The sequence below is a fragment of the Podarcis bocagei genome (genome assembly GCF_964188305.1).
Source record: "Podarcis bocagei genome assembly, chromosome: 17".
NCBI classification, from domain to species: Eukaryota; Metazoa; Chordata; class Lepidosauria; order Squamata; family Lacertidae; genus Podarcis; species Podarcis bocagei.
In genome coordinates, this window is record NC_138143.1 from 34,414,201 (window position 1) to 34,934,457 (window position 520,257).

Genomic DNA, 520,257 nt, shown 5'->3' on the forward strand with positions numbered 1-520,257 from the left:
CCAAGTGGTGAAAAAACTTAATTTGTGAAATTTCCCAGTAACTGGCTGCTTTTAAAGACACAGGTGCATGGCCAGAGCATATCCTCCAGCATTTATCCGATGAAAACAGGGATGCCCTATTCAATAAATAATAGTATTGTATTATTTATACCCCTCAATTTGACTGGGTTGCCACTCTGGATGGCTTCCATCATATATAAAAACATAATGAAACGTGAAACATTAAAAAAAACTTCCCTATACAGGGCTGCCTTCAGATGTCTCTAAAGGTTGCATAGTTACTTAGTGCCGTATTTACATATAAGCTAAACAAGCTACAGCTCAGAGCTCCACTCTCTTGGAGGCCCCCAAAAAATTAAAGGGGAAAAACTGGATGAACATTTCCAAAATATAAGATAAAAAACAAATAAACTAAAACCTGCAATTATTATTTCATGTTATAGCAAGTTTCTACAGACTAAATTATGAGTCTTTGTAAATTGTGTTTGTAAAGGAACTTTCGTTATTGCCAAATGCCAATGTGTTTGCATTATTAAGTTTGTTATGAATAAAAAATCATTTTAAGTCAGAGCTTAATAATTATTTCACTATTAATGTACTTCTTCATAATTGTATTTCACTGTTAATATACTTCTTAATTGTATTTCAGTTCAAAAATTACTTTGACAAAATACATATTTTGTTATGTGCAAATGGCTTTAGATACCTATGAGGTCCATAAATGACCATATAGCATATATTCAACACAAAAAAGCAGCGACAATTTGTTGTTGACAAAGGACAGCTGGACATATAAAGGGCTCCATTACTTTCAGTAGCTTAGGGCCTCATCAAACCTGAATCCGGCCCTGGTTACTTACCTCCTAGGCTGGGGAGGGGGAGTGGGGGTCACATAACTCCATACCCTCCAACATTTCTCCGATGAAAATATAGACGTCTTAAAGAAAAGCTAGACATTCCAGGATCAAATCAGAAACCAGGATGGCTTTTGTAAATCCAGGACTGTCCCTGGAAAATAGGGACACCTGGAGGGTCTGGGGGGGGGCACCCTTTACTACAAGCAGATCTTGAACTGTTTTGACCAAGGCCCCTAAACTCAGATATTGTTTACACTCTCCAGGCCAAACTAGATTACACTGCAGCTTCATATAACACTTTTCAAGCTTTCCTCCCTTTCTCTTAATGAAAAGCAGCTGCAGGAGGCTGTGAAATTGATCAGAGAAGGGGCAGTGGGTAGGAAAGGGTGTTTAACTATTTCCCCAGAGGCCACTAAAACCAAAAAACCTGCCATTCCCAAATTATTTTTCCACCTGTGATAAAAAAAGGGATGGATACCATGTTCTACTCTCTTAAAAAGTAGTATATTTCCACCATCAAATACTGTCATCATACAGAATAAAGGCCGATTCTGAGCTTTTTTTTTAAAAAAAAGGGGACACCTAGTGTCTGTCTAAGAGTCTATTTACAAAGGACCTGGATTTTAGGATTCACAATAGAAGTGGCAAAATATGTACAATTATATAAATATTCAGGTTAGCATTGTTAATGTTTTTCTTACCAGTCTCAGCTCCTGTGTCTTTAACAGTAGCCTGATCTGCTCGCATTAGCAGATAGTTTAATATCTTCAAGCTGTGAAAAAGCTGAACCAGGAGGTTAGAAAGCACATGAGTAAGCCAAATCATTTTTTCAGGTTACTTGGCATCCTTAATTCAGAATAGTATAATCCAAACCAGATTATGAAAAGCAAGGAGAGAGAATCTTTCTCCTGTTATAGTGGTTGAGCAAGAAAATTGGTGATTAAATCAAAGTTAGTAATTGCAAAGTAATGTACATTTGGCCAATAAACATAAGTTTCTTTAAAGTCTGCCCTTATATGGGGCTTTTAAAGCTTTAAAATGCAAAGAAAACAGGCTGAGGAGGGGATTAATAAAATACTTATACAGTATGAGAGAATGACTGGGGGGGGGGATGCAGAAATGGTTCTCAGCATAAAGAAACCCAGAGATCCATTCAACAGATAAGATGTGGGGGAGGAATTAAAGTAATAATTAAAAAAAAAAAGATAATGTAACACAAAGGAAAGAATAATATAATACACTAGGTGGAATGAAGCCCAGATTCATGACGTCCAACTAGCAGCTGCAACCAATCCTAGTACTGTACTCTTAAATTATCTCAGTACATCTACAATTTTAGTGTGTGAGGTAGCTCCAGAAGAATTGAGCAAAGCAATTTTAAGAAGAGTAGTGCATGTATGTGCATGCTGACAACCAATATTATTATTTTTGTTATTAATTTATTATTTATACCCCGCCCATCTGCCTGGGTTTTCCTAGCCCAGGGGTCAGCAAACTTTTTCAGCAGGGGGCCGGTCCACTGTCCCTCAGACCTTGTGGGGGGCCAGACTATATTTTTTTTTGGGGGGGGGGAATGAACGAATTTCTATGCCCCACAAATAACCCAGAGATGCATTTTAAATAAAAGCATACATTTTACTCATGTAAAAACACGCTGATTCCTGGACCGCCGCAGGCCGGATTTAGAAGGCGATTGGGCCAGATTCGGCCCCCGGGCCTTAGTTTGCCCACCCGCGGCCTAGCCACTTCGGGCGGCTGCCAAGAGAATATTAAAAACACGATAAAACATCAAACATTAAAAACTTCCTTAAACGGGGCTGCCTTCAGATGTCTTCTAAAAGTCAGATAGTTGTTTATTTCTGATGGGAGGGCGTTCCACAGGCTGGGTGCCACTACCGAGAAGGCCCTGAACAATGGGGGTGGAGACACTTAGTTTAGTGTTGGTGATTATTAGCTTTAAAACCCTAGATTGCTTAGGTCCAGAATACCTTAGGAACTTGCCTGTTTCCAAACATCGGGGGGGGGGGAGGGTGTCTATGATTAGCTGAGTATGACAAGAGAGAGGGCCTTCTCAGTGGTGGCACCCATGTTTTGAAATCCTTTGCCTTATGATGTGCGGTTTGTCCCCTCATTCACTGTTTTTTGCCAGTTTATTAACACCTTTTATTTTGGGCAGACCTTTATGTCCTAGGCCATGCCTTTATTATTTTTAAACTGCTGAGCTGGTCACATTTGTAATTGTCTTATACTATTTTAAGGAATTTGTAATTTTAATAGGCTATAAGCCACCCCAGATGGGTCTCCTGCAAAATGCTGCATTTTGGGCAGTCTTTTACGAAGCGGCCTGACTGAATTATTGCTCTTTAGAGCTTCCAGTCTCTTCAAGGCCGCCTCGCCTTTCTGCTACGTGAAGCTGATAAGAGAGGCCCTGCTTGTTAGCAAAAAAAGACAAAAATGCATCTTCTATTGACAGGTGTGCGGGGGTGCGTGGAGAAGAGAAAAAAAAGTTTAAACTTCCAGATCTATGATTCTAACTCTACACTGTAAGAACACACAAAGGGGTCTCAATCCTTTGTGTACTCAATTCAGAGGTGATCTGATTGATTCTTGACATTTCTGGCTCTGGCTTTGAGGTTTAATTGAACATTACATTATATGTGTAAAACAACTGCATTAAAAACATCTCTGTTTTGCTAGGTAAAGGTAAAGGTACCCCTGCCCGTACGGGCCAGTCGTGTCCGACTCTAGGGTTGCGCGCCCATCTCGCTTAAGAGGCCGGGGGCCAGCGCTGTCCGAAGACACTTCCGGGTCACGTGGCCAGCGTGACAAGCTGCATCTGGCAAGCCAGCGCAGCACACGGAACGCCGTTTACCTTCCCGCTGGAGCGGTCCCTATTTATCTACTTGCATCCGGGGGTGCTTTCGAACTGCTAGGTTGGCAGGCGCTGGGACCAAGCAACGGGCGCGCACCCTGCAGCGGGGATTTGAACCGCCGACCTGACAATCGGCAAGTCCTAGGCGCTGAGGTTTTACCCACAGCGCCACCCGCGTCCCCTGGTTTTGGTAGGTACCTGCTTCTATATTGGACAATTGTGATTATGAGACCGTGTTTCTGTAGACTCGGCACTTAGCAGGCTGAGGTCAGTTGTGTATCAGAACCATGCTCTGTGACAGAGGGTGAAAGCAGAGGGGTCTGTTCTATGGGTTCTGACATACTTCCTGAGTCCCAGGTCACAACACCCAGGTTACATTACCTTAAAGAATTATGGGAAGGGTACATGGATAAGGGTGCTGAGAGCTGTTAGGATGAAAGACCCCCTATTCCCCTCAGAGAGCTACAATTCTCAGAGAGTTTTAACAATGAATTCATCTGAGAATTGTAGCTCTGCAAGGGAGACAGGGGTCTTCTAACCATTCTTAGCACTCTTAACAACAACAACAACAACAACAACAACAACAACAACAACAACAACAACAATTTATTTATACCCCAGCCACTCTGGGCGGCTCCCAACAGAATACGGAAAACATGATAAAAGATCAAACATTAAAAACTTCCCTGAACAGGGCTGCTTTTATATGTCTTCTAAAAGTCAGAAAGTTATTTATTTCCTTGACATCTGATGGGAAGGCATTCCACAGGGTGGGTGCCACTACTGAGAAGGCCCTTTGCCTGGTTCCCTGTAGCTTCACTTCTCACAGTGAGGGAACTGCCAGAAGACCCTCAGAGCTGGATCTCAGTGTCCGGGCTGAGCAATGGGGGTGGAGACGCTCTTTCAGGTATACTGGGCCGAGGCTGTTTAGGGCTTTCAAGGTCAGCACCAACACTTTGAATTGTGCTCAGAAACGTACTGGGAGCCAATGCAGGTCTTTCAGGACCGGTGTTATATGGTCTCGGCAGCCACTCCCAGTCACCAGTCTAGCTACCATGTTCTGGATTAGTTGCAGTTTCCGGGTCACCCTCAAAGGTAGCCCCACGTAAAGCGCATTGCAGTAATCTAAGCGGAAGATAACTGGAGTATGCACCACTCTGGCGAGACAGTCTGCGGGCAGGTAGGGTCTCAGCCTGCATACCAGATGGAGCTAGTAGACAGCTGCCCTGGACACAGAATTAACCTGCATCTCTAAACTGTAGTTCCCAGGATTCTTTTAGCTATTGGATGTAGCGGTTGTACATTTGTATATATATTTTTTAAAAAGAACTTTCTTTTAAGCACCCCCAAATCTCTGCAAAATGCTGAAACAGAAGCATAATAGGGACAATGTTTTATTCGGAACAAGCACCAGAGAATCAGGGTTGTCCCGGGCAGATAGGGAAAATTAGATTGCCAAGTGGCCAGAGAAACAAGTGTCTGGCCTGCTCTTGTGCTTATTTTTAATGTGCAGAGATCATCTGGCAAAGGCTTTCCATAGCATGGAGATAAACATCACCACCTGCTAATGTCTACACATCAAGCTGCTGTTAAAAGACAGCTGCAGTGAGCTGAGCAGTTGGCAATCCTATTTGCATTTTATCTCTGCACTTGCTTAAATACTCTGGAGAACTTGAGACATGGCACTGTGCATCTTAAATCTGTTTCTTTTGTGGAAAAACTTACCAAATTCCATCACTACTATTACGCACATTTGGCAGTGTTTATCATACTGTAAATAACAGTTTCACATCACCTCATATGACATGTGCCAGCAGCATTTCTTGCCAGGTCCTCTAGAAGTTGGGAGTAATTGCTCAGTGAATGAGTTATGATTGACATTCTTTTTTCTTTCTTTTTTAAAAGTGCATTAATTAATGTTGATCTTTGCCCTGAAGAATTTGGAAATGATTGCTTTCATGGTTTCCTAATCTAAACTCCAAAACAGTGTTTTTTGTGTGCTTTTTTTAGAGCTAATGTAGTCAACTATGTCCTATTTGAACTTCTGTCTCGCATCGCTGTTGTGAGAATAGAATTCACATTCTCTCTCTCTCTCTCTCTCAACATCCTCTGAGGTGTGCCTAGGATTTTGCACAAGATGGGATTATTATTTGTTTAAATTGCCACGTTTGCCCTGTTATGTGCCAACGAGAATGGTCTTAAGCTATTTTAATGGGAGCAGGAGAGGTGTGGTTCTTCCATTGCAGGGGGTTGGACTAAATGACCTTTGGGATGACCAGTTCTACAACTCTATGATTCTATGGTCTTCAAAAACATGAGAACGGCTCAGAAAACACTGGCACGCTGTAAGATAACAACGGCACCATCTGGATGATCTGTAAAAAGTAAGTGAATAAAAGTTAGTGATTCCAGCAAAGTGGGCAAGTGTGGAAAAACAACCTGTGGGGTATATCCTCTGGCTTCGCTTGATTCCTTGTCTCAGAGCAGTCCCCATTCACCAGACCACATGCCTCATGGAGGAAAATGAAGGCCCAGACTTTCAAAATGCTGATTTTTTACTGTATTTATTGCTGAAAGAAGAATATCAGCCTCCTTTTGCCATTTGGATGTGTTGCTTTAGGCTCAAGCAACTGTGGTTGTGCTTCTGTGCCTTTGGGCATGTTTGGGAGTTGCATTGTGATGCCTCAGTTGTTGATTTTAAGTGTTTATTTGATTGTGTTGTATTATTTTGTTAAACTGTCCTGTTGTTGGTCGCTTACAGAAAACAGAGTGACTCATAACTGAAATAAATGAATATATCTTGCTGGGAATTGTGGCAGATTACAGTGGTACCTCAGGTTACATACGCTTCAGGTTACAGACTCCACTAACCCAGAAATAGTGCTTCAGGTTAAGAACAGTTTCAGGTTAAGAACGGACCTCTGGAACAAATTAAGTACCGTATTTTTTGCTCTATAAGACTCACTTTTTCCCTCCTAAAAAGTAAGGGGAAATGTGTGTGCGTCTTATGGAGCGAATGCAGGCTGTGCAGCTATCCCAGAAGCCAGAACAGCAAGGGAGATTGCTGCTTTCACTGCACAGCGATCCCTCTTGCTGTTCTGGCTTCTGAGATTCAGAACATTTTTTTTCTTGTTTTCCTCCTCCAAAAACTAGGTGCGTCTTGTGGTCTGGTGCGTCTTATAGAGAGGTACTAAACCTGAGGTACCACTGTACTATATTTCAACCCCACTTTCTGCTATCTGGTTAAATTGGACATGTTATTGGGGGAAATTGTGTGCGTGTTTAGTAATACTGTAGCAATAGTCCTAGGAATATTAATGGTAGTTGCGGGGGGCGGGGGCAATCAAATAGTTAAAAAAAACACAGGGCAGATCTTATTCACTGCAGAGCTGGGTTGTGTAGGCTTAAATTACAGGAGTTTTCATCTGAACATTAGGAGAAATTCTTTGATAATAGGAGCAGTTCTGGCAATTGAAACAGTTATCGTATTTATGTGAAGCTAATGCTCCATCAAATCTAATGTGCACCTCAAATTTCAAAACCTTGAAACAAAAAAAAGTATTTGCTATGTTAGCGGTGTTTTTCAAGCTTGTAATCAAATCTAATGCACACCCTAAATTTGGCTAAGAAAGTTGTGCATGACATTCGAGTAAATACAGTACTTAGAGGGGTGATGGTAGGTGTAATAAATGGGACCTGATACAGTCGTACCTTGATTTTCAAACAGCTTAGTTTTTGAACGTTTTGGCTCCTGAATGCCGCAAACCCAGAAGTGACTGTTCCAGTTTGCGAACTATTTTTGGAAGCCGATCGTCCAATGGAGCTTCCAATTGCAATCAGAAGCCGCGCTGTGGTTTCTGAACGTTTTGGAAGTTGAACGGTCCTCCGGAACAGATTCCGTTCGACTTCCAAGGTATGACTGTAGTTGCAAAGGTAGTACAGTTACAATTAACATCACTAGGTGGCGCTGGTAACACTAGAGAGTTACATAAGGTTAGAGGTACAAAAAATGAAGTATTCTTTGTTATTCAGCAGTCTGGGTGTGTGTCTTCTCCTTCATATGATGAACCCAGGGCACTGGCTCCTGAGGGCCAAGGCACTGTGTCCCTCTGGGCTGGTCCCCCTCAATGTTCAGAGGGCCCTGCTCACAAAAGATCTTCAGGCAGAGGGCTGGAGGGCCACCTGTTGACGATGTTGTAGCTGCAAGGCGGGGATCCCAAACTGTGGTCTGTGGATCACCAGTGGTCTGCATGTTTCATTCGGGTGGCCCACGTCATGTCCGCATTAAATTGTATTTTTAATTGCATTTCTATTGCTGCTTTTATTTCTTATGTAACTGCATTTTTAATGTATTATGATATGAATTCAGCGAGCGCCACTTGTCAGTGGCGTAGCGTGGGGGGTGCAGGGGGGGCCGGCCACACCGGCCGCAACATCTGGGGGTTAGGGTTAGGGGGCGCAAATCCACGGGTTAGGGGGCGCAAATCTACGGGTTAGGGGGCGCAAATCCACGGGTTAGGGGGCACAAATCCACGGGTTAGGGGGCGCAAATCCACGGGTTAGGGGGCGCAAAACCACGGGTTAGGGGGCGCAAATTACTTGCCTTGCCCCGGGTGCTGACAACCCACGCTACGCCACTGCCAATTGTAATACAACAGAAGAAGAAGAAGAGTTTGGCTTTGATATCTTGCTTTATCACTACCCGAAGGAGTCTCAAAGCGGCTGACATTCTCCTTTCCCTTCCTCCCCCACAACAAACACTCTGTGAGGTGAGTGGGGCTGAGAGACTTCAGAGAAGTGTGACTAGCCCAAGGTCACCCAGCAGCTGCATGTGGAGGAGCGGGGAAGCAAGCCCGGTTCACCAGATTACAAGTCTACCGCTCTTAACCACTGCACCACAATGGCTGCCTTACAGAATGCAGTCTGTAAGAAGCACTAAAACACAATGATCGTACAGCACCCAGCACACTACGTTGAAATTGCAGGGAAACCAATGAGTGCTCCACCAAGTCCCCCAGCAATTTTCAAGTGTCCATTGGTGGGAAGCCATTACAGAAAAGGCCTGTTCTCGTGTTGCCACCCTCCGGACCTCACAGACCCTCCAAGTGTCCCTGTTTTCCAGGGACAGTCCTGGATTTACAGAAGCCATTCTGCTCTCTCATTGGATCCTGGAATGTCCCGCTTTCCCTTAGGGCATCCCTATTTTCATCAGAGAAATGTTGGAGGGTATGAAGTTATGTGAACACTGAGCCAAGGAGGTACGTAACTATACAGCCTTTACAAGACAACTGAAGGCAGCCCTATATAGGGATGTTTTTAAATGTTTTAGTATGTTTTTATATATGCCCAGAGTGTCTGGGGCGACCCAGCCAGACGGGTGGGGTATAAATAATATTATTACTATTATTATGATGGAATAGGACATCCCTATTTTCATTGGAAGAAAGGTTGGAGGGTATGATATTATTTATAAGAAAATCTTGGTGGAGACAGTGCCAATATCATAGGTGACAGCGGAGTATTTGTGTCTGCAACTTCAGGCATCTTCACCAGGGTGCACTGTAAACGAGGAATGCGAATGCAACGAAGAGAAATGTTGTCCGCAAAGGCATAGAAACCAAGTCAAAGGAAGGACTCAGAAGGCAGCAGCGAGCCAAGAGAACAAGATTACATGGCAACCCTGTGGCCGATTTGTGCTTTGCTTTGGCTTGCCATAGGCATTTCATGTAAGTAGAGCAGCTCTTCCCATCTGTGTTGACTGTTTGCATTTGAGTTAAGTTAGCAATATGTGGCTTTGAGCGTATAACAATTGGAGGGGCATTGTCAAGGCACCCAACTGAGCTGGTGTAGTTTAGAAGGTGGTGCAGAAATCCGTGGTTCATGCTCCTCAGATCTGGGATGGCGAAATCTGTGGCCCTCCAGCGTTTGAAACATGGGAATTGGAATAAGTGCCAATTTCCTTTCACCAGGAAATGTCTGTTGCAACAGCTCAAGATATCAGCAGTTACTTGGTCATTTGTGCTGTCGATCTCAATGTTCTTGGACTCCCAACTTCTGTCACCCCGGCTGGCATGGCCAGTTGTAAGAAATGATGGGGCTGTAGTCTAGAGCCACAGGTTAGCCACTGCTGCATTAGGTGACCTGCAGCAAATGATTTTGCCTCTCTCAGTCCTCTGGGATAATAGCCCAGACCTCCCTTAGAAAGTGGTTTATACAGATTGCTGAGATAACGGTATGTGAGCCACTTCAAATACCGTATCAGCAGTACCGTTTGGAAAGTCAACTTCACATGATGGGATTTGCTAGGAAAAGTCTTTCCTCTGCTGCATGTGTCGGTCTAAGCAAGTCAGCCTGGATAGCTCAGTTGGTTAGAGCGTGGCGCTGATAACACCAAGGTTGCAGGTTCGATCCCTGTATGGGACAGCTGCAAATTCCTTTGTTGCACAGGGTTGGACTAGATGATCCTCAGGGTCCCTCCTATAATTCTATGAAGTGTGTTGATAACATGCCAACATCACGTAGCCCTTGGGGGCACTCCGTCCGGTTGTGGACACCTCATACTGGCTTAGGCCAACCTGCATGGTGGAGGCATTCAAACAGCACTCCCTGCCCCCAGGATTGCAGAACCAGGTCGGCAACCGCAGAAGATAAAGGAATGTGCACATCTGTTTTAAGACAAATCACCAATATGGATAGCTTTTATTGAATCCCTCGTGGGAGGAAAAACTCAGCAAACTTCCCTATGCCTCGTGTGCGAAATGAAGGCGATGGATAACATTGATTGAATCAATCAGCACTGCTCACTTTGTTTCTCTAGGTTGGGGAAATTTCAAAACAAAGTGAAGAGGGAGACAGATGGTAATTTCTAAAAAGGAGGAAATGCGAGATTGCCATGTTTCTGCTCCTTACTTTTGCCCTACTACGTATATCTGGCCAAAGCAAATTTCTGAAGCAGTGTACAAATTGGCTAAACCTCTGTTGCCCCCCAAAAACCATAAAAAACCCAAGGTCCATTGAGGCCAGCACCCTGAGTGGAATTTGCCTAATGAGTCGCATTAAATGGGAGCCCTCTGCAAGGATTTCCACCTGTGCAATGGCGCTTTGCACCCCTGCATCCCCTGGAATTGGCGGGGGGGGGGGCTTGTCACAAGAACCTCCAGAACAGCATGTGGTTGGAAGGGGGAAAGTCCCATTGCCCCCCCCCCCATTTCCAGCAGGGACCAACAAGATACTACAGGAAATTCCCAATGATGGCACACAAGCAACGAACCTCCCTAGTTGAGGAGTAGATATGCTAATCCTGAACATGGAGGGTCCATTTCGTTATCATGGTTATTATAACAATGTGATAACTGGGGTTGGGGTGGAGGGGAAGGTGTGTACACCCCCAGCCAACACAGACTATCATGACACCTGGTCCATTGCCTCTCTCTAGCCCTTGGGACATTATAGGGCATTGGGTAAGTTGCATGTCATTCTGGGGAACTGCAGCAGACCTTTGTTCTTTCATACAAAGTCAAGGTGTCCTGGAAAGGGGGCAGTCCCCTAGAGCAAGGTTGGGCAGACTTCAGACCTAGATATTTTTTACAAGAATCTCATAGTTCACCAACAGGAGCCAAGCAAAAGACACCTGCTTCCTGAATTAAGGAATTACGAGCCATGAAATTAGCACTGCGGGTGACGCTGTGGGTTAAACCACAGAGCCTAGGGCTTGCTGATCAGAAGGTCGGCGGTTCGGATCCCCGCAACGGGGTGAGCTCCCGTTGCTCAGTCCCAGCTCCTGCCAACCTAGCAGTTCAAAAGCACCTCAAAGTGCAAGTAGATAAATAGGTACCACTCCGGCAGGAAGGTAAACAGTGTTTCCGTGCACTGCTCTAGTTCGCCAGAAGCGGCTTAGTCATGCTGGCCACATGACCCGGAAGCTGTACGCCAGCTCCCTTGGCCAATAAAGCGAGATGAGCGCCGCAATCCCAGAGTCAGTCACGACTGGACCTAATGGCCAGGGGTCCCTTTAGCTTACTAGAAGTAGTCCTTCCACAACACAAAAATCCACTCCTAGTTACCCTCTTCCCAGCTTTCTTAATTTCAGCAGCGCAATGTAGGTGCCTGGGTGCTGCTGTTATTGATAATCCTATGCAGTCTCTGTGTCATCTACCGGAAATCACCCAGCGATCCAGCAGTCGAATCCAACCTGCCTTTGCCCATCCTGTATCAAGCACCAAGCAATACCTCTCTGTATATCACGCCATAGATTTATTTAGTGGGAGATATTCCAGATGGGCTTTCCTGTTTGCTGATGGGCTAAAAGCCCACAATCGTAATTGACTTTGAAGATACTGGCTGCTTGTATGAGAAAACCTAGTTATAATGAATAGTAATAATTATGGCAACCATTCCCCCCCCCCCCGAAGTCAAGGGCAAAGTTCCAGTTGATTTTCCTGCTGGTAGACTGCATTCTCTTGAGCAGGGGGCAAAAGTTTTATAATGTGCTCTGCTATAAACATTATAGTTCCGTGAGCTTCTTAATTATTTGAGGGACATAAAGCATGAACTACGAATGCAGGATGGCAAGCAATTAATTGTTAAACAAAGCCGGAATGGAGGATCTGTAAGCAATTAATCGTGAACAATATATTGCCATGTGAAAATGTTAATTAGTTTTTCAAACACTGGAGGAGGATGGTGGGTTAACTTATATGTGGTGGTGGTGGGACGTGTAGGAATGTATTTTCTTGGGCTGAATGAAATGTCACTGGAAATGAAAAATCAAAGCTAGCTAGGGTTCCTTATGTGAAACATCCTACAGATATTGTCAACTACAACTCCCATCGTCCTTGACCATTTGCCATGCCGTCAGGAGCAGATGGGAGCTTCAACAATATCTGGACAACACCACATTGGCTACCCCTAACATAGACACGCAGCAATAATGAAATATTCTTAACTGTAATAAGAGTTTTTCTGCTTTCTTTGGTGGATCATAGGTGATGGTTCTCCAACCATTGTTCAGACACCACAGTCAGTGATACAGCGGCCAGACAGCAAGGTATCTCTTAATTGCAACATAAATGGGGCATCCAACCCCAATATCTACTGGTACAGGCAAATTCCCAAAGGACAGATTCAGCTGCTTGCCTATTCTGTTGCCGTGGGATCCTCATCTGCTGAGGGACCGCCCCACATCCAAGGATCAAGACCGGAAGACACCAAGTTCTTCCTGAGCATCAAAAACCTCATGGCCGGTGACACTGGGATTTATTATTGTGCCTGGAGCCCACACACTGTGCCAAGTGAATGTAACACCTCAACAAAAACCCTCCTCCTTGCTTGTGGCTCCATCTGCTCCCACACCGCAGGGAAGTGGGGAAAAGGTGTATTCTTTGAGTCATCAAGTTCCTTCCTGTTGAAATCACAAGGAACAGGGCCCACATTAAATGCCTCCTGAAAATCGCGGCTCAGCTGAACAATGCACAATGTGACGAATTTGTGGGGTGCCTGAACACACACCCCTTCTAATTTCTGGATGCCAGACACTGGGTTTAGCATGGTAAAATACAGACCAAAACTGTCTTCCCATGAGTCGTCAAGCAAACAGAGACAGGGTGATGATCCATGAAGGAAGCCATCAACAATGGACTGACTCTGAGAGAGATGCAGAGCAGTGAAGCAGCACTCGGGTGAACAACATGTGAAAAACAGCTGCTGCAGATATAATAATAATAATAATAATAATAATAATAATAATAATAATAATAATAATTAATAATAATTTATTATTTATACCCTGCCCCTGGTTTCCCCAGGCACTCTGGGCAGCTTCCAACAAAGATTAAAAATACATTAAAACACGTGTTATGTGCATATGTGTTATGTGTATAGATACAAAACAATATATCCATCAAGAGCCGCTAGATGGCACCCTGTCAAAGGGATGCTGGATGTTATTTTTGTGGCCATAAACCCACCTGAAATGTCACCTCCTAAGCAGAGGTGGAAAGTGATCCATTGCAGCAACAATTTGGGATTTCTAAATAGAACACTTATGTGAGTAGCAGCCTGTATGGAATATCAGCTAAGACTTTACCTGTGAGTTTAGGGAGAAGCTATAAGCTGGCTCACCTCCAGCCTCCCACACTTATTATCTTTCCTGCATTGGAAAAGTATTGATATCCCTTACAGGGTTGTGGTAAGGAGCACCAGGACGGTGGCTGGGTCTTCTAAAGGATCTACATTGGCTCCCAGTACGTTTCTGAGCACAATTCAAAGGGTTGGTGCTTACCTTTCAAGCCCTAAACAGCTTTGGCCCTGCATACCTGAAGGAGCGTCTCCATCCCCATCATTCAGGTTACAGGGTACCAGGCAGAGGGCCTTCTCAGTAGTTGCGCCTGCACTGTGGAACACCCTCTCACCAGATGTCAAGGAAATAAACAACTATCTGGCTTTTAGAAGACATCTGAAGGCAACCCTGTACAAGGAATTTTTCAATGTTTGATGTTCGAATTTGTTGGAAGCTGCACAAAGTGGCTGGGGTAACCTAGTCAGATGGGCAGGTTATTATTATTTTTATTTGAACACCTTTTCTCCTACCTTCTTTATTTTTTTATTTTTTAAAACATACACTGCTCTTCACATGTAAATAGATCCCAAAGAGGTTCACAATATACACATAACCTTTAAAAATAATAAATAGCAACAGCTACAACATCCAGATAGCCATATGGTTTCGACAACTGCCGCAGCAGGAACCCAAACAGAACTCAAATATCTGTCGTTGGGAAATGCCAGGCTAAAAACAAAGATCTCTGGGCAAGCCAAACATCATTGCTGCACACCTGAATGCCACAGGGAGCTCAGTTCACAGCTACAACATACGTTTAAAGCACATTTCACAAAGGCCTTCCTTTGTATTAATCACCACCATGTGTTCCCTGCCAGATGCATCCATGTGCCCCCTTTCCTTCCTTGACATCAGTTGTGCCTGTTGTGTCACTGCAGTGGCAACACCAAAAAGAAATAAGAAATTGGGTGGGGGCACTAGAAGGGGCAAGGCACATGGAGTGGGGGGTTAACTTTGTCCCACAGGTTAGATTACAATGAAGTGAAAAAGTAGATCCTCCAAGTGTCCCTATTTTCCAGGGACAGTCCCAGATTTACAGAAGCCAAGCTGATTTCTGATTTGACCCTGGAATTTCCCACTTTTCCTTAGGACGTCCCTATTTTCGTTGGAGAACTGGGCATGAGATACACGTAGTAAAAAAAACAACCAGTGATTTAATGAGGTAGCATGTGCAACAAGGAAACTGGCAGCCACCTAGTGGGTGCCACAAAAAAAACTGGCTGCATGGAGTTATCCAACCCCTAAGCAGCCCTGTACAGTGGTACCTCGGGTTGCATACACTCCAGGTTACATACGCTTCAGGTTACAGACTCCGCTAACCCAGAAATAGTGCTTCAGGTTAAGAATTTTGCTTCAGGATGAGAACAGAAATTGTGCTCCAGCGGTGCGGCAGCAGCAGGAGGCCCCATTAGCTAAAGTGGTGCTTCAGGGTAAGCACAGTTTCACGTTAAAAACGGACCTCCGGAACGAATTAAGTACTTAACCCGAGGTACCACTGTATAGAGAAGTTTTTCTAAAAATGTTTAATGCTTTATTATGTTTTTTATATGTTGGAAGCCACCCAGAGTGGCTGGGGAAACCCAGTCGGATAGATGGGGTATAAATAAAAATTATTATCATTATTATTATTAATGATGGAGGGTATGAGATCAACAAGGTCAGGGTGATATCCAGGAATACTCTGCTACAGAGCACACCAGGCCATGTGTTGTTGATCTTCAGACACTCATCCTGGAAGAACAAAACTTCAAAAGGGAAACTTTTACAATGGTCACATGCGTACCATACATTTAAATCATATGGCTCCTACTGCCCCAGGAATCCTGGGAATTGTAGTTTATTAAGGGTGCTGGGGAATTACAGCTACGTTGGGTGTAGGCTACAGTTCCCAATAGTCTTTCGGGATAGCCATGTGTTTTAAATGTATGGTGTGGATATTTGGAGAAGTTGACATGAGATAACCCTTTGCCCATAAGAAACCAAATGCCTTGTACTTCCACTGCTATACTGTGTACATCTATACTTTACTCTGTATTCAGTAGCCTTTGCTTCTAAGGTCCAGACAAATACCGTATTTTTCGCTCCATAAGACGCACCAGACCACAAGATGCACCTAGTTTTTGGAGCAGGAAAACAAGAAAAAAATAAAATCTGAATCTCAGAAGCCAGAATAGCAAGAGGGATCGCTGTGCAGTGAAAGCAGCAATGCCCCTTGCTGTTCTGGCTTCTGGGATAGCTGCGCAGCCTGCATTCGCTCCATAAGACGCACACACATTTCCCCTTACGTTTTAGGAGGGAAAAAGTGAGTCTTATAGAGCAAAAATACGGTAACTAGTTTCTAAGGCACTGTCAGAAGAAGGCCCCCCCAAGGCAAGAGCTCCGCTGTCTCTCGCTCTTCTCTGTCACAATAAAAACTGAATTAAAAAGGAAATGGCACAAGGACATGCTGAGGACACATTATTCTCACAGTAAGAGTCATCTAGGCGACTCAGCAGCCTTCAGAAAGGAAAGGAAAGAGAGGACTCGATGTCGCTGAAATCCAGAGTGCTCATTTGTTATAGAGGCACGCTTGTGTCGGCAGGGGAGAGGTATCAAAACACGTCAGGAGTGGTGCAAAACAAAGACCCACTGAACTTTCCATTTGAAGTGGGGCACACACTGACCACAACCGGTGCACCTGCAACACGGAGCAACAGCTTTTGGCTGAGGCAGGAGATTGATTGTGCGATAGCGCCAGGCCCGGAAGCCGCCATTGTGGGTGGGACAACATGTGCTATTTCTAACCGTGGCAGGAAAAGTGCCTGATCACCGAAGCCCCACGCTGCAACGAAACCTGCTCTGTGGTAACCACTGCTTGAGAGAAACAAGCAAATGTCAAGCCACATCCTGTTGTGCGCATGAAAGCCTCGCTTGCTTATTTTCTTAAAGGGGACGTTTTCGAGGTTGACTAAGCAAATGACCCAATTTCTACAGCTCCGTCTAAAACATTGTTTCCCAACCTTGGGTCTCCAGCTCTTTTTGGACTACAATTCGCATCATCCCTGACCACTGGTCTTGCTAGCTAGGGATGATGGGAGTTGTAGTCCAAAAGGAGCTGAAGACCCAAAGTTGGGAAACAGTGATCTAAAACATCCTTGTTGCGTAGCAAAAGCTCATGGTGCTTCTCAGTTTGGTGCTTCTAGGTGACTTTAAAAGCACATTGGGCACAAGCGACATGCACCTTGAAGAAGAGAGAACTTTGGCGGGCACAACTTGTCATTCAGGGGCAAGGATTTTCCACCTTTAAGGACCCCTGACCATTAGGTCCAGTCATGGCCGACTCTGGGGTTGCGGCGCTCATCTCGCTTTACTGGCCAAGGGAGCCGGCGTACAGCTTCCGGGTCATGTGGCCAGCAGGACTAAGCCGCTTCTGGCGAACCAGAGCAGCGCACGGAAATGCCGTTTACCTTCCCACCAAAGTGGTACCTAATTATCTACTCACACTTTGACGTGCTTTTGAACTGCTAGGTTGGCAGGAGCAGGGACTGAGCAACAGGAGCTCACCCCGTCGCGGGGATTTGAACCGCCGACCTTCTGATCGGCAAGTCCTAGGCTCTGTGGTTTAACCCACAGCGCCACCCGCGTCCACCTTTAATTGGTAGCGAAACGTTGTATTCGCCCAACGCTCTTGCTTTCATGATGTCATAATGCCTTTATTTCAAAAGCATTAAATCTATATTTAGCTAAAACAACCCTTGCCCTCCCTGCTAGCAAGCAGTCACAAGAAAACACATAGCCTCTCTTTGGAAAAAGACATTCACAACATGACCGTCGTTTGGATCTGAACTATTTTGACGCAACAGTTTATGAAAGGAAACACAGGAGTCTCAGCAAAAAGGATTCAGCGACTTTACTAAAAAACGTATCATGTTGGCTGCGGCTCGATCTCTGCACAAGAGTGATGCATAAGGCTCATTGAAAATCAATAGTACTTTAAGGTTGGAAGTCTAAGCATATGTATTTCCTAGTAAACATAGTTAAAAGTTGCGTGAAAGGCAAGGAACTCTGGGGGGAAAGTACTGTGGCCTTACTAAAATAAAGCATTTAATTTTTTTAAGTGTTTTTATTGAAAAGTTTTGGCATAAAATACAATAAGAATCAAGCTAGCTTATAGAACAAGAATATTAAAAAAGCCAAAAGATAAAAAGTAAGAGGGGGGGGGAACACTTATATGGCCGTTTTCCATATTTATATCATGTATATACTGTCATTTATCCCTATGCAGAGAGGTAGACCTTCCCATCTTCCACCTGGGAGCCTGCTTTTCCCCGAGCCTCTCACCCTGGGAGATCCTTTCTACCCTACAGGGACACCCCCACCAACTGTCCCTTGCCTTTGTGTCTCCTCCTCAGTCCAAGGTAAAGGACTTCTCCCCCCCCAAAAAAAGCTTTTTCTAAATGTTTCCAATGCAAAATAACAAAGCATTTAAGAGAACCAAAGAGAGATTATTTACTGACTGACCCTAAGCAACTGTTTTTGTTTTAAGAAAAAGCTACTTTGGACTTCCGAGGCTGAGAGTATCCATCTTCCCTTCTGTCTTCATGGAGTTCACTCAGCTCAGGATAGATGCCCCCAGGTAAAACGTGCCTATGGTGCCAACTGTCATGGAACAGGAAACAGAACAGAGCAGATTGTTACTTCTGGGCTAAATGCACCAGAATAATGAAAGATCTGGGGGGGGGGGTGTTCCACAGAGTGGTTTTCCGCAGGGAAAAGCAACACAACAAGAAGAAGTATGGATTAGCCTGTGGTGTTTAAAGGCTAAACAGAGTGAATTCAGTGCTGGGTCACAGCGGAAGAATCCGTATGTCACATTTTCAAAAGAAATTGGTGGGCCCAGGGCGGAAAGAATCAACACTGTACTTTACCTTTTTTCTTAGTTTTAATCCCATCACAAAGGCTCCATACAAGGTGCTCTTGAGAATGAGAAGAATATACACCAGTTCCCCAAGATAGGCTCCCGTGAGATACGACTCTAAAAATCAAGGGTGGGAAAGAAACGTGAATGATCACAAGGTCATCTACAGACGGTGGAGGTAGAACATGGCCACCATGACTACAACTCCCATCATCCACCCTGCTAGCTGTGGATGATGGGAGTTGTAGTCCAAAAGCAGCTGGAGGCCCAAGTTTGGGAAACCCTGGCCAAAAGTCATCCAAGCTGGTAGCCATCACCACATCTTGTGGCAGCAAAGTCCACAGTTTAACTCCCCCCCCCCAATGATATATATATATTTGTACAAACAGTACCTAATATACCATTCCGCCCATCCCCCCCCGAAATATTCCATACTACAATGCATTTTTATACATGATTTTCCCTAATTGAAGCATTTTTGGGTGCCCTTTCCCATAAAGTATGCTTCCTTCGTGTGTGCCTTTTTTCGATGGAGAACGTCAACATAAAATTCAGAAAAGTGTGACAGCTGCATTTCTGTCTGCATGCTGGTTCAGGAAAATCTTCCTTTAGTTTGAGATGATATTGGGCACTTAAAGGTGGCTGGGAAATACCCAGTCTAGGGCTGTTCAGTCTAGGGTTACCTGACTCACAACCATAAGTTTCACTTGTCTATGGAGCCAATCAAATATAAGGAGGAAGAAATTTAGATGAAGTTCAGATAAAGCTTGGCCAGCTTCAAGGAACTGCTCATGTTTGTGCACCAGCTTATATTCAGACAGCACAATTTTCAGGGTTACATATTAAAACAGCACACAAGGCTCTGCATGAAGCAAGCAACTAACCCAGAGAACAATTATTGGCAATTCCTATTTGTGTAGCTTTTGACTGGAGGAACGGAGGTCATTAGATGAACAGATCTGTCAATGGGCAAAGAAACACGGATCAAAATGCAGACATCTGCCTATCTACAGTTGCTGCGCTAATATTGTACCCATCCAGGATCAGGGTCAAAACCGAGGGTTCAGACTGGGGTCAAAGCCTTCTGAATAAGACGGGAGCAGGTGCTTTCTTGCAGGTTCTAGGGCCATTTTGGAAACAGCAGGGGAGGTCTACAGAGGACAGCTTGGAACATCCTCAAGCCTTGCTACACCTGCCTTCCCTGCTTATTCCTGAAGGATGGGGCTATTATTCTTCTCTTGCGGTGCTGGAGGCCATACAATGAGAGCTACAGGCAATCTACAGTTGCCCTCATGTGCTCTGAGACTTCTGCTGGGAGTTGGGGTAGCAATATTGCTTTCCCTTCACCATGTTGGAAGCCCAGGATGATGACACGCCTGTATGGGTGCCCTGGAAGCTATCAGTAGGTGAGATGACGTTTATCATGACTGTGTTATGTACTGAGTTGAATATGCAGCAATCTGATTGGTCCTAGAACAATAGGATCCAAAATGCAGCAGTCTGATTGGTCCTAGAACAATAGGATTCAGAATGCAGCAGTCTGATTGGTCCTAGAACAATGCAGCAGTCTGATTGGTCCTAGAACAATGCAGCAGTATGATTGGTCTGCAGGAGCCACTCAATCCAGCTCCAGGTGGAAGTGAATCCAAAACCTGATTGGCCACAGGAGAATCCCAGAATTAGCCAATCACGTGCAGCCCATTGTGTAAATAATGTATATAAAACAGATATTTGGGGGGGAACTTTCATTCCTCATCACCACTATGAGCTGAATAAAGAGCATTAAATCCACTCTCGACTCCGAGTATATTTCAGACTGGCCGTGCCAAAATGTTTTGGAGTAGAACCAAGAGGTCCCCCTGCTGCCCAGTCACACTGAACTCAGAAGTAATCAAACCTAGACAGGTAACCTCCTGCCTTCATGTACAGATCGTCATCCTCCCTAAACAGGAAGCTGTGTACACTGAAGTCAATGGGACTTAATTCCGACCATGTTTATTGCAAGGGCTGTTAGGTAGAACACTGGTTGGCAGAAGGGCTGTAGCTCACTGGTAGGGGCATCTGATACAAAGCTCCCAAGGTTCAAACCTTGGCATCTCTAGCTAGGGCTGCGAGAGACCTTTGTAGAAATCCTGTACGGTTGCTGCCAGCCAGTGCTGACAAACTGAGCTAGGTGAGTCAGTGGTCTGGCTCAGTATAAGGGAGGTTTCTTGTGTTTTTATTTCCAGTGAAATTCCAGCATTGAAAGCACAAGGTAATTTGGGTTTACCTCTTGCAGCCTCGCTGCCGCCACCACAATCTGAAAGCAGAAGGGGGAGAAGACACATTAGCTATGTTTAGAACTGGAAAAACTGAAAGTAGACAGGGAAAGTGACAGGTGGGTATGTGGGGGTGGGGGGTAATATTTCCAAAGCAAGGCTTTAAAAACCCAAATGTGCATGTACTTCTCCTGAATGTCCCCAGAGGTTGTGTGTAAAAAAAAAAAGGGGGGGAATAATGAACAATATATTGATAGCAAAATGATCTTTGCCCCCCCCCCCTGCAAAAGGCAGGAATGGAATCTTCCTTGAATATTGGCATCAGAAGATTTGGCTAGGTGTGAAAACAGCCACAATTTCTCGAACACATTTAGGGAAACTACATGCTATTTGGAAATCCATTGAGGATCAGTTGGTAGAATAAGACAAATGCAATGAAAGGAGTTCATCAACAAATGTTTGAATATGATAGAACACATTACTAGGAAAATGTATTAGAGATGAGGGATGGTTTGCAGTCAAATGGATCTGGGAGCATTTTGCCCATGTACAGTGGTACCTCAGGTTACATACGCTTCAGGTTACATATTCTTCAGGTTACAGACTCCGCTAACCCAGAAATAGCGCTTCAGGTTAAGAACTTTGCTTCAGGATGAGAACAGAAATCGCGTTCCGGTGGCGCGGCAGCAGCAGGAGGTCCCATTAGCTAAAGTGGTGCTTCAGGTTAAGAATAGTTTCAGGTTAAGAACAGACCTCTGGAACGAATTAAGTACTTAACCAGAGGTACCACTGTAAATAAAACTTTTTAAAAATGTGACCAGGACTGTGTATGGTGCAAAACTACAGGAATGCATAGAGAACGTGGTGGCTTGTGGTAGATTTCACCTTCCTGGGAATCTGAGCTCCCTAGTCTTTAGGGCAGTCTTTGCTAACCTGCTTTTCACTTACCTGCACCATTTATGTCATCCTCATAGTCTGTGGATCCTTCTGTACCGTGGAAACTGACTCTGCACACAAACTTATTATCTGCATTCTGCCACTCTTCCTTGGTGATTCTTAAACGGCTGGTCATTGAATAGCGCTTCGCGGTGTTGTCATATACTGGGTCCTCTGTCTTTACCCCAGCCGTTCTCTTCTCGTTATTCACGGTCCAGCTCAGGGCGACATGATCTGGGAAGAAATCGGTGACTAAACACACAATGGTGGCTTTCTCCTTTTCATCGACCTCCTGCTTGGGCGGAGCAAATATGGTCACTTGAGGGGGGCTGACATCTTGGTCAACTCCTGGAAGAGAAAGGAACAAGGTAAACAGAGATGATATACCTCATTGACCTTCGGTTGGCTATTTTGCCACTTTCAACGACATCACTTTCAACTTGCACGTGCAAACAGGCCACTGTGGATTTCACTTCTCCCTTGATGTCACCTGAAACTGGAGATGTGCAGATCGGTCCATGGTGGCATCTCCCAGTTGCCCCATTTTTCCAATCTTATGTTAACTTCTCCACATTTCGGCATCCGTTTGAGATTTATTTTAAAGTAAGCATGAAAAATTCCAACTCTAAATAGACACATGTGAACTGAATGAACTTTATTACGGTCACAGACCAGGATAAAAACCAAACAAAAAGCAAAAAAACCTATAAATAAAATAGCAGTTAGGATTTTTTTTTAACCGATAATTGTTAGAGCAAACAAGGACAAAGAAACAAGCATTGGATAAAACATCTGAATAAAATACTAGATTAAACACGGATAATGGATGGGTAAAAACTGATAATTAAAATAGATAAGAACTAAAAACAAATAAAAACACACAGTTAAGACAACTGTAAGAGCATAAGAAACTAAAAGACTCGCAGTTAAAACAACTATAAGAGGCTGCAGAGTAGAAGCCCCTGAAATAGAGGACACTCACAACATTAGAAACTGATGTGCAAATATGGTTAAAACAGACAATTAAAACAATGTACAACAATAAATTTAGAAACAATGTACAACAATAAACTATCCCAGGGAGTTGACTCAGAGTCACCCATGGAACCGAGTTCGGGGAATTTCATGCCGGACTATTTTGTGTTGGGCGATGGTCTGCGCCTACAGATTTGTACACAGAATCTGGCGACCATCCAGGTCATCTTCTGATCTTTGCCTAACAGCAAAAGGTCAAATTTTTGCTTTTGTGGGAGGTTGGCGAGTCTCACCAGTGTACGCACTTTGGCCTGCTACACAAATCTTTCCCTTAATAGAATGCATGGGTGTATGTTGTTTTTATCTGTGTTTTTGGGCACACTTCACTTGGCTTAAGATCTGCATTGCAAAATTCGGAGAAGGACAAATTTCGGAAGGTTCTGTGTTTCAGTTTTCGTATTGTTTCAGAAAGGGCAAAGTAGGGAAAATTGCCTTCAAAAGCAAGCTGCATAGAATTTATCGCCCAACTCTATGAAACACAGCACTTTTTAATGGTGTGAGTTCACAGAGTCAGCTGCTAATCACCGTGTGTTGAGGAATCAAGTAATGAGAGGATCAAGAGGTAGGGATTGGGGGTGAAATTCAATTAAGTTTTCATTTAAAGGCGAACCTACCAAATTCACACTTTCTGAAACATGAATTCTCTGAATTCTCTGAATTCTGCTATGCAGTTCTTCGGCCTAGCGATCTGTGCAAAAATACTAACGTAAAGTGTGCATGGAAATGCATATATTCATGAAAGTAACATGCAAAAAACACGTATATTGAATGGAATTGCATACAAAAATGTGATTATGAGGAGGAAGTCACACTAAAATGCTGACCCAATTTTCAGGATGATTAAAAACAACAACACAGAGATTGCTGCGGAAGTACGGAGAGCTGAATTTACGGTTGGAAAAATGAGAATCTGAGAGAACCAAAATGGATAGATCCATTCCAACCCTACAAAGGAGAAGTGGGGGTGCATGAGTGAATTGGAATTCTAGGAAGCCCTATTCAAATGGCATAATCTACATGCAGAGGGCATGGGGACTGGAGAGAGGTCAGCTTGAGCTTGCAACCAGTAAAATCACATGAATATCATATTCACAAGAGTTTGTGTTTACTGCAGCTTCCTGTTGAGTCCTCATTCGTGGCTAGCCAAAATGTGTGAAACGGCTCTTACAATCTTCCTGCATACAAGACTTGTGTCTGAATCCCGAGTCGGGGTTTCTGTTGAATTCTGCCCCCACCTGTTGTACAAGGAGGCCACAAATATTGATTTTTAATTCTCGTTGGAGGATCAGCGCCTACTTTCAATATGTAGAGCATACGTTATGGATAGAGCTTGGCCCTATTCTTTGAAGGGGGAAATTGTGGCCACACAAACTTTGTTCTATCTAGCCCATTAGAACTACTAAATAACTTGCTAAAGAAATTTATTATTATTATTATTATCTTTCCGTAGGGCCTGCAAAACAGAGCTGTTCCACCAGGCCTTTGGCCAGGGCACATCCTGACTCCCTCCTTTGGCAGTCCTCACAGAACTTCTAGCCCAATGGTTGCCATTAATTTGATTGGAATTAATTTTATAATGAAATGATTTTAGAATGTTTTATCATTTTATTGTTGTTAGCCGCTCTGAGCCCGGCTTCGGCTGGGGAGGGCGGGATATAAATAAAAATTATTATTATTATTATTATTATTATTATTATTATTATTATTAGGCAGAGCCCTCTCCTCCTAACCCAGACCCCTCAGGTCCTTTTATTTATTTTTTTATAAAATTTTTATTGGTTTTTCACAATTTTTATAAACACAAACATTACACAATAAAAACAAACAAACACATAAACAAACACGTATAATTTCGAATTCTTTTTTCTTAAACCTTACTTCACCGACTTCCCCATACCTCCCCTTTCTGCATCCCAATTTCCAAATTTGTTTCAGCAAATCCTGCCCCTTGATTTCCCCCTCAGGTCCTCCTGGTTATGCCAGGAGGATGAACTTTGAGCTAAGGGCTTTCCATACTTCGGGAGACAGCAAAGAGCTAATCCGAGTATGTGGTATGTGTGTTTTTAAAGGTGTTCTATAGACAAATAATGACCAGCATTATTATTATATTTGTATTGTGTTCTCTCTAAAGCCAGAAATGACTACGTAGGAAATGTGCAGCACAATGCTATGCACATTTACTCAGAAGTAAATCCCATTTAGCTCAGTGGAACTTACACCCAACTGAGTGTGCACATGTTTAAAGGAGGAAAAGGCTCTAAATCAGGATTTCCCAAACTTGGGTCTCCAGCAGTTTTTGGACTACAACTCCCATCATCCCTAGCTAGCAGAACCAGTGGTCAGGGATGATGGGAACTGTAGTCCAAAAACAGCTGGATATCCAAGTTTGGGAAACCTTGCTCTAAATGATGAGTTTGTTTTCAGTTCCAGGTTGGATAGCTTAAATCTTTCAAATGAAGTGTCATGGGTAGGCAAACTAAGGCCCCAGGGCTGGATCCGGCCCAATCGCCTTCTCTATCCAGCCCGTGGACGGTCCGGGAATCAGCATGTTTTTACATGAGTAGAATGTGTCCTTTTATTTAAAATGCATCTCTGGGTTATGTGTGGGGCATAGGAATTCGTTCATTTATTTATTTTTTACAAAATATAGTCCGGCCTCCCACAAGGTCTGAGCGACAGTGGACTGGCCCCCTACTGAAAAAGTTTGCTGACTAGATCCTACCATTGTAGTTATGGTTGCAATAATACTACCAGCCCTGATGCCAAGTTAAATAGCAACAATGCAATGCAATGTGGAGCTGAAAACTCATTTGCACCAATTCTCTTCACAAGCTAGTCTATGTGTGTGCGTGCCCATGTGGGCACTGTCCATTTTAACACTGTCATAACACTGTCCATTTTAAAGACTAATTTTGCTAATATTAAAAAGCTTCATCTATTATTGAAGGGGCGGAGAACAGAGCTCCTATTTGTGTGAGGGGAAAATATTTCACGGAATGGTTTCAGAGTTACCAAAATTCCCAGTTTTGCCATTTTTGAGCCATAAAAATAATTGAGAGAGAGGGGAGGGATGGGGGAGATAAGAAATCCATGACTTTAGCCCACATTTTCTCCATTTTTCTTGCTCCTGATATCATTGTGGAACAAGAATTTCCTCCTCCCCACCCCACTCATAATTGCCTCGGGTGAAACAGAACCTGCAAATATTCGAAACAAGCTTTTAAAACCCAGCAAATTGTGTTAGAGGCAAAAGTTAGATGAGCACGCACATCACAAACACCAGTCCCTCTTTCAAACTACTTGCCGGTGCTCTGAAAAGAAGCTGGTGCTCTAATCAGTCTCCGGCTAGATTCATGTGTCTATGCAATGGTGACTAAGAAATTCACCTTATTTCAGTAGGACTTGAAATGGGACACAGAATATTAGTATAAAGTCCAAACCTTATACCCCTGCCCTCTGCACATACAAACAGGCAAATGTTCCACCAGAACCACCAACTTACAGCCAAGACCATACCTAAGACAGTGAGTCTGGTTCCACTTCCAAAATGAAGTTCATATGCAGAGCACAGAGGTACGAGGCACTACGAAAATCATTTGCCTTCTTCTCTAGGCAGCAAACCAGTGCTTTTTTTCCTGGGGGGACGCAGACCCCTAAACATTTTGTGAATCTTTGTACTTTTGTCCATCTACTGTATCATCCCCCCCAATTTGAACTATAAAATTGTGATTTCTTCCTTGAGTCAAAATGAGAGTACCCCAAACATTGTTTTTAGAAAGAAAGCACTGCACCAAACTGTCGTTTAGATATATCTTTGCCATGCAAGTTCACACTCAAACTGCATTTCTACAGCAGACTATTTGGGCTTTACTTAAAGATGTTTTCGATAGCTGGAGAACAGGAAAAGGGGGAGACAAGTGGAGACCCCAGAACCACATCTGACCCCTTAAGTGGGGAGGGGGCACCTATTGGTCCCCTGAATTGTCAACTCTGGAGGAGTGGGTTTTAAGTGAGATGGTGGCTGTGACTAGGGATGGGGATGGGGGGAGTTCAATTCAGTTCACATTTAAAGGCAAACCTACCAAACTTTCTGCAAGAAGATGTGAACCAAAGCACAACCATCCTTTGAATTTTGAGCTTCCCCGAATTTTGAAATGCATTTCTCTCTTTTTAATTAAACATCAAACTATATCTAATACACATTTCCTCTATTCCATTTATTGTCATTCTCAATCTGCTGCTCATCATTCAAATTCTGCCAGCCATTTCGTTTCACTACAGTTCTTTCTCAAATGTTCCATAAAGGGTTTCCAGTCTTCAGTTTTAAAAAGTTGGTTATGTTGGTCTCCTGCTCTTGCTTCCCAGTGAGTGTAAAATGCAGTTCTCCAGCAGAGTAATATGTACAAAAAGGCTAGGATAACATGTGCATAAAATGCATATATTAGCGAAAGCACTCTGCAAACATGCATTATAGTGGGGAAACTTGCCTTGCAAAAATGTATATATTAATATTACAATTCTGGTGAATTTTCATGAGGGATTTTTTTTAAAAGAAAGAAACTGATGTGGGAACCTGAACCTTGTGGTTGTGAGAATGGCCACACCAGCAGTCCTCTTTAGGGCTGATCTGTATGTACCACCATCCTCTCTAGTTGTCAAAAGGAAAACAAGTAGTTCTGGAGGAGTTAAAGTTTCAGGGTCAACAAAGACTGTACAGTGGTACCTCGGGATAAGAACTTAATTCGTTCTGGAGGTCCGTTCTTAACTGTTCTTAACCTGAGGTACCACTTTAGCTAATGGGGCCTCCTGCTGTCGCTGCCACGCAATTTCTGTTCTCATCCTGAAGCAAAGTGCTTAACCCGAGGTACTATTTCTGGGTTAGCGGAGTCCGTAACCTGAAGTGTCTGTAACCCGAGGTACCACTGAAGTCCTTTGACCTACCTCTTAGGTAGCAAACGTGTGTCTGGGGTATACCACTTTTAGACTGGGAGTGAGGGGCTCTCATCACTGAAGCCCGCTCTGGTGAGGGTGGAAACACATTTGTCAGACAGAAATCGAGGCTACAAGAACTCTTAAACCCGAAACATGAAACGTTTCAAGTCAAAGAAATTCAGTCGCATGAGCCCCCACCTGCAATATGAAATAGGGCGTCCATATACAGTGGTACCTCAGGTTACATACGCTTCAGGTTACATACGCTTCAGGTTACAGACTCTGCTAACCCAGAAATATTACCTCTGGTTAAGTACTTTGCTTCAGGATGAGAACAGAAATCGTGCTCCAGTGGCGTGGGAGCAGCAGGAGGCCCCATTAGCTAAAGTGATGCTTCAGGTTAAGAACAGTTTCAGGTTAAATACAGACCTCCGGAACGAATTATGCACTTAACCTGAGGTACCACTGTATTCTTTTACCACCTTGAGAACTAGGCCAATGTGGAACTCCAGAAGTAGCCGTTGACCCTACAACTAGTTTTCCTCCTCCAGAAACTACGACCAGTGTGGTGTAGAAATCCAGTGAGGTGTCGTGGTTAGATTGTTGCTTGACAAGGACCTGGGAGACTGGGGTTCAAATCCTTACTCGGCCACTTGAAACCCACTGGGCGACCTTGGACCCATCTCAGTCTCTCCGCCTAACCTTAACTCACAGGGTGCTGTGAGGATAAAATGGGGTTGTGGGAGAATCATGTATACCACATTGAGCTTCTCGCAAGAAAGGCAGGCTATAAAAGCAACAGTGATAGCTGTTGAGCCTGAAACTAGAAGTGAAATGGTTATGCATTCATGGTTAAATGGCTCTCCTCAAGGAGCCCTGTTCCCTGCCGGATCATAGCAGCTGGGGTGGGCTGTGTGCCAATGTGCCCCCCCCTCCAAAAAAAATTCCATTTCAGAAGAGGGGTTTGCTTCAGGACTGCAGGAGTGGAGGAAATGGTTACATTTCTACCCACCTACGCCTGCTGCAATCCCAGTAATTATCATTCTCTCCCAGCTGTTGCTGCTGCTTGCATTTTTAAATGCTTGCATGTTAAATGCAGAGATATCCTTAACACCACAACTCACTTGGCCCTAATTCTGCCCATTTTTCTTTTTCCTTTCTTCGTATCCACCAGAGTTAAGTCCTGGTGTCAAAACCAGGTCCCAGAGCTCAGCCAAGGCACAAGATAAAAGTGTTGCTTTGCCTTCTCCTGATATCATTTTTTTTTTGGTAGAGTTCATGGTGTGTTTTTTTAAGCCAATGTTTTCTCAGGTTCAAATCCATGCAATCCCTGGTTCAAATCCCACATCAGCCATGAACTCTTGGGTGCTTTATAACTGTAAGCTATAATAATTTTGATTACTGTTGTTATTCTCACAAGGGGCCTTTTTCCTGAAGGGGTTTGTATCGTACTTTGAATTGTGGCCACCGTGCATTTTGCTATTTTAGTTCCTCTGTGCCCCCTGCCTGCCGCCTCCTTGGCTCCTTTTAAGAGTAGATATTCTGACACTCAACTTGGAAATCTTAGAGATGCCAGCGTTTTACTTCCGCACACAATCCAGCCACAGCTGAGTCGCACCTTTAAGATTCAGCAGAAAAGTGAAGCCTATGCATCAGTCCTTCCTAGTGAAATCAATGGGGACAGTTAAAGGAACTGGGTGCTAATCATACAGTCCTACATGCCTTGCAACCTTTGGCAAATTTCTTGCCTACCATTCCACCCACCGAGAGAACCCAAAATGCCAGACAATCCCAACATTCATTTAAAGGGTCCCACTCATCCTCAAAAACATTAGTGTTTCTGACTAGAATCCCTCACCAAAAGTGTGCTTTGAATCTCATCTTTTTAAATGTTACAATGCAAAACAAAAAACCCACAAACCTTTGCCCAAATCATTTATGGCTTCCCGAGTCCCTGGATTCTGTAGATTAGTTCAGCTGAGGTTTGCATCAATTGCACAGGCACATTTTTAATTTATTTGCTTCTGCTTTCTCTCGTGCTGCCAGCCCTGTGGCAAGACTTCCTTGCGCCTACCGTTCATGTGTTTCTTACCTAGTACAGTGAGCCGCGTTCCTTGTCCGAAATGCAGCTTTTCAGCGGAACACGGCATCACGTTCCTGTAGGCAAACCTTTACTAAAGAGTTAAAGGTGCCTAGCCTCCCAACATGACACAGGTGAGGACAGGGAATGGTCTGTGGGTTTGTTATGCCTGTTCCCACACCTGAGCTGCCTCCCATGATTCCCACAGCTTAAGGCTATGCCTGCTTTAATTTGTGTGCTTGGCTCCACATTAGGCGTTTGCCTTCCAGAGTCTGGTGAAGCCAGACGTGCTAATAAACTGAGGTTGGAACTAGGTCGGTGGAGTTTCCCAAAGTGCTTGAAACTGACCATCTGGGACAGAGGGTGAAAAAAGACCTAGAAGTCAAAAGGTCAAAAGGAGCCTAGGTAGTGGGAAAGAATGTGGAGTTTCACTTCTAAAACAATTCTTTCTTTACTTTCTTTCACTTACACTTATGGGAATTCGGTTTGGGGACAATGGCAACTTTATAAGCTCCTCAAGAGCTCAATAAACAGAGATTTGGGAAATCCCAGAGGAAGCACAAGACACACACACACCTTTCCATTTTCTCTGGTATTGTTAAGATGATGAGAACCAATAAATGAAAGGCAGTGTGATCTAGTGGTTAGAGTGCCCATCTAGGACTCAGCCATGGAACTCACTGAGGGGGCCTTGGCTCAGACGCTCTCTCTCCCTCGGTCTAGTCTACCTCACAAGGCTGTTGTGGGGAGAAAATGGAGGAGGGCAAGCAATGAGAAAGAACTAGAGATGCTACCTCGAGTGGAAATAAAATAATCAGACGATGACATTGCCGTACCTCACATAATTGTCACTCCTGTAAAATTTACCATATATAGTAAATCGTTAAATGTGAGCAGATATCTGAAGTGCTTAAAATGAGCCATTATTTTAATTCCACCCCCACATTGCCAACCCCTTCTGCTTACCTAAAACAGTCAGTCGAGTTCCTTGGCCAAAGCTCAGAGGGTTATTGTAACACAGTGTGAAACCGTTATCACCAAAGAGGGAATATCTCTCCTCAAAGATTGGGGAAGGTCTCTCAAAGAGAACACCACCTGCGCAGGCAACCACTTTGTCCTTAACTTTTTATCTGGCTGCCTGCTGCTGGGAAAAGCCTCTGGCCTAACAAACACCTCAACATCTGCAAGCCACAGGTTCCCCAAACTTGCTCCACAGCTTCCCAGATACTCCTGGAACATAGGAAGTTGCCTTGCCCTAGATTAGACTATGTATCATCCAGACAAACCAGTATTGTCTAGACCAGGGGTCAGCAAACTTTTTCAGCAGGGGGCTGGTCCACTGTCCCTCAGACCTTGTGGGGGGCCGGACTGTATTTTTTTTAGGGGGCATGGGAATGAATGGATTCCTATGCCCCACAAATAACCCAGAGATGCATTTTAAATAAAAGCACACATTCTACCCATTCAAAAATGTGCTGATTCCTGGACCGTCCGTGGGACGGATTTATAAGGTGATTGGGCTGGATCCAGCCCCCGGGCCTTAGCTTGCCTACACATGGTCTAGGCTTTCCCAACCTTCTGCCCTCCAGATGTTTGGGACTACAGCTCTGATCATGCCTACTGGACATGCTGGCCAGGGTGAATAGCTGCTAGAGTGCAGAACATCTGGATGGCACTAGGTTGAGAGACAACTGTCCTAGTATATACACTAGCATGGTCAAATGTAACCCATGAACCAGCTGGTCGCAGGTATGGGCAGTCACAATTCCCATCTTTCCAGTGCTTATATTTCTAAATACCATGATCATGCTATTTACTCCTAATGTATTATATCAATGACTGCCTTGTTTATGTAGATGAGGAGGGCTTCTGCAAAATGTGCAGATTCTGATCATATTCATCCTCTGCTGTTTTGAACAGATGGCAGAGCATGAGGCTCTTAATTTCAGGGTTATGGGTTCGAAACCCACGTTGGGCAAAAGGATTCCTGCATTGCAGAGGGTTGACTAGAGGACCCTCACGGCCCCTTCTATCTCTATGTTCCTATGACACACCAGTCCAGCTAACACATTTATATTTCCTGCTTCTGTCTCTGTCTTCTCTCCCCCTGGATTTTAAGAAATTGGCCTTTTGCTCTCTCCCTCTTTGTCAGCTTTCAGATTGAATGTGCAATGGATTGCCTGTGGCTACGTTTGAGCCCGATGCATGGAAGTGAGAGCTGGACCATCAAGAAGGCTGATCGCCGAAGAATTGATGCTTTTGAATTATGGTGCTGGAGGAGACTCTTGAGAGTCCCATGGACTGCAAGAAGATCCAACCTATCCATTCTTAAGGAAATCAGCCCTGAGTGCTCACTGGAAGGACAGATCATGAAGCTGAGGCTCCAATACTTTGGCCACCTCATGAGAAGAGAAGACTCCCTGGAAAAGACCCTGATGTTGGGAAAGATGGAGGGCACAAGGAGAAGGGGACGACAGAGGACGAGATGGTTGGACAGTGTTCATGAAGCTACCAGCATGAGTTTGACCAAACTGTGGGAGGCAGTGGAAGACAGGAGTGCCTGGCGTGCTCTGATCCATGGGGTCACAAAGAGTCGGTCACGACTAAACGACTAAACGACAAAACGACAACGACAACCTTTGAGCCCTCAGTACAGTTTTGGGCAAACCAATTCCAAATTTTTTGTTTTGTTTAACAAAGCTCTCTTTTCTGTCTGGGACAGCTATGGAGTCAATGTTTGGAGCCAAGCTGCTTGTTAGGAGGAGAAGGTTTCCCGCAGGTCAGCCAATTTGTGCCGCACAATATATATCTAGTTTTGTTAAGATAGCAATGTGGAACTCGAAAGAATGTTAGATTTACCATTTTTTCAGTACAGAGGTTCGTGAGAAGGTTCGTCTTCTTACCTAATACAGTCAGCCTGGTCCCTGCTCCAAAGTGTAACGGATCAGTGTTTGCACAGCCAACTAGCTCATGAAATAACCCCACTTTGATTCCCCACAAGGTAATCCTCTGTCTGCTACAGTTGGAAAGCTGCTCTGTCAAAGTTCCTCCTCTCTGCCACTACTTCATAAGTTACCCAATGCTGATAAGACATGAAAAGAAATGAGGCTTTCTGTTGGAAGGCAGAGACATTTGTTTCCTCCTGATCTGTCACAGAAATTAATTGCAGAGCACACGTTATCTAAGGCATCTGTTTCTTGACAACATCTCTCCCCCTCCCCCTCTGCCCTTTAATTCCTTGGAGGCTCCAGGACAACGATAGATGAGCTGAGAATGTCACCTGCATGCTCTCTGAGAATGGAATCTGCTACTACATTAGGATTGTGATAATTTGCATGTGTGTGGATGGGACTTTAAGGACCTAACACCCCCAGACAGAATTTTCACACCGTTTCATTCTATCTCATAGAATGCTCACATGACTTTGCATGCAATACTTCTCAGTGAAGCTATCTCACAAATTCAGAGCCAAGGTTGATGATCAGCAGAGATACGTGAAATGGGTCACCACCAATTCCTTCTAGGGTGGCCTATTTTCAGGGCTGTTGGAGGACAGTCCTGTGTCTGAAGGTGTCTTCTACCTGAGGGCTGTCCAATTATGCAAACTTATTTTATAAATTTGCATATATACATATAAAATTCCAAGCAAGTTGGCCTCCTCTTTTTGTCATCCCTTTGGGCAATGCATCTGACCGCCCAAAGTCTCCATAAAACAGGGGGAGGTGGTATAAAGCTGTTGTTGGACTACAACTCCCATCGTCCCTAGCTAGCAGGGCTTGCGGTCAGGGATGATGGGAATTGTAATCCAAAAACAGCTGGAAAGTTTGGAAAACCCTGATATAAAGCATGGTTTGGCAGGCAGGAATGAAAACTTCCATCCAGAGCTTTCCACCACACTTTCATTTTGTCTCTGAAATCACTTCTCTCCAGCAATATTTCTCCCAGTGGAGCTTCATGAATGGAAGTAACCCCTTTTATTTTTGGGGGGGGACCAGCCAGAGAGTAGCAGTTCCATGGAGAGAGCATGCACAAAGGAAGGATTCAAGCCCCCTCCTCCCTTTCTTTAAACCTCCCCCACCTTTATAGAAAAATCAGCACAACTTGGGTTTAGTTGTGCCTTTATCACAGGGGTTAGAAACATTTAGCCCTCCAAATGTTACCAGACTACAAATCCCATAATTTCTGACCACTGTCCAAGCTCACTGGTGCTGATGTGAACTGTAGTTCAACAATTTCCCTCGCTTTATCACACCCAGCCTTCAGTAATCAGGTGCTAAGACACCAAGTGATGCACAGAAGTGAAGAGTTACTCCTTGCAGAGAATGAAAAGACCTCTCTTGGGTGTCCCTACTAATTATTTAGCCAGTCTGTTCCTGCACTGAAATGGTTCGTTGGAGACTTGCCACAGACATTTTGCTTCAAACAGAGGTGGAATTTAAGAGTTCCTCCTCAGGCAAAACACCTGTGGAGTTTTGAAGGGAGCCAATTAGGTGTGAATAAGATTAGCTGAAACTCTTTCTCTCCTTCTGTACGCACACCAACCTAAGTAGTCCCCAAACTTCTCCTGGAGCAAAATTGCCAGTGAATTTGGGGATTGCTCCTAAGGCAAAAACATCTATTGCTGCTCAGGGGAATCCAAAATAAGTCTTGATGACTAACACATTTTCTTGGTAGGTGTGCTGATTCACAACATTCCCATTTCATTTTAGGGAACAGTTTAAAAAGGACCTACATCCCAGACCCCTTTGCTTTTACAAACCTCTGTCGCAATTAGCCAATTCCAATACAAAAAAAATGAAACAATTCACCATGGATTTTCTTACCAAGTACTGTGAGTCGAGTGCCCTTCCCAAAGTAAGCTTCAGAGTACACAGTGAAAAAGCCATCACCTAAAAACAACGGCATTTTCTAACATAGATACTGCCTTTCTCTCGCCTTTTTCTGACCTGCCTGGCCCAACAATTGCCAGCCAAAAAATGAACAAGGGGTGGGAAGGCACGTCCTAATTTCCTCTGGTACAACTGTGTTTCCTGACCATGACCCTTGCAGAATGAAATTGCAGCCTCTATGGTTAACGTATGTCCAGGATTTTCATTGTTTGATTCAGATTAAGATGCCTCTTTCTGCCTACTCCCATTTTTAGGTTAAATCTTGAGCATATCAATAGCTCACTTGGTAGATCATGAGACTTCTTAATCTCAGGTTCATGGGTTCAAGCCCTACCCTGGGTAAAAAAAACCCCTGCATTTTAGGGGGTTGGACTAGATGACCAAAGGGGTCCCTTCCAACTCTACAATTCTATAACTCTGCTTATTCTCTGCATTTGTGAGAGGGGCACGTTTTTAGCTTCTTACTAACTGGGATACAATTGTATTCTTGGGACACAGCTCATTTGGATGTCCTCCAAAACAAACATAACTCTTCTCTTGAGCAGGGGATTTTAATTGGGCTTGCACACAGAAAACCTTTCCTTATTAGTTTCTACTAACAAACAGAATTTTCTTAGGGAGATAAAAAACTCACCTAGAACCGTCAGCCTGGTTCCTTGGCCAAAGTTCAGTGGGGTGTTTGGCACAGTGTTAAACGGAGTAGCAAGAATAAATTTCCCAGAGAAGTTATCTCTGGTTAAGACAGGGTGATTTAGGAGCTCACAAGTGACTTATCTCATACGGCAAAGATAAAAACAAAACCACGTCAACAGTGTTTTCAGAAAATGATGGGACTTCTTATCTTTAGGTGGGGAAACCTCCAGAATATTTCTCTCCACCCTGCCCTGTCTCCAGACCCATTTCATCTCATAGAATTTCACCTTGACCTCCCTCTGTTTCTCCAAGATAACTATGGAAGAAGTGGGAAAGATATCTAGCAAACCTACCCATGGATCAACCAAGTCCCAAAGGGGCATCTGCATGCTAGACTTTACTGTAGCAAAACCAGTCTTGTGGTGGCACTTTAAAGACTAATAGATTTATGGTGTATCATGTGCTTTCATGGATCAGAGCCTGCCTCTGGCAGATGCACAAAGTTATCTTCAGTTGGGAGATTTAGGATGTGTGGCCAAGAAGCAAAGGTCAGCTGTAGGGAAAGGTGCCAGACAGGACTGCTGCTGCCTTTTCTGTGGTATGTCCCTTTGGCTCCATTTGGCAAACTTTTTCTTTCTTGGTTCCCCTATATACCTGCATTTAATTGCACTGCTGTCTGAACCAAGAAAGTCACAGGACTCTTCGTTGCTTGTAAAACCTGTTTGTTCTATTTATATTTTAAGCCAGGACATTCCACAACACCTATTTTATGTATAATGCTTCTCTCCTTATTTAGTATTATCACTTTTTTAAAAGACAGTTTGAAATGGGGAAGGGTGCATACCAAAGTATATATTCTGCAGTCTAAAGAATCAAATATGTAGCTTTGGAAAATAATCTCATATGCCCAGGACTGAGATGATTTGTTTAAACTTAAGGCTCTAGAGAACAAACTGAAGGGAATGTTGTTTGCCCAGTAGTGGTCTAGGAAGAGGGGATGTCTTCAGACAGAAAGGGTCTAAACTACACACACACACACACACACACACACACACACACACACACACACACATTTAGTTTGGTCTCGTGGAAGTTCAGCTGCCATGCTTTCCTCCAAATAATTGTAGTTTAATGAGGGTGCTGAGCAATATTCCCTATCCCTGGCAGAACTACAGTTCCCAGGAATGAGGGAATGATTATTCAATATTTCAAGTTATGGTTGAAGAAGTACTTACCTAAAACAGTGAGTCGAGTCCCTTTCCCAAAATACAGGATATTGTTGGAACACTGTGTTACCAGGCTTGGTAATATTGCCCATACTTTGCCTCGTAAAGTGTTTTGAAAGCAGGGTCTCCAGAATGATATTCCCTTAGGGGCAGATTCCTAGAACGAGAAAGAGGGTCACTGTGAGAGGAGACATGATTTAATAAGAGTGAATTCAAACAACTTCACATCACAACAACTGGACCGCTTAAAAACCTACCTTAAAAACTTGCAGGGGCAATAATTGTGCAGAGAGGTGATTATGGAAATCCACCCTGAATGAGCAACTTAATGGAAGCATTGAGGATTTTATCCTTTTTTGAGCAGATTATAGACTTAGTCAGCCCCATCTTTCATGAGAAATCCAATAAACAGAAGTTCTCTGTGGGTTCTTCTACCCCAGTGTTCTTCAACTGATGGAGCATGATTCAGAACTGGAATTCATGCCAGCAGCCTCAGCTGGGTCACTCCAGGGGTACCAAATGCCATCTTCTTTTTGTAATTGTTTTTAAAGGAAAAGAGGCATAGAGAGTGAGAATGATGCATGGAGAGAAGGGAAAAGGACTGAGAGAAAGAGTAGGACACCTAAGATGTTTTGGGCCACTTTGGAAGTCTTGTGGGTTTGGAACGTGGGACAAAAATTCCAGAAATAATAATAATAATAAGAATAATAAAAGGAACGAATGAATAAAATATGTGGCCAAATATTAAAAGCGGTTCTTCGATTGGAAATAATGGTGGCTCCCAAGTCTGAAAAGGCTGTGAAGTTCTTCATTGTTAGATCTGCTGTGAAACCCTGGCTAGAGCCCATTTGTTAAGCAAGGGAGGGTTTTTGTAAAGGCCTCTTGAAGAAATGAATCATTGTGAGCCCCCTGTCCCCACAATGATTTACTCTCATACAGTAATGGCTCCTCCCTGAGTTTCACCACAGACACCAACAGCCAAATGAAGGTTTCAGCCAAGTCAGGGAACAGTGGCAGAACTGGTGGGAACCGTCAAAGACATGTAACCAGATGCAGAATTTCCTTAGGGGCTCCTCCGCTCAGGAAGCCACAGTGTTTCCTCTCCTCCTCCTTATTGCTATGCCAGCTGCCATATATAGTTTATATAGTCTTCAGGGGCATGTGATGAGTGGTGAACTAGAGGTAGAGCTATCTGCCTGCCTTCCTGTTCAGAAAAAAAATGAGCTTTTAATTCTAAAGAAAAGTTGTACAGAATAAAAACAAAACATTTACCAGAGAAAAGCTAAAGGATAGTGCCGTGGGTCAGAATGCAACTGAGGACTCTCCAGCTCAAATTTTACCTCATGGGCAAAATGGAAATCATAATCCTAGCCTACCCAACAGACAGGTACACAATCCTTCCAATAAGGATTCCTGAGGGAGCTCTTTAAACAGCCAAACACCCAAATTGTTATTAAGGTAAATGCTCAGCAATGCATGTATACCTAGGTGATATTTCTTCTATGTGAGACGATTAAAAAATGCAATAATTCTCTCTTAAGAAGCCATTTTTATTTAAGGTGGTATCTTATTTCCTGTTAGCCAATCCAATCTGATTCTCCGATTCATGGGGGAGGAGCTAAAATCTTGCGCAAGCTCCCTCCTGATTTGTTCTGCTCACATGACTATACCACTTGCGTCAATATATATAATAGCACGTGACTGAACGTCATACAGAGCTACAGGGTTGGGTGGGCATTCCTGCTGTCAGTGAGTGGAAGTTTGTGGAAGGTAATCTTTTTTTGAGAATGGGGCGTGATCCAATATTTTCTATTCATAGTGTGAGTTCTCCAAAGAGTAAAGGCAGTTGTTATATTCTTAGAGCACTGACTAAGGTTGAGTAAGTTTTGACTAAGTGCCCCAATTACATTCCTTTTTAAAAAAATAATTTTCTTTCCTTGAGCAAGTTTGAGTGGATGGAATTTTGCAAGTTTTCAATATGGCTTAATTTGAACCAAGGGGGTGGGGGAAGCCTGCTATGGAGGGTGTTGATTGGCTAGTATTTGTGATGTCATCCAGCTGCGTTTGACCAGTCTACAAAAACATTTTATAATTATTCTGAAAATAATTTCATTTTTAATAAAATGAGAGAGAAACACACGTCTCACAAAAAGATTAAAGGATAATAAGAAAGGACTGATTTGTGAACCAGTGCTCACCCTTTTCTTTTAGTTAGCATTTTATAAGTTTACAATGTTTCCAGATAATAATTTTACAATAAACTGAAAACAACATATGGCTGCACATTGCCATTGTTATTGAAATTGAAATTAACACTCATTTCTCCATGAATTAACTGGGTAGATTTATTGCATTCTGTCATAGTAGGCTAATCTGATCTTTATCACCACAGACCAAATCTTTTCAATCCATTCATAAATAGTAAGAGGTGAGCTCCCCTCCCTTTTTTGCAATTACTGTTTTTTGCTGAGGTGAGAAGATCAAATTAGTCACCACCTTTACATTATTATTCCTTATCATAACATCTTTTAAGTTGCCAAGGGGGGAGGAAAGCCCCCACAAAATTTGCAAATGCCTAACATTTATGAAACAAAGTTGATATAGAATCCGGATTCTATATCTTTATAGATATCAATATCTACCAGTTCCCCTGGACAGGGCACCGAGACAAGGGGGTGCAAAATGGAGAAGATCCATAACTGAGAATATCCATTTTGGAGCACAGATTTTGACCTTGCACAAAGCAACATACAGTGGTACCTCGGGTTACATACGCTTCAGGTTACAGACTCCGCTAACCCAGAAATAGTGCTTCAGGTTAAGAACTTTCCTTCAGGATGAGAACAGAAATTGTGCTCCGGCAGCGCAGCAGCAACAGGGGGCCCCATTAGCTAAAGTGGTGCTTCAGGTTAAGAACAGTTTCAGGTTAAGAACAGACCTCCGGAATGAATTAAGTACTTAACCCGAGGTACCACTGTATTACGAAAGGTTACCAAAGTCGGCTCCTGGAGGCAACTGGCTGAGCCGAGTGTTCCTGAGGGACAAACAGAGAGGCCTGAAGGACTACATTCACTCCTGAGTTCCTCACCTCCACCCTATAGGACTGTTTTTGTGGAGAGCAGCTGAAGGGTTGCAGCATTGTGCGGCTCCAGAGGAACAGAAGTACCTGGCAGCATCCTCAGGTCTCAGCTCGCTTATTTGCAGGGAGCAGTGCTTTTTATCCTCGCTTCCCATCCTGAATCGCCCGCCTTTAAACCTGTCTTCAAAAGAGGGCTCTGGAGTCCCTCTAACCAGGATACCAATGAATTCCAGCTCTCCTCCTGCTGCCGGCTGCCGATACCAGTACATCCAGCTGTGGTCTATGCCGATCTGGTGGCAATTCATTTTGGCCGTGTCTCCAAGCTGCTTTACTTCCCACCGGGGAGTCTGGGAGAGAAACAAGCGCTGTTCTCCATCGCAAAGAACTGTCAAGGGGCAAGGAAAGGATGCAATCAGAAAGGCTGTAGGTTGTATCCAGTGTCCTGGTGATCAGGAACACGAGCTACTCAACAGCCAAGAAAATATAATTTATCCGTTAAAAAATGCCATATATGACTTGGTCTCTCTCTCAACCTTTGTTTGCTAAGACGGGAGAAATGAGAGGCAAAGATGGTTTGGAAGAGGGGTCTCTGCCTGGGGTCTTCCCACTCACCCCACTCTTCTAATCAGGCTTTTGTGGATTTTAGTAGTTTAAAAAGCTGCCAAACTTATTTGATCAGAAGTGACAGTGGGGCAGAAAGAAATGATCTGTCTACCATGGGGCACATGCCTCTCCCACCACTTCCACATTTTAAAAGCAGTCTTTCGCCAGCCTAATTCTTTCTTTCTTTCTTTCTTTCTTTCTTTCTTTCTTTCTTTCTTTCTTTCTTTCTTTCTTTCTCTCTCTCTCTCTCTCTCTCCCCCCCCCTCCACCCGCCTCTCCCTCTTACAAAGAGGCACGAAGAGCCACGAAAGGATCAGGAGCAGTTGAGACATCATTTGATCTGTACACTGAACTGAGCTCAAATGATGAAAGAGGTGAACTCCTGGCACAGACCGTGAAGGAAATTATGTCAGTTGATTTGCACTTCCTATGCCCAAACTGGCCGACAATAGCTCGAGATACGTCAAGTCCTTCTTAGTTTATTAATAATCTCTTTCGACTCTGCTGCTTGCGAGTAGGCCTTGCGCTATGCAAGCATGGGCAGGTGTTCATGGCTGGCACTGGAAATCTCACACACACCCCACCCACACACACACAAAACACACACACAATCTGGGGGCCATTTCAAGTGTGCCAAGTAGGGTCAGTGGAACACCAGAGCCCAACCATTGACCTAACGTGTGGCCTGGCTTGCCCCCATGCTGGATTTCTGGCCTCTGTAAGTGACACTCCCCAAATTCAAAGCATTCAGTGTGCAAACACCCCATTTCCCATGAATCAGGGCATCTTGGTTCACTCCCAGAAACCATTCCTAAGAGCCCAAGCAGCTGAATGAAATGTTAAAGGGGAAGTACCACAACAAAGCCCATGTCCTGGTTGCCAGGAGTTCAGCCTACACTCGAGTGGGATCCTGCCCGACTGGCAAGTTCCCTCCCTCCTGGTCTATCGTTCGGGAGCTTCAAAAGCTTTCTTCAGCCCAAACATCACAGTGACCGATGCCAACTGACATGGGCACACTTAGGGATCTGCAGAGTTTGCGCAGTTGTGTAACAGACCTCAGCAACTCAGCATTTTGGCTAATCTACTTTATTTACATATAAACACACACGGAGCACTGCAACATGGCTCCCTCTCTCTCTCTAGCATCAGACAACAAAGAGAAAAAGAACAAAAGACAATAGTCCCACTTCACGGAGCACAGTAACACAAACATCCTGTCTCCATCACTTCCCACTCTATGGAGTCAAAACACATACCGTCATGTGAAAGACCAAAGTCCCATGACTGCAATCATAGATCAGGAATTCTAACACTGCTGTGGGGTTTTGTATGTAGAATCTGTGGGTTGGATCCAGACTTATAGCGCAATCCTATTGTGTCCCGTCTCCCCACGAGCAAATGATGGCTTGTGGTGTTAGGATGGCACAAAGATTCAGTCCCAAGCTATACTATATATTATAAGAATTCTAAGGTCTCAAAAACAAGATAAATGTTCATTAGTGCACAAGGTAAACACACATACGTAAGGATATAAACCACATGTCTGAAATAGTACAGGAGAGCAATCCAGAAGCCATCTTAATAACCCCAAATATTTATTCTGCAGAAGGAAATATATTGGAGAAACTTTTCCCAGTAGTACTTTTCAAATCCTGTCTTAAGGGGATATTTTGTGTATGAATAGGGTATGGTATGTCTGTGACCTGGATTCTTACCATCTCAAATGAATGGGCACACCGGCTAAGTAATGCAATCAGTGGCCATCATCAAGTACAGTCGTACCTCCGAAGTCAAACGGAATCTGTTCCGGGAGTCTGTTTGACTTCCAAAACGTTTGGAAACCAAAGCACGGCTTCAGATTGGCTGCAGGAAGTTCCTGCAGCCAATCAGAAGCCGCGGAAGCCCCATTGGACGTTCGGCTTCCAAAAATAGTTCGTAAATCGGAACAGTCACTTCCGGGTTTGTGGTGTTCAGGAGTCAAAACGTTCGAGAACTAAGCTGTTTGAAAACCAAGGTACAACTGTATCTTGTCAGATAGGAGACACTCTCAAAATTTCTGTGGGAGACTGCCTCTTAATGTGACATGTGTATGATGCTTTTTGGGTGGTCTTTGGCTAAGGGGTTGGGCAATTTCAATTAATTCAGAGCATACACAGTGTGCTGCAACTTTCAGTTCCTCCAATTATTTTGCATCCCTGCACCCACATGACTAATGCACAAATGCGCTCATGGGTAAAATACATGCTCTGCCCATTTTCTTGGCATGTTTTAAAGTTTGATGGAGCAGGTAGCAAAATACGTGAATGCTGTCATCTCTCTCCAGTATATGATAAGTCAGTATTAATAACTAACACTCCATAAATGCTTGATTGACAGACTGAACATTTTTCAACACATGCTCCCATCTGCATCATTTCTACTATTCTGGCTTATTTTAAGAGGGTTTCTTTCTCTTGAAGAGTCAAAGGCTTCTGTGCATACTGCCATCTGCTGTCATGCTGAGCCATGCAATTCACGTGAACATTGATTTGTTTTATTCATTTCATAACATTTAAAGGTAAAGGTAAAGGGACCCCTGACCATTAGCTCCAGTCGTGGCCGACTCTGGGGTTGCGGCGCTCATCTCGCTTTATTGGCCGAGGGAGCCGGCGTACAGCTTCCGGGTCATGTGGCCAGCATGACTAAGCCGCTTCTGGCGAACCAGAACAGCGCACGGAAATGCCATTTACCTTCCTGCCAGAGCGGTACCTATTTATCTACTTGCACTTTGACATGCTTTCAAACTGCTAGGTTGGCAGGAGCAGGGACTGAGCAACGGGAGCTCACCCCGTCATGGGGATTCGAACCGCCGACCTTCTGATCGGCAAGTCCTAGGCTCTGTGGTTTAACCCACAGCGCCACCCGTGTCATAACATTTATATTGTTGTAATTGATTGGGGGAGGGGTGGGAAGCCTCAAAGCGGTTTGCAAAAGATCATCATCATTATTTAACGTTCAGGAGGAATTTTAAAACATTACTGTTCATAGATCCTGACAGCCTTGATATCCCAGGTCAGATCAGGGCCACTCCAAGGTGCAGGATCAGGCCTTGGATCGGGGCCCCACGTACAGCCCTGGTATTTTTTGACATTTTAAGAAATGTTTCTGTTCTTTAAGAGGAAAGTCGAAACAGAAGTGGAGAGAGGAGCACAATAAATGTTTAAATGAACAAATACGTGTGCTGGTTTAGAAATAAAATAGGCAGACAGCCCACCTAAAGCATGGGCACGGAGTGGCAGGAGAGGTGACCGAATCTGTGTTTGTTTCATGGGCCAACATAGCAGATCTGTAAACTCCAATGTGAACCCAGAAGGAAGCCTAGGTTTAGGGTTGCCGTATTTCAAAAAGAAAAATTCCTGACACCCACAAAGTGCCAGGCTTTTTTTTTTAGAAACACCCCAAAATTGTTGAACTTTTATTTCCTGTCATACAACTGGGTTTCCCCTGACATTTTGCCGACTCAGCAAAATCACACACACACACACACACACACACACACACACACCGCCATTTTTACACCTGAAAACCAGGACATGTCAGGAATTTTCCTGACGTATGGCAAGCCTACCTGGTTTACTTCTCTAAAGTGGGAGGGGATTACACAGCCACTCCTGATTTGCAGGGACATTTTTGTACACCCCCTGTATTTACCTATGGAAGCTCCTGGTTTTTCATGGGGGGGAAGTCCCTAAAGCAGCCAGCAGAGGGAAGCCTCCAACTGTAATGTTTTGAAGCAGGGGACAGAGTTATTGCGGGATATTCTTCACAGAGATCCCATACCTTAACTAAATCCACATACAAGAGGGAACGAAAGGCTATCTAGAGAACTAACAAATTCCCTGACTCTGCACATGGTATCCATCAAAGGCTGATGCGGAATTTCTGCCTTCCCAAGATGGAAGACAAACAAACAAAGGCCTGGAAACGATGCCTTATGAGGAACGGTTAAGGGAGCTGGGCATGTTTAGCCTGGAGAAGAGGAGGTTAAGGGGTGATATGATAGCCATGTTCAAATATTTAAAAGGATGTCATATAGAGGAGGGGAAAAGGTTGTTTTCTGCTGCTCCAGAGAAGCGGACACGGAGCAATGGATCCAAACTACAAGAAAGAAGATTCCACCTAAACATTAGGAAGAACTTCCTGACAGTAAGAGCTGTTCGACAGTGGAATTTGCTGCCAAGGAGTGTGGTGGAGTCTCCTGCTTTGGAGGTCTTTAAGCAGAGGCTTGACAACCATATGTCAGGAGTTCTCTGATGGTGTTTCCTGCTTGGCAGGGGGTTGGACTCGATGGCCCTTGTGGTCTCTTCCAACTCTATGATTCTATGATTCTATGATTCTAGGCTTCAGACTGAAGGATCTTAGTGTAAGTTCCTCCACTGCATACCCTCCAACATTTATCTGATGAAAATAGGGAGATCTTTGGCTTGCCGATCAGAAGGTTGACGGTTTGAATCCCTGCGACGGGGTGAGCTCCCGTTGCTCGGTCCCAGCTCCTGCCAACCTAGCAGTTCGAAAGCACCTCAAAGTGCAAGTAGATAAATAGGAACCACTCCAGCGGGAAGGTAAACGGCATTTCCGTGTGCTGCTCTGGTTCGCCATAAGTGGCTTAGTCATGCTGGCCACATGACCCAGAAGCTGTACGCCGGCTCCCTCAGCCAATAAAGCGAGATGAGCGCCGCAACCCCAGAGTCGGCCACGACTGGACCTAATGGTCAGGGGTCCCTTTACCTTTCCCTTTTACTACTATATTTTACTATTTATACCCCACCCATCTGACTGGGTTGCCCCAGCCACTCTGGGTGGCTTCCAACATATATAAAACCATGATGTTTAATGAACATTAAAAAAACTTCCCTATACAGGGCTGCTCTCAGATGGCTTGGGGATGGCATAGCTCCAAACCCACCGACATTTCTCCAATTAAAATAGGGATGTTCTAAGTAAAAACAGGACATTCTGGGATCAAATTAGAAACCGGAATGTCTTCTGTAAGTCTGGGACTGTCTCTGGAAAATAGGGACACTCGGATGGTCTGGCACTGCCAAGAGAAAAGGAAGCACTGCAGAATTTAAATTTGATCTTTGCATTGCAGCATGGTAATGTTATTGTGCATAAGTCGCCTGAAATTCATATTCTTTTTCTGTTGGGTATTTGTTTATTTTCTTAGTTGCTTTATCTTGCCCAGGGCAACTCAAAGCAACTTGCAACCAACCAACCAACCAAAAGACAATAACCCATGTACAGTACATACATTAAAACAAAAGGGGAAAAGAAATATATTTTTAAAAATCCCACCTAATTCTAAAAGGGTTAGGGTTAGAAAATCTGAGTTTGCGCAGTGTGATGCTGTTTCTAATATGTTAACATTTTAAATGTGTTCTTTTTCCTTTTAGGTTTTTTTAAAAGGGTTCTTTTGTAATTGAATGTTAGTTGTAAGTCGTCTTGGTAGGAATCATCATAAATAAAGAAATGCAGTTTATAAATAGGGTAAAAAGAAGTGGAAATATGAAAGTGAAAAGTGCCCCGATAAAAGTCTGTAGCACAGATATGCCCTTTGATTGGAGTGTGGTGAAAATAAAACAACCACGAACCAGGATAGGTTTAGTAATCTGTATTCATTTATTTCCTTGGAATTCTTTTTTTATATTGTTATTATTAAGACGAATTACATGAGAAGCAAAGGGTGCTAGTATGTTGAAACTAGAGGAGGAATTGCTGTCTTAGTTAGCAGCAATGGTTTCCTGGATCCAGTCAATATAGTTGCAGACCTTGGTGTAGACTCCGGGGTAGCCAGAGAGAGCGCAGCCCATTCCCCATGAAACGATGCCCTGGAGCTCGCCATTGCAGACCACGGGGCCACCGGAATCCCCCTGCGAGACAAAAGAGGTTGCAAGTGAAACATGGCATGCATCCAGCCCAGGTCATGTTGCTTTTCCTTGTATGACAGCAAAAATATCCATTAAAAACACAAGAAGTGCCAACGGTGGAGGAATGGCAGATGAAGATGATGGACTTTTGGGAGCTAGCCGACCTGACTGGAAGAGTCCGTGACCAGAAGGAGGAGGAGTACCAGGAAGAATGGATTAAATTTAAAGACTATTTAGCTAAATATGCTAAGATAACTTAAATAGAAATCCTTGCAAGTACCAGATTGGCTTAGGATTTAAATATGTGATGTTATACAATAATATGCCTAAAGTTAATATGAAAATAAAGAAAGATGTTAACTAAGTAAATTTTATGAGAAATTAGTTTTGGAAAACTCCTACAATGACATACATTGAAACTCAGCCAGGGGGGTTCGAGGAAGTCGAATGTTAACAAAAGTGGAACTATTACAGTTAGGATTTATGTTTGTTTGTTTGTCTATGTTTGTTATAAATTTGGAAAATCAATTAAAAAAATTGGAAAAAATATCAATTGAAGTCTTGTTTTCCCTTGAGTTCTGGGAATCTCTCTTCTCCATGTCTCTGCCCCAGTTTTGGGGCTTCTTCTGCCCAGCCCACAAGAACAGAAGAGCAGCAGCAACCAGAGTCCTCCCGTTCTCACAGTAAAATGGTCACACCAAGCAAGTGCCCAGATAACATGGCAGTGTTTAAATAGGAGCTCTACAGCAAGCGATGAGCCAAATAGTCAGTTTTGGTTTCTGATTTTTCCAGACTTAAGTTTAGTTCTCCACATTTCCACCTAAGGTTTTGTGCTTCTTTAAGTCCTCGGGATAATTTATCAGTATTTTTGCGTGAATTTCTCTGAATATACACATTTTTATATGCTAAATATACACATTTTTATATGGCTAATATGCAGATTTTTGCAAAGCAATTTCCCGCAATATACTGCATTTTTGAAACGTTATTTTCACCAATAATTCATTTTTAGACACACTTTAGTCTAGCACGTATGTGTTTTTTGTTTATGTGACTTGCTTAAAGAACTGCATTGCAATATTCGGAGACGTGTGAATTTAGGGCAGAGCTGTGCTTTGCTTTGTGTATTGTTTTAGAAAGCGTGAATTATGTAGGTTTGCCTTCACATGGGAACTGAACTGAATGTCTACCCCACCTTGTGCTGCAGCATAGTTGCTTTGCAGTGTGAATTCAGCCTCTGAGGAAACAAGCAGTGATTCTTGCTTAAGATGCTGATTTCGCCCTCAGACAAAGTGTGCAACCTGATGCTTCGCAAATATCCCCACCTCCACCACAGAAAATGGTGGAAGCAGCATAAACACAAAGTGTATTATGCAAACACGGGTGTAGCCAAGGGGAGGGGGCAGCTGCCCCCCTCATCAGGTAAAACAATAGAAATAACTAACTGACCAATCACGTTGGTTCTGCCCCCTCTAACAAAAGGCCTGCCCCCCCCCAAAAAAACATCCTGGCTACGCCCAGGCATGCAAAGTTCAAGCTTTGCTCCCACTCAGGGCTAACATCTTACAGGATACCTGTAACTATTTGTGGCTGCTGCCAAAGAAAGCAGAGTGGCAAAAAAAAAAAATTGTGGTTAATTACAGTGGTACCTCGGCTTACAGATGCTTCAGGTTACAGACTCTGCTAACCCAGAAATATTACCTCGGGTTAAGAACTTTGCTTCAGGATGAGAACAGAAATTGCGTGGCGGCAATGGGAGGCCCCATTGGCTAAAGTGGTACCTCAGGTTAAGAACAGTTTCAGGTTAAGAACGGACCTCCAGGATGAATTAAGTTCTTAACCCGAGGTCCCACTGTATTTTCAAGGGCTCAGAGCTCCTCATTTAATAATGGAACTAAAGGTGAATCCTCTCACCTGGCAGGAGTCTTTGCCGCCCTCCAAGTACCCGACACAGATCATGTTGTCAGTGATTTGCCCTGGATAAGCATCTCGGCACTCGGCGTCAGCGAGGATGGGAGCATTCAAGCACTGAAGAAGGTCAGGGTAGTTGACTGGAAGGAAAAGGAAAAGGGGTGCAACTAAGACAAGAAGCCAGGAATGTTGGGAAGAGAGATGTTGTCTATCTTTGTGGGCCTCTAAAGGTAAAGGTAAAGGGACCCCTGACCATTAGGTCCAGTTGTGACCGACTCTGGTGTTGTGGTGTTCCTCTTGCTTTATTGGCTGAGGGAGCCGGCATACAGCTTCCGGGTCACGTGGCCAGCATGACTAAGCCACTTCTGGAGAACAAGAGCAGCGCACGGAAACGCCGTTTACCTTCCCGCCAGAGCGGTACCTATTTATCTACTTGCACTTTGACGTGCTTTTGAACTGCTAGGTTGGCAGGAGCAGGGACCGAGCAACAGGAGCTCACTCCGTCGCGGGGATTCGAACCGCCGACCTTCTGATCGGCAAGTCCTAGGCTTAGTGGTTTAACCCACACCGCCACCTGCGTCCCTATTTGTGGGCCTCTAGCCTTATGTAAAAAGGCACGAGAGCTTCACTGATCAGCTCACAAGATATCAAAACTGCTGAGGTGCTTACATTTCATTTCATTTCATTTCATTTCATTTATTGAATTTACATACCCCCTATACCCGGAGGTCTCAGGGTGGTTCACAAAAAAGATCACAATATATAAAATAAAAATAGAAACAATAATCCAGTAAACCCCCCCAAAAAAGGAGCAACATTTTTAAAGGGTATAGGATGTCAATCAGGTCAACCAAAGGCCTGGTTAAAAAGGAACATTTTTGCCTGGCTAACTTCCCTGGGGAGAGCATCCCACAGGCGGGGAGCCACTGCAGAGAAGGCCCCTTCTCGTGTTGCCACCCTCCGGACCTCTCGAGGAGAATCCACACGAAGGAGGGCCTCAGAAGATGATCTCAGGGTCTGGGTAGGTTCATATGGGAAGAGGCAGACCTTGAGGTATTGCAATCCTGAGCCGTTTAAGGCTTTATAGGTCAAAACCAACACTATGAATTGGGCCTGACATCTTTTCTATCTGCCCCATCAGACCTTTGGGGATCGACGAGAAAGTGGGCTGTTTTGTTAGCTGTGGAATTAGGTACTGCTGAGATGGGAACCTTGGTTGAAAGGTAGTTTAAATAATAAGTAAATAAATAAATGCCGATGGGTTGACTAAACCATGTTCATGCTCACCTCCACTGCTAAGAGTGTTGCCCCACCCTGAGATCAAGCATTCAGTTCCGGCAGCTGCGCATCCGCTAGGCAAGGTGATGGGGGTGATGCGTGAGGAAATCTCAGCATTGGAGCTCAGCTTGATGAGCATGATGTCGTTATCCAGGAGCCAAGAGTTGTACTTTGGATGGCGAATGACCTTTTCGGAATTGATGAACTGCTCACCTCCTTCCACCTGCATAATGTCGTGCTCTCCAAGCCTCACTTCGATGCGGCTGCAAAATCAAGTGTTGACAGGGTGCTGAGGGCACTGTGCGGTGTCTGGCCTGTCAGGGGCTGGACTGAGGAGGAATGGTGGGGGGCCGCCCCTTCTCCTGAACCTTCCCAAGAACAGGGGGACAGTACAGTGGTACCTCGGGTTACATACACTTCAGGTTACAGGCTCCGCTAACCCAGAAATAGTGCTTCAGGTTAAGAACTTTGCTTCAGGATGAGAACAGAAATTGTGCAGCGGTGGCACGGCAGCAGCAGGAGGCCCCATTAGCTAAAGTGGTGCTTCAGGTTAAGAACTGTTTCAGATTAAGAACGGACCTCCGGAACGAATTAAGTACGTAACCAGATGTACCACTGTATAGATTTAGAACAGTGGTTTGCAGAAGGCCACAGTTCAGAGGATGCAGAGGGGGAAAGCTGGGAAAGATTGGGAGAAGAACAGCAGGAAGAAGACGCATCGGGGGAGAGACAGTTGATAGATTCAGTGTCTATGGAAAGCATTACTGACCCCCCCCTCCCAGGACTAGGCGGGCATTGCGAGTAGTAGAACAGAAAGCTCAGAGGCAGAAAGCTCAGATCAGCTACCGTAGGGATGACGTAGAATAGGAGAGACAGAGGGGGTAGGACTAGGAGCAACGCCATTATTTAATAGAAACTGCATTCCTTTGTCTCTCTCTGTGAATACTGAATAAATAAATTCTAATTCTAATAATAATAATAATAATAATAATAATAGCTATATATTTATATCATTCCATTAATTGTTGTTGCTGTTGCTATATATTTATTTATACCACCACACCTTTTTACCTGTCATAAAAATATGAATTGCTAAAAACACAGAAAAACATATCATAAAAAACATTTAAACATACATCAATAGAGATATATATCTATTAAAACCATACAAATTGTTATAATAAAAAACAGCATGGTACCAGCCCGTTCATTAAAATGACTATAAGTGGTGCCTTTCTGCTGTCCCTGGAAATTTTGTGGGTTTTTTGTTTGTTTTTTTAAATTGCACATTAGATTCCAGATTTCATGTAAACCAGTTACTACAATAAAATGGCTGAGCTCTGGCACTTCTTCTTCTAGAAAAAGAGCACTGAAGTGGTAAATAAATTATGTTCAATAAAAATTGGAAATAATCCCAGCGAAGCTCTAAGTACACAACACAATTTAGCGAAAGGTGTGAGACTCAAGACAGAGAAACGTCTCTTTGTGGCTCAATCCTCATGCTCAGATCTCAGAGTCCTCTTTAAGTTCAAAGGGAAATGCTTGTGTGTTTGTTTGTTTGTTTGTTTGTTAAATTTATATCCTGCCCCTTCCCCAAAGGGACTCAGGGAGGCTTCAGGTACTGTGAGACAGTGTTTGACAGATGGCAAGAAGTCTCTGGATTGGATGGGTCTAGTATAAATATTAGAAATCCTGCCTTTTGCCTTTCCTGGATCAATAGAGGGCTTTCTTCATTCTACCCTTTAGGATCTAGTTCAGCGCATTGTCCTGGAAGACCCACCCAGAATATGCTTTCAAAATCTATATTCAGATGCAGCTACCAATGGCTCCATCATGGCAATGGGCTGTGGTGTTGCTTAGTTACATAAAAATGAGAGGGGTCTACTCTGAACAATCTGGAGCCCTCGAAACCCACAGTGGTTCTTACTATTCCTAAACTCCAGCTCCGCTGAAATGTTGAGCTCTTGTGGGTTTGCAGTACAAACACGGCAATGGAGAAAGAAAGTGTCAGTCACTCACGATTTGTAGCAATGAGCAGCTGAGACAACCCATTGTTCATTGATGAGGGAACCGCCACAGAAGTGGTACCCAGAATTCAGTGATACTTGGTAGGGGACGGAGTTCTTCTCGCAAGTGTATCCTCCCACAATCTTGTCGTCATCATCAAAGGGGCGAGCAACTGACAAAAACAGGGAAAATCAGAATGAGCATGGACTGCAAAGTAACTTGGATTCTTCAGAAAGCAAAACAAAACCCCAAATTAGGCACAGTTTCTTCTTGATAACATGACCTGGCCTTGAAGTTAAGGTTAAGAAGGGAGAGGCAGTTGCTTGATCCCTTGAGTTTCATGTGGTCACATCTCAGGAATATTTCTATTTCTGGTTCTTAGGGATGTGCAAATCAGTTTTACATATGTTCACCCATAGGACTGCTCTGTCCAGTTCCCATACAAATCTGTATTTAAAAGACACTGCATGAAGATGCACATATAAACATATGTCTTTTTAAATGAATATTTTAAAATCTCTTCTCAGTTTCTGTATTTTCTGTATACTGTACCTCGGCCCAGTACACCTGAAGGAGCATCTCTATCCCCATCATTCAGCTCAGACACTGACATTCAGCCTGGACACTGAGGTCCAGCTCCAAGGGCCTTCTGGTGGTTCCCTCACTGTGAGAAGGGAGGTTACAGGGAACCAGACAGAGGGCCTTCTCGGTAGTGGCACCCACCCTGTGGAACGCCCTCCCATCAGATGTCAACGAAATAAACAACTATCTGACTTTTAGAAGATGTCTGAAGTCAGCCCTGTTTAGGGAAGTTTTTAATGTTTGAAGTTTTACTCGGTTTTTAATGTTCTGTTGAAAGCCGCCCAGAGTGGCTGGGGAAACCCAGCCAGATGGGTGGGGGTAGAAATAATAAATTAGTAGTATTTTCTCTCAAAAGAGATGTCATATGTTTCTATATGATTTTTGAATTGAGAACTGGAAAGTGCAGAAACTAATGAATCACTGTGTTGCAATCCACATATTAGATCAGATAATTTTACATTAGAATTCTTAAAGAATGAATTCCTCAAGCATCTACAGCAGGCATAGGCAACCTCAGCCCTCCAGATGTTTTGGGACTACAATTCCCATCATCCCTGACCAGTGGTCCTGCTAGCTAGGGATCATGGGAGTTGTAGTCCCAAAATATCTGGCAGGCCGACGCTGCCTATGGCTGATCTACAGCAACGGTCTTACCTAGTATAGACCCACGACTTCAGAACTCCATTATTTTATAACCTCCTCATTACTCTGTAATAAATTAATTTACGAATCACCTTTTACATCTGTCTCAAGGTGATATGCAGACATACCATAAAAAAGAGCTAACAAATTCTTTTCAAAACAGTACCCAAAACCCACTGGAAACAGGGGCTCATTTTGTATTCTTTTAAAACCTGGCATTTTGAAAGACTCACCTGCTGCTCCCAGGAAGGCAATGACCAAGAGGAGTTTCATGATGTCTTCTCAGTGGATTCGTCAATTACAACAGGACTTTCTGAAGGCATCTCTCCACATTTATACCTTCCCTAGGACCTTATCTCCTCAGCCCAAGGTCCCAACAGCTTTCCACTTCCCATAGTCTTGCATCAGCTTGGTTAAAATAGACCTTGCAAGTGCCCAAGGTGATAACATAACCCCAGGTGCCTTATATCTGAAGTGAAACATTTCTAGGAATTGAGATGTTGTGGTGTGTGTAGTTCTGCCAATGTACACAGCTGAGTCCTGTCTTGGGCCCCCTTTCCGCCATCTTGGATGCTTATGAAACATCACAAATCCTGTAATCCTGTTCTGTGTGGGCTACAGCCCAAGGGAGCGCAGAATTCTAAAGCCCGTCGGAACTGTAGGGCATGGAATTATATGGCAGATAAATGGCAGGCCTATGCTAAACTTCGGCCAGACTGGGCAGGAAATATACAGTGCCGTATTAAATTCACGGCATGTAATGCCTTAAAGGAAAACATTATGAAAATGGTCTATCGGTGGTACATGACCCCAGTCAAGCTGGCAAAAATTTATCATTTGCCCGACAACAAATGTTGGAAATGTAAAGAGACTGAAGGTACCTTCTACCACCTTTGGTGGACATGCCCGAAGATTAAGGCTTTCTGGGAAATGATCTATAATGAAATGAAAAAGGTACTTAAATGTACTTTTCCTAAAAAACCAGAGGCCTTTCTCTTGGGCATTGTCGGCCAATTGGTGTCAAAGAGGGATAGAACTTTTTTCATGTACGCTACAACAGCAGCAAGAATACTCATCGCAAAGTATTGGAAGACACAAGATCTACCCACTCTGGAAGAATGGCAGATGAAAGTGATGGACTATATGACATTGGCCGAGATGACAGGCAGAATCCGTGACCAAGGAAAAGAGACGGCGGAAGAAGAATGGAGAAAATTTAAAAGTTATCTTAAGGACTATTATAAACTTAATGAATGTTAGAGTGTTGTGGTTTTCAGGAACAAAGGGATACAGTGATATAAGGTCAGAATATAGAGATGACTAAGATGACAGAGGTTGGAAAGTAACAAATGGGAGTTGCTATAAAATTATGGACATTGGGATGCAGAAAGGGGGGGTATGGGGAAGTCCCAGAAAAGAGGTTTATGAAAATATGATATGAAATTATACGTGTATGTTTGTCTTTTTAAGTGTTTGTTTGTTCTATAAAATTTTGTAAAACCAATAAAAATTTTATTAAAAAAAAAAGGAAATATACAGTGCCGACTGGCAGAATCCAAGATCAGGGAAAAGAGACGGCGGAAGAAGATTGGAAGAAATTTAAGAACTATCTTAAGAAACATTGTAAAATTAATGAGTGTTAAAATGATGTGGCTTTAGAAATTAAGTGGATTACAGCTGTAAAGATTAAGTTAAAAGAAAAGAAAGGTTAACAATTAGATAAAATTAAGGGTGAGGATTTGCTGAACTAAATATTTGAAATTGGAATGCAGAAAGGGGAGGTATGAGGAGGTCGGTGAAGTAAGTTTTAAGAAAACAAGGATTTGAAAGTATACTTGCTTTTTCTTGTTTGTGTTTGTTTGTATTGTTGTGTTTGATTATATAATTTGTGAAACTTTAATAAATATTTTATTAAAAAAAGGGAAATATACAGTGCCGAGGAAACCACCAAGCCCTGTTCATACATTGTTCTGACCTTCTTTAGCTTTACAGAGAATTTCATAACCTAATAACTACACTATTCTGGCTAGGGCGTGTTGTGAATCCTTTGTAACTACAGATCCCACACACAGACCCTCCAAATTTCCCTGTTTTTCAGGGACAGTCCCAGATTTAAAGAAGCCATTCTGGTTTCTTATTTGATCACGGAATGTCCCGCTTTTCCTTAGGACATATGTTCACCAGAGAAATGTTGGAGGAAATGGAGTTATGTGGCCCCCAAGCCAAGGAGATAAGTAACTATACAACCTTTAGATGACACTGAAGGCAGCCCTGCAGAGGGAAGTTTTTAAATGTTTCATCTTTTATTATGTTTTAATATATGTTGAAAGTGGCCCAGAGTGGCTGGGGCAACCCAGTCAGATAGGTAAAAGGTAAAGGCATCCCTGACCATTAGATCCAGTCGTGGCCGACTCTGAGGTTGCGGCTCTCATCTTGCTTTACTTGCCGAGGGAGCCAGCATACAGCTTCCAGGTCATGTGGCCAGCATGACTAAACTGCTTCTGGCGAACCAGAGCAGTGCACAGAAACGCCGTTTATCTTCCTGCTGGAGCGGTACCTAGTTATGTTCTTGCACTTTGATGTGCTTTTGAACTGCTAGGTTGACAGGAGCAGGGACCGAGCAACAAGAGCTCGCCCCGTTGCGGGATTCGAACTGCCGACCTTCTGATCGGGAAGTCCTAGGCTCTGTGGTTTAACCCACAGTGCCACCCGCGTCCCTCAGTCTGATAGGTAGAGTGGTATTATTATGACAATGACGATGATGGAGATGATGATGATGATGGAATAGGACATCCTTATTTTCATCGGAGAAATGTTGGAGGACACGAGCTTTATGTGGGTGCACCATGCCGAGAAGGAACATTCATGCCCCAGAATGCCCCAACTGTCCTCAAATAAAAGGTCACCTATTGCCTGCTAATGGCAGACATATCTCCAATTGCATCAGCTAGTAAAATCTGCCCAGTATCTTCTGAACTTGAATATGGACATGCACATCCGGTGGGTGTAGTTGTGGTTATTTCATGAGTTTAGATTCTCCTGCCCGGCATATGACAAAATGTTGGCGCAGGGAGCATTCGTTCCCCTACCCTGGGTTGCAAAAGACCTCCCCCTGGCCCTGAGAAGTCAGAAAGATTCCAGAGATCAATTCTGCACTCCCTCATTATCCTATCTATACAACTCTGTCAAACCCAGGTTTTTCCTTCCCAGAGCGGGGAGAAAACTTTCCTGCTGGTTGGTGCCCATAGTTCTGGCACAGAGAACCATGGAGAATTGTTGCTAGTGTAACACGTGCAAGGGGAAGTGATATAGAAGGCTGCAGTTTTTCTTCTTCCCCTGCTCTTTCGCATTTCACAGTAGCCTAGAATAGAGAAATTTAACATGGTATCTCCATGCCAGGAAAAGCTTCACCTATTAATGGCACTGAGTGCTTCTCCTCCCTACCATGTTCATACCTCCTTTTTCCAGGGTTCATACCAGTTAATGCTACTTATCTTGGTTGAGATCCAGGCTGCAGAGAGACAAATTCATGGAGGATAAGGCTATGAGATAACTGTGCCCCTGAAGGACCAGGCACGCAGCTTGAGGGTCATTTTGGACTCACAGCTGTCTATGGAAGCACAGGTCAGTTATGTGTCTAGGGCAGCTGTCTACCAGTTCCATCTGGTACACTGACTGAGACCCTACCTGTCTCGCTAGAATGGTGCATGCTCTAGTTATCTCCAGCTTGGACTACTGCAACGCGCTCTACGTGGGGCTACCTTTGAAGGTGACTCAGAAACTACAACAAATCCAGAATGTGGCAGCTAGACTTGTGTCCGGGAGTGGCCACTGGGACCACATAACACTGGTCCTAAAGGATCTACACTGGCTCCCAGTACATTTCCAAGCACAATTCAAAGTGTTGGTGCTGACCTTTAAAGCCCTAAATGACCTCAGCCCAGCATACCTGAAGGAGCGTTTCCACCTCCATCATCCAGTCTGGACACCGAGATCTATCTCTGAGGGCCTTCTGGCGGTTCCCTCACTATGAGAAATGAGGTTGCAGGGAACCAGGCAGAGGGCCTTCTCGGTAGTGGCCACTCCCAGTGGAACACCTCTTTCCAATGTAAACCTATGTATATAGACCTCCACCGGTCTCAAGTCCTTTGGGGAAGAGATGTGTGGCTCATTGGTAGCACTTCTGCCTTGTGTGTAGCAGGTCCACCATTCAGTCTGCAGCATGCCCAGGTAGGGTTGGGAGAGAACTCCCTCCAAAACTCTGCAGAGCCACCCCAGTCCATGATGACAATGCTCAAGATTTTCAGAAAAGTCTTTGTGCCTAAGAGACTGTTATTTGTCAGGTGGTGGATGACCCCTGTTCTGTCCTCCAAGCACGAATCTGTGTAATACAGGCATGGCCAAACTTGGCCCTCTAGCTGTTTTGGGACTACAATTCCCATCATTCCTGACCACTGGTCCTGTTAGCTAAGGATGATGGGAGTTGTAGTCCAAAAACAGCAAGTTTGGCGATACATGGTTCTGGTAATCAGCTGCTTGCGTCATGGGTTCTGGTAATCAGCTGCTTGCGTCAACAGAGTTTGACCTGGGAGGCTTTCTCAAAGCATCTGGTTAGACAATAATGGTGTTATAGATTGGGTGGGGGGATGACCCCTAGAAATTAACAAATGGTAAGATTTTGATGACTTGGGATGTGAAGGGAGAAATGCAAGCTGCAGAGGGATTCCTGGGCCAGCCTATGCAAAAGGACCTGGCCAAGCTAGGGCCATTAAGAAACAATGCAGGGCCATTGAAGGCCATTTGGCAGCACAGGAGAACTGTCCTTCCCCCCTGCCCTGAGGTGTGAACAGACTAGGGGTTTGGAACGTTGCCTGGGTAACTGGGTGCGAGGTGACATGAAAAGAGTTTATTTAACAAGGTGTGCTGAGAGGAAGAAGGGAGGAAAAAGAGAAAGAGGTGCCCTGGACTCTAGCGCTGCCCTGCTGGTGGGAACAAGCCCCTCTTGAGATGACCATGCTTTAAGATCTGGACTCCATCTAAAATCAGGTGTAAATACAGTGGTACCTCGGGTTAAGAACTTAATTCGTTCTGGAGGTCCGTTCTTAACCTGAAACTGTTCTTAACCTGAGGTACCACTTTAGCTAATGGGGCCTCCCGTTGCCGCTGCGCAATTTCTGTTCTCATTCTGAAGCAAAGTTCTTAACCCAAGATACTATTTTTGGGTTAGCGGAGTCTTTAACCTGAAGTGTCTGTAACCTGAAGCGTCTGTAACCTGAGATACCACTGTAATTAACCACAATTTTTTTTGCCACTCAGCTTTCTTTGGCAGTAGCCACAAATAGTTACAGGTATCCTGTAAGATGTCAATCCTGAGTGGGAGCAAAGCCTGAACTTTGCATGCATGGGTGTAGCCAGGATTTTTGTGGGGGGGGGGGCACGATTTCTGTTCTCATCCTGAGATAAAGTTCTTAACCCGAGGTACTATATCTGGGTTAGCAGAGTCTGTAACCTGAAGCGTCTGTAACCCGAGGTACCACTGTATGTGAATAAATCACATTTTTAAAGCTACCACAGCCTCCGCCATGTCTTCAATTCCCCAAAGGACCACAGACACTGGATTTGTGCCTGGTACCCCATGGGCCCTTGCCACTGCTCAGCACAGAAATGGGGAGGCACCTAACTTTTGTAACAATATATTTAAACGGGAGGATTCTCGGTTTTATCGAGTAGGGCAATTCTTCATTATTCATTCATTAGACTCGTATTTCTTTCGGTACCTACATGCATTTTTGTTCTTTGGTTCTTGCTTCTGACTTTAGGGGTGGGTGGGAAAGTTGCTGTCGCCATGGGGGCAGTGATAGCAAAACTGATTTCAGTAGTTAACAGTTGTGTGGGCACTTTTTTGTGTTAGCTACTATTCCCTTCCCCCCAAAATGTCGTACAATTCATCATGGATAAATATAACGACAGCCTCTAAGAGCATCAGCCCCCAAAGCCAGGTAAGCTTCACTGCCAACAAATGGGTACAAATGGGGCAAGAAATCTACACAACCATTCATTGCCCGATGCATTTATTTTGAAACTGAACCCCATTTGGTTCAATTCTCCATTCATTCCAAAATGAACTTACTTCCTTAATGGGTGGTATAATCGGTGCTTTTTTCTGGGGGTACGCAGGGTACGCATACCCCTAAACATTTTGTGAATCTAACGGGAGAAGAAACTTTAAAAAGTATAAAAAATTACTTTCTTCTCTAGCACGGTGAATCGTCAGTTCTGTTGCTACCCCTGATGGTAGCCTCATTTCTTGTCACAGTGTTTCCTGAGTCTCAGAAGGAAGCGAGCGTTTAATGTGTGAAGTAGGAATTAGAATCTAGCACGGTGATTGGTCAGTTTCATTGTTACCACCTCCAATGGCAGCTTCCTTTCCTTTCCCAGTGTTTCCTGAGTCTCATATGGAAGTGAGCGTTTAATGTGTGAAGCAGTGTGGAATGTGGATGTGTGGTTTTTTACTGATGAAAGTTTGGCCTCATTGAGGGGCAGTATTTCAATATGAGTAATGCATGTTCTTTGTACTTTTGTCTATTTACTGTATTTATTTCCCTCATTTGAACTATAAAATGGTCATTTTCTTGAGTCAAAATGAGAGTACCCCTAAACATATTTTTTAAAAAGAAAAATAGCACTGGTTATAATTGTCAGGAATACTGTGTGACAGGAATGTTTAACACGGATGCCCAGTATAAAAACTTCAAAGTATAGAGGGGGGAATTAGTTCACTTTTAGAACCCTGCTAACTCATGAAAGAAAAAGATGGCTGCATCACATGATCTGACTTTATTTAGCACGGTGCTGAATTAAACAGAAGAAAAGGCAAATATCCAAAGACAGGGATGGATCTTTCAGTTGGCCGCAATTGTTTCTTGGATCCAGTCCACATAGTTACAGACCTTGGTGTATACGCCAGGAAAACCTTTCAGAGCACACCCTATGCCCCAAGAAACAATTCCTTGGAGCTCCCCATTGCATACCATGGGTCCACCAGAATCCCCCTGTAAATAAAAGATTTGGGTAGTTAAGAAACTTTTTTTTTAGTTGGGTACCAATTTATGCATCTGAAGTCTGATTATGGCATTCTAAAGGGGAAAACACACACACACACTCCTCTGAAGGCCTTAAAGGGGTTTCATTTTCCCAACTTAGCACTGGAGATGGTTTGAACCCTTAGGCTCTACTCCACAAGAAGCCAATATTTCCCAGTTTGGATTCAACCTGCCTTCTAGAATGTGTCCTATTTTTAATGTATGGAACATAATCTTCTATTTGTGCACAGCTGGTTTTCCCTGTCTAAGTGAAAAACCTTGCATTTATCCCTATTGGAATTCATTTTATTAGTTTGGTTCCCATCCTCCAATCTGTTAAGGTCATTTCGAATCCTGATTCTGTCATCTTGCGGCATTGGCTACCCCTCCCCCGGTTTGGTGTCATCTGCAAATGTGACCCGCATGGTTCTTCTAATTAAAGGCACAAGTGTAGCAGCAGCAGCAGCAGCATTTTGTGTCTGGGCAAAAGAAAAAAGGCACAGAAAAGCATCTCACGTCACAGGAATCTTTGCCGCCTTCCAGGTATCCTGCGCATATCATGTTTGGACTGATTTGCCCCACCAGGGCATCCTTGCACTCGGCGTCACTTAGAACGGGAGCATCCAGGCACTGAAGAAGCTCTGGCAGGTTGACTGCCCCAAAATGGAGTGGGTGGGGGAAAAGGAATTAAGGAATATTGTTATAAACCAAGAAATTAAGAGAGAAGCAAAAACTACTGAACCACAACATGACCTGTGATATTGTATAGTGTTCCTAGGGCCATATCACTACGGTTTGCAAAGTTCAGGAATTACACCAGGAATTAAACCACCAAAAACTTGCCCTTTCTATGTACCTACTTTGTAGTTTGCTATTTTCCTCATCCCTCCCTGCCCCGTTTTTCCTTTTGTGTTGTGTTGGTACATAAGCCACCTTGGGGATGCGGGTGGCACTTTGGTCTAAACCACAGAGCCTAGGGCTTGCCGATTGGAAGGTCAGCAGTTCAAATCCCCACGACGGGGTGAGTTCCCGTTGCTCGGTCCCTGCTCCTGCCAACCTAGCAGTTTGAAAGCACGTCGAAGTGCAAGTAGATAAATAGGTACCGCTCTGGCGGGAAGGTAAACGGTGTTTCCGTGTACTGTTCTGGTTTCTCCAGAAGCGGCTTAGTCACACTGGCCACATGACCCAGAAAAACTGTCTGCGGACAAACGCCGGCTCCCTCGGCCTGTAAAGCAAGATGAGCACTGCAACCCCAGAGTCGTTCACGACTGGACTTAACTGTCAGGGGTCCTTTACCTTTAAGCCACATTAGAAGCCCTTTTTTGACTAAACAGTGGGGGTAAAGGTAAAGGTACCCCTGCGCATACGGGCCAGTCATGACCAACTCTAGGGTTGCGCACTCATCTCGCTCAAGAGGCCGGGAGCCGGCGCTGTCCGAAGACCCTTCCGGGTCACGTGGCCAGCGTGATGAAGCTGCTCTGGCGAGCCAGCACCAGCACCGCACACGGAAACGCCGTTTACCTTCCCGCTAGAAAGCGGTCCCTATTTATCTACTTGCACTTAAGGGTGCTTTCAAACTGCTAGGTGGGCAGGAGCAGGGACCGAATGACGGGAGCTCACCCCGCCACGAGGATTTGAACCACCGACCTTTTGATCAGCAAGTCCTAGGCTCTGTGGTTTAACCCACAGCACCACCCACGTCCAGTGGGGGTACCAATGCTCTAAATAACAATCCCATAAGAAATGAGTTTCAGCTTAATCTCCCTAACGTGCCATATTTCAATATTCAGGCGGGTTTGTTTTGTACGGAGAAGCATCCAAACATGCCATTTCTCCATTTGAAATGGTACATGGGCTGTGGAACAGCCAGGGAGGAAAAGGTTAAGCAGCCCCTACATGTGCTGCTATAAATTATTATTATTATTGGTATTATTATTATTATTATTATTATTATTATTATTATTATTATATTCGCCGAAGAATTGATGCTTTTGAATTATGGTGCTGGAGGAGACTCTTGAGAGTCCCATGGACTGCAAGAAGATCAAACCTCTCCATTCTTAAGGAAATCAGCCCTGAGTGCTCACTGGAAGGACAGATCCTGAAGCTGAGGCTCCAATACTTTGGCCACCTCATGAGAAGAGAAGACTCCCTGGAAAAGACCCTGAAGTTGGGAAAGATGGAGGGCACAAGGAGAAGGGGACAAGAGAGGACAAGATGGTTGGACAGTGTTCTCAAAACTACGAACATGAGTTTGACCAAACTGCGGGAGGCAGTGGCAGACAGGAGTGCCTGGTGTGCTCTGGTCCATGGGGTCACGAAGAGTCAGACACGACTAAACAACAACATAATCATTATTATTACTGCTACTACTACTAAAAGTGCTGAGAGGCTGCTAGATGCACCTCCATGGCAATGTCTAGTTTGGCCTTGAATTCCTGCAGAAAGAAAAGTTGCCCTGTGTGATTTGAATGCATGAAACATGCTTTAACTCACATCCATCACTGAGGGTGTTGCCCCATCCTGAGATCAGGCACTCGGTCCCAGCAGCCACACATTTCGAAGGCAAGGAAATGGCTCTGACGCGGGAGTTCAGGGTGGCAGGGGTAGCCAGCTTGATGAGCATAATGTCGTTGTCCGTGGTAACTGGGTCATATTTGGGATGGGGAATTTGTTTCTCCGCATCAATGAGCTCCTCTGACCCTTCCAGGACATTTATGTTGTATTCCCCAAGCCTCACCTGGATGCGGAAACTGAAATATTTGCAACACGTTACAGTGGTTATTATTAAGTGTATGTTACAGTGTGGAATTCTCAGCCAAAGTCCAAAATGTTTAATCTAAATGAAGCTCTAGAATGTGATATGGTTGATTCACGTAGAGCATGTACAGAAAAGTGCCAGAAAAACCACCGACAAAATGGAAAGAAGCAGAAGTCCCAGTAAAGGAAGAATGGATACAAAACCTCATGGAATATGCAGAAATGGTGAAACTTACCAGAAGAATAAGAAATCCAGATAACAAACTTTTTATAAAAGAATGGAAATGGTTTATTGAATATTTACAGATCAATTGTGAACAGATAAGAACATTAGCAGGCTTATTGTAATAACCTGCAGTTTCACAAGAGTATATATTTACAGTAGATAATTAAATGAGCAAGTGAAATGAATTTGGATATCCAGAAGATATTTTTTTTTTTAATTAAGGAACTGCAGAAAGACAGGGAAGGAAGTCGAGTTTTGAAATGTTAAATTGATTTGTAAAACTAATGAAATGTATAAACTTGAAAAGTATAAAGAAAAACTTAAAATAGGAAGAAAAAGAAAATCCACAGACAATCTTCCTGGTCATATTTAAGGCCAGGCAGTGATTAAAAAAGGAAGCTTAGGATTGTCAACAACTGTTTAGCAAATGGCAAGGGATATGTGTAGCAAAGCTTTGGAAAGACGCAAAAGTTCCTATGAGGAAATGCTGGTTGCCCAAACTGTGTGAACTCAACTTTAGGTTCATTCTTTGGTTATCATTATTTTCAAATGCATGGATAAGAGAAGGTATACATTCATAACTCAGTGGAAGTCTTTTATGTCATTTAGGGAAGTTTTTAATATTTGATGTTTTATTCTGTTTTTAATCTGTTGGGAACCGCCTTGGAGTGGCTGGGGAGGCCCAGCCGGATGGGCAGCGTATACATAATAAATTATTATTACTATTATTATTTCATGATTATGGGGCGCTGACTTGAAAGTTGCAAGCACACTTCCCCTCCCTCAGAGAAGCCATCACCACAAACATTTGACCCAAGGTTACTGTGCGGCTATGTGGAGAATTAGGGATGCGGGTGGCACTGTGGGTTAAACCACAGAGCCTAGGATTTGCCGATTGGAAGGTTGGCGGTTCGAATCCCCGTGACGGGGTGAGCTCCCGTTGCTCAGTCCCTGCTCCTGCCAACCTAGCAGTTCGAAAGCACGTCAAAGTGCAAGTAGATAAGTAGGTACCACTCCAGTGGGAAGGTAAATGGCGTTTCCGTGCGTTGCTCTGGTTTGCCAGAATCGGCTTAGTCATGCTGGCCACATGACCCAGAAGCTGTACGCCGGCTCCCTCGGCCAATAAAGCGAGATGAGCGCTGCAACCCCAGAGTCGGTCACAACTGGACTTAATGGTCAGGGATCCCTTTACCTTTATGTGGAGAATTGTTTTCTTTGATCTGTCCTGAGTATCTGCAGCATGTAGATGCCAAGGTACCTGTCTCCCTGGTGACGCCCTAGTCCCATCCAAACTTTGTTAGCTCTGAAAGAAGGTACCGGGGAGAGGGAAACAGAGCCTAAGCAACACAGATGAAGGATTTGAATCTTCTTTACTCACGACTGGAAGCAGTGAGCAGCTGATACGACCCATTGACTGCTGATGAGAGAGCCCCCACAGAAGTGATATCCAGCATTCAGAGACACCTGGTAGGGGACCGAGAGCTCCTGGCAGGTGTAGCCTCCCACAATCTTGTCGTCGTCATCAAAGGGGACAGCAGCTGTGACAGCCAAGGACAGTTGTCAACTAAGCAAAGTGACGATCACCCTGCTATGTTCGCCAGAAATGCATAATCTTACTGAACAGAAGCGCCTTGACTCAAGAAGATCCTTGTAATTTTTTTGCCAATTCGCTGCACACAAAGAACGGCACCACATTTCTTATGGATAGGCCAAAGATTGGATTGCATGAATGCTTTAAATCAGGGGTAGTTTTTTGTGGTGCCCTCCAAATATTTCATTTCATTTCACTTTTAATTTGTGTACTGCCTTTCTAGATTACTATACACAAGGCGTTTTACAATCTGAAGAAACAACAAAATAGGCAGCAAAGATTGCACATGTAGTAACAGTCTGATCCAATACATTGGTACCTTGGTACCCAAACAGCTCGTCTCCCAAACAAATTGGCTCCCAAACACCGAAAACGTGGAAGTGAGTGTTCCAGTTTGCGAACGTTTTTTGGAAGCCGAACGTCCGACGCGGCTTCCAATTGAGTACAGGAAGCTCCTGCAGCCAATCGGAAGCCATGCCTTGGTTTTCAAACGGTTTCAGGAGTCAAACGGACTCCCGGAATGGATTAAGTTTGAGAACCAAGGTACCACTGTACAAAAAAGTCACAATAGCTTTAAAATAAACAACCTATATCAAATAGAGCAATATTCAATAATCCATTAAAATACAATAGTCAACAGTAAAATTAAATACCAGCAAATAATAATTAAACATTTTACACTTATCAATTACAATCAAGAATTAATAAACTATTATCATAGACACAATGCATAAAAATTCCAGAAAGCATACGAAACCATGTAAAAAGATCCAACTGAGAAACAAGGACACACATAAAAATTTTTTTTTAAGAATATCTCCTCTTCTCTCTTCTAAGCTGCTTCCGCTCTTCTCATATTATGGTCTGGGAAAGTCTCCTGGGGCTGGAGGGTTGGGCAAAGCAGGTGGGGAAAGCCATTGCCTGATGGTTAGCAGAAAGTATCTTTCTCCATACTGATGGACTACAGCTCTCAGAATCCCTGACTGTGGGTGATACTGACTGGGGATGATGGGAGTTGGAGTCCAACAACATTTTGAGGACCCTGCATAGCCTAAACTTTTACGAGGCACCATCACTCCTGAAGCAACTGCGCCGTGCTAAAATCCACCTTGCTCTCTGTTTTCAGCTGCAGAGCAGAGGCTGCAACAAAACTTATGCACAGACAAATTATTTATCATTACATAAGGCTCTTCAGTGTACCGAGTACTGAAGTTATTGCCACAGTTTTCTTTGAAACACAACCCCGTTGAAGGTTGGTTTGGCTAAGGCAGTGCCTTGCCAAATCATGCAGCGAACCAGGGAACGAGCAAGGCGGAGGTCTTTGCAAAACAGTGGCAATATGGTGACTCTAGCTGCCTGTCGTAAATAGCTTTACTATGAATAGTGCTGGCCCAAGATATTCTGGCAGCTGAGGTGAGCCACAAAATGGCTCCTCACCGCACCCTGGGTAGGGAAGAAGGGGTGAGTGAAGATCTACATCAGGAACAAAGGGTGGGGGCAAAAAATCTTCATTGGGAACAAGGGTGGGAGGAAACCAGCAGTGCCTCCTATTGCCAAAAGGCCTCTGCAGAGGTGGCGTTGGGTATGGGGCTGCCGAGGAGGCAGCAGATGTGGCCTTCAAGGAGCAGGTCACACCCTGGAGACTAGATCTGCTGCCTGAGGCAATTGCCTCACCCTGCCTCATGATTGGTCTGGCCCTGACCATGTAGACCTGTAAAGGTAAAAGGTAAAGGGACCCCTGACCACTGGGTTCAGTCGTGACAGACTCTGGGGTTGCGGCGCTCATCTCGCTTTTTTGGCCAAGGGAGCCGGCGTACAGGTTCTGGGTCATGTGGCCAGCATGACTAAGCCACTTCTGGTGAACCAGAGCAGCATATGGAAACGCTGTTTACCTTCCCACTGGAGCTGTACCTATTTATCTACTTGCACTTTGACGTGCTTTTGAACTGCTAGGTTGGCAGGAGCAGGGACTGAGCAACGGGAGCTCACCCCGTCACTGGGAGACTCGAACCGCCAACCTTCTGATTGGCAAGTCCTAGGCTCTGTGGTTTAACCCACAGCGCCACCCGCGTCCCATATGAAGACCTGTATCTTAGTGCAAACAAACAAACAAACAAACAAACAAACAAACAAACAAGCAAGCAAGCAAGCAAGCAAACCAACCAACCCAAGAACAGTCTAAAGCTGGGCCTTTTTTTCAGCCAGAAATCACCAGAACTCAGTTCCAGCACCTCTCAGATGCACGTCATTGCCATTCTAAGAAAACGAAGAAGTTCGTGGAGAGTTCTGGCACCTCTTTTGCTAGGAAAAAATGCACTGGGCTTAGGGCACTACAGACAGCTTGCTCCATGTGTTCATATGCTAGCCCTACCACTGCTCACAACTGCGTTATCCCAGCAGGTTGACAAATATAACTTCTGGAGGGCGTTTGCTGTCTCCAGTGGAGCCTATGATAGAAAATTCTTTTCTTTTTTTTTTAGTTGTCCTGAGTTCCAAGGAGAGAAAGATGAAGCAGCATCAAAGGACGCACCCGCTACTCCCAGACAGGTAAGGATCAAGAGGAACTTCATGGTGTCTCTGCCAATGATCACACTACCTGCTCAGAGTAGAAAATTGGTGGAGGTTTCATGTCCTAAATAGCTGCTGGAAGGCTTTGTCTGGCTGAATGCCCACCTCCCGAGGTCATCACGGCAGCTTTTCACTTCCCAGGATCTCGGGATAATTTGAGCATTTTATCGTATGGAAAAGTGATAAAGACATGCTATTTCCAATAATAGAAAAGGCAAATGTTGCAGCCTGAGGCTGCCAGGTCAGCCAGCAAACCCGCCTGGCCCTGAACACTGTTTTATAATGTTTATAATGTCCCGAATCCAAACTCCTTAGAGGATTCTGGAGCACATACTCTGCCTTAGAGTTTCCCATTGCCAGAAGCCCCGCAGAGGAATTGGAATCTCACATTGGTCCATACATGGTTGTTATGTACTGAGTTGAATAGGATCCAAAATGCAGCAGTCTGATTGGTCCTAGAACAATAGGATCCAAAATGCAGCAGTCTGATTGGTCTTAGAACAACAGGATTCAGAATGCAGCAGTCTGATTGGTCCTAGAACAATGCAGCAATATGATTGGTCCGCAGGAGCCACCCAATCCATCTCCAGGTGGGAGTGACTCCACAACCTGATTGGCCTACAGGAGGATCCCGGAATTAGCCAATCATGTGGGGCCCATTGTGTAAATAATGTATATAAAGCAGATATTGTGGGGGAACTTCCACTCCTCCTCACCACTATGAGCTGAATAAAGAGCATGAAATCCACTCTCGACTCTTGAGTATATTTCATGGTAAATGGAATCGTACCACTCAAGCACAGTTGCCCACACAGGCAGAGTGATGAGGACACACAGAGGATTTTGTAGGAAGGAGAGGTTACTTTGAACTGCTGTGTCTCTGCTGCTTGCACAGAAATACACAGCTGAATCTTCCTGCTTTGCAGGGGAAATATTCAGGATCAAGCGATCTGTGCTGGGCATATCAGCTGTGAACCGGTCAGAAACATTGCCTGCAGGCTGTTGCTGGGTATAATAGTAGTGAAAGAGGAGCTGTAGACCTGGCTCGGCACCCTGGCGGTACCAGAACATGACGTTGTGCTGATATTTTTGTTCGCACTCAATCCGTGCAGTTTTGTCTTCCTGCAGCACCAGGCTCCATGGCTGGGTGATCTCAGCATTTGAGAATCCTGAAAGAGAAAGAGGAAAGAGGAAATTTAAACCTGGGTCTCGGATTAGAATATTAAAAGCCGCCTGTAAAGCAGAGAAGAGGATTCTGACAAAGGACTTACCGAATTTTAAGAAGCACATAGCCACACACCAGATGATCCACATCTCTGAGCTCTTTGCAAGTGTCGAATGTGGCTTTTATGTGACTGTATTATATCGGCTTCCTTCCCCGGCACCAACAGTCTGGTTCTGTCTATATGAACACAACAAAGCTCTCTTAGCAACAGGAGTTCAGTAGTCCTCCCTGTGCAACCCAAACTGGGGTTGTTAACATGTTTTGTAAGACTCTTAAATTTGTGCAGAGGTATCAAGATATTCCTCTCTCTCACACCCTCACCCAGTGATGACTAGCAGAGATGTTTAATCGCAGACTTCGGTCTAGAAATTTGGGTTGTCTCTGAGCAGCTGAAGGAAGCTCCACCTACAATATAGTCTCACTCCATCTCAAAAAGGACGCTGTAGTCCAGGAAAGGGGAAACAAAAACAATCACCTTTCCTTTCAGGCTAGCCTAAAGCTATGTTTTTCCCAGAGTGATGTATGGAAGTGAGAGCTGGACCATAAAGAAGGCTGATCGCCGAAGAATTGATGCTTTTGAATTATGGTGCTGGAAGAGACTCTTGACAGTCCCATGGACTGCAAGAAGATCAAAACTCTCCATTCTGAAGGAAATCAGCCCTGAGTGCTCACTGGAAGGACAGATCGTGAAGCTGAGACTCCAACACTCTGGCCACTTCATGAGAAGAGAAGACTCCCTGGAAAAGACCCTGATGTTGGGAAAGATGGAGGGCACAAGGAGAAGGGGACGACAGAGGACGAGATGGTTGGACAGTGTTCTCAAAGCTACCAGCATGAGTTTGACTAAACTGCGGGAGGCAGTGGAAGACAAGAGTGCCTGGCGTGCTCTGGTCCAGGGGGTCACGAAGAGTCGGACACGACTAAACGACTAAACAACAACATGAGGGTTATTTGCATTTTATGTAATTGTCACAAGATAAGATATATAAGAATCATGTGGAGAGACAGAAATCCCTCTCTCCTTAACTCTAAAACTCAAGGGCCTGATGGGATGAATCGGCTGTAGATTTGGGTCAAAGAAAAGAAAACATTTCTATGCAAGATACGCAAATAACTGTCAGGATGCTGTCAGCGGCTCCCAGCTAGTTACCCAGGAAAGTATAAAGACAAGGGAAAGTTTATTGCCGTCCTTTTTATTTCAGTTTTTACAGAGAGAGGCTATAGAATCCAGCCTCTTGGATAATGGCGTTGTCCTGAGTGAATCTCCACCCCTTGTCTCTCCCACTTCCTCATTCATCATGCTCATCAACTCCTCTACGGGTGCTGCTATGTGCCCTCTGTCTTTGAGCTCTTTGCTCTCCTACTTTTAAGGCTTGCCAGGTTCTGGGAGATGGGGGGTGGGTGGGTTGGTGTTAAGTTGTGGGTGAACATATCAGACGACACAGCAATTCTTCAAACAGCTCTTGTTTATTCACAGGCCAGGACAGAACTGAACTGAAGGGCTCAGTCAGCCTGCTTATATAGAGCTCCAGTACCATGTTACTGTAACAACTTTCTAAAACCATCCAATCACTTAACGTCACTTTTGATCCTTCATCTGCATAACTATCTACAGTATCCATCCAATCACTGAACGTCACTTTCGATCCTTCATTTGCATAACTATCTACAGTATCCCCCTGCTGGTCCAGGGTGAGAACTTCAGTACATAACGGTTGGAATGCTTTCTAAAGACACCGTGTCAGCCAGCTTACTGAGAAATGATATATAATGAATTGAAAAAGATGTTTGAAAGAACGTATGTAAAAGAAACAGAAGTCCTGCTTTTGGGGATTATAGGGACAGAACTACCCAAACTGTATAGAAATATATTCATGTATTTAACTACAGCGGCAAGAATGTTACTTGCCCAAAAATGGAAAAGGAGCAAAAGGAGAATGGATACAAAAACGTATGGAATATGCAGAAATGGCGAAACTTACCGGAAAAATAGGAAATCAAGATAACAAACTTTTTATAAAAGAATGGAAATGGTTTATTGAATATTTACAAATAAATTGTAAACAGATAAGAACATTGGCAGGATTATTGTAATAACCTGCAGTGTTATAAGAGTATACATTTAAAGGAGATGAATAAATGAGCAAATTAATTTTGATATGCAGAAAATATTTAAAATAATTTTAAGGAACCGCAGAAAGAGGGGGAAGGAAGTCAAGTTTTGAAATGTTCAAATGATTGTAAAATTATTGAAATGTATGCAATTGAAAATCATAAATAATGCTGCTGGCCATAAGCCCATACCCTCCAACATTTCTCTGATGAAAATAGGGGCATCCTAAGGAAAAGTTAAGGGAGACGGGTGGCACTGTGGGTTAAGCCACAGAGCCTAGGGCTTGCTGATCAGAAGGTCGGCGGTTCGAATCCCCGCAACGGGGTGAGCTCCCGTTGCTCGGTCCCTGCTCTTGCCAACCTAGCAGTTCAAAAGCACATCAAAGTGCAAGTACATAAATAGGTACTGCTCCAGCGGGAAGGTAAACGGTGTTTCTGTGCGCTGCTCTGGTTCACCAGAAGCGGCTTAGTCATGCTGGCCACATGACCCGGAAGCTGTACGCCGGCTCCCTCGGCCTGTAGAGCTAGATGAGCGCCGCAACCCCAGAGTTGGTCACGACTGGACCTAATAGTCAGGGGTCCCTTTACCTTTACCTTAAGGAAAAGTGGGACATTTCGGGATCAAATCAGAAACAGGACAGCTTCTGTAAATTTAGGACTGTACCTGGAAAATAGGCACATGTGGAGGGTCCATAAGCCCACAGTGGCAGATAGTGCTGCTGTTTCTCATTGTCTTATGAAACAGGACTCTGTAAGTGACTGGGGTGTGTGTGTGTGTGTGTGTGTGTGTGTGTGTGTGTGTGTGTGTGTGGTATAGAGGGCAGGAAGGGGAGTGTTGGCAGAGCTGCAATGTTTATGTGCAGCTGTGAGGCAGAAAGTTCTTGCTGTGCCTTACTGGCTGCGCAAAAATACACGGCTGAATCTGTAGTTTGTTCTGGAGTGATGGACAGGGAAGCATGTGTCACATTTGTTGATTCTATACTGTATTTCTCCATATTTCGCTCCATAGACACAGATCCATGTACAGAGTAGCCAATGAGCTCCAGCCGCTTGTCTGCATGGTTGCTCTCCTGCCGATACCAAAGGATAGTTGTGTAGGTGCTGTCATTGTGGGAACACTCCATACTTGTTTTGGTCCCCTTCCGGGCAAATTTGAACAGTTCCTTCTGCGTCACGGTGACTCCACTGCAGAAACCTGTAAAAGACCTGAGAAGTGAACAAGGACCCCCAAGAAGGAGAGCTCGCTCAGCTTTACATGTCACAGTTTGGCTCCTAACTTGGCTTTTCGGTTTCCACAAGGAAGAAACTGCCCTTTCCCTCAACTAAATCCCACCTCATATTTGCACTGAGCGCTTGCATTCAGCAGAGAACGGCCTGTGGAATTTCAAAAGCAGGAAGGGATGAGATGGCAGTGAATGTGAAAAAAATGTTGAAATATACATTTATAAAGAAACCAGAAGCATTTTTATTGGGCATTGTGGGGAGTGACAAAAATAGAAAGGAATGTAAGCTCTTTTTATATGCAATAACAGCAGCAAGAATATTATTTTTTTTTAAAAAAAATTTTTTTTATTGCGTTTCTTTTCATAGGTGAACAAAATTGTTTGAACAGCAACACACAAGAAACATTTTCTATATTTATATAAAGAAAAACAGAGAGAAAAGAAAAAGTCATTATAGAATTTTTCCGACATCTTTTGGACCTCCTCACATCCTCTCGGCATTGCATTCATCATTCCAACCAGTTCAGCAATTTATTATCTTATTTCCCAACTTGTTATACCTTTGTATTTATTATGTTACCAATTTCAAAAATTTGTAATTTAGTTTTAACACTCTTAATAAACATAATATTTTGTTTCTAATTTGTCTCATTTTTTTTCCATCAATACTTACTTTATCATTTACTTAAAATAAATTGCAGAAGCATAACGTTTCTTAATCGTGCACAATCTTAACACTCAAACAACTTATAATGTTTTTGCAAATAGTCCTTAAATTTTTTCCAGTCCTCCTCCATTGTTTCTTCGCTCAGATCTCGAATTCTGCCGGTCATTTCTGCCAACTCCATGTAGTCCATCAGCTGCGTCTGCCAGTCCTCCAGTGTGGGTAAATCTGGTGTCTTCCAGAACTTTGCAATAAGAATCCTAGCTGCTGTGGTTGCATACATAAACAAGGTTCTGTCCTTCTTTGGCACCTTCCGGTCCACCATGCCCAGAAGAAAGGCCTCTGGTTTCTTAGAAAAGGTATATCTGAATACCTTTTTCAGCTCATTATGTATCATTTCCCAAAAGGCCTTTACTTTCGGACAGGTCCACCAGAGGTGAAAGAATGTCCCTTCTGCCTCCTTACATTTCCAACACTTATTATCAGAAAGATGGTATATTTTAGCCAACTTGACTGGGGTCATGTACCACCGGTATACCATTTTCATAATGTTCTCTTTCAAGGCACTACATGCCGTGAATTTCATACCGGTGTTCCATAACCTTTCCCAGTCCTCAGACATAATGTTGTGTCCTACATCCTGTGCCCATTTTATCATAGCAGATTTAACTGTCTCATCCTGTGTGTTCCATTTAAGCAGCAAGTCATACATCCTCGAAAGTACCTTAGTCTTTGGTTCTAGTAACTCCGTCTCCAGTTTCGATTTCTCCAACTGGAAACCCACTTTTTTGTCCATTTTGAATACCTCTTGAATTTGAGCATAATGTAACCAATCTCGCACCTTACCTTTTAATTTGTCCTGGCTTTGGAGCTTCCAATTGTCTCCAACTCTTTCAATCAGTTCCCAATATTTTGGCCAATAGGCCTCCATATTGGGCTTTTTTTTAGAAATCTTGGCTTCCACAGGTGATAACCACCTCGGGGTCTTGTTTTCTAATAAATCCTTATACTTCATCCAGACGGCAAAAATTGATTTTCTGACAATATGGTTTTTGAACAATTTATGAACCTTCGCCTTGTCATACCACAAGTATGCATGCCAACCATACACATTATCAAACCCCTCCAGATCTAGGACATCGGTGTTTTCCAACAGGAACCAATCCTTCAACCAGCAGAAGGCTGCAGCTTCATAATACAACCTTAAGTCCGGCAGGGCAAACCCCCCTCTTTCTTTTGAGTCGGTTAGTATTTTAAATTTTATTCGGGGCTTTTTGCCCTGCCAGACAAACTTAGAAATATCCTTCTGCCATTTTCCAAAACATTCCATTCTGTCCACGACCTGAAGGGTTTGAAATAAGAATAGCATTTTTGGCAAAACACACATCTTTATAGCTGCGATTCGGCCTGACAAGGTAAGTTTCAATCTTGACCAGATATCCAGGTCTTTTTTAATTTCCAACCAACATTTTTCATAGTTATCTTTAAAAAGGTTTAAATTTTTGGTGGACAAGTATACCCCCAGGTATTTCACTTTTTTAACCACACTTAGCTCTGTCTCTTTCTGATACCCCTCTATCTCTGTAGGTGTCAAATTTTTGACCAAAACCTTAGTTTTTTGTTTGTTTAACTTGAATCCCGCCACCCGACCAAACTCCAAAATAAGTTCCAAAACTCTTTTTGTGCTAGATACTGGCTCCTGTACTGTCAAGACTAGGTCATCTGCAAAGGCTTTCAGTTTGTATTGTTTCGCTCCGACCTCTATACCTTGCACCAACTGGTCCTCCCTAATCATATTCAGCAATACCTCCAGAACAGAGATAAATAGCAGAGGGGATAAAGGGCACCCCTGTCGTGTCCCTTTTTCAATTAGAAGTTCATCCGACACCACATTGTTCACTATCAACTTGGCTTTTTGCTCTGAATAAATTGCTTCTAGTCCATTTTCAAACCCCCGTCCCACTCCCATCCCCTTCAAGTTTTTCTTCATAAACATCCAAGAAATGTTGTCAAATGCTTTCTCCGCATCAATAAAGATTAAAGCAGCCCTTGTGTTTCTAATTCTCAACAGCTCCAATATATCAATAATGTTCCTGGTGTTATCAGACATGTGTCTACCAGGGAGAAAGCCTGCTTGGTCCTTGTGAATTACTTCGTTTAAAACGTTTTTAAGTCTACTTGCTAAAATGTCTGCAAATATTTTGTAATCCACATTCAGGAGTGAGATGGGACGGTAGTTCTTAAGCTGAGTCTTTTCCTTCTCTGACTTGGGAATCAATGTGATGAATGCTTCTTTCCACGTTTCCGGTGCCCTTCTCCCCTCCATAATCTGGTTGCAAACCTCCAGCAACGGTTGTATCAAACAATCCTTCAGAGTCTTATAATATTTGGAGGTGAGACCATCTGGGCCTGGAGATTTGCCAAGTTGCATATTTTGGATGGCACCTTCAATTTCCTGTTGAGTTATTTTACTGTTGAGAATTGATCTTTTATCTTGACTTATTTTAGATAGTCCATTTGTCCTCAAGAATTGGTCTATTTCCGATTCTTTCTGAGGCCCCTGTGCATAAAGTTCCTTGAAGTATCTGTGGAAGCACTTTCTTATTTCTTCTGGTTTCTGAACTATTTTTCCTTGAATCTCCAGGTTTGTGACTGTGTTTAACTTTTGTCTTTTTTTCAATTGCCAAGCTAACAACTTTCCACATTTATTTGCTGATTCAAACGATCTCTGCTTCATTTGTTTAATTTTCCACTCAATCTCTTGATTAATCAATTTCGAATATTGTGCTTGATGGAATTTAATCTCTCTTAGCACCTCTTTTGACTTCGGATTAGTTCTCAACTTTTTCTCTCCTTCACTTATTTTCTCTAGAATTTTTTCCTTTTTTCCATTCCAAAATTTTTTCTTTATTGTATTCTGTTGTATCAGAAACCCTCTCATTACAGCTTTGCTTGCGTCCCAGATTATTCTTTTCTCCACCGTAGTGTTCAAATTTATTTCAAAGTAGTCCTTTAGCGTTTTTTGGGCCTTCTTAACAATCTCTTGATCTCTTAGCAAGGTGTCATTCATTCTCCATCTGAAGGATCCAGTTGGGAAAAGTCTCAATTCCATTTTTAAGGCATTATGGTCGGAGCAGGTTTTTGGGCAGATTTCCACTTTTCTCGTTTTCGGGGCCAGCCCTCTAGATATCCAAATTTGGTCGATTCGTGTCCATGACAAGTGGGCATCAGAAAAGAAGGTTCCTTCTTTACCCAAGGGGTTCCTTGTCCTCCAAATGTCAATCAAGTCCATATTGTCTGTCATTTCAAAAAAGGTTTTAGGGAGTCTGCCGTCTGTTGTTAAATTTTGAGTTTGGGATTTGTCCATATTTGTAGACACCACCCCATTCATATCTCCCATCACGATAATATTAGAATAGTCCAGATAGTCCATCATTGTCTCATGCAGCTTCTTATAAAATTCTGATTTTCCATCATTTGGCGCATAAACTCCTAATATCAAAATCTTTTCCCCTTGTGTTTGGATTTCAATTGCGAGAATTCTTCCATGATCGTCTTTAAATAAGAATTTTGGTGATAGGTTCTCCTTTGCATAAATTACAACACCTCTTTTTTTGACTTTGTCTGATGAGATAAATTCTTGGCCAAGTCTTTTATTAATTAATACTTTCCTATGGAGCCTAATCACATGTGTTTCTTGAAGGCATATTACATCCAATTGTTCTTTTTTCAAAATATGGAATATCCTCCTTCTTTTTTCCGGAGAATTCCCGCCATTTATGTTCCAGCTAAGTAGCTGCAGAGACATCTTGTTCTATTTTAAACGTTCTTAAGATGGGGTACCTTCCTTTTGCTCAGATCCCGAGGGTGCAGGCGTTGGCCCGCTTTCAGGCAATATTGGTGCTGGTACAGCTGGAAGCCAATCCACTCCTTTTTGGAGATCTTCTCCGTGGTCGTGAAGGAACTTTTGGTTATCTTCAGGTGTTCTAATTTTAACCTTCCTTTCTTTGTAGGTGAAGGATAGTCCTTGTGGAAACTCCCACCTATAGGGAATTGCGTTGTATCTCAGCAATTTTGCTAGTTCTGAATAGGTGGCTCTAAGATCCAACAGCTGTCTCGGGATATCTCTATAGATTTCCACCCTTTTGTCTTGTATTTCAATTGCTTTTTTGAAATGAAGACCTAGGATCTTATCCCTCTCTTCCTTTGATCTTAAAATTATCAAACAGTCTCTGGATCTATCTTTCTTTACCACTCTTCCCAGTCTATATGCCGAAACAATCTTGAAATCTGTGTCTTCCTTTAAACCCCAGAACTTCGAAAATTCTTGTGTTAAGTATCCAATCAAATCTCCTTGCTCAAGTTCCGGGATGCCTCTCAATTTGATGTTACTCTCGCGATTTTTCAGTTCCACCATTGACAGATAAACTTGTTGTTCACTCACCTGTTTGTGCAGGGGCTTAACTTCTCCTTTTATTTCTTCCACTTCTTTTTGTAGAGCTCCCACTTTCTGGATTGCTTCTCCAGCCAATTCCCGATTTTCCGCTGTAGCTCCTTGCAAATTCTCTATAGCTTGTGTATGCTGGGAAACTTGATCAGTCAATTTTTGAATCGAGGAAGTTGCTTTATCTATCTTCAAAGACTGGTCGTCCACCTTCTGGTTTAAACTTGATAGTTGCTCCAATATTTGTTTAAGTAGTGTATCCGACCCACCTGCTGCCATATCTTCCTCAGTGGACTTCTCAGTTGTTTCCCTTTGTTCCCTTTGGGTCACCAATACAGCTGGAACCGACGATCGGCATCCTTGGGTCAATGTTGTTTGTAGAAATTGTGCTGGTTTTCTTTCCTTTTCTTTCTCCTTGGCCTCTTTAGATTCCTTAGCTTTAGATGCTCTTGTTCTCCCTGCACCACTCATTACACATCTGTCAGTGTTCAAGGTCAAATTGTCTATTGTTCCATGGGAAAGACAAATTCAATTATAAACAACCGGTAAAGTGGAATTCAAAACAAAAGTCAGTTCCCAGGATTTTATAATCCGAAAGCCCTGTAGGGGGAGTGCCACCAAGTTTCAAAGACAAAGAAGGAAGTAGTCCGCCATTAAAGTTCCAAAATTTTTTGACTCAGTAAGTTCAATATCCAACAGTCCCTTCAAAGATTCAAAATTCCCCAAAACCCCTTTTTAAAGTTCAACAAAGTTTCACAGGGGGTGCTTGCAACAATATCCCATCCAAACTTTCCTGCTCAAATGTATCAATTATACTCCAGCAAAGTTTTCACAAAGTTTGCAACTGTTTCCGCAGTTTAGCACAGTCTCTCTCTCCGGCAGCCCGACGATCTGGCTCTTTAAAGATCACCCCAAGGGGGGGGGGAGGTAGGAGGAGACCCCCCGTTACTCGTTCTTATAATCAAAGTCCCTTTCCACCTTCAGTTCAGCAGTAAAAAGGGCAGATTTAATAGCACGAAAAAGTTAAAGCTTCCCAAAGTCCCGTTTCAAACGCTTCCGCTTTTTAAAGCTTTGCTTTGATCTTGTCAGCAATGTCGGAAGACGGACTTCCCTTTTTTCGTCTCCCGCTTTCAGCCAAATTTACAAAATTCTTTGCCAAATTTTAGTCCCCTTTACTCACGGGTATGTTACTTGCAGTTTGGTGTTGATTTTAGGAAGAAGGATCAGCGCTCATCTGTAACAGCCGCGCGGCTTCACTTCCGCGGAAAGAGCGATGAACTCACAGCACCGCCACCCCTCCTTCACTCCGGGTCTCCTTACGGGGTCCCTTCTGTGTTTTCGGAGCAGCTTCTGGTGCCCGCCGAGTCCCACGGCCACGGGCTCACTCTACCCGTGGTTTATCTTGATGGGTCGTCGCTATGCCGCAGCGAACGACCCTTTTCCGCGGAGCCCCTCTTCAGAGCTCGAAGAGGACCGCCATTACAGTTTCGCGCCGCCCCCGGAAGTCGCCATTCGACCAGCAGCAAGAATATTATTGGCCCAAAAATGGAAGCAAGAAGAGTTACCGACGATTGAAGAATGGAGGATGAAGTTAATGGACTATGCAGAATTAGATAAACTAACAGGAAGCAATATAAAGTTAAGAAATGCCTAAGAAGTGCTTAAAACGGTGGATCATCAGAGGTGCTGATGGAAGTCTAAAAAGATTGTATGTGATAAGTTTTGTGGTACATTTTATAATTTATATGTTAAAATTAATAAAAAATATTATAAAAAAGAAATGGCAGTGAATGGCCCAATAGCTTACCCCATTTTTTTCCATCAATTCCTTTATCCCCTTCTTTCCAGTCCTCAACCCATAGAATTGTAGAGTTGAAAGGGACCCTGCCCCCTGCAATGCCCGAATCTTTAGCCCAACGTGGGGCTCAAACCTGCGACCTTGAGATTAAGAGTCTCGTGCTCTACAGGCTGCACTATCCCCATAATCTCCTCCTCCCCACTAGCATGCCATCCACCCTTGTGGTGCACTTTATGTTCCCCATAGGAATGAAGCACAGCCATTCCTTGGCCAGAAGAAAATTAAGGGATTCATATAGATCAGCCCAATTGCTAAGATCTTCAGTGGAGGTTAAGGTCTAGCAGTGTGGAGACCTGCAGAAATCCATCTTGCTGCAACGCAGAAAAGGACCTTCCCTCTGGTTGAAGGACCTACTTATCTAGGTAGGTCCTAATCTGTTACTAGGAGCATCAAGGACGCAAGATATGACAAAAACCGACTCTTAAGTAAATATATTCAGTGCTTTTTTTCTATATATAAAAAAATGTTTAGGGGTACTCTCATTTTCCTACTCATATTGAAATACTGCCCCTCAATGAGGCCAAACTTAGATTCACAAAATGTTTAGGGGCATGCGTACCCCCAGAAAAAAGCACTGAATACATTATACATATTCAAATATATTAAGAATGAAAGAAAGCAAGAGAAAGAGAGAACTATGGGACACCTCTACTGCTCAGGACCCCTTTAGATTTGCTGGGCTTCTGCCCCTCATTTCCCCATCCTGAATACCTGAAGGAGCGTCTCCACCCCTATTTTTCTGCCCAGACACTGAGGTCCAGCGCCGAGGGCCTTCTGGCAGTTCCCTCACTGCGAGAAGCCAAGTTACAGGGAACCAGACAGAGGGCCTTCTCAGTAGTGGCACCTGCCCTGTGGAACGCCCTCCCACCAGATGTCAAAGAGAAAAATAACTACCAAACTTTTAGAAGACATCTGAAGGCAGCCCTGTTTAGGGAAGCTTTTAATGTTTAATGGGTTATTGTATTTTAGTGTTTTGTTGGAAGCTGCCCAGAGTGGCTGGGGAAACCCAGCCAGATGGGCAGGGTATAAATTTATTATTATTATTATTATTATTATTATTATTATTATTATTATTATTATTATTATTATCCTGGCCCTCCTCCTTTCTCATTTCTCTGCCTGTTTCTTTTCTCGGTTGAAAATTCCATATTGCTTGCAGGGTGCCCTTTTTATCCCATTGCCGACTCTCTTGGTAGATCTCCCCTAAAGCGCCCCAGCCTGTGCAGCTGGGTTCTCTTCCTTTCTTTTACAGTTGTGGAAGCCCTTGGACAGACCTATCCTGCCTGTGAGAGTGATTCTCCTACCTGCCAACAGCTGCAAGCCAACACCCAGCGCTTTCCACCACATGGCCTCTGCTGCAAGAGCAACGTGGAGCAAGGCAGCTGCTGCCTCTGAGCCTCGAAGAAGAGTTGAAGAGGAGTGCACCACACTGGTGGCAGGAACTGGTTCTGAGACCTTTCTGCCAAGGAGGTGGAGCAGCTGGGGACCTGCTGAAAAAGAGAAGCTCATCTCTCTGAAGATAGCATAATCTTAAACAACAACCAAGCAGCTAGTCAAATCTGAATGAATTAGCAACTACGCAGCTAGGGATGTCAGAGGAATCCACTATATATTTTCCCATATATGTAATAAACAAACTGAATTTCTCCCCCATTCCTAGATATAACTTTTTAAAAAATGGTTTTCAATACGTTGAAGATTGTTTGGTGTAAAAAACAAAAAAAGGGGTAATCTCACATATTTGGGGTCAGAAACAATGCTGAACAGCTATCTTTTCTCTTGCCTGTGATGGAGTGTGTTATGTCAGGAGGCAAACAAGCAATTTCAAACCTAACATTAATGGGATAGTGGGTGTGCTGGACAAGACACACAAAAAAATGAAATATAAAACCCAAATTCCACAGTGTAAAGTGTTTTGTTTTAATTCGGCATCATCTAGATTTATAGACTGGGCATTAGAAAAATACTACCTTCTCTATTAATCCATTTATCTCTCCAGGTTTACCATATGTGTACAATAATTCAATGGAATGGTTGGCGAGTTTCCTAAAAACCATTACCTACTAGACTGAGGTTTTCAATCTTGTCAGAGATGTATATTGATCACAAACTATTACACCTTGTATTTATTGCATGTAACCTCACTGTATCTATTTAGATCAGTCAAGTGTTTTACTTCTGGTGACAGTGCTGGGGTTTTAGGCACATTTCCTGACCACTGAGGAAGACCCTTGTGGGATGAAGCATGTCTGGTCTTCAACATTAATTTTATCATTGTTGGTCCTGTGAGCTCAATGTTTCAGCATCAGGTTATTATATTGTTGCATGTATATAATGATGTCCTCTTGGAAATCTCATCTGTTCTTTACGTCTGGTTATATTATGGGGGGGGGGTTGAAGTTATATAATTTTTAACAGCCACCCATAAATATTATTTTGCTCGCAATCAAATTTGTGGCTCTGCTGGGGCAGGAAACAGAGAGAGGACAAAGGCGGGGGTCCTGAGCTCCTATGTAGCAGCTGATTCTCCTCTGCCCATCACACCTTTAAGGCTTGTCGCCACCCCTATTGGCAAAACCTATTGGTGTTTGGCAACTTTCTGACTAGTTGCAGGACCTAGCAGAGTACACGCAGAATCCACGGAGGCAATTGGCAACTTGGCTGCAGACTGGATGGACGAAGCAGGAACCAGGAACTTGTAGTTAGGTGTTTATTATATACAGTGGACTATTTACAGGAACAGAACACGGATCTTTAGCTAGCTCTCTCTGACACGACTCACAACTCCTACACTGACACAGAACTCTGAACACTGAACTCCTGAACTAACACATTCCAGTTAGTAGGCCATTAATTATCACTCCCTTGAGAGAGCTTGACCAATCAGGGAGCGGTCTCCATGTCTCTGTTATCTCCAGGCAGACTTACTCCTTCAGATTGCCTTCTGGCTGTCTGCCAAACCTTAATTGACTCTGTGTGAGTAGCTGCATGTACACAGTTTCCCAACAACCCCCCTCTTAGCAAGCCATGCTCAGTTCTAATTTCAGAGCCCAGCTGGTCCAACATCAGTTAAAACAATTGTCTGCTTTTGCAGCTGAGCGCTGGCCATTGTGGGGTTAAGAACCCTCTGCCACTAGCTAAGTCATCTTCGCTCTACCCTCCATGCACATCAATGAAGCGAGGTTTTGGTAGGAAGAAGAGGTGAGTTTGAAATGCTGTGTCTTTGCTGCTTGCACAGAAATACACTGCTGAATCCTCTGTTCTGGCTGGGGAAATGTTAAGGTGGCATTGCTTTGTTTCACGCTGCTCAGCTTGGAAACGCTCAGAAACGTTGCCTTGATGCTGTAGCTGGTTTAAATAGAAACTAAAGAGAAGCTGCAGACCCTGTCCTGGGTCTTGCCGGAACCAAAGCATGTTGTTGTGGTCGGTAGTTTGTTCGCACTCCAGCCTGGCGTTTCTGCCTTCCTGAAGCACCAGACTCCACTGCTGCCTGATCTCTGCATTGGACCATCCTGGGGGAGAGAGGGAGAGGGAAGCTTGTGAAGAAACCCTTTAAAACAATGTCTTAAATAAGAATCCTTGAGTGAAGGTCTTACCTACTTCCAAGAGGCAAGTGGCCACACACCAGATGATCCACATCTCTTCCCCCCTGAGCTGCGGGCAAACGTTTGTGGGCAAACGTTTTAGAACAGCCGCAGCGTCTACTTCCTTCTCTTGACTCCAGTTTATGTCATCGCAAAGGCGGAGACAGCAATGACTGCCCAGGGCTGCAGTGTAATTCATTTTATGTCTATTTGAAAGTCCCACTGAGAGAGTTCACTGGGGTTTACTTTCATGCCATCTCCAATGCTTCAAATTATTCCATCCACAGTGTCTCTGAAATTTTTTTACACATCACCTTGGGAAGACAGGTGAACTAATGCCATTGTACTGGAAGAAGCAAAGATCATCAGTGTCAAAGCAATCATCAACTTCGTGGGACTGGTCATGTTGTGCGGATGCCTGATTATCGTCTTCCAAAGCAACTACTCTATTCTGAACTTAAAAATGGAAAGCATAATGCTGGTGGTCAACAAAAGAGGTTTAAAGTCTCTCTCAAGGCAAATCTAAAAAAATGTAGTATAAACACCGACAACTGGGAAACACTGACCTGCCAGCGTTCCAACTGGAGAACAGCCTTTACCAAAGGTGTCATGGGTTTTGAAGACACTCAAACTCGGGACGAAAGGGAGAAACTTGCTAAGAGGAAGACACGCTGGGCAAACCCTCACCATGATCAACTCCTGCCCGGAAACCTATGTCCCCACTGTGGAAGGACGTGTGGAACCAGAATTGGCCTCCACAGTCACTTACGGACTCACTGTTAAGACTGTGTCTATGGAAGACAATTTTACTCGGCTACAAGTGATTGCCAAAGAAGTCTCTCATGCAGGTTTGTCGCTGCCTACTCACACTCACACACGGATCCTGGGAACTGTAGTTTATGCCCCACAGGGGTACAATTCTCCAGCACCCTCTACAAACTACAGTTCCCAGAATGTTTTGAATCTATGGTGTGCATAAAGCCTATATCAGATCACCTCATACTTTTTGAATAGTTGATTCCATTTTATATGGCAGAGCCGAATTGCCCAGGGGCAAAAAGCAGTTCGTGCTCTTTTTTTTAGAAATCTGCCATTGTTGCTGCCAGGCACCGCTGCACAATCCAGGTAAGGGAGGCTGGGGCGGTGGTATAATTTTCTTTCAGCCTCTTGTACGCTGAAAGAAAATTATATGAAAATGATATACTGGTGGTATTTGACTCCTTGTAAGCTTGCAAAAATGTATAAGACAAGTGCAAATATCTGCTGGAAAGGTAAGCAAAAGGAAGGCACCTTCTATCATATGTGGTGGACCTGTAAGGTTCTAAAAGCATTCTGGGAAATGATATATAGTATTCCCTGCCAATCTGGCTGGGTTTCCCCAGGCGCTCTTCGTGGCTCCCAAACAGAATATTAAAAACACAATAAAACATCAAACATCAACAACTTCCCTAAACAGGGTTGCCTTCAGATGTCTTCTAAAAGTCAGATAGTTGTTTATTTCCTTGACATCTGATGGGAGGGCGGTCCACAGGGCAGGCGCCACTACCAAGAAAGCCCTCTGCCTGGTTCTCTGTAACCTCACTTCTCGCAGTTAGGTTAAATTAATTCAAAGCGGGCAGACAGGGCAGAGGTTAAACACTTCCTCTCTCATCCACTGATTTGTCTATTCAAATACTGCCCCAATTCCCAGCATGAGTGTTATGAGAAAAACACAAGATCGTGTCTGTCTCATTCCACCCTCAGACACTCATACATATGAAATGTTTTTGCAGGTGGGAAGCATTACTTTGAACTGCTGTGTCAAGGCTGGTTGCACAGAAATAGATGGCTGAATCCTCTTGTTTCACAGAGGAAATCTTCAGCTGAAGGCGCTGAGTCTCAGGCTGCTTGGCTGCGAACCGTTCAGGAAGACTGCTGTTCTCCAGAAGTTCTCGATACTGGAAAAAATAGAGAAACTGCAGACCTCGATTTGCACCCTGCCGGTACCAGAACATATAGTTGTGAGACTCCGTTTGATTGCATTCCAGCTGAGCAGTGTCCCCGTCTCTCAGCACTAAACCCGGTGTTTGGTCGATGCGAGCATTTGAGCTTCCTAGAAGAGAGAAAACTAAGTGTTATAACATTGGGGGTGAGGGTTTAAACCAGTGTTTTCCAAACTTGGGTCTTGAGCTGTTTTTGGACTACAGCATCCCTAGCTAGCAGGACCGGTGGTCAGGGATGATGGGAATTGTAGTCCAAAAACAGCCGAAGACCCAATGGTTTAAACCAACATCGCAGGTGAGCTTTATATAAAAAGGGTTCGATGAAGGCTTTACCTATTTCCAAAAGCCAAACGCTCAGAAGGCACCAGCTAATCCACATTTCTTCTCTAACGCAGCCACTAGACTTTCGGCAAGTTTCATGTGGCTGTGATACTCTACGCTTCCTTCTGTGGTTCCGTCACACTGGCTCCCCTCCTGACATCACAAAGTCAAGGTAAGCAGATACTGCTGGCTTTGCTGCTCTAGTTTAGGGGCACGAAATCTGTGGGCTGTGAGCTGTTGCTGGACTCCCATCAATAGCCCTACTGCCTGGGGCTGATTGGAGTTGAAGTGCAACAACAAACGTCCCCTTCCCTGTATATAATGCAATAAACCAACATACATTTTAACCTGACGCATCAATGCGCTCCAATTTTAATTGGTGGGACTGAGAGTTTAGGGCATGCCTGTTTGTGTCCAGAGGATATTCGCAACACAATCCTGTTTATGCCCTGGAAGCAGCTCACACTGCTAGGTTTGATAACAGCATTTTTGTATTTATTGTCCAATGTTCCTGCTTTTTTATTATGCTTTCCACGATTAAATTCTTTAATGTTACTTCTTCTCTTTTTTGCCCAGGAATATTCTATAACATGACAAGTCACATATCACTTGTTATATTCTGGCAGGGATGTAACTCTGTGTAGACAAAGAGAGAGTTGATTAGGCAATCTCAGTGCTGTTTTTCTAAAAAAAAGAGGTGCTGGAACTCACCGTGAACACCTCCCTTGTTCTCTTATAATGGCAATGGCGCCACTTGAGAGGTGAAGGAACTGAGTTTCGGAGAGTTCCGGCTGAAAAAAAGCCCTGAGCAATCTGATGGTATCAATGTATCTCCACCTACATATCTCTAAATATGTGAGAGAAATTGAATGCCAGTGTGAATCTTAGTTACTTGCTGATTCCCCCCCCCCTTAAAAGTCACCTCCCAGCTGGATCAGAATAAGGCTCCCATGGTTGTGTTCTGAAAACTATGGCAGCCTTCTCAGAATGCTTCCAGAGCATGTGTGGAGGGCCCTTTCCTTGTGAAAGGAACTCATTTCTGGTTTCTTTTTAAATGAAGCTGTAAAGCACCCTTTGCCAAACAATTGCCCTGGCAGGGGCTGATGGGAGTTCTAGTCCAAAAGATTTTGCCCGGTTAGGAAAAACTGATCAAAAGAAATGGTTGCCTCAAGGCATCATCCTATAAAATATATTTTACGTACTTATTTAATTTCTAGACCACCCTTCACCCAAAGATCACAGGGCGGCTTACAACATAAAAACACAAAAAACCATACTGTAATAACAAATGAAAACAATAACCCCCACACTCAATTCAAAAGGCCATAGGTCAGCACAATCAGACACCTTCATCTTCCCCAGATGCAACAAAACATGTCTCTCCCCTCTACGGCAGGCGCTATAACTCTCCAATGGTTTGACTTCACCTCCCAAAGGCATACTCTTCCATTGTCACCTGAGACAAAAGGATGCCTGCCAACCAACCAACCAACCAACCAACCAACCAACCAACCAACCAACCAGAGATTGACTAATTAGCCAAGAGCCTGGGATATTTATTGTTTCATTTAAAATAGAAGGAGAGAAATGCATCACCGGCAACTCAAGGGTTCAGCAGCCCTCGATGGACCCTATGATGTAATTCTTAAATGATAAGGCAGGGATAGGGAAATGGTGGCCCTCCATCCGACTACAGCCCCCAGCCAACATGGTCCTTATTCAGAGATGATGGGAACTGTAACAACATCAAGGTGACCCTGGCGCAGGGTCTGCGGTGATGAATGCAGTTCCTCTCCCATCAGTCAGAGTGAAACGGTGGCAGCACACATTACGCCGGGTGGAATTCCCCAGTCAGAGCAAAACTCCTTTCAAACCGCAGCCCACCCCTTCTAAGGCCTAGTTCTCAAAGACAACAGGTGTCACGTTGCTAAACACAGCCAGGGCAGGCGGTTATTGCACACTGCAGGAAGAGCTCCCGACTACTGTGTATCTGCTGCTAGCACAGAAATACACGGCTGTATCGCTTGCTTCAACCGAGGAGATGTTCAAGCAAAGGACTTTATTGTCCAGCCGACGAGCCCTCAGTCTGTCCGACTTGATCTCGTTGGTCTCCACAGCATTTTCAATGGAGTAATAGAGAAGCTGAAGGCCCATCCCCTGGGGCTGTTGCTTGTACCAATACATGTTATCGTGTCCGTACGTTTGACTGCATTCCAGCTGGGCTATTCCGCCCTCCTTCACCATCAAACTTGGCGCCTGGTGGATCTCTTTGCCTGCAAGCCCTTGGCGGGAGAAAAAGATGCACTCAAAGAAATGGCTCAGATAATCGTATTCATTTTTCTATTTCTACACGTATCTGTGCTACAAACGTACACTGGTCGCATATTTCTATGCCACACTAACTGTCCTGGGACTTGCCCCCCCCCCAGCATCACAGAACTGGGAGGTGGGCAGTATGAAGCTGGTTTGCCTGTACAGTGGTACCTCAGGTTACATACACTTCAGGTTACAGACCCTTCAGGTTACAGACTCCGCTAACCCAGAAATAGTACCTCGGGGTAAGAACTTTACCTCAGGATGAGAACAGAAATCCCCCGGCGGCACCAGGAGGCCCCATTAGCTAAAGTGGTGCTTCAGGTTAAGGACAGTTTCAGGTTAAGTACAGACCTCCGGAACGAATTAAGTACTTAACCTGAGGTACCACTGTAGTCAGAGATGCGGTCTATTAAATCTATGCAACTGTTTCAGAAATGGAGCACAGTGTGGGCTTATTAGATTAACATTCACAGAACTGATGAAAACAATCCTCTACAGAGAACTCAGCAGTAGTCAGGAAAATAGCCAAACATTGCCCTTCAGCTTCTGGGGTGGCCACTTCTTGCCAGGACACCAGAAAGCTGGTTAAATCTCCTAGTGGAGCAGTATACCTCCGACTTTCCCCTCCCCAGCCCTTTTCTGCCCTGTCATCTGTGGCACCACCCCTACCAGGTAGGCCACTCACCTGCCGTCCTGTTGGCATGGCAGGTGAGAGAGGGTCAGCAGAGGCCTTGAGAGAAAATGAGTGGCAGAAATAGTTGTCAGTATTACTATTGTTATTAAGTTACAGTGGTACCTCGGGTTAAGTACTTAATTCGTTCCAGAGGTCCGTCCTTAACCTGAAACTGTTCTTAACCTGAAGCACCACTTTAGCTAATGGGGCCTCCTGCTGCCGCCACGCCGCCAGAGGACGATTTCTGTTCTTATCCTGAAGCAAAGTTCTTAACCTGAAGCACTATTTCTGGGTTAGCGGAGTCTGTAACCTGAAGCGTATGTAACCTGAAGCGTCTGTAACCCGAGGTAACACTGTAATAATATTATTATATATTATTTATGTACTGCCCTTCATCCATGGGTCACAGGGTGGTTTACAACATAGAAACCCATAATAACAACAGAAACCTATAACAACAGCAACAACAACACACACACAAACACACACAGCATTAAAGACCTCCTGCTAGTGTCTGGCACAGTCTTCCCCAACCTGGTGCCCTCCAGTTGTTTCGGACTACAAATCCTATCATAAAATTGTTGGTTTGGAAGAGACCAGGAGGGTCATCTCGTCCAATTCCCCTGCGATGCAGGAATCTTTGGCCCAACGTGGGGCTTGAACCCACAACCCTGAGATTAAGAGTCTCATGCTCCGCTGACTGAGCTTTCTGAAGTGCCATCAGTCATGCTAGCCAGGATTGATAGGAGTTGTAATCCAGCAATAATACATGGCTGCCACCAGGTTGACGAAGCAAGTCCACCGCAAGAGGTGTGTGCCCCAGAAGCTTCGATTCTCCAACTTGCCCTCCTTGTTCTTTGCTCCTCCGTTTTTTATCAACCTGAGGTAAATTGTAAGAACATTTAAATTCCAACAGAATATTTTAGGGTTTCTTGACTGGTCGTTTCCTCCCAGCTACAAACGCACCTGCAGCCAAGAGAGAAACAGCCACACACCACACGGTCTGGACCTTCATCTCGGAGCGTTTGCTGTTTCTCAACCATCTCCTTGCAGAAATACGGTGTAGGCTCAACCGCTCCCCCTTGAGGATGGAAAACTCCCTTGAATGGCCAAGTTCAAACAGAGAAACACACACTTAAATTTATTTCCTGCATTTCATGAAACTTATAACACTGCTGGATTTTTTTTAAAAAAAGGAAAACAACAACAACATGAAAAGTGGTTTACAAAAATGCATTGCACCCCTCATTAAAAAGATATATTGAAAACACGGACACAGCATTTTTAAAGCTGACCCAGAGATGGTAGGGGAACAATTAGGATCAGAGACATCATGCTTCCCTCCCTAAGATGGGCAGAAGCTTTCTGGGCTTTGAGAAGGGCTTTAATACTTTAAGGTCCTAAACTAAAGAAGAATGGCAACTTAAGCTGTCAGAATATGTGCAGCTTGCAGACTTAACATATAGAATAAGAGAACATACGTTTAGAAAAGATTGGAAAATGTTTGTTGAATACATGGGGGGTATTGTGTACACTTGAAAATGTTGGCAGCATTAAGATAAATTCAACAGTGTAAATAAGTTTTGATGGATGCAATAACAGAATACTGAATTGTTTCGTTTTTGTAAAATATGCAGGGATTTATGATATGCAAAATGAACTATGGAAACAGAAGGGGGGAAGTCATTGTAATTTTAAGAATGTTTAAATGAGTATTTTAAATTGTAAAACAAAAAAGGAAATAAAAATTATATATATAATACTTTCAGGCTCCAATTTACTGGGAACCAGTGCTTCCCCCCAAGGGGGTACTCAAGGGTACGCAGTAGCGGCATATCTTTTTGTTCCTAAAAAGTGTGGTACTTACTGTAACAACTTCATGGTGAGTACCGGCACCTCTTTTTCTAGAAAAAAAGCGGGAACATTTAGGGGACTAGCCCTGTCCCCCTAGTACACTGACTGCTCGCCACTGAGCAGAACATACAACTATCTGACTTTTGGAAAACATCTGAAGGCAGCCCTGTTTAGGGAAGTTTTTAATGTTTGGTGTTTCATTGTATTTTTAATATTTTGTTGGAAGCCGCCCAGAGTGGCTGGGTAAACCCAACCAGATGGGTGGGGTATGTATGTATGTATGGTAAAGGTAAAGGGTCCCCTGACCATTAGGTCCAGTCATGACTGACTCTGGGGTTGCGGCGCTCATCTCACTTCACTGGCCAAGGGAGCCGGCGTACAGCTTCTGGGTCATGTGGCCAGCATGACCATAGCTGTCAACTTACAGATTTGAAAATAAGGGACCAGCAGCCTTGAAAATAAGGGACCAACAGCCAAAATAAAAGACCTGCAGCCTCACCTGTTCCAGCCACTCCAGTCTTCCTGTCCTCCTGCAGTCTGGTCAAACTCATGCTGGTAGCTTTGAGAACACTGTCCAACCAATTTTGTAACCAGAGGTTCAACTGAATATAATCTGAACCACATGCACCACAAGGGAGGGAGAGGAGCTGCTTCCTTTGAAATTTAAGGGACACCATTTAAGGGACATTTAAGGGACATCCATCAATAAGGGACAGCAGCGGGACATGGTGCTGGAATAAGGGACTGTCCCTTCAAATAAGGGACACTTGACAGCTATGAGCATGACTAAGCCGCTTTTGGCGAACCAGAGCAGCGCACGGAAACACCATTTACCTTCCTGCTGGAGTGGTACCTATTTATCTACTTGCACTTGGTGCTTTCGAACTGCTAGGTTGGCAGGAGCAGGGACCGAGCAACGGGAGCTCACCCTGTCACGGGGATTCGAACCGCAAACCTTCTGATTGGCAAGTCCTAGGCTCTGTGGTTTAACCCACAGCGCCACCCATGTCCCATGTATGTATGTATGTATGTATGTATGTATGTATGTATTAATTTGTTTGTTTGTTTGTTTTTAGGTTTCTGGGGAGCTAACCTGGCTGTCCCTCTTTGGCTTGTCTGGGACAAGGTTCTGTCATCACACTGCAAGTTAAGCAACTTCTCAAAAGCAATTTGGGGGACATACAACTGAAGTTCTGAGCGAAGTGTGGTTAGAGAACACTGGGTGATCATTGCAGACATGCCATCAGCAACGGCAGCGGCAGCTGTTTCCTGCCCTCCTCCGAACATGAAGGTGACTGGTTATAGTTTGCGTGTGTTTGTGGCCTAGGTGGGAGTGTGGGCAGAGCTGTGATGTTCATGTGCAGCTGCGAGGCAGAGAACTCTCGCTGTGCCTTTACTAGCTGCACAGAAATACACTGCTGTGTCTGCAGCTTGTCCCAGAGGGATGGACAAGGAGGCACGAGTCACTTCCGGTCTGTCTATGCTGTATTGGGTCATCTCCATCTCTGGGTCATTCCCATGTATAGAGTATCCAATGAGTTGCAGCTGCTTCTGCACACTGTTGCTCTTCTGTCGGTACCAAAAAACATATAAGTAGGACGAGTCATCATGCTTGCAGTCTATGCTTGTTTTGCTCCCTTCCCGGATGATTTGGAAGCGATCCTCCTGTATCACGTTGATCCCACTGCAGAGACCTGCAAAACACCAGAGAGACGAAGAAGGGCCCATAATAACAGAGAGTGCATGTCCCAGTTCGGCTCCACATTTCCCCCCTTGCTTTGTTGTTGTTTTCTTCTTCGTTCTTTAGTTCCGTCCAACTTTTGTGCTAACTACTTGCTTAAACCTCATCAGGAAAAGGTTGTGGTGAAGGTTCCATCCCATAATCCCAGCTCTTCCCAGTCCACTCCCTTACCCCTTTCTTTCTAGTTCTCCTACGCACCCCCTCCTCAATATTTCCCACTCCACTTTGCACTGCTGAGCTTCTCTTCTTCGGGAAAGACACAGAGTGAACCTAGAGACCAGATTGGTGGTGAACTCCCTTTCCCTGGTACTCTGGTCATTAGGAATCAAGCCTTCACTAGGCTCTTCTATGTCTGAACTACGAACCTCCTCTTCTCCCAAGGCAGATAACTTATTTTTTGTGCTTCTCCTTCTCATTTATCAAATCTCTCCCAGTATTCTCTCTCCTCCTAATTTCTCTTCCCCATCGCAATTTCCATATTGCTTGTAGGATGCATTTTTTCTCTCTCATTGCTAACCACCTTGGCAGATCTCTCCTGAAAGGACTACTCTGTGCAGCTGGTTTCTTTTCAGCCTGCCTTTTGCAAATATGGAGGCCCTTAGATACATCCTGCCTGTGAGAGAGAGATCCCTACCTGTCAACAGCTGCAGGCCAACAGAGACACCCAGCGCCGACCACCACATGGTGTCTGTTGCAAGAGAAATGCAGAGCAAGACATCTGTTGCCTCCTCAGTGCTGGAGTGGAGTTCCATTAAAGAAGAGGCTCACTTGAGCACCTCATTGGCTCTGATTCTGAGACCGTCCAGCCAATGAGGTGAAGCAGCTGGGGACCGACAGAGAAATAGGAGCTCATCTCTCTGCTAGGGGCATATAATCTCAAACTGATGTTAGCTGACACCTGAATGAGTTAGCAATCCTATTTTTATTATGTTTCCTGAGTTACCCATACTGCATCTCAACTTGCAGCCATTATTTGGCTCATAAGCCAAGAAAACTTTACTCTTGCACCCCCATATCTTGCTCTGTGAGCCTTATTCTGTGTTCTTCAGTACAAGCTGTGTTCTCCATTTTTTCTCTTCTGTATGCATTCTGAGTCTATTGATGGTTTACACATACAAGTTGTTTTTTGATTTGGGGAGGGCACATATCCCCCTCCAGGTAATAAGAGATTTATGGGAACAACTGTTTTATTTCTCACTTTGGATTCTGTGTAACAGATAGAGAAATTGGCTCAACAGTAAATTTAAGTTAAATCCAAGTACAGTCGTACCTTGGAAGTCGAATGGAATCCATTCCGGAAGTCCATTCGACTTCCAAAATGTTCGGAAACCAAAGAAGCCAATCGGAAGCCGCGGAAGCCCCATCAGACATTCGAGTTCCAAAGAATGTTTGCAAACCGGAACACTCACTTCCAGGTTTGCGGCATTTGGGAGCCAAAACATCCAGGTACCAAGGCGTTTGGGATCTAAGGAATGACTGTACTCCAAAGTAATTGGGTTTTTCATCTGTTAAGAACGTGAGCCTCATATATGCAGAATTGTGCTTGAAGCTCAACAGAGACTTCACCAAACTGCAAAATTTGTCAAGATTTCAGTGTTTGTACCTAGGTTTGGAGTATTTGCTAGACCACCATACCATCCCCAAATAAAACAAATGCAATTTTTAGTAATAAATATTTTGGTACAAAACATATAATTCATTCAGAGTCCAACTTGGGCAATGGACATTGGCATGATCTCAAAGTCGGACAGAAGCAGAAACTGTAGACCAGAGAAAAACGTTAACCCTCTTGCTTCTCTCATCTGAGATTGGCAGTACATGCTGAGCTCTGTATTCTAGTATAGAGCAGGGGTTCATAGGAGAGACCTTCACTCATATCGTGACTCTACCTTGAAGCACACTGAGTGATCATGCTTCGGCGGTCACTAGCCCACACACCTGAGCAACTTCAATAAATGAGGAAAACCAGGAACACCACGCAAAACTGCTTAGAAGAATGGTAATGAATAAAATACACCTGTTTCCCATTGCAGTTCTCCTTTCACTTAAAGAAAAATTCAGTTAGTCAGCTGTACCCAGTATCTCTGGCTCCAGTTCTCCATATTTCTGGTTGCACACGGTGAGAGAGCTGATAAACGCTCCCCTTTGTTGTCTTCCATCTTTCTTCCCCAAAGCCTCAGCAAGGCGCTGTCTTTTGTGATCCCTGCTTGCTTAGAAAAAAGAAAACGACATGGTCGGGAGAGAGAAGACATATTTCTGGCCCTAGGAACATGTAAATGACGAGGGAAGTAAGAAAACAGAAGAATGGGACAAACAAGGGGAGTGAATGTGAGCAAATGACATTGGCAAGTACTTTTTTAAAAAAATTAATAAAAATTATATTTTAAAAAAAGTTTTTAAAACATTTTTAACAGTAATTAAACATACTTTTACATCTTATTCAAATTTTTGACTTCCATCAATTCTGTCTGAAAATTTTCCAATCTAATCTCTTAGTATGTATTTCTTATTTTCCTTATTACATTTCAAACTCATAACCAATATCTCTATCTTTTTCTACTTTGTAACACTTCATATATTTCTCCTTACAAAACTTCTTGTAGTCCTACTAGCGTAATTTGTTGATTACAATTGCTCTTCAAATAATTCATATACTTCTTCCAATCTTCTGTAAATCTCTGGTCCCGCAGGTTTTGAATCCTTCCTGTCATTTTATCCAATTCTGCGTAGTCCATTAATTTCGTCTGCCATTCTTCTTTCGTCGGAATTTCTTCTTGTTTCCATTTCTGGGCTAACAATACTCTTGCCGCAGTTGTTGCATATAAAAACAATTTAACATCTTGCCTATTAATGTCCTGACCTATAATACCAAGTAAAAATGCTTCTGGTTTTTTAAAGAATGTATATTTCAATGGTGAGATGTTGACATTGGCAAGTACTTGGCATGAGGTTGGGGTCTGAAAACCGGAGGAGTGGGTAAACCAAGGGCTTCATAGCAGAAGCACTGCTGGATTCGAAGAAATACAGTTTTCAATCTGGAGCAAAATTCCGGAGTGATGCTCTGGACAAATAATAATAATAATAATAATAATAATAATAATAATAAATTTTATTTATATCCCGCCCTCCCCAGCCGAAGCCGGGCTCAGGGCAGCTAAGAACAATCAAATAATCAAACAGTCAAATAGTCACACAATCTAAAAATATTTCATTATAAAAATTAATTAAATCAGATGCCTCTTTATTTAGAGCACAACTTCAAACATATTTCTGAGGGAACTTTCCTAAGGCCAATATAAAATTAAGATCAAATCTCAATCCCAGACTATTACATATTACAGATACCTGGTGGGGAGGAATTTAAAACATCTGGACTCTCAAATAGGAGTTAAGATTAAGGAAGGTTACCATCTATATTTTGTGAATTTACCATCCAACATTTCTCTGATGAAAATAGGGACATCCTATTTAATAAATAAATAAATAATACCCCACCCATCTGACTGGGTTGCCCCAGTCACTCTGGGTGGCTTTCAACATATATAAAAACATAATAAAACATTAAACATTTAAAAAAACCTTCCCTACACAGGGCTGCTTTCAGATGCCTTCTAAAGCTTCTATAGTTACTTATCTCCTTGGTTCGGGGGGTTTGCATAACTCCATACTCTCCAACATTTCTCCGATGAAAATAGGGGCATCTTAAGGAAAAGTGGGACATTCTGGGATCAAATCAGAAACTGAGATGGCTTCTGTAAATCTGGGACTATCCCTAGAAAAGAGGGACACTTGGAGGGTCTGTGATTAATGTATGATCGATTCTCTTTTTCCTCACCACCTGTTGCTAATGCAAACCCAAGTATGGATTTTCTAGACTTTCCATTGTGTACTTTTCCATTGGATAAAGTCCTTGGGGTGGAGATAACCCCAGGATATAAATATACAACGCTTCCTCTTGGCTTTCCCGCTGGGAAGAAAACACCATGAAATTTGTTTGGTTCATAGCCTTCTTGGGAGTGGCTGGTAAGTGTGGTTTCTCATGGTTCCTCTCTGGGTGAAAAGGGGAGATGGCTCTTCCTGCTACTTTGAATATTCCTGGGACTGTTTACCTCTTTGACAAGTAGGGGTCACACCCGAAGGGAAGCTGTGCCTTTGCGATGCCTGTCGCTGCCTTCCAGTCCTGACCAGCTTCAGCCAAATGGAGACAAACACACGAGGCCTGTTATTTTAGGGTTATCAGATGCCCCCAGTTTCGAGGAACAGTCCCCAGATTTGCAATTCTGTCCCCGGAATGTCCCTGGATTTGCAAATCTCTCCCCGGGAAAGGTGGCAGCGGTAGCCTCATCAGCCCGGAGCCAGCCTGGTAGCGCAGTTGGCTCTGGCTGGCTTCAGGAGCTGCTTGCTGCCGCTGCCACTGCTGAAGGAGAACCGGGGATGTCCGGTGGTACAGATCTCCTTCCCCCTTCCCCCTTTGTTTTGACAGATCGGGGGAGGCTCTGGAGTTGCGAGTGGGCGGCCGTTGCCCAGGAGGGGTGCAAGGCGAGTGGTTTCTCTGTCAAGCCAGGTGCAAAGCCCTTCAGTCAAAACAAAGGGGGAAGCGGGCAGGAGATTGGGGGAGGTTTGGGAGTCACGGGCAGGCAGCGCACCGTTGCCCAGTTTTTCAAAACCTCTGTGCATTTATGTTTCACAGGGTGCGAAAGAAGGGCTTTGTACCTTTATACAATATGCATATGTGCTTGGGCCCAGGGTCTTTTGCCTCACCATCCCCACTACTGACTCCCTGTTGCTACTTAGCTTCAAAAAAAAAAAAAAAAAAAGTGTCCCCGGATTCATTGAAAAAAATCTGGTAACCATACGTTATTTTAAAGACAGATTCTTGAAGGAAGAGTAGATGGGCAAAGTGGCTAACCTTCCAATTGGAGACATTGGTGGCTCTTTGCTTAGTCCACAAGTATGTATGAAACAGGACTTGACCAGGCTAGGAAAACATCTGGGAGATATGGAAATTTGGAGTTCTCTTGCTTTCCCTTTCACCAGATGTTTCCTGGTACACTGTGCAATTAGACAACTCTTCGCCTACATGGAGATTACAGACAAGAACCTTGCCTTGCTAAATGGAAGGAAAGAATTGTGGCATGCCAGGGTTTTTTAATTAATGGTAGACAAGACGGACAGCAGGTTGAGTTTCTGCTATGCTTGATCATTTGCACAGTAGAGCCATGGAACATAGACCTCATGAAGCCCAATCTGTAGGCTGGTGTGTCTCCCAGGACCCCAAATACTGAATTTGATGTTCTTTATTCCTCCCCCAGTTGCCTTCCCCATCAATGATGATGATGATGATAAAATTGTGGGAGGCTACACCTGCCAGTCGCATTCTGTTCCCTACCAAGTTTCCCTGAATTCCGGATACCACTTCTGTGGTGGTTCGCTCATCAACAACCAGTGGGTTGTTTCGGCTGCTCACTGCTATAAGTCGTAAGTTTAAAAAACAAACAAACTGGTCATGCTGCTCCTTTCAGCAGTATTGCTCTGATTTTTTATTTACAGTGGTACCTCGGGTTACAGATGCTTCAGGTTACAAACTCTGCTAACCAGGAAGTGGTTGCTCCAGGTTAAGAACTTTGCCCCAGGATAAGAATGGAAATCACGCACCAGTGGCACAGTGGCAGCAGGAGGCCCCATTAGCGAAAGCACGCCTCAGGTTAAGAACCGTTTCAGGTTAAGAACGGACCTCTGGAACGAATTAAGTTCTTAACCTGAGGTACCACTGTATTTATTTTGGTATTCCTTTTGTGAGCAGTAGTAGACACTGCCCCCTGCAGTTAACACTGGAAATAATAATAATAACCACTGGAACATTTAACCTGCATGAGGGTGCATGGGATGTTGGATGAGGGGTAGTACCTCTGATGGGGGACACATTGTGCTTCTTCTGGGGTAGTTAGTCTACCTTTAGTTCCCACCCTGCACTCAGCTCTCACCTGTGGCCCCTAGAAGCTGTCAGCATGTGGCAGCAGCCACACCCTGGGAACAGCATCAGCTGGCCAGCTAAACCAGGTGAGGGTAGCCACTGGGTTTCAAACCCTTGGTGAATTAGGGACCTCCCTGCATGTGAAGACAGGCTCTGGTGGATTGAGCAGATGAGGCCACCAGCGGGTCCAATGGTCAAGAATGCTGTTTCTGCACGTGCTGTAGAGGGAAGTGAGGGGCAGATGGGGCTCATCAACCTGAGAAGGTAGCCCATCTAGGAGAAGGAAACCTCCGATCCTAAACCTCTGCTTCCTTCCTGGGTGGCTTCAGGAGAAGAAAGGGCTGAGGAGTAAACCTACACAAATCCAGAGTGGAGTCCCTGCGCCAGTTAGATGGTGCCTTGTACGCTTCCTTCTGGCAACTCCTAGGGCCAAGGTGTATTTGGTTCCCCAATAAAATGTTTGACAGCCCCATCCTAAGTTGATGGGCATTGCCATTCAAATGATGTACACGCACCTCGTCTTGTGATCAATTATATGAGGAGGGGCTTACCTGCTCCTCTCCAATATTTTATTCAAGTTGACACCCTGTCTGCTGCCAAGCTGGTGCCAAACGTATTCTTCTGCTTTCCTTTGGACCACATCAGAGAGGCCAAGAGGTGGGTCTTGTCATCTGGGCAGCCCAGGACCTCCAAAAACACTGCCCTGGCTTGTGCCCTGGGGAGGTCACTTTGGTGCTGCTAACCCAGTGGTTTCACCCCCAGAGGCACACACTGCATTGTCTCTTGAGACAGACAGATGCCAACAACTCAGCCTGCACTGAAGCAGGAACCACATAGCTCAGTAGAAGAGCATCCGTTTTGCGTGCAGAAGTTTCCAGGTTCAACTCTTGGCATCTCCAGGTAGAGTTGGGGGGAAAGTGTTCCTGCCTCAAACTTGGAGCACCATTGCTAGTCAGTGTAGACCAGGGTGTCCTCAAACTTGGGACTCCAGCTGCTTTTGGACTACAATTCCCATCATCCCTGACCACTGGTCCTGCTAGCTAGGGATGATGGGAGCTGTAGTCCAAAAACAGCCGGAGACCCAAGTTTGGAAAAGCCTGGTGTGGACATTTCTGAGCTAGATGGACCAGATGGCCTATTTTGAGACTAGAAGCTAACTTGCAACCAATCCCACATTTGTCAGGATTCAAGTCACTTTGGAGAATGATGTGCTCCAAAGATAAGGAGCAATGTCAGTGGTTCTGGGGTTGTGTGGGGTGTTGAAACAGGAATGTGGATGATCAAGATGTTCTTCTTTGTCTGAAACCAGACGTATCCAGGTGAGACTTGGGGAACACAGCTTGACCTTAAACGATGGCAGCGAGCAGTACATTAATTCAGCCAAAGTCATCCGCCACCCAAGATACAACGCCAACACACTGGACAATGACATCATGCTCATCAAGCTGTCCACCCAGGCAACCATCAACACCCGGGTCAGATCGGTCAGCCTGCCCACCAGCTGCGTGACCACCGGGACACAGTGCCTCATTTCCGGTTGGGGCAACACCCGTAGCAGTGGCAGTGAGTCCTCCTTTGTGTTCTTTTGTGATGCAGGTGCAAGGGCAAGAATGCTGAGTACAAACCGGGGGTGGGGGTGGGGTAGAGAGCAACATTTTAGCCACCCAACCATGTTCTCCCATCTCCTTCTGTTGCCTTAAAAAAGATCTAGTTGCTTTTAACGTGCCCTTTAAAGTTAAGACGAAGATTGCCATTGTAACTTACTCTCTAAAAGCAATACCCAGATTGCATGGGCATAACCAGGATTGAATTATGGGGACTCTTGAGAGTCCCATGGACTGCAAGAAGATCAAACCTATCCATTCTTAAGGAAATCAGCCCTGAGTGCTCACTGGAAGGACAGATCCTGAAGCTGAGGCTCCAGTACTTTGGCCACCTCATGAGAAGAGAAGACTCCCTGGAAAAGACCCTGATGTTGGGAAAGATGGGGGGCACAAGGAGAAGGGGACGGCAGAGGACGAGATGGTTGGACAGTGTTCTCGAAGAGGCCAACATGAGTTTGACCAAACTGCGGGAGGCAGTGGAAGACAGGAGTGCCTGGCGTGCTCTGGGCCATGGGGTCACGAAGAGGTGGACACGACTAAATGACTAAACAACAACAACAACCAGGATTTATGTTAGGGAGGGAAGAGCCCCAGTAAGTTAAGTATTTTTATTGATTAACTTTCATGGATGGGCAGCTGCCCCCTTGCTCCCCGTTGGCTATTCCCATGCAGGGCTGGTCCAAGTACTTTTGCAGAATGGGACAGGCAGGTTGCTCACTCCAGCAGCAGAGTGTGTCTTCATGGAGCCTGGGGTGGGTGGGTGTGCCCAGGGCAGGCCATGGCAGCCCACCCCTCAATGCTGATGCGATGGCAGCATGAGGACACAATAGCTATGCGCCCTTTGATCCTATCCTTGCCCTCACTTTGTGAGGCTGGGATCAAAGGGTGCGTGCCTGTTGTGTCCTCCCCATGCTGCCCTCCCAGAAAAAGTGCACCCAGGGCCATTGCACCAGCAGCCCGCCCCCCTGACTTCACACCCCTGGCTCACCCTGCTCTCCACTCCATTCCATGTGTATAAGCCAGGCTGACTGGCAGCTGAATCTTATTTCAACACTGACCATATCCTCTTATCGCGAAGGCAGTCTCCTTTAGCAGGATGTGGACCAGGAGAATCCCTCCTCATTGCTTCACTTCCCCAAATCACCCCCAGCCCCGTGCCCCAAATACTATCTATAATCTATAGTTACAGGGGAAAGAAAATCATGAAAGGATGTTGTCCCCGTTTTCAAAATCATTTTATTCGTATGCCGCCTTTCCAAAGTCGAAACCATGCTCAACATATGAAAAATTACAGGGGGAAAGTAGTCATAAACAGTATCAAAAAGTCTTCTTCTTCTCTGGTGATAACTTGTAGTCGAGTAAGATTGTCTTCCATAAACACGGTTTTAACAGTGGGTTTGTAAGTGACTGTGGAGGGCAGTTGTGGATCCACATGTCCTTCCACAGTGGGGACATTGGTTTCCGGGCGGGAGTTGGTCACAGTGAGGGTTTGCCAAACATGCCTTCCTCTTAGCACATTTCTCCCTATCGTCCTGAGTTTGAGCATCTTCAAAGCCCAAGACACCTTTGGTAAAGGCTGTTCTCCAATTGGAGTGCTCCCAGGCCAGTGTTTACCAGTTGTCAGTGTTTATACTACTTTTTTTTTAGATTTGCCTTGAGACAGTCTTTAAACCTCTTTTGTTGACCACCAGCATTACGCTTACCATTTTAAAGTTCAGAATAGAGTAGTTGCTTTGGAAGACGACAATCAGGCATCCGCACAACATGACCAGTCCAACAAAGTTGATGTTGAAGAATCATTGCTTCAACGCTGGTGATCTTTGCTTCTTCCAATGCAATACTTTCCACGTAAATCATAATAATGAATAAAGGTAAAGGGACCCCTGACCATTAGGTCCAGTCGTGACCGACTCTGGGGTTGTGGCGCTCATCTCGCTTTATTGGCCGAGGGAGCCGGCGTACAGCTTCCAGGTCAATGTGGCCAGCATGACTAAGCCGCTTCTGGCGAACCAGAGCAGTGCACGGAAACGCTGTTTACCTTCCCGCCAGAGCGGTACCTATTTATCTACTTGCACTTTGACGTGCTTTCAAACTGCTAGGTTGGCAGGAGCTGGGACCAAGCAACGGGAGCTCACCCCATCGCAGGGATTCAAACCGTCAACCTTCTGATCAGCATGCCCTAGGCTCTGTGGTTTAACCCACAGCGCCACCCTCTATCATAATAATGAAGACAACATTCCTATTTTCTTTTCTCCTATGCTTCCTGCAGCCAGCTACCCTGACGTCCTGCAGTGCCTGAATGCTCCCGTGCTTTCCTCTAGCCAGTGCACAAATGCTTATCCGGGGCAAATCACTCAAAACATGATGTGTGTGGGATTTCTGGAGGGCGGCAAAGACTCCTGCCAGGTAAATCTTCTCTCTTTCCATAGGCACTTCAGTGTAGTGGCATAGAGGTCTCTTGGCAGATGATACAGATGCTCAGTTAGTAGTCAATGATTCAGGAAGGGCAACCCAGCTAGATGGGTGTGGTATAAATAATAAAATTATTATTATTATGTCTGCTAAGCAATATCTAACGGGATAATAGCAAGGGAGGGATGATTTCTTTGTGATCAGGCGGTTCAGAGGGACAGGAGGAATTTTCCCGTTAGGCAGAGTAACCCCCCCCCCACCCAGTCTCTAGTTGCCTATTGCTACCATGGAGGTTTAGGGATGGGGAGAAACCCAATTCAGTTTGCATTTAAATGAGTACCTACCACAGCCGTCCATCAAAATTTGCACTTCTCCAAATTTGCATTGGATTTCTGCAGCCAAAGAATACATATAAAAATGTGTATACGAGGGGAAAGTGTGCATTTTTAAAAATGTGTATATTAGTGAAAATTAAAAAGCACTATATTTGGAGAAATTGCTTTGCAAAAAATGTGTAATGTATATTAGGCAAAATGTGTATGGGAGGGGATATTGGTGTTATTTTCAGGCCCCACAACCTCTTTTATCAGATTCCCCCCCCCCCATGGTTTCGCAAATTTCTACCAGGATGGTGAGAATTTTATTACAATCAGCCCCAAAAAGATTTTATACATACAACATCCTCTGCTAATAGTGCAAATCACCTGATGGCTAGTGGGTTCTCCTTATTTGTCCCAGAGAACTGGGAGAAAGAGTCTTTTACACTTGCATTACTAGTACCTGAAGATAGTTTTGAGATTTGCTTTAGCGTTAATCCCTCCTCTTGTTCAGCCGGGATTAATCCTTGAGTTATTGGTCTGTTTGCAAAAGACAACTTGATAGTTGAGTGAACTAAGTATAAGTCTACTTTCTGCTCTTCATTATAACTGTAGAGAGACCCCATAAGGTCAGTATTAATTTTGGGGGGCCTGCTGTTTATTTGGCAATTCTGCTGCTTTGAAATCCTGTAAAAACTTACAGTGGGATGAAAGGCCTTGGAAATAGTTATGTACTGAAGTTCTCACCCTGGGCCAGTAGGGGGATAGTGTAGATAGTTCAGGTCCACATATGCAAATAAGGAATTGAAAGTGACGTTCAGTGATTGGATAGTTACAGAAAATGGTTACTGTTGAGTTCTAGTGGAGCTCTATATAAGCAGGCTGGCTGAACCCTTCAGTTCAGTTCTGTTCTGACCTGTGAATAAACAAGAGCTGTTTGAAGAATCGCGGTGTCGTCTGATATGTTCACCTACAACTTAACAGAAATCATGGCTGTTTCAACTTATTGGTTGGAAGAAAATGCCACCCTGTTCATTTATTTAACAACATTTATACACTGCTTGAATGTTGGGTGGGAGAGGGAACTCAAAAAGTGAATAGACCACTTTGCCTTATGGTGAATAGCTTGTCAGTGCAAGCATTCAAGCATTCACTCTCTGCCCCTGTTCTGGGGGCTTTCCCAACCCCTCCATTTGGGGTGGGGGTGGGGAGGAGGAGGATGGGAAAGCCCCATTGCACAAGCAGAAGCTCCTGTGCAGGGTTTGCATCGACAGAACAAACCTTACTCGGTTTTGAGTTGCTTTAACTGCCATAGCTCCCCTGCCTCCCCATAATCCTTGGGATTATCATTTTGGGGAGGTGCTGAGCAGTTTCCCTCAGAAATCCCACCCCAACTCCACAGTTATCAGGCTTCGGTGGTACTGTCCAAGAGACTGATGCCTGTGTGGCAGGAATTACAGTGGTGCCTCGCAAGACGAAAAGAATCCGTTCTGTGATTCTCTTCGTCTAGCGGTTTTTTCGTCTTGCGAAGCAAGCCCATTGAAGGATTAGCGGATTAGCGCTATTAGCGGCTTTTAGCGGCTTATCTGCTGATCGGATCAGCTGATAAGCGGCTTAGCGGCTTAGAAAAGGGGGGGAAGGGGAAAAAAACCAGCAGGAACTCGCAAGACATTGTCGTCTTGCGAAGCAAGCCCATAGGAAATTCGTTTTGCGAAGCACCTCCAAAATGGAAAACTTTCGTCTAGCGAGTTTTCCGTCTTGCGAGGCATTCATCTTGCGGGGCACCACTGTAGACAAAAAGGATCTCAATGACAGTTAGTCTATAGTTTTGCAGGGGCACATTCTACGAACTGTTGCAAGGTATTGGAGTAACACAAGTCATATTCCGTCTCTCACTTCTACTGCTTACTGAATAGATTTTCCTTGTGTTCTTTCCCAGGGAGACTCTGGTGGTCCCGTGGTCTGCAACGGGCAGCTCCAGGGAATTGTCTCCTGGGGCATTGGATGTGCTCAGAAAGGCTACCCTGGAGTCTACACCAAAGTTTGCAACTACGTCTCGTGGATTGATAGCACTATGAGATCCAACTGATCAAAATCCAACATATTTTGAGAAGATTCACTCTCCTCTCTTTGCACGCACCGAGAGGACATCCCAGTGAATCGAAATGTATGGATTCAATACTCAAAAAAATAAAACAGTGGTGAAGCTCTTTAATGCAAAGGGAGATCTAGGAATTGTCACTTTGCGTTCTCATTCACCTGAAATAGTGTGTGTGTGTGTGTGTGTGTGTGTGTGTGTGTGAGAGAGAGAGAGAGAGAGAGAGAGAGAGAGAGAGAGAGAGAGAAAGGGACTGATCCAGGAGAACTTCCCAGTCAGTTATGTCTCATGTTAATTAGTAGAACATGAATGGCACTTGGATTTTTCCTCCTCAGGCAGCAAAATATCTTGGGTCATATCTGTGCAGCAACAATTATCATGTACATTCCCCAGTGAAGGGGTTTGTGACTGGTTTCCTGTGCAGCCTCTTCACTGTGTGATCTTGCTTAGCGCAGAAGTAGGTGCCCGTGTCCCTCGGCTTTGCTTCTTTCAAGATCAGATTCAAGCTGAAATCTCGCATTCCAGGGCTCTCAAAGAAGTCTTGAAATTCCTTCTCAATAGGAAACCTGTCTCCAGCACCTTCTCTGGAATAAATCACTAGCTGGAGCCGTGCATCTTCCCTCCTTTCTTGCTTATACCAGTACATGTAGGTAAAGCGGGTTTTCGGTTGGGAGCATTTCAGGATGACTCGCTCATTTCCCCTGACAATAATATCTGCAGACTGGTCTACAGCACTGCCTTATAAGAAAAAGAAAGGAATGCAGGTAAAAGAAATTAAGAGCTGAATTAGATGGCTTACAATTAAAGGGAGATGTTGCAACTTCAAAAAGAGTATGTGTCAACCTGATTAACCCCAGATAATCAAGATTAGCCAATACTAATAAATAATAGTTTGACAGTAAATAATAGTTTGACTATTATTATTATTTAGTTTGACTAAATAATAGTTTGACCGTGCCATTAAAAACTATTGATATAAGCAAATAATAATAATAGTGAATTTTGGGGTTAAAAATGAATCCCAGGTTAGAATAGTTTAAAGCCCATGGAGTTAAGAGATGGTGGTAGTAAGAAGTTGCTTACCTGACGGGAACAGTAAAGTGAGCAGCAATTGGAAGCTTATTGATGGAAAGGAACCTCTCAGCAGATATTTGCCCAACTCCGGGCACAAAACCATCCTTGGTGCTCTTCAAACAGCTAATGCAATGAAGCGCAGACTGGAGAACAGGATGTGTTGTGCGGAAAGGAGTGGAAATAAAAGAGAAACCACTCAAAGGGGGGGGGGCTAGAAGCAGAGTCAGCTGGGAAGGGAACCGTTCAGGGGGGATAATAATACGCATTTAAATGGCAATCTGGTTTTGCTGAAATTTCTTTCAGTAGTTCGCAAATCTCAAAAAGAGAAACAAAAGAAGTTGGATGAGGCCAATAGCCCACAAATGCTTGAATCCTGTTGTTACAGCAGTTAACCAGGTGACTGAGCACATGCGCATAGCATTACCATTCATGCCATAAAGAAACATGTGGCAGGAAGAGATGCCAGCGTGTGTGTGAGATGGGTGTGGGTGTGTGAGGCTGATGTTTAGGCCTGGGTAATGTATCAATCCAATGCCCAGGACTAGTACGAGGGCCAGACCGCGATGGCAGCTTCACCCTGGTGGAAGAGGGACTCAGGAGCAGTGGTGGTTTCACCTGTGATATACTGCCAGGTGAAGCTGCCATTATGGTCTGGCCCTCATACCACACGAACAGGAGGTTGGTGGGGTCTTAGATCACAAGGCATCTGACCCTCACGGGAAATAATTAGCATCACACGTCATACCCAGCAGGTATATAAGAGGATGACCCGGCCTGCCCAGGCCATAGGCCAGCCCATATTCAGCAATATCAAGTTACAGTATAGGAAAACTGGTGCTATTAACAGTAATCCTTCTAGTTGGTTAATTGGTTCGGCAACTTTCATGCACATGACATGTGATGCTAATTCTTTCCCGAGAAAGTTAAATGATAACCATTAAAAGGCAGCTACAGGAGAGCTATGAGATTAAGGTGAGGGTCAGATGCCTTGTCAATCTCAGCAGGTATATAAGAGGACGACCCAGCCTGCCCAACTTGTTTCTCAGTTGATCATGTCCCCTGCCTCCAGATTGTGTGAGTTTCAGTCGCCTTTGCCCGGGGATGGGGGTTCCTTCTCTCTCCTGGAAGAAAGAGATAGCCCAGCCGGGCAAAGGAGGAGGCGGCAACATCAAATGGCCCCCCCGCCTTATTACCAAAAGAAAGCACAAAGCCTGCATAAGTCTCACACGCTGAAGTGTAGGTGGGTTCCCACGAGGCAAGACACAGTGATAACATCAAGAACCTTTACTGAACTACATAACAGGAGCAAAGCAACTGCTTATATACATTTCTGAAGGCCTGGGCCACTCCCACTCCCAACGTGGTTGGCTGTCTAAACTTCCAAGCTGCGAATCGAGACTCAGAGTTTAAGGGCCAATGGCAGAGGCCCAAATCCTGAAATGTTCTGTGATTGGATATCATGTGTCGAATCAGAACACAGGGGCTCAGAATCCTTAGTCCAGACTCAAGCTCAGGCAAACACAGACCACCAGTCTATTGCTTCCCCCTCCCCCATTTGCAGGGAGCTCAACCCACATAATATAACAACAAAACAAAACAAAACAAAAAACTGTGAGATCCCTGCTGGTGTCTGCATCTGTCTTCCTCAACATGATGCATTCTAGAGGTTTTGGACTACAATTCCTATCATAAAATTATAGAATTGTAGAGTTGGAAAGGACCATGCGGGTCATCAAGGCAGGAATCTTTTACCCAACGTGGGGCTTGAACCTGCAGTCCTGAGGTTAAGCGCCTCATGCTCTACCAACTGGGCTATCTGAAGTGCCATTGGCCATGCTAGCCAGGGTTGATGGGAGTTGTAATCCTGCAGTACGTGGACGCTACCAGGCTGACAAGGCAAGTCCAGAGCAAGAGGCGTCTGCCCCCAGAAGCTTCATTTCTCCACTTGTCCTCCTTGTTCTTTCCCCCTCAGTTTGTATCAACCTAATACAAATTGCAATAAGTTTTTAATTTAGGGTTTCCTGGCTGGTAATTTTCCCTTCAGCTGCAAACCCACCTGCAACCAAGAGAGAAACAGCCATACACCCCGTGATCTCGACCTTCGTCTCTGAGGGTTTGCTGTTTCTAAGCAATCTTCAGTCTTTTCTCAGAGGCCAGGATTTCCTCTCCTTGCAGAAATAGGAAGACTCAAGAGCTTCCCCTTCGGGATGGAAGGCTCCTCTGCATAGCCGTTTCAAAAGGTGCCACACATTTTAAAACTGATTTACTGCATTTCATAAAATTTATAGCACCGCCTGGTTATGTAAAAAGAAAAGAAAAACCCCACTCAAAGTGGCTTACAAAAAATGCATTAAAAACTCAAACCCCCATTAATGGGATATATTGAAAACACAGACACAGAGCCCCCTTTAAGCTGACCCGGAGATGGTTACTCCAAAAGATCAACGTGGAAGCATCTGCTTGTTGTGGAAGTCTTTCTTCAACCATGGATTTGCATGGAAAAATAAAAACCTTTGCTGTAGCTTCAAATGTCCTTTGGGTGAGGTGTCTGTGTGGAGTTTACATCATAAAGGAAAAAGGAAAGGGACCCCTGACCATTAGGTCCAGTCACGGATGACTCTGGGGTTGCGGCACTCATTGGCTTTACTGGCCGAGGGAGCCAGCGTACAGCTTCCGGGTTATGTGGCCAGCATGACTAAGCTGCTTCTGACGAACCAGAGCAGCGCACGGAAACACCGTTTACCTTCCCACCAGAGCGGTACCTATTTATCTACTTGCACTTGGTGCTTTCGAACTGCTAGGTTGGCAGGAGCAGGGACCGAGCAACGGGAGCTCACCCAGTCGCGGGGATTCGAACCGCGACCTTCTGATCGGCAAGTCCTAGGCTCTGTGGTTTAACCCACAGCGCCACCCACGTCCCTTTCCCACCATCATAGCACTCCACAAATAAAAGCAATAAACCTTTGAAGAATTGAAAGGGCAAATGCAGCTGGGAGAGGAGCAAAACTGTCCACAGTAGCCCTGTGGGGGTGGGCATGATGTTCTTCGCAGGCTCTTTTTGCAGTTAGAACTGCCCGTCTGCATATGGGGTCCTCTGTAGATGGGAAAGCAGAAGGGAGTAGGGAAAGATAAAACCTTGCAGAGGAAAGGCTTCATTCAGCAGCCCTCGTTGCGGGGTTTTCTGAGCCTTGCGGCAGCAGCAGTCCTTACGGAGCCTTGTAGCAGTTGTGGCAGTGGGCCTAGCAATGGTGGCAGGGCCTCGCAGAAGTGGTAGGCCTTACTGGGCATCGCAGCGGCAGCAGACTTTGCAGCAGTGGCCTCATCACAGCTGTGGCAGAGGAAGTAGAGAGATCCCAGCTGCTGGCAAAGGTCAGGCAGTTGGGGGTGGGGAGGTGGCAGTGGTGGTGGTGGGCTGAAGTGGCTTGAGCGGGGTGGCAGGCAGGTTGTGCAGGGGGTGACAGGTGGGGTGCCCTGGATTTAGGTCAGAATAAAAGGTAAAGGGACCCCTGACCATTAGGTCCAGTCGTGACCGACTCTGGGGTTGCGGCGCTCATCTCGCTTTATTGGCCGAGGGAGCCGACGTACAGCATGACTAAGCCGCTTCTGGCGAACCAGAGCAGCGCATGGGGACGCTGTTTACCTTCCCACTGGAGCAGTACCTATTTATCTACTTGCACTGGTGTGCTGTCGAACTACTAGGTTGGCAGGAGCAGGGACTGAGCAACAGGAGCTCACCCCATCGAGGGGATTCGAACCGCCGACCTTCTGATCGGCAAGTCCTAGGTTCTGTGGTTTAACCCAAAGCGCCACCCGCGTCCCTTTAGGTCAGAATAGAGTTTCTCAAACTTGGGTCTCCAACCCTCTGCCAAGAAGTAGTACTATAGTTTTAATGAGTGTATCACCTATTTTATTTTTTTTGACAGTATGTCAGGGGGAGTACAACTCTGCTTCTCGATCTCTCTGCAGCTTTGGATACTCTAGACTAGTCTTTGTTAAACTTGGGTCTCCAGTTGTTGTTTTTACAAATCACCGGTCTTGCCACCTAGGGATGATGGGACTTGTAGTCGAAAAACAGCTAGACACCCAAGTTTGGGAAGCCCTGGGTTAGACGTTGGAGGGTATGCTTTCCTGCACGTTTCCTTGTGCACTGGTGAAAACAATGGGTGTTCACCAGTATGCAGATGATACGCAGCTCTACCTCTCCTTCAAACTGGAACCAGTGAAGGCAGTGAAGGTCCTGTGTGAATGTCTAGAGGTGGTTGGAGGATGGATGGCGGCTAACAGATTGAGGTTGAATCCTGACAAGACAGAAGTACTGTTTTGGGGGGACAGGGTGGGCGGGTGTGGGGGACTCCCTGGTCCTGAATGGGGTAACTGTGCCCCTGAAGGAGCAGGTGGACAGCTTGGGAGTCGTTTTGGACTCACAGCTGTCCATGGAGGCACAGGTCAATTCTGTGTCCAGGGCAGCTGTCTACCAGCTCCACCTGGTACGCAGGCTGAGACCCTATCTGCCTGTGGACTGTCTTGCCAGAGTGGTACATGCTCTGGTTATCTCCCACTTGGATTACTGCAATGCGCTCTACATGGGGCTACCTTTGAAGGTGACCCAGAAACTACAACAAATCCAGAATGCAGCAGCTAGACTGATGACCGGGAGTGGCCACCGGAACCAAACTACACTGGTCCTAAAAGATCTTCAATGGCTCCCAGTGCATTCTGAGCACAATTCAAAGTGTTGGTGCTGACCTTTAAAATCCCAAATGGCCTCAGCCCAGTATACCTGAAGGAGCGTCTCCACCTCCATTGTTCTGCACAGACACTGAGGTCCACCTCCGAGGGCCTTCTGGCTGTTCCCTCACTGCAAGAAATGAAGTTACAGGGAACCAGGCAGAGGGCCTTCTTGGTAGTGGCACCCGCCCTGTGGAACACGCTCCCATCAGATGTCAAGGAAATAAACAACTATACAACTTTTAGAAGACATCTGAAGGCAACGCTGCTTAGGGAAGTTTTTAATGTTTGATTATTTATTATGTTTTATATATTCTGTAAGCCGACCAGAGTGGCTGGGGAAACCCAGCCAGGTCAACAGGGCATAAATAATAAAATTCATTCTTATTCTTATTCTTATCATACAAAAATAAATGGTTTAATCGCAGCCCTAGAACTCTCCTTAGTAGACCCCATGTAATCTTCTTGCACCACACCCCTTCATCAATGAGGTCTTGCACAAACCATCTTTTCTACAGCAGGGGGAAGAAACCGTTTCTTAATACTCCGCCTGTAGGATATACTAAACATATTATACAGTATGAAGAATAGGTCAGAGGTGTTTTAAAATTCTGGAGAAATGTTATGGTGCTAAAAGAAAAAATGGACTTTAAATAATAAGAAAGGGAGAATGAACTCTCCCTGTCACCCCTTTTTTCCTTTCAGTTGGTTTGGTCTGTTGCTTTTCCTCTCCTGCTCTGTTTGCAGGGAGCCCAGATTGAGACGGGCGTGGTTGGGAGTTGCGTGTAGGTGAGGAGGAGTTGCAAGCTGACTATTTCCACGTGTCAGCAGTTGCCTTTGATATGCAAAAGCATGTTTTGGGTCTTGTAATTGTACTTGGGGGGGTCAGCTGGTCACTTGTTCTTCCTCACTTACTGAGAGATTGCTAGGTCTCTGCTTTTAGTTGTGCCAGTTATAAAGTAGGTTTACTGGGTAAATTTTGACAGTGTTTTTTATGTTTAATTTGAACATGAAATGTTTGTGTAGGGACACTTTTTTTTTTTAAAAGCCTTCTCTTCATTAATGCCGTTTGGAATTTGGTTGAGTAATGCTTGATATATAAAATACAAACTTTTTTTTAATGGTTTTACTTAAAAGGAAGTAAATTGAGGATGGAAAGGTTAATGTGCATATATGCCGTCATTTCTCTTAGAAGTGTGGCAGGTGGCTTGCCCAACCAGAAATGTGCTTTGCCTCTTGTTGCCTTTTTAAAAAGTATTTTTGTTTACGTACCAAAAGATACAGAACATCAAAATAACTGCACATAAATAGTAGAGGGGAGATCAGATACTAGCAGTGTGGTGAGAGGGGGGCATTCCTTTCTGCAGCTCCAAAGTTAGGGAATTTCCTCCCTGCAGTGGGTCAGTGTATCTTGTTGTTAACCAGAAGGTTGGGGGTTCGAGCCCACCCAGGGGTGGCTGTGGGCAGGTTTCCTGAATTGCAGGGGGTTGCAGTAGATGATCTTTAAGGTCCCTTCCATGTCCACAACTCTTGAGATTCTGTCTCTGCACTTTGACTAGGCTTTTGGCAATTGTTGAAGGCTCACTACTTGACTCTGATGATTATCACCTGCGTAGTGTGTCTTCAGGACCCTCCCTATTCCTGTGACTAATCTGTTTTAGCTGTGTTTAATTAGGAATTTCAAATAGTTTTAGCATGCCCCGGAACCTGCTGTTGGAGGGAGGGTAATGAATTTAATAATAAAAACAATATTGTTGTCTTTGTAGCCTTAGTTTCCGTCGCTGCCATGGCTCTGTAATCAGTCAATATATTCAGAACTTCTGGGATGGGATGGAAAGCATAAATGCTTTAAAAAGAAACTCAGAGAAATGCTTTTGTATTGTTATGTGGTTCAGAGACCTTAGGGCTGTCTTATCATTGCTGGGGTTTGGGTTTCTTTGAAGGGGGGTGCCTAATGAAAAGTTGAATGTAAGTGGGGAGCAAAATGTAATTTGTTAGATGTGAATACAAGGCACAAAAAGAAAGTTAGTAGAGAAGTGTATTAAAATAAAAGTAGTAGTGATAATAATAGAGCGTGATTATTAGAGCACAGATTCATTGATGTCAGTGGAGAGAAAGCTGAGGCGTCTGACCCAAATTTTTAATACTACTTTAGTGAATAAGAGATGTATTGTTTTGGTTTGAGATTTCCTGTACAGATGTTCCAATTCCACTTGCTTCTCAGATGTGTACATTCTGTTTATTAGAGCTAATTTGGATGCATGGTAGTACCACATTGGGAAGTCCCACTCACCCACCGAAAAGCATAAAGTCTGTAACACCTGCAGATAAATTTAACTTGTGTGTTGTATCATGTATTATGACACCCTCCAAAAGTGGTTTGTCTCTAATTTTTTTATATACAATGGGTGTTTTTCATTACTATTTTGCCATATTTGTTTTTCCTTTTCCCCTTTTGTTACTTAATTTGCAAATTAAAAATAGTTTTAATTTTTATAGCCAAGGTCTCTACTTATCATCAAAAGTTCCAAAAAGTAGGGGCAAGAAAAGTCCCCTCTGTTTTGTGTCTCTATCCCAACCATGATTTCTGATTATAGCCTTACTGCTTTTCTGTAAATTATGTAGAAGTTGAACGAATTTGGAATTGAACCTCATTTGTTTTAAGAGAAGAAAGAAAATCTGATTGTGGAATGCATTGTGAAATCCAGTGATGCTATGTAATCTTATTTGCCAGTTCTTTTTCTGAAATAAAAAAACATTAAAGTATTTAAGTCCTCCCTCTTACAAAGCCCACCTGATTTTTGCCAACCAGGTGAGGCGTTAATTCTGTTAATCTGTCTGCATGAAAATATTTTTGAATCTTGATTAATGCAGTTCAATGGTATGAGTCTAATAACAGGATCTTTGCCAGGTTTTGGTACCATTACTAACCTTGAGTCTTTCCAAGTTTCTGGAATTCATCCCCCTTCTTTTTAATTCAGATAAGATGCCAAGTTTTCTTTAAAATGTTTTGTTTAAAAGTCCCATAAACCACCCAAGCCAGGTGTATTGGATTTTCTTTAAAGACACTTTCCATGTATTTTTTTTTAAATCTCCACCTGATGTGTGTTGACTGACAGATCTTTTAAAAAATATTTTTTATTGGTTTCAAGAAAACAGAACAATGTAGAAGATGCATACATAACAGAATCAAGCGTGCGAGAGAGAGAGTGATTAAGACTAGAGTGAGCATATGTTGATATTCTTGACTAGATGTCCCTGGGAGTACCTTCCAACTCTACATACAACCCTAACTCTTCCTCTATGAAAAGAAATTCACCGCATGCCACTATTCAGGTCCCCGCCTCCCAACACACTTGGCAGCTCCCCAGCATGTTGCTGTGCATCTCCTCACTTGGAGAGGGCTAAGTGAGTTCAGAAGACACGCCAACCCTAAGGAAGACTGCCTTTTGTTTCATTTTAAAGCACTCTAGTCAAGTTAGACATGAACCCTCCTAGGCCTAGCAAAATTCTCGCCAGCCCACAATCTGTTGGGGGGCCATAAGGGGTTGCAGACAGCCTAGCCAGTGTGGCGCAATGATTAAAGTATTTGACTAGGGCCTGGGAGAGCAGGGTTCAAATCCGCACTCGGCAGTGAACCTCGCTGGGCCACCTTGGGCCTAACCTACTTCACAGGCTTGGGGGGGGAGAACCATAGACCCCACCAGGGCCAGATTTAGGTTTGATGAGGCCCTAAGCTAGTGAAGGCAATGGGGCCCTTTATATGTCCAGCTGTCCTTTGTCAACAACAAGTTGCCGCTGTTTTTTGTGTTGCATATATGCTATATGGTAATTTATGGACCAGTCCATGCAGACTGTAGGCACCCTATATATAGAAATGAGCAAACCAGTGATATTTTAGGGAGCAGGCTAGCAGGTGGGGCCCATTACTTACATCACAGGAGCCTACACAACACAAAACACTGTTGCTGTACGCAGTTTTTATTTTATTTGTTTTTGTCTTGTATTTTGAAAATGTACATCCAGGATTTTTTCCTTTAAATTTTTTTGGGGGCCCCCAAGAGAGTGGGGCCCTAAGCTATCGCTTGTCTAGCTTATACGTAAATCTGACCATTGCCCCCCACCTTGAGACCGTTGGAAGATAAAAGTGGTACAGTCATACTTTGGGTTACAGGCGCTTCAGGTTGCGTTTTTTCAGGTTACGGACAGCTGAAACCCAGAAGTACTGGAACGGGTTACTTCCGGGTTTTGGTGGTCGCGCATGCGCAGAAGTGCTAATTTGCGCATGTGCAGAAGCGCCAAATTGCAACCCGCGCGTGCACAGATGTGCCGCTGCGGGTTGTGAACATGCATCCCGCACGCATCATATTCGCAACCCGAGCGTCCGCTGTATAGAGATGTAAATAATTAAAGAAATAATAAATAAATGTCCACAGGACACCCCCCCCCCCATTTCAGGGGCGCTAGTGACCATTGAGTATTTGTGGTGCCGCAGGAGCCAGTAGGACGATGGTGGATGTAGGGGGAGAGAGACCAAGGAAGCAAGCCGCCTGTGTTACGTGTGGGGCCCTGCGAGTGGCGCACCCTGGCGTGAGGGCGTTCTCCCTCGGGCGGTTGTTGTGGGACCGCGAAAAGCGCTTTGAGAGCTTGAGCAGCCATGCTCCTCTTTGCAGCCTGCGCGCCCGGCTTCTGTTGGAATTGGTTTGGCCCGAAGGATGCTGCGTTCCGTTGGGCCAAGGTGGCGTCATTCCGTGGCTCCGGAAGGGAGGCCTACAGGCCCGGCGCATCGCTGCGCCATCTTGTCTGTGGAAGGATAGTGTGTTTGACCTTTGTGGTCGGTTTAAATCATTTTCTGAGGAAGGTCTGGTCAAGTCAGCGGCCTTTGGGTTGCTTTCTCCCTCCTCCTTATTGTGTTACCAGGAGCGGGCAGGTGTCCTTAAGGCTGGGCCCACACGCCCCAGCAGTCCTGAACCTCTGCCAGTAACTCCTGCTTTTGTTTCCAGGTTGGGGCAAGATGGCGAGCGACTGGCCCCAGGCGTCCCGAGTGCCCAGCTTTGCCCAAATGCTGAAGAAGAACCTGCCCGCCCAGCCGCCGCCGCCACCTTCTCTGCAGGCCTCGGCTCCCTTGTTTCCGCAGGCAGAGAGCGCCAAAGCCATGTTTTTACCGGCAGAAACGTCTAACATTTCCACCTTGGCTTCCAAGGTGACGAACATCTCAGGTAATCGTATGGTGTTGGTTTTTGTAAACCGTCGTTTTCAGCTGAACGGTCTTGGAAGGCTTTTTTCCTGTTATGTTGGGAGTATCTGAAGGATTTTGCTTCTGTCTGGAGGAAAAGGCAGTTTCTGGCAGTTTTCTTGAATAATTTCTAACCCAGTGTCCCCCCCCCCTCTCTTTGTGGCCAAATGCTGGCCAAAATATCTGGAGGTGGTGTGTCCTGGCCTCTCCAGATGTTGCCATGCTGGCCAAGGCTGTCAGAGTTAGGTCACATCTGCACGACATATTTTAGAGCCCTTTTAATTCTGTTTTAACTGCCATTGCTTTGCTTGAGGAATCCTACAAACTGTAGTTTTGCATTCAGAGCTACAGTTTCCAGTACCCTTAACAACTACCATTTCCATACTTTGGGTAGGCCGGGTGAGCCATAATTATTAAAGTGGCATAAGTGTTTCAAATGTGTTTCAAATAAGGCTATTTCCTATGTCTGATGTGATTGGAGCCAAATTAGCATTTTTAACTTACTCTGCTGGTCTTAACCTGATCTGTGCTCTTCCAGATTTCTGCTGCTGTTTTTGTTCTCCAAAATCATTTTTGCTTTTAACAGCAAGGTTTCTTCACCGGTCTGGCCAAAAGAAAAGATACTCATTGGCCATCTGAATGTTGTGTGAGTTTATACCTCTTAGGACCGCATACCTGTAAAATCAGAATTTTTGGAGACTCAAAAAAAAGTGTGTGGAGAGAACATTGGTTTTGCTTATCTTAAAGCTACTTGTTCAAAGATCTTCCAGTTAATATCTCAATGCTTCATCATGTTTTATTGGTTTTAATATATGTTTTTGCTTTAATAATGAAAACCCCTATTGAGACAAGGAATCTAGATGCATTGCTATGGGATTGTGTTCACAGTTCTTTAACAGCCCCACATTTGTGTCTTTCTTTTTAAATGTTTGTCTTTAAAGTGCCTGAAGTCCCTTAATTATATGTGGAAATATCCCAAGAATTCCCCAGTATCCATAATAGGCTTTATGGGCAAGCAGTCTACAGTCCAATCCCACCCCCCACCCCCCGATTGACTCTAATTACCTTGTTCATTGGGAGAAATATCACATAAATGTCATATATTAAAACTTCATAAAGTAACAACCCTGAAAATAAAAATAGCTTTTAAAAAGTTGAAAAATATCACGATGCTTTTGATAAGGTGAAGAAGCACTTTCTGAATAGCCAAAAATGAACTGACAAAAGCTGCCAAGCAAATATTTTGACTTATGCTAACTTTGATCTGCAAGTTTTAAGATACTATCAACTTACGCATTTTAGGTCAAGTTCCTGACTGCGTATATTCCAAAGCAGGACCCATTGTTCCAATCACTTCACTTCCTCCCAAGAAAATTCCGAAGGAATTTGTCACAAAATATAAACGAGGGGATATAAACCCAGTGTCTGCTTTGCATCAGTTTGCACAAATGCAGCGCGTACAGCTTGAATTAAAGGAAACAGTAGCAACAGGTAAATATATCTATATTTTAAATAAAATCACTTTCTTGGGAATCCACTCTATTCTAGTACTGGGACATTACAGGTGCTGTTTAATAGGTGGCATTCAAAGCTGCCATATAATATTAGTTTGGTCCCTCTGTTATTTCAATGGCTGCACAACTTGATTAAAATTGACCCATGACATACCATTCCTTGGTTGCCATTTAGATATTTTGCAGCCTTTCCTATGATACCGCCATTGCTTCATAAAATGTTGGAGAGGTCACTGGCCTTTGCTTGGTTGCAACTTAGTATCCTCATTCCCTGCTCTAGAAATGTAAAGCATAAGTCATAATGCTGGGAATTGGTGAAATCAGTAACTCCATCTAAAACATTTATCTAGAAGAAGTTTGTCATTTGACAGTCCCAAATAACTGATTAGGAACCCAATTTAAATTGGAAATGAAAACAATATTCAAATTTATGTCATACTTGAAGTTTGGTGTCACAATGATATGATAGCTATGTCTTGGTTTGGCTGGAGAATGAAGATTATGAAAGAGCAGCGCTGTCTGCATATCCCTGGAATGGTTGGTTTTCTACCAATATTGAGCTATTAGATACATAGGAATTCAAATTTGGTGAAATGCAATATTCATAAATTATAATAATATAAAACTTTTACAGTTGCATTTATCTAAAAAAAGATTTCCTGTGGCACTTTTTAAGGTAATCTCTTGGGATCATACTTTGCATTTTGTGCTGTGGTTGATGGCATTCAGTATAAGACTGGATTGGGGCAAAACAAGAAGGAATCAAAATCTAATGCCGCAAAACTTGCTCTTGATGAATTACTGCAGCTAGATGAGACAGAACCAAAACCTCTAGAAAATCCAGGTACTTTTGCTACTATGATGTTTTTCTCTTCACTGTCAGGTTCAGGGGTGGGGGAACAATGTTATCGTAGACTAACCCAATATTTTATTCTGTATTGGGGCCCTAGCGCTGGGGATACTGAAAAGAGTGGTAGATAGTACTGTATCTTCTTGCCCCCGTTTCAAGTAGCACTGCCATGTTTTTGAATCTTATAGTGTCTATGACGTGTGTCTGAATATTCCAAAGTTTTGGCACCACATGGTCTAGTTGTATTGCAGACAGTTGATGTCTGGGGTACTTTGACTATTCCAGAGACCAGTTGTGTTGGTTTGTAGCATATATTGGTTAAAGGAGCATATATTTCTCTTAAGTAAAATGTTAGGTTGTTCTCATTTTTTCCAATTTGGTATCTTTGCAGGTCCTCCCAGGAATCTTTCAGAAACTACAACCATAACTGAACCTCAAAGAACAGCTGAAGCTAGCTACATTTCAAAGCTTCCTTATGGTAGGCATTTTCTGTTTTTCTATCAAATGTATGATCGTGCATGTTCATTTTTTATCACCAAATAAACTGCTATTTCCATAGCACAGTTTACAACGTGAGCCACTAACCCAGCGCTTGGGGTGCCAAGCAAGACCTTCATTGGTGCCTTAACATCTGCAGGTGTTGGTTTGGTGATCGCTGTATAAAGTGTAGAATTGTTAGGCTTATAAAGATGGAACTTTGTTGTGGCATCTCAAGTTAGCTGTTTTTGCTTTGTTTTTGGTCAGCTGAAAACAACAATTATTGGTGATATAACCAGAGATGCAGTAGGCTACATAATCTAGTGAATGGCATGGAAGAGCTGTTGTGTAAAGATAAGCTTGCTTGTGTACTACTTGTATATTCTTAAGAAAGCAGATCATTACTTGTACTCTCTGTGGACGCCTAAGAGAAGGATTTACCATTCCATACTTATTGGCAAAACCTATTTGGTATTTCGCAACTTTCTGACTAGTTGCAGGACCTTAGCCAGACCTAGCAGAGTAAACGCAGAATCCACGGAAGCAATTGGCAACTTGGCTGCAGACAGGATAGACGAAGCAGGAACCAGGAACTTGTAGTTAGGTGTTTATTATATACAGTGGACTATATACAGGAACAGAACACAGATCTTTTGCTAGCTGTCTCTGACACGACTCACAACTCCTACACTGACACACAGAACTCTGAACCTCTGAACTAACACATTCCAGTTAGTAGGCCATTAATTATCAGTCCTTTGAGAGAGCTTGACCAATCAGGGAGCTGTCTCCATGTCTCTGTTATCACCAGGCAGACTTACTCCTTCACATGACCTTCTGGCTGTCTGCCAAACCTTAATTGTCTCTGTGTGAGTAGTTGCACGTACACAGTTTCCCAACAATACTTCCTCCTTATACCAAGGAGAATAAACGTTCATGCACACTATTTTTCCCATTTAGTGATGATTTCCAATATTTCTAAACAGTTGGTTTTGATTCTTTGCTTTTTCTTTATAACTTTACTAGAAGGGCTGCATCTTGCGTATGAAAAAATTTCTCAAGCTGTCAGGGAAACATTCAACAGTTTGACTGCTAAATATCCAGAGTACCAGAGTTGTAGCAGTTCGCTGGCTGCTTTCATAATTGAAAGAGGTAAGCATAAACGTCGTTGTTGTTTAAATTGCTCTAGGGCAGCATTTGCAACTTCTGGTCCCCATAAAGCCGCCCTATCCCCCCCCCCCAAAGTGATGTGGTTTGGCTCAAACCATGCTCACTTCTTCATCACTTAAAGTCAGGCATGGGACTGGTGAGGATCTAGCGTCAAATTCAAAAGGAAATATTGAAAGGTGCTGTCGCTTAGGAATTTGGCCCATACAGTGGTACCTTGGTTTAAGAACAGCTTGGTTTATGAACAACTTGGATTAAGAACACCGCAAACCCAGAAGTAGGTGTTTTGGTTTGTGAACTTTGCCTTGGAAGCAGAACATGTTCCGCTTCTTGTTGAGTGTGTGCCATTTGTAAATTGAGTCCCCCGCTGCTATGGGAAAGCACGCCTTGGTTTAAGAATGCTTTGGTTTAAGAACGGACTTCCAGAATGTATTAAGTTCGTAAACCAAAGTACCACTGTATTGCCTGGCTTGCATCTTACGTATGATGTTAGGTGATGGATATGTCTGTCAAACTGGCCTACAGGGAGCTGACAGCTTGTGGCTCCAGTCCTTTGTTCAAATTCAGTTCTGCACCCCTGCTCTAGGACATATCTCTAAAAATATCATTAAATAAAAAGAAAGCTGAATTCCAAAATGGGCAACTAAATTTCTCAAATGTTTTGTTTGTTTGTTTTTAGTTAGACAGCATGAGGTGGTAGCTATCGGAACAGGTGAATTCAACTATAGTCAATGCGGTCATCCAGATGGGAGAATATTGCATGACTCTCATGCTGTTGTTACTGCAAGACGCTCTCTTCTTAGGTAAAAAAATAAACAACGCTGCTGCTTTTTCTCAAATTAAAACTGCTGCCGGGTACACTTGTACCGTGTCTTGGAGGGCTAAACTGGTCAGAGACCCATACCAGGGGTCTACTGGACTTAAACTGTAATGCCAAGAATGCCCTGGGCCTCCCAGCCAACTGGGGACTCCCGCCCCGGGCCTCAGACCACTCTTCCTGGGCCTCCTAATTCTTGGGAATATGTAATTTGACTCTAAAAGTAATTTGACACTAAAGGTTTTGTGTTCATCCTGGTTCTCTAATACAGATTTTAAATATATCCTGTGTTGTATCTGAAATACTTATGCTTCTTTCAAGGTATTTTTATAGACAGCTTTTGCTCTACTACAGTAAAAATGCTGCCATGATGGATAAGTCCATATTTTGCATTGAGCCATCTTCAAACTTGCTTGCGCTAAAACCAAACGTAAGCGTATTTCTCTACATAAATCAGTTACCAAAAGGATCAGCTCAGATTAAGTCCAGGCTGTAAGTATTAGACATTGCAACTTCACAAATTTTAATTCATGCAGATGCATTTTTCTCATTAAGGTGGTTTTATATTGTATTTGCTGCACAAGGAAGTAATATTAATTAGTCTGATTTGTAACACATTATTGCAGAGGTTTGCAGTTACGATTATTGGAAGGCCAACCTACTGAAAAGAAAAAGGGAGAGTAACGTAGAAGTGATGCAAAATCAAATTTAAGTGTAGCTCAGTTCATACAGATAGCTGATAATTTTGTTTTCACTGCTTCAAACATCTATCTTTTGATTTTCCCCCAGCACTGAGTTAGTGTAAATTTACAGTGCTTTGTTCACGACTGAAGGGATAGAACTCTCTTTGATAAATTAACCCATATGCAATTAGCCAATTATTACCAAACATGTTTTGCTTTTTTATGTATGTATGTATGTATGTATGCAGACTTGTACCCATTTACAGTAGGTTTTTCTGGGCTGTGAACCAGTTATTCCACAGGAATAGAGGGCAGTTTTTGGTGGGCACCACCTGTTTTCATCTTGGAAAGGAGCTCCCTGCCTTCCCAAACTGGCTCTGTTCATATTGAAGGATGAAGACTAGCTGTTGCAGAATCCAAGCCTTAAAAGATTCCCCTTGTTGGCATAGCTTCCTAGTGGTTGAGAAGGGGTCCTCTTGAAAGAAATAATTGATATTGTGATTGTGACAACAGTTATGAATGTGGACCCTGTCCTGCTATGTGTATTTCCATGTATTAGCATGCTATTGCTTGCCAGGGTGATAGCAAAAGGTCAGTTGGAAGGAAATCACATACTGCTGATAGCTCCCTATTAGCCAAAGATACCATAGTTCTTTGAGCTGTTGACCTAGCACAAAAGGAACCTTGGCAGCTACCTTTAGTTCCTGAGAGGTGCTAAAACTGTCTTCTGGCAAGTTCTGGCTGGAAAAAAAGCCCTCCTATAAAGGCATCCACTTAGAGGCTGACTTCTATTTTGCTATGACTGGGGATACTGCTATATCTTAATTATTGTGCTATATACTTAATTATAGACGCCTCAGTCCCAATTCTGCAACTGCATTTGAAGCTGATGAGGAACTGTGCCTCCATGTCGCTGTTGAAGGCAAGGTTTATCTCACTGTCTACTGTCCTGCTGAAATTTCTAGAATAAGCAGCATGTCTGCTAGTGACAAACTGACAAGATGGGAAGTACTGGGTGTTCAGGGAGCCCTGCTAAGTCACTTCATTCAGCCCATTTATGTTAACAGGATCGTTGTTGGTAAGTGAGTGACTTCTACATATTAAATACTGTTAAAATGCAACATAACAAATCACATACTTTCACGCTTGTCTGTTGGGTTGTTAAGTGGCCCCCAAAACAGAACAGCTTCTGAAACATACAGTGACATGAAATTTAGCTTTAAGTTTGATAAATGTCCTATCTTTTTTCTATTCAAAGTATTTAACCAGCTTACAAAATTCAGTACTAAAATATAAAATGACATTTTAAAAGCCTTTCACAACCTAGTGCCCTCCAGATGTCATGGGTTACAGTTCCCATAGCCCTGGTGGGACCCGTAGTTTGAGATATCAAAACATAGTTTTGAAAAATTTTGATTTAGAAGTCTATCCAATCTCTGGGCCAATTGACATGAAATCAGTTCATCTGGATGCTACACTCGCATGGTGTCTGTACTTTTATTCTGTACCCTTTGCATGAAAAGATCACCTCTCTGCCATTTCTGATTGTGAACACCAGTAATTTTTGAGAGAGAGTTCCATGTTTGTGAACACTTATGCACAGGGTAGAAAGCTGCACTTGGTGTAATAATAATAATATTATAATAATTTATTATTTGTACCCCGCCCATCTGGCTGGGTTTCCCCAGCCACTCTGGGCGGCTTCCACAAAGACCAAAAATACACTAAGATGTCACACGTTAAAAACGTCCCTGAACAGGGCTGGCTTAAGATGTCTTCTGAATGTCAGGTAGTTGTTTATCTCTTTGACATCTGATGGGAGGGCGTTCCACAGGGCGGGCGCCACTACCGAGAAGGCTCTCTGCCTGGTTCCCTGTAGCTTTGCTTCTCGCAATGAGGGAACTGCCAGAAGGCCCTCGGCGCTGGATCTCAGCGTCCGGGCAAAACGATGGGGGTGGAGACGCTCCTTCAGGTATACTGGGCCGAGGCCGTTTAGCGCTTTAAAGGTTGACACCAACACTTTGAATTGTACTCAGAAACGTACTGGGAGCCAATGTAGGTCTTTCAAGACCGGTGTTATGTGGTAAACTTCCTAGTGCACATCCAGTATGCACCTTGTGTGTTTAGACCCGAGTCTCTCCTTTCAGTCAATATTAAATATTAAAACACTGGCTGTTTCCTAGTATCTGCGTTCAGTGTGCTACATGTCTCGTTAACTTCTGAAAACTAATGTTCTATGGGAATGTGGCTTAAAGCAGAGAGTAAATGGTAACTGTGCTCTCCATAGAGCAAAGCTTCAGAGTCTAGAAGCATGCCTTGATCTTCTCTTAATATTTGGTGTGGTTCTTAATGTTTTTTAGGGGATGGGAACTGCCATGATACTCGAGGATTGGAAATAGCTATCAAACAACGGGTAGATGATGCTCTCACTTCAAAACTGCCCATGTTCTACATGGTGAACAAACCTCGCATTAGCTTGGTACCTGCTGCTTGCGCTGTACAGGTAGATTTGGAACGCAGATCTCTTAGTTTGAATTGGTCCCAAGGAGACTTGTCGTTGGAGGTCGTAGATGGGCTAAATGGGAAGATCACAGAAAGGTAAATGTTTATAACAAAAAGTACGTTAAATTGAAAGAAGCACCTTAGCTTAATCGTCCTCTGTTCAAAACAAGTGGGAAGTTATTCTCATGTGTTTGGTCCCTGCTCCTGCCAACCTAGCAGTTCGAAAGCACACCAAAAAGTGCAAGTAGATAAATAGGTACCACTCCGGTGGGAAGGTAAACGGCGTTTCCGTTCACTGCTCTGGTTTCGGTGTTCCGTTGCGCCAGAAGTGGCTTAGTCATACTGGCCACATGACCTGGAAAAACTGTCTGCAGACAAATGTCGGCTCCCTCGGCCTGTAAAGCAAGATGAGCGCCAAACCCCAGCGTCATCCGCGACTGGACTTAACTGTCAGGGGTCCTTTACCTTTACTTTTAATCTTGGTTATGCATTCTATAAAATAACTTTGAAACAGAGGCTTCTAGTTTTCCACGTAACCCTAAAAGCTGTTAAGGATTTTCAGTAACTTTGCTCTCTATAACTAGTTGAATTCAGACAAATAACCCCTAGTGTGCTCTTTATCATCACTATTTTTCATACCTAGTTCACCCTTCAAAAGTGGAATTTCAATGGCAAGTCGTCTTTGCAAGGCCGCGATGTTAAGTCGTTTCAATTTAGTGGTTAAAGAATCAAAGAGAGATGATTTACTTAAAGCGGGCACATACCACGAAGCAAAGGTAAGACTTGATGAAAGGAAACTTGCTGTAAGCGCAGATCTCATGAAGTCTATTTTGTTCATTCACTGAGTTCAGAATTGGTTTGGTTTTAACGCTAGCAAGAGGAAACAGTATCCTAGATCTTGTTATTTGAATAGCTGTTAATCTAAAGTTCACAGTTCAATAGTATTCATTAATCTGGAAAGTAATTCAGTAGTATACATGGTTTTATTGTATTTTAAAACAAGAGCACATCGGTAATTTGTTTACCATGATACAGGGAAGAAATTTAGTAATTTATCCATCTGCTTTAACCAATGTGTTAAATTGGCTTTAATTCTGTATTAAAAAGATAGGAATAGCATGATAAAGTAGCTGATAGATCCTTGCGCCCTCTTCAGCTTTGAACTGTAGAAAGGGTTGGGGCTGGGAATTAAAGGCAGTTTGCACAGGTAGGAGAATGTATACTCCTGACAGGAGGCTTAGTTGGGTCAGAATTGAGTGTAAACTTCCAGAGTTAGTGCTAAATACAGTAATTCTGCTAAATGAGCCACACAGCTGCTAAAAGGTTGTGAAGGTTGGCAGTTCAAATCCCCACGACGGGGTGAGCTCCCGTTGCTTGGTCCCTGCTCCTGCCCACCTAGCAGTTCAAAAGCACGCAGTGCAAGTAGATAAATAGGTACCGCTCTGGCGGGAAGGTAAACGGCGTTTCCGTGCGCTGCTCTGGTTCGCCAGAAGCGGCTTAGTCATGCTGGCTGCATGACCCGGAAGCTTTACTTCCTCGGCCACTAAAGCGAGATGAGCGCCGCAACCCCAGAGTCGTCTGCGACTGGACCTAACAGTCGGGGTCCCTTTACCTTTTTACCCATGTACTATATGAAACCAAAGGGGCGCATTGGTTGCCAGATGTGAAATATATTGGCATTATTTTAAGCTCTCCTCCCCAGCTAAGTTATGCAAGAATGCTGTCCCCAGGGAGGCTTGCTTGTCACCTTATTTAGGCACCAAGTGAAAACATTTCCCTGTAACCAGTCCTTTGGCAGATTAAGCAATTTATGTCTTTTTAAATATGTTTGTGGCGGGGGGGGGGGTTATTGGTTTTCATTTCTTATATTGCATTTTGTGTTTTTATGTTGTGTACTGCCCTATGATTTTTGGATGATAATTATTATTAATAATAATTTTATTAGAGATAAATAGGCCTTTTGGAGCATGTGCATTTCAACAAGCTTGCCGTATGCAAACGTTCAAAATGCATTGTGAGGATTTCTTTATACCAACCTCCCTGTTAAATTATTAATTGAACTTTCAAAATTTAGATTATGGCAGAGTCCTACCAAGGAGCGAAATATTTGCTGAAAACCTACCTGGAGCAGCATGGTTTTGGGTCTTGGATTGTGAAGTCTCCACGTATGGAACAATTCAGTATGTAAAGATTAATATATCGGCTCCGGAGCTCTTGAAGTAGACTAGTTTTTTGAGTTTCTTAACTTTTTTCATTGGTTAGTAGTTTTAGATCAGTACAGTGTCAACTGATGGCTGAAAAAAATGTACATACGCAAAATAAGTTAGCTAAGTTGTTAATATATGCGGGCCATTTTTATTACTTAAGTCTCTTGCCAGTATAAAGATATCTGGCATTAAAGTATAGTTTGGTGTTTTATGTGTGTTATGCATTTGCAGTAATATATTTTTAATTGATTTCTCATACTTTGACTACGAAGCTTTAAAATAAGTGAGGCTGAACAATGTAAAAGTGGAGAATTGTGTGCTGGCAATTATTATTTTGCCAGGTTCAGTACCTGCTTGTAATGGCAGTTCAAGTTACCATGTCATCACCATGTTTTAAAGATTGGTTGCTTCTCTTCTGGCTTTAGAATTTTCCTTATTAATCATCATTAAACTCTGTGGGCTATATATTTTTTCAGTTGTGGTCACTCAAGTTTAAGCCTGTAGGAAACTACAGCAGTAGAAAATCCCTACGAGCGCAGGGTCAAACCAAATATGTGATCTACTCATGGTACGTTATGGAAAACAGGCCTGCAAGCTTTTCAAGCCCAGTATTTTGTGCATAATTTTGTTTGCATTTGGAAACAACTTGGAAATTGTATCAGGTGTCTTAAATATTTCATTTGCAATTTGACTTCAGAGATGATGTTGACGACTTAATGTCCTTTTCCCTCTAAAATCCTTAAGACTGAAAGGGTCTTAATCACATACCGTAGTTTGCCATTAAAATTAATCTTACACAGCTTCATAAAAAGTTGTGTGTGATACATCCATTTCCGAGAACTAGCAAGCTCACAAATGTTCTACTGCTTCTTTGGTCCAAATGGTAAAAATGTGCAAACCAGTAGCCAAAGGGATATATTTAATGCCATTTCATGGAAGTTGGTGTCGCCCCTTCAGGAGTTGGTTTATATATGGGCAGGTATCTTGGAAAAGGCATTTATTGTGGTTAAGCTATTTCAAGAGTCATCATAATCTTAAGTTTTTGAATCAAAGTGAAGGAAGTTTCATGTATATTAGCAGTCAAATGCTGTTTGCCAGGAACATGCTTGGAACTGAATGGCTGTAATGTATATATGACTGTCTGCATGGAGAGTCTTTGCTGGCCACAAAGCGGAGATGGATCTGTACAGTTGCACAAACAACAGGGCAAACAGCTTTTATACCATGTGAAGCCACTGCCCCCCAAGTATTTTCACAGCATCTTCATTGTGATACTTTTGTGAATGAAACAGGCCTGAGCTTCTGAAGACTAGCCTGACCTACGCTGTAACTTTTTTTTTTAAAGGGGGTGGTTTGACTCACTGTTTTTTGATTCACATTTAGAGGCTTTGAACAGTAAGATGAGATTTCTAGTTTTTTAATAGGAATTATCCCAGGTAGCCTGCATGGTGCTTTCCAGTTGGCTTACAATTCCCATCATCCCTGACCACTGGCCATTCTCACTGGGCATACTGGGAGTTTAAGTCCAACAACATCTGAGGGGCATCACTTTGGCTGCTCCTAAATTAGTGCGTGTTACTGAGCAATAACTTTTAGCCCGATGAAGAAATAAATGTGTTGGGGTTTTTCTTTTGTTAAATTGTGGGTCCCCCCCCCCAATAAAACTTGTTTTTTGCTGAGAATTGTTGTTTGTCTTGTCTGGCTTGAAGTAATAATAATGCGTTCCTTTTCACTGGAAAGTTTGATCCCCACTGCTGCCCCCGTTCTTAAAGCCTATTGCAACAAATCTATGGAGAGTTATTCTTTTTTTGGTAACTAAACATTTTCACTGTGCCATTTTCTCCACTGGCGCGCATTCCCACAATGCACCTCGGTGCCAAACTTCATGCGCTCATGCTGCCGTGTTAACACGTCCTCAATATCAGAAGTGTGCAGGGTTCTTCACAGGACACAAGTGACAGTAGGCCTCGCCCAACACCCCTCTCCTTCATGAACCAAAGGGAGGGGGGGTATCTAAGGACAGAACAACAAATTACGCTACAGAAGTCCAGGAATTATATTGAGGTGATATTTATGGATAAATGTAGCAGATCATTTGGGGAAAGGCACATTTTCTTCATGTAAACTAGCTAGCGAGAATAATACCTTAATAGTGTGTACAGTCGTACCTTGAGTTACAAATGCCTCCGGTTACAAACGCTTCAGGTTACAAACTCCGCTAACCTGGAAGAGTTACCTTGAGTTGAGAACTTTGCCCCAGGATGAGAACGGAAATCGTGTGCTGGCGGTGCAGCAGCAGCAAGAGGCCCCATTAGCGAAAGCACGCCTCTAGTTAAGAACAGTTTCAGGTTAAGAATGGACCCCCGGAACAAATTAAGTTTGTAACTAGAGGCACCAGTGTAATTACTCTTAATCCATTGCTAGAAGACATGGAGACAAATAAGAACAGTGGGCATGAGAGAAAACAATGCAGAAGTAAATCATGATTCAAACCTAATGTGGGATGGTCTGTCTACTGTCCCAGTTTTTATGTTTATTTTCCTCCAGGCATTTATATACTGAATCGTTAGCATGTCTAAGAAATGATATAAGGACTCAGGTTGTCCTCAAAATATTATGAAGGTTTTATATTAATACAATACATGAAATTGCCCTGGTAATACTGGCAGCCACTGCAAGCTTTTTAGAAGAAGAAGAAGAGTTTGGATTTGATATCCCGCTTTATCACTACCCGAAGGAGTCTCCAAGCGGCTAACATTCTCCTTTCCCTTCCTCCCCCACAACAAACACTCTGTGAGGTGAGTGGGGCTGAGAGACTTCAGAGAAGTGTGACTGGCCCAAGGTCACCCAGCAGCTGCAAGTGGAGGAACGGGGAATCGAACCCAGTTCACCAGATTACGGGTCCACTGCTCTTAACCACTACACCCCACTGGCTCTCTTTTAAGCACTGGAGTTAAGTGCTGGCAGGAGTCTGTCCCTATTGACAAATATAGCTGCAGTATCGTGCACAGGAGAAGGTTCCAGACAACCCTACAAAGAGTATATTGCAATAATCAAGTCTTGAAATTACCAAAACACAACCCGTCACGTCCAGGCTATCCTTCCCTGTCCAGATATTGCTATCGTCTATGTACCTGCCCTCACTGCCACTAATATATTTATTTTATTTCATTTCATTTCTATACCACTTTATATTTTAAAAGAAAATCTCAAAGCGGTTTACAGAATACTAAAACATCAAGAAAACAATCTGAAGAAAGTCAGATATAGAGCATACCGCGAAAGCAACTTAATTAACAGAAAACTACATTATTAAAGATTTCAAAATAAAACATTACAAAGGAGGTCAACTACGGAACACATATTTAAGACAAACCAAGTTGACAAAAAAAACCCCAAACATTTCAAAAGAAAAAACATTGCTGAGTGAAGTCAAATATAAAATGCACATTTCAAACAGCATAATGAACAAGAGTATATACTCTTATAAAGAGTATAAGGCACGGCTGTTTGGCAGGCACCAAAAGATGGGGCAAAAGAATCCAATAGTTAGGGTTTGTTGTCAGGCATAGCGATGTCCCTCTGGTCTCCCCAGGAACCACTTTGGTAGAGCTGGGTGAGTGTGGGCCAGGTGGAAAGGACCTTCATGACTCACAGCCGGGCGATGTCCCTCTGGTCTCACTACATCCCTAGTACTTTTTAAAAGAGTCTAACTTCACATCTTCGTTTGTTTAGGAAACAACACACACAAAATGCAGCCTTTTAAAATTATGTGGAAAATGGACAATGTCTCAATGACAGAGCAACTGGTACCACATGCACACATTAGCAGAACAAGCAGGTCAATGTCCTCCTTTGGAGAAGACTTGTGTCCATTTGAAGGGCTATCAGAAGGTTAGGATAAGGAGAGGTGGCAGAATAAGGACAGGTGGCAGTTCTCTGTATGATGTCCTCTGTTTGAATGGCTGTCCATTCCAAACCTGGTTTAAAAGTAAAGTAGGAAAGCAGGGGCCCAGGAACTGGCCATCAGAAGCGAGCACCTTGGCAGAAGACTGAGCACATGCACACAGGCCCTGGTCCTCTCCACTACAGTGAGATGTATCGTATTCCTCTATAAAAATTATAGGGTCATATCTAACATTAGTCATGCATTAAAATCATGCATCCAGCTAATTCATACTTGGATTCACCGAAACCAATGGGTCTACTTTGTATGACTCAGTAGGGTAGTAATCATTTTTAAATGTGCATCTATATAAAGCATTTGCAAAGTATAGTAGGAGTAGGAGCTGGATGCTGAAGGGCAACAAAGTTTAGTGAGCAGGAAGAACCTGTGGACTGAAGCAGTTCAGACTCCAAGGCTGAAGCAGAGGAGGGGCGTCAAGAGACTGCTGAGGAATCCAGGGAGTCTCCCTCTCCTGCTGCGACAAGCTCCCCTCCAGCCTTGTCTCCAAGAACGCACAGAATAATGAGGAGAGTGGAACAGAGGCCAGAGATGCTCAGATGCTGTTTGAGACTGCTTGGGAGAGGAGGAGCCTTAGAAGGCAGGGACCTCAGTCCTGACAACTGCTCCACAGGGGCAAGACCTACTGGGAAGTGTCGCTGAGTTGTCTGTTCATTTCCTTGAATAAAAAGTTGGCTGAGCACTGACAAGTGGCCTTGCTTCTTTGTGCTGACCTGCATCTGACTCCAGCCCTGGCAGCCTGGCCCTTTGTTTCCCCCCTGATCATGGGAAGTGCAGTTTGACCCTAACTCTGCTTAGAAGGAAGTCCCAGTGATCCGGCCAGTGTGCTTTGGGGGCACAGCTATAACATAGTGGTGGAGTGCATGTGTTGTAGGGAGGAGGTCACAGATTTCCAGATATGGCTGCTGGAGGAAATCCTTAGAGAGAGACTGTCAGTCATTGATACAAAGCCAGATGGGAGCACTGGCCTAATTCAGTTATAAGGCAGCTTCCTTTGTTCCTATGCTTAGGGTTGCAGCCATGAAGCTCAATTCCACGGATGAATTGGGTGGGGCTTCCTCCCAAGGAAGCATACACAAGATGGCAGCTTAGGCTTGCAGTCTAGGAGTAGCCACAGTGGCATCATTCATAGAATCACAGAATTGCAGAGTTGGAAGGGACCCCGAGGGTCATCTAGTCCAACCCTCCTGAGATGCAGGAATCTCAGCTAAAACATCCATGACAGGTGGCCATCCAACCTCTGCTTCCAAACCTCCAAGGAAGGAGAGTCCACCGCCCTCCTAGAGAGTCTGTTCCACTGCCTAACAGCTCTTACGGTCAGAAGGATCTTCCTACACTTAGTCAGAAAGGCCTCTATGGGCATATATGGGCATTGTTGGCAACCGATGCCACACAGCATGGCATTACCCTGGTCCCCTACTCCAAGTAAGTTGATTTGAGAACAACAAAAAACAGGACATAAATACTCTCATGGACACGAGAACCACCAGTCTACTGTGTTTCTCATTTTGGGGGAGTTCAAGCTCAGTTTATTGGCCTTCATCCAGTCCACAAGTGCACAGACAACAGTCCAAACCATGCACTCCCTGTCCTGGAGAAGTTGAGCAGTGTGTCATCAGTGTGCTGAATATTCTTTGCCTGCAAACTCCTAACAACCACATCCAGTGGCGTCATAGATCTTAAATAGCACAGGTGCCAAGAGTAGCCTGTGACCACACTATGGAGCTTAAACAGCCTCGCAGTGGTAATCTCTAGGCATAGCCCTGCAGGTAGGAGTGGCAGCACTGTAAAATAGTGCCCCCATGTCCATCCCACATGGCCAGTCCAAGAGGCTCATGCAGTCAATGGTATCAAAAGCATTCCCCTGTCCTCTCTATACAGGTAATCTAGCAGGGGTGACCAAGACTGAATTGGTCCCCAAACCAGACCAGAATCCAGATTGAAATGGATCCAGATAGGCCATATCTTCCAGGACGTTTGGTAACTGCTCTGCCATCCCTCTGCCCCAACCTCCATAAGGAGGAAATATTTGTGACCAAGTTCTCTCTGTGTGTAGTTTTGTTTTATTACTTATTTCTTACCATATTTATATTCCACTTTTCCTCCAAAGACTTCAGGCATTTGAACCAGGGTGGATTAAAATCAATATTTTTAAATAACACAAACCCCAACAAAACAGATTTTTTTATTTTAATCATTTTTTTTTATTTTAATCAGATTTTTAAAATTTAAATTGGATTTTTAAAATAAAATGCTTTTGGAGGAAAAATCTTTCTAAAGATAGTTTTCTATTTAAGTTACATTATAGTCCAAAGTACATTCATCAGGAAATAAGGATTTGTTTAAAGTTTTACATGCGTGCTAAAACTGTCTACGTTTCCCCCCACCAAAATTGTTTAACCGCCTCAGTTAACAAATATGGGTACATACGCTGTTATGTTACTGTTTTAGTTAAATAAATTGTTTCTATTGTTATTAATGGCATGGTTATTTTTCTCCTTCCAATGAAGTACAGCAGAAATTCCATAATTTCATAATTCTCTTGTCTAGGTATTTGTAACAGTATAACCAAATCAGTAATTTGTGATAGAACTGTAAAAACTACTCTAAAAATTTATTATTCCAAAAACGAAACCTTCATCTGGTTGGAAATATTAAGATTATACCAGCAAGAATGAGTCTTTCTGTAAAAAGAATGATTTAAATCAAGTCTTACTGGCCAGTGATTTAAATCAAATCCACCCTGATTCCCCACGTCCCAGTCCAACTCTATAGCCACAGGCGTGGGCTTTTTCTCGTAGATGCGACTTGAGATTTCTCTCCTCGGGAACCAAAATAATTTGGGCCTGTCTCCATATGGCAGCCATTATCACATACACATACATTCTCCAGTGAAGGGGTTTGTGTTTGGTTTCCTGTGCAATTTCCTCACTGTGTGATATTGCTTAGCACAGAAGTAAGTGCCTGTGTCTCCCAGCTGCGCTTTCTTCAAGGTCAGAGGCAATGAATTCTTTTTTACTTCAGGGCTCTGGAAGCCACCTTCAAATTCTTTCTCAATTTGTGATCCCCCTTCTGTAGATAGAACAATGAGCAGGAGCCGTGGGTTCTTCTCCCTTTCTTGCTTGTACCAGGACATGTAGCTATGACTAGTCTTCAGTTGAGAACATTCGAGGGTGGCTGATGTGTTTTCCCTGACAACCATGTCTGGAGACTGCTTAACAGCACAGCCTGTAAGAATAATTTTATAATTATGATTTATTAAATGTGTATACTGCCTCTCATCCGAAGATCCCAGAGCGGTTTTCAACAGAAAAATAATAAAATACCAAATGAGAATCAGTTCAGGTGACTTACAATTAAGTAACGAAGTTGTTACTATTATTTATTAAATTTCTACACTGCCTTTCATCCAGAGATCACAGGGCGGTTTACAGTACAAAAACACAAAGATACATAATATAATAACAAACAATAACAATACCCCCCAAAAAAACAGTTTAAAAGGCCATAAATTGTTTTAAGTAGCCAGAGGTGGGGGAGAAGAGTGTTTGCCTGGCATCTAAAGATGTGCAGCGAAGGCACTAGGCAACTTCAAAAACAGGATTTCTAAAAGATTTCTAAAAGATTTGGGTCTCTGCAGTACATTGTAAACCTTAGAACTTAAGTGATGTTGTTGTTTTTCTGTGACAACTCTAGAATATTCAGAAGAATAAAATAAAACATCCAAAACCCTTTTGGAAATAACCAGGAGAGGAATTGCAACTTCAGGTTATCTAGATCTATAAGTCAAACATCTGCCAGCTTACTCAGGTCTTGTACAAATTACTGGTTTTTGTGATTCACAACTGGGTCTTGTCACAGTCAAAAGAGGGTCACGTCAATGGTACCAGCACAGGTTTTCTTTGAAGGCTTTCACGAGACTTTCACTCTTTTTTCAGGGACCTAATTGACCCAAGTCAATTAAGACTAGCATATATGAATATGTCAGGTAATATTTGACAGTGCCGCTTTTAGCTGTTAAAAACTATTGATATAAACAAAAAATAAAAGTGGGCCTGATATTTCAGGTTGGGGTTCAAAATCCCACATTAGCAAAGTTTGGCGACCCTTGGTTTAAGCAATTGTGGTAATAATAAGCCACTTCTCCGGATGAGAAGAGTAAAGTGAGCGGGAAATGGAAGCTTTATTGGAGCAAAGGAGCCTTTCGGCAGACATTTGCCCAACCGAGCCAACCCCAGATGCAGCAACATGGCCGACGATCTTCAAGTAGCTAATGCAGTAAAGCTCAGTCAGATGGGAGAGGTGTTGTGGGGCGAAGGAGAGCAGATGAGAGAGAAACCACTCAAGCAGGGCGGCTGGAACCAGAGTCAGCTGGGGAGGGAACTGTTTCAGGGAGACAAGGATGGACATTAAACGGCAGTCTGGTTTTGCTGAAAGAAAATCTGTGGACCTGTCTCAAATAAAGAAATTTAATAAGAGCCAATGGCCCATCGAGTTCAGAATCTTGTTCTCACAACAATGAATCAAGTGTCTGTGAGAAAACCACAAGCAGGATATGAGCACAACAGCATCATCCATCCACCCTCACTCTCTCTCACACACACACCCCAATAAGGCTCCACAGTTCCAACTGGTGATTCCCCCCTGGAAGAAGCTCTCCCATTGACATAGCTGCCAAGTGTCCCTTATTTGGTGGGAAGCTCCCTTATCCCAGCGCTGTGTCCCGCTGCTGTCCCTTATTGATGATGTCCCTTAAATTTCCCGGGTTTCAAAGGAAGCAGCTCCTCTCCCTCCCTCCCTGCCGGCCAGGGAGGAGGGAGGCTCCAACTGTGTTGCTTGGTTGCGTTGCTCACCCAATAAGAAATCTAAGAATGACTGGGGGTGGAGCTTGCATGCCTTGTGCCGATCAAATCGGCCACATTGCCTGGGGACCCGTCTTTGCTCAGCGCTTCCCAGCGGAGAGGTGACGGTGGTTTTCCTTGCTGCATCCCCTTTGCTGGGTTGCTGTGCTGTGGGAACCACCGCTTGAGGCTTCATTTGGCTGCTAGCTGGGCTTTCTGCCTTTGGCTCGGTGGGGCTCAGAAGTTGAACATACCTGTGCCCTGAAAATCCCTTATTTTGGCTGCTGGTCCCTTATTTTCAAATCTGTAAGTTGACAGATATGCCCATTGAGAAGGAATTCTGAGTCCACTTTGAGAGCCCTGGAGAAAATTGGTATTCTTTGCCTCTGGCCTTGAAGAAAGCCAAGTTGACACAGTGAGGTGACTGTATAGGAAACCAAACAGTGAGGTGACTGTATAGGAAACCAAACACAAATCCCTTAAGCAGGGAATATACTGGGAATGTAGACTGTCATGGCTATGATGCAGGAAAAGGCCCCAAATATTTTTGGTGCGAGAGGAGAATAACCCATAGCTGCTCCCACCTCACCAGGGGTGGTGAGAGAAACCCTCTCCATGGAAACCTTGATTGACATTTGCTCCAGTTCAGCAGATTACCAGCGAAAGCAGCAATACAAACTGAAAAACGCTCAGACCTGTACTTTCTAGGCAAACCAGCAAAGTGTGGGGTTGCGCTTGTTCACCTGAAGGAAATGCCTTTGCCACTGAATGAACACAAACCTGCCAGGCTGTATTCGGTTAAACTTTTCTCTCCCTCCAATGGGAGCCTCCACTGGCTTCCCATCCCGTCTGTGAAAATGGGACTTGGAGAACCTCCCAGTGAATTCTGCCCCATGCTAATAACCGGGAAGTTGGTGGGTTTTTCTCCTTATGTACCAAAGTGTTTTGGGTCTGTCCATGGGTGTAGGTGGGAGGGGGGCACTTGCCTTCCTCCCAAATTAACTAACTAACTAAATAAAAATACTTAACAAAAAGTAGAAATTGGAGGAAGATTTTGGCAGACTTTTCTGAGCATTTGGGATCAAAAGAAAGTACCGTATTTTTTCCTCTATAAGACGCACCAGACCACAAGACACACCTAGTTTTTGGAGGAGGAAAACAAGAAAAAAATATTCTGAATCTCAGAAGCCAGAACAGCAAGAGGGATCACTGCGCAGGGAAAGCAGCAATCCCTCTTGCTGTTCTGGCTTCTGTGATAACTGCACAGCCTGCATTCACCCCATAAGACGCACACACATTTCCCCTTACTTTTTAGGAGGGGAAAAGTGAGTCTTATAGAGCAAAAATTACGGTAATTTAAAGCAACTGTTGTTGAGAAGTTTCATTCCGAATCTGCTAGACAGAACCAAACATAGGGTGATGGCAAATGGGTGGTCCTCCCCCCCCCCCAGCATAAACCCCAGCTACACCCATGAGTCTGTCCCTGTATAACAGCCATTATCACATTCATGTATATTCCCTGATGAAGGGGTTTGTGTCTGGTTTCCTGTGCAGTTGGCTCACTGTGTTATCTTGCTTGGCGCAGAAGTAGGTGCCTGCGTCGCTTGGCTTTGCCTCTTTCAAGGTCAGATTGAAGACATACCCATCCATTCCACGGCTCTCGAAGCGGCCTTCAAATTCTTTCTGAATGATATCGCTTCCTCTGAAACCTTCCACCGCAAAAGCCACCAGTTGGAGCTGCGGATCCTTCTTCCCTTCTTGCTTATACCAGTACATGTAGGTAAAAGTGGTTTTCTCTTGGAAACAACTCAGCAGAACCACCTCGTTTCCCCTGACAATCGTATCTGAAGTCTGCTGCACGGCGCTACCTATAAGAGTGAAAACAAAACGAAGGTACAAGTAAAAGAGATGAGAATTGAATTGCAATGAAAAGGAGATAAAAAGATGAGGAAATGAGAGAAGAAAACAAGTCTATGGCCTTGTGGCAGGCGGCACATGATGTCCTGGGGCGGGAATCTGTGTTGCTGTTCATTTGTAAAGATGGGTCTGCAGATATCACTTGCAAGTTTTGCTCTGAGGGACACAAAAATGTTTTCTCTCACAAGGGCCATTGAAGTGAATGGGAACTGCGCGAGAGAACAGACTGAGGGGAGTAGATAGACTCTTCCTCAGGCCTTGCAGAGCCAAAAGTGTGGACCATTATCAGATGATGTGTCTGCCTCGGTAAAATATCTCCATCCATAAATGTACAAGCTCTTGCACAGCCCCTGTTCATTTAAACAGGCCCTGTGCAGGAGAACTTCCTGGTAGATAGTGTCCCATGTTACATTACGAAAAGCCTGCCCCCTTGTATTTTTGTCCTTGGCCTGCAAGATATATTCAGGCGGTCCTGTTTCCTGGGAAGAGAATTATGTTTGTCTTCGTCAGCTGTTGTCTCACTGTGTGATTTTGCTTGGCACAGAAGTAGGTGCCTGTGTCTTCTGGCTGGGCTCCCTCACAGATCAGAGACAGCCGCTTATTCTGTGTTCCAGGGCTCTTGAACCGGTCTTTAAATTCCTTCTCAACATCAGAAGTCCCTGTTGAATAAATCACCAGCTGAAGCTGTGCATGCGTCTTCCGCTCTTGCTTGTACCAGTACATGCTAACGTAATTGGAATTTTTTTGGGAACAGTCTAGGGTTACATTGTCCCCTTTCTTGACGACCATGTCTTGAGACTGATCAAGAGCAGAACCTATAAGGAGAAAAATGCAAAATAAAAGAGTTGAAAGATTTAATTGTGAATCAGAAGTATAAAGGGAGAATTGTGTGACATAAGGGTCCCCCAAATACATGGATCCATTTGTGCCCTGCAAATTTTTGTGCCTAAGTTGTGCTTTTGTTATCACAACATTGTGGAAAGTACAAAAAAAGTGATATGAGTGACTATTCAGAAGAGGCTGGAATTGAGAACTTCTATTAACTCCTTTCCCACTTTGATGCTTTTGATATTTATAGGGCAAATATCTGCAACCATATCAGATAGATAGATAGATGATAGATAGATAGACAGACAGACAGATAGATAGATAGATAGATAGATAGATAGATAGATAGATGATAGATAGATAGATAGATAGATAGATAGATAGATAGATAGATAGATAAAAACATTTATATTCTCTGTGGATTAGGACTGAATGATACCAACACCACTTTCTTGTTTGAAAAAGAGAAGGAGAAGGAGGCAGGAAGAGAAGAACAGACAGAGACAAAGAAAAAGAGAGCAGAGAGGTCAGAGAAGGATGGTCAAGGGCTGGAAACATACAACAGTTTTCTCAGAGAATTGACACTGGCAGCATTCCGCATGGCATGTGCGTTTATCCTGCCTTGTCACTGCTCTTCACCCATTTCAGATCAGTACAGCAACTCTCTTTAAAGCTATTGTATTTCTTCAGTCATTCCAGTAAGTAGAAGATTAAAACTGAGCTCGGTGTTTCCAGTGGGCGTTATAAACGAGACCCGATCTGCAAAAGTCTGGCTTTATATCACGGTGACTGGACACTTACCTGATGAGAGCAGTAAAGCGAGAAGGAGATGGAAGCTCATTGGAGACAAGGAGTGTCTCTGCAGACATTGCCTGACTGAGCCAACTGGAGACATAGCAACATCCTTGGCACCCATCAGGGACCTAATGCAGCAAAACACAGGTGGGAGAACAGGAAGTCATGTGGCAAAGGAAGAGGAAACCACTTGATGACTGTGAATGCCTGAACGCCTGAACCAGTAGAGTGCCATAGTAACTTTCTGAACAGATCATAGGGTCTGAAAGGCTAGTTTTTTTTCCAGTGCTTCAGCTTCTTGTTCCAGTGCTTCAGCTTCTTGTTCTTCTCCAACCTCCTTACCTTTTCCTCTGAGCGATAGGAGCTCACAGTGGGCAGGACAGCTTTAATTTTACTGATATTATAATGTCTCTATACAAATGTATGTTCAGCCGCACTTTGAATACTGTGAAGTGTTCTGGTTGGCACACCTCAACAAGGCAGATGGTTGCACAGCTGGAAACGGTTCAGATAAATGCCCAACAAAATGATGGGTGGGCTGGAGCATGGGTAGGCAACATAAGGCCCCGGGGGCCTGATCCGGCCCAATCGCCTTCTCAATCCGGCCCGGAGACGGTCCAGGAATCAGCTTGTTTTTACATGAGTAGAATGTGTGCTTTTATTTATAGTGCATCTCTGGGTTATTTGTGGGGCCTGCCTGGTGTTTTTACATGAGTAGAATGTGTGCTTTTATTTAAAATACATCTCTGGGTTATTTGTGGGGCATAGGAATTCATTAATTTTTTTTCCAAAATATAGTCTGGCCCCCAACAAGGTCTGAGGGACAGTGGACTGGCCCCCTGCTGAAAAAGTTTGCTGGCCCCTGGGCTGGAGCAACTCCCCTTGGAGTAAGGGTTACATTGGGGGCCGTTTAGTTTAGATCTGTGGTTCCCAGCCTTTTTGATATGCCAACCCACCAGTTCAAATTTACATGTTATGGTGACCCATTGCTTTACTGTCACGTGAATTTTGGATGTTTTGCTCTTCAGCCATCAATTATGTGCACTTCAGCTGCAAGTTTGCCTATTTTACAACCATAGCGTGAGGCATCCAAGGAAAAGTGATAAGTTGCCACATATAGGGAGTAGTTTTGAGTGACTATTGGAGTCAGTGTGGTGTAGTGGTTGAGAGCGGTAGACTTGTAATCTGGTGAACCGGGTTCGCTTCTCCGCTCCTCCACCTGCAGCTGCTGGGTGACCTTGGGCTAGTCACACTTCTCTGAAGTCTCTCAGCCCCACTCACCTCACGGAGTGTTTGTTGTGGGGGAGGAAGGGAAAGGAGAATGTTAGCCGCTTTGAGACTCCCTAGGGTAGTGATAAAGCGGGATATCAAATCCAAATAAAAAAATAAAAACTTCCATCTGATGTGCAGGCACTGCCATTGACACTTACACATCAGAGGAGAGCTGTCATAGCCTCCCTGCATAAGCACCTTGTTTGCTGATCCAGATGTATAGCTCAGTTGGTCAGAGTGTGGTGCTGATAATGCCAAGGTTGCAGGTTCAATCCCCGTATGGGGCAGCTGCATATTCCTGCATTGCAGGGGGTTGGACTAGATTATCCTCACGGTTCCTTCCAACTCTACAATTCTATGATCATTGCTGGATCTGTAACAAGAGAGCAGTTTCCAAATGTTAAAAAGCAAGACTCGAGCCTTTCTTGTGTTCTGTTGCAAACGTCAACACAGCATTATTGTCATATGCCAACAAAACAAATGGTCGTAAGAGGTAGTCACCATATCAGTGAAATATTAAAAGCAATAATTGTTTTGGGTTTGTTCATAAAGCCCTGCGTAGAACCAAAGGTGAACTGTCCCAGAAGCTCTGCAAACACCGTCTTGGTAGTCAAGATAACCACACAATTAATTGGCAGTTGTAGCAATGAGCTCATATATTCACTTGCTTTTAAAGAAGCTAATGGAGTTTGCTTTGATGCTATCCTTATCTGTGGGCTTGAGGGGCTGGGCTCTGAGCCCAGAAAGGGGAATCTTATCTGCAAGATTTGGGTATTTGCCACCTATGCCCTCATCTGGTCAGGTGGAGCAATGGGAAGTCCTGGCCAAAGTGCCATATGCTGTTTTTTATATAAAGAATGTATGAATGTTTGCTTGAGTGAGGACAAGCTGTATATTTGCTGCAGTGTCTGTCCCAAGTCTCTAAAGGCTGGGAGACCTGGCAGACTGATCTGCTGTAAGTCTGTTGTTGTTTAGTCATTTAGTCGTGTCTGACACTTCGTGACCCCATGGACCAGAGCACGCCAGGCACTCCTGTCTGCCACTGCCTCCCGCAGTATGATCAAACTCATCCTGGTAGCTTCGAGAACACTGTCCAACCATCTCGTCCTCTGACGTCCCCTTCTCCTTGTGCCCTCCATCTTTCCCAACATCAGGGTCTTTTCCAGGGAGTCTTCTCTTCTCATGAGGTGGCCAAAGTATTGGAGCCTCAGCTTCAGGATCTGTCCTTCCAGTGAGCACTCAGGGCTGATTTCCTTCAGAATGGAGAGGTTTGATCTTCTTGCAGTCCATGGGACTCTCAAGAGTCTCCTCCAGCACCATAATTCAAAAGCATCAATTTTTCAGTGATCAGCCTTCTTTATGGTCCAGCTTTCACTTCCATACATCACTACTGGGAAAACCATAGCTTTTACTATACAGACCTTTGTTGGCAAGGTGATGTCTCTACTTTTTAAGATGCTGTCTAGGTTTGTCATTGCTTTTCTCCCAAGGAGCAGGCGTATTTTAATTTTGTGGCTGCTGTCATCATCTGCAGTGATCATGGAGCCCAAGAAAGTAAAATCTCTCACTGCCTCCATTTCCTCCCCTTCTATTTGCCAGGAGGTGATGGGCCCAGTGGTCATGATCTTCGTTTTTTTGATGTTGAGCTTCAAACCATATTTTGCGCTCTCCTCTTTCACCCATACCTTTCTTTTAATACAGAATAAAGCACCAGAATTGATCACTCCGGTGTTTTTGAGATCCTTTTTTGGGATCCCTGCACCCAACCACTCCCACAAGCCCCTTCTTTGGGCTTGCGGTCCAGAACAAGCCCACAACCCACTCCCACAGGCTTTGCAACCCACAGGTTGGGAAAAGCTGGTTTTTAGACCCACCATCTGAGCAGCACATTCATTCTGAAGAGTGCAGCACCTCCTAGTGGACAAACACACCTTCAGCCACCAGCTGGCATCTTTCCCAGAGCAAAGGTTTATCAAGTCTGCAAAATGCCTCCTCATTTTAATTGCAGGTTGTGCATTTTTCCTATCTAGCAACTAGGGATGGAGGAGAAATAAAATTCAGTGCACAATTAAAGTGGAAACTTATCAAAACCACACTTTTTAAAGGGGGGGGGGGAGACTGAAATGCAGCTATCATTGTCGAAATTTGCACTTACCTGAATTTTGCAACACCACTCCCCAACTAAGCATTTACAAAAATGCATATAGTGGGGGGGTGCATAAAAATGAATATATTAGGAGGAATAACTAACAAAAATGCATTGTATGAGGGAAAGTCACTTGCAAAAATGTGGACACTCATCAAAACTTCATATAAGAATATACTTATTTGGAGACATTTGTGCGAAAATGCTGATGAATTTTCATGAGGACTTTTTATGTAAATACAAAAATTAGGGAACTGAATTTAAAGTTGGAAAACTTAAGGTTGGAAAAAAGAAACTACTAGCAACAATGTTTTCTCTCTACACCCCACCCCTCCTTCCTTCCTTCCTTCCTTCCTTTCTTTCTTTCTTTCTTTCTTTCTTTCTTTCTTTCTTTCTTTCTTTCTTTGCTCACTGCCTTATGTAAACTGCTTGGGTTTCTGTGTATTAAGCAGTGTATACATAGTATTACTCCTTCATGGATCACTGCCTTGCCGTGGCGAAGGGGCTTAAATAACTCAGAGAAACTATGAGCTATGCCATGCAGGGCCACCCAAGATGGACTGGTCACAGTGGAGAGTTTTGACCAAACGTGATCCACCTGGAGCAGGAACTGGCAAGCCACTCCAGTATCCCTGCCAAGAAAACTCCATGGACAAAGACAACAGTTATAGTTATAGTTTTCCCAGTAGTGATGCATGGAAGTGAGAGCTGGACCATAAAGAAGGCTGATCGCCGAAGAATTGATGCTTTTGAATTATGGTGCTGGAGGAGACTCTTGAGAGTCCCATGGACTGCAAGAAGATCAAACCTCTCCATTCTGAAGGAAATCGGCCCTGAGTGCTCACTGGAAGGACAGATCCTGAAGCTGAGGCTCCAATACTTTGGCTACCTCATGAGAAGAGAAGACTCCCTGGAAAAGACCCTGATGTTGGGAAAGATGGAGGGCACAAGGAGAAGGGGATGACAGAAGACGAGATGGTTGGACAGTGTTCTTGAAGCTACCAGCATGAGTTTGACTGAACTGCGGGAGGCAGTGGAAGACAGGAGGGCCTGGCGTGCTCTGGTCCAGGGGGTCACGAAAAGTCAGACATGACTAAACGACTAAACAACAACACATAGTGTTAATGAATAAGTGCTACCTTGAGACTTTTCATTTATTCTTCATAATGGTACTATATCCCACTTTTCCTTCGAATTGCTCAGGGTGGTCAACAAGATTGACCCCCCCCTGACAATTTATGTGATTTAAATTAATGTGATCCAAAAGTACTTAATTTTGGCAGGACAGTGCCTTTGGGTTGTTAAAGTTACGTAAATGCCTATACTGGATGAAATAGCCAATTCATTTTAGCTTCTGTTCTTTGAGATCCACCAAGGCAACAGGTATTTCGGAAATGCCTAGGTTGTCTGACACCCCACCCCCCGGATTCTGTTCATCCTGTCTTCTGACTGCCCACCTCCCTCGCTATCAGTTCCTGTCACTTTATTCCCTTACACAATGAACTGATTAAAGCAGCTGTCACTCACAACCACTGGCTCCTCCCCATCTGTGTCAGGGCACATGTCACTCTCCCCTTAACGATACGGATTCTCAATGCATCCATTGTCACGCAAGCAGACTTATATTTCGTTGTTTTTCTTCACTCTCCGTTCTGTGCCAGGTCTTAAGTCTTCTACAAGTGCCTTTTTATTATTTATCTCCTTTAATACACCTTAATCTCTCCCTGTTGTCACATAGACATCTTCCTCTTCCTGAAGGCATCTCAAATGCCATTTAAACACCAGAATGGAGACAATGAGCCTTGCTCAAGGTTTCCCTTTCCAGGAATCATGTTATCCTTATCTCTTCTTAAGCCATTACTGCCTGTTATTCTTCTGTATATTCTTCTGTATATTCTTCCAACATATCAAAAGCAGCCCCCAAATCAAATGCATGCTTTCCTCTGCGGAATAGCTTTTCTGCACCTGAATTGAGACAAAAGAATAATATGACCAAGAAGGAGAGAATTTGCTGAAGGTTCATGTGTGGTCAGGGAGTATTCCACCTGGTTGTTCAGTACATAGCAAACATTATTCCGCCTTCCATTCTTCTGGCCAATGCATACAAAGGCACTGGGATGAATTGACAACTACTGGAACACATGGCACCATTTTTTCAAATCAAGGTCAGCTTGTATCGATACTTTATCACTATTACTTAATGAATTTCATATCTTCAAACATATTAGACTACTTGTATTTAGGAGTTTGTTTTGGGCTCTTTCTCACTCATTTATATTGGCTCCTCCACACTCATGCTCATGCAACACACAGGTACACAGGTACCTTAAGTCCAAACATGTCCACACACCATAATATTCTTTGGTTATCCTTAGCCCCTCTGAAATAATGAGCAAAGGAAGCTAACATCAAATGTGTTGGTGAAGCGTTCAACTTCACAAAACAGGACAGAATGCCAAATCCATGGACTAGCGAAGTCCTTGCGGGTCTCTCATCTAAGTAAATAAAATCCGAGATGAATGATGTGAGCCAATTGAAATCCTTTCCTAAGACAAAGATTAAGTGTCCTCTTCTCAGTTTTCTCCTTTTCCAGCAGATTAGTATGATCAGCCTATGATGGCTCAGTTAAGAATTAGGCAGTGAACAAGCACACATTCTGCATGCTAGAGACTGGGGGGGGGGGCAGGGCTGAGGAGGGAGCTTTGATTGCATTATGTAATGAGATCCAATGAACAAAGAGAAGCACAGGCCATTCACTGCACCAAAGCAATTGGCTATCAAGGGCTAATTTTCCTATCAGCTACTATCCAACTACTATTGGACGCGGGTGGCGCTGTGGGTTAAACCACAGAGCCTAGGGCTTGCCAATCAGAAGGTCGGCAGTTCGAATCCCCGCGACATAGTGAGCTCCCGTTGCTCGGTCCCTGCTCCTGCCAACCTAGCAGTTCGAAAGCACATGAAAGTGCAAGTAGATAAATAGGTACCACTCTGGCAGGAGGGTAAACAGCGTTTCCGTGTGCTGCTCTGGTTCACCAGAAGCGGCTTAGTCATGCTGGCCACATGACCCGGAAGCTGTACGCCAGCACCCTCGGCCAATAAAGCGAGATGAGCGCCACAACCCCAGAGTCGGTCACGACTGGACCTAATGGTCAGGGGTCCCTTTACCTTTACCTTACTATTCAAATCCTGGAAGCTTTGCATCCTTCCTGCCCCTCTTCCTTCAGCCAAAGGCAAGAGAATGGCAAAAGAATTTTTCTCCAGTTCATATTATAATTAATATGTATAATACATATATTAATATGTATAATACATATATTAATATGTTGTTGTCTTGAGTAGCTGTACTGACATATACTTCATAGAGTGAAGATATGCCATGAATAGAACAGTTTCTATGTTTCCAATAGAAAACCTACAAAACAAAGAAAACAGGTATGTGGTCATGATCCAGGGATAGCTCAGCTACCTCTGCAGTCACTAGAGCTTTACACAATCAAATACTTTCAGAAGGTGCTTTATACGTTTTGCACAATGCCTGTGCAAGGAACCCCCCACCACCACCTGCAAAAAGGGGGAAGGGGTAATAGCAGCAGCAACAAATATCCACTGGGAAGGGTGCCATAGCATTATGTAAAATGATGCACTTATCCCACCTTCTGAATCTGATACGGAGAATAAAAGCCATTGCCCTTCCTCTCTGGCACTGGTCCCAGCAAGTCCCAGCTTTTCATATAAACCGGGTCTCCACAGTATAAGGTGCTAGCTAGCTTGAGGGAGATCTCACTGAGAGAGCGAGAGAAGAAAGGGTGCTCTCTGCTCCCAAGAGGATGAGCCACCCATGTATGAAAAGTCTGCTGTTCCTCTTGTCCACTTTGTGCCTCTGCTCCAGCCATTCCCCGGTTCCTCCATTGCGTTTCTCGGCGTTCCTCGACCCCACACACCAGATCTTCCTGCGGTGGGACCATGAAGACAGTAGCAGCTTGATGACTTTTGAGCTGGAAGCCAAGACAACGGGATGGGTGGCTTTTGGCTTCACTGTTTACGGAGAGATGACTGGGGCAGACTTTGTGATTGGCGGGGTCCTTCCTGATGGCAGTGTCTATTTCTCAGTAAGATGAAAGTAATATGAGCTGTTGCTTCCTCTTTGCGAGGAGTTTGTATCTGCACATACCGGGGCAGGGAGAGGGAGGCAGCTTTGATTGTGATGGAAGTTACAAATGGATCTAGAGGTGATGATTTCATGGGGCCAAGAGAACCTGTGCTTCCAGAGGTATTGTAGTCTCTGTTGTGTAGGCTCCCTAACATAACAGACCCGTTGAACATCAGTTCAGCTTGTGGTGGGGCCACACTTTGCTGCCCAGCTGAAAATAAAGGGATGGTGTACCACTAGAAAATGGAGTGTGCAACCTGTGTTGTCTGAGCATGCTATGATGAGGATGGAGATGGGGATAATTTAGCCCTGCCCATCTGACTGGGTTGGCCCAACCACTCTGGGCAGCTTCCAACAAAAATACAGGAAAAACAGCAGCAGCAGCAGCAACAACAAACATTATAAGCTTCTCAAAACAGGGCTGCCTTCAGATGTCTACAAAAAAATCATATAGGTGTTTTATCATATAGGAGTGGTCTCTTCCAACTCTATGATTCTATGATTCTATAGGAGTGCTCTGATGGTGTTTCCTGCTTGGCAGGGGGTTGGACTCGATGGCCCTTGTGGTCTCTTCCAACTCTATGATTCTATGATTCTAACTCTTTGACATCGGCTGAAAGGACATGCCACAGGGCGGGTATGACTGCCGAGAAGACCCTCTGCCTTGTCCCCTGTAGTTTCACTTCTCGCAGTGAGGGAACTGCTAGAAGGCCCTCAGAGCTGGACCTCAGTGTCCAGGCTGAATGATTGGGGTGGAGACGCTCCTTCAGGGCTGAGGCCGTTTAGGGCTTTAAAGGTCAGCACCTGCACTTGAAAACTGGCCCTGAATGTCTGAGCTGCCTCCATTCAACAGCCTTGTGTTTGGGTAATACATATGTCCTATCTGTAGTGGCTTGTTTGTATTGCAGTAAAATGGTATACGTACATAGATGTTCCAGAGCATGGATATACAGATTGACTAGCTCTCGGAACAGGGAAGGTTGTCTGTACAGTGTTTCAGATGAGTTTGGTAGGCATTTTTCTTACTTCCATAGCCTCCATATTTTATTCCTGGCCCAGCACCCTATGCATTGTCATAAAGTAGTGATCTGAAAATGGCCATTTTTCACTATTGCTGCTGCCCTTTAGAATGCCCCTTACTCTGCCATACACAAAGCATTAATTACTGGCTTCAGACAGGCTTTCCTGGATTCCTGTTTTTAGCTCTGTTTTTATCGTTGTTTTCCTGCCTCTTTTGTACACTGCTCAGAATTTCTTAAAGTATTCTGTAGTTTAGAAATACTTTTAAAGAAGATACAGCATGCCTCTCAGCTAGGGATGGCAACAAATTGTGCCCCAGAAGAAAAGATGAGATGGATTTGGAATTAGCATGGACATGCACATTAGTGGTCAAAGGCTATCCCCCCAAAAATGTGTTGCTGATGAGGAATTTGAATGCAGGTGTCCCCAGTTGAAATCCACCAGACCACACTGGCTCTTTTGACTTTCTGTGTTTCCAAAAGTTTGTTCTCCCTGTTTCACTCAGGACTGGCATGGTGTAGATGAAGAAACTGTCTTGGAGGACGAAAGCCAAGACTATGAGCTGCTGTCCTTGACCCAGGATGAGACAACCACAACCATGGCATTCAGGCGATATTTCCATACCTGCGATGAGCATGACCTGGACATCACGGTAACCAAAGCAGCCATATCCAGCTACAGTTCACATCGAAGTCCAGTGGGCTTTAGAGCGGATCGTGTCCTAGCACTTTTAAAAGTCTCGTTTGCTAAAATGCAAGAGGCTGGAGTGGGTGCTTTGCACTCCCAATAAAATCAGTGGCACTTAAAAAAACCACACAACTAAAATATTAATGCAACGGTACTTAGAGGAAAAGGTTTGTAACATGAGGTTCCTAGGTTGGGTGGGTCTCGGGGGGGGGGGAATGGAATGACACCACATCTTCCCCTCTCTGCCCCCCAGGCTGTTCTGGGGGGTGGAGAGGGAGGAGAGAAGAAGCAAGCCCTGTTGTGCAAGCAGAAGTCTTTTTGCAGCACTTCCACTGGTGGTGCTGGTTAGGCAAATCCCACCAGAAATATAACAAATGAGAGGATTTTACTTTCTTTCTCTTCTTTTTTTAACATCTTTATTGAAAATGCAAAAAGTACATAATTATATGTGCACTACACATGGTGAAATGTAAATAAAAGAGAGAAACAGCACCCGTGGAAAAGGGAAAATAATGGGGGGAGGGAGGAAAACCCCAAAACTGTATATTTTACAAAGTTGTTATTGTACTTCCCCAGATCTTAACCTATTACAGCATTTGTAAGAATGGATTCCAAATGCCATTGAATTTGTCCATGTCAAGTTTGTGTTTATATGCAAGTTGTTCATATGTTGCGAGTTTGGATAAGTCTTCAATCCGATTGTAGAAGGGAGCTGCATTTTTAATTTTTACAATTCATCAGTATCAGTCTTTTTGCCGTGGTCAGGGCGGGGAGAGTCCACTCGGATTGTCCTTTTGTAAGGTTCCGCATCTATTCTTTTAGTTGCCAGCTTACCTGCAACAATATGATAATGGAGGGAAGATTTTTCTTTTAACTTTTCCCTGCACAGGGTGACACACTACGACTGATTGCTGGCTATGGTACGGATGACACAATTGACTTCTTCAAAGGGAGAATAATCCACAAATCTCTTTTCTTGATGCTGCTGTCAACTGAAGATGAATTGCACTCACCCAGTGTCTACAAGGTGTATGACCTGAAGCTCAACGATGTGAGTAGTACCTCCCTAGCTGCCTTACAGCAAAGTGCATGGATCTTGTTGGATATTTCCATTCAGCATCAAAAAGTCTCAGTGTTTCCCATTAAGACAGATTTCATTCATTTATTCAAACTAGTGATTGTGTTATTGACACGGGCGTATATTTTTCACTGTTTGCTTTCCAGCGTACGTATTATTGCAGCTTGAAGTAAAAATACAAATTTGCAAATCACTTAGACAAATAATAATATTGTATTGCAAATAAATATATTGACATTGGTTTCTTCCACGCTATTAAACTCATTTTAACCATTTCAGAAGAGTGGCTGATTGTACAAAGTTCCTTCCTTCACTGTTCAAATCACCCTCTGCAACATTTTTTCTTTCTTTTCTCGCGCTGTTCCTTTTTGCTTAAATCAAGGGAAATTCAGTTGCTCGACTTTAAGAGAGTTGGGCACTCATCTTCCCCTAGAGCCTGCTTAGCACTAAATGTTGTCCAACAACATTAAACCTATTTGCAAAACTTTTTAAAAAATTCAAACTGATGAGTAAGTTTTTTCTGTAGCAGCAATTTCCCCAAAGCATTTCTGGCAAGGTAACATTTTTAACCTAAATGTGTGAGTTAGAAAACCTCCTGATTTTATAGTGGAACAGTTTCAGAGGATGTGCTGCTAAACCTTAACACTTCAGAAAACAGAACACCAGAACAGAGAGATAGAAAGAGAGAGAAAAGGAGAACAATATCCATCCAGCAGATTTTCCCAGACATTTCCCAGACGTATGGCAGCCCTATCTCATCTGAGTATTACAACGATTGAATACAACCCAATGTATTCTGGTGGGTGGGGAGACTGATCTACCACTGACCCAGAAGATGAGCATTGTTGCATCCTGCTAGCGCAGTGGATTCAAGAATACAGTGGTACCTCAGGTTACACATGCTGCAGGTTACAGATGCTTCAGGTTACAGACTCCGCTAACCCAGAAATAGTACCTTGGGTTAAGAACTTTGCTTCAGGATGAGAACAGAAATCACGTGGTGGCACGGTGGCAGCGGGAGGCCCCATTAGCTAAAGTGGTACTTCAGGTTAAGAACAGTTTCAGGTTAAGAACGGACCTCCAGAACAAATTAAGTTCTTAACCCGAGGTACCACTGTAGTCATTTGCTCAAAGGAAATCAAGTATTCTCATGATCAAACTCTTAATAGCAGGATACCATAGTAGGATGTCAGCAACATACAAGCACTCTTCAAACCTGAGCTTCCTTTTTGAGAGCCAGTGTGGTGTAGTGGTTAAGAGCGGTAGACTCGTAATCTGGGGAACCGGGTTCGCTTTTCTTCAAAAAGGTTGACACCAAGCGGTCCACAACCTGCCATCCCTTCAGTCACAACCTCCAATCTGCTGCCCAAGGCAAATTGAGTTATCTTACCTCATGTTAGGGCCAGCCTTCGCTTTTTTATTGTAATAGAAAATTCCAGGAGCTGGCAACCCTACAACGCTCAGCGTTGTTTTGACTTTGTTTTGCAGTTCCCTATCCCAGAGGATGACACCACCTATGCCTGCACTTTCATACCATTGCCAATAGTCAAGGAAAAACATCACATCTACAAGGTAACTGTGGGAAAGAAGCATAGAAAGGTTTCAGCTGAAGACCTCACTGTAAGCTGTTTTTTAGGAGGAGAAAATGATGGTTTCAGGTGATGGTGGAGGGGGTGTCACATCAACACTGACAAACGATGCACTCCATCCAATGAAGGGGGAGGAATTTAAATTCGCTTGAAAATTCCCCCAGGGACCACTCGATAAACTTTTGCTGTTGTTTGATAACTCCAATGCACATACGTAATTCATATTTTATTAACATTTCTTCTTCTTCAGCACTGGGATCACAGACTCCCACCCCCTGCCCACAAGTGCCCCTGTTTTCCAGGGACAGTCCTGGATTAAAAAGGTAAAAGGTGGCACTGTGGTCTAAACCACTAAGCCTCTTGTGCTTGCCGATCAGAAGGCCGGCGGTTCAAATCCCTGCTGTGGAGTGAGCTCCTGTTGCTCTGCCCCAGCTCCTGCCAACCTAGCAGTTTAAAAGCACACCAGTACAAGTAGATAAACAGGTACCACTGCAGCAGGAAGGTAAATGGTTTTTCTGTGCGCTCTGGTTTCCATCACAGTGTTCCGTTGCGCCAGAAGGGGTTTAGTCATGCTGGCCACATGACCCGGAAAGCTGTCTGTGGGCAAATGCTGGCTCCTTTGGCCTGAAAGCGAGATGAGCGCCGCAACCCCATAGTCACCTTTACCTTTTACCCTGGATTTACAGAAGCCATCCCAGTTAATGAAGTAATCACTGTTTTTCCTTCTTTCTTTCCTCTGTCTACAGTTTGAGGCCATGATCACACCTCGAAACGAAACCATGGTGCACCACATCCTGGTTTATGCGTGCGGCAATGCCAGTGTGCTGCCGACTGGGGTCAGCGACTGCTACGGAGCTGATCCTGATTTTGCCCTGTGCTCCCAGATAGTCGTGGGCTGGGCTGTAGGAGGAGGGGTGAGTATGTGGGAACTTCCCAGGCCATGAGAACTGCTTTTTCACCTGTGGTCAAACTATTGCAGTGAAGTTCAAAACTGATATTTGAGAGAGTTTTGGTGCTGTGATTTTTTTTAACCGGGTTCCAAGGTTTCACTGTTTCTGAGTTCATTTTCCCAGGGCTAAATTCTCCTGAGCATGTGCCACTGAAATGAATGGGAAGCTCAGCAAAGGTGTCTGATCCAATCTAGATAATGGGCTGGGGTTTGTAGCTTTCTGAATAAAAGGCCTTCCTAAAAACTTTCAGCTCCCTTAACTAGCTACCATTCACTGGTGCCATACGACTGTTTTAAATATGTGGTCTAGATCTAGAAGATGGGATCACTATTGATCCCTGCCAGAGGTTTTACGGCCTTATGTGTCTACCCAACAGTAAGTCCCATTGAATTAAATGAGACTTACAGACCCTCCAAGTGTCCCTATTCTCCAGGGACAGTCCTGGATTTATAGAAGCCTTCCCGGTTTCTGATCTGATTCCAGAATGTCCCACTTTTCCTTAGGGACCTATCTTCATCAGAGAAACGTTGGAGGGTATGGAGTTATGTGACCCCCCCCCCCCAAGCCAAGGGGATAAGTAACCTTTAGAAGACATATGAAGGCAGTCCTGTATAGGGAAGGTTTTCCCCCGTAAGGTTTAATTGATGTTTAATGTTTTATTATGTTTTTTTTATATATTGGAAGCCATCCAGAGTGGCTGGTGAAACTCAGTCAGATGGATGAGGTAGTAGTAGTAGTAGTAGTAATATTAGTAGTAGTAAATAGGACACCCCTATTTTCTTTGGAGAAATGTTGGAAGGTATGGACTTACTCACAGGTAAATGGGTTTAGGACTGCTGCCTCACTGAATTTGTAATATTACTGACTTCTGTGCAACATCAAGCTCAGAAGCCAAGGGAACAGGGGACGCAACAGTCAACTGATCATTTTTTAATAGCTGTTTTTCTTCTCCCCCACCAACCAACTAGAGCTACATGTTCCCAGATGAAACTGGAATCTCCTTAGGTACACCAATTGATCCCCAGTGGATCCGGTTAGAAGTCCACTACAGCAATTTTAATGGAATTCCAGGTGAGTAAAGCACACGAGATTGATTGCGTAAGAGGAAGGTGATGTGTTGATGAGGAGCAGGGAACAGGGTCAGAGCATGGGGGGAGAAATTGGTTATGCTTTACGGGTGGGGGGGACTAAGGGACTACAGCATAGGCTTCTGGCCTATTTCCAGGAGGGGGGAGATTGAGGCTAAATTGTAGGTGATGCTTGAGGATGTTTATGAAACTTATCTGAGGATCTCAGGGGTGGGAGAACTTGTACTGAAAGCTCCAGGAGTTGTAGTATGACAGATGTGCGCCTCTCTCAAGAACTACATGTCTCAGGGTTCCTTAATTCCTGCTGATGTTTCCTTTGCAGAGGAAAGGAGAGCCAGAGTATGGCAGCCCTAGACACATAAAGAGTGATGGACACAGGAGGGCCAGCTTCTGCATTTGGAGGCCATTTGTGTGTGTGTGTGTGTGTGTGTGTGTGTGTGTGTGTGTGATTGTGTGTCTTACTGGATTAGAAGTGTCTGTGGAGAAATGTTAGGGCAGCTGCTATTGAGCACCAGGAGACCTGGACAATAGGAGATTATGGTCAGCAGAAGCACTGATACAGTCGTACCTTGGATCCCAAACGCCCTGGAGCTCGGACGTTTTGGCTCCCAAATGCCGCAAACCTCGAAGTGATTGTTCCGGTTTGAGAACGTTCTTTTGGACCCTGAACGTCCGACAGGGCTTCTGCGGCTTCTGATTGGCTGTAGGAGCTTCTTGCAGCCAATCAGAAGCTGCAATTTGGTTTTTGAACGTTTTGGAAGTTGAACGGATTCTGTTTGACTTCCAAGATACAACTGTACTTGGAAAATGCTTCTGGAGTTGGCGCTTCTATAAATATTCATATTTCTTCATGTCCTTTAGTAAATATTTATCACTATGAGGAATTTAGCAGGATAGTGGTGAGGTAGGCCCCATGTGTCACACTGGTAAGAACTGAGGGTCCATCTATGCCAGCAATGTTTAGCAGCCAGATGCCTCTGGAAGTTTGCAAGTAGGACATTAAGCTGACGTCCTGTTTGTCTGTTTGTTGTCCTTGTTGAATGTACAAGTAAGGTAAAGGTAAAGGGACCCCTGACCATTAGGTCCAGTCATGACCGACTGTGGGGTTGCGGCACTCATCTTGCTTTATTGGCTGAGGGAGCTGGCATACAGCTTTCGGGTCATGTGGACGCATGACTAAGCCGCTTCTGGCGAACCAGAGCAGTGCACAGAAACGCCGTTTATCTTCCCGCCGGAGTGGTACCTATTTATCTACTTGCACTTTGATGTGCTTTCCAAACTGCTAGGTTGGCAGGAGCAGGGACCGAGCAACGGGAGCTCACCCCGTGGCAGGGATTTGAACCGCCAACCTTCTGATCGGCAAGTCCTAGGCTCTGTAGTTTAACCCACAGCGCCACCCGTGTCCCTTTAGAATGTACAAGTAGATGTATACTATCTTGATTATTGGAAGCCCCCAAAAATTTCACTCACGTGGTAAAGTGGCCTCTCACCACGGGCTTATCCACTCTTCTGTTTGCCCCACCGCTTTCCCCTGGGAAAACCAGTGGTTTAGCGCTAAATCAGAGCAAACAGCAATTGAGTTCTCCACAGAGCAGGATTTCTGGGGGAAAGCAGCAGGGCAAAGGCAAAACCGCTCAGACCCATGCCTAGAAAGCAGAAAACAGTTTGGACCCATGATTTTCTAGGCATGGAACAAGGTGAAGCGTGAACAAACCATATTTTCAGTTGCGCGGAAACTTATACAGAACCAGTTGCTCACCTGCGGGTTTTCTTTCCTAAGGCTTGATTGACAACTCAGGGATACGACTCTATTATACTACGGAGCTGCGTCCTTATGACATGGGGGTTCTGCAGACAGGATTCTTCACATTTCCAATCCATTTCCTCCCCCCTGGAGCCGAGTCCTTCATGTCCTACGGTGTCTGCAATACCAGTCAGTTTGATGATGTAAGTTCCGGAGTATTCCACAGCCCTTCCCCCGCCCCAGTTCAGTAACGAATGCTAGCCCTGAGCGTTGATACTTCATATTCAAAGACATGCTCTTTTTGCGTTCTATATAAAAGCTCTACAAAGAGCAGCTCAGGGTTAAGGTCAGACTCCCCGTTCCATGGGAAACACATGCACATTTCCCCAGCAGAAAGCAGCCATGGGGGCTAACGGGCTGAGCAGGGGAACTGCAGGGAACGGGGCTGCCCTAGCAGTAGGGATGGAGACAGGGCTCAGCCTCCAGCTGTAAAAATGTCTTGCAGTGGCAACGGCAGGCGAGAAGTGCTTGTTCCTCACTGTGGAGAGAAATTGACGCTAGGCCAAATTATTGAGCTTTTTGTGTGGGGTTGCCAGTGTTGTTCTCCAGGCCTTGCTCCTGCATCTTTTATGTAGCCTGCCTAACTCACGAGAATTAAACGGGTGGCGCTTTCTTTGGAACGGAGATCGATGAAAATTTTATCTGAGGAGGTCAGGGAAACAAGCAAATGAAAGATAAGATATGGAAAGACTGATTTGTTTTTAACTGTTTTTACTTTGTGTTTTCATTTTTGTTGTTTTTGTTGTTTTATTCTTTTCTTTTACTTTTTTCTCTTATTTTTGTAATATGCTGAAACTTTAATAAATATCTTTTTTTTAAAAAAAAGAAAATTTTATCTGCTAAATTCCTGCATGGCTGACTGTTAAAAGCAGGGCCTGCTTTTATTTAGAGAGAGAGAGAGAGGGGGGGGGGGATGGCAAATAGCAGGCTGTGCGTTGGCCCAAGAGCAGCTGGCTTCCATTAGGCACGGTGAAGTGACCACCTCAGAGCAGGGGTGTTGAGGGTGGGGAACAGTGGCAACCATGCGGTTCTTCCCCCTGAACCGCCTGGCTGTACCCAGGAGTTTCTTGGAAAGAGCTGCTGCATGCGTCACACGGCCTGACCTCCACTCCCTTAGCTACCCTTTGGTTCTCTGGTGCAGTACAGAACCTCATCCATTGTCGGTATTGAAATATGATTCAACTGCCAGTATCTAGCAGGGTGACAGGGATGGACGCCATCTTGTTCCTCACCTCAGGCAACCAGATGTCTTGGGTTGACCCTGTAGCTCAGAGGTTTTCTTTTTTCCCCCCATTAATATTTTATTAAGTTTTATCAATAGAAAAGTTCAGAAAAATACAAAAACAGAAAAATACAAAATTACAAAATACAAAAATACAAACATTAAACACAAAAAAGAAGAAGAAGAAACACATATAAAAGAAAACAAAACTCCCTCTTTTTTGATTTCTCATCTTTAGTTAACTTATTTTCCTGACTTCCTCACGCCTCCCTTTTTTATATCCCTTTTAAGAATTGGTTCAGCAAATTCATATCCTATTAGTTTATCTATTATCAATCCCATCTTACATTTTACCTTGTTGCTAGAACCCCTTCAATTCATTTCAATGTCATCAGCATTCAAAAATTTTACAATATTTCTGTAAATAAGTTTTAAATTTCCTCCAATCTTCTTCCACCGACTCTTCTCCCTGGTGTAGCTCAGAGGTTTTCAACCTTTTTGAGTCCGCGGCTCCCTTAACCAACCAGTTTCTTTCTGCAGCACTCCTGTGGGGCTCAGGAGCCCAGTTATGTCACCCCTTGGCTGCAGAGCGGGCAGCCTCTCACCCTTTTTCAAACACTCTCCCTTGTGGAGTGTTCCCTCAGCCTCCTCTCCCCTCTCTTTGGATGTCCACTGCTGCCGCCCCTGGTCTATGAACTGCCCCACCTCAAAGAGAGATGCCTCCCAGAGGCACCGTTCGCCCATAGTCAAGGCTGCTGCAACAAACAAGCTTTTGGGAGGCAGAGACACCAGAGGGCATCAGAGGAGGGAGGGAGGGAAAGAGGGGCATTCATGGCATCCCATGGTGCCACGACACACTGGTTGAAAACCACTGCTGTAGCTAATAAGCAGCAAATTGCCAGCATGGCTGTTCTGGTGCTGAAATTTGGCTGCCAGAACGTTCCATAGATGTCTGATGATTTCCTGAGATGTTTGCCGGGGAAAGCGTTCAAAGCATAGTGGCCAGATCAGCGGCGGAGGAAGCCGTTCCGGCGCCTGGGGCGGTGCGCCCATGGGCGGGGTGAGCTGCCCATAGGGACAGGGCGCATTGCAGGGCCTCCGGGGTCTGCCTGCCTCCTCCCATACAGCCGCCCTACAGCTGCGGGGGAGGTAGAGGGCAGACCGTTTGGGCAGTGGGGAGCCTGCGCGCGCCCAAGCCACCCGTCTCTCCCAGGAGAGATGCGTAGCTCAGGTGCGCTGCAGGCGCCGCGGTGAGTGCCGCCCGGCATTTTGTTACCCCCTTCAGTGGTGACACCAAAGGTGGCCCATACCCCCCGGACCCCCTCTTCCTCCGCCCCTGGGCCAGATGCCATTCATGGGCCTTTTCCTCCTGTTTTTGGATTGCAGATGAATGGCGTTCCAGTGCCTGATATGCATGTCTTTGGTTACTTGCTACATACCCACTTGGCTGGGTTGGGAGTGAGAGGAGTCCAGTACCGGTAAGAAAAGCCAGTGTCTATGTGGGCCACACTAGTTTTTTTGGTGTGGTTTTTTTACTTCTATTAATTTGTTTTTATTTAAAACATTTGTTTGTGATACAAAACAAACAAATAAGCAAGGAAAGGTACATATAGTGTCTCCACTTTCCGTTCATAGCCTTTTTCACAGTTTGTTTACATTCAGTGTGAGACACTATTGCCCTAGAAGCCTAGACATTGCGGGGAAAAGAGGTATAGCATGGATCACTCCGTTTTCAAATGAAAGCACCCCCATTATTCTGCAACAAGTGGAGGCCTGTGTACTCATGGTGTGTAAAGGTAAAGGACCCCTGGACAGTTAAGTCCAGTCAAAGGCATTTGTCCACAGACAGCTTTCTAGGTCATGTAGCCAGCATGACCAAACCATTTCTGGCGCAACAGGACACCATGACAGAAACCAGAGCGCACGGAAACGGTGTTTACCTTCCCGCCGCAGTGGTACTTATTTATCTACTTGCACTGGCATGCTTTCAAACTTCTGGGTTGGCAGGAGCTGGGATAGAGCAACGGGAGCTCACCCCATTGCAGGGATTCGAACCGCTGACCTTCTGACTGGCAAGCCCAAGAGGCTCAGTGTGTAACAGGTGGGGGACAGGAACACAGACAGAAAACTCAGTTCACTGTTCATACTGAAGACTGAAACCCAACCAACAGATGCCATTTCACTTAGTAATATTAGCTCTTAGAAATGTTTGTCAGGAAGGCATTAGATCAGAGCCTGGTTGCATCCCAGTTACAGTTTTCTCTCAGCAGCATCTCAGGTTTGCCTGTCTCTTCTGTTTCTTTGTCTCCACACCCCCACCCCACTCCCAGGAATGGAGAGCAGCTGACGGTCATTTGTGAAGACAACAAGTACGATTTCAATCTCCAGGAGACCAGAGGCATGAAGGAGGAGGTCATTTTCAAATCAGTACGTCATCCCAGTGTTTCCCTTTGGGCCACGCTTTGGTGGGAAAAAGCCATTTTCACCAGCGACCCTTTGCTGCTATAGGTTTGACCCCGCGTCCTCTTGTGTTTTACAGGGAGATGAGTTCCTGGTGGAATGTCACTATCAAACCAAAGACCGGACAGGACTGACCTTCGTAAGTCCTTGACTGAAAACCACCTAAGCCAGGGGTCAGCAAACATTTTCAGCAGGGAGCCGGTCCACTGTCCCTCAGACCTTGTGGGGGGCCAGACTATATTTTTTTGGAGGGGAGAATGAACAGTTTCCTATGCCCCACAAATAACCCAGAGATGCATTTAAATAAAAGGACACATTCTACTCATGTAAAAACATGCTGATTCCCAGACCATCCGAGGGCCGGATTTAGAAGGCGATTGGGCCGGATCCGGCCCCCAGGCCTTAGTTTGCCTACCCATGACCTAAGCCAGTGTTTCCCAACCGGTGTTCCGCGGCACACTAGTGTGCCGCGAGATGTTGCCTGGTGTGCCGCGAGATGTTGCCTGGAGGGAGGCGGGCGAGTCCAAAAAAGGTTGGGAAACACTGCTCTAACACACGCCAGCCGGGGTCTGCCTCCGCGTTGCATCAGCTTCCTCGCTCTCGGCGCTCTGCTTGCCAGCCTGGTGGCCTCTGCCCCGCCCCGAGACTGGAAGGGAGGGGCAGGGCTTCCACTGCGGCTGCGTCTCTGGCTCTTTCGACTCATTCCTCCTCCGAGTGGGCTTGAAAGAGCGGCCGATGGATGAATCGGCCGGCGACCCTGAAGCCTTGTGCAAAGTAGAGGAGGCGGAGAAGCGACGGCAGGGAGCTTAGGCGCCGCATCCGGCTCATTGCGGGAAGTCAAGATGGCGGCGGGTAAGTGTGGGAAGCAGCTTTTTCCCTCCGCCGCCCCCCTCTCACCGGGAATAAAGGGGGCCCCGCTGGGGGGTGACGTTGTAGAACGCAGAGTTCTTATTTTGGGAAGGTTTGAGGGGTCGGACTAAGCGGGTTGGGGGCTGGTCTGGGCTTCCGCTCCCTCCCCTCCCCACGGAGTGTACCTGCGGTGCAAGGAGGCGCTCTGAGCCACTGCTCTGGGAAAGGAAGGAGGGCGAGGCGGCCTGGCCAAGTGCAGGGGAGACCCGTAGTGGGGAGCAGGGGGAGGAGGAGGCACCGAGGAATGGAGGCGGGGGAGACTCCCTCGCTTTGCAGAAACTGCAAAAAACGAGGCAGGAATTGGGTTTGTTTTTGTAGCTCAGGACGTGCTTCGCTTCTGGTGTGCCTAAGGCGGCCGCCCCAATTATCCCCTAGCCCGTCTTTCCAGGTGCTGCCCCCCCTCCACAAAGGGCCATAGAACTGTAGAGTTGGCAGGGGTCCCAAGGGTCATCTAGTCTTAAGTTTCTCTTTCAAAAAGGAAACGTGGGTTAAAGCTGCGCCGCCGCCCCCCACTCACTTTCCTGCTCTGGCTTCCCTAACAGTTTTCCGAGTTGCGTCACTGGATCCAGCCCCCTTTTCCACAGGTGACACGGGGCTGGAGGGAGGGAAAGAGGGCTTTACGTCACGCACAAAGGCAGCCTCCTAGAAGCGCTCTGGGCCGGCGCCGTTTCGCCGAAGGCGCCGGAGGACCCCCACCCTCAGCTCCTTCAGAAAGGACTGGAGCGGAATAGCCCTTTCTCTTCTTCCCCAACCCTTGTCGTTGGAGGAGTCCCTCAGTCCCTTGCTTTGCTGCCTCCTCCCCCCCCACCCCCAAAGCTTGGAGGTTCCCCGGCAAGGGGGAGGGGAAAAAATTGAAACTTACACTTTCGTGCGTCCCTCCCGGCGTGACGCTGCGCGCTGACGTCACGGGGCTGTAATGGTGGTGTGCCTCGAGATTTTTTTCATCAAACAAGTGTGCCTTTGCCCAAAAAAGGTTGGGAAACACTGACCTAAGCATTAGGAGGAAGGTGGTTTCAGGAGAGGGCAACTTTTGCTAAATCCAATCTTGCTGTCCCCAGAATATCCAAATATTTTAGTAACAGCTTGCAGGGCCACCAAAGGTTTTCGGGTGTGGTGGAAGGAGGGGAAAGCACAGGCCAGTATCAGGGGAGTTGGGGGATGAGATATAGGGCAGAGTCCACAGAACAAGAGGTGAGATGTGGATTTGTGAACATGATATGGCGGGTTGGGAGTCCCACAAATCTCTTACTGATTCCCACGTGCCAGGGGGAATCCTACTCTGCAAAGGCACAGGACTGTAGTGCCTGTCTGCTATTCTTCCTGCACAGCACTGTCCTGACTCTGGCTGTGCTGAGACCTGGAGCCAGCAAGAGATGCTGTTGGACTGTGGCCAAAACCCCCTCTCTCTCTTTTTACAATTTTTTAATTGGTTTTTGCAGTCTACATTTGTCTGCAAATCATAATCATACACATAAAGAATTTCCTGAAGCCTTGGACTTCCCTCTGTCCCTCCGTGGATTCCATTGACGTGGATTCCTTTTTCAACTGCATCTTATAAGATTCTCCATTTTCTTAAAATTCCCTAATTCCCCATAGTTCTTGTTACATTACAAGTGTTGTTACAGTCCTGCCAAAGTTTTTAGTTGTTTACAATGTTCTCCGAGGTAACGTATAAATTTTTCCCATTCCTTAGTAAAATTACTATCTTCTTGATTTCTGATCTTCTGATGTGATTTTGCCATTTCGGCGTAAATCTATCATCTTTATCAGCCATTCTTCTCTGGTCGGCACTTTGTCTTCTTTCTGTCTCTGGGCCAAAAGTATCCGCGCTGCTGTCCTCACGTGCGTAAATAGTCTTTCCTGCTCCTTTGTTATAAAAGGTAAAGGGACCCCTGTCCATTAGGTCCAGTCGTCGCCAACTCTGGGGTTGCGGCGCTCATCTCGCTTTATTGGCCGAGGGAGCCGGCGTACAGCTTCCGGGTCACGTGGCCAGCATGACTAAGCCGCTTCTGGCAAACCAGAGCAGCGCACGGAAACGCCGTTTACCTTCCCACTGGAGCGGTACCTATTTATCTACTTGCACTTTGACATGCTTTCGAACTGCTAGGTTGGCAGGAGCAGGGACCGAGCAATGGGAGCTCACCCCATTGCGGGGATTCGAACCGCTGACCTTCTGATTGGCATGCCCTAGGCTCTGTGGTTTAACCCACAGCGCAACCCACGTCCCTCCTTTGCACCTAAAATTCCTAATAGAAAAGCTTCTGGTTTTTCAAAACTCTTGCATCTTAAATGAATTTGGCCTTTGTTTTCCCTCAGGGCGGACCAAGTACTCTGAACGAAATGTGCCTGGCCTTCCTCTTCTACTATCCTCGAAACAACATCTCCAGCTGCATGGGATACCCAGACATTCAGCAGGTGGCCCATGAGCTGGGCCAAGAGGCAGCAGAGTGAGTGTTTCTGAGAAGGCGCCTGAATGCCACGGCAGGACGCAGACAGCATCCGATCCGCAATCGTGTCGCAGGATGGAGACAGGCAGACCGTTCTAAGGCAGCGGTTGCCAATCCACGGTTTTTTGTGGGGGCTAAACAGGCCTCCTTAAGTGAATTTTTCGGGGGGGGGGTGCAATCCAATCCATTTTGGCAGCGGTGTCCAAAAAGTAAAAAAAAAAAAAAAGGGCACAGCCCCCACCACCCTGATAGGGCTTTTTACTTGTTTTATTTATTGAATTTATATATTGCCCTATACCCGGAGGTCTAAGGGCGGTTCACAGAAAAGATCACAGTATATAAAATCAAAATAAGAACAATAACCCAATAATACACACACACCCCAAAATAGCCACATTTTGAAAGGGTATGGGATGTCAATCAGGTCAACCTGGTTAAAAAAGAGCATTTTTGCCTGCTGCCTAAAGGTGTATAATGAAGGCGCCAGGCGAACTTCCCTGGGGAGAGCATTCCACAGGCGGGGAGCCACCACAGAGAAGGCCCGTTCTCGTTTTGCCACCCTCCTGACCTCTCAAGGAGGAGGCACATGAAGGAGGGCCTCAGAAGATGATCTCAGGGTCTGGGTAGGTTCATATGGAAAGAGGCGGTCCTTGAGGTATTGCGGTTCTGAGACGTTTAAGGTTTATAGGTCAAAACCAGCACTTTGAATTGGGCCCACCCTCATTCATCAGATCTATCATGTGATGGTGCGGGGAACGGGTGGTAATCTCCCTCATCAGCTGATCCACAGACTTCGGGGTGGCTGTGTGCCCCTGGGTGTAACTGCCTTGGGAAGGCGGCCGTGTAGATTATCCACACTCAATACAAGCATGAGCCCCCTGGAGGGTTGCCTGAGGTAATTTGGGTCATTGTCAAGCCAAAAAAAAGGTTAGCCACTCATCCCTGTTCTGAAGTGTGATGGAAGAAGTTTGAGACACCCATTGGTTGCCTTCCCGGGTAGAGAATGTGTGTTTAAAGCTCAAACCACATTCATCCTCCTTCGGAAGGCCCATACGTCTTCATTCTTCCAAGGTCAGCCTCTCTTTCCATGCTGCCAACTTCCTATGGCACAGCCCCTGTGAAGCATTAATCTTCTTTTCCTGTGTTCCTCCTCAATTTCTCCCCTCCAGTGCAATGGAAGGAATGATGGCTATAAACTTGGTGGAATGGGACCAAGAGACCATCAAGAAAGCAGAGAAGGCTTGCAAGGAGGCCAATCAGATTGTGGTCATCAAAACAATTGATGTAAGCAAGGTTTTGGGGGCAATTTTTTTTGTATTTGGTTGGTATTCCATCAGCTGGAAAAATCAGAAAGGGGACCCAAAGTTTCTCTGGTTTCCTTGCAGTTCCCCCCTTTGGCCAGGGCTTGATGGTGGCAGCCTAGGCTGAGTCTTACATCCTTCTGCTCCTAGGATCAGGTCCTACTCTTGGTTCATTCAAGTCCCGAGTCTGACACCGACCCATAAAGAACAAATGACACATTATGTTGGTGAAGGAGCTGTGTCTTTAAGTGTGGGGTGAGGCGGGATTAAACAAATGGCTAATGCAAGAGGGTTTGATCTAGATCAGAACCCTACGCTGGGGGAAATAGAGGTGGTTTAACCAGTGGTCCCCTCACAACTGCAATTTCCACAGGGGGGAAAGCTCCTGATGAAGTAAATGAGAAGTTTTTCCAAGGCAAACTCCAGACACAGGCCCCGTGTAATATTTAGAATCACAGAGCCTAGGGCTTGCCAGTCAGAAGGTTGGCAGTTTGAATCCCCGCGACGGGGTGAGCTCCAGTTGCTCGGTCCCTGCTCCTGCCAACCTAGCAGTTTGAAAGCACATCAAAGTGCAAGTAGATAAATAGGTACCACTCCGGTGGGAAGGTAAATGGTGTTTCGGTGCGCTGCTCTGGTTCGCCAAAAGCGGCTTAGTCATGCTGGCCACATGACCCGGAAGCTGTACGCCAGCTCCCTCGGCCAATAAAGTGAGATGAGCGCCGCAACCCCAGAGTCGGCCACGACTGGACCTAATGGTCGGGGTCCCTTTATCTTTATGTTACAACCTGAGCCTACAATAATAATAATAATGGAAGGGGCTCTGTTTCTCCTGCCGCTTCGCTGAAGGGGCGCTGAGCAGAGAGGGGGAGATTTTTTTTTTCTTGTTCTCCCCCTCTAAAACAAGGTGCATCCTATGGCCGGGTGAGTCCTATAGAGTGAAAAATACGGTATGTCTTATCTCTCCAAGGGAGAAGTAGTACCAACCTCACAACTACAGCAAAAAAAATAGGTGTAGATCCTTAAAGTTTTCTTTCTTTCTTGACCTCCAGGAGGTGGTGAGAAATGAGACTGGCTTTGTCCGAGACATTGTTGACCTTGAACCAGAGCCCTGCAAGGACATTTCCAGATCCCCGCCTGCACCTCCGCTAGAAAGGAAAGCCAAGCACCAGGCGACTCCTCCCACGGTGACCTCCAAGGCTCTCAACCCAACGGGCAACTTGCCTTTTGCTGGCCTGCTCTTCATCCCTCTGGCGTTCACTTGGCTTCTTGCGCCTTCTCAGAGCAGACTCTGAACATCCGTTGCCAATGAGTAGTTACTGGCTGTCGTTCACGTGCTAAAGCCTTCTCAAGCTGCTCTTACCCTAGTTCTTTTCTTAAATCTCAATGGGCACCTGTCTCCGGACAATCCTTTGGTACTGTGTGAATGAAGTTCAAAGCTGGAGCAAGTCACTCAGGGCTGGAGAGAAACCCAAACAGGTCGCCTTGAATTTCAAGATGGCCAATTGTGGGTGCTGGTGGTGGTTGTTTTTAAATCACTTTGAATGCACACTAACCTGCTAACAGGAACAGCGCATGCCTCCCCCTCTGTAAAGACAGACCCTCCAAGTCTCCCTATTTTCCCGGGACAGTCCCGGATTTACAGAAGCCGTCCCATTTCTGACTTGATCTGTTTTTCCTTAGGATGTCCCTATTTTCATTGGAGAAACGTTGAAGGGTATGTAGAGATACAGCAGCTCCAATTCCCCAGATAAACCATGGGGCAAGGAAGGGAGAAGGAGGGTCCTGAATTTCCTGTAGCCCCCCCCCCCCGCCGAATTTTAGAGCATCTCCTCCCCTTGTGCTCAGGCAAAGGAGAATACACTGGTGGTATGGCAGGAGAGGTTTACCATAGCAAGATGATAGCTTTTGCAGCAACAAAATAAAAGGACTTATTTTTAATAAACCTTCCTAATAAGAATAATTATAATAGGTGATCCTAACCCTCAGCAAAGCAAAAAATAAAACCTTTAGCTTTGAGAAGGGAATGATGGTAACTACCAGGGCTATTTTTCAGCTAGAGCTCACCAGATTCACTCAATTCTGGCACCTCTCAGATGGGCGCCATTGCCATTCTAAGAGAACGAGGGAGGTCTTCGTGGTGAGTTCCGGCACCTTCTTTTCTGGAAAAATAGCTCTGGTAACCAGCAACAAAACAGGTTTGCTAGATATAAGAGAGGCTTTCCCGACTTCTCAGTCACTGGAAATGATGATCGTTGGCTGCAAGGAAGCATGGGATTTGAAGATTTCTCTACCTGTTGAATTGGGTCAGAAGGAGGCAGAAAAAAACCTAAATATCTCATGGTGGCAGGCAGGGAATAATAGATTGAACACTGGAATTTCTTTCTTCTGGATCAGATGAGGAAACACATTTTTCGCTCTATAAGACGCACTTTTCCCCCTCCTAAAAAGTAAGGGGAAGTGTGTGCGTCTTATGGAGTGAATGCAGGTTGTGTGGCTTCGCGCTGCTTTCGCTGAAGCCAGGAGAGCAAGAGGGGTTGGGCCGCTTCACTGAAGGGGCGCTGCGCAGAGAGGGAAAGAATCTTTTTTTTCTTGTTCTCCCCCTCTAAAACTGGGTGCGTTTTATGGACGGGTGCGTCTTATAGAGCGAAAAATACGGTGTCTCACGCTCCATATCTCACACTCCCTGGCCCTCTTCATGGTGGCAAACCCCCAATTATAGAACTCTCTCCCACTTCAGATGCAGTAGAGTCAAAGTCTGAGCACCTTCAGAAACACTGTAAGCATTCCAGGCTGGTCTTTGGGATCCAGCAGTAATTTACGAGAGGCTGAAGTAGTGTCATTGAGATATGTACATGAAATCCTGATTTGTGCAAGTTATGCATCTAAATCAGGGCTTCCCACACTTTTGGTCTCCAGCTGTTTTTTGACTACAATTCCCATTCTCCCTAGCCAGCGGGGCCAGCGATCGGGGATGATGGGAATTGTAGTCCAAAAGGACAGCTGGAGACCCAAGTGTGGGAAACCCTGATCTATATAACACCTTTGATTCTCATTGAAATGAAAGACTTTGAAAACTGAGCACAGATTGTTTGGATGATTTGGAATAGAAAGCATATGGGGGTTTTTTCTTTTAAAAATTGTAATTATTATTTTGCAGTTTGATTGGAAGTAATCTATTTATTTTTAAATTGCCATTGGAATCATTTTCATTTCTGAAATATTTGCTTAATTAAAAAAACCAATCACATTCTAAGGTTAAATGAGACAATAATAGCTAAAATACCTGATTGAAAGCAATTGCCCTGATATTTTCTGTTTGAAAAAAATTGTTCCCTGCTCCATGGACTTACATCTTGTAATCTTCGCTACTTAAGCATTTCTTAAAATTCATGTCAATTACTATTCTGGCCAGTGCCTACACAATCAATATGTTCTAATCACTGTCTACTTTGTAGATATTCCTAATTATCCAATAAACAAAAATTGACTTTTGTATTATACCGAGTAAACAATTTCTGATTAATAAACTCTCATTAGTTATTTTTAAATGGTAGAGGAACATAGTATCAAAATATTAATTTGATTAAATCTCTTTTGTAATGATGGAAATGATGCAAATAAACCAATTTTTCATCTTGACATTTCTGTCATGCCAATGTTTCTGTCGCCTTTAAATTTCCAACTGTTAGTTTCACAGAGCTTTGAAATGACTTACTGGTTTATGGCCAGGCTTCTCCAATCTGGTGCCTTCCATACATTTCAACACCTACCAGTATTCTATTGGGGCAGATTGAAAGTCTTTTTGGTAATATATAAAAAGCCCTAGAATAACTTTAGGTCAGCCTAGTTGAGGGACCACCTTGTTCCGGAACTACAGCTAAGCTGTTTGCTGCTTGGGATTCATTTTCCAAACCTATAACAATTTTCACACTCAGAATAGCATCTTTGAAACTCAAGCAAACGATGGTGGAGGAAACCTGAGATCATTCATCTCATGCCAAAACCTGTGCCATATTACGATTCAGTCATTTTCACATGTGCAGTGATTTGTCCAAAGTCATGAGCAGACAACACATTTTATATTTGCAAAACAATTTATTGTTGTTTTTCTGTTTTGTTTTTTACATGGGTACTATTTCTTTTCTTTTTCTTCTTGTTTGAGTCTTATCTTACTCCATGCACTTGTATTATGCACTTTTTATTTTTCAATGGTGTGTGTGTGTAACACATTTTTTATTTGCAAAACCAGTCAGATATGGGTTTGCTTTACCATATCACTCTCAAAGTGAGACCCTGTACCAGGTCTTTGAGATTTGAATCTTGGAACAATTCTAGTTGGCCTTGTGAATTTTTAGCAAGAGCATTACATCCCAATATATCCCTTCCATTCAAGTTTGTAATTAGTGAAATTGAAGTCTCTTTATAAATAAAGACAGGCATAGATAAAGTGAAGCAACAGTGGCTTGTTTTCCTGTGATGTGAGTCTGTTTTCATCCCAGCTTTACAGTTTCCATGACAGACAGACAGACAGACATATGTTTATCCATTATTCCTTATTCCTCCTACCTAAAGAATAAAGTTTTTTTAAATAGTTGCAAACTTACACAAGTAATAAGGGTGTTGATGATGCTATACCTAATGCCCAAGCAATGTCATCCATGGCCAGATTTTTCTACAAACCTAAACAAGCCTTTCTATCAGCACTGGGTTGCCATATAAACCAGAAAATTCCGCTAATGTCTGCAGGGTGGGGCTAATAGTAAATATAATAGTAAATGTCTGAGATCTCATCTGTTCCCCGCTACACAGCCTCCTTGTTGCCTCCTAGATGGCAATTTCGAAAGCCTGCTCTTCCACCACTTCCGATCAACCAAAAAAGGCTCAACAGTTTTGGGGACGATTGCCCCCCGAAAGCTCAGCAACTGTGTTTGGATTTTCTAAGGTTACTGCTGCACACAGGAAATAATTTGTACAGCTGATTGCTTCAGTTTTGGATTACTTGCAACCAGAATGAAACCTTGTGCCACCAAGGTAGCAAGTTGAAAGATCAGACACAGAAAATACTGATAAGACCAGTTGGGAAAGATTTCCGTTCTGATTATTATCTCGCTAACAAACAAGGAAGTATAGCTTATAAGAAGAGACAGCACTGACTTGGCTGCATTGAGATGAGCCTCCAGACGAGGGTTGTGGAAAATGGTTGCATTTTGTTCCAGGTTTTTGGCATGCCTGAAAAGAGTATTGAGAATGGGCACAGAAGAGGCAATCACTATCACTAGGGGAACAGAACAGCCCAGGATAATGGGGAGGAGTTTGTAAGGCATAGTCATATGCACGAGTATCAATTTTCGCTTTTTGTAGTCGTTTGTAAAGTTAAAGTCAGAGGGAAGGCTGAGGAAAGTCTGGTTGCTCAGATTGTCGGACGCTTGGGACACTGTTTTAAAAGTCCAGGAGACTAGGAATGTTGCTCCACAGGAAGCCAGCACAGAACCAAGGAGGAACCAACGCACAAGGCTAGAAAATTGTAGTTTCACCCTCAGCAAAAACGACTGCTTGAAGTTGACAATCTTCACGCAGTAGAAAACACTCAGCCAGGCAGTGAACCAGAAGCTCAAAAAGCTTGCGGCAATATCGAGGGTGAATGTGATTTTTTGCACCATGTAAAACTTTCTAAAGAACTCCTTCCAGATGAGTGAAATGAAATAGTCCAGAATTAGTGAGGTGCAGAAGCAAAGGTTGGACAGCCCCAGGCAGGCCAGAATTTCATCACTGGGCATCAGACTTCTGCCTTTCATCCAGTCGGTAACATTCACACCAACAATAAGCCCATTGGTGATAAAAACCAGAATACAAAGAGCACCTGAAACAATGAAGTAAAAGGTTATAAATAGAGTGATGTGATCCATCTGGTTTTCAGACCTGGTGGATCCCATATTGAAATTGAAATACTTTATTGTCATTTGTACAACTTGTATACAGTGAGGTTACATGAGCACCCCACACTCAGCTCAATTAGTCTTAATTCCCCTCGTTTACTGACGCACACCCACCAAACCCGAAAGCCAGTTGCCCTGTTGTTATCTTTTCATTCAGCAGCCTAACAGTCCAGGGATAGAAGCTGTTCTCTACCCTGTTGGTGCGACTAATCCTGCTTCTATATCTTCTGCCCGAGGGCAGGAGATCAAGAAAGTGCCAGCCGGGGTGTGAATCATCCCTGAGAATTTTCCTCACTCTCCTGAGGCAACGTTCTTCCGCTATTTCATCCAGCGGATTCATGGGACAGCCCATAATATCTTGTGTTGTATTCACCACCCTCTGTAGGCACTTCCTATCAGCTGATGTCAAACCAGCGTACCACACCGTGATGCAGTATGAAAGGACGCTTTCTATTGTGGGCCATAAAGGTGGTATCTGCATCAGCAAGAGATAAATGGGATCTTGTTTGCTCTGGAAATGGTTAGTGCAAAGGCTTTAACTGAATTCAATCAATTAAGTGGTGAAAGAAGCATAACTCAGACCAATCAGTCAAACAAAGGCATATGTCATGGGTACTGCCAAACAAAGTCATCCTTCACTGGGATAAGTAGCTTCATAAGTTGTTTGTTCATGTTAGTTACAAAAGTCCTCCAAGTGGCAGCCAAGTCCATTGGTTTAGCATTCTCCTTCAAAACCTCAAGATGATGGCTGAATTTTACTGAGACAGCTAAGAACAAAGTTTTCTTATACAGTGGAACCTCGGTTGTCGAACGTCTCCACTGACACACGTTTTGGCTTTCGAACGCTGAAAACCTAGAAGTAACTGCTTCGGTTTTCAAAAGATTTTCCAAAGCCGAATGTGCCTCACCGCTTCCTTTTTGAGTTTCCCTATTGTATTGAGGATGCGGGTGGCACTGTATGTTAAACCACAGAGCCTAGGGCTTGCCGATCAGAAGGTTGGCAGTTCAGATCCCTGTGACGGGGTGAGCTCCCGTTGCTCGGTCCCTGCTCCTGCCAACCTAGCAGTTCGAAAGCACGTCAAAGTGCAAGTAGATAAATAGGTACCGCTCTGGCGGGAAGGCAAACGGCATTTGCATGAGCTGCTCTGGTTCACCAGAAGCGGTTTAGTCATGCTGGCCACATGACCCGGAAGCTGTACGCCGGCTCCCTCGGCCAGTAAAGCGAGATGAGTGCCGCAACCCCAGAGTCGGCCACAACTGGACCTAATGGTCATTCCCTTTACCTTTACCTTTACCTTTATTGTACTGAGGCTTCTGCTTTCAGTTTTCGTTTTTCGGGTGTTTCAGAAGTCGAACTGTCTTCCGGAACGGATTACGTTTGAAAACCAAGGTTCCACTGTACCATCAATTTACATTAATGACATAAACATCCTTCCATCACTGTGTTACAACCTGTGTAGTTGCAACTAAAAGGAAAATCACCAAAGGTTTTATAGAGAGGTCAGCACTAATTCCTGAGAAAATAGAGAGAAGACACCATTTGGGGTTTAGGACTGGTGAAGGGTCAATAATGATTCCAGTTTCCTTAAGAATTTGTGCCCAAAAGTAGCCACATGAGGCAACCCTAGCATTTGTGTCAATAACACCCACATCCCCTTCAACATGTCCAAATATTTCTATCCTGAATCTGTGCTAGTCGCATAAGTGTAGAGTACCCTTTATGGACTGTTTCCAGGAAATTATCTCAAATACGGGTCAATAAAGAAGAAAAGAGCTTAGCGTACCAGATTTCATCCCAAACAATTTAATCAAGGGTCTCATTCCCTACTCTGCTCTCCACACCAATTGTAAACTACAGAAAGAGGGGAACTGCAAGGCTAGTAACATTTAATGTACCGTATTTTTCGCACCATTGGACGCACTTTTTTCCTCCTAAAAAGGAAGGGAAAATGTCTGTGCGTCTTATGGAGCGAATGTGTGGTCCCTGGAGCCAAATCGCTGCTGCCCTGCGCTCCTGGGCTGCTCTTCGGGGATGGGGGGAGGAGCCACGGTGCTCTGCCGGCTGCCTCCGCTTTCCCCTGAAGCCCCGGCAACATTTGCAAGCAGCAGGAAGGCTGTGCGCTCCTGGGCTGCTCTTCGGGGATGGGGGGGAGGAGCCACGGTGCTCTGCCGGCTGCCTCCGCTTTCCCCTGAAGCCCCGGCAACGGCAATGTTTGCAAGAAGCAGGAAGGCTGTGCGCTCCTGGGCTGCTCTTCGGGGATGGGGGGAGGAGCCACGGTGCTCTGCCGGCTGCCTCCGCTTTCCCCTGAAGCCCCGGCAACGTTTGCAAGCAGCAGGAAGGCTGTGCTCCTTTGCCCCGTGCTCCTGGGGTGCTCTTTGGGGGTGGGGGGGGGAGCCAGACTGCTCTGCCTACAGCCTTTGCTTTCCCCTGAAGCCCCGGCAAGGTTTGCAAGCAGAGGGAAGGCTGTGTGTTCCTGGGCTGCTCTTTTGGGGGGGGGGAGGAGCCACACCTCTCTGCCTACAGCCTTTACTTTCCCCTGAAGCCCCGACAAGGTTTGCAAGCAGAGGGAAGGCTGTGTGTTCCTGGGCTGCTCTTTGGGGGGGGGGGGAGCCACACCTCTCTGCCTACAGCCTTTACTTTCCCCTGAAAACCCGGCAAGGTTTGCAAGCAGAGGGAAGGCTGTGTGTTCCTGGGCTGCTCTTTTGGGGGGGGGGGAGCCACACCTCTCTGCCTATAGCTTTTGCTTTCCCCTGAAGCTCCGACAAGGTTTGCAAGCAGAGGGAAGGCTGTGTGTTCCTGGGCTGCTCTTTGGGGGTGGGGGGTGGGGAGCCAGACTGCTCTGCCTATAGCGTTTGCTTTCCCCTGAAGCCCCGACAAGGTTTGCAAGCAGAGGGAAGGCTGTGTGTTCCTGGGCTGCTTGTGGGGGGGGGGGGAGCAGCAAATTGCTGTCTCTCAGTGCCTCCTAATTCACCTGCAAAGGATTGCCTAACTGGATTCTGAGCTCCATTTGAAGTTTAAAAATATTAAGTTTGGGGATTTCTTCAAGTAGCAGTTTTGCAGAAATAGTCATAAATGCATGCAAAGCATCTCCACAAACCAGTAATAGTGAGCTCAGCTAAAACTGAGCAGGCATCTGGCTCAGGAACAGATTAAACTGCACAACTATAACCGGACATCCTGTGTGTTTGTGTGTGGACCATGTTCCTCGCAGCTAATCTTTTCTTGCTGAAAAGAGGCACTGATATTCCACTCCAAATCTATAATTCATTAAAAAAATTCTTACAAATACAGTCCACCTATACCAAACCAAAAACATTGTGTTCTCTTGTTATTGAATGGAAGCTATTTATTTGCCCTCTTTTCCTCCTCAGTTCTTTGCTGAGTCACCCCATTTTGAATCTTCCTTTCAAAACAACCATGCCTGTTTTGAGAAAACTTCAGAGATTTAGGAACTGGAGCACAATCATTTGATCTCTTTGTTGTTCCTCCATACTTGAAGCACTTCTCATTTGCACAGCCCTGGTTTCTCTCCCTGACTATTAATATTCTTGATTAATAACAGTAAAATGCTCAAATTTTAATTTTTGTGACTGCTGCCAATACTGACTTCCCAGTGATAATGAAAACAGCTACATTATAATGGAATGTCTGTCCTTTTTCCAATCTCTTCATACCGTGGCTTGCTTTAAAGCAGCAAAGTGGACAGGAGCCACCCACTTTGCTGTTTTAAATAGTTTAGTACAACATTTGAGTCAGATTTTTTTTTCTTATTTTCCTGCTCTAAAAACTTGGTGCGTCTTTTGGTCAGGTGCGTCCTATGGAGCGAAAAATACGGTAAATGAGAAACGAGCCCTTCCATATAATATTAGAATGAAGATAATTTGTGATGATGCCCAAGAGATGAAGAGTACCTGAAACAATGAGGTAAAAGATTGCGGGTAGAGAGAGGTGATTCATCTGGTCTTCAGACATGGTGGATCCCACAGAAATGATAGCTGTACTCGTGGAAGATATAGGGAATCTTGTTCACTCTGAAAATGGTTAGAGAGGAGGTTTTAATTTGTTGAAGATGAGCAAATGACCAATGCAAATGACCAGAGTTCTCCAATTATTGTTTCTCTAAATGGCACCTATGGCAACCAAGCAAAAAACCCATGCCTCGTTGAAATGTAACACAATACCTTAGTCACTTTTCTGATATTTCAGGGCAGTCAACAAGCCGTCATGATTTTATTTTTAGCAGAATAATTCCTTCATTCCAAATATTCCACAAAGGGTGTAAAATTTCATCTGAGGCCATTTCATCTGGAAGGCAGAGAACAAATGTTTAATGACTTTTTTGGAGGAATGGTCTTCCCAATCCCATCCAACGTGGGAGTGAGAAGGGGAGAAGACTATATGTCATGATGCTCCTGTTTCAAATTCAGAATTTTGACATCCATTTTATTTATCATTTATCATTAATTATTTAGGAGATATATGCCCCACCTTTCGATCAACTGATTCTCAAAGTAGTTTACAACAAGTTGTAAGCTCCTCCCGCACCTTTGGGCTGGGAGAACCCCTCACACATACATTCACAAGTTACTGTGACTTATTAATGAGGCAAGGACACAGTTCCCTTCGGGTCCGCAGTGAGAGTTGGAGCCGAGTGCTCTTTCTGTGAGGGACTGAGAAAGCAAAGACCTTGCAGCTGTTGGGGCCAAGTTGGTCTTCCCTTTGCCTTGATGTTCTTCCATATGACATCAGGGGATTCAAAGTTCAAACTGCCAGGGGCACGCAGAAGTTCCTTGGTAGTAAACGCCAGCAGCAGGGTCTTACCTCTGATCTTAGCACTGTAGTGTCACAGCACTAAGATCGGAAATAATCTTCTGCCTGCTGGCTTTTAAAGAGCACGCCAGAGGCTTATCTCTAATATTAGTGCTGTGGTGGTTAATACTAAGATTGGAGATGAGAAATCCTTTCCATTAGTGTAGTGGATGGGAGTTACTCGTGCGTAATCCTGCTCCGTTTGAGCATCGGATTGCCTGGTTAAACCCTCCGGACTACGCAGCCCATATTAGCGTGGCTGCCCTTAGTCACTCGTAGAATCTGACTGTGGGTGTTTCTTAAAGCGCTGCCAACATAAGAGTTGTTTGACGCCCAATCGTCTCCGCCTCTCAATGCGCGGGAGTCTCCTGCGCAGGGTGGGCGTGGGTAGCGGGGTGCTTGGGCTCTCCTCGCTAACTTCCAACGAAGAGTCCTGGAGCCCCTGCACCTCCCTGTCCCGTTGCTCTCCTGGATCCCTGGTGTTACACTCATTCTCTTCCCCTTCTTCCCGGCTGAGTCTCCCTCTAGCGCTGGGACCTTCTCCTGCAGAATCAGAGACCCTCTCCTTCTCCCGTGCCTCTGATGGCAGTTCCCTGACAATTAGCAATAAAGGCTTAGCACTGAACAACAGATCACACAATCTGCCAGTATATGGTGTCAGGTGACTGGCAGGTGGACGTGGTTTGCCCCAAAAGGAGATACCCAGAAAAATAATTATTTCGGAACCCAGCAAGATGAATATCAAGTTTGGTGTTCTTTTTATCATCTACATTGAACTTCATGAGTTGTTTTGGCTCCTTGCAATCTGCTTTTAAAGTTCCTCAGTACTTTGCATAAACTTTGCTTTCCTAATTGCCCAGGTGTGGTCAAACTGGGACGTGAAGATGCAAAGAGCAGAAGGATTCTGTTTCCAGTTTTCCATAACCATTCCCATGAGACACTTAAGCAAATGACTGTTGTCAAAACAGAACATGGCTTATAATCAAATGAAGAGGTACACAGGAAAATCTCTGGAGATCGGTTAGGGTTTTTATTGCGATGGAAAAAAGGATAATCACACTGCATTTTAACTTTTATTATTTATCATTATTTAATTGTCTACAGATCGTGAAGCTGAGGCTCCAATACTTTGGCCACCTCATGAGAAGAGAAGATTCCCTGGAAAAGACCCTGATGTTGGGAAAGATGGAGGGCACAAGGAGAAGGGGACGACAGAGGACGAGATGGTTGGATGGTATTCTTGAAGCTACCAGCATGAGTTTGATCAAACTGCAGGAGGCAGTGGAAGACAGGATTGCCTGACGTGCTCTGGTCCATGGGGTCACGAAGAGTCGGACACAACTAAACGACTAAACAACAACAACAAAAATTGTCTATGTAATAGAAAGTTTGTGCTGGAAAAGTTATGAAGACCAGTGGCTTATCAAATAAATTTGTTCATGATGGTGACAGGACAGGAGATTAATGTTTCCCATTACTTTGGGGCATTTGTGGGAGACTTCTCAGTGGGTTTTTCCCTGTGGGTTAGATCTGGTTGTCTCCCACTCCCATCCTATATCCCTAAGTCCTAGATCCACCACATGAGCATGGACGCCACACACTGCTTCATGGTAGTGTTGCTTCTGCCCTAATAGGGAAAACCTTTGACAAGCAAGCCCAACTGATCCAAAACACAGCAGGCAGATTACTGGCAGAGGCACCATTTGGAATTTATATTATATGAGTTTTAAAACAGCCACATTGGTTGCCAGTTCTTTTCCAGACCCAACTTGAAGGTGATTGTGCTACTGCTGAAAGCCCGAAATGACAGAAGGACCAAATGTGCGAAATATCACCCCTCCAATAGGCAGTGCTATTTTTCTAGAAAAGGAGGTGCTGGAACTCACCATGAATACCTCCTGAAATATACTTGGAGTCCTGTAGTGATTTCATGCTCTTTATTGCAGCTTGTTTTCCCAGTAGTGATGTATGGAAGTGAGAGCCGGACCATAAAGAAGGCTGATCGCCAAAGAATTGATACTTTTGAATTATGGTCTGGAGGAGATTCTTGAGAGTCCCATGGACTGCAAGAAGACCAAACCTCTCCATTCTGAAGGAAATCAACCCTGAGTGCTCACTGGAAGGACAGATCCTGAAGCTGAAACTCCAATACTTTGGCCACCCCATGAGAAGAGAAGACTCCCATCAGGGTCATGTTGGGAAAGATGGAGGGCACAAGGAGAAGGGGACGACAGAGGACAAGATGGTTGGACAGTGTTCTTGAAGCTACCAGCATGAGTTTGACCAAACTGCGGGAGGCAGTGGAAGACAGGAGTGCCTGGCGTGCTCTGGTTCATGGGGTCACGAAGAGTCAGACACGACTAAACGACTAAACGACTAAACAACAATTGCAGCTTGTAAAACAGTGATTGAATTGGCCCCAAACCTACTTGCCTATTGTTCTAGGATCCAAGCTTAGTACATAACACCTTCCTTGTTCTCATAGAATGGCAATGGTGCCCAACTGCCAACCCCCCCAAAAAGTTCAACAACATTTGTGTCCAGATTTTCACTTTTTGAAATATGGCAACCCTACTTACTGCCAAGTTTTTTATGTTTTCATCATTTTTGTGTTTTGTTTTGATTTAAATTTCTTCTACTTTTGGTCTGACTCAGGTCCTTTTCTCTCTTCCCCCCACCCCAAGATTTTATTAAGGTTTCCACAATACAGTAATATAATATAAAATCAAAAAGACAAAAAGGAAAGGAAAGAGAAAAGATCACAAAAAGATTGAGAGTCAAAAGAAGAAAAGAGGAAGCAGAGAGAAAAAGAACATGAAGAATAACAACAACAGTAATCCTAATAAAACACAAAACTATATCTAGCCCTCTGCCATAATTATATCTTAATCTTCAATCCACATACAAAGCAGAGAGTCTTCCCAGCTCTCGCCTGAAGACTCTTCCCCCTCCCTCAGCCTCACATCCTTAGGAAAATTCTCCCTGACCTGTCTCCCACCCATCCATCATCTGTCTGTATGTCCTTTTCTGATTAATACCACTAGCTCAGAGGGGCAAAGACTTGAACCTATTTTAGCACTAAGCCACTGCAAGCACTGTACTTTCCCCACCAAAAGACACATACACACACATTGAGTTGCTCAACAGAAACATTGGTCTGTAAGAGGGGAAGTTTAGCATGTGCATTTCTAAGAAGGCTACTTGGCGTACGCATCCCTCCAAGTCATCCGAAGCTGCAGGAAACATTTAAGTCATCATTCTCCAAGCAGACGCAAGACACCCGTGAAAGCCAAGTAGTGAGAAACAGCGTAACTGAGCCCCATTCGAGACAGCCACCTCTTCAGGAAGAAGAAAGGAAGAAGACAGAAACAAAGCCCTGTTTTCATTCTGGTAAGCTTATTTTTTTGTGTGCCCTGACACAAAGGGCAAGACCTCAGAAGTTGCGTCAGGGCCCTGAGGTGTGGGTGCTGAGCACCCGCAACAAAAAAAATTGTGGGTGCTCAGGCACCCAGAGCCCTCTATAGTTTGGCACCTTTTGTTGTTGTTTAGTCGTTTAGTCGTGTCCGACTCTTCGTGTCCCCATGGACCAGAGCACACCAGGCACTCCTGTCTTCCACTGCCTCCCGCAGTTTGGTCAAACTCATGCTGGTAGCTTTGAGGACACTGTCCAACCATCTCATCCTCTGTCATCCCCTTCTCCTTGTGCCCTCCATCTTTCCCAACATCAGGGTCTTTTCCAGGGAGTCTTCTCTTCTCATGAGGTGGCCAACTATTGGAGCCTCAGCTTCAGGATCTGTCCTTCCAGTGAGCACTCAGGGCTGATTTCCTTCAGAATGGATAGGTTTGATCTTCTTGCAGTCCATGGGACTCTCAAGAGTCTCCTCCAGCACCAGAATTCAAAAGCATTGGCGCCTTTTAATCATGGGCATTTTTACATTTCAGATGTAGCCAGTGCTGGAGACATACCTGAAGAGTTCAACGTGTGTGGCGTACACAGAGGTTTCCTCCTAAGTTTCTTGTGGCTAGCTTGCTGGGGAAAATGAAGTGGGATTGCATAGTTCCACTCATGATTCTCTTAGTTATTAAGCTAATAGGCACTTCACTGTTCCTTCTCTATGGTGAGTATAATGCTGAATGTGAACTTTCACTAGAGTCTGCTTTGGCAGACCTGGCTGTCATTTGCAAAGAGTTAGTTTGCTGTTTTTATTATTGCAAACCTTCGTTTAGGATTTTTAAAATAAAATCAAGCAGTTATCAAAGACAAAGAGCATAAACAGCTTGCAATTTGAAAGCAACATTGCAAATCAAAATTGGAATCACAGGATAGTGCAGTTTACCTATATTATAACAAATGGTGTTGTGCGCTCCAGATGTTGTTGGACTACAACTCCCACGATCTCTGTCCATTGTTCATGCTGGCTAAGGCTGGTGGGAGTTGTAGTCCAGCAACATTTGGAGAGCACCACATCAGCTACCCCTAAGACAGGGGTGGGGAATCATTATTGGCCAGCAAGTCCAGATCATTGTCTCCCCATCCCCTGTCAGGGGATGACGTCAGGTGATGCTGCACTTTGAAGCACTGATTGCTGGGACTTCAAAGCACAGCACAGTAGTTTGAAAGCCCCTTTAGGGTCTAAACTATAACATTATCCAGAATTAAGGAGGGCTTGGCCTTTTAGTACCGACAATATATATATATATATTTTTTCTGGTGAAAATCCTCCCTCCTCAAACTGACATGGGGAAGATATTCAAGGGCCATGTGTCTGGACTTTAAGATTTGTTCTCTTATGGATAAAATGGGGATTCTAATCTGTATTAGATGCCCAGGAAACTAATGTGGGACATAGCCAGTTCTATTTTTCTAGAAAAGGGGGTGCTGGAACTCACTGTGAACGCCTCCCTTGTTCTCTTAGAATGGCAATGGCACCCACCTGAGAGGTGCCGGAACTGAGTGCTAGTGATTTCTGGCTGGGGAAAAAGCCCTGGACACAGCAATGTGATTTTTAAATTACTGAAATTAAAAAGTAAATTGAAAACACATTCTGGCCAACTCTTGATCCTGTAATATGCTGCTGCTTGGGGAAATTATCTCTGCTGTCCTGTAAAGAAACCTTGCCCTAGCTCTGATGGGTTGTACCAAATTGTTTTGTCCTGTGGTTGCCTCTGAGCAAACAGCTTTTTGAAAAAGATAAAGAAATGTACCAAAACAGTTTGAAAAATGGTAAAAGGGGTGATAGCGACTGCACCAGGAATGAAAATAAGACCTTCTTAACTGTCATTTGAGATTAATGCAAACTGTCATCAGATTGCATTAAGAAATGATGACAGGATTTTCTGTTTTTTTTTTATTTTAAATATTTTTATTAGGAATTTAAACAAAACATATTATCTTAAAACATATCATCCTTAATTCCCCCCTATTTTCCCCCTCCCCCCATAAAACAACCCTTCCCCACCCCCTGACTTCCCTCAGTTCCAATCTCCAAATTGTATAAATCCTTAATTTATCTGACTTATGACAGGATTTTCTGGGTGAAAAGAATCCATCATCTCTGAACTTCTCCTCTGCTTGAACTTCTTTTGACTGCACTCATTCTCGGGCAGAGCAAGTCCTACCATTAGACAGAGTGAGGCAACTTCTTTTGGAAGCGGGCACTGAGCCGTGCCCAAGTGTTAAGAGGACGGTTCTGTGGATTCCACATGGTCTGCCCTGGGTACCCTAACAGGCTTCAGTTGCGTGATGGAGGCCATTGTCCCATTGCTAGCCCTGAACGAAGGCTGCATAGAACACTATACACTTAAAGCACACTACTACCCACTGGAAGTGTAGTTTGTCAAGGGTGTAGCTCTGTGAAAGGTAAACTTCATTTCCCAGGATTCTTGGGAGTGTGGAAGCCATGTGTTTTAAATATATGTTGTGTACACTGCCTAAGGCTCAACTACCAGTTCAGTCGGCTTCTGTATGTGAAACTGGGGGTGGCCAGTCCTTTTTTTCTGTGGGGACGCAGGGGTGCGCATACCCCTAAACATTTTGTGAATCTTCGTACTTTTGTCCATTTACTGTATTTATTTCCCCCGATTTGAACTATAAAATGGTGGTTTTCTTGAGTCAAAATGAAATTACCCCTAAACATATTTTTTTAGGGGGGGAAAGCACTGGGGGTGGCCATTTTGACCTTTGCCTCAGGCAGCAAAATTTCTTGAGCCTTCCCTGTTCTCATTTGTGTGGAGACACAGTTTCTGAGGAGGGCAGCAAGGCGGTTTTATCAACAGCACAGAGCTATTTCTTAACTTTGGCCCACATTGTGCAACAAACCTATGGCAGCGAAAGTCCTACTTCCTGAAAAACGGAAGTCTTCATGACGTCATTAACCAAATGTCTGGTGTTTCCAAAGGAAGCGCAGGACAGGCTGTTGCCACTGGTGGTTTGTCATGCGATTTATCAGAGAGCTACCAACTTCTGCCTCATGAGTGTCGCTTTGTGAGGGAGATCCAGCTCCCCTGCCAGAGGATACTTACTTACGAACAAATAAGTTTCTGTCCTGCAGCTTCAGGAAAAATACATTTTAAAAAATGCTCCCAGGGTGATTTTCCAATCATTAATAAAACAATTTTAAACACTAGAAGAAGAATAACCCCAATGAGGAAAAGCAATAAGAATAAAACAACAGAGTATCAGCAACTGAGGTGAGGTGTAACAATTTAACTGACTTTTAGGGTAGAGAAAAGGAAATAAAAACCACCACCTAGTTCAGGAATAATACACAATTAAGCATGCACAATTTTAAAATTGCCTCTGTCTTTCCCACTTTCAAACATGCTTGGAAATAATGGCTTTGTTTATTACACCATTTCACAGACAAAATGTTTTATTTTATTTTAAAATACATACCTGTGCATGCCCACAGTATGTGCTGAGTTCACAGGTTCTTGTGAGTCTTTTTCATTCAGCTTCACAGATCTTCTTCCAAGGAGACCCCATTCTCACCCCATCAGGAGTAAAATATGGTATGTAATAAAAACAGCTCATAGGGGAAATGGGAATTTCTGCACCTTTGTATATATTAAATCCAGTCGTCTCCTGTTTCTCCTAACTTCTACAGGCTGCCCCATAAGATGGGTACTTTATGCTGGCAAATGCTACTTCTTTTCTGCTGAAGAAAAAACATGGAATGACAGCCAGGAGGACTGCGCTCAATCAAATGCTCATCTTGCCGTTGTCAACAACAAAGCAGAATTGGTGAGAAGACAGGACTGCTTTGCAAAGCAACAAAAAAATAAGCATGGTGTTCTGTGAAATACTGGTCCCATTATTGGCCTGCTTTCGTAAAGTAGTGCACAGTTGCTAACTTTTCAGGGCTAGACAAGACATGGTACCATTTGCACAACTAGCATGAATAGCATGAATAGTTTAGATTTGTTTTTAAAGGCGTTCCCTGTGAAGAAAAAAGGGTTTGGCTGTTAAACCAGGCTTAGAATGGGGAATAGGTAAAGGTAAAGGGACCCCTGACCACTAGGTCCAGTTGTGGCCGACTCTGGGATTGCGGCGCTCATCTCGCTTTATTGGCCGGCGTAGTTTAACCCACAGGGGGTCTCCTAACAACACTCAGTGGCGCCGTGGTCTAAACCACAGAGCCTAGGGCTTGCCAATCAGAAGGTTGGCGGTTGAAATCCCCGCGACGGGGTGAGCTCCCGTTGCTCGGTCCCTGCTCCTGCCAGCCTAGCAGTTCAAAAGTGCAAGTAGATAAATAGGTACTACTCCGGCAGGAAGCTAAACGGCGTTTTCGTGCGCTGCTCTGGTTCGCCAGAAGCGGCTTAGTCATGCTGGCCACATGACCTGGAAAAACTGTCTGCGGACAAACGCTGGCTCCCTTGGCCAGTAAAACGAGATGAGCAGTGCAACCCCAGAGTCATCCGCGACTGGACTTAATGGTCAGGGGTCCCTTTACCTTTAACAACACTCAGCACCTTTAAGAAACTACAGCTCCCAGAATTCTTTGAGGAAAGCCATGACTGTTTAAAGTGGTATCATGGTGCTTTAAATGTGTGGTGTGCATACAGTCCAACATATTTCCAGTGAAAATAGGGACGTCTTATTCCATAATATAAATATCACTATTTGAAACCCCACCCATCTGACTTGGATACTCCAGCCACTCTGGGCTGCTTCTAAGATATATAAAAACATAATAAAACATTCAACTTTTTTTAAAAAAACAAACCCCTTCCTTCTACAAGGCTGCCTTCAGATGGCTCAGGGGTCAGATAACTCCATACCCTCCAACATTTCTCCAATAAAAAGCAGGACATTCTGGGTTCAAATTAGAAACTGCGACAGCTTCTGTAAATCTAGGACTGTCCCTGGAAAATAGGGACACTTGAGGGTCTAGGTGTGGATGTGCCTTGTGGAAAACCACACTACGCTGCTTGCCCAAGGACCCCCTGTTGTAAACAAAAATTGCCCTTTTCCCTTATGGGGTATCCAAGAGCCCATATAGAGTCCTTAACATAGGTTCCCTGTTGGGTAGGAGAAAATAACAGAGGCCAACCAGAGAATATTGAGAAGCAAAGCAGCTAATAAGCTTGATCTTTATTGATCTGTTGCAACAGGGTGCTCCCCTCACACGCAGGAAAGGAGGAGGACCCAGAAAAATATTGTGCAAGGCCTTATAAAGACTTTTGAAATTGCCACCCTGTCGATCAAGACCACCCCCAGAAACATCATACATACATCACAGAAAAAGGCAGTCTAAACAGAAATTTAAATGTTGTTTTTCTCTTGTCCTTGTTTATCTCCTGTCTGGCAGGTTACTTGATTGGATTGCCTGGGGAGCCTGGCCAATCTTTTGTAGTGATAAATACTTAGTTCCTGGGCCAGGTCACAGGCTCACACCCTATTCATATCTTAAATGTGCCCTTAAGACAGGATTTGTGAATGGGGAGGCTTTCCCACTTTGACCTTCCAGAGAAAACATTTGCTCAGTTTAGGAATCAAAATGGCTTCAGGTCGGTCTTCCTGTGCTGATCTATGTATGTGCGGTTATGAACATTACCATATATCTAAGACCTCAAAATTCCTATCACACCCCAAAACCAGAAGACATCCTTGCTAAAGACAAGAACCACCACCGCCCTGCCCCCCATTACTGCATTGCATTCCCATATCAGAGCTCTTGGATTTCACTGTGTTTTCTCTTACTTATTCTGCAAATGCCTCCTATCCAGATGTTCCTGTTCAACAGAACAAACCATTTTGAGTATTTCATTGGCTTAACACAGCAAGGTTCCAGGGGATTGTGGAGATGGATTGACAACAGAGCGTATGACCCTGACATGTATGTTTATTATCATTCTGGTCATTTGTTGTTTCTTACAAAGTGAGGGGGAGGAAAGCCTCTGTTACTCAGCTTTCTTTCCCCCTTATAGTGATACCTCGGTTCTTGAACATAATCCGTTCCAGAAGACAATTCGAGTTCTGAAATGTTTGAAAACTGAGGCGCAAAGGGCTGTCTGCAAATGGAATTGAGAAAATTGGGGGGGTGCAGTGGAAGTCGGTTCGACTTCTGAGGCGCATTTGAAAACAGAAGCGTTTACTTCTGGGTTTTTGGTGTTCAGGTTCCGGAACGTTCATCAACGGAGACGTTTGAGAACCGAGGTACCACTGTTGCAACGTGTGGACCATAACACTCACCCACCTTACGTGGCTGTTATAAGGATAACGATGAAGCACAAGAGACGGTCAGCTTTTTAAAAAAATGGCAGAGTGGAAGATAGGTCTCATAACGTCGTCTCTGGGGATCCTGTCAATATGTGTGTATGCAACAGGGAAATGATCGTGCCCATTCTTCAGAGTGCTAATTCAGTGGTACCTCGGGTTACAAACGCTTCAGGTTACAAATGCTTCAGATTACAAACTCCGCTAACCCGGAAGTAGTTGCTCCGGGTTGCAAACTTTGCCCCAGGATGAGAACGGAAATCGCGTGCCAGCAGTGGGAGGCCCCATTAGTGAAAGTGCGCCTCAGGTTAAGAACGGTTTCAGGTTAAGGACAGACCTCAGGAATGAATTAAGTTCATAACCTGAGGTACCACTGTAATGAGCCCTTCTAAGTAGCATGTCCACTTAGGCATTTGGGAGAGATGCTGGGTGCATCTACTGAACACATCCTGTCCCTGCAAACGATATCGCGGCCAGTGTTCATCAGGGCCGGCCCAAGACATTTTGGCACCTGAGGCAAACCACAAAATGGTGTCTCCCCTCCTCCTCACCAGGGAAGAAGGGGTGAGTGAAGATCTGCATCAGGAACAAGCGAGAAATAAAAGATCTCTATTGAGATCCGCTGCCCCTGTGGGTCCTGCTGCCTGAGGCAGTCACCACCAACTTGCCTCATGAGTGTGCCGGCCCTACAGGTGGTAACAATTTTTATTCAGACACACTAGGATACAGGTGCTGTAGAGCACAGTATTAAAGTTACCAGTTTTGGACTTCCAAAATCCTGGCACCTAGGTGGGACCAGGGATAGCAAAAGGCCCCACATTTAAAAACAAAAACAAAAAACATATTTATACCCCAGCCCTGTTGATCTGCCACCAGCAGTCCTGCCTTCCTTGGGTCAGCAAGTTCTGTGCAGGGTGACAGTGAAAGGGACCACGCAGACAGGAGTGCTGCAGTCTCCCAAGCGGCGGCTGAGGCTAACAACTTGTAGAAGTATAGAATTGTAGAATCATAGAGATGGAAGAGACCACGAGGGTCATCTAGTCCAGAACCCTGCAATGAAGGAATCTTTTGCCCAGCTTGGGGCTTGAACCCACAGCCCTGAGATTCAGAGCCACATGCTCTACCGACTGAACCTGCTAATTTTCACTTCTCTTCCCTTCACAGATTGAATATCAGAAGTAGAATTTATGACTGCGCTGTGCTTGGATTACACCTTGTCACTTCAGCACCTTGCTCTGTAGTAAACCGCTGGATTTGTGAGGAGAAGGCATAGTCACTCTCCTCTGTATGGGAGATTCTCAGCAATGTGGAATTAAGACTCTTCACTCTGCTAAGGAACTTTGGACCCGATTCAGTTCTTGTTACGCATAACCCTGGAAAGGGAAGCGTGTTCTCTCACAAATGAAGACTTTTATCCAGCCAAATATATGAGTGGCCCAATAAACACAGCAAATACCGTATTTTTCCGTGTATAAGACGCCCCCGTGTATAAGATGCCCCTTATTTTGAGGGACTCCAAATTAAGAAAATGGGAGGAGATCGTCTGTCCCCTCGCCAGCAGAAGCTGCCAATTGCCCGCCTAATTGCCACAGCGACAGCCAATCAACACCAGCCCTTGCCACAGCCACCAATAACACGCCCAATAGCCGCTGACAATCTCCGGCTCACAGCAGCAGCCAATCCCATGTCCCCCCTATGCACTCTCCATGTATAATATGACCCCCAATTTTTAACATAATTTTAAATGGAAAAAAGCTTGTCTTATGCACAGACAGTATACTTCCAGTTGCACTTCTGCACTGACATAAAGGAGCCGCAAGTGTGTAAATCTGCTTTTGTCTTTTGATCTTCCTTCCCTTTCTTGCTGCACTGGAAGGCTCAAACAATTCCCCCTGTTGCTTGTCGGTCAGATGATCTCTCTTGCCTTGCCACATGTGAAAGACACTTTCTTCTACTCAGAAAAGAGGGTTCATGGAGTTTAGAGAACATCCCTTTCCTGAGACCAGTCATGCAATAAAACCTCAATATCCACTTCTCCTAACCGCTCAACGCAGAACTTCCTATATTTCGAGACAGAACATTTTCTTCTGCTGTTGGAGGGGGAGTCCTTAATTTGTCCAAAAACCACTACTGTTTTGGAAGATTACCAAATAATGGCTTGCTGTGTTAGCAAATCACGCTAATTATTGTAATGCAACTTGCATCTGAAAAGTTAAACAATTATATGACTGTAGACACCTGAAGTTTGTAATGTTTGATGTTTTGCTGTATTATTTTATATTCTGTTGGAAGCTTCCCACAGTGGCTGGGGCAACCCAGTAGGATGGGCAGGGTACAAGTAATAAATTGTTGTTGTTGTTGTTGTTGTTGTTGTTGTTGTTGTTGTTGTTGTTTTCTACATACACATCTTTTCCATGCTGGTTGGCCTTGCTAGAATAAATTGTTGGTTTATTCAGCCTCTTATCTATATTGGAATGAGGGAGATCAGAGGCAAAAGAGGAAACATGTGTTTGGCCTTTAGGAAGCTGTGTTATATGGAGTCAAGCCATTGGTCCAGCTAGCTCAGTGTTGTCTTTTCTGATTGGCCGTGGCTTTCAAGGGTTTCAGAGAGAGGACCTTTCCAGCCAAACTTGGAGATGTTAGGGATTGACTCTGGTACCCTCCGCCTGCAAAGCATGTTCTGCAGCACTTCCCCAAACTGACTCAACCTTTAATGGACTCAGCTCTTCATTACAAGCAAGACTTGACAAATTTCTGTTTTCTAAACAGGAAATGGGAGTCCATCTCCTTCTGCCTAACCCCCAGTACTTAAGAAATTAATATCAAAGAAGTCTTGATCACACAAGAAACATCCTATCCATGTGGCTGAAATTTCTTTTAACTCTTTTTATTGTTGAATTTTAAACTGTGGCCACCCTCCATAGCTGTCAACCGTCCCTTATTTGGCGGGACAGTCCCTTATCCCAGCGCTGTGTCCCGCTGCTGTCCCTTATTGATGATGTCCCTTAAATTTCCCAGGTTTCAAAGGAAGCAGCTCCTCTCCCTCCCTCCCTCCCTGCCGGCCAGGGAGGAGGGAGGTTCCAACTGTGTTGCTTGGATGCTCGGCCCACCCCCCTCCGGCCTCCTCTCACCAGCCTCAGCCCCCAGGAGCCCCTTCCTGCTGAGACTGGTGAGAGCCTCGGGCCCTTCCGCCACCATCCTCCTCATGGCCACCAAACTGAGCGTCTCTGCCTGGGACCTCCCCTCTGCCTGCCACCGCCGCTCCCACTAGGCCGTACTGCAGCTGATGGGCAGCCTGGTACGGCCTATGAATTGCTGCGGAGCCTTGAGAGGAGAGCGAGGGCAACCATAGAAAAAGCAGTTCAGAGAGAGGAGGTGGAGGCGGAGGCGCGGGCAGGTGTTCCAAGGGCTAACCATAGAGGGGGAAAGCGGAGGAAGGACCGCAAGCGCTTCTCCCATAGATTTGTAGTAGTAGACTAGCATAGATGGTCTGATCTGCGGATTTACTTTGGGCGCTATTCCCCCCCCCTTCCTCCCGCCCCGCCTGATGGAACTGAAAGCTGCAGATGGAGCACGAGAAAAAAGATACAGAACTGCAGCAGCATCTTCTTAGCTTGGACTTCGTTTTGTGCAAAAAGTGGTTGCTGCTTGTAGTTATTTAATTGCAGTGTTTCATTGGCTGGTGTCTTGAGCAGCAACCTCTGGAAACGAAGGGCTAAAAACCGGCACTGCTCTCCAAAATTATCTGGTCCCTTTTAACTTCGTATTTCAGTTGGTTGACTAAAATCCCTTATTTTGGCTGCTGATCCCTTATTTTTGAGGCTGCTGGTCCCTTATTCTCAAATCTATAAGTTGACAGCTATGCCACCCTCCCTGGGAACCACTGGTGGAAAATGGTGGGGGCGTTGATCTCAAGAGCAGATGTCCTTAAGGGAGCAGTGTATCACTAATTCACCTGAAATCAACACATCTGAGGACCTTGGAAACATACTCCTGACATGCATATCAAACACATGGAGGGGTGAGTGGGAATGTACCCCTCTGGCCCTGGCCCTCGCGTTGGAACAGCCATCAGCCCCCATCCCTGCGCAGACAAACCCTCCGCCAAACACACAGAGATGGAGTGGCAGGGGCAGTTCTGCTTTCTCTTCTGTGTGCTTGGCATGTGTCTGCGTGTCAATGACTGCCGAATCTCCGGTTGAGCTAATTAAAGCATCTCCAACAATGCACACTGCTTGGATAAGCAGTTTGAGGATTGTGGTTGCAGAAGGAAAAAAAGCACGCTAGTGTTTTGTGCTGGCGGCAAAGCGTCAGCTTAGGGAACTTCCAGATCGGCTGTTCCTTGTGGATTCCAGCTTATATTTTTGCACAAAACTTGCAGGGAGGTGATAGGACATCACCTGTTCGTCGAGCAATCACCAGCTCGATGTTCTGCATACAATGTCGTTGACCACTGGCCATTAACTTGCACATTCCGGTGCAACTTTCTTTTTTCTTATTGGACTAATTGCACTTAGAAAAGCGATGGGCTAATTGCACCAGAAAGTGGAGGACGACCACCAAATTTTGTGCGAATGAACAGCTCCATCTGGAAGCACCCTTAAGTCATCGTCTGGTAGAGATGTCGGAGAAATCCAATGGAAATGGAAACAGGAGTGGGAAATGCCAGTACTGACTCATCTCATGTTCGGAATGAAAATCACTTCAGCAAATATGACCCGTATTTGCTGGTGTTCTTTTTGGTCCACAAATGATACATAACAATACATAACCAGACACTTATCTCTCCCCCCTGAACTAAGGCTGCATAGAATACCATACACTTAAAGCACACTACTACCCTTAAAGAAGGGACGCGGGTGGCGCTGTGGGTTAAACCACAGAGCCTAGGACTTGCCGATCAGAAGGTCGGAGGTTCAAATCCCCGCGACGGGGTGAGCACCCGTTGCTCGGTCCCTGCTCCTGCCAACCTAGCAGTTCAAAAGTGCAAGTAGATAAATAGATATTGCTCTGGCAGGAAGGTAAATGGTGTTTCTGTGCGCTGCTCTGGTTCGCCAGAAGTGGCTTAGTCATGCTGGCCACATGACCCGGAAGCTGTACGCCAGCTCCCTCGGCCAATAAAGCGAGATGAGCGCCGCAACCCCAGAGTCGGTCATGACTAGACCTAATGGTCAGGGGTCCCTTTACCTTTACCCTTAAAGAACCACTGGAAGTGTAGTTTGTTAAGGGTGTAGCTCTGTGAGAGGTAAACTACATTTCCCAAGATTCTTTGCCTCTCCTTTGCATTGAAATGAATGGCGTGGGATAATGTAATGACAAGATAATGAATGACGCCAGATTTCGCCATAGCTGACAGCAAGGCAAATAGCCTCATTTTTGTTGGAAACTGAATTGCAGTGCAATGGAAACAGCACTGCATATGACAAATATGAAGCGGAACAAAATCAGTGCCTTTTTACATCCCTACAGTCTGGGCCCAGGATTCAAAAGCAAACAGGAAATTGGGCCTTCTGGATAAATGAAAGATTCAGTGGAAAACAACAATATAAATAAGAATTTAAAGTGAACCTGACCAGCTGCAGCATGTGACCTGGACAATTGGCAGGCTGTGCATACCAATATATGTCTACTTAGAAAGAAGAACTGAGAGGTCTGACTTTAAGATAAGTGTGTACAGAATTGCAGCTTAAGTGACAAGACTAATATATTTACATTCATGCACACTAAAGACAAGGTGCTAGTGCACATAATACAGATACACTCTTCCCCCTCCCCCACAAAAAAAAAATTTGTGAAGGCTTGGGAATTGGGAATAAGCCCCATTCAGTTTAATAGAAATTAGACATGTCTAGAAATGCACTGTAAATTCCGAAGCACCTGAGGCAGAAAATCCTACTAGCATATCTCCCCTTGCCTGGCAGTAAGAAATGCAATCATATGATATGATTATTGATACAGCTTATTTTGTGCTTTGATTTCTGTAAACCAATAAAAATTATGCATGGAAAAAAAAGAAATGCAATCATAGTAGAGTAAATAGCTAACCGTTTGCTACCCTTTCATAACACCCAAACTCTCACTCTAGCTAGTGGTAGAACCATTATGGCTGGGTAGGAACAATTAGTGAGAACGGGGGGGGGGGGGTGTCAATTTGGTTTTTCTCTGTAGATCACGGCATTATAACGGTTGACGTCATAACCTCTTAAAATAAGACACGAGATTCTCCATCACGAATAGGGTTGCCATCTTTGTTCTGGTGAAATACAGGACAGGATAGCGGCATGAAAGCAGGAGCAAGATGGATGTTGGGGAGATTTTCATTTCCACCTGATGCTGAAATGACTTCAAAGCAATCCATTACAATCTATTATTGCAACCTAACCGGATGGCCCCTCTGAAATTTGTCACACACACACACACACACACACACAAATTTGCAAATCTGTCTGTGCTTTGCTACCCAGAGCTGAAATACATGACTTTTCACACACATGCAGTACTGTACAGCAATGCATGTAGGCCAGAGCAAAATAAACAAATGATGTATAAATGGTTAAATAAAAAAAGTGTTGCCGATTTTATCTATGTTTTATTGATAATTATTTTATCATGTACATCACTTGGAGATTTTTCTGATTAAGCTCTATATATATATATATATATATATATATATATATATATATATATATATATATATACATATAGATATACATATATATGTATATGTATGTACATATACATATACATTCTAAATAAACAAATCACCCCTTTTTAATACAATAATAATCTTTAAACATTGCGTGTTGCTTTCCTGTGCCCACAGTGTTTTTCCTGCGTTATCTAGCTGCAATTAGGGGTGTGGGTGGAATGCCATTATGTTTTCATTTCAGGAACTGAAACCCAGGCATCTTTGGAAATCTTTTCCTGCAAGAGTGCTTGTCATTCTTCCCTCTTCCAGAGGCTAGTCCCCTAAATGTTCCCCTGGTGCCGTCTTCCCAAAGCCCAAGAAGCTTCTGCCCAGTTTAGGGACGAAGGCATGATTTCCCTCGCCTCTGGCCCTAACTGTTCCCCTACGAAAAATTTCACTGCACACCACTGGGGATGTCATCAAGTTGTTGGGTTTCAGATGGACTGAAGAGAGGCACAGGGAGCTCACCTGCTTCACGTGAGATTTTAACGGCGCTTGTGTCTCCCACCGCTAGAAAACGGGTGAGGCGGCAGGGTTTAATTCTGACATGCCCTCCAACATTCCTCAGAAACTGTGAACCTGCTATCTATGCCCAGCCTGTATCTATGTTTAAATAAACCATATATCACACAAAAGGCTTAGTAAACCACCAGTTGCCTCATTCCAAAAGAAAGAAAAGCTAGGCCTATGCTGGACTCTTGGGAGTTTTCATGGCTCAAACGAATTGCAGAGCACGCAACACTAGGCCAAAGCGTCTAAGATTCAAAATAATCATTCTTATTCTGCTTACACATTTCTGATATTATCAGTTCAAAATTGTAAAATAGAAAAGCACACATCAGTGTGTGGACTTGGAGACAGGTTTAAAGACGGTTTAGTTATTAGGAAATTATAATGCTTTTCCTGTTATGTTGTGGGTGAACATATCAGACGACACAGCGATTCTTCAAGCAGCTCTTGTTTATTCACAGGCCAGGACAGAACTGAAGGGTTCAGTCAGCCTGCTTATATAGAGCTCCAGTACAATGTAACTGTAACAATTTTCTAAAACTATCCAATCACTGAACGTCACTTTCGATCCCTTATTTGCATAACTATCTACAGTATCCCCCTGCTGGCCCAGGGTGAGAACTTCAGTACATAACATTTCCATTCATTGCTTTGAAGTCCAACCTGAGGGAAGGGTTAGAGCATCTTCTCTGCATGGAGAAGGCTCCCCCAGATAGAGCTGAGAATGTCCCATCATAAAAGTCCATGGTTCTGTCTTCTTCCTTGTTACGTCACTGCATGGTGCTGTTTCAGATGAACTACTTAGGATTCTTCTCACAGATACAGTGGTGTTCCTGGTGGCATGACACTGGTTTCAGTTCTCCTGCTGCAAGAGTTGCACATTCATCGTCCGCCGCTTTGGGTCTCATTGCAAAGCTGTAAAAACAGAGTGCAGCAGAACTGTGAAGTTGACCGTGTTTGCTACAACTAAGTATAATGGCTGATCATTGGCTAAGGCCCTGATCAGCAACTCCTTTCCTGAGAAGCCTAACTTTGATGGAGAAGCAGAGGAAGGGGTTGTGTGGATCAAAGCCCCAGACATTGCCCACCCAAAACGGCCAATTCCCAGTGTTGCTCCTCCATGCTCATTTTGCTTCTCAGGCTAGTACTCAGGGGAACCAGATGGCACTAGTAAATGGACAAGAGGTGCCTTATTGGCCAGCTTGTTAACTCCCTCAGCTTCAAAACTCCCTAGGAAAGTCTAAAAACTCCCTGGGGGTGTTGTCCTCAGCTTTTTCAGACTCAGGTCCCACCTTCACCCCCAACCTGCAACATGATGCGAGGTTGTAAGTTGCTTTCAGTTTCACTTTTCTGAGAAAACTGACTAACCAATAGCCTCCTTATAGTTAAACCAATTTGAATAAGCCACCAACGAAACCATGGCTTTGATAGCAGCAAATTAGTGAAGCCACCAGACAAGGTCCAGACAATCAAACAAACAAACCATAATTTAATAAACTGTGCAGACAAGGAACAAGATACTAGAAAACACTTGTGTTCTGATCACTAAGCAAAGGAAGAAACACACAGTTTTTAAACCTGTGCAGTACAGGATGTGTCAAAGGGAACGATAGGTAAAATAGGTAAACAACCCCTGGATGGTTAAGTCCAGTCAAAGGCGACTATTGCTCATCTTGCTTTCAGGCCGAGGGAATTAGTGTTTGTCCACAGGCAGCTTTCTGGGTCATGTGGGTCACAACTAAACTGCTTCTGGCGCAACAGGACACCGTGATGGAAGCCAGAGTACACTGAAACGCCGTTTACCTTCTCGCCGCAGTGGTACCTATTTATCTACTTGCACTGGCGTGCTTTCGAACTGCTAGGTTGGGAAAAGCTGGAATAGAGCAACAGGAGCTCACCCCATAACATGGATTCGAACTGCTGATTGGAAGAGGGAATGAATGCAGCATATGGCGAGCGGAATTTAGCCATGATTAATAACAGGGGAGGGATTCTGGCAGAGATTCTTGGTGTGACACTAGGACCCGATTTACCGTATATGTAATGTTAAACCAAAGTATGACTTAGCACAATTGCACAAGCATGTGGGAACTGCTGTGGGCTAACCCATCATTTGGATTAGTATATGATCCAGACTCTGTCACATGGTTTGTCTTTTTCAAAGCAGGACCATGTGGGGTAACCGGCTTCATATAACCAATATGCTTAAGTCTAAATGCATGAAGGGGTTAATTCCAAAGAGTAAGCTGTCCTGCCAGACTACACCTAGGTCACTTCCTCTCACCTTGGGAGGAAGCCCTGTTGGGACTTAGCATTACATGTGAACTGAGCCTAGAGATGTTATGGCAGTGTCCTTGTTTTCATCTGTGAGATGTTGAAGAATATATCTTCAAGAGTAATGCAGAAGAGGGCATTCTGGCAGATGCAACTTGCCATGCAGGCATGAGAAAAGTTGCGTTTGCTGAAATTACCACTTCTTGACAGCAACTCAATATGCAGGATACCCTTTTTGGCATCAAGTCATCCTGAGCATCATCTTATCTGAAGGTATTCCAGTACTATATACAACAGAGAGGGACGGGGGTGGCACTGTGGGTTAAACCACAGAGCCTAGGACTTGCCAATCAGAAGGTCAGCGGTTCAAATCCCTGCAACGGGGTGAGCTCCCGTTGCTCAGTCCCTGCTCCTGCCAACCTAGCAGTTTGAAAGCACCTCAAAGTAGATAAATAGGTGGGAAGGTAAATGGCATTTCCGTGCGCTGCTCTGGTTCACCAGAAGCGGCTTAGTCATGCTGGCCACATGACCCGGAAGCTGTACGCCGGCTCCCTCGGCCAATAAAGCGAGATGAGCGCCGCAACCCCAGAGTCAGTCACGACTGGACCTAATGGTCAGGGGTCCCTTTATACAACAGAGAGCTTTCCAGAAACAGGGCCAGTGAGTGAAGACGATGCCCCATGGAGGATGTAACCCACCCACCATAAGAAGGGTGAAAGAGAATATCACACATACAGGTTATTCTTGAGTTCCGTGCCGTCGATCCATAGCCATTTGTTTTGAGCCACTGTATATGTTAGTCCAATGAAATAAGAACCTATTGCAGTTTTATTCTGAATAAACTCCTGGCAAGAGAAGAATGAATGAATGAATGAATGAATGAATGAATGAATGAATGAATGAGGAAAATCAGGGCAGAAGAAATCACAACTGGCAAGGACGGCCAGATGAAAATGATGTTTTTTTCCAGCTCCCATTAAGGCAGAAGAATCTATTTGTGCCTTCAAGGACAATGAAGCATTCAGACCACATGAAAACGATACCACACTTTTTGTCACTCTAGTAGCTTCCAGATGCTTTTGGCTACAACTCCAGCCAGCAGAAAACATCTGGAGGCCACCACACTGCTGAAGATTGTCTTAAAGGTTGTTCCCAGGACACTTAAACTACAATTCCCACGATTCTTTGGGGAAATTCATGTACTTTAAATGTGACTTGGATGAGCTTTACAGGTATGGTGTGAATTCTGTGCAAGATGTTCTCAACTCTCCTTATCCCTGGTTAAAGAAATTTAACTCCAGCGGCACATTTTTTTCTCATCAAAGTGGGCCCAATCTTACCAGTTCATTTCTATCACTGATGATCGCTAGGTCGGAGCTCCATTGCATGCAATCGACTCGGCAGTGGAACCAAACCTCCTTGGTTTCAGTAAACCAAAATTCACTCCCTCTGTGTCTTTCCCATGTAGGAGGCTTCTGAGGAATCTGGACTGCAGCATGATAAAAGGAGATGAACACATAAAGGACTCAATATTAATAATGAAAATTCCAACTCTAGAAGGGAATGGTGACTCACAAACTGTCACCACCAGAAAGGACTTTGCCCCCATTGAAATGCCATCTTAGGTGCCTGCTTGCTGCTTTCCTAGACCCTAGCTGGGCATTCTTGATCTTGCTGAAACTGCATGCATGCCTCCACTGAGGGGCAGGTGGGGCAATTTTGTGTATGTCCCTCTTCCTTCAATGAGTGGATGGAGACAAGATCTACAAGAAGGTTCTTAGGCCTCCAGCTGGATATATGGAAGGTTAAATTGAAAAAAAGGCAGTGTAGTTTAGGAGTATTGGTTTAGTTACATATTTATCTAACTGCCAAAGAACTGTGTTCCTTTGCTTTCTGCCCCTGCCCCCCCCAGTCTGTTCACTGAACATGTATTGGCAAGGAGTCCCATCCGAAGGCAGTCATGTTTAGGGAAGTTTTTAATGACTGGTATTTTAATGTACTTTTAATCTTTTGTTGGAAGCCGCCCAGAGTGGCTGGGGAAATCCAGCCAGATGGGTGGGGTATAAATAATAAAGTTGTTGTTGTTGTTGTTGTTGTTGTTGTTGTTGTTGTTGTTGTTGTTGTCATCGTCCCTATTACAACTGTGTCCCCTGGAACCACTCGCAACCTCTGCATGTTTATAATTAAACTACATCCACATCATACAATTAAAGCAGTATCGTCTCACTTTTAACCATAGTAGCTTCCAGCATATACAAAATCATAATAAAACACTTTTTAAAAACTTCTCTATGCAGGGCTGCCTTCAGATGTCTTCTAAAGCTTGTGTAGGGTAAAGGTAAAGGTCCGCCTGCCCGTACGGGCCAGTCTTGCCAGACTCTAGGGTTGTGCGCTCATCTCACTCTATAGGCCGGGAGCCAGCGCTGTCCGCAGACACTTCCGGGTCACGTGGCCAGCGTGACAAGCTGCATCTGGTGAGGCAGCGCAGCACACGGAACGCCGTTTACCTTCCCGCTGGTAAGCGGTCCCTATTTATCTACTTGCAGCCGGGGGTGCTTTCGAACTGCTAGGTTGGCAGGAGCTGGGACCGAACAACAGGAGCTTACCCCGCCGCGGGGATTCGAACCGCCGACCATGCGATCGGCAAGTCCTAGGCGCTGAGGTTTTTACCCACAGCGCCACCCGCGTCCCTCGACGCTTGTGTAGTGTAAAGCTTGTGTAGTTACTACTATTCCCAGAGATGTGGATTTTCATATGTTACTGGTGCCACAAAAGAACCACCTGCAGGGACTTGCCAGAACATTCAGGGTACCAGAATGACGCAGCTTCAAGATTATTATTGTGACTGTGTGTGCCTGCCTGCCTGTTTTCCATCTCCTCAATCTATACATTTAAAAATAAACAATTTATTATGAAAAGCATTAAAAGTCTCCCATGCTCTCTCCCGACTAGAAAATAGATCCATAACACCTCTTTTTTTTTTTTACAGCACAATATAATTAATACTACTGGTTTCTGTTTCCAAATAATCAAATGACATGATACCTGTGGTTGCAATTGTAGCTCTTGCTTCAGGCAGGTTCGGAGTAGTCAGCTGTTCTGAAAACAAATATATTTTTGGCCTCTATTAATAAACTTTGAAAAGCTGTACAACTGTAGTCTTCTTCTATTTAGATTTGGGGTAAATTTTGATAGGTATTTCCAAAAATACCATACTTTGGGTTCAATCTGGACTGAGTTAATTATTCACTTTTCATTTCATTTTTATACTGGGGGGTGTCTCAAAGCAGTTTACAACCTTCATTAAAACAGCAAATAAAAAAATTCAAAATAATATCTTACTGAAGAAAGTCAAATATAAAGTATACATTTAAATACAATTAACATTCATTGAAACATAATTAACAGGAAACTAAAAAATTGTGCTGCTCTGGTTCGCGAGAAGAGGCTTAGTCATGCTGGCCACATGACCCGGCCAGTAAAGCAAGATGAGCGCCGCAACCTCAGAGTCATCCGTGACTGGACCTAATGGGCAGGGGTCCCTTTACCTTTACCTAAAAAATTATCCTAAACGGTTTTTTAAAAAAAAACCTGCAGAGGAGGTCAACTGCAGAATGCACGTTTAGCAGAGCAAAGTTAACAAAAAAATCTTAAACATTTCAAAAGAAAGCATTATTAAGTGAAGTCAAATATAAAAGGTACATAATTGTAATTAGTTCCCACTGAAATCAATCAGTTTTATGTCATGATTAACTTTTCAAACTATTTTTTAAAAATTGATTTCAATACTGTAGAGCCTAAATGAATCATGACTTCAAGCTATAGCTGCAAAGATCCCTGCAGACAGAGAGAGAGAGAGAGCGCTTTCAGTCAACACCTAATCTTTATACCCTGTGAAATATACTCGGAGTCGAGAGTGGATTTCATGCTCTTTATTCAGCTCATAGTGCTGAGGAGGAATGGAAGTTCCCCCAGAATGTCTGCCTTATATACATTATTTACAAAATGGGCCCCACGTGATTGGCTAATTCCGGGATTCTCCTGTAGGCCAATCAGGTTGCGGATTCACTTCCACCTGGAACTGGATTGGGTGGCTCCTGTGGACCAATCAGACTGCTGCATTCTGGACCCTATTGTTCTAGGACCAATCAGACTGCTGCATTCTGAATCCTATTGTTCTAGGACCAATCAGACTGTTGCCTTTTGGGTCCTATTCAACTCAGTACATAACACCCTGCTTGCATCAGGGATCAGCACTACTTTTAAGCCCCTGAGTGGAACCAATTCCAGAACGACTTCCATTTGGTGCCAAATGTAAAAAGGTTCAAAATGCACACATCCATGGCTTCACCTGACCCACACTTGATGTCATAATATGAGACAGACGGACATGGCTGGGGGGAAATGGCCTCATGGGCCAAATTAGAACTCCTGAGTAACCTAGATTGGCCTGTGTACTGGAGATTCTCCTTCTCTGTTGTATAAGTATTCTCCTTTTATTCTATCCTGTTTGGTGAAGAACCATAGCTGTCAACGTTTCCCTTTTTTTAAGGGAAATTCCCTTATTCTGAATAGGATTCCTCACAAGAAAAGGGAAAAGTTGACAGCTATGTGAAGAACCATTTCTTTTCTATTGGCTGTAACTGTTTCAGCATCACTTCCCACCCCCACCCCGCCGCCAAACTGACTGGTGGTTCTCTCTACTTCCTGTCACATGGATTATTTCAGCCAGTCAGGAACTGCATCATGAACAGAATGATGTCTCAGATTTGGTAGCAAATCAAATTTGGCTACATTATGATGTCACCATATTCAAAAGAGGAAAATGCTTTCTGATGTAGTACCGTGGCTGAGCCTTGCCAATTAGGGTGCGCATAGAGTGTGACATCACAACATTATGTAGTCAATCAAGGTTGGATACGTGACTGCGTTACTGATTCACTGCAAAATAAAGTCAAATAAAAGTGACAGCAAATCAGGACTATTTCATCATTGATCGATGAGTGTTGCGGAAACGGTGAAAAAAAGAATTGCATTTTTCAGCAAGAATGTTTGCAAAACCCTTCTTTATTTAAGCTCAGAGATTCCCCAGAGAACTGTTGTAGTGTTACCTGTATAATTCTCCTCAGGAATGAAGCTGAAGTTTCCCCTAGGGAAGATCTGTGGAACTGAAAACAAGAACATTTGGAATGGTGTCTGTCTGATGAGCACTCCTTAACATGGCTGCTAAAATTCAGTATGCATGCAGTCATATTTCCTTGTCGGCTAGGAGAGCAAGTCCATCATAAGCACTAAGAGCAGACGATGTCACTTAATGGCCTTATTAGGCAAGCCTCTGTTTCTGTCAGCCCCTTATCTGCACTATTGGGATGATAATGGTCACTTGATGGCTCTGAGGGATGACTGAGGGATGTGTACAAAGGCACTTTGAAGCACTCAGCTTGCAGGATCAGGACAAAGGCCTACAGTGGTGCCCCGCAAGACGAATGCCTCGCAAGACAGAAAACTCGCTAGACGAAAGAGTTTTCCGTTTTGGAGGTGCTTCGCAAAACGAATCTCCTATGGGCTTGCTTCGCAAGACGACAATGTCTTGCGAGTTCCTGCTGGTTTTTTCCCTCCCCCCCTTTTTCTAAGCCGCTAAGCCGCTTATCAGCTGATCCGATAAGCCGATAAGCCACTAAAAGCCGCTAATAGCGCTAATCCGCTAATCTGTCAATGGGCTTGCTTCGCAAGACGAAAAAACCGGTAGACGAAGAGAATCACAGAACGGATTCTTTTCGTCTTGCGAGGCACCACTGTATCTGGTCCAGCATTCTGTTCTTGTTGGACCTTTTCCATATCTGCTATTGGGTCCCCGGAGCACAGATTCACACAAAATGTCAACCAACCTTGCAGGATTTAACAGGATTTATTTGCATATGCAGGACAAAAGTACAGAGCAATAAGTTTGCAATCTGCACCACCCAGTCAGGGTGCGCCCCCTTTTTATACATTTGCAGAATACAATGCCACCTGATTTCTTGTAAACCACCTGATTTCTGGGAAATCAAAAGTTATAGTAAGTTCCTATTACCATGTAAGGTCTTGGTTTCCTTTCTTCCTGCCATCTCCCTCCTCCCTGCCATCTCCCACATCACCACGGCCATGTGCATTCCTGAGTTTGCTCATCTCTTTACAACCTTCAATAATAAACATTTGAGCCTGTTCCATCAATGCCATCCTTGTTCACCTGACAGACTTCTCCTTTCTCAGAAAGGCCTTGGGGGCGGGGGCGTTGCTATGGCCCTACATTCTCACAGTGACCAGATGAGTTTTGGAAGCCCCAAGCATGATGTAAGTGCAATAGCACACTCCTCGCTTGTGTTCCCTAGCAACCGTCATATCGCTTTTAGTCATTGTTAGCCTTGCCTTACATGAAGCTGACTAAACCTCTTTTAAGGTCGTCCAGGTTTGTGGCCATAATAGCATCCTGGAAAAAAAACGATTTCCATGGTTTTATCTATGTGCCGCATGAAGAAAGACTTCCTTTTGCCTGTTCTGAATTTCCCACCATTCAGCTCCCGTAGATCACCCTCTGCTTCAGTGTCAGGGCTGCCTCAGGTCTCAGCTCACGAAAGACCAACGCCAAGTTCTTCTTATATACAAGGACGTTTATTGCAGTTCATAATAAATTCCACAACCGAGGCGCGCAGCCCCCACGTCTGTTAACCTTAGACGGTAGAAGTCCCCTCTGAATCCGTCCCTCCCCTACACCAGTTTAAGAGGCTTACGCTGCTCCACCTCTTTCTCTCTTTCCTTTTCCGCAGGGTCCTTCTGCCCGCTGGGGTTCCGCTTCTTCGGGATTCTCCTGACGCTGAATCCTCAGACTGCTCTCCCCCCCTCCTGCGTGCTTTTGGCCCTGGCTCCTCCTCCTCCGGGCTCCCTGTACTTCCGCGCGCCTCTATATTTGAACTTGGCGCGCACGTCCAACCTCTAACCTTCCTTTTGACAGTTATGCTACTCCCCTCACTGCCCTCCTCCCCTTCCGGGAGAATGGCTTCCTCTGAGCCCTCCTCCTTCTCTGCTGCCGGAGCTGTTTCCCCTGACACACTGGAACCTCCCCCCCTTCGCTGCGCTCTGGTGGAGAAGCCGGCCCTGATTCCCAGCTGCCGCTTTGGGGTCCCCTGCTGGCCCCCCACTCCTGACACTCTCCCCCTGGGGCTCCCCTTGCCCTGACCACGGGCGCCCCCTTCTGGGAATCCTCTGATTCGCTGGAGAGACTCATGGAATCCCTTGCGTCATTGTCATCCTCTTCCTCGCTGTCCTGGGATTCCTCTCCATCGCTCTCCATCTCCTGCCTTCCCTGTGCCTCTGTCCCTGTACCCCTGACATTCAGTATTATGTATCTACTTCCTTTGTGATGCCTCCCTCACCTTTACCTTTTCCCAAGGTAAAAAGTCCATCACGCTTTAACATTTCCTCATGGGGGGCTTGTTCCAGCCTATTCATCGTGTTCCTTGACCCTTTCCACACCTTTTTGAGGTGTTGAGATCAGAACGGTACACAGTATTCCGGGTGGGGGCTCACCACAGATTTGCTAAAAAAGGCATTATAATATTGGCAGCTTTTATTTCTTTCCTAGTAATCTCCTATTCAACTTTTTCACAGCACTAAGGGGACATTGTCATTGCCACATACAGAATACAATAGAAATGATGGCTATCACAAGTGAAAATAAATATGAAAATAGAAAGGCAGCCTTGAAACTAAAACCTGACCAATACTTACTGAAAACAAGGAACAGGGATGTCCCTGTAAGCTTGAGCAACAAGAGGGTTATTCCAGGAACAATATGCTGCCAAGCCATGTTGGCTAATCTGAAAGAGTTCAGTAGTATTTTATTAGCAACCAAAGATCATGGTTTATGTCACATGTAATAGCAAGTTTATTACCCCATGTTGCATCCAATCCAATGAAAAATAAGTTGTGCTTAAAACAAGCCCCATTGAAGCCAACGAGTTATTAGTCACACAATTACCTTAAGCATTCACAACTTTAGCTGGATAGGATCAAAGAATCCTCAACAGACCAGCTCTTTCAGATTTATTACAAAAGTAATATTGATTGAAGTGTAAATATAAATTAACCCCCTCTCCCGATGGACAGTATTTCAGGATTCAGATTACATTTCTTTAAAGCTCAGTATATCCCACAAGTAGAATTAAGAACACTCTGTTTAATATAATATTCAATATATTGCAATAGGTAAGGCTATTTCCGCTCTCTTACAATGTTCATTATTTTCTATAACCTATAATCAAAACAAATGACTATATTTGTTGGCTAGTATACCCTCCAAGTGTCCTGATTTTCTTGGGACAGCCCTGGAATTACAGAAGCCGTCCCGATTCTGATTTGATCTCAGAATGTCTCAGTGTTCCATTTTCGTCCCCTCCATGTCTGCGAGAGCAATTAAAAGTGGTATGTGTGTAGGTGCAAAAACAGAGTCCTGTTTATACTGAAAGTAAAATACCTGCACCAAATGAAGGAAATTGTTAAACTGGCATTCAAAGCCCTTCCTATAATTTTGAAGGAAAATGTCACAAATCCATTTTAACTTATTTAATTGCAATGCACCAAAAGCCTGCCATTTCTTAGGAAACATGTAAAGTGTTTATTCCTTTATTGTAAATGGAGCCTTAAGACTGTCTACTCAGAAGTAAGTCCCACTGTATTCAATTGAGTTTATCCCAGGTAACTGGGTAAAGACTGTTCAGCAAACCTAAGTATTTTTACTCAGAACTAAGTCCCACTGAGTTCAATAGGATTTACTCTCCTGATCATGTTCCTGATCATTCTCACAGTTTCTATTATTTTTATTATTATTATTATTATTATTATTATTATTATTATTATTATTATTCCCCACCTTTTCCCCTGACAGGGACTCAAGGCAGCTTGCAGATTTTATTTCATTCCATTTATCTGTAGGTGTTGTACATAATCCCCTCCCTCACACATTTTTTTCTTTACAACAATCTACGTGAGGTAGATTCAGCTGAGAGGCTGTAATCCCCATATTTTCATCTGAGAAATGTTGGAAGGTATGAGAGAGATCTCCTTTTCGTTTTTTCTTAATTCATCTAATCCTTCTTCAGTTGATCCTATTTTCCCTTAAAATGACCAAACCATGTTATATGTGCATTTGTGTGTGTGTGTGTGTGTGTGTGTGTGTGTGTGTGTGTGTGTTGTATTTGATAGAAAATATACTCACACTCTTCTTTAAAAAGAAAACCAGATGAGAAGCAAATATTACCTATTAGAAGGACTCTGTAAAGATGAGAAAGCTTTCCGCTTCAGTTCAGACCGTTTGATTTTCACTCCTTGTTTTGTCGATATTCTGCGTGATCCTGCCTTTAACCCTCCGCTATGAGAGAGGGGAAATATTTCTTCTCCTTCCCTCTCTTGGTAAGCCAAAGTCCTGGCCGACGGTTCTACCTCTTTTTCTTCCTCCTCTGTGTCAACATCCCAGTTATGACATACATCATTTTTTCCTCTCTCTCTCTCATGGCTTCCTGCTGACCGAGACCTTTGGAAATCAGACTAAAGTTTGGCTGGCTCACAAAATTGCGTAACTCTGCGGATCGGAAGTTTGGGGAACTAACACTTTTTGGTAGTTCTTCCCACCCTGCAGTGTATATTTCAGAAATATTTTGAATAAAGAAAAGCGAGCGTCTTACAGTGGTACCTCGGATTAAGTACTTAATTCGTTCCGGAGGTCTGTTCTTAACCTGAAACTGTTCTTAACCTGAAGCACCACTTTAGCTAATGGGGCTTCCTGCCACTGCCGCACGGCCGGAGCACGATTTCTGTTCTCATCCTGAAGCAAAGTTCTTAACCTGAAGCACTATTTCTGGGTTAGCGGAGTCTGTAACCTGAAGCGTATGTAACCTGAGGCACCACTGTATTTGATTGCACACTCTGAAACAGACTCCCCCAATCCAGCGGTTGGGCGTTCACTGTGACATAGCCTAATCCTGATTAAATCAAATCCAGCTGGATTTTTGGCTGCGTACGTTTGGTCCCCCACCCTGCACTCAGTTCACCCTGCACACCCTGGGAACGGCTTTGACTGGCCGGCTAATCAGATGAGAGTAGCCGATGGGTCTCAAACCCTGAGTGAGTTAGGGATTTCCCCTGCAGGCTCCAGTGGATTCAGTGAACGAGACCAATAGTGGGTCCAATGGTCAGAAGGCAGTGCTTGCATGTGCTGTAAAGGGCAGATGGGGCTCGTCAGTTTGGAAAGGTAGCATATCTAGGAGAAATAAAACCATGAGGAGTAAACCTACACAAAACCAGAGTCCCTAAGATGGATGGACGGCGCTTTGTAAGCCTCCTTCCGGCAATTCCTGCAGCCATGCAGATGTCAACTGTTATGTACAGAAGTTCTCACCCTGGGCCAGCAGGGGGATAATGTAGATAGTTCCACATATGCAAATAAGGGATCGAAAGTGACGTTCAGTGATTGGATAGTTACAGAAAGTTGTTATAGTTACATTGTAGTGGAGCTCTATCTATATAAGCAGGCTGGCTGAACCTTTCAGTTCAGTTCCGTTCTGACCTGTGAATAAACAAGAGCTGTTTGGAGAATCGCTGTGTCATCTGATATGTTCACCCACAACTTAACATCAACCATATTTCTCTGCTTTCCTTTGGACCACATCAGCAAGGCCGAGTCAGGGGTCTTGTCATTTGGGTAGCCTATGACTGCCATACATGCTGCCCAAATTTGCACCCCAGGGAGGTTGTTTCGGTGCCGCTATTGTGGCAGTTTGATGTCACCCGCAAAAGTGCACTCCATTGTCTCTGAAGACTGACACCTGCCAGCAACAACATCACATTCCAGTTTACTCTGGCTCCAGTGCGCTCCCACCACTGGTGTTTGAAGCCATGGGCACATGACATCAGCTACAATCCGTAGGTATCTTGTAGCTTCTTGAGAAATATTCCTGTTTGATGTGTTCCCCCTCAAACCAGCTTCCATCCGGTTTGAAAACAGAAGCCACAGTTAAGCTGAGATGTGTACATTTCAGATAGTCATTGCACATACTCTTGACGACAGCTCTGGTGAATAGGAGCTGTGTGTGTGTGTGTTTGCATGCACAAGAAAATAAATTGAGTAATGAGCATCAGGAAAAGACATCCCCACCCACTTTTCTGGTGTATACAGCAACGTAAGAATGTGACTCCAATCGCAGCAAGGAGAACCAACCTCTCCGTGTTTCAAGCTGCTAGTGTGTACATAGCCTTGAGGAGGACACAACAGGCTTGTGCCCTGCCAGCCTGAGCCACTTTTGTGTGTGTCCTTCAAAGGAGTTGGCCAGCCAGGCTCCCCACTGCATGGCCGGGCAAGCGACACAGCATGGCCCCACTTGGCTCCGGTGGGCGGGGGTCACTCTAGCAGTGTGCACGGCCCCCATGGCACACCTACCCACCCCGGGCACCAGAAAGAAATGCTCCGCCATTGCTTTCTGGTAGTCTCCAAGCCACCCTCCCATGCTGCTTTTGTTATGATTCATGTTTTCCATAGCATCATAGTTATCTCCCGCTTGCAGCGGCGTAGCGTGAGTTGTCAGCACCCGGGGCAACGCAAGTAATTTGCGCCCCCTAACCCGGGGCAAGGCAAGTAATTTGCGCCCCCCAACCCCTAACCTGCGAGTTGCCGCTGGCGCTGCTGCCCAAACGACACCGCTTGCCCGGAGGAGGAGGGGGGCAGAGAGGCGAGGAAAATGCAACGGCCCAGCAGCTGCAGCAGCACCAGCGGAGGCGGGGCTGTGAGGAGGGGCTGCCTGGCAGGACCGGACGAGTGCTGAGAGCCATTGCCTGCTGGACGCCTTCAGCCCGGGCGCGCGCATAGCTCGTCGGTTCCGCGAGACATGCGGCTCCGCTACAGCCTGCGCCCGAGGCTCTTCGGCGACTCCGGAGGCAGCGAGCGCGCCCCCCCAGATGTTGCGCCCGGTGCGGCTGGCACCCCTGGCACCCCCCACGCTACGCCACTGCCCGCTTGGACTACTGCAATGCGCTCTGCGTGGGGCTACCTTTGAAGGTGACCCAGAAACTACAACTAATCCAGAATGTGGCAGCTAGACTAGTGACTGGGGGCAGCCGCTGAGACCACATAACACCGGTCTTGAAAGACCTACATTGGCTCCCAGTACGTTTCCGAGCACAGTTCAAAGTGTTGGTGTTGACTTTTAAAGCCCTAAATGGCTTCAGCCCAGTATACCTGAAGGAGCGTCTCCACCCCCATCGTTCTGCCCGGTCGCTGAGGTCCAGCGCTGAGGGCCTTCTGGCGGTTCCCTCATTGCAAGAAGCAAAGCTACAGGGAACCAGGCAGAGGGCCTTCTCGGTAGTGGCGCCCGCCCTGTGGAACGCCCTCCCATCAGATGTCAAAGAGATAAAGAACTACCTGACATTCAGAAGCCATCTTAAGGCAGCCCTGTTCAGGGAAGTTTTTAATGTGTGACATCTTAGTGTATTTTTGGACTTTGTGGAAGCCGCCCAGAGTGGCTGGGGAAACCCAGCCAGATGGGCGGGGTACAAATAATAAATTATTATTATTATTATTATTATTATTATTATTATTATTATTATACCATCAAGGTCCCCTGAGGGCCTGAGCTTTCACGCAAATATCAAATGAATTCAATGGGCACAAAAGATGAGCATACACGGCTTGAAAATCAGTTGCTAATGCTTCTTTTTTAATCTGGTTAGTTTTTTTGCTTTTTGTTTTGCTTTTTGAGGAAGCCAATTAAACCTGAAAGGGCGCAGAATTTATTCAGCCGGTCCCACTTGTGGTTTAGTCCTGCTGTGACGTCTATTCAAGTTCTGCGGGGGAGAAAATAAACAGGCTGTTTAAGTGGGGTTGGGGACTCCACCTGGTGTTCAAAGAGCTAGCAAGCACGTTCTTGGAGAATGGAGCCTCTCTCTGGGCCAAGCAGGAGACGCAAGCCGCGCAAAAGCTGGTCTCCCACCTTTTCGTCAACAAAACTAGTATTATCATTAATTTCTATACTGCTTATATGCCCAAATGGTCAAAACACACTTCCCACCTCCCACTCCACTGTTTCAGGAAGGGTAGGTGGGGAAATGCAGAATACAGTGGTACCTTGGTACTCAAATGCCTTGGTTCCCAAACGCTGAGAACCCGGAAGTGTTCCGGTTTTTGAACATTTTTCGGAAGCCGAACATCCGATGTGGCTGTCGGCTATTGTTTCTGGGGGCCCCTGCACCAATCAGAAGCTGTGCCTTGGTTTTTGAACATTTTGGAAGTCAAATGGACTTCCGGAATGGATTAAGTTTGGCGCTTTTGTTTTTGCTATTTATTTTGCATTTTTGTTTTTGTAACTTTTTCGGTTAATTTGTTTTTGTGACTGTGTGGAACCCAGTCCAGCTACTGATTGATTGATTGATTGATTGATTGATTGTGTGACTGCAGAAATGGATAAAAGCCCCCCATCCAAACAATGACTATCAACAGTGCAGGTAAGAAAAAAAATTATTTTTGATTTTTATCATCTACAAATGTCTTATTTATTTTATGGTACAGTACATTGATTATTAGGGACGCGGGTGGCGCTGTGGGTAAAACCTCAGCGCCTAGGGCTTGCTGATCGCATGGTCGGCGGTTCGAATCCCCGCGACGGGGTGAGCTCCCGTCTTTCGGTCCCAGCTCCTGCCCACCTAGCAGTTCGAAAGCACCCCTAAGTGCAAGTAGATAAATAGGTACCGTTTTATAGCGGGAAGGTAAACGGCGTTTCCGTGTGCTGCGCTGGTGGTAGCTCGCCAGAGCAGCTTCATCACGCTGGCCATGTGACCCGGAAGTGTCTCCTGACAGCGCTGGCCCCCGACCTCTTAAGTGAGATGGGCGCACAATCCTAGAGTCGGATACAACTGGCCCGTACGGGTAGGGGTACCTTTACCTTTACCTTTACATTGATTATTGCTTTCATTTTATGGATTGATGGTCTCGTTAGATAATAAAACTCATGTTAAATTGGTGTTTTGGGGGTTGTTTTTAAAAGTCTGGAACGGATTGATCCGTTTTGCATTACTTTCTATGGGAAAGCGCGCTTTGGTTTTGGAATGCTTTGGTTTTGGAATGGACTTCAGGAAAGGATTTAGTTTGAGAACCAAGGTACCACTGTACCACAATAGCAGAGTATTAATAGATATTATTTTCAGCAGGTTAGGCACAACATGGCTGCCAGTTTTGACATGGTGGACATGGAACTGGTGCAGAGCAATGCAGGACGCTACTTACCAAAGATGGGGCTTTGGAACAAGCATCAGAGTTTAAGACACTTATTCCCCAAGGTTGTTTCTTTGCAGCATGGGTACGGGTCTCACACACCTCCTCCCACAGCGGGAAATAAGGCAACACTTCAGATCATCTGGGCATTCTCCATCTTCCCCACATGGTGGAGTCTTGCAGAGATTCCGATGTCCCTTCTTTCCATGGTGATGGTGACCACCGCTTTTCTGCCTTCGTTCTGAGGAGCCAGACTCCTCAGAAGAGGAATGGAACTTGGGTTTCCGTTCTGAGAGGACCGACTCCTCAGAAGAGGAGGAATCATGCTTTGGCTTCTTGAATCCCTTTCCTTTCGGACGTGGGCCGTGGTCATGGTGCCCATGGTGACGAGGCCGGAAATTTGGGTTTGGACACGATCCCGGCTTCCCTCCCTGGGTAATACACCCTGTTCAACAAATATATGTGTGTTAACAACTGGAAGGTCATTCCTTTTGTTAAGAAGATGAACAGCTAATGGCTTAAGAAAGATGGTTGGTGTTTTCTCATGGCGAGCTAATGGCTGAGCCATATCTCAAGATCTTTCTTCTATGTGCTAGGCCAGTGTTTCCCAACCTTTTTTGGGCAAAGGCATACTTGTTTCATGAAAAAAATATCGAGGCACACCACCATTACAGCCCCGTGACGTCAGCGCGCAGCGTCACGCCGGGAGGGATGCACGAAAGTGTAAGTTTCAATTTTTTCCCCTCCCCTTTGCCGGGGAACCTCCAAGCTTTGGGGGTGGGGGGGAGGAGGCAGCAAAGCGAGGCAGGAAGGAGAGCGCGGCTTGGCTGGGTGAGCTTTGGCAGGGGCAGGGAATGAGAGCCGCGAGGCGGGCGCTGCGGACGGAGGCGCTGCCCGCCGAGCTCGCAGGCAGCCAGGCAGGCAGACGGCGAGAGCCCCGCGCTGGGCGGCCTCTCCTCGCCGCCGCCGCCCCGCCTCTCACCGCCCAACTCACCCGCCTCCCTCCAGGCAACATCTCGTGGCACACCAGGCAACATCTCGCGGCACACTAGTGTGCCGCGGAACAGTGGTTGGGAAACACTGTGCTAGGCAACAAAGCTTGGAAAGAGACAAGCCATTCAGAGGAAGGTGCTAGATAAAGGTGTGTATTGGGGCGAAGAAATAAAAGAATGAAGTTTTGTTTATTAAAACAACAATAACAAGCAGAAAGATGGAAAACTCTAGAGATGCAGGGAAATCTGGAAATCTGAGTCGAGGTCTTTTTCTACAGAGAAATGTTACAGAATATAGCACTCTGCTCAATATTTTACCTCACCTCTGCAGATTATTATAAACTGGCATTGTAAATCATTGAGAAAGTGGCCGCCTTTGTTGGCTTTTGTTATTTCAGATAATTGCATTCTCTGTGTTTTCATGTCATTTTGAACCCCCTTGGGTGAACTTCATCCAAAAGAGTGGTGCATGAGTAATGCTATAGAGAAATAAAATCATACACTGGTAAAATACACCTGTGTAGTGTAACAGTTAGTGTATTGGACTGGGAAATAAGAAGCCAGGGTTCACATCATCCCTCAGCCATGAGGCACACTGGGTGACCTTGGGCCAGTCACTGTCTCTCAGACTAATCTACCGTATTTTTCGCTCCATAAGACACACTTTTTTCTTCCTGTTTAGGGAAGCTTTTAATGTTTAATAGATTATTGTATTTTAGTGTTTTGTTGGAAGCCGCCCAGAGTGGCTGGGGAAACCCAGCCAGACAGGCAGGATATAAATAATAAATTATTATTATTATTATTATTATTATTATTATTATTATTATTATTATTATTATTATTTGGGGAAATGTCTGTGCGTCTTATGGAGTGAATGTGTGGTCCCTAGAGCCGAATTGCCTAGGGGCAAAAAGCAGATCATGCTTCATCGCCACCCGACCCCAACCCCACTCATCTTCCCCCCCCTCCACCACTTTCCCCCTTTTCTTCCCAATGTCTCAACAAATGAAACTGACTTGTAAAAATGTTACATGGAATATATATATATATATATATATATATATATATATATATATATATATATGAGAGAGACATTCACACACTTTTGTAAATCAAGAAATATTTAATAATAAAATAAAATAAAATAAAATAAGAAAGAGGGACGTGGGTGTTGAAACAAAGCTGCTGATCGTTTGTCGATCAGGGAGAGAGATAAGGGACTCTAGAGATAAAGGAGGCTGCCTGGGAAGAGGAGGTAAAGACAGCAAACTTGCAAAGGGGGGAAACAGGAAGACTAAAGCAATAAGGAGAATTAGAAGAAAAGGAGGAGCAAAAAACTTCTCCAGCTAAGGAAAAGACACTAAGGCAAACAAGAGGGAAGGGAGTGTTGAAAGGAAGCAGCTGATTGGTGGGATTGGGAGAGAAATAAGGGACACTAGCAGAGGCTGCCTGGGAGGGGGGAGGAAAAAGCCCATGGATCCTCAGGATTTTTACATTGGGTCACCCAAAATTCACCCCAAATTCACCATCAGATCACATAGCATGTCCATGGCTACAGCCTGCACCAAAAAAAATCACGCACCCACTGTTGCGTGGGGCTGCAATGGCACAAAAGCATGGTTACAAAGCACGGATCCACACGGATCCTCATGATTTTTGCATTGGGTCACCCCAAATTCACCATCAGATCACATGTCCGTGGCCACAGCATGAACCACAAAAAGCATACACCCACTGTTTCGTTCAGAAAATTTTTTTCCTTGTTTTCCTCCTCTAAAAACTAGGTGCATCTTATGGTCAGGTGTGTCTTATGGAGTGAAAAATACGGCACCTCCCAGGGTTGCCAGGAGTATATAATGGGGAGAGGAGAACCCTGGACATTCCCTTGTAGGATATAAATGGCGGGTGGGTGTTTTCAAGCAGCGGTGAAATCATGCATTGTGACTTGCTGTTATTTTTATTGATCCTACTTTAGTAAACATTTATTGTTATTGTTAACAGTGGATTTCTGTTTAATTATTATTTGCTGATATTTAATTTCAATTGACGGGATGCAGGTGGCGCTGTGGTCTAAACCACTGAGCCTTGGGCTTGCCAATCAGAAGGTCGGCGGTTCGAATCCCCGCGACCGGGTGAGCTCCCGTTGTTCAGTCCCAGCTCTTGCCCACCTAGCAGTTCAAAAGCACGTCAAAGTGCAAGTAGATAAATAGGTACCGCTCTGGTGGGAAGGTAAACAGCGTTTCCGTGCGCTGCTCTGGTTTGCCAGAAGCAGCTTAGTCATACTGGCCACATGACCTGTGTTCAGCCATGTCCTTGCCACCCTGGCTGGGTCGAAAATTTTTGGCAAGCTGGACTTGGCCCAAGCATATCAACAGCTGCCAGTAGATGAGGCCACAGCAGAGGCACAGACGATTGTGACGCACAGAGGAGCGTTCAGGGTAAAGCGGCTGCAATTCGGTGTCAGTGTGGCACCAGGCATATTCCAGAATCTAATGGACTCGCTCCTTAAAGGGATTCCTGGCGTCACCCCCTTCTTCGATGATGTGTTGATTGCCGGGCCCACACCAGAGGAGTTTGAGGACCGCCTCCGCACCGTTCTGCACCGTTTCCAGACGGCGGGTCTCAAGGTGAAGTGGGAAAAATGTCTACTAGGAGTGCCTCAGGTGGACTTTCTGGGATTTATGGTGGACGCAGAAGGGGTCCACCCGACTGGGGACAAGGTACGGGCCATCTGTGATGCCCCAGCACCCAAGAGCAAGACTGAACTTCAAGCCTTCTTGGGACTATTGAACTTTTACCATTCCTTCCTTCCCCACAAGGCGGCGGTAGCAGAGCCCCTACAGACTCCTGGACAAGCGGGCCCCTTGGGTGTGGGGCCAGCACCAGGAGGCTGCATTCCAGACAGTCAAGGACTTGCTTGTCTCAAACTCGGTCTTGGCACACTTCGACGAGAGGCTGCTGGTGGTGCTAGCATGCGACCCCTCGCCCTATGGCATTGGCGCTGTCCTGGGACACCAACTCCCAGATGGAAGAGAGGTACCGGTGGCATACGTTTCCCAGACACTCAACGCAACCGAGCGGAACTACTCACAAATAGACAAGGAGGGTCTGGCAATCGTGAAGGGAGTAAAAAAATTCCATGATTTCTTGTACGGGCGGCCCTTCACCGTGGTGACTGACCACAAGCCGTTGCTTGGCTTGTTTGCCCCCAAAAAGCAGACTCCCCAAGTGCTGTCTCCTCGCGTCCTCAGGTGGTCAATTTTCCTTGCCAGCTACCAGTATGCAATGATTCACCGCCCAGGGAAGGCAATGGGCCATGCGGACGCCCTCAGCAGGCTACCACTACTGGAAACAGGCCCCGACCCAGCACCTGCACAAGAGGTTATGAGTCTGGAGCTGCTTCCCGACCGCCCCATTCAGGCACAAGAAGTTGCACACCATTCCAAGAAAGATAGGGTCATCTCCCGGGTCCTGGACTGGGTGTGGAGGGGATGGCCCAGCAGCAGCCCTGGGCCAGAATTCGCTGGCTACACAACCCGCAAACATGAACTGTCGGCCCACAAGGGGTGCCTGTTATGGGGAAGCAGGGTTGTGGTTCCCCAGCCCCTCCGCAAAAGGGTCCTCACAGCCCTACACGAGACACACCCAGGGGTAGTAAGAATGAAGGCCCTTGCCAGGAGTTATGTGTGGTGGCCAGGGATCAACGGAGAGATAGAGACCTGGGTCAAACACTGCCAGGCCTGCCAAGAATCCCGCCCAGATCCCCCAAGGGCCCCAGTCCAGTCCTGGGAGTCCGCCCGAGCACCATGGTCACGCCTGCATGTGGACTTCGCTGGCCCCTTTCAGGGGAAAACATTCTTCATAGTGGTGGACTCCTACACCAAATGGCTGGAAGTCGCACTGGTACCGTCCACTTCCACGTCCGCAGCCATCCGGGTACTACGCAGGCTGTTTGCAACCCATGGGCTCCCTGACACTCTCGTCTCAGACAACGGGACTGCATTTACGTCAGGAGAATTCCAAACCTTCACAGCACAGAACGCCATCCGCCACATCCGTTCGGCGCCATTCCACCCTGCCACCAATGGCCAAGCAGAACGCATGGTGCGGACCACCAAGGACACCCTCCGCCGCATGACGCAAGGGGACTGGGAGTACCGCCTTGCCACATTCCTCCTAGCACAGCACAGCACCCCCAGCTCAACGACTGGCCGGAGCCCTGCTGAACTACTAATGGGTCGGCCCCTTGCAATCAGATTGGACCGCTTCACCCCGATAGAGCTCAGGATGAGGTAGTGGTGGGGGAAGGCAGGAACCCCCGGACCTTCGAGGCCCAGGACCCAGTGTACGCAAAGAACTTTGGGGCAGGCCCAGCATGGGTACCCGCCACAGTCACCAGGGTCACTGGCCCAGTGTCGTACGAGGTGCTAACGGATGGGGGGCAATGCTGGCGCCGCCACTGCGACCAGATACGGCGACAATTCCCGGGAGAAACCCAGGAGGAGGACAGGTCAGAGGAGTCCCAAGGGAACAGCGGGGCAGTGAGGCCCATAGAGCAGGAGGGGCCAGCAGGAGAGGCAGAATCAGGAAATACAGAGAGGACCCGCGAGGCTGAAAGGACACCGGAACCAGAACCACGACTGAGCGAGCCGGTTGCGCTCAGACCAAACAGGCCCATCACAGCCAGCATCCTTGGAACACGAGCCAGAACCTGGAGCCCGGACCAGGGAACACCACAGGCCGCAACGCACACGTAGGCCGCCGGCGTACCTCGTGGACTATGAATGCGACCTCCCGGGCAGGACTGGAACTTAGAGGGGAGGAGTGTTATGTACTGAGAACAATAGGATCCAAATTGCAGCAGTCTGATTGGTCCTAGAACAATAGGATTCAGAATGCAGCGGTCTGATTGGTCCAAGAACAATGCAGCAGTATGATTGGTTGGCAGGAACCACCCAATCATACTCCAGATACAAGTGAATCCACAACCTGATTGGCTTACAGTAGAATTCCAGAATTAACCAATCATGTGCAGCCCATTGTGTAAATAATATATATAAAGCAGATACTTTGAGGGGACTTTCATTCATTCCTCCTCACCACTATGAGCTGAATAAAGAGCATGAAATCACTTTGCGACTCTGAGTATATTTCAACCTGGAAGCTGTCTGCGGACAAACACCAGCGCCCTTGGCCTATAGAGCGAGATGAGCACACAACCCAAGAGTCGTCCACAACTGGACCTGACGGTCAGGGGTTCCTTTAATTTCAATTGTGTACTATTAAATTCCAACGGATCACTGAATATATTACTTTATTTGATAACAGTTGTCCGTTTTACAGATATATTTTTATTATGGCTTTTTTGTATTGGATCAGATTGTTATAAGGTAGGCATGTCCAAAGTCCGTTTTGGGGGCCTAATCTGGCCTGCCGGTCGATTTAATCTGACCCCCATGGCAGTATATGTCCTGGGGTAAAATCCTTAAAAAAGCTCAGCAACCTCAGTCCTAAAAAACAACTTCGGTCGGCCCTCACGCATGTTCACTTCATCAAATCTGGCCCTCTTTGAAAAAAGTTTGGGCACCCCTGTAATATAAGGTGTGCAATCTTTGTTGTATATTTTGTTGTTTCTTCAGCTTGTAAACTGCCTTGGGTATAGTAATATAGAAAGCGGAAATGAAATGAAACTGTCAAAAAGATGCTCACCAGGTGTTGATGCTGGAGTTGTGGTCTCAACCTTTGCCGTTGTGGTCTCAACCTTTGCTGTTGTGGTCTCAACCTTTCTCGTTGTGGTCTCACCTAGAGGAACAAAACAGATAGCAGCTGAGTGGGGAGGCCATTTTTCTACTGAGAAAATGGTCCTGGGAGGAAGAATCAACCCAACCCAGTCCAGCCCTGGGGTCCTCATCACGCCGCCGCCCCTTTCTCCCACCCTCCACAGCTGTTATTTGAAGAAAAATATGGGAACACCCATCACAGATCTTGTCTGGTTTGTGTGTCAGGACCAACCTAGGCATTACTTGAGTCAGTCTCTCGATTTAAAAACAACAACAAGGAAAAGAAGCCTTGGAAGCTTCAGTTGAGGCTGAGAAAGGCCAAGAGAGGGGCTGTTTAATACTTTTGCTTCCGGGTGTTTTTCCACTCAAACTCCCCACACCCAGTTCCTTCCACAGCCACGCTGCAAAGAGATAACAGGGTTCCTGTCTTTCTGCCTGTTGCAGCAACTGTAACATGCTGTACGGTTTTTATTGTATTTTTACAGGCAATCCCTGGACCACTAAAAATGAGGCTCATGGTGGTTTGTGACCCAGGAATGATCTAAGTCTAAGCCGTTTCTCACTGCTGCCCATTCCTTTTATCGATCCCGTTACATGATGTAGAAGAAATGTGTGGACTCACCGCTTATCACTCCAGTAACTACGATTACAGGTGGTGTGGGTGCTGCAGGCTCATCAACATCTGGAGGAAAGGAAAACATGAAATGGTATTCTATGAGGTTAAGCAGATGAATCTGGAATAGTCCTTTCAGGGGCATGAAACACTGAATTGCCTTTATAGGTAGATTAGTAGCATTCTATATGGGAACTCTGTTCTTTAGCCACTGAGAGGTCACTTTTGCACCATCCAGATCAACAGTGGTGGCCGCCCTCATTTGTATGCCGTTCTAGGTTAGCGGTTCTGATAGGCGCAAGCAAGACATACCCTCCAACTGTCTCTATTTTCCAGGGATGATCCCGGATTTACATAAGCTGTCCTGGTTTCTGATTTGATCCCAGAATGTCCTGCTTTTCCTTAAAATGTAAAGGTAAAGGGACCCCTGACCATTAGGTCCAGTTGTGACCGACTCTAGGGTTGCGGCGCTCATCTCGCTTTACTGGCCGAGGGAGCTGGCGTACAGCTTCTGGGTCATGTGGCCAGCATGACTAAGCCACTTCTGGTGAACCAGAGCAGCACACAGAAACGCCATTTACCTTCCCACCAGAGCGGTATCTATTTATCTACTTGCACTTTGATGTGCTTTCGAACTGCTAGGTTGGCAGGACCTGGGACCGAGCAATGGGAGCTCACCCCGTTGCAGGTATTCAAACCGCCGACCTTCTGATCGGCAAGTCCTAGGCTCTGTGGTTTAACCCACAGTCCACCTGCTTTTCCTTAGGTACCCCTCCTGCCCGTACGGGCCAGTCTTGACAGACTCTACGGTTGTGCGCTCATCTCACTCTAGAGGCCGGGAGCCAGCGCTGTCCGGAGACTCTTCCGGGTCACGTGGCCAGCGTGACGAAGCTTCTCTGGCGAGCCGGCACCAGCGCAGAACACGGAAACGCCATTTACCTTCCCGCTATAAAGCGGTACCTATTTATCTACTTGCACTTAGGAGTGCTTTCGAACTGCTTGGTGGGCATTAGGATGACCCTATTGTCATTGGAGAAATGTTGGAGGGTATGGGAGTTATGCAACCCATGAGACAAGCAGATAAGTAACTATACAACCTTTAGAAGACATCTGAAGGCAGCTGTGTAAAGAGGAGGTTTTTTTAATGTTTTATTACGTTTTTATATATGTTGGAAGCTGCCCAGAGTGGCTAGGGGAACCCAGTCAGATGGTCAGGGTATAAATAATAAAACTGTTGTTGTTGTTGTTGAACAGGGCGTCCCTATTTTCATCAGAGAAACATTGGAGGGTATGAGAAGAGGTCTTATCAGGAATGGAACCTTCTGTATTGGAACCCAAGACAGTACACATGTGCTTTTCTAGTCACCCATTCAGGAACTGATCAGACCCAGACGTCAGCTTCAGCAAAGTCATGGCACCAGTGTGCCTTCAGACCATACATATTGAGATGAGAGAGGTTGCTTAGGAATAGGGTTCCAATAATAAGCACTGTGGAATAGCTAAAAACCTAACATTTGATGGGCTACAATCTGGTCTTAGCATTAGTTTAATTGCCATGGCTTCGTATCCTGGACATTGTGGTTTGGTGATGGAGCGGAGAATTTCCTGACAGAGAGCCTTGGTCCCACTGTCACAGCCCCTAACTTCCCAACAAAGAGGGAAATGATTAGTGAAATAAACATTTAAGTCAAACCACGGAGATACTCAATGGCAGAAAAATCTCAATTCTCCCACAGCATCCCAAGGAACTAGAGAAAGCCCAGCTTGGTTTGGCTTCTAAACGTTGTTGTCACCTTAAAGTAAAATAAATGTGGTATTTTATCTCTCAGTGAGAACTGCCACCTTTTCTTTTTAAGAAGCAGAGGCTGTGTGCCTGTTAACAGCTGCAAAAGAGGCATAAATCACCAGGTGATGTTTTCTCCAGTATAGAGATGCACTGATGGTAACTTGTCTACATTTGGTGCAGCTGTTAAAATGCTTGTCTCCCTGAATTTTTTTAAAAAGTTTTCTACTCTAAATGCCTTCCTAGCCACGCATAAGGCTTCCAGTTTTGTTTTGTTTTCCCCTGGCTAGTCAACTACCTGATTAGCTTCCACCAGTAAAGCTTTTCCTATGATTGTACTGTACCTTGATACCAGGAAATGCTTCACCTGTTAAATTTCTACTGTTAAAGGTGCACACCCTCTTCCCAAAAGAAGTTAGTAATCCCAGTGCTTTTTTTCTTTAAAAAAAAATATGTTTAGGGGTACTCTCATTTTCCTACTCTCATTGAAACACTGCCCCTCAATGAGGCCAAACTTAGATTCACAAAATGTTTAGGAGTATGCATACCCCTGCGTTCCTCCCCCCAGGAAAAAAACACTGAGGAATCCCTATGCACACTTTCCAGGAATGACACACAAACACACACTCTTTCTGAACACCCTCCAGAGATCAGCTTGTCAGATGCAGCACTGCCAGTTGGGGGGGGGGGCACCCAAAAAAATCAGCCCAATTTTGGCGTTATGGTTCATAGAATGAATGAAGCAGAAATCAATCTCTGGCTACTCCCCAACACAACTACTACTAGTGCCTCCTTTCTCTTTAATACACTTGTGTGTGTCACACAAGTCTAGCAACACCACTGCCTGTGCCTGTTTTGGCTGATCAGGTAAAGCCCTGCCTCATTCCCAGGTGGAACAGGTGAGTCCTAAGTGGATGGGCGGAGCCAAACATAGCTGGGGTCATAAAAGAGGCAGGCAGCAAGGGCGGATCTCAGGGAGATTCACTTGGATGCTGTTGTACAAGAGGAGTGGGTAGGTAGCTACCTGGGAACTATGTGCTTTCCTGTGTTTACTGTAGATGAGGAATAAAGGTTCTGGGCTTGGTTTGTGAAGGGAGTGTTGGGAAACTCTGTATGTGCAGCTACTCACACAGAGTCAGTTAAAGTTTGGCAGACAGCCAGAAGGCAATCTGAAAGAGTAAGTCTGCCTGGTGATAACAGAGACATGGAGACAGCTCCCTGATTGATCAAGGTCTCTCAAGGGAGTGATAATTAATGGCCTACCAACTGGAATGTGTTAGTTCAGAGTTCAGGGTTCTGTGTGTCAGTGTAGGAGTTGTGAGTCGTGTCAGAGAGACCTAGCTAAAGATCTGTGTTCTGTTCCTGTAAATAGTCCACTGTATATAATAAACACCTAACTACAAGTTCCTGGTTCCTGCTTTGTCTATCCTGTCTGCAGCCAAGTCGCCAATTGCTTCCGTGGATTCTGCGTTTACTCTGCTAGGTCTGGCTAAGGTCCTGCAACTAGTCAGAAAGTTGTGAAATACCAAATAGGTTTTACCAGTAGGGAGAGAGAAAGGTAGATGCTTGTTTCTCTACAGCCTTGCCTTTGGTTTGGAGCTGTGTTGTACAGTTAAGCGAGTCTGGGGTTGGTGGGTGAAGTGTAGGTGGCGATAATGTGCCATGAGAGGAGAATGGTTTTAATGCATAAATGGCTTTCTCTGGTAGGGCTGTTGGGTAGCATGGAGCAGATTAACTGGGTAGACTTGAGGATGTGGTGAAAGACCCTCACATCTGCACCAAACTCTTAAAGCCTAGGAATCCTGGGAACTGTAGTTTAAGGGTGCTCTGAGAGAGCTGGTCCCTAGCCCACTTGCAGAGCTACTATTCCCAGCACCCTTAATAAACTACAGCTCCTAGAATTCTCTGGGGAAAGCCAGGACTATTTAAAGAGGTATAAGAGGGCTTTCAATGTATGGTGTGGCCTAGGGCCAGTGTGGATGTAAAAGTAAAAAGCCTGCACAATGAACAAACATTTGCCTCTTAATGGACAGTTGTTCTGTGCCTCCCGCTCCTGTAGGACCCAGCAGAAATAAGCAGGAGAAACACGTCCCAGTACAGCAAACTTAGAAAACCTCCACCTGCTGCGCCCTAGCTGCTAAAAGCTAGAAGCTTTCCTACCCTTTTAACAAAATGGCAACCCTACATGGGGAAGAAAACTGTTTCAGAGACTCCGGGTTCCTGGTTTGTTGCTGTTAAATGCTCGTTGCTGTTCAGAAGTGTAGCAGCCAATGTTTTTCCCGATAGAGATGAAATGTGTTAAGGCAAAGATTTGCACACTGTAAACGGTTGTGCTATGCAGCACCGCATCTTCAGGGATGGGCTGGGGAGACCTGGGTGTGTTGGCAGCTGAGCTGTGAAATTTAGTGTGTTGGTATGTTGTTGCTGCAATTTTTGACTGGGTGAAAATGGGTTTGGGGGGGTCCTGCAACCACAGGCAGTGGGCAGACCCACAACATAAGCACATTCAACGCACATAGAAAGCACATGACTTGTTATACTGGCTTGAAACCAACATAGTTATTGTCCAGTTTGGGTGTTCTACAGCTCCTATTTTGAAAATACGATGCTGGTGGTTCTTACCATTAAAAATTTAATAAACTTTGAAAATACACAATTTCCCTATAAGAATCCTTGCTTCCCCACCCCCTCACAGAACTGCACTTCCCAGCACCCTTAAACTCCAGTTCCCAGGCACTGGAGCCAACCCCTAGGGTATGGTTACCAGATTTTTTCCCCAATGAATCCGGGGACACTTTAAAAAAAAAAAAATGTTCCATGGCTCTACTCTGCAAATGATCAAGCATAGCAGAAACTCAACCCGCTGTCTGTCTTGTCTACCATTAATTAAAAAACCCTGCCATGCCACAATTCTTTCCTTCCATTTAGCAAGGCAAGGTTCTTGTTGTCCGTAATCTCCATGTAGGCGAAGAGTTGTCTAATTGCACAGTGTACTAGGAAACATCTGGTGAAAGGGAAGCAAGAGAACTCAAAATTTCCATATCTCCCAAATGTTTTCCTAGCCTGGTCCAGTCCTGTTTCTTAGATACTTGCGGACTAAGCAAAGAGCCACCAATGTCTCCGATTGGAAGGTTGGCCACTTTTCCCATCCACTCCTCCTTCAAGAATATGTCTTTAAAATAACACATGGTTACCAGATATTTTTTCCAATGAATCCGGGGACCCCCCCCTTTTTTTTTTTTAAGCTGAGTAGCAACAGGGAGTCAGTAGTGGGGATGGTGAGGCAAAAGACCCTGCGCCCAAGCACACATGCATATTTTATAAAGGTGCAAAGCCCTTTTTTCGCACCCTGTGAAACATAAATGCACAGAGGTTTTTTAAAAACTGTGCAACAGCCCGTCCATGACTCCCAAGCCTTCCCCGATCTTCTTCCCCCTTTGTTTTGACAGATCAGGGGGGGCTCGGGAATCACGGGCGGGCGGCCCTTGCACAGGAGGGGCCTGCCTGGTAGCGCAGTTGGCTCTGGCTGGCTTCAGGAGCTGCTCGCTGCCGTGGCGCAGGAAAAATGGCAGGCGCCACGACAGCGAGCAGCTCCTGAAGCCAGCCAAAGCCAACTGTGCTACTAGGCTGGCTCCGGGCTGCTGAGGCTGCCACTGCCACATTTCCCGGGGAGAGATGTGCAAATCTGGGGACATTCCGGGGACGGAATTTGTCTGGGGACAGATTTGCAAATCCAGGGACTGTCCCCAGGAACCAGGGACGTCCGGTAACCCTATCCTAGGGGCCAAGGTCCCTTTGCCCCCCCTATAAAATATTTGAGGGGCCCGGAGGGGGCACCCAAAGTTGGACACTGCAATTCAAATGATGTTTGTGTGCCATGTCTTGGGGGGCTCCTCAATATTTTGTCCAAGTTGGCCCCCCTGTTCCCAATATTCTTTGAGGGAAGTGATGTGTATGGTGTGTCTCTGCCCAATGTTAGAGTTTTGCTGCAGGTACAACAAACGTCTTTTCCCTCTCTTGACACCCTGTCCACTTTCTTCCACAGCTGAGCCATGGCAACTCCATTGAGGAAGCCCACCCAGGCCTCTGGCCTGCGTTCCTCCCTGAACTCTGAGGAGTCGTCACTGGCCCACGGTCCTCCCAGCCGCCGTCGCTCGGATGCCGGTTCCACCAGAGGCCCCCAGCTTCGCAAACAGGCCTCGGCTTCATCCCTCCGCTCTGAGGGACAAGCTTGGTGCCGCCGCTCGGAATCCGTCCCCGAACCAGACCCAATCCTGCTCTCTCTGGTGCAGGCCTTGGCCCACACAGGCATCCCACTTTCGGAGGCAGGCTTCTTCGAGGCTCTCATCACGCGTCCGCTGGGCGTGAGGCGCTCGCTCCCATCCGTGGCCCAGCTCCACCGCAGCGTTCTCCCGGCCTTGCGGCGGCGCCACAAGTCCGGTCTCCGGCAGGTTCTCCACCGCCGCGATACTTTTGTCTTCCTTCATGAGGCGACGACAGGGGACGGGCGGGCCATCCTTGGCATCTCCGTCCTGCCTCTCGACAGGCCTGGGCAGTCTCCGCTGCTCCTGGGTGTGGAGTTCTTGGAGCAGCTGAGCCACCATTCGGTGGCCCGGGCCCTCACGGGTGTTTTGAGCGAAGGGCACGTCTTGTCCCACAGGGTGCTGGCTGTGGTCACTTCTGGGAATGCCCACATGATCCAAGCCTTTGCTGCCAACGGGATTCTGGGCACGGTGTTGCCCGCTGCCCTTCACATCCCCTGCCTGGCGCACCAGCTGGAGCTCATGATGGAGCTGTGGCCAGATAAGTTGGAAAGGCTGGTTTCTGTGCTGCACCTCCTGGAGGATACATTCGGGCGGCAGGCTGCCCTGCGCCACCGTTATGAGCTGTTTCTGAGAGAGCGCGGCCTGGCACTCTCCCTGCCCGTTCCCAGTAGGTGGACTGGGCCAGAGGCTTGGCTGGAGAAGGCCGCCGTCATCGCAGAACATCTCCCCATCCTGATGGAGTTCGTGGCAGCTGATGAAGAAGAGGGTGCCGCCATGGCCAAACTACAGGCACTCCTTGGGTCAGGCAGCGAGGAGTTGGTGGCAGAGGCCACCTTTGCAGCGGAGCACGGGGCAGTCCTCCTGAGCACGGCGCAGTTCCTGCACAAGTTGGGGGAGCCATTAGCGCACCGGGCCTATGGTGAGCTGGAGGCCTTGCGCATTGCCTTCTCCTACCACCTGGACACGGGGTTCGGGCCAAACACCAGGAGGCAGCTGGCCCTGTGCCCGCCTCGTCTTGCATCGCAGTTCCGCGAGGTCCTGGCTTGCAGCCTCACCCGCCTGGAGCACGTGCTCAGCTCTCACCCTGCAGTGCCCACGTTGAAGGCCATGCGGGCCCTTGATCCCAAGCAGGTGGGTGCTGTGGGCTGGAGCCAGCTGCAGCAGGAGCAGGCCATCCCTGGGCTGGCAGAGGTGGCAGAGGTGGAGTGGTTCCGCTACCAACAGCTGGCACAGGCGGCTCCTGCAAATGTCTCCCTGTCTCAGTGGTGGGAGGCGCAATCTGAGCAGCTCCCCACCTTGAGCGCCCTTGCCCAACGGTACCTCTGGTTGCCGCTCTCCATGCCCAAGTCCCCTTTCCTCCCAGGAGACGTACTGAGTGGAGCAGGTGTCGAGGAGGGTTTCACAGACGAGAGTCTTTGCCTGTGGCGCATGCTCAGGTATAACCGCAACCTCTGTTAGCTGGCGACTTCCACCTGTGTCTAATTCTTGCCACGGACCTTGAGTCCCTTTTTGAGCAGCATTGAGAACCCAATTCACAGCTACCCAATTTCACCGGTAGAGTCACAGCCTCTCTTTCCCCCCCCCCTCTCTCTCTCATCCATGGAGCACTTGACTTGCTAACTAGAACAGAAGCCACAATCTTGTACGGCAATAAAGCATTTAAGATCTGCATTGAAATGTTTTGTCCTCCATGCTTTCTCTAAGGAGATGGTTGGAGCATCTAGTATCTGGGATGCAATGTGGGAAACTTTGAGCATTCTCAGCAAGAGGTTGGCACAGAAGTCCGTCCCAAAGAGGGCCCTGATCCAGATCTCCCAGGAGCAATGCCACGTACCCATCGAGGAGGGTAAAAGCTCCTCAGATTTTTCCAGTGCAATCAGAGTCATAAATGGGTAGAGTTGGAAGGAACCCTGAGAGTCATCTAGTCAAGAGTGTAGCTCAGCCTAATTCCGAAATTTCATGTATGTACTAGCCAGTTTGATTTTGAGGTGCATCTAGCTATGGGCATATGGGCAGGAGAAAGTGTTGCTCCAGCATCCATATTTGGGGGGGAGGGGCGGTCTTGAGCCCACGGCTCCCATCTTTGCTTACCTGCTTCCTCTGCTAAAAAGTAAAATTGCATTTAAAGCAGCCTGAACACTGCCAAAGAAGTATTATCAGTGGGAGACAATTAAATCATATGCATAATTTTAAGAACCAAAACTCTAGGTATCCAAAAGAATTTTTAAAAATCATCCCAAATTTGGATTTATTGCAACAAGGGGAAAACACTGGAATGTGTGGGGTAATGATCTCTTGATGCAAGGTCCTATAACCTCTCCACAAGCTTTGTGCAAAGATTTTTTGTTTCTCTTCCCCCCCCCCCCCCATTGCTGTTTGTTTTTGGTAATCATGCTGACAACATCATTAAAATTGGTTTGTTTGGGTTTTTTTTAAGTCATCCACCTTATTGGAACAGCACAATATTCTTCCCTTTTTTATCACCTTCTACCAGCCGAAAGGAGGTTGTTTCCCTCTCTACCCTGCTTCCAACTAAGAAGCTGCTTCAGTTGCCAGCTGACCTGGGCCTATGGAGCTCAAAGGGGAGATTCCTGGTCACATCCATCGGCCAGGGGAGTAAGCCGACTCTCTCTCTCTCTCTCTCTCTCTCTCTCTCTCTCTCTCTCTCTCTGTGTGTGTGTGTGTGTGTGTGTGTGTGTGTGTCCCTGTGCGTAAATTGTTGAATTTTATATTACCTCCTCCCAAGTCTTCTTTCTTATCCTCTGGTAGCAAGTCAGGATATACACCTGCAAAATAAAGAAATAAATAGCATCTTACTTCACCACTGCTGTTCCTGTGCTGGCCTGGATGTAGTCATTGTATATTGACGCAGCTGCTCAATTTGGGGGGGGACAGGGTAGCAGCTGTCATTCTTACTTCCCTGCCCTACCAGATGCAGAATGTATTTTTGTTTTTTTAAAAAAGAATAAAGCTTTCTCACTGAGTGGCATGCTTAGTTCAAAGATAAAAGGATAATTAGGCAAGGGCGAAACTAGGCTTTACTTCATCCGGGTCAGGGACCCAGTTTGGCACCCCCTTCCTTGCACACACATTAGTGTAAAAAAAGGTAAAGGACCCCTGGATGGTTAAGGCTAGTCAAAGGCGACTATGGGGTTGCGGCACTCATCTTGCTTTCAGGTCGAGGGAGCTGGCATTTGCCCACAGACAGCTTTCCAGGTCATGTGGCCAGCATGACTAAACTGCTTCTGGTGCAACGGAACACCATGACAGAAACCAGAGTGCACGGAAATGCCGTTTACCTTCCCGCCGCAGCAGTACCTATTTATCTACTTGCACTGGTATGCTTTCAAACGGCTAGGTTGGCAGAAACTGGGATAGAGCAACAGCAGCTCACCCCTTCGTGTGGATTTGAACTGCCGACCTTCTGATCAGCAAGCCCAAGAGGCTCAGTGGTTTAGACCACAGCACAAACCACGTCTCGCTCACATTTGTGTACACACATGTGCATACCCATGTGTTCTACCTGTGATTGCCATATCCCTTGAAAATTATCTGCTGAATCTATAAATCTCTTCCACTTAAAAGCCTTGTGACTGAGGTGAGATACAGATTTTTGACCAGTGGTCTTTGACCTGTGATAGCCCTTTCATACATGTTAACCATCACTTGCCACTAATCAAGAACGTGCCAGCTACATGTGTTATCTTCAAGTGCTGAACAAGGTCTGCATGAACCAGCCCTCTGATCCCCGAAGTGCCACTAATTCTATGGACTTACCTGCAACTAAGAGCAGGAAAGATGCTAGGAACAGAATCCTGGCCATCTTGAAGGGGAGCAGGAGTTTCTCTAGCTCTCTGCATCAGTTCCATTTCTTTATATATGCATCGCACGCAACGGTTGCAGCAACACCCTCTGACATTAAGCATCTGTTTAATTGCATCATTTCTGGAAGGTCGTCTCTCTGCATCGCTGCGTCTTATTTCCATCTGCTCACCTATAATCCTGTGATGTTCCCTGGCATGACGGACAATGGTTTCAGGTGTTGCAGCAGGTACAAACTGTTCATTAAAAACAAATCATAGCAGGGTCATTGGCCCTCTGGCAGGACTGCTTGCTCAAAGGTCAGTTATTTTGGATCAGGTGGTAAATTATTCCTTGTTTCTCTGGCGGATCCCCAAGCCATAGTAGTTAACGGATGCCAGTTCTAGGCTCCATATGTGTGGCACAGTGATTTAATTACGATAATTGCCCTTGGCTTCTGCCTTACCTTGGGGTATGGGTTCAAATCCAGATTCCAGCAGATGTGGGACAAATCGTAGCTTGCAGGTGTGTGCATAATATCTCTGGTATCTCCAGTATAAAGATATATATATGAAGCCACACTGCTAGTCCCTGAGCCAGAAGTGGGGAACCTGTGGCTCCCCAGCTATTGCTGAACTACAACTCCCCTCATCCCTCACTATTGGCCATGCTGATTGGGAGCATCTGAAGAGTCACAGGTTCCCCATACTTGCCCTAAGCCTAGTATTGTCCCTTCTGACTCGGGGGGTCTTTCTCATTCCTGCTACGTGAGCTCCTTTTAAGATTTAAGGGCTGAAATTTGGACCTTCTATGTGCAAAAAAGGTCCGTATAGTAAAAGCTATGGTTTTCCCAGTAGTGATGTATGGAAGTGAGAGCTGGACCATAAAGGAGGCTGATCGCCGAAGAATTGATGCTTTTGAATTCTGGTGCTGGAGGAGACTCTTGAGAGTCCCATGGACTGCAAGAAGATCAAACGTATCCATTCTGAAGGAAATCAGCCCTGAGTGCTCACTGGAAGGACAGATCCTGAAGCCGAGACTCCAACACTTTGGCCACCTCATGAGAAGAGAAGACTCCCTGGAAAAGACCCTGATGTTGGGAAAGATGGAGGGCACAAGGAGAAGGGGACGACAGAGGACGAGATGGTGGGACAGTGTTCTCGAAGCTACCAGCCTGAGTTTGACCAAACTGCGGGAGGCAGTGGAAGACAGGAGTGCCTGGCGTGCTGTGGTCCATGGGGTCACGAAGAGTCGGTCACGACTAAACGACTAAACAACAACAATGTGCAAAAACATGTGCTCTCTGTCTCGCTTTCTCACTCTGAGCTACAAACTCTCCCATGTTGTGAGGCTAGAAAAGACTCCCTTGGCTTCTGAAAAGCTGCCACCAATCAGACTGGGAATCTAACCTGTATTTGTTTAGGACTACAGCTCCCATTATCCCTAATCATTGACCATGTTGGCTACAGAAGATGGGGGGGATTGTAGTTTGCCACATGTGGCCTATGGCAACTTCATACCTTCTTGAATATAAGTGGACCTGGCTTGAGGTTAGTTTATGTGGCCTCGTGTCACAGGACTTGGCTCCTACCAACAATTTGAAGCTCATAGTTCTTCCAGGCCTCTCCATTTTAATCTTCACTAAATGTTCTCAGCCCAAAAGATACCAATGTGCGTATCTCCAACTCCTTTTGCTAGCGCAAAATGTCCCTTGCACCACCCTTTTACGTTTTGGCTGGGCAGGTACCCAGATCCTTTGCCATTTTGCAAAGGGACACCACCTGGCCACAATTCAGTCTTGCCAAATGTCAAAGGTAATGCATGCCTAATGAACCGAGATACTTTAAATAATCCATCGCTACGTGATTTAATGCTCTGGTGAACAGATCACTTTTATCTTGATAACCTAATCAAAGCAGTACTTTTTAAATAAATAAAAAAAGAACAAAAAACCAGGCATTGTGTATTGAGAAAGTTGGGAGTGTCACAAAAAATGAGAGTTTATGATGCCTGCTAGCAGAAGGAAAGGAGATGTGGGTGGAGTCAGGAATTTGCCAGCATGGACTCATTGTAATCGTCATGGCGTTTTTTAGAGGAACTGTGAAACTTTTAGACGAACTGTAAAACTTTCCGCTCTGAGCTGGCTTTCAGTGGCCAAGGTTAAGTAACTTGGGTGGTCATTTTCATTTGACTGGTGCGTGTGTTTTAACTCTTCCCTGTTTATAGGTGGGGTAGGCAGTTCTGCAATGGTTCCATATGTTGCACACCACTCTGATCTCTGAGCAGTGGGAGATGCCAGGAGCTTAATCCAGGGCTCGTATCTCCTTTGGAATAAGGCACAGTGGAACCTGGTGATATATGGTTTATTTGCACATATATACAACCTGGTGCTGTGGGTTAAACCACAGAGCCTAGGACTTGCTGATCAGAAGGTCGGCAGTTCGAATCCCCGTGACGGGTTGAGCTCCCGTTGCTCGGTCCCTGCTCCTGCCAACCTAGCAGTTCAAAAGCACAAAGTGCAAGTAGATAAATAGGTACTGCTCTGGCGGGAAGGTAAACGGCGTTTCCATGCGCTGCTCTGGTTCGCCAGAAGCAGCTTAGTCATGCTGGCCACATGACCCGGAAGCTGTACACTGGCTCCCTCGGCCAATAACGCGAGATGAGCACCGCAACCCCCGAGTCGTCCACAATGGACCTAATGGTCGGGGGTCCCTTTACCTTTATGTTACAACCTGAGCCTACAATAATTATTATTATTATTATTATTATTATTATTATTATTATTATTATTATTTATTTGTACCCCGCCCATCCAGCTGGGTTTCCCCAGCCACTCTGGGCAGCTTCCACAAAGACCAAAAATACACTAAGATGTCACACAAACTTCCCGGAACTGCCTTAAGATGTCTTCTGAATGTCAGGTAGTTATTTATCTCTTTGACATCCGATGGGAGGGTGTTCCACAGGGTGGGCGCCACTACTGAGAAGGCCTTCTGCCTGGTTCCCTGTAGCTTTGCTTCTCGCAATGAGGGAACCGCCAGAAGGCCCTCGGCGCTGGACCTCAGCGTCCGGGCAGAACGATGGGGGTGGAGACGCTCCTTCAGGTATACTGGGCCGTTTAGGTTTTTAAAGGTCAACACCAACACTTTGGAGGGGTTCACAGCATTAACACCTCAAGAGGAACTTATTTATTCCATACCCACAGCCTTGGATTCCAGAAGAAATCAGGCATGGCTCTCTCTCTCAGCTGCCCAGCCTGATTCATCCTGCTTCTGGTTTCCAGCTCACAAAACTAAACTCTGTTAGTCTTTCCAACGAACACACAGACTGTGTCCAGCTAACAAACTGTGCCCATTTACCTTCTGGCACAGAACCACTTCCTTTGTTACCTTAAAGATCCATGCTTATTGGGCCATTACCACGCTGGCCTGTCTATTCGAGCAATTGAATCCAAGCTGGATTCTGGAATTAGAAGGGCGGCATACAGTCTACCCCCTCTTAATGCATAACACTTCCTCTCCACAAAAGAACAAGGCATCTGTCCCCAGATGTACAAACAAACAGTGGAATATAGCTTCCCTGTAGAAAAATAATCAAGGCATTAGAACACACGTCCTCAAAAAGTCATAATACATCCATGGGCTGGAGACTTGGGTGAGAAAAGGATGTGCCAAACTTTCAGGGTGATACACACACATAAAGGGATAACCCTCCACTGCTCATACAGGGTTTGTGTTTCCTTTTGGGAATGAGGCATAGCAGAGGCTATAGTGTCTATGATATAGAGTGGTGCCTTGGTTCTCAAATGCTTTGGTTCTCAAACTCAGAAAACCCGGAAGTGTTCCAGTTTTCAAACGTTTTTCGGAAGCTGAACATCCAATGCGGCTGTCGGCTATTGTTTCCGGGGCACCTGCACCAAGCAGAGAAGCTGCGCCTTGCTTTTCCAACATTTCGGAAGTCAAATGGACTTCTGGAACTGACTAAGTTTGGCGCTTTTGTTTTTGCTATTTATTTTGCATTTTTGTTTTTTGAGGCTTTATTTGATTAATTTGTTTTTGTGACTGTGTGGAACCCAGTTCAGCTATTGATTGATTGATTGATTGATTGAGTGAGTGACTGTGGAAATGGATAAAAGTCCCCCATCCAAACAATGACTATCATCAGTGTAGGTAAGAAAAAAAATAATTTTAATTTTTATCATCTACAATACTGTCTTATTTATTTTATAGTGCAGTACATTGATTATTGCTTTCATTTTATGGATCAATAGTCACGTTAGATAGTAAAATTCATGTTAAATTGCTGTTTTAGGGGTTGTTTTTAAAAGTCTGGAACGGATTAATTCATTTTGCATTACTTTTTATGGGAAAGCGCACCTTGGTTTTGGAACACTTTGGTTTTGGAGCGGCCTTCCGGAATGGATTAAGTTTGAGAACCAAGGTACCACTGTATGGTTTATTTGGACATATATACAATCAAAGCCTACGTTGGAGGGGTTTCACAACATCAACACCCCGAAAGAGTATCGTTTCTCGCATAGCCACAGCCTTTGATGTAAGCAGAGACCTGGGACAGTCTCTTTATCTGCTTGTTTCTAGGTCACATCACAGCAAAACTCAACTCCATACTTCAAACTAAGAGTTGAAGTACGGGCCCCACTTATTTCCATCTAGCACAGATTCCCCTTTCCTTTGTTCTCGTAATACTCGGGTGATCACCTCAACAGGAAGCTAACCTGGCTTGATTAGCTTTTCACCCTTGCTGTATCCAGGGATTAGAGGTGTGCAGCACCTACAAACTCATAACAACACATTTTTAATGCGTATAGCAGTGTTTCCCAAACTTGGGCCTCCAGCTGTTTTTGAACTACAGTTCCCATCATTCCTGGCCACTGATCCGCCTAGCTAGGGATGCTGGGTCTTGTAGTCCAAAAGCAGCAGGAGACACAAGTCTGGGAAACACTGGCTTATAGTCTAATAACGCTTTATTGAAACTGTTGGGAGGGATTTTCAGCAGATCTGGAGGGTCAAAGGTTTCCCACACCTGATTTTGCCCAATAACTTCTGCATTCATATGCAGCTGTTCTCCAGGATTTGAAACTGGTCTACCTGGAAAGGCATGGGGTTCAATGCGCTAAGCTCTGCCACACTTTATGTGCACATGTGCTTTGCCACCAAGATAGGCTTCCTCCCTGGTCTTTCTCAGATGGAATAGTACTGTCCAATGCAAGTTCAGGGATAATATACTGTTACAAGATGGCTCCCAATCTTTCTTCTCTCTTCTCCTTCCCGGAACACCTTGCAAAAAACTTCCTTGCCACTCCAAACCAGTGCCGGATTTACGTATGAGTCAAACCAGCTATAGCTCAGGGCCCCACTCTCTTGGGGCCCCAAAAAAAACTTTAAAGAAGAAAACCCTGGATGTACATTTCCAAAATATAACATAAAAAACAAATAAAATAAAACCTACATACAGCAACAGTGTTTTGTTCCCTGTTCAGGGAAGTTTTTAACGTGTGACATTTTACTGTATTTTTGGTTTTTATGGAAGCCGCCCAGAGTGGCTGGGGAGGCCCAGCCAGATGGGCGGGGTATAAATAATAAATTATTATTATTATTATTATTATTATTATTATTATTATTATTATTGACTCCTATAAAATAAGTCATGGGCCCCGCCTGCTCCCTAAAATATCACTGGTTTGCTCATTTCTATATATAGGGTGCCTACCATTCTGCATGGACTGGTTGCATGGCAACATGCACAAATGACTTTAGATACCTCTTAGGTCAATAAATTACCATATAGCATATATTTCCACACAAGAAACAGCGACAATTTGTTGTTGACAAAGGACATCTGGACATCTAAAGGGCCCCATTACCTTTAGTAGCTTAGGGCCTCATCAAACCTAAATCCGGCCCTGCCCCAAACACGCACCCTATCAGCTTGGCACCGTCTTTCTCCCCAGGCCAAAGGATTCCTCTCAGATGGCCCATGAATTTCGTGGGGGGGGGGGAGGGTTAGCAAGAGACTAACAGGGCTGCCCTCTCTGGAATTGCAAGATGTTGTATTTCAGGCTGTGATGTGACCATTGGCAAGTAGGTGACGCTGTTGGGTCAAATTGCATTGCAACAGCTTTAAGTACAGGAGAGGAACACTGTTCACAGATTAGCGAGAGAATTTCCAAAGAAATGTGGGGAGCTGACCCCCATGTACCCCAAAAGGAACCATAGCTGTCAACCTTCCCTTTTTTTGCGGGAAATTCCCTTATTCCAGTGCCGTTTCCCGCTGCTATCCCGGATTGTTAGATATCCCATGGACTGATTCCTTATTTTCAAATCTGAAAGTTGACAGCTATGAAATGAACATGCATGCCTTGGGTGCTGGAAAAATGTCTTTGTCGGATATCTAGCAGAATATTTCCACCTGAAGCAGGTGTGCCAACTCTAGGGGACGGAGGTGTCCAGCCCCCTCAATATTAGACTGCAGGGTCTGGCGCCAGGGTTTAAATGAAATGAAATGAAAAATAAGATTGCGGGTTTGACTCGTGTCTGGGTGAACTGAGGAGTCTCTGCCCCCCAATAAAATATTTGAGGTGGTTGGAGGGGCCCCCAAGTATTGCCATTAAAATGGTGTGCGTGCACCGCGTCCTGTGATTGAATGTGTGGGGCGGGACTTACACCCCCCCCCATATTTTATTCAAGTTGGCACCCCTGGGCATGCCTGAGGTCCTTTGCACATGCTCAGGAGCATTATCTCACTGATTTTTCATGACTACTCTTCATCTATCCCTTGATCACTTCTTTTCCCGCACTGAAAAAAACTTGCCTCCTTGCCTGAGGAAACTGGAGAGGATAAATATATTCATTCCTCTTACAGGAGCTGAACAAAAACACTGCCTAATATATGGGATAGCAATCATCATTCGGTGACGACGGGGTGGCACTCTGCACATGCCCCAAGGCACTTCTGTATTGCTCCGGCTTGCAGAGGGGAACAGAACTTTCCTCAAGCAGGATTTAAGAGCTCAAGGAGATCTCCACTGGCTCAGGAGAAAGTCTTAACACCCTTTTTTTGCCACAACTGGCAACCTGGATGCCTCTGGAAAGGTTGCAAACAAGCCACAAAGGCAACAGCCGGCCCCTGTTGCTTGCCCTCTACCCTCTGACACTGAAATAGATGCTGTCCTTAACATGGAGGCCCTATTTAGCTGTTGTTTATTTAGCTACTTATTTAAAGCACAGATACGCTGCCTTCCCGAGGCAACAAACATAAAAAAGACATAAAAGCATAGGACCCAGGTACTCACGGGACCGCCTCTCCTGGTATGCCCCACGGAGGACCTTAAGGACCACAAATGACAACATTTTGGAGGTCCCAGTTGCAAGGTGGTTAGATTGGTCTCAACTAGGGCCAGGGCCTTTTCAGCACTGGCCCCGACTTGGTGGAACGCTCTGTCACAAGAGACTCCCTTGGAAAAGACCCTGATGTTGGGAAAGAGAAGGGGACGACAGAGGATGAGATGGTTGGACAGTGTTCTGGAAGCTACCAGCATGAGTTTGACCAAACCGCGGGAGGCAGTGGAAGCAGTGGCGTAGCGTGGGTTGTCAGCACCCGGGGCAAGGCAAGTAATTTGCGCCCCCTAACCCGTGGATTTGCGCCCCCTAACCCGTGGATTTGCGCCCCCTAACCCTAACCCCCAGATGTTGCGCCAGGTGCGGCCGCCCCCCCCCCTGTACCCCCCCCCACGCTACGCCACTGAGTGGAAGACAGAACTGCCTGGCATGCTCTGGTCCAGGGGGTCACGAAGAGGCGGACACGACTAAACGACTAAACAACAACAGAACCTACTGGCATCCTGTCTCACGCCGAACATAACACAAATCAAACCAATCCAGGCGAGCGGGCGGAAGGGAATCAGGGGGTGGAGTTTCCAAGTCAGCCTTTTTCTCCCAGCGCTTATTCCCAGCGCCAGCTCCGAGCAGGAATTAACAGCAGCAGCCGCGTCCCGTCGAGTCCTCCCCGCGATGTCGCGTCTCGCCTCCACGCCGCCTTGCCTCCTCCTGCTGGCCTTCTGCTGCTGCTCCGCGTCCCAGAGCGAGCCCTCGCCCTCGGCCGGCTGCCCGCCGTGCGCCCCGTCGTCCGAGTGCCCGCCGCTGCCGGCCCGGGGCTGCCCTCTGGGCAAGGTCCGCGACGGCTGCGGCTGCTGCTGGCAGTGCGCGCGGGGCGAGGGCGAGGCGTGCGGCGCCGGGTCTCCGTCGGCCGGGCCCGCTGTGGGCTGGGGCCGCTGCGCCACCGGCCTGGAGTGCCGCCGTCGGCGCAAGGGCCAGCCGGGCGTGTGCGCCTGCAAGAGCCGCTACCCGGTGTGCGGCAGCGACGGGCTCACCTACCCCAGCGGCTGCCAGCTGCGGGCGGCCAGCTTGCGCGCCCAGAGCCGCGGCGGGCGCCCCGTCGAGCAGCGCAGCAAGGGGCCTTGCGAGCAAGGTAGGGGGCGCCGCTTGCGACGGGAGCTTGGGACATGGATTTATGGGGGGGCAGCCTTTATGTTAGGGGGCAGAACAGTTATTTGCAATGCAATTGGTTACTTTTTATTATTATTTACTCGATGGGGAGGGCAGCTGCCCCCTGCACCCCCGGCTACGCCCATGGCTTGGGAGGAAGCGGGTGGGGAACAGCTTTGGGTGGATCCCATCAACGGACCGTTGAGTCCCGTATCCAAGCTTGCTCCTCCGGCCAGCCAGATGTCTGTAAGAAGCCCCAGAGCAGGACCTGTGATTCCCAGCAAATCAAGGGTGCCAACCCGAGTTGAATAAAACATTGTGGGTCAGGTAAGCCCAGCCTCGCATCATCATAAAATGCGCACACAAACCATTGGAATGCCTCTTTCACTTACACACAGATGGGCTTTATCCCCCAGAAGGCATGACTACAGTGGTACCTTGGGTTAAGAACTTAATTCGTTCCAGAGGTCCATTCTTAACCTGAAACTGTTCTTAAACTGAAGCAATGGCGCCTCCCGCCGCCGGTGCACTGCCACTGCGTGATTTCTGTTCTCATCCTGAAGTAAAGTTCTTAACCCGAGGTACTATTTCTGGGTTAGCAGAGTCTGTAACCTGAAGCGTCTGTAAACCGAGGTACAGTGGTACCTCAGGTTAAGTAATTAATTCGTTCCAGAGGTCCGTTCTTAACCTGAAACTGTACTTAACCTGAAGCACCACTTTAGCTAATGGCGCCTCCCGCCGCTGCACCACCACTGCGTGATTTCTGTTCTTATCCTGAAGCAAAGTTCTTAACCGAGGTACTGTTTCTGGGTTAGCTGAGTCTGTAACCTGAAGCGTCTGTAACCCGAGGTACCACTGTACTGCAGCCAATGATATGGAACTAAACATGGGTCTGTGGGTTTGCTCAGTAGACTCCCAGGACATGTAAATGGTAGGTGAGAGAACCTGTTGATTAGTCAGCTTTCGAAATAAAATTCCAGGGCTTGGGTAAAGCTGGATGACAATTTAAACTTTCTTTATTGTTATTTTAATCCCATCAACTTGAGGGAGGGGTGGCCCCCTCAAATATTTTATGGGGGGCAAAGCGACCTCAGACCCTAGGAGTTAGCTCCTATGCTACAACTAGAGGTTGGATGGCCATCTGACATGGATGCTTTAGTTGAGATTCCTGCATCGCAGGGGGGTTGGACTAGATGACCCTTGGGGTCCCTTCCATCTCTACAATTCTGTGATTCTAACTGGCGTTCGCAGGCATACTGCCTCTAACCCTGACGACAGCCAGGTACCTTACATGAGTTTGGGGGGAGGAGCCAAGATGGCGTCTTTAGAGGAAGCATTGATTTGAGCTCCGCGTTAGTTGTGCGGTTTTTATTAGTTTGTATTAGTTTTTACTAGTTTTATCAGCTTTTTATTAACTTTTACCAGTTTTAGTTTATCGCTTATCTTTTTCTTAGTTATTTTAATCACAAAGTTTAAGCCATGAGTTTGCCTAGTCCTCTTTTAAAGCCGTCCCATTGGGTGAAAGACACACATCCCAAGTGTTAAGTCTTAATTTTAAAACTCAGCCCCTCTGAACTTGGTAGGGTTTACTTCTGAAGAAACATGAATAGGTTTGGGCTGTATGGTAGCTACAGTGTCGTATCTGCAAATAAGTCCCATTGAGCTGGGTTGGGTAAGAATAAAGGTAAAGGGACCCCTGACCATTAGGTCCAGTCGTGGCCGACTCTGGGGTTGCAGCGCTCATCTCTCTTTATTGGCCGAGGGAGCCGGCATACAGCTTCCGGGTCATGTGGCCAGCATGACTAAGCCGCTTCTGGCGAACCAGAGCAGCGCACGGAAACGCCGTTTACCTTCCCACCAGAGCGGTACCTATTTATCTACTTGCACTTTGACGTGCTTTCAAATTGCTAGGTGGGCAGGAGCAGGGACCGAGGAACGGGAGCTCACCCCGTTGCAGGGATTCAAACCGCCGACCTTCTGATCGGCAAGTCCTAGGCTCTGGTTTAACCCACAGCTGAATTATGACTGTGTATTGCACTTCCAGCAATGAACTTCGGGCAAATGGGAAGGGGAAATGACTTGCCCAGGATCACCCACTGAGTTTCATGGCTTTGAATCAGGCTGTAATTCTATAAACATACCTGGGAATAAGTTCATTGTTACTTCTGCAAGGTCTGCCATTGTGGGCTCCCCTTAAAAATAATCCGGTGACTGCCATTCAGCACTGGGCCCCAGCTGGTACCAGTTTATTTTCCCATTATGCCCCAGGGTGATGTGCTTATTATTATTGTTATTACTATTATTGGAAATTCGAAGGGTGGCTTACTGGTTGCTGATTCAGAAGGCAAAGACAGACAGATGCTCGTGAAGAGAGATGCTATGTGTGTTGCTTTTGTACTCCTTGCCTCTACACCCTTTTATTTATGTTGTATACTGCCGGCATGTCCAACAGGTAGATTGTGATCTACTGATAAATCACTGGACGTCTGTGGTAGATCACTGGTAGATCACTAGCTCCCCACCCTAAAAAAAGCTCAGCATGACCTGAACCCCCCAAAAGGGGGTAGATCACAGCCACTTTTTAACTCTGTGAGTAGATTGCAGTCTCTTGGGAGTTGGCCACCCCTGTTGTAGAGGAACAGACCACCCCTCTTTCTATGGCCAGGCCTGCCTTTAAGCCCTCCAGCCACCATTGCTTCTCCAGCCCTCAGAGCAGAGGTGGTGCAGGCGCCATACTCTGCCAAGCTGTTTTTCCCAGAACGCTGTTGGGGGGAGAGCACTCGATTTGTTTGTTTTTGGTCTGAGGCTTGTGTGGGAGCCTTGGAAAGGAGCCCTGCTCTTAGTTTCTCGGTGATGGGCTGCAGTGCGAGGAAGCTGCAGCTCCCTTCCTTTATAAAGTAACACGATGTCAGGTCTGCTTCTTTAAAGCAGAGTGTGGCCATAGATGGGAGGAAGTGGGGATAAATGGATCTGGGTAAAGGAGGCAGAGTGGGGGGTGTGGGGAGGCTCCAAGACCAACCTGGCTGAGGGGATACATGCCTCAGTTACATCGTGATTGGCTTATTGCCATGCGCTGTTCAGGGAGCTAAGTTTGCAGAGTCACCAGATGCTTCAATTGGTCCAGCATATTATACCCTCCAACATTTCTCCAATGAAAATAGGCCATCCTATTAAATATTATTATTGACGAAAGAGTTTTCCGTTTTGGAGGTGCTTCACAAAACGAATTTCCTATGGGCTTGCTTCGCAAGACGACAATGTCTTGCGAGTTCCTGCTGGTTTTTTCCCTCCCCCCCCCCTTTCTAAGGCGCTAAGCCGCTTATCAGCTGATCCGATCAGCAGATAAGACGCTAAAAGCCGCTAATAGCGCTAATCCGCTAATCCGTCAATGGGCTTGCTTCGCAAGACGAAAAAACCGCTAGACGAAGAGAATCACAGAACAGATTCTTTTCGTCTTGCGAGGCACCACTGTAAATTCTTTGTTTTCCTTGGCAGGTCTTGCCCTACAATCCCTAACAAAAATGCTTCTGGTTTTTTAACAACTGTCCTTTTAAACATTTTCTTCAATTCATGATATATCATTTCCCAGAAATGTTTAACTTCTCTACATTCCCACAACATATGATACAGATGTCTTCTAAAGGTTGTATAGTTACTTATCTCCTTGGTTCAAGTCACATAACTTCCGTATCCTCCAACATTTCTCTGATGAAAATAGAGACGTCCTAAGGAAAAGTAAGACATTCTGGGATAAAATCAGGAGCTGTAAATCTAGGACTGTCCCTGGAAAATAGGGACACTTGGAGGGTTGGCAGGTCACTTCCAGGCACGATTCAAACTTTTAAAGCCATGCCAGGGAACGTTCTGGTCAATCTTCCATTCTAGTAGTGGGCGGAGCGAGATGGAAAAGTGGGTGGAGCATAGGATATTAAGTTTTACCTTTGTATAGTAGGCTAGTTTCTACACACTTGTACACCCTTCTCCGTCCAGGCAAGGGAGAGTCATTATGAGAGCTGAAGAGCACATTCGAGACAGGCAAAAACAACTCGAGGGGTGTGTGGCCTGCAGAAAGTATCAAGGGCCAGATAGGCAGACCTGGAGGGCCTGATTGAGACCCCTGGAGGGTCATAAACTGCCCTCCTCCTCTTTGGTCCTTTGAAAAGGGGAGGAAAGGCCTTTGCTGTCTCTCCCCACCAGTGGTACGGACGAGAGACAGGGCTTTGTCGGTGGCTGCACCGATATTGTAGAAGATCATGCCTCACAAGATTCAGGTGACCCACTGTCTGATGGTCTTCCGCCTGTGAGCGAAGACGTTTTCATTCCAGCAGGCTTTTTTGCCTGGCCTGGTAGTTGATGGATTTAAATCATCACGTGGTGGTGGTGTTGCTGATGTATTTATTAACTTATATACTGCTTAATGCCAAAATAGGCTTCTAAGCAGTTAACAAAGTATAAAAACCAAATTGCACAAACCATTAAAATATAAATATCCATAATTAAAATACCCACTAAAACAGTGCCATTAAAACAAGACAGTCAATTAAAAATGGGAGAATGTTTTACTTGTCTCTACTATATTTGGCATTGTTGTTTGATTATGTTACTCTTAACCGTTGGAAGCCACCATGAGCAAGGCTTATGCATTAGAATGTGTTGTGTAGAAATTATTGCATGACTAATTCTTGCAACATTTCCCCTGCTGAGTTGGAGATATACTGCCTTTGAACATGGACGTTCGATTCAGCTGTTGTGATTAATGGTCGTGGACAGGCCTATTCACCATAATTTTATCTAATCCTTTTTCAAAGCCCTTTAAGCTTGTGGCCTTCGCCACGTTGTGTGGCAGTAAATTCCCTGACTGAATTATGTGTTGTGTGAAAGAGCACTTCTTTTTGTCCATCCTTGAATTCCAGCTGTCCAGCTGTTCTAGTTTTAAAATGCCAAAATAGCTGATGTTCTTCCCATGACTTGGTGCTAATGAGGCTAACAGCAAAGGGAAAGCAGTTCTGCTAGCAAAACATTCATAATATCTGGAGGTTAAGCACTGCCAAATTTTCAGAATGGAAAGATAATAGAGCCTGCGGGAATACAAACCAGCCTGAATTATGGTAAATTGCTCTCTTTCCCTAGGCAGAACCTGATTTGACACCTCTGGTTTATCTTCATATATATATATATATATATATATAGTCTTTTCTGTTTCCCCCTCCTGAGTTCACCCTACCTGCCTTGCTGTTCCCAGGACTTGTTTGGGAGTCTTTAAAATGTCTGATGTTCCATTTATCCATTTCTGGAGGCAGATTAAGGAGGCAGATTATGTACAAAAGTCACCAAGTTCACTTATTTTAACAGTTGAGTTCTTTTTAGACTCCTTGGGTGAATATCATCAGCACCGAACCAATTTACTGGAACTGATTTACTGAAGACTCGTCTCACATGTGGCCACTTGATCAATTAGATCTGGGGATCCAGCACTTTTACAAGTGCTGTATAACATTAATTCCACACTTGCAAGAAATCGATATTTTTAGTGTGGCAGAATATGAAGATCTCCGGCACTCCCCCCTGATTAATATTAGGCAAGTACCTATGTTGTACTTACTGATTTATACGGCTGCTAAAACTTCTTTGTTTAGGCAAGCCTTACCTAAGCATGTAATTTCGTTTTGTATGTTTGTTCTTAAAACTGTTGACTTTAACTATATTTTGATAAATGTCCACTGTTTTAAAGTTAGTTTTTATTCTTTCTAATATTTTACACTCTATTATGTAAGATATTATGTAAGACCAGAAGGTCGGCGGTTTGAATCCCTGTGACGGGGTGAGCTCCCGTTGCTTGGTCCCTGCTCCTGCCCACCAAGCAGTTCAAAAGCACGTCAAAGTGCAAGTAGATAAATAGGTACCGCTCCAGCGGGAAGGTAAATGATGTTTCCATGTGCTGCTCTGGTTCGCCAGAAGCGGCTCAGTCATGCTGGCCACATGACCCAGAAGCTGTCTGCGGACAAACGCTGGCTCCCTCGGCCTGTAGAGCGAGATGAGCGTGCAACCCCAGAGTCGTCCGCGACTGGACCTAACAGTTAGGGGGTACCTTTACCTTTTTATGTAAGATGCTTTAGATATATTTTTGGTATATAAATCTTGCTAAATAAATAAACTGCTGATTAATTTGTGGATCTGGAAACCTTTCATCGTTTCTCCTTGGTGATGTCTTCCGATTTCCCCATACCTTCTCTTAATTTAGTCAGCCTTCTCAGCCCCATGCACCATGGGAGGGGGGGTATTTCAGTGGTTGCAATCCTAAGCAACACTCTTACAAGATGTGACATGAATCCTGGCTCTTCGTTTGTCATCATAAATCTAAAGGTAAAGGTAAAGGGACCCCTGATCATTAGGTCCAGTCGTGGCCGACTCTGGGGTTGCGGTGCTCATCTCACTTTATTGGCCGAGGGAGCCAGCGTACAGCTTCTGGGTCATGTGGCCAGCATGACTAAGACTCTTCTGGTGAACCAGAGCAGCGCATGGAAACGCTGTTTACCTTCCCGCCAGAGCGGTACCTATTTATCTACCTGCACTTTGACGTGCTTTCGAACTGCTAGGTTGACAGGAGCAGGGACCGAGCAATGGGAGCTCACCCCGTCGCGGGGATTCAAACCACCGACCTTCTGATCGGCAAGTCCTAGGCTCTGTGGTTTAACCCACAGCGCCACCCGCGTCCCATAGTCATAAATATACTTATTGGCAAACAAGCTGCCAATTAGAGGTGCTTTCTTCTGTGTAAAAGAATGGCATTGTTTCCCTCCAAGAAAGTTTGCTTAGGAATGGGACTTAAATGCGGTTGTTCGGAGAGGACCATTAATTTGTGGGGAAGCTGCCTATAGAAAACAGGGCACAACGGGGGGAGCTTGTTGGCATCCATCTGTCACAGAAGACAATGGAGGAGTGTGCCTTTGGGGGTGAGGTCAAGCTGTTGGAAGGTTGCAACACCTGCTCTGGTTGTGTAGACTAGTGCAGGACAGAGATGTTTTGCACCTGGGGCAGATGAAGACATCCGGTTGTGTTGCCATGGTGTTTTCTCTCTCTGCTCTCCTCCTTTGTTGTTGTTTAGTTATTTAGTCGTGTCCGACTCTTCGTGATCCCATGGACCAGAGCACGCCAGGCACTCCTGTCTTCCACTGCCTCCCGCAGTTTGGTTAGACTCATGTTTGTAGCTTCGAGAACACTGTCCAACCACCTCGTCCTCTGTCGTCCCTTTCCAGGAAGTCTTCTCTTCTCATGAGGTGGCCAAAGTACTGGAGCCTCAGCTTCACGATCTGGCCTTCCAGTGAGCACTCGGGGCTGATTTCCTTAAGAATGGATGTGTTTGATCTTCTTGCAGTCCATGGGACTCTCAAGAGTCTCCTCCAGCACCATAATTCAAAAGCATCAATTCTTCGGCGATCAGCCTTCTCTATGGTCCAGCTCTCACTTCCATACATCACTACTGGGAAAACCACAGCTTTAACTATACGGACCTTTGTTGGCAAGGTGATGTCTCTGCTTTTTAAGATGCTGTCTAGGTTTGCCATCGCCTTTCTCCCAAGGAGCAGGCGTCTTTTAATTTCGTGACTGCTGTCCTAGTGGTCATTTATTCTCTAGTTACTGCTATAGACTTCTCCCTGGTCTTTATAGCTGAGGAAGCTGTGTTGAAGTGAAATGTTCTGGAAGGCCTGCAGACGCCATGTTGGTAGTTAAGATAACCCCCAAAATAATTGGTTGTTGATTGCAAGAAGGAGCTCAGAGATGTTTACGTTTCCTTGCTTTGATATATGCTAATGGGCTTGCTTTGAGGTTGTGCTTATCTGTGGACCGTAGGATGCTGGGCTCTTGGCCCAGGGAGGAAGAAGTTTTGGATAGCTACCACTTGTGACCTCACCAACAGTGTTCAAAACTCCCATTTTGTGACAGGGAATTTCATTAGTGCGAGCAGTTTCTGAGCTCTGGGCACAGTACTGCGCCTAAGATTTCAGATTAAAACTGCAGAGTGGACGGAAAGGAGGACCTTTTTCTGCCTCTCCACTTCCATCTACTCTCTGAAGACTGGAGAAGAGACCCTCTTAAGAATATTAGGGAGGTGGGCAGGGGAAGGACTAGACAGTATAAGAAATGAACCTAATATTTTAGAGGCAGTTCATTCATTTTCGGCTTTGTATTTTTGTTATTAAAAAAGCGCACCTAGACATTCTGTTGTTGTGCCCATAACCTAGGTTTAAGGTGCCATTTAGCTCCTATCTTTCATATCTCAGTTTCTAACACTGCTCACCAGCCAGTTGTGATGGGAGGTTCTGGGCAGTGGGACAGGCTGCTTTGTGCATAAAGGATGTGTGAGCGTTTGACTGGGCGCAGACAAGTCATGCCAACCTTTCACTGTTGCAGTGTATGCGCAGGGTATGCAAAGGCAGCAAGGCTCTGCTTTCTTTAATAAAGCACTAGAAGTGCCCATTCTGGTGTTTTTGACATCTTTCTTTGGTATCCCTGCATCAAACCACTCACTCAGGCCTGCCTTTGGTTCAGAGCAGAAGAGCACATCAACTTGCGATACAGAATCCAGCCACTCGTGTGAGATGTTATCGCAATAGTTCTCAAACCATGTGTGAGTGATGTGCAGTTGCACGTTGGTCAGGGTTGCCAGCGAACCCATGCAATGTGTCCCCAAGACGCATTGTTCTTCACTGTTCTAGCTGTTTATTCCCAAGCCTGTTTTGTTTTTGTTTTGTTTTTCTGTTTTAGGCAACTTTGGTTGATTATCCTTTTCCCCTACATTTGCCTAATACACAAAAAATAGTGTGCATGTGGATATTTCATCCTTGGAAGGATAGCGTTTATCTCAATGACCATTTATTCTGATCTCTGCAGTGGAAAGAACTATCTGCAGTTCATGGCAGGTTAGACATTTGTGTGCAGTGAAAGCCCAGAGGGTCAGGCAAAGTTCTCCTTTCAAGGGTCCGGTTAAAAAGATATTTTGGAACTTCTGTCGCTGTGCATATTTTCCACAGGAAGTGTGGCAAATGGGACTGCACAGGCCCTCTTTTTGTGAGAGATTGCTTGCTTGCTTTATAAGTTGCTTGTCAGACAATGAATTTGAAAAAAAGCAACTTTCACTCTGGGAATATGTCGCTGAGCTCTCAGAAACTAGTCCTTGAGGAAGATGCTTTTACCAGGAATGGCCACATGTTAAAGAATGTTTAGTCCAGGTTTGAGGAACTTGTGACTCGCTAGACTGGTTGATTCCCCGTGGGCAGTTGCTGTCATTTAACAGAGGGCATTATCATAATCCACATTCTGCTTGAGGCAAGCTGTTTCTGAAGCTGGAAGGTGAATATTTTCACGCTGGCTTAAAGTGTACCCACCCTTGCATAATATCCTTGTTATTTCCATTGGGGAGATTTTATTTTTTACCCTGCTGTCATGACAGTGGAACTGTGCCAGTTTTTATGGTTAATAAGTCTGGGAATGTACCAGGGTTGCCGTCCTTAGGGCATGCCTTCTTCTCCCTCTCTCGTCTTTGAAGGTGGGTCCATTTGGGGGGCTTTGAGTATCCTCGTCCCAGTGACCCACTATTATTCTGGAAAATGAAATTTAAGCTTTTCCAATTGCAGCTAATTGACATTAAAGACTTGCTGGTTGTTTTGCTGTGCTCAGTCTCATGCCTGGCCTGGGAACATTCAAATCATCAAAGTAATGTAGGGAGGCAGGACCACACAGGCTAGAGATGTCCTGTAAGGCTTGGAGGAGAGGGCTCAGAGCAGGGGTCAGCAACCTTTTTCAGCCGTGAGCCGGTCCACCGTCCCTCAGACCATGTGGTGGACCAGACTATATTTTGGGGGGGAAATGAATGAATTCCTATGCCCCACAAATAACCCAGAGATGCATTTTAAATAAAAGGGCACATTCTATTCATGTAAAAACACGCTGATTCCTGAACCATCTGCGGGCTGGACTGAGAAGGCGATTGGGCCGCATCTGGCCCCCAGGCCTTAGGTTGCCTACCCATGGCTCAGAGGAAGCAAAATAGGTTGTAAGCAGAGAAGTTGCACATTTTATCCCCTGATATCAGTCCTGTACTGTTGTTTGAACATGGAGATCTGTTATTTGTTAGGGCCTGTTGAAGAAACATCAGTACGGTGCTGGCAGCAGAACATTTTGATTGTCTGGGGCTTATGAGATCAGGTGCTTGAGATTTTTCTAGGTATGTGTCAAGGGACCTTACGAAAGACTGTTTCCCTTGGTAACCCGAACTCCTGGGTCAGCTTCCTAGTGACTATGAGAGACTTCTTGGAGTTTTTGGAATACCTGCTTTTATAGGGTGAGAATGTGGGACGCAAGTAAGCATCTATAGTCAGTGCTAACTGACCCAAGAAGAATCTGCAGAGCACTCAGAAATAGCGAACTCCTAGCCACGAACATCCAAGCAACTTCTAGCTACCTCCCAAATAGCGGCTAGGAATGTTAATGTGAAGAGCTGCACCTATTTTTTTTTCTGAGGCGATAAAAATGCAATGACTTTGAGGGAAGTACAGCTAAACATTTTAACTACACAGCTGTTTCTAGATACGGTTTTTATAGCCCTGGTTGGACCACTGAGCTGCAGTGTATACTTTTACCAAAGAAGTCTGGATCACAGCACCTCTTTCTGTTTACTTTTTTCCCATACACCTATATAAACTTAACATATACTGATAGCGAACGCAAGTGATCAAGTGTTTATCAATTTGGAAGACATACTGGGCCACCCAAAAACAAGATAGTGCTTTATGGGTGCCTTGGGACTTGATTAAGGATGCAGAAACCACCGCTTCATTTTTGGGTGGCCCAGTTTTCACTTCCTAAACTGATAGGCAGGAAAATCTAAAAATCCCAAAAAATTGGTCTGGACCTGGAAGCTTCTAAGATATCAGGAACGGGGTAGGGGAGCGGCAAAGCATATGCCCACGCTGCCCAGGGTGGGTGTGCTCCCGAGGGGTGTGTGGCGTGAAGGGTGCCCTCAGGCGCAGGATAGCCACTCGGGTGCCCGGCGTGGCGCACGTGCCCTGCAGCCGGGGACGGAGCAAGCTGCCCATGGCAGACATTCGGTGTGCCACCCGCCCACGACTCCCCCAAGCTGTCAAAACAAAGGGGGAAGGGGGAAATTGAAATACTTTATTGTCACTTGTACAACTTGTATACAGTGAGATTACATGAGCACCCCCCACTCAGCTCTCTTAGTCTTAATTCCCCTCCTTTACTGATGCACACCCACCAAACCCAAAAGTCAGTTGCCCTGTTGTTATCTTTTCATTCAGCAGCCTGACAGCCCAGGGATAGAAGCTGTTCTCTACCCTGTTGGTGCGACTAATCCTGCTTCTATATCTTCTGCCTGAGGGCAGGAGATCAAGAAAGTGCCGGCCAGGGTGTGAATAATCCCTGGGAATTTCCCTCACTCTCCTGAGGCAACGTTCTTCCGCTATTTCATCCAGCGGATTCACGGGACAGCCCATAATGTCTTGTGCTGTATTCACCACCCTCTGTAGGCACTTCCTATCAGTTGATGTGAATGCCGCCGGCAAAGCAGCACAGCTCCACCCCTTACCCCGATGACTCGGGGTAGGCTTGGGAGTCGCGGGCGGGCGCTGCGCTGAATGTCACCCCCCTCAGTGGGGGCAGTCATGGCAGTCTTTCCCCCCTTCCTACGCCCCTGGGGTAGGGTGGGGCTCTGGAGGTGGAAGGGAAGAAGTAGAAATTGGCCTTAGGAATCTTATGAGAGAGGGAGAAAAAGTATCTCTTATCTACAGTGGTACCTCAGGTTACAGACCCTTCAGGTTACAGAATCCACTAACCCAGAGGTAGTACCTCGGGTTAAGAACTTTACCTCAGGATGAGAACAGAAATCCCCCGGCGACAGGAGGAGGCCCCATTAGCTAAAGTGGTGCTTCAGGTTAAGAACAGTTTCAGGTTAAGAACGGACCTCCGGAACAAATTAAGTTCTTAACCTGAGGTCCCACTGTACTTTCATCATGCCATGCGTAATTTTTTTAACTTCTATCACCTCACCTTTAACTCACCTTTTCTCTAAACTATAAAATCCCAAACACTGCTATTTTTCTTCATAGGGGAGACACTGCATCTTGGTTGCCCATTTCTGGTCACACCCCCCCCAACTCCATCTACTTCTTCCCTAACTTCTCACATGAAACTCTGTGGTGTTAGCCTAATGATGGAGGGCGCGGAGAAAAGATATAACCTTTGAGAAGACACCCCCCCCCCCATGTTTCACAATGCTGCGAATGTCTGGTCACTCAGGGCAACAGGGCTTCAGTTCCAGTAATCCTCTAAACATGGGCTTTAATTCCGAATAAACATGTGCTTTAATTCCAAATATTTTCTGGAAAGCCTGCATGTGACCTTTGCTGAACCAAGTCCTTTGGAACGATGCCCGTTACACAGGCTTCTTGTGGGAGTTATGATTCTTTCTTTTACTCATTTAATGCATTTTTGTTGAGACGAAACATCCGGCAGAGTATTTTTTAAAAAGGTATATGAGGAAGAACTCCTGTCAAGTCTCTGTAAATCTAGCTGGCATTGTTTTCAGACAAACTACTTTATAATCAGTTACAGATGAAGAGATTTCTCCCCCTGGGAAACGCCTAACATGAGAAGGGCGTTTTTGATTGCCTCGACCTCCCAGGTGCCATAACACAACTTGACAGCAACGAGGCCCTGCATATTAATCCTGCTGCTTGTTATCCGTGGCTCACATGATCGCTCTGCGTGCTGCAGTAGGCGGCCGTGATTCTGGAATGAAAACTATGAAGAGTTCCCACGGATTGGGTCTCTTGTAGAATAAGCAAGCTGGGAACAGTCTCTCTGACTTCAGCCGTCAGAGGTGCTCGATCAAACGCTTCTTCTGGAAATCAGCAGTGAAGGACTCCTAGGAAGAAGTTCCTAGAACTAAATAAGAAGGTTTGCAGCACCTGCTAGTGATTTCTAGCAACCTCCATTCAACATCCTGGGTGTGGCAAATTCGCAAGCACAGAAACTTTGGTTTTGCACTGGGCCAATTATAGCTGCAAAACTTTGTTCAAGATGCACATCCTTTTCATTATCATGTGTTATTGCTTGCACACTGGGCGCTAGGGCTCTAGTAGCTATTCAGTAAATGTGATTTCTAAATTGATATTGGGGGTTTTGATACGGTAGAAGCTTCACTTAAGAAAATGTTTAGAATGTGCAAACTGCCACTGTTTTAAAAAACCTAATCGGCATGAATGATTCTCTTGACAGCTGTGTCTTTAGATGACTTTCCTCCTTTTTCTACTGTTCCCTTCCTGAATCACATGGGAAAACTCACCTGGTGGCAGACCTTTCACATTTGCTATTACTGGACTCAATTGTGAGGAAAATTTAAACAAGCTAATTTTTTGCAAGCAGCAAGAAAAATCCTCCAAAGTGGAAGACAGTTTTTGACCATAAAGACATTTAAAGAAAACAACCAAGAAAATAGTTTTGGATCAGTCTTTCACAACTAGCTTTCAATTCATGAAGATTCCAAATTTATTTGCATTTGTCTTCCCAGTGAAATTTACAACCTGGGACTAATTTTAAACAATAATGAAGGGAACAATGGGAGAAGGAAGAACACAGGGCAGTTGTGTGCTCTTTTGTCTTGGCATTAAGGGAACCATTAAAAGAGAAAGTGATATATTTGGTGGGCTGTTTCAGCCTCTGGAAGCAGAAACGGTAGATGCTAAATATTATCTGGGGTAGCTGTTAGCATCAGAGTTGAAAAAGGGGAAATTAATGAGTTTTAAAACAGTGCAGTTGGTATGACCGTAGGATTGCAATGGGGACCAGAGTTGGCTGAGGCTTTGCTTGCTGGTATTGACCTGTTTCAGGTGGCATTGTCCCAAATGGAAGCTATGTTTGAGAGAATTGTGGCGCTGTGGGTTAAACCACAGAGCCTAGGACTTGCTGATCAGAAGGTTGGCGGTTCGAATCCCCACAATGGGGTGAGCTCCCATTGCTAGGTCCCTGCTCCTGCCCACCTAGCAGTTCGAAAGCACGTCAAAGTACAAGTAGATAAATAGGTACCGCTCTGGTGGGAAGGTAAACGGCGTTTCCGTGCGCTGCTCTGGTTCGCCAGTAGCGGCTTAGTCATGCTGGCCACATGACCCGGAAGCTGTACGCCGGCTCCCTCGGCCAATAAAGCGAGATGAACGCCACAACCCCAGAGTCGGCCACGACTGGACCCAATGGTCAGGGGTCCCTGTTACCTTACTTAAAGACAGACTATAGCTCTCCTAGAAGGTGCAATCCAGATGAGGAAACATTGACGTGAGATGCTCACTTGTCAGGCACAGGCAACCAGACTTACAAGTCAGATGTCAGAGGAGCCAATGAGTTTCTGTCTGCGTTTCTTGTGTCCTGCAAGGGAGTGGTCCGTGTCTGTAGAACAGTGCAGCCTTTCAGAAGTTGTGACTTCGTACGACAGGATGCAAGTGCGCCACTGACATCCTGCAGTGTACCAAACTGTTCCATAGAAACACAAACTATAATTGGCATTTCCTGTCCCATGGAGATGACAACATTGCTTTTCCATGCATGGGATGATGGGCCCACACGTAATGGTGTTTGCATTGTTAAAAAACAATTCTAACAAAGTATGCAGTCTTCATTACATACTGTTCATTTTGGCCAGGGCCGGATTTAGGTCTGATGAGGCCCTAAGCTACTCAAGGTAATGGGGCCCTAAAAGTCTGGAACGGATTAATCCATTTTGTGTTGCTTTCTATGGGAAAGCACACCTCGGTTTTGGAACACTTTGGTTTTGGAACAGACAAAGTTTGAGAACCAAGGTACCACTGTATATAGAAATGAGCAAACCAGTGACATTTTAGGGAGCAGGCTAGCAGGCGGGGCCCATTACTTACATCATAGGAGCCTACACAACACAAAACATTGTTGCTGTATGTAGGTTTTACTTTATTTGTTTTTTATCATATTTTGGAAATGTACATTCAGGTTTTTTCCCTTTAAATTTTTTGGGGGGCCCCAAAAAAGTGGGGCCCTAAGCTATAGCTTGTTTAGCTTATACGTAAATCCAGCACTGATTTTTGCAGCCATTCGTATGTTGCCATCTCCAAAGTCTGTATATTTAATTGCAATTCTGTAGAAAGGAATGCTAATCTATACATCCCATGTTGCCCAAGGCAGTGCAGGAACTGACTAAGGGGTTCCCTTCTATTACCGTAATTATTTTACCAATAACATAGAAAATAGAAAAACATAAACAGACTTTTGTCAGGCTCAAACTTTTAGCTCACAACATCTTCACTGGCTACCTGTTTGTGTCTTGGCTCATGCTAGCATTGGCCTTCATAGCTGCAGGCCCAGTTTAGCAGACTATCACACTGATATTTGTCCATCGTCCCCGTCAGCAGTATCAGCAGGAAAAATTTTTAGCTCCAGGTATGTGTTGCATGGGGACGTGGGCACAGAGCCTAGGACCTGCCAATCGAAAGGTCGGCGGTTCAAATCCCCGCGGCGGGGTGAGCTCCCGTCGTTCGGTCCCAGCTCCTGCCAACCTAGCAGTTTGAAAGCACATCAAAGTGCAAGTAGATAAATAGGGACCGCTTTCTAGCGGGAAGGTAAACGGCGTTTCCGTGTGCTGCGCTGGTGCTGGCTTGCCAGAGCAGCTTCATCATGCTGGCCACGTGACCCGGAAGTGTCTTCGGACAGCGCCGGCTCCCGGCCTCTTGAGCGAGACGAGCGTGCAACCCTAGAGTCGGTCACGACTGGCCCTGACGGGCAGGGGTACCATTACCTTTACCTATGTGTTGCATGAGGATCAATGGCTGAATTGTTGATTACAGGATGGTTAGAAAGAGCACAAGAAATTGGGGTGGGGGTGAAGGGAAGGAGAGAAGGTTCAGTGTTCATTGTGCAAAAGCCACTTATTTCCACAGTAGAATCCTGAATTTCTGTGTTTCCCAGACTTGTGATTGCATATTTGTATTTCCCAGAGGGTCCCTTCAGGTCTAAATTCCTTTCTGCCTTGGGAAGGCTATCCAGTGGATCGTGGGCTTTCCTTGTGATCGTACAAGGCAACAGAGATAAATAAATGTCTTGTTACCAAAGTTGGGTGCCTCCCCCTCTCTCTGCCGAGCGGGGGCAAGAGCCCGTGGGGTTCCAGGCACTCACCCAGGGTCTGTATTCCTTTGGATAATCGAGACACAGTGGAGAACATCGTAGTTTTAAGAAATATGGTTTATTCTCCTATTGACACCTTCAGTCTGCATGGAGGGAGTCCAGATCTTACAGCATGGTCATCTCAAGTGGCGGTTGTTCCCCCACAGCAGTACAGCACTGGAGTCCAAGGCATCTCTCCCAGTCAGCCTTCAGCCAGCCTGCCCAAGATGGATCCCAGTCCTCCTTCCTTCTTCTTCTTCTTCCCAGCAACCCTTGCTCAAAACTCTCTTTTCCTGTCACCTCACACCCAGTTACCCTGGCAGCCTTCCCAATCCCCAGTCTCTGTTCACACCTGAGGACAAGAGGGGAATTCAATTCTCTTGCATTACCAATGGCCCTGTTTTGTTTCTTAATATTTAAATATTAAATTTTAATATTTAATCCTGTACTGTTTTTAACACTTGATTGGGAGCTGCCCAGAGTGGCTGGGGAAACTCAGCCAGATGGGCGGGGTATAAATTATAAATTATTATTATTATTATTATTATTATTATTGGCACTAGCTTGGCCAGGTCGTGTGTTGTTTTTTGCATAGGCTAGCCCAGGAACTCCTCTGCAGCTTGTATCTCTCCCTTCACGTTCCAAATCATCAATATTCTACCATTTATTAATTCCTAGGGTTTAGGACAGGCATGGCGAACCTTGGCCCTCCAGCTGTTCTGGGACTACAATTCCCATCATCCTTGACCATTGGTCCTGTTAGCTAGGGATGATGGGAGTTGTAGTTCCAAAACAGCTAGAGGGCCAAGTTTGGCCATGCCTGGTTTAGGAGGTCTGCACACACACACACACACCGCAAATGTATAACAATATCTTTCACTCAGCTGTTCAGCCCTGGGCTGTCTTGACATCGTGGTTTTGGGATGCCTTGGATTGGCAGCGCTTCTTCGCGAAGATTGCTGTAGCTGGCTTGAGTCCGAAGGTCTGTCTCTTCCCATGGCACTTACGGCCCCCCAGGGACCCACTTCCTCTCCAGCGCTGAAGCAGATCCGAGGGAAATAGAACAAAGGGTCACAACCCAGCCAACTCTGCCTAGCCAAAGAAAGAAGCTCGCGATTCTAGCCTGCGATCTAAAATCCAGCAGGGCCTTTCATGCTAAATAAAACTTTGGAGTGCTGCGAAAAGCTCCTACCACCACCCCTTTCCTTCTCCTAGGGCTCGGTTAGATATTTTGCTTGAAATCCATGGGCAGTGTTCATCAATTAGGAGTAACACAGTATTTTAGGAGGGGGAAATAATCTCCCTTACCCCGGGGGGGGGGGGAGACCTTAAAAGCAAGGTAAATGTTTCTTAGGGAGATATTGCCATTTATTTATTTATTTATCAAAAAAAATTATTGATTTTCCAAAATTTATAAACAAACTAACTAACATAAATCCTAACTGTACACAATCCAATCTTACTAACATTGTTAAGTGACTTCCTCAAATCCCCCTGGCTGAGTTTCAATGTATATCATTGTAACAGTTGTCCAAAACAGATTTTTCATAAAATTAACTTAATTGTTTAACATCTTTCTTCCTTTTCGTTTTAACTTTAAACTTCAAAACATTTCATTTTAACTTGAAACATCAAGTCTTCTATAACATCACATATTTAAATCCTAAACCTATCTGGTATTTGCAAGTATTTCTATTTAAATTGCCTTAGCATATTTAGCTAAATAGTCTTTGAATTTCATATAATTTATATCTGCTTATTTATTTACTTGGGGGAGGGAAAGCAACTTCTATCTCTTGTTGACATTTCTGGAAGCCACCGGAGGGCCATTCCCTTGTACAAAGAGTGATCGTGCAAAGGCAAGTCTGTACTGCCGATTACATCAGTGACGCAGCGGTGCTCGCAAACAGGAAACAGCTGTCCCTCTTTGCTCTCCCATCTCTGCTGCTTGGATGAGGTTGACCCTTGAAACTGGACAAGCAATAGTTCCTTCAAGAAGCTGGATACTGTCCGGCCAACCCATGGCAATTCGCCACCTGAGAGAGGGTTGTACTAGATCAGCCTTTCTCAGCCTTGGGTCCCCAGATGTTGTTGAACTACAACTCCCATCACCCCTAGCTAGCAAGGCCAGAGCTCAGGGATGATGGGAGTTGTAGTCCAACAACATCTCAACACAGGTTGAGAACTGCTGGACTAGATGATCCTCATGGTCCCTTCCAGTTCTATGACTCTGGTGCTCCTTTTAATTTTGGTCTATGCAAAGGACCTCTACCTTCTCCCTCCCTCCCCTGTTTGCCTAGATGTGTGTGCCTTATTTTTATTGTAAGTGCGTGGGCCCCTCCAGATAGTTTTATTTATTTATTTATTTATATCCCGCCCTCCCCAGCCGAAGCCGGGCTCAGGGCGGCTAACAACAATAAAACAGTATAAAAGTATAGCATAAACAACACTCTAAAACCATTCATTATAAAATTACTTAATTCAGGCCACTGGCAACCATTGGGCCAGAGCTCCACGAAGATTGCTGAGGGAGGGGGTCAGGCTGTGCCCTGGCCAAAGGCCTGGTGGAACAGCTCTGTCTTGCAGGCCCTGCGGAAAGATGTCAAGTCCTGCAGGGCCCTGGTCTCTTGTGACAGAGCGTTCCACCAGATCGGAGCCACAGCCGAAAAAGCCCTGGCTCTGGTTGAGGCCAGCCTAACTTCTCTGTGGCCTGGGACCTCCAAGATATCCTTTTTCTTGTGCATTCTGGGCTCCTGGTGGTTCTTTTCTGATCCCACATTCAATAATGTTTACACTTGCAAAGGTTTGGGGGTTGTCCTACTGCTTCATTTCCAACCAGGGCATGGCCTGCCGCTCCCTGCTGAAATCCTATAGCTTTTTGTACCACAAATGTTTCGGTTTATTTTTCTGTCCTCCTCTTTTTGCACTATACTACAAGAGTGTGTCTCTCTCCAGATGGCAATAATGCAATACAGTGGTGCCTCGCAAGACGAAAAGAATCCGTTCTGTGATTCTCTTCGTCTAGCGGTTTTTTCGTCTTGTGAAGCAAGCCCATTGACCGATTAGCGGATTAGCGCTATTAGCAGCTTTTAGCAGCTTTTAGCGGCTTTTAGCGGCTTATCTGCTGATCGGATCAGCTGATAAGCGGCTTAGCGGCTTAGAAAAAGGGGGGCGGGATGGAAAAAACCAGCAGGAACTCGCAAGACATTGTCGTCTTGCGAAGCAAGCCCATAGGAAATTCGTTTTGCGAAGCACCTCCAAAATGGAAAACTCTTTCGTCTAGCGAGTTTTTCGTCTTGCGGTGCACAACTGTAACATTGCGGAAGAATGGCTGAGCTCAGAAAGCAGAAGGAAGCGTTGATGGTCCAGTACCAACCAACCAGCTAGTTGGTTGGTTGGCTTCCGTCTGTCTTGGGATTAGAACCGAGGTGTGCACCTTTGAGGGTGAAGTCAAACTGCTGGAAGGTTGCAGTGCCTGCTATGACTGTAGAGACAGATATGGGAGAGACATGTTTTGTTGCAGTTGGGGCAGGTGAAGGTGTCTGGCTGTACTGATGTAGGTGTATCATGGCGTTTCTTCTCTCTGTGCTCCTCCCAGTGGTCATTCCTCTTCTTATTGTCTCCAGGCTCTGTGGTCATCTGCAAAGGATTCTCACATGGCAGAGTTGATGCTGCCAGCCTTCCTACCACGTTTGCAGACATCTTTGTAACGCAGAGTTGGTCTGCCAATGGGCTGTACACTATTGCTGCATCAATGGCACCTTGCAGAAAACACCCACCCCTAAACCCCAGTCTGGAGAGCTCTTGTAATGCCCTTAAGGAAAATATCTTGCTGAAGAGCACATCAGCAGGGTACAGCTCTTGGTTACAGCCCAATGAAGAAACAGCAGCTGAACTCTTGGAAATCCCCTGAACAATTGCTTGCTGTTGAGAGCAGGATTCCTTAAATAATACTTATTCAGTTTCAAGGCTGTATCTGTAACGTTCAAGTTATACAACAGAGCTCCCTGGAACAAATTGCAAGAACTTCAGTACAGTGGTACTTCTGGTTACGTACTTAATTCCTTCTGGGGGTCTGTTCTTAACCTGAAACTGTTCTTAACCTGAAGCACCACTTTAGCTAATGGGGCCTCCTGCTGCTGCACCGCCACCACGCGATTTCTGTTCTCATCCTGAAGCAAAGTTCTTAACCTGAGGTACTATTTCTGGGTTATTGGAGTCTGTAACCTGAAGCGTATGTAACCTGAAGTGTATGTAACCCGAGGTACCACTGTATAGTGGTACCTTGTTTTGAGTCCGCCTCATCGAGCGTCCATTTTGTCGAATGTCCGTGGCAAACCCAGAAGTACCGGAATGGGTTACTTCCAGTTTGTCGCTCGCACATGTGCAGAAGCACTAAATCGCGCTTCGTGCATGTGCAGAAGCACAAACCGCTCCGCGTGTGCGTGCAGAGCGGCGCTGTGTCGTGCGTCCTTTTTGCCTAGCGTGCGGGGCTCCAGAACGGATCCCGGTTGCAAAACAAGGTACAGCTGTACTCATTTTTTTATATCATAGGCACTTTGGGGCAGATGCTCAGTCAGCTAAGGAGGCACCCAACTATCTTAGGGACGCCACTCCAGATTTGTGTAAGGTTTACTCCTGAGCCATTTTTTTCTCCCAAAGATATCCCACAAGGCAACGGAGGTTTAGAGTCAGAGTTTTCCGTCTCCTAGATGGGCTACTGGTTCAAGTGTCAAAAGCCCAGGTAAAGAGGTGTGACTTCAGCATTCGGCAGAAGCTGTGCAATGAAGGTGCCAGGTGGACTTTTGTGGGGAGGGAGTTCCACAACCATTTTGGCTGATCAGTAATGAAACAATACTGCTCAAGTTTAGCCAGATGACATATTGTTTACTCACTAACTTTTAAATAATTTGTGACAGTACAGTTGTACCGTGGTTTTCAAACAGTGGCCCATGTTCTCCTGTCCTGTCCCCTTTATAAAGATCTGAGGAATGAGATCATCACCCCACTCTTACTTACCATCCCAGGCCGCCCATCTGCAGCCACATTGTTCTTTCTTTTATCAGATCAAAATGATCAGACCACAGCAAAGGTTGCTAGGTTTATCGAGGGTGCAATGAGATTAAGGGCCACTATCTGAACAATAATCTTGGTCATTTGATTGCCCTTTTTACCCATTGTTGACTTCTTATTTGTATATATTGCTTGTTTTATGTTGCCATGGCCGTTGGCTAATGCAAATAAAGTTCATCTATCTAAAAACAAACAACAAACCGCTTAGTTCTCGAACGTTTTGGCTCCCGAACGCCGCAGACCTGGAAGTGACTGTTCCGGTTTGCGAATTAATTTTGGAAACTGAACGTCCGATGGGGCTTCCACAGCTTCCGATTGGCTGCAGGAGCTTTCTGCAGCCAATCTGAAGCTGCACTTTGGTTTCCGAATGTTTTGGAAGTCGAATGGACTTCTGGAACGGAAGTACAGCTGTACTCCATCCTATTAATTCCTGCCTGCATTGCCTGACTTTCTGACTTTCTCTTGTTTCCAGGACCATCCATTGTGACACCCCCAAAAGACATCTGGAATGTGACTGGGGCCCAGATTTTCCTGAGCTGTGAGGTCATTGGCGTCCCAACCCCAGTGCTTACTTGGAACAAGGTCAGTGACGTTTGATGTTAATTTTGAAAATGATCCGCTGAAATCAATGCAGTGCTTCACCAGAGCACTGCCAAGTTCTCCCAAGATCTGCAGAAGAGCACCTCCAATATCTCCTTCTCCCAGCTCCCATTGATTGATTCCACTGGGTGTCGTTGCATGGAAAGCCCTGGCGGGTTGTGTCCTCTGCAGGAGCACTTTGTGTGCTAACCTAGATAGGTAATTTTGACACAAGGAGGGATAGAGGAAGAGGGCAGGGGAATTTAGACAATTGGAAAGGTGCTGTTTTGAGCAATTAACCACTGAGAAAGGTGACTATAAACGCATTCCAGATGCATAAACAGAAGGGATTAGGACGGAACATGACAAAACAAGAATGAGGCTTGGAGGAGGGGAAATCCAAACTCGTTGCCAAGTCAAACACTCCCTTGGAGCTCTGCAAGCATAATTGAGATTACTGAAAGGGGAGTGCTTTTTTTATTTGTATTTTGCTATAATGACAACTGATAAAAATATTTGAGAGGGAGGTTTTTTTAACAACAGTTACTTGCAAAAACAAAGCTACCGACTCTGTGACCAAAAGAGATTGTGCAGTTTGTGGATAAGTAGAATAGATTCCCCACCCCATGCCTTGCTTCCCAGCACCTTTTCTCCCCGGTTAGTTTCTGTGCAAGCTCTGGGTTTCGTTCCTGTTTATCCTTCTAAAACCAGCTCTGTTGCACTTTACCATATTAGGGCCTCTGTAGGGAAGAGGCACAAGTATTAAGGAATGCCTCCTTCTGAGCTCAAGCATATTCTGAGCGCTTTGGAAACACGGAGATACGTTGCAAGTGCTCTCGCAATCTTCTGCCCATGCTGCTGTCTGCAGCCATGGGGCGGTTAGAGAGGAGGTCAGGAGAGCTCAACTGATAACAAAAGCATTCTTGGTTTCTTTGAGGTGGCTAAGAGTCTGCACGTTGTGTCTGAAGGCTCTCGGTTCCCTATTCCTATCCAACCCCCCAGGTTTCTGAGATATCTTTAGGCATGATTAGGGATTCTGTCCCTTTGGGATGGGGCAGCAGCAGCAGCAGCAGCCCTTGAAGAACCAGGTTTACACCCTGGGAACTTGCTGGGGTCCAGCTGTGCTCCTGAATGCTCAGGTCATTGCCATGGCCAGGAGTGCTTTTGCCTAGTAGCTACACCCTGTTCATCATAGCTGCTAGCCATGGGTGGGAATCAACTACTGTATTTTTCGCTCTATAAGATGCACCAGACCACAAGGCGCACCTAGTTTTTGCAGGAGGAAAACAAGAAAAAATATATTCTGAATCTCAGAAGCCAGAACAGCAAGAGGGATCACTGCACAGTGAAAGCAGCAATCCCTCTTGCTGTTCTGGCTTCTGGGATAGCTGCGCAGCCTGCATTCGCTCCATAAGACACACACACATTTCCCCTTACTTTTTAAGAGGGGAAAAGTGAGTCTTATAGAGCAAAAAATACGGTAATTGGTCCTGCCAGCAGAAGCCCCTCACAAGATCTTCCACTTGCACAATGGGCCTCCCTGCCAAAACTGGGGGTCAGGAGCACCCCCGGAACAGCGCACAGAGGAGGAGAGGGAGGGATTTTTCATTTGACAAGGCAATATGCATGACTTGACAGAGCTGTGGCCTTAATTGCAATGCTGAATTCTTCCCATAGAATTATAGTAAAGGTAAAGGTACCCCTGCGTGAAGGCGAGTCGTGTCCGACTCTAGGGTTGTGCGCCCATCTCACTTAAGAGGCCGGGGGCCAGTGCTGTCCGGAGACACTTCCGGGTCACGTGGCCAGCGTGACAAAGCTGCTCCAGCGAGCCGGCACCAGCGCAGCACACGGAAGCGCCGTTTACCTTCCCGCTAGAAAGCGGTACCTATGTATCTACTTGCACTTTAGGAGTGCTTTCGAACTGCTAGGTGGGCAGGAGCTGGGACCGAAAGACGGGAGCTCACCCCGCCGTGGGGATTTGAACCGCCGACCATGCGATCGGCAAGCCCTAGGCGCTGACGTTTTACCCACAGCGCCACCCGCGTCCCTTAGAATTATATTTCCTCCAAATGTGCAATTGGAGCGGGGGAACTTTTAATTTAACTCCAAGACTTTCCTCTCATCTGTCAGATAATTAAAGGCCAATATGGCGTCCAAAGAATGGAGCTTCTTCCAGGTGATCGGGACAACTTAGCCATCCAGACTCGTGGTGGTCCTGAGAAACATGAAGTGACTGGTTGGGTATTGGTAAGCTCCTGTTCTCTTTTCAGTTGAAATAATCAGAGTGGGTTGTATCCATCTTTAGTCCCCCACTTACATTACTAGACATGACTAACTTATGCCCATTAATTTTAAGGGGGTCTCCCTGTGATTATTCATAGCTGTCAGCTTACAGATTTGAAAATAAGGGACCAGCAGCCTCGAAAATAAGGGATCAGCAGCCAAAATAAGGGATTTTGGCTTGCCTGATACAGAAATCACGCACTCATGGAGCCATGCTGCTTTGGCTGCCACTGACCTTTAAAGCCCTAAACGGCTTCGACTCAGTACACCTGAAGAAGCGTCTCCATCTCCATTGTTCAGCATGGACACTGAGGTCTTCCTCCAAGGGTTTTCTGACTTTTCCCTCGCTGCAAGAAGGGAGGTTACAGGGAACCAGGCAGAGGGCCTTCTTGGTAGTGGCACCCGCCCTGTGGAATGCCTTTCCATCAGATGTCAAGGAAATAAAGAACACAAAACTTTTAGAAGATGTCTGAAGGCAGCCCTCTTCAGGGAGGTTTTTAGTGTGTGATGTGCTGTTTTTACTGGTTTTTTTGTTGGGAGCTGTCCAGAGTGGCTGGGGCAACCCAGTCAGATGGGCGGAATAATAATAATAATAATAATAATAATAATAATAATAATAATAATAATAATAATAATAATGGGATGGGAAGTTTCAAGATCACTTTTCCTCTTGACTTTTTGAGTGGAGTTTGGCCTCTGACATCTTGCTCAACTTCATTCAAATGGAGAAACCACTTGAGTTTTTTTACGATTGAGCGGCATAAAATTTGTTAAATAAAATGAATAAAGTGTGCGTGCGTGCGTGTGAGAGATATATTCCAGGTGAGGCTTAACTGGGTATATTTCCCTTCCAAGGTGAGTCTGACAACTTTTAAGTTAAGGAGCAGGGGGTTCCTTTGTATGGTGGCACTATTGGAATTTACTTCACAGAGACCCATTGAGCCAGCTCCGCTAGGGGCTTTCAGAAGGTAGAACTTGCCATTTATTTGGGATGCCTGCTGTGCCAAGTAAATAATTTGCTGCTGATTACAGATTCAATGGGCATTATATACTGTGATTGCATTAAAAGCCTGGAGAGCAGAAAGCTGGGCCACAAGTTATGGATTGGATCTGAAGAACAATAGGCACGCATCCACTGAGACTCACACACCCCTCCATGCTTTCTTGCCAAAGATGTGTGAAAGTCAGGATGATGCAAAACAGTACGTTTGGTGGGGTGGGTGGGGGTGGGAGAATCACCCCTGCACAAGGAGAAATGCCCAGCATGCCCCCATGGGGAACTTTTGGATTCATACCATAAAAAATAAATTTGAGAACACATGTTTTCCATCTAGAGATGAACAGCCTTCAGAACTGTTTCCAGGGTCTTGCTAGGCATCTTTTCAAGAAAGATATGAGACAAATGCAGATTCCTTCATTTTAAAACATTCCCATGCCCACAATTACTCGTTATTTACGTGTGTGTGTGTGTGTGTGTGTGTGTGTGTGTGAGAGAGAGAGAGAGAGAGAGAGAGAGAGAGAGAGAGATTCATATTCAAATGCTTTCCACTACAGTGGTACCTCAGTTTAAGAACTTAATTCATTCTGGAGGTCCGTTCGTAACCTGAAACTGTTCTTAACCTGAGGTACCACTTAGCTAAGGGGCCTCCTGCTGCCGCCGCTGCGTGATTTCTGTTCTCATCCTGAAGCCAAGTTCTTAACCTGAGGTACTATTTCTGGGTTAGTGGAGTCTGTAACCTGAAGCGTCTGTAACCTGAAGCGTCTGTAACCCAAGGTACCACTGTAATTGCAACAAAAACTGAAGTTGTTCCAATTGTTCATCTGGAAAATGTCTTGCAATGGATCTGGGGCAAGATACTTGGGAACAACTTCAGTTTTTGTTGCAATTACAGTGGTACCAGATTAACCAAGTATCCAGGATGCAGCCAATTATCATGGTTCTGTTTCAACAGATATCCCCTTTGAGCAAGGATGATGCTGGAGAATACGAATGCCATGCACTGAACTCCAAAGGAGAGGCAACAGCTTCTTCAAGAATTACTGTGGTTAATTCTTTACAGGAAATACCCACAAAAAAAGGTAGGGAGCTTTTTTGTGTGTGAGAGAGAGCGCACTTTACTGCATTGGGGCCAATATGAAAAGTCAACATGTGACTGGATATTAAAAAATGTGAGCCTGTTGACTTTAGTAGCATATCGTGTACAGTCATGTTTTAACATTTCCTACAAGAATTCAGAAAATCTGACGAGTTTCAATGGGTGTTCTTAAATGTCAAGACAACTGAAAATAAGGTGGTTTATTTAATTGACACAATGCAAAGTCATCAAGAAGGTGAAACAGGCTCCCACTCATGTCTGGAGCGGTTTTTCTTTCCTGGCCAGCTTAGCAAAGCAAGAGGATGGATTCATAGTTCCCACTAGTCCTGCAGGACATTGTAAACGGAGCTAGCAGGAGCCTGGAATGGAGACGCATGCTTGAGCATTGGCTATCACAACATTCAGTATCGCTTGCAGATGGGTCCCAGGTCAGGGCAAGAAATCATGCTTTTGTATATGCAGCCTAAAGACCCTGTTTATCTATTACTGGGGAGCTTTTACAGATATTTCTTAAAGCAGTATGTTTTGGGTTTTTGTTTTTTTGCTTAAAGGGAATTCACAGAGCTTCTCAGTTCTCTCACGTGCATTTCAAAGAAAACATAACCCTACTGCATTTATTTATTTATTTGCAGGAGACAGTGCTGAACTGTGAGATGTGAAGATTCTATATTGCACATGAAGAAGCAGAGGCTATCTCATCCATGCCAGGTTTATGTTAATCTCCCGGAAAACGGCTGTGTTTATTTCCCTTTCATGCCACCTCTACAGTTATTCATCCCTTGTATAATTTTTGCTAAAGTATCAATAAAATATTTTACAACGGATACATGACTGAAAAGCTTTTATTTCTATTTATAAAAAAATGAGCTCACACACTAAACAGTCTGAAAATCCTCAGCCATGAAATAGGTTTCTGAATTTTAAAAACATTTAAAGAAAGCATGCGACTCAAAAAATTCAGAAGGGTAAAAATCACTTGGCGCCCAGGAGAAGGGAGATCTGTTTGAAGGCTACACACTCATCATTCGAGGTGCGATACTCATCGACATCAGTTCCTGGAAAAGGAGTTTGCATGCGTACGGCATTCTAACCAGAGAAATCTGAAAAAAAGGTTGACAAATATTAGTAAAAAATGTATTTTTCAATATTTAGGCACCAACCTCCCCATTAAAACTCCCAGGGCAGCTCTCACAATAATTAAAGGAACAAATGCAGCAGGACTCAATGTTGAAATCTGAAAAAAGCAACAGAAACGGGGTGCTAAATCCTCAGAAGAACTGAAAAAAACAGCTTCAGCGACATGCTGGAAAGCATGGGCAAATTTTTAAAAAGTGTTTGCCTGGTGCTGGGATGACAAAGTCAGCAGCACCAGGCAAGCATCCCTTAGGAAGGCAATCTATGTACATGGTGCCACCTGTGAGAAAGGGGTGGTGGCTGGGTGTGAAAGCTAACTTCAAGAGTGGGGCAATGTCTCCGATGGGCAGTCCTTCAGATATCAGGCTCCCAAGCCCTTTGAATTGCATCTGGATCACATACGGCAACATGCTGTAGGCATCTAATATGGAGCTTACCAAGGAGCAGTGGCCAGGTTCTGTCTGCCCAGGAAGGGCTGCAGCTACCGCCCCAGGCTTAGGGGATATAAGGCAATGCATGCTTCAGATTCCACTTGGACCACCAGAGAGTGCTGGTTCTGTCAGCAACCACCGGTTGCAAACCCTGATTCCTTATAGGCTACTATCCAGTATCCAAAACTGGCAGTGATCTACCACACCCTCCCATTGTCATTCTTCAGGAAGCCTTCCCTTCTCCCATGCCTATGAAGTCATTTAAGGTTATGAAATAAACATATAAAGGGATCTTTATTTCATAGAAATAATAATTAATTATTATTGTTGTTGTTGTATTTATACCACGCCCATCTGGCTGGGTTTCCCCAGCCACTCTGGGCGGCTTCCAACAGAATATTAAAATACAGTAGTCTATTAAACATTAAAAGCTTCCCTAAACAGGGCTGCCTTCAGATGTCTTCTAAAAGTCTGGTTGTAGTTTTTCTCTTTGACATCTGTATACATGTAGACAGATACAGTATTTATGTTTGGATATCATCATGACAGATCCAAACAGTTACTAGATAGACAAGTAACAAACAAGTGAGAAAAGTCAAACTATAGCCTGCCTTAGGGGAATGCAACCCTATCTAGAAGAGGCTGAACACCACATCCTGCTCTCGTAATTTCTATCGCATCTCAGCTGAGCTTCAATGGATTGGCCCTCACTCAGCACACTACTGATACACAGATACAACTTCGGCATTGCCTTGCTTCAATTTGGTGTGATCCAGAGTTGGGAGCCAGCAGTCAAGCATAGGGAAGCTGTGACCCTCCAACTAATGTAGGGCTACAGCTGCCAGTTGGGACCCAACTACAATCAGGAGCCCAACATCTGGAGGGCCAAAAGTTCCCCACCCCTGCACTAAGCAAACCCACCCAATGGACGGAATGCATCTCAAAACAAGGAAAGGTCCAAGTTAAGTTCTAAAATCTAACCTAGTACCTTAGGCGATGAGCATGCTACACACAGTGGAACCACAAGACATTCTTTGCACTGCTATGCTGCCCTGGGTTTCCCATGACCCTTATTAAACCCAGATGTAAGGCAATCGTGTGGAACAATGTAGTGAATAAGGGGTTTGCAGACAGCACAAAACAGACAGGGAAGGTTTTGGCGGAAGCAACAGATTTTGCAGAGGGTTTCGAAATGGCAGAAGGCCTGAAGGTGGGACCCAAAAGGATGAGAAAGGATTAAGCAGTGCTGTGTGCAGACTCTAAGGAGGGTGAGAGAGAAACAGGTATCTTTCCACGTACCTGTGTCTTATTACGGCAGCCTCTGCACTCGTAGGTGTGTGTCCTGGTGTTTGCTATTGCCATTAAGCCGCACAGGTTGCACACGTGAACCTGATATGGGTCTGATGCCTCAAACAATCTCTCTCGTAAGAACTGTGCTGCGCCGTGAGCAATCTGACAGTCTCTCTCCATTTCTCCAAAACGAAGGCCACCATCACTTTTTGGGGGCGGGGGGAGAGAGAAACAAGCTTGTTTAATTCCACATTTTTCTAAGCCAGAAGGCTAAGTTATACCCACACTGCCCTAAATACAATAAACTACTGGAGCAGAATCTAAGTGGACTGCCAAAAATAACCAAATCCAACTTTCTGGAGGAAGTTAAGAAATGAGGATTATTATTTTTTACAGAAGATGCTAAAAAAATGGTTGGGATTTTCTCAGGCTATCTGTGCTATGTATGAATGTTGTCTATGCAGGAAACAGCACAGGGGGAAATCAAAGGGACATTCAGCAATGATAAGATTCTGGATTGTAGGAAGTTCAGACAACCCAGTTCCCTGAGCTTTCAAAGCAATATTCTAGCCCTGATGTTGTGAATATATGCGTGAAAAATCTGTGGGCAAAGCTCGGGGGAAATTTCAGAAACTAAAAACATTGGCTTCTCCTGTGACGAGTAGAATATATTATGCAAAGTTGCAAAACCTGAAGAATTAAAAGAATGCTAAGTAAGTCGCGTCACTATACTTAATTTAAAGGTTGCAGAATTCAGCTTTTCTTGACACAGTGTTCGTGTTAACTTTTACGTAGGAGGGGAAATAGTGCAAAGCACGTCAAGGTCATCGGCTGCTTTACATGCAAACCAATTTAAGATTTATCTGCAAATGTTTTCTGCCCACAGAAGGTGACAATAACCAGCCAGGGTGCACCTATGCAACCTCCTTTCCAAAGACTTTCAAGTCAGTCCACAAAAATGACTAACCCCCCCCCCAAAAAAATTCCAAGCCCACCTCTACCAATGTCATTTGATTGTGTGAAAGAACAAGCCCTCTTACATTTTAGACAAGAGTCTGCGCCTGGCCACCTGCAAGGGATTCATGCTTATACCACAGGCAACTGAGAAAATGGCCTGTCATTTCATTTTAGACACCTGAGCCCATCTCCCTCCTCAGATTATGGTTTTTGAAAGGCAAGAACTACAGACCGACCCTTCATTGCTCCGGACAACATGTCATTAAGGCGCACATCTATTTCTTACCGGGATCGACCTTCCATGGGCTGCCTATTAAGGATCTGAATTGGCCCTCTTGCACGGGAATGGATTTTGTCATCTACCATGTGTTTTAACCGCTGGTAGTAAGTAGGGCCGATAAAGATCTGCGATGTGATTTTGCGGCCAGTGAAGCCATTGTACAAAACCTGGAGGGAAAGAACGAGACTTCGTGAACACCAAATCACAGGCAACGTGGCAGCACGGTTGAGCTCCTGTTGCCACTCAAGACCATGACGTACCTCATTTCCCCTCAGATGGTAGCCATAGTCAGACAGCAAGTTAGAAATCTTCTGCACGTTGACTGCATCATTGAAAGGTGTGGCGTCACCGATTTCTCCTTTATTTGCCGATACCTAAAAAGGGGAGGCAGGTAGTTTAACAGAGTACAGGCAGCTCCCAATTTATGCAGGGGTTACGCTCCAAGGCACAGCTTGTTTAAGTGAAATCTGACATATTTGAAACACCATCGAAAAAGCCTGCAAACACCCCACCATGCTGCTTTTTTGTGACTTTTCACGTCACTTCAATATTCCCCCGTTCTTACCTTCCCTTGCAGACATTCAATCAAGTGACCAATGGTCATACGTGAAGGGATGGCATGAGGATTGATGATTATATCGGGGGTGATACCTTCGCAGGTGAAAGGCATGTCCTAGACAGGAAAGGAAAATGGCACTTATAGCTGCTTTCTGTAAACATTTTATATATGTATACAGTCGTACCTTGGATCTCAAACGCCTTGCGACTCTTAACGTTTTGGTTCCTGAACACAGCAAACCTGGAAGTGAGTGTTCCGGTTTGCGAATGTTTTTTGGAAGCTGAACGTCCGACGCGGCTTCCACAGTTTACAATTGAGTGCAGGAAGCTCCTGCAGCCAATTGGAAACTGTGTCTTGGTTTTCAAAAGTTGAACGGGCTTCCGGAATGGATTCTGTTTGAGAACCAAGGTACGACTGTATATAATTCTGATTAATGCACATTTACTTGCTGTGAATCAACTGCTTTTTTGTACAGTGCACCAGGATTCTTAGACAAGCTGTAAAAATGGGTTTGTTCCACCAGGCTTTCAATCTGTTCTGAATTTCTGCTACTGTCCAGCTGTGCACTGACAATTCTGTTTTATGAACACTCAGTTTTTATCTTAAGTAACACTACATAGGGTTGCCCTTGAACATGATCCAGAAGTTTTTTATCTAGCTCAGAATTCTGCTGCCCTACACCTTTGACAGTGACTTGTTACAGGAAGCAAATTAAATTATCGTTTTTCAGCTGCACAGGCTTCCTGTGTATTTTTAAGAGCCAGTTACATACACTTTAAAGCCCTTAAATGGCTGAGGCCTAATGTCCTTGTGCACTGCCTCCTTTCGTACAAACATTCCTGCCCCCAAAGGAATATTTGATCTGTGTAGGGCCTTCTCTGTACTGCCACGGTTACAGAACGCTTTCCCCAGAGCGGCTCACAAAGAACTTGATTGGTCAAGCTTTTGGTTGCTTGTTGAACACCATAATTGTTGGCATCCGTCTGTCTCAAGAGACAATGGAATGTGCCTGTGGGGGTGATGTCAAACCACTGCATTAGCAGCACCAAAGTGACTTCCCTGGGGTGCAAGTCTGGGCAGTGTGAATGGAGATCCTGGGCTGGCTAGATTACAAGACCTCCATCTCGGCCTCACTGATGTGGTCCAGAGGAAAGCAGAGCAATACGTTTGGCACCAGCTTGGCTGCAAGAGTTGCAAAAAGGAGGCATACAAGGTGCCAACCAACCATCCTAGGTACTCCACTATGGGAGAAAAAAAATAGCTAAGGAGTAAACCTTACACAAATCCAAAGATATCCCAGAAGGCAGTAGAGATTTAGGAGCAGAGTTTTCCTTCTCCTAGATGAGTGACCTTTTCAGGTTGAAGACCAGCATTTTGAAATTATGATACATTAAGATCAGCAGAAGGGACCCTCTTGGTAGTTCCACCCCCCTCAGAAGCTAGGGGTGGTGGTGGTCTGGGACAAAGCATACCCTGAGGCAACCCCTGAGTTGCAGAACTCCCTTTGTACAGAGGTGTGCCTGACACCTTCACTAATAACAGTTTCCGAACACTGAAGATATACTATATTTTCCGTGCATAAGACGCCCCCATGTATAAGATGACCCCTATTTTTGGATCCCAAACTTAATTTTAAAAAGTTGGGGCGGTTTTTTTGGGAGGTTGTTAACATTGGGGGGGAGACCACCCTTGAATTGTTTTTCTTTTTTGGGGGGTCGCTGTTGCCAATCGCTCGCTCACTCAACATACCTTATTTTGGCCTAATTTTTTTAAAGCAAAAAACAGTCTCTTACACAGAAAAATACAGTACGTCTCCACCATGGCCTTTGAAGCTTGCAGTGTGTAGGTAATAAAGTAGGCAGGTAATAAATCAAAATAATGACAATAGCTTCAAATACAGATTTCTAAGCATGTTTCTCCCTTGCATCAAAAAAACAGGCTGCTTTTACCTCTTGTCTGTACTGGATTCCACAGGTACCTTTCTGCCCATGTCTGCTGGCAAACTTATCTCCAATTTGTGGGATTCTCACAGAGCGCACCTGGAGATAAAGAGGACAGTCCGTTACTCCAGAATTATGGCTTTATCATTAGCAAATGATCACGCATAACTCCTATGCTTACCCTAATTTTACAAAACTTGTATCCCTCCTGGTTCAAGGTAACCATGACCTGATCCACAATGCCCGTTTCGCTCGTGCGTAAGAAAGTGCTGCAGTCTCTCTTGGTGTAACGGCGGTTGGTGCTCTCCAGCTCGTCTTCGTTCTCGGGCAAAGTTACCGTCTTGCCGATGATGACGTCATCTCCCGAGACGCGCACGCCGGGTGCAATCAAGCCATCGTCGTCCAGTTTGTCATAGATGGCGTGCCTCATCCCTGGGGAAAACAAATGCACAACTTGCAACCCACCTAGCTGAACACAAGCATACCAGCACATCAAAGGCTTACAAAATCATCCCCCATCCCCAGTGATTTCTATATATATATATATACACAAAAATAGGTGCCGGTACTCACCATGAAGTTGTTAGAGCAAATGCCACACTCTTTAACAACAAAAAGAGGTGCCAGTACTGCACACCCCCGAGTACCCCCTAAAAAAAAGCACTGCCCCCACCCCAATTTTGGCTTCCTGCATGGTAAAAATATACGGCTGGATGGCTAAATCATACACAGCGCATGGCTGACCTTGGTTCTCTGCAATTTCAAGTAATCCCATAGTGCAATTCCTAAGTGTGGTTGTACTGCAGACCACCACATGTTCTTAAGGTGATTGGGTGGCCTTTGAGTTCAGCTTCGTCCTTTGAGGCCATGATCCAGCAAAGCCAGATGCATGCAGGGGAAAGAACCAGACATACTAATGGGGGAGGGGCTGTCACTTCCAGCACTGTCACTGTTATTTAGTTATGTTGCTGAACAGCTAGGTTAATGGGGTAAGATGTGCTAAGTTAAATTTTTAACATTTATGCTAAAGGGGGGGGGGGGCAACTCATCTGTTTCACCCAAATTTGTGATCTCAAAGAAACCATCCCTAGGAAGCATTTAATCTGTATGAAGTGTATTTGCATTGCCTATCACACCAGTGCAATATAAACCCAGGTTAACTAGTTTAAAATCTAATCTGTCGTTACAAGGGATAACATACAAAAAACAACAACCCAGTAGTTCCTTTCCCTGCAAGAGAATGTGCAAGAACATAAAGGGGAAGTTGCATCGCTCTTTTTGATTTATAAAGACACAGGGGAATCAAAGTTTTGAGCAGCAACCTGTCGGCCTGGTTCTCAAGAATCCTTGTTTATTCTTACCTTGACACGTTTCACGAGTAGGTTTCTCAAACACTTCCTCTTGGTCAAATCCTTTCTTGGACTCTTGCTCTTTGTAAGAACGATAGAATACAGATCTGAAGGGGGAGGGGAATGAAAAAGGCCTCAAATCCAAACCCAAGACCACTCTTCCAATTCAAGCAATATTTCAAACAGATACGGTACAGGGTGTGCCTCAGTCAAGAATAGGATGCAATACTGAGGGAAACAGCTGAAGCAGTCCTATTAAGAGTCGGCAACTAGAAGCCCCTTGGCTAAATCCACCCCACAGTCAATTAGAGGTGAAAGGTGTGGAAAACAAAATGTATTGTTAGGTTAGTGGGGGTGGGGCAGAGGTTGCAATAAAAGCCTACCACCCCCCTTGCAGCCTTCTCAAAGAGGTTATTTCAAGAAAACTAGCTGCCGACAAGGGACTTCCAGGGAACTTATTGATTTAAGGCAATGCCACAAGAGACATTTCCCTGCTGAGAATTGCAAAGGCCTCCTGGCACTGGGAAAATGAGCTCTCCTCCTCAGGAAGTACCAAGCACATTTTTGATGCAAGCCTTCATCATTAAAAACATTCAGCCAACCAGGAGTCTGCCCTCACACAATATGGCCTGCATGAAAACATAAAGGTCAATGTGACAACTTCACATGTTTTCACTCATCAGTTATCTGCCTACTGCGGTGGTTTTTGAACTGTGATCTGGAGCATTCTGGGCTTCCTTTTAAGTATATATGAGGGGAAAGTTGCAGAAGCAGATTGCCATGATAGATATCTTGCATGCCACTGCTGATTTAGGGGAGAGTTGAACACTATCTTCTGAGGCACACTCTATCCTCTGCTGAGCGAGACCTAACAAATCTGGTCAGCATCCCTCATGTCCCAAGACTGCCTACCAGGATATACCACTGCAGTATCAGCCGCGCAGGGAAGCATGTGTGTACACACAATTGGCAAGTGGTCCTTGGCAGATCTATTCAAAAACTGTTCTCTGGAGGTGCAAAGTCTGAAAGCCACTGTCCTATTGCAATTACACTTCCCATGCATGAAACTGCAGAACACCACTTGAGAATTAATCACAGTCGTACCTTGTTTGATGAACGCCTTGCGAGTTGAACGTTTTAGCTCCCGAACGGAGCAAACCCGGAAGTGAGTGTTCTGGTTTGGAAACGTTCTCTGGAACCCGAACGTCCAACACGGCTTATGCGGCTTCCAATTTGTCTGCAGGAGCATCCTGCAGCCAATCGGAAGCCTCACCTTGGTTTCCGAATGTTTTGGAAGTCAAACGGACTTCCGGAATGGATTCTGTTTGACTTCCGAGGTACGACTGAAATTAGATTTATATACCACCCCTTCATGGTACGATCTCATGGTGGTTCACAGGATAAAATTCAGTATAAAAACAAGTAAATAATTAAAACAAAAGAGCAAAATAATAACACACACACACACACACACACAGACACACACACCCTTCCCACAAACACATTTAAAAGGCTACAGAATATTAACCAGCCAAAGGCCTGATTGAAGAGGAACGTTTTCACTTGGCACCTAAGAATATATAATGAAGGTGCCAGGCAAACGTCCACGGGGAGAGCATTGCACAAACGGGGAGCCACTACAGAGAAGGCCCATTCTCATGTTGCCACCCTCGGGATGTCTCGAGGAGGAGGCAAATAAAGGAGGGCCTCAGAAGATGATCTCAGGGTCTGAGACGGTTTATATAGGGAGAGGCAATCCTTGAGGTCTTTATCCTAAAGGACTGCCTCATACAGAAGTCTAAGTCAAGTAGGTCAGACCTGAAGAAGCCCCTATCGACTGCCGAACGGTTCATGATGACAGAGTCTTCTTGGTTATATCCAGTATATGAAGCTATGGCCACAATAGAGTTGATGCCTGTAGGAGAGATTCAAGAGCACGACTCGGTCATCACACATCACAACTTCTCCATCTTGTATTGTAATCAATTGGCATTTCTATTATCATGTACCCAGAAACAAGAATGTCAATACAAAATACAAGCACATGGCAGGTGTGTGGAAGTGATTTCTTAAACCTCTCTAGTGACTCCTTGTGGTGAATCCTGGCAATGCTGTTATGTAACAGGAACCTCATTTTGGTGAGGTGCAGGCATTTCAAGCAAAGTATTTTGTTTGTAGTGGCCTCTCAAATGTTCCTCCTGCCCCTCTGCAACTGCTTTCCGCTCACTACATCCTGTGCAAGTGAACGAACAATTATGCCTGTGTTCTTCATAGGAGATGGTCCATTGTGAGCCTAATAATCCGTATTTCTGGTCTGGCTAAGAAGAGTACAGTTGGAATTCTAGAAATACCTTGCGCTTGCTGAAAAGCTGGGAAACCACCACCTTGGTGGGATGCAATAAGGAAAGTACAAGCAAGGAGAAGCAAAAACTAATGCCCAAAAGTATGGGCCCGAACAAGAAAAATTATCTTGAGGAATGCTCCTAAGGAGCACTGATATCAGTTGGCTTCATGACTACGCAATAGCCAAAGAGCACTCTGACCCAACATGCGTACTGGGTATAGAACACCCCACACCAAGGGAATAGCCCCCTCCCCAAGTTGTTTTATATTATGTTCTGACTGTAGGTGGAAGCGTAGTTTTCGTGTCAGGGCAATTTGACATGAAAACATCAGAAACATGTTGCGAAACTGGGAAGGAGAAAAACCACCACCTCTTTGCAAGACAGTTCGCAAAGGACTATCCTCTTCCACCAGCCGAGGCAAATCTTCCTGCTGCAGCAGGAACAGCTTGTACAGTTGGGCTCTGTCACTGCCAAACCACTTTTGCCCCACTCAGGTAAGGGCCAAGGGGCCGTCTTATCTCTCAAAGTGTCCCTCCCTGTGATCAGGGTTCCGAGTACTAAATTTCAGAAGCAGTGCAAAGAAGTTTCAGAAGAGGACCTTGTAAACATACCTGCCGGCAACTCTCTGAATCGCAGGTATTCCATAGAGCGGGTTGTTACAAGGGGTTTCTGAGGATAATACAGGACATGGGCAAGGGTATCCATACGGACATGGAAGTTGGTAATGTAAACACCCATAGCCTGTTTCCCCATAGCAGACTGGTATGTGTTCCTAGGAGACTATAAAGGTAAAAGAAGATAATTAAGATGGAAAACATAATTGCAGGTTTTTAAAAAATATTTGCACACACAAGCAGATCTTACATATTCTGCCATGGTCCAGTGATAAAACTTTTTATTGTCTAAAGGTAAAGGTACCCCTGCCCGTACGGGCCAGTCTTGACAGACTCTGGGGTTGTGTGCTCATCTCACTCAAGAGGCCGGGAGCCAGCGCTGTCCGCAGACACTTCCGGGTCACGTGGCCAGCGTGACAAAGCTGCTCTGGCAAGCCAGAGCCGTACACAGAAACACCGTTTACCTTCCCGCTAGTAAGCGGTCCCTATTTATCTACTTGCACCCGGGGGTGCTTTCGAACTGCTAGGTTGGCAGGCGCTGGGACCGAGCAACGGGAGCGCACCCTGCTGCGGGGATTCGAACCGCCGACCATGCGATCGGCAAGTCCTAGGCGCTGAGGTTTAACCCACAGCGCCACCCGCGTCCCCTTTTATTGTCTACCTTATAACAAATTCTACAAACCTGGTTGTGATCAGGAAACGGGATAATCGATGCGCAGACGCCTAGGATCATGGATGGGTGAATCTCACAGTGGGTGTAGGTTGAACAGTAGGCAACGCCTTTCTCCTGCAAGTCATCCGGAGTCATGGCCAGCATGACAGTCTCCTCTTCTAGGGTGTCAATGTATTCTACTACACCACTGGCCACCAGATCCTGCCAGCTTTAAAAAAGAAAAAAAAAAGGCCTCGTTTATTTTAGGTCCAAATATCTGATTTTATATCAAGCAAGTGTTGTCCATTTGCAACTGGTGAACTTAGAATCCTAGAGTTGGAAAAGACCCTGAGGCTCATCTAGTTGGGAATATGCAGCCATCCCATACGGGGATCAAACTTACAAACCTCGGCATTATCAGCAGCACACTCTACCCAACAGAGCTATCCAGTTTTCATTTAATGCAACTGCAAATCTTTCACCACCTTCAGGACTTAGAATAAATGAGCAGCGTTGATGCAATTTTGAAGCCCTTATGCCCATTTACACGGAATGCTGTAACACACAATCGACTCCGCCAGAAGCACTAATTCGGTAACGGATGTTCACTGGCAAATAATCTTTTCAGCTGGTGTGCTACAGCATATTGCCTCCTCCACCATGAACAGCACCGTTTCACAAATGCTGGTGGTGAAGCACGAGACATGCGCACTGTCCCTTAAGAGAAATGCGATAGGAATAGAAGCACCGTGCAAAGTTTCCCACCTGTAGTTGTTATATTCACGCTCTTTCAGCTGGTCGATATGCCTCTTCTTCAGCAGCAGCTTTTGCTTTTCCACAATTAGAAGTGGGCGGCAAATCCTGCCAGCATCGGTGTAAATGCGAATTTCCCGCTCCCTGATATCCCTGATCATGGACACCTATATGAGAAAGCATAATGCTCAGAAACAATGGTAGGAGAATGGCAAATGTTTAGCATAGCCTATGCCAACCTGATACTCCCAAGATGTTTTAAACTACAATTCCCATCAGCCCCAGACAGCTCAACCAATGATCAGGGATGATGGGAACTGAAGAGAAAAAGATCTGGAGGGTACCAGGTTGTGGAGAAGCGATTTATTACATGCAAAAGAGTGCTTGAACTGGCTATTCTGAGTTTTAAACGGATTCAGCGGATTCAGCAAGCCAGGTATTAACAATCTCTACCTGAAATATAGCAGCAAGTCAATGAATATTCCAGTTATTGTGTTCCACTTGGTAGAGCAATATTATGACCCAATATCTACCTCCGACACAATGATGTCCATCTGACGCCGCAGTTTCCTTAGTGTGTTCATGAGCTGCTCCGGGTCCTTGTGTATCCCAACCCAACAGCCGTTCACAAAGATCTTTGTAGCACTTCAGAAAAGAAGAAAAGGGTTTTGAGAACGTTGTCCTAGATTGAACCATATGGACATTATCAATACTGAAACATCATTTTCACACTTACTCTGCAATAGCTGCTGGAGAGATTTCTTCTAAGTTTTCCATACTCCATTCTTCTAAAAATTCCAGAATTGGGGATGGCTGAGACCCCACAGAGATATATGCCATTAGGGCTAGGTTCTTTACAAGCCCCACAGCATGACCCTAAGGACACATGGGAGTCGGTTATTTTTTACACCGGCATCTCTTTAAGACCATGTGCAGATTTCATGAAATTCCTAAGGCACAAAAGTTCTGAATTGAAAACTTTCTTTATGGACATGTTCATATCAACCCTTTCCGCTGAGAAATTCTACAGCACCCAGGTCTCCCCAAAGACTTGAGGCATGTATAAACTAAGGATAGTTCTCAAACCTGCCTACCACTCCATTGTGCAAATGAGAAGATTGAACATAGGACACTCCTGTTTTCAGACAGGGGACTTTCACAACCCTACCTGGAGATAACAGAAGCTGGAACCGAGACCTTCTGAATGAAAAAGCATGTGCTGTTGTTATATTTGTAACCTGCCTATCTGGCTGGGTTTCCCCAGCCACTCTGGGCGGCTTCCAACACATATGAAACATACCGTATTTTTCGCTCTATAACACGCACTCGACCATAACATGCACATAGTTTTTAGAGGAGAAAAATCCGTAGGCATGCCACCCGTAGGCATTCCCTCCATAACACGCACAGACATTTCCCCTTACTTTTTAGGAGGAAAAAAGTGAGTGTTATGGTGCAAAAAAATACGGTAATACTGTAAAACATCAAACATTAAAAACTTCCCAATACAGGGCTGCCTTCAGAGGTCTTCTAAAATTCGTGCAGTTGTCTATCTCCTTGACATCTGATGGGAGGGCGTTACACAAGGTGGGTGCCACTGCCGAGAAGGCCCTCTGCCGGGTTCCCTTGCAACTTCCCTTCTCGCAATGAGGGAACCCCCAGAAGGCCCTCTGTGCTGGATCTGTGTCTGGGCTGGACGATGGGGGTGGAGACGCTCCTTCAGGCCGAGGCAGTTTAGAGCTTTAAAGGTCAGCACCAACACTTTGAATTGTTCTTGGGAACATACTGGGAGCCTAATAAGCTTATGAGAAGCACAAGGGCTTCCTAAATTGCTTTCCCCTAAACCACCGGCTTTATCAAATTTCTTTATGAAGTCTAAAAATGAAACCAACTGCCATTGCAAAGACATAGATGAAAAACACTGAAGCACACGGAATGCTTTGTTTTCAATCCTATCTCCGCATTACCTCTGGTGTTTCGGCAGGACAAATCATTCCCCACAAGGTGTTGTGCAGTTGTCTGGGCTTTGCTAGTTTGCCATCTCTGCCAATAGGGGAATTCAAACGACGTAAGTGGGAAAGCGTAGATGCAAAGGTGAGACGGTTCAATACCTTCAGAGGTGCAACAAGAGGACATTTTTAGGCTTCCTCACGAGATCCAGGAATATACCACATATCAATACTGCCAAGGGCTAAATATCCAGTTACTAAAATTGAAAGTTACATAGAATCCTAGAGTTGGAAGGGACCCTGAGGATTATTTAGTCCAACCCCCTGCAATGCAGAAGCGTGCAGCTGTCCTGTATGGGGATTAAACCTGCAACCTTGGCGTTATCAGCACCATGCTCTAACCAACTGAGTTATCGTACAGTTAATGAACATTCAATTACAACATTTAGCGTGACTCCAGCATGGCAATTTACTAAGAGTTCAATTCAGACCTGGCAAGCAGCCAGGGTGCATCTGACGCTACAGTAAAGCAAGTGTAGATCTAGAAGGAGCACAGTGGAAGAGTGAGATCTGCTCCCTTGCTGTCCTCAACCTTTTTCTTAGCTCTCATGCCCAAAATGTCATATTCCCTTTGCTCACAACCCATAGCCACCCACAACTGCTCTCTTGCAGAAAAGATAACTTTTCCTCTCAGGTCAAGGCCCCATATGACCTTCCAGCTGTTTCACTTTGATTCCTTAAGGCCAAGGGCGAAGAAGGACAAAAAAAAAAGGTCAAACAAGGCAGATTTCAGTGAGACCCCTAAAATAATCTGATCAAGTTAGAGGGGTTCAGATACAAATGGCATGTTTACCTGCAACACACACAGCCTCATGAGATAGATTGAACACTTACTTGAGATACTCCAGCTCTGGCCTGGTGAGCTTTCTTCTGGTCTCCCCAGTTCCCTGTAGCTAATGAGTATTTCAAGCCATCCGATATAATCCTGGTTTTAATAGCCAGCTCCAAGTTAAAATCTTTCCCTCTGTCAATAAATTTTTGTGCATATATTCTAACTTCTTTCAGCAGGTTCTTAAACATTCTGTAGAAAAAGAAATCAGAAAAAAATCAGTTGTAGGGAGACGGGACCAGCTTTCCCCATAAAACCTTTTGGAAAAACCTTTGAACATACATTATCAGTGATAAATAACAATAAGAACTTGTTGCACTCACCCTCTGAACAGGAAAGCGAGCAGGGGGCCTGCAAGGTCAAGCCGCTTGTTGCCATAGTGATCTCTGTCATCCAGCTCCCTTCTCCCTAAAGCTGCCAGGAGAAGCCTATGAACCATGTACCTAACAAAATATGCAGGTTATTTAACAGGAGTTGGGCATTCAGATTTCTGGGACAAAAAGAGGACATTAAGCTATTTTTAAATTACATCACACGTTATCAACACTTTATATCCACACATTATATACCTAAGACGTTTGGGAAAAATGAACTTGTAAATATTTCCTAAAATATTTGTTTTTATTATTTATTATAATAAATATTTATTATTATTTATTATGCTGATTTATTACTGTAATCAAGAATATTGCTATAGGCTTCTGTCTTCATTTTTTAACCCTCATCTAAATAATGTGCAAGTAAGTTCCCACAGGCAGACTGTGTATATTTACATACCCGAGAAAGTAAGCTTTTTTGGTTTCACAGAAGTCACTGACACCGACATGCGGAAGCATCTCTTTCTGCAAAACTTCTTTTGCATACTTGATTCTTTTCTCCTTGGTGACTCCTGGCTTTGCGCCTCTTGAGCCGATGAAGTTCAGCGCGACATTCTGTTCCTGGATGACGAACGCTTCATCCAATGAAGGCTTAACCTATCATATATATTAAAAAGACAGTGTTGTCAGGGTTGAGGAGCTTCCTGAAGTCAGCATTAAAGTTAGATGTCAGATACAGTTGTAACCTTGGATCTCGAACGCCTTGGCTCCCGAACAAATCGGCTCCTGAACGATCGAAACTCGGAAGTGAGTGTTCTGGTTTTCGAAAGTTCTTTTGGAGGCCGAATGTCTGACGGGGCTTCCACAGCTTCCAGTTGGCTGCAGGAGCTTCCTGCAGCCAATCAGAAGCCATGCTTTGGTTTTCAAACATTTTGGAAGTCGAATGGACTTCCGGAATGGAGTCCATTCTACTTCCAAGGTATGACTGTACTGGCAAGCAGACATTACAGAATTAGGTGGTAAAAGTAAAACTGAGTGCAACCAATTTTGCATGCTGGGTTCCATTACATAAGGTTTCTGAATATACGTGTAGCTCTATGTCACAGATCAATATAAAAAAATCAAGATATTACCATTTCCATCATCTCAGGATCTTCAAAGTCATAAATTATATGTTCCAGTATATCTCTGTCAGACACAAAACCAAGTGCGCGGAAAACGATAATAATGGGGACTTCCTGCTTGATGTAGGGCAAAGTTGCCACAATACGTTGACCTATGGCACTCTTCTTTGCACCCTGGATATAAAAACAGATTTTCAAGGCATTTGTCTTCGAAGAGCAAATATTTATTAGTTTATTCATTTCAAATATATTGTTTTCAGCAAAGGTTAAAGCCCATACGATCCAGAACAGGATACATTTCAAAAACCTCTTTACTCCAATGGTACAAACCACTGCTGCAATACTAAGGTTTACATCATTTCTAATTGATCCTTCAGAACTATGAACAGGTGACTCAGTAACTTGAAAAGCCCACAGTTAAAGAACCCTGCAACTAGTTCTGTAAGCCCAATGGGATTTTGGACATGATTATTGAACAGATCCTTATGTTGCGTAGAAAACTGCTTTTGGGATGATTTTTAAAGCAGTTTATGATAAGGCATCTATATATATATAAAAGAGAAAGGAGTCAAAATTCCACTGAGCATGTGCAAGGACTACAAAACAATTATTTAAAAAAATTATCACACATTGGGCTGTAAATACAAAGTACTTTGGGACAAATTAAGTTCAATAACATTTTTTTTTCTTGTTAAAATTAATGGGCCTCTCAGATCCTAACCATGTTTATTTGGCAAACCCCTGCAATTTAAATGCTGCTTAATTCCAAGTAAACATGACTAGGACAGGTCTGTAGATCAAAATGCAAACTCAGATTCTCATTCCTGTTTCCCTAATTCTGAGGAGGAACTCCACCACTCGTCTCCTTCCCAATGTGCAAACAAAAGTTCACCATCAAGGTGGGAAGGGAGAGGACGGAAGAGGTACAGAGTAATGCAAGACTGTAGATGTATATGTACAATTCACGGATGGTCAGAACTTTTAGCTGCCAAAAATAAACAGAGTTTCAGATGGCCACTGGTTGCTAGTATTAAACTATTACTAGTATTAAACTAACTGGCGAGGGGAGGGGGAGAAACAGGAGAGAAACCCACTGCCTTGCCAAACACAACAGAGGATAGGAGTCATAAGAGCATTTGTAGTTTGCTTGACAGTTGCTTATGTCTTCTTAAGGGGCTCCACTTTGGGAACCACAGCCATTAGGCAGACTTCTTACCCTCTTGCAATCCCAAGATTTAGGCCAAATTGCTTACCTGGCCGCCTCTGGCCAGCATGCTGACCCAAATCGTACTTGTGGGCCGAGAAGAATTTTCCAGGCAAGACCTGCACTCTCCGGTGTAGGCGTATTTGGAATCTTTCTTTGCAAACACATATACGGTATTTGTAGCCATCTTCTCTTGAGCAATCAGAACCTGTTTGGGGAATGAGCAAGAACAAAGATGTAGCTCGTTTTAGAGTCCACTTTTGTAACATTAACGTTGGCTGTCAAACACATGACATTGGACCAAGGAGACCTGGATTCAGGTAGGTAGCCATGTTTGTCTGGTGCAGACAAAATAAAAGAATAAAAAATTCTCCAGTAGCACCTTAGAGACCAACTAAATTTGTTCTGGGTATAAATTTTCGTGGGCATGCACACTTCTTCAGATACACTTCTTCAGGTATCTGAAGAAGTGTGTATGCACACGAAAGCTTATACCCAGAACAAACTTAGTTGGTCTCTAAGGTGCTACTGGACAATTTTTAAATTTTTTATTTATTTCAAGGAGACCTGGGCGCTCTCTATTCAGCAATGAAGCATTCACCATGTGCCCCCCCAAGGTAAACAAAATCAACCCCATTAGATTACAATCAACTATTAAGATTACAAGAAAGGAGGTCTATGGGACTTCATTCTTGACATTTCTTACATATAATAAAAGGGTAAGGTTGTCGACATGCAGCAGTTCATTTGACTGCTGACAGGTGGCACTGTGAACTACACCATGACAACCGCCTTGTGAAAGCTGCTGGACCACTGCAGCAGCGTTGGAGGGTGAGGAGAAGGGCAGCAGAGGAAGGAATCTGGGGTGGGCAGCTCACGTGAACCACAAAGGAACAGCTCTAAGGAGAGAGGGGCAGGTTTGGTGAGGTGCAACATGGGGATAATATTGACAGGAGGTAGATGGGGTTGGTGAGCAAAGATGAAGATGGGGTGAAGCTACCGTGTACCAAATGCATGGAATTTTCTGTGCAAGTCATTTTTTCATGTGAATTCCTAATTCTTACCTTTTCTGATCCATTAATAATGAAATAGCCACCAGGGTCAAGAGGGCATTCGTTCAGCTCACAAAGATCACGGTCTGTTAAGCCATTTAATAAGCAGTAGGTGGATCGCAGCATGATAGGAATTTTGCCTATGAAAGTTTTCTGATGCTGCGTCTGCAACTGATCCTCTCCTTCCTTAATAACTGTCTTCGTTATGTCCACATACAACGGAGCAGAATACCTTTGAAAGAGAAATTGTCATGCTTCAATGGAAAAAAATTAAATATTAATTAAATGTTAAATAAAGATGAGTTTTTTTGCCAAGTAGTTGGGAATTTGAACTAGAAATACCGGTAGCTCTACAAATTTAGCCCAGGATTTTTTGGTTGTTGTTTTTTTGTGCTACTGTATTTCAGGCATTGCTACAACTGAGGTTTCACCATATATCATCACTAATAACAGAAGTCGATATTGCTTACGTAAGGTTTCGCAGCCTGGCTTCATTTGGCATCATAGGTGATGGGGCACCATCTCTTTCCCAATGTGTAGGCTTGGAGAGATAAATTTGCTCAAATTTCAAAAGGTAGCGTGGCTGAAAGTAACACAAGGCTTCATTTAGAAATTCTATACAATGAGAAGTGACAACTTTCATAGGACAGGATTTGGAATGCCTGACTTACACCTTACTTTGAATTATTATTATTATTAAAATTAACATGATAAGACTGGCTCTTACTGGCTCTTCCACTTCTCCTGTAGCGTGTTGAGCTTCTGCTTGCAGATCAATTGGTGGCGCATCTTCAACAATTCTCTGCACAGACATCTGAATGAATTCATCAAAAGAATCTAGCTGCTGTCGGACCAGGCCTTTTTCATCAAAATAGGAACTTTGGAAGGTAATTTGTGAGAATGAACAATTTAGTATAAGATCAAAAACAAGAATTCTGAAGTAAAAAGCAGATTGCTTTCATTCTTAGATTCCCGTGTGTATCATACCATCTAAAATGTTTACGCAACTGGTATTAATTTAAAAATCTGCTGACAGGTTTTAATCAAATAATGCAAATGATTAATTGATAAAAAATTAAATCTTTAATTATCATTTGTATGAAAATTCAAGTTCTCTTACCTTTAATTCTCCTAGAACAACTCTCAGATAAATTTCCTGGCTGAATACCCGCTATAAGACAGAATGTTTTATGTCCCTTTGGACTGGAGGTAAGAAGGGAGGATCTTCGTTAAAAATATGTAGCATAAGGAGGTTATGCTGGGGAAAGTGAGCTTATACTGCATCATCCAGCCAAGTACTGTATATTCTGACTGGCAGCAGCTTTCCAAGGTCTCAAGCATAGGTCTTTCCCAATCCTGCTTTTACCAGAAAAGTGAGGGATGGAACCTGAGACCTTCTGCAAGAATAGCATTTGTTCCATGTTCAGTTACTGATCTATGGGAAGAATGAGCTTTTACTTTTTAGCTGCTTCTGGCAGAACAAACCAAAAGATGAAAGGAATGAGAATGTGACCAGAAAGGACGATCTGAAGACAATTACGCTAACAAGTAAGCAACATCTGTGGGTCTGGCAAGTGGCTCTTGCCCATTCATACAATGCAGCAAGCATTCAGTGGCATCTTACTTGTAGATAAGCCTCAAGAGATTTAGGCACAGCTGCACTTGGTAGGAAAAAAATAGTAGAATAAAGATTGAAGGAAGTGAATGAAAAAAGTGATCAGACAGATGCTCAATATCAGGAGATTTGGGAGCATTCATTTCAAGTGTACAGTGAAAGTCTAACCTTTAACACTATGTTTAGCAATAAAGTGATTTTTCAAAGAACAGAATAAAATAATTCTAAACACGTATGCCATATTCTTCTGAATTTCAGTGAGACTATAAAAAGTGTTTCGACTTTGGCTAAATCAGAACCGTTGTATTTTCCATTTGGAAAGTTACCTGATCACAATCCAGCATGCTTCCTGCCACAAATCTGGAGTGATTTCATCATCGTCCTCATCATATTGCATATCTGCAAAACAAATATTTTCATGGAATAGTATGTCGTTCCTTTTAAGAGTTTTCACCAAATGGCTCATTTATGAAAAGTGCTTATTTCCAAACTCCCTGACTGATAAACCCCGACTCCAGTCCTGCTCTGTGAGCCTTAGGGAGACTGAACCTGGTCTAAGGGTTTACTCTGGCATCCCTCCTGCACAACAGGGGTGTGTGTGTGTGTGTGTGTGTGTGTGTCTGTCTGTGTGTGTGGCAGAGATCTGCCTGAGATTCTGCAAGTGGTTCATGGCATGTTCTACTTCCACTATCTGATCCAGCTGGAGTCTTCTTAACGGATAACCCCTCAAAAAAACCCACATTATTATGAAGCAGGCTGAAGAGATGTCATAAGCCTTGATTCCTCTCCTCTATAGTCACAGCTGGGATTACCTTTCAGAGCTAAGAAAGACATTAGACCCTCCCTCAAGAAACCCCAACCGCCCCATAGACAGATGAAGGACCCCCCCCCCCAGGTCTGCTTTCCCTGTGTGGGACCTCACCTTCATCCGCGTCATACATCTTGGCGAAGGCGACTCACAGAACGTCACTAAACCAAAATGCAGGAAACTGAGGGGACGGAAGGCGAGACCCGAGCAGCGCGCGAGCTCCTTTCTGAGAGAAAGAACGAAACGCAGCCGAAAATTAGGAGCACTTGCTTAGGACTGCGCCTGCGCACAAGCTCTCATTCCAACCCCCTGCCGGCGCGCGGCCACTTCCTTTCGGCCTCCAAAACGTCACTTCCGCTCGCGCTGCACTGCGCGCGCAATCTTCCTGGCCCCTCCCACCCTCTCTTCCGCCCCTCCCCAATATAGTTAAGAGGATGGGGGTCTCTGAAGAGGTTTTGCGCCTGCGCAGAGGGCCCCATCGGCCTTTCAGATACGTAAATTACAAGTCATAGAATTGTAGAGTTGGAAGGGATCCCAAGGGTCATCTAGTCCAACCCCCCGCCCCTGCAATGCAGGAATCTCAGATAAACTGTCCTTTTTATTTAACATTTTATTTTATAAATGCATAGGCTGTGAGCTGCCGTGAGAACTTCGAATGAAGGGCGGTAAAAAAAACACAACCATTTTACTGTATATGGAAGAGGGCGGTACCCCGCCCTCCTCCGACGACGCGCGCTCAATTTGAAACGCCCACTCTCCCCCGACAGGGGGCGCGGCGCCTGGAGGACCGCGAGCCGGGAGCCGCTCTGGCCGGCGCGCTCGCTTCCTTTTCCCTCACGCGCCGCTTGCCTTCCCCCGGCCTCCACAGAAGGGGCGATGAACGGCTTGAGGCGAGCCGCGCTGCTGGCTTTCCCTCAGCTTTGGCGGCGGCCTCCATGGGGCGGCGGAGGAGCGCTGCGTCGGCGCGCCGGGACCCGCGGCTTCCCCGCCTACCGGAGCTCGGAGGAGCCCCTCAGGCGCTGTGGAGCGGCGGCGGCGGCGGCGGTTGCTCCGCCTGAGGAGGTGGAGGAAGAGCAGTTCGTCTTCCTCGAGTACGTCCCTGAGGAAGAGCCGCGGCTGCCGACGGCGGGAAACTGGCGGGAGCCTGAGGGGAGGCCGGAGCCGGACCAGCCCGGGAGCGGCGGCGACGCAAGCCGGCGCCGTCCGAAGCCGCCCCGGGAGGCCCACCGGCCCAGGGGCCACCCGGACCCTTCCGTGCCGTCGAGCGGAGTGAGCTGCTCGGGCTGCGGCGCGGAGCTGCACTGCCGGGACCCTGCGGTGCCCGGGTACCTTCCCAGCGAGAAATACCGGGCCCTGCTGCGAGAGGAGGAGGAGGAGAGGGAAGGGAAGGATGGGCAAGGGGCGACCCGCCGGCAGCAGGCGCTGGAGGGAGCTGTGTGCCAGCGCTGCTGGATGCTGGTGCATCACCAGCAAGCGCTGCAGGTGCAGATGCCCCGGGAAGAGTACCGCCGCGTGGTGAGCGCCGCCCTGCGCAGCCCTCCTCGCCACGGCCGCCCGCCTCTGGTGCTCTGCATGGTGGATGTGCTGGACCTGCCCGACTCCATCCCGACCGACTTGCCCGAGCTGGTGGGCAGCCAGGCGCACCTCTTCGTACTGGGGAACAAGGTGGACTTGTTGCCCGGCGACTCGCCCCAGTACCTGAGCCGTCTCCGAGAGCGCCTGCTGGAGATCTGCGCTGGCCTCCTGGACCTGGCGAAGCCCAGCCCGACGATGAAGACGCAGAAACAGCAGCGTGTGGTCGATGTGCACCTCATCAGTGCCAAGACCGGCTATGGGGTGGAAGAGCTGATCTCCAAGTTGCAGCGCTCCTGGAAGTTCAACGGGGATGTGTACCTGGTGGGAGGCACCAATACTGGGAAGTCTACCCTCTTCAATGCCCTCCTGCACTCGGATTACTGCAAGTCGAGAGCATCTGATGTGATCAATAGGGCAACAATCTCGCCTTGGCCAGGTCAGGTCAGAGGAAGCGCTTTTACTTATTTAGGCCAACCTGAGGAAGCCCACATAGGAACATCATTTATGGTTGAGTAATGTAATGCTGTGATGCTCTTCCAGAAATACTGGAGATGATAAAAGAGCCAGTACCTGTTTCTTGTTCAAACACACATATGGCTGGGAGTTGTCCATGCCTGTTACACTTGTCACACAGCCATGTGATACCTTAGTAAAGGTAAAGGGACCCCCGACCATTAGGTCCAGTCGTGACCGACTCTGGGGTTGCGGCGCTCATCTCACTTTATTGGCCGAGGGAGCCAGCGTACAGCTTCCAGGTCATGTGGCCAGCATGACTAAGCCGCTTCTGGCGAACCAGAGCAGCGCACGGAAACGCCGTTTACCTTCCCACCGGAGCAGTACCTATTTATCTGCTTGCACTTTGACGTGCTTTCGAATTGCTAGGTTGGCAGGAGCAGGGACCGAGCAATGGGAGCTCACCCCGTCGCGGGGATTTGAACCGCCGACCTTTCGATTGGCAAGTCCTAGGCTCTGTGGTTTAACACCAGCAAATCAGTGGTTGTTGATGAGCTGTACTAAACTCTTATAGTAACAAAAAATCATGTCACACTAGACTTTTTATGAGTTTTTAAAAAGTTGCCGTAAGACTCATAGCAAGAATGAGGAACACAGCTACTCTTCTGAAACCAGTCACACATAAGCCAACTATCATGTGGACAGGAGGAAGACTGAAGCACTGGAGTGCATGGGCTATGAGGATCTGACATGAACAAATTAAATAACATTGAATATTTTTATATAGCACTTGCGATCTGTATTTGCCCAACACTTTTGAGCCAAGCATTGAATTAGCAAGACTGTATGAGCATGCCATTTTATGATGCTTAGGCATCTTTGGTAAACATTTGTGCTTTGAGGCCTTTGCTGGTGCTTGATCCCAGTATCTAAATTCTTCCCTAGTTTTTCAGTTGTATTTTCTTCCGGTATTTTAATGTTTTGATTTTAATATTGAGATACACTGCCACAAGACTTAATGTGAGAAACAGTATAGATTTTTTTTTTTAAAAAAATAAAATAGTAGCAAGCCAATGTCATACACGTATTGGGGAATGAGTCTGAGATAACAATAATATGCCTACAGCCAGACCACTTCATAAGGGCATGAATTGAGATGAGGTTTGAACTGGGAACCTCTTGCCTCATGATTTGACCTTTTAGCCATCACGCCAGTTCTGTTATTTACTAGTATCATTTATTAAACTTGTATACCGCCATTCATTCTAAGATCACAGGGTGGTTCACAACATAAAAATACAAGCTCCAGAGAAGATGGGTTGTCAAAATGTAAGAAATAGCGGAACAAGTTTTTGCCATCAGTTTTTTCCATTTCTTATTACTATATTACGTCCCATAATAGTTTGGGGGCCATATTAGCATTGCTTATACTTACCTAAAATCTTAATCCTCTGTTGTTGTTTTTCTAGGAACGACCTTGAATCTCCTGAAATTTCCAATTATTAATCCTACACCTTACAGAATATTCCAGAGGGAAGCAAGACTAAAGGCAGATGCAGAGAAAATGGAAGACGACCTCAGTGAAGATGAGCAAAAGCAGCTTGCGATCCTCAAAAAGCAAGGGTACTTAATAGGTGAGTATTTTCTGAGAACTATGCAGCTGATGTGAGTGCTAAAGAGCAGAGGAAAGCAATGGGACAAGAGTGAGTGTACACGAGTCCTAAGTATGACTAATGTTGCCTATCACCCCAACTGTACTTGTTTTAATTTATATAATATCTAGGACTAAGATTGTAATTCTATACATGCTTACCTGGGTCCCATTGAACATAATAGAGGACAGATTAGTCAAGTGAGAGAGAGAATTTACAATTTAAAAGAGGATACAGTAAGAAGACTGGCTCAGTTCTTTAGTTTAATCACCAGAGGACAGACTAAAAGGTGATTGTACACTGTAATAAGTATTTTCAGAGTGAGATCTTAACTCTAAAGGTGATAGCCAACATCAGTCATACTTGGAGTGGCCCACAAATGTTTTCTTTTGTTATAAATGCTTTGATTGTATTCCCAGAAAATTACAGAATTGAATAAATGAAACAATCATATAAATATAATTAAGCACGTGCTAGAAAATCAGAATACAAATTATATAATCCCATGACCTTTTGAAAAATTGTAAATGCAGAGGGGATGCAGAGAATGGGTTATGTACAGTGGTCAAATACATAGTTCATATCAGCATATCATTCCAGAATTTAATCTGAAATAGTGGCCTTAGCTCCATATGTTGAAGCTCAGTTAAGATGCTGCTGCCTCCAGAAAGCTGAATCATGAGAAGTTTGTAAGGGACAAAAACTACTAACTGAAGAAAAGCAATATAATTTGGGTTTTTTCTTTCGATGTAGGAAGAATTGGGAGAACATTTCAAATGCCAAAAAAGCTGAAGAAAAATTGTGAAATTGAGTTTGATGCTGAAGCATTGTCTTTTGGTATGGAGGAAGAACCTTCTGTTCCACCTGTAACTGCTACTAAGAAAGTTGAACTCACATACAATGAAGTGAAAGATGCTCGCTGGTTTTATGACACTCCAGGGATTGTTAAAGATGGTTGTGTAAGTTAACGCTTCTACTTTTAAGAAGTTTGTTACGTAGGACTGAGAAGAGGAAAGGCATTGGCTTGGATCGAAAAGTGTCTTCCACTAGAATATTACGTGAAAAAGTGACACTAAATCAAACAGTGTTAACCCTGTTGTATAAAATCTTGAGCAGGAGCATGCACAACCTGTTGTGTTAGCTGAAGCAGAATTGCTGTAGAACTTCATTGCTGTATTGTGTAAGGTCTTGTTCAAGCACAGAAGCGTTTTCTGAAAAGTGCAACTTTCCTTATGCTTTGGATGCAGTCTTTTTTAAAGAAAAAACATTTGAGTGGATTTCATGTCCAGTTTTAAGTGGCTGAGAGACCTCCCTTGATTACAGGCATCCCCCCACTAATGCGCATTCTACTTGTGTGCGGCGCCAGGAAATAAATAAATAGAATCATACTAGGAAATTGTGGGAGAAAACTGGAGAATCCTGGTGACTTGCAAGGACACCCTCCCCAGAGTCCAAAGAGGATGTCAGTGAGGGTAGAGAAAACTCCAAAGAGATCTGGGGTGTAGTGGGGCTTTGTTGAGGCTGCTCTGCCCTCCTGCCTAGTAGCTGGTGTATGGGGTAGCACAGCAGGAGCAGCTGTTTTCCCGCATAGCCTCCAGACAGCCCCAGAGCTTCCAGGCTAGTTGTGGATATTTTTGGATAGAGTATTTTTGTTATGGATTGAAGAGAGAGTGGCAGAGAGGGTGGTTAAAGGGTGTTTAGAAGGTGCTCCCCACTTTATGTGACTTCACTTAGACTATCCCCTCATAAGTGGGGAGTCACCTGCATTGTAAAATTAATCCTATAACTCACTCTTCTAAGGTTAAAAAAAAGTGTTTGAAAGAAACCCAGAGCTGGAGGAAGGTAGAAGCAGCTCTGGACCATAATCCTTTATTAGTGACTTTGTGTATGTGTGTGCCTGTGTGCACACATCTCAGAAATGCTAAAACAGAAGTCACTTTGGAAACCAACCTGGCACAAGAAAATTTGGGTGGAGGGAAGGTCTGAAATAATAGAGTAAAAAAAATTAATTAAGACTACTTAATGAAGTGCTTATTTAGTACAAAGCACATCTGCTTGGTTCAAAGCTGGGCAACTTTAAAAGAATACCACAGAATTTAGCAAAAGCTTCCCACAGCTCTCTGTCAGACCTGGTAATGAATGATTGGTTTTTGTTTGATCCTTTCTATAAAATAAATTGTTGTCTTTGATCTAGTTTGCTGGGAGTAGCTGTTGATTACACATACAGCTTTGAAGCCTTCATTCAGAGGGGGCCAGGAGTTGGTTGAATGTGTATAGTGGATGGGTTTTGTTTCAGTTTCCAATAACTTTGCCCATGTATGATTAAATTTGGAATGTGTGTTGAGTGGAGCAGCAATGATATGCTGTTGCATCATGAACCAATGTACAAATTCTATTATGCTACCCATATTCTCCCATGTGAAAAAATAGCCCTCTGTTCCAGCAAGGGAGAGCCTTACAGGGCAGCTGAATTGACCTGATGATGAAATACACATTATGGGGCTCATCTAGTTGAATTGACTGGATATGTCCTTTGATGATAATTAGTATGTACAACTAATGTGATTCCTGCATTGCAGGGAGATGGGCTGGATGCCCCTGGGGACCCCTTCCAACTCTGCAGTTCTATGATTCTGTGCTTTGTGTTGCTGTTTTTAGCTGGAGAGCTGGGGTATCTGCAAAATATGTTGCTGGTGGCTGGTGATCCTTTGCAGAATTTACTCAAGCTAGTGAAATAAATTGAGCAAGTAGATCTCCAAAGAGCTGTTTGACATAAATTCAGGGACTTGGCCTGAATTTTAGCATTCCCCCCGTTATTTCTGACCCTCCACCCGTTTAAACAGTTGGCCAGGTATTCTTGGAAGCTGCTGTTCAATAAATGAAATCTAAAGGTTTATTGAACATACTGAGCTACCAACATATTTAGAGAGAGCTACATCACCGTAGCATGCATATACATGGCTTCTTTGGATTAAGGCCATTGTGTATTACGTTTTTAATTAATTCTGCCTTAAGTAGCTATGCATTCCTGCACCTGAATAGCATTTAGATGACAAGTGCCGTCTTGCTATCAATGGCATGAGAAACATGATTTATATAATCACTTTTCCTGTCAACTGAATATGAAATAACTTTAAGCTGTCCTATAAATCTCAAAGTAAGAGAAATGAAAAATGAAAGTGTGTTTCATCTATATAATGGACTCTGTTTTGGTTTTAGGTTTTAAACTTGTTGAAGGAGAAAGAAGTCAAGCTTGTCTTGCCAACCTGTGCAATTGTTCCAAGGTCCTTTGTGCTTAAGCCTGGGATGACGTTGTTTCTAGGTGCTTTGGGACGCATAGATTATTTGCAGGTAAAGGAGACAGAGGCTCTTCTGAATTTGATTTAAAGTTCTCATTTGTAATGTGTGTTATACAGAGTGTAGTAGAATAGGCTGTGTGAGGTATGTTTCAGATTGAGAGCTGGCAACTTGAATGAGCATTTTTCCTTCTCTTCCCTCAGTGGTGATAAATAACTTGTGCTTCATAGACATCACCACCAGAGGTTGATAGGGAGCTACTTACTAAATGCCTCAAGTCATATAGCCACTCCCTTCTTCAGGGCCATTCAAGTATCTGCCTCTGGTATTCTCTCTGATCCTTCTCTTCACTCCCCACCACCACCACCAAAAACGTTTTCCTTTGGGTAGAGATCCAGTTACTGACAGTACCTCTGGGCTAACAAAAGGATTGATTTTCCATTGTTTATATCCTCAAGATTTACTGTTACTCTGTTATTGAAAAGTTATGAGGATGAATATTCAATAAGGTGATGTCTGTTGTTCAGTTCTTCAGCAATTATTTTCAAGCTCTGTATGTCTGAAACAGAATAAGTTGCCTGCATCTTCACTGAGCAAAAGGAAAACAAGCTGCAGCTGTTTTGTATGAAAAAGTGTGTGTGTGCATGTTTCCAGAGTTTTGGAGTATCATGTTGTAAGAAAGCCAAAATAACACAGCTAAGCTAAATTGTTCATTAAATACATTGTGTTTCTTGTTTGCTGAATCTTAAGATATCTCTTCCCAAACTGGAAACATTATATTAAGGGCTTTATGTTTTTTCTTTGGATATTAAATTAAAAGGCAAGGGTGGAATAACTATAGAAAGAGTATTATCAGACTGAAAATCCTGTTTCTCCAGTCCCTTGTTAGTAACTGTGGATCTGGAAATTTTTATAAGAATGCAGGTGTGTCCAGCCTTCAGTCACTAAATCACAGTCAACTATAGAGAATGGAGAATTCTTGTTAGCAAAGATGGCTTTAAGCTTATTGATGAAACTGGAAACTAGAATTTATTCCAGACAATTAATTTTCAGCTTTATTACTCTTTAGGGAGACCAGTCCTGCTGGTTTTCTGTTGTGGCCTCTAATTTGTTGCCTGTGCACATCACTACAGTAGAAAAAGCAGATGCTGTCTATCAAAAACATGCAGGTCAAACATTACTGAAGGTAAGCCAGTACTGTCTCTACCATTGGAGAATCTATGAGGGCTAGTGCCTTGTGATCTCTCTCCTTCCACAGCCATTCATTATTGTGCCTCTTAGGTCTAGTACAAGGCAGGCTTTGTTCTGCTCTTAGCCAGCACCATGACTGCATTGTCTCAGATGAGTTCTCCGTATCTTGGTGGTCTTCCACTTTATGCAAGAAAGAAATAATACTTCACATTGTTTTGCTTCTATCCAATCTCAGCAAAGAAGATAATAGAATTAAATAGCATTCTGTGAGCACTACTGCAAAAAGGTTATTCCCTGTTAAAGCCACACTATAGGGTAGCCTCATTGCAAGATGTGCTATCTCAGCAGCCGGATATATCTTAGATTTTAATTTTACTGCTGTTAATGTATATAAATTTCTAACAAGGTACTTTACAATCTAGGCCTTACTTGGGGTGGAAATACCTAAAGTAGTGCTAAGAAACTGGAATACAGCCAAAGCTGTGTGAAGTTACTTTCTTTTGTTCACCCTGAATCTTATAAGCACCATCAGACATCTTGAAGAGTTCAAACAGAAGCTTGATTGCAATCAAGAGAAAGTGCATTTCACACATCTTAGTTTACAGTAGTCAGTAAGATTAGTCCACAATTCCTAAGGGAAGAGACAATATTGGAACTGGGGAGGAACCCCACAGGGATAAAAAGATTATTAAATAGAATGAGTGAATCCATCCAATGTCGTTTTAAGTCTACTGAATCCTGCAGTTGCATGGAGTTGAACACATCATTTCATTCCAGAATATCCATAGAAATTGAGGCTTATGTGTGACCAAGCATTCTGATTTTTCACTTTAAAAAACTGTGTTGTGATCAACACTTAAAAGTGCACTGATGATCAGAGTCCAGGCAATGTCCCCATTTTGACAAGACACCACTTTAAATCAAGAGTGAGGAACCTCTGGTTTAGGGGCCAAATGCTATCCTTCAGGCCTTGTAATCCCATTGGCATGTGTGCCACAGAAGCTTGTCCATGAGAGAATGCACCCCTAAACCTGAAAACTCTCAAAGCAACCCTTTCCTCCAATGCTTGACAGGTCCTGCTTGGATTATCCGTCTTATTTTATATCTGGCACATTGCAGTATTCTTTTCACGGGCTTTTTATCTTCAACTTCTTGTTTCTCTTTTCTGCCATTCAGCTTGCGGTTTTCTCTCACTGTTTCACAACCACATCTCACTTCTTTCTCCATTTTCGTTTTCCTTATCTTTTTCTAACAGAGCAGTTCTGTAAATGTCTACTTAAAAGTAAGCCCCATTGATTTCCTTTCTACACCTTTGTTCTGTTTGATCTGTTCTTCTTGTTCAATCCTGCCTTCTCTTTCCTTTTTCGTTTGTTAACAGTTTGCTCACAAATCAAAGTGGTTTAAAAAACAATGAAAATAAAATCCCAAAATACAATTGTTGTGGCTGGCTTGGCTGCCAGCCTACTTTATTCTCGGTTAACTTGTCCCCAACCATTGGGCTTTATTTCCCCGACTTGACCTGCCACTTATTTTATAATTTGCTAATTACATTACTATGTAAATGAAGTGTTATTCATTTTTTTTACTTTTTAATCCCTGGCTTGTAATATAAGGTTCCTATGGGAGGTGAAGAACGAATGAAAGAATTCCCGCCACTTGTCCATCAGGATGTGATGTTGGAAGGAATTGGCAGTACTGAGGCTGTGGCTGATATAAAGCTTTCATCTGCTGGTAACTTCTGCAAATGTTTTCTTGTGTTGGGCAGGGTAGCTATGTGCCCTGGTACTTCTTGTTTTGTCCTGATGATGAATATAACCAGAGAGCTAGTGTAGTGTAATAGACTTTGGGGGGGGGGAATGTTCCCAATTTCTCAATCTCTTATCAAGTTCTTTGGATTTTACTGAGTGTAAAGATTTTTGGACAGGCCCTAAAAAAAAAAAAAAGAGTATCTAAATACATATTTTGTCTTAATACTGAAAAATGAAATTTGACATAGTCCTGCATCGTTCAAAGAGTTGTTCACCCAGCCAATCCAATGTTCTGATTTCATTTTGTTTAGATTATATACATGTTCTGGTATTTCTTCTACACAGGCTGGGTTGCAGTAACAGCTCATCTGAATGACAAAGTACATCTCAAATGCTATACTCCTGAAGGAACAGCACTGACAGTACGTAAACCACCTCTGTTGCCATACATCATTCACATCAAAGGACGTCGTCTGCAACGAAGTGCAGCATATGAGACTAAAAAACCACCTCCCCTTGTGGCAAACTTAAAGAGAGATGTAACTAAGAAAACAAGGATGGGGAAAATCTAAGAAACTGTAGATAATGAAATCTCCTAACAGGTCATTTACCCAAGGATGACACAGTGCTATTTGCACAGAACATACCTTTCTTTTCAGATTGTTTGTTGTAAAACAAGTTTTGTAAAAAAATAAATAAGGATTTAAAGTTCGAAACATTTATATGAATCACCTCCCTTCTTTGTGGCCAATACACATTTTCCTGCCACTTGTAGAGACCCAAACCAGAGCATAGCGGTACTGCAAAACAAGGCTCTAGGTGTCAAGCTCTGGGCTTGGCTTCCCAGCTATGTCATGTGCACCTAATTGCCTGTAGATCTCTTTGTTCTCTGATGGTGAAAGAAATGGAACGAGCAGAGCAGGCTGGGTCTCCCACCAGGAGGGAGGCTCCCTGACTAGGGTCAAGCAGTGTCTTGTACTCTCAGAGGGAAGATGGCAGCAAGCAGAGTGTGGGAGGGCTCTGTTGCTCTCCATTCCTGAAATGATGAAGTGCAGTATGTGTGTGGGCAAGAGCCCTTGAGGATGGATAGATGAACGAAGCGGGAGAAAGAATGGAAGCTGTGGTTGTCCACTTTTCACGTTCGCTCTTAAACTCCTGTTCAAAGTTTTCCCATTCCTAAGGAACTAGCTCCTTTATGAAACTTTATAAGAGAAAATCAAGGGCATCTGTACATTCAAAGGATTCAAAACCCTGTCCATGTTTGAGCTCCATAAACTGTGGCAGTAGTACTTTGCTGTTATGCATGGAAAGGGGCACTATGGGTAAAGCCTTCGGGCCTGTAACTCTGGCCTTGCTGACCCTTGTGTCAACAGTGATGTCTTGAGGCCAGGAAGTCTAGGCATCACTCAGTAAATGAAGCCTGCACAACAACAAATAAAGGGGGCTACAGCATTAAAATATTTTTAAAATCAATGCCCTTATTTACTGAGACTGGTGCTTCATGTACCATTACTTTCCCCCCTAAAAAAATGATGGTTGAGGACACTTGAAAGGGGCAGATCTTACTCTCCACTTTGATGCACAGGGGATGCAATTTGCTGCAAAACTGCCTTTGCAGCATAAATTTATGGGCATTTTGTTGAAAGCAGATACAAGTGTCAGTTTAATTCAGTCTCCTGGGATCATTAATCAAAAAATACTTTCCACCAGATCTTTCTCAATGACTTATGGGAACAGGTTGAGCAAGGGCGGAGAAGTAATATGGTTTTAACCAGGAAGGGACAGACTGCTGTTGCTGGGTCTGCAGTGGTATGTATCAAAGAATTTACATAGTGGTTCATTGTCCTAATGCAGTGAAGCATTGACAGCAAAAAAAACCCCAAAACCCGTCAGGACGTCACTCACTGAATTATTTTGAAATATGTATGACAGTAAATGAGAAGGTTGTTGATAACATAATCCAAAACTAACACCTTACCATGAAGACTGTAGGAAAGGGAACACACAATATTATTGAGACATGCATTTAGTCATGATATTTTTCTGCTGACTGGATGTATGTTCTGTCTGACAAGGCAGTAATTGAACTGAATGTACTGCGATTTTTCAGACCTCAACATTGCACAATGTGACATCAAGAGGACTCAATGTAATTCCACAGGAACAACAGTATTCAGCAAATCTCACCCTTTAAAGAAAAAAAGTATGTTTATCATTATTATGGTTGTGAATATCTGCTTGGAAGATTGCGGGTAGTGCCTGCTGAAAAATCAGAAGGCAGAATTGCCATGTAAGATTTCTAAGATTCAATGCAATCCATAGTTTCTTGTCCTTCCTCATCACTAAAGAAAGCCAGTATGTTATGCAAATATGCCCTGTTCTGCATAAATTTATACATACTATAGAATACAGCCTTTATTTTTCAAGCGTGGTATTGGATTTCAATGTGCATCTCATCAGTGGGAGATTTCTTAAGACACAAACTTTTGTTTCTTCATTTTATTTGTGGGCACCAGCTTGCTGGAGACAACAAGGAGAACAAAGTATACCGTAGCTTCATTTGCTAAACGAGACTAGTTTTAATCTTGATATAATTTGAACAGAATACCAAATGATTGTGTTTGCAGGTATCTGGCACCACCTTCAGAGCTCCTGAAGCACTGACCCAAAATATTTTAATGAAGAAAAGTCTTACAGATTTTAATGAAACTTTATTGTATTTTGAACTGGGGCATTTAGCCAGGCAACTGCTGACATTGGCAGCCACTGCTTTATAACTGGTGTTATTTTAACCTTCACGGGATTGCAAAGTTCTTAAATATGCATTCTACACTCTTGTCCACTGCCAGCTGTCTATCAAGAAATGTCTTCAAGGATAGGGGTGTGTGGAAATATCCCCTTATTTATCTATCTACTGAATTCATTTCCCACCCTTCTTCCCCAAGGAGCTCAGGATGGCAAACATATCAGTAATAAAAATAGAATTAAATATAATTCAAGTATCCAAGACGCTGGGGAAATTACATCTTGTATTGCTCTAGCACAGCTGTCATTCAGTTTACTGCTTCACAGGTAGCAAGACACAATTTCTGCTACAGAAATTGTCTCCTACTTCAATAATGTTGATTATCTGACAGGTGAAATATCAAAGAGGGTGGAAGAGCCCCAAAGATGACCATGGTCCCGTCACATCGCCAATATAGATTTTTATGCATGCATCTTGTGGCCCTTTAGCGCAGGAGAGGACCAACTGTGAAGCTTGTAGGAGCCACTTGATTTTTTACTAAAACTCTAGGAGCCAACAATTGGGGTCTGGTTAATTCATATTCCAGGAATTTGTTTCAAGTATTGGATCTGAACTCAGGTTATCACAGTGCTTCCACATATCTCTGCCTCTCACCAATTTAGGGAGCTATTTTCTTGCCACCGGTAAGCAACTGGGAGCAAGAAAGCCTTGCCAATCCATTTCAAATCACCCAGAGATCAACCAATATATGCTGCTCTTAACTTCTATCCACCCATTCCATAGCCAATGGTATTATTTGCTGAATATTCAGAAAAGACAGATGAAAGATACACATACTCCTTAATAAAGTTTATTGACATAACTATGCTTAGGAAAATACACTCATGGGTTAATATGCAATTTAGTTTAACACCTTACATTTTGGACAAAGGCTTGTACATAGTTTAGGTAAACAAAAAACCCAGGATATGTGATCTTTTCTGATTTTACATCTATTACAAACATATAAAAGCTCTTCATGCACTACAGTAGAGAGAAAGCATGAAAAAAAATTACCTTTGGTTTAAATTGACAGAATAATACAAGTATTGCACTGTAAAAAGCTTCAAACATGGTGCAACCAAACATAAAATGTTTCAGTGCCAGCTTACAAAAAGTTCTTTAGCTAGTGTGATTTGCTTTTTAGGGAAGGAAAAGGTATATATACACATGTGTGAAACAATTTCTTGAACTACCTGGATGTAATTAATATTGTATTTCAGCTTGTTAGCTACACAATCAAGATTCAATAAACCTAACTGAACCTGTGCTTACAATACATCAGCAAAACAACATACTGAAATCAAAGGCATTATGAGTATTAACTGACCTGTCAGTTTGTTCTGTAGAAAAGATTTAAAGTTCCAGCCCTTAGGTCAATCAATCCCTAAATAGCAGCAATATTAAGATGTGTTGCCAAGTTCCTAGTAATCCATTCTTTAGGCTACTTTTCCAAAAACACTATAGATTCTACTAACTAGCCACACTGTCAAACAACATGAGATAATGCAGGATGTATCAGGCTGGGGTGTTATGACAGGCATTGCTGCTGAGAGAAGCCCTTTAATAAAGGAAGACGCTGGAAAAGTGTATCCAAAATTCCTGTGACAATCTCAAAATTCAATTTAAGAAATATCTACTTTAGGCAGAAACACAGTAACTCATCTGTAGTTTAACCCTAATTTCACTAATCCGCTTGCAACATCTAACATTAAGACAGGAGTGACATTCCATCTTTTACCAGTTTTATTTTTAAACTGTTGAATCACTATAGGTACCGCCTTCTATTCTAACAAAATAGGGGAAAGCATACAGGAATTTCAAGTCAATCACAATATCCAATATATCTCAAGACACAACAATTACATCGCTGGAAGATATTATTTTAATACTTAACAGTTTGCCCTCTCAAGCTCAGAAACACTACCCAACACAGCTACCAACTTCTACTATCTTTTCTAGCGTGAAAGTTTTACTCCTGATCATTTGCTAGTAAGATCTTCTGAGTAACATGACAACATTTTCTTGTAATGTGAAGTCATCTAATGCCATTACTGCTAGTGACACCCCTTTGCCTCTACCTTTTCAACCAACTTGGTTTTTTAAAAAAATCACAAAAAATGTAGCTTAAGGCCACCAAGGTTTTTACAAAGCGGAAACAACTCTTTTTAAAAAGGCAGAGAGAGAGAAAAAACTCTACACTGTACTGGAGTTTCCAACCTCTGTCCAAACCTTTTACAAAACAATATTTTACAAAATGACAATATTTTACATCCAACAATAAAGTTGTGTTTAATACTATTCCAACTAATTGGTTAGGAAGACAATTCAGCAGTGTTTAATGGTTCAACATAAATATAGTTGCAACTTGATTCTCAGTTGACAATGATTGTCACAGCCAAAGTAAGTATTCAACACAAGCTATTCACACACAAATAACCAATGTTACACAATTTATTTCTGCCCTAAAGGGATTTTTCTCCCTCAGATCTTTGGCCTCCTATTAGAAAACTCCACCCACCCACCCACCCACTACACAGAAGTATTAGGTTCCTGTATTCAGTCAAGTTATATTGAAAAAGAACCACAGAAGGTTCTAGCAGAAAGGAGGAGGGAAAAAGACCGAATACAGCTTAAACTAATGCAAGCGTTAGCAGTCTCCAAGACAAAAGAATAAAAGAATTTGCTTTAATATTTCTGCAGCAGGTCCAAAAACTATCGTGATAGCCATTCTGAGGCACAGTTTAGCAGGATGTTCTTCTGCGCAAGCCCCAAGAAGTAAACAAGAGCCATGCCAGAATACACTCATGGGGTTTGTCCTGGAGAAACGTCCTCACAGATCAGCCTTCGCCTACTGCTGCCCTCCAGGTGGGAGCGGTAGTACATGGCATGGAAGGCATCAGATTGGCAAAAGCTGCTGGGATAGAATGTGCCCTATAGCTTCCATAGATGTTGCTTTGCAGGACTGCAGGTGGCATTTATATCTACAAATTCAGGAAAAACATAAATCTGAAGGGGGATAGATTCAAAAGACCTGCGGTTTTCTCACTGCTCACACATTCCAAATGCCTCAAACCTTACTGATAACAGACTTGCTTTACTTGTGACTTTTCTCCCAGTGTTTGCAAATTCATAATATATCCAATCATTTCAGCTCCTTTTTATGTCAAGTATAAAAGTATCAGGGTAATTAATTTAAGTTAGAACTTGATGGAACAAGGATCAGGAATTTCTACATCTTCCCTTATTTGTTGCTTTCCAAGATCTTCCTGATAGTGATGATCATTTCAAATTCCATGTATTATGTAATTGCCAACATTTGTCTTTGTCAAGCAGATAAGGAGCGCAATCCACCTGGAAATTCTCCTGCACAGGACCCTCTGAAATGAGTGTGAGCTGGGCAAGAGTACTTGCAAATTTTAAAATTCACGTGTACTTTTAATGGATTTTTTGCTCTCATTTGACTATTCCATGCTTAGAACTCGACAAGCACCACCCATTAACAAATTAAGTTTCCCATGAAATTTCACATGCATGCCCCTATTAATTTTAATGGAGGGCAATGAAAAGTTTCTCCCAGCAATAATAAATGCACTAAAACAGCAGAAAGTACTGTCTGCATAAAAATGCATACTATATGAATATATTATCCAACCTTATATACAGAGATATGTATGAACAACCTTCTTGGGGGCACAATCTATTGAGAAGTTCCCCTTTCACAATGGGAGCTATCCATGAGCAGTAATTGGTTCTTAGTGTGGTCTGTGGGATGACATTCCTTTAGTATCATTTGTTCCAAAATCAAATAATTAAAGCTACAACACTGCACAAACTCAGAACCAGAAAATGTGGTCAAGATAAACAACACTGGCCACAATACGCAACAAACCTGAAAATCAACATTACGGGAAGGAAACCCATTAACAAAAACCAAACATGCATATATAAAGTGTTCATATACACAGAAATAACTAAACTCCTAAAGGCTTAAACTGCATAGGTAAAAATAAAAACAATTATGTGCAACATTTTTTCATCTCTTAAAGCACAAGAAGAAATAAGAACCTTGTCGAAAAGTAGTATTTAACAAATAATGGATTCACTAATCAACAGAAAGGTAGAAAGAACTCCCAAGATTTTGGCTTGCTGATCATGATTGGGGGACCTGAAATGTATATGCAAATTAAATATATGATCATGCAATTATGTTTTCTGTTAGCCAACCTCAACATTTTTCTGAAAGTGCTCTTTTTACAAATAATCTGCCACAGTGAGTTCTTTAAGCATTCATCATACCAACAGGTGAAAATAAAAAAGGCAGATTTTTCTAGAAACAATTGGAGCAATATTTCAATTTCTAGGAGTTTATTTCTATAACACTTTGTTCAACAAGCACAGATGGCCTGTGCACTTGTCACATTGCAAGGAATTATTAACCAGGGATGAGCCTGATGGTCTCACACCCAAGACTCTCATCCTTCCGAACAAGGAGAAGGACAAGAGTGAACCAGGCTGTGCTGTTTACTGAAGACATTATCTCCCTAACCACCCAGTCTGTCGTCAGAAAACCCCCATTCACATACAGCTAAGTATTCTGAATATCAGAACCACAGGGACAGGACCAGTTACTGTTTTCTTCCCATTAGGGGGTGGGGAAACTCACACACTTGGCCTTACCTACACTGCAATGGTGTAGAAATGGAATATGGGGAAGCAGTTCCACATTGTGGCAACTGTATATAAAACAGGATCAAATAAGGGGGTCTTGAATGGGTGATCAGGAAGATACCATGTTCAAATAAATGCTGATTCACCTTCGACTTTCTCCTAGCAGTAAAGGGGAAAGAGAGAAGGAGCACATGTCTCATACCAGGCTGAAATATCTTCCTGGAATGTAATGACTGGACAGGCCCAGACTGTGGGCTCAGTCAACTGTTAATATCTCCTGCTCAAGTCCTATGGAAACAAACAGGACTCTGCAACAGCACAACAGTGCTCTTGCACACTTCTATTTTTTTTTAAGAGGCTGTGCAGGAGACACACTTGGTGGATTGTTCCCCAAGGCTACATTTCTAAACCTACTAACTTGTGAATAGTTCTGCTTCAAGTCAGCAGAAATACTCAAGAGATTCCAGGGCTCTATCCCAAGGAGTTCTGCCAATTTAACAAGCCACAGCATGCATACCCTATTTGCCCTCTCTAATCAAAGAGATACAAGTAATTAATTAGTTCAACATTTCATCAAAGGTCAGAAAAACACAACCAACTTTAAAAAGTATAAGCAAACTGAGCTTAAGCAAAGATTCTACAAGAACTGGTACCTAAGCTCTAGAATAAACTGTCATGAAACTGCAGTTTGGTTAATCTTGCCCCTTTGTTGCTTTCTCAAGATAGTACACATTTACTAAATGGCGATTCAGGTGCTTACTGTATTCACCTTCCTTTTTAAATGAACGATCGCAGAATATGCACACATAGTTCTCCTTTGTGGCCTTGGCTTCTGCCACTTCCTGGGATGGTTTCTGGTCTTTCTCCTGTGCTGTCCGAGCACCATTTAACCCAGAATCATCACTGCCTTCTGATATGTTGTCACTTATATCACTGCCCTCGTGACTGTGGATGCCTTCATCCTCTTCCATTTCCTGATTTTCATTTACTACTGTGCCACTGGACGATGCTGAAACCAGGTCTGCTTTAGTGCTCTTCTCCAGTTTTTCCGGCGACAGTGGTGGAGGAGCTTCTGCCGAGTCTTCAGCCTGCAATTCTTTTGTAGAACTGACATCTTCTGGATGTGGGTTACTCACAGTTTCTCTCTCACACATTTGTTGTATCTCTTCAGTTTCTTGTATTGGATCAGGATCAGTCACAATCTGCATCTCACAACTTTCTGGGGCTTCCGTATTTTGGGACAAATCAGGTAAAGCATCTTTTAGTACGCCTCTCTCTTTTTCAAAGGTGGTATTGGAGTCCTCAGACCTGATACAAGGAATGACTGTCAGCTCAATTTCATTCTGGGAAACTGCTTTAATTGTCTCCTCTTCTGCCATGGGCATTTCTTGCTCTTTCACCTCTATATCCATAGCCTTGTCCTGAGCAGCCACTGACTCATGATCTTGCATGTTCTCCACAGGAACACACTGGCTCTCTCTAACATCAAGGATAACAGTAGGCTGGAGTTCATTGCAAGCATTATCAGTTACCTTACTTTCCTCCTCTTGTATAGCAACAGATTCTTTAGAGAACGGCTCCTCATCTGTGACCTTCTCACAATCAAGCTTTCTGTTGTTCTTACCAGGCTTACTCCTCAGATATTTCTTTTTCTTGTTTTTCTTCAGGCAAGAATTTTGCTTTTTGGTGACTTCTAATTTGTTTTCACTCTTTTGAGAGTCCTGACATTTAGGGGACATTTTTTCAGTTTTCTTTTTCTTCTTCACTATAACATCAGTGTCTGCTGCAAAATCTTTTGCCAAAGGAACAGGGGTGGCATCTGCTTTTCTCTTTGCTTTCTTTGCTTTGCCAGATTTCTCTGTCATTTTCTCAGTTTTCACATTTGCCTCTTTGCTTTCAGCAACGGTTTTGCGACTTCGAGTTGTTACGTGGCCTATACCAACACTGCTAGTTGGTTTCTTTTCTTTTGACAGGTTCTCGTCTTTTACAGTTCTCTCACTTTTCTTTTCAGTCATCTCTTTCTTTGCCTGTTCTTGTTCCACGCCTTTATTATCACCACCCACGTTTTCAGAAGTATTCACTTCATTCTTTTTAGTTCGTAGTCTTACTTTTGAGACATCCATTGTGATGTCACAACAGTCAGGGTGCCTGGATTTGATGTGATACTGCAAATTACACTTCTTGGATGCAGCATACTCGCAGACTGGGCAAAGGAACTGCCGTGGGCTGACATGGAGTTCAACATGCTTCTTGAAGTTGCTTCGGTCAGCAGTTTTGTAGTCACAATGCGGGCAGGCCAGCGGTTTGGGCCCATCATGAACCTGCCTTGCATGCCGAGTCACTTCATGCTGGTTTGATGCCACATAGCTGCACTGCTCACATTTAAACGGCTTCTCACCTGAAGCAATCAAGAGGGAAATTACCAGTGATTAAATTACAAACAGCAACTCATTTGCACAGCTACAGATTTATACAGTTGCGCATGCTTTTGCATTTCTCAACTTAAAAAAAAAAGATTTTACAGTTAACACATTCACAAAAGACAGCAACAAACCAAAAGAAACAAAAACAAACATGCAAGCAACAACTACTCCACATATTCCATCTATGATAAATACATACCAGGAAAGATCAGTCTACAGTAATACTAGCAATTGGAATCCAAACCAAACTGGTCCACTGAAGGCAGTGTAGAAAAATGGAAATTACACATGAATAGTAGGCTTACACAAATATTACACCACACCCATATAACCCAGAAGCAATTATTTCCTCAAAAAGGTAAGATGTTTCTGCAGTGCTACCACTCCACCCCCAAACCCAGACATATAAATATAGTTCCAGGAGAAAAATACAAACTGACTGGGTGATCAGCAACTCTTACTTGAACATTAAATGTGAGTGTATACTAACAATAAAAACAGAAATCAGTCATTAATATGTACAGCAGGAATCAACTCCACAAATTACATGCATGGAGGGGTTAAAATTCAATGGCTGTTTCAAAAGTTGTCACGAATGCAGGAAACACATTAAAAGTCATGTGGATAAGTGACAATCACAAGAAAGTTTTGCAATGTGAATGCTCCAATTCAGCAATGCCCTCTTCTATTCTGCCCCAACCCCCCCTTTTTTTTGTTTAACACTCCCAGCATTCTGTGATTCAATGAGCATTGTTCAGTTCTCAATGGCATGCATTTGGGTTCCCCACCTTTGGGGGAGTATCGAAGTTTTTTTTATAGTACTGCAAAGCTTTGCATTTCCCCGAGAACTGCTGATTTATCTTCCTCTTCTGCATGGATGCTGCTTTGATGAATACTGGAAACATAGCTTAACAAGTGGGGAAGGAAGTTCACTCTGTATATTGGGAGGGGGGGCTTTCAAAGCTCTTTCTTATCATCCAGGAGACTGCCCAGAGTGAAAATATAAATAGCAGGGATTACAAGTGCAAAGCATCCAGCTAGCCATGGCTGTTTCCACAGCCAATGTAAGCACACAATTAACAACTCACCTACAGGCTGTTTTAGGCTTTAACCTTTGGCGGTCATAAACAGGCTACGAATTTTATTCTGCCAATCCCTGCACTGACATATCAGACATTTAACGAATACAGCCACAATCCTAACCACCACGGCTCTCTTGAATTGCCTTTTTACCAACCTGAATGTGTGCGCATGTGCCTGGTTAAATGAGTCTTCTGAGAACTTGAATAAGGACACATGGAACACCGATAGGGACGCTCTCCTATTAAAACAGATAAAATAAACACAAATTAAAAATCCTTAAATTGCTCATAGAGGATTGAACTGCGCGCGTGCGCGCGCGCGCGCGCACACACACACACACACACACACACACACGAGAACACAAAATAACTGAGCTGGACAATTTGGTGAGAGAAAAGTGGCATAAAAATGCTGTTTCATCTTAAAACCGGACTAGGATTTTGGTTTAAACATCTTCCTTCCTGGTCTAATATACCTGGCAAATACATCAAATATAAATTATCCCTAAAATAAATAGCACCCCTCACCTAAAAAGTAATTCACCTGCTCTATAAATATGACATAAACACTAAATGAAACCAGGGTTAACTATTTTTTTAAGCCTCTCTTGCAGAGGTGCGTGTGTGTGAGACTATTTTATAGTTTGAATTTGGGCTGAAGTGATTTCTAGCCATATTTGTAAATTTTACAACAACTCTAGAAACAATCTAGGGTTTTTTTTTATTCCCATATTGCAGGTATTGTTGCTGAAAAATAGCTGCTTGTCTAAACCTGCCTTGTAATTCTTGGCTGAAGCAAGATTTAAACCAGGGAATTCCTGCCTCCCATTCTTAGCTAAACATCCACAAATGCACTCATCAAGTGCAAGCGCCCCTGAACTCACAAGGACACTCTGCAACCTCCCACATACTCTTACAGAAAATAAGCAGCAGCAAAATTCTCTCCCACCATTTCCAGCACTGCTGCTCAAATTACAGAAAATTCCAGTTCTCCCTCAACTCCTTTTGCAAGGTCAGAGGGGATGGGAGAGAGACTGTGTTCTCTCAGACTTGTCCTGAGGTCCAAGCAAAGGTAAATGATAGGAATGAACAATTTTTTGAGGGAAACTGCCTGACCTTGGTGAAGAAATCAAAAATTGTAGCTACAACAGTCTCTCATCTTCAGGTAACCCCACCCCCATTTCCCCAAATGTTTTCCCTTGGGCACAACTGCTTCAAGGAGCGTCAAGCACCTTCTGGCAGAGCCATGCAACCTTCCTCCCCATTTGTCTTTCTTGTGTCAGAGGCCAGTAGTTTGCCCTTCTTGACCAAGGCTATCCAGGCACCTTGGCCAAACACCTGTAAATCTCATTTTCAATGGGAGACACTTAAACAAGTACTTCACATTAAAATGTACTGTGCTGAAGTTTGGCTGGATTATGTTCTAACTCAATGACCTCTAAAAGGTGTTATGGGACCCACTACCAGGTGGCAGCCTAATAAAATTTCTCCTAAAAACTCAGTTTCTATCAGACTTTTGCTAACATACGTTTTTGACACAGTCGCAATGAAACTGACTGACTGTCCCTACTGTTTATACTAGGGGTCTCTAACCTTTTAGGACCTTGAGTCTCAGCTGTAAACCTAAAGAAACTGTTGAGTCCAAAACAAAATACTGATTTCATGGGTGGATGGCAGAGGAAAGGGATTGATGTTCAGATTTCTCCCCATAAAAACATGTACACATAAACAAAACAAGTATGACCAGAAACAATAGCAGGCAAGTCAAAATGAAACAATCCCCCCAAAAAGCACAACAAACAGACAAAACTCAAATTAAAAAATCAAAAATCATGTAGGAAGGAAAGGGGAACTGTATGGGCACAAAAGGGGAGTGCCTGAGGGCATCATAGTGCCTGTGAGTGCCACACTCTAAGTATACAAAGTTGTATTGGGGTGTCTTTCTTCTCCCCTTCACTCTTCTAGTTGCAAATCTAGTATTACCACTTATTTGGGGACAGCATCAAATGATTTAAAAAATACAACTTACTTTTTTTTCATTTAGTAGAAACTGGCCAGCACAAGGAAAAGAGATCACAATGAGGAACAGAATTCTGCACATATATCCATAACTCAACTATTTATCACATTATGTCTGGTACAAGGTTACATTCTACATAGCATTAATGGAGCGGATATGTATCTAAGCTAGAGCAAAATTCTGAAGTCTTTTAGATGGGAGAACAGGGGCTATACACCACGTGAGTCTAAGATCACTAGAATATGCTACTGAATATGCTACTTCAAGCACTTCCTTTTGCCTAATAATTCAAGCATGCACATGCCTGGCTTTCACTCCTGGCACCGCTGCAGGTTTTGTCTCCACTAATTATGACTAGTCTGTTTTTCTGCCCTTTAACAATGGTTTTATACGCAGAAATCTATAGGTGAAGATATTCACAGCAACCTGGCAATTTCTGCAATAAATGGGCGAGGATAGGATTCAAAAGTGATCAACTACACTCTCCATTCCAAGCAGAATACAGTTAGGGGAGGAAGAATGCTTTCCTGCAGCACCCAATGAATCTGCAACATTGCAAAGGAACAGCAAGATGGTCTCAGTTTCTGAACATATTAAGTAATCCACTACAGCCTCACAACTCCTTCTGTGAAAGAAAAAAGAAAAAAGTCTGCCACCTTGAAAAGAATTCAAGCCTGAATCATGACGGTTGTTTCTGCTCTATTAATGCAAAATCTGAGCAAAAGTGGCAAAAGAATGCAGGCCACCACTGCACACTATATATAATGAAGCTGAAATTCCAAAGCCTGGCTACTTGTGCTGGCTTGAATTCTCTTCATCCGTAGAACATAATTACATCCAATACTGGATTGAAATCCCTATCCACATTATATATATATATATATATTCAACTGCTATATCCTGATTCTAGAACTGCACTTAAATTGCTGTGTCACATGAAGTCTCATAGTTGCTAAAGCATGATCCTCTGCTTGGCAGGAGAAGAACAGCCACAAAGCTTCCTTACTTGCCAAACAGAACTTTCTGAACCCGGGGGCGGGGGGGGGCAGGGAGAAGCACGGAGTTGCAAAAATATTGAGGCAGCTGGAAGGATCCAACATGCCACCTCTGTGAGCAAAACTAGGCCTGCCCCAACCAGTATCTGGTCCCAATGATTGGCTTGGGGTGAGGATTAGGCCAAAGAATTCATAGAAAAATATGAGGTTTGAGGGATGCTCGTCATTTTGGAACTGCACTATTCTTCCACTACCACTAGGTCCCTTAAGCACTGCCCTAAAAGCAGCTACAAGCTTAAATAGCTCAACTACCACTGTCACTTTTAACTCAAACAAAATGTTTCTGACTTCATTTTAAAATTAACTTCAAAAGCCAAGTCTACTTTTAGTGATTTCTGGCAATTTTGTTATTTTCCTGTTCTGCATTTCTTCAAAAAAATAACTTGGACACAAATGTTTTGTGAGGGTTTTATACAAACAAACCAAAAACGTTGAGCAGAGAAAAACAAATCAGCTGACTGTGGCAAAGTATTTTCAAAAGCAAAAACCACCATTGTTCCCTTAACTAGAGCTAATTTTCAGTATATAAATATCCAGTATATAAGCATCTATTTAATTGGTGATTATTTAAAATTTGATTGGAGAAAATTCTAATTCTCAAAATACACTCATTCTCCTTAAAAACTATCAGTGAGAATCAGCAAATATCACCTCCCCTGCCACACACAGATGTAATGAATTGTGTTTAATTTTATTGTTTTACCCATTAGCTCTAATGTAAAACACAATACTCCTGGTACACATAAGCGAATCATTTAAAATCAGAAAGTGCTAGTTTATAGCACAATTTATAACATGGTGGCAAACAAGTGCAAACGCACTCAAATCCAGCACACCCAAGTCCATTGCAAACAGCCAAACCTAAGAAACAGATACAACACTCACCTGTATGAGTTCGAATATGTTGCACATAGTTGTTCTTCCGGTCCGAGAAGTAGGAGCATTGTGAGCATGTGTACACTTTCCGTGGGAAATGGTTTCTTAAATGCTTCTTCCAGTGATATTCACTGACAGTTGTGTACGTGCAGATGGTGCATTTGTAGACCCTCTCATTTTCTCCAGCTTTGTTGTGGTGCTTCAAATGAGCCAGATAGTGATCATACCTGTTAGTGTTGTAGCCACAGCGATCACATCTAATGGGCCCCTTGGAGAAATCAACTTCATCTGTAGCACTGGAGGCAGCTTCTTTAACTTGGCCATGCTTCTCAGCTTTTTCTTCCACAATGAATCTCTTGGCACTGTGTACCCGAATGTGATGGACAAACTCCTTCTCTGACTCTGCCTCATACTGACACGGCTTACAGCGAAATGGTTTGTTCTTCAAGCTCTTACATTTGTCATCTGCACTCTCTGAAGTATCTGGCACCTCCAACGGGTAGCCCTTGTCCTGGCTGCAAGTATGAGGAACAGAAGGCTCCGTCAGTTCTGCCATTTCCACATTACGAACCTCAGGAGTTTCAAGGGATCCCAGATCCATATCTTCCAGGCGTCTATGGTTGTTCTCCATGCCCTGGGCTTCATCTATTCCTTCTCCATCGCTGTCTGAAAAGTTGGCATTGCCGACGGTTGTCAGTTCAGCCATTTGCCTCTCTTCACCAACCATGTAATCACAACAGTTGCCATTCACTTCTCCTGTCAGGGCCACATTTGCCAGCATAATAAGCTGTGGAGCTGCTAGCTCAGCTTTGGAAAGTTCCGAAAAGTCATACATGTCATTTGGCAAAGCCATGCCAAGGTTAGTATTTCCAGGGAACAGGCCACTGCCACCAGACTGCCCCAGCACTTGCATTGCCATATTAGCAGTTCTGTTAAAAAGGGAGGGAAAGATTGTTCAAGTGTCTGTCTATAAATTATTACATAATAATCCAAAACTGAGAACAGTGACAATTTAATTATGATACTTATCTCGATTAAGAGAAATTATGGTCAAATATGGCCACATTTTCCACAAAGACAAACTTTTAATTGCATCATGATTTCATTTTATAGCAAAGTGTCAGCGTCCTTCCCGCCTAGCATGCTCCCAGGCAAGGACTTTATATTTCAAATGAGTTGTTCACATTCAGTCTTTCTGTGTGCACAATTGCCATGCTAAATTCCACAACTGTATTTGTTCCAGTTCCAGTTATTCTGCCGCTTGCTGTCCACACCAGTGCCCTTCACTACCTATTTCTGTACCTGTGCACACACTGCATTAAAATAGATCCACTGGAAGTAGCTGGGGATTTCTTTAATACTAATGTCTTGCACAATAATTATATTTGGCGGGGGGAGACTATATCCAAAACAATTTGGAATCCCCTACAGTCCCTTTTTACTCTTAAAAGCACAAGCACACTTTCCCCAGACTGCAAAAAAATCGCAGCAGCAATGAAATATTTAAATTATGATACAGTTATTGCGCAAAGCCTATGTATTTTAATGTGTGGAGATCTTCAGAGAACAGCTCCTTTGAACTGGGTTGTTGAAATTCAAGCACATTTTCAGCATGCAGCAATTGGTAGAAATGGGTCTTTTTCCTCTGGTATTGTGGACCACAGAGGAAAAATAGCTAGGTTTGGCTCAGGTGAGGAGCAAATGTGCATAGTGGCCATCCAACGAAATGTCACCACACATGAGAAACTTCTTGACAAACCACCTACCAAAAAGTGTGCTAAATGAGCTTCTATGCCAGTGGTGACTAGATATGCAGCAGGATATACAGTATATATTTTTTCTTATCAGATTTCCTACAGTAAGATGAAATCAGGATTATATGCTTAAAAGGCACAACTGAAATTTTTATGACATGTGGATGCTGCAAAAAAATTATCTGAATGCACTGATTCCACAATAAACTCCAACTATAAGCACACCTACACCCAAGCATGCTTCATTTAACAGCAAACACCGAGAGCCTTGTAACCTAGCCAAGTGTGAATAAGGTTATTAATTATAAATAATTGGTTATCACTTTAAAAACATGTCTAGGATCCAAAGCATTAAATCTGAAGGCCACGCTATTCATCTTGAAATGAAAAGCTGAAACTAGGCATATTTTAGTTAAATGTGCAGGGTTTTATGAATACTGATAACAGTTGTAGTCAAACAATGCTTTGTCTTTTCCAGAACATTACAAGGAAAAATAGATTTAAAGTGCTAATTGTTTTGAGATGTCTCATGGGAAGATAATTGTTGATTAACTATTATTAATTCTTTAGCAGCTAGCATGTGGTCCAATAATTCTGTATAGAGCAGGCTTCCTCAACCTCGGCCCTCCAGATGTTTTTGGCCTACAACTCCCATGATTCCTAGCTAGCAGGACCAGTGGTCAGGGATGATGGGAATTACAGTCTCAAAACATCTGGAGGGCCGAGGTTGAGAAAGCCTGGTATAATGGGTGAGAGTGGGTAAATAGTTGTCATTGCTCCTTTGCTTTGGAAAACCAACTTTCAACACCAAATTTGAATAAAAAGAGCAATTAAACAATGATGGTCTAGATTAAATATGCTTTAATCCAATGCACTTTATTTCTAAACACCAAAATCCTCTAGGCCAGCACCAGAGTTAGTTGTAATGCAATACTGCAGAGTCCCTACCAAGCAAGGCCATGTTAAAAATGTATTTTGTTATGGCCTTCTTGAAAGCCAGAACCAAAAATCAAACAAATGCTAACTGGAAGACAGTTCCATTATTGCAGAACCATCACAGCAGCATACACACAGGCAAGTCCTCAAACACAGACCTTTGATTACAAGACCTGGCTTGGGCCTTACTTCCCGTTGTACTACTACAGTTAAATCATTTCAAAAACCTTTCCACAGGCCAGACTTCTTAAAACCTACTCAGAGTTGTTGTTCTACTGATACAATTACCTACACTGCACAAGTAAAAACTAAAACAGTGAACCTACCTGGAGTAAGGTATCATGTAAACATACATGTTCTTTGAATTAATTCAAAGTAAATACCTACAGACCAGATATATCCTCACACTATGTAGGGATTCACAGCAAAACAGGAACGGCTGTAGGTGATGTGTATTTTTGTGCAATTCAGAATTTGCTTCCAAAACTGAAAATGCATACACCATGGCTTTCTCAGCTCCCTTCACTTCTACTAAGGTACTGAAGAAAAGCTCACACACACACACACATTCCTCAACAAAGTGTGTTTGGCAAGTTACTTGGTCTTGAAATTAGTCAACCAACAGCAGGGTGGGGATTGTATTTAAATAAAAAGCTGGTCTCGTTTTTGGCCTAAACGCAAACGAGCTCAATGACCGACATACACAATGTTATCAAGGCAGAAAGTAAAAAGAACTAGCAGTGTTTTAAAGTCTGGAAGCTTTCAAATGCCGATGGTCTTTTATTCAGCCTCCTGCACGTTTGCTGAGAAATTAAATTCCAAGTTTTTACTCCCAAGTAAGTATGCAAAGGAACTTGAGGCCGCAGATATTCGCCGAAAAAAAGCTCACAATGGGAGAAGCCCGTTACCAAATGTGTGTGTACCATCAGCCCCAACCACCATCGACTGCCGCTGCTGCTGTTGCATTCCAGAAATAGGCATTCGGCCATTTTCTCAAATACCAAGTAGAAGCACAAAGCAGCTCTCTTTGCAAAACTCTTGCCTGCAGCGCACAACGCACAAACTCACCGAAGTCGGTGGTGCTGCTGCTCGGGAAGCGGGGGGGGGGGGAGGGAGTTGCCTTCGCCTCGTCAACCCACTTCGCCCCCCTTTCCTTCAACCTTACCCCCCCAACTACCACCCCCGCCCCCCAAAAAGTTACAACTCTCCAGCAACTTTATAAAGAAGGGGGGGGGGGTGAGCGAAGGCGAAGATTTGCCCAACTTCCTCTCACCCAACACTCCCCCGCCCCCCCCAAAAGAGAAGGAGGGCTGGGGCCTTTTCCTTTCTCCCCCGAGACCTAAGCAATGCAGCCTAGTGTGTGCGGGGTGATTTTGTTGCCAGGTTGTTCTGCAACGTCTCCCTCCCCCTCCCCCCACCCCCCCCCATACATACACATGCAACTTCCCACGGAGACACGCCACGAGTCTCCCTCTCAACTCGTTCCCTTCGAGGGTGGGGGCGGAGAAGGAAGCTGGAGGAAGGACTCAGTAGGTTGGCGATGGCGGGGGGGGGGGAGTTGAGAGAGTTAAGTTCCGTACTTTCCTCCTCCAAGGAAAACGTGGTTGGGGGTGGGGGGCTGGGGAACGTGACCCGAGGCCCACCCGACTTCCACCCGCGGAGGGTGGGGAACGCGCGAGGCTTCCCTTCGCCCCATCCATCCCTCGGCACCGGAGAGCGCAAGGTCACCGCGCGGCGCACGAAAGCGGCAACTCACGGCGGCGAAGAGGCCCAGCGGCGGGGGAGGGCGAGAAATCGCTGTCCAGCTCCACCACGCAGGGCGGCGGCTGAAGCTGCGGAGGCCTCGTCGGCTCGCTCTCGGCCCGGGAGACGGCGGCGGCGGCGAAGGCGGCTCCTCCCCGCCAAGCCTTCCTTCCGGCCACCGGGGACTAACGGCCGTTGGTCTTGGCGGTGGCGGCGGAGAGGCTGTTCCTCGGGGGGGGGGGGCTCCTCCGGCGGCTTCCTTCCTGAGAGGCCCCTCAGCCAGCCTGCCTGCCTGCCTGCCTGCCTGGCTTTCCCCCCCGCCCGGCCGCCCTCACTCCACCCACTCCGGCGACGCCGTCCCATGCGCAGCAGCAAGCAGCCGCCCTCAGATCAGCCCTGGACAGCGCCACAGGCTCGCTCCCGCTCCCCGTCCTCCCTCCCAACGCCAGCAGCACCACCAACGCGGCGGCGGCGGCGGGGCAACTCACCGCCTCTCCTCCGAGGCCAAAGGGAGTCGAGGGGGCGACGACGGCGGCGGCGACGAGCCTCCCCTCAGCGCCCAGACGAGCGGGCGACGGCGGCGCGCATTCCAGCACTCACCACGCGCGTGGCAACGGCAGCCACGGCGAGCGAGCGAGGAGGCCCGCCCAAGCCGAGGCACTTATTGCCCCGGTCCCGCCCCTTTCCTCATGGCGCGTCCCCTCTTCGCCCTCCCCCTCCTCACAGCGCCTCGTTAGGCCAGGTCACGCTTAGGCTGCCTTACGAGCAAGGCCTGGCGGAGTGGTAGCGGCTGTGTTACAAGAGCACCAGCCAGCCGTCGCTTGTGACTCTGCCAGGTTGTTTCGATAGCTTGCCTCGTTTTTTGTTAGTCCCAGACAAGCAGCTGGAGGAGGTTTATCGAGGGGGGGGGCGGTGTAGGCCCTGAGTTAAGGCACTTCCTCTTCTCCTCACCCAAGATTTACCACAGTCCCTGTTTTTTGGGCCTCCGTTGGTTCGTTATCTACCACCTCAGAAGAACCTACTTAATAAACACATACAAAAAACACACTATTGACTCAAGAAACTTGAGAGACTCTCACGTGGAGGAGCACTCACTGAGCCCCTCGGACTTGGAAAACTGCAAATGGAAATTTCTCTCATCATGACCAGCTTGTAAAATAAGGAGTGGTGTTGAGGTGATGAGCTTTAGGCTAGTTTGGGGATTCTTAGAAATGCCCAACCTCAGCGCATGCTAAAGCTGACCCTGTGCCACAAATCACTAATTATTCAGGCAGCCTGTTCCTCAACAATATGGAAGGCACTTTCCCCGCCAAAGATTCAGCCTGTTCGCTTTCTGTTAAAATAATACTCACACAGACTGTTCTTGCAATCTTCTTTGCAGGCAGAGCTGGGAGAAAGCTCCGTTTAATATGGATCTAAGCGGGGCTTTTTCAGCCAGAACCTCTCAGGTGGGCGCCATTGCCGTTCTAAGAGAATGAGGGAGGCATTCGTGGTGAGTTCTGGCACCTCTCTTTCTAGAAAAATAACACTGGATCTAAGCAAATGCATTTAAGATTGTGTTGCACAAATGTTAAGGCTACAGCTCCTTCACACCAATGGGATCTTCCGTCCCGTGTAAATAGCAATGGTGGGACCATGGTGGGGATAGACAGTTAAAGTACTCTTCCCTCCGTACCTGTCCTCAAACAAATTGCCCCCCCCCGGCTTTTTAATTTTTTTAATAACAATACATAATTAGTGTCATCTCTATATTTGCCTCTGGAGCTTTCCCTTGAGCGTGGTTGATGGGCACCTTATTCACCAACTTCAAGTGAGCCAGCCAATGTAAACCTGAGAAGTCGCACTGAGCTTAATATGGCTTACTGCGGATTAAATGTGCATAATTTTGCATCTCAAGTCTGAGTCAGTAAGTCTGTCCTTCATTACTACCCTGGATGAACATATGCAATCCAGGCTGATTTCAACCATCATACTGTCTTAGGAATAATGCAGGTTTACCTTATAGGGCTGTTCTAAGATACATTGAGAAAATATGTCCAAATCACCTAGAACATTCTAAATAACTAGATAAAATGCTAAGTGATATAAATAATTTTGACCAACTTTTTCTGAAGCCAAGAGTTTTGGGATGCCGTTGAGTCAGCTTCTTAAATCCTAGAGGAGGGCAAGGCAAGCAAAAATGCTAAGGGAAGGAGGCAAAGAAACAGTGTGGAAAGCAACACAGCAGACTGGGGAAATGAAAGTTGGGGTTTAGATATGATTGCCAGATGTCTCAAGGTCTAGACTCGAGGACAGACTTCTGGAGTGAGACTTGGAAGTATTTGTATGCTTTTAGTAATTAATTCTCATCTGATTTCCAGATCAGGAACTCATGGTCATACTTATATGCTGTATATTATACTTGCCTTTCTTTACTATACAGTGGTGCCTCGCAAGACGAAATTAATTCGTTCCGCAAGTTTTTTCTTCTTGCGAGTTTTTCGTCTTGCGAAGCACGGTTTCCCATAGGAATGCATTGAAAATCAATTAATGCGTTCCTAGGGAAACCGCCTTCAGACCAGGTCCGGGGACAGTCTGTCCCCCGACCTCTTCTGAAGGCTGGGGGGGGGAACAAGGGCTCTGCTGTCCCGGGGAGATTTTAAAATGCTGGGGGTCAGCAGTGAACGCTTCGCTCCCGCCCGCCAGCATTTTAAGATCGCCCGGGGCAGCGGAGAAGTCTCCGCTGTCCCGGGAAGGCAGGCGGGGGGGGGAGCAAAGACTTTTGCCCCCCCCCGCCGGCCTTCAGAAGAGGTCCAGGACCTCTTCTGAAGGCCGGCTGTGGGCGAAAGTCTTTGCTCCCGACCGCCAGCAATTTAAAACAGGTCCCCGGAGATTTCCCTATGGGCTTTCGTCTTGCGAAGCAAGCCCATAGGGAAATTCGTCTTGCGAAGCGCCTCAAAAACAGAAAACCCTTTCGTCTTGCGGGTTTTCCGTCTTGTGAGGCATTCGTCTTGCGGGGTACCACTGTATTTGTAAAGGCTGTCCTATAAGAAGAAGAAGAAGAAGAAGAAGAAGAGTTTGGATTTGATATCCCGCCTTTCACTCCCCTTCAGGAGTCTCAAAGCGGCTAACAATCTCCTTTCCCTTCCTCCCCCACAACAAACACTCTGTGAGGTGAGTGGGGCTGAGAGACTTCAAAGAAGTGTGACTGGCCCAAGGTCACCCAGCAGCTGCATGTGGAGGAGCGGAGACGCGAACCCGGTTACCCAGATTACGTGACTACTGCTCTTAACCACTACACCACACTGGCTCTAACATTCTCTGGAAGTTTCACTAAAAATAAAATGCAACATAATTATTATTATTATTATTATTTATTTATTTATTTATTTATACCCTGCCCATCTGGCTGAGTTTCCCCAGCCACTCTGGGCGGCTCCCAATCAGTGTTAAAAACAGTACAGCGTTACATATTAAAAACTTCCCTGAACAGGGCTGCCTTAAGATGTCTTCTGAATGTCAGGTAAGTATTTATCTCTTTGACATCTGATGGGAGGGCATTCCACAGGGCGGGCGCCACTACCGAGAAGGCCCTCTGTCTGGTTCCCTGTAGCCTCACTTCTTGCAGTGAGGGAACCGCCAGAAGGCCCTCGGCGCAGGACCTCAGTGTCTGGGCTGAACAATGGGGGTGGAGACGCTCCTTCAGGTATACAGGACCAAGGCCGTTTAGGGCTTTAAAGGTCAGCACCAACACTTTGAATCCTTGTTTATTTCCAGCAGAGGAAGAAATAATACTAGTTGGCAGCATGGCCATAAATCAAATACTGAGAACAGGGGGTAGCATTCAGCTAGGTTTTACTCATAGTTAGTCCCGATTAGATTATTTAACATGATTATCAGAGAATCATAGAAAAGTAGAGTTGGAAGGGACCCTGCGGATCATCTAGTCCAACCCCCTGCAATGCAGGAATATGCAGCAATTCAGAATGACACAGCTGTCCCATATGAGGATCAAACCTGCAACCTTGGTGTTATTAGCACCACTCTATTATGTTAGGTCCATTAATTTCAGTGGATCTGCTCTGAGTAAAATTTAGTTGAATACCACACTCAGATTTTAAAACCACAAGTTGTTTAAAAAGCCTGGGTGGATTAAAAGGACTACATCTGGCAGTGAAAAGGCCATAGAGAAGACATGAGGTGAGTTTCTCCTGGGATGCTAGTCCACATCTGGAATGCCACCATTGAGATGGCCCTCTCACTGTAGACACCTGCCTTGTTTCACTTGGCGGGGCACCAGAAGTAGGCTCTTTTAAGAGGATCTCAAGATTTAGATAGATGTATGCTAGAAAAGTTGGTGCTGGAGGAGACTCTTGAGAGTCCCATGGACTGCAAGAAGATCAAACCTATCCATTCTTAAGGAAATCAGCCCTGAGTGCTCATTGGAAGGACAGATCCTGAAGCTGAGGCTCCAATACTTTGGCCACCTCATGAGAAGAGAAGACTCCCTAGAAAGGACTCTGATGTTGGGAAAGATGGAGGGCGCAAGGAGAAGGGGACGACAGAGGACGAGATGGTTGGATAGTGTTCTTGAAGCTACCAGCATGAGTTTGACTGAACTGCGGGAGGCAGTGGAAGACAGGAGTGCCTGGCGTTCTCTGGTCCATAGGGTCACGAAGAGTCGGACACGACTAAATGACTAAACAACAACAACATGCTAGAAAAGACTATCTGTCAGGTAGCCAGGCTCCAAGCTGTTAAAGATTAGGACCAGCACTAATGGACCCAATAATTGGGCCCACTAATGGACATGGGGCCAGTGCATCTGACAAAGCACTGATGCAATATGGCCAAAACCCCAATCCCAGTCAATAATCTCATCACACTATTTTGAACGAACTACAGGTTTTGGACAATTTTGATACAACACATTGTAATATAGGAGCATAACTGGTCAGCTATCTCCATCCAAGTATGGACACAGCTAATAGATCACCTGTGTCACTGTCCTAGCACAGAAAGGGAAATATATAAATACTAACATGATGGTGGGGGGGGGGGAGGATGGTGGGTTAAGCTCTGAAAGGAATGTGGTTGAGGAATGAATGCTGGAAATGGACCCCGAGGAAAACCTCTGGGCCCCTTTCTCTTTGGGATTAACTTTTTCCTAAACCAAACCCTTCCCTAGCCTAAGGAGGTGGCTAAAATCCTAACCAGTTCCAATCCTGAGATCCGGCAACCATTCAGTTAAGAAAAGATATAAGGAGGCAAGAGGTCCAGACCAAAAAGTCAGGATTAAGAGGGAAAAGAAAATTTAGAATTAGTAGAGAAAGGAGAGGAGTACACAGTAAGGAGCTGTTGAGTTGAGAAATCATATACCTTTTTTAACTAACCAGGCATGTTTTTGGCTGTGGGCCAAAGTATATCAAGGATTCTGTAAATACTTTTGAAAAAGGCTAAAAGGAAGCTCAGAGAAATTTGGCATGTGTGAGGGAGTTACATTTAAATGAGTATGGTTTGTTTTCATCCGCTGAAGTATGGATCTGTTGAACTTGTTGCCCAATCATTTATGTGAGCTGGAGATCCCATTTTTAGAACAAAAGTGCTATCTGATGAGATGCTAGATTGTGACCCCCACCTGAAGTTGACACCCTCAGGCACTTTCCCCCCACCCTGCAAATTAAAGGTATGCAGATTGCAGCCTGTTGTTTTGCAGCGAGGAATAGTTTCTGTAATGGGACTAGAGGCAGGTGGGGGCATAGTTGCTGGGTTCTTCAGCTGGATATAATTTCACCACTTCATTAGGCTGTGAGTACATTTTCTAATATTTATCCAGGTACTGAATGGTTCGTGCATAGCTAGCTTTCCTTGATACTGCAAAAGCTTGGGTGTTTTTATTAAAGTAACAGGGTACCTTCAAAAAGTGTGTTATGTGGCCTGGGGAGGGGTTCTGCTTTTGAAAAAGAAAGTAAAAAATTCCACCAGGCACTCCCGCCAAGCCCTTAGGCTTATCTATAATAGCTCTTTGGATCCCAGACTGTTTGCTATAGTTTGAGATGTAGGTTTTCAATTTACTTGAATGGCCACAAATACATGCAACCCAGTCTATATCTTTTGCATTTTTAAAATATCCAAACCTTTTAGGCCGTAGAAATTACAGCATTTTATTGTTTTCCTTGATCTCAATCATTCTTGCACAATCAACAGCTAAATCACATGCCTACAGTCCACGAGTATATCAAAATTATATCAACATTATTTCCAGTCCTACAGCCTGATTTCACTTACCTCACTCAGGTATTCAAGTTACACAAAGTCAACAGTGTTTTCTTTCTAATAATATTTCAGCTAAGAATTTTTACATAATCCATAATCAATTATGTAGCTGCACCTTCTGCACCTTGTTATTATAAAGCATAACAAATAGGTAGAATGTTAAGTTTTATTTATTTATTTCACAATATTTATACATAAACTGCTTCATTGTAATAAACCTCTAAGTGGTTTACAATAAATATGTTATGTACTGAAGTTCTCACCCTGGGCCAGCAGGGGGATACTGTAGATAGTTATGCAAATGAAGGATCGAAAGTGACATTTAGTGATTGGATAGTTTTGTATGCAAATGAAGGATCGAAAAGTGACGTTCAGTGATTGGATAGTTTTAGAATGTTGCAACAGTTACAATTGTTCTGTAGCTCTATATAAGCAGGCTGACTGAGCTCCTCAGTTCAGTTCTGTTCCAGCTTACAAAATAAAGAGCTGCTTTGGAGAAATCGCTGTGTCGTCTGCTATGTCAACCCACAACTTAACAAAATATTTTAAAAATTGGCAAAGAAAGCAAAAAACAAGTAATTAAAAACAATTTAAAGTTGGTTAACATTAGACTAAAAATAAATTAAAACACACCAACATTATGTATCTGAATGGACTTGCCAAGCAAAAGTGTTTTAAGCAGGTGCCAGTGCCGAAAAGAGTACAGCAAAAGCACCCGCCTCATGTCATTAGTCAGAGGGTTTCAAAGTTTAGGTGCTGCCACACTAAAAGACCAATTTCTTAAAAGTGTTGAACAAGTATTATGTGGCACCTGTAACAGTGCTAGTTCTAAAGATTGAATCAGTTAAGTGGGTACATATGGAGTAAGGCAATCTTACAAGTACGCTTTCATCTCCTGATATTCTCCTCAATCATCTCCCAGAGAATCACAATATTTGAGCAATACTAATACTCCGTTACACTTTTATACCTCCAGTTCATATCTTCCACCCCAAATACTATTTTTTGAGTGTCAAATGTCATCTTAATATGGGTTTGTAAGATTAATAATAATATTTATTACAATGCTCCAAATCCATTTCTAAGAATCCTCCCAAATGCTTCTTCCTAAGCCTCTCTTCCATGTATCTTGGTATGAAATGGGGATGGGGAAAGCTGTAGTTATGGTATTTAAATTTTATTTTATGTGCTCCAGCTCATAACAAATATTACAAAGCCAGCTGGGTAAAGAGGAGCTAGAAATAATATTAATGGTTAATGATAGTTATGGGAATGAGAATTATGGGGTTCTGTGTTCATTAGCTTCTCATTCCAGTAGTCTGTTGAGATGTTATGAGAAAGATAAGGCGTGCAGAATAATCTATAATAATATGTGTGATTATAGATAAATTAGCATTATAAATTATGCACAGCACAGTATTATTATAAAGTTTTAGGGTGCACACACATACCAGACACCCACTCCACAGAAAAACAATCCTTCACCCTTCAAAATTCAGATAATATTCCCTGAGAAAAAATACACTTAGAACAATCCCAAAAACCTTATTGGCTCTCCTAATGACTCTATTTCCTCTGCAAAAGAAGAACCTTTCCCAATAGTTATTTCACTTACAAATCTTTCAAATCCTGCCTTAAGGGCATATTTTCTGTATGAAAAGGGTATGCCTGCGACTTGGATTCAAGACTATTTATCATCTCAAAACAATGGCCAGACTGCCCAGGTATTGCAATCAGTAAAAACATAACCAGACATTGGGGAGAGAAGCCACACTTCTGTGATGTATGTATGATGCTCTTAGGGTGGTATTTGGCTAAGGGGTTGGGCAATGATTAAAGTCTTTAAAGGTTCCTGCACACTTTGTTCTAGAAGGGACACGGGTGGTGCTGTGGGTTAAACCACAGAGCCTAGGACTTGCCGATCAGAAGGTCGGTGGTGATCTTCTGTTGCTCAGTCCCTGCTCCTGCCATCCTAGCAGTTTGAAGGCACGTCAAAGTGCAAGTAGATAAATAGGTACTGTTCCGGTGGGAAGGTAAACAGCATTTCCGTGTGCTGCTCTGGTTCGCCAGAAGCGGCTTAGTCCTGTACGCTGGCTCCCTTGGCCAATAAAGCGAGATGAGCGCCGCAACCCCAGAGTCGATCACGACTGGACCTAATGGTCTGGGGTCCCTTTACCTTTACACTTTGTTCTGGGTCTTTCACTTCATTGCAAGAAGGCGGGGGGGGGGGCGGACTCTGTTGCAACAATAAAGCAAAGCAAATTCTGCCTCTCTTTCACTGGATCCTGTCTCCATCCATTCTTCTCTGACTGTTCATGGACTTAGGGGACTCAGAGTCCCTTGGGAAGTTGGGCATCAAAAGCCAACCGCCAATTTTTCTACAACAGTACTGTATACTTGCTTGTGCAAAATGCAACATTTTACAGAGATTAAAGTTACATGTTCGTAGAAGGTATTTTGGTGGAAAGACGTTCAGAGACAGCATACAAACAGCATAATTCCTGGTAGGGAACACAAAAGACATTGTACACAATCCTGCACAAGTTAACTGTGACTAAGGCCTAAGACAAATATAATGTTCTCCAACGTATCTCTTACCTGTGTTTAGAAGATTGGGAATGACCTGCAGGCTTTCACAATGTTTTATCCCTTCCTTTTTTTGGAGGTCGTCGTGGCACAGCAAAAACTGTGATAGTTTGGGCACTTGTATGGGGTAATTGGCCAGGGACAGGAGAAGGTGTATACGCCGTTGTATAGGCAAATGACCCACCAACCACAGCTCTATGTAAATAAATAAATAAATATGCTTACTTTTGCTGAGGGAACCAACTCGGACTGTTAGGCCTTATTCTGTGTGTCAGTGGCTATAGGGTCCCATGAGGATTTTTCAGTGGAGGAGGCACAAGCGTTCCAAGACCCAACACAAAACACACAGAGTTCAGGCCCCCTGGGCCAGTCCCATATCACATCCCTCCCTGCCTTCTATCCACAAATGTTCTCCTTAATATACCCCCAGCCTGGTGTTCCTCTAGGTTTCCACCCCCCCCCCCCCCGACCACCGCCAAGGTCTGAAGTCAGATGTAAATCTAGAGGATTGGCCTGGGGTGGTTTTTCCAGGACATAATCAACAGGCATAGGAAGGTTTAAGATCCTCTTCCACCATAGCTAGTGCAGTAAACTGTGGTAAACTTAAAATACCTTGGCAAACACAGCTTTTGGGAAATAAAGCATGTAATTATGTTACAACTTTTTAGCGTAACTTTTTTGTAACATGACTTGGTAATGCAAAATACATTTTGATTAAATTAAATTAGTATAATTTTGTTTTGCTTGGTAAGTAAAATGTGTAAAATTGCATAGGAGTAATTTAAAAATTTGCCAAATACTTGCAGTTATATATTAATATTATTTTTATGTATTTATGTATTATTTAGCATTATCTGACATTTTCAGAAAGTAAAATTTAAATTCTTTAGTTCTCCGAGAGCAGTTTACATGCTTCTTCATCAAATGCATAATTACTAAGCGAAGTGCTGCCATTCACAAAAAATAAAATTTCTCACACCCAAAAATATATATTTCACTGAAGAAATTTGCAAAAATTAACTTCCACCTCCAAAAATGACACACCCTGCTCTGACCTGCTTATCAGCAGAAAAACTGTTCTATCTTGATTCAAACAGTGGTTATATCCTTCTTTGAAAAACTCATAAATAGATCTGTGCTGGTAAATTATGCTTAAGAGTTTTCCAATAGACAGACAGGTCAAAATTTACATAACAGAAGAATTACTTGGCAACATTTGATCATTTCAAAACATGGGAGAATGTCCAGTGTTGTTTCTTTGTCCCAGCAGCTTCCTCCTGAAATAATTTTGCACTGAACAGCAACTAATCTAATTAACAACAAAGAGTCTTGGGGCACCTTAAAAGACAAACAAATTATTATGACATAAGTTCAAGTTCCATTCTTCAGATGCATGAAGCATTATCAGTTTGCAGGGTTATTCACATCTACACATGGTGAGAAGTTGTAAGCCGTGAACTCAGAGGGAGATGAAATGCAACAAGTGCAAGCAGTGGCAATTCATTCAGGGCTTGGAATATATGTAAAACAAGCATAGTGTCCTTTCACAAACGATAACACAAATGATGTTAGAAACTCAGCAATGCTGAGTTAGTTAACTTCCGTAGTGGGACAGGAAACCATTGCCTGTATTCAGACTCAAATGAACAGAATAAAACTTATGACTATCCAGGATTTCCCCTTTGAGATTCCTGTGTTTTAGGACCAGTAGCAGATCGGCAACAGAATATCCTGGTAGAGAGAAATGGTCTCAGACTGTTTTCAAAATAGTGCCATCTGAAAGTACAATAGTAGGTGAATACAGTACTTCAACCAAGTAGGACACTGGTAAGGTAAGCTTGGAAGGCCCTAAAGAAATACGTCTTCCAACCGGCTTATTTGTAAATTGTTACTGATATTTCATGGCCTGAATTGTGGTTTATTACTGTGAGAAGTGTTTTTCTTGGCCTGTTGAGTATTGCCTGTTTTCTCAAGGGGAAGGGGGCTTTCTAGTTCTTGTATTGCTGATACTTTGACATTTCTATTATAAAGGTAGAAAAAATAAAGGTAAAGAACTCCTGGATAGTTAAGTCCAGTCAAACTTGACTATGGGGTGCAGCACTCATCTCCGCTTGCAGGCCAAGCGAGCCAGCATTTGTCTGCAGACAGCTTCCACAGGTCATGTGGCCAGCATGATTAAACTGCTTCTGGCGCACTGAGCACCGTGATGAGTGCCAGAGTGCATGGAAATGCCGTTTACCTTTCTGCAGCAGCACCCACTGTACTCTCTCAAAATTAAACATGTGCCCACTGGTCCATTCCCTGCTTTGCAGCCTTGGTTCTTTCCTATCTTACTTACTTTGCACATTTCCCAACTCTGAAATCCTTTCAAGGCGAGCCAAGCAGAATCAGCCAGCCAGCCAGTCGACAGATCCTATCCTGCCTTTCCACCCTGTAGATCTGCAAGGTGGCTTACAAGCAGCTTTGCATACATTTGTTTTGCACATGTAGATCTTCCGCCTTAGTGCAAGCCAACAGAATTCCTCACTTGGCATGTGGTGTCTGCTGTGGAGGGCCAGTACCCTCAGGCGCTGCCTGTAGGAAGATAAACAGCTAGTCCTCCCCCAAAGCACCTGCCAATCTGGGAGTAGATAATAATGTTAAGGTCAGGGCCTCCTCGCAAGCAGAAACTTGAAGCAACTGTAATTGCTATTCCAGATGTGTCAGTATAATCAGTTTCTGCAAAGGGAAAGGCGTTAAGATAATGGCTGTTTTATTTTCAATCCTCTTCCTAACAATCCCAAATATTACATTTGTCTTTTTCACCACCACTGAGTTGAGGCTCTCATTGTGCTAACCCCAAGACAAGCACGTAGCCCTGCTACTAGATCAAATGAAAGGTGGCCTGCCAGAAGCTTCTGGAAACCCCACATGGCAACAGCCCTTACCCCAGGCTTCCTCAACCTCAGCCCTCCAGATATTTTTGGCCTACACTCCCATGATCCCTAGCTAGCAGGACCAGTGGTCAGGGATGCTGGGAATTGTAGTCTCAAAACATCTGGAGGGCTGAGGTTGAGGAAGCCTGCCTTACCCCATATTTGCTCCCCAGGTCTTGGAGTGACCTGTAAACAACACGCATATGAAAGCATCAAAACATATAGTTCCCCACTTCAGTCTTCAAAAAGGGACAGGAAGGGCACTGCTCCTACCTATGTTTTCCCCTCAAAAGGGATGACAGGTTTTCCTCCTGCCAGAGAAAATAGGAAGGAAGAGAACCGTGCATACCACCTTGGGAACCTTGGAAAGCAAGTGGAACATAACTGTCAGAAATAAATGATAATAAATAAACTCCCTACCCTAGAATGTGACAGAATGCTGTGACTTATTTATATAGATTATATAGAATAGGGTAGACCTAGGGGTGTGTTGGAATTTGCATGATTTCATACCTGACAATTTGGAAGTGTTTGCTGATTTTCAAAATCTGGTTGATTGAATCCTGGTTTGACTGGTTTGGCTTCACTTTAAGTGGAGTAAGTAAGGAATGACTCAGAAAAGATTAGCATTTCAAAGCCCTGCTGGGGGGAAAGAAAGAAAATTCTTTGTGGTAATGTTTAAATTTTACAAGGTGGGTGTTTCACATTGCACATGCCCAAAGAGTATGTGTGATATCTTCAGTGGCAACAGGGAAACAGGTGCTGGAGCTGCTAGAATGTTATAGCAGTGGTTAGTTTTGGTCTTGGAGCAGGCAGATCCAGATTCCCCTCTCCTTTCAGGTATGGATGATACTAGATGGCCTTGGGCCAATCATTGTCTCTTAGCCTAAACTGTGTTGCAAGGTTGTTGTGAAGCTAAAATAGAGGGGGAGGGGAGAGCCATGTGTCTTGTCCCCAGTTCCTTGGTAGGATGTATAATAATTTCATTTTAAGCCTATTAGAGTGCTAGGACTTACTCAGTGTATGTTGATTCTGATATTAAGTGTCTCACTGTATGGAACTTGTCACCTCATGTGAGAGATTTGATGAGTTTTGATAATCAGGTGCTCAGATTATTTGCTTCTGGCATTTTACGAATTTAAAATTGCGACACACACTTCACTTTTATACTCCCAAGCTACTCCTTGCATACTGACATCAAATACTAGAAATGTACGTTGCAAATTTATTATTTTGTTTAAAAAAATTGTTGAAGAGCTTGTTACTAGTGAGCAGTGCCCAATGCTGCCTAGGTATTTTTTTGAAACAAAAAATGTGATTTTTAAATGAATAGTGCAGTTTGAGAATTTGGACCTATTAAGCCCAATACTGGGTAAAATCAATCCAAAGTCATGTTTTGGTATGCCGTATTGATTGAAAATTGTACCCGACATCCAAACATGGATAAAGACCACTACTCCCATCTGGGGAACCCTTATGCCAAGTTTGACCTCTCAAGAGATCATCTCCAAACTTGTTCCTGAGGTGGAAGTGGTGGGGCAGAAAACATCCACTTTCAAAAATATAGATTTCAGTATTCCTTACTGCCCTTGAAGCTTGTCTAATACCATGATCCTCATATTGTGGATGAGGGGCAGCTGCTGGGAGAGAATTGGCTCTCCCAAGGCCACCTAGTAGTGAGTTCATGGCAAGAAGAGGATTTGAACCAGGGACAATAGCACATGATAGCAACCCTTAGGCTATTGCCTCAGGAAGGCAGGAGATCCTGTCAGGCAAGTTCCCAACTGAGCTGTACTTGCTTGAAGGAAGCAACTGATTTGCATCAGTGTGGGTGCTATATGGATGGCAATTACCATTTCGATGATGCATGCGAAGACAGGCTCCAGTGGATTGAGCAGGCAAAACCAATATTGTGTATGTCCAATGGTCAGTAAGACAGTTTCTGCATGTGCTGTACCGAGAAGTGAGTAACAGATGGGGCTCATCAACCTAGGAAAGTAGCCTATCTAGAAGGAAAACTCTTATCCTAACCCTTCACTGACTTGTGGGATGTCTTCAGAAGAAAAGGCTAAGGAGTAAACCCTACACAAATCCAACATGGAGTCCCTAAGATGGTTGGATGGTGCCTTGCATGCCTCTTTCTGGTAACTCCTGCAGCCAAGCTGGTGCTCTGCTTTCCTCTGGACCACATCAGTGAGGTCTTGCGGCTTGGGCAGCCCAGGACCTCCGTACACACTGCCACAGAGAGGTCACTTTATGCTGCTAACACAGCAGTTTGGCTTCACCCCTGGAGGCACACTCTGTCATTTCCTGGGACTTTGATTGTGCAACAGGTAGGGCTGGTTGGCAATACACTGGTGCCCTAGGCACAGATTCAACATAGTATCCCATATATGAATTAACACAAGACCCAATTCACAAGGTTCTCTTGCACAATCCCTATTTAAATAAATAGCTCAAATTGGGGACAATTCCACAGACTTTAGATGTGTGGGTGACTCCAGGAAGAAGAAACTTTCCCCCAATGAACTTCCTTCCATTCAAGTATCTTAGGATCTAAACCATTGTATGTTTCAGCTAGACTGGTTTACCAGAATAGGGCTTAAAGGTAGACCAGACCAAGGAAGAAGTGGAGAAAGAAGGCAGTCCTTGCATTCTCTTCCTCTTTTCTATATGTTAGAAATAATGCTAGTGAGCTCTTGTCACTCTTAGTGCTATTTATTCAATTTATATCACCCCTTCCAAAGGATCTCAAATGCTAACTGTAGAACGATGCAGCTATTTTGGTACTAAGGTAAATCATAGCCACTGCAAAGAGAAACTTGAGTGGCCTCATCATGGTAAATACAGTGGTACCCCGCAAGACAAACGCCTCGTGAGACGAAAAACTCGCAAAACGAAAGGTTTTTTCGTTTTCGAGTTGCCTCGCAAGACGAATTTCCCTATGGGCTTGCTTCGCAAGACGAAGCTTGCCCCGCAAGCTCCGGGGACAGCGGGTCTTCCCGCTGTCCCCGGACCTCTTTTGAAGCAAGGGGCGGTGGGGAGAAGCGATCTCCCCGCAGCCCCTTGCTTCAAAAGAGGTCCGGGGACAGCGGGGAAGAAGCGATCTTCTCCCTGCAGCCCCAGGTCCGGGGACAGCGGGAAGCGCTTCCCGCTGTCCCCGGACCTCTTTTGAAGCAAGGGGCGGCGGGGAGAAGCCTGCCCCCGCCGCCCGGCTTCGGAACGGTGCTCCGAAGCCGGGCGGCGGGGCGGGAACACCTTCTGAAGGTGGGCGGGGGGGCGAAAGTCTTTGCTCCCCCCGCCTGCCTTCCTGGGGCAGCGGAGACTTCTCTGCTGTCCCGGGCGATCTTAAAATGCTGGCGGGTGGCAGCGAAGCCTTCGCTGCCGACCCCCAGCATTTTAAAAGCCCCCGGGGCAGCGGAGACTTCTCTGCTGTCCCGGGCGATCTTAAAATGCTGGCGGGCGGCAGCGAAGCCTTCGCTGCCGACCCCCAGCATTTTAAAAGCCCCCGGGGCAGCGGAGATTTCTCTGCTGTCCCGGGCGATCTTAAAATGCTGGCGGGCGGCAGCGAAGCTTTCGCTGCCACCCACCAGCATTTTAAAATCACCCCGGGACAGCGGGGGCTTTTAAAATGCTGGCGGTCGGCAGCAAAGCCCTCCTGTCCCCGGAGCTTGCGGGGCGGGAGGTGGGGAGAAGGGCTTTTCTTCCCACCGCCAGCCTTCAGAACAGCCTTCTGAAGGCTGGCGGTGGGAAGAAAAGCCCTTGTCCCCCCCCCCCCAGCCTTCAGAAGAGGTCGGGGGACAGACTGTCCCCGGACCTGGTCTGAAGGCGGTTTCCCTAGGAACGCATTAATTGATTTTCAATGCATTCCTATGGGAAACCGTGCATCGCAACATGAAAAACTCGCAAGAAGAAAAAACTTGCGGAACGAATTAATTTCGTCTTGCAAGGCACCACTGTACGAAAATATCTGTGAAGTTGCCTTTCATGGAGACAGACCAGAACTGTAAAAGGTAATTCGAGTATGGTCTCATAGAATTGTGTTTGGCTGGCATCCGTCTGTCTCATGAGATAATGAAAGAGTGCACCTTCTGGGGAGAAGTCAAACCGTTGGAGAGTTACAGCGCCTGCTGTAGAGACTGATAGGGAAAGACATGATTTCTTGCAGCTGAGGCATTAGAATAGTGCTAGTTTTCAATCCGTTTCCTAATGAACCCTAGCTTGGAATTCACCTTTTGCACATCTGCCACACCCTGGGTCAACATCTTAACAGAGGCATCTGCTAAAACCCCAAGGTCTCATTCCATGTCAGTAACCACCAGTCTGGGCCCCATGAGTATGTGAAGATACACAGGACAGAATCAAAAGGAGAGCCTGTGAGGGCCTGACTTCCTCAATAAAGCTCCAGGCCCTCTCCCCACATGTTCAAAATTCTGTAGTGAAAAAATAATTATTTCCTTTACTCAGTTTTCGCTTTGCACATATTAACATTAGTTCTGCATTTTATTTCAACGTTTGCTGCTTATTATTTGTCAACTGTGCTTATTTACTGAGTTAAACATACAGCAAAAAGAGAGCATGGAAACTGCTGAATAAAAGGCAACAATACAGACGCAGAGTTCCAAACCCATTCTTTTCACTGTTACACGTTAGATGTCTGATCAATGGAAAAAATGCAGAGTGGATTAGATTATCAGCAATGCTATACCCAACCATGGCTCAGTTCTGGGTAGTACAGCAACAGCAGGACCAGGGGAGAAGCAAATCGGCTGCATTTTTTGCTGTGTACCTGCATGTTTGCTCGTTCACACTAAGCCAACCTTTGACTTAACATTATGTGCAAAACAACCCAGTTCCACTATCTCCATTCAATACATTATTCTTTTCCATATAGGAAAGGAGTTTATAAACAACCACCCAGAAGATCACAACTATCAAATCTATACAGAAAGAATGGCTGTCAACTTAATGCAGGACACTGGATTTTTCAGTTAAATTAATCCACTTCTAATCCACAAACAGAAAAACAGGGAAAAGTACACCTATTGTCTCCACTTTGCATTCATAAGTTTTTTTCACAGTTCATTTGCCTTTAGTGAAATACATTTTTGTCATAGACATCTTGCGGTTGAGGGAAAAGGGAGTGGGGGAGAGATTGTTCTTTCCTTCTGTTGTGTAGTCCTAGTGTAGGGCTTTGTGTCAGCATCATGTGGGTAGGACAAGGACCTGATGTTGATGAAATCCATATTATGGTGCTCATTTTCATGAATTGGCTGGATATGTCATTTGATGATATATTACTGTGTACAACTAATGAAATTCTTGCATTGCAGGGGGTTGGGCTAGATGACCCTTGGGACTCCTTCCAACTCTACAGTTCTGTGATTCTATGTACTAGTGGCCTATGACCAGAACTGGTTAGGGTCAAGGTCTACAATTATATTTATACCTGGAAACAAGCTCCTGAACTCAATGGGTTGTAGCCAATTGAATCCACTGATTTCAATGGGTCTACTCAAACTATGACTAAGTTGAATGCAAACCAAATAAGACTGACTTACTTTTAAAACCCCATGCATGTCTATTCTTGTGTTTTTACCCCAAAATCAAATAAAAACAAGTTAAAACAGTTTTTTCAAAGATGTAGATATGCCATTTCCTAGTTATTATCCTCATTGTTATTTCCATGTTATTATCCCCAGAAAGCAAACTCGTATTCTCAAACTTTCACTTCCGTTTTTTACTTATCAGGCATAAAGGTAACTATCCAGAAAGGTCCTTCTCTCTCTCACCCACCCTTCTCTATTCCCCCCCCTACAGTGGGGGCTACTTTGAAATCTGTCCCTTGTTTCAAGGTTGACTGATGGGGGGTTCTGTTACAAGCTCGTCAAGAAATTCAGATGCTTCTGCAACTAAGAACTTTTGGTCCCACTACAGTACCTTTTTATTTGGAAGGAACGAATCTAAAAGATGTTTTTCCGTAAAATGATCAAGAATTAGAGTTTAACCTTATACTGTAACTGCTACTAAGATTATAACAGCTAAAAATTGGGGAGGGGGAAAAGCATATCCTTACTATATCTGAATGGATAGAGAAAATTTGGTACAATAGTTACTATGATTATGGTTTATGGGGAAATGGGTATTTTTTGTAACATTTTGGAACAAGTTTAATGAGAAGATTCACCTTCATGCTGCTTTCAACCTGCTGTAATAGTATTTCTTCATGCTCTTTATTTTTATTTTTTGTTTTTGAAAAAAAATGTTGCCCATTGTAAACTATGGTTTACTCAGAAATGTACCATTGTTTTCCCTGGAACTTAATTCAGAAAGAATTTGTGTCCGCTTCTTGTTTTTCTATTCTAAGCAATTATCCAAAACAACTCCTGAAATCTAAAACTATATATTAAAGTTCAAACTCGAATACACATATGTATAACTGAATCCAAAGATGAACTTTTACAAAGCCAAGCCTAAAACAGGTTTCAAAATTATTGGAAAGAATTTTAAAGAATTGCTGGAAAGTTGTTTTTATTCACACACTCAAGCAGATCAGGAACTTTATCTCCTTTTTGTGCCTCCAAAACCTAAGAGAGAAAGAGAAAGATGATCAGTCAATGGGTAATACTTTTGAGAACCGATTAAAGAAATAATTTTGTATTATATACATAAATTCTATTAATGTTTACTTGTTTTTAAATTATTCCCCACCACCACCCTTTGTTTTCAACTGTTCTTATTTTATCTGTAAGTGACCTTAAGTCACTGTCAGAGGAAAAAGGCAAGGAAGATATTATATATATATATATATATATATATATATATATATATACACACACACACACACACACACACACACACACACACACACACACACCAACCACCACCAATAAACAATTAAACATTACTACAAATGTGTTGTGTGGTGTGTATCCTCTCTCATCTATTACAATGTTTAATAGAACTCCATTTGAGTAAATATTGTACACATAAGACAAGACCTTTTGAAAACAGGTGGAAAGCTGTTCTACTCACATGTTTTAATATACAAATTTTCTATATGCCTGATGCGAGGCAGTAATATGGGAGAGTATGAAATTATGTGTGCCTTCTCCTACATTATGTTGTACAGTCCATACAGGTTTATCAGCTTGGTGAAAACTAAGCCTAAATCCTATGAAAAGTGAGGCAGATGACTTGTCACTTATCTACCCCCAAAGATTTAAACAGGAATTATATTACAGAATGGGAATGTGTGGAAGAATATATGACAAAACATCGTTCCAAAACAAATTTATTGATATGCATTGACTAACTTTTGTAAAGCTAAAATATTGACAGATGTCTTTGTCGCGTATTCCACGCGGCGTTTTCAGCAAAACACTAAGAGTTCCAGGTTTTTCAGTGCAGTCCTTTTTAATGTGAGCATATACAAAAGAAACAGTCCATACAGAGTACTTACAAAAGAATACTCTCCACCACAGCACCACCACACTACAGCACAACCACCACACCCCCTGTTAAACAGGCTTTCCTTTTAAAACAGGTGATAGCCAATTACACTAAACACACTCCTGCTGAGTCACTCTGACCCAGCAGAGTATTGCATCATCCTGTTGAAGCCTGCAGACTTATCCAGTATCCTGCGAATCCCGACACTCCTCCTTAAGTCAAAGGCTTGAGACCCAATAATTCTCTTAAGTCTCGAAATTTAGGAGCATCCAAACATTTTGTATACAAATCTGCCACATTACATTTTGTGTTACAGTGCTGTACCTTTAACACATTTCTTTCCAAAGCATTTTTCACATTTCCGTATCTTATCGCAATATGTTTACTCTTGCTCTTAAAGTTCTGTTGGTTGGCAAGCTGTTGTGCAGCCATGTTGTCACTTAGTACAGTGATTGGCATTTCAGAAGGTATTCCAAGCTCTTTTGTTAGGCAAGCAAACCACTCTATTTGTGATACACATTCGCTTATGGCTGAGTACTCTGCTTCACAAGTATTTGTGGCAACAAATGTTTGTTTCTGGGATTTCCACTGAACCAGGGCATTTCCAATATATATGGCATAGCCAGTGGTAGACTTTCCATTTTCTCTGTCTCCCCAGCTGGCATCAGCGTATGCATGCACTTGCTGATCATGTCCTGTATCCAGCACCAGTTTATAATCTTTTGTGCCTTTCAGATACCTTAGGATTCTTTTAAGTGCTACCCAATCTCTCTGAGCCGGGTCTGCACTTCTTTGGCTTAACATGTGCACTGCCAATGTTATGTCGGGTCTTGTCCAACAACTTAAATATAACAGAGAACCCAACAGAGAATGAAACGCTGTTGCATTCTCACATTTTTGCCCTTCTGGTTCATTTTTGTACTGGGTAGTTATGGGAGTGTCAACCTCATTTGCCCTCTCCATTCCATATGTCTTCAGTAACTTTTCGATTTTTTCCTTCTGACTCAGAGAGTAAACACCCTCTTTATTTCTCTGAACCTCTACTCCTAAGTAATTCTGAATCTCTCCCAAATACTTCAGTTTGTATTTGTTACCTAGGCTGTTTATAAACCAAGACACTTGCTTTTGTGCAGTTGTTATTAGACAGATATCATCAACATACAAAAGTAAATAACAAACACTTCCTTGCACCATTGCTGAATATAAACAGGAATCAGCCAGGCTTTGTTTGAATCCCATTTTTTTCAAAGTTGTGTCTATGCATTCATGCCATAGACGTGCACTTTGGTGTAAACCGTATAGTGCCCTTTGCAGTTTTAACACCATACTGTCTTTTTCTAGCTCATAACCTGGTATTTGCTGTAAATATACCTCGGCGTCAATAGGAGCATTTAAATATGCTGAGGCAACATCAAAGTGATTAACTTTTAACCCTCTCAGACTTGCCATTGCTAAAACTGATTTTACTGTTTCAGCCTTTGCTGTTGGGGCAAACACTTCATCATAATGTATCATTTTCCTCTGTGTAAAGCCCCGTGCAACCAACCTGGCTTTCCTCTGACAACTACCATCAGCCAGCTTTTTCACTTTAAAAACCCACTTACAGCTTATGGGCTTTTTACCTTCAGGCAATTCTGTGGGTACAAACACATTGTTGTATAGCAGAGAGTTATACTCTGCCTGCATTGCCTTTAACCACGCCTCTTTCTCTAGAGTAGGTAACTCTTGCACTTCTTCAAAGTTTTCTGGCTCAGTTACACAAACCTGGTTTATGGTGGCTGGGAACCCATAACGGTCTGGAGGTTGACCTTTATTATTTCTTGCAGACCTCCTTGGTTCATTAATCTCACCCCCTGGGCTACCTTCAGGACTGCTTTTGGGGTGGATTGACTCTGGAGATCTACCTCCTCCTGTCCCTGTTGCACTTTCTTCTCTCCCCTGCTCCATGCTAGCAGCTGGAGAAAAATGCTCAACCTTTACTTCCTCCCTTTCAGTTTCTCTGGGAGAGCTGCCAATTCTTAGCTTTGTTTCAACTGCCTTATCAGGTATGCTCGGCAGTAAAACTTTTCTGGCAGCAGGTTTGCATGTATCTTGGGCCAATTTCTTTGCTCATTAAAGCTGGCTGATCGACTATAACTCAAAAGGTTTTTATCATCTTCAAACCTGTAGGCTTTCGTACCACTTTCATACCCAAGAAATAGCAACTGCTGTGCCCTTTTCCCACCTTTTCTTCGGTTTTTCACAGGTATGTCAACCCATGCCTTTGTCCCAAAGATTCTTAAATGTTGCAAACTGGGACTTTTGTTATAGAGAATTTTATAGGGTATGTCATCTAGTACCCTTGACCACAAGCGATTCCCAATATAATTTGCGGTCTTAATACTTTCAGCCCAGTACTTAATTGGAAGATTTGCATCTGCTAACAATGCTTTCATTTGTGTCTGCAAGACACCTCCCCTACGCTCTGCTACTCCGTTCTCCTGAGGTGTGGCCACATTGGTAAGCCTATGTTTAATCCCTTGGGAACGCAACCAGTTTCTTAGGGAGCTTGCCATAAACTCCCCTCCTCTGTCTGACTGAATAGAGGACACCTTTTCACCAAGTTGCCTTTCTACCCTTCTTACCCAGAACTTCAAAGTTTGGGCAATGTCAGACTTTTGCTTTAATGGATAGACCCAGCCAAATCTAGAAAAATCATCCACTAGGATCAAACAGTACTTGTTGTGGGAGACACTAGGTGGAAAAGGACCAGTTACATCAGCATGAATCAACTCCAGTGGTTTTTTTGTTTCTCTCTGGCTTGCTCTTGCTACTGGGCAAGCCCTGCTTTTAACCTCCTTGCAAATATTGCAGTCTAAGTAATTATCACAACTTTTTATGTTTTTCATCCCCCCACACAACTCCAATGTTTTGTTTAGCACCTTATAGCTAGCATGAGCCAGACGCCTGTGCAGGAGATGAATACACATATCATGGGTCGGGACATTTTGCACATTCGCAACCTTAGACTCACATTGCAGTACATACATATTAGTTCTAAGGCTAGCATTTGCCAACACTGCCCCATTTTGCTTTATCTGGCACTGATCTCCCACAAAATTTACTTCAAAGCCTGCTTTTGCCAAATCAGGAATGCTCAGGAGATTGTTTTGCAAACTAGGCACACACAACACATTCCTGAATGTGTGTCCCAGCTGTGGGAACACAACCTCCCCCTCACAAACCACATTAGCTTTCTGGCCCGTAGCAAGACTTACATGTTTCTTGTTTGAAGCCCTAGCATCAGTTAGCAGTCCTTTTCTTTTACAAAAGGTTTGAGAAGCTCCACTGTCCAGAACCCACAGCTCTTCCTTTTCTTGACTATCTGCAGACACCCAAGCAGTAGACTCTCTCTGCTGCCTCCTGTGCTTCTGCTGTTCTTGTTGTTTCCTCGGGCAGTACCGCAGCAGATGTCCACTGTACTTGCAGCAAAAACACCTTTTTACTTTGTTGACCACCGGCTGGTCTGCAGCAGCTCCTCCTGGCTGTTTCTCCAGCTCCCGACACCTCTGCTCTTCCCGGCTGTTGTTCCCTCTGGGATGTTCCAACAGCTGGGCTGAGGTCATCTTTCGCTCTGCACGCCTGTCCTCCTCTGCATACAACCGTCCGGTCACGTATTCCAGAGTCAGCTTATCAGTCTCTACAGACTCGAGGGAGTTGACCAGCATATCATAGCTGTCGTCAAGGGAACTCAGGACTATAAAGACTTTGTCCTCTTCCCCCACAGGCCTCCCTCTTAAGGCTAGCTCCTGGAAACAGCCTGTTAGGAATTTTAGGTGGTTTACCAGGGAGTCCCCCGGTTTCTTCCGACACCGGTACAGTCTCCTGGTCAGTGTTATCAGTGAGCCAGCTGTCTCTCGCACATGGACAGCCTTGAGCGCATTCCACGCCTCACTTGCCGTCACCTTATCAGCTATGTAGACTAGCTGGCTGTTATCCACTCCAAGGATGATCGTAGCCAAAGCTTTCTCATCCTTTTCAAGCTGGGCCTCTGCTAGTGCCAGCTTTTCATCGTCGTCCTCATCCTCCTCAGGGGGCTGCGGTGGCTCTTCCACCACTTTCCACAGGCCCTCACGCTTGAGGAAGTGTTGCATGCGGACCGACCAGATGCTGTAGTTCGTGACCGTCAGCTTCTCCAGCAACACACCAGTTCTGGACTGCTCCATCCCTGCAGCTCACCTCCAGCACCCACGGCTAGATAACTGCCACCTGTACTCTTGCGCAGCGGGAGCGTGCTGGGCCCATAACCCTGTCGCGTATTCCACGCGGCGTTTTCAGCAAAACACTAAGAGTTCCAGGTTTTTCAGTGCAGTCCTTTTTAATGTGAGCATATACAAAAGAAACAGTCCATACAGAGTACTTACAAAAGAATACTCTCCACCACAGCACCACCACACTACAGCACAACCACCACACCCCCTGTTAAACAGGCTTTCCTTTTAAAACAGGTGATAGCCAATTACACTAAACACACTCCTGCTGAGTCACTCTGACCCAGCAGAGTATTGCATCATCCTGTTGAAGCCTGCAGACTTATCCAGTATCCTGCGAATCCCGACAGTCTTATGGGGGAAACAGAAGCAATATACACAATACAAAAAGAAACAAAAACAAAAGAAGCTGTAAAGTGGTGGAGGGAAGTCACGGATAGGAATAAGGAAAATATATAAACATAGAGATTTACACATATAGTATTGAAAACAATAATTTGGAATGTATTGCTAAGAATGTTAAAATGTGTAACTGAATGTAATAATGCAAATAAAATAAAAATATCATGAAAAAACAAAATTAAAATTAAACAGGAATTAAATGCAATCAATTTCTCTGGAGTGCAGTGAAGTGATTAAAGTCACCGCCCCTGAGGTTCACCAGGAAAATAAAGATAACATGGCTTATAACTTACCTGAGGTGGACTTTGTCCCTGAATAAGACGTTGAAGAGCTGTTTGAAGCACCAAATGTAGGAGGTGGAGCAGTTGGACCAGCCCACGTATTATGGTAAGGTGAATATCGGTTATACGTAGATGACCTGTGGTGGGGAGAAATTGATTAAACTATTTTAGTAACAAATGTCATTTCCCCACCACATGCAATAGCAGTAGTAATATAAATGCTTGAAGAAATAGATAAGCTAGTATAGAAGTGCGGAGGTAAAATATTTTCACCCTATAGATTTTATTAAAGTTTGAAAGAAAATTAAAAAGATCTTTGTATCAAAAAAGCAAAAACAAAACTAATCTAAATAAAAACAATCCAAAATTAAGAAAAAAGAACTGCTGATTCTTTGTCTGTTAGCTATATATAGAAAATTATTCCAAACATTCACTCTAAGGTAACACCCTAGAATTACACTTTTTATAAACCAATATTTTCTTCAATCCTTAAACCCAGATATCACATGTTCATGTTCTTTTTCAGGCAAAAAGTCTATAAGGAGTCTGGTTTTTTTAAAAAGTGGAAGGTCATATAATGTGAAACTCCTCACCAGCAACAAAGGCACTGTGAACCCAGAAACCACCCCTTTCTTTTAAAAAGGTCACTATAGGAAAAACACATTTATATATGCAAGTGGATATTCAGTAATTTTGGAAAGAGCCATAGCACAGTGGCTACCTCTCAGTGTTGAGAATACAGAGGTAGGTCTGACATATAAAGCAGCTTTCTAGTTCCTAACAGCAACAGATTACAAGTAAACTTTCCTATGGTTCCATTAAAATAATACACTTCAATTTAACAAAGAACAAGATTGCCAAGGATGGTACTGAGCAATTTATTGTTAATTTTCAAACACAGGAAGTTGATGAACACCCCTAAATCCACCAATGTAACTCTTAATAAAAACTGTCCAAAGAAACAAACTTAGCTTCAGCTTAGAGGAACCTGTTGCCTGCACAGAACAGGGTTAATCTTGCCAGAAGACAGTAATTCCCATGAGTAGCTTTGGGATTTTATCTAGTCTCTTAACATGTTAATCAAGGCAGAACCACCACAATAGTTTGCAGAGATATAAACAACAGCATCAAATACTCAGAAGTCTTTTAGATTCAGTGCAAAACCAAGGTCACACAGCCAGTGTAAATAATAGTATTACCTAAGAGCCTAAGAAATAAAGTGTCTATACAAAAGCAGACTAGAAGGCTGTGCTCAGTGAGTTCTTGGCAAATACTAAAAATAACTAAACACTGCAGGAAAATGCCAAAACAAATTGTTGCAAACTCACTTAAATAAGAATCTTAAGCCTTTTTTCTTTCTTTAAAGAAAGTCTTAACATGGTTACTGAGTTGTCATCAACTTCCTTTTTCCTCTGATTTACATGGGCTGGGATCTTGGCTGTGTTTTGCATTGATAACTGAACACTGATAAGCTGTTACTTAAATTTCATTCCTTTTGAAGCAGCAGTTAATCAACTATACTACAAAACAATTATGTGGGGAAAAGCACAAAGGGAAATGGAGAGAAAAGGGAGGCTTGATAAGCAAAAGGAGCCAAAGAAACCAGAGGCTGGGAAGGAATAACCTGGAATGTAAGATGAGCTAAGAGGAGCTGGAGATCAAATAAGTAATTAACAGAATTATACCTGGATCTGGTAATGGAAAGTAGCTAGTTCATAACAAACGAAGCCTAGTTCATAACAAACGAAACTGGAGAAACATTACTGTACAGTAGTTGTATATTGGAATAGGCAGGCCACAGGAATGCAAGACAAATATTAGAAGCTTATGTTAGAAAGAAGACCAGCTTAAATACGATTTATAGTAACTTGACCTTTGAATTATTTTATATTTATTTTCAAATCTCAGTCTCAGTCAGTTTTATTGCACATAGCCAAAGGCTGCCGCAATGTACACAGAATTATTTATTTTCAAATGTACACCTCTCCTTTTTGTTTTTTAGAACTCCCCAAAACAAAATATGCAAAAAACAATTTAAGAATTTTTAATATTTGAAATATTCTGTTATTTGAAAGCAAAGACCACCATTTAACACCTCAGTTCTCTTGAAGCGGCTGCTTTACTATAAACAGGGTAGCAGGAATTTCTTCACTGAATGACGCAATGTTATGCAACTGCAAAGCAAGGAGCCTAATTAAAAGAGCACTGTATGGAGGATAGCCGATTTCTGTATTCTCTGGTGGCCAATCTAGTTTCCAGGCTGTGGCCCTGAAGAATACTTTGCACACAACTTAACTCCTTCATGGCTACTATAATAAAGTCTCCAAGTGACTACAGCCTGGATCACTATGTACAGAGATGCAGCACTTCAAGTACGAGATAAATATTTCTCACAACTTTAAAGCATTTTTTCCTTTTGAAGGTGTAGCATGCTTAATAAAATATTACAAACATTACAAATCATATCATATCAAATGCTGGAAATGCAATATAAATACTGCAGATTTTATGCATCTCTGGAAAATATATATTCCAAATGGAATAAAAACAGATTCTGGAAGTTTTTGGCCTTACGTTAGGGATTAATTTTACTATAGATGTTAGGGCTCATGCTTGATTTTGAATATACTGATTGCAGCTATGGTTGTTTTAGCTATACATCAGAAAATTCCAGTTATTCCCCTAATTAAAGGATGGTTAATCAAAACTTTAAAAATTGAATGGATAAATTATTGGATGTTGCATGTAGAAGACAATCTCTCATTTTGGTTTCTTGTCCTTGGGAAAGCCAATTCCTTTCACCTCTCACACATTTTATGTAAATATATCACCCACCAGGCCTAGAAAGTATTGTTGCCAAGAGAAAACAAGGTAGATAGTCTTAGAGCTTACCTTTGGTTGCCTGCCAGGTATCCCAGTAGCCCTCCAGCACCTAACCCAGTCCAAAATCCTGGCCCGGAGTTTGAATTTGAACCAGAATACGAGCCACCAGCATCACCTTAATCCAAATAAAATTATATGGATTTAGATTAAACAATCTTTGAAACAGAAGCAGTGCTGTTATGTTGAAGAAAAGATACCAGAGGGCTATTTGGTTTGGAAAGTCACTCAAGATCAAGGCATGCTCTTGAATGATTTCAGACGTTGAATCAAGGCCTGCTTAAAAACTCTGAAGGAATGAAGGGGAACTACACTAACAGTTCACACATGCACACTCAAATACCGTTACGTAATGCTTCCAGATTCACAATGGGTAAGATGAAGGCAATTCATCTGATGTTAATTCATACATGCAAATCATTATGATGCTACAGTTAATAAGAGACTCCAAATAAATAAATAAATAAATAAATAAATAAATAAAGCACTGCTATGTCAACCAACACTGGGTCCCCATTGCTAGAAACTGAAGGGTCTTTTAAAATTTCTAACAGCCTGATCTCAAATATGTTTATTTAAAAGTAGATCCGGAGATGCCACTGGGGGTTACTTCCTTCTAAGCTGCTTTTAATGTTTGATGTTTTGGGGCAACCCAGCCAGGTGGACAGGGTATTATTACTACTACTACTACTACTACTAGTACTACTACTACTAGTACTACTACTGTAGTACAATGGGACCTGCAATATTAGCAGAATAGGTACTACCAACAAGCTTCCCAGTTTGTTTAATGCCTTCTTTTTATTGACTCAGGATCTGCTAATAAAACCTTGTGTTTATTATTTCCAAGATGCAATGTAGTCATTCTTAATCATTCTTTGACCTTCTGAGGTTACTCTACTCCATTTCATTGACTTGAGATTTGAAAGACAGTACAGTGACAACATAATATACCTGCATCACTACCAGCATTGCATCTTGCCACAAATAGTTATAAATATAGAGGTAGTAACTAAGAGGGTATAGAAAAGATTATCTACAGAAAGCAAGCCACACCTACAAGCAATGAAGCATCCATGCTGATCTCCTTCTGCATTGCAGACTGGTAGAAGATAAGAGCTCAGGCCCACATGAGTGGCATACTCTATTTCATATCCTCTTACCCTCTCATGGGATTACTGTGTCCCACCCTTTTGGTTTAGAATAAAATGTCAAATCAAGAGTAGAAGGAACTGTCATAAGAATAAAGTTCTACAGAATATAATAATGTCTTTTACAGACCTGAGTGAGGACTGAGAACAAGAAATGAACAAAATTCTACAATGCAGTACTACTTACTGTCCAGCTTTGGACAAGATCTCTCAATGCCTGTGTTCCTATTGTCATATACAAGAGAGAACTTTACCTGTGAATTGGGATTTAAATCCTGGAGGAGGTGTGAAGTCCGATTTAAATCCTGGTGCAGGGGGAGTTTGATTATCCTGCCCATAGGTTCCTGGATAACCATCACCGTGAGAGAAACCATGTTGTGGCCGGTTGTCACAGAGGAATAGCTTGTAGACGCCGTAAACAAGGCCAACAAATAATATTAAGAGGATCACTCCAGCACCTGACCCTAATGAATCATGAGATGTTGTGGAATAGTAACTCCCACCAAAGGAATTCGCTTTCTGCTGTCCTTCCTTGGTTAATTCTAATGTGTACTCCAAGCCACATGATCCTTTTAATATGTAAGGGTCATCCGGGTAATCGTAGCCTTCACAGCTTACTTCGATTTTTCCAAAGCGATATGAAATATCCATGTGTGCTTTACACTCCCACTGAAAAAGGAAACATTTGTTATTTTTGCTTCCTTTTAAGTAGAATAAAATAAACTACAGATACCAAATTGTGTCTGTCCACAAGTGGACTAGATATCCATGGACTCCCCTTACCTGCCCTTTAAATGTATGCTAGATCAGTGTTTCCCAAACGTTTTTGGGCAACGGCACACCTGTTAGCCGGAAAAAAATCTCGCGGCACACCACCATTAAAGCCCCGCCCCGTGACGTCAGCGCGCAGCGTCACGCCGGGAGGGACGCACAAAAGCGAAAGTTTTTTCCCTCCCCCTTGCCGGGGTGGGAGGAGGCAGCAGAGCGAGGGCAGCTGAGGCGGCGGCGGCTGTTGTGGTGGTGGCGGCGATAGCGGGCGGAGGAGGGGGCGGCGGCGGGAGTTGCTGCTGCTGTTGTTGCTGCTGCTGCCCGGACATGCCGGCCTCCTCCTCCTCCGCTGTCTCGCGATCCTCCCTTTTGCGCGCGCTGCCCCGCCGCTCGGCACCACCACCGCGGAGCCGCCCCCGGCTCGACGCGGATCCTCGCCGCCGCCTCTCACCGCCCGACTCGCCCGCCTTCCTCCCACGGCACACCAGCCGATGTCTCACGGCACACTAGTGTGCCGCGGAACACCGGTTGGGAAACACTGTGCTAGATGACCTTATGGAGATCTGACTGAGCATACAGGGAGAGAAGGAGAAGTCCTGTCATATGAGAGGACTTCTGCTCACATGACCGTGGATCTCACCAATAATGTTATTTAAAAACAGTGTAACATACACAGCATTTCTGTTTCCTGCAGATTGGGAGCAAGTTCTCAAAAGGAATTTCACAAGAAAGTAACACTAAATAATTAATAAATTTGGACCACATTCCTTGTAATAAGACTTTAAACATGTATTCTCTGAGTTCTGTAGCTGTCAACGCCAACTGTTTGACTGCATATATATATAGTACTTTTTGTTTATCCCTAGGGATTTTTAAATTTAATAGGATGCATATATCCTCAAAAGATTAAAACAGCATGTCATTTTTATTATTTTTAATGTTTAAAGTTTTAAACAAAAGTTGGCAGAGGGAGTGTCAGAGTGAGGTAGCATGGATCTCAAACATTCTGTGTCAGCTTCTTCCCTGTCTGAGATAAAAAAAGTGAGCCAGAAATGAATATGCCCTTTAGAAGTCACATCCCTTTGGTAAGGAACTACAGTACGTCTCTATTTCCTAATGACTTGGCACAATGCATTGTCCAATTACAAAAAAAGAAAACAAAAACAGTACTTGACTTTATTATATGCAGTAACTACTGTATTTTTGGCCTAATGAGTTCAATCTTCCAGGATTAAAAATATAATTACTTTAAAGAATGCAATGCAATAAAGAATTATCCTTATGGAGTTTACTCATAAAACATTCAGATCAGAATCGTCAGTCTACTTGTTGTTGAAGACCGCAAAATATTCTACTAATTCATTCTTGTGACTGAGGAAGCAGGTTGGTCAACAATCTTGTTCAGGGAATTTTTATTACAATTCAGCTTTTCTAAAAGCTGGTATTTTCAGAGTCCCATTAATGAGGGAAACATGTCTTTACCCACTTAACAGGATTCACAAAGTGGCTTGGGGAAGACTGTCAAACAGAAGTACTCTTTAATAGCACCGGAACACTGATTGGGTCTCCAAATTTCTCTTGAAAGTAATATGGACCCACTTTGTAGAGGAGCTAGCTTCTCTCAATCTGTTTTTTACCTCCTACATCTGGCTGCAAATGGAAGCATCAATGGCTCATCCTCCCTAAGTCCTGTCCATTTTGCCCTATCAAGGGAATATTCCTTTGTATGCCTTATCAAGGGAACATACAGCATTTTCTCACCCCAACACCAGGATTAATTAATTTATACATATTCCCAAGTAACTATACCTGTACATCGTAGCCATCCCAGCCTTTGTTGTAACACTGGACGACCTCTGGTGTGTACGCTGCACATCCAGCTGAGCCGCCAGTACAATGCAACTGGGGAACTGGAGATGTCCGTCGATAATTTGTAAACCTGCCTGGGTAGAGTGTCAGGACTTGGATTTCTCGCAACAAAATTTTATCTGGAAGAATGTGTGAGTACAAAAATAGATTGAGAAACACTAGACAAAAATAGGAATGCAGACTTTTCTGTTTTTTAAAAAAAATCCAGGATAATCACTAAAAGCCAACAGATAACTTCTCAGTAGAATAATTCCTGTTACCATTTCCCCAATATTTCCCAGCTGTCTCTGACAATCCCAAATACTGAGTTAACAAATAATATTACAAATCTCTCTAGTGTCTGAAAACTAAGCACAGAAAAAAGGATTTTCTTTTCTTATGCTCTACGTATATGCTGATGCATAATTACTGGAAGACAGGAAAGCACTGCCTTGTTGGATCAGGCCAATACCCCATATCTGCCTTTCCTCAAACTTGGGTCCCCAATTGTTGTTGGACTACCAGCACCCATCATCCTGGACCACTTGTCCTGGTAACTAGGGGTGATGGGAGTTGTAGTCCAACAACATCTGGGGAACCAAGTTTGAGAAAGGTTGTTCCATATTGTCAAGTATTTTGTTTCCAATATCTTTCAGCCAGGTGCTTCTGAAATCTCAGTAAGCAAGATACTGTATGTCTCTTATTTTCTATTTGCCCAGCATAATAATAATCAAATATATATAGTGTTTGGACATGGAGGTCCCATTTAATTTACAATCCTATCTACAATTACATGCAAATAAAGCCCACTGAACTGCAGCACATTGGATTTGAATTCCAAAGTCCATGAAATTCACAGCATTGGGCTGTTACATTGAGGTTCAATTAGCCCACTACGTTATTCATAAGATGCCTTTGAAGGCTACAGCTTCCCCCTGGCCTGACTAGTGATTAGTATGCGGAGAGATACTGCTGCTGAACAGAAGGTTTCCATGTTGTCACCACGATTACTGAGAAAATGAAAAGACACTTGTTGGATCACACCAAATATTCACTTAGTGACCAGTCAGATGATTCTGGAACTCTCACAAAAAGACAACTGCTCTCCTGTTTATTTCTCTCTCCCACCCACACCCCAAAAACCCCAGTCATATTCAGAGACAAACTGCCTTGGAGCCTGCACCTTTCATTTATTAATTCATTAATTCATAGAATCACAGTACTGTTGAGTTGAAGGGGTTCTGTGGGCCATTTATTATTACTACTAAATTTGTATACTGCCCCATACCTACAGGACCCAAATATTTCACAAGATAAAACTGCAATATAAAAACATAAAATACATAATAAAAATAAAACGCAAACAACCCAATAACCCCCTAATTCAACACATTGTAAAACGGCATCTGGTCCCAGCCCTCTGCAATCCAATGCATTTGTCAACAAAAGCAACACAGCCCATGCCTCAGGCTTACAACCACACCCTCCGCCAGTCACGGGAGGGAAAAGGGGATGTAGAGGCAAGTGGGAAACGACCAAGCTCAGGCATCAAATTCAAATTATAAACGCCCGCTTAGGCGGAAAGGGATGTCACCTTTGGACGCCCCGACATGCCAAGAAGAGACACCTTCGGCTGGCCGGTCCCACTTCTGCCTGCCAAACAAGGAAGCTCCCAAGCAAGCAGGGCGCCGAGAGAGCCGCCCTCCCGCACCGAAAGCCTTTCTGAGGTAAACTGCTCCTGAACCTGGAGGCCCCATTTCCCTGTCAAGACCGACGACAGTAGCCTCTGACAGGATACTGTGGCCCTTCCCCCTTCCCCGCCTGCCCGCCGCTCCGGCCTGGCCTTACCCTGCTGGGCCCAGCCCCACGCCAGCCCGCTCCCCGTCAGCACCACCAACAGCGGCAGGAGCAGCGGCAGCCTCAGCGGCGCCACCATCGCGGCGCGTCCGCCGACGAGTCTTCTCTCTCAGCGGCTGTGGCGTCGGCGCTCTCCGCGTCTCTGATTGGTTCCCTCGCCGGCTGACGACTCCTGCCTTCTTCAAGGATCGAACCTTCTCGACGGCGCAACGGCGCTTTAACCGCCTCGCAGTCGGAGGAGGGGGCGGGATTTTGTCGCCCGCCTTTCGCGACTGGAGGGTCGTCCGACAAGGCGATGGGATGATTGGCCATTCCGATCGTCGCCCGGCAATCCTATTCGCTGGATGGAGAAGCTCCTCTCCTCTCACTGGCTCTGCTGGCTATGGGAGGCGGGGCAAAGCAAGCAGCAGCCGGGAACCAATGGGCTTGTGCTGGGTGTACATTAGCGTGTATCGTCTCTTCCGGTGAGTCAGTGTCAACAAACAAAGACCGCTTACAGGGTCCCCAACTGTTTTTGGACTACAACTCCCATGATCCCTTTCTAGGAGGACCAATCGTCACGGGTGATGGGTGTTGTAGTCCACCGACAGCCGGCGACCCAAGTTTGAGGAACAAGGGACCGGACACGGGAAAAGTTCCCCAGTAATAGTAGATTATTATTGTGGTTATTTGCTGGCAAGCAAGCTGGAGTCTTGTGGCACCTTACACACATTCAAGCACAATGTGTCTTGAGCTGTTGTAGGCAGGGCTATACTTGCACAAATCCATGAAGGAAGCACAACAGACATATATGATGCAATCTATTACTCAGCTGTGCAATGCACTGTATGATTCAGTTAAGGTTGTGAACAGTGGAGGTTTTTTAAAAAGAAACTGACCTTTTAGCAGCAGCTTGATCTATGGGTAGTGAAACCCCTGGATGGTTAAGTCCAGTCAAAGGTGACTATGGGGTGTGGCACTCATCTCACTTCAGGCCAACGTTTCTCCACATACCGCTTTCCGGGTCATGTGGCCAGCATGTCTAAACTGCTTCTGGCGCAATGGGACACCATGACGGAAACCAGAGCGCACGGAAACGCCGTTTACCTTCCTGCTACAGCGGTACATATTTATCTACTTGCACTGCTGTGCTTTTGAACTGCTAGGTTGGCAGGAACTGGGACCGTCACCCCATCATGCGGATTTGAACCGCTGACCTTCTGATCAGCAAGTCCAAAAGGTTCAGTGTTTTATTAGCACAGCACCACCCTCTCCCTTCGACATTTACTTGACATTATAGTAAAAGTTGTTGGCTCCTTTATATTAAGTAATTGCAACAAAATGATTTTTCCAGTGCCATGGATATTTGACCTTTTATTCCCCACTCCCACACACATTCAATTGTATTAATTAATCTGTGCAGATTTACAACACGCTATGCCTTCCATTTGCTTTATAGAGCATACACAACGCCACCTTAAACAAAAACCCACAATAATTATACACATATATTTGTTGAGAGCTGTTGTGAATATCCTAGGCCAGGGAATCTCTGTATGCCTTCTGGACTTGGTGGATTGATCGTTTACCTTGAATCATGGTGCGGTTTCCAAAAATAAGCTCAGACACTGGTACAATTTAAATGATTTTATCATTTGCATCTTGTTGCACACGCAACTATGAAATTGCAAAGTTAAGTGTTATACAAACAGTTTTAACGTGGTCTCACAGAAACCTGCTTAAACTATCAAATTAGTAAGAAGAACCAGCCTATGAGCATGTTGAATGGTGATGAAGGGAAGTAATGAGGTTGGAGGGAAAAGGTATAAAAAATAGGCAGGACAAAAGGTTGCATAAATTCCATTCCCTTTTGGTGTCTCGGCAGCAGGACTGCATCATTCCCTGCTCTTAAGAGATCCCTCCGTATCATCTTTACCTTTCAAATCATAAAGTTGTAGAGTTGGAAGGGACCCCAGGGGTCATCTAGTCCAACCCCCTGCAATGCAGGGATCTCAACTAAATCATACATGACAGAACAGTATTTCCCATGAGGTTCAAGGGTTGCCCACCTCCAAATACATTCAGTCAAAGAAATAAGAATATAAGCAGGTGGGTAACATATTTCATTGTCGGCGGGGGGAGGGGGCGGGACTTCCAGGTTCATGGTCGAAGCCATTCAAAAAAACACATTACCCCAAGTGAAAGCTGCCTACGCAATAGACGAATCTAGAATATTCAAGTGTAATAGGCATTATTGGGCACAAACACCACCTGTCAGGAGTTCACGCTGTTTCCAGCTCAGTTCTTATTTTACGTGAAAATTAACGCTACTTCAATTCTCTTATCTCTATATTACAAGGTGGATGGGGCTGCATTTGGGAGAGAGTGACTGTCCTCCGTTAATATTTTAAGAAAGAGACTGAGCTGAAGCCGGTTTGCAATCAAAAGTCCCTTCTCCTTCTCTCTTTCATTCTCGCTTTCGTTGGATGAGCCAAAGTGCCATCCGATCCCATCTTGCCCTAAAATCCCTGTTCCTATAGACGTGTCTTATTTCCGCCCTGGAGGAAGGAGCAGGTCAAACGCCCTACAGAACCTGCAAGTTGCGCCCTGCATGTCCATCTACCCATTTTAAAGTCTACGGTGCTATCCGGCTTCTGCCCTCCCGAAGTCCTCCTCTGTTCTGAAAGAGCGCTCACTTCCGGGTTCTGTCTGGCCGTCTTCCTCCCGCTCTGTGGTTGGCTGGGAGCGGCCTGTGCGCGACAATAACAGCAGCATCATGGCCGGCATCAAAGGTAGCGCCGCTGTGGCGGTTCTGAGGGGTGGCATGGAAAGGGCCTGGGAGCAAGGCGGGGCGGGGCGGGGGGTCTTCCGTGCCAGGCCCGGGAAAGGACGTCGCCCCTCTGCCCTGGCGGTGACGTCTTCTGGCGAGGGGGGGGGGAGAAGAGGGACCGCGTTGTTTCCATGGCAACGTGCGCCTTCCCCGCCTGTGAGGATGCGCCGCTTGGCTAGAAAAGCGCGCAAACGGAGAGAGTGTCTCGTTTGTCTCTTTCTCTGCTGCCCCCAATACCTGGACCCACATTTGGAGGCCTGTGTGGGGTTGGCGCTCCCCACCCGTCGCGTCCGTTTCCGACATCCCTAGGCATGGGCCGGGTCGCAAGGCGAGCCCAGTGTTGTTGCCGGAAGCAAGGCCCGTCTCACAGGAGTTTTAACTTTTCGAGTTAGCGGGTGTAGGAGATGCAGCTCCAGAGCATGTGCAGAGATAGTATCTCCCTTCCCCCCCCCCATTTACCCCAGAGCCAGGTACTGGGGCAGAACAGGGAAGGGATGACATCTTAATGTTACTGTTAATTATTAAATTTGTATACTGCCCTTCTCATGCGTATGTTCACAACATAAAAGTGCAATATAAAAAAACACAAAATTATTATTATTGTTACAGTGGTACCTCGGGTTACATACGCTTCAGGTTACAGACTCTGCTAACCCAGAAATAGTGCTTCAGGTTAAGAACTTTGCTTCATGATAAGAACAGAAATTGAGCTCCGGCGGTGCGGCAGCAACAGGAGGCCCCATTAGCTAAAGTGGTGCTTCAGGTTAAGAACGGACCTCCAGAACGAATTAAGTACTTAACCCGAGGTACCACTGTATTGCCCTTCTTGTCAGCTCTCCAAAGGTATCCCAGTTGTCATGCAAAATGAAATCCTGGGCTCTGCAAACCTTTGGACCGCAACCCGATGCACACTCGTGGGAATGGGCATGGCTAAACTCTATCAGCCAAGCTTTGTGGTACCTTAAAATGCAATAAGCATTGAGATCCTGTGCCTTTCCAGGCAGACGCAACGCCCCGCTGAGTTCAGTGGGGCTGCCAAATAAGTGCATGTAAGATTGCAGCTACACATTTATTGCAGCATAAACGATGAACCTGGTCTCTCCCACTAAAGATCCTGTCACAATGAATTGGTTAGTCTGAGGAGGGAAATGACTTTTTGATGGTTTTGTTGCATTAGACTATGCAGCTTCTTCTGGAATTCAGTACCATTTAGCTTGGAAGAATTTTCTGATTAAGTAACACACATAGGTTTGCCAATGTTTCTCAGACTCCTAGCTGTGGTTGGGCTACAACTCCCATCATCCCGGACCTGCTAGCTAGAGGTGATAGCTAGGGATGATAGGAGTTGTATACAACAACAGCTGGTTTGAGAAGCACTGAATCCATTCCAGTAAACTTGATCTTGCAACCTATTGAGTCTACAGTAAAAGTTACCAGATGCAAAAGAGGAAGTTGAGGCTCCTGTGCATCTAAATAACTGTTTATTTGACACATTTCTTATTTGTCTCTCATCTTGAAGTGGTTCACAATGTTAATCTTACACTTTAAATAGCAATATGCATACATACTTGGAGGGAGGCTGGGCTAAGTTTGGTAAATAGGAAGGAGATTTGGTACATTGCAAGCAAGAATAAAAGAAAGTGGAGTGGCTTTATGAGAAATGTCACTGATTTGGTCAGTGATACCGGGGCAGAAGGGACGCGGGTGGCGCTGTGGGAAGAGGTAGACGCCACCGTGGGAGCAGGGCCGGGGTGGGAGAGTGCTAGAGTCCTGTCTAGTCAAATTGCGTGGGATCAATTCCAATCTGTTACCTCCGAGGATGTGGACAGGCTGCTTGGACGAGTGAAACCAGCCACCTGTCTCCTTGATCCTTGCCCATCCTGGCTTATAAAAGCTAGCCGGGAAGGGCTGGGCGATGGCCATATGACCCGTACACCGGCTCCCTCGGCCAATAAAGCGAGATGAGTGCCGCAACCCCAGAATCAGTCACGACTGGACCTAATGGTCAGGGCTCCCTTTACCTTTACTGGGCCAGACAACAGGGAAGTGCTGATACCTTAATACACAAACTTATATAAATTAACACAAAAGTAAGCCTTTTTGAGTTCAAAAATGAGACTTCATCTTATGTAAGTACATAGGATTTTGCTTTTGTCTTGAACTTGCTGGGTATACTTAGGTAAGCTACTTTGTCTCCGTGTCAGTCCCAGTCTGAAGTATGGAGAAAATAATATTCATCTACCTTAAAGAGATGTTGTAGGAATGACAGATGTAATTTTTGCGAAGTGCTATGAACAGTCATAAAAGGCTATATAAATGCTAACACTTTTGCAGTCTTAACAGTTAAGTCAATATCATTTAGTAATATATTTACTGATGTCCTTCCTTTCCGTGAAATCAGCAGCAACCCAGCATAAAATTGGGTTCTCACCCGCAGTACTTAAATACAACAGAACAGTCATGAGATCCCCAATTATCAGCATCAAATTTATAAAGTGTAAATATAACTGTTTTTCATCTCACATAATGCATTACTTGTATTATTTTCATAAAGAACGTTCTACCAGGAGCTGTCAAAGCAGTTCACAGCTTATATAGATGTAATTTTTGGAAAGGGGGCCGTCTACACTATTTTGTATTGCCCCCCTCTTACTTTTTCCCCAAGCTGGAGTTGCATCTTTGCTATTGTATGGTATATTCAAAGTGACTGAATGAGAAGGCTATTGATGAGATGAATAGAAGCAGTACTCTGGTCTCCCTTCTGCCCGCAGTTCTTGTTAGTAGAGGGGAAAAACTGATCAAATATTTTGGAGGACTGATACAGTTTTATGTCTGTCTTTACAGCTTTGATTAGCCTGTCCTTTGGGGGAGCTGTTGGACTAATGTTCCTGATGCTTGGTTGTGCCCTTCCGCAGTACAAGTAATGCATTTTCAAAAGCATATTCTTGTTTGCTGTTGTCTTAGTTTCCTTTTTAATTTCTAACTCTCTTTTCTTACTTCGTAGCTATTGGGTTTAAATAAGCAAACAAAACCAACACCAATTCTGGCAAATCACTAGCACTCCTGTTGATACTTCTGAGCAAGAAAAAGAAACAAGCTATGGTCTTATGTCAAATCAGACAATTAGTCTACAAAGTCAGTAACATCAGCATTAACTGCAGACTCTTTAGCGTTTCAGACTGTCTTCCAGACCTGTCTGTCAATGCCAGAGATTGAAACCAGGGTCTTCTGCCATAGCCCTTCCCAACATCTGCCAACTGAGCATAGACTCTAGCTATGTGATGAAATTCTAGTTGTAATTTGCAGCTACAAAGGTGCTCTGTTCATTGTAATCCATATTGGATAGTTCAGGGTTAGCCAATTTGACCTCCCGGCGCTGCCGGACTATCCCATTATTTCTGCCTTTTTGCCGTACTGGCTGGAGTTTATGGGAGTTGGAGTCCAGCAATATCTGAGGAGCACCACATTGACTTATCTCGGAATCGTGAATAGACTTGGAGATAGAAAGCCTCTCAGGTTGTAATCCAAAAAGTTTATTCTTCTGAAGAGTCCTAAAGCAATAAACAGAGTGACTTCACAGCTTCAATCTGCCCTACAATATAGCTTTGGGTAACAGCCTGAACTATAAATTGAAACAAATGATATGACTTTCTATTCAACTCTCTTCAATGCATCAATTTTGTTACTTCAGTTGAATAGTTGCTTATATTCTTAATAAATTTGTTCTCCTTAAGGTGGAGATACCAATGTTAAGAGACTATTTCAAAAACTGTCATATTAGGTCTAAGCATCAAACTCACCTGGGCTGATGTAAATCGGTAGTGCCTAAGCTTTCTTACCATGTATCTCATCTGGCCCTAAAAAAATGGTCCCTCCTATCCCAAAGGGCACCAAGCCTTCAGTTAGATGTTTAGCTGGACTTGTATTTTCCCCAGCTGTCTTTGAACATGACTTTTATTTGCATTATCATGAATTATTACATTGCTTATATATGGGTGTGGCTATTTTTATTGTGTTTTGCTGTGTATTGTAAAGGCAGACTTACTTTATCTAAAGATACTCTGAGGACAAGAGGAAGAATACCTGTAAAATGTTATTTGCTTTCTTTTCTTCTAGCGAATATTGGCCTCTCTTTGTCCTGTTCTTCTACACCCTTTCTCCAATTCCATACTGCATAGCAAGAAGAGTCGTCGAAGACACAGATGCTACAAGTAATGCCTGCAAGGAACTTGCCATATTTCTTACGACGGGCATTGTTGTCTCAGCATTTGGACTCCCAATTGTGTTTGCCAGAGCACTACTGGTTAGTAATTCCTTCTTTTGAGCATGTGTTTCACTGTGGTGTTCTGTTTGTTTAAAAAGTGAGAAGCATAGAACAGGTCGAACGATGTTGCATAGTTTATAAAGCTTGTAGGCAGGACTCTAGATTATTTGTAAGAGCATCTGGCAGATATAGAGCCCAGATTATGGTATCAGGCACATAAAACTGTTGAAACAAATAGGATTTGGCCCTAAACAGGATCTATTTGGGAAGCCACCTGGGAACCCTCTGAGCTCCTAGGAACAATGGGTTCCACATATAAGCAAATATTATAAATGTAAGAAGTGGCTTGCATCCAATGTAATCACTCTGTGAACGGAAGGAGCTTCTTCCATTCACAGAGCAATTACGTTGGTTGCAGCTCTATAGGTAGCATAATGTGTATGTGTTTGTTTGCTTCTTTGTATATGCCGTGTAACTCTCCTTTCCCCCTCGACCATAGATTCGCTGGGGAGCCTGTGCACTTGTCCTCACAGGAAACACAGTCATCTTTGCTACCATCCTAGGGTTTTTCTTGGTATTTGGCAGCAACGACGACTTCAGCTGGCAACAGTGGTGAAAAGAGCTGGAAAGAGAACTATCGGCATCTTGTGTCATTCAGTGGCCATCCATCCAACAGCAAGAACGGGCAATAAAGCGAATGTACTCTTTCCACAGAGGGACTCTAGGTGTAGGATATTCTGTAGTCACTTTTCCTCTCCTTTCACGTTCAACTTCTAACGTCTTGCTTGATTTAAATGTTATTAATTGTTGATGCTGTTTTAGTTTAATGCTTTACTTTAATGTGGGGATCAGAATGCTTAAATGTGACGTTTAAATCTGTGTTTTTCTTTTTTTCTGTTTTTTTGAAGAACATAACTGCGTTTAAATATGAAATCGATCTTTTGACCATGAATTATTTTTAAGCTACAATGTACAATCGTGTAACCAAACTGGCAGCAAATGGAGGTCACAGTCCAGTCATATGGAAGTGTTTTTGAAGCCCTATCGTGCACAGGTATTTTTTGAAGTAAGTCCCACTGAGTTCAATAGGGCTTACTCCCGAGCAAGTGTGCATAGGATTGTTCACATGTCCTATTGAACTCAGTAGGAGTGAAGCATGTGCTCAACACTCATCCCCTTTTGAAATAAATAGAAAGTGCTTAGATATAGCTGGCATGTGCTGTTTATTAGCAAATGTGTACATGGATATGGGATTTTGGAAGTGAAGTGTAAAGAGCTGAAGGGAGAAGCACTTAGCAGCTGATTAATGGGTTGCTTGTTTCCATAGACAGCTGAAAATGTGATAATGCCAATAGTATGGGGATAGCTTTTAATAAGGGAAATTTTTTTATTATTTTGGAAGTTTATGCTCATTGTACAAATATTTTGCAAGTTTTTATTGTTGACACTCCAAATGAGGAGGGGGAAACTTAATTTCTCAATGGGAAGTGGAAGACGTCTGACATTTAAAATCCACTTTTAAAAAAATCCCATTTTGAAATCTTTCTGTTTATATGTATTATACACTTTGAAAAACTATGAAGTCAACTCTTTATATGTTTTACCAAAGGGGAGGTAAAAGGAACACCCATGTAACTACTGATTATGGGCACAACTCAGCCAGAAGATCTCCTGCACAGGCCACATAGAAATGAATGGTAGTGCTCTTATCCAGCTCCCTTTCATTGCCACCGTGACAGGTACAGGAGAACTACTCAGTGGATTGCACCCACTATGTTTGCAAAGTATAAAAGGAGAATTTCTGCTTCCCTTTTTAATTTATTTTATACATGGTATAAAAAGGCTTTTCAAATGTAGATTGAAACGTTTCACTGTAGGTAATAACTTACCTAACAGATCAATTATTGTATTGATATACAGTCAAAGCTTGGCTACCTTGCAGATATTTGACTATGAAGGTTTTATAGTGGTCCTGTCAATGTTCCGGTTTATGCATTAATAAATGTTAATCATAATTGTAGTTCTGTTAGAGTATATTACACGTACCATACAATATTTATATTTGTTGCATACCTCTTAATTGTCTTTTCCATTAACCATAAATAACCGTATTTTGTAGACCCAATTCTTTTGGAGTGGTGCTTTGCTGGTGACTGGTTAGTACGATACTCAGATGTCTCTGTCTGTGCTCTCACACTGTGCAGTCATGCAAACTAGCCAAGTCTAGCCAAGTGATATAGTCACCTGAACACATTCATTCCACTCTTAATATAGCTTTCTGCTGGCACAACTCAGTGGAGCTTTCTTCTTTCCTTCCCTGACTGGTTCATAGACATGCATGCTCCACAGTGAACCCCTGCGTACGCATCTAGACATCACTCACCTCCCCAGCATCTTGGGAGGGTGAGGGGCATCTGGATAGAGATAAAGGCAGTGAGTATGTATTGGTCTCCCACTGCAAGTAAGAGAGTTGAATGGAAGCTCTTTGCTGCATCCTTCTACCGAGAGAACTCTGGCCATGGTAGGGAAGCTGCATCATGTCCTCCTTCATGTGCTGGCATCATAAAACAAAGGAGTTGATGAATAGATTGTAGTTATCAGGGCATCAGACTACAGAAGCATAGGCAATGAATGGGTTCTGTTTCTTAAAAATAATGTGATACCGACTTAAAATTTAAAACTAAGCCTGAGGGTGATCTTGACGGTTACATCCCTATTGTAACTTCAAAAGCATTTTTGTCCTGAGATTCAGGAGGAGAAGAGGGACATGTACAAAGTGATTGTGAAGTACTTGTGCCCAGTTATTTGAATCCTGGTCCAAGTTTTAAATGTCTGAACGTTTTTCCAGGTCTTTCAAGGATGTTGAAGCACGACACAGATATTTATGCTCTCAAATCCCGGAAATTCCTTTGGAAATTCTTTACATTGACAGTGGAACAGTTGTAGCTGTCAAATAGATGACTCATTTAGTGATCCTTCCAATCATGTATTATAGCAAATGAGTTCTCTTCTCCCCTGTTGTACTGTTACTTTTCTTTGTGAAATTACTGGCTACTCTTCAGTTGGGCGCCAACTCTGTTATATTTAATAGTAGTGTATTTTCTGTGTATTAATTGTGTGGACAGCATTGTGGTGGCGGTCTTGCTTATTTTTAGACATAGTGCTGTCTCCTATTATCAGGTTAGACATTTGAGAGGTATGTCTTTCTTCATGTAATATGCACTGAGCAGCATTGCCATCCTTCTACAAAGAGAAATTTTGATGAGAAAACAATAAAAAATTTAAATATCAGAATGTTTTGGCTTTTTAATGAGCATCTTCTCTTAATAACCGGATAGAAAAGCAGCTTCACTATAATGTGTGAAGTAGTTTTTCATGCTTGGAGAGCAGCAAGCCAATTATCTAATCCTGATATATAGACGTTAGTTGGTTGGATGAAATTGGCTCAGACAGTCAAATAGATCTATGGCTTGGCTCTCTTTAAGACTTGTGCCATCAGCTGAACATATAGACAGAGCTGTGTGTACTCCCCATCTAGAAAATAAAAATTCACTCCAAATTCTGTCTCCTCCACAAATTCACAAGTTGCAGGAACCCAGTTTAGCAAAAGTAAAAGTGATATTGATGTAAACATTTACAAAATAGCCCAATGAACTACATATAACACAATAAGCTAAAAATAATACAATCCAAGGTCACTGAGTGTATACAAGCTAGTGCCACTATGTAAACCAAAGCTAGAGGAACAAGATTTTCCATTCATAGAAAAGGGGTAAAAATGGTTTACATCAATGGCACTTTTATTTTTGTTCCTGTGACTTGGTATCTCGTTACCTGCCATTGGGGACCCCTCCTGTGTTTTTCATCATGAATTCACAAGACGGCATTACTTACCTGCAGATTGTTGGGAGGCTGTGGAGCATTACAGGAAAAACTAGATTGGAGGGCAGCAATGCCGCAGGCGAAAGGATCTTGGCTATATAACAATGAAAGAAGCATGTGGACCAAGGGGAAAATGCAGCAGTTTAGGGCCAAGATTAGCCCAGCTTTGAAGTTTCAGTTTGAGAGAGGAAAAGGGGATGAGGCTGGAGTTTTCTTGACCCTTTGCAGTGTTTTTCAAACTTTACAGACCCTCCATGTGTCCCAGGGACAATCCCGGATTTACAAAGGCCACCCTGGTTTCTGATTTGATTTCCTTAGGACGTCCTTATTTTAATCAGAGGGTATGGAGTTGTCTGACCCCGGAGCCATCTGAAAGTAGCCCTGTATAGGGAAGGGTTTTTTTATTTATTTATAAAAGTGTAATGTTTTATTATGTTTTTATATATGTTGGAACCTGCCTAGAATGGCTGGGGCATCCCAGTCAGATGGGCAGGGTATAATAAAATTAATGATAATGGAATAGGATGTCCCTATTTTCATCGGAGAAATGTTGGAGGGTATGAACTTAGGTTCCCAGCCGTTGTTGGACTACAACTCCCATCATCCCTGAGCTCTGGCCTTGCTAGCTAGGGGTGATGGGAGTTGTAGTTCAACAACATCTGGGGGCCCACAGGCTGAGAAAGGCTGGTTGAGGTAAAGGAATTCTCCCTGTGTCCAGAGGCTCCCAGATTTAGGTGGCAGGAAACGAGTAGGGAATAAGTGGGCAGTGGGTTGGACTAGATGACCCTTGGGACACCCGCCAACTCTATGATTCTGAGCCAAACCAGCCTCAACGACTCGCGCATGCGCCTTCGCTGCACGCCTGCTTGGGAGGCCCGAGCGCGTGGGCCCTGGAGACGCATGCGCATTGGGCTCGCCGCTTTCCTAGAGAGGCGCGCTTTTTCTTTTGGTACACGACCAAGGCTTATAGTGCTACGTGGATGCACTTCCGGGTCGAAAGGCCATTGTCGGCGCCCCGCTTTCCCTGGCCTATCCTGCGCCTCCGCCCTCCGCTGCTTCTCTCCCTCTGCCAAGATGGCGGCGGGCGCGGGTGGCGGAAGTGGTGCCGGCGCGGCCGGGGCTGCCTCGGTGGCCTCGCTGTGGAGCGAAGTGAACCGCTGCGGCCAGAACGGCGACTTCGGGCGCGCCCTCAAGTCGGTCAATAAAAGTGAGTGGAGGGCGACGGAAGTTGCACAGGGCGAGGGACGGGGCTTTGCGCCTGGCGTCGCCTCCTTTATTCTCTCTCTCCGGGGTGGGGGTGGGGGGCAGCCTGCAACTTTTTCTTAGTTAACCCCCCCCCCCTTCCCTTTGCGCGGGAGGGAGCTTCGAAACACGTCCCCAAGCGCTTCGCGTGCATTAGCTTCGCTGGAACCTTCACAACAACCCTGCAGAGCGGGAAGAACGGCTTGCCTCAGATTTGCTCGTGGCTGAGGGGTGGCTCATTCGCTTAGCCACCCCAGTAACACTCAGCGGTGACCCGGCGGCAGACGGTGCTCCTGATATACGATATCATTATTGTCATTGTCCCATGCAGAACAATGAAATTGAAAAACTACATAAAACATTCAAAAACCCCTAAAAACTCTGAAACCCCGTTTTAAAATACACTACAGTGGTATCTCGGGTTACATACGCTCAGGTTACATACGCTTCAGGTTACATACTCCACTAACCTAGAAATAGTGCTTCAGGTTAAGAACTTTGCTTCAGGATAAGAACAGAAATCGGGCTCTGGCGGCGCAGCGGCAGCAGGTTAAGTGATGCTTCAGGTTAAGAACAGTTTCAGGTTAAGTACAGACCTCCGGAACGAATTAAGTACTTAACCCGAGGTACCACTGTATACTATAGAGACCCCTTATGCTGCCTTTAGAACCAGAATTGCATTTGCGTAGAAACTTTCTCAGGCGGTTAGTCCTGGCCTTTATAACCCTATACCTTATTCCAGAAGGCAGAAGCTGAAGGAGATAATTTCCGGGGTGCATACTATCCTGCGCTATCTCTGCCGCTTTCTTATGGCACCTGACAGCATAGATTTGATCTAAGGTGGGAAGAGTGCACCCAATTATTCTCTCTGCAGTCTTTACAACCCTGGACAGCATTGTTTCTTCCCTGGCCATGCAGCTCCCAAACCACACACAGAGACCAAAAGTTAATACACTCTTCACAGTGCAATGGTAAAATGCCATCAACAGGTCCTTTGAGAGATTGTTTTTCCGGAAGATTCTCAGAAAATATAACCTCTCCCGTGCCCCTTTCGTGCTGATCCCTCATTAAGAAGGTCTCTCTTCTCGTTTGGATCTTCATGAGTGACAAGGCTTGGTTCACTTTTTTTTGTGGGTGACGCAAGGTGGGCCCCTTTTCCTTCAACTTTAGCACTGTTGCCCCGCTCCTGTAGGGGAATGATGATGATAATTTTATTATTTATACTGCGTCCATCTGGCTGGGTTTCCCCAGCCACTCTGGGCGACTTCCATCACATCTTAAAAACATAATGAAATGTCAAACGTTAAAAATGGTTAACGACAATATCGGCCTGGTTTCTAGGGTGTTTGTAAAGACCGCAGTGAGGTAACGCAGGTGAAGTGTTTTGAATATTTTAAAGCATGCTGTAACTTGAGTATTAGTAGCAGTGCAGTTCAATTCAGTGGATTTACTCCCAGGTAAGTGAGGTAAGTGGCATGCTCTGGTCCATGGGATCACGAAGAGTCGGACACGACTAAACAACAACAAGTGAGGTTAGGATTGCAGCCACTTATTCGTTGAAGTGCTCTGTGGCTTTAACAGTTGTGTGACAGGCAGAAATACACGATGTGGTCATTCATGTCACTGTACTTGCATGCTTGGGAAAGTCTTGGTTGCTGAATTGTTACTTGGTTGTACAGGGGATGTGCTAGGGGAAAACCTGCCACGTATGTAAAGAGGAAGTGGGTTGTGCAGTTATGCATCTGTAAAAGAAGTGAATTGCTATATTGAATTGAGTTAGGATGCTAATCTATGAAACTGTCATATCACTTTGAAATAAGTCCTGCTATGTTCAGTGGACTTAATGCCGAGAATGTGTGTTTCAGCTTACAGCAAAGTATTCCCTCCTGCAGCTACACATTGCCCTCTCACTGTTGATCTTCCCTAGCAATCTGTCTTTCTACCATTGTATCACAGACTTGTAGAGTTGGAAAGGAGCCCAAGGATAATCTATTCCAACTGCAGGGCAGGGATCTCAGCTAAAGCATCCATGACAGTTGGTCATCCACGCTCTGCTTAAAAACCTCCCAAGGAAGGAGGAAGGAAGAATATAATAAGTTTGCCCACCAAACTTCTCACTAAGGAGCCTTTAATAAGCTTCCAACTGGTATAATTTGGTTCCCTGGACCACAGTTGGAAAAGTGCTGTGACAATCTAAACTGGTTGTTTTCAAGATACAAATAACAGTGCCTGGGTTCTCATTGTTTAATTCCTTACTTTTGCTTTTCCTAGTACTGCAGATCAGCAAGGATGATGCAACTGCTCTTCACTGCAAAGTGGTATGCCTTATCCAAAACGGAAGTTTTAAGGAAGCTCTCAGTGTGATTAACACCCATACCAAAGTATTAACCAGGTGAGTGTTGAATATTAGCTGCTTATCAAACAACATGGCTTTCAGACGGTGCAAGAGTTCTTTCAGTTTTTCAAAATATGCAAACGGAAGCATTTACAAAATAAATAAAAATACAGTTTCAAGAAAATTTTATTTCTTCTTAGTCAGTTAATTCTCAAAGTGTAGGCTAAAAAAGTTTACATTTTGAGTGTGGGGTGGTAAAAATTCTTGGTTGTTACAGGAGTTATCCAGTTGGGTTTCTATGTACATTACTGTAATGAGCATTCTTCCTAATTGGAAGGCCGGTAATTCCCCAACAAATTCACGTTGCAGCCTCGGCTAATGTCTCTAGAGTATTAGAGTAACCATATCACACCCATACAGAGAGACAACAGAATTAGCTTCCGCCAGTGAGAGATAATTGGAAGCAGCCAAGACCATGCAGAGGTGCAACAGGCAGCCTCCAGTGTGAATGTGTGCTTTTAGGTGCACTAGAGCATTTTATTGAATGTGTTTCTTGGTACACTAGAAGTTCTTTTGCAGCACACTAATATGTCCCAGCATGCAGCTGCATAATTGCTGACCTAAGTCCTGTGTGTCTGTATGTATCAAAAAAGGTTTCCTAGTTGCATTGTGGGAAAAGAAGCTACAAGACAAGTCATAGAATCATAGAAGTGTAGAGTTGGAAGGGAACCCAAGGGCCCTCTGGTCCAACCCCTGCAATGCAAGAATGTTAATATAGTGTTAATAAAAAAGCAGTTTATGGGATATCAAGAAAAATATCAATCCAGTAAAGATTGTATCAGTCAGTAAGCCAGCACTTTCAAAAGCACTGTGGCGTGCAAAAGGAATGTGTGTTCAATGCACAAAATACAGACACACTTCTTTGTCTTGTTAAGCAAATAAAAATTACTATTGTGAAGCCATTCTATCTTTGCTTTTTCTGTGTTGCAATATATCTGTTTCCTTAGAATATTGTTGCCATATTAGTCTGAGACAATGAGAAATTCATGAATATTCGCTCCTTTCTTGAAGCTTATCATATTATTTTACATAATTACAAACTTGACACATGTCCAAAAATATGTCTTTATGATTTCTAAAATATTAGTTCCCTTTTCTTGTGTTGTTTGGTTCAATATAATGTCAGTGTATATAGGATTCACTCTTCAGTAATGAGTCTTAGCAAACACAACTGCTTTTTGAAGAGTTGATAATGAGAAATCACATCCCACTTCTGGCTTATATGTTACAGTGATGTGATAGCCTTTGAGAAGGCTTACTGTGAATACAGGCTGAACAGGATTGAAAATGCTCTGAAGACCATTCAAGGAGCCAGTCAGCAGACAGACAAGCTAAAGGAGCTGTATGGACAAGTGGTAACTACTGCTTTGCAAACTTGTACTGCTTTTAATAACTGGATATAAGGCTTCAGGTGCTGTGGTGGAGGAGTTTTCTCAATCTAAATGTGTGCTCTTTTACAGCAGGTTAGCAATCTCCTAAATAGGTCAGCCACAGTACAGTCCTGCAGCAATGGATGCAGACAGTCTACCAAGACTGTGTTGAATAATGAAGACTGATTATAATGTTTCTTGTTAATTAAGCAGACCTGTCCTTACTTTTTGCCATCTTTCTTATCCTCATGGATGGTCCTATGAAATGAGAACATATAAAAATTGAAAATGCAGCTTAGTCACGTATTTTTCATTGTGCACAACATTATGAGACCATTATGAGACTGGTATTTCACTTCACCTAAAGATCACTGATCTTTAAAACCAGCAGGTTATAATGCTGGAAATGTCAATATAAGCAAGTGATAATATTTTTTTCATTTATGGGTGTATTCGGCATATCTATAAACCTATTGGACTCTAATAATAATAATAATAATAATAATAATAATAATAATAATAATAATAATAGTTAATTAATAATAAAGCCAAGAATAAAATTTTGATATTCTACTTGCTTTTCAATATCTTCCTGGTTGAGGATTAAGGGGTGATCAAATGCTTTAGAGAAACATCTTGTAGAAACTAGAATTGCCTGGGCTTAGCATGGAAATTTATTCCAGCAATTGTGAAGTGCCTCTCAGTGTTCTGGGAATTACCAAGAGAGATATTTTATGATGGACAGAATGTATTGGAGGAACAGTGTGTTTCCCATGACAACTCTGGGTCTATAGGCACATGCTATGTTGTTGCTCTTCAGCCTAGAACTTTTGGCATTGATTTTCTCAACAACCAGAGTTGACAGTTTAGAATTGATGACCTTGGTAACTATTATACATTCACTCTTTCTTCTTGAAGAAAGTTGTTGCTTAGTGACATGGATGGGGCTTGGTCTTTGTTCAGTGTTTCTTCCATAACACTGTGCATGGTTATTTTTTTTCAATAAAGTTTGTTTCAAAAAAGAAGAACTGGGGTTAGATTTCATTGTGGTGTAAAGTGGGGTATGCATGTGCAGAACAAGGCCCACTCACACAATGGGATTTCCCCTATGTGCCCCCTAAACTTGTTCTGGGGGTTCCCCAATATTCCAATAAAGATTTGGGGGACGCAAGGAAGAAGAGAAGGAAATCCCATCTTGCGACCTGACTACATTCTGTGCATGCAGCAACTTAGTTGAATCCCGTCCAATACCTGCCTGGATTATAGGTATAGTATAAACATTACTGAGATATTATGGTTGCTATTTTATTTTGCAGACCTAGTTTTGACTGTTTTCTGGTCTGTTGAGCTGCTAATCCAGATTTTTCCTTCCAGCTGTACAGATTAGAACGTTATGACGACTGTTTAGCTGTGTACCGGGACCTCATACGCAACTCACAAGATGATTATGAAGAGGAACGGAAAACAAACCTCTCTGCAGTTATTGCTGCACAGAGCACATGGGAGAAAGTCGTGCCAGTAAGTAAGTTTGTGGCAGTGTGTATGTGTACATGCGAGAGAGAGAGAGAGAGAGAGAGAGAGAGAGAGAGAGAGAGAGACTTCCTCCTTCATCTATTCTTGCTGTAAGTGAACTGCAGGTGAACTGCATAAACGCCATAAAATACAGGAAAGTGTCTTATTGGAACATTGACGTATGAAGCTGATATCTCTGTTATTCCCAAGTCTGGTAAGGACCAAACTATAGGCCAAATTATAGGCCAATCACCTTAATTATTGTAGTCAGCAAGATAATAATAGGAGTCATTGCTAACCAGACTGTGATGGCCATAGTAGTACATTAATATTATTTGCCAAAGAGGGGGAGCAGATAATTTAAGGTTGGTAGGAAAACGGGATGCTTCAAACAGTAAAAGAGCTGATGTGGCTGCAGTTATTTCTCTAGATGCTGAAAAGGCTTTTGTCAAACTATAGTTTATTTCTGTTACTTTGGGGGGGGGGGAGGATTTCCCCAGGAAGTTATGGATTGGATTAGGATCTTATGCCTTTTCTCCCAATCAAGTGAGGACAATTGGAATTTGGCACTTGAGGACATTCATACACTTTTAAATTCCTGTAACGTGGGGACTGATAGACAACAAAAGTGGATTCTGCAATATTTTAGAAGACATCTGACTTTTAGAAGACATTCCCTCTTTAGGGAAGCTTTTAATGTTTAATAGACTATTGTATTTTAATATTCTGTTGGAAGCCAACCGTAGTGGCTGGGGAAACCCAGCCAGATGGGCAGGGTATAAATAATAAATTATTATTATTATTTCAAGGCTAGAAGGATAAAAACCCAGCTGCTGCTCACTTGACTCCAGGTTGGTTGTGCCACTGCTGCTTCCTGGGAGGTAGAGGGCAAGGTGCAAGGTCAGCACAGTGCAAATACACCAGCAGGAGTACCAGATTAGCTCTGGCAGTGCATTTGCACTGTATTGACTTCCCTTCTGCTGCCGCCTCTCGCAGTCCCTAGCAAGCAGTAACATGACTGACCAGAGGTGAGATGCACGCCACAGCCCCATCGTGCCATCAGACACACAAACACACACCATGAGCAGATACAGCAGGTGGAAACACAGGATGGCCTCATCTGTGGTAGCCTTAAGACCATGGAGTGCCCCAACCTAGGAAGCTTGCTTGAACCCAGGGTTGCATATATTTAAGTGGGCAGTTAAAAACAACAACAACTTGCATTTTCCTACAATCTTCCTTAGATACAGTTTTTAAAATTCCGATTGCCTTTTTATATTGATATACTGGTGGTTACTTTTGTGTTTTTAATGTGGTTATTGTTTGTTGCCGTAAATGTATGCACAATCCTTTGTTTAGTAATTTACTTAACATCTGTTTATATGCAAAAGAATATGCCACTACAACATCTTGCCGCCAATGTGTGCTAAGGAATGAAAGAAACGTTTGATGAAAGGAGCTTGGGCTTCTAGAATCGTGTGATTTGCTTGCATATTGTTCGTATATAATTAGAAAGAAGGGTGTTCATACAGCTTCCTGTTAGTATGTATCACCTGCTTATGGCTTTTGAATTTCCTGCATGTTAATTTAAGAACCCTTCATTCTTTGGAAGAGTTGTTTTGATCTGCGTCTAGCCGTCTGACCCAAAGTGTTCATGCAAACTGGTTCACACTGTAATTCAGAATGAGGTATCCCTTTATTTACTTAGTTATTTTTGCTCTGTCCAGGAGGATCTTGGCCTTCAAGAAGCCACATATGAGCTGAGTTACAATGCTGCTTGTTCTTTAGTTGGGCAGGCCAGGCTGAACGAGGCAATGAAAAGCCTACAAAGAGCAGAAGGTAATGAATGATAAGATTAATTTGTCCTTTCCTTGTAACCCATTGTGCTGCAAGATCTAAATCCTTTAATAAATTAAATTGAGAAAATAGACATGAGGATTATTGTGTTCCTAAATTTATTCTCTCCATCTGCAAATGTATTTCAAGAATGCCTTTACAGCCACCAGTAACCTGTTGTTCCTATAGACTGCACAGGATTTCCTCCCTGCACTAATTTGCATTCATTTTAGTAAGAAAATCAAGTTTCAAATAGCTAGATCCCAATCCCCCCCCCCCCGCAGCAACTTGGAAAAACAAGCAAAGACCAAGCAAAATAGAACTGAAGGGAGATTTGGGGAGAACTCAAGATGGTTAAATTGATAGTACTACTAAGAAATCCATAATTGTATCATGTATTAACAGGCAGTTGGAAATTTAGGATCTAGTATATTAAGGGCAGATTAGGAATTAAGATATGCGGAGAATGATTATAGGATGCTGTCAAATACAGTCATACCTCATGTTACGTTTGCGGCTTTCTAGGTTCCGAACGTGGCAAACCCGGAAGTGTTTACTTCCAGGTTTGCTGCACGCACAGAAGTGATCTGCGCACTTCGCACATGCGCAGAGGTGCTCTTTCGCGTACTTGCAGTAGCGGCACTCTACTTATAGACTTTTCAGGGTGCGAACAGCACCCCGAAACGGATCGCGTTCGTAAATAGAGATAGAGATACCACTGTATAGAGAAATATCAGCATCTTTGCACTTCTGTGATGCAAATGAAGTTTCTATAGGCAAGTGTTAATCAGTGTTGGAACCTTGATTGGTGGCTCATATCGATGGCAAAATGTGTGCTACCTCCACTGTCAGAGGCAATACGACTCTGAATGCCAGTTTTTGGGCAGCACGAGTGGGAAGAGTGCTGCTGCACTCCTGCCTATAGGCTTCCTGTATGCATCTGGTTCCCCACTGTGAGAACAAGGGGCTGGAATAGATGGGCCTTCGGTCTGATCCAGCAGGGCTGCTCTTATGTCCAAAATTAATTTGTCACACTTTCCTTGTAGATCTGTGTCGCCAGTCTCTCTCAGAAGATTCGGTGAGTCACTATTGTCACACCGAGAATACTTTTTCCGCTCGGCAGGTTTTAATATTCTCAGTATGTGTGCATGTAAGCTAATTGCATAAATCTGCTTGGTTATGTGTTATCTGCCTGCTTTCCTTCATCACACTGGATTTAAAGTATTCTCCATCAGCACTTTTCTTTTTACTTCTGTGCCTTTAAATAGCAGTGTGCCTCTTTCACATGAATGGCTTCACTGAGAAGCGTTAACAGTGTAGAATTAAACTTTGTGAATTCTGTAGCAAGGGCCATTGCTGATAGTAACAATTTAAATATCCAGAGCTTCCATTATCCGCTGAAGCCATTAAAAAAAGTATTCTTAGTGAACACAATCATGGCAAAGTGAGGCAGTTTTATCTCCCGGTGATATCAGTGGATGAGATTTGCATGCTTGCGTGACTCACCCAATGAGAGAAATGGTACCAGGAGTGCAATCCAATGCATATTTTCTCTATTCAATGGGGCTTGCTCTCTAGCTGTGTTACTAGTAAGTACTAGTTACCAAAAGATATATTTGCAGGTTTGGGTGATACTAAATTCCAGCATGCATAAATTGGATTTACCCTTTCTCTCCCCTTCCCCTCCCTGGCAACCCCAGGAATACCTCCCCACAAAATCTGCTCTGGGGGGTTAGGGTCCACTGACTTGACATTGGATTCCATCCATTGATCTGTGGTTATTACACAACCGGTGCAAGGTTTCAAGGTTGTGTGTTAATTTTTTTTTTTACTGTTTCCTTTTAGGATGTTACCGAAGAAGACATTGAGGCTGAACTGGCTATTATTCACGGTCAGATGGCTTATATCTTGCAGCTGCAAGGTCACACAGAGGAAGCCCTGCAACTTTACAATCAGATAATCAAACTGAAGTAAGTGACTTCTGTAAAATGGTGGCATTGGTGGTCTTGGCATCTTTTTAAAAAAGAAGACATATTTACAAGTGCACATGTATGCTCTGTTCTCTGCAGGCCAACAGATGTCGGGTTGCTTGCTGTCATCGCCAACAACATCATTACCATTAACAAGGTATGGCATTATCTTAGTAATTCCTCAAGCATGTTTTGCAGAAGAAATCACACAAAAGGAGTGTGATGTGTCTTAATTGCAGCAAGCAACCTGGGAAACATCATGTTCCTGTTGACTGAGTTATGCATCTTGGGATGCTGTCTTTCACAGGACCAAAACGTCTTTGACTCAAAGAAAAAGGTGAAACTGACCAACGCTGAGGGTGTTGAGCATAAACTCTCGAAGAAACAGCTCCAAGCAATAGAATTCAATAAAGCTCTGCTGGCCATGTACACCAACCAGGTAATGTTATGCCACTTCAATTGCTTTGATGCATGGTCTGTTATCAAGGAGGGCAGGGAGCAGCTTGGTTTGTTGTCTTACACTTCTAAATCCTGCCTTCTCTCTGTAGAATCAGCATTCCTAACCAGCCACTCTTTTCCTCTTGTTCCTTAGGCAGATCAGTGTCGCAAACTGGCATCAAGTTTACAGTCACAGAGTCCCGAACATCTCCTCCCTGTGCTAATCCAGGCAGCACAGTTGTGTCGAGAGAAACAGCATACCAAGGCAATAGAGCTGCTACAGGTAGGCTGTGGTTTGCTGCTTGAGGAAATATGCAGGAGATGACAAAGCTCTGAATCACTGTTCATCTAGATGAGGTTGAGGAGGAAGGGAATTCATGCTGGGCACTGGGAGTCATAGTTAGATTCGACAGCATTATTTTTGCACCAGCCCAAGCATTCAGTGAAACTATGGATTAGCTTGTTGAGCTAAGCCTTTTCCCAAGAAGTTAGGTATGGGAATACACTAGTGAGATCTGCTTGTCTGAGATCTGCAGGCAGTGAGAGATTTAGAGAGACAAGAGAACTGCCTTAAGTGTGGCTTGGTATAGGTGCAGTACATAAACGTGCCTGGTTGATAACTATAGTTCTAAGGTGCACTGCAAATCATGGTTTAGACTTAAGCATATTTTAGGTAATGGCATAGCAAATGGGACCCTTTATTAACATATTGCTGTGTATCCCTGTCCCCTAATAGAAGAGCTTCTGTTCAAGGGACTCGGAGTTTGTTACAGGAGAGTCAAGAGACATAAGACTCCACAGTGCAAAAACTATTCATTACAAGTTCCCTGTTCTGGAAATTCTGAAGCTGATTCTGTTTGAAAGCCTCCTGATTTGTGTTTCCATTTCTGACCTGTAGGAGTTTGCCGATCAGCACCCAGAGAAAGCAGCAGAGATTAAGCTGACGATGGCACAGTTGAAAGTTGCTCAAGGTACTGTAGCCTCACTTCCTTTGGAAAGAAGCTTCCTGAGCATTCAGCTACAGTTTCATACTGTTTCCATATACTACAATGAGCACTCTCATTCTTAACTCATTTTTTCTCTCAAAGGGAGGCTGCCTTCTGGGGGAGCTTAGGTTAAAGGCAGGAAGGGGCAATACCTGAAGTCTTCACCATCTAGAAAGCTTGCAAGTTGAACAAATTTGTATGATTTTCTTACAGAGCAGTGATGATGATGATAGCATTTTTGCATTTTACTAATTAGGAAAAATATGGAGCCCTGAACCCTCTCAGCTGTGACCAGTGAAATTCTTATTTAAACATTCCTTTAGCTTTTGATACTTCAGTTATTTCCCACATGTTTTCATGCATATTTTTTGCAGTCATAAGGGCTAGCACCTTTCGCTCTTTAAATAAAAGGCCGAGTTTCTCATGAAGCTGGCTTCTGCAGAATCGTGGCAAGCATGCAGCCCTGATTGATGGTTTCTATAATCGCTCCTTTTTATCTGTCTAATAAAAAGAGAGTTGCTTGATGGTAGAACAGGTGTCCTAGCACAGAGGACTGGAGCCAGTTGCCAATAACCACACTTTTTGTTCTCCTTCCCTTCCCCTTTCTCTCTCTCTCTCAAAGGCAGTGTCACGAAAGCATGTATCATCCTGAGGTCTATAGAAGAGTTAAGGCACAAACCAGGCATGGTAGGTTGCAGCTAAATCTAAACACACGCAGAGCTTTATGCATCCTATTGACACCACCCCCCCGTGTCATATTATTCTCCTAGCATGCCATTCTGACCTTAGCTTGGGTGGTTAGACTACTTCTTCTTTTTGACATCTGTCTGTCTCAAGAGACAATGGAGCGTTTGTGGGTGGGGAGTCAAACCACTGTGTTAGCAGCACCGAAGTGACCTCCCCAGGGCACAAGCCAGGGTAGTGTTTTTGGAGGTCCTGGGCTGCCCAGATTACAAGACACCACTTTCGGCCTCGCTGATGTGGTTCAAAGGAAAGCAGAGCAATATGTTTGGCACCATCTTGGCTACAGGAGTTGCTGGAAGGAGGCATACAAGGCACCATCCAACCATTTTAGGGACTCCACGCTGGATTTGTGTAGGGTTTACTCCTTGGCCTTTTCTTCTCCTGAAGACATCCCACAAGGCAGTGGAGGTTTAGGATTAGAGCTTTCGTTCTCCTGGATGGGCTGCCTTCCCAGGTTGACAAGTCCCATCATGGCTGGACTACAAGTTGCTCATTTGCCTCTTTATTTTGTATGCGTAAGTTCTGTTTGGACTCTTGATCAGTAATGTGTTTGGTCCACAGGACTTAGCAATAACAGACATCTTGATCTCTTCTGCCTCCTGTTGCTAGAGGTGTGTAACTCAACAACATGAATCTTTGGCTACTAATCTAGCAGCGATTGTGAACTTGGCCCTGAAGCAAGCTTGTAAATGTCCAAAATTTTGCGCCAAGATATCACATATGTTATGGTCTTATATAAATAGTTTCCATGACTTGCTTAATTTCTAAGTTGTGTGAATATTTCAGGCTTTTCATGCTCTTCCAATATGGGAATGACAATATTTAAATCCTGCTTTCTGCTAAAAGAAGCATACAACACAAAACTACTCAATGCAATTGAGCAAAAGTACAACTAATAGCCAATTTCTAAAAGCAGTAACAAATAGTAAATTAGGGTGTTACACATTAAAAGCCTGCCAGAATAAAGGTTCATTCAGTTTTGGGTGAAATAATTTCATTTGGGAGAGTATTTCAAAGCTGCAGCACTACCACCAAAAAGGCCCTGTCTCTTGTTTGCTCACTAAATTTTCTAAGATGGCACTGCAAAACAATGCCTCCAACATGCATCTTAACCAAGGTTCTCCCAATATGGGAGCAAGCAGTGCAGAAAGTTTTGATATAGCTTACCTTAAAGGTAAAGGGACCCCTGACCATTAGGTCAAGTCGTGGCCGACTCTGGGGTTGCGGCGCTCATCTCGCTTTACTGGCTGAGGTAGCCGGCGTACAGCTTCCGGGTCATGTGGCCAGCATGACTAAGCCGCTTCTGGCGAACCAGAGCAGCGCACGGAAACACCGTTTACCTTCCCGCCTGAGCGGTACCTATTTATCTACTTGCACTTTGACGTGCTTTCGAACTGCATGGTGGCTATAAGGAATATTAACAAAATGTAAGTGAAATGCTTGGACACTTTGAAAAAGTGCTGTGTAGATGCCATGTGTTGGACAGAGCAAAGCACATAACAGCAAGGTTGATTCTTATTTAAGAAAACTTGCACTCTTTCTTGTCATATTAAGCCAAGGCTGCTTTATCCCTTGAGTGCTGTCACTTGACTCCACTACTTTTGAAGAAATGTAGTAAAAGAGACACAGGTAAATGTAGTAAATTGGACACAGGTGGCGCTGTGGGTAAAAGCCTCAGCGCCTAGGGCTTGCCGATCGAAGGGTCGGCGGTTCGAATCCCTGCGGCGGGGTGCGCTCCCGTCGTTCGGTCCCAGCGCCTGCCAACCTAGCAGTTCGAAAGCACCCCCGGGTGCAAGTAGATAAATAGGGACCGCTTACAAGCGGGAAGGTAAACGGCGTTTCCGTGTGCGGCTCTGGTTTGCCAGAGCAGCGATGTCACGCTGGCCACGTGACCCGGAAGTGTCTTCGGACAGCGCTGGCCCCCGGCCTATAGAGTGAGATGGGCGCACAACCCTAGAGTCTGGCAAGACTGGCCCGTACGGGCAGGGGTACCTTTACCTTTACTAGTAAAAGAGAAGTAAATATTGCTTCAGTGTGTGTGCGCTTTCATGTGGTGACAGTGTTCTACTTAATGAAATAATAAAGTTATATTTATAATTTTTTTAAAATGTGGCCCTGGCATACATTCCAGTACTTATTGCTCGCTAAAAATATTTCTGACTTTAATGTTGTGTTCTAAACTGTTACAGGTATCTGCATTAGTGACAATGTATAGCCATGAAGAAGATATTGATAGTGCTATAGAGGTGTTGGCTCAAGCAATTGAATGGTATCAAGAATTTCAGGCAAGTATTAGTCCGATGAGATGCCAACAGATAAGCTGCTCGGTATTTTGTGTTCAACTTGCGTTACATCCCTGATAAAATAGTAGAAATACGATCAGTACATCACAGCTCTTTATAATGTAAAAAGACATTTATTATCTGAATTTGCTAGCCAGTTGTCTTCGTAAGTGGTTTGTAACTGCTACTGTGCTGCAAGAAATAAATTAAATAATTCAAGTTTCCCATGAGCCCCAAATCTCAACTGCAGTGGAGAGGCTGCCTGTTGCCTCTCTGCATGATTGCCTGTTCTGTTCTTGTCTCCTTCACTGGAGCAGTTCTCCAGTTTATCTGTCAGTAGATGTCATTTGGATCATCCAAAAACTTCTGATGCAGAGTCCATGGAATTAACTGACCTGAAAGAGATGGATGCAAAAATTCAGGAGAGATCCCCTAGTGTAGGGTAGCTCTCACATTCACAAGTCAAGATTTGCTTAAGTCAAGCAGTGGCCTTCCCTGGCACCTGTAGTGCCCACCCCTCCTCTGAAATCAGAATTGAAAGAGGAATTCTGTTGCAGCCATTAGAGCAGATGCATTGTACATATGGTGCCTGTGACAGCTTCTTGGTTCGAAAATATGCTCAAGGCTCCAAAAGGTTAGCAGCTCCTGCTCTAAGTGTAGACTTCTTTGTGTGCACAAGGTGAAATGTGCCCTCAGGTTTAATTGAGGGGAAGTGTGCTGTGCCTCAGCTGTTTGGAAGTCTGCAAAAAAATTGGTCTGTAGAATTTTCCTGATTTCATCCGTATTTTGTGGGAAGACTCGGTTACGCATTGGAGTAGTTATAATTCCACAGCTGTTGAAAGTCAGTATTCTGAGCTTGATAGTGTAATTGCAGTCTTGCAGCTCATAACAGACAAATACACCATTGCAGTTGTATCGCATCAAAGTTGTCCTGTTCACACAAGGACTTCCAATGGCTCAGTGGAACTTCTTGCCCTTCTGTGTGTCCCCATCTGATATGGAGGGTGAAGAAGGAACCCAGAACAGATTTGAGGGTGCACAGGGGGAATTTCTTGTACGAATGATACACCTTTGTACAACTGCTGCTCTTAGGAGTCCCCTAAACTCTCATGGCTCCAAGCATGAATCGGTCTCTTCAGTGGGTTAAAAAAGAGAGTGATCACTCATGTGATTGTTTTAGTTGTTTTCAAACTTAACTTTAAGCAAACCTTTTTTCACCCCCAGCCAAAGTCTCCAGTTCATTTGTCGTTAATTAGGGAAGCTGTCAACTTCAAGCTAAAACACGGACGGAAGAAGGAAGCCATCAGCGATCTAGAGGAGCTGTGGAAGTAAGTCCCTTCCTGAGAGCTAATAAGTGAGTTTTACTGCAAAAGACTCAGTGGCCCCACTAACTTTTGAAACAGAAGTTGACAGTTACTTCAGTAGTGTTAAAAATGTATTTATGCAGCAAATGAGATAAGGCATATTAAAAATGGGTTGTGCCCAGTGTTACATGAACAGCATCCCACTTGTGCAGTGGGACTTACCTTTCCAGTATACCTGAAGGAACATCTCCACCCCCATCGTTCAGCCCGGACACTGAGGTCCAGTGCCGAGGGCCTTCTGGCGTTTCCCTCACTGCGAGAAGCAAAGTTACAGGGAACCAGGCAGAAGGCCTTCTCGGTAGTGGCTGCCACCCTGTGGTATGCCCTCCCATCAGTTGTCAAAGGAATAAATAACTATCTGACGTTAAGAAGGCATCTGAAGGGCAGCCCTGTTTCGGGAAGTTTTTTAATGACTGGTGTTTTAATGTATTTTTAATCTGTTGGAAGCCGCCTAGAGTGGCTGGGGAAACCCAGCCAGATGGGTGGGGTATAAGTAATAAATTATTATTATTATTATTCCTCTCCTCTCCCCACGTGCCCCCAAAATCTGCTTCAGTGGGTCCCTCTGGAGACTGTGCAGTGGGGGCTGCGTGAGAGAAGAGGGGAAAGTTGTGGTGTCTCTGCCTGTGCTTTGGACACACTTTTTTCACCCTGCAATCCCCTATATATGTGGGCACACCTGGTTTTTGGCAAGCTATTGAAGCGAATGGGTGTTGCCCCAATGAGCTGCTGGAACAACCACAGAGTGAGCAACCTCCTCAATCATTAGATTCTCTTTTGGTCCCTTTCCCTACTCCTGCCACCCATCTCTAAGATGCAGCTTTACCTGAGCCAGCGTGCACCTTGAAAATATTGTTTGTGGCTCCTATGGAAGGTGGAGGCAGGGCGCTTCATTTGCCTGCTTATATGAGGTGTCCTTCCTGTGGTGTGCAACACTGGGCTGACTGCTCTCTTTAGAACAGGCTAAAACTCTCGCACTTCTTTACTTTTGTAGGCAAAATCCAGATGATGTCCATACCCTGGCCCAGCTCATTTCTGCATACTCCCTGGTGGATGGTGAGAAAGCTAAAGTGTATCCTTCCTTGTGTGGCTGAGGAAGGTGAGACAAGGAGGTATTCTTTGACCACTTCCTTATATCAGAGTAATTGCTGCAGTGATGCTTTTCAAAGTTTCCAGCTTTTGGAGTATGGTGCCATGTTCTCTGCCAAAGAAATCCTGTGTCTTCTGGAATTCCCCTGTGCGTGTTCTAAGACTTTCACATCTCACTGGCCTTTGAACCTCACTGTTGTCTTATAGGGTGCATACAACACACACATCCAACTAGGAAGTTCAGGTACAGCTGGGTTGGTGTTGTTGTTGTTTAGTCGTGTCCGACTCTTTGTGACCCCATGGACCAGAGCATGCCAGGCACTCCTGTCTTCCACTGCCTCCCGCAGTTTGGTCAAACTCATGCTGGTAGCTTCAAGAACACTATCTAACCATCTCGTCCTCTGCTGTCCCCTTCTCCTTGTGCCCTCCATCTTTCCCAACATCAGGGTCTTTTCCAGGGAGTCCTCTCTTCTCATGAGGTGGCCAAAGTATTGGAGCCTCAGCTTCACGATCTGTCCTTCTAGTGAGCACTCAGGGCTGATTTCCTTCAGAATGGAGAGGTTTGATCTTCTTGCAGTCCATGGGACTCTCAAGAGTCTCCTCCATCACCACAATTCAAAAGCATCAATTCTTCTGCGATCAGCCTTCTTTATGGTCCAGGCTGGGTTGGTAGTCTTTCCTTTTAATTCCATGTTTTCATCAAGCAGAAGTACAAAAACACCATTCTATTGTTTTGATCCCCAAATGCCAAGCACCTCTGTTTCTTTTAGAAGCTCAGGCTCTCATGGTCACTCTGCCCATCCAGAAAGTAAAAAAGAAATTTGTTACCCCATTATATAATGTTCCCTTCCTATGCAACAGAGAATTCTTCCCAGTCTCCTAGCTTAGTTTCTCTCTGTCGTTATTGTACCCACTAAACTGCCTTTGAGATCCTGAGAATGATTTTCTCTCTCTCTCTTACTTGCTTAATGTGTTCATATTGTTATTCCTTAACCCCTCCTTCACAATAGACTTAGCAAACACTTGCCTTCTTCGGACACCATGTCTCTGAAAGTAGATGTGGATGCTCTTGAAAACTCGCATGGGGCTACATACATTCGGAAGAAAGGAGGGAAACCCGCGGTTGAGAACCAGCAGAAAGAACAAGGGTAAAGAAGCTTTTTAAGTAATCCTTGACATCCTGAGTCAGTGTTAATATGAAGAAGTCCAGCTCAGCAACCAAAATAAGTTTTCTGTCTTCCAGCTACAAGCTTGCCCTATTTCTTTCTCCTGTACAAAGCCATTAGATACGCTCCCCTTGGCATCCATTAGCTCTGTTCTTTCTGCTGCATCTCAAGCATGCTCATGTGTGTTCATGTGCTGTTGTTTTTTTCCCAGCCAAGGCGACGTCAAGAAGAAGAAGAAGAAAAAGAAGGGTGAGTGTTGTTAGCAATGGCTGTATAGCTGTTTGGAGTTCAAAAGTGCTTCTGGAGAAGTTGGCTAAAACTATCTAAGCCAGGAGTCGAGAACCTATGACCTTCCAGATGTTGTTGGACTTCGTCTCCCAGAAGGTTCAATCCCCAGTGTCTCCAAGTAGGTCTGGGAAGGACTTCTTTTGGAGACCTTAAAAGCAGCTGCTAATCAGTGTAGACAGTAATGAACTAGATGGACCAATTGTTCTGAACCGCAGGCCCAAAGGAGGACTTGTGGGAGTGAGTGGTTGGGTGCAGGGATACCAAAAAAGGATGTCAAAACACCAGAGTGATCATTTCTAGTGCTTTATTAAAATAAAGGTGTAGACGTACAGCAAATCAGCCTGCTGGATCTCCCAGCCTTTAGAGACGAGGGATGAGCACTGCAGCAAGAAGATATCTTGTCCGCGCCCAAGCAAACATTCATTCATTCTTTATACACAAAACAGCATATGGCACTTTGGCCAGGACTCTCCATCGCTCCACCTGACCAGATAAGGGCATAGGTGGCAAATACCCAAATCTCTCAGATAAGATTCCCCTTTTGGGGCTTAGAGCCCAGCACCCCACCCCACAGATAAGGATAGCATCAAAGCAAACCAACTAGCCTATGTCAAAGCAAGTGAATATATGTACTCATTACTGCAACAACTACCAATTAATTTTGGCGTTACCTTGACTACCAAGATGGCATTAGCAGAGCTTCTGGAACAGTCCACCTTTGGTTCAACACACCAAGGGACTAGCTTGGTATAAGTCAGTTTCTTATGCGTCTGTTATTTATTAAAATATTTTAAATACATACTTTATTTATTAAAGTTAAATATTTATCAATTGTTAGGTATCTCTGCCCATTAGCAGTGCTGCATAGGGCAGATAGGAGTTGGGAGTGCAACAGTATCTGCAGAGCTACATGTTCCTCATCTAAACACCACTGTACTAGGGTGGAATTTTTAAAAAAACGACTCAAGAAGCTAACTTCAAATTAAGCTGACTTTCAGCCAAAGTCAGGAAATTGCAGCAATTGTGCGACATTAATGGTAGCTTCCTGGACTTCTTGTTTCAAGGCACCATACTTCTCAATACCAGTTGCAGGGATTAAAAGCAGGGATGGGCTGTTGCCTTCATTTTCTGCACACAAACTTCCCTAAAGCATTTTGCAGGCCACTGTCAGAGACAAAAATAGATGGATATTTTGGGGACTGATCTAGGAGCGCTTTTCTAACACAAACGTTTTGAGTACTGTAGATTCCAGCGTACTAGATGACCCTTCCAAATTGGCAGCTGCAATTTGGGGGTTTGTCTTATAAGCCCAGTCGCCTAATATGCTGGGCAGCTCTGTGCCAGGAGAAAGCCGCCGTAGCGGAGCCTGCCGCTGCTGCTGTTTCGGAGCCACTGTAGCGGGGGGCGGGCTCCGCGCCGCCCATACCCGGCGTGTAAGACGACCCCCGACTTTTTAACCTCTTTTCCAGGGTTAAAAAGTCATCTTATACACTGAAATCTACGGTAGGTCTCCATGCTCTTACGTGAAGTCGGTTCTCCACAGTATTTAAAGTCTAGGTATAGCTTGCTAATTGCAACAACCCAATTTTTGTTGTTGCAATGAAAAGCTCAAACATGTCAGCATAAAGGTATTTGTGGTTTGCGCACAGTGAGAGCGTTGTCTGTCTCCGACCATGGAAGTGCTGTACAGCTTTGGCTGATAAGGCGTTCACCTGCAGTTCGGCTGTTTTTAAATCATGATGAGTCTCCCATGCTGAATACTCCTTAGTATTCAGAAAAGGAATATTCTTTTTTCTTTTTTAACCTACTCCTTAGGAAAACTGCCAAAGAACTATGACCCTAAAGTTGCTCCTGACCCTGAGCGCTGGCTTCCAATGCGGGAGCGCTCCTACTATCGCGGGCGGAAGAAGGGCAAGAAGAAGGACCAGATTGGGAAAGGAACCCAAGGAGCAACAACAGCAGCTTCTTCTGAATTGTGAGTAACGGGACCCAGCCTTGCGAGCCTTGATTCTAGAGTCCTCTCAGTGTCCCAGGGCAAGGTAAATCAGGTAATCAAAGAGAGCTACTCCCCTTGAAAGGAAGATCACTATTGCACACAATCTCCAAGAGTAGGTAGAGAATGAGAGTCACAGTAAGGGAGTGGAGAAGGGGACATCCCTGCAGTTGCCATTCAGAAAAGGCTTAAAGAACTGGCTTTTTGGAACTGGCACTGATACTCAGTGTGTGGGGGTGGGGTTTAAAATTATTATTTTTAAATTTTGTAGATCTCTGGGTGGTTCACAGCATAAAACCACAAGATAAAACCACAAAAATCATAATAAAAACAAGAACAAAACAAAGCAATAACCCCCCAACACATTTAAAAGGATATAGGCAGCCAAAGGCCTGGTTGAAGAGGAACGTTTTCGCCTGGTGCCTAAATGTGTATAATGAGGGCGCCAGGTGAACCTCCTTGGGGAGAGCCCTCCACAAACAGAGAGGCACTGCTGAAAAGGCCCGTTCTCACGTTGCCACCCTCTAGACCTCATGGAGGAGGCACACAAAGAAAGGCCTCAAATGATGATAGCAGTACAGTGGTACCTCAGATTACAAACACTTCAGGTTACAAACTCAGCTAACCCGGAGGTAGTACCTCGGGTTAAGAACTTTACCTCAGGATGAGAACAGAAATTGCGTGCTGGCGGCAGCGGGAGGCCCCATTAGCTAAAGTGGTACCTCAGGTTAAGAACAGTTTCAGGTTAAGAACAGACCTGTGGAATGAATCAATTTCATAACCCAAGGTACCACTGTATCTGGGTCGGTTCATATGGAGAGAGGCAGACATCCTATAGGAGGATGCAAGAGTGCAGGAAGATGAGCAGGCTTTGTGGGCCTGGGAAAGATGAAGAGACAAAGGCAATAGAGTTGTCCGCAGCCTTTCTCAACCTTGGGTCCCCAGATGTTTTTGGCCTACAACTCCCATCATCCCTGACCACTGGTCCTGTGAGCTAGGGATCATGGGAGTTGTAGGCCAAAAGCATCAGGGGACCCAAGGTTGAGAACCACTGGCTGAAATCATCTGAAGGGCTGGAACTTAGGAACTCATTTGGTGACTGAATATCTCAATCTCTTTTGGCAGTCCTACAGGAATCAGGATTTTTTACTTGAATGTGTCTGTATGCAGGCATCCTAGAAGGAAAGTATCCAGCTCCTAGAAAAGAGTAACACCCCCCCAGCCACATGTTCTCCAAGAATAAAAAAATTATCCCAAAGCGTTATATATGAATGGCATGCTGATGCATATATTGTAGCACCTGCAGTATACAGTCGTACCTTGGAAGTCGGAACAGAATCCGTTCCGGAAGTCTGTTCGAATTCCAGAACGTTCGGAAACCAAATCATAGCTTCTGATTGGCTGCAGGAAGCTCCTGCAGCCAATCGGAAGCCCTGTCGGATGTTTGGGTTCCAAAGAATGTTTGCAAACCAGAACACTCACTTCCGGGTTTGCAGTGTTCATGAGCCAAAGTGTCTGAGGAGTTCCAAGGCATTCGGGATCCAAGGTACAACTGTACTAGCTAGCAGTGGCTCAATTCTGCCCACAACTTATTGTAAAAAAAGGGGGGGCTACAGTTTCTAAGTGGTGTTCTTCTCTTATGTAAAGGAATGAATTCTTCACTGCAAGCAGCAATATATGACATGTACGTGAGGTTTAACCTGTTTGTTTTGTTTTTGCTGCTGACAGGAGGACAGAAGATATACCATACATCTAAGCTCTGTGTGATAATAATCCCATTTGTCTCTTCCTTGTCTACAGGGATGCTAGCAAGACTGCAAGTAGTCCACCTACATCCCCAAGGCCTGGCACCGTAACAGCAGTTCCATCTGCATCAACAAGCAACATGATACCGCCGAGGCATCAAAAGCCTGTTGGCGCAGCTGCCACAAAGAAGAAACAGCAGCAGAAGAAAAAGAAAGGTGGGAAAGGAGGCTGGTGATCATGGCAAGCAGGCTGTTTAAATTGAAATTGCCTGTCTTCCTTTTATTTTCTTTTTTTCCAGTTGCGAATGCCAAGAGCAGAATAAAGGTCAAACAAAAAGCAGGGTGGATATGTGTCCTTTTGTTCTCCTTTTGAATTTTTATATATATATTTGTTCTCTGTAGTGATATTGGAGATATTATTACTCCTCATACCAATATCTATGCATGGTGTCATCGTCTGTTCATTCCAGGCTTTAAGGAAACGGTTTTCAGTCTTGCATGGGTTGTCCTACGAGGCCATCACTGAAGGGTGATCAGAAATTGCAGCTGGTGCAAAACTGTCATCAAGTGTGCACTTTATGGAACCACAACACTAGTCTTACACTTGTTTGTTTTCAAGAACAATTCAGGGTGCTGGTTCTTACCTATAAAGCTCCGAATGCTTTGTGGCCAGGATATCTCTTCCTCCTGTATGAGCATGCCCAAAATTATTACCCTCATCAAAGGCCCTGTTGTATGTACCACCATGGAGAGATGCTAGTTTGGTGGATACCTTGGGTGGGGTCTTTTCTGTAGCATTGTGGAATTCCTCCCCTGGGAGGTCAGCTTGGCCCAGTCTTGCCTATTTTTAAGGTGGGCTGTAAAAACTTGTTTTGTTCTGCCTGGCTTTTTGATGCATTTATAGTTCTGTGGTTTTGTTTTAATGATAGTCCTCTGCTGCTTTTAATTGGTGTTTTTGATATGTATTGTTTGTACTTGCTCTCTGTTGCCTTGGGAACCCTTGTGGGCAAAAAAGCAATGCATAAATACTTTTAATAAATAATAACAGCTAAGATTTTTCTCTTGGAGACCAAGGGTTGTTGTATCCATTAATCTGCAGACAAAGCGAACAGTTTGCTTACTGTCTCAGTGCATAGAAATGTCATGCTCAAGGTCTCCATCTGCAGGATCTGCTAGTAATTTATCGTTGCTAGACTTTTGCTAGGAGAGAAAAACAGCCTTTGTTTAGCAATGTAGCACATTTCTCTTAGTTTAGCTTTCTGGACTGCTTTAGTGACCCGGATACTTAAATGGTGCAAACATCTCTGGTACCTAGTAATAAATATTGGATAAGTGGAAGGTAAAGCTGAACCGAATTTTCACATATGCTCCATTTTATATTTTGACACCCATAATTTTAACTGTTAAATTTTTAGGTTTGGGTTTATAAGCGCCTCCAAACATGTGTGCTAGTAATACTCTTTTTTATAATTATTTGCATCTTCCCCACTGTAAGTTATCCAGAAAACTCCAGTTTTAGGATCACATATAAATGTCATAATCTCATTTTCTCAATTGACAAATAATAAATTCTGCCACATACTACTTCTCATACTGTCTGTGTTAAATTGAGATGGAAACTTGTTGGATGTCACAAGAATATTGACACCAAAATTCAAAGAACATGAGGAACAAATCTCTTTTAGCTCCAGTCTTTACCATATCCATCTTTGCACAGGAATGATACTTTAAAGAAATATGTCCTAACTCTGTCTCCCTCAGTGTGTATCTTTGCCTTCTGTGAATTTTTTTATCAATTTCTATGCCACCACATTTATGTTCCTTTTCATGCAAAACTAACAATGAATTTCAATAGGGACAAATGTAAGGTTCTACACTTGGGCAGAAATAGCCAGATCAAGGGTCTGGAAATCAAGCCTTTTGATGGAGTTTGGCATGTTTAGCCTGGAAAGGGATCACATAGAAGATGGAGCAAGCCTGTTTTATCCTACTCCGGAGGGTAGGACCTGAACCAGTGGAGTCAAGTTACAAGAAAGGAGTCCAGGTGAACATAAAGAACTTTTCCCAATATGTTATTCAAATTGGCACCCCTGTATGCCACCTTGGATTCCACGATAGGTGCAAGAATTTTAGCTGGATAGCTCAATTCCTGCATTGCAGGGCGTTGGGCTACATCAGGGTTTCCCAAATTTGGGTCTCCCGCTGTTTTTGGACTACAAATCCCATCATCCTTGACCACTGATCCTGCTAGCTAGATATGATGGGAATTATAGCCCCCAAAATAGCTGGAGACCTAAGTTTGGGAAACGCTGGCCTAGAGCCTCAGGGTCCTTTCCAACGCTATGATTCTGTGACATCGGGTTCCGCTGCCCCTGTAGATCCTGCCACCTGAGGCAGTCACCTCACCTTGCCTCATGGGTCGGCTATCCCATATTAACTTGGAAGGAAGTGAGCCTTCCCTCTGGCGCAGGGGTGCCCACTTGAAAGCACCAGCCTGAAGATGACGAGTGAGACCTCGTCGAAACGTCGCCTAGACACCCCAACTCTTACACGGGAAGATACCCGAAGACACCAAAACCTGCATTCCTGTACCCGTGAAAATCTACGAAAGCATATATATATATATATTGGGGGGGGAGATAAGCTCTGCCCCACACAACTGATCACATGACATGGCACACACTATTTGAATGGCATTGCCCATCAACTTTGGAGGGGGAGGCACCCTCAAATATTTTATTGGATGGGGGGCAATGGGTCCTCTGCTTCTACAAGTTGGCTCCTATGCTCTGATGGACTAAACTAGGCACCATCTGCTATAAAATATTTGAGGAGTGCAGCTCCCCCCCTCCGCACCCCCTCAATATTGAGGGAGATTCCCATTCAAATGGGGTGGGTGGGTGGCATGCAATTGGTTATACAAAGGGGGGCTTACATGCCCCCCAGGGCCAGATTTAGGTTTGATAAGGCCCAAAGCTACTGAAGGGAATGGTGCCTTTTATATGTCCAGCTGTCCTTTGTCAACAAATTGCCACCGTCTTTTGTGGAATATGATCATTTATGGACCTAATATGTATCTCAAGCCATTTGCACATAACAAATAAGAGCCTACACAACACAAAACACTTGCTGTATGTAGGTTTTATTTTGTTTTTTTTATCTTATATTTTGGAAATGTACACCCAGTTTTCCCCCCTTTAAATTTCTTGGGGGCCTCCAAGAGAGTGGGGCCTTAAGCTAAAGCTTATTTACCTCATACGTAAATCTCCCCTGCCCCCACCCCCCAAATATTTTATTCAACAATGGCCCTCCTGGTAGAGGACGCCACTGTGGTGAGAGGGGAGCAATGCCGGGCGGGGCGGGAAGAGAGAGGGACTCCGACTCGGGACGGAGCAGGGGGAAAGGCCGGCCTAGCCGCCTCTGAGGGAGCGCCAGAACGCGCGCGGCGGGTGCGCGCCCTCCCTCTCTTTCCGCCGGCCGGCGCTCTTCGCTCCCTTCCTTGGCCTGGGCGACGATGCTGCCTCCCGCCTCACGGCAGGGGCGGCGCCCTGAGCCGCCGCCTCCTTCCTCCTCCTCCTCCTCCTGCTGCTGACTATGGCGGGCAGCCTAAGGCAGGTCGCTCTGGTGGGGACGGCCGTTGCTGTCGCCGGCGGGGTCGCCTACGCGGTGTGGAGGAGCTATTTCCCCTCAGAAGCTGCTCAGGGGCCCGAGGAGCAACAGCAACAGCAGCCCTTACTCGGCTCTCAAGAAAGGGCCGCCCTGGGCTGCGCAAGGGCCCCCGAGAGCCAGGTAAGCATATATAGCTAACCCGGTGGTCTCGGAATTTTTTTTTAGGCCCGGTTCTCACGTGCAGCTAGCACGGAAGTTAGAACGCGTGTCTGGCCCTGCCTGCGCGCGTTTCAGGCTCGCCTGGGCGAAATAAATCCCAGCGCGCAGAAAGTGAAAGGCAGCATTACTCTATATAGACTTCTGCTTAGGTTTCTGTCCTGTGAGACTCTCCATCCTACATTTCGGAAGAGGTGCAAGCCAGACGCGGGTTGGTCGCCTCCCGTGTGCGAGAATTGCATTTGCCATCGTTGCACGGAATGCAGTCTAGACACTTGGGAGGTTTCACGCACACCCACGAATTTCCTTTCATGGTTGTCGCTCCCCGTCCCCACCATAAAACTGCTGTTTTTGGGGCGGGGAAGAGCTGTCATAGTTTGGGAAGATCTGCTGCTACTGCTGCTAATATTGTACTTTGGAGGGTTTAATTCCGCTACCTTGTCTGCTTCACCTAGCTGGGAAAGAGGAAATGCTAGGCAGCGTGCCTGTTTTTGGAAGGAGGAGTGGCAAAAGTTGCAGGAACTGAAGATCGTTTTATCTGTTGAAGTTGAATGCACACTTCCACCTTTGAAATCCCGGTAATGTCCAGGATTTTCCCAGACATATGGCAGCCCTCATTTTACTGCTGTTCCGATGTGTTTTATTGTTAGATAGTTCGTTTTCCCATTGTTTTAATAGTGGATGCTCCTCTGAGGGCTTCAGCTGGAGGAGGGGCTATTGGATGCTTGAAATACATATATAAGCTAGCCTTAAGACAACTAGTTATCACTACGTGGTAAGTGGCCACCTACACATTAACACGCTTTCGGAATATTTTATGAAATCAGGCTCACAAGATGGCACCTGCCAGCCAGTTTGTCTTTGCCCCACATTAGAATGGAGTGCTGATTACATGCACTAACTAACAATTCAACCTAGTGTCACAAACCTTCTTTAATTCAGTGAGATATACTTCCGAATGAATGTGAATCTGATCATCTACATTTATAACCCACTTCTTCTCCAAGTAGCTTAAATTTTGCATCGTTCTGCCCCTCTCGCCTTTATTCTCCCAGCGACCCTGTGGGGTAGGTTAGGTTGAAAGACAGTGGTAGGCCCAAGGTCACCCTATGATTTGAACCCTGGTCTCCTAGGTCCTAGTCCTGCGCTCTTAACGACTACACCAGGTTGGCTCTCTTGCAACTTCTGCTAATAAAAAAAAAAGACCTATGTTTCTGTATCTGCATGAGAGCTTTTGTAAAAAAATAACAAAATGACTACACAAATGTGCAAATCCCATGTGGAGATTGTCATGCCTCCCCCCCCCCCTTGCCGTTTTTCTGCAGTTTCCTACATGCAGATTTAACCCAAGCAAAGATCCAGTGGTATCAGTTGAAATGAGGTCATAAAGAGGGGTATTGTGGAAGCACAGAAGCTCATTTTATAAATTCAGCTTGTCAGCAGTCACTGGCTTGGGCCACAAAAAAACACATTTGCGGTGACCAAACTTGGGAGCTTTTGTAAACTGAAAGAGAGTTTGTTGTTTTCTGGCTATCAAAGTTACACAAATGTCTTAGCATAGCTACACAGTTGAGACCTGCAACAAAATGTTGCAGTGCATCCTCCTCCCTTCCTGAATTGCTCCTTTTCAGCATGCCAGCCAAGCCCTTTTCCAGAATGCTATGAGCAGAAAATAGCTGAAGCAGAACATTCAATTCCCACTCCAGTTTTCTTATTTTTCTGACACTCAGCATTCCATGATTACTGAGCATGCTCAGTCTTCAATGACTATCTGGGGCTTTTGTCTACCTAAGGTTGTTTTGTTTGTAAAACAGCAGCTTTTGCAAACCTCTGTATTTCCTCAATCAGCCTCCCACCTGATTCCCTGCATTGCTATTCCAGTTATATAGCTTTTGGCACACACTGCATCAGTTTGCTATTAGAGGCAGTGATGGCAGATGAGCTGGTAAAAAAATACCTGTTGATTGGTTTGGGGGGAAGAGGGGAAGAACCTAGCATAAAATAAGGGGCTAACTTCAATTTCTGGAAACATTTGGTAGCTTTTATAGTTCTCTTCATGTTCACTCTGATACTGAGGCATAAACATTGTGCTCTGCGGCCTTCAGCGATGCTTTGAGGCCAGGGTTGGATTACACTAAAACCAGCAAGGTGGAATCCTATTAATGTCCTAGAGAGGAAAGAGATTAGAATAGAAACCCCCCTGAGAGTGGCTCTTCCACCTTGGCAGGCAGAGCTGACTTGGTGAGGATTCATCTTCAGCGGTTGGGTTTTGTTCTTTGCAGATTGCGTCTTCCCTCCTTCCCTTTTCTTCCTCTGTCATCTAATCTTCTTACCACCGGATTAAAGATCTGCCCCAATGAAATGAAGTCACAGAAGATTCTTAGTTTAGTAACTTGGGGGGTCAGGTTACCACTGCTTTTGTGTTACAATTTTTTAAATAAAAAACCCCCTCAAAAAGTTTCCATTCCACCTTACTGCCCTTCCAGATATTTCCCCCCCACAGCTATATTTTACTAAATCATATACAGTGGTACCTCGAGTTAAGTACTTAATTCGTTCCGGAGGTCTGTTCTTAACCTGAAACTGTTCTTAACCTGAACCACCACTTTAACTAATGGGGCCTCCTGCTGCTGCCGCACCGCCGAAGCACGATTTCTGTTCTCATCCTGAAGCAAAGTTCTTAACCCAAGGTACTATTTCTGGGTTAGCAGAGTCTGTAACCTGAAGCGTATGTAACCCGAGGTATCACTGTACTGTAGTGACTTTCCCTTATTAACTTTGGCAGTTTCTCTTTTTTATGAAAGTAAAATCTTACTGTTAAGCAGTTTGGTTGAAGAAATAAGGGCGGTTAAGGGAGCTCTGTTGCTATCTGTTGTTATTGACAGTTATGGAGCCAGAAGGCATTTTACTGTTGCCTAATGCGAAATTTCCTTCTCATTTCCCCCTCTTTTCTGCCACACACAACCCCACCCTTGATGACACCCCCCCCCCCCCGGAAACATACAGTGTGTATGTCCATCTGGCCGGTATGTATCTCTGGCATGATCTGTTGGTTGTTTTGCCTTGTAGGATGTCCCACCAAGTAAGCAAATCCTGGTTCTGGGTTTGGATGGAGCTGGAAAAACCAGTGTGCTGCACTCACTTGCAACTAACCAAGTGAAGCGCAGCACAGCTCCCACGGAGGGCTTCAATGCCGTGTGTGTCAGCACAGAAGAAATGAAGATGGAATTCCTAGAAAGTAAGCATAGGTATCTAATGAGAAACATTTTTTTGCATCCTTTATTATAACATTTTGCTTAAGGAGACTACTCCTCCTGGTAACATCTTTCTAAGATCTTGAGGAAGAGCCTTTTACAGTGCTGCCCCCTGAGATCCTTTTGGCCATGTTAGAATGTTAGATATTGAATCTCAGAGTGTCTCCATGCAAATCGTATCCTTTTTTGGCCCAAAAAACACTCTGACGATTAAGTTCATCTGGAATTGATATAGTAAATAACTTTGACCCTTTCATCTCAGCTCTTTTTTGCATGGCAAATATACATAAAACACTATCAGTGATTATGTCTCTCTTGGTTGTGGTTTTGCCTTTGAGGCTTGCAATGGTAACATGAAACACTGTCGTCTGTTGACCCCCTAGTCAGTTTCTACATTTTGGTTTGACAGCCTGTCCTCTAGTTATTAAAAGATTGTGCTCAGCAAAATGAAGCAGAACAGAAACAGAAGTGTTTATTTTTTAACATTTATGGCATTTGTTTGTGGAACTCTCTCCCCAGGGAAGTAGTTAGCAAAAATAGCACTTTATAAAAACAAATCCCAGACTTTTATCACTGTTAAATGACTATTTTATTGCTGGGTGTTTTTCTCCACTATTTTATGCTTTTTAAAAAATATTTTTTATCTTACAATACTATTTAGGTGTTTATGAAATTTTAAACATTGTAAGCCAGCCTGAGTGGTGCTTTTGCAGCGGAAGAGCAAATGTTTTATGTTTATAAAGATAGGTGCTGGGTCAGGAATGCAAGAATGAAGAACTTATCAGAAAATGTCTGTTTGGTATAGTAACTGAATGGTTAATAAGTGAATGACAAAGCGAATGGATATGATCTGTCTTAAAGATTAATATGAGATACAAGACCCCAAAACTGTCCACTAAAAAGAAGTCCCCAATTAATTGAGTGTCCTGGTTTGCACATGACACTAAGACATGCTTTGTTTATCAGATGATGAGCTAACCGCAAGCTGCCCCCCAGGCAATCATGCCTTTGTAGCTTAATAAGCATCTGGAATGGGGTGGTCAAACAAATCATAATTAAGGAAGAATGCTGGGTTCACAAACAATGCCAAACCATAGTGAAGACAAATCAAAATTCAAACGCTAACAGCAACCCCTGACTTCATATGGTGGTTAGCTGGCAGTAAATTAACCATACTTAAGCTGCTAGGCAGGAGATCAGGCTTTCCTGCAGCTATATGTATTGTAAGAGATGACGGGTGGTGGTGGGAACTGTTCAGGGAATTTGTCTGCCATGGCTGCGTTCTCCCTTAAGTTTTTTTATGAATTCCTGAGTTTCAAAAAAAACCAAAAAAATTTGAAAGCAGATGTTCCAGGAATACAGACAAGGTTTTGATGAACAATTGGGGGCTTTAGTTTGCAAGTTAGCTGATTCATTGTCTTCCTTCTCTGTTGACTCGCAGTTGGAGGCAGTGAGTCTTTACGGGACTATTGGAAGAAGTACTTGCCAAGAATCCTGCTACTAATCTATGTTGTGGACTCAGCAGATCATAAACGCTTGCCTGTTGCAAAGAAGCTTCTGCATCAGTTGGTCCAGAGTAACTCCACCTTACCTCTTATGATTCTAGCCAATAAGCAGGTAAACGTGAACTCTAGAACTTGGAGTACAATTTGTAGTTTTGTCTTTTGAAAGTGTGTCATTGTAGAATGTACATGGCTCCCCTGGGGGACAAATTCTAATCTGATCCATTGTGAGTTGTGCATCTCAGTTTCTGATAATAACAGAGTTTCACTTTGGTGTCTTGCACACAGAGACTGAGACACTCTTGTTTAGCAAGCTTCACCTTTCTTTCTATCCCTGCTTCCTTTTTATTTTGTTGGTGGTTTGTGCTCCTTGCTTTAATACCTTACTAGGATAGGTGGCACTGTGGGTTAAACCACAGAGCCTAGGACTTGCCGATCAGAAGGTCAGGGGTTTGAATCCCCGCCACGGGTTGAGCTCCTGTTGCTCGGTCCCTGCTCCTGCCAACCTAGCAGTTCAAAAGCACATCAAAGTGCAAGTAGATAAATAGGTACCGCTCCAGCGGGAAGGTAAACGGCATTTCCGTGCGCTGCTCTGGTTCGCCAGAAGCGGCTTAGTCATGCTGGCCACATGACCTGGAAGCTGGACGCCGGCTCCCTCGGCCAATAAAGCGAGATGAGCACCGCAACCCCAGAGTCGGCCACGACTGGACCTAGTGGTCAGGGATCCCTTTACCTTTTTAGGATAGCTTGTTTTTGTTGTAATCAATTTAAATCCTGCCCTTCCTCCCGAAGTTCAAGGTGGCAAACCACATCCATTTTTTAAAAAAAGTTTTAAAAAAATTCAGAAAGCAGTTACAATAAAAAATAGCATTCTAAAATCGGTTTAAAACATTCTCTCATCCAGTCATCTCAGGGTTGCTATCATTAGTGTCTTTCAGCCATCAAATGCCTGGGTATGCCTCAGCATATTTTCAAATTATTTGTAAAAGTTAATAATAAGGGAGATAGGCACACCTTGTCAGAGAGAGCATTCTAGAAACAGGAAACCACCACTGAAAAGGCCCTGTCATGGGTCACGGCAAGCTGGGTAGTGGGAGCACCACTAACAATGTCTCACTTGCCAATTGCAGGGTCCAGGATTGTTGATGTTGCTAGCATTCCAAATGTGCCATTTTTTAATGGGGTCACAATGTGCTCTTTGTTCTGTAGTTCTCCATGTAGCAGGTGTTACTTTGAAGGAAACACGGATAGGTAGATTAAGGTATAACCTTTTCCATTTCTCTTGGACAGGATATTGAAGGTGCATACTGTATCACAGACATTCATGATGCTTTGGCATTATCTGAAATTGGAGATGAGAGAAAGATGTTCCTGATCGGTACTCATGTGGCAGAAGATGGCTTCGAGATCTCTTCCAGCTTGAAAGACACACGGGAACTGATTGCACAGCTGGTGTCAGAAGTTGTGTGATGGAAACTGGGATAGGGTACCATGTTAGGACCTAGAGTATTCCTGTCTTGCCAGCTTGCAGCCATAAATAGAGCTATTTTAAATTCAGATCTTAAGGTGGTGATGGTGGTGGTGGTGGTGATTCCTTGGGTATGGAATTGCAATGAAGATGATTTCAAAGTCGTGAGGAACCTTGTGGTTTAAGTTGTAAAAGTAGAGTATGTGTGTCTTTGAAAAACCACCCTGTTTTAAACACGTGGAAAGAAAATGGGATTATTGGACACTCCCAAGTTAAGACGCCAAATACTGTATAGACAACTGCTGTTGCCATCAGTTGAGGCTCTGTTGTGTGGTGGTTTATACTGAATGAGAGGCTGACTTATGGAAAAGCAGCACAAATTTACATAGGAAGGTGATTTTGCTCAGAACGTAGATCTACAATCCAAAGAACTAGTTGTGTGTACCCTGACACAGGGAGGCACTGGGCTTGATGTTTCTGAAGAACTTCATGTATGTTTTCTCTTAGGCTCACTTTCTTAATCAGAAGGATTTTTTAAAAATCAGTGTAAGAGATTTTCCTATTCTTTTGATTCTGCAACACTCTCCCTATTCTTTTTCTTCTTTCTGATATGTAGATTGAGAGTATTATAGCCTCTTTTTAAAGAGGGTTTTGACATAAAATTGTTCATTCAGAGAACCATGAGACTTCCCAGTTCACTCACCTGTTTTCTTTGCCATGATGAAGGGAGTGAGTGAGTGAGAGAGAGATGGAGATCCCACAACCCCTTCATGGTCTCTCTGCAGAATAATCCCAGGGAGGAACACTATCTAACAGAACCACTGTCCTTAACCCTTAGTATTTTCCTGCTTTTGTTAACTAGTAGTACTGGGGAAATCTAGACAAAGACAGAATGAATTGTTGGACTTTTCTTGTAGTCTACATACTTTAGTGTGGCCCTTTTGGCGAGTTGATCTGAATGGAGCTGGTGAGTCAGTTAATTAGCTAACTGGCCATTTTTCTCTGCACTGATAAACAGAAGGGAGGGCATTCTTGCTTTTTGATTGAGACTCAGGGGAGGACTTTTTACAAGGATTTCTAATTCTTTGCCAGCTCTGGCAAGAGGACAGGAAGAGCCATTTCAGGGAGAGAGAGCAGAGACAGTGGCAAAGGGATACTCTTTCCTCTGTTGAGAGCTCCAGGGGATGAGAATGGAGGAAGCAGAATTGCCAGCCCAGCTTGCTTGACCTCTCAATTTATTCTGGGCTGCATTGGGCAGGGGACATCATGCCACTTTTATTTACTAATCAGGGCTCAATGAACTTTTGTTTGAAATCTTGGATCTGCTGCCATCACATATAATTTCACCCTGAAAATGGTAGCTTCCCCCCTCATAGGTCCAAAACAGTGTTATCAGGTGCCAGGATTAGTAAAACAAAATTCATGTCTCCCTCCCCCTGCTTAATTTCTCAGGTGATGTTAATGCAGACCAACCTGTATTGACAGTGACAAGATAAGGAAAACTACTTACTGTACCTCTTATTACACTGAAGGAAATACTGTGTGTACATATATCACTATTGCTATAGATACCTTTCAATGTTTTTGTTAACAGTAGAAATTGTACAAATGTTTTCTAGCAATGTCTCCCCTCCAGTTGTATGCTGAAGCACTTCCGTTATATAAAGACAGAATATTTTTATTCTACTTTGCTGTCTTGGCTTAATTAACATTGTCGTGGTGTTTGCGATGCCCCTTCTGATTACCTGTAGTTCCCCTTCCCCACTAAGATGAGAGAGAGAGGTGTGCCCTCAAAAGTTAGGGGAAGAGGAAATTATTGGTATGACTTTTGCACCAGTTGGTGGATCTCGGAGTTCTAGTTGAGGGGGGTAATCCCACAAACCTGAAGTCTGCCCATTCATGGAGTGCAATATATGATCATTACGCTACTTTTACTGGTAACCAACAGGGTTGTTCTTATTCAATCACAAGCAGAAAACACTGGTCCAGATTCTTCAGTGCCACATTTCTTTGTAAACATAGGTAAAGGTAAAGGGACCCCTGACCATTAGGTCCAGTCGTGACCGACTGGGGTTGCGGTGCTCATCTCGCTTTATTGGCCGAGGGAGCCGGCGTACAGCTTCCGGGTCATGTGGCCAGCATAACTAAGCTGCTTCTGGCGAACCAGAGCAGCGCACGGAAACGCCGTTTACCTTCCCGCTGGAGCAGTACCTATTTATCTACTTGCACTTTGACGTGCTTTCGAACTGCTAGGTTGGCAGGAGCATGGACTGAGCCACGGGAGCTCGCCCTGCCGCAGGGATTCAAACTGCCAACCTTCTGATCAGCAAGTCCTAGGCTCTGTGGTTTAACCCACAGCGCCACCTGTGTCCCTTCTGTAAATATAACTGCCATCAAAAGTTTGTGAGCTCACAGGTCTCTGTAAGACAGGGTGGTTTTTGGTTTTTTTAGTGGTGGTGATCAGTGTTGTATTCTTTGAACTCAACAAAACGTACATCCACTTGCCTAAGGTGTCCCCTGCAGTATGTAGAAACCTTTGCCTTATTTTTGGGTAGCCAAACTGATAGGCACCCAGCCACCTGAGTTAGATGGTGTTGTTGAACCGTGAAAACAAAATGTTATAGTATACCCGAGTTAGATGGTGTTGTTGAACCGTCAAACAAAATGTTATAGTGTACCCTCCCTCCTACAAGGTGCTCCTATTTAGGGTTCCAGGCCATTTCCTCAAGAGCATTCCTACATGCACACACCATTTCTCCCTTTCCCAGCTGTTACTGCACATTCTACAACTACCCTAAATCAGTATTTTTGGTTAACCGCTACCCTTAGGTGTTTTTTTGTTTTATTAAAATACGTTTGCTGTTCCTGCAAACTTCGAGGTTACCCTAAATATGCCGATACCTCCCTCTTGTTTCTCTCTGCCTCCTTGTTGACTCCAGTCCTGTCAGCATTCATCACCTGCGTTTGCTGTCAAGTTTCATCAGCTTTTGATGGAATGGAGATGACAGATTTGTATCACTACATGTGTTAATCATCTTATCAGTGCTGTGTCAGCATATTAATCCCCACTGCAATTATATATTTTTATGTAATTACCACTCCCTCTCTTTTTTGCATTTTGTTTCCCTCTGACCTGCTTATTTTTTCCCCAGCCCCTTCACAACTATGTGTGTGTATATATATGCCTGTCAATTTAGGATTACATTTCATGCATCTGATGTTCTGGACTCCATTCCACAACAGCTTATGCCGTAATAAATTCCATAGCCTTCAAGGTATCACAAGACCGTTTATTGTTCTTGTCTCCAATATCATTTCTCGTCCCCTATGACCCCATCTGTACTATATCCTATCACTTTTTTTAAAAAAAAATAATATTTATTACTTTTCCAACAATTTAAACACTACAAAAACAATACAATACAATACAAAAACACTACATAACACTAACACATTAAACTAACAAAACAAAACAAAAACAGTTAAACACATCAAACAATTTCAATATCTTATCTTTCATTCACTTATTTCCACGACCTCCTCACACCTCCCTTTTCGTATTCCACTTCTGTTAATTGTTTCAGCAATTCCTTTCCATCTTCCTCTGTTTTCTATCCTATAATTATCTTAACACATTCTAACCTTATTTTTTCCTTTAATACTCTATTAATCTATTTATACTTAATTCCTTATAACATATCCCATCTGTACTATATCCTATCACTTTAAACTGTTGTGGCTTCCCCCACAAAATCCTGGGCAGTGTGGGTTGTTAAGGGTGCTGAGAGTTTGTTAGGAGACTCCCATTTCCCTCAGAGAGCTACAGTTTCCGGAGCAGTTTAGCAGTCAATCTCTCTTCCTAGGAAACTGGGAATTGTAACTCTTTGCGAGGAACAGGGGCCTCCTAGCAACTCTTAAAAAGTAGAGACATCACCTTGCCAACAAAGGTCCGTATAGTAAAAGCTATGGTTTTCCCAGTAGTGATGTATGGAAGTGAAAGCTGGACCATAAAGAAGGCTGATTGCCAAAGAATTGATGCTTTTGAATTATGGTGCTGGAGGAGACTCTAGAGAGTCCCATGGACTGCAAGAAGATCAAACCTCTCCATTCTGAAGGAAATCAGCCCTGAGCGCTCACTGGAAGGACAGATCGTGAAGCTGAGGCTCCAATACTTTGGCCACCTCATGAGAAGAGAAGACTCCCTGGAAAAGACCCTGATGTTGGGAAAGATGGAGGGCACAAGGAGAAGGGGACGGCAGAGGACGAGATGGTGGGACAGTGTTCTCGAAGCTACCAGCATGAGTTTGCCCAAACTGCGGGAGGCAGTGGAAGACAGAAGTGCCTGGCTTGCTCTGGTCCAGGGGGCCACGAAGAGGCGGACACGACTAAACAACAACAACAAGCAACTTAGCCGACTTAGCACACAGTACTTCCCAGAACTCTTTGGAGGGGAAGCCATGGCAGTTTAAGTGGTATGAAAGTGCTTTAAATGTCTAGTGCATACGGGGCCTATTTATATGGCTATTTATACACTCTCATTTACTCAGCATCCAGTGTGCCCCCCCCCCACTGTTTCGGGAAGGATCAGAAAACATCCATCAACCCCTTTATAATATTCAACACAAAGTCATGTAATAGCAGCAGCACACAGTTGCAGACAAAATAGGAAATGGGGAGGGCTTTGTAGAGGTACCATTGGAGGACAAAGATGGCGACGTTACTTAGCCAGTTGATTCACCCGTCTCTCCTGACTCATTTGAACCGGTTCCTGTCTCCTTGGGCGCAGCCCACCAGCACCTTTTCTCTTCTTGAACAGCTTGCATTTATTTCAATGAAACACGTGACGGAGACAGCGCTGGTGCGGCCTTTGCCAAGGCAGTATCAGTTGTAGCCCAAAACATCTGGCGGGCACTCAAGTTGGGAAGGGCTGCCCTTGTGGATTGTACCGATTGTTCCCTCCCAGAACATGGGAGCAAAATCGAAGGCGTAAGGGTCATTGAAACTGAATTGAAAGCCTGCACGGGGTGGAGAAAAATCTCTTATTTAATAAAGCCCAAAAGCTATACAGTGGTACCTCGGGTTAAGTACTTAATTCATTCCGGAGGTCCATTCTTAACCTGAAACTGTTCTTAACCTGAAGCACCATTTTAGCTAATGGGGCCTCCTGCTGCCGCCACGCCGCTGGAGCACGATTTCTGTTCTCATCCTGAAGCAAAGTTCTTAACCCGAGGTACTATTTCTGGGTTAGTGGAGTCTGTAACCTGAAGCGTATGTAACCTGAAGTGTATGTAACCCGAGGTACCACTGTAATGTCAGGGAAAAGGGTCCAGCCTAGTGATTCTCCTCTCATACTATTTTATGTGCAGGAAGGTTTATCTGTGAGGAAGGAAGCATTCCCACATGCACCTTCATATTAACATACACGCAAGCAACACTACAGTTGACAATAATTTGGTCGATATAAAATCAAGAGCATCTTCCACCCAGTATCCTGCTTGTGCTCAAACCTTCAACGTAGCATGCAAATCTAGCTAGCCAAATGCAATGCTATGCACAAGGTCAACATATGTCCCCAATTGGACCAGGCTGAGCAACGTTGCTACTGAGTGGTGGTGGAGAGTAGAACAGTAATGGCTCCGGGTTTTTTGGGAGGGGGAGCATTCAGCAAGATGACCTTAGTTGGTGAAGCGGGGGCTCTTCCCGCTTACTTGCCCTTTCGCCCTGGGCCCAGCCCCCACAACTGCCAAAGGGTCAGTTTCCATTGCAACATCTCTCCTTCAAAGAACATGTGAACAGGAAGTGGGAGCAAGGAGGAGGGGCAAGGTCAGGAGACCCTGGTGGTTCTACCATGTCTGATGCTGACCCTTGAAGCAAGCATCATATTCACTCAAAAGTTAATAGGTGCTGACATGCTGTGCAAGAAACTTGCCCTCCCAATATGGTTACAGTTGGCCGGATTTAGGTTTGATGAGACCCTAAGCTACTGAAGGTAAAGGTAAAGGGACCCCTGACCGTTAGGTCCAGTCGTGAACGACTCTGGGGTTGCGGCACTCATCTCGCTTTATTGACCAAGGGAGCAAGCGGACAGCTTCCAGGTCATGTGGCCAGCATGACTAAGTCGCTTCTAGCGAACCAGAGCAGCACACGGAAACGCCGTTTACCTTCCTGCCGGAGCGGTACCTATTTATCTACTTGCACTTTGACGTGCTTTTGAACTGCTAGGTTGGCAGGAGCAGGGACCGAGCAACGGGAGCTCACCCCATGGCGGGGATTCGAACCGCCGACCTTCTGATCGGCAAGTCCTAGGCTCTGTGGTTTAACCCACAGCGCCACCCGCATCCCACTACTGAAGGTAATGGGGCCCTTTATGTGTCCAGCTGTCCTTTGCCAACAACAAATTGTCGCTGTTTTTTGTATTGAATATATGCTATATGGTCATTTATGGACTGAATAGGTATCTAAAGCCATTTGTCCATGCAGAATGTAGGCACCCTATAGAAATGAGCAAACCAGTGATATTTTAGGGAGCAGGCTAGCAGGTGGGGCCCATTACTTGCACCACAGAAGCCTACACAACACAAAACACTGTTGCTGTGTGTAGGTTTTATTTGTTTTTTATCTTATATTTTGGAAATGTACATCCAGTTTTTCCCCCCTTTAAATTTTTGGGGGGACCCCAAGAGAGTGGGGCCCTAAGCTATCGTTTGTTTAGCTTATAGTAAATCCAGGCACTGGTTACAGTACGTGTTTTAAGTTGAAGGCAAGTTCTGCTCACTTCAGTGAGGCTTCCTTGGGAGGTTTTTAAGGAGAGGTTGGATGGCCATCTGTCATGGATGCTTTAGCTGAGATTCCTTTATGGGAAAGATGGAGGGCACAAGGAGAAGGGGACGACAGAGGACGAGATGGTTGGACAGTGTTCTCGAAGCTACCAGCATGAGTTTGACCAAACTGCGGGAGGCAGTGGAAGGGTCCCTTTCCAACTCTTTTTCTGATTCTATGTGTAAGGTCATAACTTTTATATGCCTGTTGTCTTTGTCCATGGAGTTTTCTTGGCAGGGATACCGGAGTGGCTTGCCGGTATGGAAGTGAAGGCTGATCGCCGAAGAATTGATGCTTTTGAATTATGGTGCTGGAGGAGACTCTTGAGAGTCCCACGGACTGCAAGAAGACCAAACCTCTCCATTCTGAAGGAAATCAGCCCTGAGTGCTCACTGGAAGGACAGATCCTGAAGCTGAGGCTCCAAGACTTTGGCCACCACATGAGAAGAGAAGACTCCCTGGAAAAGACCCTGATGTTGGGAAAGATGGAGGACACAAGGAGAAGGGGACGACAGAGGACGAGATGGTGGGACAGTGTTCTGGAAGAGACCAACATGAGTTTGACCAAACTGCGGGAGGCAGTGGAAGACAGGAGTGCCTGGCGTGCTCTGGTCCATGGGGTCACGAAGAGGCGGACACAACTAAACGACTAAACAACAACATTTGTAAGGTAATCAGAGAAGATAAAGCAGTCGGAGCGCCCTCTGGCGGCTGGCTAAGCGCATGGCGGCCATTGCAGAAGGCCCGGAGGGAGCGGGGGCTAGAAGCGCGTGAGACGCTGGTTACCCGGGCAACCGAAACAAACAGGGGCGCGCCGGCAGAGCGCGTGCGTGTCTTTTCTCTCTTTTTTGCAGCGGGAAGATCTAGAAGAGGCGCCTTCAGTGCAGGATGGTGCAGGCAGAGGAAGGTGCGTGAAAAGAAGACTCTGCAGAGCCACAGTTCCTTCCGGGAGAAAATTCTGGCACCTGGAGGAGTTTGCCTCTGCGCATATGCAGAGTGCATATCCTCTCATAAGAAAGCAACGTTGTTTGGAGAAAAAAACGGCTTAAAGGGGGTGTGATTTGTGAGCATGTGCAGAGCGCCCTCTGTTTCCGACGGGAAGCAGCTTTCTCAGCCAGTCGCTGGGAGCAGGAGCAGAAAGTTCTCTTCCCTTTTTGGAAAAAAATCCGTTTTATCGGAAGGAAAGAAAAAGAGTACAACGGAAACAATATGGGAATGAAAGAGACCACCCCTATTGAAAAGTGGTCTTCCCCGCAGAAGGCCATCTGGTGTCCAGCAAACCTGGCTTCTATAATCCTGCAGTTTTAGGGGAAAAGTGGGGCAGCTTGGCGCTAGCAGGCGGGTGTTTGTAGAGGAGGGAATGAGATACTTTCCCCTTTCTTTCCACATCTGCCCAGGATGCTACTGAGAGAGAGCCAGGGTAGTGGCCAGATACAAAAGAGGACAATGTCCTTGTAAAACGTGTGCGGAAGTAGTAGTAGTAGTAGTAGTAATAATAATAATAATAATTTTTTTTATTTATACCCCGCCCTCCCCAGCCAAGGCCGGGCTCAGAGCGGCTTACAAGCAATAATAAAAACAAGATGAGTGATTACAACTTAAAAACAAAAATAAAATACAACATTAAAATAATGGAACATTAAAATATTAAAATGGAGCCTCATTGCAGGAGAAGGAAAAGAAAAAGGGGGCGGAGGGAATCAAATTGGCTCCAATCCAAAGGCCAGGCGGAACAACTCTGTCTTACAGGCCCTGCGGAAGGAGATCAGATCCTGCAGGGCCCTGGTCTCATGAGACAGAGCGTTCCACCAAGTTGGGGCCAGTGCTGAAAAGGCCCTGGCTCTGGTTGAAGCCAATCTAACTTCCTTAGGGCCTGGGACCACTAGGGTGTTGTTATTTATGGACCTTGAGGCTCTCCGTGGGGCATACCAGGCGAGGCGGTCCCGTAGGTACGAGGGTCCTAGGCCGTGAAGGGCTTTAAAGGTCAAAAGCAGCACCTTAAATCTGACCCTGTACTCCACCGGGAGCCAGTGCAGCTTGAAAAGCACTGGATGAATATGCTCCCATGGCAGAGACCCTGTGAGGAGCCTCGCTGCAGCATTCTGCACCTGCTGGAGTTTCTGGGACAGCTTCAAGGGCAGCCCCGCGTAGAGCGAGTTACAGTAGTCAAGCCTGGAGATGACTGTCACATGGATCACTGTGGCCAGGTCGGGGCGGGAAAGGTAAGGGACCAACTGCTTGATGCGGCAAAGGTGGAAAAATGTCGCCTTGGCTGTTGCTGTGACTTGCGCCTCCATGGAAAGGAGTAGTAGTAGTAATAATAATAATAATAATAATAATAATAATAATAATAATAATAAATTCAAAGTAAGGTGCAAGTCAGGCAATCCAAATTCTGTCCCATGAAAGTTGTCACTTCTCATTGTACAGAATTTCTAAAATAAAAACAACAGCCTCATCCCAGTATACCTGAAGGAGCACCTCCAACTCCATCACTTAGCCCAGACACTGAGGTCTACTGTCGATGGTCTTCTGGCGGTTCCCTCACTACGAAGTGTGAAGTTACAGGGAACCAGGCAGAGGGCCTTCTCGGTAGTGGCACCCTCCCTGTGGAACGCCCTCCCTTCAGATGTCAAGGAGATGAAGAACTACATAACCTTTATTTATTTTTTTAAATAATATTTATTAAAGTTTTACAAACAATAAAAAGTTTCAAAGTTTAAACATAGAATATAAAAACCAAAAATTACCCTAGTAAAACAAGAAAAAAGAGCTACAAATATACAAAAACAAAACACATGAAAAATGCAGAATAAAAAACAGTTAAAAAGAAGAAAAACAAGAGGAAAGAAAAAAAATCCATATTTTCATATCTTATACTTCATTTACTAGTTTCCTGACCTCCTCACACCTCCCTTTTTGTATTCCAGTTCAGATATTTAGTTCAGCAAGTTCTTACCCTCTGTCATTTGTCCTTACTCAACATCTTAACCTATTATAAATATATATTTTCCACCATTATCAATCCATATTTACATACTCTTATTACATAACCTTTAAAAGACATCTGAGAGCAACCCTGTATTGTGAAGTTTTCAATGTGTGATGTTTTATTATATTATGGGTTATTGGGTTGTTGTTTTCATTTTGATTATATATTTTGTGGTTTTGTGTTCTGGTTTTGTTCTGTGAGCCGCCCTGAGACGTCCGGGTATAGGGAGGTACAGTCATACCTCGGGTTACAGACGCTTCGGGTCGCGCAATTTCGGGTTACGCACCGCGCCGAACCCGGAAGTACTGGAACGGATTACTTCCGGGGTTCGGCGCCTGCGCATGTGCAGAAGCACCGAATTGCGACCCGCGCATGTGCAGACGCAGCACTGCGGGTTGCGAACGTACTTCCCGCACGGATCATGTTCGCAACCCGAGCGTTCACTGTATATAAATTCAATACATAAGTAATAATAATATATATGCTTTAAGTCGCCCAGAGTGGCAGGAGAAACCCAGCCAGATGACCTGGGTATAAGTAATAAAACTATCTATATATCTATTTTTATTTTTATTTATATATATATATATATATATATGCATGCTCCCTATCTGACTGGGTTGCCCCAGCCACTCTGGGCAGCTCCCAACAGAATATTAAAAACACAATAAAGCATCAGACATTAAAAACCTCCTGATTTCAGCTGGTGTAGGTGTATCTGGGGCCGTGTGCGAATTCAAAAGGTAGAATTGCATTCTGACAGTGTACCCTGGTTCTTATTCCGATACCCTGATATTCAAGGGAGATACTGGGTTGCCAGCAGTCGCAACACACAAAATGCCAAAGCCATCGCTTTGCTGGAACAAAGTAACCTTTAATTAGGTGGAAAAACTCCTTGTTAGTTAAAAGTCAGTGCAGAGGGAGCATTTGTTCTGCATGTAATTGCTGGTAATTTGAGGTTTGAGTGCGCAGGTTGCAGACATTAAAACCCACCTGCTCTTTCTGCTTCCTTTGCAGTTTCTCTCCCTGGTTTTCAATCAGGTGAAAGGTAAGAGAGAACTTCCAGGGCCTCTGTGGTTAGCTGCTGCAAATTCTGTAACCATCGCTCGCTTTTTCCTTGACTGCAGCTTCTTAGACAAGCTTTCTGCTGAGTGTGATTTTAATTGTTGCTTGGGACATGCATTTTACAATACCTGGCCTGCAAGATATTTCAGCAACCCTAGAAAACAAAAATGAGAGGAGAGCAGAACTCACGCATTATAACGCCACCTGTAACTTCTACATATTAATGACGTTGGGCAAAGTATATGAATAATGATTTCACTTTTTTTCTTTCCCAACAAAATCTAACTCAATGCCTGTTATTAGGAATATATTGTTTTTGAAGTTGAGCCCTCCTGATCTACTGTTGCACCAGCCACAAAACTTGTGGCACCTTTTAAAAGCATTTATTTACATTTGTATCCCATCTCTCCTCCATAGAGCTGAAAGCAGAGTATGTGGTTCTCTTTTCCCATTTTATTCTCAGCACAATCTGAAGGGAAGAGTAGGCTGAGTAGACACAAAGTCAGTGAGCTCTCTTCGTGGCTGAGAGGGTCTTCCCAGTCCTATTATTCTGTGCTAATCTGTGTTTTTAAGAGACGCGGGTGGCACTGTGGGTTAAACCACAGAGCCTAGGACTTGCCGATCAGAAGGTTGGTGGTTCGAATCCCGACGACGGGGTGAGCTTCCATTGCTCGGTCCCTGCTCCTGCCAACCTAGTAGTTCGAAAGCACGTCAAAGTGCAAGTAGATAAATAGGTACCGCTCCGGCGGGAAGGTAAATGGTGTTTCCGTGCGCTGCTCTGGTTCACCAGAAGCGGCTTAGTCATGCTGGCCACATGACCCGGAAGCTGTACGCCGGCACCCTCGGCCAATAAAGCGAGATGAGCGCCACAACCCCAGAGTCGTCCGCGACTGGACCTAATGGTCAGGGGTCCCTTTACCCTTTACCTTTAATCTGTGTTTGTCTCTCCTGTAGCAGCCGATTGTCCATGGAGGTGGGAGGAGGGACAAAGGCAGGTGATGATACTGGCTATGATACTAGATTTTCATTGGGGTGTAGTCCTGGGGAAGAATGCATATGACAAATAGCAAATAAACCCGGGAGGGCTTCCTGTATCAAGCAAGAAAAGGGTGTGTCTGAATTCTTCTGTCAGAGTAATTATTTGGCAGTATGTTTAGGTTTGGCTGTTTTCTAATGCACTAAAGTCATCCCTCCCCATTTACACTGTCCCGCATAAGAAAACAAGAACGTCTGCAGAGAAGTTCAGTGGGGCTCACTCCCGGTTTAGTAGGCATATTGCAGCTTTACTTTCTCTATTATGTATGTCAGGCTGATAGCTCAGTCAGAACCATAGCTGTCAACTTTTCCCTTTTCTTGCGAGGAATCCTATTCGGAATAAGGGAATTTCCCTTAAAAAAGGGAAAAGTTGACAGCTATGGTCGGAACAGTTTGAGACTCTTAGTCTGAGGATTGTGGATTCGAGCCCCACCTTGCAGGGTGCTGGGCCTCCTCAAACCCACAACCCTACAATTCTGTGATTCTATACTCCTTAGTAACATTCTAGGACCGCCTGTGCACCCCAGACCAGTTACAAAAACTGTTTTATATCTTTCAACTTCTAGGTGTTGGATTTTACAGCAATGATGGAAGCAAACCTGGAAGCAAATCAGGAAGGAATAGGAAAAAGGTATCTGTTTACGTACAGAGTTTTGGAGCTACCTTGGCCAGTTTCATGGTTCTAGATTATGCCAGTCTGTCATTACTAGCACATCAACAATCTGTGCCGGGATCGCCACACAGTTTCTGCCTGACTAGGCTAAGTACAGCCAAATATCTGGCTAGAGGGCGGCCAGCAAAATAGGAGCCTGGTCACCTGCAAATCCTTTGGAGAAAGTTGACTGTAGGAAGGGTATTTTTTTAAAAAAATGCCGGGATCTGTTGGAAATAGAACCACAAAACTCATCCATAGCTGGGCCTTAGTCTCTAGTTGGGGCTGCCTGTACTTTTGTCTTGTGTGTTTGTTGTTGTTGTTGTTGTTTAGTCGTGTCCGACTCTTTGTGACCCCATGGACCAGAGCACACCAGGCACTCCTGTCTTCCACTGCCTCCCGCAGTTTGGTCAAACTCATGCTGGTAGCTTCGAGAACAATGTCCAACCATCTCGTCCTCTGTCGTCCCCTTCTCCTTGTGCCCTCCATCTTTTCCAACATCAGGGTCTTTTCCAGGGAGTCTTCTCTTCTCATGAGGTGGCCAAATTATTGGAGTCTCAGCTTCAGGATGTGTCCTTCCAGTGAGTACTCAGGGATGAATTCCTTCAGAATGGATAGGTTTGATCTTCTTGCAGTCCATGGGACTCTCAAGAGTCTCCTCCAGCACCATAATTCAAAAGCATCAATTCTTCGGCGATCAGCCTGCCCTGTGTGCTACAGATGTGCAATATCAGCCTCTGTGATTGATAGACGGTCTCAATTACAAGGAAATCCTAGATACTTGATCTCCCCACCTTGCCAGGTCAATAGCTACTCTCAGGAAGACTGTGGGATGGAGAACGCCCCACCCACACCAGGTCTGGCCCCTGACTGCGCTGTACTTAACTTCCCTGCCTTTTTAACAAACTGCTGAAAAGGGAGGGAACGCAGAGCTCTCTCATTCTCTCTTCCTCTCTTGGTATTTACTCTCCTGCCCCTGTCTGTCAAGAAAACATCATCATAAGCCCTGCTTGGTTGGGAGGCTGTTTGCTTATAAAAAGTGCCTTGGCTTGTCCTGGCTTGAAGAAAAGGCCTATCGCCTCAGGTGCAAAGGTGTCTCTCAATGAAGCCTTTGCCTAGGAGCAAGTTTTGTACATGACGGAATGCCTTTGGAGTTCAAATGTAATTAGCTAAGTCCATTATCGGGTGGTTTTGTTTGTTTTTTGCATCAAATCAACATAATAACCTGTCATCTTCTTGTCAGTTTTCTGTAAGCGTTCTCAAGGCAGAGCAGTAGGAACAGGGAAGTAGGAATACAGGAACCCCAAGACTCCAGCCTCCTGGAAATGCAAATAATAAAAATAAAACAGAATAAGCTCTTTGACTGGAATTCTAATAAGAACATTTTGCATAGACTGTCTGGTGTTCTGATCCCAAACATTTGCACTGGTATAATATGCTTGCAGGTGATGTGGGTGGCGCTGTGGTCTAAACCACTGAGCCTCTTGGGCTTGCTGATCAGAAGGTCGGCGGTTTGAATCCCTGTGACGGGGTGAGCTCCCGTTGCTCGGTCCCAGCTGCTGCCAACCTAGCAATTCAAAAGCATGCCAAAAAGTGCAAGTAGATAAATAGGTACCTCTCTGGTGGGAAGGTAAATAGTGTTTCCGTGCGCTGCTCTGGTTTCGGTGTTGTGTTGCACCAGAAGCAGCTTAGTCATGCTGGCCACATGACCCAGAAAAACTGCAGACAAACGCCGGCTCCCTCGCCTGTAAAGTGAGATGAGCACCACAACCCCAGAGTCATCTGTGACTGGACTTAACTGTCAGGGGTCCTTTACCTTTTTAAAATATGCTTGCAGTCTTGCTTGCCTGGGTAGAGGTCTCTGTGTGTGGAAATGCCTGGTTTTTGCCTAGTTAGAATGTGGGCAATTGTACAAAGGTAAGAGTCACATCGTTCACCACACCGACTTTGGTTTCTGGCCACACTCACCATTGGCATGTGGCGCCCCAGAAAGGGAATGCGGAAAAGAAAGGTTTCTTAGCCCTGGAAGGGAACTTACACTTTATGCACGGTGGTTTTATCCACCTATGTGTTTCTTGTTTGTTTTGCAACTGTACAAGTTTTCAGTTCCAGGTTGGAAGAGCTTGCAAAACCAAAGGAGATCAAAGACGTGTGGAACTTTTTCCGGTAAGATTGTGTGGCTTCATAAAGGATGTGAATCACAATAAGAATTATTTGCATTTGGCACCTTAACGTGCTCATTCTCATAGGCCTCCTCCGCATTATGTATTTAAAGTGGTTTCATACCACTTTTATTCCCTCAAAGAATTCTGGGAACTGTGGTTTGGCCTCATAGAGCTACAATTTCCAGAGTCCCCTGGGAAGAGGGATTGAGCATTAAGACACCAGGAGAATTGTGCTTCAAAGTGAGGGGGATGTGAGGAGAATATGGGTCTCCTAACTTCTCTCAGCACTCTTAAGAAACCAGTTCCCAGGATTCTTTGGGAGAAGCCATGACGGTTGAAAGTGGTATGATAGTGCTTAAAATATATAGTGCAGATGGAGCCATAGCTGTCACAATTATCTTATGACAGACCTGTACTAAAGACCCATATTATCAGCTCCATATTTTACATCATTAGAGGTTGAGAGCAAGGATAGGCTTGTGGAGTAGAGGTCCCGAATATTTTTCTTTCTGTATATTCTGGATGGGTAATGAATTTTGGAGAAAATTAGATTGGAGGAGGTGATCTTGTTTATTGGGTAGAATATTATTATTATTACGTGATCTAGAGATAATTTGGGGGGAGGCAATTGAAGGAGAATCAAACTGATTTGGACCAGGATCTGTTGAGAATTGAATTGGGGGGTAAATGAATTGATTAGGTGATTTGGAGTAGGGTGCAAATTAATTGAATAATTTATATGGGCTGATTTGAAAGGCAAATTAGCCTGCCTCCTTTGACATTTAAAACCTAAATCTGCATTTACACTTATTTATTTAGTACATCGATATCCCGCCTTTCTCCTTCATGGAACTGAAAGTGCAAGGATGTTGCCCCAGAGACCTTCAAACTGTGCCCTTCAAATTTTTAACAGTTATATAGCCTGGTGTATTCTGGGTAGCTTGAAAACCATCAGAAGATGGATCACGGGTAATTTGGAAAGATATTTAGTGGTCCTTTTGACTATATTTGAAAGTGCTGGTCACCATGGTTTCAGCATTTCGGCATTTTGCTTTGGAGTGACTCTACCCTTATTGGTGCATTTCAAGCGCACTTCGGTTGGATTGCTCCAAAGTAAGTACAGTCATGTGGGGACGCGGGTGGCGCTGTGGGTTAAACCACAGAGCCTAGGACTTGCCAATCAGAAGATCGGCGGTTCGAATCCCCGCGACGAGGTGAGCTCCCATTGCTTGGTCCCTGCTCCTGCCAACCTAGCAGTTCGGAAGCACGTCAAAGTGCAAGTAGATAAATAGGTACCACTCCAGTGGGAAGGTAAACGGCGTTTCTGTGCGCTGCTCTGGTTCACCAGAAGTGGCTTAGTCATGCTGGCCACATGACCAGAAGCTGTACGCCGGCTCCCTTGGCCAGTAAAGCGAGATGAGCGCCGCAACCCCAGAGTCGGCCACGACTGGACCTAATGGTCAGGAGTCCCTTTACCTTTAAGTACAGTGGTACCTCAGGTTACATACACTTCAGGTTACAGACTCCGCTAACCCAGAAATAGTACCTCGGGTTAATAACTTTGCCCCAGGACGAGAACAGAAATTGTGTGGCGGCGGCAGCGGGAGGCCCCATAACTAAAGTGGTACCTCAGGTTAAGAACAGTTTCGGGTTAAGAACGGACCTCCAGAACGAATTAAGTTCTTAACCCGAGGTACCACTGTACACTAAGAACATAAGAACAGCCTTCTAGGCCCAGTCAAAGCACCTTGTTCTCACGTTGGCCAAGCAGATGTCTATGAGAAACCCACGACTTGGACCCGAGCACAACAGTACCCTGCCCGGTTGTGATTCTCAGGAACTGGTGACCTCCCAAGGAATATAGGGTTTAGGACCGGGATACTTGAAAAGCCGTGTCCCAATGCCATGTCTTCTCTGAGACGGTGACCAGGCTTAGAATTTCCTGTTTGTCTGGTCATTGTTGACATTTTTGCACCTTTTGGCTGTGAGCTCAAGGCATTGGAGATCTGAATTCTATTTCTGCCTTTTCCCTTGAAAGAATTTTTGGCTTTACTTTAAAAAAAAAGTGATTTTTTTTATTATTAGTACAGTGGTACCTCAGGTTACATACGCTTCAGGTGACATATGCTTCAGGTTACACACTCCGTTAACCCAGAAATAGTGCTTCAGGTTAAGAACTTTGCTTCAGGATGAGAACAGAAATTGTGCTCTGGCGGCGCGGCGGCAGCAGGAGGCCCCATTAGCTAAAGTGGTGCTTCAGGTTAAGAACCGTTTCAGGTTAAGAACGGACCTCCGGAACGAATTAAGTACTTAACCCAAGGTACCACTCTATTGCTTTTATTTCCTGCTCTTAGCTGTCTCAAAGATCTTGTAAGGTGGACAGAAAGTGTGGGATATATGTATAAATTAATGGTAGCCAGCCAAATCAGTGAACCACAGCCATCCAATGAGTGACCTCCCGTTGTAAAATCACCATTAATCAGTTTGCTCCCAGAAAGTCACAGATCTTTATAGATGATCTTGGGTGAGAACAACTATAACAGCATACGTGTGTGAGAGTGATTTGCGTAATATAAGAATAGATGCTTAATACGATAACCTATGGTTGTGTGCAGGAGTTTCTAACCATGGTTTGAGTGGCACTTTTGTTTTTATTCGTAACAGTAAGTTAGTCTGGGGAAACCAAGATACGATATGGCCCCTTTCCTCACGTGCTCTGATGTGTCGGCCAACTTCAAGAGTCTTAGGCCTGGCAAAACCCAAGAAACTAGATGCAAATCTCCCGCGCAGGTTTGTCATTCTTACTTTCCCTCATTTAAAAGCATACAGGAGCTGAGTGGGTTCAGGCCAAAATCAAGGATTGTACTTCTGATTCCCTGCGGAGCTTTGGATTTGTGCTTCCTGAACAGCAGCTTCCCATGCTGTTCATGGCAAGCCTCTTTTGAAACCAAGCGGAAAGGTTTGGGAGGAATAATATATCATAATCATAATAATTTATTATTTATACCCCGCCCACCCGGCTGGGGTTCCTCAGACACTCTGGGCCGCTCCCAACCGAATATTAAAAACACAACACAGAATTAAACATTAAAAGCTTCCCTAAACAGGGCTGCCTTCAGATGTCTTTTGAAAGTAAGATAGTTGCTTATTGCCCTGACATCTGGTGGGAGGGTGTTCCACAGGGCAGGCGCCACTACCGAGAAGGCCCTCTGCCTGGTTCCCTGTAACCTCACTTCTCACAGTGAGGGAATCACCAGAAGGCCCTCGGAGCTGGCCCTCAGTGGAAGGGTGGGATATGAATTATTATTATTATTGTTGTTGTTGTTGTTATAATTTACCTTGCTATATGGCATATTAGACTGCTCAGCAAAGAAGCAAAGCTATACGTTTAAGGCAGATGTGGGGAAACGTGGGACCACAGCTGAACTACAAGTCCCATCTGCCCCAGCAAATATAGTCAATGGCCAGGGATGATGGGAATTGTAGTTCAGCACCGTCTGGAACACCAAAGGTTCCCCACACACGATTTAATGGCTTCCATTTGGGACTGTGCATACTTTGAAATGTGTCTGTGATGGTGCGAGACAAGGAGGCTGCTGTATCTCCTCCCACTTAATCCCTGCGCCTTCTCTTCTCTCCAGCACCCGCTGTGACAAGCAGGACTCTAGGTGTGCCGCACGGCAGATGGTGTGGGAGACAGACAATACGCTGTGGGTGTCAGTACGCCTTTGAGCCGATGCCAACAACTGGGCTCAATAGCTGAATCTGCCCCGACTGGGCTAGGCAACTGGAGCACTTCCAGAGACCTTCCAATCCTGGAAATCAGGTCTAAGTGCCCTGGACCCACAACTGTCCATTGTGAGCACCAGACTCAGCAGAGTATGAACAGCACGGAAGAAAGCTGTGAAGTGTTAAGTTGTGGGTGAACATATCAGACGATACAGCGATTCTTCAAACAGCTCTTGTTTATTCACAGGCCAGGACAGAACAGAACTGAAGGGTTCAGTCAGCCTGCTTATATAGAGCTCCAGTACAACGTAACTGTAACAACTTTCTAAAACTATCCAATCACTGAACCTCACTTTCGATCCCTTATTTGCATAACTATCTACAGTATCCCCCTGCTGGCCCAGGGTGAGAACTTCAGTACATAACATGAAGCATAACTTCTTTTATTTCTAATAGCTACTGCAAACTAAAAAGAGCTACTGGCTTGCATGAGTGTTACAGCTCTCACTCAGCCATCTAATCTCTACATAGATAACACTCAGACTCCCCACAGAGTCAGGCAGGACTGCCCCCTCCTTTCTGAAAACATCAGGAGATTCTTGCAATGGGGTGTGTGGGTGAAAATATCAACAGTGGGGAGATGGGTAGCAGAAAGCCACAGCCCCTGGCAACCCACACCACACTGCTGGCAATAAGTGGTGCTGCTGTTTTTGGTGTTGCTTCTGAGCTTGGATACGGTGCTCCAAGACCGTACCTGCAGTGGCGAAGGAAGCCGCTTGGGCACCTGGGGCGAACTGCCCATAGGGGTGAGGCGAGGGTGGGGCGCACTGTGGGGCCTCCAGAGTCTGCCTGCCTCCTCCCACTCAGCCGCCCTACAGCTGTGGGGGGAGGCAGCGGGCGGACTGTTTGGGCAGCGCAGAGCCTACATGCGCCCAAGCCACCGCCTCTCTCCCAGGAAAGATGCGTGGCTCAAGCACGCTGCAGGCCATGTGGTGAGTGTCGCCCAACATTTTGTCACCCTCCTCAGTGGTGACACCCAGGGTGGCCCGCACCCACCGCAACCCCCTTCCTCCACCCCTGCGTACCTGTATCAGAGAAGTGAGGTTACAGGGAACCAGACAGAGGGCCTTCTCGGTAGTGGCGCCAGCCCTGTGGAACGCCCTCCCTTCAGATGTGAAGGAAGTAAGCAGCTATCTTATCTTTAAAAGACATCTTAGGGAAGTTTTTAATATTTAAAGCTGTATTGTTTTTAACACTCAATTGGAAGCCGCCCAGAGTGGCTGGGGAAACTCAGCCAGATGGGCGGAGTATAAATAATCTATTATTATTATTATTATTATTATTATTATTATTATTATTATTATTATTATTATTATTATTATTATTACTACCGTCTTCATGACAATGTCCTCTTGCCAATGCCTTAGAATTCCCAGGATTCTTTGGGGGAAGTCCTAACAGTGATAGAACCCTCCCAATATATATTTTGTAGTGAAGACATGCCCAAAATTGGCCATTGCTTTCCCCAAGTGTTGGCCTCCTATTAATATCACCTTACGGCGCTGCAAAGATGTCTCTCTAGGTGAAGTGAAGAAAGTCCGGCATGAATAATTATTCACGGCGTAAGTAATAATAAGGGCATTCAATATTAATTTTGGTTCTCCGTCAACAACTGGCAGGCAGAAGGGAGAGATCGTGAAAAGGGTGTCGCCATTATTCTCGGTTGCCAAGAGATCTGACTCACCAAGCAAGCAGCTGTTTGTGCTGGAATTGCAGGGTGTTTTAATTTGAATTCCAGGCCCAACATTGGGGCACTTTTGACTGCCAGCTCCTCAGGCACAGTGGAACAATTCATGGAATGATTTAAGCACAGTCTATATAGTGCTGTGGGTTAAACCACAGAGCCTAGGACTTGCCGATCAGAAGGTTGGCAGTTCAAATCCCTGTGACGGGGTGAGCTCCGGTTGCTCGGTCCCTGCTCCTGCCAACCTAGGAGTTCGAAAGCACATCAGAGTGCAAGTAGATAAAAAGGTACCGCTCTGGCGGGAAGGTAAACGGCGTTTCCGTGCGCTGCTCTGGTTCGCCAGGAGCGGCTTAGTCCTGCTGGCCACATGACCCAGAAGCTGTACGCTGGCTACCTCGGCTAGTAAAGCGAGATGAGCGCTGCAACCCCAGAGTCGTCCGCGACTGGACCTAACGGTCAGGGGTCCCTTTACCTTTATATAGTGGATATTCCATGCCTTTGACTTGCCCCCTAGATTCCTGTTTGGGGCAAGAAATATCAGCTACAAGTGAATGTGTGCATATAGCACTAGTGTTGTCATATCAATGACAATGTGTGTGTGTGTGTTGCCTTTCAGAGGGATACAGAAGTAGTGCGGAATACGCTGATGGCACAGAATTCAGCTTCCTAATAATCTCACTCCCCCCCCCCCAGAAAATTTCTAGCCAAGATGGCTATATGATTTTTCAATGCGTAGGACAGTGATGGGGAACCTGTTCCACTCCGGAGGTTGCAAAGTAAGGGTTTGGGGGAGTTTGCAGGCAGGCACAGACCATACAATACCTGTTTGGATGAAATGACAAATAATGGGTTGCTGCAAACCAGAACTGGAGTTAGGAAATCACTGCAATGAGAGGAGGAAGGAGAATGAGGGAACACAGAAGTCCAAGGTCCCTTGTGGCTTCTTAATACAGTGCCAGCCAGTTTGGCACTATATTTGAGCAGAGGTCCCTAGAAAAGCAGCCTTTAATAAATTGCCACGGTTCCCTTTTAAGAGGTTGTGTGTCTTTAATACATCTGTATTAAACTTGGATATTCTTTTAAATCAATACACTTTTTGTAAAAAGTGGAATTTTGTTTGTTTGGTAAAATAACCATTTAAACCCCCCCCCAATTATTTTTTAAAAAATCTACAATGATGGAATGGAGAAGGCTAGCCTAGAACCCTTCTCTTTCTGGATGGTGCAGTTGTTCATATTAATCATATGAAGAAGCCCTGGGCTCCTTTGGGGGGAGAGGGGAAGTGGGATATAAATATAATAAAGAAATAAAATAAAGAAACCACGACGTAGAACCAGAATGAATAAAATAAGGTGGAACTCACACTTTTGACTTGCTGTTTGAATTAATGCCAAACTCTGCCTCACCTCCACTGACGCCTTGTGGTTTTTCCAAGGTCCATCCATTTGTATAGTTGCGGCCGTTCGTCTGAGATCTGGCACCGCCCTCCTGGATTATATTCTATAATCCCGAGCCAACGGATATTACACCTGGCAGAACCTAGAAGATGCACAGAAATCTACCTGAAACAAAGGTGAGAGACTCGTGCTGCCAGCTCTGTTGATTGCTGGGCTGCCTGTAGGTTTCCAAAACTGAACTTGTAGAAGATCAGCTTTCCAAGGAAGGGGGAACGGTTTTCTTAAAGTGTGTGCTGAGATTCGAAAACAAAGCCAATTCGCACTAGCCACCACAGAAATGTGGGGGTTGCCTTCAGGATGGTGTGGTCCCACAACACACCTGCAGAGTGTTTAGGAGGGAACCGTGTTGGAGTGGCCATTGATCTGGTTGCTCCTCACACGAATTGCAGACTTCTTCCCAGGCAGGCAGTGTTTACATGGAACTATATAAATGTCCCATTTACACCACAGTAGTAGCTGCCATGACGTCCGTGGAAGGTTGATCTGTGCCTGGAGAGCTAGTCTTCCTAGCTGTTCTAACTTGCCGTCAGTTCCCAGGCATCAGAAGCCCATATCCACAGCCTTCGTAGCACCTCAAGAGCTGCAGCTCTCAAAGAAAACATCATGTGTCTGAAAGTGGGTAGAGGAAGGGCTATATTTTCACTGATCCCGACTCACAGTATGTTGACGTTAGCTGCTCATCTCTCCCTGCTGCACTTCAAACTGCAGTCGTTCAGTGTTGTTCACATCAGAGAAAGGGCAAGGATGCAGCGGCGGAACAAGCCAATCGGGCACCTGGGGTGGCGCGCATGCCCTGCACCCAAGGGCAGGGCCAGCTGCCTGTGGGGTGGGGTGAGCCGGGGCTGGACGCTTCGCGGGGTCTCCGAGGAGTCTGCCTACCTCCTTCCACTTGGCCGCCCTACAGCTAAGGGGGAGGCGGTGGGTGGACTGTTTGGGGCAGCGCAGAGCCTGCGGGTGCCCAAGCCACCGCGTCAATCCCAGGAGAGACGTGTGGCTCGGACTCGTTGCAGGCCGTGCAGTGAGTGACGTGCCAATAGGAGTATAGCATCTAGATCAAGGGAAGTAATAGTGCCACTGTATTCTGCTCTGGTCAGACCTCACCTGGAGTACTGTGTCCAGTTCTGGGCACCACAGTTCAAGAAGGACACTGACAAACTGGAACGTGTCCAGAGGAGGGCAACCAAAATGGTCAAAGGCCTGGAAACGATGCCTTATGAGGAACGGCTAAGGGAGCGGGGCATGTTTAGCCTGGAGAAGAGGAGGTTAAGGGGTGATATGATAGCCATGTTCAAATATATAAAAGGATGTCACATAGAGGAGGGAGAAAGGTTGTTTTCTGCTGTTCCAGAGAAGCGGACACGGAGCAATGGATCCAAACTACAAGAAAGAAGATTCCACCTAAACATTAGGAAGAACTTCCTGACAGTAAGAGCTGTTCGACAGTGGAATTTGCTGCCAAGGAATGTGGTGGAGTCTCCTACTTTGGAGGTCTTTAAGCAGAGGCTTGACAACCATATGTCAGGAGTGCTCTGATGGTGTTTCCTGCTTGGCAGGGGGTTGGACTCGATGGCCCTTGTGGTCTCTTCCAACTCTATGATTCTATGATTCTATGAGTGCTGCCTGGGATTTTGTCACCCCCCTCAGTGGTGACACCCAGGGCGGCTGCCCCCACCGCCCTCCTTCCTCTGCCCCTGCAGGGATGTTGTCACTGTGATGCACACAGGCATTTTTTGTTTCCCTACCCCTGCAAACAGCAAATCGCCCCTCGGAATTCCTACTCGTGAAGCTCTCATCTGTGCATTTTCTAATGAGATTGAAGATGGTTTGAAGTGGGGGGGGGGGGAGCATCAAACAGCAGTATTTGTCAAGAAGCGACAGGATCAATAGAGACCACATTAGACAAGCATTTCAAAAAGCATGGGGAAAATGCAGAGAATACTTCACAAAACAGTGCCCTAAAATACATACCTGGACTTGTTTCGATTAATGTCTGCAGGAGACTTTGTGGGTACTTAAGTTATAATTAGAAAAATCTTAATAATTATTCATAAAGGAAACAGTTTATAAGAAGTAAATAAGGAGGCCAGATACAGGATAAAGCAGGTCTTTTATTTGGTTGTTTGTATTGTTGTATGTTATGCTTGTTGTATGTTATGTTCACGTTTAATGAGGGTGGATTTCTGTATCGGGGGGTGTGGGTTTATGTTATGTTGTAAATAAAACTTCCAATATATTTTTTTTAAAAAAGGATCAATAGGGATTGGGGCTGACATTGTATGAATGCAGCTTCAAAAGGCAGCAGTGGGAACCCGCTAGATATAGAGTATGTGATAATGCAAACATAATTATAGACAAATCCTCAGAGACCATGGCCTGCTTTGGGTGTCACATTCCTCAGGAAATAAAATATTAACAACATTATATCTTACTTTCAAATTACTAAACCCCTGGTGGCAGAAACTGGGCAGAGACTGAGCGGAACCCAGTACTTATAAGGGGAGTATCTTCTCTGTGGAGAAAGCAGTCATATGGACATGTGCAGTTAAAAAATTAAAAGTGAGTTTTAGTTAAAGGTGGTCCCTGGCCTGAGAAGGTAGAGCTTTAGATCATATGGTTTTGACAATCTCAAACCGTCCAAGTGTCCCTGTTTTCCAGGGGCAGCCCCTGATTTAGAGAAGCCACCCTGGTTTCTTATTTGATACCAGAATGTCTCTTTTCCTTTGGACGCCCCTATTTTCATCAGAGATATGTTAGAGGGTATGGAGTTTTCCAATCCCCTGAGCCGTCTGAAGGCAACCCTGTACAGTGGTACCTCGGGTTACATACACTTCAGGTTACAGACTCCGCTAACCCAGAAATAGTGCTTCAGGTTAAGAACTTTGCTTCAGGATGAGAACAGAAATCGTGCTCTGGTGGCACGGCACCAGCAGGAGGTCCCACTAGCTAAAGTGGTGCTTCAGGTTAAGAAGAGTTTCAGGTTAAGAACGGACCTCTGGAACGAATTAAGTACTTAACCCGAGGTACCACTGTACAGTGATACCTCAGGTTACATACGCTTCAGGTTACATACGCTTCAGGTTACATACGCTTCAGGTTACAGACTCTGCTAACCCAGAAATAGTGCTTCAGGTTAAGAACTTTGTTTCAGGATGAGAACAGAAATTGTGCTCCGGCGGAGAGGCAGCAGTAGGAGGCCCCATTAGCTAAAGCGGTGCTTCAGGTTAAGAACAGTTTCAGGTTAAGAACAGACCTCCGGAACAAATTAAGTTCTTAACCCGAGGTACCACTGTATAGGGAAGTTTTAAAAATGTTTTATTATGTTTTTATATATGTTGGAAGTTGCCCAGAGTGCTTGGGGCAACCCAGTCAGATGGGCAGGGTATAAAATAATAAAATTATTATTATGGAATGGGGTGTCCCTATTTTCATCGGAGAAAAGTTGGAGGGTATGCAATCTTCTCCCATTTTTCAACTGCACTTTCCCACAATTGCAAGTAAAAGTTGAGGGAGAAGTAGACGCGTAGAAAGAGGTGATGTCATGGAGAAAAACTGAAAGGGGAAAAGGATCCGAGCAGATGGAAATATGAAAATCTATAAATGGAAACCTGCAGTTCCCTCTTCAGCACGCACACACACAGACACACACACACACACAACTATGGCCTGAATCCTGAACTGGCCCAAATCCCTTTCAGAATCTCTATGCCATCTTTACAATAGCAAGAAGCAACTGATATTTTGGAGGGGTGCAATTTTCATTTGAAACTAGTAAAATGCCCATGATTAAGATAGGAGGGGTGGTCTCATGAAAGAATGACATTTATATTGGAGAGACACCTCAGGAAGTTGACACCAGTCAACCTGCCAAACTTAATTTCATTTTCTATCGCACATGCGCACAAGCAGAACATTAGTTGTGATCTGCACTTCTAGCTGCAGGAACAGCAGCTGGTTATCATCACCCACTAACTGTTTGTATCATGTGATACAGAAGCCTAATTATGTTCACTTCTTCACTTGATAAGCAACTCAGTAACATCTGGACCCTATCCATTTTGTCGGCTTGCTTTTTGGCCAGAATCACAGGCTGCCATAATTTTTTGCCATCATTTCTCTGTACAAATGCTTCAGTCGTTCATCATATACACAATAGTTCTCCCTCCTCACGTGTTTGGACCTTTTTTCGCTGATCTGCTGCCAGTTGAACGAGACGGTTGTCTACTTCCCTGTTCCCACCAGCTATAAAACTTGAGGGTGAGGCATGAAAAAGAAAGCAGCTTAGCAGAAGCAGTGGGGAAATTGGAATGACCAGAGAAGAGGCCTAGGGATGGGAAGAGAACTGCTGCTAAACTGTCTTCATACACAGAGATCTCGGCCTCTTGGTCTTCGTCTTTGAAAGAAAGAAGGCAATGCTTTGGTGAGGGGGTAACCCATCCCTGGACTGTATGAATTGCAGGGTGCTCACATGACTGAATGGGTGATAATGGAGAGAGAAATCCCTGCACGTAGAAAACAAGCATGTCAGGGTTGCTACATCCCTTCTCTTTAGCATCTGGTTTTCTGTGTGTAAGGAATTTTGTATGGAGGAGCATTCAAGTTGCAAGGGCCCCAAATATCATACCCTCCAATGTTTCTCCAATAAAAATAGGAAGGTCCTAAAGAAGGAGGAGGAGGTTATGGTGGTGGTAAAGGATCCCTGGGTGGTTAAGTCCAGTCAAAGTCAACCTTGGGGTGCGGTGCTCATCTCACTTCAGGCCAAGGGAGCTGGCATTTGTCCACAAACAGCTTTCTGGGTCATATGGCCAGTATGACTAAACCACTTCTGGCGCAACGGGACACTATGACGGAAGCCAGAGTGCACGCAAATGCCATTTATCTTCCTGCTGGAGTGGTACCTATTTATCTACTTGCATTGGTGTGCTTTCGAACTGCTAGGTTGGCAGGAGCTGGGACCGAACAATGGGAGCTCACACCGTCATGTGGATTCGAACCACCAACCTTCCGATCGACAAGCCCAAGAGGCTCAGTGGTTTAGGATACAGTACCACCCATTGTTGTTGTTGTTATATTTATACCCCACACATCTGACTCGGCATCTTCTAACATATATAAAAACATAATAAAACATTAAAACCTCCCTATACGGAGCTGACTTCAGATGACTTCTAAAGGTTGTATAGTTACGTATCTCCTTGGCTCGGGAGTCACATAACTCCATACCCTCCAACACTTCTCTGATGAAAATAGGGCCACCCTAAGGGAAAGAAGCTACAAACATGAGCCTGACCAAACTGCGGGAGGCGGTGGAAGACAGGAGTGCCTGGCGTGCTCTGGTCCATGGGGTCACGAAGAGGCGGACACGACTAAACGACTAAACAACAACAACAAAGGGAAAGAAGGACATTCTGGGATCAAATCAGAAACTGGGATGGCTTCTGTAAATCCAAGTCTGTTCCTAGAAAATAGGGGTACTTGGATGGTTCAAAATAGCAGCATTAAGTGATGGCAACCAGAAGGCAACACTGCTCTGTCAAGCATTACACAATGAATGCTCGCTTGAACGGTGGGGCAGAAAAGCCGCAGAGGCAGATGAAGCAACGGTAAATCAAAAACATTTTCAGAAACTTTAACATGCGGTTGAGACTTGTATGATTTTTCTTGCCTGTGTGTCCTTCCAGTCACCCTATGGCAGGGGTGGGGAACATTTTCCAGCCCAAAAGCCACCCTCCCTTCTGGGCAGCCTTCCAGGGCCAACGTGCTGAAGGCAAGAGAGGGTGGAGTGCTGAATGCGAGTCTTAGCTCTGCACCCGGGGCGGCTACCTTCATGCTCGCACAAGGCGCTCTCTATCCTCCTTCAGCCAGGCAAGCACAAAGCATGGGCAGAGTTAATGGGCACATTCCAGTCAGGCAAAAACGCCCAAGGAGGGCGCATGGCTGGGACAGTGAAGGCGTGTGACTCTGGCCACATGTGACACCTGAGCATGAAGTTATCCTGCCTTGTGGGGTAGGGGGCAATGTTGTGTAGTGGTGAGTTTATATTGTGGTTGGCAGTCGTAGAATCATAGAATTGGAAGGGACCCCAGAGGCCTGGGCAGGCCGGGTCGTCCTCTTATATACCTGCTGGGATTTACAAGGCATCTGACCCTCACCTGAATCTCATAGCTCGCCTGTAGCTGCCTCTGATTAGTTATCATTTAACTCTTTGTTGTTGTTTAGTCGTTTAGTCGTGTCCGCCTCTTCGAGACCCCATGGACCAGAGCACGCCAGGCACTCCTGCCTCCCGCAGTTTGGTCAAACTCATGCTGGTAGCTTCGAGAACACTGTCCAACCATCTCGTCCTCTGTCGTCCCCTTCTCCTTGTGCCCTCCATCAGGGTCTTTTCCAGGGAGTCTTCTCTTCTCATGAGGTGGCCAAAGTATTGGAGCCTCAGCTTCAGGATCTGTCCTTCCAGTGAGCACTCAGGGCTGACTTCCTTCAGAATGGAGAGGTTTGATCTTCTTGCAGTCCATGGGACTCTCAAGAGTCTCCTCCAGCACCATAAATCAAAAGCATCAATTCTTCGGCGATCAGCCTTCTTTATGGTCCAGGGGGAAATAATTAGCATCACATGTCATGTGCATGGAAGTTGAGAATTCCGTTCCACCTTAAGGAACAGGCATGTGGAATTGCTGCATGTTACATGTCTGTTTACATTCCAGCACAGGTTGCTGGGAACTTCTGTTTGTGTATAGCTTTTGCTGTTCTCTCCGAGACAACATGAGAGAGAGAGACGACATGTTTCTTTGTTCTGATTTATGTTTAATAAATCTGTCGCTGTAGCATGACTTACGTCTCATGCCTACTTCTGTGTGCGCAGTACACTCTGCTAATTGCGTGCCCTGGCTTTTGAAGTTCGGGTCGCTGATTTGCATCGGAGCATAGGCCGATGGAAGGAGACGTCCGAGCTGGGCTTGCCAGCTGGCCTCCCTGCCCCTCTGCATGTCGACAATGCAGGAATCTTAACTAAAGCATCCAGGACATCTAACCTCTGAGGAAGGAGAGCCCTCCACCCTCCAAGAGAGACCGTTCCACCATTTAACAGCTGTTACAGTTCTTCCTGTTGTTTAGCCAGAATCTCCTTTCTCGTAACTTGAAGCCATTGGTACAGGTCTTGGCTTCCAGAGCAGGAGAAAAGAAGCTTGCTCCATCCTCCATGTGGCAGCCCTTTAGATATTTGAAGATGGCTGTCATATCTCCTCTCAGTCTCCTCTTTACCAGGCTTAACACACCCAGCTCCCTCAGCCGTTCCTCATAAGGCTTGGTTTACAGACCCTTGATCATCTTGGTTGCCCTCCTCTGCACATGTTCCAGCTTGTCAATGTCCTTCTTTAATTGTGGTGTCTAGTACTGGACATAGTATACAGTGGTGCCCCGCAAGATGAATGCCTCGCAAGATGGAAAACCCGCTAGACGAAAGGGTTTTCTGTTTTTGAGCTGCTTTGCAAGACGATTTTCCCTATGGGCTTGCTTTGCAAGACGAAAACGTCTTGCGAGTGTTCCAATTTTTTTCGCTCCCCCCCTTTTTCTAAGCCGCTAATAGCCTTTTAGCCGCTAATCCGCTAAGCCTTTAATAGCCGCTAAACCGCTAATAGTGCTAATCCGCTAAGCTGCTAATAGGGTTGCTTCGCAAGACGAAAAACCACTAGACGAAGAGACTCGCGGAACGAATTAATTTCGTCTTGCGAGGCACCATTGTACTCCAGTATGGTCTGACCAAGGCAGAATAGAGTAGGACTATTACTCCTCTTGATCGGGGTACAATACTTCTGTTGATGCACCCTAGAATATCATCCGTCTGTTATATCTGTTACTATTATTGTTATAACTGTCTCAGGAGATAATGGAGTGTGCCTCCGAGAGTGAAATCAAAGCACTGCATTAGCACCTCCCTGGGTTGCAAGCCTGGGCAGTGGGTATGGAGGTTCTGGGCTGCCCAGATATTAAGACCCACCTCTCAGCTTCACTGATGTGATCCAGAGGAAAGCAGAGCAATACATTTGGCACCAGCTTGGCTGTAGGAGTTGATGGAAAGAGGTGTACAAGGCGTCATCCAACCGTCTTAGGGACTCTGCTCTAGATTTGTGAAGGGTTTACTCCTTAGCCTTTTCTTCTCCTGAAGATATCCTGCAAGGCAGCGGAGGTTTAGGATCAGAGTTTTATTTTTCCTAGATGGGCTACCTTCCCAGGTTGACGAGCCCCATCTGCCCCACCCTTCCCTCTACACATGCAGAAACCTTACTCTATGGTCTCGTCTGCTCCATCCACCGGAGACTGTCTTTGCATGCAGGGGAAGCCCTTAACTCACCCAGGGTGTGAGACCCATCAGCTTTCCTCACCTGGTTTAGCCAGCCAGTCAAAGTCGTTCCTGGGGTGTGGCCTAAGAGACTGAGATCTACTCACAGAATAAAAAACTGGCAGTGATGTACCCCTTTTGGGGAGATCATGGAGGGCAGGGCGAGGGGGCGGGGTCCGATTCTCATTTACCACCACTGAGGAAAGGGAACCAGCGATTGACTGTGATCTACCAAAACCTCGCAGGGATATACCAGTAGATTGCGATCGACCTGTTGGACATCCCTGTCATAAAGGATCACACACTTGAAGTACCAACACCCCAATACACCCCTGATTTTATATTAGGTGTAAAGGTAAAGGGACCCCCCAACTCTGACGATGCGGCGCTCATCTCGCTTTATTGGCCAAGGGAGCCGGCGTACAGCTTCCGGGTCATGTGGCCAGCATGACTAAGCCGCTTCTGGTGAACCAGAGCAGCGCATGGAAACGCCGTTTACCTTCCCGCCAGAGCGGTACCTATTTATCTACTTGCACTTTGATGTGCTTTTGAACTGCTAGGTTGGCAGGAGCAGGGACTGAGCAAAGGGAGCTCACTCCATCGCGGGGATTCGAACCACCGACTTTTTGATCGGCAAGTCCTGGGCTCAGTGGTTTAACCCACAGCGCCACCCGCGCCCCTATATTAGGTGTAGCCAGTGCTATTTATTATTATTACAGTGGTGCCCCGCAAGACGAATGCCTCGCAAGATGGAAAACTCGCTAGACGAAAGAGTTTTCCGTTTTGGAGGTGCTTCGCAAAACGAATCTCCTATGGGCTTGCTTCGCAAGACGAAAATGTCTTGCGAGTTCCTGCGGGTTTTTTTTCCTCCCCCCCCCTTTTTCTAAGCCACTTATCAGCTGATCCGATAAGCTGATAAGCCGCTAAAAGCCGCTAATAGCGCTAATAGCACTAATCCTCTAATCCGTCAATGGGCTTGCTTCGCAAGACAAAAAAACCGCTAGACGAAGAGAATCACTGAACGGATTCTTTTTTTGTCTTGCGAGGCACCGCTGTATTATTATATTAGGTGTAGCCAGTGCTATTTTTCTAGAAAAAATAGGTTCTGGAACTCACCATGAATACCTACCTTGTTCTCTTATAATGCCAATGGTGCCCACTTGAGAGGTGTCGGAACTGAGTTCCGGCGAGTTCCTGCTAGAAAAAGCCCTGGGTGTCGCATATAAAAGAGCATTTCCAATACACACATCACTATAGACATTATATAAATATTACGCTTGCCACTCGCATCTATGAGTTGTGTCAGGTAGCTATAGAACTCGCATCTAGCTACACGCTGGTGGGGGTGGGTTGTGGGGGCAGTGAGGAGTAGTTGCTAATGGCCCCCTGTTTGTGTTCGCTTGCAGGCCCCGCAGTTCCCCGCAGTGGCCTGTCAGTAGCGCAGCACTTTGCTGGGAAGCTTCCCCAAGGATTTTGAACCTCTCACATCCGCGAAGCCTGCCCTCATCCTTCTCCTTTCCAAAAGAGGTAATCAATGATGATGCTGAACCAGAGAACACCATCAACAATGACAATTTCAACAAGCGTTTCCATACACAGGCTCTGCCTGTCCTGTGATGTCTTCTGTGCTTCTCTCCGCACTACAAAGGTGGCCCCAGGTTTCTGCCACTGCTTTGGGGGAAAGTTGCCCACAGCTTGCCCTCCTTGCTGCAGCTGAACTGTTTTCAAAGAGCTGAGCCCAGCAAGTGGGCTTGGTGTTTTTGGTTGCTCCCATTCCTCTGAGTTTGTAGAATCATAGAATCATAGAATGATAGAGTTGGAAGAGACCACAAGGGCCATCGAGTCCAACCCCCTGCCAAGCAGGAAACACCATCAGAGCACTCCTGACATATGGTTGTCAAGCCTCTGCTTAAAGACCTCCAAAGTAGGAGACTCCACCACACTCCTTGGCAGCAAATTCCACTGTCGAACAGCTCTTACTGTCAGGAAGTTCTTCCTAATGTTTAGGTGGAATCTTCTTTCTTGTAGTTTGGATCCATTGCTCCGTGTCCACTTCTCTGGAGCAGCAGAAAACAACCTTTCTCCCTCCTCTATGTGACATCCTTTTATATATTTGAACATGGCTATCATATCACCCCTTAACCTCCTCTTCTCCAGGCTAAACATGCCCAGCTCCCTTAGCCGTTCCTCATAAGGCATCGTTTCCAGGCCTTTGACCATTTTGGTTGCCCTCCTCTGGACACGTTCCAGTTTGTCAGTGTCCTTCTTGCATTGTGGTGCCCAGAACTGGACACAGTACTCCAGGTGAGGTCTGACCAGAGCAGAATACAGTGGCACTATTACTTCCCAGCTTAATCCAAACAGTCAGGGGCCCTGACTTGGGCCCCAGCTTATGGGTGCCCAATGGCGCCACGACATAACGTGTCATTGTGATGTTGTGATGTCACGTTATGTCTGTGGCACCGCTGCAGCTTCGTTTAAAGGGGTGTAAAGTTTAAAGGGGGATTTTTGTGTGTCTGTTTCCTTTCCTCACTCTGATTGATAGCAAAATTAAAAGGGAGCCAGTGTGGTGTAGTGGTGAAGAGCGGTAGTCTCGTAATCTGGTGAACTGGGTTCGCTTCCCCGCTCCTCCAGATGCAGCTGCTGGGTGACCTTGGGCCAGTCACACTTCTCTGAAGTCTCTCAGCCCCACTCACCTCACAAGTGTTTGTTGTGGGGGAGGAAGGGAAAGGAGAATGTTAGCCGCTTTGAGACTCCTTAAAGGGAGTGAAAGGCGGGATATCAAATCCAAACTCTTCCAAGGCCTTGCAAGACCTCCGATGCAACTTTCAGTTTATACCGGAAGTCGCGTTCAGAGGCCTGGCATGTCCTTGAATGTTGCCGAGGAGGTTGTGTCAGGACTCATGACTTCCGGTCAAATCCGGAAGTCGTGTCGGAGCCCCACAGTGTGGGCGCCCTGGCACCCAGGGCCCCCTAGAGTTGGTGCCTCTGCGAACAGTGAACTATAACCAACCAGCTACAAAAAACAACACAAAAAAACACTTCTGGTTTGGGGCTACATGCCCTCTGATAAAGTGGTCCAGGATAATGGGAAGCCTCTGTTGTTAGGTAATGTGGAAATATGGAGGCTGATGTTGGCTGAACTTTCAGCCCATGCAAGAGGAATGAAGGAGGAGGAGACTGAAAATGGTGGCAGTCTTGAGTGCTGTTGCCTGGGGAATCTAATTTTGCCAGAAACCTCTTAACTCTGTCTTGGATTCAGTTTCCTCCAGATGACAAGTTCTAGCTGAGTCGGGAACTTTTAACTTTCATTGTTACGGGGGCTTTCCATCCCTGACCTTTTTTTAAATTATTATTTTAAGCAAGCCTCTTTGTGATGTGGACAGGCATTGTGATTTTTTTTATGTGGAAAATAATGTTCTTAGAAGTATTGTCTGGAACCACCATTCTAGGGACCCCTCCAGATGTCCCGTTATTTTATTGTACATTCATGACCATTTTTGCTCATGGCAATCTTGCTTACAATCCTACTAGGGCCTGTAACCCTTTTGTGGCTGTCATACGTCTTCATGTCCCGTCAGCGCATATCCTGTCACTTCCAGCTGAAACCTCTTAACTTTACCCAGTGCTTTTTTTCTTTAAAAAATGTTTAGGGGTACTCTCATTTTCCTCCTCATATTGAAATATTGCCCCTCAATGAGGCTAAACTTAGATTCACAAAATGTTTAGGGGTATGCGTACCCCTGTGTACCCCCAGAAAAAAGCACTGACTTTACCACAAATGTCCTCTGTTTATTTTTGTCCCCCTTATGTTGTGCTGTAGCATCTGCAGACAGCAATAAAGTGGTTGCGCTGGGGAAGTATCACAGAACAAACTAATGCAGAATAAGTCCACAACTAGCACACTATTAGGGACGTGGGTAGCGTTGTGGGTTAAACCACAGAGCCTTGGACTTGCCAATCAGAAGGTCGGCGGTTCAGATCCCCGTGACGGGGTGAGCTCCCGTTGCTCAGTCCCTGCTCCTGCCAACCTAGCAGTTCGAAAGCACGTCAAAGTGCAAGTAGATAAATAGGTACCACTCCGGCAGGAAAGTAAACAGCGTTTCCGTGCGCTGCTCTGGTTCGCCAGAAGCGGCTTATTCATGCTGGGCACATGACCGGAAACTGCACGCCGGCTCCCTCAGCCAGTAAAGCGAGATGAGCGCCGCAACCCCAGAGTTGGCCACGACTGGACCTAATGGTCAGGGGTCCCTTTTACTTTACCTTTTAGCACACTATTATTGTGCCCCCCCCCAAAAAGACACAGAAGACACTCACAATAGAACAGCGGTATGCCGAGGTGCCAGATTGAACGAAATATTGCAGGGGCCCAGGTAAGCCCCGTCCCCATAATCAATCACATGACACGATGCACGCACACCATTTGAATGGCAATGCCCATCAACTTTGTGGTGCCCGGCCCTTTCAGATGTTTTATTGCGGGTGCCAAAGCTCCCACGGCCCCTAGGAGTTTGCTCCTATGCCGGTATAGTATGGCCTTTATTCCATATCCAGCAAGCTGATTGCAGAATTGAAATGATTCAGGGCCTTTCTATGTAAGCAGCACGCACCCAAGCATCATAAAAACACCTCATTTCATTCTCCGACTCATCCTTCTTTCCTCTTCCTTTCTTGATGCAACGCACTCCCACTCTGTTCAGCTAAAATGGGTGGCCAGCCTTCCTGTTACGTAAGATTTCTTATGCCGGGGTGACATTACGCAGCCACACATAGACTATTCCTTTTAGTAATGCGTAAAATGGGATTAAAAAATACTACAGAGCGGACTGCCAAGGCTCTTCCCTTTTTTGCAGACGTGGGCAGAAGCAGCTCTCGGTTATAGCGGTTTCCACCCATAAAGGGCAAGGAAGCTGAAGAGAATGTGGAAGAAGCCATTTTCTCAATATGTGTTTTTGTGTGTGTGTACGTAAAAGGGACAGTTTCTGAGGCACAAACCTGTTCCCAGCCAGCTATTGCCTCTTCCACAACAGGGAACAAGCCATCTCCCATTGACACTTCCTTTGCACATTCCCCCCCCTCCGCCCCATGGCTGGGCAAGGTAGGCCCCTGAGGTACAAGCCAACTGTCAAAATGGCTTCTCTCCCTCTCCTCGCATGTTGTGAGGCTGAATATGCCAGCCCTTATTTCAAACGGGTGGACAGACGTCCCTACTCTTTCTTGCCCCATGCGGGGAAGAAACAGGCTAAGAAGGCACATTGGTTGGCGCAGCCTCCATGTGGCTTTAACAGCCCCCCCAATAAAAATAAAAGGCTAGTCATGAAGCAATCAAAAGACCCCCCTGAATCCAAATTACATGTGCAAAGAGGAAGAGGAATATCTGGACTGGATCATAGTGGGGCTAAAAGGGTAAAAGCCCTGATCCAAATTGGGCTCCCCATGTGATTTTTTTTAAAAACTGCACTTTAAAGGCACACCTGCATAACAACAATGGAGCGCTGTCCTGAGCTGTCAAGGGTGCTCCCCATCAAAGGAAGGTACCCAGAAGATAGGTAAAGGTAAAGGTACCCCTGCCTGTACGGGCCGGTCGTGTCCGACTCTAGGGTTGTGCACCCATCTCACTTAAGAGGCCGGGAGCCAGCGCTGTCCGAAGACCCTTCCGGGTCACGTGGCCAGCGTGATGAAGCTGCATCTGGCGAGCCAGCACCAGCACAGCACACGGAAACGCCGTTTACCTTCCCGCTATAAAGCGGTACCTATTTATCTACTTGCACTTAGGGTGCTTTCGAACATCTAGGTGGGCAGGAGCAGGGACCAAGCAACGGGAGCTCACCCCGCCGCGGGGATTCGAACCACCGACCATACAATCAGCAAGTCCTAGGCACTGAGGTTTTACCCACAGCGCCACCAAGATAGTTAACACTTTATTGTCAAAGATAACACACCCAAGCTAGCATCTAGGCAGCTTTCCCAGGTCCACACTTTATGGAGCAGTTGCAGCAACAGGGGAGCACTCGCCCTTTACCAATTTATGTACCTTCCCCCGATGGGCTGTCAACACGCAGCCGGAGACTGTGCCTGCATAGAAACATCCTCTGCTCTTCCCTTTTCAGCCCCCTCCTGGTTCTGGGAGACAGTGGTACAGGAGAGGGTGGGGAAGCACCTGGCCCTTCACTTGCATGATCTCCCTCTTCCTCTGACCCATCCTGTGCTCCACCCTCCAGCTCTGAAGCTTCCCATGCCTCTTGACTCTTGCCTCCTGGCTGGTACAGTTCCCCGCAGATCACTGACCCCCTCTGCCAAATCAGACTCCAGCTCCACTTCTCCCGGCGCACATTCGACCCTGTTCAGCAGGCCCCTGACCTGAGAAGTTGTTTGTGCATTACGGTGTATGAAATAATGTGTTTGAGGTTGTTACGGAAAAATCTAGGTGCGAGGCTGCTCAGTCACCCAGCTCGTCGGGCAGAGCCCGCGGGTCCCTGCGGAATAAAGGAAGGATTCCAGCCAACCGGAGCAAATAGCTGTAGACCAAAGTTTATTGCGCAATAGGTTCAAAGAGCAAATTTGAACCCCGAGGATGAGGTGACAAAGACTTAAAAAACTTTCCCACCATATCCCAGAATACAGTTCGTACAGCATCATTGCTACATCACTGACATGTCACAAAAGGGGAAGGGTTAACCTTGGCAAACATGTCCAGACAAGTCCTTGGTAAAAGATTAGCAAAAGCAGACATGGCAGGGCAAGACTCAGGTATAAGATTAGCATAGACAAATATGTCTTAAGTACCCACCACCCAAAAGTACAATAGAACTTCCTTTGCATGTCTGGAGGTTGAGGCGAGTCAGGTGATGAGATTTGGCTTCCCTTGGCTAACAATGAGCCCAGCAATTGTCACCTCTGGGAATTTCCTGGAGTCCTTTTCCAAGGGGAAAATAGCTTTGGAATGGAGGAAACTGGGAAAGGAGATGATTTCATATTATTTTTAAAGCTAGGTAACTTCCCTGAGCTGTCAAGTTGAAAGGAGACATTTAGGCATAATATTTGTAATATTTAATTTAAAGATGTGCCCCCCCCCCCGGTAATATCCGTAACAGAGGTGTTTTGTCTTTGCTCTTGTTTGTAACATCTGTTTTAAAATTAAAAGACTCCTGTTTTCTGCTTTGTTTGCTCTGTGTAGCCTGAAACGCGTGTTAGCAGGTCTGCAATGCATGCTTCGGCATCCGCAAGAATCATAAACATTTCCCGACCGGTACAGAAGAGAGAAACATTGTGCTATGACAGCAGATACAAAGAGGCTCCGATCCGACACGTAATTCTGTTACTTTGGTTTGTTGTAAATAAAAATATGCCCTTTTCCCTTATGGGGTATCCAAGAGCCCATATAGAGTCCTTACATAGGTTCCCTATTGGTAGGAGAAAATAACAGAGGCCAACCAGAGAATATTGAGAAGCAAAACAGCTAGTAAGCTTGATCTTTATTGATCTGTTGCAACAGGGTGCTCCCCTCACACGCAGGAGAGGAAGAGGACCCAGAACAATGGCCTGCAAGGCCTTATAAAGACTTTTGAAATTCCCATTCTCTAGATCAAGACCACCCCCAGAAACATTATGCATACATCACAAAGGGGTGTAACCTAAGACCACCCCTCAGATACATCCCACCTACATCACAGAAATTTAAATGTTGTTTTTCTCCTGTCACAGTTTATCTCCTGTCTGGCAAGTTGCTTGATTGGATTTCTGGGGAGCCTGGCCATTCTTTTGTAGTGGTAAAATACTTATTTCCTGGGCCAGGTCACAGGCTCACACCTTATTCAAACAGACATATCCTTGGGACAGGATTAGTGAGGAAAGGGGAGGCTTTTCCAGTTTAACCTTGCAGAGAAAGGATTTGGTCAGTTTAGGAACCAAAATGGTTCCAGATTGGTCTTCCTGTGTTGATCTATGTACGTGTGGTTATGAACGTTGCCATATATCTAAAACCATAAAATTCCTATCACAGGTTCTTTGGGATTTGAACTTCAGCCCCTGCCTTGTTTTTCAGGATTGCTTTTGGGAGAAGGGGAGGGCGGGGCGGGGAGGAGTAAAGGCACCCTAAATCTTTGATGAAGCACCTGTATATTCTCCTAGTTTTGTTAGGAATATACAGTGGTACTTTGGTTCTCAAACTTAGTCTGTTCCGGAAGTCCGGTCCAAAAACAAAGCTTTCCAAAACCAAGGCATGCTTTCGCATAGAAAGTAATGCAAAACGGGTTAATCCTTTCCAGACTTTTAAAAATAACCCCTAGAACAGAAATTAAACATGAATTTTATTGCCCAACGAGACCATTGATCCATAAAATGAAAACAATAAACAATGTACTGCAGTCACACAATCAATCAATCAATCGGTAGCTGAACTGGGTTCCACCAAGTCACAAAAACAAAACAAAAAGAGCTGCAAAAACAAAAACGCAAAATAAATAGCAAAAACAGACAGACCTCGGCGTAACACTCAAAACGGAAGTGTAACTCTCAAACCGGAGCAAAAAAAGTTAGCAAACCGAAACACTTACTTCCGGGTTTGCAGTGTTTGGGTTCCAAGGTGTTTGAATACCAAGGTGTTTGAGAACCAAGGGACCAGTGTACTGAATATAATCAGCTGTGTGCTGTTCAGCAACAAACGCTCCTCCTTTGTTCCACAGGTGACCCGGGCTGCCTTGAATGCGGTGGCAAGTCCGAGGATAATGGAGCTTGCGAGAGCGAAAGCGCTGGCTCCGGGGAGTGCCCCTGACCGTCCCCCTCAGTGGCCTGTCTCAGCAGCGGCAAAACATGCTGTGGCTTCGCCTAGACTTGGTGAACTTGCACAGCCTGTCGCAAGGTGGGACTTCCTGGGATGACGCGATGAATATGTTTTGCTTGCGCTCAAAGTCTGGTTGATTCTCAGATTTGAGGCGGCGGGGGGGGGGGCGGTCAGGAAGGAAGGGATCTGTTACCATCTTCTTCTGAGGTGCATGCAGAAACTCCAGTGGGTGCAGAATGCCGCGGCGAGACTCCTTACGGGGTCCCCGCCGCGGGATCACATTTACCCTGTGCTTTTCCAGCTGCACTGGCTCCTGGTGGAGTCCAGGATCAGGTTTAAGGTGCTGGTTTTAACCTTTAAAGCCCTATACGGCCTAGGACCCTGGTACCTACGGGACCGCCTCTTCTGGTATGCCCCACAGAGGACCTTACGGTCTGCAAATAACAACACCCTGAAGATCCCAGGCCCCAAGGAAATTAGACTGGCCTTGACCAGAGCCAGGGCCTTTTCGGCTCTGTCCCTACCCCCATCTCCCACAGAAGCCAGGGATAGCCACTAAGGCAGAAGTTAAAACAGCTAGAGGGAGCCCTGCTCCTGCCAACCTAGCAGTTCGAAAGCACATCAAAGTGCAAGTAGATAAATAGGTACCACTCCGGCGGGAAGGTAAACGGCGTTTCCATGCGCTGCTCTGGTTTGCCAGAAGCGGCTTAGTCATGCTGGCCACATGACCCGGAAGCTGTACGCCGGCTCCCTCGGCCAATAAAGCGAGATGAGCGCCGCAACCCCAGAGTCGGTCACGACTGGACCTAATGGTCAGGGGTCCCTTTACCTTTACCTATCCCCGCCCAGCAGGTATAACTTCAGGGTGGGATTGTTCTGTTACTCCTTCAGATCCATTTTGTATCGCAGATCACTGTTTAGACTGACGACTACCTTCCCCCCGCAGGGCCGCGACCCAAATTGTCCAGTTTAACCCAGAAGCCTTTGTGGTGAAGGAGACTGCTAAAAAGGCCTACTGCTCAGACAGGGTCAAGGAGCTAGCGAAGCCAACCCAGCGCTGAGCTAATTCATCAAATGTACCTACCTCTCTCTACCTCCCAGGACCTAATTTTAAATAAATTAGGAAAATAACTGTGATTGCCTTCCTCTCTTTCTTTCCGCCACTAGTTTGGGCACACTGGCATACCCTTCAGCATTTCTCCAATGAAAATAGCAATGTCCAATTCCAAACCTTCCAACATTTCTCCGGTGAAAAGAGGGATAGTCCTAAGGAAAAGCGGTACATTTCGGGAGCAAATCAGAAACTGAAACCGCTTCTGTAAATCCTGGACTGTCCCTGGAAAACAGGGACACTTCAAGGGTCTGAAATGGTGCTCAACTATTTAACAGCACACAATAATTCTGTTAAATGTGTATTTTCTTCCACTATTTATTCAGTCTGTGCACACACTGCATTTTAAAGCGCATTCTGCATGCTGTACGCGCTGATCTTGACGCATCATCCTTATCCCAAACACATCCCACCCTTTTCAACTAAACATGTTTTTTCTTGTTCTCAGTTTAGTGCAAAAGTGTAATGCTGTATACATTTGTATTGCTCCCTTGTGAGAATGACAAGGAGTACATCTAGAGAGGATTTGTTTTGTGCGCGGGGAAATTTTTAATGTTAGATGTTTTATCGCTATATTATTATTATTATTATTATTATTATTATTATTATTATTATTATTATTATTATTATTATTATCATCATCATCATCATCATCATCATCATCATCATCAACATCATCATTATTATTCTGTTGGGAGCCACCCAGAGTGGCTGGAAAAACCCAGCCAGGTGGCCAGGGTATAAATAAATTATTATTACTATTATTATTACTACTACTACTACTACTACTACTACTACTACTACTGCTACTACTCAGGGGCATAGCTAGGTGCTCCAGCACCCAGAGCGGTGAGGATGGGGCGATTCGCCCACGGGGGTGGGGCGATTTGCACATGGGTGCGCCGCAGTGATCTGTCCAGGGGGGCGCCACGGCAAGCTGCCCACGGAGTCCGCCTAGCGGACTCAAACCCCACGCTGCCATTTCAGGCAGCACAGAGCCCTGAGACATGCGTCACTCCCAGGAGATATGCGTGGCTCAGGCGTGCTGCAGGCCAGGCCCTGCGGTAAGTCCCCCCCCCCCGTGGTGTGCCATTTTGTCACCCCCCCAGGGATGACATCCGGGGTAGATCGCACCCCCTGCACCCCCCTTCCTACACCCCTGCTACCACTACTACTACTACTACTGTCACCAGTTTAGGACATAATGGCGATGTTCCTGTTGGATGTTCCCAAAGGTGATTCCTCCCTAAGTCCTTTACTATGCATGACATTGCAACCAGCATACAGTGGTGCCCTGCAAGACGAATGCCTCGCAAGATGAAAAACTCGCTAGATGAAAGAGTTTTCCGTTTTTTGAGTCGTTCCGCAAGACGAATTTCCCTATGGGCTTGCTTTGCAACACGAAATGTCTTGCGAGTTCTTGCGAGTTTGTTTCCTTTTTCTTAAAGCCGCTAAGCTGTTAATAGCCGCTAAGCCGCTAATAGCCGTGCTTCGCAAGACGAAAAAACCGCAAGACGAAGAGACTCGCGGAACGGATTAATTTCGTCTTGCGAGGCACCACTGTACATTTTGCTTCCAGCAAGCTGAGTTTGTGGTCATACCTTTTGCCTTTTGCTGTTCCCATGCAATGAGGAAGGAAATGGCAGAAGTTTCCAACAATGCTCCCACTGGCTGCAGCGGCCAGGGTGTTTGGGCGCAAACCTGGATACCCGCAAAGACAACTACGTGACAGCCTCAGGAGCTCCTGGGAGCAAGTGCTGCACAGGATGGCCGTTCGTGGACCTCAGCAAACGGCAACAGAGTACTGCAACAACTCCATTTGTAGTGCAAGCATGGTGGTTGCTCATCATTTCTGACGTCCTCAAATCAATCCAGTGAGACAACACCATGGGATATTTTTGCTCCCATGAGTGTAACTCAAGGATAATGGAGAAAGTACTGTCCCATCTCCCCCCCCCCCCTCCGTTATTCTGGATTTCCTAATTTCCATACCGTTTGCTTCATTTTGGTGAAATGCGTATACAAATCCACATTTGTGAAATAGTGAAGTTAACATTCCATTTTACAACATCTTTCCTGTTACACATATTAGCATGCAATTAATTGGCATGGTTTGCTTTCACTGTCTTGTTGTTTCACTTTTGTTTTCCGTAATTAATGGATGTAACAATACCGGCTTCCAGAGCTTTAAAAAACCCAACATATTTGCAACCAAAAATATTCGTTTTGAAACGCAGGTTCTATTTCTGATTTCAGCGACTGATTTTAATGAAACTCTTTCCTGAATTCCAGTCCCAAGCCCTAGTTACATACAAGCACATTGATTAAATAAGAACCCTGTTGGGTCAGGACAAAGATCCTGTTAGCATGCTGTTCTCATGGTGGCCAACTAGACACCCATGGAAAACGTGTAAGAAAGACCTGAGTGCCACAGCCCTGTTCCCACTTGTGATTCCCAGCAAATGGTAGAGCCATACTGCCTCAGACAGCGAAATTTCAATGGCATGTATCCAACTCACTCATGGGAATAATTTTTAAAGATACCATTACTTCACCTCAGCTGGCTCTGAAGTCACCACCAAACATTTCAAAACACTCTTCTTCAGATTTCTATCAAAATTCACAGTGTATTGGTTTAAACATCAGTAAGTGCTTAATCCCGTCCCCTTCTCCAACTAGAGATATAAATGTGGACTTTGTAGTGGTTGAATGGACTCGGTTCTGGCTACGCATAATATTATAGAACTGTGAAACTGAGGTGAAGAGGTGAGCTATTCTTATCTGTGTAGAGCAGAGGTTTCCAAACTTATTTGGCCTAGCATTCTCTTTTCCGGGGGAAAAAAATATCACTCAGCACTCCCTTGGAAATCTACCTTCTTTAAGGGAACAAACAGAAAGGTGCAGTGACAAATTTGCATTCTCTTATGTATCTATATTTCTACCTATATTTCTCTGTAAGACAGAGTTGTTCCGCCTGGCCTTTGGCTTGGAATCAATTTGATTCCCTTCCCCTCTTTCTTTTTTCCTTTCTCCTCCTGTGATGGAGCTTCTATTTGGGGACTTCCCTGGTTTTTTCCTGGCCAATGTAGGACCAGTCTGGATAGTTAGCCTTAGTGAAGACGATGTTTTCATCCCCCAAAAAACGTTTTTGGTTTTAGTTTCCATTGAAATGAGGCTGCATTTTAATTTTAATGTTTTAATGTTGTATTTTAATCTTGTTTTTTAAGTTGTATTTCAATCAATTTGTTTTTATATCAGTTGTTAGCCGCCCTGAGCCCAGTCTTGGTTGGGGAGGGTGGGGTATAAATAAAATTATTATTATTATTATTATTATTATTATTATTATTATTATTATTATTATTATTATTATTATTACCTACCCCCTACAACATTTTGTGTGTTGATTTGGAAAATAATCACAGCGACTTTTACTCTATGTTACATGTACAAATGGTTTTCCAACATTTTCTTCTTATGCTTCTACCACTCCCTTTATTTTTATTCAACGCTTCCCAATTGCACCCAAGGCTACTACCGCCCCCAGCACCCCGCAGGGAGCAGTACAGTGGTCCCTCGGGTTACATACGCTTCAGGTTACATACGCTTCAGATTACATACGCTTCAGGTTACACACTCCGCCAACCCAGAAATACTGCTTCAGGTTAAATACTTTGCTTCAGGATAAGAACAGAAATCGTGCTCCAGCGGCGCAGCAGCAGCAGGAGGCCCCATTAGCTAAAGTGGTGCTTCAGGTTAAGAACAGTTTCAGGTTAAGAACGGACCTCCGGAACGAATTAAGTACTTAACCTGAGGTACCACTGTATTACCTACTTTGAGAAACCCTGCTGCTGGCCCTTCTTGGCTTCTGTTTCTTGGTCATACGAGAACACCAGGGGTGGACTTTTCGATGATAAACTGACAGGCTGACCAAATCAACCAGAAGCATGCATATCCAGTCTGATTTAACTTCCATTTTTATTTGCACATCTGGAGGGAAATACTCCTTTTAACTTAGAGGGCACGCCTTTTGGAAGACAATAAAATAAATGCGGCAACGGCGTAAGCATGCACAGATTTTCATTCAGTAACACTGGCATCAAATGAACTATGGGCACGATCCAATCCTGATACTGGGCAGCATGGGCGCTCATACCTGCATGCTAGGCACTTTACACCAAACCATCCAAGGTTAGTGGACTAACGTCGAACAAATTAAGGCCAGGGATCTGGGGAGTGGGGCGGAAGAATCTGGCTGCACTGACTAATAATGGGTCCAGATGCATTGATATCAATTTTCAGTTTACACCTGTCTGGGGCTAGTGAGGCTAGATGTCCTACTGCAGGGATTTTCCCTAGTGTGCCGTAGTGGAGGGTGTCTTCATGGTGCCCATGACGCAACGCTGCCGACGCAACGCCCAATGTTCAGTTTGGTTTACTGGAAGCTATCTCTCTACATTCATCATTGCCTACACACTGAAATCACACCCCAACTTTTTGTCAATGCAGTTGGTTTTCTCGATGCTGTTTTCCTGCGCTCCGCAAGTGAGCTCATTTTTTGAGATCCAGTGGCAGGCGATGGACAGACCATTTTCCCCTGCTAAATCTTCTCGTTCCTATTATTAGCTTTGCCACGAATCAAGGGGAATATTACATTAATCCTAAACTACTCCATGCCACTTTGAAAGGAGCTGCAGCCAGCGGCAGTTGCAGGTCTTCCTTTATAATTTCTATACAAGAATACATTACAACTTGCATATATATATCTATATGGTTTTATATAATTATTTATCCCCCCCTCAGGTTATGTACATTTAAATAAGGCAGCAGGTTAAATAACAGACACAATTAGTTTTGATAGTAACATGTTCCGCAGCATGAATTAATCGTTGGATGCCATCAGCTTTCTAGAATTGTCTCTGGAAGGAGAGTTCAAGTCAGTCTCGGACAGACCCACACTCCGAAGGCAGCCCTTCTGACCTCCTCCACTCCGCAAGGCGCTTCTTGAACCATTTCTGGGTAAACAAGAGACATGGCAAGATGAAAACAGAGAAACTGAGCTGGCACAATAAATGTAGATATAGCATATAGCATATAGTAATTTCACTGAGGGTGAGCTGCTGGGAGTGCAGAATGCACAGGAAGAAGAATGCGGAGTCAGGTATGGTCTAGTTCGGTGAAATATACTCGGAGTCAAGAGTGGATTTCATGCTCTTTATTCAGCTCATAGTGGTGAGGAGGAGTGGATGTTCTCCCACAATATCTGCTTTATATACATTATTTACACAATGGGCTGCACGTGATTGGCTAATTCCGGAATTCTCCTGTAGGCCAATCAGGTTGTGGATTCACTTCCATCTGGAGCTGGATTGGGTGGCTCCTGCGGACCAATCATACTGCTGCATTGTTCTAGGACCAATTAGACTGCTGCATTCTGAATCCTATTTTTCTAGGACCAATCAGACTGCTGCATTTTGGATCCTATTGTTCTAGGACCAATCAGACTGCTGCATTTTGGATCCTATTCAACTCAGTACATAACATTCAGGGTTTCCCAAACTGTTCTTCAACTACAATTCCCATCATCCTTAGCTAGGAGGACCAGTGGTCAGGGATGATAGGAATTGTAGTCCAAAAACAGCTGGATACCCAACTTTGGGAAACACTGGTCTAGATACATAGCAGAATGTGATGGCAGATGGGGACGGGACATTGAGTGGACTGTACCACTTCCACTTCATACTGCAGGGGGGTATTATATATTTTAGAATGTCCCTTAAAAAAAAAAAGAGTTCCTGCACGTCAGGGAGAAAGGTTGCTGCAAAATCCACTTCCTGCTAGCTTTCTACATGCAGAGAGGGTCCTCATCCCAGGACAAGAGACATTTTAAAAATATGGTCCTCCACTTGCAGCTCGAATTGGTACAGTCCATTCTAGAACCACAAGACTCGACCACTCCATTCCTACTTCCTTCTGCTGCATTGTAGATTAGGAGCCAAACCTAATCTACATTGCACCTGTGCCTTAAAAATTACACTTACAAATTGCAATTCTCGCTCCTCAGCAAAAGCTGTTATGGGAGCGGGATAATTTAGATTGGGACTCCAATGCATTGGCGAGAGAGTTTAATCCTTCCCCTTTGTGCCTATTTTCCTCTCTTCTGTTATTTGCTGCACATCAGGCTGTCAAAGGTAGAAGGGAACCTTGCTCAGTAGTTACCGTATGAACTTCTGTCCCGTGCGGCTGCAGGCTGTTGTTTTTGGACAATAAATATAATCAGACTAAATAGGAAGCAGTGACTTATTTAGAACATGGAGGAAACAAGACATTCTCAGGAAAGGAAAAAGAGCAGAGCCAGAATAGCAGACTAGGGGCTGCTATCTCAAAACCCATATTGTGTATACTTTAGATTTTCATACATTTTATACTGCAATGGTTTGGGAAAAAACAAACCTTGAGTTTCAGTGCTGAAAAGCCTAATTTGGGCTTCAGCTTTGTGACGTAGATCTGAAATATGTGACTGAAGGGAAGGCAGCCTCCCCTCGGGCCTGACTTGAGCCAGCAAGAGACCTAGAGTTTCTGCTCATCACAACGGGGATCTCATGTTTGTATCAAGTTTCCCACTCACAATCCTGGCCAATTTGCTCTCTTATTGCTTGGAATCATTACAGTTATGAAGTAACCCCAACTCCTTGTTAATAGCGGGTGCCGTTGGCATTAGAAGTACGAAATTCACCACATGGTGGGCAGGATAAACCACTAGCAACATGACTGGAGATACCCCAGAGAGGTACTAAAACCCTGTTAGGCCAGCGCTGTGTCGCTTGATTGCTCAAAAAGTTGATGATTCATAGCTGAATGAATGGTCCCTAATGGAATGAAAACCACTGAGGGCCAGATTAGATCCACCTTTAAAAAAATAATTAAAAATGACATGCCTATCTTGTTCATTAATAGGCTTGTTGGGGTGGAAGTCTAATTTTAATTAGAGACAGGGGTTGGATCTTCCCGCCAAACCTGCTTTTCCTTCTTTCAATCCATCACTGCAGACACATCATGCTGGGAGGAAAAGCACAATTGGGGAAGTAAGGAGAAGGTTTTTCTATTTATTGTGATTCAGCAATCATGGCTGGCCTTGTCACACCCCCACCCACCCACCCCCATTCACCACTTCTAGCTTGGCCCTGAGGTAATGTGAGGTGGGGACATAGAGGCCCTGTCCGTGGTTCTGCTGATCAGTTCACATGTCCAAGTCACCACTTGCTGTTGCAAACGTTGAGAAAGGCAAACATCTTTCTTGGGAGAGAATCATAGAAATGTAGAGTTGGGAGGGACCCTGAGGAATATGCACTATATAAAGGTAAAGGGCAAAGGGACCCCTGACCATTAGGTCCAGTCATGACCGACTCTGGGGTTGCGGCGCTCCTCTTGCTTTATTGGCCGAGGGAGCCAGCGTACAGCTTCCGGGCATGACTAAGCCGCTTCTGGCGAACCAGAGCAGCGCACGGAAACGCCATTTACCTTCCCGCCGGAGAGGTACCTATTTATCTACTTGCACTGCGTGCTTTTGAATTGCTAGGTTGGCAGGAGCAGGGACCGAGCAACGGGAGCTCACCCTGTCACGGGGATTCGAACCACCGACCTTCTGATCCGCAAGCCCTAGCTCTGTGGTTTAACCCACAGCACCACCCACGATCCTGAGGATCATCTAGTCCAGAGCTTTTCAAACTTTTCATGTTGGTGACACACTTTTTGGACACATATCATTTCATGACACATTAATTCAGTTTCAATAGCAAACCGGAGGTTAAACTAACCCCTTTCCAGCCCCGGGAGCATTCACACAAAACACCTACACACTGCAGCCGACACGCTAACGTGTCGCCACACACAGTTTGGAAAACTTTGATCTAGTCCAACCCCCTGCAATGCAGGAATATATAGCTGTCCCATTTTTAATGGGTCTTTTTTCGATGTTTGATGTTTTATTATGTGTTTATATGTGTTGGAAGCTGCCTGCCCAGAGTGGCTGGGGCAACCCAGCCTGAATGGGCAAGGTATAAATAATAAAATTATGATGATGATGATGATGGTGATTATATGGAGATCAAACCTGAACCTTGGAGTTATCAGCACCACACTCTAACCAACTGAGCTATCTCCAGCCAATGGGAGGCCGTGGTTAGGAAGACACTTTGAAAGCACTGAGACCAAGGGAGAGGATGTGGTCCCTACAGCCTGGATCCTGGGGTCAGAGCTGGCCTTTGTGTTCTGTGGCTCAGTCACTCACCAGAGTCTCTTCCTCAGACAGTCCCGCCTCAGCAGCTATGAGGCAAAGGGTGGCTGGGTCCGGGTGCTTGTTGACTTTGTTGAAGTTATACTCCAGAATCTCTATCTGTTCCTCTGTGGGGCTGGCCGACGTTTCGGTGGACATCTTCTCTTGGCACAAGTTTGCTTGCAACAGGGAGCTGCGGAGAAAAGCATAGAGTCAAACCGTGCATGTAGTTAATTACCCAATCACCCTCTTTGGTGCAACTGAAACAATTTTTGAGGGGATGCTGCCTTACTGAGTTCTACTGTTGGTCCATCTAGTTCGCAATTGTCTACACTAGTGTTCTTCAATCTTTGGTCCCCCCAGACTTTGTTGGACTACAACTACCATCATCCTTGATCATTGGGGAACCAATGTTGGAGAGCACTGGTCTACACTGACTGCCAGTGACTCTTCATGGATTCAGATAGGAGTCTTGCCTGCCAATGCCAGACAGGGAATCTGGGACCTTCTACATGCCAAGCCAGTCTACCACTGAGCTAAGACCCTTCTCAAAAATTGCCCAATCTTGCCATTCATCATTTAAACGTGAAATGCTGAATTTGTAATCTGCATGTACGATCGCCCTGTGTAAAATCCAAAGCACGGGTGCTTACCGTTAATGACAACTTCAGCTCGTTTGTGGTGAAACTATCAACTGAGAAACAAGTAGCTCTGAAGGCTGGATTCTGCTCATGATTCGCAAGACCATTTTATTTAGCATTTCCCACTTTGTGTTTAGAATTAATGAAGAGATCAAGCTCCTTGCTGAGAGGACCTGGGCAGGCCAATCCGATGGTTTCTGCTCATAGCTGTCAATGTTTCCCTTTCTTTAAGGGAAATTCCCTTATACTGAATAGGAAAAGGGAAAAGTTGACAGCTATGCTTCTGCTACACCAGCCGCTGCAAGCTGCAGTTTAAGTCACCGTCCTCTGCACACCTTGACAGCAAAATGCAAAGCACGGGAAGAGTTGTGGTGTTGATGCAGTGCAGCCACACCGACAACTATTCCTGCAGAATCTCTGGAAGTTCCTTCAAGTCACTCGCCACCCACACAACATGCCCAATGCATAGTGCCATGCAACATGTGGCAACGACCAGACATCACCATGACGTCAATGCACCCATAGGCCTGCTCCTTCATATATTGTGTGCATTTGTGCAGAGAGATGTCTCGCAAGCACACGCACAAGCACTCGGACATCCCATTCTGTGCCTGTCAAGGTTACCCACTTTTTGAGGTGGTGCTAAAGCGAGACGGAATACCCGGAATTGGCTGTTCTGTTTATAAATAGTGTGTTGGTTTTATGTTTGCTGAGCTGCATCTGAAACCAAACCCATTTCCTCATTTCTCAAAAAAGGACTCTCCGGAATTAGGAATGGGTAACTCAGTAAATAATTCAGCAGACAAGGAAAGAATTATATTGTTAGGGTTGCTGTGGCTCATGATTCCCTAATGGACTGCAATTTCTCCTGCTTGGTGGCCGGTGTGGTTTCCCCCCCAGTTTTAGAAATTTAAATGTGTAGGACTTAACAGCATATTATTCGCAAGAACTTTCAACACAGTCTTTAAAAAAGAAAAAAGAAAGAACAGAAGAACAGCCTCAGCGGGGGGAAATTTGGAGCTGAGAAGCAGCTCCAAAAGTTTAGGGGGGGTGATGTTTAACCTATAGCTTTGCCACCCCCAAATCACCTTCCTAGCTGCTGTTCAGAACTGATATTTGACCTTATTTTGACTTCAACAACTGAAAGGAAAAAAATCACTGGAGGTAATTGAGAGTGGAGAATCTAGTAGGCAAGCTTTGGCCTTTCATATAGGACTTCTTCCAGAGTTGTAGCTACGGGGTGGAAGGAGGGTCTAGCCAGGGTTTTTGCCCCAGGTGAAGCCTCCAGAGGGGTGTCATTAAGGCTGTGTGTGTGTGTGTGTGTGTGTGTGTGTGTGTGTGTGTGAATGAATGTGCATGGGGGCACCAAATTGGGTCTTTGACCTGGCTGAAATAAAGCCTAGTTTCGCCACTGCTTCTTCAGGGATGAATACCAGGGACGACTGAGATCTGTACCATGCATTTAAGGCACATCCAACACACATTTAAAACACGTAACTTCCCCCAAAGAATCATGAGAACTCTGGTTTCCCCCTCACAGAGCTACAATTCCCAGCATCCTCAACAAGCCACAGTTCCCAGGATTCCTTGGGAGACGTCATGTGCTTTAAATGTATGTTGGATGTGCTTTAAACATATGGTTAGATCTGCCCACAGAAATACACAAATTCATGGAGGAAAAATGCTATCAGTGACTCCAGGATCAGAAGCAGCCTGTTGTTCTTGCCTGCCTAGAACATCCTTAGAGTTCTGGTTAACTCAGTCCCTAGTACCATTTTTCAATATCAAACTGCTCTGTGCTGGCATTATTTGGAAACACAGTAAAACTGCTAAAATGTAGTAAAACTGGTACTGACTCTCAGTCATCCTCCCCAGGCTTTTCAGCTGTTCCTTCCCACCTTCAGAGGTTTCAACCACAACCCTTGAAAGCTTTATGGGGGAAAGTAGTTTTGGGGATGTTGATGCAGACACTGGTATCAGCATTTCAGAAGCAGCAAAACTGAGATGCAGAATGGCAAAGAAACTTCACCAAGGTTAACAGAGAAGCACAAAACCACAGAAGGAAATTGATTACATCTCCTGTCTCCAGATCTATCTAAACCACCGGACGTGATGCTCTTTGGCAAAATTTAAGCCTCTGCAGAGAGATACAAAAATAACACCAAGATATCCTTTGTATCCTTTGAAAGTGATTTTCCTTTACCATTATATGACTTTGATGCTCTTGATGGATCTTCTTTGAAGTAAACACAACAAAGAGCCTTGAAGATTAATGAACTGTTGCACAAACTTTGGTGGACTAATGTCCACTTCATCAGATGCGTGAAGGTTAATCCTGAGCATGCATGTACACAGTACACATGTTCAGAAGGCACTGGAATCCCAAAAGTACAGACAGTCAGCTCTTTCAGACGTCCTCCTTATTGCGCATTCACCAGGATTTGCACTCACAATGGTATTGAGGCAATCATCCGTGATCCTGCTTTTAATATTATTTGCACCTGCAAAATTTTTGGGGAGCTTCATTTACATTCAGTGCATATTGTGCGCCTTTATTCAAAATCCTATAGTTTTTCATGCCACAAATGTCTGTGTGTCTCACTTCTTTTTTGCACCACAGGCCTTCCAGATAGCAATAATGTGGTAACAATGGAGAAGCATATTTATAAAAGAGGGTGCAGAGAAAGGTTTCCAAGGAGATGGGAAAAGCTACAGCCCAAGTCCTGCCCATGTTCTGTCATTGCCCATCCTGCTAACAAAAGGGATAAAGCAGCAAAGTATCGGACCTGTAAAAGGGATGGCGAAAACTGATAGCGATAAAACCAGCAAGACTTGCACACTAAAGCCTCTCCTCCCGGAGGGGAGGGGTTATGAGTGGGAGCCGATCCCTGCATCACGCAGGGGGCGTTCTGCCCCCTGCCCTCTCATCATCGCTGGCGTGCCACGCCTCCCAGTTGGGCACCCAATTGGGTGACACCGCGGGGGCGTGGTTTAGCCGCTCAAATGTGGCCGCGTCAGCTCTCCCCGCCATTGCGCTACTGATTTTCACGAGTCACCCACCCACCACTCCCTTTAGTGCGTAGCTTCTCGCTTGACCTTGCTATGGACCCATGGTTGGTCGCCCTGGTTGCCCAGGAGGCCCGGTAGGAGTTTTTTTCCAACTGGGGAATTGGCACTGGCCTCTTGGTTTTTTCCGCCTACCTCGTAGCAATCACCACAACTTTCTTGGTATTTGGCGGTTAGGCATTGGAATGTGTTGTTGGTGTGTGGAAGGGCAAGGTGTGGCCATCGCCTACCCCTTCACTTTTGGGTATTCCATTAAAGGAATTCGGCGGTCGTGGATCCTGTCTAATGCCCTGTGTGGCGGGGGGGGGGGCATGGCACGACCCCCGGTGACATCAGGGGAATGCTTATAGTTGTATTTGCATCAACAGGCTCCCCCTACTGGTGATTAACCCCTTGTCAGACTCACCCCTCTCCGAGTGGGTGGAGTCAAATTTGGAGTTGTCCAGTGCCTAAGCCAATACCTTCTCACCTGCTGTAATCAATAAAGTTGTGGCCTTTTCTTGCCCATTAACCTAATATACTGTGTCCACGTGTCTTTATTATTCTCAAGCGGGGGACGGGTCCTCGAATCACAAGCCTCCTGCCTTGAAACACCATAATAAAGCAAAACAAATGCACCACAAATGCTCTATGACAAGGACAGGTACTATATATTGCAGAATACACCTGCAGTAAACATCAGTCTGGAGAGGCCCAATGATTGTTACCTTATTAACCGTGATTGTTCACAAAAGAGGCTTTTGTAACAGATAGTGCAGACAACCCAATAAGTCAACTAACACAAGTACTTTAGTGATAAAAAATCCACTGGGCAGTGACTGTTCCTTGAAGCGACTTGCCTAATTCACTCCCCCGGAGAGCCAGTGTGGCCTAATGGTTAGAGCGTTGGACTCAAACCCGGGAGAGAAGGGTTAGAATCGCCACTCAGCCATGAAGCTCACTGGGCATCCTTGGGCCAGTCGCAATCTCATAGCCTGTAAGTCAGGGTTCCTGTGAGGATGAAATGGGGAGGAGGAGAACAACCATCTACACCACCTCGGGGTCCCTGGAAGATAAAGGTGGTGTATTAATTAATTATAATTAATTAATTAAATACCCTGAACATGGCAGCTCCCATCCTCTGATTCTCCCAGGTTTAAAAGTGAACTGGGGATTTAAATCAGGGATTTAAAGTAAGGTTAAAAAAAAGGAAAAGGACCCCGGATGGTTAAGTCCAGTGAAAGGCGACTCTGGGGTTGCGGCGCTCATCTCGCTTTCAGGCCGAGGGAGCCGGCGTTTCTCCACAGACAGCTTTCCGGGTCACGTGGCCAGCATGACAAAACCGCTTCTGGCGCAACAGAACACCGTGACGGAAACCAGAGAGCACGGAAATGCCGTTTACCTTCCCGCCACAGTGGTACCTATCTATCTACTTGCACTGGTGTGCTTTCAAACTGCTAGGTTGGCAGGAGCTGGGACTGAGCAACGGGAGCCCACCCTGTTGTGGGGATTCGAACCGCCGACCTTCTGATCGGCAAGCCCTAGGCTCTGTGGTTTAGACCACAGCGCCACCCTCGTCCCATTTTTAAAGTGCAGCATGGTTGGGTGGGTTGGGGAAGATGACTTACTTTTTTACCTGAAACTGATGGTTCCTGCAGAGTTTCGTTCTCCCCTTCCTAAAGAATGCAAAACGAAACAAAACAAAATGCACAGTCAGCTGATCTGTGCTCATGGGGAAAGACTGAAGTTGCTCCTCATATCCAAATTCAAGTCCTTGTGGGTGTGGACTATTCTGGTCTAATGTGAAGCGGAGGAAATTGGATAATGCTAACTAATGCTCCAAGGTGGACCAGCCCGGTATTTCTAGGGTTGAAGACTTAATCCTGCACACGAGCAGATTGGCACATCCAGTTTGGCTGGCAGCAAAGGCTCATGTCAGTAAATTGTGACACCCCCACCACAACGCGTTCCATAAATAGAACCTGCAAGAACCAATTCGGAAGTCAGTGAAGCAAACAACTCTGTAGGCAGGAAGCCTATTGAAAGAGGAATATCTTAGACATCCTTCATGCTACTAAGGTGTTTACACTTAAACTGCAGGTTTGTTTATTTTATGAAGATGGCATCATCTGTGTGGGTCTGATAATTATCAGGAGCATAGTAGGAGTTGGTAGGGAAATTCAACCCTTTCCCATGGAAATTTAACCCATCTTGTGGTCCCAAGGGGCAGCCCTCCTCTGACCTGCTACTTGCATTAAGAAGAAACCCGCCATTGATCTCTCCTGGGGATTTTCAAAGCAAATACTAGCTTCAGAAGAGGGATCTTCCTCAGGTCTGTGGCAGGATTAATTTTCCAGCCCATGCCTGCTGCAGTCCAGATAATTATTAGCACCACAGCTGATGCTATTTGCATATTTTTTTAAAGCCACACACAACTGCACCTTACATGCAAAGAGCTACTTAATGCCTAATTTTGTTTCCCCCTCAAGCCGTATCTACCGTGCTGACAGAGCGCTTAGCAAACTTGCATTTTAAAATATGAAATCCGTGTTTTGCCTAACAAATGCGAACGGGAATGTTGAGGACTAGTAGGAAGCACGTGCAAGCTTGGTGATGCCCCCTTCAATTCTGTCTGAACAGACTTTACTCAAATACAGTTTTATATAACTCCTGCATTCGCCCCAATGATCATTCGCTACCTGCTAACAGCAACCGGCTGACCTGGCATTCCCAAGGATGGAGCCGTAGAGCACACTGGGCTCATTCACCAAAGGTTGTTTTGGGATTGTTCTGTCCCCAATTTGAATAGAAACTTAATCCCAAACCAGCCTGTCTTCCAGGAAGCACAGCTTTGTTGCTCGTTCTTCCCTGCCCTTGTTGACACTGGGCTCACTCAGCAACCCTTTGGCAGCTCTTGGGTCCCAAGGAGAGAATAGCTATGCTGTGGTGCTCAGCCCCCCTGCTAAAAGCTCGAGTAGGCCAAGGTTGGCTCTGCATATTAATTCGCCAAGCGGTGCCAGCAAAGAGCCGTGGCAATGTGTCAAGTGCCACAGTGTCTTCTTCCAGTGAAACCAAATCAGCGAGAATAGGTTGGAGAGTTAGGGCTCTTCCGGACAATTCTGTTTATTGTGCACTCATGATTATTTCATACCCCTCAACTGCCCCAATTAAATCGGGACATCCTGGTTTGGGGCACCATGCATAGTGCACAAAAACACGCAGGATCGCGAATCATGTGACTCGCATGGGAGCGGGGCCAGGAAGACATGAGTCCTGGTTTTTGGCATCAACATGTTGGAGGGGGTGCTATTAGTGCTCATGATATATTATTGGGGTGGCTATACATGATCCCACTTTCAATGTCCGTTTGAACATACTGAGTCATTTCCAACCCAAGAGTTCAGTGCATCATCATTTATTGGTCATTTATTGGTTTTTAATGGTCTTACATTGGCTTGTGTGTGGTCTATCGTCTTGCTGTATTTTTAGGGAAAGTGTGGTCTGTAAACATTTAAATAAATAATTTATACTGATGTTTTTATTGACTTTGTTGTCCTTTTGAGCACTGCATACTGCCTTCCTGCATTTTTACAAAAAAGTGTGATCTATACATATTTTAAATAAATACATAAATAAATTTATAATGCCTGAATGGGGATGAAACTAATATAGAGATTTATGTGGAATGTCAATTGGCAGAGGGTTGGTGGGGTGTGGGGGTTATGGTCTGGCTGACTACTCCTCTCTCTTTATTTTTATTTAATTTCTTGCATTTCTATACTACCCAATAACCAAAGTTTTCTGGACTGTTTAAACTAAAAATAATTAAATCATGATGCATGATGCACAATGCACATGACATCTGAGATAGAGCACAGTATAGAGTCAAAACGTACAACAGAAGAGACAGCTGTGCAAATGATCTCAAATGCACTTTGTGAAAGGCCTGAAAGGACAATACAAAAGGGCTTCACCTGGCGCTGACAATACTACAATGTGGGCCTTAAGAGAGCCTCCCTGGAGATGGTATTCCACAACTGAGGCACCACCCCTGAAAAAGCTCTATTCCCATTAGTCATCTGTCACCCCTCATTACATAGGTATAGCTGGAGAAGGGCCTCTGAAGATGACCTTACGGTCCAGAAAGGTGTGGATGTGCGTATCCTCCAGGTCGCTTGGCCTCAAGCCACTTCTAGCTTTAAAAGTAAACATGAGAATTTTGAACTGGGTCTCCTGGAAACAGACTAGTAGCCAGTTCTGACAGCATAGTGCCAGCATAATCTATATTGGCCAGTCCCAGTGAACAGCGTGGTGGCGCTATTTTGGACTAACACAGGTTCCTGTGCCCTTTTGAAAGGCAGCTCCATGTAGTGGCCTAGCATGGGTTGCCAGGCCCCAGGGCCATGCAGTTGGGTGTGGGAAATGGACAGCGTACACATGCGCCTAGCAGCATCCGCCTCACCCAGGACGAAATGTTGGCAGGTATGATGGAGTCATGAGGCCCCAGAGCCAGGGAGATAAGTAACTATACAACCTTCAGCAGACATCTGAAGGCAGCCCAGTATAGGGAAGGGTTTTTTAAAAAAATGTTTGATGTTTTATTATGTTTTTATGCATGTTGGAAGCCACCCAGAGTGGCTGGGCAACCCAGTCAGATGGGCGGGGTATAAATAGCAAAATTATTATCATTATTATTATGGAATAAAGGTAAAGGGACCCCTGACCATTAGGTCCAGTTGTGACCGACTCTAGGGTTGCGGCGCTCATCTCGCTTTACTTGCCGAGGGAGCCGGCATACAGCTTCCGGGTCATGTGGCCAGCATGACTAAGCCGCTTCTGGCGAACCAGAGCAGCGCACGGAAATGCCGTTTACCTTCCCACCGGAGTGGTATCTATTTATCTACTTGCACTTTGACATGCTTTTGAACTGCTAGGTTGGCAGGAGCTGGGACCGAGCAACGGGAACTCACCCTGTCATGGGGATTCAAACCGCCGACCTTCTGATCAGCAAGTCCTAGGCTCTGTGGTTTAACCTACAGCACCACTCGCGTCCCGATATTATGGAATAGGACATACCTATTTTTATCAGAGAAATGTTGGAGGGTATGGTACATGTGTGTGCACCAACTCCGACACACACACACACACAAAAAAAAACACCCCAACTGGATTTTTAGTCTGGCTGTGCATTTTCCACAGCTGGCTGCTGGCCCAAACAGTAAAATTCTGGTCAGGCCAGTAAAATCCCTAAGCAAGTGGCACTTCTTAATTGGCAGTTGAGTTGCCAACACAGTGTGAGCTAGCCCTGCACGCAGCAGGAAGCCATTACCATCAGGCCCGGGTTGTTTCCAATGTAAGTCCTACTTAGACCAGACCCACTGAAATTAATAGATAAGGCTCTCTTAGCTCCATCATTTTCAGTAGCCAAACCCTGAGTACAGGTGAGCTGGAGACAGTCATCTGTGGGCAGAGAGCAACTAATGTTTTAAGACATTGCTCAGGTGATACCTTGGCAAACGTGTCTTCATCCCATGTTTCCTAAGATATTGCAGGGGTGGAGGCTGCAAGAGGGTTGGGAATGTGGAAGGAAGGGAGATCAGGCCACTGGAATGCCTGCCAATCCTCTTCTGCAAATGCCATTGCCTGTGGCTGTCCACCCCTCTCCCCAGGCAGATCACGTCCATGTTTGGAGTCTAGTTGGGGTAGATGTTTGAAGGAAGATAACTGTCCGTCTAGTTAAAGCTATGGTTTTCCCAGTAGTGATGTATGGAAGTGAGAGCTGGACCATAAAGAAGGCTGATCGCCGAAGAATTGATGCTTTTGAATTATGGTGCTGGAGGAGACTCTTGAGAGTCCCACGGACTGCAAGAAGATCAAACCTATCCATTCTGAAGGAAATCAGCCCTGAGTGCTCACTGGAAGGACAGATCGTGAAGCTGAGGCTCCAATACTTTGGCCGCCTCTTGAGAAGAGAAGACTCCCTGGAAAAGACCCTGATGTTGGGAAAGATGGAGGGCACAAGGTGAAGGGGACGACAGAGGACGAGATGGTTGGACAGTGTTTTTGAAGCTACCAGCCTGAGTTTGACCAAACTGCGGGAGGCAGTGGAAGACAGGAGTGCCTGGTGTGCTCTGGTCCATGGGGTCACAAAGAGGCGGACACGACTAAACGACTAAACAGCAACAACAACAAGCTGCAGCAGGGGAGAACTGGCCTGTAGGGAAATATTGAAGCAGCCTTCTCTTACCCATTGCACCAGTCCTTCAACTGCACCCCCAATCTCTACATTTGAATTACAAAAAAAAAAAAAAAAGGTAGGGAAACAAAGGGGTTCAACTTTCCACCAGCATCCACATCTGCCCTGAGCCACAACTGTACAATTAACAAGGAAATGGATTGATGTTACAGGTACACATGTCAGAAGCACACAACTCTTTTTGAAAAAAGATGGTTCGTTGACCCCACTTGATAATCTTGCAATGACAAGCTAGCACCAAGCAACCGCAACAAATGCTCTTCCAAAACACTCGTGTGTGTGTGTGTGTGTGTGTGTGTGTGTGTGTGCTTTTTTGCAATTTAATCTTAACGATCTTCAGGAACAGGCCTTCGAACCTTGCCAAGAACCTTGCCCCACCCCAACTGAAAGGTGAAAAAGCTTCCGGGAGCATTAATATGACAGAGATTGGCACTTCTGAAACTGGGCACCTGATGCATTCAGCTGAGTCCTCAAATGTCACCCTGGCCACCTGCCTCAGTGACCTGTCCCTGGAATTATTTTTGCTGAGGAACCTAGGGAACAGGTGCAAGAGCATCAAACAAATATTGCTTATCAAACAGCTTGTTTGAATAGCAGGTATTTGGCCGGCGGTTGTCTTCCAAGAACAAACAGCAGGCTTCTCATTCCGCCGGAAAGAGAAACCGCTCTGTTAACACCCTCTTTTCTTCCTAGCTCTGTCATAATTTGACAAGTGTACACCTGAATAATGCATGTTTCTGGAGCCCTGCAGCGCTCAGCACAGTCTTTCAATGGTCCCTGGATCTTGCTGAAAGCCATTGCTCAAGTTGCTATTCTTAGCCTCTGTTTATTTCTCACTCCTTCCATCCTCCTCAGAACAAACTGTTGGCAAGCGCTATCCTCATGGAAAGGGCCATAGGCTATCTCTATAGGGAAACACATACATTCCATGGTTTTTCTACCAAACTCTGGTTTTCTCAGTTTGCTGAGCTTACAAGGGACCACAGCAGAGTGAACAAGGCAAACAGGGGCTGCATATACCCCGTGCATTTCAAGCACATGGTTTCTCCCAAAGAATTCTGGGAAGTGTAGTTTTCCCCTTCACAGAGCTTCAACTCTCAGCAGCCTTAATAAACTACAGTTCCCGGGATTCTCTGGAGGACCTCATGTGCTTTAGATGTGCTGGAGTTTGGCAAACAATAAGCAAAACTCCACAGTCACAAAGCATTATTTCACACATGATTTTTCTATATACAATATGACCGCCTCTCGAGGATTTTGCATAGTTTGTTGACTTTTGATGGCTGGTGGTTACTAGCTGGTAAAATTTGCATCCATAAAAAAAAAATTAGAATCTCGACAGTTTGAGAAAACAAGTCTGACTTTCGCAGCTGATTTGAAAGAAGCCGCTTTGCGGATACGAAGGGGAAACTTTTGCCTTTGAAGACACGCCAAACGCAAAAAGATCCTCATTGCCTGCTTCCCCTGGCTGAGCTGGTACATTGTAAATGAGCAGTTTCCTACAAAAGGTACCATAAATGTCCAATACACTTTTGCAAAAGGCAGGATTGTGAAGCCAAAGCGAATACTTGCAAATATTTGGAGTCTGGTACACAAGTGTAGCTGCTCAGATTTTCAGTGGGGAAGTTACGTTTTGAATTCAGCATTCAAGTTGTCTTTTTGAAATGTAACACTTCCCTCTCCAAATCTGAGTACTTTGGACTCGTCAGCATCGTTTGGGTGTTCTGTCGCTGTCACATCATAAAACACCGTTTCACGCCAACTATCTAATGCTATTAGATGCTGAAACCAACGACATGTCAAGAGGTACCATAGAAATATTAAGGTAATCTTTATCAAGGCAACATGCTCATATCAGTACACCTATGAAAATGTCCACAAAAGTGAGCTGGCCATCACCTCTCCCCCACCTCTATTATTTGTTCCTTTTGACTCTTCCTTCCCTATACCATCAAAAGGTAGATTGTAAATGCATCTTTCTTTTTCCTCTTCTGCTGTTGCTGTGCGAGTGTGGCAGTGCTTTATAAAACAGCATCCAAAAAACCTACAGCAGCAGCAGCAGCAAAGATGCAGGAAGAATGCTCTCTGTCTGCAGCATGCAGTTTGGAAGCAAATGACATTCCTCTCCTCCTGGGTCTTCTTTTCTAAAGCTGCCCCGGCTTCGTTGCAAATTCCTGACCCCTTTTTTTGCCTTCCATCAGAGAAGAAGCATCAATGAATCCTTAACTTCAGCCTGGGCTCTCAGGTCAGATCATTGCGTTCTGCTCAGTTTTGCACTTACCTGGGGAAGGACCGGATCTTCTTTAAGCAGCCGAGATCCTCCAAGAATGTTTAAGTACCTGTGCAGGTGGTAATCTCAAACAGCTCCTTTCTGCATGTGTGTGTGTGCGTGTATGAATGAGAGAAGGAGTGTGTGACAGGCAGGTGTGTGTGTGTGTGTGTGTGTGTGTGTGTGTGTGTGTGTGTGTGTGACTTGAAAAACCTGCACCACAGGCAGACTGAAACTCAACAGCAGCTGCCTTAGCTGTTCAGCCGCTCTCCCTGCTGCAATTCAGGTTTGGCAGTCAGCTTGCTTATGCAGGAGTGTGTGTGTGTTTGTGTGTGTGTGTGTGTCCTCTCCAAATATATCTGCTAAACTCTTCTGCGTTGCAATTTCAAAAGCAGGATTCCTTAGGAGCGGAGGAAAGCAGGAGCGAGAACAGAAGGGTGCGGGTTCTTGGCTTGTTTCTGCGGAGTGTGGCGGGTTATGGAGTGCAAGGGAAAGATGCCGCAGCCGGGCCAAGCAGCCCTCGCCCCCTCCGAGGAAGTCGTTTTCATGAGTTCTGCTGGACTTCTGCCACTGCGAGTGTCATCCTGCCAGTTGCCTAATTAACCTCAAGTTGTTTCCCTTTGGGGGATGGAATGTACGTATAGACCAAACAAAAAGGGAGGCAGGTCTCTGTTGCAACTTCCAGCTCCTCCACAAAAGCCGTGCGCTCAGTTTGGTGTGGGCACACCCTGGCATCTGAGCAGGGCACACCGGAACCGAGAGAGAGAGAGAGAGAGAGAGAGAGAGAGAGAGAGAGAGAGAGAGAGAGAATATGCTGTGTGCATGTGCCCAGCGCATGAATGCCGTCACATGTTGCGCAGGGGGAAACATGTGCGAGGATGACTTACCTGCTTGGTACTCGGGAAATGTAGCTACATGTGGGAGGAAAGGACCACTCCCTCCACATCGCCATGGAAGAGGCATGAAGCTGTACCCCAGAGTGTTTAATTCAATCTTGTCCAAATTTCCATTTCTCTTTTTATTTCTTCCCATTTTTTAAAATACTTATCTTCAAACAAATTTATAATTTTCATTGTTATTTGAATTCCTAAATATTTCACTTTAGGGAGCTGTGATGAGAGGGAGCAGGACTATATTTTGGGGAAAAAATTAAATGAATGAATTCCTATGCCCCACAAATAACCCAGAGATGCATTTTAAATAAAAGGACACATTCTACTCATGTAAAAGCATGCTGATTCCTGGACCGTCTGCGGGCTGGATTTAGAAGGCGATTGGGCCTGATCCAGCCAGTGGCGTAGCGTGGGGGGTGCCAGGGGTGCCGACCGCACCGGGCGCAACATCTGGGGGGGGGCGCGAGTCCAGAGGGAAGGGACAAGTTCCTTCCTCCGCCGGGCTCCCCGCCGCCACCGCCAGCCTTGCGCCCTAGCGCCCGCGCCCCCCGCCGTCGCTGTGGCTGCACTCCGCTCACTGCTCGCAGGAGGAGCAGCCGCTGCAGCAGCGCCGACGCCGCCACCGATGCCTGGCCGGGCACGGGCAGCCTCTGCACCCTGCCGCCGCCGCCATCCCCTCGGCCCAGCCACAGGCGGCGGCTGCTTCTGCCTCCATCCTCCTCCGGGCAAGCAGCGTTGTTTGCGCGGCAGCGCCAGTGGCAACTCGCAGGTTAGGGGTTGGGGGGGCGCAAATTACTTGCCTTGCCCCGGGTTAGGGGGCGCAAATTACTTGCGTTGCCCCGGGTGCTGACAACTCACGCTACGCCGCTGGATCCAGCTCCTGGGCCTTAGTTTGCCTACCCATGCACTATACCTTTAAAGCACAGTCAAAGCCTGGATAGCTCAGTTGGTTAGAGCGTGCGGCTGCTAATGTCAAGCTTGCAGGTTCAATTTCTGTATGGGACATTTTCCTGCATTGCAGGGGGCTGGACTAGATGACCAATAGGGTCCCTTCTAACTCTACCGTGCTATGATTCTATGAAAGCATATCCCCCTGCTCAAAGGATTATGGGTACTGTAGTTTGCCCGTCACAGAGTAATCGTTCCCAGAAACCCTTAACAAACTATAGTGCCCAGAATTCTTTGAGGGGGTGGGGAATGTGCTTCAAGTATGCTTTAAAGGTAACATAATGCTTTTCAAAGAGCCATTGAAATCTGGAGTCTGGGAATCTGGAAAATGAATCTATTTTCTCCAGATTATATTTCCAGTAAGGGACGCGGGTGGTGCTGTGGGTTAAACCACAGAGCCTAGGGCTTGCTGATCAGAAGGTCGGCGGTTCAAATCACTGCGACGGGGTCAGCTCCCGTTGCTCGGTCCCTGCTCCTGCCCACCTAGCAGTTCAAAAGCACGTCAAAGTGCAAGTAGATAAATAGGTACCACTCCGGCGGGAAGGTAAACGGCGTTTCCGTGCGCTGCTCTGGTTCGCCAGAAGCGGCTTAGTCATGCTGGCCACATGACCCGGAAGCTGTACGCCGGCTCCCTCGGCCAATAAAGAGAGATGAGCACCGCAACCCCAGAGTCGGTCACGACTGGACCTAATGGTCAGGGGTCCCTTTACCTTTACCTTACATTTTCAGTAGGGTCATAGGAAGCTGCCTTATGCCATCTGTACCTCACAATCAATTACTGGTAGCATCTGTCCAGGATTCCTGATCCAAATCTTCCCCCATCTGCACCTGGGGATTGAACCTAAGACCTTTCATAGGCAATGTATGTGCCTCTCTGCCACTGAACTACAGCCCAGTTAAGGTTGGGCTGAATATTTATAATAGGCTGATCCATGGATCACTGTCAATGGCACAAAGTCCATAATGCCCTTGTGTAAGTGAACAATGTTCTCAGTTCACCCTGACGCTCTCCAGCAGTGATAAGGAGAGTATGGGTCCCTTCCTCCCCAGTTCTGCAGAAGTGAGAGTCACACCAACCCACCCACATTCACCAGTTTGGGAAGCAGCTGCCCTCTGCCTTGTCTCTCACTTCTCTGCCTTCCCAGTTAAGCTGCATCATGGCCCATAGCGAAGCAGAAGGTGCCATCACCACTGCAGGCAGACCTGAAGAGGAACACAAGAGGCTTCAGGAGGAAGCAGAAAGCAAGCACGCAGAAGCTGTCATCACCGTGAGTCAAGCTGCAAGGGCTGTTGCACCCAGTCACCCTCGTGGATGACTTATGTCATGGAACGTATGTGCAACTCCGTTGACCCTACTAGACCTCTCAGCAGCTTTCAATGTCATCAGCTTTGGCATCCTTTGGGGCCGACTGGCTGGTTTAGAGCTTGAGAGCATGACGTTATGGTGGCTGGGAAAAGCAGAGTGCCATGGATGCAGAGAAATGGTGGGAGCAACCAGTTGGGGAACCACCAAGAGAAGGAGGCTCAGAGCCCAGGGATCAGTGGTGGTGGTGGTGGTGGGGAACAACAATGAGTGGCCAGAGGGAGAAGACGAGGAAGAGTTGGTGTTGGAAGCTGAGGAGGTAGCAAGGTTTAGTGAGCTGGGAGAGTCTGAGGCAGAGAGAAGTCCAGAATCAGGACAGAAGATGAAGCAGAAGAGCAGGGAAAGGGAAGCCTAGAGGCAGAGATGAGCCAGGCTAGTGTAGAGTCACAAGTTCCCCTCCTCTCCACTTTTGACTCCCAGAAGCAGAAGAGGGCTGAAACAGGCGGAGCAAAGGCAAACTGCTTGAAGACATAGGCTCCGATTGCTTGGGAAAAGGAGGAAGGGACATAGATAGCTGTGGAGAGGCAGGGGCTTTCAGTCTTGCCAGCTGATTTCATGGGGCAAGACCACCGGAAATGAGCTGCTGTCATAGGAGTCAACTCCGGGGAGCCAAGGGGTCTTTCTCTCCCCCCCCCCCAAGCTATAGCAATGGATCCAGAAGTAGCCCCTAGCTATGTAAAGGGCAACCAAAGCAGTTTCTCTGCCAGACCTGGGCCTAAACCCTGATTGAAACGGATATAGAAGGTCAGCTTTCTCCAAAAGCATCAGGATCTTATCCGCAACAGAGATGTTTTAAATTTAATTTTTTAAATTTAATTTAAATTTTTTAAATTTGAATTTATTATTTCTACCCTGCCCATCTGGCTGGGTCTCCCCAGCCACTCTGGGCGGTTTCCAACTGAAGGTTAAAAATACATTAAAACATCAGTTATTAATTAACTTCCCTAATGAGGGCCACCTTCATATGTCTTAAATTTAGATGTCTTAAATGTAGCAAATAAATGTTTGCTACACTCCCCTACTGACACAGCTGGTTAGATCAAATGTAGAATTTTAATCCTGAACCTTGTCTATCTGTTTTTGGGATTAACACCCTGGCCACTTTTGCATTTGCTCAAGAAGCGAAGTTGAGGAAGCTTGGCCGAAAATCAGGAGACGCTTTTAAGTTCAGCTGTGCATGCGTTAAAATCTTTAGTTTAAGAATGGTTTAGGGCAGCTGTGCCCAACCTGTTGCCCTCTAAATGCTTTAGACAGCAACTCCCATCAGAATTATAGTCCAAACAGATCAGGAGGTCCTAGGATGGGGGAGGCGGGTTTAAAATACAGGAAGACTTTTGCTCTTCGTGCAGAGTTCTGATGGATGAGGTTTTCTCTGGTCTTTCTGTGCTGTAGTTCTAGATTCTTATAAACGCCCACATACTCTCTCCCAAGCAGTGTGAAAAACAGCAATCTGGGTGGACGTTCTGCAGATACGAAGCAAAAACCCTCCTGTCAAGGCATAGCTCAGATTTGCCGTTGCAGCTGATCTGGGGCCAGCTGCGGTGCTATTTTAGCCGGTCCCTGGCAGCCAAATGGATTCAGGGTCTTTTAGCAGCAAGAGAAAAAGTGTGCAGTAAATGTCAGGGAAATGCTAAAGTCTCTTTTCCCAGCCTCCCCCGATTCCTTCCCGATTGAGATCTGACCCTTGGGAACGAAGCGATTTGGAGACGGATTTAACAGGCTGGACTAGACTTGCGTCTGGTTTTGATTACTGCACATTTCACTTGGTCCCAAGAATTGTGTCACTGCTGGGCAATGTTTTGCTGCAGAATTTCCAGGGAACTGTACCTGGGAGCAGACCTGGGGCAGGGGCTTGTGTCTTCTTGGTAGTGAAAGGAAACAAGCAAATCTCACCACTTCTGTTTGCAGGGGTCCTTACAGAAGCATTTTTCATTCTGCTCCCCTCGTTAAGACCCTAATATGCAATGCTAGCTTTCTCCATGCCCAAGGAGAGTGCATTTTTAAAGTCTGGACTGTTAGAAAATTCTACATAGCTCAGTAATGTAAAAGGAATGATAATGCCAGAAATGTCTTGCATTCATCTGTTTCCTTGGGAAGGGACTTGCTTTCTGGGTCTGCAAAAGACCTTAAGAATCACCAGTGATTTTTTTCTGGCGGGGAAATGGTGGGGGAACTCACGACAAAGTTAGTTAGTTAGTTAGTTAGTTAGTTAGTTAGTTAGTTTATTGCATAGTGCCACCCCCACGCCTGAAGGTAAAGGGACCCCTGACCACTAGGTCCAGTCGTGACCAACTCTGGGATTCCGGCACTCATCTCGCTTTATTGGCCAAGGGAGCCGGCGTACAGCTTCCAGGTCATGTGGCCAGCATGACTAAGCCGCTTCTGGCGAACCAGAGCAGCACACAGAAACACCGTTTATCTTCCCACCAGAGCAGTACCTATTTATCTACTTGCACTTTGATGTGCGTTCGAACTGCTAGGTTGGCAGGAGCAGGGACCGAGCAACGGGCGCTCACCCCTTCGCGGGGATTCGAACCACCGACCTTCTGATCGGCAAGTCCTCGGCTCTGTGGTTTAACCCACAGCGCCACCCCCACCCCTGGCAGTGGCTAAATGTGAGTAATAAACTCAAGCAGACAATGAGCTGGCTTAGAAATGGGCACAACTTTATTGATTACAGATACAGGTGAATTTTTGGCTCAGGCTTTGGATATATATCCATTCCAACCCCCCCTCACAAAAAAATCAATTATTTAATTATTATTATTTTTAAAAACAACAACCCTGAGAATCACCTTTATGGATGAGAGAGGTCCAACGGGACCGCCAGGCACAAACGGGACACAAATGTAATGACACCCCCCCGAGCTGTAGTTTGTTCCCTGAGCTATACTGCCCCTGTACATGGAGGTTCCACTTAGCTAATTCGGCTAAAAGCTGCAGAAGTTTTTTGTTCTCCACAAATTTAAATGCATTGTTGAATGCAAGCATCTACTCTGTATGACAGCCAGGGGTGCAGTCCTTCCTAATATTACATTTGGCAAGCCGCTGATGACAGGGCCTTGTGCCTCCATGCCTTGGTAGGGAACATGGGGTGCAGTCCCATAGCGAAATTCGAACCCCATGACTCCCATTTAGAAAGAAATGATAAACAACTGGGGCAAAGTCTCCTCCCTGTACCGACATTTTATGGCGAAGCTACCCAATTGCTACAAGAAGCATCGCAACGCAGGCAAGGGTGCCTGAGGTAAGATCTGTTCCTATGGTTTAATTCTGTGGAAAGAAAATTCAAGTGATCCAGGTGTTTTCGTTTGGCTGCTTTCGACTTTTAAAGGGGAGGGTGGGAGCCCTCAGTCCTGGAGGCCAAATGTGCTTCTCCAGGCCTTGATCTGGGCCTCAGCACTCTTTCCAGGCCATGTCCCACATTTGCTCTGCTCCAAATATTTTGGTCTGGCCGAAATGTGTCCTGGAAATGTGCTAAGGCCTCTTGCTTCTCTGGCTGGATGATGGAGAGGGTCTGGATTTATGTTGCGAGTACGGAGAACCTTCTGATTTCTGCATGGCAGGAATGGGGCTTCCTGTATGTACGGTAGTCTGAAATATACTCAGAGTCGAGAGTGGATTTCACGCTCTTTAATCAGCTCATAGTGGCGAGGAGGAATGGAAGTTCCCCCAGAATGTCTGCTTTATATACATTATTTACACAATGGGCCCCACGTGATTGGCTAATTCCGGGATTCACCTGTAGGCCAATCAGGGATTCACTTGTAGGCCAACCTGGAGCTGGATTGGGTGGCTCCTGTGGACCAATCAGACTGCTGCATTCTGAATCCTATTGTTCTAGGACCAATCAGACTGCTGCATTCTGAATCCTATTGTTCTAGGACCAATCAGACCAATCAGACTGCTGCCTTTTGGATCCTATTCAACTCAGTACATAACACAGTCACTGCAGCAGCAGAGACGGGTTGACAAGAGCATTGCGCCCACCCGCCACCTCTGGTCCAGCGGTGAAATGCCTCCCCCACGCACAAGGGTTCCACTCCACGAAGGTTCCGCTGCAATGTAATAACCTGCCATTTCCTAAGAGTATCTATTTAAAGTAGATAATTAGATGAGCAAATTAAATGAATCTGGATATGCAGAAGCTAATTAAAGAATAAATTTAAGGAACCACAGAAAGAGGGGGAAGGAAGTCAACATTTTGAAATGTTAAATTGATTGTAAAACTAATGAAATGTATAAACTTGAAAAGTATAAATAAAATAAAAACTTTTTAAAAAAAGTTTCTGCTGCTAAGTGCAAGCGCCAGTTGCAAGCAGTGGCTCCTTCTCCTCCCATCTCAGTGCTGGAGAGGGAAAATGGGACATTCCTGGATGAAATCAGAAGCCAGGGTTGCTTGTGTAATTCAGTGAACGCCCCGGGGAATTAGGGATGCTTGGAGGGTATGCTTTAGCCTTTTACTACAATTGCCTCTGGCCTTGAATCCCGCTGGCATCCTGCAACCCTTGGAAGGTGCTATGGGAGGGAATGTAGGCCGTAATCCCCAGCCAGCTTAGCCAACGGTCAATGGCACAATGGGAGTTGTAGTCCAACGACATCTGAGGACCAAATTTGAAGACCACTGCTCTAGATCCATCTACCTCTTTGTTCCAGGCAAACCTATTAGAGTTTTCTTCTTTAAAACCTCAGTGACCAGTCTTTTAGGTGCATTGGTAGGAACAAAGTAGGTAGCTGCCAGGAAAAAGTAAGAGCATTAAAGGCAAATGAAAAATATGGACCCAAGGCAGGCACCACTGCCATGATAGTGGAGGTTGACAGGTGCCCTGACTAGGGTTGGGCAAATCTGGTTTTCAACATCGCAGTTTATCACCAGCTAAACATTGTGATATACTGTTAGGTCATAACAGTGCTTTTATCTAAAAAATGTTTAGGGGTACTCTCATTTTGACGATTCACCATGCTAGAGAAGAAACTAAAAATGTTAAAAAATTTAGTTTCTTCTCCCGTTAGATTCACAAAATGTTTAGGGGTACACGTACCCCTGCACCCCCCCAGAAAAACGCACTGGACCATGATGTCTGAAATAAGGATGGAGCTATGTTGAGGCATGTTGAGGGTTTTCCCAGCGCCCGCTCTTGCATGAGGCAGGGGGATGTTGAGACAGCAGAGTTAATAGGGGCTGCAGGAATCAAGAGACGCATTGGCTTAATGGTTTCCCCCATGTTGTGATTTTTGCATAGCACACACACACACACACACACACACACACACACACACACATCATGATTTGCGATATATTGCCAGGTCAAAAATTATGGAACTGATATCACAAATATAGACTTCAAACCGGTTTGGACAATATATAGATGTATCGTCCTGACCACATATATCCTGCTACCCACCTTGCCATGATGATGATGATGATGATGATGAATTATTTGTACCCTACCCATCTGGCTGGGTTTCCGCAGCCACTCTGGGCGGCTTCCACAAAGACCAAAAATACACTAAGATATCACACATTAAAAACTTCCCTGAACAGGGCTGCCTTCAGATGTCTTTTAAAGAGAAGATAGCTGCTTTTTCCCTTCACATCTGAAGGGAGGGCGTTCCACAGGGCGGGCGCCACTACCGAGAAGGCCCTCTGCCTGGTTCCCTGTAGCTTTGCTTCTCGCAATGAGGGAAACACCAGAAGGCCCCTGGCGCTGGACCTCAGCGTCCGGGCAGAACGACGGGGGTGGAGACGCTCCTTCAGGTATGCTTCAGGTATACATGAGTAGAATATGTGCCGTGAAACGTGGCAGAAGCGGCCCATCTTAGAAACCTGGCCAGCAACAGCCGAGATGCACACAGGTGAGAAAACCCAAGCAGGTGGGTGGAGACAGCAACATTTTCCAGAGCATCAGCCAAGCCGCCCAGCTCATGCGTTTCATTGGTGGGAACGAAACACTGGGCTGGATGAAGCTTGCCTAGGCCTGACCCAGCAGCAATGCTCTTCATACCATCCTTTTAAAAATACCATTTTTTGTGTGGTGGTGTGTGTGTTTTCTTTGCAGTGACTCCCTGCCACAGCTGTAAAAAGGCAAGGTTACAGCTTTATGCGCACATCAAAGGCTCGCAAAAGCCTCCTGCCTTGCCTCTGGCCACTGTGAGACGGATGCAATTCTCCCTCGACCTCTTCACTACCTTCTATGGTAACAAGAAGGAACCTTCTGCGATGAGGAAATTCCTTACGAGGGAACCAAACCTCTTCACAGTAGCGGCAGATATGGATGTTTGTACCTTGTGTACAAGCAGGTCCCACAAGGAACAACAACAACAATGACTGTGTAGCAGTCACAATAGTAGATACAATAAGCAGAAATAAGTAGTAAAACTTTGTGAGTTTCTATCACTTCAGCTGCTGGCTGAAGTTATATATTTGAATATTTTCCTTTACCCAACACTGGATGAAACGTCATTTTTTAGCATCTCAGAGAGGAAATGGCTTCATTTTGCTACCGTTCTGTCTGGAGGGGTATCTTCCCATGAGGGACTGTTTAAGGGTGTGGTTCCCCCACCTCCAGCATCTTAAATTTGTCTAAGAGGAAGTACCGTATTTTTCGCTCTATAACACGCACCCGACCATAACACGCACATAGTTTTTAGAGGAGGAAAACAAGAAAAAAAATATTCTAAACGAAACAGTGGATGTATGATTTTTGTGGTTCATGCTGTGGCCACAGACATGTGATCTGACGGTGAGTTTGGGGTAGCCCAATGCAAAAATCCTGAGGATCCATGTGGATCCATGCTTTGTAACGACGTTTTTGCACCACTGCGGCCCCAGGCAACAGTGGGTGCGTGATTTTTTTGGTGCAAGCTGTAGCCATGGACATGCTATGTGATCTGATGGTGAATTTGGGGTGACCCAGTGCAAAAATCCTGAGGATCCATGTGGAACTGTGCTTTGTAACCATGTTTTAAGTGGGGAGGGAAGGAAAAGCACTCAAGGGACAAGGACCACGCGTGGGGTGGGTGGAGAAGGATGTTGTTAATAATGCAGAAGAGGGGTATAAGAGGAGAAGGCTCCTCTCCTCTCCTGCTTTGTTCCTTTAAAGCAAGCAGGCTCTCTGTCCCTCTCTCCTCCCCACTCAGCGGCTCTTCTCCTGCTTTGCTGTTTCAAAGCGAGCCACGGAGGAGGGAAGGAAGGGGAACCATGGATCCTCTGCTCACGACTGCAGCAGATCCCCCCCGCCACCCGTAGGCATTCGCTCCATAACACGCACAGACATTTCCCCTTACTTTCTAGGAGGAAAAAAGTGAGTGTTATGGAGCAAAAAATACAGTAAGTCCTAATAAATTCAAGTGAGGCAAGTGAGGTTAGGGTTCCTGCTTGCAGCTGCTTTTCTTCTCCACCCTCATCCCTTTTTCTTTTTGTGCTGTCTTTTACATTGGAAGCTTGAGGGCAGGTGCTGCCTAGTTTTTCATTGATCTTACGTAAGCAACTGTGGGAGTCTTTTCAGCCTCAAAGGAAGACACAAACAAGCAAACACACATCTCATTCCTCTACTGCAGAAAGGGACAGAAAATATTTGGGTGAGAGATCTTTCCCAACTATTACATTGCTATCCTGCCCTTCTTTTATGGAACTGTAATTATGCATAGTTTTATCCTCACCATATCCCCATGCCAGGACCAGCCCAAGACATTTTGGCCCCTGAAGCGAACCACAAAATGGCTCCCCCTCTCCCCACCAGGGATGAAGGTGTGAGTGAAGATCTACATCAGTAACAAGGGGGAAATAAAGATCTTCTTTGGGACTGCTGTCTCTGGATCCTGCCGCCTGAGGCAGTTGCCTCACCTTGCCTCATGGGTGGGCCGTGCAGTAGGTCGAGCTGAGAGATAGTGGCTGGTGCAAGGGGGCACAGCAAGCATCATCATGGCTGACACCGACCACCGTCTTCAGGGACAAACGGGCTGAGATTTGAACCCAAGTGTCCTAGCTCAAAGCTCAATTTCTTTACTGGTTCTCTCCCCTCCAGTAGGACAATCTTGTCCTTCTTTGAAATGCTGGGATCCCCACACCTACAGCCTCCTCCCCACCTCACAACCCCTAGAGGCTTTGAAGGTGCCATCCTGATTTCCAGGGCATGCCAAAGAGCTGAGAGCAACAGACATCTATACAGACATACCTCAGGTTACGGACGCTTCAGGTTACTTTTTTGGGGTTACAGACACACTGAAACCCGGAAGTACAGTGGTACCTCAGGTTAAGTACTTAATTTCTTTCTGGAGGTCCGTACTTAACCTGAAACTGTTCTTAACCTGAAGCACCACTTTAGCTAATGGGGCCTCCTGCTGCCGCCACTCCGCCAGAGCACAATTTCTGTTCTCATTCTGAAGCAAAGTTCTTAACCTGAAGCACTATTTCTGGGTTAGCGGAGTCTGTAACCTGAAGCGTATGTAACCTGAGGTACCACTGTACTGGAATGGGTTACTCCCAGGTTTTGGCAGTCGTGCATGCGCAGAAGTGCTAAATCGTGCATTGCTCATGCGCAGAAGTGCCGAATCGCAACCCACGCATGCGCACACCCGGTGCTGCGGATTTTGTAAACGCTGTGGGTTGTGAACGTGCTTCCTGCACAGATCACGTTCGCAACCCGAGTGTCCACTGTACACTTCTGGCAAACAATAACACTAACAAACCAAGACCGGCATTTTTTGCGCTGAAATACACAGCCTCCTCCAGGAAGCAGGTCAGAGCTGAGAGCCAGTCCCTCCAAAAGGACAATGCACCAGCGCTGACCTCGGCCTTCCGTTCAGAGTGCCAGAACTCTGACATCTCTCTAATCCTCTCTCTTAGCAGCACACCAAACACAGCAGAGCAAACAATCCTTCGCAAAACCACAAACCAAACACGCTCTGCTACCAATGCAAGTCTTGTGCCGACCCAGACACTCCTTGTTGCTGATGTCATCACCTGAGAACAAGCCAATTGGGGTGGGTAGCAGAAAAATTATTGAGGTAATGGAAGGCAGCCAGGTAACATGAGTGGAGACCTTGCTCCCCTCACCTGCACACTCAGTTTAAAACGAAAATATACACGGCTATCTGGTCATGTCTAGTTGGGCCTTCCAGAATCTGTTCATCTCCAAAACAAGAAGCAGGTCTGTTAGCATCTTATCCGAGATGAACAAGATATGGGCGTGTGGCGACATTCCCATCTACTTCATCACCTGCATCTTAGATGTAGGGTCGGTGGAGCTGCTGCTCTCCAACGCAAGCCACTCGCAGTCATGAAAGAAGATACAAACCACAAAAGGAAGGGTGGCATTGCAAGCTAGGACACTAATATCAGAGGCCAGGAAGGTTAGCCTGGTTCCTTCCCACGCCATTCTCATAACATAGGAATTGGGTCTTGCAGGAAGCATGGAAAATGGACGAGAGGCCTTTTCACAACCATCTGAGTAATGCCTTGTTCAGCAACGACTGAGCCCTTCTGCCGCGTCGCTACATAAAACATGGAGCTGACTTCTTTGCCAGCCTGCTCAGCAGTTTTAGAACAGTGAAGTATTTCCATCAGGCTTCAGAAGTTGGCTTCAGAGCTTCCCCACCCGAGCTGCCCTGGGGCAATGAGGACCAGCTTGTCAAGTGGACTTTGAAGATCACATCACTGATATTAAAATAGTGGCAGAACACACGTGACTTCACCCAAAGAATCCCTCATGGCAGAGCAGCTCCCTTAACAAACTACAATTCCCAGGATTTTGTGATGTGCTTCAAGTGTCTGGTGTGTACTCAGTCTACACATGACATCTGTGCAGAGGGCAGAGAATACTCCCATTCCTAGCATTCCTGGTGCAGTATGAACCTAAGTGTGTGTGGAAAAGGATATCCATTCAGGGATGGGTTGTGGCTTCTGATTTTTATTTTTATTTTCTGTTCTGGTGTGAGGGTTTTTCCCCATTCCCTTTTACTCGGGTAACTGATTTTATTTTGGATTACCGCGCACCGAATTCCTTGTAAAAGTGACTCATTTGTTGTTGTTTAGTCGTTTAGTCGTGTCCGATTCTTCGTGATCCCATGGACCAGAGCACGCCAGGCACTCCTGTCTTCCACTGCCTCCCGCAGTTTGGTCAGACTCATGTTGGTAGCTTCGAGAACACTGTCCCACCATCTCGTCCTCTGTCGTCCCCTTCTCCTTGTGCCCTCCATCTTTCCCAGCATCAGGGTCTTTTGCAGGGAGTCTTCTCTTCTCATGAGGTGGCCAAAGTCTTGGAGCCTCAGCTTCACGATCTGTCCTTCCAGTGAGCACTCAGGGCTGATTTCCTTCAGAATGGAGAGGTTTCATCTTCTTGCAGTCCATGGGACTCTCAAGAGTCTCCTCCAGCACCATAATTCAAAAGCATCAATTCTTCGGTGATCAGCCTTCTCATAAATTCGTACAATTTGTCGTACAATTCATACAAAGTGACTCATAAATTCGTACAAAAATGAATTGTTAAACCCTGAAAAGTAGATGAGCACCATTGTTGTTGTTTTTTACTGAGTGCACATCCTGTTGCAGAGAAAGGAAGGAATATTTAGGGCAGGGATGTCCAAAGTCCGGCTGCTGCTCCACTTGCAGAGCAGATTGTGCGGTAAGTGGAGATAGGAGAGAGAGGGTGGAAGCCCTTTGCAGAAAGGGAACTCTGCTCACAGGTCCTTGGACTGTTGCAGCAGCTTCTCATTCTGGGATGGTCGTCCTCTTCCACCGAGCGCGCAGCTTCGGGAGGGACGCACATGGAGCGGTGAGGGAGGGACACCCGCCTAGCCAGCCAGATCAGCCGAATCAACCCTGGCGATCAATGGGGTGACAGATGTCGCAGCCAGATCGCCCTCTCATTGGCTTTGTGCCTGTAGCCTAACACATCAAAGCCTACCCAGCTATATCAGAGAGTAGCATCCAGCAGTGTTTTTGTGCAATAGCTTCTGGGCAGGAGCTGTCCACCTAAGCAGTGAAGACTTGAGATTTCAGCAGCCATAATCCTGACAGATTCACAGAGATTTTTAACTATTAATTCTCCTCAGTGCCACTTCTTAGAATTGTAGAGTTGGAAGGGACCACGACGGGTCATCTAGTCCAACCCTCTGCAATGCAAGAATCTTTTTGCCCAACACGGAGCTCAAACCCACAACCTAGAGATTGAGAGTCTCTTGCTCTGCCGACTGAGCTATCCTGCAGAAGGAGATGCAGGGCTGAGAGTTTGCCCTATGGGTAGAAGTGGCAGGTTATGGTGCTGAAGGGAATTCCTGAGCGAGATTCTGCCCATCTTTTCCTAAAAGGGCATGTGCCCACAAGCCAAAGCAGTCTGACAAAAATGCATTCAGGTGCCAAACCCAGTCAGCCCCCCAAAAAACAGCTCCGTCTTTAGTAAGGACATAACCAGAAGCAAGCTTTATTTTCACAGCCTGGTTTGTTTGTTTTTTAAATACTAGTTCTCAGGGAGGGACATGTTGTATTTCTCAGTGGAGCATATTTCAGGGTGCTCACAAGAGCACACCCAACAAGGAACTGTAGCTAATCAGAGATATCTGATTCATATACCTGCATGACACGTTTTCAAGTATGCATTTGTTCTAATTCACATAGCAGCTGTATGCATATATATATATATATATATATATATATATATATATATGCATACTGAATATGTATTATTTATTGTTGTTGCAGCTGCTACAATATTTATTATATTTATATTGTATTTTATTGCCTACACTTTACCCTAAGGTCCAAGGGCGGGTTACAAAAAATTAGTGCAATGTGTGAACTGTGCCTCTGAGATGCTGTGGGAAGTTGCTGTGGATGCATAGCTGACGAGTTGATTTCTGTCCATTCTTTACTGCCCTTGCAAACCTTTTACTGCCTGCACAGTGCATGATAAGCTGGCACCCATAATTGCAGCTCCCACTCTGCCCCCTGGTGCTCTTAACATGATCTGTGTCGGTCGCTGTGAGAGGCAAGCAGAAAGCAAAGTTTGCAGTTAGTTCAAGAGGAAGATTTGTTATCGACAGAGCACACTGGGAAAGTACTGGTGGGCTAGCACATCCTAGTTTGACTTGGAAATATTGATTGCCAGATTAAGTAGGGAATTAATCTTATCCACAGTGCTGTAGCAGAACTATTTAGCATGCAAGAAAAGATTTAGAAGCATATAAAGGAGGGGAAGTAATCTACAGAGGAATGAAGAAGCAACATCTGGGTTTTCAGAACTTTCCCATTAGGCAGAATGGAGCTAGCTACCATTCCATTCTACCCGGTGCAGTCCACTGAGTTTATAGATCAGTAAAGGAACTTACCGTAAGTCTGAGACAGTGAGAGGATGCAAAAGCTAGCTTGCCATCCAGAAATGGGGTCATTTGGTGCATGGGACAGATTTATGCCCCCTAACCTTGAGTGCTCCCTTTTTACACTCTCACATGTTATCAATGGGGCGTGGGTGGCGCTGTGGGTTAAACCACTGAGCCTAGGACTTGCCGATCAGAAGGTCAGTGGTTCGAATCCCCACGACGGAGTGAGCTCCCGTTGCTCAGTCCGTGATCCTGCCAACCTAGCAGTTCGAAAGCAAGTCAAAGTGCAAGTAGATAAATAGGTACCACTCCGGCGGGAAGGTTAACGGTGTTTCCGTGCGCTGCTCTGGTTCGCCAGAAGCGGCTTAGTCATGCTGGCCACATGACCTGGAAGCTGTATGCCGGCTCCCTCGGCCAATAAAGCGAGTTGAGCGCTGCAACCCCAGAGTCAGCCACAACTGGACCTAATGGTCGGGGGTCCCTTTACCTTTATGTTATCAGTGATTCCCAGGATGACACAGATCTCCATGGTAAGAAGATCCTGTTATGCGAAATGCAAAGAGATGTTCTACACCCTCGGATGCCCTACACACATGCAGGCCCTCCCCACATACCACAATGAGGAGCATTTTGCTAGCTAGACAGAAATGCTGGAAGAAGACAGGACACGGCAGTCAATAGGTGAGATTTTTGGCAGCTGGGTCCCAAAACAAAGGTAAGATTATTAGTGCAATCCTGCCCTCGGAAATAAGGTTCACCAAGTTTGGTGGCACTTGCTTCCAAGGTAAGTGTGTACACTTTGCATCCTAAATCAATGACGGAGCAAAGAGTTTTGGAGCCACGGAGCCAAGTGTAGGAAGGTTCACCCAGATCTTATCTGCCCAGTGCATTTCCTTTGTCTCCTGGAGGCAAGGCTTGGGCTCCATGCTGCACAGCTGTCAAGTGGGAGTTCACTTCCTCGCGGAATGTCGAAAAGCGACTTTCCTCGCGCAGCTCAAGAAACAGCTTCCAAATTGCGGTGAAGGAGGGCGGCTTAGCATATCCCGCTGCTGTCAGCTTTGTGGCGCTGCATGCTCTAGGGTCTGAGGCAGGGCTCCCTGGCGCCTTTCCATGGGTGTACACAATAAAGGTTTTGCTGTGGGTTTTGTGAACATCCATCAAGTTCTGATATTGATGGTTTCTGTCAGACCTGTTTGAGAGGCCGGCAGGCACTGTCACAATGCAACGAACGAGGTAAATAAATATGCTCTGTGGAGGCCATAATATAACATTGCTGTAGATATTTTGCTTTGAACAGCCCAGTGTGTAACACATTTTGATAATGACCTGTTGTAAATACAGCTGGTGGCATCAGAAGAACTTCCTTTTTGAGCAAAAACGAGGACAATGCTACAGTTCTGGGAGACTGATTGTGTGGGCCTCTTCCCACATAGCAAGATGGAAGACAAGTAGTGCCTGGTCCTTGTCAAACTGTAAACAGGACACAGCCAGTTTTCCTGATAAGGCAGGGTGATTCCAGAAGGGTGCTACCCAATCATTGCTCTTTGGCTGTAAGCAACAAGCAGAATCGCAATTGACTTCCCACACTATTAGGCTTACAGCTCTTTCCCTATGCATATATTCCATTATGCTCCACCATTACTAGTGGACGTGATACAACTGCTGTGGGTGGGCCGTATCAACCTCAGCACACATTCATTACAACACTTGCTGTGGTTTTGGTATGAGCTGTGACATGAGAGGAGATGAACCCAGCACACTATCATTCCAATGTTTGTGGCAGGCGCCATTTTATGACCCTATAAAAAGGCACAAAATTTTAATTATATCTGAAATGCTTTTCCAGCTTTCTTTTCTTTAATGACACAGAGAAGCATCACATTACAACACCATAATCCTATGACGTTCATTTCTGTATTATGTCTTATGGGACTATCGATTCCGTTTTTCCCTTTTAGCACTATAGAAACCTGTTTGGTGCTTGGTTCATCTATTGTGGCCTGATATCGTGCAATTGGGATTGTTTGGTGGCAAAGGACTTACAACCCCATGCAATAGCTCTACACCTTAGGTGAACAGATTGGTTTGGCTATGATATCTGCCTCTTGGAGGTTATCCAAATTTACTTCTTGCCTTTTGCCCTGCTCTTTCCAGGCAGAGGTCCACAATTTATGTCTGAGCTTTGTTGTTGCTGCTTCTGGGGCTGGGCAATATCTGGTTTTCAACATCAAGATGTATCACCAGCTAAACATTGTGATATACTGATATATCATGATGTCTGAAATAAGGAGGTAAGGAACAGCTGAGCCGGCAGAGTTAACAGGGGCTGCAAGAATCGGGAGAAGTATTGGCTGGTTTCACAGTTTTTCTTGCATTGTGATTTTTGCATAGCACACACACACCGTGATTTGTGATAAATTGCCAGGTCAAAAATTAAGAAACCGCTATCGCGATATGGACATCAAACCCATTTTGGATGCTACATTGATATATTGCCCAGCCCTAATTGTTGCCCTGAGCTTTCCCTGAAAAACCCACTCTTTAACGCTGAATCGAAGCCCACGTCAATATGGGTTTTCTGCAGATTGACATTTGTTCCGACTGAGTGTTAAAGAGCAGGTTTTCAAAGTGAAAGCTCCGGAGCAAAAAACACAAAAAACGGTGATTGGACATGGAGCTTTAAACTGCAGAGTGTACCTGGAAAGAGCGGAGGAAAGGTAAGTGTGGATAAACCCTTGAAATTATGCATATATCATTTAAAAAACAAGGGTTAGAAACCCTATGCAAATTGCTTCCCATTTTCCCTGTTCAGTGTCAGGTCCATCTTTCTTTCATGGCCACACTAGTGCCCTGCATGTATATTGTGCTGTGGAATCTTTCAGTAATAGTTCTATCAAGGGAATGACATGGCTGTGCCTGGGCAGGGGGCTTTGAAAGAGCCAGGCTGCTTGTATCTGGGTGTAAGTTGCTTTTGCATTAGCTACCCTCTTCTTGACTTTTAGAAGGGGCGAGCGCCCCCTTGTGATTAAGCTCTGTAAGTAATACTGAACAGGACAAGGGGCTCATTTCACTTTGACCCATGTTACACTGGGTGTTTCAGAGCATGTTTTTATCTCCACCAAAATTTATTGTCTCTAAAAACTGGCTTCGCTGAAAATTAGATAGTCTAGTGAAGATGGACCGCACCAGCCTAGAATGCAGTAAGTGTTTTCTGTATATGTAAAGCACTCTCAATAAATTAGGGTTATAAGCAGGTTGGGCTATAGAAACGAGACAACTTGCAAGATGCAATATACATGAGTTACAACTCGACAGTATTATCAGCAGCTCTCTCTCTCTCTCTCATTTAGTCTAGTCTACTGTACAATATGCTTTCTGCTGAATAGACATGCCCAAAAATGGGCTGTAAACCCCACTGCATGTGATAGAATTGCAGCCTTATAGGACGAGTAATAAGCTGGAGACACAGCCACAAGACCAATAATAACAAACTATTGGCTTACTCCATAATCATGAACAAAAGTTTGTTTGCAAGTTTGCTAATAAATTATTGCTGTTTTGTGCATCCCCTGTGTTATTCAAATGTGTAATTATTGCAGCAGAACAAGAACGGGAAGAAAGCCATTTGGAATTTGAATGTACGTTTTATGTTTTCATTTGAACTGAAGCAAGTGAAAACACCCAGAGACTATCAAATTGGGAACAGCTTTAAATATGAAAATGCAAAGTCCAGTGCGACTTTTGAATAAAGTTGTGTTTTTAGAAAAGATACAGCTTAACCTTTTATGGTGGCCCAAAATAGGAAGAGAGTAACAATTAACCCCAGTAAGAGCCAGATTTGACATGGCTCCTCCCCACTCCTTAGGAGGTTAAAAAATAAAAATAAAGTCAGGAGACTGTTCACAGACTTCCCATGTTGAATTGCACTTAAGGTGGCACAATGTAAGTCAAGTAAATGGATTTATGTGGAGTTCAGTATGTGTTTACAGAGTTTGGGTACGCTTGGGAGTGGGGTGGAAAAATGCTTCAGACCAGAGGGTTACAGAACTACCACTACTTGCCCTTCAGACAGTCTTTCAAGACAGAGCTAGTCCCTCCCAAGATTCCTTCTTGGCCTTCCTCGCTTCCTTTGGCAGCTGACGAAGCCATGCTAGCAGCACACGTTCTTATCCTCTCCCTGAAGCCCTGTGAGTTCATGCATTCTTTGCTCCAGAAGGAACAACCCCTTAACCAGCGAATGATGTTGGCCGTCCCAAGTGGGCTCTTCCCACTGCGGCCACCCACCTGCATGTTCTACAACAGCTTCAAGTAGCCGTGTGATTCCTGGGTGTTCAGCTTGCAACTCACCCCATGTTTATATGTAGAAGTTAAAATCACCGGGACATGGAACGCAATAAAGAGAAGATGCAGAATCTCCAAAGATTGTAATTTATGGCTGCATCGCAGCACACACACACACGAAGCAACACACCTGTTTGTTCAACAGAACACCTGTATTAAGCAAATTCAAAAGTTGGGTAGAGCAAACGAGTTTGTTTCTGTTGCAGCAGTTGGAAGGCACTTTTAAAATATGGTTTCAATTACTAAGCAGGCTACAGAGGTCTCTTTCTTGAAGCTTATCTCATGAACACGATGTCTTATAGGCAATTTGTACACTTTTTTCATGTTCTCTGTAAGAGAATGCAGATAAAGGGAATGGCAAAGCATTAGTCATCTGCACTAAGCTACCTATAGAACTGTAATTGACTTGTCGTGTGTTTGTGTACAGGGGGGCGGAGAACAGCACTTAGCGTATTCCTCCTGCTAAATTTCATCTGCACTAGAGTGCATGATAGACATTTGGGCGGGAAAAGGACAATTTTGAGCATGCAATTTCTCCAATTTTGTATCAGCATGTAAAGTGCTTTGTATTTAGGAGATTTTACCCAATAATTGCTACAAAGTGTTTTATAACTAAGCAATTCGTTTACAAAAAAAATAAAAATCAATTTGGTGTGCTAATCTGACGACTGGAAAGGCAGTGTATTTTTTTAAAAGTAAATTTAAAGTGCTATTAATATTTAAATTAAAAATGTGTGAAAAAGCATTTAGAGCAAATGGAAAAAAAAAATTTTTAACAACCACAATGACAAAATGGCACTAGCAGAAAAAGTAATTGTTTTGTTGTATACTGTGTTGGTATTATTTTAATGAGAAATAGTAAATAAGTATATTAAATAAATAAATAATAATGAAGGTTTACAAAAGCAAATGCATAGTAATAAGCTCAATGACTCAATGTGTCACTGCAGTCATCAAATGGCGTGTCTTTTTTTCAAAAAGGAAAGCAGCCTTAAAGAGATCTAAACCTCTTGGAGACAGTGCTTCTTTCCCATTTTTCCAAAACCAAGCCCAATTTTCTAAAATCTGAAAAGAGACCCAAGAACCGGGGGTGGGGTGGAGAGACACAAGAGAATAACTGTTTGATTACAACATTATGTAGATGCTTCATAAACAGGGATTGAATAAAATCCTAGCTATTCCAAGGCATGTACCTAGTGTGGAAACAGCCAGACTCCCATCTCAAGAGAAAAAAACATTTTTGCAAGGATCCTCATCCAGGTGTTATTGTAGTAGTGTTATAGGCCTCATAAGGAAACAAGGGAATGTTGAGGGATAAAAACTCACTTCCTCAAGGAAATGAAACAGTAGAAAGATGATGGAACATTTTAAGTGCAGCGAAGGTGGCAGAAAAGCACCTGTTTTCCTATAGAGCCCATTCTGCTAACGTGTAGCTGAGGTTAAGTTCTATAAGCCTCACACTCTGCTGACATTAGGACCCGAGACATGGGTGAGGCGAACGGCAATTGCAGCCTCTTGCTGCTCCCCTCTGCCACATCCCCCTCTGTACTACTTAATGGGTGGGCCTGCTCTGGCCAGAGACATACTTATGGTGCAGCTAGAAGCCATGGCATGGAGGTGAACACAATCAAGTTTCCTCTGGGATGACTCCACATCTGGATCCACTGGCTGACATACTTGGAATAGAAAATTAATGACTTGGGGGCTCAAACACCTACTACTTCCTTCCCAATGAAGAGCTTTTATGCTAGCAAGACAAAACGCTTTCCCCTCCTCAGTGACCACAGGTGACCACTTGCAAATTCCTTATCAAGTCCACCTGTGTGCCTGTAATCAGGGAGTACCAGATTCACTGGACCATATTCTTTTGGACGGCCCTTTGCACAGCAGACTCCTCAAACAGATGCTGAGCAAGATATTGGATCTGCAACCCAAGGCTCTGAAAGCCAAATGAGGTTCCTCCTAGCGGATAGGGACAAGGATGTTACTGCCCTAGTGGTTTCCTTTTTAATCTCCATCTTACCTGAAAGGGTTCTTAATGAATCATCCCTCTAGGGAATAGACAGGGTGAAGCAGAACAATCAAGTACCTTGTGATCCTCGACAGCCTCACTCCTGTCCCTTTTAAATTTATCCTAGTGTTTTGAAATGTTTTAACTCGTAATGCCAATAAAGGTATTTGCATTTTATTGTATTGTTACCAAGTCACCATCCTGAGGGTCAAGGTGAGGCGTGTCACTTCCCTCCACTTTGTATCACCCCAAACCTGATCGCTATAAGTGTATATCATGGGGTTGTGCAGCAAGGTGTTCCGGTGAAGTGGAAGTGGTAGTGTAGATACCTCGCTCACCATCTGGGTATCTGAGAATTTGCAACTGATGTTCTGCAAGACGAACAGTCCTTCATGAACCTAAGCACTGCAGTGTTGGAGATCCTCCAGGTCCAATCACCCATCCCTCTTTTCATTGCTGTAGGATTTACCGTATTTTTCGCTCTAAAGGATGCACCCGACCATAGGACGCACCTTGTTTTAGAGGGGGAGAACAAGAAAAAAAATATCTCCCCCTCTCTGCCCAGCGCCCCTTCAGCGAAGCGGCAGGAAGCGCTGCGCAGAGGGGGAGAATTTCAAGGTGTGTTCGGTCACCTTCAGGCGGCTACCTTGGAAGCCTGGAGAGCGAGAGGGGTCGGTGCGCACCGACCCCTCTCGCTCTCCAGGCTTCAGTGAAGGCAACCTTCAGTGAAGGTTCCTTTCAACCTGCTCTTTGGGGCTGGCGGGGGGAAGCCCCCCCGCCAGCCTCAAAGAGCAGATTGGGGAGCAGCGGAAAGGCGCGCAGCCTTCCGCTGCTCCCCAAGCTTGTGGGGCTGGTGGTGGGGGGAAGCGCTGCCCCCCAGCCCCAAAAAGCAAAGAAGCCAAGACAGCGAGCGGGATGCATCTGCCATAGCCCCGCGCAACCTCTCCAGCCGGGAGAGGCTGAACGGGGCTATGGCTTCTTTAGCCCCTCGCAACCTCTGCCAGGGAGAGGCTGTCCGCAGCTATGGCAATACCCCCACCTCCCGCAAAAGCCCACAGGAGCCACGCACCCTTTAAGGAGTGCGCGGATCCTGTGGGCTTTTCTACGAGGAGGGAGAAGGGACTGACTGGCCACAGAAAAGCCCACAAGAGCTGCGTGGAGCTTGTGTGCGGCTTTGGGGGGCTTTTCCTGCCTGCCTCCCCCTGCATTCGTTCCATAGGACGCACACACATTTCCCCTTCATTTTTGGAGGGGGAAAAGTGTGTCCTATAGAGCGAAAAATATGGTAACTTTTTCTCATAGACAGAGTGGGGGGGTCGTTTAATTTCACTGCACACAGGTGGTGTAGTGACAATAAAGGTTTATTATTATTATGTTTCATTCCTATACGATGGCGTTATATGTATGCAGCTCTCCTCATTCACTCTTCCAAGTATGCAGAAACCCCTCCCCTGCCTGTTAGGTGGCACAGGGCCACCAAGTTTGCTATTAAAATGACCTAGAAGCATCTTGTTTGTTTTTCAAGCTTTCCTTCCACCTGCAGTGTGGGGATTGACTTGATGGTTAAGATTCCCATGGACCTCCGAATCTCTTCTGTAGTGCATGTACACCATTTCTGCTACACTATAATTTGAATTGTGTATTTTGAACTGGGAATGTACACAGGGGAATGTACCAAGTGGTCTTTTGTCTCTTTCAGCGCCATGATTTTCTGAAGCTTCCCATCTACTTCTCAGAGAATGGTTAACTCTGCAGAGAGAATCCTGACGTAAAGAGATGGTCCATTTAATCAAGTATGAAAGTTCTGAAGACTTCTTACCAATAGCTTCTAAAGTATGAATTAACTAAAAGCCCAGGTTGACGATCTGTAAACCTAAGACTTCTGCAGACAGAATCAGTTAGTTTGTAGTTACCTGTTTGCAGCACAAAGCATACACTCATTTGCGTAAGTTTCTCCATCAGTCCCACAAACAGGATTAAAGTTCCTTGGGCATCCAGGTAGAGAATATAAGTCGCATCTGGGCTGAGAATGAACAGATTTACAGTACTGATGTTTACTCAAATTGTATTTTTTGAAATATTTATTCAGAGTAGCATTTCTTCAAGTCTCAAAAATCCCAGTTTTCATGAAGCAAGCCTACACACAGGATCAGTTTACATAGATAAAGTAGCATGATAAAAACGTGTGGCTGTGAGGAGTGATAGGTATCGTGAAAGTTGAGTTCACAACTCCAGTCACATATTGCATGAGTTCCATTCAATTCATATTTGACAACTTTGTAGGAATGCAATTATTGCAAACTTAACTCCACACCATGCTTGCAGCCGGGGGGGGGGGCAGGGGGCTATCTGACAAGCTAGCTGGTACCCATAACTGCATGCTGAGCTTCGGTGTGGTTGAATCAGTTTGTTCTAATCTGCATCAGTTTTGTATGTATTAATTCATATGTCTGTTCCCTTCTGTTTCTGCAGTAATGTGATTTTAAAAGCTATACAAAAATTTATATATATTGATATACAGGTAACTTGCAATTTACATGCATTTAGCTTGCGCAATTTCAACTTTATGCAGTTCAAATCACGCAAATTAATTGTGCGGAATGTGGAGAGCTTAAAAGCTCTTTTTGCACAGGGTTTTCCTGGTGCAGAAAACTTGCTTACCGGGCACTGGGAGGTTCTAGCAAAATCTTGTACGGCCCTGCAAGATCCCACAAGCCTTCCAGAGCCTTGGGGGGGGGGGGTACAACCTGTTCAGCATGCTGGGTCCAGAAGGAAAGATTGCTCACACAGAGGCACTTCCAAGGAGGTGGTTTGACGTATATGTGCCATCCCCGGAACTTAACTCCTGCACAAGTTTTAAGTTATCTGCATTTAAGTACATTAAACATTATTTTTCTCTCAATGTGCATAGTTCAACTTCTAAATATATTTTATCCTAAAACACCTTTTAAGAAACCCACTTGGGGGTATTTTTTGAGCAGGCGACTGTACTGAAAAATTAGCAAGCGTGAAATGCAGAGGATAATTTATGTTCCTATCCATGTTTTAGCCGAGGGATGTGAATTAGTTCCACTTATGAATGCAGACTGAACAAAATCCACTGCACCATATGTGTGTGTGTGTGTGTGTGTGTGTGTGTGTGTGAGAGAGAGAGAGAGAGAGAGAGAGAGAGAGAGAGACTAGAACAACCTTCCTCGGTCTGCTGCCCTCCAGATGTTCCGGACGATAACATCCATCAGTCGATGAGAGTTGTCCAAAAATCATCTGGAAGGCAGCAGGTTGGGGAAGATGACACAAGAAGATGGGGATGGTGGGACACCGATGGGAGTCCTTCTTGTTACTCCCCACTTTCCCCGCTATCCCTAAACTTACCTCGGAGAGGCCTTCCCCAGAAGGAGGCATCAACAAGAGTCCTGAGGGAAAAGAGCAGCCACGGGTTATGAGAGCAGCACGCCATTCCTACACCTGCCATGAACACACCTCTCTCCTCCTTCTCCCCTTCCCTAAACCCTGTTGCCAACTGATCCAGAAAACTGATCCAACCCCCCCCCCCCAATTCTGGATCCTCTACCCCACCATTTGCAAGAAGTAACACGAGCCATTTGCTCGCATGCATCACAGCCAGTGCTGGATTTACGTATAAGCTAAACAAGCTATAGCTTAGGGCCCCACTCTCTTGGGGCCCCCAAAAAAATTCAAAGTAAAAAAACACCTGGATGTACATTTCCAAAATATAAGATAAAAAAACAAATAAAATAAAACCTACATACAGCAATGGTGTTTTGTGTTGTGTAGGCTCCTATGATGTAAGGCTAGTAAGCCTGCTAGCCTGCTCCCTAAAATATCACTGGTTTGTTCATTTCTATATTCAGGGTGCCTACATTCTGCATGGACTGGTTGTAACAATTACTTTCATAAAATACATATTTTGTTATGTGCAAGTGGCTTTAGATACATAAAGGTAAAGGGACCCTGATGATTAGGTTCAGTCGTGGCCGACTCTGGGGTTGCGGCACTCATCTCGTTTTACTGGCCAAGGGAGCCGGCGTACAGCTTCCAGGTCATGTGGCCAGCATGACTAAGCCGCTTCTGACGAACCATTTACCTTCCTGCCAGAGTGGTACCTATTTATCTACTTGCACTTTGACATGCTTTCAAACTGCTAGGTTGGAAGGAGCAGGGACTGAGCAACGGGAGCTCACCCCGTCTCGGGGATTCGAACTGCCGACCTTCTGATCAGCAAGTCCTAGGCTCTGTAGTTTAACCCACAGTGCCACCCGTGTCCCATTTTAGATACATATTATGTCCATAAATTACTATGTAGCATATATTCAACACAAAAAAACAGCGGCAATTTGTTGTTGACAAAGGACAGCTGGACATATAAAGGGCCTAATAATAATAATAATAATAATAATAATAATAATAATAATAATAATATTTATACCCCGCCCATCTGGCTGAGTTTCCCCAGCCACTCTGGGCGGCTTCCAATCAAGTGTTAAAAACAATACAGCATTAAATATTAAAAACTTCCCTAAACAGGGCTGCCTTCGGATGTCTTTTAAAGAGAAGATAGCTGCTTATTTCCTTCAAATCTGAAGGGGGGGCGTTCCACAGGGCGGGCGCCACTACCGAGAAGGCCCTGTGCCTGGTTCCCTGTAACCTCACTTTTCGCAGTGAGGGAACCGCCAGAAGGCGCTGGACCTCAGTGTCCGGGCAGAACGATGGGGGTGGAGACGCTCCTTCAGGTATACTGGACCGATGCCATTTAGGGTTTTATAGGTCAGCACCAACACTTTGAATTGTGCTTGGAAATGTACTGGGAGCCAATGCAGATCTCTCAGGACAGGTGTTATGTCGTCCCGGTGGCCACTCCCAGTCACCAGTCACATTACCTCCAGCAGCTTAGGGCCTCATCAAACCTAAATCCGACCCTGCCCTGTTGCCAACTGATCTAGAAAACTGATCCACACACTCCCCCCCAATTCTGGATCCAACCCCCCTTCCCCCCCATTCTCAAGAAGGGACAGGAGCCGAGGCGAGCGTGGCCATTTGCTCACGTGCGCCGCAGCCCGACCTTTCCCAGAAGGAGCAGAGGAGCAGGGGCTACTTGAAGAAGGTGGCAACCCAACCCTCCCCTGGTTACCGTGGCAACGCGGCCTCACTCCTCCCCCCCCCCCCGGTACCTCAAGAGTGTGTGATGGAATAAGGGGGCAGAGGGCGAGGGACGCTGGCGGCGGGGGTACCTGCCACGAGCCACCACAGCAGCAGCAGCGCCGGCGGCAAGCCCGACCGTCGCATCCCGGCGGCGGCGGACGGACCGGAGGGACCACGGAGCTCCTCCCCCTCAAGGGCTTTCGCGGCTCCGCCTATAGCGCCCGCGGGAGAGAGAGAGAGAGAGAGAGGCCCCGCCCCCCGCCACGCCACGCCCCCTTCGCCTCGCGCCCCTCGGCTCGCTCGAGCAACTGACTGCCCTGCCCACGTGACCTGCCCCGAGCGCCGAGGGGGCCGGTTGGCAAAAGGGCCGTGAGGGGAGAGGGCGGCGGTGGCGGAGGGATCGCTGCTGGACTGTGGTGTTTCTCTCCCGCCTTTTTTAAAAAAAAAATATGAATAAAATATTTCAGTTAAACAAGTTCAAGGAAAAAATAATAATGAAGGAAAACGTGCAGTTTTTTAAAAAAACCACAACACCCCTCCATTATAATCTAATACAAATATAAATGAAAATATTATTTTAAGACGTATACATTTATTTATAACCTTTTAAATATATAAATGCTTTTCAAATATGCCTACACACAATCTATAAGTTACCCGTTCCTATGTTTCAAGAGTTGTCATGACTTCGTTGAAGGTGACTATATAGATTTATCTTCCCAGTGGATCAGTATCAGCAATATCAAAAGCTACAGGATACATTGTGGCTTCAAACACTAGCAATTGGGAGCGCACCGGAGCTGGAATAAACTCTAAAAAATTATTAATTTTATTTCCTGTTGCAGAACACCTCAAAGCAGTTTAATGCGTACACAGCCTTACATAACAGAATCCATGGCAGTAACACAGATGTTCAGAAACCCATTTAGGGGAGTACATATTAGGGCTGGGTATGTTTTTTCTAGAAGAGACTGAGAGGAGATAAGCTAGCCGTCTTCAAATATCTCAAGGGCTGTCACATGGAAGATGTGTCTGATATATATCCAGGATATATAAGTCTGATATATCCTGGATATATAAGTCTGATATATCCTGTAGCTTTACATCACTAGCTAGAAAGTTAACTTGTATTGTGTTCCAGCTCTTAGCTATGTGCTAAAATGGTCCAGGATGCTCACTGTCCACCTTCCAATAAGCCATTCATCCCAGAGTCAAACAAAGCCTCTTTGTAAAAAGTCATCAGGCAATGCCTTGCAGATATTTTAGTTCTTTGGGCCTTTAATCTCAGCAAACGTAGACTTCCAGTCCTACATAAAGGCAATTTTGTTTCTGTTTAAACGTAAAAAGAATCCAAATCATTTATCAAAATGCCGCCCAGAGTGGCTGGGGCAACCCAGTCAGATGTTGGGGGCAAGGTACAAATATAATGATAATGATATAATGATAACAACAATAACAGCAGCAGCAACAGCTAAGGGATTTACTGTGATGTGAGCTTTCACAAATTAGAGTCCTGTTCCTCAGATGCACAAAGTATTATCCTGGCTGGCATATAGGAAAGGTTTTTTAAACAGCTTGACCAAATGACCAGGAAATTCAAAAAGTACAGTTTGCAATAATTCAATGTAAAGCTTAAGGGCCAAACTACATGCCAGGATAAATATGCTTCATAAAGAGTGTATTTAAATGGGCCTCTTTTAAACTTGAAGAAAATACGACCCCGAGGGTCTGGTCTACATGGGGTTCCCTATGTGAGCTGGGATCCCACATCAGTTTTCTGCTGAAAATCCCCTCAAGTCAGCTCTTTTTGATCCCAAATTTATTTGATCCTAAAGGGGCTTATTTGCAGTAACTGGCACAGGGGTGGGAATAGGAGCTGTTTTTTGGCAAGAAAATGACAGCTTTCAGAATAGGGTGTGCATTTAAGCACATTTTTACAAAGTCACGTTTATCTTAAATAGCAGTTTGACCCTAAGATAAGCAAAGTTACTATTCACAACCATAGCATTTGGCACTGCAGAGTGATACAGGATACCACTTTCTCCATCTTTGCCTAAAGAAGCGAAATAGGCTTCCTGTCAAGTTCTTCTTCAACAATTTCATGTTGCAATTTCCCCTTGAAATTCCTTTGTTGAAGAATAGCAACTTTCAGGGCAGCAGCAAAGTGTCCAAGGAGACTGAAAAGTTCTTGCCCTAGTTTCTGAATGTTGCAATTTCTGGTTTTTATTCTGTATTCTTTTGTGCACCTGATTCTTCTGCATGGAGTGCAAAGCAAGCATTGTTGGAATATATCACCTATATATGCTGGAATATATCACATTCCAATATATCACTTTGGAAGATGAACATGTGAATGAGCCCTGTGTTCGCATCATAACATGTTGTTCCACCCCAGTGAGATTATGGAAAAGCGTAAGCTTCACTGTCAAACATATATTTTACTCTAGGCATGGAGAGGCAGACCAACAACGCTTTAACAGTATCCCAAAATGTGATACCTGATCATGACATTTTGGGATACAGTTAAAGCACAGTTGATTGTTTATCGTTTTATTTTAAACCACCAGCTTCAAACGCCAAAATATTTTTGATAATGTTAGCCACTAGAGGGCACATCAGCGTTAAAAAAAATATGCTGGTATGAGAATGATATTCTAACCTGGAACAAACTAGAGGAAGCAAAGGGACAGGTTGTTCTTGTTGTTGTTAAAAGAAAGGAGATATGCAGCCTGCATCACTTTGGCCAGACTGATTTTGCATGGTGGAGCAAGGGATCCTTTAGATACAGTGGTGCTTTCCTTAGATTATTCAGCCAAGGAATTCTCAACCTAGAAATATCATTCTCTTAGCTGTAGGCTCAGTAACTCCCAGACTAGATACTATAGCATATTAGTGTACAGTGGTGCCTCGCAAGACGAAAAGAATCCATTCCGTGAGTCTCTTCGTCTTGCGGTTTTTTCGTCTTGCGAAGCAAGCCCATTAGCGGCTTAGCGCTATTAGCGGCTTAGCGGGCTTAGCGGATCAGCTGATAAGCGGTTTAGCGGCTTAGCGGATCAGCTGATAAGCAGCTTAGCGGATCAACTGTTAAGCGGCTTAGCGGATCAGCTGATAAGCGGCTTAGTGGCTTGGGAAAAAGGGGGGGAGGAAAAAAACCCCGCAGGAACTCGCAAGACATTTTCGTCTTGCGAAGCAAGCCCATAGGAAATTCGTTTTGCGAAGCACCTCCAAAACGTAAAAACCCTTTTGTCTAGCGGGTTTTCCGTCTTGTGAGGCATTCGTCTTGCAGGGCACCACTGTACTACACTTGACACACACTTGATCTTAGCTAAAAGGCCGAGACAAAATGACCTGGATTGTTGCCAGATTCTGCGCACAGATCTGTAGGCACAGACCATCCCCCGATTCAATCTAGTTTGTTAAGAAAATTCCCAAACTCGGATCCACGGGCGACTCTGAGTCATTTCTCTAAGGTAGTCTATCTTAGATCACTGCAGATGGTGACAGCAGTCACGAAATTAAAAGACGCCTGCTCCTTGGGAGAAAGGCGATGACAAACCTTAAAAAGCAGAGACGTCACCTTGCCAACAAAGGTCTGTATAGTTAAAGCTATGGTTTTCCCAGTAGTGATTTATGGAAGTGAGAGCTGGACCATCAAGAAGGCTGATCGCCGAAGAATGGATGCTTTTGAATTATGGTGCTGGAGGAGACTCCCATAGACTGCAAGAAGATCAAACCTATCCATTCTGAAGGAAATCAGCCCTGAGCGCTCACTGGAAGGACAGATCGTGAAGCTGAGGCTCCAATACTTTGGCCACCTCATGAGAAGAGAAGACTCCCTGGAAAAGACCCTGATGTTGGGAAGGATGGAGGGCACAAGGAGAAGGGGACGACAGAGGACGAGATGGTTGGACAGTGTTCTCGAAGCTACGAACATGAGTTTGACCAAACTGTGGGAGGCAGTGGAAGACAGGAGTGCCTGGCATGCTCTGGTCCAGGGGGTCACAAAGAGTCGGACACGACTAAACGACTAAACAACAACAACAAGCTGCAGCAGAGGAGAACTAGCCTGTAGGGAAATGTTGAAGGAGCCTTCTCTTACCCATTGCACCAGTCCTTCAACTGCACCCTCAACCTCCACATTAGCATTACCAAAAAAAAAAAAAAAAGGTAGGGAAACAAAGGGGTTCAACTTTCCACCAACATCCACATCTGCCCTGAACCACAATAAACAAAGAGAATATACTCTGTTCATCTTTAAAATGATGTAAAGGTAAAGGTACCCCTGACCATTAGGTCCAGTCGCGGACGCCTCTGGGGTTGTGCGCTCATCTCGCTCTATAGGTCGAGGGAGCCGGCATTTGTCCACAGACAGCTTCCAGGTCATGTGGCCAGCATGACTAAGCCACTTCTGGTGAACCAGAGCAGTGCAAGGAAACGCCATTTACCTTCCCGCCAGAGTGGTACCTATTTATCTACTTGCACTTGACGTGCTTTCAAACTGCTAGGTGGGCAGGAGCTGGGATTGAACAACGGGAGCTCACCCCATCGTGGGGATTCGAACCACCAACCTTCTGATCAGCAAGCCCTCGGTTCTGTGGTTTAGACCACAGCGCCACCCACATCCCTTAAAATAACATACCCTCCAACATTTCCCTAATGAAAATAGGGATGTCCTATTAAATAACAACAACAACAATTTTACTACTTATACCCTACCCATCTGACTGGGTTGCCCCAGCCACTCTGGGCAGGTTCCAGTATATTTAAAAGAGCATAATAAAACATTAATATTTTTTTAAAAAAACTTCACTCTCCAGGACTGCCTTCAGATGGTTTGGGAACTAGATAACTCCATACCCTTTGACATTTCTCTGATGAAAATTGGGACGTCCTAAGGAAAAGTGGGGCATTCCAGGATCAAATAAAAAATGGACAGCTTCTGTACATCCCAGACTGTCCCTGGAAAATAGGGACACTTGGAGGGTCTGAAATAAAAAATTGCTCATTACCTGTCTTAGGGTGGTCATCAAACTCTCAACCAAACCTACCTCACATGAATGTTGGATATGACATGGCTGTGAAAGGAGACTTAATGTTTATATCTTAGGTATCAAAAGGATGCTTCTTTGTGATAAAGGGACATGTTTTTCCTCACCTCTCACCACACAAATTAGTACATCTCCAAGGCTTCAACCAATCTTTGCATGTTTCAGATGCGTAAGTCCTGTGTGTTCAATTGAGCTCAGGTTAGCATGCAAAGCCCAGTGATTCCTACAAAGAGAGGAAAGTGTTTGCTTTTCAGGATACCAATTTAAGCCCTGGAGCACCTGACACTAGCTTGTGCAGGGGAAGATCCTAGCTGATGGCCCCTTTGGTGTTTCTGTACATACTGTACTTATTTAGGGCAACAGCTAATCAGCTTTGCAAAGCCCATCAGACATAGGATATACACTGTCCTCTTTCCTCCCACAGCACTGGCCATGAGTCACATTATCCAGATGACTGGGAATAAGTTAGAGAGCAGTATCTTATTCACTGCAGACACACATTTCCCCCTCTTACTGACACTTAATTTATCTCATTATTAATCTGCAGAGCCTTCTAGGCATGAGAGAGAGAGAAAAACACAGCGGCTCTTTTTCTGAAATTTCTCATTCCCAGCTGACCGCTTTCGGTGCTGACTTTGGTCTTTTGTGAGACATTAAAAATAGAAATGCGTAAAGAGATTTAAGCACACAGCATGAATGAATACCAGGGTCTGACTTCAGCACAGGGGAGATGGGTTTCAAGGAGAGAGCGACAATGAAACCAAACCACCCTGCATAGGATGTATCGTTAACTTTAGCAAGCAAAAACAACATCATATAGGCGGGTACCAGGATCCAATGCATTTCAAACCGGGTGATTCTGTATCTCTGTTCTGCTGCTTCTAGTTGTTGAGCAGCAGCTGTACCATGTGGGAAAACACCTTCTTAAGCTCCCCACCCTGCAGAGAGCCTATTGGTTCCTAGGGCAACCAGATGAAAAAGAAGGCACAACTCCCGCATCATGAACAGTTGTGCTGTAATGCAAGACACACCTGCTAAAATTTCCTACGCACAGCTACTAAAGCTGCAAGAGCATTTTGCCTCTGTACACACTATTGGCTCCTACAGTCATGGCCCATACATATATACCGTATTTTTCGCTCTATAACACACACCCGACCATAACACGCACATAGTTTTTAGAGGAGGAAAACAAGAAAAAAAATATTCTAAACGAAACAGTGGATGTATGATTTTTGTGGTTCATGCTGTGGCCACAGACATGTGATCTGACCGGTGAGTTTGGGGTAGCCCAATGCAAAAATCCTGAGGATCCATGTGGATCCATGCTTTGTAACCACGTTTTTGCACCACTGCGGCCCCAGGCAACAGTGGGTGCGTGATTTTTTTGGTGCAAGCTGTAGCCATGGACATGCTATGTGATCTGATGGTGAATTTGGGGTGACCCAGTGCAAAAATCCTGAGGATCCATGTGGATCCGTGCTTTGTAACCAGGCTCTTTGTCCCTCTCTTCTCCCCACTAAGCAGCTCTTCTCCCGCTTTGCTGTTTCAAAGCGATCCACGGAGGAGGGAAGGAAGGGGAACCATGGATCCTCTGCTCACGGCTGCAGCAGATCCCCCCGCCACCCACAGGCATTCGCTCCATAACACGCACAGACATTTCCCCTTACTTTCTAGGAGGAAAAAAGTGAGTGTTATGGAGCAAAAAATACGGTAAATAATTTCAGGCCAGGCTTGGGCCATTGCTTGAGCAGCAATTCATGTGGCATTATGGGCCACCTCTTGCTAGACCAGGGTTTCCCACACTTGTGTCTCCAGCTGTTTTTGGACTACAATTCCCATCATGCCTGACCACTGGTCTGGCTAGCTAGGGATGATGGGAGTTGTAGTCTAAAAACAGCTGGAGACCCAAGCTTTGGAAACCCTGTGCTAGACTTTGGTTCTAGCCTATGGTTCCCTTTGCGTCCCCTTTTGATGGATTACCTGGCACCTGACCCTCCTGAATGCCTCTTGTCCTCTGTAGTGGCATTTAAAGCACACTCAATGCACATTTAAAACCCATAATGCTGCCCAAACTGGGAAATGCCATTTCACCCTCACAGAGCTACAGTTTAAAGCACCCTTAACAAACTAAAGGTCCCAGGGTTATTCAGGAGAAGCCACACACTTGAAAGGTGTGTTGAATGGCGTGACTCTGCCCTTCGTTCCAGACCCTGCCTCAATGAACTCTACCCTAGGGGATTCGCATTCTTAATGTACCATGCAGTTGTGCCCTAAATCCATTGGACATTCTGCTGCCTTAGTCAAATGAACCAAAGATGAGCTCCTTTGTAATTAGAAAACGGGCTAGTTTCTTACCCAGCTCTTCCTGGGTAAGGTAGAGGCGCAGGTTACAACAACAGCCAAGGTGACATTTTTCCACCTTTGCCGCATCAAGCAGTTGGTCCCTTACCTTTCCCGCCCTGACCTGGCCACAGTGATCCATGCGATGATCACCTCCAGGCTTGACTACTGTAATTCGCTCTATGCGGGGCTGCCCTTGAAGCTGTCCCAGAAACTCCAGCGGGTGCAGAATTCTGCAGCGAGGCTCCTCACAGGGTCTCTGCCATGGGAGCATATTCACCCAGTGCTTTTCTAGCTGCATTGGCTCCCAGTGGAGTACAGGGTCAGATTTAAGGTGCTGGTTTTGACCTTTAAAGCCCTTCACGGCCTAGAACCCTCATACCTACGGGACCGCCTCTCCTGGTATGCCCCACAGAGGACCTCAAGGACCGTATATAGCAACACCCTAGTGGTCCCGGGCCCTAAGGAAATTAGATTAGCCTCAATCAGAGCCAGGGCCTTCTCAACACTGGCTCCAGCCTGGTGGAATGCTCTGTCTCATGAGACCAGGGCCTTGCGGGATCTGATTTCTTTCCACAGGGCCTGTAAGACAGAGTTGTTCTACCTGGCCTTTGGCTTAGAATCAGTTTGATTCCCTCCCCCTCTTTTTTTCCCCTTTCTCCTCCTATGAAGAGACTGCATCCTAATGTTTTAATGTTGTATCTTAATCTTTAATTTGTATTTTAATCAACTTGTTTTTATTATTGGTTGTTAGCTGCCCTGAGCCTGGTCTTGGCTGGGGTGGGTGGGGTATAAATAAATTATTATTATTATTATTATTATTATTATTATTATTATTATTATTATTATTATTATTATTATTATCATCATTACCAGACAGCAGCCTGTCCTTTCCTCTGGCAGGGTAGAGTCAGGGTTACAATGGGGGAGCACACTGCCAAGTACATTTGAGCTAGATCCTCTCCTGCGCCCCAAGTCATTTGTGTTCTGGAAGCATTTTTTATCCCCTGACCATGGAGATGTCGTTTGTAGATGTGTTTGACCCAAGCAAGCACGGTAATGTACTTCAGAGGCAATTAATTACAGGCATGCTAGAATAAATAAGAACAGAGGATTAGATTTTAATATGGTTGGATCACCCCCACTCCAATCTCATGTGTACATATGCACAGCGATAGCCAAACATTTTCTATTAAAAGCTACTGAAGCATCGCCATTTGCTTCCTAGGTACCAGATTAGAATTCTATTATTAGGGGAAATCAATTAGCAGTTTGAACAGCAACAAAATCCCTCTGTGCAGAAATGGAGGCTCACGTTTGTGTTTACATGCACAGATTGAAAGCAAACATTCCCCCCACCAACACCTCACTGAACTATATACAGTAGTTAAAAACTTACTGCTGCACAACTGGGTGGATTTTAGCGGCTTTCATAATTATATGAGTGCAAGGTGTAGCAGAAGGGCACCAACTGCTCTGACGCCAACCCTGTAGGGTAGCCTTGTAGCAAAGGATGTCATACCTGGTTTCTCTCTCTCTGCTGCCACCACCCATTTATGTGCCACTTGGGGTATAGGGTCCTCATTGCCTTAGGACGGTCACTCCATGAGTTAGGAAATAGCTGGCTGAATATCAAATATCCTGCCGGGCAACTTCAGCCCATCTCTCCCAGGCCCTTTAACAACCACTAAAAGGTAAAGGTAAAGGGACCCCTGACCATTAGGTCCAGTCGTGGCCGACTCTGGGGTTGCGGCGCTCATCTCGCTTTATTGGCCGAGGGAGCCGGCGTTCAGCTTCCGGGTCATGTGGCCAGCATGACTAAGCCGCTTCTGGTGAACCAGAGCAGTGCACGGAAACGCCGTTTACCTTCCCGCTGGAGCAGTACCTATTTATCTACTTGCACTTTGACGTGCTTTCGAACTGCTAGGTTGGCAGGAGCAGGGACCGAGCAACGGGAGCTCACCCCGTCGCGGGGATTTGAACCGCAACCTTCTGATCAGCAAGCCCTAGGCTCTGTGGTTTAACCCACAGCGCCACCCGCGTCCACTAATTGAGTCCAAACAAGGGGGTGGGATTTCATACCCCCCCCCCGTGGAATCTGCCCCAACCATTCTGTTGCTGGGGCCCACTCCCAGGCAGCCCCAATCCTCTCCCCTTAACAAAATATAAATTATATAATACACCATTAAAACAGTATAAACAAAAAACTAAAATGAAACTAATCTCCAGCCCCAACTAAACATTAATCCCACCCCAATATAGCAAAAAGCAAAACGAAAACAAAAAAACTCAACATTTCAGACACCAGAGATTAAAACTATTTTAAAACATTTAAAAACATTTTTGATTGCTGCGATCTTCCCTCCACACTCACAGCAGCAGCAACAGTGTCCAAATGGCCCCCTGGAGCCTTTTGGCTGTTCAGGCAAATGTGGGCCCCATCCCCTAGGCAAGATGGATTAAATCTCTAGACCGTGTTTACACATCAGCAAGCACTGCTGGACCAGAAGTATCTGAACAACAAACTTGGGCGTGTGTGCAGAAATCAATATACAAGTTTGACTTCTCTGCTGTTTTGGAACATTACTGGAGACAAACAAAAATACTTTCCCAAAATACTCCAAATGCATGGAAACAACTCTTGAAAGTTCCATGTGAAAGAAGAAATATGTAACCCAGTTACAGAACCTCTTTTGAAAACAATTTTCTGAATGACTCAGAGGAAAGAACTGGAGCTTCCCTGAGGAAAGAAATTATTTCTACCCCCCTCCTCTGCTGAGTTGGATTATTCACCACACTGAAGTACGTCACTAGGATCGAGAAGTTTCTTCTGACTAGGATTCGTCTTAACTTTTATACTTTCTGAAGAATTTCCATAGCTTGACTCACTGACTTTTCCCACAGAGTATTCATGAAATACAGAGTATTCAGGAAATTCATCTGACCAGGATCCTGGAAAAAAGAAAACTTCTCCAGAATACCAGTTGCTGAATATGGATTGGGGCAGAGGTAGCCATTGCAATGCCCTCCAAATGTTGTTGGAGCCTCACTCCCATCAGCCCCAAACAGCACGGCATGATGGGAATTGTAGTCCGGCAACTTTTTGCTACCCCTGGATTAGGCAGCAGATGGAAAGCTTCGGATAGTACACAGGAAGATAGATCCTGACAACAGGCAAATCCATATACAGAATTCACATATAGGCTATATACAGAATTCATATATAGGCTAGCATTACTGCTGACATCCCAAAGTAAAGTTTTATCATTTAAAAAATGGCAGCTACTCAAATCAGGTTGGCCAGTGCAAGCCCAGTTCATCACCTTTTTAAGGCATGGAATCAAATACTAAAGCGGTGTGGTTATGAACTCTAAACTAGAGTTTAAAGGTAAAGGGACCCCTGACCATTAGGTCCAGTCGTGGCCGACTCTGGGGTTGCGGCGCTCATCTCGCTTTATTGGCCGAGGGAGCCGGCGTACAGCTTCCGGGTCATATGGCCAGCATGACTAAGCCGCTTCTGGCGAACCAGAGCAGCGCACAGAAACGCCGTTTACCTTCCCGCTAGAGCGGTACCTATTTATCTACTTGCACTTTGACGTGCTTTCGAACTGCTAGGTGGGCAGGAGCAGGGACCGAGCAACGGGAGCTCACCCCGTCGCGGGGATTCGAACCACTAACCTTCTGATCGGCAAGTCCTAGGCTCTGTGGTTTAACCCACAGCGCCACCCGCGTCCCTAAAAACTAGAGTTTAGGCTGCCTTAAAAAAGGATTAGCCAAAATCACAAAGGATGAGTGTATCGATGGCTGGTAAGCATGAGAGCTAATAGACCTTCCATATTCAGAGGATCGTTATCTCTGGGTACAGATGAAGAGGTTTTTTTTTTAAAAAAAGAGAGGGTGCCTATTTTCATTTTGCTCCAGCTAGGGACTTCCTGGAGACATTTGGCTGGGTACTGAAATCAGAATGCGGGGCCAGAGGGATATTTTATCTAACCCAGCAAGGCAGGTTTTAGGTTCTTACATTTCGAAGTTCATTCATGTAGATATTATTAGAATATGAATGATCAGCCCTGCAGAGAAGAGATTTATGGTGCCATGGCAACCGTCGCTATAGCAACCAGTAATGAATTGCCTGCCAAAGGAACACAGATATGAAATCTGGTTTCAGTGAAAAGCATGATGCAGTAATTGCAGGAATTTCTTTTGCCGAGCCCGTGTGGCAGGCCAGAGATACGTGCATCGCTCTGAGGAGTCTGGTGGCTCCGTCAGACATGAAAGAAAACCTTGCGGTGCCAAAGCAACGCAAGTTTCTGCACAAAGGAATCCCACTATTGAGTGAGGCAACTCCCCCACCCAGTTGAGACAGCTAGAGGGTATCGTCCTTTGAATGTTTCACAAATAGCAAGGAAGCAGCACTCATTTCAGAGAGTAATTATTGGAGCTCTCTTTCTGTGGTGAATGTTCCAATCCTGCAGAGTAGTTAACGTTGTGATGGGTAGCTTGCTTTCCCGCTGAATTTCACACAAAGAAAACTAGGTGGCTCCTCCACCCCACCCAAATCCAGCCAACTTTACTTATTAAGCTTCTCAGGCACAGAAGGTATTTCTTCGCTTTCCCTCCATCTTGCGATGGCATCGTCTTACCTAACCTAGCCTCGCTCCAACCACTTTGCCACTTGACTTGGCAAAAACTGAACTCTAGGCATTTGTTGACGCTGAAAAAGAACCGTTCTCTTCAGATTAAATTATACAACGGAAAAAATGTATTTAAAATAAAAATAAAGAACCAAACTTTTCCGCTTTACTGTCAACTCTCCTTTGCCAAAATGAACTACGCATTCCTGGCATACCCTTTTGCCTTCCCAGAGCTCTCCCTGGTGTTGACCGGTTGCTAGAATTGATGGAAATGAGCAGACCAAATCATTTCCCCTCTGGCTTCAAGTATATGGGTAATGCTGTTGCTAGAGGACTGTTATTGCTATTATTATGCTGAAGTGTGTGACTTCCAGACAATCTCAAGTCCTTCCTTCCTTCCTGTAATAAATAATATTATTATTCTTCCTTCCTTCTCTTTTCTTCATATCCTGTGCTGCCTTTTTTGTTTTATCTTCTTCCTTTTTATATATATAAAATTTTTATTGGTTTTACAAAACATTTTTATAGACACATACAAACAAATAAACAAACAAACAAACATGTATAATTTCATATCCTTTTTTTCATAAACCTTACTTCGTCGACTTCCCCAAACCTCCCCTTTCTGCATCCCAATTTCCAAAATTATTTCAGCAAATCCTAACACTTAATTTTATCTGATTTATCCCTTATTCTTTTCTTTTACTTAATCTTTTACAGCTGTAAACCCCTTTTCCAAGAACCTCGACATTTTAGCTTTCATTAATTTTATAATGCTTCTTTAGATAGATTTTAAATTTCTTCCAATCTTCTTCCGCCGTCTCTTTCCCCTGGTCACGGATTCTGCCAGTCTGTGTTTTATCTTCTTCCCCCAATGATCCCAGAAGGTACAGAACTCCCCTTTAAGCTTATCTAAGACTGATCCTTTTCTTCCTGGAAAAGGACACAGTTAAAGTTCAACAGTTTTGCAACAGGTGGAGAGATATTTAACAAGTGCAGCCTTTTCCGTCCTCAGAACTCCATGAGTCACTCTATCAGTTTCTACCTGTGGTTCGGCATCTTTCAGAAAAATTGATGCTGGTGCTTAAAGGTTGGTGGCAGCCCTAACTTTATCCATCTTTAATCAGATTGTTTAGCATTCTCACATCAAAGATGCACGTCTGAGCTAGTGTTTTCCTGCATAGCTTGCCTGCAGGGAACAGCTTTCTCTCCCAACCACAAGGGGGCATGACTGGCTTTTCATAATTATCCTTTCCACTAAGATTCCCCATCAAAAACAACGCCTTCAGGAAAGGACATACAAGTGAATACCACTTAAGAGGGCTGGTGCCATTGTTCAGAAAAATAAACATTGCACTTATTATTATATGTCATTTTCCAGGGAGATTTAGACTGACATACCCAGTGCTTTTTTCCCCAGCTGGAGAAAAAGTTCTAGCACCTCTCAGGTGGGTGCCATTGTGGGCCATAACTCCCCCCCCCCCACTTCTTGCCTTTGTGAGAGCCAGTATGGTGTAGTGGTTAAGAGCGGTAGTCTCGTAATCTGGTGAACTGGGTTCGCGTCTCCGCTCCTCCACATGCAGCTGCTGGGTGACCTTGGGCTAGTCACACATCTCTGAAGTCTCTCAGCCCCACTCACCTCGCAGAGTGTTTGTTGTGGGGGAGGAAGGGAAAGGAGAATGTTAGCTGCTTTGAGACTCCTTAGGGTAGTGATAAAGTGGGATATCAAATCCAAACTCCTCCTCCTTGACGTCCTTCTGAGAAACCCCAAATGAACATTTCAAGTCAAAACAGAAGCTGGCCAGCTTGTGCGAGTCAACACGTTTTTTAGATCTATGACTCCACCTAGCCGCTCCAACAGCGACTGGTCAAGCCACAGGGTGCGGCCAATTCATATTTCCTTTTCTTCAATCTGTCTCTCATGTAGCGGAGGCAGGCTTTAAGCCAGGCATGGCCAAACTTGGCCCTCCAGCTGTTTTGGGACTACAACTCCCATCATCCCTAGCTAACAGGACCAGTGGTCAGGGATGATGGGAATTGTAGTCTCAAAACAGCTGGAGGGCCAAGTTTGGCCATGCCTGCTTTAAGCTTTCCAGCCAGGTCTCTACCATTCCAGCCAGGCCTCTACCATTTGTGTGAGGACCCTTCCAAGGTGCCCTAGTCATCTGCCTGAAGCTAAGAGAATGAGGGAGGCAGGGGCACATTTATTTGACCTGCAGCAGAACTAGGGAGACCCCCAAATCAGCTAGTGAGGCAGTTTGCCATAGTTATTAGCACCTCCGTGGGCTGTTGTCAAACCGACATCTGTTCAGGACTGCCCAGAATCGCCTGGTGACTTACTGTAACAATTTCATGGTGAATTCCGGTCCATGGTATTGGAGGAATATACAGTGGTACCTCTGGTTACGTACTTAATTCGTTCTGGAAGTCCGTTCTTAACCTGAAACTGTTCTTAACCTGAAGCACCACTTTAGCTAATGGCGCCTCCTGCTGCTGCCACGCTGCCAGAGCACGATTTCTGTTCTCATTCTGAAGCAAAGTTCTTAACCCGAGGTACTATTTCTGGGTTAGCGGAGTCTGTAACCTGAAGCGTATGTAACCTGAGGTACCACTGTACTGCACGTTCTGAGATATCTGTTCATAACTGTAAGACAGAAGGAGGTCTTGAAGCAGGAATTCTGGCTGCCTGACCCAGACATCTGACCCTTTGGGCCACATTTGGTTTGCCACAAAAGGCAGAGGGTGTTACTGTAGCTTATCTTAGCTTCTCTGTAGCTTCTGGTTCAGCAGTTATGAGGTGACTCAGTAGGGACAATATGACTCCTCTTCGTGCTGTGTACTCCAACATGGCTCTTGAACTACAACTCCCATAATCTCTGACCACTGGCTATGTTGGCTGAGGCTGATGGGAGTTGGGGTCCAACAAAATCTGGGGCTCACCCTATTGGCTGTCCCTAGGTTAGCCTTGTACTCTTGCTTGGCTCCTCAATTTGAGCAGCTTGCGGGAAGATTACATGCACTTGGGAGTGTCTACCTGCCAGAGCTGACCTATGACAGCTTCCAACATAAGACAGCTTGGAACTTAGATCTGGGCAAATGTGATTCACTCGATGCCAGGTATAAGAAACCTAAGGCCCATGGGCCAGATGCGGCCTAATCGCCTTCTCAATCCGGCCTGCGGACAGTTCAGGAATCAGCGTGTTTTTACATGAGTAGAATGTGCGCTTTTATTTAAAGTGCATCTCTGGGTTATTTGTGGGGCATAGGAATTCGTTCACCACCACCCCAAAAAAAAAATAGTCCGGCCCACCACATGGTCTGAGAGACAGTGGACTGGCCCACGGCTGAAAAAGGTTGCTGACCCCTGCTCTATGTCAATTAAATCGCTACATAGTGATTCCTGCCCCTTTTGGGCAGGTGCTGCAGATTCTGTACAAATTAATGCTGGAATTGTTCCCAGAAAATGGGAGACTTCTGAATGTGATGCAAACTTTGGAATGTGTGTGGGGGGAGAAAGTAACTTACAATGTGGCTTTTCCTGGAGCCCCAGATGAGAAATGGATTACGTTATTGTTCATGTTGGGTCAAGTTCATGGTGTTACTATTAGCATACAAAGTCCTTAACAACTTGGGACCAGTTTACCTGTGAGATTGTCTTACCCCGTCCACACGACCGCTTTGATTGGTGGATTTGGCACCACTGCAGGTGATGCATAATACTCTTTCCATATTTGTAATAACTTTGGAACTCCCTGCCTCTTGAGATTAAGCAGACACCTTCACTGCTCTTTTCGGTGCCTGCTTAAAACATTCCCATTTAGACAAGCCTACCTGGATGCTTAGAAAATTGAGTTCACTTCGTGGATCACTGCCTTGCCGTGGCGAAGGGGCTTGAATAACTCAGAGAAGCTATGAACTATGCCGTGCAGGGCACCCAAGATGGACAGGTCATAGCCGAGAGTTTTGACCAAACGTGATCCACCTGGAGCAAGCCACTCCAGTATCCCTGCCAAGAAAACTCCATGGACAAAGACAACAGGCATATAAAAGTTATGGTTTTCCCAGTAGTGATGTATGGAAGTGAGAGCTGGACCATAAAGGAGGCTGGTCACCGAAGAATTGATGCTTTTGAATTCTGGTGCTGGAGGAGACTCTTGAGAGAACCATGGACTGCAAGAAGATCAAACCTCTCCATTCTAAAGGAAATCAGCCCTGAGTGCTCACTGGAAGGACAGATCCTGAAGCTGAGGCTCCAGTACTTTGGCCACCTCATGAGAAGAGAAGACTCCCTGGAAAAGACCCTGATGTTGGGAAAGATGGAGGGCACAAGGAGAAGGGGACGACAGAGGATGAGATGGTTGGATAGTGTTCTCGAAGCTACCAGCATGAGTTTGACCAAACTGCGGGAGGCAGTGGAAGACAGGAGTGCCTGGCGTGCTCTGGTCCATGGAGTCACGAAGAGTCGGACATGACTAAACGACTAAACAACAACAACAACCTGGATGCTTAGAAAACTGAGTTAATTTTAAATTCTTTTAGTATTTTAACTTTTGTATATTTTGAAGTATAGTTGTATTCCCCCCTTAATTTCACTGTTTTATCTTTTGTAAACTGCTTGGAGGATTTTATTAAAAACAAACAAACAGTCAAGTGGTGTATAAAATTTATGCAATTAATAATGATAAATAAATGGCAGTCAGCCGTACCAGACCATGTGGTTCCCAGGTGTAACATGGGATCTAAACAAACCGAAGCAGTTTCTATATGACCACTGGTGGCTGAGCCAAGGGGTCCAGCCCATGTGGCTCATGAAAGTGAGATAAGGAAATAACCAAATTATCCCCCATGGGGTACTTACATACAGATATTTCCAGTTAAGTGTAGCATCTGACAATGTGACTGAGCCAAAGGTTAGGAGTGCTTATCACGAAGCTTTCAGGTGGTGTAAAAAACACCCCTTTGTCAGTGATTTTTTTAGGGAGACCCTCCAGACAGTAAAAAGTGTTTTCCTGTTATGTACTGAGTTGAATAGGATCCAAACTGCAGCAGTCTGATTGGTCCTAGAACAATAGGATCCAAAATGCAGCAGTCTGATTGGTCCTAGAACAATAGGATTCAGAATGCAGCAGTCTGATTGGTCCTAGAACAATGCAGCAGTATGATTGGTTGGCAGGAACCATCCAATCCTGCTCCAGATAGAAGTGAATCCACAACCTGATTGGCTTACAGTAGAATTCCGGAATTAGCCAATCATGTGCAGCCCATTGTGTAAATAATGTATATAAAGCAGATACTGTGAGGGGACATTCATTCATTCCTCCTCACCATTATGAGCTGAATAAAGAGCATGAAATCACTTTGCGACTCTCAGTATATTTCATTTCCTATTAAGAGTAAGGGCAGGAAACATTGTCCTCACTCTTAATTATCGTCATTATTTTGTCATGCTGATGAAGGTGATGTACAGTTTGAAGGTGTGAGAGACAGGGAAGGGGAAATCTCTCAGGATGAGAGCCTGGGAGAAGGGAGGGGCGCCCCCAGGTGAGAGCTGGGAGGACATACCATTTTCTGTATGGGACAAAAGTTAAGATACACTTATGAGAGAGGATCCTGTATTTTTCTATCTCTTCTATCCTTTGCTTTCTTTTCTTTTCTTTTTCAAATATATTTGCTTAACTAGCTTGTCTTTTATTGTACTGTGAAAAGTGTTACTAAAACTATATCTGTATCTATATTTAATTTTGTCTCATAGCCAGAGAGGATTGGCTGCATCGCATCATGAAAGTGGTCCTCAAAAGGCTGGGATCATGTAATAATTTGGGTTGTTGTTGTTGTTGTTGTTTTAGAAATGCTAAAGGAAATAGCATAGGACGGTGCAAGGGGCAAGCAAAGGAGACTTCAGAGAATGTTGGGGGAAGTGTCAAAGTCTGGGGGCAAACACCTTGCATGTCCTTACATGAAAATGACTCCAGTAGGCACAAATACAAGATGGGTGACACCTGGCTTGACAGCAGTACATGTGAAAAGGATCTAGGAGTCTTGGTTGACCACAAACTTGACATGAGCCAACAGTGTGACGCGGCAGCTAAAAAAGCCAATGCAATTCTGGGCTGCATCAATAGGAGTATAGCATCTAGATCAAGGGAAGTAATAGTGCCACTGTATTCTGCTCTGGTCAGACCTCACCTGGAGTACTGTGTCCAGTTCTGGGCACCACAGTTCAAGAAGGACACTGACAAACTGGAACGTGTCCAGAGGAGGGCAACCAAAATGGTCAAAGGCCTGGAAACGATGCCTTATGAGGAACGGCTAAGGGAGCTGGGCATGTTTAGCCTGGAGAAGAGGAGGTTAAGGGGTGATATGATAGCCATGTTCAAATATATAAAAGGATGTCACATAGAGGAGGGAGAAAGGTTGTTTTCTGCTGCTCCAGAGAAGTGGACACGGAGCAATGGATCCAAACAACAAGAAAGAAGATTCCACCTAAACATTAGGAAGAACTTCCTGACAGTAAGAGCTGTTCGACAGTGGAATTTGCTGCCAAGGAGTGTGGTGGAGTCTCCTACTTTGGAGGTCTTTAAGCAGAGGCTTGACAACCATATGTCAGGAGTGCTCTGATGGTGTTTCCTGCTTGGCAGGGGGTTGGACTCGATGGCCCTTGTGGTCTCTTCCAACTCTATGATTCTATGATTCTAGCTACAGCAGTAATGTACGAAATTACAATGGCTGGAGTGGGGGGAGAGGATAAAATAGCAACCCACACCATACACTTAAAGGACACAGCAACACCCCCAAAGACTGGGAACTGTAGGTTGCTTCTGAAAGAGCTACAATTCCCAAGGAAACTATAGTTCCCAGGATTCTTTGAGGGAAAGCCACGTGCCTTAAATGTGTGGTATAAAAGGTAAAGGTAAAGGGACCCCTGACCATTAGGTCCAGTCGTGACTGACTCTGGGGTTGCGGTGCTCATCTCACTTTATTGGCCGAGGGAGCCGGCATACAGCTTCCGGGTCATGTGGCCAGCATGACTAAGCCGCTTCTGGCGAACCAGAGCAGCGCACAGAAATGCCGTTTACCTTCCCGCCACAGTGGTATCTATTTATCTACTTGCACTTTGACGTGCTTTCAAACTGCTAGGTTGGCAGTAGCAAGGACTGAGGAACAGGAGCTCACCCCGTCCCGGGGATTCGAACCGCCGACCTTCTGATCAGCAAGTCCTAGGCTCTGTGGTTTAACCCACAGCACCACACACGTCCCTTAATGTGTGGTATAGATTTGACCAAATACACCCACAGACACACACACTTTGCATTAGGAAAGAAGTTAAAGCGATGAGTCTCAATGGGACATCTGTCTTCCCATCTCTCAGGATTTTGGCCATCTCCCTGCCTCTCTCATTGGAAGCAGGTGCCAAGTCCCGAACCACGTGGCACAGGCAAAATGAACCCTGCCAGCCTCCACAGTTACTTGTCATGATGAAACAGCTGTTTTACGTGGAAATTGGAAACCCTCCAGTGGATGTCATCATCTTCCTCCTCCTCCTCCTCAGCACTGCCCTGATATTTCAATATTTGGCTAACCGATCCCACCTTTCTGTTGAACTCAGTTCTCCCCCCTTCCTTTACTGGGTTTGGTTTTTTTTACTTCCTATTTTAGGACTTTAATGCATAACTGTTAAAAGCCACTCTCTTCCAAGGGCAAGTTTTAAAGACGTCATTTGACAAGGTTGCTCTCTGCAGCGTATGGAGACATTGGGGGAAGGAATTGTGGCCCCAAAGAGACTATGAGGTTGTGATTCATTTGAGAAAGCCTGGTGACATCATAAACCCCAAGGACATTTGTGTGAGCGGCGGCTGCTGAGGCTCAGAGAGGGAACAGAATGTGCTGTTTGTTTCAGGGCCACCGTGTGCACGTTCTGGTGGCAAAACACGGTGACATTTTTAACAGCGGTGGAAGCAGAAACAAAGATCTCTTGCAAGAACAGCTGGCCTTGTTGTTTCACTGTCACCCTTCAAATATGGCCCTCCTGTGTCATCTCCCACTTCCTCCCTGAAAGAAATAAATGCACATAGGAGCTGCCTTAAACGGAACAAGGTGAAGGAAAAAAAGCTTAAGGACCCCTGGATGGTTAAATTCAGTCAAAGGCAACTATGGGGTTGTGGCGCTCATCTCACTTTCAGACTGAGGGAGCTGGCGTTTGTCCACAGTTTTCTGGGTCATGTTGCCAGCAAGACTAAACCACTTCTTCTCTTTCCCATGTTTCCTTTCGGTTTAACTGCTATGGCTCCCCCACCGCACCAGACTTCTGAGAACGGGAGCGTCATGAGAGGCCTTCTACTGTCATGGACTGGTTGGACACAGAGGAATGGTGGGAGGAACCAGTTGGGGAATCCCCAAGGGAAGAAGACTCAGAGCCCAGTGGTGATGGGGCGGTGATGGATGGACTTAGTGAGCTGGGGGAGTCAGTGTCAGAGAGAAATCTAGAAGCAGAAGCAGAGGCAGAAGCAGGAGAGGAGGGAGGCCAAGAGGCAGAGATTAACCAGGCTGGCAAACAGTCACTGGCGTCTCCCCCTCCTGCTGTGTCAAGCTCCTCTCCCCCCTGACTCCCAGAACCAAGAGAGGTATGAAGAGGGAGGAGCAAAGGTAGGCTGCGCGTGGGCGCAGTCTCCAATTGCTTGGGAAAAGCCCTGGCAAGGAGAAGACATTGTCGGCTGTGGGGAGACGGGGGACCTTTAGTCTCGGCAACTGATTTCATGGAGTAAGACCTACAGGGCATGAGCTACTGTGACACTCAGCCAAGTCTGTGGAGATCATGTTTCGCTAAAGAAGAGGCACAATGTATATTTCTAGGTGGGCGAGTTGTGTCCTAGATGTTAAGGTAAAGGTAAAGGGACCCCTAACCATTAGGTCCAGTCATGGCTGACTCTGGGGTTGCGGCGCTTATCTCGCTTTATTGGCCGAGGGAGCCGGCGTACAGCTTCCAGGTCATGTGGCCAGCATGACTAAGCTTCTGGTGAACCAGAGCAGAGCACGGAAATGCCGTTTACCTTCCCGCCAGAATGGTACCTATTTATCTACTTACACTTTGACATGCTTTCGAATTGCTGGGTTGGCAGGAGCAGGGACCCAACAACAGGAGCTCACCCCGTCGCGGGGATTCGAACCGCCGACCTTCTGATCGGCAAGTCCTAGGCTCTGTGGTTTAACCCACAGCGCCACCCGCGTCCCTTCCTAGATGTTAAGAACATCAATGGGGCAATGGGGGTGAGTCCCACAAAATCATAATTTTTTTGTATACTAGTAGTAGTAGTAGTAGTAGTAGTAATAATAATAAGCAGAAGCAGTAAACCTTTATCTAGGAACACATGGGCTTGTTCTTTTAGGAACTCCCTCACACAATATTTCAGGTGTGTGAAGCACCAAAATGCTCAGAGTTTGCTGTACGAAATGCTCTTCCTTTGTCTAGTATAGTTAAGAGGACAGCCGTCTCATGATGGATGCGCTTATGAACACCTGCGCATGTGTGTAATTTATCGCCAGTGACATACGGCCAGGCAAAGTGCTGCTTGCTGCCCTTGTGTTAACCTTCTACCCACAGGGACCTTGAGCCCAATTAGTTTTGCTGTTAAGAGTCTCAGCTTTTTAATGGAGAAATTGATTAAATGAATGCGCAAGGTAAATGATTGCCTGCCCTGGTTATGGCAATGGAATCATTTACCCCATTTTCTCTGTTACACTGTTTTCTGCCCTCACTCTTTCTGCCGGGTATGAACATTGCTGACAGGGTAACTCTGAAAGACCATTAGCCTTTTATCTGTGTCAAAAGAAAGCTCTTTCCAGGGCAAACCTGTTAAGGGGTCGTTGTGGAGTAGAAATCATACTGGTGACACCATGGAGAGAGAAGACTCTGGCCTCTTATTTGTCAAGTGAGGTCTGTGGATGAAGGCTGCAAAGGTGCTACAGCAAGGTCCAGGAAAAATACCTCAATTAATATAAATCTGAAGCCATTCAAGCAGCTCCTATGTCATCAGGGGATAATGTAGTTAGCTTAATCCATCTGCATGGGCCTGATAGAAATAGCCACTTGCCATACCCTCCAAGCGTCCCTATTTTCCAGGGACAGTTCCAGAATTACGAAAGCCATTGCAGTTTCTGATTTGATCCCAGAATGTCACTATGTCTGCCACCAGGGTTGCCACTGCCAAGCTCAGGGTGGGTATCTATATCTATCTATCTATCTATCTATCTATCTATCTATCTATCTATCTATCTATCTATCTATCTATCTATCCAGTGTTTGTTTTTCTAAAATAATGTTTAGGGGGTACTCTCATTTTCCTACTCATATTGAAATACTGCCCCTCAATGAGGGCAAACTTAGATTCACAAAATGTTTAGGGGTATGCGTACCCCTAGAAAAATAAGCACTCTATCTATCTATCTATCTATCTATCTATCTATCTATCTATCTATCTATCTATCGCCTGGAGTGTGAGCTTTTTCTTTGCAGGGATTTTTTTTAAAAAAGCAAAACACACACAGGGGACATTCATAAATGGTGTCCCCAACCTCCAACCTGCAGTACAATCCACTCTGCCATTTCCTGACACTTATCTCCTCATTCTGCTGTATGCCTAGATCCAGCTTAAGTTAATCTTGTGGCAATGCATTCCATAAGTTTCATTGTGCATTATGTGAAGGATTTCCATACTTCTTACTGCCCATCAATTTCATTACGGACACAATGAGTTCTAGCAAAAGGCGGGAAAGAGAGAAAAAATATCTCTGTTCGTAATGTCATCGTGCCCATGTCTCCCTCCATCTTTGTTCTAAACTAAACAACATCTTCTTCAAGCTCTCCTCAGCTGGAAAGGTGTTCCAGCCAGTCAGTCGTATCCAGCAATTCCAGGGATCTCTTAATTGAGAGGACCATGTTGCTTATGATGATGGAGATTCCATTTTTACCATCATGCCTTTCCATGGACTAATCAAAGGCTTCTGAAATTTCTTTTCTTTGCTGTGCCCCTTCTTGAATCTTTCTATGCTACTGAGTAATTTCCACTTAGTGAATTAACACTCATATTTGTGTAAAGGGACAAAATCCATTCCATTGATGATCACCCAGGAAGTCATTAAGAGCTCAGGGGCTGAATCCATTATCACTGGCTGACATCCCCCTTGTTACAAATCAACCCTGTGCAGCTGCAGGATTAAAGTGACCTTGAGTCACTCGGAAAGGTTGGGCGGTACATGGCTTTTAAGCTGCCCTTTCTAATGGATGCTTTCTGTTGGCATCATTTTGCCATTGTTTTTGTTTATCTTGCACAGCATTGTGAGCCAAGATCTCTTCTTGCAAAGACTTATTGACCCCTTCTTTAGTTATACACCAGGGGTCAGCAAACTTTTTCAGCAGGGGGCCAGTCCACTGTCCCTCAGACCTTGTGGGGGGCAGGACTATATTTTTTGGGGGGGGGAAATGAATAAATTCCTATGCCCCACAAATAACCCAGAGAAGCATTTTAAATAAAAGGACACATTCTACTAACAAATCTAACAAATCTCAGGACTCTTAACCAACGACAGCTCCCATGATTCTTTGAAGGAAGCTGTGACTGTTTCAAGCGGTGCAATACTTTTGTTTCAATTATTATTATTATTATTATTATTATTATTATTATTATTATTAATTTGTACCCAGCCACTCTGGGCGGCTTCCACAGAGACCAAAAATACACTAAAATGTCACACATTAAAAACTTCCCTGAACAGGGCTGCCTTAAGATGTCTTCTGAATGTCAGGTAGTTGTTTATCTCTTTGACATCTGATGGGAGGGCGTTCCACAGGGCGGGCGCCACTACCGAGAAGGCCCTCTGCCTGGTTCCCTGTAGCCTCACTTCTCGCAATGAGGGAACCGCCAGAAGGCCCTTGGCGCTGGACCTCAGTGTCCGGGCAGAATGATGGGGGTGGAGACGCTCCTTCAGGTGGTGCAATACAAATGCAGAGTACAGGTTGGGAACAAAGAGAGAGGCAAGAAAGAGAAAGATGAACATGTTGTGAGGTCTGAGCACATACCCTCCAAGAGTCCTGATTTTCCAGGAACGGTTCTGGAATTACAAAAGCCATCCCAGCTTCTGATTGGATCCCAGAATGTCCCTCTTTTCCTCGCCATCGCCACCACCAGGTTCAGGGAGGAGGATGAGCCAGCATTTGTCCCAAGTCGTGCCAGCAGCAAGGGAGCACCCCATTGCCTCTCCATGGCCAAGTGCTGCTGGCCTCCTCCCTTGAGTAGCTCGTAGCAGTTGCTGGAGAGCGGACGAGGAAGGGAAGAGGCTGACACTACCGAGGCCCAATCCTGTTTGACGCTCTGGCTCTGAGGGGCAGGAGGGGGGCAGGGCTGCCCTGGAAGAAAGTGAGAACAGAGCAGAGTTCAAAGAGTCTAGATTTTTTAAAAAATGCTTTCTGCATCCATGTCTGTCAGGGAACTGGCATCGGCTCAGGGACAAGAGGGGAAGGAGCGGATGGATTACAGAGAGCCCCCAGGGCATAGCTGTCAATTTACAGATTTGAAAATAAGGGACCAGAAGCCAAAATATGGGACCTGCAGTTCCAGGCACTCCAGTCTTCCTGTCCTCCTGCAGTCTGGTCAAACTCATGCTGGTAGCTTCGAGAACACTGTCCAACCAACTTTGTAACCAGAGGTTCAGCTGAATAGAATCTGAATCACATGCACCACAAGGCCTATGCAGCCTCAACTTAAGATGGCTCCCCAGCCTGGCTTTGCACTGCAAAGTTTGCAGCAGCACGTGCAACAAAATGGCGTCCAGCATTCAAAAAACCCCTCAGCTTGCATTAACTAGCCACACACAAGGCATGCAAGCTCCACCCCCCAGTCGTTCTTAGACTTCTTATTGGGTGAGCAACACAGCCAAGCAACACAGTTGGAGCCTCCCTTCTCCCTGGCCGGCAGGGAGGGAGGGAGAGGAGCTGCTTCCTTTGAAATTTAAGGGACATCATTTAAGGGACATTTAAGCGACATCTATCAATAAGGCAGTGTTTCCCAAACGTTTTTGGGCAACGGCACACCTCTTTACTGAAAAAAAATCTCGCGGCACACCACCATTAAAGCCCCGCCCCGTGACGTGAGCGCGCAGCGTCACGCCGGGAGGATTTCCCCTCCGGTCCCATGCCTTCGTTTGGGGCATCGCTCCGGCTGCTCCCTCTCCCGCCGCGCAGGAGCGATGCCTCTCTCTGGCTCTCCCTCCGCTCAGGCTGAGGGAGGGAGGGAGGTGCGCGTGTGACCCGTCTCTGCTGGGAGACCAAACCCAGCGAGGCAGAGTCGCGCGGAGGCGCCCAGGCAGCGCTGCCGGCTGCGAGGAGGAGCGCCAGGCAGCAGCAGGAGGCGCGGCCTCTCCTCGCCGCCGCCGCCCCGCCTCTCGCCACCCGACTCGCCCGCCTCCCTCCAGGCATCTCGCGGCACACCAGCCGGTGTCTCACGGCACACTCGTGTGCCGCGGAACACCGGTTGGGAAACACTGCAATAAGGGACAGCAGCAGGACATGGCGCTGGAATAAGGGACTGTCCCCCAGGGACGCGGACTTATAAAAAATATTGGGGGGGCCCGGGAAAGCTCATGAATAATAAATAAGCTCATGAATATGCAAATAAAGTGGCGCCGCCTCCTCGTGAGCGAGCGTACTGCGCCTATTAATCAGCTCCGGAACAGCTGATATGCGGGGAACGTGGGGCTAGCCGGAGAAGAGAGGGCGAGCCCCCTCCGCTCCGGCCCTAAATAGGGCAAGCCACACACCCCCCAGCCAGCCGATTGGTACCCGGTCGTTCTCGCGGGGGCTGAAACCGCCAGGAGGAAGGAAATTCCCCCCGGCAGTGCCTTGGCAGTGGCGGTGGTGCTGCGAAGCAGCGAGGCAGGAGCCCCCGCCCCCGGGGATTCCCTAATCTCGCGGGGGACGGCCGGGGCTCTCCGACTAGGGCGCGCGGCTGGCTGGCTGGCTGGCGAGGGAGCAGGTGGGGAGGAGGCGGGGGACGGCGGCGGCGCTCTGCTGGAAGGGCGCCCGAGATTATTGGGGGGGCTGAGCCCCCCCAAAAAATTTTTTGAGGGGGCTCGAGCCCCCTCAGGCCCCATGGAGTCGGCGCCTATGCTGTCCCTTCAAATAAGGGACACTTGACAGCTATGCCCCAGGGATCGTGGGAAGCAGCACCTCCTCAGCAGAGGAAAGAAGCCAAGCCTCTAGTGAGGAGGAGATGCAGGGCTCGGAGGCTGCAAGTCAGTGCCAGGACACCTTGCCTGAGGAAAGCGGGGAGGAGAGAGGTCTCCCGTTGCCCACGCCATTCGTGCGCAGTAGGCTTTCGCGCAGAGAGGGGAGGCATAGACTGGGGGTCAAGAGATTACTCTGCTGGGGAAGATTCAAGGACCGCCCACTCTCAGATTCTGCCAGTGAATGAGCGAGCCACAGAAGAGTGGTGCTCTGCATGGTGAAAGTTTATTTTGGCACCAAAAACAAGGCTTTACAGCCGACCAGGGAGGCATTTGCCTGATTGCTCTCGAGCAACCCCCTGATACTTTTACAATGTCTAATCTTGCCCCTTTCTAAAATTTATTTATGGGTGCGTGTCTTTCTTTTTGTAAATCTACCAAAGAATAAAATAACATAAAATCGGGATTACGGAGTTTTCAGAATGGTGGAGGGTGTGTGCTTTGGGGAGTGGGGGTTGAGGAGGGTCCATTGGGGTGGGAGTGAGAAATATCTCTATTTTCATCTGAGGAATGGTGGAGGGTATTTGAGCGCACATGAGGCCACTGGCTTTCTGAAGCTAGGGAGTTTCAGTTTGGTTTATCCCAGATGGGATAATGTATACCAGGCATAGGCAAACTCAGCCCTCCAGATATTTGGGGACTACAACTCCCATCATCCCTTGCTAACATGAGCAGTGGTCAGGGGTGATGGGATTTGTAGTCCCGAAATATCTGGAGGGCCGAGTTTGCCTATGCCTGATGTATACACTGGATTGTATGTTGGAAGAAAGGAATGATATGAATGCAAGAGAATAAATATCTGAATTACTTCATGTTGCAGGCTGGAGTTATGAATGAGTCTTTGGGTTGAAAAGGCACAACCAAAGAAGCCAGCGATATAAGAACTGAATTCAAATCAAAAACAAAACACACAGAGACACGAAGAGATAAGAGGAAACCTCTGAGCTATTCCAAGGAGCTGATTAATGAAGGCAGGTGTTGCTTGTGAGAAAACAATTCCAATGATACGATGCAATGTTCTCCTTCCAGCCACAGGGGAGGCAGAAGGGCAGCTGGCAAGGAGCGCATAGATTCTCCCAGGATGAGCTGGGTGAAATCACCCAGAGAGGAAATGAAAGGACCCATCAATTTCAAGACAGGCATATTTCATGCTTAGATGGACAGTCCCAAACTGGACTAATAAACCAAAACAGGAAAATATGTACCTTTTATTGGGGAGGGGGGAGGCCTAAAATATAACTGGGGTTGCCATATTTTCAAAAAGTAAAAATAAGGACACAAAAGTTAAGCTTTTTTTTTTTTTTAAAGGAACTTTGCCAAAATCTACACTTCCAACATGAGTTGCGATACACCTGGATTTTCCCGGACATGAAAGCCTTTCTGCCCGGGTGCTGTTTCCGATGGCCTAATCCAGACTATGTTTGGGAAATTCTGCACGTATGGCAGCCCTAGCCGGTACGTTGGACTAGGGGGTGGAAATTCCAATAGGGAGAGCAGTTTATTATGCAGAGGAGGTGAAGCCTTTCTGAGCCAGCACAATCTTCATACAGCCTGAAATATACTCAGAGTCGAGAGTGGATTTCATGCTCTTTATTCAGCTCATAGTGGTGAGGAGGAATGCAAGTTTCCCCAAAATATCTGCTTTATATACATTATTTACACAATGGGCTGCACGTGATTGGCTAATTCCGGAATTCTCCTGTAGGCCAATCAGCTTGTGTATTCACTTCCACCTGGAGCTGGATTGGGTGGCTCCTGCAGACCAATCATACTGCTGCATTGTTCTAGGACCAATCAGACTGCTGCATTCTGAATCCTATTGTTCTAGGACCAATCCGACTGCTGCATTTTGGATCCTATTCAACTCAGTACATAACACAGCCCTTTCTTCCTGGAGTGTTAAAGGTCAGAATTGGTCAAGATGGAAGTAGCTTCCCAACATAAAAACCCCCCTAACTACTGAAAGGTATCTGCAGAAAGTGGGTGCATACAGATTTTATTTAAGCAGCAAGGGGAGAGAAATGCTTAACCATTCTCCCCTCCCTCCGGAAGTTTTCAAACTTGCATGCATACGTACTCCAGGCTGCTTCCCTGGCACTACCTCAGTATATCTCTGCTTCTTTCCCTGCCCAGCAGATGGAAAAGCAGCTTGGCAACAGCAGCTTGGATGGGATAAACAGTGCCCACACCCAGCTGCTCTGATCAAACCTTCAGACCCCACTCCTATGGCTGTGTTTCAATGAGCAAGGAATATCTTGTCTAGAGATGGCTCATGGGTCTCCAATGTCCCATCTGGTCTGAGTCACGAATGCTCAGCTATGCATCAAGCCCAATTTGTCACCCAGGAAATTGAAGCACATCCCTAGAATGTGAAAATTCAAACAAAAAAACCCATGTCAATGGTTTTGCATCTTAAAGAGCAACCCTACTTGTTTCGTAAGGTAACATCAAATCTGAACATTTCCTCTTGGGATAAGCCTTTTATTAAGAAAAGATTTGCAAAAGCTGGAGCAAGTTGAATATTTCATGGTTAGGGAAAATGTCTTCCGTTAAAAATTAATGTAATACTACGTGGGCCAAGAAGCTACAGTTAGAACTGGATATGGAACAACTGGTTGGTTCAAAATTGAGAAAGGAGTACGACAAGGCTGTATATTGTCTCCCTGTTTATTTAACTTATATGCAGAATTCATCATGCGAAAGGCTGGGCTGGATGAATCCCAAGCCGGAATTAAGATTGCTGGAAGAAATATCAACAACCTCAGATATGCAGATGACACAACATTGATGGCAGAAAGTGAGGAGGAATTAAAGAACCTTTTAATGAGGGTGAAAGAGGAGAGCGCAAAATATGGTTTGAAGCTCAACATAAAAAAAAACAAAGATCATGGCCACTGGTCCCATCACCTCCTGGCAAATAGAAGGGGAAGAAATGGAGGCAGTGAGAGATTTTACTTTCTTGGGCTCCATGATCACTGCCGATGGTGACAGCAGCCACGAAATTAAAAGACGCCTGCTTCTTGGGAGAAAAGCAATGACAAACCTAGACAGCATCTTAAAAAGCAGAGACATCACCTTGCCAACAAAGGTCCGTATAGTTAAAGCCATGGTTTTCCCAGTAGTGATGTATGGAAGTGAGAGCTGGACCATAAAGAAGGCTGATGGCCGAAGAATTGATGCTTTTGAATTCTGGTGCTGGAGGAGACTCTTGAGAGTCCCATGGACTGCAAGAAGATCAAACCTATCCATTCTTAAGGAAATCAGTCCTGAGTGCTCACTGGAAGGACAGATCCTGAAGCTGAGGCTCCAAGACTTTGGCCACCTCATGAGAAGCGAAGACTCCCTGGAATAGAACCTTATGTTGGGAAAGATGAAGGGCACAAGGAGAAGGGGACAGCAGAGGACGAGATGAGTTTGACCAAACTGCGGGAGGCAGTGGAAGACAGGAGTGCCTGGCGTGCTCTGGTCCATGGGGTCACGAAGAGTCAGACACAACTAAACGACTAAACAACAACAACAACATTTACTTGTTTTGGTCATTTCCCGTACCAATTGTGGCTAAAACAATTCAAAACATTTCCCCTTGGGCCACCCTCTGGCACAGACAGTTTTCTGCGTAGTATTTATTGTGGGAAAACAAAATAGTCGAAAAGATGGCAAGCTGGGAAATATACGACTAGCCATGGAATCTGTGAAATATGCAGAATCAGCTGTCCTTCCCCTCACTTCGCCTCAGGACTCTCTTAGTTTCATTGAAAAGAAAAAGAAAACCCACAAGCTTTCTAACCCCCATGGGTGAATGGAAAAACAATGACCCCTAAAGCCACACTTGTTTCGTATCAATATGTGAAATTCTGATTTCCTGATTTCCTGACACACATACCCCCCCACACTGAGGAGAACAGGTTATGAATATAGAAGGAGCAGAGAATTTCTCCCAGAATATGAATTAGATGACCCACGTCACAACTCCAGTTGAGGAGTGGGGTCCTGGAAGTCCTCAAGCTCTAATGGGGGATATAAGGACTCTCCTTCACCTGTGCAGTCCATTAGAGCCATATTTACCTGGAAAGCTCTCGTGGGTGACTTCCCTGGGCCCTGTAACGTCTGTTACAGCCTGCTTGTACCAACTGAAGCCTGTATTTTGAGCTACTAGAACCATCAAGCACCATTCAGTGTTGCCACAGGATACAGGCCAAAGCCAGAGTGTGGCCCCTTTAATTTCCCTGTAGTAGGGAAAGTAGAGGGGCAGAACAGTCCCCAGTCTTTGCTTGAGAAAATAAGGATGCGGCTGACCTTTGCACTTTCGCTGTGTATATGCCATACGTTTAAAGCACATTCACACACAACCCAATCATCCTGGGAGATATAGTTTATACCCCTTTCAAAACTACAATTCCAAAGCGCCCTTAATAAACCACAGTTCCCATGGCCTTTCCGGGGTGGTGGTGGGGGGAGTCTTGTGCTTTAAATGTGCATTAAATGTACCGTGTTTTTCGCTCTATAAGACACACTTTTTCCCTCCTAAAAAGTAAGGGGAAATGTGTGTGCGTCTTATGGAGCGAATGCAGGTTGTGTGGCTATCCCAGAAGACAGAACAGTGAGAGGGATCGCTACGCAGCGCCCTCTCTTGCTGTCCTGGCTTCTGGCTTAGCCGCACGAAGCCTCTTCAGGGCACGGGGAGCCTTCATCCCGCTGCCCTGAGGAGGCTTCATGCGGCTATCCCAGAAGCCAGAATAGCAAGAGGGATCGCCTCACAGCGCTCCCTCTTGCTGTTCTAGCTTCTGGCTTAGCCCCTCTGTCCCTTCCCCCACCTCCTGGAAAAGCCCACAAGCGCCGCACACATGTTCCACGCGGCTCGTGAAAGGGAGCGCTGAGCAGAGCCTGGCATGCAGACAGGCTCTGCTCAGCGCTCCCTTTCAAGAATATTTTTTTCCTTGCCTTCCCCCTCTGAAAGCTAGGTGCATCTTATGGTCAGGTGCGTCTTATGGAGCGAAAAATACGGTCTGTTATGTACACAGTCCTAGTCAGCTGTTGACCTTTGGAGCTCTCCTAGGTCCTGCAGAGTTTTATTCTGACCAGCTGCCTGCACCAGCCTCTCCCGGCTCTCTCCTTCTTCCTCCTTGCTGCTGATGCCAGTTCTCTTCTGCTCCCACCCTACCAGAAAGAGGACTTAAGCAAACGTTGCCTGATGTTTCTCTCCCATGCCATCTACAGTGTGAATAAGCCTTCTGTTCCTTTGGGCCTATGGCATTTGGAAATGCTGGCTAATTTTGCCGTGGCCGCTTATCGACAAGTCAACATGCTACTTGCACCTGTTTGGCCGCAGCGATTTCCCTGTTTACAGCCATGTGTCTGAAGTGGATCCAGAAAGCTTAACAATGAACCTCAGCGAGGAGATCCCCTAGCTAAGCAGGATGTCTTGGCAAGCTCATCCTGCAATAAAGCCAATCTTGCCCAAAATAATAAGTTGAGATCTGGGGCATTCGTATGCTGTAACCTGATAGAGAAATGAGGACAACCCCTTGCTGCGTTTGGAAGGCCAGAGGGGGGAAATGCCTCTATATAGCGAAGACCCTCTAATAGTTTACAAAGAGTTAAGGCCTAACTTCCTCTGTTGTGCCCTTTTGAGGTAAGATGACTCATAGGCAGCTGCTATGGTAACCATGACATAAGTAAACTGGAGGTGGGGAAGAGAGAGAGTCCCTTTTAACACCTAACATTATATGTATCCCATAAGATTGGCACTGAATGCAGAACGTCTACATCTGCAAGCCTCGCATTCAGGAGATAGTTCTAAGGGCCAGATTGAAAGGTGTGGAGGGCCACATTTAGGATCCAGATTTGAGGCTCCTCCCTCCTGTGCTATGCCATTTCAGGCATGATTCCTGGCTTCGTCTATCCCACTTCTCCCACCTCAACTGTGGTCTCCCATCCAAGTACTAACCAGGCCTGACCCTGCTTAGCTTCCGAGATCAGACGTGTTCAGGGTAGTATGGCCGTAGACTCACCACCTCAACTGTGATGTCATTTGAAGAAAGCAAGTCGCTTCTCTGTGCTATACAGCAAGGCTGGCCCTGTCCCCATTGGATTCAGCCACACAAATGTTACCATAGGCGGCTGTTACTCAAGAGTTTCTCTGAGAGCACTGAAAGGCTTGTGAACAGACTGTGCCTCTTGCAAAACATAAAAAGCATCCATTTCTCCTCTGCCTACACACCTGTCTAAATGGAGATGCTTCCAGGAAGTCCAGATCTTGAGCTCTGGGAGAACCAGTGTGGTGTAGTGGTTGTGGTAGACTCGTAATCTGGGGAACCAGGTTCGCGTCTCCGCTCCTCCACATGCAGCTGCTGGGTGACCTTGGGCTAGTCACACTTCTTTGAAGTCTCTCAGCCTCACTCACCTCACAAGTGTTTGTTGTGGGGGAGGAAGGGAAAGGAGAATGTTAGCCACTTTGAGACTCCTTCGGGTAGTGATAAAGTGGGATATCAAATCCAAACTCCTCCTCTTTTTCTTCTTCTTCTTCTTCTCCTTGGAGAAAAAGTGAGGCGGTAATGTAAAAACAGGGTTGCGGGTGGCGCTGTGGGTTAAACCACAGAGCCTAGGGCTTGCTGATCAGAAGGTCGGCAGTTCGAATCCCCGCAATGGGGTGAGCTCCCGTTGCTCGGTCCCTGCTCCTGCCAATCTAGCAGTTCGAAAGCACGTCAAAGTGCAAGTAGATAAATAGGTACCACTCCAGCGGGAAGGTAAACGGTGTTTCCATGCGCTGCTCTGGTTCGCCAGAAGCGGTTTAGTCATGCTGGCCACATGACCCAGAAGCTGTACGCCTGCTCCCTCGGCTAATAAAGCGAGATGAGTGCCGCAACCCCAGAGTCGGCCACGACTGGACCTAACGGTCAGGGGTCCCTTTAATGTAAAAACAACAAAAACACAGAATGTGGAGAAACTGATTAGTTCTCTATATCCTGAACAAGAGTACCTTAGCCTGAAATCTATTTGGATCCAATATTGAAGCCTTTCAATATCCCTTTTGAAAAGAATTAAAACAGTGGAAATTGAAAGTAAGGACCAATTCATACATTTACAGATGTGGCATAGAAGTTGCTTCCCCATGGTTCAGCCATCCCATTATAAAGACAAACTATGTGGATACTGGGTGTTACTTGAGTGATGTTGTTTTGGGACAAGTGCTGCCTCTGGGCATGTTTGTTTCCCATCTACTCAACTTGTGCATTCTGCAAAATAAAAATATATACTGTGCTGGGGTTTTTTTATATCACAAGAAACAGACTCTTCCAAGTTGCTCATCCATTGCAGGAAGTGGGGAGCAGAAAATAATATTCTGCCTACATTGAGTATTCCAGCCTACAGCTCATATTTTTCTATCTGATGTTGATAAGAACAGTAGCTAGGCAACTGTCACAGCTTTCCTCGAATCTGTTTCTCTGCATGCCCGGTGGAGCTCAGGCTTAGAGCTGCATACATACATTGTAGGAGTAAATCTCTCAAACCTATCGGGAAGGAGGAACTTTTCAAAATGTAGGAACAAATTTGCATTCCCCCTAGGAGCCCTGTGGGATAGAGGACAGCATTTCTCAGCAAACTCTTAAATGTTATTTTGCTTGGAGCTGTCTATGTTTTGGTACAGGATCACATCACTTTTTTTTAAATATCCAGGCTTTCTGGCCAGCTTCAGTTTGGTTAAGCAGCAACTAAAGGATATAACAATATGACGCTTAAGTATTTTGATTAGAATGTGTCTGTTTTGGTGGTAATACGTACAGTTCAGGTGCAAGAACAGATAGAAGCTTTGTTGGGGAGTTGGGGATTAAGGTCATGATCCTGACCTACTGCGTAGGCAACCCAGTCAGGTGCGTGGGGTATAAATAATAAAAGCATTATTATTATTATTATTATTATTATTATTAATAATAATAATAATATTGTAAAGGTAAAGGGACCCCTGACCATTAGGTCCAGTCGTGACCGACTCTGGGGTTGCGGCACTCATCTCGCTTTAATGGCCGAGGGAGCTGGCATACAGCTTCCGGGTATGTGGCCAGCATGACTAAGCCGCTTCTGGCGAATCAGAGCAGCACACGGAAACGCCGTTTACCTTCCCACCGGAGCGGTACCTATTTATCTACTTGCACTTCGTGCTTTCAAACTGCTAGGTTGGCAGGAGCAGGGACCGAGCAACGGGAGCTCACCCCGTTGCGGGGATTCAAACCGCCGACCTGATCGGCAAGTCCTAGGCTCTGTGGTTTAACCCACAGTGCCACCCGCGTCCCTATTATTATATAGGATGTCTTTATTTTCATCAAAGAAATGTTGGAGGGTATGGATTTTGGCCCTGAGGGTTCTGACTTCCTTTCTTTTAAAATGTTACAAGCCGCTCAGGTGAGCTACTGGGAACTGCAGTTCTGTTGCCTCTTAAAGACTCTTCCCTCCCTATGAACTCCAATAGAGGGCACACCAGAGTAGGAAGCAAATTATTATCTACGGTATCTTCCTGATGTTATCGCAGAGGAGCCTGGTAGTGCCTTGACTCAGACCACCAACCAAGTTAATGCAGAGCCAAGGGTTGAAGCTGGGACTTCCTGGATGACTGCTTAGTTTATGCTACTGTAGCTCTCATTATGGCCTAATCAATCTTTTTTACATGTGGCTGGTAAAATCTATTAGAGCAATCAATATCTATTAGGGAAACAAAAAGTCTAGCCTGAAATCAATAACATTTTTTGCTGAGGAACTGGCTGGTTTTAGGAGATGTTCTACTACTGGTAATTGCTTTGTGCTCTTTTCACATTTAGTTCACTGGTAGTTTGCTAGTATTCACATAAACATGGAATTCGCTTTTTCTTTCTTTTTTAAGTGCTGTAACCTTAAATTCAACACCTTCCCCTTTCAGTAGAGATAATCTTGGAATGAAATTGCTAAGGCTTGATCTTAATCACCAATATACCAAGGCAAAAATCAGACTAAGGATAGGGTGCTACAACTACAAATAGGGCAGAATAAGTGTGTGTGTGTGTGTGTGTGTGTGTGTACACACACAATACTTGTTCTGCGCAACAGACAATTATATCTCCAACATGGAAATTGCCTTCACGTGTTCTAATAACTTGAAATGTATAGACAGTTTTGGTGGACATACAAGACAACGTTAAATAGTTAATGTATGGCACTTACCTTACAGAGCTGATCACACCTATACCAAAACATCTCTCCAAAAGGACTTATGTGTTCTTGAAGGATATACCGTACCCATATTAGCACAGGTTATAAATGGGCACCATGTCTCCTGCCTGTAACCCCATGTTGACAGACATACTGCCTCCGATAGTGGAGTTAGAACATACTCAGTATGGTTAGCAGCCACCAATACACCTCTTCTCCGTGAATTTGTCTAATTCTCAACGCTCAGCAGTGTTCCCCTGGCTTTGCAGCCCCTCCAACTATTTGACGATCGATCCTTCTTCATGTAATGCAACTTGTTTGTTTGCTTGTTTTATTAAATTTATATAACACCCTTCCACAAGAGATCCCAGGGCAACTCACAGAATAAAATACAAGATAAGACACAAGTAAATAAATAAACCAAAACAAAAGCCCCACTTTCGCACAGATGAATTTAAAAGGCTGTACAGTGGTACCTCGGGATGCGAACGGGATCTGGTCCGGAGCCCCGTTCGCATCCTGAACAGAATGTAAGACGTGACTGCATGTCTGTGCATGCGTGGGTCGCGTTATGGTCATTTGGACCATCTGCGCATGCGCGAGCAGCGAAACCCGGAAGTAATGCGCTCCGTTACCTCTGGGTCGCCGCGGAGCACAACCCAAAAATACTTATCCTGAAGCGTATTTATCCTGAGGTATGACTGTAGTATATTAATCAGCCAAAGGCCTGGTTGAAGAGGAACATTTTCGCCTGGCGCCTAAAATATATATAATGAAGGCGCCAGGCAAACTTCCCTGGGGAGAGCATTCCGCAAATGGGGAGCCACTGCAGGAAAGGCCCCTTCTCGTGCTGACACCTGCCAGACCTCTTGTGGAAGAGGCGCACAAAGAAGGGTCTCAGAGGATGAACACAAAGTCCGGGACAGTTTATATGGGGAGAGGCAGTCCTTGAGATATTGCGGTCCTAAGCTGTTAAAGGCTTTATAATTCAAAACCAGAACACTGAATTGGGCACAGAAGCTAAATGGCAGGCAGTGCAGTTGGACCAGGGTCGGTGTGATATGCTCAAACCATCTTGTCCCATTGAGCAACCAGGCCACTGAATTCTGCACCAGCTGAAGCATCTTCAAAGGCAGCCCTACGTGTAACGCATGGCAGTCAGTGCTGGATTTACATATTAGCTAAACAAGCTATAGCTTAGGGCCCCAGTCTCTTGGGGGCCCCAAAAAAAAATTAAAGGGGGAAAAACCTGGATGTACATTTTCAGAATATAAGATAAAAACAACTTCTTCTTAATTGTATTTCAGTTCAACAACTTCTTCTTAATTGTATTTCAGTTCAACAATTACTTTGATAAAACACATATTTTGTTATGTGCTTTAGATAGGTCCATAAATTACCATATAGCATGTATTCAACACAAAAAAACAGTGACAGTTTGTTGTTGACAAAGGACAGCTGGACATATAAAGGTCCCCATTCCCTTCAGTAGCTCAGGGCCTCATCAAACCTAAATCCGGCCATGATTGCAGTAATCCAGCTTCGTTGGTGTGAAGTGTCCGTGAAACACCAGCTTCAGAATTAGCTCCTTCATGGCAGCCAAAATGGCTTTAAGCAGGGCTTCCTCCATAATGCCTCCCATTCTCCATTAGTTACGTCTTTTACTCAAGTCAGGTCTGGACAGTGCTGCTTGCAGATTCTTTTCTTTTAATTTTATTTTACAGAAACAACACAGTGACCGAATTCAAGAAGTTCAGGTTATTTTGTCACCTCTTTAAGGGCTTATTTCCCAGTAGGTTAAATGAATAATAATAAAACCTCACAATACGAACTTTGGACCACCCACTCAAAGCTATTATGGGAAGAGGAGGTACTCCATAAAATTAACAGCGGACTTATGGCATTCACTGCCAAAATATTTATTCATTTATTTACTGAATTTGTCTCCTGCCCACCCTCCTAAAGTCATCCAGAGTGATAAAACAAATTTTTAAAAAATTAAAAATATCTTCCATATTGTTATTTATTCATTTAGATGTTGTGAGGGGCAGATTAGTAGACAAATTTATGGAGCTGAGGCTTAACAGCAGCTACTAACCACCCTGGCTAAATTGAACCTCCATGTTCAGATGCAAAAAAACCTCTGAAAAGCAGATGTTCAAGACAGAAAAGGAGGCCTGTCGCATTCATCTGACTGGACAGTCTCCACTGGCTAGAATTTGTTTGGTATTCCACTCTGTTGTTTGGTATTCCCCCACTTCCCTGAATGTCTTTGGTAATCCCCTCTTTTTTTATTTGGCATTCCCTACTTCTCTGGTTGATAAATTCTAAGCTAGCCAGGGGACTACTAGTCATCTTCTAGTTCAGTGCATTTCCTTGTGAGAAAAGGGTAACTAGCATTTTAACTTTTTTGCAATATCAATTTTGGGGCTAGAGAGCAATTTTGATCACTGCAGATGGTGACAGCAACCACGACATTAAAAGACGCCTGCTTCTTGGGAGAAAAGCAAAGACAAACCTAGACAGCATCTTAAAAAGCAGAGACATCACCTTGTCAACAAAGGTCCGTATAGTTAAAGCTATGGTTTTCCCAGTAGTGATGTATGGAAGTGAGAGCTGGACCATAAAGAAGGCTGATCACCGAAGAATGGATGCTTTTGAATTCTGGTGCTGGAGGAGACTCTTGAGAGTCCCATGGACTGCAAGAAGATCAAACCTATCCATTCTTAAGGAAATCCGCCCTGAGTGCTGACTGGAAGGACAGATCCTGAAGCTGAGGCTCCAAGACTTTGGCCAACTCATGAGAAGAGAAGACTCCCTGGAAAAGACCCTGATGTTGGGAAAGATGGAGGGCACAAGGAGAAGGGGATGACAGAGGACGAGATGGTGGGACAGTGTTCTTGAAGATACCAGCATGAGTTTGACCAAACTGCGGGAGGCAGTGGAAGACAGGAGTGCCTGGCGTGTTCTGGTCCATGGGGTCACGAAGAGTCAGACACGACTAAACGACTAAACAACAACAACAACTTCTTTGGTTGATAAATTCTAAGCCAAGTCGGAGGAGTCACCTTCTAGTCCAGTGCATATCCTTATGAGAAAAGGGTAACACAGAGCATTTTAATTTTTTGCAATACAGTGGTACCTCAGGTTACATACGCTTCAGGTTACATACGCTTCAGGTTACAGACTCCACTAACCCAGAAATAGTACCTCGGGTTAGGAACTTTGCTACAGAATCAGAACAGAAATCGTGCTGCAGCAGCGCGGCGGCAGCGGGAGGCCCCATTAGCTAAAGTGGTGCTTCAGGTTAAGAACAGTTTCAGGTTAAGAACGGACCTCCAGAAGGAATTAAGTACGTAAACCAAGGTACCACTGTATCAATTTTGGGGCTAGAGAGCAATTTTGTACCCATCTAAGTCCCAAACCTCAACACTCAGGGTCAGCGGTGTAGCGTTGGTGCCTAGTGGGCAGCCCAGCTGGCTGACACGGCCCTTGGTGGGTGGAGAGGAACACCGGGCCGGGCCATGCTGGGGTCACCTGTTTGGGGGTGCCTGGTTCGCACCCCCTCAAAAATTGTTCACCCAGGACCAGAGCACCCCTGGCACAGCAAAGCTCAGTCACAGATAGAAAGCAAAAGCTAAGAAAGCCACGCTTCTCACTTCTGTTCACCCAGGGAATACTTTTAATTGTCTGAGGTGAACCAGTGAACTGTACTATTTTCCTCAGTTTCTGTATCCATCTCTCTCTCACGAGCCGCGCCAAATTTCTATCCACTTTAATGTATACTTTGTTGAGGTTTAAATGATGACTCAGGGAACAATGCTGCTTAAAGCCCCATCTCCGTGCAGGCCTTTCCTACTTTATATGCAACGTTATCTCCTTTTTGTTAAGAAAGTGACTGGAGGCGTAATTAAGAATAATGATCCCTTTGTTCACCAGTAATTGGTTCATACGCACATTTAGTAAGATATTAGCGAGATTCTATAGTGTTGGGGAAGAACATTATGTTTCTGCAGCGCATAAGCATTATCTGGGAAGTGGGTCACTTTGTCTACCATTGTTCCTCCTGCATTCTGATTTTCCTTATTGATTCCCTCTCTTCCTTAAGCGTACAAGCGCCGTCTTACAAGTCCAAGGCCTTCGGCTAGTAGCCTGCTACCCAGTGTCAGAGGGGTGGCGACTCCCAGCTTGCTTGTCGGCAGCACTGGCGGGGGAAATAGGGACATTCTAGAATCAAATCGGGACGCGGGTGGCGCTGTGGGTTAAACCACAGAGCCTAGGACTTGCCGATCAGAAGGTCGGCGGTTCGAATCCCCGCAACGGGGTGAGCTCCCGTTGCTCGGTGCCTGCTCCTGCCAACCTAGCAGTTCGAAAGCACACAGTGCAAGTAGATAAATAGGTACCACTCCAGCGGGAAGGTAAACGGTGTTTCTGTGCGCTGCTCTGGTTCATCAGAAGCGGCTTAGTCATGCTGGCCACATGTCCCGGAAGCTGTACGCCGGCTCCCTCAGCCAATAAAGCAAGATGAGCGCGCAACCCCAGAGTCGGTCACGACTGGACCTAATGGTCAGGGGTCCCTTTACCTTTAGAATCAAATCAGAAGCTAGGTGGCTTTTGACTGACCCTTAGAAATCAGGACACCTGGAGGCTATGCAGACCAGTTGCATTAGTATTTCCAAGTGATCCCTGGTGGGACGTCTTTTTATATATATAAATTTTTTTTAGTTTTTTAACATATCATTTTCAACAGCAATTAAACATACCGTACTTTTACATCTTACTCAATATTTTTAACTTCCATCAATCCTGTCTGAAAAATTTCCAATCTAATCTCTTATTATGCTTTTCTTATCTTCCCTATTACATTTCAAACTCATAACCAATATCTCTATCTTTTTCTACTTTGTAACACTTCATATATTTCTCCTTACAAAACTTCTTGTAGTCCTACTAGCGTAATTTGTTGATTACAGTTGCTCTTCAAATAATTAATATACTTCTTCCAATCTTCTGTAAATCTCTGGTCCCGCAGGTTTCGAATCCTTGCTGTCATTTTGTCCAATTCTGCATAGTCCATTAATTTCGTCTGCCATTCTTCTTTCGTTAGAATTTTTTCTTGTTTCCATTTCTGGGCTAACAATACTCTTGCCGCAATTGTTGCATATAAAAACAATTTAACATCTTGCCTAGTAATGTCGTGACCTATAATACCAAGTAAAAATGCTTCTGTTTTTAAAAAAATGTATATTTCAACATCTTTTTCATCTCATTATATATCATTTCCCAGAAGTTCTTTACTTTTTTTACATTCCCACCACATATGATAAAATGTTCCTTCTTTTTCTTTACATTTCCAACATTTATTGTTTGTTTTATACATTTTAGCTAATTTCACTGTGTAATATACCATCTACACATAATTTTCATCATTCTCTTTCAAAGCATTACAGGCTGTAAATTTTATCCTTTCCTTCCACAACCTTCCCTGGTGGGACGTCTTGCGGGTGGGGAAAAGGAATGTAATCAGGTCCTATCATGGGGTCATGCTAGTCATGCTATGCAGATATCATCACACCATGCAGAAAAAGAACCAAGAGTAACCACTGCTGAGCTAGCAAGAGCCTGGCCATGGCGTACGGCGGCCTCGCGGTGCCCATCACCATCATGAGCATGTTCTGGACGGTGGTTGTCGTCATCATGCTGTGGTTTGTGCCCAAGGGGCCTAACCGGGGTGTTATTAACACAATGTTGGTGACATGTGCTGTCTGCTGCTACCTCTTCTGGCTGATCGTAATCCTGGTTCAGCTGAACCCTCTCTTCGGACCACAGTTAAAAAGTGAAGTAATTACATATCTAAAGTACCACTGGCTTTAACCGATGTGCTCTTCTACTGCAGTTTGTGCACTGGGATACGAAGAGATTTTCTTTATGTAAAGCCCTGTTGATCCAGATGCCTTCTAGCGTACTTTGAATCCGACCACCTCTGCTCAATGCCTTACTGTTTGTTCTATTACAAGAAATGTTTGCCTACTCTTGTTGTTTTTTCACCTTTGAAAGTGCCTAGTAGATACCTATATTTCTACTCAGTACAATGTTGTGCTTGAATTTCAAGTATTATAAATAATATTCCATCCCTCTTCTCTGCACTGACAGTGGCTACCGTAGATGGAACTGAGAATTGCCTCTGAGCATTTATTTGCCTTACCAATTTTTATACTAGACGGTCTACTGATCCAGTTCACAAGCACAGTCTGAATGCTGTGTCTGATAACTTTAAGAAACAACCAAATACATTTCCTGCTTTCTTGCATTCCTACCTTCTTCTGTTCTGAAGCTTACAGACACTGCAAAGAGAGACTCTCCACACCAGAATTTGATATCTCTACCTTAGGTTCTTTCTGAGATCCTTCAATTGTTTCTTTTCTCTTTCTAGGTGACCATTCTCTCCTTAGCATGCTACCCTCTCAGGTGTTTTCCTTGTGGGCTATAGACGTCCCCCCAAATCTTGGAAGAGCCAGTTTGGAATGACATGTGCTGTAAATCTTAAGAGAATTGGAAGGATGTGTTTCCAACCTCTCCCCCACTTCCTTGCCACAAGTTGCCCAGGTTGCCAATACCCAGCCTTAGGCACTCAAAGATCAAGGCAAACCTGACAACAAAGATTGACAGGAACTCAGTTGAAAGTCAGCGGGAGGGAATGTGGTGGGTGATCAACCCCTGAGTAACCTGTTTGGTATGAAGGCGCAGCAAAATGTGAGCCCAGCTTTGGTTATAACTTGGAGGACTTCCATGCCCCTGGGTACATGATTCAATGCCTGCTCATTGGCAGATCCATTTATAGACCAGAGCCACAGTAAGCAGAAATCTATGCTGGCAACCACAGGAAATTGTAGAGAAGTTAGTAAAAAGGAGTAATAAGGTGTCAGGAGGTGAGCGTGTCAGAGGTTACGAGGTGCAAGTTTGGGTACAAAACTGATTGCAAAGGATCGTCAGAAACATCCCCCATAATCTGCACCATTTAATATCCTGTGGGTTCTAATGCAGGGCAGGGTCATTCATAGACTCTCACTTCCAAAATCCCTGACCGTTGACTACGCTGGCTGGGGTGAAGCTAACTGGGGTCCAACAATACAGTATATACAGATCTAACAACATCTGTATCCATACCCTATCTAATATAAAGGGGTTTACTGCTCTACAGTGTTTCAGCTCACTGTTGTCTTCGCATGCGGTTGTCCTATTCAGACATAATCTATAAAAACATAACTGGATTATGTTATGTTTTTATAGATTATGTCTGAATAGGATGAGAGTGTCGGAGATACGTGCAAATGTATATGTGAACCCGGTCTTTGGGTGGGTGTTTGATTTTCGTTGTTGTGTATACTGTGTATATACGGACAATGACAATAAATTTATCTATCTATCTATCTATCTATCTATCTATCTATCTATCTTTTTGAAAATTTGGTGGTTTCACTGACACGTCAATTTGAAGTGAAGCAAAGCACGCCGGAGGAACTGGTGCCTAACTCTATTGCGCTATTTCAGTAATTTAATCTGTGCTGGATCCAGGAATTAGAAGGGGACTGTCCTGGACTGGCTGGGTGCAAAGGAGTGGTGGGAGGCACCAGCTGGGGAATCCCCAGGGGAAGAAGGCTCTGAGCCAGGGGATTGGTGGTGGGATGACAAGGAGTGGTCAGACGGAGAAGATAGAGCAGTCTGAGAGGCAGAGGTGTCGGAAGCTGAAGAGGTGACAAGGTTTAGTGAGCAGGAAGAGGCTGTGGCAGAAAGCAGTCAAGAATTGGAGGCAGAAGTGGAGGGGGCCAGGAGACAGAGATGAGGCAGGCTTTGGAAGAATCCAGGCAGTCTCCCCCCTCCTGCTGCGAGCAGCTCCCCTCCCGCTTGGTATTCCCAGAATACGCAGAGAAATGAAGAGGGAGGAGCAATGAGAGACAAGACGATGGAGCCTTAGGCTGCTGAGGAATGAACCAGGAGAGGAGCCTAAGAGTGCAGAGAGAAGGCAAGGGACCTTCAGTCCTTGCAACTGCCTCATTGGGGCAAGACCTACTGGGAAGGGTTGCTGAGCTTTGTTTGTTTCTTTGAATAAAGAGTTAACTTCTCATCAGATGCTTTATTGTGTTATTGCCGACTTATGCCCAACTCCATCTCTTGATAGGGGCCTGCCCCCCAACTCAGTATTTAAGAACAGGACTTTTGAGCTTTCTTCATCCCCTCCTTCCTCCCTACCCCTATGAAATGCCTTCCCCCATTCCAAATGAGGCAACTACTACTTTACCACGATGGGGGGGAAACCCAAATGTTTATGAACCACCTCCCCTCCCTGCAACCAAGTGTTTCCATAGATTCTAGTGACACAACCCAATTCCAGCAAAAGTTACTCAGGACAAAGCCCTATGGATAACAGTGAAAGAAGCATTAATCATAACTAAGTTGAAGTCTCCTTGAATCTTGTTTGGTTGTACCCAGTCCCTGTCAGCTCTAGATAAAAAAATGAGGAGCCTGTGGGTCTTCAGATGTTACCAGACTACAGCTTCCACTATCCCTGACCATTGAGCCTGCTTGCTGCGGTGGATGGGTGCTGGAGAATCACAGAATCATAGAGTTGGAAGACACCCAGAGGGTCGTCTAGTCCAGCTCTCTGCAATGCAGGAATCAACAGCTAAAGAATCCATGGAATTTTATCTCTCAAGCAATATAAAGATAACAGCAAACCATTCCCATAGCCAGGCGATTCATAGGGTTCCTTCTATAGGGAAGAAAGAAACCACAGCTTGTCAGTATGGCCCCTGGGACCACACAGGCGTGTCAGAACGCATCAGCTCAGCAGTGTCGGGCCTGGGTGGAAGCTGAATAAGATTTCCAAAGCAAATCCACACAGCGCAGGAAGGAGTAAAATTAAGGCAAATCTCCAGAGATCTGTTTTAATGAGGATGAGCAATGTTTGCTGGAAGCCCATTGACTCAGCATAATTAAGGTGAAAGGAAGCGTCATTGTCATTCATGTTAAAATACTGCGATTTCAAAATCCTGACTAAAATTTCCTAGAATTTGTAATGGATTGGATGGTTTGGGCTCTTTTCCTTAAACCAACACCCAAGTTGGCTCAAAGTTTTTTGTTTTGTTTTTGCAAAGTGTAGAATAATCTGCAGACCCAACTATTGTGCATGCAGAACTAGAAAAATATTGTTGCATGCCACCCCAATCTCCGAGGGGTGCAAGATTCCTGGGGTTCCAGGCACTTACCCAGGGTTTGTGTTTCCTTTTGGGAAGGAGGCAGAGTGGAGACTGTGGTGTCTTTATGATATATGGTTTATTTACACATATACACAGCCTGAGCCTAAGATGGAGGGGCTCACAGCATTAACACCTGAAAAGGTCTTGCTTCTTGCATAGTCATAGCCTTGGCATCAAGCATGGGCCTGACTCTGTTTCTCTTCTGCTGCCTGCCCCCTGTGCTCAGCCGCACCTCACACTGCCCTGGCTTTTGTATTTCTAACCACCAGTCAGGCAATGGTGTGCGGTCAGTGGACTAGGGGAACTAGGCTAGTCCCCTAATTGTTCCTGGTAAATTAGAATATTAAAGTATTAAAACTTGGTGCCTCCTTCCCAAAGCCCAGGATGCTTCTACCTGGCTGAGGGAGGGAGGGAGGAAGGATGCGCAGTGCTCCAACGGGGTCCAAGAGCCCTCCCACCACCTTCCCAAAGCCCAGCTGGCTTTGGGAAGGACGATGGAGGGCTTCAGCATCCTGTCAGAGGCCTGGAGCCTCCTTCCGAAAGCCTGGGAAGCATCTGCCCAGCTTAGGGAGGGACATGTGATGCTCACAAACGTGATGTCAGGACGTCGTGACATCACACACACGTGTCTCCCCCCCCCCCAAAAAAAGTATCAGGCTCACAGCTAATGCCTCTGGCCCTAACTATTCCCCTATGAAAAATTATCAACCCACGCCACTGCAGTCAGGTGAGGAGGGGCCGGGAAGGCACACTCATTTGCCCTCTGGCACAGAGCTTTTGTTGTTGTTATACCAACGTTTGGTGGTTAGGTGGCAACTACAGTCATTCTCTCACAAAGAAACTTGCCCAACTAGTTCGACAATGGAATCCTCTATTCGATTTTTAGCCCTTGCTGAATCTAGGATCCCAGGAATTAGAAGGGACTCAGGCATCATACAGGCTGACCACCCCCCAAAATCACAACAATACTTTCAGCTTTTTTTTAAAAAAACAACTTAGCATTTCTGAAATATCTAGTCGACTAGTCAGGGTTTGTTGTATATACCCAAGGGCCATTGCATATATTTTATGCTGTAATTTAGACAGTTAGTCCAGGGAAAAGTCAACAATACTGCAAATACTGCCATTTAATTTTGTTTTGATTACCCCAATCAATCAGGGAGCAGGTTGGGTTTTTTTTAATAATGCAGCCCAAAAAAGGCTTACTGATCTCTCAGGCAGAGGCAAATGAAAATGCCAACATGAATTTGCACTCCTCAAGAAAGAGGCTGTAGGGAAGGGCTTAGAAGAGTATTATTATGTTCCTTCGGGAGGTTCAATTGCTGAGGTAACCAGGTTAACACTACCTGTCTTGCTGCCCTGTGCTGTGGCAGTTTCACGCTTCTCCTTGTATCACTTTTACCTTCGTGTCTCTGGAATGAATAGGCCAACATACTCTACTTTTTCATACTGCATAGTTGAGAGTGGACAGTGAAATGACCACAGCACAGCATGAGAAGGCAAGAACACTGACCCTCTTGCCTCAACTCTTGGGATGTATCTCCCCCTTATTCCCGCCAGTTCAGAGGGCAAAATACTTCATTTGCCCTTTCCAACATGATCAAGTAATCAAATGTGACCATCCCTGCTGGTCGGTGATAAGAGGAACAACTCTAAATGGCTTTACTACACTTACACGGAAACAAGAGTTGTCACCTGTCCCTATAAAAACGGGGCCACCCCTGTTTTGAGTCAAAAACAGGATCAAGATTCTGGAGCGCTAAGCACCACCAGATATCAGAATTATAGTCTATCTGTGTAAAAATTCTACATTCCTTATGCATCCGTTTAAATAAATATCAGTAGCTAATTCGATGACTCGCCTGTGCGTGGTTGAGACATTATGTCTTTAGATATGGTCCTGTGAGTACCATTAGCCGTTCCTATTGCTTGCTGGGTAATTAATATAGCTAAATGAATTGTTCTGAAAGCTCAATTAGCCATTCTTCACTGAGAGATGATAATAAATGGTTCTCTGGGACTCCACAGGGGATCCAGTTGTTACATATGCACACCTAACAAGGCTGATTTCAGAACTACAAGTAGAAATTGTCTTATTTTACAAGGAGAAGATAGCAACAGAGGTTGCTGCCTTATGAGGGTGATACCCTCCAACATTCCTCAGGTGCAAATAGGGACATTTCTCACTCCTCCCCCACAACTGACCCTGGGAACACTCAGACATGGAGGAGGAGGAGGAGGAGGAGGAGGAGGAGGAGGAGGAGGAAGAAGAAGAAGAAGAAGAAGAAGAAGAAGAAGAAGAAGAAGAAGAGCCCGTCCATCTGACTGGGTTTCCCCAGCCACTCTGGGCGACTTTCAACAAATCGAAAACCATAATAAAACATCAAACTTTAATAACTTCCCTCTACAGGGCTGCCTTCTACTGTCATCTAAAAGTCAGGTAGTTGTTTATTTCCTTCACATCTGATGGGTGGACGTTCCACGGGGTGGGCTCCACTACCAAGAAGGTCCTCTGCCTGGTTCCCTGTAGCTTTACTTCTCTCAGTGAGGGAACCGCCAGAAGGCCCTCAAAGCTGGACCTCAGTGTCCAGGATGGACAATAGGGGTGGGGACGTTCCTTCAGGTATCCAGGATTGAGGCCATTTAGGGCTTTAAAGGCAGCACCAACACTTTGAATTGCGCTCAGAAACGTACTGGGAGCCAATGAAGGCCTTTCAGAACCACTGTTATATGGTCCCAACGGCTGCTCCTAGTCACCAGTCTGGCAGTTGCATTCTGGATTAGTTGTAGTTTCCAAGTCACCTTCAAAGGGAGCTCCATGTAGAGCGCATTGCAGTAGTCCAAGTGGGAGATAACCAGAGCATGTACCACTCTAGTGAGAAAGTTAAAGCATGGACCATACCTGGAAAGCACAGGGGGAAAGTAAGTGTGAATAATCCCTGACAGAGAGTTTTGCTTTTTTCCCTCCTCGCCCCACTGCCACCAAATCCCTTATTTTGCAGGTTTTTCTGTATTGGGCCTTGCAAAAGAAAACAACTCTGGAGTGACAATGAGGGGAGCTCTTTCTGTTCTAGTTCACTGTCTCACTGGGTATTCATGAAAGTAGCTTTCCCAATATAAGGATGAACAATTACGTCAGCAGTTGGAAGTTTGCAATGTCTCAGTCTGAACAGGGAGCTGGCCTGGAGCTTGGAAGATCACAGTCTACTGTTGCCAGGATGCTACCCTAGCCCTCTTGTGATGTCTAAACAGTCCTGAAACCTAATGGTTTCTTTGTTTTGCTGTTCTTAGAGGCCAAGACGCTGCCTGACATTTCTTTATTTTCTTTCAAAGCATGCTGTTGGGGCAAGTCCAACGTAAGCCAGAGGAGCTTACAGAAGCAGATCAATTCGAGGATTATAGTTTCAGTGTTAAGCAAGGCGGCCGTATGAAAACTGTGCCCTAGTTAACAAGACTCCAGGCATTACCTAATCACTTGCATTGGCAAAGATTATGGACGGGAGCAGACACTGCAACCAGAGCAAAAGTCATGCTCAAATGATAGCGTTATGGGGGTTGTTTTGTTCTGTTTTTTATGGTATAATGCAGGGGTTTTCAACTTGTGTGCCGTGGCACCTTGGGGTGCCTTGAATGAGGGTCAGGGGTGCCATGGGCAACACTGGCCTCTGTCCCTCTTTCCTTCCTTCCTTCCTTCCTTCCTTCCTTCCTTCCTTCCCTCCCTCTCTCCTCTGATGCCCTCTCTTGTCTCTGCCTCCCAAAGGCTTGCCCAGATGTTTGTTGCATCAGCCCTGGCTCCAAGCTCCCCAGGTGAATGGTGCCTCTGGGGCTGGTCAGGGGTGCTGGTTGCCAGGAGCTGAGGTGGCCTCGGAGTAAGCTAGCAAGTGGTTGAGGGAGCCCAGCCAGCCAGTCCTTGCTGTTGGGAATGGAGTATGGACAGACAAGTCCCAGGCCCCTGTGGGGCAGTGTGAGGAGACACCTCTCTTTGAGGTGGGGTGGGGCAGCAGCAGCGGCTGCCCGGATGACCCCAAGGAGAGGGGAGAGGAGAGGAGGTTGAGGGAACACTCCACAAGGGAGGGTGTTTGAAAAAGGGCGAGAGGCTGCCAGCTCTGCAGGCAAGGGGTGACATAACTGGGCTCCTGAGCCCCACAGGGGTGCCGCAGAAAGAATGTAGTTGGTCAAAGGAGCCGTAGACTCAAAAAGGTTGAAAACCTTTGGTATAATGTATGGTTACAAAAGTTG

The 520,257-nt window shown here is 44.9% G+C and overlaps 19 protein-coding genes, 4 long non-coding RNA genes, 1 pseudogene and 3 gene segments (V, D, J or C); 13 read left to right on the top strand and 14 right to left on the bottom strand.

Annotated features, from left to right (window-relative positions):
• The first annotated feature begins 4,393 nt into the window (after positions 1–4,393).
• LOC308577037 lies at positions 4,394–13,479 on the top strand. Of its 2 annotated transcripts, none has more exons than XR_014003371.1 (3): positions 4,394–6,113; positions 9,270–9,455; positions 12,714–13,479. It is a non-coding gene; the product is annotated as an uncharacterized lncRNA (long non-coding RNA). The 2 variants fall into 2 exon arrangements; XR_014003372.1 differs by having other exon boundaries at positions 9,283–9,455.
• Positions 13,480–17,720: 4,241 nt separating this feature from the next.
• Positions 17,721–37,085, bottom strand: LOC308576884 (T-cell receptor beta-2 chain C region-like). The segment is given in 6 exons: positions 36,990–37,085; positions 36,742–36,889; positions 21,950–22,285; positions 21,013–21,042; positions 18,754–18,860; positions 17,721–18,484 (listed from the first exon to the last, which is right to left on the bottom strand).
• A 559-nt stretch (positions 37,086–37,644) lies between these two features.
• On the bottom strand, positions 37,645–40,788 carry LOC308576976 (T cell receptor beta variable 3-1-like). The segment is given in 3 exons: positions 40,701–40,788; positions 39,899–40,196; positions 37,645–37,936 (listed from the first exon to the last, which is right to left on the bottom strand).
• Positions 40,789–46,067: 5,279 nt separating this feature from the next.
• LOC308577156 (anionic trypsin-like) lies at positions 46,068–53,029 on the bottom strand. The gene is made up of 5 exons (XM_081177170.1): positions 52,974–53,029; positions 51,529–51,688; positions 49,519–49,772; positions 48,235–48,371; positions 46,068–46,323 (listed from the first exon to the last, which is right to left on the bottom strand). The coding sequence occupies exons 1-5, from the start codon at positions 53,011–53,013 to the stop codon at positions 46,174–46,176; spliced, it is 741 nt and encodes a 246-aa protein (XP_081033296.1). The 5' UTR covers positions 53,014–53,029; the 3' UTR covers positions 46,068–46,173.
• Positions 53,030–59,642: 6,613 nt separating this feature from the next.
• On the bottom strand, positions 59,643–66,969 carry LOC308576509 (anionic trypsin-like; the record flags this gene model as incomplete). Its single annotated transcript, XM_081175892.1, has 5 exons — positions 59,643–59,792; positions 60,339–60,475; positions 62,319–62,575; positions 64,190–64,346; positions 66,930–66,969. The coding sequence occupies 5 exons, from the start codon at positions 66,967–66,969 to the stop codon at positions 59,643–59,645; spliced, it is 741 nt and encodes a 246-aa protein (XP_081032018.1).
• Positions 66,970–85,883: 18,914 nt separating this feature from the next.
• LOC308577220 (T cell receptor beta variable 6-1-like) lies at positions 85,884–88,483 on the bottom strand. The segment is given in 2 exons: positions 88,336–88,483; positions 85,884–86,662 (listed from the first exon to the last, which is right to left on the bottom strand).
• A 6,403-nt stretch (positions 88,484–94,886) lies between these two features.
• LOC308576913 (trypsin I-P38-like) lies at positions 94,887–103,492 on the top strand. The gene is made up of 5 exons (XM_081177009.1): positions 94,887–94,987; positions 96,277–96,442; positions 98,248–98,501; positions 100,812–100,948; positions 103,211–103,492. Exons 1-5 carry the CDS (start codon positions 94,948–94,950, stop codon positions 103,358–103,360), a joined length of 747 nt encoding a protein of 248 aa, XP_081033135.1. The 5' UTR covers positions 94,887–94,947; the 3' UTR covers positions 103,361–103,492.
• Positions 103,493–103,606: 114 nt separating this feature from the next.
• LOC308577129 lies at positions 103,607–104,529 on the bottom strand. Its single transcript, XR_014003466.1, has 2 exons — positions 104,453–104,529; positions 103,607–104,107 (listed from the first exon to the last, which is right to left on the bottom strand). It is a non-coding gene; the product is annotated as an uncharacterized lncRNA (long non-coding RNA).
• A 5,389-nt stretch (positions 104,530–109,918) lies between these two features.
• Positions 109,919–126,306, top strand: ADAD1 (adenosine deaminase domain containing 1). Of its 4 annotated transcripts, none has more exons than XM_081176423.1 (12): positions 109,919–109,960; positions 114,175–114,390; positions 115,710–115,898; positions 116,598–116,765; positions 117,163–117,249; positions 118,275–118,400; positions 119,095–119,218; positions 119,554–119,724; positions 120,767–120,993; positions 122,276–122,513; positions 123,061–123,193; positions 124,492–126,306. In XM_081176423.1, the coding sequence occupies exons 2-12, from the start codon at positions 114,186–114,188 to the stop codon at positions 124,603–124,605; spliced, it is 1,782 nt and encodes a 593-aa protein (XP_081032549.1). In that variant the 5' UTR covers positions 109,919–109,960; positions 114,175–114,185; the 3' UTR covers positions 124,606–126,306. The 4 variants fall into 4 exon arrangements, with proteins under 4 accessions (XP_081032549.1, XP_081032550.1, XP_081032547.1 ...); XM_081176424.1 differs by lacking the exon at positions 109,919–109,960 and adding an exon at positions 109,977–110,130; XM_081176421.1 differs by lacking the exon at positions 109,919–109,960 and adding an exon at positions 113,719–114,032.
• A 17,854-nt stretch (positions 126,307–144,160) lies between these two features.
• LOC308576701 (putative DBH-like monooxygenase protein 2) lies at positions 144,161–162,973 on the top strand. The gene is made up of 13 exons (XM_081176508.1): positions 144,161–144,496; positions 146,063–146,209; positions 147,134–147,295; positions 148,811–148,894; positions 149,658–149,825; positions 150,830–150,932; positions 152,730–152,896; positions 155,362–155,453; positions 156,306–156,402; positions 156,515–156,574; positions 159,661–159,791; positions 160,961–161,075; positions 162,142–162,973. The coding sequence occupies exons 1-13, from the start codon at positions 144,215–144,217 to the stop codon at positions 162,382–162,384; spliced, it is 1,851 nt and encodes a 616-aa protein (XP_081032634.1). The 5' UTR covers positions 144,161–144,214; the 3' UTR covers positions 162,385–162,973.
• SRP72 (signal recognition particle 72) lies at positions 157,263–374,173 on the top strand. 2 transcript variants are annotated; one of them, XM_081176374.1, is made up of 20 exons: positions 157,263–157,290; positions 352,507–352,620; positions 354,927–355,047; positions 356,282–356,405; positions 357,795–357,938; positions 359,660–359,771; positions 360,815–360,846; positions 361,614–361,738; positions 361,838–361,895; positions 362,046–362,177; positions 362,331–362,459; positions 363,075–363,147; positions 363,785–363,849; positions 366,096–366,191; positions 367,413–367,516; positions 368,547–368,624; positions 369,652–369,789; positions 370,019–370,056; positions 371,911–372,070; positions 373,889–374,173. In XM_081176374.1, the coding sequence occupies exons 1-20, from the start codon at positions 157,278–157,280 to the stop codon at positions 374,067–374,069; spliced, it is 2,037 nt and encodes a 678-aa protein (XP_081032500.1). In that variant the 5' UTR covers positions 157,263–157,277; the 3' UTR covers positions 374,070–374,173. The 2 variants fall into 2 exon arrangements, with proteins under 2 accessions (XP_081032500.1, XP_081032499.1); XM_081176373.1 differs by lacking the exon at positions 157,263–157,290 and having other exon boundaries at positions 352,460–352,620.
• On the top strand, positions 175,010–183,919 carry LOC308577216 (C-type lectin domain family 5 member A-like). The gene is made up of 6 exons (XM_081177244.1): positions 175,010–175,228; positions 175,781–175,956; positions 178,793–178,849; positions 178,945–179,081; positions 181,067–181,176; positions 182,721–183,919. Exons 2-6 carry the CDS (start codon positions 175,878–175,880, stop codon positions 182,827–182,829), a joined length of 492 nt encoding a protein of 163 aa, XP_081033370.1. The 5' UTR covers positions 175,010–175,228; positions 175,781–175,877; the 3' UTR covers positions 182,830–183,919.
• Positions 189,089–200,806, bottom strand: LOC308576948 (C-type lectin domain family 5 member A-like). Of its 3 annotated transcripts, none has more exons than XM_081177068.1 (7): positions 200,282–200,806; positions 198,796–198,884; positions 196,140–196,196; positions 194,074–194,127; positions 192,369–192,517; positions 191,764–191,873; positions 189,093–189,669 (listed from the first exon to the last, which is right to left on the bottom strand). In XM_081177068.1, the coding sequence occupies exons 2-7, from the start codon at positions 198,872–198,874 to the stop codon at positions 189,552–189,554; spliced, it is 567 nt and encodes a 188-aa protein (XP_081033194.1). In that variant the 5' UTR covers positions 198,875–198,884; positions 200,282–200,806; the 3' UTR covers positions 189,093–189,551. The 3 variants fall into 3 exon arrangements, with proteins under 3 accessions (XP_081033195.1, XP_081033194.1, XP_081033193.1); XM_081177067.1 differs by having other exon boundaries at positions 189,124–189,669; positions 200,324–200,803; XM_081177069.1 differs by lacking the exons at positions 196,140–196,196; positions 198,796–198,884; positions 200,282–200,806 and adding an exon at positions 194,919–195,165 and having other exon boundaries at positions 189,089–189,669.
• Positions 203,794–222,647, bottom strand: LOC308576935 (uncharacterized protein). 2 transcript variants are annotated; one of them, XM_081177048.1, is made up of 6 exons: positions 222,532–222,647; positions 221,490–221,540; positions 212,716–212,775; positions 212,023–212,115; positions 205,334–205,766; positions 203,794–203,898 (listed from the first exon to the last, which is right to left on the bottom strand). In XM_081177048.1, exons 1-5 carry the CDS (start codon positions 222,575–222,577, stop codon positions 205,375–205,377), a joined length of 642 nt encoding a protein of 213 aa, XP_081033174.1. In that variant the 5' UTR covers positions 222,578–222,647; the 3' UTR covers positions 203,794–203,898; positions 205,334–205,374. The 2 variants fall into 2 exon arrangements, with proteins under 2 accessions (XP_081033174.1, XP_081033175.1); XM_081177049.1 differs by lacking the exon at positions 212,716–212,775.
• Positions 230,519–258,114, top strand: IGFBP7 (insulin like growth factor binding protein 7). The gene is made up of 5 exons (XM_081176955.1): positions 230,519–231,042; positions 252,805–252,914; positions 255,042–255,158; positions 257,147–257,273; positions 257,923–258,114. Exons 1-5 carry the CDS (start codon positions 230,586–230,588, stop codon positions 257,940–257,942), a joined length of 831 nt encoding a protein of 276 aa, XP_081033081.1. The 5' UTR covers positions 230,519–230,585; the 3' UTR covers positions 257,943–258,114.
• Positions 258,117–278,861, bottom strand: POLR2B (RNA polymerase II subunit B). Its single transcript, XM_081176192.1, has 25 exons — positions 278,667–278,861; positions 278,071–278,143; positions 276,857–277,007; positions 276,600–276,712; positions 276,142–276,361; positions 275,127–275,285; positions 273,883–274,047; positions 273,210–273,406; positions 272,756–272,875; positions 272,438–272,624; positions 271,562–271,705; positions 270,331–270,470; positions 270,128–270,239; positions 269,607–269,761; positions 268,872–269,070; positions 268,187–268,355; positions 267,049–267,145; positions 265,243–265,337; positions 264,063–264,313; positions 263,891–263,980; positions 261,948–262,055; positions 261,643–261,756; positions 261,389–261,549; positions 260,155–260,350; positions 258,117–258,390 (listed from the first exon to the last, which is right to left on the bottom strand). Exons 1-25 carry the CDS (start codon positions 278,683–278,685, stop codon positions 258,301–258,303), a joined length of 3,525 nt encoding a protein of 1,174 aa, XP_081032318.1. The 5' UTR covers positions 278,686–278,861; the 3' UTR covers positions 258,117–258,300.
• NOA1 (nitric oxide associated 1) lies at positions 279,360–289,184 on the top strand. The gene is made up of 7 exons (XM_081176472.1): positions 279,360–280,563; positions 282,050–282,214; positions 282,986–283,191; positions 285,452–285,583; positions 286,599–286,715; positions 288,334–288,451; positions 288,814–289,184. Exons 1-7 carry the CDS (start codon positions 279,429–279,431, stop codon positions 289,038–289,040), a joined length of 2,100 nt encoding a protein of 699 aa, XP_081032598.1. The 5' UTR covers positions 279,360–279,428; the 3' UTR covers positions 289,041–289,184.
• REST (RE1 silencing transcription factor) lies at positions 292,049–310,182 on the bottom strand. Of its 4 annotated transcripts, none has more exons than XM_081176241.1 (4): positions 308,302–310,182; positions 303,390–304,309; positions 299,585–299,668; positions 292,049–298,322 (listed from the first exon to the last, which is right to left on the bottom strand). In XM_081176241.1, the coding sequence occupies exons 2-4, from the start codon at positions 304,297–304,299 to the stop codon at positions 296,617–296,619; spliced, it is 2,700 nt and encodes an 899-aa protein (XP_081032367.1). In that variant the 5' UTR covers positions 304,300–304,309; positions 308,302–310,182; the 3' UTR covers positions 292,049–296,616. The 4 variants fall into 4 exon arrangements, with proteins under 4 accessions (XP_081032367.1, XP_081032365.1, XP_081032366.1 ...); XM_081176239.1 differs by lacking the exon at positions 308,302–310,182 and adding an exon at positions 307,827–308,238; XM_081176240.1 differs by lacking the exon at positions 308,302–310,182 and adding an exon at positions 307,651–307,781.
• SARAF (store-operated calcium entry associated regulatory factor) lies at positions 325,295–340,616 on the bottom strand. Of its 2 annotated transcripts, XM_081176879.1 has the most exons (7): positions 340,450–340,616; positions 338,563–338,741; positions 336,240–336,654; positions 334,847–334,952; positions 331,967–332,091; positions 326,095–326,156; positions 325,295–325,638 (listed from the first exon to the last, which is right to left on the bottom strand). In XM_081176879.1, exons 1-6 carry the CDS (start codon positions 340,535–340,537, stop codon positions 326,131–326,133), a joined length of 939 nt encoding a protein of 312 aa, XP_081033005.1. In that variant the 5' UTR covers positions 340,538–340,616; the 3' UTR covers positions 325,295–325,638; positions 326,095–326,130. The 2 variants fall into 2 exon arrangements, with proteins under 2 accessions (XP_081033005.1, XP_081033004.1); XM_081176878.1 differs by lacking the exon at positions 325,295–325,638 and having other exon boundaries at positions 325,828–326,156.
• LOC308577112 lies at positions 335,304–336,233 on the bottom strand. Its single transcript, XR_014003451.1, has 2 exons — positions 335,567–336,233; positions 335,304–335,530 (listed from the first exon to the last, which is right to left on the bottom strand). It is a non-coding gene; the product is annotated as an uncharacterized lncRNA (long non-coding RNA).
• Positions 340,803–350,825, top strand: LEPROTL1 (leptin receptor overlapping transcript like 1). 2 transcript variants are annotated; one of them, XM_081177086.1, is made up of 4 exons: positions 340,803–340,922; positions 346,112–346,187; positions 347,384–347,570; positions 348,031–350,825. In XM_081177086.1, exons 1-4 carry the CDS (start codon positions 340,841–340,843, stop codon positions 348,145–348,147), a joined length of 462 nt encoding a protein of 153 aa, XP_081033212.1. In that variant the 5' UTR covers positions 340,803–340,840; the 3' UTR covers positions 348,148–350,825. The 2 variants fall into 2 exon arrangements, with proteins under 2 accessions (XP_081033212.1, XP_081033213.1); XM_081177087.1 differs by lacking the exon at positions 340,803–340,922 and adding an exon at positions 343,083–343,229.
• Positions 374,174–377,305: 3,132 nt separating the features above from the next.
• ARL9 (ARF like GTPase 9) lies at positions 377,306–385,568 on the top strand. Its single transcript, XM_081177241.1, has 4 exons — positions 377,306–377,622; positions 380,728–380,896; positions 382,354–382,529; positions 383,705–385,568. The coding sequence occupies exons 1-4, from the start codon at positions 377,428–377,430 to the stop codon at positions 383,882–383,884; spliced, it is 720 nt and encodes a 239-aa protein (XP_081033367.1). The 5' UTR covers positions 377,306–377,427; the 3' UTR covers positions 383,885–385,568.
• A 5,285-nt stretch (positions 385,569–390,853) lies between these two features.
• On the top strand, positions 390,854–423,791 carry SPMAP2L (sperm microtubule associated protein 2 like). 3 transcript variants are annotated; one of them, XM_081176781.1, is made up of 10 exons: positions 390,854–390,887; positions 391,372–391,608; positions 396,360–396,424; positions 398,552–398,611; positions 401,275–401,400; positions 405,519–405,656; positions 415,279–415,399; positions 421,050–421,181; positions 422,557–422,732; positions 423,601–423,791. In XM_081176781.1, the coding sequence occupies exons 1-10, from the start codon at positions 390,879–390,881 to the stop codon at positions 423,713–423,715; spliced, it is 1,179 nt and encodes a 392-aa protein (XP_081032907.1). In that variant the 5' UTR covers positions 390,854–390,878; the 3' UTR covers positions 423,716–423,791. The 3 variants fall into 3 exon arrangements, with proteins under 3 accessions (XP_081032907.1, XP_081032908.1, XP_081032909.1); XM_081176782.1 differs by lacking the exon at positions 390,854–390,887 and adding an exon at positions 394,711–394,741 and having other exon boundaries at positions 391,496–391,608; XM_081176783.1 differs by lacking the exons at positions 390,854–390,887; positions 391,372–391,608 and adding exons at positions 391,644–391,751; positions 394,711–394,741.
• A 4,728-nt stretch (positions 423,792–428,519) lies between these two features.
• HOPX (HOP homeobox) lies at positions 428,520–444,919 on the bottom strand. Of its 3 annotated transcripts, none has more exons than XM_081177125.1 (4): positions 444,261–444,919; positions 437,360–437,399; positions 432,053–432,230; positions 428,520–428,777 (listed from the first exon to the last, which is right to left on the bottom strand). In XM_081177125.1, exons 3-4 carry the CDS (start codon positions 432,194–432,196, stop codon positions 428,700–428,702), a joined length of 222 nt encoding a protein of 73 aa, XP_081033251.1. In that variant the 5' UTR covers positions 432,197–432,230; positions 437,360–437,399; positions 444,261–444,919; the 3' UTR covers positions 428,520–428,699. The 3 variants fall into 3 exon arrangements, with proteins under 3 accessions (XP_081033251.1, XP_081033250.1, XP_081033249.1); XM_081177124.1 differs by having other exon boundaries at positions 437,352–437,399; positions 444,261–444,917; XM_081177123.1 differs by lacking the exon at positions 437,360–437,399 and having other exon boundaries at positions 444,261–444,903.
• Positions 444,920–464,184: 19,265 nt separating this feature from the next.
• Positions 464,185–471,516, bottom strand: SPINK2 (serine peptidase inhibitor Kazal type 2). The gene is made up of 4 exons (XM_081177122.1): positions 471,372–471,516; positions 469,495–469,535; positions 468,036–468,145; positions 464,185–464,440 (listed from the first exon to the last, which is right to left on the bottom strand). Exons 1-4 carry the CDS (start codon positions 471,424–471,426, stop codon positions 464,392–464,394), a joined length of 255 nt encoding a protein of 84 aa, XP_081033248.1. The 5' UTR covers positions 471,427–471,516; the 3' UTR covers positions 464,185–464,391.
• Positions 467,181–520,257, top strand: part of LOC308577068 — a 107,525-nt gene continuing 54,448 nt past the window's right edge. Inside the window, exon 1 of the long non-coding RNA XR_014003407.1 lies at positions 467,181–467,407. This is a non-coding gene — a long non-coding RNA (uncharacterized lncRNA). The remainder of the gene's footprint in view (positions 467,408–520,257) is intronic.
• LOC308577280 (V-type proton ATPase subunit e 1 pseudogene) lies at positions 512,376–512,787 on the top strand (annotated as a pseudogene). The gene has a single exon. The product of its transcript is annotated as a V-type proton ATPase subunit e 1 pseudogene (transcript).

What these genes read in the sequence shown, in the direction of transcription:
- LOC308577156 (XM_081177170.1), bottom strand. Translation starts at nt 53,013, where the DNA reads ATGAAACTCCTCTTGGTCATTGCCTTCCTGGGAGCAGCAG. An exon ending in GCTGCTCATTGCTACAAATC is followed by an intron (nt 49,773 to 51,528) that starts GTGAGTGACTGA and finishes TTGATTTTGCAG; the next exon opens with CCGCATCGAAGTGAGGCTTG. An exon ending in CAACACTCTTAGCAGTGGAG is followed by an intron (nt 48,372 to 49,518) that starts GTGAGCATGAAC and finishes TTTTCCTTCCAG; the next exon opens with TCAACTACCCTGACCTTCTT.
- SPMAP2L (XM_081176781.1), top strand. An exon ending in GAAATCTACCTGAAACAAAG is followed by an intron (nt 405,657 to 415,278) that starts GTGAGAGACTCG and finishes GTTCGCTTGCAG; the next exon opens with GCCCCGCAGTTCCCCGCAGT. An exon ending in CCTTCTCCTTTCCAAAAGAG is followed by an intron (nt 415,400 to 421,049) that starts GTAATCAATGAT and finishes TGCTCTGTGTAG; the next exon opens with CCTGAAACGCGTGTTAGCAG.
- LOC308577216 (XM_081177244.1), top strand. Translation starts at nt 175,878, where the DNA reads ATGAAGTGGGATTGCATAGTTCCACTCATGATTCTCTTAGTTATTAAG. An exon ending in TTCACTGTTCCTTCTCTATG is followed by an intron (nt 175,957 to 178,792) that starts GTGAGTATAATG and finishes TTTTTCATTCAG; the next exon opens with CTTCACAGATCTTCTTCCAA. An exon ending in CCCATCAGGAGTAAAATATG is followed by an intron (nt 178,850 to 178,944) that starts GTATGTAATAAA and finishes TAACTTCTACAG; the next exon opens with GCTGCCCCATAAGATGGGTA.
- LOC308576701 (XM_081176508.1), top strand. Translation starts at nt 144,215, where the DNA reads ATGAGCCACCCATGTATGAAAAGTCTGCTGTTCCTCTTGTCCACTTTG. An exon ending in CAATTTTAATGGAATTCCAG is followed by an intron (nt 150,933 to 152,729) that starts GTGAGTAAAGCA and finishes TTCTTTCCTAAG; the next exon opens with GCTTGATTGACAACTCAGGG. An exon ending in ATACCAGTCAGTTTGATGAT is followed by an intron (nt 152,897 to 155,361) that starts GTAAGTTCCGGA and finishes TTTGGATTGCAG; the next exon opens with ATGAATGGCGTTCCAGTGCC.
- SPINK2 (XM_081177122.1), bottom strand. Translation starts at nt 471,426, where the DNA reads ATGCGACGGTCGGGCTTGCCGCCGGCGCTGCTGCTGCTGTGGTGGCTC. An exon ending in CTGGGGAAGGCCTCTCCGAG is followed by an intron (nt 468,146 to 469,494) that starts GTAAGTTTAGGG and finishes GTTCATTCTCAG; the next exon opens with CCCAGATGCGACTTATATTC. An exon ending in ATGCTTTGTGCTGCAAACAG is followed by an intron (nt 464,441 to 468,035) that starts GTAACTACAAAC and finishes ATTCTCTTACAG; the next exon opens with AGAACATGAAAAAAGTGTAC.
- ARL9 (XM_081177241.1), top strand. Translation starts at nt 377,428, where the DNA reads ATGGCGGGCAGCCTAAGGCAGGTCGCTCTGGTGGGGACGGCCGTTGCT. An exon ending in CAAGGGCCCCCGAGAGCCAG is followed by an intron (nt 377,623 to 380,727) that starts GTAAGCATATAT and finishes TTTGCCTTGTAG; the next exon opens with GATGTCCCACCAAGTAAGCA. An exon ending in TGATTCTAGCCAATAAGCAG is followed by an intron (nt 382,530 to 383,704) that starts GTAAACGTGAAC and finishes TCTCTTGGACAG; the next exon opens with GATATTGAAGGTGCATACTG.
- LEPROTL1 (XM_081177086.1), top strand. Translation starts at nt 340,841, where the DNA reads ATGGGAGGCGGGGCAAAGCAAGCAGCAGCCGGGAACCAATGGGCTTGT. An exon ending in TGTGCCCTTCCGCAGTACAA is followed by an intron (nt 346,188 to 347,383) that starts GTAATGCATTTT and finishes CTTTTCTTCTAG; the next exon opens with CGAATATTGGCCTCTCTTTG. An exon ending in TGTTTGCCAGAGCACTACTG is followed by an intron (nt 347,571 to 348,030) that starts GTTAGTAATTCC and finishes CCTCGACCATAG; the next exon opens with ATTCGCTGGGGAGCCTGTGC.
- POLR2B (XM_081176192.1), bottom strand. An exon ending in CGTTTCCTGATCACAACCAG is followed by an intron (nt 268,356 to 268,871) that starts GTTTGTAGAATT and finishes TTACCTTTATAG; the next exon opens with TCTCCTAGGAACACATACCA. An exon ending in GAATCCAGTACAGACAAGAG is followed by an intron (nt 262,056 to 263,890) that starts GTAAAAGCAGCC and finishes TTTCCTGTCTAG; the next exon opens with GACATGCCTTTCACCTGCGA.
- LOC308576948 (XM_081177068.1), bottom strand. Translation starts at nt 198,874, where the DNA reads ATGGCTTGGCAGCATATTGTTCCTGGAATAACCCTCTTGTTGCTCAAG. An exon ending in ATCCCTGTTCCTTGTTTTCA is followed by an intron (nt 196,197 to 198,795) that starts GTAAGTATTGGT and finishes TCTTGTTTTCAG; the next exon opens with TTCCACAGATCTTCCCTAGG. An exon ending in ACGGAACTCAAGAATAACCT is followed by an intron (nt 189,670 to 191,763) that starts GTATGTGTGATA and finishes CTGTTTTTACAG; the next exon opens with CTTTGCAATGAGACCCAAAG.
- IGFBP7 (XM_081176955.1), top strand. Translation starts at nt 230,586, where the DNA reads ATGTCGCGTCTCGCCTCCACGCCGCCTTGCCTCCTCCTGCTGGCCTTC. An exon ending in CAGTGCTTACTTGGAACAAG is followed by an intron (nt 252,915 to 255,041) that starts GTCAGTGACGTT and finishes CTCATCTGTCAG; the next exon opens with ATAATTAAAGGCCAATATGG. An exon ending in AAGTGACTGGTTGGGTATTG is followed by an intron (nt 255,159 to 257,146) that starts GTAAGCTCCTGT and finishes CTGTTTCAACAG; the next exon opens with ATATCCCCTTTGAGCAAGGA.
- LOC308576913 (XM_081177009.1), top strand. Translation starts at nt 94,948, where the DNA reads ATGAAATTTGTTTGGTTCATAGCCTTCTTGGGAGTGGCTG. An exon ending in CAACACCCGTAGCAGTGGCA is followed by an intron (nt 98,502 to 100,811) that starts GTGAGTCCTCCT and finishes TGCTTCCTGCAG; the next exon opens with CCAGCTACCCTGACGTCCTG. An exon ending in GCGGCAAAGACTCCTGCCAG is followed by an intron (nt 100,949 to 103,210) that starts GTAAATCTTCTC and finishes GTTCTTTCCCAG; the next exon opens with GGAGACTCTGGTGGTCCCGT.
- NOA1 (XM_081176472.1), top strand. Translation starts at nt 279,429, where the DNA reads ATGAACGGCTTGAGGCGAGCCGCGCTGCTGGCTTTCCCTCAGCTTTGG. An exon ending in AAAGCAAGGGTACTTAATAG is followed by an intron (nt 282,215 to 282,985) that starts GTGAGTATTTTC and finishes CTTTCGATGTAG; the next exon opens with GAAGAATTGGGAGAACATTT. An exon ending in CAGGTCAAACATTACTGAAG is followed by an intron (nt 286,716 to 288,333) that starts GTAAGCCAGTAC and finishes TTGTAATATAAG; the next exon opens with GTTCCTATGGGAGGTGAAGA.
- SRP72 (XM_081176373.1), top strand. Translation starts at nt 352,488, where the DNA reads ATGGCGGCGGGCGCGGGTGGCGGAAGTGGTGCCGGCGCGGCCGGGGCT. An exon ending in ACAGTTGAAAGTTGCTCAAG is followed by an intron (nt 363,148 to 363,784) that starts GTACTGTAGCCT and finishes TCTCTCTCAAAG; the next exon opens with GCAGTGTCACGAAAGCATGT. An exon ending in GATCTAGAGGAGCTGTGGAA is followed by an intron (nt 367,517 to 368,546) that starts GTAAGTCCCTTC and finishes TTACTTTTGTAG; the next exon opens with GCAAAATCCAGATGATGTCC.
- LOC308576935 (XM_081177048.1), bottom strand. Translation starts at nt 222,577, where the DNA reads ATGGCCAGGATTCTGTTCCTAGCATCTTTCCTGCTCTTAGTTGCAG. An exon ending in TTTCCTGCTCTTAGTTGCAG is followed by an intron (nt 221,541 to 222,531) that starts GTAAGTCCATAG and finishes TTTATTTTGCAG; the next exon opens with GTGTATATCCTGACTTGCTA. An exon ending in GAAAGAAGACTTGGGAGGAG is followed by an intron (nt 212,776 to 221,489) that starts GTAATATAAAAT and finishes CCTTTCCTCCAG; the next exon opens with ATGTTGATGAGCCTGCAGCA.
- ADAD1 (XM_081176422.1), top strand. Translation starts at nt 113,829, where the DNA reads ATGCTCCTCTTTGCAGCCTGCGCGCCCGGCTTCTGTTGGAATTGGTTT. An exon ending in AAAACCTCTAGAAAATCCAG is followed by an intron (nt 116,766 to 117,162) that starts GTACTTTTGCTA and finishes GTATCTTTGCAG; the next exon opens with GTCCTCCCAGGAATCTTTCA. An exon ending in AATGGGAAGATCACAGAAAG is followed by an intron (nt 122,514 to 123,060) that starts GTAAATGTTTAT and finishes TTTCATACCTAG; the next exon opens with TTCACCCTTCAAAAGTGGAA.
- SARAF (XM_081176879.1), bottom strand. Translation starts at nt 340,537, where the DNA reads ATGGTGGCGCCGCTGAGGCTGCCGCTGCTCCTGCCGCTGTTGGTGGTG. An exon ending in TACCTGGCAGGCAACCAAAG is followed by an intron (nt 332,092 to 334,846) that starts GTAAGCTCTAAG and finishes TCCCCACCACAG; the next exon opens with GTCATCTACGTATAACCGAT. An exon ending in AGGGACAAAGTCCACCTCAG is followed by an intron (nt 326,157 to 331,966) that starts GTAAGTTATAAG and finishes TTTCTCTCTTAG; the next exon opens with GTTTTGGAGGCACAAAAAGG.
- HOPX (XM_081177125.1), bottom strand. Translation starts at nt 432,196, where the DNA reads ATGTCCACCGAAACGTCGGCCAGCCCCACAGAGGAACAGATAGAGATT. An exon ending in TGTCTGAGGAAGAGACTCTG is followed by an intron (nt 428,778 to 432,052) that starts GTGAGTGACTGA and finishes TTGTTTACCCAG; the next exon opens with AAATGGTTCAAGAAGCGCCT.
- REST (XM_081176239.1), bottom strand. Translation starts at nt 308,176, where the DNA reads ATGGGACGGCGTCGCCGGAGTGGGTGGAGTGAGGGCGGCCGGGCGGGG. An exon ending in CGCTGGGCCTCTTCGCCGCC is followed by an intron (nt 304,310 to 307,826) that starts GTGAGTTGCCGC and finishes CCTTTTTAACAG; the next exon opens with AACTGCTAATATGGCAATGC. An exon ending in ACATATTCGAACTCATACAG is followed by an intron (nt 299,669 to 303,389) that starts GTGAGTGTTGTA and finishes CTGTTTTAATAG; the next exon opens with GAGAGCGTCCCTATCGGTGT.